We start from the raw sequence: 576,716 nt of genomic DNA, 5'->3' as shown, positions 1-576,716 counted from the left end.
TTTACTATGCATTTAAAGACTGTTAACAAACCTACATGTGTTGTCTTTTGACAAAAGTAAGGTTCTGAAAGAGAGGGCAAAAAGGTGAAAAGAGGCAAAAACTGCAATAAATTACAATGCCAATATACATATACACTTTTTAACATATTTTCTTGAACTCAACATTAGCGTTGGAAACATAATTCACTCAAACCAGAATTCCGCATATAGGTGCAAAATCTACGAAATTGCGTGCGAGAAGCCATGGGTAACTGCTAGTTTAATATAATGTTTTAAAGTATTAACTATTTGCTAAATGCACAGAAACCTTCATAAGCACTTATTAATTTTTCAGAATATATTTGTACTATACATTTTGCAAAGAATTTTAAACAACGTCCCTTACCTTATTTCGCACAAGGATATTATATTATATCATATTTCCACATAATGTCCTTTACAGTGGATTTCAATGTGTTAAAGGAGGACATTATTTGGAAATACGAACTCATTATTACATAGTACATTATGATATTGTTCTTGTATGGCAGGTATGCTATATGTATGTGGTTTCAGATTAAATTAAATTAAAAACAGACTATAAATTGGAACACTTTCTAAATTTCTATTGAACGAAGAGTGAGATAAGATTAAATGGGTTTTAGTTACAAAGTGGAAGATATCATGTGGAGTAGCCGTCATTTTACTACATACTACGTCGGGATATGAAGCAGAGGAATGGCCCAGTGTAACAGGAACCAACAGAAATCAGGAATTACAAAGCGGAAGGAACGATGCGGGCTAAAGCGGATGTGGTATGGAACAGTTGGTGAGAAACTCGCTTTCCTACAGCCTACTTCATCTTGTAGTAAAGGGTGATTTTTTTTATTGGTGTGGTTTTTAAGTTGGCACCACTATTAAACACAACAATTAAATTTGAATAAAACAGCTGATCTTTGTTTATTATCTTATGTCATTTCGATATTTGTATTGTCTAGTGCGTATTATTGTATAGTAACCATGAACAGACTTACAAAAGAAGAGCGTTTGCGAATAGTGCAAATTTATTTTGAAAACCGCAGTTTAGTTCGGGCAACTTACCGAGCTCTTCGTCCGATTTACGGACCTCATAATCGTCCATCAGAGTCAGGTATTCGAGCTTTGGTTAATCGTTTTCGTAATACCCACACTCTTGTTGACAAGCATCGGCAGAGACGCCGCATAAGGACCGAAGAGGCTGTTGATGCTGTTGCTCATAGTGTTGAAGAGGATCCAAGTGTGTCGATTCGTCATCGTGCGCAGCAATTAGCGATCTGCTACTCAACTCTATGGAATATTTTACGGAAGGATCTACGCCTATATCCATACCATACAAGATTCAGTTGGTGCAAGAACTGAAACGATTAGACTATCGCAAGCGTCTTGATTTAGTTGAATGGGCTCAACATAAGATAACACGTGACCCAGCTTTCGCAGGCAAGATTTTTTCAGTGATAAGGCTCATTTCTGGTTATGCGGCTTTGTCAACAAACAGAATTGTCGGATTTGGAGTGATGAAAACCCAAAAGAATTTGTTGGTATGCCCCTTCATCCACAAAAACTTACCGTTTGGTGCGCCATTTGGGCAGGTGGTGTTATTGGCCCTTATTTTTTTAAAGACAATGCTGGCCAGACTGTTACGGTAAATGGTCAACGCTACCGGGCAATGTTACGGGACTTTTTCTTTCCTCAGCTAAACGAACTTGAAGTGGATTTAGAAAATGTCTGGTTCCAACAAGACGGCGCGACGTGCCACACGGCAAACGACACAATTGGCCCCTTGGCAGAAATATTTGGTGAACGTATCATCTCATTTAGAGGTAGTGTCAACTGGCCCCCACGGTCGTGTGATATCACGCCAACAGACTACTTTCTGTGGGGATATGTTAAGTCTCAAGTATACGCTGACAAGCCACAAACTTTAAATGACTTGGAAGCTAACATTCGTCGAGTTATTGGCGGAATTCAACCACAGCTGCTGGAAAGAGTATTCGAAAATTGGACTTCTCGATTGGGCTTTCTACGCGAACGAAATGGAGCCCATATGCCAGAAATCATTTTTAAACGTTAATGTCATGACACTGTAGTTCAAATAAATGCATTTTTATGTCAATGCAGGTTGTTTTTCATTTTTTTATTTAGTTTTAAAAACCGCACCAATAAAAAAATCACCTTTTACTATCGCGTATTGTAGCAGGGACACATTAATTTTTATTATATTTTGCTTAACCTTTCAGCAACATAAACAGAAAATAAAACTAAAGGAGTTAATACTGAATAAGGAAAGTTTTCGTAGAAAATACGTTAAGGTCTAAAATACAGAGTAATTATTATAATTCAGTCGGCCCCCACATCAGAGTTTGCTGGGCAGTATATATGACCTCCACAAAGCTGATTGTGTAATATTTTCCAAATTGATGGTATTCTAATAACATAACTTTGACACATAATATTATCTGTTCATATATAATATTAGTTTAATATATTAGTTTATTATATTGTATTAACTGATGATACTGGCCAGTTAAAGTCAACTGCATACATGAAATCATACAACTTATATTCTCGCGTATGATGATTTTTTGAGTCACGTCACTTTAAAAGGTTATGTGGTATGCAGCCAACATCGCGTCGGTCATACGCACTCTTGGTCCGTGGGGCCGCGTGCGTACACTGTTGTTTGTGTAAGAGATTCGGTTATTGTCTTTATAAGGGTTATTCTCTTCAATATACCATCCTGTCCCAGTTCTATACAAACGACCGTGATGTGTCTTGTCCCTAGCCTATAACAAACTGTGCTGTTTACCATATCTCTCGGCAGCGTAATGGGGTATACCTTCTTTGTTTCACGCTATCCCAGAAACTTCCGAAGTTTTCTCGGCTAAGCTGTGATCGAGGAACATCTACAATCCATGTCTGGTACTATCTATCTTGGATTGTTGAACCCCCTTCCCCAATTGCCTTCATACCGTAACTCAGAGACAAATTCTTATTTTTGTAACATAGTATCTCTCATAAGTTTACAGTTTTTCTCTCTCACCCCTTATTCAGGTATTATATTGCATTATTAAAGCAGTTTATTCTAATCGGGAAATAAATGTATAGTTTTTAATTAGTATTTATCTCTGGTTCAGTGGTCATTTTTCTGTGGAAAATTCCTATTCTGGCTCTATTCATCAGCCCTGTGACAATTTAATCACTAAATGTAACTTAATAATTCCAGTCACTCCGTATCGGATATTAACAATTTTCTCTCCCTTATCGTTCAATGGCTATTAGCATCTTCCCTTAGCAGAAACCCTGCGCTAGATATAACCCACGTCTCATATCCACAATTAACATCTAAGTGTAATGGCAGGTCCAGTGACCGTTCGACTATCGGTTATTTGTTCCGGTTGTTGTAGCTCAAATTGGTTCGCACATACATTTAATGGATTACTAAGCGATGTAAATAGTATTCCAGGTTTGGTCGTTTTAGTGGGAAACATTCACAAAATAAGAAAGTTTCTGCTGGGTTGTGGAATTACTACAAGCATTAAAAACGGTAATAATGATCAAATACCACATACGTTTGGTAACTGTACTTAAAAATTCCTGCAGATAGACCAAATAGCACATTTTAAGTTAGTGAGATTTTACGATAAACCCAAAAGGAAAGAAACCTAAAATATGAAATATCAAGCTTAGGTTACAAAAATGATATGTATTAAACTGTAAAAATTACAAACGAATTCATTATTTATTTACTCGAAGTGTAGCTAACGCATTATATAGTATATGACGTGGCAGGCAGTATACATTGATTGTAGATAATTATAAGTGATAGTGCGTCTTTCTCTGGTAGGTCAATTTTTTTAACACAAAGAGTGATAGAAGGTACACTACGTTCAAATAAAGAACATAATTCGGTTGTGCATCTGGTGTACGGTGTCAACCATGGTCGACGGTTTCTCATTTTACAGTTCATACCGTTTTAAAATACGTTTATGCAAAGTTTGAAAATTTATTTTGAATAAAACTTAGATAATTTTGGAAGTCACGTTCAAGAATTACCAAGTATGTAAAAATGTTCCAATGATATAAATAAATATCATGTATAAATATCAACGGTTGTCAATAAAATGCCTAAGCAAATTTGCACTTTTAGTATTAAATTTTATTTTTGTATATGTTTCATGGTTAACGGCTTAAGGATAATGTGATATATTTAACATTAAATTGGATTATATAGCGAGAGAGGTTTTTTAAGTTTTAATGCGAAAAAGAAGATTTATTTTGTTTTAGTGACTACTAGGGCTCTCAACACGCTTCAACTCCTCGTCATCCTTAGCCGCTACCAGTAAGACCGCGGTATCACACCAAAATCTGCCCAATATCTTCTCGCCTCTACAACTAGGGTTCTACAGCACTAGTTTTTCTATTTAATTGCAAATCAGGTATTCTAATCTTTCTCAATGCCTGACAGCTTTTCATTGATATATTTTAAAATGTGGTTGGACACTGAACTTACCACAATATAACAGGCTCTCTCAAAGAGTCCTAAGTAATACCGGATCATTGTCTGTCGAAAACTCTTGATAGAAAGCGCCTAGAGACTTGACACCTAGTACATAGGGTACTCTCAGTCCTCCCTACTGCACAGGGTAATTTATAGTAAAGGGAAGAACCGAGGTAACGTTAGTAGTTACAAGAGTATCAAAGCGGAACAATATGGTCATTAGTGGCTGTGACCTGATAAGTTTGCTGAATAATATTCCAACCATTCAGCAAAGGAGAAAGCCGAGGAAAATTAGTGGTAACAAGAGTATTAAAGCGGAAGGAAACAATGTGGGCAGTAGAGGCTGTGACTTGATAAGTTTGATAACTGATACGCTAACCACCCAATACTATTATACTGTGTAATTTATAGGGAAAGGAAAGAGCAGAGGAACATTAGTGGTTACAAGAGTGTGAAAGCGGAAGGGAACAATGTGGGCAGTAGAGGCTGTGACTTGACAAGTTTGATAACTGATACGCTAACCACCCAATACTATTATACTGTGTAATTTATAGGGAAAGGAAAGAGCAGAGGAACATTAGTGGTTACAAGAGTGTGAAAGCGGAAGGGAACAATGTGGGCAGTAGAGGCTGTGACTTGACAAGTTTGATAACTGATACGCTAACCACCCAATACTATTATACTGTGTAATTTATAGGGAAAGGAAAGAGCAGAGGAACATTAGTGGTTACAAGAGTGTGAAAGCGGAAGGGAAACAATGTGGGCAGTAGAGGCTGTGACTTGATAAGTTTGATAACTGATACGCTAACCACCCAATACTATTATACTGTGTAATTTATAGGGAAAGGAAAGAGCAGAGGAACATTAGTGGTTACAAGAGTGTGAAAGCGGAAGGGAACAATGTGGGCAGTTGCGGTTTTGCTCCGATAAAGTTTGTTAACCAACTAATGCTGACTTATTAGAGACTAGAAACCATGTAAGCGTTTTGATTGCATACAAATTATTATATTTTCTTTATTAAAACATGCCTTGTTTAAATCGTGTCTTTGTCCATCCATCTGTCCGTCTGCCTGAACGATAACTTTTGATAAAGGTATGAGAGACTTGAGACAGGTGCAATAAGTTCCTCGTACTCAAACGGGTAACTTATTTATTTTGGGGTTGAAATCCTAAAAGGTATTCCTTAAGTTTGTATGACTGCCCATCTCTCTGTTTTTACAAGAAACCTTGATAAAATGATTAATCGAGACATAAGTTCTTATTGGTCCGAGAAAGAACCTATTGATTTTAGAGTAAAAAAATTAAAAGGCAGTATGCTTGTCTGAGCGTTATCTGTTTAATCACATTCTGTCAGGCTTTATATTTATAACTTCATGAGCTTTTTTTACTTTAGAGAGCCTTGTGAAATACCTAGTAGTTTTGCTACTGTTTCTTTTGTTATGTTTGTTTACATAATTGTTTAGTGTTGTAGCTCTTAAATTTTGGGGAAAAATATTACTAAAACAGGCCAAACTAACAGTAAAGTATTCCTCAAATTTTGGGCTTATACAGCCTTTTTGAAAACATTTCAAGGCGGGTTTAGAACTATAAGTGGTGGTGTCACCACAAGAAAGAATACTTGGTGAATTCTTAGAGGTGGTGTTACAAGAATTTTAAATTCTTGTAAATAATTACATTGACTAGATCTTGTACGTCAAAAGATATCTGTGCTGTATGTATGATAGTTAATTTTCTACACAAAACTAATCTGTATACCATAGTTATACAGATATGTAACCAACTAGTTTGTCTGTAAACGAACTTACGGAATATTTTGTAAGTAAATGGTAATAACCTTGTAATCAGTCATATATCGTGTTAATCAATTTTATAATTAATATTTTTAACGTTCTAATATCAGAAAGTGGTTCTAAATATTTGAAAAATGAATCCACTAAAATAACGAAATGACACCAACCAGTATAGATTGTGTTTATGCTGGAGTAGATGACAAGAACATGACAGATGTGACTGATTCAGTGGTTCATACAGACGTCACAGACCACTGCATGATACAGTTGGGATAGTGGTTAGCGGGTTGTGGGGTTGGTGAGGTTATCTGAAATCGCCTTCTCTCCTGCCTATCCGACAGCAGCCTAATGACGTCACACTGTTTGATCAACTGATTGGCATCGCTGAATTCTCACCTGTTTACGCGCCATTGGTGAAATCTTCTGTTTTTTACACTTTAAAAACTTGAGTATTGATAATTATTTACGTACTAAACTGAGAAAGAAGATCTATTATTGCTAAGTAATTAATGTCAATGATATATTACTAGTTGAGTTTTATAGTTTTAATGGTGATTTAAAAGCAATATGGAAATTATTAAATACATTTACAGAGTAAACTAGAGAGAACTGATAACAAAACTGGAAATAAATCATGCCCTATCGGATGGTTGAAAAACTACGGCTAACACAATTCTATTTTATATATCATAGATCATCTTCATGTTGTTTATAGATTTTTAACTATTTGAACGTGACTTTATGAGGGCATTTGCGGTAAATTCTCTTTAAATAGAGAAAAAATATATTTATCATAATATTTATTAGCTAATACCGCGTAACTTGGAAAAGACAATGTTTTTCTTAAAATTTTAATAACACTGCGCTTTAAATAGAAGAGGTTTAACTTATTTATTAGATATAAATTTTGTTAGTTGTCCTTTTTGGTTTCATAGTTATAGTGTAAATAAGTACTATCAAGGTAAATGACAAGATATTTAAAACAATATTATATTTTTAAGTAATACCTGTCTGGTTAGCTGCAAGCAGTTCAAATTCAGCCATGAAATTATCACAGAAAATGCTTCAGTCATTTTAATTAATTTTTTTAAATAACATAGATTTGTAAGTAAATTGCTATTAGATTTTGTAAACGTGTTTTACTCCATAACACCTTATTGATGAACTGTATATGTGTATGGAATTTGTAGGAGTAGTATACAAGTGGTTAAACTGCTATTTAACCCATGTCTGTCTAGCGTTTCCCTATGTTGACGCTAAACAGATTTGAGGGATAAATTGGATAACTTTGCACCTCATTAAATAACTAAATTCCAATCCATCGCATCGGTGTAACGATGGAACAGGTGTACACTTAATAGCCAGTGTTATCGATAGGTGCTACTGACAACAGGTAACAATATCAGACACGATATTGGATTAGAGCTGAAAACACAGTGTGGTAGCGTATTATTCCATCGTATCGGTGTAACGATGGAACAGGTGTACACTTAATAGCCAGTGTTATCGATAGGTGCTACTGACAACAGGTAAAAATATCAGGCACGATATTGGATTAGAGCTGAACACAGTGTTGTAGCGTATTATCCATCGCATCGGTGTAACGATGGAACAGGTGTACACTTAATAGCCAGTGTTATCGATAGGTGCTACTGACAACAGGTAACAATATCAGACACGATATTGGATCAGAGCTGAACACAGTGTTGTAGCGTATTATCCATCGCATCGGTGTAACGATGGAACAGGTGTACACTTAATAGCCAGTGTTATCGATAGGTGCTACTGACAACAGGTAAAAATATCAGGCACGATATTGGATTAGAGCTGAACACAGTGTTGTAGCGTATTATCCATCGCATCGGTGTAACGATGGAACAGGTGTACACTTAATAGCCAGTGTTATCGATAGGTGCTACTGACAACAGGTAACAATATCAGGCACGATATTGGATCAGAGCTGAACACAGTGTTGTAGCGTATTATCCATCGCATCGGTGTAACGATGGAACAGGTGTACACTTAATAGCCAGTGTTATCGATAGGTGCTACTGACAACAGGTAACAATATCAGGCACGATATTGGATTAGAGCTGAACACAGTGTGGTAGCGTATTATCCATCGCATCGGTGTAACGATGGAACAGGTGTACACTTAATAGCCAGTGTTATCGATAGGTGCTACTGACAACAGGTAACAATATCAGGCACGATATTGGATTAGAGCTGAACACAGTGTGGTAGCGTATTATCCATCGCATCGGTGTAACGAGGAAACAGGTTTACACTTAATAGCCAGTGTTATCGATAGGTGCTACTGACAACAGGTAACAATATCAGGCACGATATTGGATTAGAGCTGAACACAGTGTGGTAGCGTATTATCCATCGCATCGGTGTAACGAGGGAACAGGTGTACACTTAATAGCCAGTGTTATCGATAGGTGCTACTGACAACAGGTAACAATATCAGGCACGATATTGGATTAGAGCTGAACACAGTGTGGTAGCGTATTATCCATCGCATCGGTGTAACGAGGGAACAGGTGTACACTTAATAGCCAGTGTTATCGATAGGTGCTACTGACAACAGGTAACAATATCAGGCACGATATTGGATTAGAGCTGAACACAGTGTTGTAGCGTATTATCCATCGCATCGGTGTAACGATGGAACAGGTGTACACTTAATAGCCAGTGTTATCGATAGGTGCTACTGACAACAGGTAACAATATCAGGCACGATATTGGATTAGAGCTGAACACAGTGTGGTAGCGTATTATCCATCGCATCGGTGTAACGATGGGAACAGGTGTACACTTAATAGCCAGTGTTATCGATAGGTGCTACTGACAACAGGTAACAATATCAGGCACGATATTGGATTAGAGCTGAACACAGTGTGGTAGCGTATTATCCATCGCATCGGTGTAACGATGGAACAGGTGTACACTTAATAGCCAGTGTTATCGATAGGTGCTACTGACAACAGGTAACAATATCAGGCACGATATTGGATTAGAGCTGAACACAGTGTGGTAGCGTATTATCCATCGCATCGGTGTAACGAGGGAACAGGTGTACACTTAATAGCCAGTGTTATCGATAGGTGCTACTGACAACAGGTAACAATATCAGACACGATATTGGATTAGAGCTGAACACAGTGTGGTAGCGTATTATCCATCGCATCGGTGTAACGAGGGAAACATGTGTACACTTAATAGCCAGTGTTATCGATAGGTGCTACTGACAACAGGTAACAATATCAGGCACGATATTGGATTAGAGCTGAACACAGTGTGGTAGCGTATTATCCATCGCATCGGTGTAACGAGGGAACAGGTGTACACTTAATAGCCAGTGTTATCGATAGGTGCTACTGACAACAGGTAACAATATCAGGCACGATATTGGATTAGAGCTGAACACAGTGTGGTAGCGTATTATCCATCGCATCGGTGTAACGAGGGAACAGGTGTACACTTAATAGCCAGTGTTATCGATAGGTGCTACTGACAACAGGTAACAATATCAGGCACGATATTGGATTAGAGCTGAACACAGTGTGGTAGCGTATTATCCATCGCATCGGTGTAACGAGGGAACAGGTGTACACTTAATAGCCAGTGTTATCGATAGGTGCTACTGACAACAGGTAACAATATCAGGCACGACATTAGATTACAGCTGAACACAGTGTTGTAGCGTATTATCCATCGCATCGGTGTAACGATGGAACAGGTGTACATTTAATAGCCAGTGTTATGGATAGGTGCTACTGATAACAGGTAACAATATCAGGCACGATATTAGATTAGAGCTGAACACAGTGTGGTAGCGTATTATCCATCGCATCGGTGTAACGAGGGAACAGGTGTACACCTAATAGCCAGTGTTATCGATAGGTGCTACTGACAACAGGTAACAATATCAGACACAATATTGGATCAGAGCTGAACACAGTGTTGTAGCGTATTATCCATCGCATCCGTGTAACGATGGAACAGGTTTACACTTAATAGCCAGTGTTATCGATAGGTGCTACTGACAACAGGTAACAATATCAGACACGATATTGGATCAGAGCTGAACACAGTGTTGTAGCGTATTATTCATCGCATCCGTGTAACGATGGAACAGGTGTACACTTAATAGTCAGTGTTATCGATAGGTGCTACTGACAACAGGTAAAAATATCAGGCACGATATTGGATTAGAGCTGAAAACAATGTTGTAGCGCATTATTCATCGTATCGGTGTAACGATGGAACAGGTGTACACTTAATAGCCAGTGTTATCGATAGGTGCTACTGACAACAGGTAACAATATCAGCCACGATATTGGATCAGAGCTGAACACAGTGTTGTAGCGTATTATCCATCGCATCAGTGTAACGATGGAACAGGTGTACACTTAATAGCCAGTGTTATCGATAGGTGCTACTGACAACAGGTAACAATATCAGACACGATATTGGATTAGAGCTGAACACAGTGTGGTAGCGTATTATCCATCGCATCGGTGTAACGATGAAACAGGTTTTACACTTAATAGCCAGTGTTATCGATAGGTGCTACTGATAACAGGTAACAATATCAGGCACGATATTAGATTAGAGCTGAACACAGTGTGGTAGCGTATTATCCATCGCATCGGTGTAACGAGGGAACAGGTGTACACCTAATAGCCAGTGTTATCGATAGGTGCTACTGACAACAGGTAACAATATCAGACACAATATTGGATCAGAGCTGAACACAGTGTTGTAGCGTATTATCCATCGCATCCGTGTAACGATGGAACAGGTTTACACTTAATAGCCAGTGTTATCGATAGGTGCTACTGACAACAGGTAACAATATCAGACACGATATTGGATCAGAGCTGAACACAGTGTTGTAGCGTATTATTCATCGCATCCGTGTAACGATGGAACAGGTGTACACTTAATAGCCAGTGTTATCGATAGGTGCTACTGACAACAGGTAACAATATCAGGCACGACATTAGATTACAGCTGAACACAGTGTTGTAGCGTATTATCCATCGCATCGGTGTAACGATGGAACAGGTGTACATTTAATAGCCAGTGTTATGGATAGGTGCAACTGACAACAGGTAACAATATCAGGCGCGACATTAGATCAGAGCTGAACACAGTGTGGTAGCGTATTATCCATCGCATTGGTGTAACGATGGAACAGGTGTACACCTAATAGCCAGTGTTATCGATAGGTGCTACTGACAACAGGTAACAATATCAGGCACGATATTGGATTAGAGCTGAACACAGTGTGGTAGCGTATTATCCCTTTTATACACTGTACTCTGTTCTGGTGTATTACGCACAACAATGAATGTGTTCATACACTGTTAATGACTCTTTAGCAATATTAAAAGTTTGGTAGTATTTTACTAATGATATAAAAACACGATTTTATGACTGTTATGTCCTCTGTAATATTCAGTTATACTAAACAATTTGATATACATTCAGGATTAATGTTGTACTGTAAGTTATATAATATTACTGAGTACTACTTATTTGCTAAAATTAACTAAATTTAACTTCCTGACATGTATGCGACACGTTATTTTATGATATAACATATATAGAATTATTAAAACAAACTATATATTACAAATCTGAGGAAATTAACAATCAAACCTGAAAAACGTCATTCATTAGTATAATGATACAGAAATATTCGAAATAAAAAATTTTGTAATTATATAATGTTTAATAAATATTATATGCATTCCAGAACACCTTAATAACTTGTTATTTAACCTTAATAAATAATAATTAATAACGGAGTTGTGATTTGTTGCAAAGTTTGCACGGGTACTATAATGGAAGGAAATGGCGTATCAAGTTGGGCAATGAACTTTGTCGAGATATTTAAAAAATAAATTGCTGCACCAAGTTTGAGGTGGTGACAGCATTTCTATAACCAGTTCATATACAAAAAATCTTATGAGATTTCCATGTATAACCTATATCTCAAAAACTGTTAGAGAAGCAAAAAATGGTTAGTTACAAAATATTACAGCATTCCTATACACATAACATTTTTTCTCTATTATGATCACAAGTAATATAGTTACAATTAATTATCTATTAATAATTTTTATAATTCTTTCTCTGTTCATGACATTTCTCTTAGCTGTTAATCACATGTTCAAACATTTTTGTTAATTTATATAAATTTCTATTTACTTATGTTAATTTTGTTTGTTTGCTGCATTATGTTTATGGTAATTTTTTTAATAGAAAATCCCAAAATATTAATGGAAATTTGTACAGAGAAGTTTAATTAATGTATATAATTGAGAACTATTGCATTTATACAGGTGAATATATATATTTTTTCAAGTGGCAATGGCCTAATTTAATTTAAATCTTAAATTTAGTTAATTTAGTAAACAAATTTAATTTAGTAAACATATTTAATCTAGTAAACAAATTTAATGTAGTTTTGGTGTTGGATATCATATTCGGTTAAGTTATGCTGAAATCTTTTGTGAAATCACACATATAGTATAAAAAAATCTTTCAAATTAAAGCTAACTACGAAGTTCTTTTAAGTTTATTTTTTGCAATAAAACAGCTTACATCTTTTTATGTATTTATAAGAAAGTATCTGAACTAATGCGTGATTTATGAAACGCTAACAGACAGCTAAAATGATACCAGGAAATGCAGGCAAGATGTTTAATTTATGCAGGTTTATTGATACATTTTAAACTAATGTATTGTTTTATGTAAAACAAAAGTAATGTTCTGACATTTCGCAATTTTGGAGCCAGTTATGAAGAACATATTACTGCGAAGAAAATTACTTTGTTGTTACTGTCAATAGATTAGTAATTTATATTACTTCGTTAGTTGATCAATGTAATTTACCCACGGGATACGGAACACTAGTAAAACTGAATAGCCCTGTGTAGTAAATAAAGTTTGTAATTTAAGTTTTTAAATTGGCAATCTAAACTTTCAGCAATCTTAGAAGTTAAAACTGCCCGTCTTCTTTAACTTGATACAACGAATATTGTATTTCAGTAAAACTCTTTAGTTGGAATAGTTATTAACTCGGTAACAACATTTATTATAACAATAGAAATATGTAGTTTCAAGCTTGTAGAAATTTTAACGTAATTCAATCGGAGTGGAGCAAATTTCCATTTCCAGGAGTTAAGTTAGATCCATTTACATAACTAATTGTTGCTGATTAACATGACAGTTTGCAGTGCGTTGTCTTGAACACTTTTGAAATTATCTTGTGACGGAGGAATGCTAATTAATAGTTAACATTCTGGATTAATACAAATTATACCAATTAGCAGTCCAGTGCCCACATACAACCACGTCAAAATGTGTCGGTTGCATTTAGAATGCGAGATTTTCTGATGTGAAAAGTTTATCCTTCACAAGTTAGTTTACACCAACTTGAAGAAATACACTTCAACGAAGTACAAGAGCTTTCGGAAAAGTCTTATTTTGACAAAGGTACAAGGGTGCTTTTCAATTCTTTCTGTGGAGTATACCCGAACCTTACAATTTACTGTCCATCACATGTTCTGTTCTACTTGATAAAACAATATCTTGTTATAACATCTTTTACAACCTTTAATAGTATTCATATGATATCATAAAACAAATGGAACATAGCATGTGTGTTAGGGAAGTACACAAGTAAGCCCAGACAAATTATTAAAACACTCTTCAGATTATGCATAATTAGGTTAATCGCTGTCTCTAATATTAGATCTACTATATTCTTCAAATTATTGTAATTTTATATCAGGCTGAAGGTCACCAAATGGGTTTTACTATGCATGTTCTAATATGATCTCTATTATCTGTCTTGTTAGAAAAGCATAAATTGAATAATGAAAGAGGGTCTTGAATCTCCAAAATACGTTTTGTTTTATTATAACATGTAGTTGTGTGTATATAACTCTATGTACATCCGAATTCCAATCTTTATGAGAGATTGGTAGAGAATATCTGCCCTTATTTTCAAGCTAGCCACACTACTGCGCACATGACGTGTTATGATTTGTTTTTGTAATCATTACTGTACGACATTCATCCCTTAATTAGATTCTTTAGAGCGTTTTATCAATAAAATTTGATAACATCTCAGTTTTCCGATCACACCATCTCGAAACTTTAAAAAACAGTCAACAAATGTGACACTGACACTGCCAATAATATAAGCACACTTATACAAATAAGCTGACATGGACGAGCTGTATAGTCAGATATACTTAGTTGAAAACTAAGAACTAAGATTACTAACTTCTACAAAGTATGCAAAAACCAACTGGTTTGCTTCTTTAGAGTGAAAACTAAGAATAATATGTAAGCAGCTATCCTATAAGAAAATTACATCAGACAGAAACTGTGCTGCAAAACTATATCTCCTAAGTCTTAATCATAGAAAACCATTATTAACACAATTAACATCTTGAGATGTTTCGATCTCCCTGTGGATTTCCATGTTCAATCAAAAGATGAAACCTGACACAGAGGTTCCATTGTAACAGTTCTTCGCTAGTGCTAACTATAACGCCCCGTTCGAGGCCACCTTTTAATATTATATATATTATTATTATTTTAAGCCTGGTTATCAGACATAAACACGATAAAATAGTATGTTATTACAAATAACTGTTAAAATTTCAATATGAGTTTTTCTGTAATATTTTTATTAAAATATTACAGAATTATTAAATATTTTTATATTTTTTATATATTATATAAAATAATATATTTTATATATAATATTTTTTTAAAATATTTATTATATTTATATTTAAATATATATTAAATATTATTAAATAATTATTAAATATTACGTACGTGCTCTTCTATTGAAGAGCACGTACGTCGAAAATAAGCAAAAGAAGAAATACAGACCGTCACGTCTGCTACAGAACATCTCTGGTTTACAGTCTCCCTTACTTTCAAACATCTGTTTATGTACCAAAGTTCAGCAATAATTTGATAGAGCTTCCGCAACTGTGTTGCATACAGTACACTAAAGCTTGATGTAATGTGTATCGTGATTGCTTTGTACTGGCACTATACTGGACACACATACGTTGTCTACTGTGGTAGTAGTATTCTTGTTAAAAAATCAGTTCAGGGCATCATGGATGATTTGGACATGATGTCCACCTAGACTTCCAAGAGAAGAGACACCGCCCAGATCAAGAAGAATAGTATTCTTCCAGTGTCATTTACAGGCGTACCGAGCCAAAGGGAATCATTTCAGTGGATTAATTTGACAAGTGAGCCTATTCTACGGCTGTTGGTAATGGTAATAAGCTTTACATCCTGTCCCGCATCAAAACAGGAATATTGAGAGTCAGAGAAAGGACGTTTAGTCCACTGTAGGGCACTAAGGCGTCAAGAACCAAAATACATCTTCGGGCGGAAGAACGATCTTACGGTCCGAGCAGTTACAATATTACTTCATCAAGCCAGTATTAAATGAAGTTCTGAAACTATTTAAACCGTACTAGAAAGTCTAAAATTAATGCGCATTAAAAACCACCTAATCTGCATAAATAATATCTTCTCGGTATATAAAAGTATTTTTGTGGAGGAAGTTCCATCTCCTAATAAATACACGCTCACAATGATATGATAAATGCCATGAATTCAATCTCTATATAAAGTTATTCGATCAGTAACCTGAATTTATACCTTGGAAACAGCTGGCTACAGCCCTGTATGATGGATAGTGCCGACAATACATTTATATTAATGTCAATCTACAGTAGCTGTCACTCGACGACACGGGTGTGAAATAATGGCGCTCGGCACACATTCCAGACCCACACCTGCCCTGAGAGTGTTATATCCTACAGTCGTACGTTTTTGTTACTTGCCTATGTGTTACTTCCATCGGTCAGCTATTGAAAAATATTCAAACGGGGATAAGTACAGAACATGAGCAGATTAAATAAAAATCATAATAAGGCAATGATGAACACAAAGGTAGTGTACAACAGGCAAGGATTATTAAAAATTATTCCGAAAGTTTGGTATCACTTATCTATAGGTGGTATAAACACTACCAATAATTTATTAAATCATCAATGCGTTACAGTTCCTAATTTCATAAGAGCAAATATCGTCACCCACTTAAATAGGTAAATTTTGATAATATAGGCTGTTCAACATATAGCACAACAAAGGATTCTAAATTTTACCATCCCAAAGCCTGCACTCTTGCAATATTGTAGACTATCAAATTTCTGGGGAGTATCCAGAAATCCAGTCTACACACTTAACTAGCGTCTTAAAAGCTCCTAGAAACCATTGGTCTCAAAGAGTATGGTCCTTGAACGGACACGATTTTTGAAAAACAAATAAATGTTTAAATCCAACAGGTCTTAATAAAAACTATCGTGTTTAAAAACCTGCCGAGGTCATGACAGAGAATTCCTACTCTATATACCCACGTACATTAATGTTCCGGGAGAATGTGGCAGGTCTGCAGAAAACAGAATTTAAGAAGGTACTTGCCGAGTTTTATGAAGTTAAGAATTACGAGTTTACATATTCTTATGTAAACTTGTGATTATGAATTTGTAATTATGAATCCACAGTGATATAACAAAGCTCATGAACCTAAAGTGTCACGAGTAGCGAGTGCAACGTCACTATTTGAGTGCTGTTAAAACATTATGGGTTTTTACGGTCTGGTGTACACTTATGAGTCACTGGTCTGTGGGAGAGGCCGCTTTACATTAACGGTGTTTCGCTTGGGAAGAAGTTGGGAAGTTTGGATTGTAAACAACCTTATTTTGACTTCTTTAACAGTAAAAGAACATTTTTAATTCAGAAAGAAACTATCCTTCATATGATATCCCATAACAGTGTTTTTGAAATAGTAAAGTTTTAATTCACAGGTATTTTATATTTAACAATAAACCTAAAATAATATACACTTTAATATTTCGCTGAAAGCATTCTTTTAAATGTTTTTCTTGAATCCTGGATTTAGACATAATATAGCTATAATTTCTTATAATATAAATGCCACTTTTTAAACCCACTTCCATGTGAAGATCTGGAAATAAACGAAATTTAATTTACTATGCTATTATTATCCTACGTATTATTAAATACATAAAGTTTTACAAAGTTGTATTTTTTTTCTTAGGGACAATGACGTGACTTCGTAAAAATTAAATCTTTGTTTTAAATCTTTATGTTTTATGGCTCCTGTAAGTGACGCCCCGACATAAAAATATTCGAACACAAGTTTTCTATTCAAGTTACACATTATAATATTCAACAGTAAATAATTAATTAGGCCTACTCAATATAAATAAATTGTATTGGAAATGTTTGTCGATTTGACTAAATAGCAAAGAAATAGTTTCAATTAGTTTGTTGTTCTGAAATCTAAAGACTTTTGAAAGCAAGTTATGTAGTAATATGATCGAACAATAACCAAAGTTTGCCGCGACTTCCACTCCTACCTTCAGTTGCCAACTTTGAGTAAGTAATTTTACCTGCGCGTTCTGATTTAAAGAATTGTTCTGGAGAAGGTAAATTTTTAAGATTGTACTATTCTACAGCTTAATACCATTACATAATAATAATTCTCAACTATTGATTACCAAAAAAAATTGTAGAAAACAAAACAACTAACTTCTAAAAGTAATATACAAGAAATGTTAGTTTACAGTAGATTACAAATAAGTAGAAGAAGTAGTAGAGTTACAAACAAGTTTTCTAAATTCAATAGTTTCAGTCTCACCAAGTAACCCAATTTAGAGACTAGTTTATTACTCAAACGACTATATAATTGTCTATACTCAAACATTGTTGGCTGACCGTATAGCGGATCCTGTGTCACCAGCTACTGATAATGAAATTCAATTCAGTATCTCGCACAATAAGTGTCACGCAAGGTCATCGACAGGGTTGAAATTCTGCGCGAACTCTACATCTGCTACCTTTACATCGGCACTCATAAATAATAAACATTGATTTTGGCTCTGGTTACATCGGTCTTAAGGTCACCCATGCTGGAGATGAGAAAAACGTATAATATAAAAATTAGTACACAGATTTTGTTGTAGGGACTAATGACATCACCTTTTTCAGTTACTTATCAACACATGACGAAATTACTTTACTTTTTTGTATGTCATACAGAGCTTGAACATTTTAACTAAACCTGTAACGTTCAAGCTAAACAGTAAAGGAATTTTTGAATGTGTTTTGATATCTGGGATTACTCGTTAAAATTGAGATGAACCATGCATGGTTCTGCATAAGAGGATCTCATGCATGGTAACTACATCAAACTTGAAAGTTTCTATTAACAGCCTTGTTTATCTGTTAAATACAAATATTAGGTGGCATCGATTTTAATCTTACTTGGCGAAGAACTAGAGTTTTGATATTTGGAACGTAACTTTGTCCTCCAAAGCAGTGCTACAGTGTGTACACACACTTGCATACTCATATAAGCATAGGGCAGTGATAAAAAATTAGGTATGAAACTCAACCACTTTGACCTCTTTATCGAAATTTAAAAATGGTAAACATAGGTATATAGGAGTCGCTCTCCGGACCGGAATGTTGTTCATTGTGTGGCAAACACGAAAACTTACGTAAACCTGCAGTCTGACGGTTTAACCTTGTTGTTGTCAAATTATCTTTATCGCATCTCACAGGCTAAGTTTTTACTACTGCGTGTTTTCTTAAGGTGAATCTTACTAAAATCGCCTTAAAACTTCTATATAAAGCATACCGTTTTGTAACTATATTAAGAATAATGAAACACCTACATTACATTATGATGGTGTTGGGACAATAATTCTGTAATGTGAGTTTCACCTGCAATATAACTCATCCTATCATCAAGAATTTGAACCAAATTACTTCAATATAACATAACTCTAAAACGTTTCACAACGTATTTAGTGAGTGGGAAACCACTTCTGCGATATAATATTAAAGTATTATCACAAAATGTTTTCATACTACTGGCTATACCCGAAATACCGATCATAAGGGACTTAATTTGGGAAGGCATGCTAGGATGAAAAACGGTATCTAACACTTGCCCTTGTTTAATTCACCTGAATGTCCACGCAGGAGAATTTGACAATAACCCTCCAACTCTGGTGGCTCTGGTTGTATCTTGATTGCACGTACCATATCCTTATTTCTATTTACAATTTTTAATATTCTACCTAATACAATTACTAAAATTTTATTGCAGATAAGGTATTTTACGCATTAAATATCATTATACTTCAATATAAGGAATGGATATTTAATGGTCTGCGTAGTGATATTTACTGGATATTAAAACTAGAGTTGTTGCTTATATTATGTGAAAACTATCATACCCAGCAGAGAATGCTAGAAAACGTATCCTTGAATGTGATGGACAAACTGCGTTATTCTGTAACGTCGTGATCTTGATATGGAGCAATCCTTAATTTTAAAATCTAAGACTATACGGGTTAGGGACTAGTTGGATTGGTGTCAGCTTTGAAATCTCAAACGCAGAGTTACAATACAACAGATTTAAGGATTCTTGATTACTATACATCAATTTCCGTTCTTTAATTTTGCTGGATCTTTGTACTGACATTATTATTGGCCATTATATATTGAAGCAACATCCATCTGTGATGTTTAACTTTGGAAACAATAGGAAACTCTCCCATTTTTGTGTGGGCGGGTAAGCCGTTTGCTGTTAAGTCCTTGCTCTTATTCTAAAAGTAATTAACAGTTTCGTGTAGAGTCGAGGTAGTCAGACTATTGAAGGAAGGAATTATTGAACCAAACAAACTTTCACGGCGAGCCCAAGTATAAAGGTTACATCTAATGATACAAGCAAAAAAGTTTGGTAATGTATTACTTTCATACTAGTAACAAATGTATTCTATTTGACGCTTATCCTCTACAAAAAATTGCTGATCCATTAAAAATATACACCGGTACAGCGTGTTTAGCACTATTGATCCGCATATCATCAGATTTTTATTCCAGACCAGGCTAATTTCTAAACGGCTTTTAAAACATGTAGAATTGTGTATAGGTTTTGTCGAATTCTTCTTGGAGCTAAATATGAGGGTCTTGCAGTGCATATACGTTCCAATTTAACTACTTGCGTACGTAATCAGATGTCTAGAACAACGGTTTAACAAATTAAGAAATACAAGTGAAACGGTATTGGATTTGCAATGTAAAACTAAGCATTTACAATGGGAATATTTTTATAAACTATTTTTAGTGATCTGATTCTTTAATCGTTCAAGATTAAATTTCGTTACTTTTCATAAATGATTTTAGTTTTATTAATACGTTTTATAACCTTAATGATTGCTTAACTAATTATGAAAAAAACTTTGTTCTCTCTCGCAGTTGACAGTGACATAAAACGTCAATTAATATTTTAAAATCTCCCCCAATAGCATTTCAACATTGACGAATCGGAAGTAACACAATAACTTCCAGTTGACTCAGTTTCCGCTAGGAAGCAGCAGTCGAAGTTATCGGGTTAAGCTCGGTCAGCCTGTAATTGAAAACTCTGGACGACTTTAATTCCCCATCCATCTCTAATGTTTTGCCGGAATTAAAATTTGTCAATCAGAAGTACTCAAACAGGTAATACATTTTTGAATAAAAAACTTGCTAATGAGGTATTACTGTACTATTACAATACATACAATGTAATATTTGTTCTTGCAATTATATCACAGTAGAAATATACTAAATATTTTTAAATGAATACTTCCTGTGAATTATTTAATTCTCGATACAAATCAATCAAATATTTATTTAAAATTTAGTTAATTTGAAAAAGGTATTCTATTTTAAATCATACAACTTCCGCAATCACATTTACGAAAGACGGAATATTACAAACTTAATCTCCACGCTCTAGAAAATCTTTACGCAAAGTAATGAAAGTTCCTAGTTTTGATTAACTGAATTCTTTTTTCTCAGTGAAGAATTTCTGACAAGTCGGAAGTCAGAGGTAAAAAAGTTTTGTCCTCTTCAGCACTTAATAGAAACTTTTAACAAGATCCTCTCAACTCTTCGATAAACGAGCACCAAATATGATTTCTTCATCTACTGAGAAAGTTTGTATCAACCATTCTTATCAGAGTCCACCTACGACTTGTGTTTCTTTCCACACGTCACTAAAATCGCCAAATATCTTTTGTTTTATCTTATGAACCATATCAGAGAAGAAAAATCTAGACTTATCTTCATCTTTGTATTGTCTTTACGAAATGAGAAGTATTAAACATGACCTTTGTCGATATATAGAAAAAACTCAGTTTCAAAATAAGAAATAATAAAAAAAGTATAAGATGATTGAATATTTCTGAGAAAGAGTAAGAACAGCCTGGTCATAGATTAGAACATTGTTAGGGGCTCTCGTAAGAACTTGAACTCACTGTTCAAGATGCACTTTTGAAAGGTGATACTTAGCTACGCTGAGAAATATACCTTCCTTCTGGCCACGAAACAAACATATTTATTTTGTTATTGTCAATGAACAGTTAGTAGTGTTAGAGATGTTGTGTAACTTATATTTCGAATTTATCATAAGGATAAAAACCTATCGGGGTTTGTTTATTTTGGGCTTAAATTGTGCAGTCACTGAAAAAATTGAAAAAATCGGTGAAGAAGCGAAGGTATTATACTGAGTGTCCGAAATATAACTCACTAGTTTTAAATAACTGTTATTCACTATAGAGCATATGCATACTAAATGAAGCATGAAATGGCACAGGATGTATTTGTCTCATTAGCATATCTCGACATGCGTTCTATTTGAAGCCCAGCAGATATCAATGTCTATCCTGGTATTAGTTAGCATATCAGGTGTGGCTGACGGCACGGCCTCTAAGATTATCAGACATCATGTATGGATACTGTATACACCAGTCTTGACGTAACCCATTAAAAAGTCCAGTGAAGTTATACCTGGGCTTTTTAAGACCATTTGATGGACCCCCTCTACCCATTCATCTTTCTGAGAACGGGTTTCTAAGGCTGAGCGTACACGATGTTTGTGCTGAGAGGCTGTTATGTCGTTTATGGTGCCTGTTGTACATTTGTACAGTTGTTTATTGTTGCTAATGTATCAACCTTATTTAAAACAAAATACGGTACACGAAATTGCAGCAAAGGGTTACTACTCTTCCATCGTCAGGAATTTCCATAACTAATAGGTTATTTTTCGAACACCCAATATAAAGAAAATGCTTCTAATAATTAAATTTATTGAAGTTAAACAATGTTTCTGGGACAAAGATGACAAATTTATTTAACTTTGTAACATATATTTTCGCACTGGGTTATGTAAGTATTAAGTAGGGGTTGCTTGTGAGGGTATGTAGTGTGAATGTAGGCATACGTGAGCGAGGTTGTATATTTTTCTCTCTCTGCAGTTCTACTTTTCATAGAAAACATATGTCTTTTAGATACATTTTCGACATACATTCTTTCCTAGCATTTAATAATATTTCTCTAGGAACTCAAAGAAAACAAATTGTTTCAAGACAAACAAAAAAAAAAATAAATAAGAACAAATTCACGAACATAAAACAGACTTTAAACGCCAAACTTATGTATTCTTGGTTAAGCGAATATTAAATTATCTTATAATCTCGAAAACATTTTAAAATAGAATGAAACTTTACTTAAAGAACTTTATTCACTTGAGATTTTAGTAATATGATAGATCTATTGTATAATGTTAGCTGTATTAGGTTTGGCTGTGGATTTGACTACGTTTTAATTTAAAATTGTTGCGTATGAATAATAAAGATTGATAATTTATTGAAAACTTGCATGCAGGACGGTCTAGGAAATGTTTGGCGACAGTTGATGATTTTAAAGCCTTAGACAGACGTAGGAAAGGAGACATTTCCAGATTCGTCATGGTTCTGTCGATGACTCTTTTCTAATGTGTAAGTAAAAAGTTCTTTGATTGTCTTAAAAAATGGCAATGAATCATCTCAGTAAGTTGATGATTTCTGAAACTATCACGTTCCTGTTTAACCTGTAACCTAAGAGTCTAAATTCTTTTTGACTCTTTCCGCACACGAAGTGCAGCCTATGTATGGCATCATGAAACGTATTTTCTTCATCCATAGTAATCGAAGAGGTACTCATAAGACTTCAACTTAGCTTTCATTAAAATCTTAAGATCAGTGGTTTGAATAAATTCAAAAAATGAGGCTATGCGATAAAATATAAGCTATTTGGATACACAAAGTATTCGTCTTACTAACTATCCTAATCATTTTCAGAAGTTGAAAACTGAAGGTAGGAAGTTCAATAGCGGAAATGGGATTTATGTATGCTACCTATATAAATCATCGATTGTTAGTTCGTCTCTAAAACGTATCATTGAATCTCATTGGTAAAACTCTCACTGCCATACGATTCGTTTTGTATTTAACTTTAAACAAGTGTACAATAAAATAACAGTAAACATCGTTAATGTTATTTTATTACTAAGTGAGAGCAATATTAGAATAACCTACAGATGTGTCACTTATTTAGAAGAGTCACTAACTGAATAAAATTTACTACTTAACATGTCAGCGCAATGAAATGGGGTATCATATTAAATGGTACCCATTGGACAAAAAATGTCTTACCTCATAATTTGTAACAGTTAAAAACACAATAAAAGTTTAAAAACAAATAATGAACTATGTACTGTAACACATACTCTATGACACATTTGCGCATAAGTTACAATCTCAGGCAGCTTTAACGTTATGGTGATGGACGATATTTTGCGGCAGGAGGTAAGATGAAATCTGCATTCCCGAGCGGTGGCGATATTCCAGGAACTTTGTACTATACATCATACCGGTGTCATACTCGCTACTCTCTTTCCTGGTATTCCTGCACCTCCATTATCAGTCATATAGAATTTTAAATTATAGTAATGACATTTAATATGTAAACTAATAATATTTAAATACTAAAAAATCCCAATTCTTTAACATTTCAGATATTTTTAACATGGTATACATTCAAAATATTATAACACTGTTTATATTTTCCATTTTGGACAAAAAATGAAGCCACCTCAATGAATTTATTTTTAAAAGGACCTTTGCGCTTCTGAAGTGGTAGGATTTCTTGGATGGGCAAGGTTGGTGCTAGGGGATCTTGGAAAATCCTTATAGTGGTTTTTTTGAGTCAAGAATAACTATAACATTCGTAAATACGAGTATTTACCAATAAAATACCAATAAGTAAATAAAACTAGCTTGTAAACCAATAACTATTTACATTGATTCTATAATTAGTATCACGTGTAACTATTACACTCAATTATAAATACAGTTGTAAGGTTGTATAACGTTACAATACAATACTGCCTATACTATATGCAATACAATGATTCGCGTAATAATCTTTAAGTTTCGAGGATATTAGACTTTTCCCGTGGTGAGATATAGTTGTCAGGAAAGTTTGCATTGACGTAACTACTACCAAACAATATTGAAATTTTCCATGTACTCTAGTCATGGAGATCATGGTCGTTTCCTCTACAGCATCCTGCCCTAATGAGATACATTCCATGGAGGGTTCTACAGATATCATACTGACAAATAGATAAACAGAATAAAATCAACCTCCTGAATTGTAGCTTTCAGTAACGATCAATCAAACCCATAGGATGGCTTACAACATTATCGAACTCGATTCTACGTTCCATACGCTGAAAAGACGTTTCATGCAACATTCTATCTCTTAATTCGTTTTCTAGACATGGGCCTAAGTGAAAGGCTTCGCTAACTTTCAGCCATATATCATGGTGACTATCGTACGTGACGCTCTATATGTAGAAATAAACTTTCTTACAATATTTAAAGATATCTTCTCATTCGTTCTATAGATATCTTGTGGAAGTTTAACAGATAAATAAAAGAGAAATTTTGCTGTCATCAAAATGATTGGTTTCAGTACAAATCTGCCTTACAAATTATATTGAAATACGCCCAATTATGCTGCACAAGTAATAGCTGATTACGATCACAGTTCACTAGTGTATACCTTTTGAAATCCAATGATTCAGAAATGATGAACACAACAATCAAAAACAAAAATTACACGTTACTCATATGGATTACGAAATAAAAAACTTTTCTCATAATCCAACATTTGAAACAAATTATCAAAATTTAATTATTTATTTAATATAGTTTTCACGTTGTAAAATTAGAAATTAATAAAACATAAGGTAAAAGTTGTTCCCCTTTCTTTGATACAAGTTATTTACTGATGCACACGATCGAACGAATAAAAGTTTTCCCGATTCCGTTTGCTACATGACTTTCTAAAATACGCTATGTTGACGTAAAATTTAAATATTAACTTTAAACAAAAAGGTACCTATGTCCAAACTTATATTAAAACTAATTATATTGTATTACACGTTATATTACATAATTGCCAAGATGGATAAATAAACTAAGCCTGTAAAACTCTTTTGGAAGGACTAATTTTTAACAAAAGAATTCAATACAATATCTAGATTTTATATTTTTCTAAATAAGAAGGATTTCAAATGAATTTATTTACTGCTTTGTTGTTTACTACAAATCGGTGTGGGTTAGTATATATTGAGGAGATAGCTGTGTAGCTTGTCAACAATTTACGTCACTAGCATTCTTTTCAAAGAGTCGGTACATTCGCACTCGGTTAAGTTTTGAGTCCTTTTTGTCTGTGTCCAATGTCATTTTTCGTAATAAAATGTGCACTTCCTAAGGTAATACAGAATATAGATTCTACCCATATATAATTGCCACAGGGTACATTCAATCGAAGACATAAAGGAAGGGTTAATTACTGAAACGTTAGTAAAGCTACTCTTCTTCCTCTTGATATTTTTCGTCAAGGTAGTACCTTTACAACTCAGTAGTAATAATAATAGGTATATTTTGTATATACAATCAGTCTATTTCAATTGCACTCATGGTAGGGCGTCTTCACCGAACATGATCCCTAGTGCCCAAAAAACAACCCATTTGTAAATTGTATCCCGTTGTAAAGTTTATATAATTATATATATATATATATATATATATATATATATATATATATATATATATATATATATATATAAAATTTCAATAAACATTGAATCGCAAAAAGTACTTGCTCCGCCGGGAGTCGAACCCGGATCTCTCACTTGCCGGGTATATATATATATATATATATATATATATATATATATATATATATATATATATATATAAACTTTACAAACAAACACAACACACACACACACACACACACACACACACACACACACATATATATATATATATATATATATGCTATGTAACGTGGCACGTAAAAACGATAAAAAAGCCCTCAAAAGCCCAAACAAGCAGAAACTCTCTCTGTCTCGACTAAGTGTGTTGGCTAGCTTCATATACTATTTTGTTACATTAGGACGGTCGTCCAGACATCTCACAACACTGTTATTTATGAAGCTGTATACGAAATAAAAGGTGTACAGGTTATAACATTTCAAATGCTTCTTGTTTTCTAAGGTTTTTGATATATTAATAAATCGCATGAGAATAAATGTATAAATACTTTAGTAGGCATAAAATCTGCCTACTTCTTCCGTCTGAACCGGAAGTAATGTATTTTTACAATGATATTTTGCAGTATACTTTGCGTAAACAGAAATTCTCTATCTCTTTTCGAAAAGGCATTGTAGTAAAATACTTTGACTTCAAACAACAAAAATTGTTACAAATTTGGAACATTTTTGTGTAAATTAACTACAGAAGGGCTTCCTAGCTCGCCTTCCATAGTTTATTTAGTATCAACGATTCAAAAACTACTTTTATTGTGTTTAGAGAAAATTTGATAATATGACTATATAATATATATATTATAATATATATATTCAACAGTTTTCCTCATTTCATACTTGAGACTTACAGAAACTACTGTAGTTGAGGACAAGAAAGCTTACATTAATTATTTTTTGCTGTATGTTATCCATTGAGAAATATAAAGCTATAGGTAAACATTTTGCGTTATCACATATGCCGAAATTCATATTATATTAATATTCAAAGGTAACTTGCATTTGAAATCACTAGACACTGCCAAGTAGTCTGTTTTCAGGCAGGTTAACCCAAATTGAAATATAAGAAACGTTTTAGTGCCGAAATTGTTAATTTGTTATTTACGACGGAAAGTTATACATTTAATGGAAAAACAGTTTATTACTTAACTCCCGTTATTAATAATTATTTATAATATAGACATATGATTTATAGGCCTACAACAAGATATTTTCTGGATTTTAAATTAAATTTATGAGGGAAATATAGTCCTAACTACACTTAACACTTGACTAAATTATTAGGCTATCAAAGGTACAGTACTATTATCTATTGCCTAAATTATTATTATCAAAGGTACTATTAATTATTGCCTGTACGAAGCACTTACCTAGGCTAATATTACCAAAATTATTATCTTTCATAAATTTCTTCCTAGTGTATAATACTAAAAACTATTCGTTAGCTAAGTTGGACAGACTTAAGTATAATTGAAAGAGCTACCCATTTAATCAAACCATATAGGGCACAATGTATTTGTGGTCACCTTAATTTTTAACTCGAAGAGATCAAAGTTATACCTAAGATACTTTTTTTTGTTACGTTAGCTAAGTTGGACAGACTTAAGTATAATTTGAAAGAGCTACCCATTTAATCAAACCATATAGGTTACAATGTATTGGTGGTCACCTTAATTTTAACTCGAAGAGATCAAAGTTATACCTCAGATACTTTTTTTTGCGTCGTGTTTGTAACAATTTATATTATAGTGTTTAATTTTATATTTGATTTTTGTTCTTTATTGTAGTTGAAAATGTAAACTGTTTGAAGAACTTACGTTGTATAACTGTCTATACACAGTTTAGGGCTATTGTACTATCGGGAATAAAAACACAAAATGTTTATCACGCCGGTGAAACTACTACAGAGATAAATTTTAAGTATTTTCTTGAGGAAATAAATAGTCTAATGCTTGAATGCGTTAGTCACAACAAGGTGGGACGACGGGTAGAATAATTGTATTGTACGGGAGCATCCATCCATTTGTAGGTCGACAACTTGTATCTGAACTTATACAAGCACCTGGACATTTTCCCTGTTACTTATTTGTCAAATAATTCAACGTTTTCCTCTTCTGTAACGATGAATTGTAATTCGATGCTCTAACTGTAGATTAACATCGCATTGTAAACATATCTCACCATAATTAAGTTATGCTGAGACAACATCTCCATAACAGAGGAGTTGAGTGCACATCATCACCTCGTGAAACCAAACACAGAATAGAATAGATAACATTGTTGCTTCAGGTGTTGGGTTGTTTTGTTGCATACAGTGATGAAAACTGACTATATTTTTAGGTATTTGTTCTCGGAATGAAATAAAACCTGATGTACTATTATAAATATAAATTCTGATTTTAAATTATAATTTTATTTGTTATTTAATGTTAAAGGCTTTCTGTATACAATTTTTCAAATAAAAATAAACAAATATAAAAATCTGCACAAAAATGCACAAAACAAGTAAAAGTAAATTTTTAATCTGAAAAAATATATTATTCAAACATACCAGACACATTTTTCACCGCGAAATTTAAGAAACTTGTCCTCCAAAGTTATTCATTATACAGATGTTTTATGTACATTCGTTACAAACTATTTTAATGTATGTAATGTTCCGGAAAATAATGAAACAGTCACTTGGTTTACTATTCTTTGAGCAACTTTGAGGCTTATAACATAGTTTAGTATCAATGTCAATAATCCATTACAAAACGGAGATAGACGTATTTACAATACAAGTGAAAAATCTTTAAATTATTCTTATTTTATAATAAGTACAATTTTAACAATTGAAACATATGTGATTGTATTAAGCATTGTTCATCACTACGTAGACAAGACATATTGTATGTACAACCTGTTGGTCCTGTCATTAACAGCCTCCCCCATTACCACAGCAATGATATCAGAGGCTGAATCAACAAGTTAATTCCAAACTGCAGAGAGAAATAAGCTATGATAAATAATACTAGCGGTCTTCCTGAGCCTTCATGACTGTTATATGTAACAACTCTATTATATTTAATTACTGTAAAAAGTGATCTTTGTCCTAAAGATATCTTATCCAGTAAGACTTTGCAAGATATAATGATAGGATTTTTTGGTTTAATATAACGAAGTGAACACAGACGAGGGACCCACTATATGTATGGGTTGTTATGATGTTGTTTCGCTGAAAACTGATAAATGTATGCCTGATTTGAGATGCCAAATGGAATTTATGACAAGCCTAAATTTGAGGAATTGGATAGTATTCAAAGATAAGTGAGAGATCGCAGGTTTATTACGTGGATCCTTTGTTCATTTCCATTGTTGCAGATATTTATAAAGTCCGTGTACTCGGGATATGGGAATTGAGATTTATAACAAAGGAATAAATCATAATTTTGCTGATGGTCTAGATCCCAATTATTGATGGGATTGATCTTTCTGTTCAACTGACGCGAAAATCTAGGGAGAACATGCATTTATTCTATTTAGTGCCTACTTCTTAAGAATAGGTTTAGCTCGGCGAGAAGAAAGCTATGGAGATCGTTATATGTACCTAGAAAGAACAATAGATTAAAAGTACTAAGAAAACCCAGTAGCTGTTGAAATGTTTTAATTCCATTCCTATGTTTATGAAGTTTTGTGCTACTAAACTTTGGGTAGCTTAAGCTAGTGTTGGATTATACCTCCGACGTGGGTTTTATTAAATCAGGCAGTGCGCAACGGTGTAATAAGATACTCTCTAAATTACAACATCCGGGGTTTAATACTAGGTGGTTTCCTGTTCATCTCCTCTAGTTGTGAGGAAATCCACGGCGGACAATCGAATAGTGACTATTATTACTTCATGATTTGTAGAATATTTTTTCGTGAAGAGAGGCAATAGCTACAATTTAACGGAAACGTTTGAACTACGGAAGAATGCAAATTTCACTACTTCGACTATAGGGAAAGCATTGTAGACCCTAATTCCTTGCTGTTGCTGGACAGTTCCGGTTCGCTTGTATTAAGGGTTATGGAGCTTATATAGCTTATTGCTTGAAAAAAATACATGCTGCTATAGGGTAGCTGGATAAAAATATCAACTGCTATATCCTCTAAGTCTCTGATTCTTATTGTATTTTACTTGTTAATGGCGCTATATCATTAAACGTGACTAAAATTCTTGGACGACACGATGGGCACAACCAGTTACTGAGAGGTTAAATGCCGTTTTTTTTCCCTTTCTTTAGTCCGATATATGATTGTGTTTTGTTGTTTTAAGGCAGGTGATGAACTTACAAGACATAATGCTAACCCGATATTTCAAGTAAAACTGAATTTCATGTAAAGTTTCTCCATATTGTTGATGTTGTTTGTTTTCCACTTTACAATTTAATTTACTTGTGTTTGATAGAGAAAATATGCTAATCCTACTACCCGTCAAGTAAATAGAGGTAGAAAGAAATGAATGACACAGTGCAGTAAAATTTAACTAGTAAAAATTTTGAAATTGGATGTTTTTTATTGCAATAAAAAACTGTAATTAGTAATGGTTTTCTTATACATTTTGAATATTATATATTTTTAATAACTACAAGCAAATTTTTTAAATTATTGATTCATTTGCAGTCGCCTGAAGATATAATTTTTGGAATGACTTGAATAGGAATGTCTAATTTCATATTGCGCTATGTCGCACGAGCCGTTGAAGCCAAACAATATAATTATTAAGCTAAATGCTCCTGGCGAAGTAATATTAGTTGTTCTTGTTGACGACCTAATGATATTCTTAAACCTAAAGTTGTCTTTCTTAATGCTGAGCTGTTCGGTATTAAGACTTCCACAATTATGTGCATGTCTGATGTGAGTGATAAGTGTGAACTTATGTTGCCTAAGTAGCTGTCAACAACTTTGGCAGGAAAGAACTGCTTTTTAAATCTGTCTCTTACTTTATTTCCTATTACTCTCAACTTATTTACTGTATATAAGAGAATTACACCTGTTCAAAATGGTCGGAGATAGTATGTCTATCTCTACACATGGACTGCGTATCAATTCATCTTCCAATTGAATGAACAATTCTTATTTTATGCACAGCTAAACATTTGCAGGAATAGACTAGAATAGGAATAGAATAAAGTATGGAATATTGCACTATTTTTCCTTTTGCACACCCATATTTTGTACCCTCTTTATTTTAGTAATCTTAAATGTACCATGTAAGGGGATCTCACAAACACATGGTCGGATAGTAATAAACGATCAGATTACTTAGGTCACCCAGACTGATATAGTTTTTTAATGCTGATATTATTTTCTGCAACGTACATCTACTAGATTCTTTATAGAAGATGTACTATCACATTAGAACTTTATGACTTAGAAATAGCAATATCACTTGTAAGATATAGATACGATATATATGTAATCTTAAAAATTACCTATTATTTACAAATACATAAGGTTATATATAAGTTCTAATAATTACTAATCATCTCAGCTGTAAATATATATTTGTATAAAAATGATTGTAAATCATAATGTGGAAGAGCATTTCATGAGTCTTGCGACATTGTCAGATCTTACCGTACACAACGCGCTACTTACTGCAGTTTAAGCTGATAGGTGAATCAACTAACCTTCAAACTGGTTCCACGTAACTGTTAGTGCAACATGTTTGTAGTCTTACAGTTTACGAAGTATTAAGTCCATTCTTGGTTCACAATATTATCTTCATTTATAGACTGATATCACCACCATTTTGTGATAACTTCAAGATAAATTAGTTAACAAATTAGTCGAAGGAAAATGACTAATGTGGATTCTTGCGCTGTAATACACATGGACAGTAGAATGACATGTGTAAAAGTGTATGGATCCTAGAGTTCAGAACAGATTTAGACCGGTTTAAAATTATTTTGTAGTTTCCTTAGAAGCATAAATTATTGGGTTTTAAACTGTGAAATAAGAACCTAAAATATTTGGCATGACATTTAAAATTAAATTTGTAACCTGGATGTCAAATAATTTTTTGGCCTTCCAAGCCAATTTTTTGTCGGTTCAGTAAATAGAATTTAGGAATAATAAATTCATAGCCGCCGAATACGGTCAGTTACTCCTCTTCCGCAGCTCAATAAAACCGGGGATCTAAAAAGGCTACATTGAAACTGTCAGCGCTTCTATTGTAGATTCTGGAGTAATATACAACTCGACTGTAAACTCTTTTTAGGATTTTGCACCGATAAACATAGTAATAGTGTGGTTTTACTTTGTAATGATTTACGACTAGGCTATAACTAACTGTTAAAAATAATTGTGCGTTTTAATTCAGGAATAAATTGTTTTGTGCTCAAACATTCAAACAATATATACCTACCAAACATGCACCTCTTTTAAGAATACTCTTATTGCTGCTGTAAGTTTTTATTTTAAATGAAACTATTTATTATAATGTTTCCTTCTCAGTCAGATCCTGGACGATACGCTAAGCTGTCTGGTTGACACAGTATCTTCTACTGTGACCCTACAATTTTGTTTGGTGATTTTCTAACTTAGTACCAATTTTGTACATTATTATCGTGCAATAATATGGAGTGCAGTGTTATTCTGCGGTGATATGGGTTCCTCTTGGTTTATTTGCTCCAGTCCAGGTGACATTTTGTTAATACCAATTGAGAATCCTTAAAACAAGGTTTGACAACGATAGGCTAAGTATCTTTTTTAAAAAAGTCATTTTTTTATGGATGAATCTATTTAAAAGTCATACGCAGTAAACCAGATGTATCGGTATCTTAACTATTCATTATTTCTTTATTAGTAATTCCTTTCCAGGCCTATGTTAGTAAACTCACAACACTAGGCTTTTTTTGGAAATGGAGTGTATTGTAATAAAAGCCTCTACCCAACAGCTTGACCTCTCGACAGTACGCTCACTAATGGAGTTCATTATACCGAGTGCGGTCTGCCAGACGCTGAGGCTCTTTTCACTTCTTTAATTGTTCCAAAAAAAGAACCATGACATGAAATGTTATTTTCACCACTAGTGAATGTTTTAATCATATGAATTCACTCAAATAAGAAGTGCAAGCAAACATGAAAATATGCTTAGTGGTACATAATTTCTTACTTGTCCAATTCTCTTTGTTTCATCCTTCTGATATTCGAAATAAAGCCACATTAAATATTTGGCTTAACAGTATAAATTGAGATTTCATATATAGTTTCATGTAATTAATATGCATTGGCTCAATCGTGCATTTTAAACTTTAGCTCGTCCAATGTTGTTCGTACATGTAATAATACTTTAATAGTGGGTAATTTGATGTCATTTTAAATATTTGGAAACCCTCACCATCATGAAAACTTAAACAATATTTATAAGCACACTATTAGTATCTAAACATATTGAATATTTGTAGCATTTTACTTGGGTAAACATAATTTATGAATGCATGACTTAATACGAAAAGCCACCATATTTTTTATTTATACTTTTAGTTTAGCTCGCCAGCTAATGTAAAATTCAATAGTACGTAAATTGAATTCTGTAAAAAACTAAAAATTTAGCATTTAAAGCTCTTGTAGGTGAAATCTAGGGAATGTTCACCCGATCCAAGAGCGGACCAGCCTTGCCCAAACATGCGCTTCTCTAAAACTACTATTTTTTGGATTTTCACATTAACTGCATTGCATTTGGTAATAGTGTGCTTTAGTTTATGATTTGATGGAACATATTCAGACCAAATAGGCAGAAGTTTGAACAAAAATGGTAGCTTGTAAGGGTGTCTGTCAAGGCTATATTTTTATCAATAGGCCCTTTATACAATTTTTATAACATCTATTTGAAGAAATATTAAAGTTTCCCACACAAGAGATTCGGATGCTCGTATTGAATACTCCTCCACTAAATTCACAAGGTACCTGATCCAAGATTCATATCCCAACAGATATTGATGAATGTTAGTGCTATTACGATCTACACCTCCACCTGAAAATCGCCATGGGTCTTCGCTGCCAAAGAGTCCGTAGCTAAAATCACTGTTCTCCTATATAGCGTACAAAAAATAGCAGTCGTGGGACTGCCGATAGAAGTGAAAACGGAACTATTAAGTTGAGAGTAATTAAAACTATATGCAAAAATTATATGAAATTTTTTATGTTTTATTTATTAGTTTACATATGATGGGTTAAACAAATCATGAACAAAATATAAATAAAAAGTGGTTGAAAAATAAAATTATTATAACATTTTTTTAATTTTCCAATTTTAAAATCCACGAAAAAATATTATCAAATAACTAGAAATCTATTTTACCACGCTAGTAAGATAAATCTTATACCGTAATAATACTCATTTCATGATGAAGAGGTTAAATATTAAAAACATAATTAAGATGAATAATGCTAAATTTTAAATACAAATATTCGTACAAATATTAAAAATGTTTAAAAATATATTCGTTGTTTTCATTATTCATTTATCTGTATAAAAATATTAATATGTTTCATACTCACTTTTATACTGAAGTCAATGGATTTAAATTCAATAAATCCTTCAATTAAATAATTACAATAATAGTCAAATTAAAAATTCACTTAAATAAACAAAATCCAGTACACACAAGTTGAACTTCCCACGCGGTCAATTTAACTTTACTTATGTATTCTACACTCTAATACTTAATGTACAACGCGTCACATTTACAATTACAGATGTACTGCTACTATAACGTATTGTTGACGTGACTCACAAAATTATACTTATCCAAAAAGCGTCCAACGCGCACATAATACAGTCAGAAATAGTCGATGTATTAGTGTATACGTGTACACAGGCTACTGCGCGTGCGCTAGTCTGGCTCTCCATAGCTATAGATATACTATTATCATTACCATATTACATTGCGTAGATTTAGTATTAGGCATTTAATATATCATAAATAGCTCAAAGTGACTAAAATAGAATAAACAAATTTTCCAAAGATTATTAACGTTTCCATGGAAACCACTTGGAATGTATTAATTGTAATGTTTTTTAGCATGTCGGTGACGCGAACCGAGGATTTTACCCTCTACCAAAACGCTCAACGCGCCTAAAGAAGTTTTCACTTCAAAAAAATTAATTTCTGTAAAATCCTCGGAACAACCGATGATACACACAGCAACATTATAAAGGCATAAGTTTTAGTGAATGATCCTAGAACTATTCGTAATACAATTATTAAAGAATATTCTTAACTTATTGTTTATTTATTAAATCAATATCTCAAAACATTTAGTTTTTATAAAACGCAAATAATGCAGGGAAGTGCTATTTACACAAACAGCACTCTAAACTAAAAATTTCAGCAAATTTCACATAATTATGTGATATAACCACAAATTGTGGAAATTATATTAATTCAAACAGGAAACGAGTTAAGGGTGCAGTTCATGGTTGGTACGGACAAGTGGGTAGAAAGGGGTAGCGGCTTAGGTGGCGTGTATTGCAGTCCCTGGGGGAGCTCGAAATTGTTGGCAAATAGTGGCCGACTGTTTTAAGCTTTATAACACGTAGTGTTGTTTCTCACGAATACAGAGTTAACTGCTTGTCCCGTCTGGCTTTCCATTGTTCGGTTTATTCTTTTTATCAGTTTGTTATAATTTTTTTGGAGATATACTACTACCACTCTTCATTCTTCTTTAGGTTATTTTAGAGTTTATTTTTTAGTAAAGGAAATTTAAATTTAAGTTGAATAATTTCAATGATATTAAAGTGTGTTTTTCTTAACTGGCACTATAATTTGTAACACATTACTCAAATGATGTATGGATACCTATTCATATTTATACCTATTCTCTCGCGATGTTATAAAACTTTCACTGAGTTGCGATAGAACACAGTTTAAATGTCAGTTACATGAGATATGCTCCATTACAGAGTCCCGAGAGTGCAATCGACTATTGTAAATTAATTACCTGTGAACTCACTTTACTCGGGCGAGAATGTTGTTGCTGTGTAAACTAATTATACCATTGTAAATTAAGTTTAGTGATTAATATTAATATTAAAATAATATACATTATAACGTTGTTTAGCACTGTAGGACTTTCTTTTATTTAATAAACGCATAACAACTAAAACGCTTACCATGAATTTATTAGTAATTGATTTTTTGAAAAATGACGATACACATATACTAACACAAGGGTTAAGCCAATAATCTTAGAGTTTTGAATCAAATTATAAACATTATATAAAACCAATTCATCATCACAAAATTAAAGTGGATATAGTTTTAGTTCAATATAATACACATTAATTTCTATATATTATATATTTATATAAAGTTTTTAGATATTTGGTCTGAAGTGTAATAGCATATAGATTATTTAGTTGAATGCAAAATATTTTTACTGGCCACAATGAATAACCAATACTTCATAAGCGGGTTCTAGGAAATAAAACAGGTTTATATGTTTCCCGTCAGTCCTAATTACTGATCGTATGTATGACAAGATAGTGCCATTAGGGTATGAGGTTGTTACATTTGGGGTAAATTTAAATCTACTAGTATTCCAATACAGTTAGAACATTATCTAGAAATATCGGATCTATTTATATTTCTAGATAAATAGATAAGAAAATTCTCTAAAATAAGAACAGAATTATATTGTAACAAAATTATAAATAAATAAATATATATATATAATATATATATAATATATATATATATATATATATATTTGTATATATAAGCACATTAACTTTAAAATATAATTATATATATAATAAAGTTAGTTAGTGAATGTAAAAATATTCAGAATACCATCTCTGTGTCCAGTATACCTTTTATAGAATATATGAGAAAAGTTGTTTAATTAAACAAGGCAAGTGGATGATAACTGGTTTGATTCTACATTTCAGTGGATTCCAGTTCCAAGCAGTATATCGTTTTAGAAACTCCAGGAGCAATGAAGCGATGATGAAGTTCTATAAGCTCGCACATACACCAATCTCGATAAGCCGTTTAACACAACGTAAAACACCCATCAGTGCCTCAGCTAGAGATCCTGGTAGCTTTTCTATTAAAATCAGCTAGACGCTCATTATTTAGGCTTGTTCATAATAACCGGCAAATCACCTTATGGAATGAGCCTCGTCAGGATGAGATGGTCTTTAATTATCCGCTTTCTGAAGATCAATTCAATGATTGTGGAGTCCAAACACAACGAAATTTTTGATACTATTTTAAAACATCAACTGTTTAATATAATATGTAAATCCATATAATCATATAGTATGTACGTCGTCCTATACTATAACACAATACATAATATAATCGGCCTATGGCATGACACAAATTTATATGTATTGAAAGGGAATTGGTAATAAAACATAGACACACACACACACACACACACACACACACACACACACACACACACACACACACAGATTTATTTAAAACTCTTAGGTGTAAACTAAAAATATTGACATTTTAAAATAAATTATATAATGATACACACAATCTTATCAGTGTAAACAGTATAAAAATATGGATTATTCAATATAATTGAGAATATATACATATTGCGAAGAAGGTAGTGTTACATATGTTAATATACCAATATAATGGTGACTGCACGTATCGAAGGAACATTACAAAAGTATTATCACACTGACAGACGGACGGACAACCCTTTCACTACAAGTCATATCTTATTTGGACCAAAATGAACCTATGTACTAAGTTTCTAAATCTCTAGAACCCTACTATCATGATTTATCAAACAAACGCATAGGCAGACAGATAGAAAACGACACGATTTTAAGAAAGCCCTTTTGTAATTACAGTCAATATAAAAACTAGATATATAATATAAAATATTACACACTTAATTATTTTCTTAATGCAAATATTCTTTTGGTGTTGAAAAAACGTTCATCATATATATTATCCTAAAATAGTATATCACCGTTGTTAATTGGTATTTAAAAATATATAGTAATTGGTTAACTTTAAAATGTTTAATCCCATTTTGACTTTTACTTGTTCAAGTATATAGGCAAAATATTGATCCAATATTGGACTAAATTAATGTTGACAGTTTGTATTAAATACCGCTACAACCGGTTTTATTCATCCAACACATTTATAGTCGGAAACTTTGCCAGGAAAGATAGATTAGGCAAACTTTTATAGATAATTCGTAACCTAATTGGAGCCCATCTCTCTCAATAATCTGTCTAGACAGCAATGTTTTGTATAAAAAGGTCCACATTTTTAACTAACTATATAACAGTTGTATTGGTTCTATTATAAAGGAACGTTACTATCACGGTTACAGCTAAATATATTGCTGAGGATAATAGTAGTGTAAGAACCATTGTACAATAGATTCGTCCGAATATAATTATTATAAAGGGCGTGTAGGGCAGCAGCCCACTTGTGGGCCATTAGTGGGTAATCAATAACCTATTCCTCGGTGATGACTAACCACGAGAAGATTCTACACCAGTCATCGTTTTGTAATTTACAAAGTATTTAGTGGAAGTATGCAATTAACATAATATGCAATGTTTATTCTTCATTAAAGAGTATCTAACCACTATTGTAATATTTATTATATTACTAGCGTAGTTAGTGCTTGAACTATTACTAAATACTTATTATCTATGTATAGTATAAAAATCAATACTAAAACTACATAACGTATATCGGACTCTGTAGAAGATTGCCCCAACACGTACCGTAACAGGTTTCGCTGAGATTGCATTCAAAATTTCAAATCTATAGTTCTTTTCCTTCGTGAGATGTCCTACATACAGATATTTGTAAAAAAGGAAAGAAGCTGACACGGAAATGATCTGTTGTAAAACATCATGTAACAATTGTTTCATGCAAAATTAATGTCTTATAATAAATATATAATAAATAACAATTTTTGTTCGATAATTAAATTGGGTTTCATATCAGTTTTAAAATATAATGAAATTATATACATCAAGTTACTATAAAGTAATGTTGTATGTGATGGGTTTATTAAGCTACAAGTGTTAATATGTCACGTGTTTGAATATCTTGTGGGTGTATTAAGTTTGTTTACTAATTTATTTATTTAGCTAAAATAATTGCTTACGCTCAGCCAAATTCCATGGAGTGATATGTACCATCATCTAAATCATTGTTCTCTATATATAAATGAAGCTTCATGCACAAGTCTATATGACAGTTTGTTTTTGAGATATCGTGTAACAGACAGACATATAGACAGAGAGACAGAAATTAATATTTTCCAACCCCACGAATGATATACTTTGCTCAATATTGACCAATAAATGTATTCGTTAACTCTTTATAATTTGTTTATCTCATTTAAAGAAAGAAATAAAGCTTCAACCATAATGAAAGATTAATAGCAAGAAGGTGAACAAAAACTTTTAACAATTTTAATACTTAAAAACATTACTAAAACAGCTTAGAACATAGTTATTTAAGTGCTTATAAAATCACGAAATGATTAAATAAAAATGTGAAAACTCGTGTAAAATCACAGTTTCATAAAAAAAATCATAAAATATGTTGGAAATGTATTGGAAAACGTAACAAAATAGTTTTGTAACCATTAGGCATCAGACTTCATATTCATTTTGTTTGATATAGTTACATATACAATATTGAAAAAAGGGTCTTTTAATACACAGGGAAAAGTGGATCTATAAAAGTAGATATAAGATTTTAGGAGGACCTGCAGAAAGGAGAGTTCGACGATAAACTCATACGTGTATTAGTTAATTTCAGTACAGTTTAAAATATGTAAAGTTAGTAAACTTATTTATTTATGCAATATTTTTATATAAATTAAATTTTTATCAGGGAAGAGAGGATAAAGGCAATAGCACAGTTGTACCTGTTCAAAATATTCGTGCCAGTCGGGCGTGAATCACCTGTTGGCAACTTGTGATTAGCGAACTGATTACACAAACCCAACCACTCTTTATAACAGATTGTTTCAGTATAAGGAGGGCAGCGATTAGAGATTCAGAATAGACCTTATGGGACTTATTAGAACTATTATGGACTTCTTAAGTACAATGCGCGCAATTAGTTAATAATTACACATTTCCTTTTAAGTTAAGATCCTTCTCTTGTTTAAGATGCTTTGAATTTCTAATAAATAGATTATTTAGTTGCTTATTTTAACTGTTAAGTAAAACATTAATTTTAATTATTTATGCTAATATAGCTATTACTTATTATAATTATAATAAAATTTAATGATTTATAATTTTTTTAAATTTTTTCACATAAAAAGCAGTTTCCTAGAAACAAATAGTCTACGCTAAAACCTGAAAATGTGATAGGTTTAGTAATAAAACTATCGAAAATATTGCATGAAAATGTGAATTTTATATTCAATGAAAGGATATTGTAAGGCAGTTCATTAATTTTGTAATGGCTATACAAGAAAAGCGTTCCTTTTAATCCATTATTTAATGCCAGTGTATAATAAGTCTAAGTTGTTTATTCATAACATTAGAGTACCAGACAAGAAATTAAAGATGCTTATAGTTTACAGATCGATGATTTAATTCTGGTCAAGCAGAATTAAATATTTATTATAAATGAAAGAACATGAAACTTACTGTTGTAGTAACATTTCACCATGTAATGGACTTGATTGTTGCCGGTGGCAACCCTTTGAGAGCTACCACCAATTTTAATTTATAATCTTCGTCCTATAAACGTGAGATGGGTAATAGGAAACTAAATGGAATTCAATAGGAATTATCGCACACTATCTCCAAGAAATGTCTATAGTTTTAAAGACTAATCGATCGAAAACCTGCTATATTAAAATGTAAATCCTTTTATTCCAGTAATAATACCAATATTACCACTGTTCAATCCATATATTTAAACTTTCCTCTTATTAATATGTTTCATTCAATTTTAAATCCACAAAATCAGTTATTTTCATCTCTGGATGCATTCAGTTCTCCTAAAAATGTAATACAACTGATTTTGTTGGTCTTCCTCATTAGCAAACAATGTTTTTAAGCTATCCCTTACTTGACTTTTTTCAAATCAGGGTGTTTTTGCAACTGATTTGAAGGTTTGTAAAGTAATTTTAACGTTAAAAAATTAAAACTTTATACTGTACAGATTGAGGTTAATATAGATTACCTACATTTTTGAAAATGATTTTTATTACTATGGTTTCTTTCTGTACAGTACCACTTTCCTGAAACCAATTATAAAATATGGTCATCGCAATCTCGGTTCATAAGCTCCAAAATTTCCCCCGTTACCTTATTTGTTCAAAAAGCAGTGACTTCCGTTATGAAAAATGTGCATAATTTTACTCCTTTTTTATTTAATAAGCCTTTTTACGTAGAAAGACAATTTAGTGTTTGCATGAAGATCTCGAGTTAATTTCAATATGAGCTTACAATTTTCTTCATAACATTTTTTTAAATATTATTATCATTTATTAATATTTATTCGTGTAATTGATATAGGTAAACAACACATATTCTATTGAGCAAAATAAAATGAATTCCGAATCAGATATTATTGAAAATGCCATAATATTTATTTAATTTGATTGTGGACGTTTTTTGGGTACATTTGATTAAAATATGTCATAAAATAAATAGTAAAATACATTTAATTTAATAGAAATATTTAAAAGTTTGAAGTTCAAAATTATTAATTAACTGATATTAATTCCTTGCTTAATTTCAAATAAAAACAATAATAACAAACTAAACAACAGCTTCTAGGAGTTAAGAAACTTTAAGACGCTAAAGGTCCCTTAAATTGTAGTTTGAAGAGTTCTAGCCGTAGAGATAAATTGTTTAGCTGAGGAGTTACATTGTTTCATTAGAGATCCCATATACCGAGGAAATGTTTTACTTTACATAAGCATGTGGCGGGATATTACGCTTATAGCAACACTTTCAGCCTTGATAGCGTACTCAATCGTTTAGCTGAAAATTGACACGGTTTTGTTAGAGATACCAAAATAACAAAAAAGACATTTTACTTTACATAATCATGTGGGTGGATATTACATTTATGCACACAATTTCAGCCTTGAGAGCGCATTCAATTCTTTATCTTTTATGTTCTTCTGAACCATACAATTCTGAAATATATATTTAATAGACGAGTATTTTGTAAGCTTACCTTAAACTTATTTTAATCAAAGAAATTAAACTTGTTGGTTTATAATGTTAAAAATACAACAAAAATTCAATGTAATAAAGCAGGAAAGCCAAAAGTTAATAAAATATAAGATACCTATAGTTCTAAAAATCGAATTAACGTAAATACTAATTTATGCGTTCTATTTAACTTATGTTACTTTTATGGTGATTAATGATCATATTGTACTGGATACATAACTCTCTCTGTTTACTACTTCATATGTTCTATTTAACTTATGTTACGTTTATGGTGATTAATGATCATAATGTACTGGATACATAACTCTCAGTTCACCAGAAACTATAACAACGTGTACCACTTTAATATATGTCCATTTCAGTTAATTAAGCTCTTCTGTGTGATGGTGTATTGCAAACATAAATCTAAAATTAATGTTTGGCAAAATAGTCTTATCCATATACAAAGACATATTACTAAGCAATTGCATTGAGAAGATTTTACATTGTTATATCAGGTTTTCGAGTGATAGTCTTCGCTAACGATCAGCTAATTTCGCTAGTCACTCAAACACTTAGGTCTCTTCCTTCAAACAAAAGATACTATTGCAACTGTTGTTAAAGTTAAATAGAAAATCTCAAGCTGACAAGTCAAATTGTAAAAAAAACACTAAAACACACACACCACACATCCTATCTGCATTTTTAACTTTTCAGCTACAGATTTTCCATTTACGACTAGATTTTGTAAAGCAGAGTGCTGTTTTAACCAAATAACAATGATTGCCTAAATGGTAGTTTAGTGGTATTATTGCAAGTATGCGTGTATTTCATCTTGTGCGTACTTGGAATTTTAAAGATATGTCTGGAAATAAAAAAATCTACGTTGAAAATGCTTAATAATACCATTATATTTTAAAGTAATTGAATACATTTTTATTTGGTTTTTTTCTTTTATTATGTTTATGGACATACTCGTTTGTATTCTTAAACTATTATTTCTTCATAGTTTAAACTAAACTGTAGTAAATAAATACAAATACACTGACCGAGATAATCACATTTAAGCTGTTATTCTTATTCCTACAACGGATTTAATAATATAATAAAACATTCTTCGCAACAAAACATAGACTAAACACTATACAGTATTATATACACTAAAACCTTGAAAATGTGTAAAATCTGCCACTTGCGTTTGAAATGCTGATTTACGGTAGGTAAATAATCTAAGAGATTTCTCACTGGTTTGCTTATTGGGTCAATCCAGATAATAGGGGAGTTTTATTATTGCTGAATCAAGTGTGCTCAGTAAATGACGCCGGAAATAAGATTTTCGTTGGACTACTTACATTGTCTATTTAATAATGATGCTTAATTTTCTAATTAAATCAGTTTTTAGTAAAGAATTATTTGTGGTGTATGGAATAAATAGAATATATGGCAAATTTATAAACTTTTGACCATTACACTTATTAGGCAAATGTGACGCTTAAGTTCTTTCATCAGTTTTTGTGAATAAAATACATAATTTTAATATTGAAATTGCCAACCCACAGTTTACAGTGCCAGTGTAAGTAAGGAATTTTGCGAGGATCAAGAATAAATGACTGGAGCAATCCACAACACTTTCGATCCTTTGGATACTATCGAGGACAAATCTACTAGAGTGAGGGCGGACATTTGTAGTGCTATAGATGGATGAAGTGTGGATAGTAATTAAGTGATCTATAAATTTCTAGACCAACGAGCTTTGCTCAACAATAGTGCTAGAGAATAGTAGCACAGAAATAGCGCTGAGGTTTAGAGCGCACTACAAAAGAAACAAGGGCGAGACACGAGAGTTATAGCCCGGGAGCAGAGAACCAATTTGCTTTATATCTGAGAACGCAACCTAGTTTTTCGTGATATTGATAGAGAAATTAAAAATATCATTATCTTGGATATTAGTAGTGGTATTATATTAAAAATAAGAAACAAACGGCGAAGCTAAGAATCATAAATTACATTTCAAAGTTTAATATATCATTAAGATACGCAAAATGATTATATGACACCAACACTTACAAATCGCGAAGAAATTAAAATGATCGACGAATATTTTGGGAAGTCGTTAATACGCTATATATAAAATAAAAATATCGAATATTCAAACAAAATAAAGTACAAAAAGTAAGTAACTGTTAATAAATTTTTTAATACATTTTAATTTGTTTTTTCCTTTTTAAGGCCTAATTTATCAATTTAATACATATGGGAGGTAATCCAAAGTTGACAGAGAGGCGTTCACATTTGGCACTTTCGGAAAATTACGAAACACGATAGGACTATAGTATGTCCATCTTGAGGCCTGATTGATGGCGTTTGAAGGTGTATTAATGTTTTAAGACATCTTTAAAAGCTATTACTGGGTGAGCGTTAGTGAAGACTATTACTGGAGGGGGTGGAATGTTTGTCTATATGTCTGTCTGCTTGTGTGCACGATATGAGAACGAACGTGTAGAAAATAAGACTTTAAATTTTGCATGAAGCTTAATCTATATATAAGCAACATCGAAGTAAATCATTGAACATTTTAAAATAATCGGTTGTAGTAAGTTTTGTATGATAGAAGATTAGTTGTTTTTTAACTATATTCTGAGAAGGATCGGCTCGTTGAGGCATGTTTTGTGTTCGTCTCCGTGTTTCCTTAAAGGAAATTTTAAATTTATATACAATCTCAAGAGAGCCAATCAGTCTTGGGTACGTTATGTGTAAAAATTGACATCTTTGTTCATTAAACTGGGTTTATGAGATAGTTGATATAGTACTTTTGTGCGTTGGATGTTTTAAATTCGTCGCCTATGTAATCAGTGGAAAAATTAGATAGCAGAATGCATTTAAAACCTGCATTAAACGACTGATTACTGTACGAGTATTTAATATTTTATAAAATTTAAGGGTGAGAAAATATTGTTGCCTCTTTGACGAATTTCAGCAGAAAGTGTCAATAGGGGTTTACCGTCAGTTAAGTGGGGATTCCGTTTCGTAAATATTATCATTATTTTTATGAATTCTAAAATGTTACGGAATATGGAAAATTTTCAAATATATAATACTTCAAGGAATAGTTGAGAAACAGGATTAACAGGATTGGTCCAGCTGTTCCTGGGATTAACAATTAACAACACATTTACCGATTCATCTTTATTTATAAGATCTGAATATCTGACATAGTAACACAAGCAGCCTAATACACTGTGTTTTGACTTGATATTCTTCATGGAACCTTATCGTTACGTGACACATGTTGTCACGTACCCCCCTTCCCTGTCATATTTAACCAGAGCATTGGTGACGAAATTTTCTCCGGTTCCATCAAATTAGATAAAGTTTTCCTTTATAAATATGATTTAAAATAACAACTTAGTCCCAAATCTCTGTTAAGTAATTTCTTAAAGGTTCAGAAAAGAATTGCAAGAAAGCCATTTATTGAAAGATCAAGACTGTAACATTTTCAGACTCTCAGTCTTAAAGAAAATAAAACAATATCTGACACTTACTTCATTACATAAAACGTTAAACACCGCAATTTAGAAAGTAGAGATATAATTATTTAGAAAAGTTATTTATTCTTATTTAGTACATCGACGTGTATTTGTAAGAAAGCAATCACAATTTTATTCCAATATTTGTACCCAGTTAAGAAACTTATACATACAATTTATTATGTTAATAAAAATAAGTATATTTTAATAAATTGTTATTCCTACTTTTTTAGTCGATCTTTAACTACTAGTATAACTGCGTCTTTTAATGCAACGGTACTAAGTAATATTTTCTCCAGCAAATATGTTCGTAGTCGAGAGCCATGAATCACTGTTGGCAGGTAGCGATTAGGTCAGATGACTACAAAAAAATCTATGTTAACGCAAAAGTTAACGGTAATGGTAAGAACATATTTTCTAAGTGTTAGATAATAGCCTCCACCATTATTCGTTATGTTTATTATTTAATACTTTACAGTAACGTCGATGGTACGTGGTATGAATAAATTAAATGAAGTATCAATAAAGTTATGTAACAAGTACGATACTGAAGAAACAAAATGTTGTAGCGTGCATTTAAATAATAATATAGGTGACGAAACATGAAGACAGTTAATTAAACTAGTGAGGGACCGTGAATCTGTTATTAATCTGTACTGGTAGTAATTTATAGTTGTATTTTGTTTATTTAATACATAAATTATATTAAATAACTAATTAATATAGTTTATCCATTTTATTCTATTCAAATAAATGTACAAAATTAGATTTTACAGGTAAAGTGAAAGAATTGAATATAGAAGTGTATATTTAATACTAGGTTATCTTAGTCATAAAGAGTTTACGTCATAACTACCCTTAGCTAGTTCAGGTAGACAAAAAAAAGATTTGTTCTGCAGCTCAGAAACGCGGTCATGACTGGAATGCATCCTTAGGAACATTATCCTGTACGTTATACCGTTAACCCATATTGCTGTCTATTCTTTATTGGACCGTGCACCGGGACCAGATGTTCGGAATCTATTATGCAACTAATGCTCCTCCCCTACCAGCCGTTTTGGATCCAAATAAAATCGACGCCACAAGTGCCTGTAATAGAGGCTCGTAGTTTTATTAATATAATAAATAATATATAATTAATAAATATTAGTTTTATTTCTTATTTGGAATTAGTTAAACTAAACTCCTGGACGTTTAAACTTACATATTTATCATTTGAGGTCACCTGAGTGACCTCAAATGATAATACATATCCATTATTCTAACGGGTCTGAAACTAAATTATATATCAATATTCTTTCATTATTTAAAGTATAGTTGCTTGGATGTTGACAGTTAACGGACATAGGCACGTGCACACGCACTAAATATGAGTGACGTGTAATAAAGGACAGAAGCGGTAGCGGGATCAGAGGTAAGAATCTTTTTCATTTCAAATGGAGACAAAATGACCAATTTTTCCCTTACGTAAATTCGCTAATAACTATGACTAGGAATGGTCAAACTACTTCTGGAAATATATTTCATTCTTTACTTTACAATACCAAACACAAAACAAAGGTTTAAAGTTGTAGACATTACTCACAATTTACACAAAATGATACTAACGTGACAGGCTTTTATGCTCACCAATTAAGTTTAATCACGGAGCTGGTTTTTTGCTAATTAAGTAATAGAAAGTTTACAGATTATTCAAAATCTCTGTATCTGACATTGAATCGACGTACAAGAGTTAAATTTGAGCTTCTTCGTTTTTTATCTCTTCAGACAAACATGACTCCAGATTCCAGGAGTCAATTCTGTGACGCCTTCAGATTTCAGACGTTGCACTAATACCACGTCGAACTGGAGCTAAAATCAATAATCACATTGATTCAACCCTTCCCACCATAGCTACGTTATGTGATAATGTAGTGGTGTTGTTAATAAAAGTTGGGTTTTCCTCAAAATGAAAATGTCAAGATAAATACCTATTTATAAGAAAGGCGACATACCTAGGACTTCTGGCAGCTGGTATTTATTCTGGCTTAATCATTCTTGTACCTATTATTGGCAATGTATTTGAAGCTATCATCAAAGTAAAGTAAGTGAGTTTTTGTATCAAAGTTTCCTTATGAATGATAAGTTTGGATCTAGGCCTGGTTGATGCAGTCGATAGGCTGGTCTCCCATTTTATTGCTGGGTTTGAGGAAGATACTGCGACTAATGGGGCCTAAGTAAAGCTTTTAAATGTTTAAATCTTCTAAATTATAGGGCAATTGGCATCAAAAACAAATTATTTCAATCGAATCTTTCATATCGGTAAGATAGAGACTCCTCGAGTATTGTTACTTAAGTGCTCAATAATGGATTGTATTTTGCTAATGTATGGTACACTGCCGTTTTTATTTCTGCATGTATTCATTACAGCAGCGAAAAAGTTGTTAATAAAATCTAATAAATTATCCTTTGTACAAAAGGAGTTTTGTACAAACCTTTTTCAAAAGACTTGCATTTAAATTTGGCAAATTCAGGCAATGGTAGTTGTAGGGAAAAAGATCTTAACTTTCCAGCTACTTGGTTGAATTGCCGTTCACATACCGACTACTTAGAAAAATCACTATTAGAATAGTAAGTTGGTCTTCAAATACCGAATGTTTATTCGAATTAATAGTAGTTGTATGGAAACCGATATTGACTCTCCAGCTGCGCTCATTTTGGCCCCACAAAACATCTAAGAACATGATTAAATCTGTTCCTTGGAACATATTTGCAAATTTAGATCAAATTAAGTTATGGTTAAGACTTTTAAGTTGTTTGTGCAGAGAAATGTTCATTGGTCTTTAACTCCACTTTTTGGCTCCAGGAAAAGTAAATAATTCTTCTCTGTTACATTCTGTATGAATAAAACGTGAGAGTGCCATGGTATGATGATAAAATGTATGTCAACCTTAGTATGATATCGTGGTAATTTAAAAACCTCAGAAATGCAATACTAAAGTACTACACGATTCGTGAACAACGCAACGGTTCCATGGTGTGATAGCAGAGTGTTTGTCTACCATTGTAAGAGATCATGGTAATTTGAAATCTGACAACAGTAAGGACATGATTCGTAAAAAAGCAAGGGTTCCGTGGCATAATTGTAGAATGTTCGTCCACTTTAGTAATAATTGTTATAATATAAAACAATTGGGACAAGACAATTTTAAATTACGACATGATTCGTGAATAAAATGTGAGAATACCGTGGTGTGATGGTAACATATTCGTCTACTAGAGTGAGATGTCGTGGTAATTTAAAAATCATTAGAAACGACAATAGTAAAGTACTACACGATTCGTGGATAAAGGTCAGGGGTTCATGGTGTGAGTTGTTTTGATACGTTGAACGTTTTTTAACAATATTGTGGAGATCATTGTATTTTAAACACTACGTAATAAGACAGTCATGACACAGTTCGTGAATAAAAGGCGACGGATCCGTGTTTCGATGGTAGCATGTTTGTCCGCCATAGTAACAGATCGCCCCGTGTGGCTAAGTATAGTTTATTAAGTCTAGGCACAAGTACACACGAATATCTTCTCTTCATTGCCTAACTTATAGTCAATGAACCAATGCAAGGAAAGTAAAAGGGTGATTTTATTTATGTGTAACATAAACGTACACATACGTGGAAAATACATAAATTAAAAAATCCCAGTAAATTAAAAGTACAATAATATTTAAAACTATATTATAAAACACATTCCTTCTCTGAAAATGCAGAAGTGCTCTTGAAGAGAGTCCTGTTAAATCACAGTTTGGCATGTACTACTGAACTCTTGACATTGTTGTAGAATTCTATTAAATATTTATCCAATATATTTTGGCATTCGCCAATGAATTCTTAGCGTTCTTAAAAAATCCATAGAATTGAAATATATAATAAAATAATGTAAACTTCTTTCATATCTTATGAAAACCCAAATGGAATTGACTAACAGCGCGATATCTCACGCAAATTGATTTAAATCACTACTAAATCAAACTCTCTAAGTTTACTGATATAGAAGGGCGCAATTTACGGTGCTTTGTTTTTATACTCGTACCACTCCCTTTCAATGGCCCTATTACGCCAGTTTGATAGGCCTCCTGCTAATAACCAATCCAAACTCAAATGGAATATGTACATACTCTAAGCCTATGAATAGATTTAAATAGGAGCTTTCGGTATTCGAGAGCTATTAGCCCTTAGATATTATAAGCCATAAAGACTTCTAAAACACTGACATATTCCAACTTCTGTACATATATTCTAAAACTTACCAATATAGATCCTTCAGCTGCATCCCCATGGCTATAAAATCCGTCTATTGATGAGTGTTTCCCTAAGCACGGTGAAATAGGTATATTGGAACATTTAGGTTAAAATTCTAGGGTTGTCTCGTATTCCTCTTAAGTTTAATTCTTTATTCATTTATCTCAAAATACGTGGATTCCTATTATGTAAATTTTATCACTAAGAAATATTATTTCTTTCATTAAAAGAATAAAAAATAGCCTTTGTTTAGATACTCGATTACACTTGACAGGATCGCCGGATTATAACGTAAAAATATTAAAAGTAAAACATTTCTTTAATGTTTGTATTGGTGACTCCAGAATGAATACGCATAGTTAGGTCCTTAGCGGCGGCCCTGGACGAATATTACAATAGGGCAGGTTTAGCAATAGGGCGCCGACCATCGTGTTTACAAAGCCCATAGCGAATAGTAAACCGTACCAGACCAGGGAGTTAACTCATTTTTGTAAACGGTTTATTTATATCAGAATGCCTTATCGTATTAAATGTTGAATACCTGATTTAGCGTTTTGTTTTGAAACTGCATTGTAATGTGTTAAATGCAGTATAGTTATAAAATGTTAATAGTTTTGTATGTTAATATTTAATTATAGGTATAAAAACATAATTGCCTCTGCAGTAGATCTTAGTATTCTTTCATGTCTGTTGAACCTCATAAAAAGAGATTTAAGTATCTACCTTGAGCTACTAGGAGTACGAAAGGTGAAGTGAGATAAGAGTTTACCAACTGTAAGAGTTAATTAACTGATGGTAGCAATTAAAGCACATTGCGGACAGCAAACAATCAACCCGCTGGTTCCATTATTTACCAACTATACTTATGAGCAAACATTAGTTTGGTTATTACAGGCTCCCAACTGTGTAACTGCAGTATAATGAGCAAACAATCAACCCGCTGGTTCCATTATTTACCAACTATACTCATGAGCAAACATTAGTTTGGTTATTAAAGGCTCCCAACTGTGTAACTGCAGTATAATGAGCAAAAAATCAACCCGCTGGTTCAATTATTTACCAACTATACTTATGAGCAAACATTAGTTTGGTTATTAAAGGCTCCCAACTGTGTAACTGCAGTATAATGAGCAAACAATCAACCCGCTGGTTCCATTATTTACCAACTATACTTATGAGCAAACATAGTTTGGTTATTAAAGGCTCCCAACTGTGTAACTGCAGTATAATGAGCAAACAATCAACCCGCTGGTTCCATTATTTAGCAACTATACTTATGAGCAAACATAGTTTGGTTATTAAAGGCTCCCAACTGTGTAACTGCAGTATAATGAGCAAACAATCAACCCGCTGGTTCAATTATTTACCAACTATACTTATGAGCAAACATTAGTTTGGTTATTAAAGGCTCCCAACTGTGTAACTGCAGTATAATGAGCAAACAATCAACCCGCTGGTTCCATTATTTACCAACTATACTTATGAGCAAACATAGTTTGGTTATTAAAGGCTCCCAACTGTGTAACTGCAGTATAATGAGCAAACAATCAACCCGCTGGTTCCATTATTTAGCAACTATACTTATGAGCAAACATAGTTTGGTTATTAAAGGCTCCCAACTGTGTAACTGCAGTATAATGAGCAAACAATCAACCCGCTGGTTCCATTATTTACCAACTATACTTATGAGCAAACATTAGTTTGGTTATTACAGGCTCCCAACTGTGTAACTGCAGTATAATGAGCAAACAATCAACCCGCTGGTTCCATTATTTACCAACTATACTTATGAGCAAACATTAGTTTGGTTATTAAAGGCTCCCAACTTTGTAACTGCAGTATAATGAGCAAACAATCAATCCGCGAGATACATTACTCAACCACCTCCACTTATGAGCAAACATTAGTCTTTTTATTAAAGGTTCCTATCTGTGAAACTGCAGAGACCAAGGCAAATAGTGTAAACTTTAGAAAGTGTTCCCTTAAAAGTGTTGTCAAGGTGTTGAAAAGTCGTAAAATAACTCTAATCGTTAATTTTGATGGCTTGTGGTTACGTCTAAGTGTTCAATTCCGTTATTTTTCTGTAAAAGTACGCGAGTATCCTCTAGTAGATACAAGGAAAATAATACCTTAAATCTATCTCATTTTTAAATCCTTTTAATAATGGTAATTTAACGTAAGATTAGGTCACAGACACTAAGCTGATGGCTGATCATGCATTCACAGAGATCTAGAGGTTTCTGGCCTAATACTTATACATTTTTTGCATCAGCTGAATTATCCTACCATTACTTTTTAAAAATTATACAATATAAAATTTTATTTCTAGATTTAGAGTTAATGTTATTTGAACTCTGATATTTTTGATTAGTTGAGCTACGTGTAGAGAGTTTTCAAGAATTTAGAATTTTGCATGTAGCAAGTTTGTTTTCGCAAGAATGACAAACCTAAACGGTTTGGTTAGTTAATAATTTAGGTCTTAACTGAAGGTTTTGCAAATTAGGGAATTCGCTAAACACACAATTTTTTTAGGAGGATTTGAAAACAGATTCTAACTTGAGACATGATTCAAAAATATTGTAAGCGGTATATTGCTACTTTTGTGTAGTCCACGAAAATATTGTGTAATGAAAGTTGAATTGTAAGTATAACATATGAATATTTGGAGTGATTTCATTGTTTATATTTTAGGATTGTGAATTTGATTTTGATGTGATTTGACCGGTAAAACATTTTTATTTTATTTCAGATTATTTTCGAATAACAAAGTGTAATAGCTCATTAAGTTAATTCAATTCCCTATAAATCTATCAAGAACTACTTCATTTTCAAAATATGAAGTACTTGTAAATTAATCTGTTCTCAAAACTTTTAAATGGAATCGAGCACTGCGAATAATTTGGTAATTATTTTATAAACTATAGATATTTTCATAGAATAAACAATATTGTTCAGTCCATTATTGAGCACGAGGTATTAAAATTCCGATCGGATAATCCCCTCCCGGCCAGCAGAGCGGCAGAGTGGCGACGCGAGCGAGGCAGACGCTGCGCTGATTACACAACCTTTCTTTCATCCTCGGTTGTATTAGCTGATATTTGTTTCATAAAATTGTATTTTATTGTAACTGGAACCTTAAATTGGTTACTCATTTAGTATTTATGACTGGATATGTTTTACAATCATTCCAGTAATCCCTCTAATTAAATATTATTTTCCATAAAGTTTTTGGATTTATTATTAAATAGTTTTTATGTATGATTATGTGCAGCAGTCGCTTTATATTAGTAAAGTTTCTTAACCTTTACTAGTTTTATATGTTGGTAATAGCTACCGAACAAATTCACACAGTGTTTAAGTACTGATAATTACTTACAATTATAATGTTCATAATTATTTCATCAATATTAGTCCTGTATAGTATACGGCCACTACCTGGAAATTCAAGATATAAAACACGTAAACACCCATATTTTAAATCACCAGATTATTTTTAAACTTCCTTTTTCCCTCTACGATGCATAATAGCTTAGCTATAGCAATTCCTTACTCAAATTCTTAATTACCTCAGTTATCAAACCTGAAGATATTTCAAAAATAGTACAAGAATATAATTTGTTTATAATTAACTAGTATTTCTCAAAGGTTGTGTCATTCTAGGCTTGGATGGGGAATTAGATGAGTAAAAAGGTTTGCTTTAGTGTGAATAGCTACCATCTTGAAACGTTGTATTGGTTAAGGGTGGCTAATGAACTTATATAAGTTATGTACAAGTCCAAATATATGCGCACGCACCTACACACACATTTTCAGGTTATTATAATTTTGTGTTCTGGATGTGTTGAGGTTGGGAAAGTGTCCGAAATACTTCGCCATGAAGGATATTGTAACAGTAAATTTTTTTATGAAAAATGTCTTTCTTCATCAAAGCTTATTTTAATTGTACAAATGTAGATAATGATGAACATATTGTTTTGATTAAGTGTAATTGTTTTGATTAAGTATAATTGTTTCTTCAAGTCGCACTGACTATTCCTAACTGGTCATAATAAGGTAGGAAGGCTTCACTGAGGTTCAATAACAAATTCAATAAGTATCTATAGCTCACTTACTTCATTATGGGCAGATAGAATGACAGACAAGCATACGGCATATAGGCTTCAAACTTTAAATACATAGTGATGTTGCACTTTCTTAGTTAAACTATTGTTGGAACACCATCATTAAACGATTATATTAATCAAAAAAGTCAATTAATATATGTACCATTGAAAAGCATGTTATATTCAACTTACATTGTGCTGTGAATTTTAAATGTAATAGCGTTATCTTTAGTTCAAACCTATTATATCTAAACATAATGTTCAAAAACATGTAAGTACAAATATTCTTCTTGACTCTTATGACTTTGATTTACTCTCGGTCGTCAAACGTTTATGAAACAAGGTTTATGTTTAACAATATTATTTTATATATTATTACTAAAAAAATGTATATAATTATCAGATGGTCTAATAAATGTTTAGTAAAATAAAAACGTTTACTGGTTCGAGCTGGAAACCTATTAACTATCATGTCAGCTGTAAACTTCACTCAGCATTGAAAAATATAGTGGTGAAGTTAAAAAAATACATACTGGTAACGGAAAAATATAAAAAGAATTTGCATCACGTTAACACTACATGAGAATATAGATTGCATTTCATAACACTGGTCACGCATACATTACATATTTACGTCATAAAACGACAAGGTATATGTAAAATGTACAACTTTACATATTACCCCATTTTAAATGCAGTTGGGAAAATAACTATTGTATTATCATATTTACTTCCACAAGGTTAATTTTAAGTATGCAAAACATCTCAAAGAGCTCAAATTAAAAATGTTCATTATTACCATACTTACGAAAATTTATTATCTTTTATTCTACATACTGGACGCCATAAATAGCGCAGTTTTCATAGCTAATTGGATAACTTATTTATTTGAAATTTGTTTCTACCAATAGTGTCACATTAGAATACAAATACGTTTCCAATATCACTGAAAAGTGTTAGTGATATAACAGAATATCACAAAACAATTTTATGATACCTATTTTCCAAACCGGTACTTACAAAATATAAAACTATTATACAAAAACTGTTCTCTTCTGTTTCGTTTTGGTACATCTTATTTACCTTTCTGTTAAGAAGATATAAGTTGATCTGTAACAAACTTGTGAAATACTATGTAATATATATAGTATTTCACTTATTGAAATAAAAAACGAGGATAAAAAGTTTATGTATTTCGTGGGATTTTATACTCACATCTTCTGATTATGTGTGATTAACATATATATCACATTTAAACTCTCTCGCTTCCTTGATTATTCTATGTTGCGTTGTATCATAATTTGTTAACAATTCTGAATAACTCACTAATTACTTGAATATCTGTGTATAAATGACTTGGGTATAACTCATATATATTTTTAGTGTTAGATAGTCAAGATACACACCATTAATTGTTTTGTCAGTAAAGAATAAAGGCCCTTTTATGCAATTTTTCATCACACCACACCAAAGATTAACTTTAGGCAAATCAAGTTGTTTACAACAATTACATGTGGGTTTTCAGAGCCGCATATTCATGAATTATGTCTGTTAACACATCCATTTACATGGAAAGTAGCTTCGTCTGTAAAAAATACATCTCAAAATTATTCGTTTTCTCCTATTCTGTCCAACATTTCAACAGTGAAATTGTAATGGTTTACAGAATTGTTGGATTTTTATTCCCGCAGTATTTGGATTTTATAAACCTGTAATTTGAGTTTTTATATAAAACTTTGTGAACTGTTGTTTTTGGAATACCTAATTCAACGCTTCGACTAGGGATGGACTTCACAGGCGATTGTTTAATTAGTTCAACCGTTTCTAGTCTGCCGGTTGATTTCTGTTTCTTAACTGATCCAGTTTCTTCGAATTGTTTAAGGCAACGTGTTATATTATTTTTGTACGGAGGATCTCTTCCTAATTCACGTCGAAAAGTACGTTGAATTAAAATTACGGATTTTAATTCAGCCAACTATAAAACACCCTTTTTCAGGTTTATCAGGGAACTTAGTAACTCACTAAACTAACCGCAGCAACAGTACAAGAACAGCTTTGTGGATAGAACAGCTTATAAAAAAAGTTGGGTTGGAGGCTTTCAGAGATACCAATAGAACATCTAGAGATTTCCCTACTATTTTTCTACGAATTATTGAAACCACGCCATTCTTTTATGATAACCCTGTATAATTAGCACACATTGTTCCAGCATTTAACTACACATAGGAATATTTCTGGATTAAAATACGGTTCTGTGTTTGGCGCCATCGTTTAGTTATTGTTTTAAGTATCAAACAATATTGCTTTTTTTAGTAATATATAAATTGATTACACTTATAGGTAAAATATATGGACGTTTATATTAATAATATCGATAATAAAATCAAGTATGAGTCATAATTACTATACAGTTAATGGAGATTACAAAAATAACACATGCCCCCTCTTACTTTTCAGTACCCTCTTTACAATACATTACAGTGAGTTTTTCAAATATTATAGTAAATTTCCTCAGTAACACTTTAATAAGCTTTCATCGGTTTCTGTACAATGTGTTTTTCAAAGGTTCAAAAAAATATAAGAAGAAGCTGAAACTCGTTACTCAGAAACCATTTACAGCGGGTGTGATGGGATCACGAGACAGTCTGATGTCACGAGGAGATCGGCTTTGTCGTCTCTCCCACCTTATAACATGGTTTTTGTTCAATACTTCAATTTATGCCAATTTTCTCACCTAAGCTTACATTTACTCAGCAGTAAACACTATTCTAAAATTGCCCATAGAGGAGTAGAGAACTAAAAAAATACATGAGTACTATCGTTATTATTTGTATACTCGTATTAATGTTAATACTCTAAGTTCAATATGAGTATAGCGAGTCGGAATAGTTACACTTAATATATAGTTAAAGATTAATATAAATTGCTGGGACTAAAAGCTTATTCCCTGACTAAGCTGGGAATAAGACCTAACTAGCAGCAGTACACAACGTTACACTGCAATAGTTTACTAACTAAATTACACAAAGTTAAGTATCAATAATTGACTAGCTAATTACACAATGTTATATTGCGATAACTAACTAAGTAAAGTTCAGGTACACAATTTTAAATAGCAAAACGTGACTATCTAAAGAACTCAATATTAAATAACAGTTATAACTGACGATAAAAAGTACACACTGTTAGGTATACAGTTATAATTTAAAACTTTTAATGAGTTAATCATATAATTTGATCAAACAATGCATTTTATATCAAAGCTTAAGCCTGCTAAAATTGAGAAGTATTAAAGTCAGTTCAGAGCAAGTTAGCAGTAGAATACAACACAAAAGTCTGCTGAGTTAAGTGCCACAAAATTGAAACTTTACGGGCTGCCACGCCGGACATTTTATTGAACACATAACAACGTGCTATTTACATCCCTCTTGGCTTCAAGCTATGTCGCCACTCCAGCACTCCAGACAGTTCCAGCCTTTTGCATGCTTGTATTTTATATACCGGGTGTCCCAAAAGTCCCACCCTCCCTTCTAACTTTTGAACGGAATTAAACAAACCAATCATTTGGGGGGGGGGGGGTAGTTATAACGACAAATAATGATTTTTGCGCTACATGAGAACTTAGCCCATAAACCCGAAATGGGGGGTTGGGGGGTCAAGTCAAAATGTTTAAATGCCGCAAATCATTCTTGTTAACAATGAGAGTTCAAGAAACAAATTCATATATATCATTATCAAATTCAGTACGAAACAATATTATGCAAAAGTCCGCTACTTTGAATTGATAATATTTTACCTGGAGCTAATTTCTAAAAATATCTATTCTCAGAAACGAGTTGCCTTATCCTGCCAATAAAAGAAAACACTGTAAATACATTTATTTATTTCCCGCTTCATCAGAAACGCAACATTTACAATGCAATTTTTAATATGTTAAAAACACAAAGAGCCGTTGTGTTTTTATATTCAAGTTAGAATATTCAGGTGATTCTTTTACTCATACAAAAGGAATAAAAACCAATTTGTGCAAAATGGTAAACACATTTTTATTTATTAATTCATTTTAAATGTTGAAAATCATATTAGATTTAAAACAAAAAGAATTATGCAACACCAAGTGTTTCTATCACATGTTGCATTGTGAAATAAGCACTTAATTTTTTTACTAATTTATTTAACCTGCGAGTTTAGCATTTTCATGATGATTTACATAATAACAATGTAAACTTGTTCACTAATGCTTAGCCAGAATCCCATAGAGTGACATGAACTATCTTTCAAATCTTTGTTAGCTATATAGAAATGAAGTAATATTTCAAGTCTATAGATCAGTTGGTTCCCGAGATATCGTGTGTAGGGATTGACTGAAATGACTGTTGCCAACCTTCTGATTGATAGGCATCTCTGATATTCAGCCAATTGTATTGTAACAACCAGTTATTTGTGGCTTTAATAATAGGTATGTAATAGATGTATCCTGTTTAGTTGGCTTAATAAACACTCCTAAAAATAAGTGATGATTTAAATGTAATGAAATTGACATGTAAAAAATTTTTCTGCTTCATTGGTGAACGTCAGCTGAAAGTGTCATGAGCTTTTAACTTTCTGTTAAATATGGATTACGTAAAATCTTAGTATCTTAAAATTTAAAATATTCGCAAATCCGATTTTTCTCTTCATAAAATCCTTACTTGGATCGAAACGAATATTAAAAAAAAGAATTAGTCGAACTGGTTCTAGTCTTTCCCGAGATTATCGCTTAGCAACACATTTTGTGATTCATTTTTATTTATAAAATGATTTGTAGAAAAACACTTACAGAGGAGTAAACATATATAGTGATAGAAGTTTGCAAACCTTTACGGGTTTAGAAATCCGAAAATTAGTTTTCAAATAAATGTTACTTCCATTCTGAAAAATATATACATATGTAATTTGTAAACTATTTAAGATTTCTCTGCAATATATCACGGTTTGAATAAAATGTAAAACGAACAGAAACACAGGACATTTTCATCATACCAAGAGTCACTTCGGTGATTGTAAAAAAGAACACCGAAAAAGCGGCGGACGTCAAGCACTGAGAGCTCGCAGATTCTACAGTAAAGCATTGTCTCACTACAATGGTGTACGTTTCTATAGCGGCTTTAAGCTCTACTCAATGGCTTCTACAAACAGAAACGCTCTTTACAATCACACTCGATATCACTGCCACTTTTACTTGATGACTCCGGGTTACGTAACCTGCTATCTAAATATTTTGAGTAACTGGCTAGATGACGAATGCCCCTAAATTACAATCTAAATTCAAAGTAACTATTCTCTCATTAATAAGTATTCCATTGTTTGAATACTATCTTACTTGTCTTACAAAACGGGAAATAATATAAAGAAAGTATTAAAACAAATATTTTATTGCTAAAGGTAACTAGATTCTTAAAATACCGTATCTAGAGGTTAACATGACAAAATAGTTTTCTATTACTAGTATATTTGAAAGAATAGAAATTCTTCATCTCATTATTGGCCTACTATCGTATTGGGAACGCGACTCTCTGATACAGTAACTGGACTGGATGTGTCTCACATACTAAATGGTAACCAATAAAATATGACATGGCAAAGCCAGCTATTGGTATTGTAAATCAGCTACGACTTGCTTATAGGCTTAGGTTACACAACACAAAACCTAATAAATGCTATATTAATCATAGTTGTTGATGTTCTTTTTAAATTTTTACAACAGCCAGTTTTATGATTTCATTTCTTTAATTCTCAAAATAACTACAGAGTGAATGTTTTATCTGCCTTACAATAACTTTAAATGTAACTTCAACTGTAAGGGTTTTATAAAAAAATTCTATCTTTAATAGGCCAGCTAATTTGATAGAGTAATATTAGAGACCTCTAGTATGCGCCATTCTTCTTATTATTATACCTTTAAAACACTTGCTAGGGGTTCCTATTTTCAAACTTTGACTTACCCCAAAATAACACATTTTGAAGGGGAAGGAGTAAAACATTTTCATACATTAAAAACTCTTTAGTTGGTGATATAAAAATCTCCCAAAGTAAATCACTACATCTCTATTCATAGGAACGTATATAGGGGGGAGGTGGGATTTCTAAAACACCCGATATAATCGTAGTTATGTAACACCAAAAATTACTGTAATTTAATGTAAAATCTATATATGAGTTTTGTCAACCATGGCGCATCACTTCGATCTACCAAATAACAAAGGAACTGTGTTATAATAATTGTTTAGTAAAATCAAGGAATTAATAAATATTTACAAACTATTTCTTTGCTGTGAGCTGAACTAAATAATATATGATATTTTAAACAAATTGTTAAATAATATGTAGTTATAGTAGGTTTTGCATTTAGGCATCACTTTAGTTTCTTGACGTGCGTATGTTTGGTTTAAAAACTTTGTAAAAGAAAATTTAATTTTTCTCTTATATATTTTGTTGTGTTTTAATTATATTAAAATATTTTTAATCTTTTAGATCTATTATTTTCCTTAACGTGATTAATGCCGAAGCATAAAAGTGAAATATGTGTAAAAATACTAAGCATAAGTGACATTGACAGGTTAAAGTAAATAATCCATGAAAAGGAAACTACAGAACGTTTTATATTGTGTAAGTTATTTTCTAGGTTATGTTATTGTTAGAACATGGTTATGTTGGGTTACAATTTGTTATGTTTTGGTAACCTAATGTTTTAGGTTATGTTAGGATTTATGGTAATAAAGTATTTTCATTTCATTGTTCTGTTTAAATAACTAAATGACAGAATCAAGCACTTTAGATTTTTACACTTTTTTTCAGCAACCAAAGAATCCTAACTGTTTTAATGTCATATATACTAACATACGAAGTATGAGAGCTAATTTTAATAATTTCCTGTCTGAATTTACTCAAATAGAAAATAAAGTACACTTTGTGATACTCAGTGAAATTTGGATAGATAGTGATGAGGTAAACTTTTATAGCATCCCGGGATACCAATGTTTTGCTTGTTGCAATGATAATTTTAGGGCTGGGGGGATATTGTGTTTTGTAGATAATAACATTACTGTAAATGACATTAAGGTCAATATGAAAACTGCAGATATTCTTCTTTTGAGCGTCAAATTACTTGGAATAAATTTTAAATTATTTTGTGTATATAGACTACACGAATTTTCTTTAATGGATTATGTAAAAGAGCTTGCAGATATTTTATTTGAAATTAAAGGAAATACTATTTATATTGGAGACATTAATCTCAATATTTTGAATATTTCAGAAATTTCCCAATCATATAAAGGTATAATGAGTAAGAGTAACAATGGCTATTTTTCGTTAATTAACTCCCCTACAAGAATTGTATCTAATAGCTGCATTGACCATATATATGTAAAAAATCGGAATATAAACCATTTTAAAAGTGCAGTTTTTGATATTGACCTTACTGATCACTGTGTATTAGGCTTAAGTTATAGTTGTGAAACTAGGACAGATATTATTACTAAAAGACTAACTGAAATGGATGAGAAGTACATACTCGATTCACAATTAATTAAGATTAAACTAAAGGATAAACAGTGGAAAGAATGTTTTGAATGTACAGATGTGAATGAATGTTATGAGAATTTTCATAATTCTTTAACCGAAATAATACAGAGTTGCAAGAGAAAAGTTGAAATAAAATCAAAATATGAAAAGGCAAAAGTAATTAGTCCCTGGATAAATGGATCTATTTTAAGAAAGATTGATAAAAGGAAAAAGCTCTATATAATATATAAAAAAAGACCATATGATAGTAAATTTACAACTTATTACAGACGCTTTTGCGATAATATAAAACAAGAAATTGATCTAGCTAAGCAAAAGTTTTTTGGCGACCAAATTAGAAGCTGTAATGGTGACTCCGCACAGCAGTGGAGGGTCATAAATAGTATCACTGGTAAAAATAATAAAAAAGGAGTACATAAAATTGAGCTGGATAATGGTGATGTGATAGACGAACCGGATATTTTCGCGCGGGAGATAAACAAATACCTTATCTCGGTTCAGTCAGTCAACCGAGTGCCGCGTCAAGGTTAGAGTCAGGTACGCGCGCATAATACCACCAGCTGCCCGTCATCTAATTTAGTTGTTACTGTCCCCAGTTCATTCTTTATTTTACCGGTCACTGAAGGCGAACTGCTTGAAACTATTAAGCAACTAAAAAATAAACGTTCTAGCGGATTTGATTCTTTCACAGTTACTTTAATCAAGGAAATCTCTACTCTTATAGCTCCTGTTTTAACCTATGTTATTAATTTAAGTTTTACTAATGGCATTTTTCCAGAAAAGCTGAAACTAAGTTCTATTATACCCATTTACAAAAGTAAAAGCTGTATAAAATTAGAAAATATAAGACCTATTAGTTTATTATCAGTATTCTCGAAAATCCTTGAAAAGTTAATGAACAAAAGACTTTTAAGCTATCTAGAAAAAAATAACTTTTTTAATGAGAGTCAATTTGGCTTTAGAAAGAATAGGTCAACTGAGAAAGCTATAACAAGGATGACAAATTGTATTTTTGAGAGTGTTAATGAAAACCGGAAAACTGTGGGCTTGTTAATTGATTTCAAGAAAGCTTTCGATCTAGTTAATCATACCATTTTACTACAGAAACTAGAAAATGTGGGAGTGAGAGGGGTGACTCTTGACTGGTTCAAGAGTTTTCTATTAAATAGAATCCAACAAGTGCGGATAAAAGATACAACCAGCCCCCTCTGGCCGTTGAGTCAGGTGTACCCCAGGGATCCGTTTTAGCAGCAACATTATTTTTAGTTTTTATAAATGAATTATTGGAAACCCCGTTTTATGGTCAGATAACTGCTTTTGCAGACGATGTAGCTTTTCTTTATTCTCCAAAAAACTATGCAATATTACACGAAAAGATAAGCAGTGATTTAAATTACTTACAAATTTGGTGCTGTCGGAATGACATGCAGGTAAATGTATCAAAAACTAAATATATAATCTTTGGATTTAAAGACTTCGAATTAGAAAGGCTCTTAAAATACCACAATATGAATTGTAACGTAAATTCATGTAACTGTCAGTGTATAGAAAGAGTAAATAGTTACAAATACCTTGGAGTAGTAATAGATAGTAAATTAACATGGGGGGATCATATTACCGCGTTACATAATAAGTTAAGATCATCAATTAGAACTTTTTATTTTCTAAAAAATTATTGCGATACAGATCTTAGGCGTACTTTATATTTTGCCCTAATCCAATCTAGATTACAGTACTCAATTAGTTTCTGGGGAAGTACGTATAAATTTTTGATAAATAAGATAAAAGTAACACAAAATTATTTCATCCGTATTATATTAAGTAGAAGCAAAAGAGATAGCGTATTTCCACTATATGTGCAGTTGAAAATCTTGCCTATAGAACATCTATACGTATACAAAGTTTTGAGAATATTTTATACTAGAAGCGGAAATTTAGGTACAAATGGTTTGACGTATAAAACTAGAATTAGTGAAAGTAGAATCTTCAGGTTACCTAAAGTTAACAAAGAACTCTATAGACAGTCCAATCAATACGTAGGCCCAACATTATTTAATCAAATGACTGATGAAACCAAATCGAGTAATAACTTAAAACAATTCTGCTCCTTACTAAAATCCTGGCTATTTACAAAACCTGATATTGCTTTTTTAACTAGTGTATTAATTTAAGTTTTATGCAACCACATATTAAATTGTTTACATCATTATTACATAATTTTTAACCTGATTGTGTAAAACTATCGTAATAATAGTAGTGTGTACGTGTGAATGTATGTTTTGGAGTGTGGATGTTCTATCGTGTGCATGTAAGTGTACGTATGTGATTTTCCTGATATTTTTATGTAATTTTATGTAATAAATTAATTAAATTTTCCATTATTTCAATATATTTATTTATACATTTTTTGTAAATTTTTTATGATTTTAGTACATAAGATTGTATATTTTTAGTTTTTCAAAACATTTTTTGTTACTCTTTGCATTGTCTATTTAGTGTCTAATTAGTTATTAGTCACTCTGTATTAAATAAAAGTCGGATATATGTATTTATTTTTTTTGTGGTTTTTTTTGTAGTCTTGTGCAGACGTCGCGGAAAGCAGTCTGTTGACCTTTTATTTTTTATGTGAGAGCAAGCTACAAACTGTTTATTTGTGTATTGTGTATCTGTTACACTGACCAGCTACTTGTTTTTGGTCAGTGACTTCCTAAGTTTTTCATTTATTGTAAACATGAATGTAAATGTTGGAAAATAAATATTTATTTATTTATTATTTATTTATTTAAATAATGCAAAGTTGTTTACAAATTTACGTTTACTTCAAATACCTAAACCATGACAAATTATTGTTATTTAGTGATTTTAGATTTTTCTAATTTGCGTATGTTGTGATAATTATCAAATAAAGTGGTTTTCTAATCATTGGTTGATACATAGACAGTTAAATATCTCAAAGAATATATCAAGTTTCTAATAAATGTGATTGTGATGTTACCTACTGTTATTATGGATATTATAAACCTTTGTAAGCTTTTTAAAGAAAATTATTCACATACGTCACTCTAAGAGTTGGGAATAGCACACGAAATAACTCTACTAAGCATCATTAACACGTTTTTGTGTATATGTGAGATTAATTAGATTATATAGAAAGTGGTTCGCACATCGGCATCAGAAACTCTTGGCAAATTTCACTTTCAACAAAGATGATAATGTTTCAATTAAAGATGTATTGCCACTTCTAGCATGTGTAGAATTTCTTTAATGACCTACATTAGCACGTGGGGATGGTCCGTTGCGCGAAAGGGTAACATAAAATCTATCCATTACTTATTAATGGCAGAGTGGTTAGCGTCTTAGCTTATCATCCTAAGGATCCGGGTTTGATTCCAGTTTGGGCGTGTTAATTTTTAACGTTAAAAATAATTATCTGAGCCTAATCGGAAGTAATATTTCCGGGATAGAACTTAAGAACATCCATAAGCAATAATTATATATACTTTTTTCAATGAGTGCCAGTGGTCTCTGGGATGCTCTCGTGAGCTCTCTCCTCGTCTTCGGGCAGCTTTTTAACAAGCTCAACGGCTCGCCGGTCGATTAGAATCCCTTGGATCCTGCGGCTGTCTAGAAACTGCTGGGAGAACCACAGATGGCGACTACCTATGCATTTAGAGCTTACTACAGCTATAATATGTTGCTATTTACAATGGAGACTTAATTTATAAATAATAGGGTGGGCTGAAAAAAAAAATATTTTTTTTTTCAAGTGCTATACCGCGGAAAACTTGCATATATACTTCATAAATAAAATGCAACTGGGAAAAAAATTATTTTTTCAATATCACGGTAGCGCAATGCAATTAAAATAGTTCGTTTTTTGAAAAAAACTTGGATTTTTATAATTTTTTCTCCGGTGTAAAAACTTTAAATAATCAATCGCTATAGTGAAAAAACTGTATAATTTGACTTAGAAAACAGAAATACACAATGAACCAGTTAAAAAAACAATGTTTACGGTAGCGCAAACAGCTTTAAATAACGGATAATTACGCTAAAAGGCGCAGTTTACAACACTGCCGTCCTGCGACAGTTTACTCACAATGCCTTTTAATAAAAAGTTTTGTTTTAATTTATTTGTTGTTTAAAGTGTGGGGACTGCAAATTAATAATTCAAATTCCTTTTAACATAGTTTATTAGCATCAACTTAATCATAGCATTACACATTTTTCATGAAAATTGTTATTGAAAATTCAAAAAGGAATTTTGATTTGTAGGATATATTTCATCACAAGTCCATAATCATTCTTGTTTAGGAAGTTTGAAGGCTGATTTGCTTTCAAAGCATGGCATAGCTGCTCTTGACTGTAGTGTAGTTCGGATGAGCCCATCTCTTGCTTCAAAACCAACTACTTTTTGTGAAGCGATGGTTACAAGTTTGATGCATCGTTCAACCGCTTGCGTATGACAAGGAAATTTGTCGAATCTCCATTCAGCTGCGGTGTCCCCAGTCAAGATTTTTGCACGAATTTCTTCGTTGCTGATTCTTCTTAGTAATGGTGGTGGTGACAATGTGGTGGCAGTCCAGTCAATCAGTTCACTGTACTCTGTGGCTTGAAAATTTAATTTGGGTGGATGGAAAGCTCTAATTGACTTTCTTTTGGGTGCTGATGTCCTGGCCTTTATGATTCGTCTCGTGTGTTTTACTTGTGAGTTGAAGACATGGTTTTTTTGTGCTCTGTTTTGGACGTAAAAAAGTAGTGGTGTTATTCCGAGTCTTAATGTATGACTGGCACAAAAGTGTAAAGTAAATTTACATAAATAACACTTAGGTATTAGTTTCAAGAATTGAAGTGACACAAGAAAATTATCCATGAAAAACTATTTTATTTTCCATATAGAACAAGATTGCTTGAAATGAGTTTGGAGATAAGAAAGGTCTGTAATAGCGATAAGAGGAGATAAGGACAGCGACCACAGAGCTGACCTTTGAGCTGTCCCCAGATTGCAGGCAATCAGATCGGTCTGTGTTGTTGTCTTACATAAATCCTGAACAGCCTCTGAACATAATTTCTGACCACTCTAAGTCTGCCAAATAGAGTATAATTAAACAGATCCATTAAACCTTATTGACATTTTTTATTAACATTTTTTATTGACATTTTTTATTCATCGACAATCTCCATTCTTTGACCAGAGTAGACTGCCAAAACTCTTTAATCACAGATACCATTTCATTGACAAATTCCACCCTTCCTAACCAGACTAGCCTGCCAAAACTCAGCAACAACAGCTGCAATTTTATTATTATAATAATTATATTAGCACAATTAAATACCATGGCACCCAAATTCAATGAAGGCGACAAAATCTTTGCTAAAATTAGGGGCTATCCTTACTGGCCAGCAATTATTGACAATGTAACACGTAATGAAAAACATACAAAATATAATGTAATATTTTTTGGAACGAAAGAAACAGCCTCAGTAAGTGACAAGGATGTCTGTTTATACTCTGAGTATAAACACATACATGGAAGACCTAAAACAAATGATTATAGAAATAAGATTTTCAATGAAGCTCTAAAAGAAGCAGAAGCCAATGAACCATCGACAGCTGAACACAGCACAAATAAGGTGCTGAAGGAAGAAGAAAAACTAGACACTGAACACTATTGCATGGATAAAAATCCCAAAAAAACTCAAGGACACATGTCTGGAGAACATCTGGAAGAACTAGAGAGGAGTTTGCTTGAAAACAACCTGGAGGACGATGAAAACAACCTTCAAATGGCTGCCAAAATAGGAGCCGCGCTTCTAGAGGAAAACAAATTACTGACAGAAGAGAACGGTAAACTTAAACAACAGCTCGCCAGCCTTGAAGCGTTAATTGAAGAACATGAACAAAAGGAGGAAAACTACATCTCAAAGCTTGAGCATCTGCAGCAAAAAATTGCAGACACAGAACTCCAAGTCGGAAAAGGAAGAGATCAGCTTGCAAACATACAAAAGATATTTGAAGACCATGACAAAAGTCAAGTAGCCCTAATTGAGGAATTTGAAAGTAAAATTAAAAAACAAGGCAACATCATCATCTCACTAAATAGACAACTACAGAAGCTGGATGATAATTCTAAACAGTTTTCACAAAGTGAAACTCAGACAGACTCTCCTCAAACAACCAATATCCCATCAACTCTAACTCTGAATCCAAACTCTGTACAGACAGAGCTAACCCAACTAAAGCAGAGGCAAGACAGAATGGAAAGGACTGTCGAACAATTGAAAACACATCTGCAACCCCAGACTGTCGACTGCGGACCAAACCCCAGACGTTTGGTGGATGTAAAAACATCAAATAACTATGTCCAGATTTCAGACAACATAAAAAATTGCAATCAAAAGGTAAACGACTCCAGAGAGGTGGCACCAAACAGCACCCTGTACAGTGTTTCTTTGCAAGTGGTAAAAGCCACGCAAAAAACCAATACCATTCAACGAACAAAATTGAAACCCCTCAACTCTGAAGTACAGTGGACCAAGAAACCCCCAAAAAACGCCATAATAAAACCAAAAGAGGACTCTTATGAAGCATTCTTTGTAAAGCATATAGAGTACTATAGAGAATGCATGATGAAAGATCACAAGCACAAAGGAGAAAAAAGTGACTTGTCAGTGCTTGTTGACGGCACTTCCCCAGCCTCACCATCTGTGCCTCGGGTCACCATCCAACAGACTCCACCAAAAGCCCAAGACATAACACCCTCACACATTGAAACTAAGAGCACCGCAAACGTCAATATTACAGGATTAAAGACAAGCTCAAATTTTTTAGACATAGAACAGCCAAAAACTGCTCCACCTTAACTATTCTCCATCAAAACATTCAAGGAATCTCCAAAAAAATAAACAGACTCCTTCATATAATAGAAGAAACAAAACCTGAGATACTAATCTTTTCAGAACATGGCCTAAAACAAGATCAAATTGAAGAAAATTTTCAAATTCCGTACTACACTTTAAGAGCCCACTATAGCAGAGAAGTCCACAAACAAGGCGGTGTAGCTATTTATGTCGTAGAGGGCTTGGAGGCACATACTGAATCAATCGAGATACACCAGCTCTGTGAAGAACTCACGTGTGAACTGGCACTTGTCAAGATTAAAATAAAAAACTTCACTATTCAAGTAATGGGAATATATAGATCTCCAGCAGGTAACATTGATGATGCACTGAACATATTGTCACAATCACTGGAAGATACCAAAGCCGAGAGCTCGCCACTTATTGTAATGGTAGATATAAATATTGATAATATGAAACCTGACAGGAATACAGCAAGGCTGAATGAAATACTCGCTCTTCATGACATGACAAGGATAGACTTGCCCCCTACCAGAATAACCCCTCACTCGGAAACCTCAATTGACTGCTTATGCACCAATCTTGACCCAGCAGACATCATCACAGATGTAATAAGCACTGGACTCTCAGACCACACTGCCCAAACTTGCAAAATTCTATCCACAAAACAACCCCAAAGGCCACAGATCCTACAAAGGTGCTTAAATCACAGAAACCTAAATGAACTTAAAGCCCTTCTTCAGCAAGAGGACTGGGAACCTGTCATGCATGCCTTATCAGCAGAAGAAGCATACAACATCTTCAACGCAAAACTGTCACTGGCACTCAACACAGCATGCCCCAAGATAAGGAAAAGACCCAAACCTAGACCTAAACCAAAACTGTTTTCGGATAAAGAAGCACTGCAGCTAAAAAACAACTACCTGGAGAGACTGCAGCAATACAATGTGACAGGTGATGACAATCACAAAAAGAAAGCAGCCGAAATCAAGAAATCCTATGACCTAAGGCTCAGATCTCTACGGAAACAAGCATCCGAAAATTACATCAACAATGCAGACAATAAATCAAAGGCCATATGGAACATTATTAATAATGTGAGAGTCAGAAAAACGCAAAAATCTGAAATAAAACTGCGGATAGATGGCAAAATGGTCGATGATGCAGAGCAAATTGCAGCCCATCTGAACGAATTTTTCACCAATATTGCTGACCAAACTCTGGAAAATGATCAAAACAGGGTAGTGACAATGGGCCGTATACCAAGATCTACAAATCACACACTGACCTCTATGGCCCCCACAAACGAAGCAGAAATAAAAGACGCTGTAAGAAACCTAAAATCAAAGAATTCCTCTGGGACCGATGAAATATCATCTAAGCTCTTAAAGCACTGTGTAAATGAACTCTATGCCCCACTGGAAATAATATTTAACAAATCATTTGCCCAAGGTCAATTCCCAACAGGCATGAAAATCTCAAAGGTCTATCCAAAGTACAAAAAAGGATGCCCAGCAACAGACAGCAGCTACCGACCAATTTCCCTCATTTTAACCTTCTCAAAGCTCTGTGAGAAAATAGCTCTTAAAAGGCTAATGACATACTGCAATGAAAACAACCTACTTACAAGCACACAGCACGGCTTTACAAAGGGCAAGTCAACAACAACTGCAATGATAAAACTAATAGAAACTGTGATAGATGACCTTGAAGAAAGAAAACTCTCAACTGCTCTCTTCCTGGACTTCTCTAAGGCTTTCGATTGCCTGAGCCACGGTCTCATCATCAGGAAGCTTGAAGCCCTAGGCATATGTGGTACAGCTAAAGAATGGTTTAAAAGCTACCTGACTGGACGACAACAACTGGTAGAACTACAACACACAACCAAAAATATTACGACAAATATCCAATCCAGCATGCTGCCGGTAACCCGAGGAGTACCACAGGGCTCCGTTTTGGGACCGGTGCTCTTCATCTTATTCACCAATGATATGCCCCAACATCTACAGGACTACTGCAGTACCATAATGTATGCAGATGACACCACCCTGCTGTTAAGTGATAAAACACCTGAGAACCTAGCTATCAACTCATACATATCCCTAAATTCAGCCTACCAGTACTGCCATAACAATGATTTGGTTGTCAACCCCACCAAAACCAGCCAAATGGGATTTGGATTTCTTAATCAAGAGGTACCACAGATTCCAGGTGTCACTATGGAAAACAAAGTAAAATTCCTGGGCCTAACCCTTGACAGCATGTTAAACTGGACCACACACATAGACAACCTTTGTAGAAAACTGAACTCCAGTGTTTATGCAATCAAACAAATCAAAGCCATAAGTGACCTAACTACAGCAAGAACAGCATATTTTGCACTCTTTGAGACCCATCTAAGGTATGGCCTTGCTGTTTGGGGAGCAGCCTCTGCAACAAACATCCAAAGAATTTTGCTAATACAAAAGAGGGCCATCAGAATCCTGGCTGGACTACAGAGACTGGACACTTGCAGAGGTGCTTTCAAGTCACTTGGAATCCTAACTATCATCAACCTATACATACAAGAAACAGTCATGCATGCTGATGGACAAAACATGACAAGGGGCTCTGATATACACACGCACAACACCCGCAACGCACAACTCTACAGTCTTCCAGCACACCGCCTAGCTCAATATGAGAAAAAACCAACGTATACGGGAATTAAATTCCTCAATCGACTGCCCAGAAACCTAAGATCAAGAAATGGGATTAAATTGAAGATAGGACTCCACAGCTGGCTGGCCGAACGGCCTTTCTACACCATAAATGAGTTCCTTCAACATGGATAGACTGTCCAAAAAATCTCAATAAGTTTTAACAAGTTATGTACAACATCATTGTAAAACTGACACCATTTCTGTTCTTGATGAACATGTAATAAAGAATATTTTGATTTGATTTTGATTTGATTTGAGTCTCAAACCCAATTCTCTTATGTGAGTTCTTTTATCTACTATCATACTCAACATCAAGTTTTCTGGGTGGGCAAAGTAAGCGTTCCTTTCAATAAAGGGGTCAATTACTTGAAGCAGATTTTCAGGCAGGAATCTTGAGGATTTTACAGTTTGAAATATGTGTTCTGGTCCATCAGTTAAGTACTTGCTTTTTTTGATATTGAACCAAACAGGCATGTATGACTTCAGAATAAAATGAACTACGATTTTATGTTCGTCTGATGGATATTCAACACTCACATACAATCTTAGAATCCTGTTAGCCATTGTTAGCCATCTTGCGTGAGAGAGTGGGCCAGGTTCACGGTGAGATAAATCTATAGGACAGATTCCTGATTGTACAGCAGAACTTATGTCCAGTAAATACTGTTGGTCCTTGCTCAATATGCTTCGGTCAATATCTGGAATTTCACACTCCACACTAGCAAATTTCACCAAGGGGAGTTTTTCGCAGTTATTGAGCTCTGTTCCGATAGGTCCTTTAAATGTTGTAGGCCCTGTAGTGTCTCCATCCAAAAACTGGAACAAGTGTCGGAGTGGTAATTCGTTGAAGTGCAAGAGACAAACTGCCCACTGCATTGGCCTTTTCACTTTTTCTTCAATTGTTCGAATTACGCCCCCTTTCCACCCTGTATTTGTAACGGTGCCGTCACATCCAATGACGTCTAAATCATCAAGGGAAAGTCCAGTTTTTTTTAAATAAGAAATTATACTGTCGGCAATGTTTTGAGCAGATCCAGAACAAGGTGTCACATGACCAACATATACAGATCCAGGTTCTTGAATGATAGAATAATGTTCTTCCTTAATCACTCTCCGAAAATGCTTTGAATTTACCTTTTCAATCACAATAGTGTCATCTTTCCTTCCATCAAAATACAATCCTTGAAATGTGTTGAGCTCAGCCTGATTCTGCACCTGCAGTTCTGTGCGGATAACCTTTTTCCCCCTTCGGATTTTATTTTTATCAATAACATTAGAATGTTCAGTTTCAGTTATAATACCAAAATCTTGCAAAAGGCTAGAAGCAATAGCAGCTGTTGCTCTATCAGAAACTCCAAAACGATCACTTGTTAGCGCAGTATTAGTCAATTTAACTCGCATCTGCCATGGTGTCTTTACAACAGGTTGAAACTCTTCATCGCTACTATCCTCATTTCTATTTATTTCAGTTGAGTCAAAGTCTTCTATTTGTGTAGGTTCCATAGTTTTTGAGCACGATGGCTGTGACAATGAGTCAACGTTCGACTGACATCTGCTGTACTCAGGGTTTTTTCTTTTTTGTCTTTGAATAATTTTTTTTGACTCCTTCACATCTACGTTACCAATTTTGCCTAAACTATGTTTTCTTTGAAGGTACAAAAACTTAAGTTCAATGACTGGTACTTTTTTTGACTTCTCACATGTACAAACAATCGATACCGGACACTCACACAAGTCAACGGCCTTTCGGCAATTGCAATCTAATGTTATTGTGCATTTGCATGCGGAGATATCAAACAGTCGCAAAGACTTTTGCTTGAATTCTTCAACTTTTTTTTTGAACGAGTCTTTTTCCTTATCTCGTTTGTAGGACTTCATAAGACCTCTGTAACTGTTATTGTAGGCATTGATCATTTGAACAATTCTGTAAAGGGAGACTGTTGGTATTGAGGATTTATCAAATAATTGCTTAACTTTCGGTGCAACAATATTAGAAATTTGTGAAAAACTGTTGTTGTTCAACAATTTGTTGTTGGTTTCCACAGCTAAATTGTAATGTTCAAGAAAGAAGCACTTTAAAACGTCTTCATAGGAAGGCAGTTTACTTACAGGTAGTTCCTTTGGGTAACCGAATATCGGACAATAAAACTCACTACGCGTAATTTTCTTGGACAAAGCCATGACACTCAACACACACTCAACTAAGTAACACAAAAGAAGCTTTGACACTGACAAAAGCTGCCGAGTCACTGACGCGAGCTCACAAAATGGCGAAGCAAGCGTACACAACGCAAGGAATTGTGGGTTGGGTACGAGTGGTGGGGGACACGGTACAGTCACATACAAAACGAATCATTCCGCGCGGGGCGGCAGTGTTGTAAACTGCGCCTTTTAGCGTAGTTATCCGTTATTTAAAGCTGTTTGCGCTACCGTAAACATTGTTTTTTTAACTGGTTCATTGTGTATTTCTGTTTTCTAAGTCAAATTATACAGTTTTTTCACTATAGCGATTGATTATTTAAAGTTTTTACACCGGAGAAAAAATTATAAAAATCCAAGTTTTTTTCAAAAAACGAACTATTTTAATTGCATTGCGCTACCGTGATATTGAAAAAATAATTTTTTCCCAGTTGCATTTTATTTATGAAGTATATATGCAAGTTTTCCGCGGTATAGCACTTGAAAAAAAAAATGATTTTTTTTTTCAGCCCACCCTAATAAATATACTCTTAGAACTGATTAGATATTTACTGTTTTAGTTAAATTGATGTTTGTTCACTGTAGTATATTGTGGAAGAGCAGGATTGGCAGTAAATAACCGAGAGGGTAACACAGGTAATACCTATTGAATCTTTGTAGGACACAGGTGCCATCTCAAGATGGATCGACACACTTAACTTCCTTCACGTGCAGCTCTTAGTTTACTCTTTCGCTGTACAAACCTGGCATGTTTACTTGTACTAGTAAAGCAATTGGACTTTCTTTACTAACATGAGTATCACACATATTGTATAATTTACATTAGTGCAAAATTGATCTCTAATTGAATTGTTAATGTACGAAAAGTTATATAAAACAGGGTGAAAATTAAGAAAGTCTTTAAATGGTTAGTGAATAGAATGTTGCATATGAATTAATTCCAGGTATTTTATTTAGTAAGTCAGAAATGTATGACTCTTGCTAGAAGATTCATTCTTAACAGTAAGAAGGCTAACCGAATTCCCCTATTATATTAACTCAACAGAAATGTTTGTTTTATCTTCATGAAAATACACATGCAGAATATAGGCTATCCTAAAGTTAGTAATAGGGGCCTGGACAACAATGGATAGACTGATCGGTAGGAATAGTTAAGTAATGTACTGTCATCTCTAAATAAACTTTCGAATAATTTTGATGTTTAAGATTAAGTAGTAGTAGTAGACATGATAGAAGTAAGAATAGGACTTGAGTCCTGAAGACTTTATTACACTAATTTCGTTTTAACTGGTAAGGAATATTTTAAGGAATCAACAATTTATATTTTTCTGTATTAATACAATTATAATTAGTAGTCGACAACTTCTTGCAAAGCAAATCAAAACTAATGAATATACAAAACACAACTCAAACTTAGGTAAAATACTTTGGTACTCAATTGCATTTCCACTAATAATTTTGTAAATTATGTATTTTAAATATTTATTGATAATTGTACTACATTAATTGCTTGCTATGCACCATTTCATACTCAAACCATTTATATTTAATAATAAATCCAAGCAGTCAATGTTATCCAAATACTCACGCTTGGTTATCACATAAATTGCAAGTTGATCGTAGAGATGCACAGAACCTTATCTTATTACATTAATTAAGTAAAAATAAAGTGAAAGTAAGTATTTCTTTCTTTCTTAGATCCTTTAATGAGGCTGGTTAACGATCCTATCCAAGGTATATTTAAGTTCTATATCTGAAAAAAATAGTTTCCATAAATTAAATTACATTTATTCACGAGCCCCCATAATATTGCATGATCACATACACACAAATGTATACGAATGTTTTAATTTTAAAATTTTAGTGGTTTTGTTTCTGGAAGTTGATCATTTGTCAAAAATTATCCCGGGAATTACTTTATGATAGTTATTGCAGCAACACGCATCACGATCAGAACGAAATTGGAGCAGTGTTTGTAACTGTCATTAAAAAAAATAAACAATACAAAGAAAGAAATGTATTATGGAAAACAAAAGTATACATTTAAAGAACATTATCAAAGAAAACCGTCTCGTGTAACGACCAGCTAAGCACCGCCATTGTTGTAGCACGTGACCAGAAGCAGAAGAGGCCAGAGTACTGCCAGAACACTCCTTTACTGATACTAGAGAACTTTGTGTTTCCTTTCTTTAGAAACACTTTCTTCCCTAAACAGCTTGGCTATCTTAATAAAAAGAGTGTCAGTAATAAAAATATTTTTCTGTGTAATACGAGTATATTTTGTTGCACTTTTACTTACATTAAATACAGAATGTGGTTATTATCGAATATATGAAAAAAAATCATACATATAAAAGTACTTATTTAAGAAAGTCATAAAAATACTAGAAAAAATGTGGAATAAAATTAACACAATTTAGCAACTTGTAAGGTCTAGATATAAACAATTCACTGCAAGAAGAAACTCGGGTACTTGTTATTTTTATAATTATTCATTGGTTAAGTTATTTTTTTAAGTTTCCAAAAAGAATACTTTTGCTTGTGTTCGATTTTAAAGCTCCTCAATACATTTTCTTCCTCCAAATAAATTACATATAATGTAAGGTCCAATATTTATCGTAACATAGTTTACATGAAAGTTTTGTCAATATCCTGAATATTAATACATTTATAAAAATATTATTTATACAAAATTATTTAAAATTCATTTTATCATTCAATTATATACAGTTTAATCTTACTTTTATATTCAAAACACATTACTTTTCAATATTCATAACGCAAATAAATTAAGATTTTCTTACCCAGTATTCAACCAAGAAACAAACTAAAAACAAATAAATTATGAGTGATATAGGAATTTTAAATTCTATATTTATGTAGTAAAAATATAATTTAGTTTAAATGATCTTTACAAATCTAGTGGTTGACCATCCAAAGTGTACTGGAAATAGCGTACAGTCGGCCGAAAGTCATGATAGAGCACTTAGGAAGGTTAAGTTATGACACTCTTAAGACCAGACTATAGCCGAACTAATTCCTATTCTTTGAAGACCGTTGCAGAAATCTTGACGTCATTAGTGAAAAGTAAATCTTCCACTGGAAATATAAAAGTCATGTCATTAATAAAAATAATAAATAAAAGTAGGCCCAATAAGGAGCCTTGAGGAACACCTAAGATTTGCTAGAACCATTTGATAATGATCTTGGTCATTGATTCAAGACCAGTGAGCCTTAGATACTATAAGCCTTTAGTATAAATATAAGAATGGAGTGGTCTACTTAATCGAAGGCTTTGGCAAAGTCAACAAAGACCCTGAATGCTCACAGTACACTTTTTCAATTAACAACAAGTATGTAATGGTGATCTGGATGAGGTAAAACCGTGTTGACTTGAGCAAACGAGAAGATTAAAAAAATCGAGAGAATATAATTATTTCAAATACCCACTGGTGAGAGGATAATTATGGGCAAGTAGTTCTCTACCTTCGATGGGTCATGTATGTTTGAATTTTCTATGTGATTGAAGAGGCCCCTTTTTATATGTGCGACTGTGATTCTTGCAAGCATCACGTAATGTGCAGAAGCGCGAGTAGTCTGCTGAATGAAACTAGTTTATAACGCTTGTATGTTATTTTATTCTGTATCGCCATATCTATTACTTCATTGGAGAGCCACTTGGGGAAGGACGAAACCCCAATCCGTTTTGAGTGAATGCATTTATAACACAGATATCACCAAGTAAGGAAGTCATTTTACAGAAGCGCCCTTGAACGCTGGGTTTGTTATGGATGAATGAGAAACCTCCAGTTGGGAGCACTTAACAGGTTGGGTTTTCGCAGATTAGGGCAGTTGAAATAACTAGCATGAAGGAATCCTCATCCAGCAATCAATGAGAAGGATAAAGAAGTGTAATGTAGATCAGGTGGAAACAGGTGGTCATCTGCAGAGTGGATGATTACGCCTTTAATTCTCCTGCTAATTAGATCCAAACTTATACGTCTTAAATACTTGATGACATGTTTAAGAAACCGCAACGGTTTGATGATCAAAGCGTCTTTGTGAAAAGAGTGTGCCAAGGTAAATATCAAGGCCTTAAACTTCTTTAACCTGCTCTCCAAAGTTCTTGTTCAAGACATTAGTACCTATGTGTTATTCATCCATTTGGTTACATATCTGAAAAGTTTGAATACATGAAGAAGCCATCTTGAATCTCAAGTGTTTACTTCAGTTGTTTGTTTGAAACCTTTGCATCTTATGTAAATCACAAAGAACACGTAACAATGTATTTCCTCAAGATTTATACTTTTCTAGAAAATGTGCACTCATTTGAAATTAAATATGTAATATTTAAAAATATTTATAAATTAATATTTGAAAGCTTTAAATTAAAAAAAAAATACATCTTAATTTAGTCAACACGTTACAAAGTCCTAGGTTGCTATGGTTACTAATTCTTTAGCCTGATTTATAAAATAAATTAGCTCTCTTAGCATTTCTGAGAATTTGGTAGCTGGTAAAATGTACTATCAACGAAGAGTAACGTTTTAAATAATAATATAAACGGTAAGTAAAATGTATCGTCCTTCCATCAATATAATTCAAATTAAATATTTTCTTGGATATATTGTTATAACGACTTGGATTGTTGATATTAATATTCCAGAGTATTAATATATAAATCATCAATAATACATCCAAGACGATATAAAATATTTTTTGATTAGTAAAGATCCTAGTGAATATTAAGTACAATGTATTACTAAAATTGTTAACTATTAAGTATTATCTGGTTTGTCTAAAATAAAAATCACAGTTCTAAATGAAAACAATGGATTTATTTTTAACTGGCAAATTAATAAGTTCAACGTTTCAGAATTTTTATCACTCTATTTTCCACAAAGAATTGACAAACCTTTTAGTAAATTTAAAAATTCCTTTGGCAAGAAATAAAAATATTAATCAAATTATCAAACTAAAAATCAGAGCTCTCTTCTAAAATAAAATAATAAAGTTTTAAAATAAAATGAAATACCACTTGGAAATAATAAAAATAAAAATTTTCACTTCTAAGTTCACTCAAAATTTAAAATAAAAATTTCAACTTCTCTTTACACTATTTGAACCTTAACTTTCAAGTCTCTGCAATTCAGATTACAAGTCTCTCTCTAACAATTATTAAAGTTCAATTAATAATTCACAATAAAACAGTTCCAGTTAAATATTAATAAATTACTACCTTTTCAAATTTCAATTAAAGTTATTAACAAAGTTCAATTTTAATTCACTTCTCTTGCAAGCATGAACCAAATGTAACTTGTATGATTCTATTATGCTCTATTGTTCTTCGAGAATAAGTTATTCAGATTGCTCTGTAGTTTCTATGAATTTAATTTTTTCCTATAAAAAAAGACAACAAAATAATTTAATATCAGATCAAGAAGACTTTTTCAATAAAACGTACAATAAATTTGGTGCTTACCTCAAAATCACTCGCGGAAAAAAATTTAAGAAATACGGCGCACTGCAATTAACTTTACTCACGAAAATAACCAAAAGAAGGGCGAAAATTATGAGCGGGCGCTTAAATACTTCCCTTTCCAAGACATCCGTGGAGCTCTCTCATTGGTCCAGCTGTATCAAACCAGGAGAACAATACTCACAATAAGACAAGTTCTAATCAATTCAAGGCAGTCAACCTGCCTTCCTAACAATTTAAAACTACCAGTGCTAACTTGCCAAAGGATTACATGTTCGATTTTACCCTGACATTTCACAATCTAATCTAAAATTAAGTCCCAATATTTCGATCCCAACATTTTTATTTAATTTAAGTTTTAATTAAAAAAATAAATCAATGTAGCTTTAAAAACGCTACAATAGTTTCAATATTTTGAGTTATGTTTCAATAATTGAGACGTGTTCTCTCAAAATTATATTGTTGAAACTACGAGTACATATTGTTTCCCCTTCGTACATGATCCTTTGATACGAAAACATCTTGTCTCAGAAAATAGCCCTTGGACCGCGCATCTTGTTTATTTAACGGTACTTGTATTCTAAATATAATAAAAACCATAATAATATGAATGTCAAAATTTAAAATTAACATTTAGAAGCCATGAATGATGTGACTCCGGCATTACTTGGACGACTAATATGGAATGGCCTTAAAAGAAATCCTTAATCCTTTATTTGAGAATGGTAGCTATGTGAATGTTAAAAGTGGAACAAATTTAATACCAGGATATTAGGATTCTTCTATTAGGATATTAGGAATATATAGATCTATTAATTGATATAATATAACGGTCAACTATAAAGGAGTATAATCTGCATCATTTTTGAATGAAATTACTTTTCATTACGCCACTTTTCTTCGTTTATGAATACTAACCCTATAATTGACTAAGTTTAAGTTTTAACCTGTGTTTCAACTTGTTTGACAGTTAACTGTTACTCGATATTGTGACGCAAAAGTAATATCTTATTAAATAAAAAAACAATGGGTACAAAGAATCCCATAATGCGGTTTTGTATATATAGATGTCGCAATACCTAGGGTGAGTAGGAGGAGTTGAGTGACCAGAACCAGGTCTTTGTTGTTTGACTGCCTTTGTGAGGCTGCACGCGGGGGCGGCTCGGGAGTATGGATACCATAGATTACCTTTTCTCTATCCACATCTCCAATAATGTTCAAAAAGAAAGTAAATAGTTTCATCTACATAATTTTATAAATTACAACAAAATTCATTTATTGGACAATCTGAAACATATTATAGGAACAATAAATAAGTGTTAAAAAAATATGTCTGGATGCAATAACGTTTTTAGCTAGTTAATAATACATTTTATTTAAACCCGGATATACAACGCGATTAAGATTATTTCTGCTCGATTTGAATAAATATATGACCAAGTGTTCAAAATACACTGGAAATTTAATGCAAACTGTATTGACTTGTAATTCTACTATTTTTTGTATGTATAAGTATATTTATCAGCTAAAGAACTTTCAAAGTATTAAAACCAAGTAAGTCGTTTAGATAAGCTTCCAGGGAGCCTGGTTTTATGACTTTACCCAGCCTATATATTTTGTATGTGACGTGTCACTGTAGATTCTGATGTAAATAATATTTTACAGTTTAGAACACCGGTACTAATCAACATCCACCACAAGCTGGTCAGACTATTCAATAGTCTCTCTGAGAGATTTAAGTAGTTAGGCAATAAAAAGTAGTTCAAAGCTATACTACAATATATTTTATTGTTTGAGGTGTGTTATTTTATGAAATAGTTTATAAACTATTAGCTGCTGGGACCACTAACTACAGTTTTGCTGAAACTGATACTGAAGTTATGAATGAATTGAAGATTCGAATGTAATTCTCTGTGTGCATGAGTGAAGTGTGAATTAATTTGTAAAGGTGTGAAACGAGACTATTATTACAGTATACAGTAATACAGTATTCATTTTGTCCTTAAAAAATTTTTATCTGTGAAATCAAATGACTTCTGCGAATTCAATGTATACGGTGCAAAGTAATAAACATACTATTTATCATTAAATTTATCATCATTAGGACCATAAAGAGAAATTAATAAGACAACCGAAGTCATTAACACGCATTAGGTTAGTATTCCAGAAATCATGTTAAAATGTTAGAGATACCTAAACACATTTACAATTATTTATTATGTATAAAAAACACAGGTATTAAAATTATATGTAAACATTGATATTGAAATAAAAAAAGTAAAGATTCTTTATATTATAAAACAGCTCTAAAAATAATTTAAGAAAATATACATCCAAAGGTTTAAGTTACAACAGTGTACCCACCCATTGATAATTTTTGCTGGTTAGCACATCGCCTTATCCCAGAAAGGCAACTCCTCCTTTTGTATACAGTAATTTTGACCAATATAAACCAGATTCACTGGGATTTTTACAATGGAATCGTCTTGCTCTAGCTCATGCAATTATGATTTATGAGTGTCCAAAATCATTCATGGCACCCATTATGCTTGGTGTTACTTTATTTATGTAGAAAGGGTCGAAGATTTTTCTTATTCTCTTGAGCAAATTGGGATTTTCAGCTAACTCTGACGAGGCTGCCGGACTTAAAGGATCGCATGTATTTGAGTCATAGAAATCACATTTCGATGAGTCAGTCAGTTTGTTTTTCGACAATATTCCTCTCTGGATGGAGAGCTTAATGCTAAAATAATATAAGAAGTATAATGGCTATCACCCAAGAGAAGCTGTTACCAGTGAATAAGTTGTAAGGCGAATTATATCAACTGGTAAAATCGGGATAGCTGGCAACATAGAAGTTAACCGGTATAAAAAATCACCAATGGTAGAATAGATAACGGTCTCACTAACCCACAAAATAATGATTGTAAATTTTAGCATTTATATAATGTAACATATAAATGTGTGTGTGTGTTGTGTGTTATTAATGTTGTTGCATATATATATATATATATATATATATATATATATATATATATATATATATATATATATATATATATATATATGTTGCGGATATTGTAACATTTACTTTGTGATTTAAATACGTATTCTGATTTAAATACGTATTCTGATTTAAAATACACGGTATCAGTAAAGTCCAGGGACGACTTAATACTATTTCAATCGTAAAATTAGAGCTACAAAAATGTTAATATTACATGTTGTGCACATGTGAAATATTTTAAAGTGTAGTAGACCACGTACACTTTAGCCAATGGTAGTGATGTTTATTTTATGAAACTGTGTGTGCACTTCAATCGGCCATTTGAATAAAGGACAAAATATCCGGGTTTCCAATAGACATGTGACATTCCTAACTTCCTCTGGGCTACAGACACTCTGTTTTGATTTATTCTCTTAGATAATTAGATTTATTATCCAAATATATTGCAAGTTCCATGCATAATCTAAGCTCAAAAAAGGGTGAGAATTAGTGGTCACTCAGCCAGTTAACCAATGGAACTCAGCCAGTCTTCCATACATTTAACAGGAACTTAATAACTAATATAACATATTTAACGATTCCGATCAAATCTACCATGACGATGCATCTATATATAATTCCAGTGTCAGTTAAGGATGATCCAAGGTGAGCATTTGTATAAATTTTAAGTTCTATCTAAGTCGATACCAATGTCGAGCACAACATTTAGATCTGTCAACCATTCGAAAAAGAACTCAACATTAAGGGATTATTTGTAATCATTACATTTGATTAAAATAGTTATTTTTAATGGCATGTTTATTTCCCGAAATAGTTGACACTACTTTTATCGACTTTTTATAACACCTTCCTATTAAGGCTACTTTACTAAGCATTAATACATTGATAATCATAATATTCAATAACATTTTGAGTGATACGTTTCTATAAATATTTTATATAAAATTAAGGACAACTCAAATTACTTTTCGCTTATCACCAATAAAAAACGATAACCAGTTATTTCCTTCCCTACATTTGAAAGAAGTATTCATTAGTCCTTAAGGGTTAAGGATATTAAAATAATTATAATACTATACCAATACACTAAATTCAAGGCATTGACAAAAAATGCCAGTGTTTAAATTTGTTTAGTTTGTATATACTAATTATTATAATTTTTTGTATAAACAAGCGTTAAGAATGTAAAATTGTGTTAAAACTCTGTGGCTTAAAGCTTTTTAAAAGTACTACATATATATTTAGTAACATACAGTAAGAGGTCAAAGTATGGGTACACTCTGTTTAGTTTTTGATGGAGGGATGGGACTCGGAGCACCTTTCTAGGACATATATAAGTGAACATATCGCACTGTTAAAACTGTGCCCATTTCCTCAAAAGCTCAAGGGGAGCTCAAAATTTTCACCTCATTTGAAAGGTTTTGATAGAAGTAGAACAGTGAAAACTAGAGCTTTATATCTCAAGCCAGTACAAAATGGCAACTCATTGAAATTAATTAAGTTGAAAGCATGGGTGTATCCTGCTCAACCTTCAACGGAAAAAGGTAGAAAAATGAAAATCAGGACACCCCTTTAGGAAGCAAAAGCGAACCATTTCCACAAAATGGGCATTTTTGGGAGCAGTATAAAGATTTTAAGTGTAAAGTAACAGTAGCACTAGTAATTACAATTACGTTAAGCAATAAAACAGCTAACATTTTCTATCCTGTGATTTTTATATCAGATGTTCAAACTGCTGTCCCAGGACTCTTAGACAAAGTCCTGATGTATAAAACTGAAACGACACGCTGTATGTAAACACGGGAAATTTCCACAGCTATTCTGTCCCTAAGGTCATTAATGTACTGAGCTTTCGTTTAATAGACATTATTTTTAATGTGAACCCACACAAAGTATTGGAGTGGATCTGGCGATCTTGGTGGCCTCTATATACTAAATTTTCTGCATATCCAGTGATTAAAAAAAAAATATTGTTTAAATAATCGCGGACATGCAGCCATAGTACTCAAAGGTGGTCCATCCTATTGGAACCGATCTTCATTACAATAATTGTTGGTAGCTACTTGGATAGCTGGATAAACCTAATTTTGTAACATTTCCTGGTATACCTCGTCATTGAGGTTTCTATAAATAAAAAGGAATTGATATAGATGTATAATTTTATTTATATAAATTTATATTATATTCGTACATATATGATTTATGCGTATAAACAACGAATACTATAATAGCTAAGTATGATTAAGTATGATGATTGATTGATGATTAGATGTACTGATTGAGCGATAAGAATTTCACCCAAACTCAAACTTGGGTGATAATATTGTATAGCATCACTCTTCAAGCGGTTTCAACTGTTTATATCATTTACAGAAGACTTATTATTTTGTGTAAGGTTTCAGGGGGTGAGAGTACCTGTAATATAGGTTCGCCCTCTGAATAAGCAGTTTTAACAGCTAGAATCACATTGGAGATATTTCCTGAGACGGCCGCCATGATATCACAAAAAGTAAATATATTAGTATCTAACTTCATGAATTTATTTCAAAGATTACGAAGAAATATCGATAGGTTGATAGAACTAAATTCTTAAATCAAACCTATTTTTCCTGTAACTCGAAATTTTGTCCGCATTTATCGATCCTATCTATCCATTTACATCCTATCAATTTCGCAATTGATATTACCTCTCTCCCCTTGAGTAAGGGCTCAGATTTTTGCCCTCAAAAGACAAACCATGAGCACGCTAATTAAATTTTAATATTAATATTTCTCATATCAATAAGAACATTTTAAATTTATTTCAAATTTGAGATTTTTATACTGATTCGGGAAGTAGGTCTTCTATAAAGAACCAGTATCTAGAATGTTTGAAACACAGAATGTAAAATTATATAACACCAGGAAGACAATCTAAAAGTTGGACTGTGCAGCGGCTCATTACAGATTCCTTTACTCTCCGCTCCACGCTCATCATGGGATTAAATCTTTCATCCGTTCATTATATTTTCTGAATAATTTTCATTGCCTTGTCATTATTAGATTGCTATTTCTTCTAAAAGGTGTATTTTTAGTACCAAATCCGTAATCGCTGTTGTGTTTTCAAAATGATTAGTTTTTAATAGTTCAAATGGTATTTGTTAGGACAAAGTCTACTTTTATAAGAGCTCCAGATATTAGTTATGTAACTTTACGATATGGTAGTTTGGTTTTTAAAATTTTTTCAACAAGTCTTCATTAAAAAAGTATATAAACAGTAATAAAACAGGGTTACACATGGTAATCCCAACACAGGACATAAATTACTATATAAATAACATACAATTTAATTATTAAAATATGTGTGTACACACACACACACACACACACACACACACACACACACACACACACACACACACACACACACACACACACACACACACACACACACATACACACACACACACACACACACACACATATATATATATATATAAATACATAATTTTCCTTAAAATATAAATAATAATAATTACAGTAATAGGGCTTAGATATAAATGTAGAAAAACTTAAAGAAAAATTTCAAGAACTTAAGGTTGATCTAAAGGGTTATGGGCATATAGGAAAATAAAGGCGTCAGACGAACAGTTTATTGTATTGAAGCATTATATAAATTTACTAAGAGTTACAGACATTACTAATGAAGACTGTTTTCTTTGAGAATGACTCGCACATGTAGAAATATTTAGCGATGTTATTACGATTCCATAATATTTAAACTGATTTAAAAACGTCTTGACACGATTAGAACCAGGAAACTTAAAAGGTTAATCTTCAGTTATATTTATGATGCCATTCAGCCGATAAAAAGTTTATTACGTTAATAATTAAATTACATTTAACTAAAAAAAAATAAAAAAACAATAAATGAACTAACTTATGGATTTTTTTATTTCTTATATGTCACGTTATTATATTCAGTTTGTTTATAAATTTATTTATTCTATGGTTTTGAAGTTGCCATCACAACTACACATCACAAAAACGTAAACATGTCCTTTAACGCTCATCCAAATCCAGCACAATGACATGCACTGTTATTAAACTCGATATTGCTTACATAGAAATGAAGGTTCATGCAATAGTTCGTCTATAGCCAGTCTATTCTCTAGATATTGTGTGGATAAATACAGAGATAGAGATAATAATTGTATAGTTCCCCGAGTGATACGCTTCACTAACGCTCAGCAAATAAGAGTGAAATATATTTTATTTCATAATAAAGCCAAGTAGAACATTTGGCCTTTAAATAATATAAGAGAGATTATGCCATGTTTGAAAAATATAATTACTCCTCATTACAAAAACTGATAACGAACATTTATGTTAAAGCTACATACAATCTGATTATGTATCAAGCAAATAACAGCTAATAACACTGAGGATGAAAGAAAAGTTGTGCAATCAGCGGCTGCTCGTCCCGCCGCGCTGCTGGACTGTCTGATCAGAATTTCAATCACCTTGTCGTCTATAAGGTAAGAGACGGTTCCAGGTAAACTTTATCTACACTTATAAATTCATTATACATAACTTAGTTTATTGCAATTTAAATTTTTAAAGAACAAGTAGTTCTTTGTTTGGAAATGAATGAGGTTGTCTAGAAGTCTCCTTTGAAAAATGATAAGTGAAATGAAATAAAATGTTTCTTAATAGTAAGATTGTGTGTGGTTTCTTGTTTAAATATGGTATGAGACATTTTTGTATGGTCTTATCTGCGCATTATTATCATAGGTTTGTGTATTCATGTTGATGTGATAAGTATTTTGTTCTCACATTTTCTCACTACCTCTGGACATAACCTTTATTCAGATTATGTATAAAAATGTTTTAAAATTCTAAGTTCAGAACTCACAACTCGTAAATCACACTTTTGAGAGCAAAAAAAAAACTGAAACAAAGACTTATCAGCGCGTCTGGACAATTTTGTGATAAAGGTTGATGAACGTTTAATCCTTGTATTAATTTTTCTTATATAAACTCTCTGAAAGAGTGTGCATAATCAGTTTAAAATAAATTTAAACAAATATTTTGTATATGTCTTCACACCACGATACAAACTAACTTGAGTTCTCATTAGATGTTGTAGAATTATGTTTATTGATAATTTAAAAGTAGTTATAATGATAATTTATGTTCCTTAAGTACAAGTGTTTTAGATCTTGCCAAAACGTAGTCTATCGTTTTATTTCTCATTCTCGAGTTATTCACTCCTGTATGAAAATAGTATATAAGAGAAAGAAAAAAAAACTTGATGGGACATGACGTAAATGAGTTGGAAAAATTTAGCCTCTAAAGGAAAAATTGCACCCACGCATTCTACAAACTCTGGTCAATGTCTCAGTATTTGTAAGCTGATGCCAACCGTATTAATATATAGTCTATGAGCTGAGAGTAAATTTGCCCTGAACTAACACTCAACGTAGTATTTAGAATAAACCACTATAGAAATTCTTCCAAAAAAAGCATTCGTCTTAAACTCTAGTTTTGGTGGATTTGGTGGTAAAAGTGGGGGTTATAAATAGGTTTAAACACATGAAACAATAATTTTTACAGATCGTATATTTCCTACCTTGAAACACATAAAACCGTTATTTTTATTGTAAGTTACAGTTATATGTCAATAAAAAACTAGACAAAGAGACAAAATCTCGCTACTTTCATGGTCTGTCTATGGTTAGCTGACGCTGATTTGTCATTTAATAATGTGTTTTGCGGCTTTTTAATATTTGTAATTGAGGTTGGTAGTCTACTAATACGTGTTGAACCAGACTGAATGTGCCACAGACTGTAGTGGTATAACAAGTGAAGACAGAAACTCTAGGTGTTCAATTTCCAGAACATATTGCTGCATACCAAAATTTCAACATGACATCATTAAAGCTAAGTGGCTATGGAGAAAGCTGATACGCTCTATCATATTACAGCTATAATGGACAACAACAAGTACAAAAGGGATAACCCACAACGTAGTGTATGTCACTTAGCAGAGATCAAAGTGCAGGCATAAAAGCACTCACCAGCACTTCACACGGTACCACAAGCATAGCGAAGGCTGAGGCAAAGTCTACTCCTGACAAAAACAGTCTTTGTCCTGAATCGGATGCCAAAGTTATTTATATAGGTCATTATCAATGTTAAAATATTATTTAACCTTGCAAAACTGAAAAATAAAAATTGTATTTCATATTTTACCATAAATATGTTTCAGTGCAGTAACACTATCGCATTGCATCTCTCTAGACAGGCACTAGCAATTTATCAAGCTAATTAGCTTGTTGTTTATATAAAAATAAATACAGTAACAAAATATATAAATGTACCTAAATGTAAGTATATCTTAATCCTAATAATATTATAAATGAAAAAGTAAGTTTGTTACACTTAAAACTATTTAACTATACTGAAATTCTAAATGGACATTCCTAAAGTCCCCAGGCTGAACATTGGCCTATTCTTATTTAGTACATTCTTTCGGGCTACGCCCCACTGGCCTTTAAAGTAACGAAATATCCCATCTTGGTAACTTCTGCAATATTAATTGAATGAACCTGTCAACTGTAATCAGCTGTTCTGTGTAAACATTGTTTATTATTTTCAATATGTTTACGTTAAGGAAACAGGATTTTTTCGGACATTTGCCATCGTTCAGTGAAACAAGAAAACAGTAACACTACGTTTCGAGATCTGCTATCTGATCTCTTCTTCAGGTAAAGAACTAACCTAATACATAATTACAAACTAGGTTAAAATAAACAAATCTTACTAAAGCGTTGTGGCACGCCTAAGTCAGGAATCACAACCTACATGTTGTTGTCAACTTCACTAACACTAAAGACATGCACTTAATACAAAACTATACAAAACACTAATCATTAAAACTAAACTACGGAATACAGGTCACAATACGTCTTCACTCGTCTACTAACTACCTACTACTGACCAGAGGGACTAGTCAATGGCAATCGTGACGGCTGGCTAAAACAAGATGGCGGAAATACAAGGGAAGGGGAACAGGAATGGGCCCTTTCGTTATTATTGGTTCATGCGAGATGAACTTCTTAAAACCATATTGTGACTCCGCATTGGTTTATTACAAATATCCGATCCGTTTGATACTTTTGGTTTTCTCTTTAGTTCATTTTTTAGAATTGGCAACCTGATTGACTGATTGGTTGGTCTGCCAATTTAATGTATGTTGCCTCAATTAATTTCCTTTTGAAGAAATGTGGTTCCCGATGTATTATGTGGGCTTCATCCCACATAATACATCACATACACATGATGGTCTTCGGACCAACAATGGTGTGCAATTTTTGACTTTTCTGTGAAACCCTTTCTCGTGTTTTCTTTGTGTTCTTTTATCCTTACGTTTAGTGGTCTTTTTGTCTCGCCTATGTATTCCCTATTGCAGCTACATTTTATCGTAGGTGGTTAGTAGACGAGTGAAGACGTATTGTGACCTGTATTCCGTAGTTTAGTTTTAATGATTAGTGTTTTGTATAGTTTTGTATTAAGTGCATGTCTTTAGTGTTAGTGAAGTTGACAACAACATGTAGGTTGTGATTCCTGACTTAGGCGTGCCACAACGCTTTAGTAAGATTTGTTTATTTTAACCTAGTTTGTAATTATGTATTAGGTTAGTTCTTTACCTGAAGAAGAGATCAGATAGCAGATCTCGAAACGTAGTGTTACTGTTTTCTTGTTTCACTGAACGATGGCAAATGTCCGGAAAAATCCTGTTTCCTTCACAATCCTTCCATCGTCAAAAATAACCTTTAAACAAAGAATGTTTACGTTTATAGTGAGTAAAGTTTTTAATTAGTAATCGTAATTTTAACGCCGTTGTAGATTTCAGTAATTAGGTAAGTACTAATCTACCTTAGAATATGCCTCTTAAACATACGAAGGTCAGAATTTAACTATGAAGATTCCCTTCAAAGCAGTCGGCAAGAACTATGCTAGATGAAGGTTCACTGGACTGTTCTTTTAAACTAATGAACCAATTCCAGTTCTAAAATATTTAAAACGTGTACTGTACATTTAAAGGCTGATATAAATAAAACCCGTCTTACTTTTCGTTTGACAAAAGTAGGCTTCTCTTACCTCTGTTATATATTTTATTTATCGGAAAACAAATAAAATATACAATGGATAAAATGTACCAAAAACGAATTAAATTATAATGGCCACAATTATACACTTTTTGACGTATTTTATTGATCTTGAAAACAAGGCGTTGGAAATATGGTGTTCACTCCAACCAGCTGTGGTTATGAACGTGCAACGCCTAATAAATTGCATGCAAAGTTGCGGGTAACTGCTAGCAGTGCTTATATAAGAGGAGATGACTTTTTTACTATACAATTAAAGAGAGTTATGAATCCTATCTAAACTGCTCTTGACATAAGTAGGCTTCTCAGAGCTGTATACACAAGAAAATATATATACATACGTATATATATATATTTTCTTGTTTGGGAGAGAGGCAAAATCAGCTTTTGAATAAAAATTAATATTACCAGAGTAATTAAAATGGCCATAAATATATAATTTAACACATTTTCTTGATCGTGGGAAGAAGAAAAACTTAACATTGGCGTCGTAAATGCTTGTATTATTTCCGTACACTATTCCTTAACTAGCCAAATACCTACAAATAGCTACAGTAAATTTAGTATGATATAAATGAACCCTTGTTTGCTGTAATTTTCCCAAATATCGCTTTATGAGACTTCAGCTTGGTTATAACATATCCAGATAATTGTGTACAAAGGAATGCCACACATAAGAAACTCTACCAATGAAAGCCAGGAGCTGCTCTTAGCCTGAATGGGGTTTCTGACATTTTTTAATAAGCTATATTTCGTGCTTCAAAGCTGGTTTCAGGAGGTTCAGTAGAAACCTTATAAGTGGCAATGCCAAGAAGAATTCTGATATGTATTTTCTTTTGTTGCCCCTATTTACCTCACAAACCTAACCCATGGAGGACAAATAAAAACGTGTCCCTACACAGTGTCTGGCAGGCTATTTGAAGTGTGCTAACACAATTAGTCTGCGTTAATGTATTTACCATTAAGAAAACTATTGACTTTCAACTTTTAAAACTGGGGAAAGGTTTATTAGGAGTCAGTGAAAAACTTACAAAAAAAGGTTTAGTTTTACATTAAGATTTGAGGTCCTGATTAAAAACTATAAGTAGGAAGACATTTTTGTGCTAACCTACAAAAAACGAGATATATTATAATTTTATATGTATATTGTCTGAACGAAATAATTGAATTTCGAGAAGGAAACGAGCTATATGTTTAAACTACTGCATGCAACCCAGCCAAGCCTATGACGGAACACATGATATGGCGTATTCCTAGATACGCCACATCATTGTTTATCAGATTTATATAATATTGTTGCCATTTACTTCTTTTCAACATTTATCTCCATATATTAATAATATCATCTGAAATGAGGCATATGAAGATTCGTTCGTACAGTACTTTGCTAGCTGATAATAAACATGATAGCTCAGATTTTCGCTTAAGATAAGTTGCTTAGCATTTGAGTACACGTAGCATTTGTATGAGTTGTAAAACGCTATACAAGGGAACCAAACTATTTCAATCAACTGTCAATCATTTAAAAGTATTTAGTAAATTTTATAAAATTTAAATGTGTTGTGGCCAGCTTGTCATGCCGGTGAGTTTATGTAATCACCCTGATGTGTAAATGCACTGTATGGTACTGTATTGATGATTCGTTTCACTGTGAGCTGGTGTGTAAAATGGAGAGATTTTTATGTTTTATTTAATGAAAATGCATATGTTCTAGAAGTTATAACTATCAGATTTGGTGTTATGTAAAATTATCTTAAATTGTAAAATCTACCATCGAAATATCACAAACCAATAAAATTTTAAAACTTCAGAAAATTGATTATTGGTGATGTCAATGTAATTTTGTAGTTTTATGTCCTTGATGTAATAAAACATTTATTGATTTTGTATTTATTGATGCTTGAAATATGTAAAATCAGTTACGAGTTACGTGATCTAAATGTATAAATTACAGCAAATATACAATATTTCCCTACAGGATTTTCATACGAGGGTGTGACGAATTGTTGTTTGACAGATTTGCGCTACCTGAAATAACAGAGAACACGCTCTCCCTAAAGCAAATACAACCACTTTATATAATTATACTATATAATATGACAGAAAATTTCAACACAGGTGATAGTCACTGCTTGGCCTCATCAGTCAAGTGAAAGAGATTTGGGAACGGAGAATTAAACCTAGCGTGTCCACTCTGCTTGGCCTCAGCAGTCAAATTTAGGGGATTTGGGAACGGAGAATTTCGACCCAGCCGATGTCCACTTTGCTTGGCCTCAGTAGTCAAATGTAGGAGATCCGAGAACGGAGAATTTCGACCCAGCCGATGTCCACTTTGCTTGGCCTCAGTAGTCAAATGTAGGAGATCCGAGAACAGAGAATTTTGACCTGGCCGATGTCCACTCTGCTTGGCCTCAGTAGTCAAATGTAGGAGATCCGAGATCGGAGAATTTCGACCTGGCCGATGTCCACTCTGCTTGGCATCAGTAGTCAAATGTAGGAGATCCGAGAACGGAGAATTTCGACCCAGCCGATGTCCACTCTGCTTGGCCTCAGTAGTCAAATGCAGGAGATTCGGGAACGGGGAATTTCGACCCAGCCGGTGTTCATGATCCATCATCCTCCACTCCTGTTTATACTGCATTCTCTGGCGTCTTGTCATACACTCACCTTTGGTCAAACTGAGGCAGAGGTGGCACATTCTTCTTGGCCCAATCGGGGTAAAAATCTGGTCGACATGTTATTAACAAGCTTTTTAACAATCTATCATTCGGTATGGAAGAAAATCCAAAATGGAGCCGGCAGCAGGGTTATAAATCTAATCAAATTCGGCCTACACTTTGTAGCATTTGACGCTTAAGTTGTAAATTTGAAATGAGAAATTAATTTTGATTTCCATGGAAATAATGAAATATATTTCTGATTGTTGGATTTTCTGTTTACAAAATAAATATTAATTTTTAGCCAAGTAGCTTTTAACAGAATTGTATGCTGGTAATACATTGGCAGTAGAGGCTATGCAGTAAAGAAATAAAATAAATATAAATTATATTTTATTTTTATTAAAATGACACTTTTTAAACGAAAAATATATAAGATGATGAAATAAACACTACATAAAAACTAAATAGTCCTTTTTCAGTTTTATTTTATATACGAATCGCATACGGATCCATAAATTACGTCTATTCAGTAAATGTCAGTTATAACAATACAATCTCAAAAAGAAATGAAATCTCATATGGCCATTGCATATAACGTATTAAACAAACATTTATGGTTCCAAGAAAGTATAAAAAACCAACGAGATGTATAATTATAAACATACTTAAACAACATATAACTTATATATATATATATATATATATATATATATATATATATTTATTTATTTGTATATATAAAACCTTTTATATTTTACATTTTTCAGAAGAAAACCTCTTTTAGTATTTTAGCAAGCAGCAACTCAGAAATCTACATTAGTGAAAAAGTTTACTCCAAGTTACTGTGTAATCGACGCCAGACATTTTTGTTATGCTAATCGAAAATGATTGAATGACTTTTAAATTGCTGCTATTTTTCTGTACATAAACGTGTATATGTTTAATGTTTTCGTTTTTGTGTTGAAACTACGTATATACCCTGCCACATCTGTTGAATTTTACAAGGGAGTAAAATAACTTTATGTAGACAGCTAATATAAATTATAATCAAATATGTGATATATTTGACTACATACGTATACACTCCGTTGTAGTGTAGTAGTTATGATATATCCATCATTAGGTAGTATAAACGATGTTGGAATAGCTATAAAGACCCTCCTTTTACAGAAGACGATGATGTAATAAATTGCAGTGACAGTGACAGGGTGGGAGTGCGCCATATTACAAGTCACGTGACAGGAATCAGGGAGGTTACGTGCAACATTTCAAGTCTATAGCTCAATTAATTCCCGAGACGTTCTGCGGACAGAAGAGAGAGAAAGGAATGTGTACATACTATTGGCAGATAAAATATTGACATTGTTGTCTATGTGGAAATGAGTTTTTATGCAAACTTTCCATCTCCACGAGTGACAGCCTTTACTAACGCACAGCTAATTAGCATTAAAACAGACTGCTGGAATCAACAGACTATTTAACATTATAATATTTAGTTATCTAAGGGTGTCCAATTAGACTTTCAATTACATGCGAGTTTGCTCATTATCTGTTTAATTAATTGTATACCATACCAAGAAACATGCACGTATACAAATTATATACTGTAACAAGACTTTTGACTTGTTATGTTAATGTTTGTGTAGCGTTTTACATGTTTAAGCATATCTTGATATCTGAGCTATACATAATTCCAAATAGAAATCAAATAAAGATAAGAAATACGTTTCGGGTTTAACAAATAAACTATTTGTTAATGTTTCATTCTTTATTTTGCAGCTGTGCCAGTAGTATAATAAATGAGTTCAGCGTGTTTAAATGCAATTTATGACAATAAGTTTATTGCGTAAGGTTATTGAAAAGTGAAAAATGTGTTATTTACTTCTTAGAGTTTCTACTACATGCACTTAATACCTACCATTAACCAATAGTACTAAATACAAAGAAGTTTGATTGTCGTACATTTTAGGTTTATTGTTGATGCAATGTTATCCCAAATCAGTTAAAATAACTTCAACGTAAACCTTTATCTTGTTTTTATGACTAAGAGGTTTTTAGTAAAATAAAACGCTTATTTTCATTAAACGCTTACTTTGTCCCATTAAATAAACGTCTACGTAAATCAAATTTGTCTATGAATATAAATAAATTTACCTGTTCTGAATTGAAAGTTTATAATTTACGGATTCATTATAACCAATAGTTTAGGATCCATACAAAAATATAGAGGAATAAGTAACATACATACCTGAAATGGTAAAAGGCTGTACGGTTTTCCACAAGTTATAATTTCTTTTCGTACATAAGCAAGTAAACGTTTAAATTATTTTCCCAAGATAATAATAATACACGGTGTTTTTTTGTGTCTAAAGGTTTTTATTTTAAAAGTTGATAATTCAGTTAATTTACAACACTACTGGATTATTTTTTGATTATCTATACGTTATTAGCATTCCTTTAATCTAGCATGAAGGCTTCGAGTATAAAGTAGCATTATAACAACAGGATAGTAACTGTGCCCATCGCAACCCCAATCTTGGCACATCGTATCTCGCCTAATAAGGCCCAATAGGTCTGGGCTGTACTATCCTCTGTTTTTTAACGGTTTTACTGCTCGTGCTGTCTTGCAGAGGTAATCGATCCTCCAGATTATACAGATGTCATATTGCTTTTATCATTAATTGAAGGTTTTCATACTAAAACTCTCTTAAACTAGTAATGAATGAATCAAATTCAGCGAATTAAGCTACATTGTTTTATGCACAGTTATATAAAATAACAATAATAATTAATAAAATACACTATTCAATATTGTTTACTAACAAAATATGTTTATCTTCACTTCTTTTCAATGACGTTAAATGATATTCAATTAAAACTGAGTGTAATGGTATTTACAGAACCGCGATACTTGTACTTTTGCATAGTTTCATTTTGAAGCGTTTTGTTGATGTAATAATCAGTACTCAACATTATTGTTTTATCAAATTAATTTAAATAGTTAAATAATTACAAATAATCAATAGTGCTGTAAGAATTAAATAACATTTGAATGCCGTTTTACAATAAATCGCACATGAACATGTATTCTGACATTATGCTTTTACTTTTAAAATAATAGCTAAAAAGGTCTTATTCTAAATAACAAATTTAATAATTTATCAATGTAGAAAGCACGTAATAAAATTGTTTTATTACAACTTATTGTCGTACAAAAAACGTACGTATAAAAATAAATATTTTAATCAACTCCTTAAAATGTAATAGTATGTATAAACATTTTAAAATATAATAAATCTGGGTCTTTTTGAAAAAAGACTACGGAAGCAATGAAGGATGTTGCATGAATAGTGACAATTAATATCATAACCTATTTTAAAAGCTACATTAAAACATTACCACATGACGTATATGCGGACTAATGTGTGTGAAAGTGTGTCCTCTTAAAGCAACAGTACTAATCTCCTCCTTAAAAAAAAAAAAAAATAGTGTATTATGCAGTGCGTCATAAATCTATTTACCACCACAAAGCTATTCGTCGGGAGATTTTGTATTTATTTATCCTTATTTCAGCTAAATAATAACAAATAGCGATTGCTAAAGAAAGATTTGAGAGATTCTGTAGGTAGGAGAAGAAAATTTAGTTTTTTTAAACTAATAAAAATGGTAATGAAATAAATCACCATTTCTTCAAACATTCCCAAGGCACCAAATTAAATTATCTATTTAAATGCTCTTGGGCCCACGAGATTTATGCGTTTTAACTTTCTATATTACTACAGCTTAAACCATAACAGTCATTAATATCAATTTTGGCAAACCTATCTATTTATGATTTTAAATACACTGAAAACATGAAATTATAAAAAATTGTATTAATTTAAATAAAATTCTGATTAAATCACACGATTCCGTAAACCTAATAAGTCTTATTTGGTTCGAAGTGTGACCTTTTCTTTGTAGCTAACAAGACTTTCAAAGGAAAACAGCACTATCAGATAGTAGTCCTCAAGAGTCGGAAGTGTCTTAACCAGAGAGACCACCACAAAAGGCTTCATTAAAACTTTAATAACAGACCAATTTCACAACTCACTGTAATTAAGGCAAGTTTAATTTGTTTACTTGAAAGGAGATAGCATTTGCATTTTGTTTTAAAATAGAGATGAAAGAAGCAGTGCTGCATATATAAATATATTAATTTATAAATTGACAGCTCTTTTGACTTTCGTGTTTGTAAAATATATGTGTAAAATATGGAATATGCTATTTTGGCTGTAAAAATATAAAAATACATAGTCATACATGAAAATACAATTGCGTCTTATGGTTCGTATTCTTGTCTGAGTGTATTTAAGTTATTGAGGTACCGCACACTGACAAACACACTTGCAGAAGGGACTAATGCATTAAAGTTCCAAATGTTGATTTTGTTACGTAAGAGATAAATATTTAAAAATTAAGTATTGTATATGTGTTTGCAGTAATAAAAATTAATGGAAAATTTGCAAGAGTTTGTGGAGGATATAGCAACATAGATAACGGAAAAAACTTTCATAAGGAAGTTTGGTTTTGAGAATTTACCGTTTCTCAGTTCTCATTATTGTAGTCTTTGTGAGAAAACAATATTCTGACCTAATGAACACAGTTTCTCTCAAGATCTAATATATTAAGACTTTTCCAAATACCTGGGGATTTAATTAATTAGGTATTTGTACGTATTAAAACTCAATAAAGGCATTTTAAATACAAATAGTTTATATAATTCATTGATTTAAAATTAAAAACTTAATTTAATTTTTTCCATTCTTTTGCTTTTAAGAAATACATAATCAGACCCACTGAACATTAGTTAAATTAAAATTATTTTAAATTGTTGAAGTTTTAAACCCCAACACGCGAGAAACATCTAAAATGCAGATTATAGAAATTAAAATCATAATTGTTCTTGACCAAAATATAACAGGTGTTTTAGATACGGTCTTGTATTTAACTTATCTTGAACCTACACAGAAAATTAATAATTATAATGTGTTTATAAAAATTTCGAATCGAGGAGTAATAAATATTTTTGAATACATTGAACTACAATGCCATTCCATACTTTAACTATACATTCATAATTTACCGTTTTCATAATTACTCAAAGAAAATTATATTTACTGCTAATAAAAAATACGATTTAGCAATGATTTAATACAATTTAAACAGTAACAATTCTATCCAGTTTATCATTTAACAGTCAAACACATACACAAACACAAAACACACAGTCAAAAACAAAGAAAATATTTTCATGTAGTAATATAAAGTTATATACCACCCATATACACTGTCAAAATATTTTTGAAGCTGCTCTGATCTTTTGACTTTCTATTTCTGTGGAGCTCTCTTGAAACACGTGATTTCAATTTCTTCTAATATTTATTATACAGAAGAATATATTATTATTATAGAGAAAGAACAACATCCTAATGATTTTTAATACCTTACTTAAATAATCTTTTGAAATTGAGTTTGTTCTTGCATATTTTGCTTAGCCATTGAGCAATAGAGAAATCAAGCACTCGTTTGTCATAACCAATAAGGCTACGGATCAGAAACGAATTGATATGGACTCTAAACGTCCATTTGAGAGAAAGCATACACTTGTGAAGCCCTACTATAATATTACAATATTTCTCATTACAAAGGGGACTTTATGGAAATCATATGTGTCCATTACCTAATCAGCTTCCTGCGTGGTATTAATGTAGTAATGTTGAAAACAAAACTGGAATGGCACTATCCTGGAGGATAGGTATGTCGTAAAAGTTTCCAATTATTAAATACGGAAATTGACAAAGTTTACAAATTTAGGATATTGCAGACTAAACCATACACAAAGTGGGTTGATTTATTATTAAATTTTATTTAAATAGAAAGAATAATACAAGCAATGCATTAAACACAAAAATCGATGGAATGGAAGGATAAAACAAAAACTAGTAGAATTTTAAAATAAAAAATGCTTTTTCCTGATTCAATTATTATATTACTTGATTTTACGTGTTCCCCGAATGATACATTTCTAACTTTAGTAATCAAATGTGAGACAAACATGTTTGAGATGTAACGCGAGAGATAGGTACCACGCTTGATTGCTTCCAATACCTGAATATGTGTTCTGATTGGATTCTGAACTGTTACACAATATTATTGGGTTTCTAGTGAATTTCCTTGCTTCAAGAGTAAAGTGCTGTTGATTTTTACTGGAAATACAAATGGGCCTAACGTTATGTTTTGGAAATTTGTCATCGTTACATATTACATACATTAAGTGCTAAGTCAACCTTCTGTTTAAGTTAGGCTCTCTGCCTAATAATTAAAAAGAGAACTAAATAGGAAATATATATAAAAAAATGACAATAAAACAAACCTCAACCAATAAATCCGTACACACTATGACTTAGAGGTCCGGGACCAAATTTGAGGTGACTGTAGATGACTGCCCTTCACCCCTCCCCCTCTTTACTAATAAACCATCTTTTTGTGAAATCTACCTTTCTTCCAAATAAGCCAGAAGAAATCTTTTAAACTTCCGCTGACCTAGAAAGATGCTTTTTAACTTAAATAGAATTTTTAGACATTTTGATGTATATAAAGAAATTCACTTGAATAGATCAGTGTAAAAACGGAATCAGTGACAGATGTGGGATATTCCGTCATTGTCAAAGGCTGTAACGGCTGTCAATCACTTTCCGAGTGACGTGAAGTAGTATTGATGTGTCTCACAGATGATATGATTCACAATCACGCAAATTCAAACTGACTGATATCTTGTAAATATTTCATCATTACATTATGTTGTTCATAGCTTATATAACCATTGCTAATTATTCGTTATTTAAAATATCAATACAAAATCACATTTATACCAAAATATGTTATACCATCAGTTTCGGCTAACGGTTAAGTATCTGATTGAAACGGTTTAACCACAACGGCCACCAATATTTTAAGATTTTAAATTTGTAATTAATGTTTTGATGTGCCGTGAACCATAAAACTTGCACCGGATTGACGAAACACATGGGGTTGGATACCGCTGAGGTCGTAATGAATACTTAATTTGCAAAGTTTATTTATATGTTTACTTTTGGAAAATAACCATAAAAGCACCACTTCTATTTGTTAAAAATAAAATACTGTATTGCCACGTTGCTGGTAAATAGAGTGGTAAAGAACTAAATGGTACCTTGGGAGTAGGCCTAATGGTTCCAATGTTCTATGGGAATTTTGCATACGAACTTAATAATTACTTAAGACTTTAAAATCTACTTCCCTTCGTGTTGATGTCGACTCACAAGCTCGGGTGTCAGCATCTTGGCTCGAAATTGCTGCTGTAGACGGAACAAAGTGAAGAATTATTGATTAGTAGTGTAAAAAGTGAAGTTAAAATCAGATTCAGAGACTAGGTTGAATTAGAGATTCGGTTGAACTCGCCTAAAACAAAATCACGACGGTATTACCCATTTATCGAGACAACTTAAGATTCATGACAAAGTGGTCTTGTTAGAAGGACATCACCACACTATTATCAATATTTTAATCTGCCAAATAAAACATCAACCAAGGTAAGTTATTTTACTATTTACAACTTTATTTTATATTTCATTAAAAATTATATGTCTCGCATGAAAGGGCTAATTTATAATACGAAAAATAAATTTTACTTACGGACATGGCGCGCGAGATGTTGCTCGTCAGCAAGATGGTCAGCTACTAAAAGTTCTCGAGAGAAAAAATTTTTACGCGTGCCAATTAGGTTATTAATACGCCAAGAATTTAGTTCCAAGAACATCGGATGTAAGTTATATTAACCTGTAACGAGTATCAGGGTTGCGAAAATTTGTATTTATATGAAATTAAACTAAATAACAGTACAAACTTAGATGATTGTTATGACCTGGGCGCAAATTAAGGACTGGTATTAGATTGATACACATACTTAAATTATATCATTCGACATGTGAAAGTCAGTTATAACAAATCAGCAAAGTACAAAGAAAGATTGGAGAGGTGTAGAATGATAAAAATTTGCCGAAATTAGAAAGTTCATGATCGTACTGTGGTAAAATTAAATAGTTTTTAAAATCTGAATAGTAAATTTTTGGATAAACGCCAATTATTTTATATTTATTTTAGTCTGTACATACATAATATGCATTAAACATATACGTCTCAAATAAAATATTGATATTGTAAGTGACTGTAAATTACTAAATTCTTAAGATTAGTAATTTCAATCTTTAATGCAAATCGTTCATATTTGTAATGGTATCAAGTATTAACCCTCGTGAAGTAACTAATCGTTTATTGAGAACCATAAATGTCGAAAAAGATGAGAGAAGTTTATAATAAATTACATTTTTCCTTTTAAAATTACATTTTAAAATTTATATAGGAATACTTATTATTTTTATGATCTTAGGATGTGATCGAATTACCATTCATTAATGATTAACAATCATATGTTATAATCTATAGATACACCTTTATCGTAATTTTATGTTATTATTTAAAAATTTAGAATATTAAGTAGAGTTTGTCCTGTATTTATGAGTTGGCTATACGTGGAGAGCAATATTTAAATTGCATGATAAGTAACTACTATGGTTAAAGTTTTGGTTATAATAAGCCTACACAACAGAGTGTGCGAATAATCGACAGAATGTAAGGATATTTTACAGAAACCAGCGGTCTTTGTAACTTTGCAGCTCTTTGACCTTTTAAGCACAAATCAATAGAGTTCTTCCTACGACCAAGAGGAACTTATGTACAAAATTTCAAGTATTTTACACATTTATTTTAATTTTTGTTTAATAAAAACTAGGGCACAAACATAGGCACGAAATGATTTTAATAACTGCGTGCAGGATTGTTAATATCTTATCTTTTATTCAAATTACTCTATATGATTCATGTGCCTACGATTGTAAGGTTATTACTGGTTGAACTTTTCTAGCTTGAATGTTGAGAATTTAAAGAATTAAAGAATTTAACCGCCTATCTAGAAGTACAAAAGATTTTGAAGCATAATTTAATGTTTTCAGTAAACCAAGAACACACAATAATCTCGAGTAACCATCGCGATAGTATGTAACAGCTGTCGGGTAACGGCTATAACTGCCCTATATATCACGGGGAGATCTCCTCCGCCCAACCGTTCTCTCTTGATCTTTGTGAATAACGCGACATCATTGCAAAAAGCTTTAAGGCGAGTTCTTTTAAGATAATAAATATATAATTCTTTAATGGTTTATAAACGTACAAGAATCATTATGTTTATATGTATTTCAAATACAAATACAGTAGTAGAAAGTAAAACAGCAGTGTAGCACATATGTCTGTGTTAGAGTTGTTATATAAGTTATAGGATGGAACATAATATAGGCTGAGGTAGGTAAATTACAGTAGGAGTCTCTCATTAGTAACAACTTGAAACGTAAGTACGTGTAGTGTAACAAGGTAGAAGTACGCCACACACCACATGTCGCGTAACAGGCTTCGCTGAGATTGGATACACAATTTAACAAATGTCAGTGTCATATTTCGCTATGTTAGAGTTGGTATAGTAGGATGCAACCGTATATAGGCTGAGGTAGGTAAATTACAGTAGGAGTTTCTCATTAGTAACAACTTGAAACGTAAGTACGTGTAGTATAACAAGATAGAAGTACTCAACACCACATGTCGCATAACAGGCTTCGCTGAGATTGCAAGTCATTTCAGATATATAGGCTACATGTGTTACTATGTCACATTACAAATAGTCACATGAATGCACTCAAATTGTTTACACATTTTTCTTGCTGACATCACGGTTGCCCATAAAAGCAATGTTCGCTGACGCTCAGCCACACTTCATGGAGTGACACCATGATTCTAATTTTTGTCGTTTATATAGATGATGCTTCTTGCAAAATTTGAAGTATAAAATTTAACTCGTTCTCATGATATCGTGCTGGCAGACAGAAATCAAATTTTACCACCTCCTCACGTGATAGTTTCCGCAAAACATCAGGCACTAGAGGTGTAACTAAAATGCATTTACCCCTGTAGAGCTTATAGGAAACTTGCAGTTTGTTTAGCACCACACTAAATAAGGTAGTCATAAAATAATCATAGGCAGAAATAAAAACTATATGTACGAATATACTGTTTGTGAAAAATCAATTTTTGTTAACTTTTATAATCTGCAAATAAAAAAATGTCCTACTACTTTAAAAAACTAAGTTTTTTAATAGAAATTTTTTCAAGACATTCCCTAATAACCAAACATGTTATTACACAGGCATTTTGTTATAATTTGCTACTAGAATTCGAGATATTTAAAATATTGGTATTACGTTACATGAAAGATCATTTAAAATATTTGAGTAAGTCATTTGATTTCTTGGCCAAATTATAAATGTGTGTTATCAATGGTTTCGTAATTACCTGCAAATATTTAATTAAACCACTATGAACTAATAAAAAAACGGAAGTCTTCATAGAAATCGACATAAAAAGTTAAATATTGTGAGCATTTTTAACTGTAGATGGCATAACATTTTCTTTTGTCTTACGGTTTCAAAAATTGCTGTCGACATTTTCCATAGCGCGCGATGCTCTTAGATTTCTACTATAGCCCATATTATTTAAGATATTTATATAATTCTTACTAATATATTTCAATATATATTGCGTGTTAAATTGCAAATCATAATTTTTGAAAATATTCTTTGTATATTTTAAAATTTGTTTTCTATTATTTTTAGTTATTGTTGGGTTTTTAGACCATTTCTTGCTGTTATCACTAAATATATACTCTGCTGTTTGTAGCCAGGCTTTGTTGTATTACATTATTTTCTTTATATTATAATTTGCTATATGTTTTAATACTATTAGCTCTAATCTTTGTATATTTTTACTTGTTTGCTTAGAATTCTTTTTAAGAATTATAAACTGGTGTTCGTTTACCTGCTTTTTATGTCCTAACTACTGTATACAATCTTAGCTGTCTTAACATTATTGTTACCACTGAAAATGGATTGTATAATAAATTAAATAACTAATATTGTACTAAAGGGTACTCACATTCTACAAAATTTTCTTTTATTAATATAAAAAATTTAATATTTTCCTGTAACAAACATACATATATAAAAATAAAATAAATCATTAAAAAAGCTTTTGTTTTAGTTTTATTTAGATTTCTTCTTGCCTTTATGTCTTGAAGCAATTACTTAAATATCATCACCATTTTTGTAATATCGTGTATTATTGTACATGTATATAATATGTACTGTACTGTACATAAGTTCCTCTTGGTCGTAGGAAGAACTCTATTGATTTGTGCTAAAAAGGTCAAAGAGCTGCAAAGTTACAAAGACCGCTACGTGTATATCGTGTATATCCAAACTTGAAGTCTGATTGTCTACACATAGCGATATATGCTTAACTGTTTATCGCTTCAATTGTTGGAGTGTAATAGCAGTTGTATTGTGTCTTGCTCTGATGTTGCATACCGATCTTTCATCTATAATGGGAGATACATGTTCTGCTTTGTTCGACTGATTTAGTATAAATTAGTATTACGATTTCTCTCAGGGTTGATAGCTCTCTGCGAAATGGTTGCACGTTTTAGCCGAACGACCCAAGTAAACCGTCATCTTTTTGAAAGATTGTAGCGCAATAATTCTCTGTTATAAGCTTAAATTAAAAGAGAGTGATTAAGAATGAAGTTAACGCATTTAAATTACATTGTAAGAATAAAAAATAGCAGTCCGTAAGTTTCAATTTTTTTTTTAAGTTAAAATTGTTTATGACATAGTAAGAGTGTTCTAAACAACGTGCCGCATAACAGGCCTCACTGAAGATACATACAATGTTGAAGGTCTGTAGCTCTTTAAATTTGGAGTTGCCATGCGGAAAGGAAATCATACAAAATGGAAATCTTTACAACCCTTCCCTCCCCCCAAACAAAAGAGACATCTTGCCAGCCTATTGATTAATGAGTTTTATGACGCTTAGCCAAATTCTATAGATGGCCATTCACCATCATAGAACTAATGATGCAGAAATGAAAGATTACAGATGATATCTCTCTAAAGATATCTTGTGATTAGTTAGTGATTAGGTAAAGACGTCGTCAAATCCTATTCAGGGACATAAAAAACTACGTTACTATGCGTACATGAAGTCACATGCAAAGTTTTCAGTCTGAAGGTCAGTTAGTTCCCGAGATATCGAACGACAGACTCGCAGAAATGAAATACTTTTAGCCCTTTGAGTAAACAGGCTTCGCTAACACCCAGCGAATTATATGTATGGGCGTTTATATGTTCATGAACAACATGAATTTTAAGTACATAAAGCTTTGGAGAGTTTTATAGTATTTTCTTCTTTTTACATATTGTACTTCTTTATATACAGTTCTAATTCAGCATAAACAACAAACTGCATGCTTAATATTATGTGTAATCATTTAGATAAAGGAATATTATCCAGATATTTCTTGATCTATTTCGTAATAAATCAAACTAATTAATGTTTATATCTTTTAAATCTCGGTTACAAGTACTCGTATTATGCGATCCGGTAAATTGTGGATTGCGAAGTCAATACAGTTTCAGTATTACGCTCTGTATGCTCGTATCAGTGTTTAAAATCACTCAACTGTTATATGTATGAGGAACCTTTACGATTCGATATTGCTGGATATTTTTATTGCAACCAGAACGGTGAAACAATAAACCATGCACATGCAAGTGATAACTAAATCGTTTTGCAATCGTAAAAGAATATTGCTATAGTGTAATACTTTAATTTAAATATATTATCAAAGCAAATAATGTGCTATAATTTTGAATAACAATGAATAATAATGCGATTTATTTTTTATGTATATAAATATATGTGTTTTATGTAATGGTACCAGAGATAGTACTAAAGTACATAATTTTAAAATCTTCTTACGTTTCGTTACTGTCTATTTGTTACAAATGTATCATAAACGACCAAAATAATGTGGTTATTATTTAAGGTAATTATGTGAAAACAAGTATTTTATTTTATACAATAAATATTGCTCTTAATAAGTACTAAAAACTACACTGATACACGTGTTACACTTGTTATTTCTTTAATTCCTATAGCACTATATCTGGCATTTAGTATTACGACAGTTGTATTAATTGATGAAAACTATTAATATGTATTTGCATCACGTCAACAAACATTTATGAATGAAGAAAGGTTGATTTTGTAGATTAATCTCCTTTTAAAGATTATTTATTAGTTTTGAAGGTTAATTTATGAAAATTTGTCGTTATGTTACTGATGTAAAGGTGAAATTTGAATGAAACTAATCTGCAAACGACCATCTAGAAAACTTGCAAGATATCCAAAGCTCAATTTACACCAATCAATTAGAACATTTTTGGAATTCTTAACACTTTTAATAACATTATCAGTACACGAGATTATACAACGAACAAAATGTTATATGAAGACCATTATTTCAGATACTTTAGTTTGTAGTTCAATATTTTTGGATAGCTAAGAAAAAATATTTCACACATTAATAGTATAAGAGCTATATATTTTCAAATTTAATATAGATGCTTGTTTGTTTGCAATAAATTAGAACAATGTGAACAAAAGAGTGTATTAAATATGTTTCAATTTTATTCTACAATGCTTGATAGCTGAGATGTAACTATTAGTTTTAGTAAGTCTGTTCAGCGTAAAGTTGTAGAATATTCAAATATATCAGGATTAAAATTCTAAATAATTTAAATATTTTTTTTTAAATATTTCTCTTTAGGTATCCATTAATTGTACAAGTTAGACTTCGTACTAGATAAACTATTATATTCCATTAAAGAAAGTATGACAGTAGTTTGAAAAAGATTGTTTAAGACTTGCTAACGACTTTATCCAAAAAATAAACATATACTACAGTCAGTACATATTGTCATAAATCATAGATGAATAGTGTACTTGTTTGTAATTAAAACCCTCTCAACAGATACATCGTGTCATCCTATTTGAGAGTGCGACATTAACTCTCCAAAATAAATGTTTTTTTATGAAGTGTCTTGGAATAAACATCCGCTTATTGAACTGTGTGATTACTCCCATGACATGTAGATGTAATTTGGTGGCATCGTGAATCATGTGATATTCATGTGGGGAAATATACCGGATCCGGAAGCGAGTCCGTGTAACTCAGCTACTGTCGGAAGGTTATCGTTTGACATCGTGTGTGGAGTCACGTCATGTACCTGTTACCAACTTTAGCGTTTCGAATTTCACCTAACAGCAGTTGTTACATTCTGAACAAAACGTTTGTTCAAATCTAGTAATAAAATTTTATCAGCCTTGTTCTTCAATATAAAATATTACTAACCCATAATATTGAAATGCACAATACAATAACATTTTTTAAAGTATTATATTTCAATTACTTACAAACAAATTTACTAACATAACTATTTACGTGGCTATAGCCAAAATGCGTCATAAAAGTCAAGAGTTTATTAAAAAATTAGACAAAAATTAATAAATCGAAAACTAAAAAAATCTGATAAAATGTTTTAGGTTATTTGAGTACCTTTTGGGGTGCTCTATCTCAAGGCTTTTACTTGACACACATTTTGGGACACACTGTATATTAATCTTAACACAAGTTAATAATAGAGTACAATTATATTTGGAACGGGTTTATAAATAAGATACATACATACAGTAAAGTTAGCATTGAGGGTATGGGACAATCGAGAGGGTCCTGAGTGTAGGAGAACTACATAGCCTTACATTATGTCAACCTTTACTAGGGTCTCAGGTTAGCTAACAAGAGAGCGAATAAGCAAGCTTTGGATGTTCTGAGAAAACACTTCTGGAACAATTTAAGCATTATTGTACTACATCCACGTTTCTAATTTATGAGAACTATAGCATAACGATAACAAGAAAACTTATTTTACCTGGAAAAGCAAGTTACGTGAACTTATTATGTTAAATACGCGTTTAGGGAATGGAACTGCTATTACAAACTGAGGAGAGATCTAAATAAAAAAATGTTTTGTTACAGAACTGTAATAATATTCATTCACACAGCAAAGCAGTTATTATGTGAATAGCAAGTATTATCATAGCGATAAATATCATAAACTCACAGTGAGTACATTTTGTTTGTGTAAAACACTTAGATGTTCGTTCAATTTCAATTAACTTCTGAACTATCTGTCGCATGAACTATAAGACAACACCTATTATTCCAATTATTTTAAATGAATTCCTTTCGTAGACAATTTTTATTATAAGATCATCTTAATATTGAAGGCGTTGTTATACAAATACTTCCTGTATTACGGTGGAACCTTTTTCCTCGTATTTTTAAAATTATTAAGCAGATATGTTGCTAAAAACATGTAAACCTATTCCAAAGACAATGTTCATGAAAATTGACGTAACGATGATAATGAATGAAAAGTATGATTCAGCTGATAGCTATGACATCATACAACAGACAAATGCAAAAATTGATGATAATATGAGAGGAAAGAATAACATGAAGGGGCTGTATCCATAATGATAACCTATTTTATTTCACTCAACTTTGCTATTTATTTTTTACATCTGTTTTGTTGCTAAAGAGACATTAACACTTTTAGGTTTCTTGAAATTTAATCAAAATTACATATTCTAGAGAAAAGTTGAGGTTACATTAAAACTTTATAAAAAAATTATAACCAAGCAAATTGTAATGTATAACTGTATACATCTATAACAAGGAGTCAGGGTGCTTCCAGAAACGAGTAGTGTTTAGAGGGCGAGAGGTCCTGGAGACTAATTTTCGTGCTAGATGAGTTCATTGACCAGTTTTAAACAACAAATAAAATTTACACGTTATAAAATGATTTAAAATCTCAAGCAACTTTTATTCTTACTTATTTTCGATAAAGTTTAAGGTTTTAAGATAGCCACCATTCACATTAGTAAGACATTTGAACTGGAATAATTCTCAATATCTACCCAACACTTTACATGTTAAATATTCAGTAATTAGTTATGAGTAAATTTGTACTATATCTGTTATCCTTGGTGGCCGTTAAAATTTTTGTATAGGAATGGTTATGTCTTAGTTATTATACAGCGTGCAAATATATCTCATAGATTAATTTTCAAATGATTTACAGTAATGATTGTCTTTCTTTATCTTTTTATATCCTCTAAGGTTTTACAGATATCAACACCCTTTCGGACTTATTTTAAACGAAACAAGGTAGGGGTACACCATATCACGTGTCGCGCAAAACTGTAATAGTATAACTCATTTTACTCATAAAATATCCTGACGTCTGAAATATGAAGAGACAATCATACACAAAATAAGTGTTTATATCCCTCCGGCGGACAAAAGAGAAACTGTGCCAGCTTACTCATTTCTGTTGGGTTTTAATGACACTTAGTCAACTCCCGTACATGGTCATTCACCATAATTTAACTCATTTTGTCTAAGTAAGCACCGCTACTTCATTTAAACTTCTCAAAAATGTAAAATCTACAGATCAAATCTTCTCAAGACCTTCCGGAATAATACGTCTATAGGCGAGTTTATTGTCAAGATATTGTGTGGGCAGATTGACAGAAAGAAATAAATTTGCTCAATCCCACTTCGCTAACGCTTAGCCAGTCAGATCTACGCTGTTACAAACAAGTTCATATGCTTATAACGATATTCATTTTGAAATTTTTCGATATGGTAGCTGCAAGTAAAATATACCTTTATTGCAACTTGTTCGAACAGGTTTTTAAATTTTAAGTTTTATATTATACTGGTAAAAACTACCAAATTTTAAAAACTTTTTATTTTTAAATTTAGAAAATAACTAGGTTTTATCGAAATTACTTGTCAGTATTATGTTATAATTAACATATTGTTTACATGTTATATGCAGAACTGGATAAACTTCTAGAACTCCAGAATCACAAATAAACTTGTCCGCTCATAATATTGTTACTTTTGTAGGGGTACTACCGTTACAAAACAAAATCTTATTACACTAAGCCAAAAAAACCTGTTTTATGTTGTCTCAAATAGAGGTGTAAGAAGAGAGAGGAAATGTTTTGCTTTGTATAACATTATAAATGCTGGAGGGCATCCTCTTGTTTCCAATTTTCTGTTACAACTACGTAGTGAGCTGTAGAATATATCTCGTACTGTTTTTGTCGGCAAAAACAATAAATGCTTACTTTAGGAAATTAAATAACAGTTTAGATCAACCAATACCAGTCTGTTCATAAAAATAATTGGCAATAAATCACAAGTTCTCTTTTACATATATGAAAATACAAATATAAAATTTAAGTTAAAACTGTAAATGTATCTTGTTTATGTCATAGCTGACTAATAATATTATACAATTATTACCGTTCTCATTATAGTTTGACATTCAAATATGCTTTATATCCTGCGATCACTAATATTCATATTTATAACATAATTAAGAGTTGCATAGATATTCTATTATGTTTTATTATTGTTGAAACCTTGTTTATTAGTTTTCACGGATGTTATTCGTATACTTTTAAGTTACGAAACTCAACACAAGACTTAACAATATAAATTATTAAAAGTTTATTTTCGGTAATGTTATATGTGGACAATTATAAGAAGATCGCACTGGAGAGCTCGCTTATAGATGGTACATGCAGTTATCCGCACGGGAAAAAGCTTATATAACTTTTTACAACGCAAATGCCATACACACTAAAGCCAAGAAATTTAAACAATGACGGTTTGAAAGGATAGTAATATTGCTTGACATTTATCATCGTCAATTAAGCAATAAAAGAAACGAATCGTTTCGTGTACAGTTATATTTTTCTTCACTAGGTGTAAAATACTAACAAATAATTTTAAGCATGAAAAAGGTAAACGCTCTGGTGAAATGAAATTAACTGTTGGACACAACCATTTCGCAAGGTTACTGCATTATGCATTCAGCAGCATTAGGTCTCCATGACCTTTAGGAGAGCAGACATTAATAGATTTGAATTAATAGATCTTGAATCTTGGTTGCCATGTAGCGTAGTCCTCCCGCTCACAATTTGTCACACTAATTTCATATTAAATTTACAAAATATTCACATCTTAGTTTATTATTCAGAAAATCATGTCAAAGACCACACTTTTTGAGTTTGGACATTTTGTTATTTTCTTGTAGATGGGGATTTGTTTTCTCCACGTTCTTCCTTTAGAATCAATAATCAAGTTCTTTAGTAGCTATTAAATCATTTTAAAAATCAAACAGGCTTCTTCGGAATAAATCTAGATTTCCTAAATCTATATTATGTACTAGAACAATGTTGAAATTTTACAATTTATAAAGGTAACCTAAAATATCAAATCTTTGCAAGTCATATAGTCTTCAATTGTATAAAGTCTGTTGCACTTTAACCAAGTAGTTACAACTTTTTCGAACTCATTGTTTAGTGACAACATAATTGAAATTGGTAACGTATTAATTATGTTCGATTGTTGGTGTTGGTTACAATTCATTGTTTTACTTAATCTAATACTTGGTGCAATTAGTCTTGTTTGTTTCTTGTTTAATAATTGTGTACTAAACTATGAGTATTATAATTATTTCTATTTTATTAACAAAGATTACAATATGAATATATATGTTGGTAATTATCATTATTTTACATGTGCAAAAACTTGTTACACTCTTGACAATTTCCAATATCATGGGCATATTTCTCCCAACAAAGTGTACTATCTAGGGAAATGCCAAGTAGTTTAATTGATTTTAAAAGTGGTCATTAACTGTATCCAAATTACTTTTCAATGAAAAAATTATTCTCTCAGACTTACATTAGTATTATCATATCAAGGGCATTAGCTTATAATCATATTGGCAGAATACACATAGCTACACAGAGCTACACATACATTTTAGCTCGTTAAAAAGACCTGGCGAATTGAGAAACACTAATATCAGAGCAAATCAATGTTGAGTGGTCATTGATGTTGAAGGTACATTATAACAAAAATCATTTGTAAACTTTAAGAAGTGACCAAGGACTGAATATCATAGAGATAGCTTTCGCTTTGGCTATTCTATTTGCCACTACAAATAAATTAGATTATATATCGTATTATATCGTTTAACAACTATTAGAAAAGATGAAAATTGTAAATATATCATAGCTGCTCAATCGCAATTTTATTAAGGTATATTATGCTGACCTGGACAATGGATTCTGTTATTCAACATTATGGTACACCTACCGTGAGCAGTATATGACAGTTGTTTTGATTAGAACATAGTCAGTTTGCAAAACTTACAATATTACGAATGGATCAGAGAACAAAATGAAATCTCCAATGTTGCCGTATATGTAATTTGTGGTTCGTCCTCAGTTATTGTATCAGCTGTCATCCGTATTGTAAATAATGCTGGATTGACATAAAGAAAATTGTTTCAACATGTGACAGCAACTGATATACACGGTGTGTTTCCGGATCCAGCAGTTTTCCGATATGAATATCACAAACGAAACTCATTTAAACGCTGATTCTTATTGCTTCAAATACATTTTACATATCAGTTTCTAAATTTATTTCACTGTCACATTTTGGTTTATAAATGCAATACGCAAATTATTCAGGGTATCAACAGATACGCGTTACGGATAGGTTTCCAGGAAAACAATTTATAACAATACCATCTATTACCTGAAACAATACTCATCGATTTTAATCGGGCTTAATAGTTTTATACACATCTATTTTGTGAACATTTTTTTAAATTTGCATGAATGTAAAATAGAATTTCCTATATTGTTTAACTGTGACCTGACCTGTCCTTCTTAAACACTCTTGATAAACTCCTTCTTAAACTTCTAGAGGGTTAAGACTTTGTAAATTCCTCTTGGTCCAAGGAATAACCTTATTGATTATGGAGTTAAAGGATTGAAGGGCAGCAATCTTGCATAGAATTGCCGTGTCATATTTCTTCTGTAGGATCCTTAAATACACCTTTGTATTGCTTTATTACTTAAAATATTTGATTTGTTAAACTGATTTTTTACAAAATAATAATGGTGGTTTATTTTCGTATGGGCTCTTATATTTTGTATCTTGCTGTGCAGAAAATATACAATCTGGTTTTTTTTAGTATGAACCCTTTCTTTACTCACATTTGCCTTTTTTTACTCACCAAGCCAGTACTCTTTTCATGTAAACCCGCCTGTACGTATAAAGTTTGGCCTATCCGATTAGAAATACAGCTAAGGAACTCATAATACGAGTTATAGGAATATTCCTATTATAATTATTATATTTAGTTTTATATAAAAGTATTAACAGGGATATGTCCTCTCTAAAAGTGAAATAATGTATCATTAGAAATTTTGAAGAATTTTTATTGACGATGAAAGATTTGAAAGGATAATGGGATTTCAGAAATTTGCCATTGTTATATGTTACAAAATCTATATCACCCAATGTTTATTACTATTTGTATAATCCTACGATGTCTACAATATGTGTTGCACATATTGTAACAAATGTCCGACATCATTATCATTGACATGAAAGATATGTCAAATTAAAAGAACTTAATATAAATATCACATTAATTTTGTAAATGTATGTAGTTTTACATGTATTGATTGTAACTCATGGCTATTTTGGTATAAATGAGATTTTTGCAAAATGACGTCTGTAAAATGTTTTAGGATTTTCTTACTTAATTACAGAACCTGGCACAAAGACGTTAAGGAAGAAGTAGCATTGTCGCAACAGGATATCTGTGGCCACCCCATTACTTGCATACACTCTCTCAATTTATAGTCAGACCCTAAACTGTTTCACCAAAGGTTTTACTGCCTCCTGACGACATTTCTGAGATAATAAAATTCTCCTTATTATTCAGCTGTTATGTTTTTCTTACTATTTGTGACTTTTGTTTTATATTATAAAATATCTTTAAACATAACAAATTGAACGTATGCAGCTATTATAAAATTATATTTAACTTTTTAAGGTTTATTTTATTTACGTAAGCTTGGCTAGTCATTACTTATGACATATATTTAGCTATAACTATTGTCATAATATTAGTATGTAATACGTAGTATTTACCAAACAAAAATCACAATATGTTTACCAGTATTAATAATAATGTATATTATATACATCATAAATATACTACTTTCTGATATCAGTCAATAAGTACATTATGTGAGGATATCACAATTGTTATTTATTTACTGTTATTTACACAGTAAATAGTAGTTTATTAGTCTAAGATCTAATGGCTCCTCACAGTATGAGCTTTCCTAGTCCAAATGAAGCCACTCGATGTCCTTCATCCTAGGTTCCTATTCGAAATGGTCCCTAATGGGGTCTAAGTTTCACTTGTGATTTTGTGATTTAGGTTTGATGCAAATGATCGTATTTTCACATTATACTCGAATTGATCGCTTAAGTTTATCCACCCAATTGAATTTTATCTGCAAAAATATAAGGGCCAAACAACCATTCCTCATAGCCTACTTGGTTTGACGCAAAACCGAAATGTTCGTAGTAGTTCTGTTATAGACATAAATCAACTACCCAAAATCACATGATCTCCCCAAACCTTGCCGTAAATAACACATTGGTCTAGTATCGAATTTCAGTTGTCCAGTAACTATTTCTGTTACTATTGATTAAACCTCAGTTATATATTATAACATCCGCTAATGCTTGCTGTACCAAAAACGCCCGAGAGTTTCCCAGTCCGTATGAAATGACCCGATAATAATTTATCAGCTGTACATTATCTGGCTGACTAATGCCCACGCAACGAATTTTAGTTCGTTGTACCCACATTTCTTAAATAGTTTTAATCGACAATGTACTATAGAATAGTCATAACGTATAAGAGTTATAAATTTTAGTGCTGTTATTAAAAACTTCATTTTTTTCTTATAATGTTTATTGAAGCGTGTAGGATAAATGTCCATTCAAACTATTATTGACTATTATTCATATTAAAAAAAAGTTGTAATATTCTAAACTTACTCGTACTTCCAATGTTTATATTAAATCGTAAAAATGGCGTTATATTCAGAAACTATAATGACGTTATTATAAGGTATGAACGCTACACTTAAATACGTGTTTTATAAATATGTAATCAAGCATATATTTTGTATTAGTTCTTGGATTGCTGACAATCTTAAAATATACTTCAATGACTATAAAAACCATATCAACACAACTTATTTTTAATTAATGCTTTTAATGTTGTTGTTATTTAGTTTTCATTATTTTTTCCATAAAACCAAAATACCGTTTATTATTATAACTCGTACCTCTCACACAAATAGGGAAGTTAAAAGAGCTGCGAATTTATAGTTAACCTATTTATGTATGCAACACACATTCTTTTATCTATATTTGAAAATAAAATGCAAATGCTACCTCCTTTTAAGTTAACAAATTAAAATTGCCTTTATTACAGTGAGTTCTGAAATTAGTCGGTTATTAACGTTCTAATAAAGCCTTTTGTGTTGGTTTCTCTGGCTAAGACGCTTTCGCCTTTGCGGGACAAACTGATAATGCTTCTTTGTTTTGGAGGTCTTAACAGAACAGGTCACACTTCAAACCAAATCAAACGTATCACGTTTAAAGTCCGATGTACTTTATAAAAAAACTTGTTGCACTAGAATTAATAATGCTACTCATTCTAGACTTTATTTGAGTTTACACCAGTAAAAGGTTTATTATACGAATAAATATTCATAAACAGCATATCGAAGTACAAGTATCTTTGTAAGTTATAGCTTATAAACAACAAATAATAAACTAGAAGCTGTTAATGGTTGTAAACTTTAATTTTATGTATGTTAAATTATCATCCAGCAAAATAGTGCATAACTTATATTGATTAGAGAATAATTCTCGTGTTTTACAATATGATCAGACAATTTTAATTCAGTTTTATCTGTAAAGATACAAATATGGAACAGAACATGCCCGTGTGTACTTCCAGTAAAAATCAATACAATGTTAATATTGAAGCAAGAATATATTCGCTACAAGCTCAATAACATTGTGTAACAGCTCAGATACAATCAGTAACGTATTCAGATATTGCAAGCAATCAAGCGTGTATCTATCTCTCGCGTCGTATCTCAAACATTTATCTCTTTCATTTGATTACTGAAGTCAGAAATGTATCAGTCAGATATCTCGTAAATCGATCTAAGTTTTTCTTAATATATTTTTATAAATTTTTCTTTATTACATCTACAATATGGTTTTACTCTCCCTTTGTTTTAACACATCTGTAAATATTCTCTCATTAAGTTTAATCTCTTCTGGCAGTATTACATTTAGTAAATGAACCACGAAAGTTACAACTTGAGTCAAACATACAAATTACTGGCTTATGGTTTAGTGTAAATAAACTTAAGTTTGTAACCTAAATAATATCAATTTCTCACAACTAAGCCTCCAGGATACTGTAATTGCTACACAACGAGAATAACGACAGAAAAAACAATCTATTTTCATGCTTCCAATATTACCACCCTAATAAAATTGCACATCTCCAATGGGCTAGTCGTTTTCACTAAGTTAATAAATCAGAATAAGTATAATTTATTTATTTATTTTATTTATAAACAGTTGTTTTACATAGTCTTGGCCTCACCAAGTTCTACAAAACTTGTCGGTGAAGGACCACTTGAAAAAGTAAATAGAACACATTGATACAAATATTCAACTTTTAACTTTCTTTTAATTTACTAAACTATAAACTCAAATTCGGCGGTTTAGGGCAGGCACTAGCTTAGATATCTTGGTATGTGTGGTAAATTTGATCGAAACAGTATAATTTTTTTAAATAATACTTAATAGTAATAGTTAAAATCAAACGCATATTTGAGTCCCTAAAAATCCTAATTAATTCTTCCCTCAGCAACGACGAATGGCAACCCTGTCATCAGGAAATCTGACAACGCCGGCTACCGGAATTCCCAAATCTCCTTATCTCTAAACAAATAAGCAAATAAAACCTGCCCTCAGTCAAATTCCAATATGTTTCTAGAGTGGACAGTGCGGTACTCAATCCGCTACTCGCTTTAACATGACTGAGGAGGTACGGGAACTCCGGCGCGCGGTACTGTGTGTGTGCTCCCCTTGTAATGTTCACGGTGTCGGTGTTTGTGTGCGTTAGTTATAGTGTGTGTCAATGCTAGTGTGTTTAAATTGTCCAATTAGGTTAAATAATAGTAACAGCACTAATATTTATACATAAGTGCTTGTGATTGTACCGAAGCGCCTTAATGTTTTTTAAGAACATAATATAATAGGTAATAAATAAAAACCCAATATATTCTAAATAGAATTTAAAGTCTGTTGCAAAGCGCTAATCTCGAGAATAAGGTTAGACCAATAATTCGGCTAATTATTTTTATACGAGTTTTTTGTGGTACGTGAAATATTTATGTCAAACAAGGTAGAATGTTGAAAAGTTATGGGATCTAGAAAGATAGTAATATTTAGTATGCTTTACAATCCAAATGTAACTGACACGAAACAGCTGTTGACACTTTCAGCTGAAGTTCAACAAAGTGTATGACACATATGTTTACATTTAAATTGTATAAAAAATTAAGTGTACAGTGCTTGATCAGTAGCCTATTTGTAAAATAGCAAAAACAAGGTTAATAATTATTTTAAGGTTTATTAATTGTATTCCAGATTTCTCCAGTGACGTCTTTAAAACATCTAATGCACTGTAAATATTATTTAAACACTACTTAAAAAGGAACCTTAGCCGTCAACAAAGCTGTTATTATTTTTACATAAGATACTCAAAATTCTTGAGCTTTTTCGACTTTCTGATATGGCATTTAAATGGTGGATTAAAAAAACAGCGGAAAGAACACTAACACACCTCAAAGATCCATTCTTTTCTAGATTACAGTCCAAGAGCAACAAGACTTATGTCACAACAAACCTTTAAACGACTATTTTGAAATCTGGCATGAAATTAAGAACGATGTCCTCTACTATATTTGAAATTACTTCCTAAGCCATGGGTAACAGCTAGTAGTAAATTAAAAATGGCTCCACTATTTGAGGTCTTCTCTAAAATGGCTGAAGGGTGGAAGGGTGGCCTGCAATGCTGTTAGGAACAATTGATTGGAAATTACAGGGTATGCAAATAAAATTGTATGGAGATACTTTTTTCCGAATTCGTTTGCTTAAAAATAAAGTATCTTCTATGGGTTTCAATGAAAGTTTTTTTTAAATCCAGAAATCAAGAATCCTCATTGTGTACATTTGTGTTCATGTGGTCATACTACCAACACCAATTTATACCGTAGCCTATGGATTTATTTAAAGGTCATAATTAGTTTTGTGGTTTAAATAAGCTTAACATTATAATACTTCAAATCATACAGTTAATGCTCTTTCTATAACATCAACTCACATACTTGTATCGAATTTGGATTTTCACAATACAACAGTTGAAATATATGGTTTGAGCAACAAGTATAATAGTGAAATATTTACAAAATATCAGTTTGAATCTGCGTGATTGTGAAGCATCCGTGAGACACATCAATACTACTTCACGTCACTCGGGTAGTGACGCTACAGCTTTAACAATGACGGAATATCTCACATTTGTCACTGATTCTGTTTTTACACTCTAACGATATCAATGCATTGCTTGTGTCAATTGTGGCAAAACAAGAACTATTGCAACTCTTCCTGAAACCTGTAGTTGATAATTTATCCAATAACTTCTTTATAAGGAATAATTTAATTTATAATACAAAAAAGTGATATCTTAAAACACATTTTGAGGGTTACATCCAATAAGTGTATTACATTTGCTATCGTAATTTAACTTCTTAAAATTAACTACTTACAATATTCTGATATTTAAAAAAAATGTTCAACAGTCAAAATAAGAGTATTCATGTTAATTAAATTATTATTAGGTTTCAATCTTCAGTTATAGAAATTGTAGCATTGAAATATTTGTGTTCAAGTCTATTATTTTCATTTTACATACTAGTAGGTAAGGAGTTTATTATTTCTAAACAGTATATTTTGATAAAATCTGATTTGTATAGTTGTAATTTTTCAGTTTTAAGCATATTGTAAAGGATTTGACGAAGAAAAACAAACTATACCACTAGATCCTAGCGGGAAGCATTTATAAAAACATCAAACAACACAATTTTCATACACTTTTGATAAGCCATAAAATTAAAAACATTCACAGTACTCTCAGCTGAAAAATAATTTCAATAATTCCATAAACTTACATTAGAGTATGAAAAATTCCTCTTGAAAATGACAATAGCTATTGGTCATCGAATTATGACTTAGAGGGAGCAATCAATGCTAATAAGTTGTGAACATTCTGTTGCTTTCCTTTTGTATAGTCACTCAGTGAGAGTGGCGTCATGATGCATGATGAGCAAAGGTCACATAGCAACAGCATATGCATTTGACGATCTCTTTTATCATTGAAACCTAGAGGAGGAATAAAACAAGCTTTGGTAATAGAAAGGTGAAAATAACACTTTTATTGAAACTCTTTTCTAACCTTATTTGTAATATTTTTAAATGAAAAACTTCTAAACATAATCAGTACCATTATTGTTTTAGCTATAGCAATATTTACAAAATATTTTTTCAAATGGAGTATACAATACCCAGTAAAGAAAAAAACTTTTAAAAATATAGAAGTTTCTAAACGATGTTTTACTAATCCCTTTAAAAATTACCTTTCGATTTCTTTTGCTAATCAGGTTTTCTTAAACACTATAAATTCTTTTTGTAATGTTGTCCAGAACCGACATAGTCCTCTTCTATTAAACTAAATGTACATAAACATAATGATAAAGCAGGGAAAAGTGATTTACAAGTAATTTCAAGCAAATATATACGTTGTAGGAGATCACCATTAATGTTTTTCTTACGTATTTAACCCTAAAACATACAATTTCTAGTAACCTGTTGTGGCCTGCACAATCAGAGGGAGGGATGATAAATCTGTGAAGAGGCAAACAGAATCCACACGATTACGTCTGTAGCTCTAACTTGATTACTAAGGCTGTGCGCTTCGCCGGAACCAGAGATTAGCGATGATTGTTCCGGCCTCCCTCAATCTTGCTGAACTTTATAACATTTAATAGCTTTTTCAGTAGGAAAATTCTTTACAAAAGGTAAAGCTATTTCTATTTAATTGCAGTAAAATTGAAAAAAAAAACTTATTGTATTTTGTCAACAAGAGATGTTTTAGTGTGTCAGTTATTATAAGTCAGTTACTAATCGTACACGACTTGCTCTTAATCGTAAAAAATTTAAAACTGTTGCAAATTTTAAAAGCTGTTTTAAACCAAAACTTTTTATACAATCTTTGCACCTGAATATACTAAATAAATGTTGTGTCAAAAACGCCAAATGCATGGAAGGGAACATTCTCGACATGTCTTCATGATGGTATTCAATGTAAGGGGGAATAGTTAACAGACAAGCTAAAAATTGAATTAAAAATAAAAATGTTTGAAGAAATTTATTGAATAAGTTTAATATATTCTAATTAAGCACCGAATATTTATAATCAGGTTTAATAATGTTTCAATAATTAGAAAGATTATAATTTATTTCACTAATTTAATGTTATTTAATCAAACAAACATTAGTTTGAACTTAGCATTGCTTTCCTTGTATGAAAACAGAGTGAGAGAGAAAGTTGATAAGCATTACATACCTTTACATAGAACAATACTTAAAATAACCAGGCGTACCGACGCCACTACGCTCAGTCCTTCTTCAGATGTCCAGCCATGATGTCTCTGCTGTAAGCAGTTCCTGAAGCCACCGCATTTGGCAGCTTGTACAGTTTCTCTCTTTAACAATATTCCAAACCTCCCTCTATAATTTAATTGACGGTGTTACTTGTCAAAGCATTTGTTTTACCCCTTTAAACAGTGAATTGTGCAAGTGCTACAACATGTATTGTGAAGATTTTCGCACGCTACTACTGCAGCTGTTGTCAACTGACTATGCGCGTTACTTATTTGTTACTCGTGTTCTCAAACCTACAATGACTACATTCAGTATTATTAAACATTATCTTTCCTAATTAATTCTATTTATGTATCAGTGAATCGTAGTGTTACTGACTTTTTGCATCACTAAGCGATGGCAAATAGCTGGAACAAATCGTGCCTGGAAAAATTAGTAGATCATTAAGTTTATTGTAAAATAGGGATGACCTCTAAAAATAAAATTTTAATTAATATTACAGTAGAATGACTGCATCTCTATTTTAGTGTGGTAAATTATAGTTATCATGTCATAACAAATTTTGCTTTTTATATTTACCGTATTCTATGCAATAACATTCCAATATCGACAGATTCCTTTAAAACTTCAAATATTTAGTTGTAAGTATTATTTAAATAAATATTGTTGAACTTCTCAACGGACCGATTCACTACAAGAACAAAGTTTCCTAAACTATTTTACATTATAAGCTAACTCAGCACACACAACAATCGCCCCTAACCAGCGCGATTATGCGACAGCTGGCGGGTAATGCTATAACTGCCACATACATCACTCAGACAACGTCTACGTCCAGCTGTTCTCTCGTAATCTTTGATGTTATATCAAATATTTAAAGAACATTTTTTGGAAGTTTTTTGTTTATAGTAAATACGTGGTTGGTTTCTGAATTCGGAATGTACCAAACTGTTTTAAAACGTAAATGTAAATTAGTTGAAATACAATTTTCAGAAGACTACGTGTGTCAATATGTTGAAGTTTGCGGCAATAATTATGAACTTTATCAAAATAAACAATATTCTCAATAAATACACTTTATAAAGTACTTACTATACAGTAATCAAGAGCATTGGTTTGGCTTCGAAGTCTTAAGAAATGAGGAAAAGTTTTTGTAAGGAGACATTTTAATCTCATCCTGTATATTTCAAAGGTGAATCTTCAACATCTACACCAAATATTTATATAACGTTATGCCTATATATTTGAAAATGCCTACATATGGAAATATATTTTGTTTAGCCTTGTATGTAAATATTGAAGTGTTATTGCGTATTACCGTACCGCCGTTTTGCGTATTGAAATTGTATTTACATAGAGGAATTTATTTCTCTTGTTAAAGAGGTTCATATTTATATTAAATCATCTTATATATATATATATATATATATATATATATATATATATATATATATATATATATATATTTATTTATTTATTTATTTATAGCTATTTGTAGAAACAAAAAATAACATGCAGTATTTTATAAGTCAAATTATGTTAACGCGATGAACTGACATTGGTCCTGCTAAAAATAATAATTTTATACTTTTTCTAAACTCTTCTACTGCAATTAATTGCAGATTATAGTATATCAGCAGGATTATTCTATTATATCTTTTACTCTGCCCATAGTACGCATCCCTTATAAATAAGAAATATTTCTGTGGGTTTTAAATGATATTCGTTCTTTATACACACAGTCACTTTTATCAAGTTTCATTTGCTTATAAACATGTATCCACTGCACTTGGTTCTTATACATCATCTCATATCAGGAAGGAAATAAAATATTCTCCGCACGTGACTTCATTTATTTAAACTGGCTATAAATAAAACAATTGACGAGCTATCTATTTAGAATCTAAGTTATTACGTATCCCGCCAGAGTTCGTAGTTAAAGCAGTCCAGTATTCCATATGACCGTATCAATGTTTAAAATCTCTAACCAGTTATGCATATGAGGAACTTTTGTGATTCGATATTGCCGTATATTTTGATGGTAGCCAGAATGAATGTAAGCAACCCATACACAAACAAAATTTGGCTAAAATTTATGTTGCATAACTAAAAGAATAATATTATATCTAGCTTTGAAGTTATTATAAAATAGGTAGGATATATTGTTTATTGATTGTATATTTGTTGTATATTTTATTTGTTGAACTGTTTATAAGGATCATAAAAATGTCTAGTAGGCCTACGTTTCTGAAATAGTCCGCTAAAAAACAAAAAAAAACCAAATCATGAAAATAATATGTTAATTAGTTATTAAATAAAGAAATTGAGACTCCAAAGTCAAGAAAAATTCCATATGAATCAAAACATGGTTAAAACCACAATATTAAACTCGGCTTTACCAAACCCTAAGTATAAGGGGGTTTCCTATTACAAGTAAAATTTAACACGGGTGAGAAAAACTGCTACCTCATCTCAGAAAAAAATAAAAGTATACGATAAATGGTATGGATCTTGGGGAGTAAATATCATTTCATTATCAAAGGTACATGTTCTCGCCTATTTTAGACTATCAGAATTAGAGCGTCCATATCAACAACAATACAACCCTCACTATCCAATGATGCAACCTTGCATCAGATTAGTTCTCATCCAAAGCTTCACATACAAACATCATAATATCTAATATGACTATTTAATCCCTACATGGCAACCTATCCGTCATTTGTCCGTATTAACTCGTCGTACACATCCTTGTTGAGAAACCGTTCACTGAAAAATTAATGAAATATCATCCCAGATGTTTAATATTGTTCCGCAAGTAGGTTAAACAAAGGGATTTACTTCATACCATAAATGTATTATATTTTCATTACATTTTCTTTGCAAGTTATAATAAATATAAACAATGTGAAGTTTCCAGGGGAAACCACTTGTTCTTTACATCATTTATATATATGTTTGTACTTTATGATTGTGTAGTGTCTACTATATAATAACGACCTGTAACAAGATGGGCATAATATGATTATAGCAACGACTGAAAAGTTTTAATACAATCCAGACTAACTAAGGCTAAATATGGCTAACCATACAGTTAGTGGTAAGATGTGAAATCACTAGATAATTAATATAATCTCCCCAGCTGTCTCTGCGGCTTTAACTGAGATCCCCTGTTGTGTACCGCAGGTTAGTCGAGTGATTGTTTCCTGCATTAATTTCCTCTCAGTATAATTAAGTGGGAAGTGTTTGATATATATTACTTGTATTAGTTATATAAGTAACTTATTGCTTTAAAAATAATTCGAGCTAAACAAATGCATTATATCCATTTACTGTTGGGGTTAATATTTTATAGTTTGAATTTTTAATTGAAAAGAAAGTATATCACGCATAAATCATATGAAGCGACCTGATCTTGCTTTTACCTCCTCCCTAAAAACAAATCCTTTAATTAATTATATCGCTTCTGAATAAATTCTATTGTAAATACTGGCGAAAGTAATACAAATTCTTGAATGGGTGCTGTTTAACAAACAATGTATTACAATGCATGTACTATGTTATTATACAGGGTAAGGTAGACCACCCGCCCACGATGTATAGCTGCTGTAACCGAGAAACTCGTTTTAACGTTAACCCCTATATTACGATTCCAAAGAATTCAGGAAATACTCCAAAATGTACCTTTTAGTGATTAGTGGTCATTCTGAAAGTTGAATGTTAAAATAGGTAGAGTCGTACCTCATTTTAAAGGTCTTTTTATTCACTTATTATTTTGAAAAAGGTTTTAGTATACTTCATTTCTGTAAAACACAAAATAGCTAGTTATAGCTTTCATTACACCTATCATTGCTTCTATTAAAAAGGTTTTTTTTATTTAAATTTTGGCTTTATCTTGGATGGTCCAGAAATGGTGCTAAAATACTAATTTTCATAACGTATTGTTGCATTTAGTACGCCGTTGCGTTCTCCTACATTTGCCTTAGGGTGCTCAAAGGTCTCTACCACTTTTGTTTAAGACACTCTCTGTATTTTAATGAGAGGTACTGTATACTTAAAGTGCAAATAACTATCACAGTTAAACGTTGATTACTATTTATTTATTATGACCTGTTATGGGTTTATTTGATAATAAACAGAATAGCTAATCCAGCTGTGTTTTCAACTGGTTTCAACTAATCAAAATACGTGTTTGTACGTTCAGTTACTTGCTAATGGTATGGATATGCTTATCTTCATTAACTACCGAAGCTTTTTGAAAAAAATGTGGGTATGATAAGAGACAATAATCATGTCTTATCAGATTAATTTCTTTTAGTTGGTCGTTTTTTGCTTTGTCCGTGAATGCAGGAACTTTTGTCTACCACATATGGTATTCATCAATGAGGAAGCTTTAATCGATAATTCAAGGTGTTAGGTGAATATTTAGAGAATTGCACAGCTGCTGGCGCTCTGTACGCTCAACGTTGCGTGGACCGTGAACACCATTCGTGAAAGTCTTTCCAAAAACTTACGTGTCTGTGAAATTTGAAAATTCACAACCGGTCACAACAAAAGAAAATAGCTTACAAGGCCTGTAAGGGATGGTGATGAGCTAGAGGGTTTGGCTTTGGTTTAGGTCAATCCACGCGACTCACCAATGCAGGAACTAGCCAACGATCAGTACTCAAGATCCTTATGTACTATAAAATACATCCAGACTATTCCACTACATCAATACCTGCATGGAGATGACGGCATTTTCTAAGAATTTTGTTTGTGGGTCCGTGACAAAATGTACAAAAATGAATATGCAAGGCTTTATGGTGCGAGGAAGCAACCATATAAAAATATGGAGAAGGGAACCGTCACAAAGCTTCTAAGCTTTTGAGATCCCCACAGGACATAAGAAGTAGAAAATAAGTTATTTTCCAAGCCCTATATTCAATATACGTTCTAAACAAAAATTTAAGCGTGAAAAAAAAAACAGATTAGTATCTCATACCTAATCCAAATAAACCAGTAACAGAGACTAAAACAATTTTCAATGTAGTAATTTAACAGATACGGCTAATAAACAACATAGTATCTGATCTGCCTCATTCAGACACGGATCACACCGAGTCATCGAAACTGTAAAATGAATACAGATTTATATATGTCAATTAAACCAAGTGTTCATATTTTATAACGTAAATATACTTTTTTTAACCTAACGTCGTGTATATGTGTATTCTAAGTGACCAGTCAAGTATTCTGCAACAACCAAAATAATTGCTACCACGGATACGTAGTGCTTTTTTTGTTGCTGTAAACTATGTCTTTCTAATAGTAATTGTTCTTGTAATTCTTATTGTTATGAAATAAACTAGTGTCCTTTATACATTGATAGCCAACGGCTAGTTGGGTTTACCTTGTGGTCCCATATCTGACAAACGTGCCAAAGGAGTACAGTTCTGATCACCGTGATCACAGACTTTTGTCATGGTTCTAGTTGGAAAGAGCACACATTTATCTTGTCAAAAAACATTATTTATTAAAAAAACAAAAGCTAAAACAACAAAAATGCTTAGTAGGAACTTATGAAATTAAACAACCCTAATCATATACGGGAGCTGTCTATCGCCGGCTGTGATCGTGGCCGACGTCTTCACAGTCCTTATCCCAACACTCAGGAAGTGGCTCACGACGATGGGCGGGACGAGGCGAGGACGGAGCGTTGTTCGATTGTCCGGTCTTGCGCTGTGCTCGCAATCGGTATACGCGATCCTCCGTTTGCCAGAGAATCGCCAGAAATAAGGGTGTTTTGCAGCATACTTGCACCACAGCGCATAGAACTCTCCGTCCCAGTCCCTCACCTTCTTCACGCAGTCACAAATCTTCAAGCACGGATCACACTGAGTCATTGAAACTGTAAAAGGAATACAGAATTGTATATGTCAATTACTTAATCCAGTAAAACTCCACAATACCGTAACTATATTCAATATAGTTTTAAACCAAAATTCAACCGTGAAAAAAAATAGATTAGTATCTCATACCTAACCCAAATAATAGGAATACAGAATTGTATATGTCAATTACTTAATCCAGTAAAACTCCACAATACCGTAACTATATTCAATATAGTTTTAAACCAAAATTCAACCGTGAAAAAAAAATAGATTAGTATCTCATACCTAACCCAAATAATAGGAATACAGAATTGTATATGTCAATTACTTAATCCAGTAAAACTCCACAATACCGTAACTATATTCAATATAGTTTTAAACCAAAATTCAACCGTGAAAAAAAAATAGATTAGTATCTCATACCTAACCCAAATAATAGGAATACAGAATTGTATGTGTCAATTACTTAATCCAGTAAAACTCCACAATACCGTACCTATATTCAATATACGTTCTAAACAAAAATTTAAGCGTGAAAAAGAAATAGATTAGTATCTCATGCCTAATCCAAATAAACCAGTAACAGAGACTAAAACAATTTTCAATGTAGTAATTTGACAGTTATGGCTAATAAACAACATAGTATCTGATCTGCCTCATTCAGACACGGATCACACCGAGTCATCGAAACTGTAAAATAAATACAGATTTATTTATGTGAATTAAACCAAGTGTTCATATTTTATAACGTAAATATAATTTTTTTAACCTAACAACGTGCCAAAGGAGTACAGTTCTGATCACCGTGATCACAGACTTTTGTCATGGTTCTAGTTGGAAAAAGCACACATTTATCTTGTCAAAAAACATTATTTATTAAAAAACAAAAGCTAAAACTACAAAAATGCTTAGTAAGAACTGGAGAAATTAAACAACCCTAATCATATACGGGAGCTGTCTATCGCCGGCTGTGATCGTGGCCGGTGTCTTCGCAGACCTCATCCCAACACTCATGAAGTGGCTCGCGACGATAGGCGGGACGAGGCGAGGACGGAGCGTTGTTCGATTTATTTGACGAGCAACGGAACCTCGTGTGCACCGATGTTGTATTGTACGACGTGGCGTGGGTCGTAACGGCAGAGAAACACACTCCGCCCGTCCGGCCTTGCGTTGTGCTCGCAATCGGCATACGCGATCCTCCGTTTGCCAGAGAATCGCCGGAAATATTGATGTTTTTCCGTACACTTGCAGCACAGCGCGTAGAACACTCCGTCCCTGTCCCTCGCCTTCTTCACACAGTCACATATCTTCAGGCACGGATCACATTGAGCCATTACGAATCTGTAAAAAGAAACAATTGAATGTCAATTGTTCAATCCCAATAAAACCAGAACCAATTTATTCTCTTATAATTAATATGCACTTACGTGTATGGTAGTCGGTCTGCGTTCTGCAAGAGGTCGCTCACGGGAGTGGTAACGCATGAGTCCGCTTTTACACACACACACACACACGCACGCACGCACCACACACACACACATATATATATATTATACACACACAAGTATATTAAAAAATTTAGCATTCTCGCAGATCGGTAAACCGATTGAAATATAAAATGAATTCCTATTCGTTTAACCGATACCAACAGTCACTGTGCCGGCAGTGAACCACGTTGTGTTCGGGTTACCGAATGACGACTTATAGTGGGCGGTGGTTGGTCATACGATTAGTTAGGTACACACAACACAAGTCTATGGATCGGTACCCCGTTTCCTTCCACATTCCAAGGTTTACATAATACTATAAAAGTTGCTTGTATTCTACAACTGAAGTCAGTCTTCAGTCGCTTCTCACCTTCTCTACATCAACTGTGATCACACCCACTCATCTCCATGGAGTAGTGTGTAATACATTTTGTTCATAATTCAGTGCTTCGGATTGATTTAATAGTTTTTAATATACACGTTTCATTTTGAGTCGACAGTTGAAACAGACTAGTCTAGAGGAGTTATTAAAATTAAAGACGTTGTATTCATTTCTCAGTGGTGATGGGGTATCGATTTTTGAATAAACGAATTAGTAGTTGGTTAGTAGGAAAATCTCCTCAAGGACTGACCTGATCTTGGTATTATACTCAAGAGTTATGGCTTTTGCCTTTGTATTATATTTTGTGTATGTTATTGTTTGAAATACATAATGATTATAAACTAATAACATGTTTAGATCAGAAAACAGGTGTTTACGGGGGTTTTCAAATTAATCTAAATTAAGTGTTGTCCTAATTGCCTATTTGTATTTTTAGGACCATGTCAATATTTTTTGAAGTTGTACCATAGACACTCATTTCATAACTATAATTAGATTATAGAATTTAATATAATTAGTTATATTAAAGATTCTGATGTTTATATAAAATTTCAGGTGAACGCCATCATATTATCAGCGACTGCGTTCTTAGATAATCTGATTAGATACGGTAAGGAACGAGAACTACCTGTACCAGGCGTCATGGAAACGATCAGAGATTTGCTATCGGAGAGGCTTTCCGAACACCTACCAGTGGAGAGGAACAATATACCGCCCGATGTTCAACGCTTCCACGAAGCCGTGAAAGCGATGACGGAGATGATATCATCACCTGTGTTCGTCGACGTACAACTACTGTCGTCTTGGGACGGGTACGCCATTGAGGAATTTGCTGCAAAATGTCACTCAACACCGGTCGCCTGTATCACCGTCAAGCAACCACCCGAAGAGAACCCGCAGTCAAGGAGGGACGGGGCCAAGACGCGTTACATACATGTCATCCACTGCGACGATGGTTCGATTGACGAGTGCCAACTCGTGAGATACACCCCGCCTCTGTTCACTGCCGGCCGAGATGTAGTGGTCACAAATCCCGTAAAAGCAGATGTGCTGAATAAGTGACTGGGCATCAGAAGACTGGACATAATACACCCTGATGGTGGCCGATGACCACGTCAACATACTCTTGGACGTTCAGAACTCCGTCAGGTCGCTGATCACTGCTCTCTCGGCAAAAGGCTCGACTTTGAGAACTCCGTCAGATAGCTGATCACTGCTCTCTCGGCAAAAGTCCCTGTAAGTACGTGTCATTACACCTGGTACTATAAAACCATTAATACTGTATTTATATGGACCGAGAGGTTATGATAAGTCAATTGGCAGTTATTTTTTGTTTTTCACAATATCTCTTTTACTGTTTTTGTAATAGAAGCAAAGAAACTTATGATCACACCATGAGTCGTATCTGAAATTCTATTTCTATTCTCCAGTCAATACCCGTAGTCCAGTGACTGGGTTACACTACGTTATGTAAAATAATGTTCTTCACTTCATCCCTTTTACTATTTTTGTTATAGAAGCATACTATTTATGTAATTGAAGCAGAGATTATGATCACACCATTAGTAAAATATCATTATTTTATTTCTGTTCTCTAGTGACTACCGTAGTCCGGTGATTCATCATTCTTCAAGAGAAGCTTTGAGGAAAATCTCGACCAGTCGACGAAGATTGGAAGATTACTAGTGACTGTTTTTTCAAACGTTTATCTGTTAAGTAAATAAACGAGTGTTATGTATCTACTGTTTAATTTTTTCCCTTTCCATATTAAGTTACATTCATTAGTGGTTAAATAGATATGATAATTATTTCCTCAATATTGACAAAACAGTACACAATATATGGTTTTTAATGACGGTTTCACCATATTGGCTTATGTGGTTTTTTAATTTTGCCCCCGCCTGCCCAGAAACAAAGGATTGATTATAGATGTTAAATATGTATATAGCAAAAAACATAAATCGATCAGAAAAAGTTAACAAAAGCTTTAAAAAGTACATAGATACGATAACAGCCGTTCACGTCATGACCGATTGGAAGAATTTGTTGTGTTCCAACTGCAATGAGGAGCTATACCATTCTCGTGTCAATACAAATACGTTGTTTAAGGAAACAGTGGTGGCCGCGAGTAAAGTCGTGTCATCGCGATCTTCTAAACACCCGTCCAAATCGAACGTAGATGTATCGTACTTTTTCATTAGCGTGTCCAACACGTAATGGTCCTTTGAAGCTACCAACCCGGAGTCACTGGCGCCACCGACGTTCAGTATACAGGGACTCATGGCGTACATGGCATAATTTTGCCATTCAACAACTCCTCTCGCGAGGAGCCTACTGACCTAACACCGAACTCTCAGTCCCACCGTCTCAATTCCTCGCGCAACATCATGTTCCAGCGTCGGAGGTGCGTCTCTAGAGATCCGCCAGGGGCCAGTTTCAGACCCCATTTATTGTCTTGACCATGTGCCAAGCTGTAATAGAACTGTTTGAAACGGTAGTACTCTACAGCAGAGTACCGCTCACCTCGGTCGTTGCTAACGTCCAACGGCACCAGCTTGTCGGACACTACAATATTTTGCTCTATCGCCGAACCGAGAGTACGAGACAGAGATGCCAATTTGGCGGGTGGGACAGTGTATACTTCCATTTGATGAGTGCTAAGGACAGCGTCTGAACAGAAGTTACACGCGGTGTGACACACGATCTCGTAAGAATGTGCGTGTACCGGAAACACACGTAATCTGAAGTTTACGCGCAACCGACGGTATTTTTCATATTCGATTACGCTCTCTGTGCGCATGAGAAAGGTATTGAGGACTATGATAGACTCGACGTCAGGGGAGTTCGTGAACCGATCGAAAGCTGTGTTAAATTCGGGGGCACCGACTACTACACTAGAAATAGTTCTTGGCAACGGGAATGCAAAGGGATCCACATTCAGAGAATGGTCACAAAACATTTAGGATGTTTGGTAGACGATTTGGATATAGCAAACCTATGGTCATCGAGGGATGTGACGTTATCGTTTGGTCCTATCTTCAGCGTCTTGTTACGACTGTTTACCGGACCGTATGAGACCGACGAGGAGAATGTCATAGTAGAGATGTTGAGACTCGGTTTGGAACGCGCGTCAGGATATTTTGAGTATACTGACTCCCGTCGGGAGGGTTCTACATCTACGGAACCGTTTTTCGTCACGTACAGGCGTAATGGTCGTGCTCTTCGCGATTTTTCCGCTTTCAGATACATGGTGGAAATCGCGGAAAACATTGGCCGCGTCAGTAGAAATCAAAAGAACGATCTAGTTTTACTATACACGACTCTAACGGCGTCCGAAGTGCGACTACACAGGACGTGGGATGCTAGCGACCGTGAAAAACTGTTGGCATTCCGTGACCGTGTCACCGGTTTCTCAATCACCACACCGTCCATCATGGCCAGGCCGATGACAATTGAAATGCATTTTGACTCTGTATTTGGAAATGTGTCGACTAACACACGTCTCTTAGAAAGGTCTCTCTTGGCCGCGTTTAATAATCGCAACAGAAGATCGCACGGATCGAACGCGGCGCGGGAAGTGAAATCGTTGTTGAGTGCCGCGACTCTGTTGGACCTTTCGTTCGGAGATGCGGCAATTGCGCGGCGACCCACCTTGAAGCCTCTCGCAATAAAAAAGGAACACGTCGCGTTGACACACATGCTAGAAACATCGACCATCGTATCGATGATGGTCGAAGAATTCCGCGTGTTCGTCGCGGGTGCCCCCCAAAGCCATTGTGGAGAAGGTGGCAGTAAAAGTGAGCGGTCCAGCAAACGTCCGTCCACGGCTACCAACAGGGATTATGGGAGTGTTCGACAGCCGTTCAGACGACCGGTATTTTTTGCGTTAAAATCTATATTGCAGGCCGTAACGAACAAGGATGCGGAATAACTCACGTGTAAATTCTTCCAGTTTTACTCCTGTCACTGCGTATTAAATCTCTGCGGTCGCGTCAACATATTAATTACTCTCCTCTCGGTTCTAATAGCCAGTAATCCTGGCCACCGTCATTTCATCACTAACTCCGTGAGTTACTATTCTATGTGTTCAAATAATTAGATACTGTTTTCAGTATAGTTATATTTGATAAATAGCTTTAGCAAACATAATATAAAATTGTCGGTCTATAATTGTCTTAATTTATATTTATCGCAGTGAAGGTGTCCGGATCATTGTAGGATCATATTTTCCGGGATGCTCCAACTAGGTGGACGCCTGCGTGTCTACTTCGGTCCACACTCTCATGGACGATGGCATGACGAGCGGTTTGTGCCTCGGGTTGGTCATGTCGATCCCCGACTTCACTGCCAAGAGTATTGGATTTCTGAAATGGAACGGGTACTTTGTGCACCAACCTATTTGAACATCTGCCACAACGTATGTAATTGTATATATTTCTCTTATTTCAAAATTATTATTTGAGCAAATTATAATAATTTTAACACCTTTGTGTATTTTGTTTATAAATTGACTAAGTTACGCTGTCTTGAATTAATTTGTTACAACTGATGTTATCTCGAGAAAAATTAACATAGGCAACATTGAGTTCGATAATGGTGCATGCTTGGCATACGCTCACACGCTCACTAGAGATCATTTGCATGCATAATGTTGATATACTGTGCAAGTGAATTCTGGTATTCACGGCTAACAGTACAACTTGTAAACTGTGTAAGCACACTGAACAATACTCTGACCATTTGGCATGTACAGTAAAACATTACCAACTCCGTGTATGTGGCCGTAACTTGTATTATCATACAGAATATAGTAAAACTAAATACAAAATGCTTAACCTGTCTGCTAAAGCTGTCTTAATATCTCTTCATTTTGGTGTAGCAAATGAAAATTGTAACGAACAGTTAGCAAACACTAAATATTTTATAAAGATGTATGTGGTTGGCAGAAAAGTCACAGTGTCCTGCACGATAATTTCCTTTTTCTGTTTATTATGTTGGATAATTATGAAGCGTAATGTTTGGAATATTTTCTTGAGTAAATGTCTTTTCCATTTATAGAAAAAGTGTAAAAATAAACCTTCGATGTTTGTAATCTGTGCAGCAACCAGAAACCAGTGCACATCGGCGCTGTACGAATAATAATTCTTTAGCCTGTCTAATATTGGCGAAAAAAAAGAAAACTATACATACAAACGTAAAATTGACAAGTCTGTTACGGACGGTATAAAGGGAAATTTAACTTAACTTTTATTCATTTCTAGTATTCTACAATATTAATCCAAATAAATCTCGTAAACCAGAAACAAAGGTACAGAACACTTTTGAAATGTATTAAATCAACAAAATTTTAGTTTTAAACCGACTGCTAATATTCTTTGACGTAAATTTACTTAACGTAAAAGAACAACAACCTTTGTCTTAAATGCACTTACCTGAATATCAACCAGATTCTATATAAAAACATTCTCACAGATCGGTAAACCGATCGAAAATATTAAATAATATTCCTCTTTGTGTAACCGAAGTCAAGCTCCCGAGGAGTGTTCGGGTTACCGAATCGTGGTTGGAGAGGGGGGTGAATCAGTTTCAATTTCCTATATAATAAGAGTTACGGTCGGTGGTCGTACAGTTCTGTTCCGTTATTCCCAGCGCCCGTATGGATTTTGATTTTCAACTAAGCGACAAGAAAATGCAATACTCGGAACTTGGGAAGGGACGTCTTGCGTGCAAATTGTGTGGTGTCGTCGTGAATAAAGTGAATTGGAAACGTCATACTAAGTCCAGACGCCACTGCCAGATATTACACTTGTGTAATAGACGAGTGCCGCCAAAACCAATCGGCGGTGGTGTAGTAACTGCCATCAAGGATGAAAACACGAAATCCCAGGACCAGATACCCGAGAAAGACATTAACACATTACACCGTGCTTCGAGATTGGTTTCCAAACTGGACCGGTGCCGGAAGACGAGCTTAAGTTAGAGTACAGAGTAGAACTGATAAAACTCGATGAACAGATTGGTGTTGTTTAAACTGTTATGATAGAACACATTTCTGAAAGCTCAGCCGCAAACACTCTTACACGAGGCCAAATATCCAACGAGACTCAGAGGAGGTTAACGGAGCTGATAGTCTGCCCGGGGCCGCCTCCGCCAAGCCGCCACCAGGTGCTCACCACGCCGAAAGAGGTGGAGGAATGTTGGGACTGAGGATCGCGCACCACACGAGCACAGTTACCAGTGAGCGTGGCAGAACTACTGACGTTCGATACTTTGGTGTTCTCTCAGTATGACAGAACACATTTCTTCGATGACGGGAGAAAGAAAACTACCCGTCATGCCTTTTGTGCCGTTCTTATCGGAGAACATATATCAGATGCAGGGAAACACCATGCCGAAGAGCGCTAAAAGTTTTCTAGATCTGACCGGAGCACGCCCCAACTCCGTGTACGTGGCGGTGAGTAGATTTCAAAACAGTACCTCGATAGAAGGGACTACTGCCAGAATGATTGGATATTATTAAACCGTTTTTTAAATAGTTCACTGTCTCGTTTTATTATATCTCCCTAGTTACCTTTTTGGGCAGGAATTATTTTTAGAGAGAAACCAAACTCAATACGACAATAATTTATCAGCTATCAGTGTTGCAGATTACCAGTATACCTGGTGAGTCTAAAAGGACTTTACAACTTTTAAATTATATATATATATATATATATATATATATATATATATATATATATTTATTTATTGACTTTACTTACAGACTTGATATATGTGTCATTTTGTAGGAAATTACTTCAAGTTTGACTCCCGTAGTGCTGTAGTACCAAGCACCGCCACTGCGAGCTCCAGCTTCGTCTGTACTAAAATGGCTACTTTCACTGGTGCGGAACGTGCTCGCTGTGTGTTACTGTTTCATGAAACAAACTCTGCTACAAGTGTTCAGCGTAGATTTCGCACAGAATACGGAAGAGACCCTCCAAGCAGGCCTTCTATTTACAGCTGGCACAAGAATTTTGTCGAGACAGGTTGTTGTGTTCGTCATGAGAAATCGCCAGGTCGCCCACAGGTTAGTGATGCTACTGTCGAACAGGTCAGGGAAACCTTTGCCCGTAGTCCTAAAAAATCAACGCGGCGTGCAGCTGTGGAGACTGGAATTCCATAAAAGACAGTTTGGCGAGTGCTACGGAGACGTTTGCACTTAAAACCATACAGACTTACGATGGTACAACATATCACTGATTTAGATAAAGCTCCTCGTGGAGAATTCTGTGCTGTAATGTTGGATCGAATGGGGGAAGATGAGACCTTCCTGAACTCAATAATCTTCAGTGATGAGAGTACCTTTCATATCAGTGGTAAAGTGAACACCCATAACTGCAGAATCTGGGGGAACGAAAACCCAAGAGAATCCCTTGAACAAGTTCGGGACAGTCCAAAAGTGAATGTGTTTTGTGCGATGAGTAAATTTAAAGTGTACGGGCCATTTTTCTTCATGGTGAAAACTGTCACTGGTATCATTTACCTTGATATGTTGCAGAATTTTTTGATTCCTCAAATTGATGAAGATGAACAACAGGATACTCCTTTCTACTAAGAGCAAGATGGAGCACCACCTCTACCACCACCACTACCTAACAGATGTTAGGGATTTCCTAAACGGTCGTTTTCCAGGTCGCTGGATTGGGTGTTCAGGACCAATTGCATGGCCACCTCGTTCCCCCGATTTGACTCCTATGGATTTTTTTCTATGGGGTTTCATTAAAGATAAAGTGTATGTTCCACCTCTACCAGCCAGTCTTGCAGATCTAAGAAGAATCACAGCTGCGGTTGCTGAAGTTACGCCAGATTTCCTAGAACGGGTGTGGCGAGAAATTGATTACCGGTGGGATGTTTGCCGTATCACTAATGGAAGTCACATTGAACCGAAATAAGAATATGACAATAAACTCCACACTCTCATGGACGTGATTCGGCTTTCGCGTTGATCAAATCGGCCCCCGAATTCAGCGCGTAGCGGTCGTGCAACACCCGCACGTACTCCTCGCAACGGCTGCCGTCCACGTACTGCTTGAGAGGAGACGTCTTGTCGGCGGACGACTGGGTGAGGTACTTGTTCAGGTCGAGGCCGTTGCACTGGACCCTGTAGAATTCTCTCAATTTCTTTAGTAGTCTCAGCTCCAGATACCAGCCGCTGATGAACATGGGGTTCTCCAGTGACACCTCCAGCGGTTCGGGATCGATCTCATGTAGCTCCTCCACGATCTCTTTCAGCGCCTTGCGGAACACCAGTTCCAGGGACATTTTCTGCGGATCCCGTTTGCAGCCGGGTTTCAATGCGTGAGTCAGTGACCTCTCGCGAAGATGTTGGTTGTGGTACAGCGTCTGGTAGTCGTAGCCGAACAATTGCGCTTTGCCACAGAACAGGTAGTTGTGGGAGTCGAAGGTCGGGTAGTCGGGCGGAGGTGGTTTTTGAACGGCGTATTCCGGACTCACGTACATTATAGAACTGGTCGCCTCGACGAGCTCACGGTTTTTGACGGTGTGCACCAACGTCTTCATGGCCACGATGGTCTTGGTGTACAGCTCCATGCCTCGCAAGGTATCTAGCAGGCAACGCTACAGATCGAGCGGCGGCCTCGGGCGCCTGTGCGTGGTAGTGGACACGGACGACATGTCGGAGACGAGCGATGCGGCTCTCTGGGCGGGATCCGGTCTGCGGTTCTGCATCGTCTCGAACAGTTCATTGGTCACTGTGTCGGTCGTATTCGGTGGATGCTGCGGGCGGGTCCGCGGGTGCTGTGGGCGGGTTCCTTTCGAAGTGGTCCGTGTCGGAGTGTTCGTACCGGTCCTTGCAGCCTTGTCTTTGTCACGACGTTTGTCGGAAGACTCGCGGGGACTGTGGGAGACCGAGCCGAGGCCCTCGACCGGCTCTTACTTCTCTCGTGCGAACGCCGATTCTTCCATTTGGGCGAGGGCGATCTCTCAGCCGACGACGACGAAGAGGGAGACGAAGAACGAGCTTTGGACGAACGCTTTTTCTTCTTTCCATCGGGCGGGGAGTCGTTTCTGAAATTCCTTTTTGCGGAAACAGGCATCCGCTTCCCACCGTGTGGTCGTGGAGATGGTTCAACAAACTGGTGGCTCTGACTGGACGAGGACGGTTGTTGGTAGTCTCCCGTTATGGTAAAGAGGTTTTGTTCCAAGTCATCCGACAAGGCAACCAATTGAGGGATGTACTGCTCCTGCAAAAGAATACAATATTTTAATGTACGGCAAAACAGTCTATATGTATTCAAGATAATTTCGTCAACAGTGTAATTCACGATACCGTGACACGAGCACAGTTACCAGTGAGCGTGGCAGAACTACTGACGTTCGATACTTTGGTGTTCTCTCAGTATGACAGAACACATTTCTTCCGGCTCAGCCGCAAGCACATACACGAAGCGAAGTGCCCAACGAAACGCCGAGGAGGATCGAAATGGATCACGGACCTAATAGTCTGCCCGGGGCCGCCACCACCAGGTACCCACCACGCCGAAAGAGGTGGAGGATTGTTGAGACTGCGCACCACACGAGCACAGTTACCAGTGAGCGTGGCAAAGTTTTTTTTAGTTGACAGTGAAATAAAAATGTATAATAAAACAGTTTATACAAAAATTATAGTGTTTTTTTATTCATCACAAAAAATTTTTTTAGAAGATAGTATTTTTCAATTTTTTATATTTAATACAAAGTTTATTTTTGTTGCCCAAATAGTGTACAACTTTTTAAGTAAATTGAATGTAATAAAAACACTAATAGCAAGATTTTTCAGTTTCTGGAAGATTTGACATTGACTTACGCCTTTTTTTAAAAAAAAACCGATTCATTTGATGAGGCGATTCACACGATGTCATAATAAAATCTGCTTTCAGATATCGTGTAAATTCTATTCACCCACTCGGGCGTCTTTCAATTGGTGTGTACCAACACTAGGCAATAGAGGTAGCAGATGTAGTTGATGGTTTATAAATCAAGTGAACCGAAAGAAACACTAAAAATTAAACCTAATACACTCACGTTTTGGAGTAACGACTATTGCAGTGCAGTAAAAACTATCGCAGTAGGCTGACTAGACTTGCGCAATGTCTTAGATAACCGACACTGTAATGCTTGTCCTTGATTTATCGAGTCCAGGGTTAACAGCTTCAAATGATAATCTTAATTGCACTAGTGGCCGGGAAAGGGAGAAGCGCTTGCACAATCGGAGTTGTCGGCGGAAAGCCGAGTATTAGAAGAATTAGCAATGTTTTATGGATTGTTTACCCGATCCGTCAGGTTAGTAAATGTTTGTTTTATTAGGCTTTCCTCAACCAGTTGGTATATAAGTGACGAGATCGTGGAATGAATTCAGTTACCATGGCATGGAAGGACTTACTTTTGATACACTGGTGTTCTGTCAGTATGAACATTTCTGCAAGCTCAGCCACAAACACCTGCATGAGGCAAAGTGTCCAACTAGGCTCCTCGGGGGGGGGGGGACTAAGTGGACGACCTTCAACGCAGCGATTGTTGAGGGTAAGATTATTCTTTTTTTTTCATGTTCATAGTTTAAACGGTATATTGCAAAAAATATACACTGGCTCACGAAATATAATAATCCTAAACTAGAGTTCAATAAGATACCGCTTGTCGTACAAATTCTAATGAACGAGACGAATCTAAAACACAAGAGAGTCTAGGTACTAAAACATCAACAATCCGTGATCTTAGCTCTTACGGTTCTCTCGGAATATCCGGTTTTGTGTTTAAGTACAGATTTGGCGTATTTTCTCTCGTAATGTGATTCATATAAAAACATTCTTTAAAAGTCTTCCGGACTGTCAAATTTGCTTAAGGCTAAACGTCCGGGGATTAGTTCCTATTTGAGCCAGCACCAAAATGAAGCAAATTTTTTTGCAAAATTCTCCTTCAGTTTTCAACCGGTTTTAATATTAAAAACTGATTTGTAAACTAGATGAACATAGAATTTAATGTATAGAAGCAGAAAAATTTATTAATGTTTAGTAACAAAATTACTGTACAGAACTTTTATGTAAGTTTGAAAATGAAAATGTGCAGGTAGCCAATTTGTGGGCAATATTTTTTGATGAATTTTAAAATTTTTACTTTTAAAATCGGTTGAGTACTTCGATCCGAATCCTTTTTTAGTCATTTCCGGTATTTATATCTATCAGGTATGAGGCGTCACCATCGGCCCGAGTCAGACACGCCGCGGTCGTGCCTACAGCAGTCCTGGTCTCCCATGTACCACAATACTTAACTACTGCTCAAATGTTATCCACTGTTCAATAATTTCCATTCCACTCCTGTCCGAGGCCAGGAAACTTGTATAATTATTGAAATTACATTGTTCATGTCAAAATTATTTATATTTATCGAAAGCGATTGAAAGATTGTAAACTAATTTTGAAATTTTAAAATTAGTTTATTCAATAATGTTTCACTTGATGAAAACTGTTAGATCAACTTATTCCTGTACTATTCTAGCTATAGTGTACAATTGGGGATTGGCCACCAAGCGGCGCGGTGCAGTGTCTGATATTAGGAGGAATATCTTAAATCACATAACTATTTTTAAATTTCAGTACAATACATTTAAAGTTGTATTAAAAATATATTTTTATGCATGTTTGATCACATGAATGATTTTGTATGTCTACATGTATTTATACGTCATTGAATATTTAAACAAAATGCACGTCTTGTTATTACTGAACTCGTAGATATATGACTATTAGGAACTTGTCGATATCTATATAATGAAACTGTAGTATTTTAGGGTGAATGTAAAAAGATCTATTATAATAATATATGAATATTGTAAGGTTTTCAAGTTTGGTTTAGTTTAAGATTAAGGTTGTGACATATTATAAGCAAGGGTTGCTGTGGGAGGATTTAATAATAGGTTAGATTGGCAGTACAATACCCTCAAATGAACCAACACATATTTTATTTGTGACAACATCTCATTAAATTGATTAAAAATTTTAATTAACAATTGATTGCGTCAACCGACATATTAAGCACAAATTTTAACACCTTAATACTTTGAAGACATATTAAATATTAAATTATTCATTACAATTTATTTTTAATTTAATTCATTATAACATTTACAAAAATACTTACAGTAAGGCAGCTGTATATAAAATCGGTTTTGGTCTACACCTTCACGCATCGTGACTCAGTGATAACTGAGGTTACACACCAACATTTCACCAGACATGCACAACATGTTGGTATGCAGGTCCCCAGAGTAGTAACATCTGCTAATTGCACAAATTCTTTCTATGTCGCAAATTTTCTCTACAGAACAATACCTGCACATGTAAGGGATCTGCAGGTTTCACTTAGTTTATACAAAAAACTGATCACCGCCTGGCTGGTGGAGGTGGGGGCTGACTACGCGGAGCTGCTAATCTGCCCTGAGTATACATGAATATGTCAAATTGCTGACTGACACCATCTACACAAGCACTGTGTCTGAGCTGGTCTTCCCTCGTCCATGCGTGTATTGAAATATTAAAGTTCTAAATTTTTTGCAAAGCACTCAATTTTTTAATTGAATTTATTTTAAATTGAACTTTTTATCCTATTTTAAATTAATTGAAGTAGAGGGTTTTATTATTAGTTCATACTTTGTTTTTTATGTTTTTAATTCATTAATTGTTTTTAATGATTACTTTTTTCGTAAATATTTTTCATAAAGTAAAGGGTTAAAAACATCTTTGAACCTACATGAGGAAGAAAAGTATTTCTGTAGTGCTAGTCAAATACGGTGGTTGATGCATTAAGTGTAGTTACAACTATTCTGTAGCAGTCTTAGTTTGCACTTATTTTTATTAACGTAAACTGTACATATATTTCTAAATTTATTTAGTTCTTTAGTGTAATGTGTTTCTTTTTTATCTTTCTTTCTGTTTTTTTATATATTACGTAGTAAGCGCACAGTTTTTTTTTAATGGAACTCAGAGCCACGCACAGGATTCGTCCCATGTGGCTCTTTATTCATTTTGTAATGTGTGATTGATTAACAAATAAAGTCTTTCTGATTTCTTTCTGATTTACTAATAATTTTGTATGTCTTACAATAATTTATTATGAGTTCATGGACTAACGTGAGAAACTTTCTTTTAAAATAGCTAAACATTTACATGGATTTACATTTTCGAAATTGTGAACATTTAAATAGATATGGAATTGTAAATGATTAATGAACCCTGATATATACTAAGTTCCTAAAATTACTTACATTTTATTCCACTCACACTTATTACGCCAAGAGATATTTTTCCGCACACGAACACAAGCACTAGCACTCCCAAACCTCGCTTTTCGAATTCCCATCTTCGACTTCTTCCTCTCCTCCTTGTTCTTCAGTTTTGATGTTATTCTCCCGCCAGCTCATGACCACGCCTCTGCCAAATCTCTCCATCATAATTGGTGAGTACCAATTTTTCATATCAGCATGGCTGCCCCTTACATCGTCGCACGGTTTTTTTTTATATATATATGCATTTCCGCTGCTTAAGCAAGCATTTCCTGTTTGTTCACCATCGATGTCTGGGCGGATGTGCGTATCCACTTACATCCGGAGGATGTTTGTCTCGAATTGTAATACAAGACTTCCTTTCCAGCAACTATCTGTACATTGATTCTATGAATTTTATTTTACTGATAATTACGTATGTCTTACAATATATAATATCACACATATTCGCTCAGCAGTAATCTTGAGTATTGCGAAGTCAGCTGAAAAATACTACTTGTGATAATTGATATATCTGATATCATAGAGAATCTAACATTAGATCATGTGTCTGTGCTAATATGTAGTTGATTAGGAGGCTTTGAAGTTTATTAAATATGAATTATAGACTTCCGTTGTTTTTCAGGTACAGGGGCAGCTCCACGTTGCCAATAAAAGAAAGGAATTACTATTTCGTAGTATGGACAAAAAGAGCTCGTAGAAAAGATTCAAATAGATGACCAGTTTTGGTCACAAAATTTCAGAAAATATTGTCTTTGCCTGAACTGATCGAACCTAGAATCTGCCGTAGTATGACGATTAAAGAGCCAGCCACTATCACAGTTTTCAATACCACAACAACAATAAAAACTATACGTAAAGTTAGTGTAATTAATAAATCTATTAGTTAGGAAGGTAATGTGAGTATTTTTTCTATCCAGGTACAATGCACATTACAAGACACTGTTAATTAGTTTACAAGATCACACATACTAAATGTCTAACTGAAATAAAAATATTGGTAATATGGCAACATGAAGTTATCTCAGTATCTTATCTGGCGAGGCTGTGTTTAGTTGGATGGAGGGTGGAGGAAAGAGTTTTGTTTTGGTGTTTGTTTATTTATACGAAACAATATCAAAGACTGACGGTTTTTTTATTGGTTCTTTACAGGTTGTTGCGGTTCGGCACTATCCTCCTCATCGGTGTTTGCGACTGATTGTTGTTGTTGTTATTATTACTTTATATATCATTGTTGTTGTTTTACACTAGAAATCCGTTGTGGTTGAATAGGAACTTCCGAAGAACAGTTTTTCTATGGCCTGTTCGAGAGCACGGAGTGTGTTTTGAGTGTGTCATTTTGAACCTGTTGTATTAATTGAAATGTTAGTTCAATTGGTAAAGTTTACAATTTTCGTGTGTTTACATATCTTTAAATATTTTTGAGTAAACTTTTACGCTTGTTACTAGATTAGATTTGAGTGTCGGAGAAAATGAAATGAAAGAAATTATGAACCATTTCTTAAATAAATTTACAAAAATATGGTATAAACAATACTTACATATCATACATAGTCTAGGAGGCTGTGTACACTTCCTGCGGCTCCAGTCTCGAATATCCAATGGCATGGTGCATCGTGCAACAGTGAGACTATCGATCATTACATCATTACGTTCAAAATCGACTGGTACATTTGCAATTGCGAGATCTCTTACATAGGCAGTCAGAGGTCATGATAAAATATGCATGTGCATTTTTCGGGACGAATTCATAAGCGAAAGTATACTGAGTGATCAATCCTATATTCGATTCTGTAAACAAAAGAGTCCGTTGTATCGGTCGATGGGACAAGGAAAGAGTTCGATATGCTATGAATTGTTTTTCCGGGAGGTCGTTTTAATTGAATTCCGTAAATAGAGGAGTCTGTTGTCCCGAGTTCGATATGCTATGAGTTGTTTATGCTGGAGGTCGTTTTGTCGGGTCTATATAAATATATATATTTGTTTTATATATATATATATATACATATTATATATAAAATATAGTGAGTATTTATAATTGTAGCAAAAATTATAAATTTATTTATATCTAAGTCTTAAACATCTAAAAAATTATATTAATTGAAAAACAAAATTTTTTCCTATACATTTCTGTTAAACATAGAAAAAAAATTATAGTGGTTTATACATCTCATCAACGAACAGTGGTTAATTATGTTACATTAATTTGGGGGAATTGTTATAATCTTATTGCCAATAAGGTAAGTCATACATTTTTCAGTTGGAGAACCAATTGCCATGAGGCGAGTAACTGGTTACTTGTTCTGCACACTTAGTACATTTGATTCAATAGGCTACATATTTTTAGCTGAATAATTTGCAACAAGTGCATTCACATATGGTTCAATTTGGTCTTAGAAAACTAATAGTGGTAGTAGGTAACTGCTCCTGGTGAAGAAAGTTAGAACTGAATGAGTAATCAGTAATGACTTACAACCTAAGTGTGACGCGAATAAACCATTGCTCTTAGCAAGATAAACATTTCTTACTGTTATTGCAATACACAATGAATATATAAGAGTAATGAAGGAGGAGGAGCTCTTCTTATTGGAATATAAATTTTCTATTATTTCACAAAAGAAAACTCACAATTATCCAATAAACACTAATTATTGGATAATTGTGAGTTTTCTTTTGTGAAATAATAGAAAAAAATATAAGAGTAAGTTTGAATTTTTTCCTATGCGTATGCACAAGTAACCGGTTCTTATTATACGCTGAAGTTATATAAGAAATAGGCTACTGAATCTCTAGTACCTTAAAACTTACCTAAAACTACGTTGAACAGCAGCAAACACATTGCTTTGGTAAGCAATGTTTTATCTAAGTAACAGAAGTTAATACTTCCTTTAAGGGATAGCTATTTTTTTAAGTATTGTAAGGGTTTATTTAATTTATACAAAGATGAAGTATATACCAAGTTGTATGAAAGTCATTTAACTGAAACTGGAATTGAAATAATTTATAAAAAAAATTAGTGATGTTTGACATAAAACTTGTGTTTGGTGTATTTACAATATGTTTATTGAATACAAAGCTTAATCATTAAATTTTAAAGGTAGTCATATTGACGTGGTGGCCGCTTATCATACTACAACCGCATGCCGCAGTCCGAACTGATGGACAGAGGCATCAATGTCAGCCTGTTCATCTACCCTAGTTCCTTTAATAAACACACTACTAATAAAAAAATTCATTAGTAATGTGCTATCACATACTTTAGAGCACATTAATAATTATTTACATACAAACTCTGATAGCTTGCACTTTAACTGTAATTTTTTTATATTGCTTATTTATGTTGCTACATGAATTTGTACTACCGGTAATATAATTTGTAAAATGGGGAAACACTGTATAAATTAATTCTAAACAATGCAATATTAATTAATAAAACATAATTTGAGGAAGATACTAACAATTCATCTAATGGCTTTTAAATTACATCAATTCTAAAAAAAACTATAAAATTTATAGCCTACGTTTTCATTTTGTATGAGCACTAACAAAAACTCATGTGGTAGTGTTTGTTCATTTATTCTTACCTGTGTCCTGTAAGCAGCTATTGTTTTGTTCATGTTTAAAAGTTGATTCGCATAGTTCGGCCACAGGCATCATCACAAACCCAAAGTTTCAGTACAAGTTAAATACCATCTGGAAACTCAATGATAGCATAGCCTAGCATTTATCTGTTCCTCTCTCAATACAGCAAGGCATCTGCAATAAATTACAATCCGCATTAAGTATTGAAGTACAAATGTAAACTTTTTAGATATAGCTAAGCAATTATATAATTAAATAATAAAAATATGTTTGCAAATAGAAGTTTTTGTATTTTGATACACATAGCCTACATTGTATAAATGCTTTCCGTATCCTCTGTAACCTAGGTGTTGTTGATATAACAATCATATTTTATTTATGTATAAAAGTTAACTTGGATACATAGTAAATAAATTATCCTATATACAACAGAGTGTTAATATTTCTATAAATGGAGCATTCATAATATTTACTTTAATAGCCATTTCAACGGCTGCAGTATGATAAGTGGACACTAAAACAATCAAATCAGTGAAACCAATTATCAATTAGAAATACCTAAACTATCGAACAAAAATGCATTTTTTCTATAGTTACTTAATATTAATTGAATGTTAGCTGATTTTAATGTATAATAACAACATTGATTAATCATTTGTGTGATATTTGGGTAATGGCCGCAACTACAATGAAGATGAACTTTGTTATTTGTGTCACAAGCGGTCAGATACACATCCTTTAAAATACTGAGATATAACTTTTTGTATACACATAAGCTGTCTTGGCTGCATTATGATAAGCGACTAGGCTACAACTATTGAATAATCAATATTTCTGATTAAATCTCACCCTACCAAACGAACCAAAATAACAAATTGAATTATATTTTAGATATTTCATGTTATAGTATAGTTCAGCTGTTATTTTTTAACTAAAAAGTAATAATTTAATGATTGGTTAAAAACTATATAGCCTATGTGTGTACAACAAGCTACTTGTAAAACTTACTTATTATTTTAAAAAATATGTATCTGATGGCTTGTGACAAATAATAAAGGTAATTACCATTGTAGTTGCAGTCATTATTAAATACCACACAAATGATTTTACACTGTTTGCATTAATTTTAAACAATATTGTTATAATACATTAAAGACAGCTTAGGCCCTACGTTAAATAGATTTTAAGTAACTATAATATGAATGGTTTTGTATTCGATAGTGTAGCTATTTATAATTTTGTTCACTGATTTGATTGTCTTGATGACCACTTATTATACTGCAGCCGATACAAAGTTTGGAGGTTATAATAGGTAGTTTTACTAGTTTACTAAACTTGTGTCATGATCAAGATTATCCAAGTTAAACACATATAAACATTGTTAATACAGTAAAATCTCAATTGTAAGAGATAATTGTAACATTTGAGAAAGAAAATACAAAATAACAACTTGTTTTGTTACTTAAATTATATGAATTTGTAAAAGCATGATTTAAGTTTATTGCAGATTCTTTACAAAGGCAGGTAAATTTGTTAATAATGTGTTAGTAATTTATGTTATGGCTCTATCTTGATCAAATTAAGTAGTGGTATAGGCCTAAGATTTATTAATTAGGCAATATACTTTCTGTTCAGGCCTATCTCAGTTCATAGGTTTAAAAATGTGTGTGTAGGCATAAACAATTTCAAAACAAAAGGAGATCTAACATAGTATAAAAAAAATTCATGTCTAATGATTAAGCACTTAAATATATGTTGACCTAGTATTACAATTACCTGGAAACATTCATATTCTAATTTTGCGGATTATTTGCAAAAGAGCCAAGATTTGTAATCACTTGATAATGTTTTAGTTACAGGCCTAGTTCCTTTTAAGCCTATTTCGACAAACACAAAACATATATATTAAAATATCCATGTAATACATTTAAAATGATTGTGAAATTCGATTTAATAAAACTTTGAACATTAGAAAAAGTCTGGTAATACTAGGTAAACAAACAGTGAATAACAATATTAGTCTACTGGAAAAAATGACTGACACTTGAACTTACCTCAAAATCCTAATAAATCTTTAATGAAAGTTAGGTTTTTGAGTCTTGAACAAACTAGAACACAACACATAAAATAAATGCGGAAATACCGAATATGGAAGCAAATTCAAACAGAAACTTGACGACGGCGCATAGTGACAGCGACATTATCAAACTCAAAATTGCCATAATGCGATTGCGCAATACACCGTTGCATTGTGGGATGTAATACGAAACATCTAGTAACATCTGATTCGTATATGATACGAGACAGGTGTCATGATGGCATTGTCATAGTCTAAGTTACGTATACGAAATCCACTCATCGATATGTAACATGAATGTTACAAGGATACATATCTGAGATGTATCGTATACTTTGGGTGCTATGTGGGAAGTTTAGAGGTAAATTTCTGATAATGTTGAAAGAATAGCAACTTCAGATTTCAGTACAAACATATCTCTGCATGCCCGTTTAAGGTCTCAACTGGTAACAAGAATGTAGATAGCAATCTTTGAATGTATGTACAGTATTCGTATGCAATATATCTTAAAATGTAGCATGGTCACAAAAGATATATATATATATATATATATATATATATATATATATATATATATATATATATATATATATATATATATATATATATATATATATATATATACAGGGTGAGTGGCTCTTGGTGTGACAAAATGTTTTGGGTTATACTACAATGTAAATATGATACAATGGCGGTTTAAAAAAAGTCTCACTCCAAAAATTAGGTCTGAAATGAATTACCTATTTTAAGTTTTTCTATAAAACTCGTGTTTTTGTACGTAAATCTGATATTTCTCAGCAACGTATGTGAGCAAACTACATAATTTTTTGATTCTCCGTTAAATTTTCTATTTGAAAAATGTATCGGTTCAAACGGTAAGAAAAGAAAATTAAGCTTCAGGTCGATTCAAATGGCAAAGTTGCTAAGTTTCAGAAAAACTGAAATATCATTGAACCCCATCTTTTTATCACACCCTGTACACAAGAATGTGTCAAGTGATATTAAAACCTTTGCCATTTAATAGGCTTTAAAATGGTATGCCATATGACCATAGTTAAGTATTCGGTTACCTATTTTTATCGGTTTGAATATTAAAAAACATGCAAGCTACAAAAAGATTAAAACAATTTTATAACAACTGTACTTAATTTTTTTGTTTTATAAAACTGCCTCATGAAACAAGGAATTGAAGATTACAAAAAAGTAAATCAGATTAAAATAATTTGTGGATGCTAGTATTGTCACATCCTTTATAAAATGTTTTAATTCCTTATCTTATCACTTTTACCAATATTGTACATTCATTCCTTATCTTGTTTTGTAAGACCAGTGTCCACATGAATTACTTCTACCTCCAATATACTATTTTTCTGCTCAATTTAGTCAAGTGTATGCTGCCTTGGAGTTCACTACTTGAGAATACGCTGATATGCACTTTATTTACGGGTTTTGTGATGGAAATGCGAGTGCTGCCCAAAGAGAGTATCAAGCTCGCTACCCTGATCGCCGACTTCCCAGTCATACTGTGTTCTCAAGTCTCTATCAACGTCTTGTGGAGGAAGGTACAGTTCACAAAAGACCTAACGAAGTAGGACACATTGTTCATGATGTAGGATTAGATGAAGTAGTTCTAAATTCAGTTCGGAATGATCTAGAAGTTAATAGTAGACAACTTGCTAGAGACGTAGGTGTATCACAGTGGAAGGTTTTGGACATTTTGCATAAGAATAAGTTCCATCCATACCATTTTACGCCTGTTCAAGGTCTGAAAGCAACTAATCATGCTCCTAGAGTACAAATCTGTCGTTGGTTGCTAAACAGAGACATAGAGCAGTGTCATTATTTTCGAAAAATCTTTTGGACTGGAGTCATTGTTTTCAAGAGCAAGAATTTTCAATTGTCATAATATGCACCACTGGGATCAACAAAGCCCACACCGGACAAGGGAACAATCCTTTCAAACGCGTTTAAATATTAATGTTTGGCGTGGAGTCTTAGACGACCAATTGATTGGCCCACACACATTTGATGGAACTGTAAATGGAACAAACTACTTAGATTTTTTGCAACACGACTAGGTAGGTGATCTAGATGGTTTGAACAATGTTGAAAGAGACGACCTTATATTCCAGCAGGATGGAGCCGCTCCACATTTTAATGCAACAGTACGTTAATGGCTGACTGAAAACTATCCCGAGTGGATTGGACGTGGGGGAACTGTCGCATGGCCTGTCCGATCTCCCGACCTTACACCTATGGATTTTTTTGTGTGGGGTTTCTTTAAGCAGGAAGTTTCTTCCACCCCAGTAAACTCAGAAGAAGAATTACGAGGCAGAATTTGTCTGGCTGCTCAAAGGCTTCGGGAAAAACTGTCTTTTAAAATGACCGTAGGAGCAATGAGAAAGCTAGCAAGAGCTTGTGTGAGAAAAGAAGGTCGCCATTTTGAAAATGAACTGCAATAATTTTACTTTTAATGTTTTGTGTTCATGAGGTATTCTAATTTTCATTTACCTTATTGATAATTGATTAAAGTTCCATTATTAAATATCTTTACTAATGCTCAAAAATTATGTTTATTATACCGTTATATGACTACTCCGTGTTAACTTTTAACCGGTACTGATTTTTATTTAACGGTAAAACACCTAAATAGTTGGTCATATAGCATACCATTTTAAAGCCTATTAAATGGCAAAGGTTTTAATATCACTTGAAACATTCTTGTGTATAGGGTGTGGTAAAAAGATGGGGTTCAATTATATTTGTTTTTCTGAAACTTAGCAACTTTGCCATTTGAATCGACCTGAAGCTTAATTTTCTTTTCTTACCGTTTGAACCGATAAATTTTTCAAATAGAAAATTTAACGGAGAGTTAAATAATTATGTAGTTTGCTCACATATGTCTATACGTTGCTGAGAAGTATCAGATTTACGTTTAAAAACACGAGTTTTTTAGAAAAACTTAAAATAATTCATTTTAGACTTAATTTTTAGAGTTAGACTTTTTTATAACCGCCATTGTATCACATTTACATTGCATTATAACTCAAAAATTTTTGTCACACCAAGAGCCACTCACCCTGTATATATATATATATATATATATATATACATACAATGTATATATATATATAAAATGTATATATATACAATACAATGTATATATATATATATATAAAATGTATATATATACAATGTATATATATATATATATATATATATATACATTGAATCACAAAAACTACCTGAATCTCTCACTTGCCGGGTGAAAGTGCTAGGTACTATTACAGCCCTTACTTTTAACGATTCAATTATTTTGTATTTGGCCGTATCCGTCATATATGCGTTTAAATAAAGAAACTAGCATATGATCGGAAGACCAAATATCTATCAAACGACTTTTATTTACATTAATTTAATTTGTATAATTGGCAATAGCCGAATTTAATTTCAATAAACATTCGATCACAAAAAGTACTTGCTCCGCCGGAACTCCAACTCGGATCTCCCACTCGCCAGGTGAATGAGCTACCATTACTTTTTTACAATAACACAATAATTACAAACAATACCACAATGACGTCAAAATAACGGTATCCAATATGAACTAAAGCTAAACAAAAACAACAAATTATAGTATTTTATTGAATGAAAGATTAAATACAACAGGCCGTGGATTAAGTGAAGCGTAGTCTCGATTCAAACCGGACGTGATTTTGTAACCATTATTAATTAATTGTTAATTTATTTAGTTGTGTTTCTGCGGCAGTAACAATTAGGTAAGTTTAGTTAACGTGAAATCAATTTGTAACTAGTTGTACATTCATTAATATTCGAAGTTAAACTATTTAAAAAAGTTTGATTCATTTACAAAGTATTAACTACGGTAAGATTTGTACAAATCATACTATGTAATACTGTGTTTCGCAGATAATAAAAACATTTGTTACTACATTACTATTTAAGTCTAATCAATTTCAATTATTACTCTTATACAGGCTATTAAAGCAGAACCTCCTCAATTATGAACAATAAGCCAACCAACCAATTCAGAGCCGTAAAACTTTGTGTTAAATTTCACTATTTTAGTGACCTAGGGAATAAGCCTACAAGTTAGGTTATTAGCAGGGGGTAGGTCAACATGTATGATAGGTTTGAGTACAAGTAGCCTAGGTTATGGCATCTGTGCCTAACATTTAGGATTAAGTTACGACACACTCATGGTAGGTTAAATTAATGGGTAGAGCAAATTTAGGCAAGTGAAGGCTGGGGCAGGTATGTGGTTATGGTATCAGGCAAGTGGTGTAGAATAATGCATATGTGTTACAGCCATGATAAATGTTCCTTTTGACTTTTAACATGTTTTATTTATTTATTTACAGTACTTACACCATTTTTTACATATATATCAACACTAATTCAAAAAGGACATTTTGATTTAAATTCATATTAAGTGGCATTGGTTGATTATATAAATGGTATACGTGGGATGTTGACAATATCCTAGAGCAATATTAGAAACGAAACATAATAAATAATAATCAATTATTGAACATTCTACAATGAGCTATGAACTAAGAGCTATATAGGCAATATATCGTTAATTGAGATTAAAATATGTGACTGATCAACAATATATAAAGTAGCTGTTTTGTATATATATATATATATATATATATATATATATATATATATATATATATATACAATATGTAGTTAGCTGTTTGTCGCGGCTACGCACGCTTTTCGTAAGCTTTGCCCTTGTATGTGCACTTGTGATTCAAGTGAATTATATTTCCAACGCCACCACCAAGAAGGTGGTGTAGAGTTTGCCTTGTTGCCACGGTGTATGTTTATAGCCATCGTACTCATACATGTAATTTGTTATAAAGTAGTCTTACACTCAAGCTTTAAGATCAACCCGAAATTTATTTTGAAGACAAATAATATGTATCACAACTTAGCGCCTTCAAATAATGTTTGGCTGTTTAATACAAGTAAATGTCTCTTAATTGCAGTTTGTAAATTGCAGTACAAAATCAATGGGCATATCATAATATAAACCTTTTCCGTGGAAAATACATGTACACGACGGATATACGGATTCAAATGAGCAGATTTTCGTAAACTTGTTGTCATTGGATTGGTAATTAAATTGTCTTAACTAGAATATAATAACTGTGACTTTTTTATGATATGATGTTTTTTAAGATATTTACACTTATCCCTTTTAGTACCATAGGTATTTTTCAAGTTATGCTCCGCCAAGCATTTATTACTAGTGTGTACCTGCCAGTGCCAGAGGGTTTCTATACATTTTTGCAATGTGTTGGTAAATAATTTGTATCTCTGTTATTTGTCGCACAAATTTAATGGTTTTTTACCTAATTATAGATAAAAATTCAATTTATTGAAATAAAATGCTATAATAGCCTGGCTCAAATTAAAGTATGTTTTATTATAACAACATTTACTTACATGAAAAATATTTCGTTTTTTATTTGGACCTCCAAATGGTGATAAAAATATAGCTAGGCACTATTTAATAAATTAACTGCTAAATCCACTAAATTATGAAAACTGTTGAAATTAATTGAATGGTAAACTGTTCAAAAATAAAAATAGTGACTTTTTTTATAAATCTAACACGTGCATATTTTTTTAAGATTATAAATCAGACTATGAATTTACACAAAATATAAAGTTAAGGGAAAATAAAGATAACATAATTAAAAACACAAGTAAAACTAAACTAAACTGCCAATAATACATTTTAAAAGTAATCTAGTTTTTAAGTGGGATAACATAAAAAACCAAAATCTTAACAAGGATGAAAAGAAAAACACATAGGATGCAAACCGTTTTAAGATTTTGTTCTCATTAATCTTGATTTTCTTCTTTTCCACCATATTTTGTGCTGGTTGTAGTACAAATACATCAGTTCTTCTCCATATTATTGGTATTTTGTTTTCAAAATGCGTATCAGGATTTGCATCTTTTCCGGGACATCTGGCAGGACGCCTCAGTGTAACATTTGTTCTATATATATATATATATATATATATATATATATATATATATATATATATATATATATATATACAGGTGTGAGTGGCTCTTGGTGTGACAAAATTTTTTTGGGTTATAATGCAATGTAAATATGATACAATGGCGGTTATAAAAAAGGTCTAACTCCAAAAATTAGGTCTGAAATGAATTATTTTTCAGTTTTTCTAAAAAACCCGTGTTTTTGTACATAAAATCTGATATTTCTCAGCAACGTATAGACATATGTGAGCAAAACTACATAATATTTAGATTCTCCGTTAAATTTTAAATTTGAAAAAGTTATCGGTTCAAACGGTAAGATAAAAAAAATTAAGCTTCAGGTCGATTCAAATGGCAAAGTTGCTATGTTTTCAGAAAAACTTAAATATCATTGAACCCCTTCTTTTTACCACACACTGTACACAAGAATGTGTCAAGTGATATTAAAAAATTTGCCATTTAATAGGCTTTAAAATTGTATGCCATATGACCATAGTTAAGTATTCGATTACCTACTTTTATTTGGTTTGAATATTAAAAAACATGCAAGCTACAAAAAGGTTAAAACAATTTAATAACAACTTCACTTAATTTTTATGTTTATAAAACTGCCTCATAAAACAAGGTATGCTATACCAACTATTTAGGTGTTTTGCCATTAAAAAAAAAATCAGTATAGGTTAAAGGTTTAAACACTGAGTAGTCATAGGACGGTATAATAAACATAATTTTTGAGCATTAGTAAAGATATTTAATAATGGAACTTTAATCAATTATCAATAAAGTAAATGAAAATTAGAATATACATCATGAACACAAAACATTAAAAGTAAAATCATTGCAGTTCATTCTTAAAATGGCGACCTCCTTTTTCTCACACAAGCTCTTGCTCGCTTTCTCATTACTCCAACGGTCGTGTTAAAAGACAGTTTTTTCCCGAAGCCTTTGAGCAGCCAGACCAATTCTGCCTCGTAATTCTTCTTCTTAGTTTACTGGGGTGGAATAAAACTTCCTGCTTAAAAAACCCCACACAAAAAAGTCCATAGGTGTAAGGTCGGGAGATCGGGCAGGCCATGCGACAGTTCCCCACGTTCAATCCACTCGGGATAGTTTTCAGTCCAGCCATTGACGTACTGTTGCATTAAAATGTGGAGAGGCTCCATCCGGCTGGAATATAAGCTCGTCTCTTTCAACATTGTTTAAAAACCATCTAGAAGGTTAGGTAGGTCGTATTGCAAAAAATCTAAGTAGTTTGTTCCATTTACAATTCCATCAAATATGTGAGGGCCAATCAATTGGTCGCCTAAGACTACGACACCAAACATTAATACTAAAACGCGTTTGAAAGGATTGTTCCCTTGTCCGGTGTGGGGTGATTTGTACTCTAGGAGCATAATCAGTTTGCTTTCAGACCTTGAACAGGCGTACAATGGTATGGATGGAACTTATTCTTATGCAAAATGTCCAAAACCTTCCATTGTGATACACCTACGTCTCTAGCAAGTTGTCTACTACTATCATTCCGAACTGAATTTAGAACTACTTCATCTAATCCTACATCATGAACAATGTGTCCTACTTCGTTAGGTCTTTTTGTGAACTGTACCTCCCTCCACAAGACGTTGTGATAGAGTCTTGAGAACACAGAATGACTGGAAGTCGGCGATCAGGGTAGCGAGCTTGATACTCTCTTTGGGCAGCACGCGCCATTTCCATCACAAAACCCGTAAATAAAGTGCATATCAGCGTATTTCTCGAGTAGTGAACTCCATGGCAAGCCTACACTTGACTAAATTGAACAAAAAATAGTTTATTGGAGGTGGAAGTAATTCATGTGGACACTGGTCTTCATAAAAAAAGATAAGGAATGAATGTACAATAATACTGGTGAAAGTGATAAGATAAGAAATTAAAACATTGATAAAAACATTGATTAAACCATTAATCAATAGACTATCATCCACAAATTATTTTAAACTGCTTTACTTTTTTGTAATCTTCAATTCCTTGTTTTTATGAGGCAGTTTTATAAAACATAAAAAATTAAGTACAGTTGTTATTAAATTGTTTTAATCTTTTTTGTAGCTTGCATGATTTTTAATATTCAAACCAATAAAAGTAGGTAACCCGAAATACTTAACTATGGTCATATGGCATACAATTTTAAAGCCTATTAAATGGCAAAGTTTTTAATATCACTTGACACATTCTTGTGTACAGTGTGTGGTAAAAAGAAGGGGTTCAATGATATTTAAGTTTTTCTGAAACATAGCAACTTTGCCATTTGAATCGACCTGAAGCTTAATTTTCTTTTCTTACCGTTTGAACCGATAACTTTTTCAAATTTAAAATTTAACGGAGAATCTAAAAATTATGTAGTTTGCTCACATGATGTCTATACGTTGCTGAGAAATATCAGATTTATGTACAAAAACACGGGTTTTTTAGAAAAACTGAAAATAATTCATTTTCAGACCTAATTTTTTGGAGTTAGACTTTTTTATAACCGCCATTGTATCATATTTATACATCGCATTATAACCAAAAAATTTTGTCACACCAAGAGCCACTCACCCTGTATATATATATAATGTATTTATACACTATAATCATGAGTTTTTATGTAAAACCATATGTTTATAATGAAGAAAATATTTCTTAGTAAATAAAACATTATTTTTTAATTTTTATAGATTTTTTCGTGACGTCCGGTTAACCAATTGATGGCATTTTAGGTGTAGTGTTTAGAACGACGTCCGTTGAACAGGCCGTTGGTACTTTATGCATAGTGACGTTGTTAAGCTTAGGTTATGCAATAGGACGTGGGCATTTTATGCATAGTGACGTTGTTATGTTAAATTTAGGTTATGCAACAGGACGTTGGCACTAAAAGAGTTAAATATTTTAAGAAGCTGCCACTTTAAAAATAAAACATGTGAAATAATATTATGTTTTCTGTAATTAGGCCTTCCAATACCTGAAAAGGTAATGAAGGTTCTAGGATAACATGTATTTTATTCTATATTATATTTACCAATATAATATAATATACTTTGTACATGACGCTTAGAATATCCATGTTCCCGTCTTCTGGGGGAGGTAAAGGTCTACTACATTCTTAACCTAAAAAAATTGTTGACAAGTATTATCAGAAGTATTCTTCTTAAATTAAAATTATAACAACTATATTCCAGGAGCTTCTAATTTCAAATATAAGTATTCTCAATGTAATTTGGTTGAGAACGTCAGATTAAAACAGACAGAAGAACCCTCTGTCCATATACGTGCACTTATGTTTGTGTATATGTATGTATATGAATGAGGGTATATTGTTAACTATGGCTTTCATTAATTGTTATGTAACATGGTACCGACTGAGTGAGTGGACTACGCATCATGCTGGAGTATGAGCATGCTCAAAGAAAACAACAATGCTAACAAATTAACCAATAAATCAATTCGTCAACATTGTAAATCCTATTCTTTTTTTTCAACATTTTACAGCAAAAACTGAGGCAGTTTTAAGTTAGTTTAAATAAATATAAGAAGTATTTCAAAGAACTTTGTGAACTTCTAATAAATTCATCTAGAAGCTTTGAGTATTAATTAGATGTAGTAGTCTTGACGGATTAGTGGTTGTGGGAGAGGGAGGGGGTGCTGAGTATGGAAGGATAAGTGTAACGGGACTGTTACTACGCAAAGAGGCTCTCACCACTTCACAGGTTGTTCTTGAAGATGATTATGGGATATGTTTACAGTTTATATATCTAAATGATAAGTTTAACCAATAGTAGCTGGTTAAAAGTATTCTTGACAAACGCGGTCTTTACTACAATAAAGGACACGATGTGAATATTTGTAGGTGACTTAAATATAGATATATTGGTAATGGATGTAATAAATAATAATTATTTCAATTGTTTACTGGATTTGCGACATGCTACGTGTGAACTGAGTGGCGCACCCATAAATCTTCTATGGGAGATGTCTGGAACACCTTGGAGTCGGGGCTATGGAAACACCCCCAGACCAGTAAGGGGGCGGGGTCACTCCCCCATGAAATCTTTGAAATATTAGGTACTAATAAAATGGTTGTTTTACAGTACTTATGAACTGACTAAAAGAGGGCGAAGTGGAGGCCAAAGTGTATAAATTTTGCATTAAAACCACTCTACAACCAATCACCAGTAACCTTATGTCAGAAAGTAGGTATAGATTTCCGAAAGTTGAACAAGACTTATGTAACATAGCTACTATAACATGAGTTATATTAATATTTCGCTTGTTTATTTCTGCATTTCTACTCATATAAAATTGTTTACTAACAACAATAACTTCAAGATTTTATATTGATGACAACGATAAAAATATCGGTTTTGGCGCTTTTCAACCAAACTGCAAATTAAATATCCATAGCTTGGAAACTTGGATTCGATAAAGACCAAATTTTTATACAAAACACCACATTGTGAAGATTCACTGACATTATAAATGGAAGTACATTGAAACTGAGTTATTTTAGAATAGTATGGGAATAAAGTTGTTATTAAATTACCATCTTCTTAACTTACGTCATGGAGCTCTTAATCGTTATCTTAAGCATGGAATGTTGTAACCCAATATTAAAATTGTTTCATTCTTAACACTACAGGTATTGTTAATTTATCGTAACCGAGAACTGCTCGTTTTAAGGTGCAAATCGTCAAACTGGCCAGAGCGGTGTTGCCTCGTTGTGACAACGAATGATAACAAATGATCACAGTTCAGAACTGCTCAGAGCATGGCAACATACTCACTTCTGCGAAAACTGTTATGTAGGTATGTAAACTATTCCAAAGGGTATTTTTTGCCGTATCCTGCGAGTACAAGATACCGCAAACTGATAGTAGGCTACCTGGTACAGGTTACTTTTACGATAAAGATACTTTTACACAAGTGCTTCTCAAAGTGTGTCCCATGGCTTCCTGGGGTGCCGCAAAGTATTGTCAGGGGCGCTCAACCTGACCGCTCAACCATGAAAATTACTGGCAAAAATGTGTTGGAATATGTAGCCTCCTGGTAGTGACAGTTTAATAGTGGGTAGAGAAAAGGAGCTTCAGGTCTAGTTCGGACAAAAGCGACAATTCCGATTTGAACCCAATGCATGATCCATAGAGAAGCATTCATTGGCCGCTGAATATCTCAGCACTGCATTATATATTTAAAATTTTTATCGGTGCAATTAACTTCATTAAAAAACTCGTATAAAGGTAAGATTGTGTTGAATAAATGCGCAAGGACATGGAATTTGACCACTTGTGTGTTGGATAAATCAATTTGGAAGGAGCCCCAGATATTGATGGGTTAGACTTTAGACAAGGCTCTGTATTTACATTAAATACTGTTAAGGAGGATGATATTTTAGGACACATTTCTGGTTTTTGTGGTGGGTTTGCTCCACATTAATAATATCCTTCAATACAACATCTTCTAACTCGATATCTGCAAAACCTAATCTAAGTCTTATTTATTGAAATTACACAAATGTGATATCAACTTTGATAGAAACATGCGAGGGAATAGGCAAAGGTTACTTCATATAGATATTTAGGGTTGATAATCGACAGTCACTGGAATAAGAATATTAATTATTTGAAATGTAAAATTATGGGGATTATTTATGCATTCAGGCAATTGCGTAACATTTGAGTGAGAAAGATGAAACTAACTTATTTTGCCTGCGTACAACCCTTATCGTCCTTCGGTGTTATTACTTGGGAGGAGGAGGGCTTTCAAAATCTTAGTACAACTACTTAAAATATTCAAAAGGCCATTTTAAAAGTTAGACTGAAGACGTTCATGCATTTCCGAGCTGACATTCTCTTTCACGATTCAGCCGTCCTGTCTGTCCGTTAAATTTTTTATAAGAGAGAGAGAAAATTTTATTTCAAGATCTAAAAGATCTGAAATGGCGTTACAGACTATAAAACATCTTTTAATTCATATTTATAAACATTTCTATGCCATCAAAAGATCAATATCTACAACCACTTCATTGCTCAAATACTGTACAGAAGTTTACCTCTAGTATCCATTTTATAATACTTTTCATTTACCTTAAAATGGGATTGGATGAACTTGCTTTCCTCCCACTACCCACTCACCTCTGGCAAGTGGGGTATTTGTATTTTGTTGCAGTATTGTTTATTTTTAATCCTTATCCTTTACTGTTGCAAACGTATTGTAGAGATTTGCCTTATTTAATTTTATAGCAACTTTCTATCAAACCATATATGTGGTTTTTTCATCATATTTGAACTTTATTGTATTTATTTATTAAAAAAAAATTGTTTTTAAAATCCAATAAAATCAATCTTTTTTCGAAACAGTATTTCCAAATTTAATTATTATTATTTAATTTGGTTATTAATAATTTCATGAGGAATGTTATACTGCTGTTTACTGATAGTTGTACTTAATCCATGCACAGACTGCTTGCCTATGTAGGCTCATTTCCATATAATTTTAATTTAAATAATATGTAAAGTTATCATGGATACTTCTAAGAATGCTTTTCTTTAATCATTTACCAAATCTTGTCTCTAAATGTGTATATTACTCTTTAGTGTGTATATTCCTTTAAAATCGTATTTAATTTCATTTCAATTCTTATATAGAGGGGAACTTTAATTTTCATGAGAATGTCCATTCAAATTCTTTTTAAAGGCTGTTAGAAATGTATATCCAGGAAATTAAAACCTGTATATATTGATTATAGTAGTTAAATTTGGTGTTTCTTTGGTTGATTTTGTTAATATGGTTTGGTTTCATGTCTCTTGTCAATTTGTCTTTTTTAATTTATATTTGATAAACTATTATAATACCGATACTATACAATCGATAACTGTTTTTAAATATTTACAATCAATGGTTTTGACAGTCTCTTATTGAACTGCAGCCATACATTATTAAATAGTTAACAATTTACTGAATATAGTTTGGCATAATCTATAGCATATTTTATTCGTAATACTTTAATATCATGTTAGAATAATCAGTAAACAAAGAAATACTAATATTAGTATAATACAAAAATGTTCTGATTGTCAAATTCTTGTGCCAGTGTAAGACAATATTGTTTTCTACCACTTGTTAAATAAAACATAATCCATTATATACTCGTAAGTCAATAGAGCATGTTTTAACTGTCAATTTTTAAACAGTTTGCACCTTTTATGAGTTTTTCATTCTCTCTCATACCATATAGGTTGCTTATAGAGTTTGCGATGATTCTAACAATCCAGTTATGGTTTTATTTGAAATATCTGTTTTTGGGCTAATTTTGAATTTATTGATTACTTCTCCACTTTAAAAAATGCCTTATAGATGCTACTATTTTAAGAGGTACTTGTTTTTTTGGCGAAAAAAAAATGTTACTGATATTGTCAAATAAGTTATGGGAAGAAACAAAATCCAAATACATAAAAGAATTATCCTTTCAATGTTTACATTTAACATTAGAATTCTCAATGCCTTAACATACATTATCAAGTATTGGATATTCATGTAGACTACAGTCCTAGCCTACCCCATACTAACATAAGGAACATCTTGTTGACGAAATATGACAATATGGACTGCTGACTAGATGCATTCATAGTGAATCCCTCTGTAATTTTACATGACTTGATACGTACTATTTCGAGGGATGTTTTTTTTCACTAAAACTACAGGGGCCATTTGATGTATCAATGGAACATAATCAAATGGATACGACATTGAGAGTTGTAATATGAAAGGTAAAGATTGATAGGAACATGCTTTCCATATCTGTACAATTCCGTTTATTTTGATATTTATTCTTTTTACAACGAAAAAATGTTTTGCCCAAAAGTTGAAAGTTTAACTGTCCATGGAATGATTAAAATAATAATTTTTAAAATAAAAATGGTAGTTAGTAAATACAATTTTTATTGTCTTTTGTTTTTTTTAATGAAGCTGGCCATGACGAAATAAACATGTCATATTCTATTATTTCAATTTGCCAGTGGATTTCTTCAGATATGTAATGGCTTGGCAGAAGTATAAATCTAAGTTGTTTTACAGGATTTTGATTTCATGAGCCTAGGTACATTAAACACGCGCGCACACGCGCACACACACATTTATGACCTCTACTATAAACTTGTCTTTTTTAATGCCTTTATTTGGCAACCCTCATTTCAGTAGTCAGGGAGGAAAGTATTGCTTGTTGTCTTTGAAAATAGTTAAATTAGTTTTTATGATAAATTGCACAAGTTTTCTATATAACCGATACTATACAGTATCGTTCGTTTATCTGCGTCTGATTGAGAATTTTGAAAAGTACTATAATAATAATTATTTATACTAAAAACTTTCTCTGCCAAAATCTTATGTACCTATGAGTTTTGTTGAGCTTTTCATAGACCTGTAATTGATTTAGTTTTTGTTGTTGTTTTAGGTTGGCACTGCTGGTGCGGTTTAACTTGTATCGAGCAGCAATAGTTGTAACAGACCACGCCTGTCTACGAACTAGTCAATATGGAAACTAAGCCATCCTTGGTGGGACAGTTATCAGTGTCCGATTTAAGAGCATTAATTGATGAAAAATTAGAAAATATTACGACAAAAACCTCCAGTAAGATCCAAACTCAAATCACAGACCTCCAAGAAGATAATGTTACTTTAAAACAGGAGATTGATTCCCTAAAGAAAAAAGTATTAAGCTTAGATTGTTACTCTCGTAGGAATAACGTCATCTTTAAAGGTTTAAAACTTACATCTGAGGATAACTACAAAGAGGCTGTAGTAAACTTTTGCTGTGAAATGTTTGACATGTCAAACAAGTTGTGGGTGAACCGTGCTTACCCAATAACCAAAAACAAATCGTTGATTTTAGCACAGTTTCCCGATGACAAGGACGTACATGAAATTCTATCTAAACGATTCCAACTGAAAGGCACAGAATATGCTGTATTTCAAGACCTTCCAGAAGAAGTGCGTTATAAGCGCGCTCGACTATTCGCAGTTAGAGCTGAAGTCGAGAGAATTTTAGCCATGAGGAGAATGATTATTTGTTTTGATCATCTCAATATAGACGAATGTAGGTTTACCTGGGAAAACGAAAAGTTAGTTTCTGAAGGGATGGATGGATGTGAGAAATTGAACAGACTATTCAATCATGACTTTGGGGAATTTCTAACAAAATTGGCAGAGAACGGTCCACCATATCTTCACCGACCAGAACCAGTCATCCAACCCACCGCTGCAGTGCCGACCCCGGTTAAATCCAACTTCGATGTTGGTGTGTTGGGTGTGTCGCTGATCAAAGGCAGCCAAGACAATGTACAGCGTAGGATTAATTGATAAGCAGTTGCTTGTTTGTTTCTTAGAATGTTTGATTATTTAAAAAAAATGCAGATTTATTTTATTTGTTAGATTTAAGTATGTTTTATATTAATTCAATATAAAACCTGGTATCAGAACAAGAGGTTTTGTTTAAAACCTGAATAATGGTTGGATACCATTCTGTTGGCAATTAATTCATTTCACACAGCATTAATTCACCTTACACTCATGTTTTTAATTGTTAAAAGATAGCATTTATTTTTGTTTGACATTAGTGAGAGTTTAGCAGGTAAAGAAAACATTTTAGCCTTTTGTATTTTTTTAAATTATAATACTTCACCATAGCTCTCACTATATTTGACACATAATTTATGTAGAGTAATGTAATGTAAAAATAAAACTGTTATTCTTATTTTGTCTACTTGTTATTTGCTGGTTATAAAATATACTAATAATTAAAAATAAATTGCACAAAATGTTATCACATAAGAGAAAAATATCTAGGCAAGCAATTGAATAGCTAGTAGGATGCTGACTTGACAGCTGGTAAATACGAGTTATATTACAGAGTTCATTAATAATAAGAGTGAAAAGAGGAAATCTTTGTCGGTGTGTATGTGCAGGCAGTGATCTGTTGTTTAAACTGATAGGTACGTTCAGCCCACAGGTACCTTACGACTAGAGACAAGTGTTTCTACAAAGTGCTCTCCACTTAGTAAGCGTCCATCTCAATGACAGAGGCACATACAAACCCTCTCACAGTGAGTCCAGTTGATTAGCTGTGCATGGTTCTACCGAGACTGCCTCTCTGTGCCTGAAGGTGTGTACTAGTTCTGATATATCATTCATGATCTGTGAGATCAGATACTATAAATAACTGAGTTAAAAAATAACACTTTAACTTATTTAGAGGTAGTATACTGTATAATTGAATACTGCAACACCTAATGAAAATTTGTATCAACGTCATATTTTGACTTAAACTATACCAGTTTAATGCTTAATCAAGTATATGGACAACTGACTCTCCATAGAACTTACAACACAGAAATACTACGTTTCCTTAAGTATATATATTGTCTTTGCAGAAACTCCAAAATATTCTCTTTTAACCCTTGAAGAAGAGGGAAGATACTGGTTTTTGAAACATAACATTAAGTTTTTGAAACATTAACGGCAAATGTCCCAAAATCATGTTTGCCTTTCAAATTATCAATAATGAACTTTAAACATATAAGTACAATCTGATCTGGAGGATAACAGGTTTTCTGGCATTTGCCATTTTTAACGTTACAAAATTGGAACTATCTTTAGAAGATTGGAATCTATCCTCATCTTTAGATGCATTAGGTTAAGCATGCATAAAAAACTTAAGTAATGTAGGAATGACCATGCACAAGATGTGTTGGATAACAACAGAACAAGCTATATATATATATATATATATATATTATATATATATATATATATATATAAAGGTAACTAGGGCAAGTACCAACCACGTCACTGTACAGACAGAAGCTGTCTGACATCTCTGGTGGACATTTCTATTCTGAATGATTAGCATAAAATATCAAAATACACTTTAAGATGAATACATTTAGAGGTTTTCACGTATCTGAATTTAATGTAGTTGTTTTGGCTTTCAAAGTGTAATGTTACATGTCTCTGATTCAGACATATCAGACTCAGCACCACAATATCCAAGTTAACTTTAGCAGAAATTTTGAAACAATAGTTTGGTTTTTTTGTTTAAAGTTTGTTTTTGGTAATGGAAGAAGTTTAAGGTTGTTAGTAATTAGCCATTGTTCAGCCAGTGATACAAGAATCATCACAAACATCGCATAATGGCTCCACAATGTTTTGATCCTGGAAGTCTATGTAGGATCCACACGTTCTTGATTTCTCAGTTTCAGTGATCAAGCACTTTAATTAGTACTGACGACTACTAGACAACAAGAGGTAAGTTCATGTGAGCTTCATCTTGGCTCTGACTTGTATTGATCTCTACATCAATCCCTATACTTATACATATACATACATATATATATATATATATATATATATATATATATATATATATATATATGTATATATCTATTGAAAATGTTGTAAAAGATGTAGCAACTCATAATACCAACCATATAACCTAAATAAATGAAATAGATATAGACCAGTTTTCCAAAATCAGGTCCAGACTTAATCGTACAAATAAACAGGAGATGGAGTTAAAAAATTATGGGCTTAAAAATTAAGTTGTTTTGACAAAAAACCCTAATGCAGTAATAAAAGTATAAAAAGTATTTATTTATTTATGTTGAAAACTAGATATTGTCGTGTCTCTAAACAAATATAATTTTGTGTTTTTTTATTTATGACCTTTTATTTTGTTCTTCATAAACAGTTGTTTTGTGTTTACTGTATACATAAACGAGGTATGGCTATTAAATAACGGGACTGGTATTGTAAAAAAATTTATTTTCATTTTAAACATAATTAATTACTTATTATCACCTTCAATATACACCCCTTCTCTATCCCTGCAACGCTCCATTTGTTGGAAACAATGCTGAAAGTCATCTTCTGTCAACTCTTTCAGGAGTCTTGCCGCTTTTTTTTGAACAGCTTCTACGGATTCAAATCTCGTACCTTTCAATGCAGATTTCACCTTAGGGAAAAGATAAAAGTCGCATGGTGCTAGGTCTGGCGAGTAAGGTGGATGTTCTAACACTGGGATGCTGTACTTTGTCAGGAACCGCTTGACAGATAACGCGGAATGAGCTGGCGCATTGTCTTGGTGCAAAATCCATGATTTGTCCTTCCACATTTCGGGTCGTTTTTTTCTTACTCTTTCACGTAGTTTATTAAGTACCTCAAGATAGTAATGTTGATTAATTGCTTGACCTTCAGGAACCCAGTGAAGGTACACAATCCCACGAATGTCGAAAGAAACAATCATCATTGCTTTAAATTTTGACTTGCTCATTCTTGCTTTTTTGGCTCTCGGTGAAGTTAAGGTCTTCCAATGCATGGATTGGCGCTTCGTTTCCGGATCATAAGTAAAAAACCACGATTCATCACATGTTATTATTCTTTCCAATAAATTTGGGTCATTTTCAATGGCATTCAAAGTGACAGTACAAATATTTTTACGAGCTGCTTGTTGATCAATCGTAAGAAGTTTTGGTACCATTTTTGTACACACTTTTCGCATGTTCAAATTGTCATGTAAAATTTGCCGTACACATTCTTTATCAATGCCTACAGATTCAGCAACTGCAAGAATGTTTAATCGTCGGTCAGACCGAATCAAATTAGCAAATTTTTCGACATTGTATTCCGTTTTTGATGTTGAAGGACGACCTGGCCGCGAATCATCTTCCACGTCTTGTCGACGCATCTTGAAAACGCTTTAAAACCATTCAAAAACACGAGTCCGCGATAAAAATTCACTGACATACACTTCTTTTAGTAAATTATAGGTTTCGGTAGCGGTTTTTCCAAGTTTAACGCGAAATTTAATAACAATTCGTTGCTCTATTATTACGTTAACCATTTTTCCGGCAAAACAAAATAACAACACTTACATAAATGAAGGTTATGACACAATGATATTGTTTACAGAAACGAGACTAACTGGATTCTGAAGAGGAAGTCTCAAACTACACAGCTGTTGGTCATTGTTGGTTGGCGCATGCGCACTCGTTCCACTGCAGCGTCAGTCCCGTTATTTAATAGCCATACCTCATATATTTGTAGTAAATATTGAGTAAAGTTAGTAATATGAAATATGGACTCTACTAATGGAGTAAAAACATTTTTTTAAAATATAACAAGGGTTATATAATAAGGTTATGGAAACCTAATCTTTATATATATATATATATTTTTTTTTTTTTTTTCTTGTGTTCGTTTGTATTTGACTGAACTCCTACTAAACGACTAGACTGATTTTGATGAAATTTTGTGTGTGTTTTCAATGGAATTCGAGAATGGTTTAGATTCACAATTTGGTCAAATTTAAATAGTTCATTTAATTAATTTTTAATTATAAATTGTTGTTGATGTTTGTGTTATTTATATTGGATCCAACAGACTGTGCTACGACACGTAATACAAAGCGATCTGATACTTAACAGCTATTAATACTTTCAGATGAAGTTCATCAAAGAGGCAGAAACATTGGTTTACATTTATAATTTAGAAAATTGTTATTATAAAGTGCTTGATCAGTAGTGTAATGCAGGTTGCATAGAAGACGTCATTGCCTAATTTTAAATTTAGATTGCACCAATGATCAATAAACTATCTAATGCAATGAAAATACTATTAAATGCTATTATGAAAACAACCTCATCGTGCAAATCCGTGAATGTTTGCACATGAGGTAATCGAATTTGGTTAGATCGAAGGTAAATGAAAAGAGCCAAAAGGAGACGCTTTATGATCGAAATTGGTTTTCGTCGATACATTTTCTTGAAGGCACACTCTTCAATAATACTGGAAATATCTTGGACAGAAAATTAATTTTAACAGACCGTATTTGATTCTTTTATAACCTAATTAGTTTATCGAAATTCATCCATATACATTAATTGTTCTGAATAACTTATCAACACCTAGCAAAAACCACGAAAGACAGAGGCAGGAAATATGGCACATACCTTCATAATGCACCCAAGAGGCTCTCGAAGGAACGACTATCAATTATCTCTGCTATTGCGTGCGAAGCCGCGGGCAACTGCTAGTATCAATATATTCTGTTGTATAAATTAATTGTGTATTGAACTGTAATTTGCTAAATATGGTTGAGACAAAATAATTAAAATCTTTAAAGTTTGTTAATCACATTTTACCCTATTGTATTGCATTCATGAACATACAAATATCAGGGATTTTCATAACGTTGTATTAAAAGATTTGATATTAAAAATAACCATCTCCTTACATGTTAGGTCCCTTAAAATAAATAGGTATGTTTGTTAAGGTGTGATTGGCCATAAGAGCAAAAATGAGTGACATGATTAGAGAATTACAGTCTACTACTGTCATATGGATCCAATAAACCTGATGTGTATGATACATGTGTAACATTCGATTGGCTCATTTCATTAACATAATCCCTTCTGCTTTCCTGTTACTGTAGAATGAACCTCGGAGGCTGCAGTGAATGAGGTTCTGAGAGGACTAACTGTCTATGAAAAGTTATAACAGTTATACACTATCAAACACCTGTATCCAACACTAATTTCGTATGGATCTTATAAACCTGATGTGTAAGATACTTTCAGATGGTTCTTTTCATTACCAAACCCGCTTCCGCATTCTCCTACATTCCTAGAATAGGCTCTGAATTAGGGGATTAACGTTGTATGAAAAGTTATAAGAGTTATATTCTTTCATACACCTGTATCCAACACTACTGTCATATGGATCTAATAAACCTGATGTGTAAGATACTTTCAGATGGCTCTTATCATGACCATACTTGCTCCCGAATTCTCCTTCATTCCTAGAATCGGCTCTGAATTTGGGGTTTGACTTCCCTACATAAAGAGGAGTAAAATAAAACTATAGAACGCATTATTTTCTGCTTTATGATAAGATTATTAAACATTATATTGACTCAGAACTAACAATATTTATAAACTTTGAACATAATAAATCAAAACGAGTACGCTAACTAATAGTTGTAAGAGCGAGAGTTACTTGTAGTTACCATTATGGTATACTACTAGATAAAATGTGGCAAGCAGCTCTTCACGTTTGTTTATCCAGATTAAATAGACCGGTTATAAAATTTAACTTTAGAATGATTATGTTTACACAGATCTATACTGTGCACTTTTTAATCAAATTTCGGGACCTGTATGTTTTTTTAAACATTTAAAATTGTGTACAGTATTTAATTTTTGTTGTATTACCACTTATTGAGTTTAATCACAACTGTGAAGTTTGGTGAATATATACATGAATGAATATGAATATATACATATTGAGTTATAATTAGAGTATATGCCTATTTCATACAATATAGTTCATTTCATAGGTCACTTCAAATTTATATATGATTTCAAACAATAAATTCATTTATTTGAAATTAAATTCAAGATCAGATTAGAGTTACACACACACACACACACACACACACACACACACACACACACACACACACACACACACACACACGCACACACACACACACGCACGCACGCACGCACGCACACACACACACACACACACACACACACACACACACTTTTGAACTACTGACCTTTTTGAACTACTTTATATTAAATTTATAATCTCTTTTAATAACAGTTACTGTGTAAGGCTAAACTATGCATTCTGGTTCAGACGAGGCAGAGAAAAGAGCAATTTAAAATCAAATTCATATAATAAAGTTCTCTATATTACAATTTTTACATAATACTAATAAATGTGGCATGTTATGTAGTCTGTTCAGAAATAAATAATGGAAATAATTAATTTGACAGTCAAAAATCTCGTAAATAATATGGGATGTAATAAACAAAACGTGTTTCATGTTGACTGAAATAGGGATATACGCACAGAGGGAAAATATATATGAAAATGTATAATTTTTCTGTTGTAACTACTTTGTTCACCTGTGTTGTTTATGTCTCTTACTTTGACAACCAAACTAATGAATGCTTAGTGTAAGTGAGTAGCGAAGTATAAAGCAGTCTCAAATTACTATTACTAGTTTTTAAAATTAAAAGAATTCTAATTTTGTTCTGTGTCTCTGTGGGATATCACAACTTCCATGGAGCTAGAATTTACTAGGCTAATTTTATACAAAATATTCTATAAACATATTGTATTTTCTAACAGTATATTAAAAATGTTAGTTGAATTTTACTAATCTATGAACTTCTCTAAATAGGTATCAGTGCCCATTAAAGAGGCAATAATAGTGAAATGTATTGTTTAGGAATGATGATGTTATTTCAAGACTCGGCTGCTGCATTTTTCTGTAATAAAACCGTACAACTACAAAGTCCTTCAAAGGTTTTAAAATTCAATAACTTATCATTTTAAGCAATTCCTTTTGTTTTTATATATTGCAATAATTTTACAAAAGCTTACAATCTGTGGGTCATTGTATTTTATGTTATGAAAGAGAACGTGAACGACAAAAATAAAGGTATGAACACTTCCAATGTTAGTGTAAAATTCTGGCGAACATAATACGACTATTTGCTGTTGGACTTAAGCGAATTCACAGACCATTGTATTGAGTGCCAGTAAAGGGCTCTTGGTTATAGCGTACTAACATTTGAGTATTCATTATCTTTAACGAATTGTTTATAGCCAGAACGTGGTGATTGTTGGATTACTTCGTCCTCAGTAGCTATATTATATAAGCTCCTGAGTGTAGCAGATATCTAGAGTTAGTTAACTTCATTATGGTGTCACATAACACTTATTCAAAGTGCGCAATGTTCCTCCTACGTCCAAAGATCTTGCCTGCCAAAACCACCTGGAAATAACAATGGTTAATGTATAGAATATTACTATTTATTTTAAACAAACGTATATAGTTAATTTCGCTGCAAATATTAAGCCTAATTTCGAAAAACTATATTAAACCTCTTTGTACAAGAATATTACAAATATAAATGAATCTTTTCATTTATTGCTAGGTGCTAATGATAAGAAACGTTGGACGTATTCGGCTAATTATTTTTTTTATATTCTTTGACATCCAAGGAAGATTAGTATGCATAGAAATATCGGTAAACTTTCAGGTACACTTTAGAATTTGTAATATATATATGAATATATATATATATATTTATATATATATATTAAGATTTCTTCTTTGTTTTATTTTTTAAGATTTTTCTTTTTGTCTGATATCAAAAAGATTTTGGCAAAAAATAATATTATGACAATTTGAACGTATATACAGGGTGGATAGTTGGATAGTTTTGGAACGCAAAAGTCACTGGATAGTTGGTTAAAAGAAGAAAAAAAAAAAAATAACAGCAAGACGTAGTACAATAGTTTTCGCCCGTGACGTTGGTATTACTAAATGTTGGTAATTATGCCTTTTTAAGTTGGAAATACAATGCAAATGAAACACACAACAATCGAACTAGTGAGTTCATCTGTGACACGTGTTTAAAGCTGTAGTTCCCGAATTATTATTTTTCTAATAGAATTTTTGTTAAACATTAGTCGAAAAAATTTTTATAAAAGTGGTGCTATTGCAGTTGTTAATGAATGGGGAATACACTTTAGATCAAAAACCACCGTCTAGACAAACAGTGTACGACATACGAGATAGGTTTGAACAACATGGATCTGTTATGGATGCACTAAAGTCTGGCCGCCCAACAACAGTCTCAACTTATGACAATTTATTGCGGGTATGTTTAGCTGTAACCAAAAGTCCTCGAAAATCGACCATACGATTAGCATCTGAGCTGGATTTATCACGAAGGTCAGTGCAAAGACTGTTACACAAACAGAATTATAAATCTTACATTCCACGTTTATTACATGGGTTACTTGAAGATGATCCAGATCAACGACTTCAGTTTTGTGGATTGATGCTTAACCAATACAAGCATGATCCTAACCTTTTTAATAAAATTATTTGGTCTGACGAGGCCAATTTTAAGTTAAGCGGACAAGTTAACAGACATAACTGTACTTATAGGTATACTGACAATAAAAGTCCTTTGTTAGAGCAACAGCTGAATCAACCTGTTGTGAGTGTTTGGGGGGCAATATCATCATTTGGCGTACTTGGACCATATTCTTTTGAAGGAACAGTGACAGGATATGCTTCAGAATTACGCGGTACCAGGACTCATGAAAAAAAAAAACTTTACTTTCAACACGATGGTGCTCCACCACATTACGCCACTGCCGTTCGCGATTATTTAAACGAACGTTTCCAAAGAAAAGTTATTATATTGGTCGAAGGGCAGATATTGACATACCCCCACGTTCACCACATATCACACCAATGGATTTTTTCCTCTGGGGAGTAGTCAAGGACTCTGTTTATTCTCGAAAGCCTCATACTATTGACGAACTGAAAGACTACATACATGGCGCATTTTATGATTTGGACAATGATCCCACACTATGCCGTAAAGTATGTAACAGGATCCCAGAAAGACTTCAAAGATGTATTAATGAAGACGGAAAACAATTTGAATATAAACAATAATTGTAAGTATTGTTTGTAATAAATCATAATTTCAAATAAATCTAGTTTTGTTTTAACCAACTATATATATATATATATGTCAGAGTCATGTCAGAGTCAGTCAACACAAGCTGGATAATACCACTTGGAATTATGTACACATCATACTACATTCATGTGACAGTTCTTAATCAGCTGCTTTATAAATGACACGTTCTTTAGCCAATGTTTCGGAATTCTACATTGAACCTGACTGTGTTTGTCTCAATGAACAGTGTGTGATGTTTACCAGTTATTTAAATACTAAACTCCTAGTATGTATAGAAAATTAAAATGTAATCTTATACTATAAACCTATTATGGTGTTTTTCCACACAAAGCAAAAAGCACAATCAGCACAAAAGAGTAAAATGCACATGGAAAACTGAACCAATTTAACGATTTTTGGCTGAAATGACGATATTATTGCTAGACAACAAGTGTCTCTATTCATGAGAATTTGGGTGTTATTCATTATTTCATCCTATATGATGTTACACACAGTGTGTCTCGAATATGAAATTTATCAAATTATGACTGAATTTTACAGCATTGTTACACTCTTAGAACGTTAGAGGTGTTTCAACAATGTTGATTAATGATGTCAATGTTGATGACGAATTAATAGGCAGAGTTTCACTGCTAAACTATTGTAGCTTGTATTGTTAGCGATAAAATTGTTATAACATATAATATTAATACTGGTAATAGTGTTAAATGAAACTGTGACTTTATTCATGATAATAATTATGTTACTAATTATTTCCTCAGTAACACATTAGATTATTTATCACCGAAAATCAGTAATAAATTGCGATCAGTACCGGAAATATAGGAATAGCTAAATAAGTTTAATTTAATGTAATAATGCAAACATTTAGATTTAATTAGAATAGTTGTTTTTAATATCAAAATTAATATTCATAATACAAATTATTATAACATATTTATTTGAACGACTAAATTAATATTAATTCTTATTTAAATTCAAGTTACTTTACATTTACATTTTATATTGTATTAAATATGCATACAGACCTGAATGTATAAGTATATACCTACTGTATACAAGTCAAAAATATTACTACTTTTATTTTCCTGAGTCTAATACCAAATTATTTCTTACTTTTATATAATTTGTTATGAAGAAAGTACATTATCAGTATTTTGTAATTGAAGCAAATAATATTTTTCTATCCATAATATTACGAAACAAGATGAGTAGTATTATGAACAACTAAATAGTATTATGACTGTGGACGTAAACACTAGACCTAATAAAAATTAAGTATTATTTTTAATTGTAGAAAATTTCCGATTTATTACTACCCATTAATATTTTTTTGTCATATGTAGCCTAATACAAGTTTTGTAATAAATAAAAATGACTCAAGTTATCATTAGCTTCAATAGACACATTTAAACATTTCTGTCAGAATGTAAGCCTAACATTTGTGTCAAGACTATTGCAGCTTAAAATGTTCACAAATGTTATAACAGTTATTCATAATTGCATTCTACAAGTACGACAGTAGATATCAACATCAACTCATGTTTGATGTTTATGTGATACGGAACATGATTAAATCAATAAGTTAATGTTTAACAGTTGTAGTGTTATACGACCTAAGAAACCTATGTAATAGATTGTAATAGCAGTGGTTCTAAAACTTTATATTTATGTAGTACGTAACGCATACAGTATAACTTAGTAAGTAGCAATTGACAACCACTTCTATTAACGTCATCTTTAATGATCTTCCACAAATGTTCAATTGTTGTAACGTTATTCGTGATGACATTCTACAACAGGTTTTAACAGGAAGTAACTCTTAAATGTAACGTTATTCGTAATGATATTCTACAACAGGTGTTACAGGAAGTAACTTTAAAATATTCGTGTTATACTCAGCCGGTTCAGTATCCAGTACAAAGCAACAAGTATAAATTCATTTAAACTGTTTTCACTTTATCCGTAATGCTCCTCTACAACAGGTGTTACAGGAAGTAACTCCAAAATATTCGTGTTATACTCAACCCGTTCCGTATCCACTTCAAAACAAGAAGTAAATATTTATTTCAATTGTTTCAACGTTATTTTAACGCTATTCTGCCACAGCCTTTATATAAAGTAAATTTTACATAATATTCATGTAGTCTACAACACGTGCAGTAACAATAAAAGACAGTAACATTAAGTTGAAAATGCTTATTGCATGTACTGTTGTTTACAAGAGATTAAATCACCATTAATTTGTATGTTGATGCTTGTGTTATAGTGAACACTGACTCGTCGAAAATATTTTTCTGTTCCGTCATTACTAATGTATCTTGTTAATTGCAAATGTTAACCACTTTTGTAATGTTATCATAAATAGTTTTTATAACGTATGATATAAGACGTAACTCATACATATGATTTCGTACTATACGCAACCCATACAGTATCCTATATAAATCAACAAGTTACAAATGTTCACCACTTGTTACGTTAGTCGTAATGATCTACAACAGGTGGCACAAGCAGTAACTCTCACATATGACGGAATGTTACAGGCAGTAACTCTTGTATTTGATATTCGTGTAGTACGCAATCCGTACAGTATCCTATATAAAGCAAACAAGTTTATAATAAAACAATCATTCTTATATCTGGGACCGAAGTATTTTAACAAGTTGCCTACTGAAATTAAAGAAATAGAAAATATAAACCTTTTTTGTAAAAAACTAAAAATATGGCTTTTAGATAAAAAAGAACTTACTTGTTTACAGGAAAATATTTTTTAAAATTATACGTATGATTAAAATTTTACGTATGATTAATTAAGTATTATAGTATTATTAGAGTATTGTATCTGTTTGCCTTTGTATTTGTATTAAATATTAAACTGTGTACTTTTATATATAAAATCAAATAACTCTGTAATCGTAGTTTTAAACGGTGTATCCATTGCAAACAAGTCTAGGCTCATTGTAAAAAATTGTAACTGTCTTATCTTATATTATGTATTGTTCGCCTCCCCCACATCAAGACACGCCACAAACACTGCAAAGCTGCACGTCAACCTTAATTGTACAGTATACTGAACTGAACTCAAATATGTTATATTTATTATGTATTGAAAATTTGTTAACTAGCCACAATTACTGGTAACAGTGGTTAGTATTATTCCATTATTGCAATGTCTTGTAAATTTGAATTATTGTGGAATAAACTTCATTATATCATTATATCATATATATCATATCATATCCTATACAGGGTGTCCAGCAACCATTCGAACAAACTTTGCCACATTGTTCAGCAGGCTAAAACTAACAAATAATGCAATATAACAGGTGCCCTATTTTACTTCGTTTAGCCTCTGTCTGTCTGTATGTGTTTTTTGGGAAAAAAATTACTACTAAAAAACCACTTAAGATACAGAATTCAAACTTAACAGTTATGTTAACCTAGTGTTGGTCCTTTTCAGTGAAAAAAATAAAACAAATATCTCATTGCATTTCAAAATGGCGGCCGTTCAAAATTTTCAAATTGTATTAGCTTTGAAACGGCTACTTTGACAAAAAATTCACCAGGATAACTTTGTTTATCATATTTTATTACCAATTCAACAATTTTTGTTTCAAAAATATTGAATAACTAATAACTGAGTTACAGCACCAAACGTAAAAAACAGGTTAAATCCATGCATTGCAAGTACATACAACAATGTAGTGGACTTTTACGAATAAAATTTTTAAGGTTCTTTATTAAAATACTGAACAATATTATAACCTGAAATTTAATATTTATTTTTTAAAGGAAAAAAAATAATTGAACTCGTTAGCTACTTTTAATGAATCTGTCACGAGTTTGTTTTCGATTTTCAGTTTTGGTGTTTTTAAAGTGTTTGAGCCAGTAGGTTGGGTCGTTGCATTTTTGATAATGCTCCAAGCAGTTTTGGAAAAGTTTTTGCAATTTATTACTAAGTTTATTTTCAACTTCCCGTGTTTTTGCAGATTTTATAGTTTTTCGATATTGGCTCTTAAAATTTCTAAAAAAATTCTTTAAATTGTTCGTCGTCTGTGCTTACGTAAATCGAATGATAGAATCTCAAACGATCTCGCAAATGAAGTATTTCTTGAGTCATCCAAGAGTTTGTTTTTCTTTTTTTCACTTCTTTGATATTTTTAAAAGGGCAAGTCGTATTCAAGTAAAAAACTAAGCCGTCGTAGAATGCCGAAAAAGCTGTTTCTACGCTGTCAGAATGATTTAAAAAGGCCCAAGTTTCTTTTGCTAGGGACGAGTTGAAAAGCGCGATGTTTTCAGACCTCAAGTCTCTTTTGAATTTGGATGGAGGAATTTGAGTCCGAGACGAACAATGACTAATAATGGTCTCCTGAGCGAAGTGATCAGAGATGGCCGCGTTGATTTACAGTGACCGAGGCGTTTGGGATGTTTGTGATTACGTTGTCGATGGCTTTACTCGATGTGGCGGTTACTCGTGTTGGAGTGTTTATCGACCAAATCAACCCGAAAGAATTAAGAATGTCCCGTAGCCGCTGGGTCAGGGGGTCGGTGTGGTCTAAGGCAGTCAATATTGAAGTCGCCATTTATAATGAACTTGGACAACTTTAAATCGAGTAATTTTAAAAGATTTTCAAAATGTTCAAAGAATGTGTTGCTGCACGCATTTGGAGATCGGTAAATGCCAATTATGTTTATTTTGTATTTGGAATTGATATTCATTTTTATCCCGACCACTTCAAAATCTAGATCACAAGTGTGATTGACCTTGAATGGGAGGAATTGCAGACCAGATTTTACAAAAATTGCCACACCTCCCCCTTTAAAATGCGATCGATCGAAAGATGTTGCCAATACATAGTCCACAATCCTGAACTGTTGGACAGTTTCAGATTTGAAACCGTGTTCGGAGATTACGAGAACATCAGGGTGAAGCTCGCCTGCCATTAGAGACAATTCGTCTACTTTATTTGTGGCAGACTGTGAGTTTTGATGCACAACAGAGAACATTTGGTTGAATTTGGAATTTTGTTGATTTGATTCTACTAATGATCTACAACAGGTGGCACAAACAGTAACTCTCGCATATAACCGAATGTTGCAGGCAGTAACTCTTGCATTTGATATTCGTGTGGTGCGCAACACATAACAATACAAGTTCAAATGGTGGTTAGTTATTTTACTGTTATCCACAACGTTTTAAATTGGAAAAAAGTTTAAACGTGACGTTATGTTGCACTCTACTCTGTACAAATAGTAAAGTTGTAAATTTTAACCTCGCGCTGCGCCGTTTGTTTTAATGGTCTTGTACAACGGATTCTACCAGGAACATGGTTTAGGTTTAATAACTTTGGGGTAGTGTTCTTTACAATATTGTTCTTTACAAATGTTAAGTACCTGTTGCACTGTTATTCTTTGGGATTTATTTATACATTTGTTTAGAAAAAATGCATCTTACAGTTAAATATTTCTCCCTTCAATTCGTAGAAATCAATAAAATTATTTAATTTTGTGAAATAACTAATCATTCTATGATTCTACACTTAGATATATTTGCGTGATTCAATACATTTGTAGAACTACTTAGTGTACCATTACAAATTTAAATTTATCTTTTCTTAAAAATAACCATCCTAAAAGACATATAATTATGATTGTGAGTAGTGAGAATGGTTGGTTACATCAGGAAGAGAGGTGGTCGGGAATCATGTGATATTCATGGCGAGAAACGTACCGGATCAGGAAGTCTGTCTAACTCGGTTGCTGTCGGAAGGTTTTGGTATAATGTAATCCATTTGTAAATAGTCACATCAGGTACGTCATAATTTTGTGTTTAGAAAATTATTTTATATATTTTTTATTCACCAATTTGTACTTTACAGAGCTTTTATTTCAAGCATTGTGGAATTAAATACAATTCTAATTGAATAAAAATATACACGATTGATACAAATCTTTAACTTTATAACTTTTTAATAAATTCCATCCAAATTATTGTAAAAATCTAGTGTTTGCCTAATCAAACATTTTTTTTCTTGATTCAACGAGATACAGTTTACTGTAAAAGACTAAAGGACTAGGTATGTGATGACCCATGGGTCAATATTATCGAATGCATAACAGAGTGGAGAAGAGTCAATTAAAATTGAGATGCATCAACAAGAGTTTTCGCCAACAGAAAATTTATTTCATCTGCTGTAAGAATTTTTTAACAGTTTCCTAGTATCAGTTATTTTTTCTTTGAAGAACTTATTTTATTTTTGCAAGCATTTTTTGCAAAGGATTATTTTAGCTCTCCTAAAGATTACATCTCCCAGCTACACAGTCAGCTGTTATGGAGCTTGATACGCCACTTTAAAATCAGGCCTGTGATATGATTGGATACCTGCAGAATAAAATATATAAAATAAGCTTATATGTTAACAAGGTAACTCCTTATTTTTAATTTAAAATACCAAATTATTTAAATGACAAATCTAATCCCTTGTTACTCATTTCAAGTATACGTCATGTTGATAATTTTAATCTTTTGCTGTTTTTAATTGAGCTCTATAAAAGTATTGCCTGAACTTTGTCTACGTAAAAGGTCGGATGGTAAACATTTTTCTTCTTATTTCTTGTCTTCAGAGATAAATTATATATTAATATTCTACAGATTTGCGTGCAAAAAACTCTCTGGTTCTTTAAGGGAACCTTGTAGTCAAAAAGTAAAAAAAAATGAAATTTTAGTTTTATATTTCTTTTTGATTCTAAATATATTTTCGAGCATTCTGTTATGTAACACTTTGATACTTAATGTGTATTTACATTTTAAAAAAATATTTAAAGAATGACCTACCGACCTAGATTTTCCTTACCTCTCAAATCTCACTTAGCTATCGGGTCAGAACAATCCTAGGATTATATATAGTAATAATACTGTCAGTTATACCTTCCATCTTTACTCTATGTAATGTTATCTTGGTCTATTCAAGCTTTATGCCTCATCAATCTGCTTCCAAAACATATGATATTGTTGATTCACTGAGTTTGGTTATGTTTGTTGTTGACATCAATCTTATACGTAGTGTTTTGTTAATTTGACTTTTAAAGTTGTGTTACAATGCCTAGAAATAAAAAGTTTGCCAAGAACAAGTTTAAAGGGAACCGATTTACTCTTGGTAAAGTCGATACTAATAATAGTACCAGTTCATTTTACCTTGTCAGTCAGAGCCTAGGCTAGGTACAACTGAGGAAACCTCAACTTCTGATCTGAACAATTCTGCCTCTAAAAGTAAATTGATATATCTACCTATGTGTGGAGATGACAGTGAGTACTTACCCAGTAAAAATACAAAATGAAATTATATTTTAAATCTAGAAATTTTAAACAACCTATTTCTTTCCTCAACAAAGTGTGTCGACTGCAACAAACTTGGGTTACAAATCGTTGAAATCCCAGAAAGCCGTATGGGGCTTGCTGTACAACTAGGTTTGGTTTGTAATGCATGTGGCTATGAAAAATACTTTTACAGTAGCAGTAAAACTGAAAAGGGCTTCTTTGATATTAACTTACGCTGTGTTTATGGATTCCGATCCAAGGGAAGGCTGCAGCGGATATGTTGTGCGCAGTCATGGATCTTCCAAAGCCACCCAGTAGGTTTCAGCTTTATAACGAAATTATTCATGAAGCTACTGAATAAATAGCTGAGGCTACAATGAAGCAAGCTGCCCAAGAAGCTGTTTTAGAAAATGAAGGGGAGAAAGATATCGCAGGTGTATTTGACGTTACGTGGCAGAAGCGCGGCCACACATCCCTGAATGGTGTATTTTTCGTAACAAGTATGGACACTGGGAAAGTTTTAGATGCAGTTGTTCTATCTAAATACTGCTCTTGTAATAAGAAAACTAAAACTAGTGAATCCCACCGAGAAAAATGTAGCAAAAACTATGACTGATCGAGCGGAGGCATGGAGGTAGCAGCAGCAATTGAGGTTTTCAAGCGATCAGAAGAAAAACGGGGTGTTAGGTATACAAAATATCTAGGTGACGGTGACAGCTCTGCTTTTTCATCTGTTGAACAGGCCAAGCCATATGGTGATAGTATCCAAATCAGTAAGTTGGAGTGTATTGGACACGTCCAAAAAAGGATGGGTAGTCGTTTACGTAGATTGAAAACCAAAGTACGAGGCCAAAAGTTAAATGATGGGAAACCTATTTCAGGACGTGGTAGGCTTACTGATGCAATTATTGACAGTATTCAAACATATTATGGTAAAGCAATCCGAGACAACCTTAAAAATGTTAATAAAATGAGAAAGGCGGTGTAGGCGACAAATTTTCATCTGCTTTCGACTGACAACTCTTCCCAGCACGAACTTTGCCCAAAGGGTGAATCGTCATGGTGCAAATACCAAAATTGCCTGTTTTCAGGTGAGACATATACCCATAAAAATGCAGTGCCTGAGCCTATTTTTCTGGAAATAAAACAAATTTTTAAGGTCCTTTCAAATACAAATTTACTTCAAAAATCTCTTCATGGCCGCACACAAAATCCAAACGAGTCATTTAATAACGCCATCTGGACGAGAATTCCCAAAAACAACTTTATTGGAATAAAAAAATTAAAAGTTGGAGTGTTAGATGCCATAATTGCATTTAACTGTGGTGCTCTGGGTAAGGCGCAAGTTATTCAGAAACTATGTGGTAACGCTAAAGGAAATTGTGTAGTCGGCCTAAAACAAATTGATCAAAATAGGATTTTAAATGCCAACAAAGCAGCCTTAGAATGCTTTAAAAATAGAAGAAAACTAAAACGAAATGCCAAAAGAAAAAGGGAAGATATGGAAGAAGGCAAAGCTGTTGTGTATGGTGCTGGACTCTTTTAGTGTGACAAAAGGACAAGTTTGCAGTTTTTGGCACCTACCGGAAAATCACTTTTCCTGACACTCAGGTACACTTTTTTCATTAACCTCTTTGGATATCATTCTGAACCTTTTTTCTGTTATGTATATCTGTGTGCCCTACAATGTTAACTATAATTAAATTGTTAAAACTCTAAAAAAAAAATTAAAAATAAATATTTATAAGCAAAAAATTGAAAATTTTAGTGGTTTTTTAATTTTTATGTAATTTATTTTAACGTTATGTTTACTTATGGATAAGTAAACATTATTCAGAAAGATACAAATAAGCAATGTACAAAGTCTTACATGTGTACACCAAGTAGTTCTTGTTCTAACGGTACCTAAACATTACATTTTTAACGTGCGCAGTATAGGGACTACAAGGTCCCCTTAACAGATTTTAATTTTTGATATATCATTTACAAACGTTGACTTTGAAGAAGTGAATTTTTATGTTTTGAAAAGCTATTAACAACAGAGTTACGTTACACCTGAATTTTGAGTTTTTAATGATATTAAATTGGTGCTTAATATAAAATTGAAAATATGAGTTATGTATGAAAAAGGTACAGTGTTCAAAAGTGGACTCCCTATTAAAATTTACATCATCTGATGCGTAGTATTACTAATATAGACACAGGGATTAGGGCAGCCTGTGATTTTGGAAATATTGTGTAAACAGCGTTTTATCACCAGTGTACTGCAAATAGTTTAGATAAAGGTATTATGCCACTTTTGTACAGTTAGATTGAATGATGAAATCGTATCATTGAACGCATTAAGAATACTATTTAAACATTACTCCTAAATCAAATTAGATAAAAAAATCTATTGCAACACCATAACTGTCCCATACCTACTTTTCTATAATTACTCCCCATTTTATCAGACGAAACTGCAATACTTATTGGTTACTTATGACATGCTTACTTAATACATCATGACGAACTTCTCGTTTGATTTTTTCGTCACATTCTTTATTAAAACAAATAAAAAAATCAAATATACCACCATAACTCTCCTATACCTACTGTTTTATTATTCCCCTTTTTTGTCAGCTGATACTACAATATTTATTGCGTAATACCATCATCACGAACATCCCATTTGCTCTTTACGTGATATTCTTCATTCAAATTATGTTCACAAAAAAAATCACAAAATTCGAGATAGTATTCATCTGATATGACCTTCATATGACCGACTTCCGCTTTGGTCAACCCTCCACCCACATTCTTATCTGCATATTAACTATTATAATATTTTGTTTTAAAATACGTAATTAAATCTGTATTTTGGCTTAATTAGGACTACCAGTTACGTTTCTAAAGCACCCTAAATGTCCCTATAAGTCTATTTTGAAGGTGTATGTGTATGGCAGTGAAAGTATTTGGTAAACCGCTGTGTAAAGTAGAGCGATACGATAATTTCTGGTACGACAGCAAAATCTTGGTTTGCATTTTTCAAAGTCCAGTGTTCCATTCCCTGTTCCATTCGCTGCCCAGCCACGAATATACGAAAACCAAGAACACTCTTCTACCTTTGATAATGTTTATTAATTTCTCTGCTTAACAGGCTATTGCATCTGTTAATACTCAATTAAGTGAATCTAACCGTTTATACTGGACTTTTATGTTAAGTGTAAGTTAATATTTTGAAAAATTTAAATGTTATTTGGGAAGTGTTTAACAAAAACAAGAGAGATTTACGAGCTGTAAAGTGATGTAGTTTATCGTTATAACAGTTGAGTATTCGCTCTCTCATGAGAGTTTACTGCCTGGACGTGGAGATAAGCAATATTGTTATAGCCTCTTACCACTAAGTTGTTTGTAATATTTGCATCTATCTTGTTTTGTAACATTCATTCCATCCTGGATTTACTCTGTTGCTTATTTAACACAGTTGCTTCATGTGATATCTTGCCTGAAATCAGTATTTATTTTATTTATATTATTTTATTAATATTTAAAGTACGAAAGGGAATCCATGGATTTTATAACTAGCTTAAGATTTGTTTATTACCTTAATCCTTTGTTAGTTTCGTTTATTAGTATTTAATAATATAATATATGATAATAATATTTTCAAGATTTCTCTGAGACCTCAATAAAATTTTGCTTCTGAATGTTTAACTACCGTTGTCAAGTTAATACATAACATAATAAAAGTCTACTATTTTTGTCAGTACCATAGTATATTTATCCCTTAGTGAATCTGCTGTTTCACGTATGTTTTTATTTTCTACAGCGTACTGGTTGGGAATAATTTCAAACCTAAAAAATATCGAGCTTTTCAAAATGACATTGCATAATCATACCAAGGCGATTAGTAACATTACCGAGTCGGAAGTAACACAATAACTTCCAGTTGACTCAGTTTCCGCTAGAAAGCTCCAGTCGAATTTATCGGGTTAAGCTCAGCCAGCCTGTAATTGAAAACTCTGGACGACTTTAATTCCCCATCCCATCCGTCTTCAGATCACTTCGTGTTTGTCCAACGTACAATCTAGTTAAAGTTTTATGTGGTTTACTAGTAAACAACTGCGGGTATGTCAAACATTGGAAAACTATCGAAATATTTTACATTGTTTATAAAATGCATTAAATATTTTAAAATGTTATTGTAGTTCATTTTGATAAATAGTAGCATTAGTTTTAACATAATATTTTTTTTATTTTAAAAGAAATACTAACAACATGTTATTTGTTGATACAAAGTACTTTTTTATAGTTTTAAAGTTATAAAATTTAAAATTAAACTCCCTATCTCTTTTTCGTACCTTGTTAAGCAATGTACTTTACTATATTATCTTGTGACCAAAATCTACAGGATTAGGGATAATGGTATAAACTAGTTATTTCCACCATAAAGAACGATTTGGAAACATAGAATTAATCGTATTTCATTACTAGTTGAAATTTTGAAAGTTGTTAGGAATACGTGATTAAAACGGTTTATTATGTATATATTTACATTGTTATTTACATTCATAAAATTTGTATAAGTGGCAATAGCCTAATTTACATTGTTATTGTTATGTTACGCCTTTGATTCTTTTGTTCATTTAAAATAAATAGTTAGTTAATGTAATAATTTCTCACAATTTATGTAGCTCATGCATTTGATCACTTACTAAACTTTATTGAACGACATTATTAAACTTTTCATGAAATTCGTCTTCAATCACACTTAATTATATAAAATCAGAGAAGAAGTGTACCCTGTACAAAATTTTACTTATTTTTTGACTTAAGACAAGTTTTTTGAAATCGTACAGTTAAAACAACGTTATGCCATTTATTAACATCTCAATAAAATCTAAATATTTTGGTACTTTTGTAGACTTTTTCTGGGTATGTAGCAATATAATCGATCTAAAATAAGTTTGAACCGATTTTTAATACAGGCCACTAAATTTTATGATTTAGCTAAAAAAAGAAAAAAGTTATGTAACAATAGATTTTAAAAGGAGGTTCCTACGATACTTACGATACGAGTTATTCCAAATTCAAATGTAAATACTTTGAAGACCTATAAAATCATATTGTGAAAGGTCTACCAATTTTAGGAGCCATACAAGAAAGAATGAAAGTCTGTATATAACTATGTATAGCGTACCGAAAATGAATGTTTAAAACAGATTAAAAGTTCCATCAAAAAAGCTAAATAAAAGTACAAAAATATCTATCCAAATACACAACAAATCTCTACTTGATCGGTTCTTAAAAGAAAAGGATAAGAAAAAAACAAGATATTAATATAATTTAGCGAAATGTTAAGAGTACCTTTTCAAAAACTCGATGGAAACCGTTCAAACAAAAATATCTTAGCTTAAAGCTTGCAAATCTAGAAAAATAATTAAAAATATTATTAAAAAGTACAAAAAGGTAAATATATTTTTTATAATCAAATACAGTTAATGGTAGTAACAATGCAAATAGTACAGTGGCACCGGAAATAAATTTAATGGATCGGAATTTTGACCGAAAACATTTTGAGACATATTATATGTGTATATAATTTCTTGGTCCGAGCAACAATGCAAACGCTCATAAAGACGGCAGCGAAAATACCTTCGACGGCAAGTAGATTACAATGGCCAGCACTATATGTTTTTCCAGGGCTATGTATGAATATATTTAATTGATAAGGGCAATAAATCAAATGCTACTACGGCATTGACAATAGATTGGTTTGGAATCAGATTACAATGGTTAAAGTAAACGTTTCTTGACTTTAGGCCAGGTATTTACATACTTTCTCAATTGAGGTAAACGCTACTAAGGTCCTAAGTACCAAATTAGTCTTCTGAGACCAAGTTTTTATGGACAGTTTTAATCGTGGCAACATGGCAATTGTGTGTGGAATATAAATGTTCAAACCAGAAATGCCTTTTCAAGTGCTACACTTTTTTAACGGGGAACCAATATAATTTCTTATATCTTTTGATCCTTATAAAATATATAACTTAAGCACAACTATTTGAATAAAAAATTTTATAGTGCTCCAATATGTTACATCAAAGTGATTTTTACTAAGATTATTACATACATTACTCCTTTACTTTGGCTTATAATAGTTTAAGTGTTACTTAAATTGTTATAGCTATTCTTTTATACCTTATATAATGTTGCAGCAACATTAGTTTATATTAGTACTCATAAAAAACTGTTCCATTCTGTTTTCAGCGTTCGAAACTATTATTTTTTAAACTGAAATTGAATTATTTTGGAAATGGATTAGAAGGCATTCCGGAGAAAAATATTCCTTTTTTATAACTTATTTTCAGTTTTGTTTATTATGCCATTTTAAAAAGATGACCTCTTATTCATTAGGAAGTCACGTGCAAAGCCTCAGGTAACTACTAGTAAAAATTAACAAACTTCAACATTTAGTGAACATTACGATTATTTCAAATTATATTACATAATAATGTTTGAACAATAATAACAGCTTTTTTAAACTTTCTGATAAGAGTTTCATTTTGGAACAAGAAAGTAATTTTCGTATCAATAGCCGTTAAGCCGGCGGCGACAAGATGGAGGTGATAATTCACATAAGAGTGTCAACAACTGTGATAAATCCCTTCCCTTGTGCAAAGAAAGCTTCATTCAATATTCTTGCGCTGACTTACATGTTTATCGTTTTTTTATTCGTTTCCAGAAGTAAGAATATTCAAAGCAAGGCCTACATATTTGTCATTATATTTTACAATGTATGTTTGCCTTCTCCCAGTGTCGCATATAATTTCTGTTCGTCACAAATAAAATTACCAATTTCTGTAGCTACCGCATTTACTTCATGGAAAGCCGCCAACTCTGCTACGAAAACACGCAGAGTAAAAAGATCTGACACTGTTTGGCAGTTGGTCCCACAGTCACAGAATAATTTCAAAACTTGCTCTATTCGGTTTTTAAATTATTTAATCTACACACGTTGTCCCACATTAGAGCTAACCCCCCAGGATTCTACCTAAACTTAATACCTAAACTTAGTAAGTAAAATAGGTTTGGGAGAACGTAAGCTAATCCTCTCTAGTAGGATATCTTGCAAAATAAGGAAATTGGAAATGAATATAATTGTGCTATACTCTTTTGAAACTGCCCTTTTCTGATACAACTCTGGATTAAGGATTGCGCACCTTGATATGGCGCCAGAAAGTATCACTAGTGGTTCTTGGTTCTCTAGAATATTATTAAGATCATTGTGAACATCTCCAACGTAAACATTGTTAAGGCACACATGGTATTCAACAATATAGAGTGCCAAAAATAAAGGTTGGTTGCGTAGTAATTTTATATTATACGAGCAATTCATCGAGTTCTACCTTAAAGATGCAATATGGTGGTACTAGTGTTAAATTTCTTACGATCTTTTGAAGATCAATGTAGTATAGTTCTTGATGTAATTTTATTACAGTGAAGGTCGATATCATATTTCTATTTGTATGTAATAACATCAAGTCTTGCAGCTCTTTTTAATCGTTAAAATAATATTAAGCCATACAGGGACGTACTTGATACCATGCACAAGTTACGTGAACTTTATCGAGACCCATTGAGTAGAACGACGCTATAACTAAGGATTATCTATGTTTCGCTCTGTAAAGTTAAAAGTATAACTATTTGTATTTTCAATATATTCCTATTAGAACTATTGTCTAACTCGTATTGTTTTATTTTTTCATCCATTGTACATGAGAGGATAACTGATGGGGTCAACACATAACCAAGTCTATAACTGGTAAAGTTATTAATATATAATACAAGTTTATACACACATTCGTATGAAAATAATTTTGAATTAATAATGATGATATTAAAAATATGAAGGTAAATCTATTATTAATTAGAAATTATGATGTTAGAAAGAAGTTTAAAAGTTGATGACATATAAAACCACGCAATTGCTACATAATGTTCCAACAGACTGATCTCATTCAAGCTGTAGTTCCTCCACCTTGTATTCAAACTTCCTATAACACTTGCACAGTTGGGACCCGAGCTGTTTACATTATTCATGGATCATTACAGCAGGAAAGCTGTCTCGTGCTGTATTGTTACCGAGACGTGTTACAGACACACAAATCTGTCCTGTAACGTTTGCAATTTTGGAGTCCTAGCCTTTGTTCGTGAATCATTTCATCAGATGTTTAATGTGATTTAGAATTTTCCTGTTTATACATTTTATTATAACTGGCTGTTTCAAAATATTCCAGGAAAATTGCATTAACCGTTGCAAAAGAAAATAAAACCCGAATATTTATTTATTAGGCATTAATTACTTAATAAATAAACGAATATAATATAGAATATTTAATAAATTATGTATAATGTATTACACTGTGTATATATACATATATATATATATATATATATATATATATATATATATATTAATATAATGTATATTTAATTACATCACAGGGTCAGAAACAGGTTCGTACACTATTACTTTGCTGAAACTTATAAGGGTGCAGAATAGAGAGGCTAGGGCAGTTATGATGGCTGCGCAGAAGAGAATACTGCTGGGTGCGAGCGCCAAAGTGATGGGCGAAGGCATTACATGCCATTTTAGACTGAGAGGAAGAGGATCAATTTGTAGGATTCAGGAGGAGGAGAATACAGAAGATGATAGGAAAGATGTAAATGGGGAGGAAGAAAAGAGTGTGGTATGTGAGACGTGACTTTGAGACATTCTGGAAGAGTAACAGGTTAGGTGTGGATGGTAAGAAAAAAGAAACTATTTAATTTTATCTAGATGTAAGAGAAGATACTAAGTATGATTGTGCGATCAGACCACTTTATGGCTTAACCACATTTTATTTTGAAGTTATGTTTGAAAATGAGTAATTGCTGAGGAAATTAGAGGAATGTAGAAAGAAAAGATTTTACGGTGAGGAAAGAAAAAAGGTGTGATTGGTATTGAGGACTTGCTCAAGCTTTATGTGTTTTATTTAAGAGAAAGGAACAAGAATACTTAGGAAGAACCTTAGTTAGGGAATTCAAGTAATCGATAAATATAAATAATGTTTTGCAATATATTAAAGGTAATATAGAAAAAAAACTTGCGTAACATTAATTGTATATTGAACAGGTATTAATTAAATGTTTTAGGTACAATATTTGGATTGAGGCTTCAGGTTCAGAAAATGTTATCCATCCCCGTACTGATTGGACGCATATACACGTACCATATAGTAAACCGTTCATTATTGAATCAACTCTAACTGCAATTTTATGGCTGTGAAGACTTGCATCTTGTTTCTAATCAAAGTTAAACCATTGAAGTTGAGTTCAGATTTTAAAGTTTTACTTCATAAAGTTCTAATTCTCATTGCCTTAATTTATTTGAAACTCGAACTTTTAAATTAAAGTACAGAAAGTTTAATAAGTTACAGTATATGTAACACGAGTAACCTAGAGATATACAACCATTTCCCTCAAGCCTGATTGCCCTTGGGAACCAATAAAAACATCTCCCCTTTGTACCGCCAACAATTACCCCTGAATAAATCAGATTTTCAGATCTTTGTTTCTTTACATAAACATGGTTAAATAATCTCAATGTAACTCAGGAACAGTGTGTTCTATTTTAACAACTCATCGTATTCCACATTAAAGTCCTGTACTGTAATACATTATTTCAACGCAAGTAGTATTATTTGTTTTAATACCTTCTGATATTTTTCATTCAGAAATGTCGAATTTCATTTTTACTAGCTGTTTCCCGCGGCTTCGCACGCGTCTCTTAAGCTTTGCCCGTATATTTCTTTGCCTTCAAATAGTGTTTGGATATTTTAATATACGTAACTACTGTGTTGTAATTGCAGTTTATAATGTGCAGGCGCTTTGATAACTTTTATATCTTGCAGTACAGCCTGGTGGTTAGTTACATCAATGGGCATTGCGTATAAACCTTCTACATAGAAAAATACAAATTTTCATAGTGATCGGTCCAATAGTTTCTGAGTCTATAAAGGACAAACACACAAACATTCATTTTTATATATTATGATTGCAGAAACAGTTTAAACAAAATTTGTCGTTTCTCTTAAGCTTACTCTATGCTTTAAAACTATAAGTGTAAAGAAATTTATATATAAATATATTTTTTGTCGCATTATATATGTTTACAAAGAACAGCTGATTAAAAATTTGAAAAGACTCTTTCACTTAATAACATATGTTTGCTGCAATGCATTTCTTACGGGTATTTCTGTAACCAGTGGGGCGGAATCCTGAATCGGGAAAGGGATAAAAAGTATCCTATAACCTTCTACAGATCAAGACGAACAAATTAAAAAAAAATTAGGCGAATCCGTCCAGCCGTTTGTGAGTGATGCTGTTACACACGAACAGTTTCATTTTTATATATATAGATTAATTTGTAGTAAATAATACAACATTCAGTGATACTTTTTATTTTTAAAATTGGACAAACAGTGAAGAAGTTTTACTTGCAAAGTGAATTAAATCATGATTAGTTACTTTCAGGATGAGTTAACAATAGAATAATATACAAACAATATAGAATAACATTATGCAATTACTACTGTAATGAGTCAATAGCACACTGTCAGTAACATTTCAGAGCCAGGTTGTTATCAGTACGAATTGACTGCAGGTTGTCAATATCATATACGATATTGGATTACAGCTGATGACATTGTGTTAGTACATAAACCATTGTAATCTGATCTGGCTGCGTAAGCATGTTAATAATACTGCGCCAGGGATATTCATATAATCAAGTTGTGTACTATATCGTTAACGTTTCACAGCCATCATTAAAATCTAACAGCCGGTTATTGTAAATTTTATATACGATATTTGGATTGTAGCTGAACTCATTCTGCTAGTACGTAAACGTACGTATGACGTATTATAATCGAGACATTCGTGTTACAGTAATTCAAATTCCACTATTATACTCGTGCTGTTAGGGCCAACACTTTTCACATTATTCATGAATCGTTACAGGAGACATGTGACAATGTGGGATGCTGTATTTTAATTTGCACCTTTTAAAGTCATGCAAATGTGTTGGGTCACGAGGTCTTTACATTATTCTCTTTATGCATCATTACAGCAGGTGAATCGTCGTGCCCTGTATTATAATCAAGACGTGTTTGTATGCACACAAATCTATCCTTGTAACACTCACACTGTTGAGGTTCGTGCCATTTACATTATTCATGTAGATGTAGACGTTGGCTAGATGCAATGTATTATATTTGAGACGTGTTTCAATTACACAAATCTGTCTTGTAAGTATTTCCTTTGTTGGAATCCGAACTGTTTTCATTATTAATAATAGTAGGTGAACTAATAATATCCTTTGTGACATTGCATAGTACTTTCGTAATTAAAATCATTTCAACTATAAGCCTCGTCACCCTGATCAAGAAAACGTAGTTCTGTTAAAAAGCGTTCTTAGGTCGAAAAGCGTCTATTTTCACCGATTGTAATTTACTTTGGTACAGGGAATAGAGTGAAAAAAATAATTTCTGCATGTAATTTATTCCCCAGTAGGCCTAGGTCTAATTTAAAAGCAAACATTTTTCCACCGCACGTCAAACGGGTTTTTAGATAGTAGGCGAACACAAACATACATCTGTGCTCCAATACTATTAGTACCGTTCCGATATGACAATAATGTTTATTTATGTTTCAAATCCATAAAATGAAATATATCCATGGTATCCATCTGGGTTTCTTTGCATGTACCCTCGATATTAGTTCTGCAAATGTATGAATACCTGTAAACCTAATGCAACACATTCTTTGGATTTGCTTAGGGAACGTACACTTTCCTTTTTTGTATGATTTTTGTCTATGTATCTATCCACAGAATATCTCGGGAATGAGCTTAGCTAAAGAACTTTTGTATTCATTTCAAACAAAGTCTGTTATGCGACTCTTAATGTAACTAATCATAACTCCTGTGGAAACTCTATGATTTAAGTAGGAAACTCCAAACCTTCAACTAAATATCCAATATAATGTTAAATACGTACTTCAAAACGTAACAAATAATGTATTATACACATGGTATGTACGTTTTCGTGTAAGAGTTGTGAAAGTACATACTTCTCATCCCCCAGCCTAACCTCGTGATCAATACCAGACTTGCTGAGGTGACATGCTGGGGCGATAATTCATACAAGAATTTTCGATAACAATATATATATATATATATATATATATATATATATATATATAGGTTTGGAGTTTCCTACTTAAATCATAGATTTTCCACAGGAGTTATGCCACATTAAGAGTTGCATAACAGACTTTGTTTGAAATGCATACAAAATTTCTTTAGCTAAGCTCATTCTCGATATATATATATATATATATATATATATATATTTGCATTTATTTTAAAACATTATTTTGTTAATCATCATAATGGTGATATTATACACTAAATGAAATTTCTGCTTTATTAAAAAAAATATTTGTATAAGTATTAGACTGCTTATTTTGTGTCGATACTGGTTCTCGAGCACATGTTAGCAGGGGGCTTTCTTCTTGAGGCAAAATTATGTGACAAACAGCTGAGTACCAATTTTCAAATTGGTAATGGAAAATAATAAATTGACATTATTAATTATTTATTTATTCTTATGAATCACCATTTCGCGCTCTCTATTTGCGCTTATTATTTACTCAAATACTTAGATTTAGAAATGAAAATTGCCTCTCTATACGGATAAAGCTGTTGAACCCTTTCCTCTATTTTAAATCGTTTTCAATTAGTTCCAATTTATGTTGTTCTCAACTACAAAAAGCGGTCCCTAAAGGTAGCGGTAAATCAGCCTGTGTGTTTGTATAATTTATGAGGCCCTAAGTCACCAGCTATTTACAGTGAATGCTCTGTTGCGGTAGCTTTAGCCCCGCTATAAAAATTGTCAAAAGGATAATTCAATTCTAAGCATTTATGAATTGACAATTTAAATTTAAATCGTTGTTCTTAAGTCTGCTAAATGGTAGGGTTTTTGCTGCCTCTACAGTAAACCTCAACAATAATTTATTTCCGTTTCTTACGTTGCAGTAGATTCTTGACGTATTTAAAGTTTTGCTGCCTCTACAGTAAACCTCAACAATAATTTATTTCCGTTTCTTACGTTGCAGTAGATTCTTGACGTATTTAAAGTTTTGCTGCCTCTACAGTAAACCTCAACAATAATTTATTTCCGTTTCTTACGTTGCAGTAGATTCTTGACGTATTTAAAGTTTTGCTGTCTCTACAGTAAACCTCCACAATAATTTATTTCCGTTTCTTACGTTGCAGTAGATTCTTGACGTATTTAAAGTTTTGCTGTCTCTACAGTAAACCTCCACAATAATTTATTTCCGTTTCTTACGTTGCAGTAGATTCTTGACGTATTTAAAGTTTTGCTGTCTCTACAGTAAACCTCAACAATAATTTATTTCCGTTTCTTACGTTGCAGTAGATTCTTGACGTATTTAAAGTTTTGCTGTCTCTACAGTAAACCTCCACAATAATTTATTTCCGTTTCTTACGTTGCAGTAGATTCTTGACGTATTTAAAGTTTTGCTGTCTCTACAGTAAACCTCCACAATAATTTATTTCCGTTTCTTACGTTGCAGTAGATTCTTGACGTATTTAAAGTTTTGCTGTCTCTACAGTAAACCTCAACAATAATTTATTTCCGTTTCTTACGTTGCAGTAGATTCTTGACGTATTTAAAGTTTTGCTGTCTCTACAGTAAACCTCCACAATAATTTATTTCCGTTTCTTACGTTGCAGTAGATTCTTGACGTATTTAAAGTTTTGCTGTCTCTACAGTAAACCTCCACAATAATTTATTTCCGTTTCTTACGTTGCAGTAGATTCTTGACGTATTTAAAGTTTTGCTGTCTCTACAGTAAACCTCCACAATAATTTATTTCCGTTTCTTACGTTGCAGTAGATTCTTGACGTATTTAAAGTTTTGCTGTCTCTACAGTAAACCTCCACAATAATTTATTTTCCGTTTCTTACGTTGCAGTAGATTCTTGACGTATTTAAAGTTCGGAGAACTAACACAAAGTATATATATTAAATGTAAAATACAATTACTAGCAAATCAAATACTTACCAATGTTTGCTATGATAACCGGTTTGGGAATTATTTGGTGATCATAACTGATAAATCCTGGAATGGGGAAATCAATTATAATTTGGAAGTTGATTTTGCACTTCAATTTTTATTTATTCTGTGTGTATACATAATAATATAGCACATATCATCACGAGAGGAGATATATGTGTAGTATATTAAAAAAAAATGAGAGATTATCTTCTAACGAATAACTCTAAACTAATCTGAGGAAATTCTGTTACTCTACCACCAAATTATTGACCTGCAGCAGTTCCGTACTGGACTGAGCGAGAGTTGTGGTCGAAACATCCTCAGGTACCGATATTAAACAGAGCTTGCGTCCAATTAGTGTGACAAACTTTGAACCAACCAGCCTACGTATAATTGTATACTTCACTTTATGTTGCACAATTTTCTTCGAATATATTTGCTTTAATGGTGAGTAGGTAGAAATTTTGGGTACTAATTGAAACATCTTATTATTTTGACTTTTACAGTTGTTTGCTTTTTAGGGACTAAGGAAGGTTTATGCAACAAAATTCTCGATTATTTACTCAAGTATGGTAACCTAAAGTGACTACCATCAATTTATAATGAGGGATTTATATAATATGATTGTTGTGTTATAATAACAAGCTTTAGGTTTGTTTCATATGCAAAATACATATTCCTGGATAGTATTGAATATTTTAACATTTTTGTTTCGTTTATTTAGACACTTGTCACACCAACTAAGTTTTAAAGTCACTATTAAAATATGCTCTATTGATCCAACTCTTGGTTAAAATTCAGATATAGAGCAAATATCTATACATCACTTTTAATAAACAATGTGCTTTAGAATTACAGAATCGGTTGTTAACAATCATGCAAACACTCATGTAATAGTTCATTCTAGTGAATAATTATAAGAGAAAACGCTTAAAAATATAGTTTATATACAACTCCTCGTATATGTTCTTCTACATATTACAGGCCAATATAAACTTGTGGCACCGTTTTAGCATTGAAATATTAAAATAATATCGACCACGATCAGATGAAAAATACATCATAAGCCCTTTAAACTAAGGAAAATGAATCCAATTATTTTAGTAAGCATAGATGATACAGAAAACATGATTTACAATGACTTCCTAATCATTATCACCGGCCAGGTAAGCAGTTATGCTTCTTGTAATAGCCACACTGGCATGTAAAATGTATATCCTTACTGGACAAACTGTTCATTGTACGTAAAACCTTTATGTAGAATTATGTAATTCACGCTGTACTTCGTCATCTCTGCAAGAAAACTGTGGAGGATAAACATGAGGTGCATGAGTTGAAACACTGCACGAAAAACGCTACAAGTGAATTCTGCTTTTTGGTACTCGCTGGCTCTTTAAGACGTATACACAACATCGACTTTGTAATTCTGTATCATTTATAACTGCATCATGTTCAATCTCTTTATTAATAATTTTTTCCTTAAGTAATTGACCTTTTTATGAAATAAGAGAAACTAATTTATGTAGCTGGGCATCCATTCGTCAATACTGAGGAAATGTTCTGAAAAAGAGAGGCAAAACATTTCCATAAGCAAATTTACTAATTCATTAGGTCTCACATTCTATCCTATCACATCCTGTAGTAGCTAAGCGTAAAAGAGAAAAAAAAACATTATAAATCATTTGTATAAGTTTTGACGACTAATAATAAACTGTTAGGGACTTTATTGTGACGAAATGATATTAATTTGTTTTTAACCTGTATTAAAATTGAGATTCGTGATTTCCGAAATCAATTATTCAAATAGTCCAAGGGTCGAAAGCAATTTACATTGTATAAGCACACAGCATGGTTTTTTAATCGATAAAAAATGTACTCTAAGAAATTATTGTCAGCCACGCAAGGTTTGGTTATAGTCGAAAGATTATATTTTTCTTAGCTAACTAGTTATAACCAACCGTTAAATTAACGTCAGCTAATTATATACAGACCCGTTATTTTGCGACCTCCATCCAAACTAGTAGGATTAGGTTATATCTTAAAGATTATTCCTCGGCCGATTCCATGAATAATTCTTATATTATTACAGTGCAATTTGGCTCTCGGCTCTTAGACTATTAAATAATTCCGTATTCTGAAGTTTTATTATAATTACAAGTAATTTTCATCCAAATATTCGGGTGAATTTTTACCTATTGGAAAAATTCTGAAATACTCGTTTAAGCAAAGAAAAATTACTAGGAATAGAGTAAAACATCTACCGGTCAAGTAAGCTTTTTATATAAACTAAAGGATGTCTAAGCTTAAGGGCACTTTAGCTGACAAAGGGTCCTCCATTAAACCATTCCTGACCCTCCTCAACCATTCCTTGACGATCTCATTTGGAGTACGTCGTCTACACAGCATTCGATTTAGTTCGTATCTTAAATTTCAACGTTACACCAACATGATTGTCGATGTATCCGTAATGTTTATAAATGAAGGACGTTTACTAAGGTTAATACGTTTCAGTTTGATATGTAAAAGATATACAGCATACATCTTATACCTACTTCATCAAAAATGTGTTATTAATGATGTTTATCATAAGAATATTTAGTTTGGTTCATAAATTTGTTTTACCAAAATCTCGTAATCATACGCCACTTGCATATTTTATACGTATATTCGCAGCATGTGGCAAAGTATACGAAACTGAATTCACTCTAACTGAATTTCAATAGCTTATTTTGTTTTGTCTTATCTCTAATTAAACTTGGACCATTAAGGTAGACTTCAGATTGCCAAGTTCTACTTTAGAAAATCCTTATAATCAAAAGTTAACGGTAAGTTAATCGATTTGGAGCTTAAAACTGTAAATTAAAGAATACCTGTAGAATATAGCTTTACCAAAGTTACCCAGAGTCTATGGTATTGTTTGTTCACAAGCCTGACCACCCTTAGGAGTTTGTATGTACACTGGTCTCACCGCGCTATCCCCTTGTCGCTTCGTCCCTTAAATAAATATTCAAAACTATTTATTTAGAATATCATACATTACTTTTAATTTTTAATATAAAACTACAAGACAAGTTAAATCACCTAAGGTTTATATGTTATACAGGGTGCTTAAGACCACCCGGTCGCAAATATCCTGTGGTTCAACCATCATAAATCTCATATGGTGCTATAAACACTATTAAACCGTTCCAGGACTTTTCAAGCACACCGCATACATCAATATTCAGGTTTGACAAAGTTCTATGTTCAGTAAAATATCACGAAAGTAAAACTACTCTAAAAATGAAATCTAGTTCTAGCGATCTCAGCCTTACATTGTATGCTGAAAAAGGTAGCTCACACACTGATATGGCAGTGCAGCCAGCTGTCACTGTGTTTATCTTCCTGTCATGTATACATATGAGCCTACACATAGCTGTCTTCTCTTTCAATGGTTTAGTAAAAAAATTTAAAGATTAAAAATCTTATAATCTTGTTAAAACTAATATTTGTTGCTGTCATTTAACATATTTCTTTTCTTTACATTTTTGTCGATTTAAAAATATCATACAGAAAATGGTAATAATCTATTCTTAAAATATACTGTATATTTTAAACACTTACAAATCAGTTTTTAAAAACTAAATCGGCTGTGATAACTCACATATGGTGACTGTTCCCACCGTTTTAGTCAATGGGCTTTACTTATGTTGTTAACCGAAAGTATAGATTGTGAAGACTCACAATCTCTTTTGTTAGTACTTACATATGTATTAACTAATGACCTTCTGAGAAATAAATGTTTTTTAACTAAGCATGGCTTGACTGATGGTCCTCTACAACATAATTTGTCAAATTATTAATACGTTAGAAACCGATTGTCCCCTTAAAAAAAATCAAAATATCACTTATACTATTAAAAGTCGCTTGGGCAAATTGAAACAAAAATGTCAACAACAACAATAAATCTTTGTTCTGTAAGAGCATAATGACTAACCAGATGTTCATGTTGCATAAGGTTCATACGTTCGCAGCTTTTATACTTGTAATAGTTATTTTTAAGTTGGACTTATACAATTATTAATCCTTAATAATTTCTTAATAATGATTTCAGATGTTACAAATTTAACTGGTCACTGTGTATAATTATTAGTCCCAATTTAAGGCTGGGAGAGAAAAATATTTCCATTGTCGATTCCAATTAGTATAAATACCAAATTGAATAAAACCGCTAGCTGAACATAAGTAACTCGACTAAATATCTCGAACCAGTCTTCAAATCATTCTATTTGCTAGTATTTCTATTTTCCTATATCTAGTTACTTAACTAGTTTGATTCACCAATAATCAAATTCACCCATTACGGGGATGGAGCCGTTGAGTCAAACAGCCGGCAATCAGCTCTTGATTGTGCGTTCGTCTGTACCGTTAGTTGGTTAGATTTCATATAATGTACCATTTCACAACCTAGTTAGCCAGTACAACTTAATATTATTTTTATCCAATGTTCCGGAACTAAATTATCGGCGGAGTAACTACCTAATTGGCACGCGTATGAATATTTTATTCTAACCCTTTGTAGCAGCCCAACTACGTGACCGATTTGACCTCGCGCGCTTTGTCCGTAAGTAAAATTTATATTTTCGTATTATTAAATTAGCCTTTTGATGCCAAACCTATAAAAATGAATGTAACGTAAAGTAAAGTTGTAAATAGTAAAGTAACTAACCCTTGAAGATCTTTTATTTGCTTGATTGAAATAGATACAAGTTGTGGCGTCGTCCTTTTGACGAGCACATGGTCGTCATAAGTTTTTGTCTCATTAAATGGCTAATACCGTCGCGAATTTGTTTTAGGCGAGCTCACGTATTATTTGAGTAGATGGCTACCACTTTCATAACTTCTACTCCTCTTCTAGTAATTACCGACTAGAAATAACCCTTATTAGACTACAGCTTCAATGTCTCGTGCCAAGACGCCGACGCCCGGGTTGTAAGTCTACATATTGCGAAGGGAAGTAAAATCTTAAAGTTTTATAAAGTAAAATATTGTAGGCATAATTCCATAGAACATTGGATATTTTAGACCCACCTATCAGATATACATTTTTAGTTCTTGTACTCTAATTGGCAGCAACGTGTTAAGGCATACATTTAATTTACCAACTAAAAGTGGTGCTTGTAAGTTTCATTAATTATATTGAACTTATAAGTAAACTTTGCAATTCGACCTCAGAAGTCACCACCCCCATGTGTTATCGTCATTCGGTACACGTCTGTCAGACTATTACGTTACTAAGCATTACAAGCTTAATTAAGTATTTTATATTTGATTTTTATTTACAAAAAGTGATGGATCAATCAATTAGTTATGCATTTTTAATGTTGTTTAAACATCCTCAAAAAATATCCTATAAAATAAATAGCTAATATATGTATAGATATATTAACTTCTTCTAAAGTATTTGATGACATGATAAAACAAAGATGACTTTTTCCTACTACTATTCTCTTTGACGTTAAGGTTCCTAATATACGGACAAAAATATAATGTACGTAATAGTTTACAGGACAGTGCTTTGTAGAAATATTAGCTTATATAACAAGTACGCGTAAAGGCACAACACATGTTGAGTAACAGTTGTAGCTGAGGTTGCACGTAAAATTTCAGATCTTATAGCTCAGTTTATATTAAAGCTACATGTATTGCTTTTAAATTCTCATGTTTATAATCAGATTGATTACAAATGTAATCTAAGATTGTCTTGCTGCTATGTAATGGATTATCATCGAATTCGATGTTCGTTAGATAACAATGAAGCTTCATTCAAAATATTTTCAACATTATAGTTGACTTCGTTCTCACGCAGTTATGCAGAGAGACAAAAAGGCAGATATACAATTTTCCAGGCCCTCTAGTGAATTGTATCGCTAACGGTCAGTAAGTAAATGCGTTCGAATGAATGTGAAAAAAAACGTTCACCACAATACAGCTAGTGATTTCTTTATCCTTATAATCCTTATGCTACTGTGCTTTGATGAACGTGAATTTTGAGAATGAACAGAACATTGAATCAAAGTTGCTGGTAAATTAAACCATTATTACTAAGAAAAACAATACAATGTTTAGTGTTTGTTGTGTGAATATTTTATCTTAAAGCCCTTATTTGGGAATGTATCTTAAAAGTATGGCGTGGTAGCCATGTGTTTTACTATTTCCAATACTATGGTATATAATGTACTATAGGCTCAGTATACTGCTTTGTAAATAGATATCTGCTCCATGATCATTATAGACTGGAAAAAGAATAAATGCTTCTTCGCGTTTTACTATGTTAAAATTAAATTATGATTTAGGATGAAAGGAAATACCATGAGTTAGTTTCAACTTTGGATTCACAAATATGCTTGAACTCTAAAAATAACTGCTTGTCACGGATTATTTAATCTTTCAAGAGAAACTTTACTAAAAGGCTTCCGGATTGTTTTCAATCTTTTCACCTTTTACCTTTGCATACAAATTTGTTTAATATTACTAGTAGCATGAAATATCCAAACTGTTATATGTTTAGTCTAATAATAAGACTGTTCCATAAGAAAAACTTACAACTTCTGTTATACTTTAGTCAAATGTTTCTTTCATCAAGAGTCCAACATAGATGATACTGAGAGTATGTGAAGTTTTTTAGATCCCATTTAATACAAGGTAAAATTTACAATAATTGGTTAAAACTGATTTCAGTCGAGATCTATTTCACTCTTGTGTAATATTAGTTTGAAGAACGGACCTAATATTCATCTCAGCACAAGAGATAAAGTTCAGCAATATTAAACCTCGGTAAAATAAGGTAAAAGAAGTTCTGATAGAAAAATATTGCCTCTGTATTGTAAATAGACAGTTGAAAGGAAAACGACGATATTCAACTTTGTTGCATGTCGTGTCATGACAGAGTTATTATTGAAAATATGAGCTTCTGTTTGGCCATACTTTTATAAATTTTAAATTCATAAAAATTAAAAAAAACTTATATTTTGAGACCATTCTTTGCGTCATACATCGAAAGACATTATTTGGACAAAAATTTACGACAATTTCTATTGTGAAAATGTTATGTACAAAAATATGTATTATAATATACGTCGTTTGTAATAAATATGTTTATTTTTAACTATTGTACAGAAATAATATAAATGACGTAGAAATGGCCATTAACTACAATGATTTTAAAACTGCCATTTCGAGAAATTTAAAAAAATGAGTAACTATAATTTACTGAAGGCTTTTATCTTTTAGTTTTTGTAATTCATGTTATTGTAATTAGATGATTAATTATAATACAAATAATTAGATTACACCCTAGTGTATTTCCGTTCATTATTAAAGAGGTTTATTTTGAAAGAATGACAGATTGTGCTAAAATGAATAACTCTAATCTAATTTTAGTCTAGCTAAAATGTTAAATAAATCGTAGTGGACTGGGCGAGAGTTGTGTCCGACACATCCCATAGTACAACATTAAACAGAGATTGTGACCAATTAGAGAGACAAACTTTGTACCAACCAGCCTGTGTATGATTGTGTACTTCACATCAAGTTAAATAAACCTGCGGCGGTTCAGTGGTGGACTGAGCAAGAGTTGTAATCCCACAGTAAAGTCCATAGTGGATTCAGCAAGAGTTTTAATACCATATTACCAATATTAAGCAACCAACTTGTGTATGATTGTGTACTTCACTTCAAGTTAAATAAACCCGCGGCGGTTCCGTGGTGGACTGAGCAAGAGTTGTAATCCCACAGTAAAGTCCATAGTGGATTCAGCAAGAGTTTTAATACCATATTACCAATATTAAGCAACCAACTTGTGTATGATTGTGTACTTCACTTCAAGTTAAATAAACCCGCGGCGGTTCCGTGGTGGACTGAGCAAGAGTTGTAATCCCACAGTAAAGTCCATAGTGGATTCAGCAAGAGTTTTAATACCATATTACCAATATTAAGCAACCAACTTGTGTATGATTGTGTACTTCACTTCAAGTTAAATAAACCCGCGGCGGTTCCGTGGTGGACTGAGCAAGAGTTGTAATCCCACAGTAAAGTCCATAGTGGATTCAGCAAGAGTTTTAATACCATATTACCAATATTAAGCAACCAACTTGTGTATGATTGTGTACTTCACTTTATTTGGTTAAATCTGCAGAAGTTCCTTAGTAGATTGAGCAAGAGTTCCTAGAGCATTCCGAATTTCTGCTGGAAACTGACAATCAGGCTCTTTCCTGGCTATTGGCCCATCCTCGACAACTCGGGAAGATTGGTCGCTGGGTTGTCAAAATTGCGGCCTTTAAATTCAGGGTGCAGCACATTCGCGGCACCCAAAACGTCGTCGCCGATGCTGAATGTATCATCTACCCAGCGATCCTGTTGATTCTCAAGCACCGTTGTGTGGGACTGTGCTGTTGGATTTCCCTGCTGCCTTTGAGAGTTTTGGCTCTCACCAACTTCAAGACCCCGAGTTGTCCAACATCATTGGTGAGCTCCAGGAAGGAGAAGCCCACTCTCCTTACTTCTTGTTCAAGGGTGTCCTCTGCTGTCGTGCCCGACGCGGAGGTGGTCCCAAGATTGTTCTGCCGAGTGCCCTCATACCGATGGTCTTTTCATATTTTCATGTTTCTCCCGTGGGCGGTCATTTAGGGATTCACATGACCATCGCTAAAATAAGAGATAAGTTCATCTGGAAGAGTATGGACAGAGACATTGCTGGTAGAGTACGAGCTTGTCATCTTTGCTCGGTCAGTAAACCAGCACAAAATACCAAATTAGGACTTCTTTCCTCCGAGGTGGCGGAGCGGCCTCTCGAAAAAGTGTTCATTGACTATGTGGGACTATATTACCAATATTAAGCAACCAACTTGTGTATGATTGTGTACGTCACTTCATGTTGGGTAAATCTGCAGAAGTTCCTTAGTAGATTGAGCAAGAGTTGTAATCCCCTAGTACAATATTAAGCAACCAGCCTGTGTATGATTGTGTACGTCACTTCATGTTGGGTAAATCTGCATAAGTTCCTTAGTAGATTGAGCAAGAGTTGTAATACCACAGTACCAATATTAAGCAACCAGCCTGTGTATGATTGTGTACTTCACTTGACGTTGGGTAAATCTGCAGAAGTTCCTTAGTAGATTGAGCAAGAGATGTAATCCCCTAGTACAATATTAAGCAACCAGCCTGTGTATGATTGTGTACGTCACTTCATGTTGGGTAAATCTGCATAAGTTCCTTAGTAGATTGAGCAAGAGTTGTAATACCACAGTACCAATATTAAGCAACCAGCCTGTGTATGATTGTGTACTTCACTTGACGTTGGGTAAATCTGCAGAAGTTCCTTAGTAGATTGAGCAAGAGTTGTAATCCCCTAGTACAATATTAAGTAACCAACTTGTGTATGATTGTGTACTTCAAGTTGGGTGAGTCTGTAGCAGTTCCGTAGTATAACACTAAACAGAGATTGTGTCCAATGCGTGTGACAAACGTTGTACCAACATCAGGAATTTTTTGTAACATGCAGCTGATATCGGCAGCTATTTTTTGCCGATAAATCTTCTAGTTCATTTATTTAAAAATGTTAATGTTACATTAGAAAATTTTTCGATACACTCATATTCTCAAAAGCCTTTAAGAAAGAATATGAAACAGTTGTAATTTTGTAAATGATCTGATAATGTTTGTTTAGCCTTAAGAAGCCATATATATATATATATTCTTTCTTAAAGGCTTTTAAGAATATGAATGTATATTTATATAAAAGCAATTCTATTACAAACTTGAATCAGCCACCCTATAAAAACTCCAAGACATATAAAATAAAAGAGGTGTAATCGTTGCTATCTTAAAATCTGCAAGTGGTTGATTCTGGCTAACGAAAGTATCCACTGTATATATATATATATATATATATATATAAGTACAGTAGTTATTGATGTGATAATATTGTTCTAGTGACCATTACGGAGAAGTTTCAAAAATATATACTAGGAAATTTTGGAATGATAGTAACTGCGGTATTTTTGAAATATAACTAAACTGGATAGAGAATATTCATTCGTTGCTTTTATTAAAATTCAGCTACTCATCAAGGAAACAAGAACTTCTTCTTGAGGGGAGTGATGCACTTTTTGAGCTAAAAAAAAAACACATTTTTTTATTGCACAAAAAGAATTTCCGTTTTATGCTGATTAAGTAGATATATACTTTTATATGTATGTCTTAACGTTATCTATAAGAAAATATACGTTTTGTAAATGCTCGCATCTGTTAAGGTATCACTTGATGCACAAAACGAGCACACTGCTCAGTTAGGTTTTTAATTGTTATACTTTTATATAGTCTTAGGTTACTCTATGGTAAATTCCAAGTTACTATGACTGACCACTTTGTTTTTTTAGCAGACAGTATTGTTGTTTATACATTAGCAGCTGTTGCTAGGTTATGTTTGATTGTTGTTTTCTTTCCAATTTTCATAAAGTGATACAGATTTGTGTAAATAGTTTGCTGTTTTACTTACTGTTGTGTTTTTTGTTTGAACTTTGGTGATCTTACAACTTACAATGCCTAGAATTAGGAAGTTTAATACAGCCAATAAATTCAAAGGGAACAGATACTCTTCAATTGGTGAGTCTGCTAAGCCTAGGCATAATTCTTCCACAACTACAAATGAGAGTAGGCCTATGCCTAAGAAATCATCTAGTTCGAAGAAACTGATCAGTAATCAGCTTCCTAAGGATCTAAATTTTGTAAATAGTGATGTAAATATAATTTTCGACTTAGACTTACTATCTAACCTTGTAAATAGTTTTACCAAATGTAAACATTGTAACAAAGAAGGAACTGTTTCGATAAATCTTGACAGTACATTTTCTAATGGGTTAGCTCATAAAATCTTGATTCAATGTTCCAATTGTGATGAAAGAAAAGCAGGCATGAACTCAGATATTATAAGAAACTGTTATGACATAAATATAAGATATGCCTATGCTTTGAGATCTATCGGTAAAGGCCAATCAGCAGCAAGAATGTTTTCCGCTGTGATGAACTTAGCTCCCCCTAATGTAAGGTTTTATAAATATAATATAAAGCTCTTGCCAGCTGCCACGGAAGTATGTGAAGGTTCATTGAGAAATGCAGCAATACAAGCTATTGAGGAAAACGATGGTAGCAAGGATATCACAGCAGCCTTCGATGGGTCCTGGCAAAAACGCGGCCATACCTCTCTAAACGGCGTTTTAAGTGTTACTTCTTTTGATACTGGAAAAATTCTAGATTTTGAGTGTTTCTCAAAGTTTTGCACAGCTTGTACACACAAGAGTATAAAAATCAACCCTGAAAAAAAAGCATCACATAGCCCTAAATGTAACTGCAACTATGTAGGATCCAGTGGAGGCATGGAGGTTGAAGGTGCTAAAATTATTTGTGCAAGGTCTGAGACAAAGTTAGGAGTTAGGTATACTAAATACCTTGGAGATGGGGACTCCAAGGGTTTTATGGCTGCATTTGAAAGTGAACCTTATGGCCCTGAGGTACAAATGTCCAAACTTGAATGTGTAGGCCATGTACAAAAGCGGTTAGGTTGTAGGCTACGGAAGCTACGCATAAAAATGAAAGGAAATAAGCTTAACGATGGAAAGGCCCTTGGTGGTAAGGGAAGATTAACTGATGGACATATAGATAAGCTTCAGAGGTACTATGGATTAGCTATTAGGAATAATTTAGGTAGTACAGCAGACATGAAAAAAGCTATATGGGCCACCTACTTCCACCGCTTATCTACCGATGAAAACCCACAGCATACCCTTTGCCCTAAAGACCCTAATACTTGGTGTGATTACAATAAATGTGTTCTAAGCAATACTCTACACACATATAGACATAAAAATTCTTTGCCTGAGCCTGTTCTTTTAGCAATAAAACCCATCTATAAAGATTGTCATTGTAACGGAACATGGACTCAGTAGTGAAATTTTGGAAAATATCAGAATACCAGAATATAAATTCATTGGAGGGCTTCTCTAGAACACAACACAGGAAGGGAGGGGTGGCAATATTACAGGAACATGGAATTCAAATGCAAGGTCAGTATAGTTTCCATTTCCGACTCAGAAACAGAAATGGTATGTGAATCTATCTTGCTGAAAATAAATCTAAAAAAAATGCAACTTATACCTGATGGGAGTCTACAGACCACCACACTCCAACTTGGAAAATACGTTAGACACAATCTCAACAGAATTGGACAACATTCACAATTTGAACAGCCGATAGTCATAATGGGTGACATAAATGTGGATAGCTTGATTGACAGCCATGAAAATCAAAAAGTAATAGAAGCTCTAGGAGGGTTCAACATAAACAGACTAGAACTACCCCCCACAAGAATTTCACACCACAGCCAGACTTCGATTGACACTATATGCACAAACTTAACTACAGAAACAGATAACAAACTGTGTGATAGAAACAGGGCTGTCAGATCATACAGCACAAGTATGTAGTATAATGACAGACATGGAAAACCATACAGCAACGGGGTCAAAGGAAAGGGTTCATAAATAAACATAATATGGAAGAGATAAGAGCCCTATTAGCAACACAAAATTGGTCAGATGTCACATCTAAAGAAAACACGGAAAGTGCTTTTTCAGCTCTAGACAGTGTCATAAAAATTACACTAGACTCTGTATGCCCATATAAAACAATAAAGAAAAGAAAGCAAAAGCAAAAAGACTATGGGACGCTGAAAGCGAAGATCTAAAAAGATCCTACTTAGAAGCACTAAAACAGACAAAACATTACTGGAAATGCAATTGATAAAGAAGTCACAGCTCTTAGAAAGAAAGACTATGATCTTAAGCTAAAAGATCTAAGGAAAAAACACAATGCGGATTTCATAGAGCAAGCACCAAATAAGTCAAAGGCTTTGTGGAGGGTAATAAATCAGGAAAGAAAAGAAAAATGTGGAAACGCATATCTTGAGAAAATGAATGTTGAAGGAGCTCTCTGCAAATCACCTGAAAAGATTGCCAATTACCTAAATTGCTTTTTTGCAACAATTGCAGAAAGAACACTTGAACAAAATAAAAATGAAAAACAACGTAAAATAATAAATCTCACAAAACAACAACGCAGTTCAAAACTTTCAATTCTCAAATACCACTGAAGAGGAAATAAAGCAAAATAATTGACATAATGAAGCCTAAAACATCAGCCGGCATAGATGATATGACCTCTAAACTAATTAAATATTGCAAAAGTGAACTTACCATCCCACTTACGAACCTAATAAACAAATCCTTAAATGAAGGTATTTTTCCCAGCAGCCTAAAAACAACTAAAGTCTACCCTAACTATAAAAAGGGCCAAATTACAGAGGCAGCCAGCTACCGTTCCAATATCACTGGTCTCAAATTTTTCAAAAATCCTTGAACGAGCTGTTTTGAATAGACTCTTAAAACATTTAAGAGATCATAATCTTCTTACCCAAAGGCAACATGGCTTTATTGAGAACAGGTCAACAACAAGTGGGCAGTCACACAACTTATCGAAAGCATCATAGACAAACTAGAACAAGGACACATAGCTTCGACCATCTTGCTTGACTTCAGTAAAGCATTTGACACTCTGGATCACAAACTGATAATTGAAAAGCTCAAAAATCTCTTGGTGTCACTGGAAAAAGAAGCTCAATGGTTTTGAAAGCTACCTTGGAAACAGGAAACAACTGGTAGAGATTACTTACAAAGAAAATTATGTCCTACGCAAAATTAAATCTGAAATCCTAACCATTGAATAGAGGTGTACCACAGGGATCCGTTCTTGGCCCTATCCTCTACATCCTGTTAACAAATGACTTCCCACAATACCTTGAAGAATTTTTGTGAAACAGTCATGTTTGCTGACGATACAGCATTGATCACTACAGCCAAAGATAAAGAACAAATGGAAATTAAAACTCACATATAGCTTACAACATGGCAAAGCAGTACTGTTATCATAATGACTTAGTTTTAAATGAAGACAAAACCCATCAACTTATTTTCACACCAACTCCAAAACCAACACCAAGGATTGCCAGACATTAAAACGGTAGACTCGAATGCATATTTAGGAATAACATTGGACAACAACCTTTCATGGACAGGCCATATAAAACAGCTCTGCAAGAAGTTAAATTCCAACCTCTTTGTTATTAGAAGAAATGATACAGATTAGTGATAAAAAAAACAGCCCTAACTGCCTATTACTCTTTGTTCGAGTCAAATCTACGATATGGACTATTGGCCTGGGGTGGAACAAAGTAGTACAAACCTCCAAAACAGTACTTGTAATTCAAAAAAGAGCCATAAGAACACTGAATGGACTAGGCTCGCGTGAAACTGCAGAGATGCCTTTAAGGAACTCAAGATAATGACAATAGTCTCCCTTCTACATACTTGAGGCAATCCTCTACGTAGTGAAATCAGGACAAACCAGGATGGGAGACCAGCATAACTATAAACACAAGGCATAGACGCAACTTCCTACTTGAAGCACACCACCTCAGTCTCGTTAAGAAGAAGCCCTCATACAGCGGCGCTGCCTTCTACAAACCAGTTGCCTGAAGAACTGAGGAGACTGCCAGAAGAAAAAATTGAAGACTTCCCTGAGGAACTGGCTCTTAGACAGATCTGTATATTCAATTCAAGAATTCCTGGACTGGAGAAATCAAACACCAAGATAACAAAGAAAACAATATAAAGATGTATTTTTTTTTTTCTTCTCATGTTTTTAATTATTAAATTTAGATGTATTAATTAATAATTGTTGACGCACCACTGTACTCAATGTATATGTGAATAAAGATTGATTGATTGATTGATTGATTGATTTGATCAGGCAGAACTTTTGGATCGGTGCCTTCACGGACAAACTCAAAACCCAAATGAAAGCTTTAACGCATGCATTTGGAAAAGAATTCCTAAAACTGAGTTTGTGGGCCTACAAACTTTAAAGCTTGGTGTGACAGATGCTGCCTTATGTTTTAATGAAGGTGCAGTGGCTAAAACTAACGTACTTCAAAGGCTACAACTAAAACCTGGCAAATTCATGATTGAAGGCTTACAAACCATTGATAAAATTAGAATTATAAAAGCAGAAAAAGAAGCAGAGGAGCAAACCAAAGAAAGCAGGGTAAAAAGAAGACTGCTTAAGAGGCAAGCAGAAGATGAGCATGATGAAAACTACTCACCAGGAGAGTTTTAAGGTAACATTTATCTTTAATCACTGATTTCCGAAACCTTGTTTTTAAACACGTTGGTACCATTTTCTCCTGAAATACTGATCCAAAATCCATGATTTTTTTTCTGGTTGTTGAATACATTAGTATGAACAATATGTATTAGAATTTTTTTAATATACTTAAAATTAAAAGAGTAGGCCTAATAAAAATAAAATTACTTAAAATTTTTTTTTATTTTTACAGTTTTTTAAAAGTGATACGATTATTTTATTTATTACTACATTCTTCTAAAACTAGTACAGTTTGTGTGTTATATACTATATAATAGATGGTAAAAATCTCAGGACAATATGTTGAATAGTTTTTAAGATAATGGTACCTAACTACATGCTGAATTTCCCATATAAATAGCATTGCGCTAAAAAAAGTGCATCGCTCCCCTTAAAAAGAGGCTGGAATTTTTAGAGTATTTTACCACTTGGTATATTGTTTTATAATATCCTGCCATGTTCACTAATGGTTCAAAACTTAGCTTTTAGCGTAATTGTATAAGTTTCTAATAATGCATAGTTGTGTATTTATCTGTAATGGAGTAAATTTAATTTAATTTGAATTGAAATTCATGTTTGTCGGGAATTCTACAAATTGTTGCATTCAATCACATTTCCCAAAGAAGTACACATGATTTACTTACCCTTTAATCGTAGTATTATATTATTTTCGTAAAAAACCAAGGTAGAAAAATACGTACAAACGAATAGAAAAAGACAGACGACAGAGTCAAAACTAGACTTTACTTTCCTAGGTCAATTAGTGAGCGTCTTAATGGAAACTAAAGGATGCCTTCCTTTTAAGGACACTTTAGCTTACGAGGAGTCCTCCGTTATACTTCTGACCCTCCTCAGCTATTTTGTAAGAACTCATTAGGCGTAGGTCTTGACTCTACTCAGCAAGATATGGTTGAGAATTTCCTGCTCATATAAGTGAGATTAGGGTAATGGCTTTATTTAAAAGCAACAGGAAAATAAATAGTCTTTTAGTATTTTTAATTGATAGTGGAATACGTAATACCAACACGATATGCAATTTATGAACCACTAACACTAATCGCAAAATCACACTATACAAAAACAATCTTCCTTCCCCTATTTAGATTGTGTAAAATATTTACTATAGACGAAAGATGAGTTAAAAGGGACGAGGTTTTTTTAAATTTGCTGCTGTTATCTAATACATAACGATGTTTCAAGAATTGGAATCAGGACAGTTGTTTGTTAGTGTGTGAGTTGTCAAAAACCTAAAAATGCAAGGCAAAAGTTAAAACGACGACAGAAGAATATGTAACGACATCAATAAAGCTCATGCGTATATCAGAATTTACAGCAATCAGAAGACTCACAAACCACACTACTCAATAATGTTTTTGTCCAGGCTCTCAGAACAAAACATGCTGTATACAGGCTTTTACGTGTAATTTTGATTTTGAATAATAGCCTTTGTAATTTCTGGCAAGATTCTCTATCTATGTATTATCACAATTAGAGTTACCCTTCATGGTTAAATTCCTTGTGGGGTCAGAGGGCGGAACCCCAGGGTCAAAACTTTTTCTACATGACTACATTACGAGATGCATTGTTGCTGGTTGGATTTTAAAATAAACTAATTTTAATGCTTTTCCATAAAATGCAACGGAAATATACCTAAATATTGTGGCCGGTGAGCCAAAAGGTCTTGGTTATTGCTACATGTTACGATATTGGATTACAACTCAACGCAATGTGTTAGTACATAAACGAGTATAAAGACAATAAGGGTTAAATTTACTAATCCTTAGTGATAACCATTTGAAAAGAATGATACATCATGATAAGCCACCGAACAGTATACCCTTCCCAGCGCCGATGCTGTACTATGCTCATGTTTGTGTGTGTTTGCTTGTCAGGAAAGTTATTTTATGCCTCGTTTTGTTATTTTAAGACATGCATTTAATTCACCTGAAATAGCCTTCTAATATTCCAAAAAACTTCTATGTAAAGAATATGTGAAGAAAATTCGGTATATGACCTAAGTAAGCACATGTCTATTGAGCTGAACGATGTGGCAGTACGCAGTAATCTAGTTTTATATATTTTCCACAGCTCAGAGGCTAAACTATTTATATTTAAAAACATAACATCTCAATATCATATTCTGCTTAGGTTTCTGCTTTACATAGTAACTTTTTGTTGAAATATGTTCTCAGGTTCTCAGTAAAACCTATATTTTACAATATAATAGTAGTACAGTAGTACAGATGCCAAAATAACTTTAAGAAAATTGAATTGAATGCAAAATTTCCCAAGAATAGAATTTAATTTTATTAGATGAAATTGAACATGACATAAGTGAATAACGTAAAAATGTGTGACACAAATGGTAGGTACATACAGTTTATCAAGTAAAATAATCGAAAGTTTTACCAATGCACCAGTAGAGTTTACAGTGTAAACAATCCTCTAACAATCACAACTCATTTTTAAGTAAAAGTAATATTATTTAGTTGATTGAGTTTAGTAAAGTACAAGTGCCAATTATAAACACTCCAGAACAATAACAATACACTTTTACGATAACAGGATGTTAGCCACTCGTTGTTTAAATCAAGTGGCTAGGACGAGACGGTTCCACAAAAGAGTTGTCTGTTTCGCTTGATTGCAAAAAAGAATAGAACAATTAAAAGCCCAGCACCCTCCACCATCCCCCGCGCCATTATCAGAAGAACGATTCTAATTCCTGTGGCCTTTAAGTACCATCATTCCCCCAAAAAAAGAACCCACGCTTTAAACAAAGCAGCCCATTACGAGTTGAACAGTATGAAAATTTGTTTATTTATAATGTGTTCTCGTAAAAATAAACTATAATTGTGTTCAAAACTGTTATAGGAAAGCATATCATACTACAATGTTTGATATCCTGTACGGGAACTATTGTAATGAAATTTGCCAAAAAACGTTATGGTGCTTGTGGGAATTATTGGTATTTTAGCAGAGTAACAATTCTTCTGGATATTTTATGTTAAAACTATTGAAGCATTAATTGAAGGGTTAAACATTAATTTGCTTACATGTGGCACTGATTACCAAAGGGATTTTACAGGAGTGCTTTCGTTATAAGAGTGCTCAAAAAATAGGATTTGTGCTTTTCACTTGTAACTCAAATCCGTATAGGATAACATAGATGTATTAATTTCTAACACTTCCTTTCCCAACGTAATACAGTTATAAAAAATATTAACCCATTTCCTATTTTATTTAGTTTAGTGCCCATTAAGGTCCTCCTATTAAGAAATTCCAAAGCATTTAAAAATGAATGTTAAAGATGGGTGCTTGAAATTAAAAATAATAATGTTACAAACTGTCATTTTTTCAACAAATACTGTTCTATCAAACCTAGCCCGTTATATTAAAGAAAAATCAAACAATCTTCACTAGACAACAAAGAATTTTTAATTTTTCCATTCACCCTGAAATAAATCACTTGCCACAATACTACACACATATAAGAGTACACACTTTGCTTCATGCTCGATTTATGAAAACCGTAAAAGTAATTCTTTACTTTGACTGGATATTTTTGTTCTGCAGAATCCATTTCTTAGTCCATCTTAATGGCAGAAAATAATGAGGGTACGTGTAGTGAAGCATTTATGTATTTACGTAGGTATTGAAAAATTGTTTTAATTGCCTTCCCTTTATTAGTTTAGGTTTAGTGAAGCATATCCTAGGCGTGAAAATTTAATTATATCTGTGAGTCTGTATATTTGTCTTTATGTCGGCACTATATCTCGAGAAGTAATGGACTATATTTTAAACCCTATAACTTGAAATATAGAAATAACCTAATAAATTGATAGCTGAGCGTCCGCGAATTCAATCACTCGACGTCTGTAAAATGTTATTTCTTTGTCTTTTCGCGCAATATCTTGAGAGTGGATTGACTACAGGCTTAAAGTTTTGTATCATGCTGTATTTATATTTAGGTAACACTAACTTAAATGATAGTGCATAATTCCAGGGGATTTTGCTGAGCCTTCGCGAATACTTTTACATTGTTCTTACGGGTAATCAAGATAGTAGCTATAAAATAGCACATTGAATAAATTATTTTGTAAATAATCTGGTATGTAATCAAACATGATTTTAGCATGTTACGTATTAACATACTTAACCTAATTATCCCCACGCGTAAAACATCATATTTGCGTGACTTGGTGTGCAATATTATGGTAATATGGTATTATGGTATAGCACTACTATGGAACCCAACTTATTGAATGAAAATGTGAATGTAGCATGGAGTAAAATATCTCAAAGAACATTCTATCTTTAGACTTTTAATTTTGGATGAAATTTCACTTCTACATAGTTATGAATGAGTTTTTAAATAGGGCATTTCCAATTATGACATTTGGCGAACATTACTAAATATTATCACTTATTATACTGACGCAATTTCTCTTCTGTCTACTAGAGGATGTATAACTTTCTTATTTATATGTTTCTATGTTTGTCTATCTCTCCGCAAGACATCTAGATAATGCAATAAGCTACAGACTTCATATATTCCATACAACCTCAAAGCCGCCTGTTTCATGACACCTGGTTTGTCGTAATCCATTCTTATGAGTATTTTAGGATGTATAATAAATTATTATCAGCTGGATATTATTAATATTAAATTTAATAAATGGTGCCTTTATTCTCGTACTTTACAAAATCATTTGTTCAATCAACTGAAATGATAAATTTTTTCTATTATTGCTATTTTAATTTTTTGGTTTGAAACATGATCTTAGTAAAACCTGTATCTCGTACATTATCTATAAATGGAGTCTAATGCACATTTAAAGTAAATTTAAAGCACTTGGCCAATATTATCCATGCAAATAACTAAATTAATGCTATTATAGTCTTTAAACGGTGCTGTGTTTCTCTATATCTACAGAATTGACATGTGTATTGGCGATTCACAATAAATTAAACCAAAGCATTTTTATATAGTATAATCCACCTATCCGTGGTGAAGATCCGGGTGTTTTTTATGAGCTGAAGTCCATGTGTTTCCCTAGCACATGCTCTGCAAGTAAAATATAATCGTTTTATGTTATTATCTGTACAGTTGTAACTAGTAATATAAAATAAAAATTCAGAGGCCTAAGATTCTGCTTCATAATAGAAGCGTTATGAACATTCCAGGACACATATATGGACACTAAGATTTGAGGTATCTCGAGATAAATGTTTTTAATGCATAGGACATTTCTCTGTCATGATAAACCATGGGAACTTTCTGTGTCTAATAAATGCTACTCAAGTATCTAGAACAGTTATTTTACAATATAAGTCAACAATACATTTTTTACCTTTATGAATATAGAAACATTTTCAATTACATATTTTTGGATCTTCCCGACATCAGTTTAAAGAAAAAGCACTATGTTATCACTATCCGGCCTGAATTATCTTCCTTGTTAACCATCAATATTACTGTGAGTACCATACTCCAAAAATAAATTTCAATTGTATACAGGATGAGTTTACAAAACGTCCAAACAAAGGTCCTATTGGTTTGAAGGTTTAAGGAAAGCTTGGACATTGTGTGAAGTTGCAAGTCATCGTAACCTTGAATAATATTATTGTTGTTAGCTTTGATATTAATGAATTAACTTTTCTCCACTTTGCGCATTGTCTCCATTCTTTCAGGAATATAAACTTGACAATGATTAATATATACTTAATAAATAATAAACCAAAACAATTAAATAATAATTAATAAACAAAATTAGTAATTTGCTATTAAAATATTTACGTTAAAGAAATTATGTACTGTATTTGCCCACACAATAACTTCTAAGAGATGAGAATTTATCTGGACAGATTCTAACATCACAAAGCTGAACAGTTTATTACTTTGTGCGTATGTGTGTGTGTGTGTGTGTGTGTGTGTGTGTGTGTGTGTGTGTGTGTGTGTGTGTGTGTGTGTGTGTGTGTGTGCAATGCTTGCACTATATTTCTATAGGTTGTCAATATCTTGGAATCATTCTAACTTCATTTTTCTAATTTCAATGTTTTTATGTCAGAGGAGTGGTTCAAAATCCTTAAATCTGCAATATAAACATGTGAAAATTCGAATGGGTATGGAATCTTAGAGATCCATTTTAAATTATTTTCGAAATAGTGCATCTCCGAGTATGCGCAAAATGGATAATTAAACGTGCTCGACCCTTTAGGTCATCTTTAAATGAAATTTTGAGTACAATATGCCAACAATAGTCCTATTTCAACATAACTAAAGCCTACGGAAAAATATTTTTTACCGATCGCAATGTTATGTTACTATGCGAATTAAAGTTATGTTAATTATGAAAGCAATAAGGAAAATGTTGAAGTAGGGTTGATATACTGATATAATATAATAACAGCTTATATTTAAAATACGTTTAATTAGTTCATGTACGTCGTTTATTCTGAATTCATGGTGTGCATTCTAGATTACAATTTCAATTCAGATAGTAGTTTGGTTTTTCGGGAAGTATTCATTCATTCCGCCACTGATTATTGGTTTTAACAGTCATAAAATAACGGGAGATGAAGAACAATATGACATGGAAGGATCGTCTTACCACTATTCCCAGGGTCTTAAGAAATTGTCAACTACAACGAAATTGTGGCTCTGAGTGGTTAATAATGCTTCTTGTTAATTTGTTTTCTCGTCTTTCCAGTCGATGAGATTACATTTATTATCGTAAATCTTATAGTAGCAATGATTTCTTAATAGGAAATAGACTTGCTCTCCAACATATTCGCATACCAAAACAATTTGTATTAAACTAATGTCTTACTTTAAACACTTCAAACCATAATGTTTTAAATTTATAAGTCAATTACTAACAACTTTCATTCTTTTAATTTTTATATATCCCTTAAAGTTTCATGATAGCGACTATAAGACACTTGGAAAACTAACGGTTTAATATGTGGGTTATTATGGATGATAGCGAAAAATTCTAAAATAATGTTTGTTCCTAAAGTTATGTTATCACGTAAGATTTCCTCATAGTGGGTGTACAAAGTTTTATTAGTATACAGGGTTGTAGAAATAATGAGAACACAATAACCATCGCATTACATATGTGGCTCACATTTGTATATCTGATATTTCAATACATAAATAAAATCCTGTATTGTAATGCATTATTTCAACGCAAGTAGTATTATTTATTTTAATACCTTATGATATTTTTCAATCAGAAGTGTCTAATTTTCTTTTTGTTAATTCATAGTAAATAATAAATTTATTCTGAGTTCATGGTGTGCATTCTAGATTACAATTTCAATTCAGATAGTAGTTTGGTTTTTCGGGAAGTATTCATTCATTCCGCCACTGATTATTGGTTTTAACAGTCATAAAATAACGGGAGATGAAGAACAGTATGACATGGAAGGATCGTCTTACCACTTTTCCCAGGGTCTTAAGACATTGTCAACTACAACGAAATTGTGGCTCTGAGTAACAGTGAGAGTGAGAGTGAGAATGAGAGGGAGAGTGAGAGAGAATAAATTTGCCTGCTGTACATGGCTGTGCATATTATTTTATTGCAAAATATAAATTAAGAAATTATAATAGTTTACTAGTATACATATTTTATTACTATTATCTTGTTGGGATTTCATCATTATCTAGTGAGAATTTTCATGTGGAATATTGTTGTCTGTATGATGCTGCTTTGCAATATTACAGTTTAAAATAATACGAACTAACAAGCAAATGTGTTGTAGAACGAGGATAGACTACAACACTGCTAGATACTTATAGATATCTCTGTCTATGTTTTAATGACGTTCGATGTATGATGCAGGAGATTGGTAGCAAGTCCTGCAAACGTAGTCGGCTGGTCATGTAGGAGCTGTACTTTCTTGCTACGGAGCACTCACTCCTGTCTCCTCATACTCCTATTTAGGTTTCTGAGCTAAACTGGTTTTTGTTCCGTGTTTTGAAGCAAAACACTTTTAAAAATAACGTAATTTATATACCGTCCCATCCGTCTTTCCGGTTCTCTTTTCCGGTGTTTTTGCAAGAACATTTTGCACCATTAGGTTATTGTAGACTAAGCCGTCTGTGGCAATCAAACCAATATGCTTGAAAGAATTTGTCTTAACAAATTGAAACTGTCCTTGTTTTGAAAATTTTCAAAGTTTACACGATTTGCGATGGTTTCCTGCAGTTTCACAGTTTGAACCTTTAATAACCAAACTAATGTTCATCAGTGTAGCTGGTTGATTAATGAATCCAGCGGGTTGATTGTTTGCCGTCCGCAAACTGAAGCTTTAATTAATTAATTGTCACCATCAGTTAATTAACTCCTGCACTTGATGAACTCTTATATCTTTTCTTGCTTCTTTCTAATGGCTCAACATATATACCACTATATGCTTTTATGAGGTTCAACAGAATGATATGAATGAATATTACAACCTCCTAAAGTGGCAGTTAAAGATAATGCATTATACTGCATATTCAGAACAAAAATACTAAATCGCGTATTATACATGTAATACGTAACCCCCATGGTCTGGTACGGTTTATTATTCAGTGTATTCACTCCGTGCTTTGTAAACACGCCGCTCGGCGCCTTGGTACCAAACCTGTCACATTGTAATATTCATGCTGGACCGCAACTAAGGACCTAAATACGTGTATTTCGGTGTCACCGATATTTAAATTTGAGAAACATTTCGCAAGGAATATTTTTAGTTTAAACTCTAACCATCCTATCCAAAATATTTCAGAATATAAGAACTACATTTGAGTACTTGCACGAATATCTACACACATGCTACAGGATGATAACATGTTAAAATATAGTGACAGTTTTAATGAAATATATAGTTAAATCACAGTTTAGTAAGAATTTTAATTAGCAGCCATCGTCATAAAATGTAATGAAGGACACATATTTAGAGTAGATTTGGCAAACAAAGGCAAATGTATTTATACGTAGCAACCAACGGTGGGAAATAACGGTTATTATATTAATAACTCATGTTTATAAAAACTATAATAAAAAAACAAAACAAAATATGAAGAGTATTATTGTGTAAGACTCCTGTGTTCCTTTTCCTGTCTGTCCTGATTTCAATTTACAATTATAGTTACCAAGTTTTTTTTTTATATTTTTACATTTAAAAATAAGTAACCTTTATTTTTAATATTTACTCGTAAAATTTGAAGAATGAGATAGAAAAAATAAGAATAAGATTGATATAAGTTTCATGTAAGGAACCGAAGGTTTGAAACTAAACGAATGAAGAATTTAAGCTGCACAGGAAAGGAACTATCTGAATAAAATTTATATCTAGACCAATCTAAGTAATACTGATAAATATAAGTAAGTGGTATGAAAAAATATCTTGAATAATTATCCTAGCCGGTGAGTATTTAGTGAATGAGACGTTTTAACTCACCAACTCTCTGGTGTAAGTGAAGACGGCGCAAGAGTATTTTCCCACAACATAAAACAGCACAAGAGTGAATTGCCATAGAATAAATGTATAATTATTGTTATTAAACAATCAGGTTAACAACGATATGTCAGGTCCGCATATGTGAACAAAACGCGTTCCTTATCAGGTTTATTTCATAGAAATCTGCCTATTTCAAACCTCCTTCATGATGGAGTTCCAGGTGATTTTTGCATTTTCTCAAAGTAAGACCTCTAGAAAACATATCTACTTTATAAATAATGTTTATATGTATATATATATATATATATATATATATATATATATCTAGAGTTTTGAACATGACACCTGCGGTAATTTTCTAAATATTTATGCAAGGACATTACTTGGACATAGCTTGGTGTTGTTCGTTATTCAATCTAAATAGAAGACATTTTCAAATGGAGGCCATTCGCATACCAAACAAAATTGTATTAAAATAATGTGTTACTTTAAACCATAAATTTTTTAAATTTATGGGTCAATTACTAACAACTGTTATTGTTTTAATTGTTATATATCCCTTAAAGTTTCATGATAGCGACTATAAGACACTTGGAAAACTAACGGTTTAATATATGGGTTATTATGGATGATAGCGAAAAATTATAAAATAATGTTTATTCATACATGCTTTATGTTATCTCGTAAGATTTCCTCGTAGTAGGTGTACACAGTTTTATTAGTATACAGGGCTGTAGAAATAATAAGAACACAATAACCACCGCATTACATATGTGGTTCACATTTGTATCTCGGATATTTCAATACATAAATAAAAATTTCTATTCGTATTAAAATGTTCAAGCAACTGAATACAACATTTATTCTTAATTCTTTTCTATAACTTTTGAAGTTTGAAAATTATAGCTGTTTAAAGATAAAAAAGTAAGCAATTGATTCGTTGTAGGTAAATATGTAACTATCCTAGAGGAGGGTTCACTTCTGTCTTGTTTAACTTCTAGTTTAACCTACACTGGGGACAGTAAAAACCGTTGTGTAGCACAAATTCGAGCATCAATACGGATATCCCATGAGCGGCAAATCACTAACTACATATTTCGAGTTATTTGGATGCAAGGATAAATCGATAGGTCTAGTATACTGCGGTAGGTCAGGAGTTGATGGGGCTCCTGCTAAGTGTTAAGGGCTGTTGCTAAGCTACAGGTAAGGGCGTGCTTTCCTCTGCCTGCTTTGACTGTAGAGGCTGGCTTACTTTTCTTTCAATGAGACATAACTGAGAGTTAAGCCAAAAATACTTCTTCGTGTGTCTTGTTAGGTGGCGGTTCCTAACTCCAAACCTTACCCATCCAGAATATCTTTTCACTTCAGAAGCAGCGCAAAGGTCCTTGAAGGACTAAGTACAAATTATCAGTTTCTAAAGAAGAACAGAAGTAAGTTGTTCCTGCTAAATTGATCTAAAATTAAAAAAAAGACATGTTAATAACTTTATCAATTTTTATGTTGTAAACATTTTAAGATTTTGGAGTTGCTAAATGTTTGAAGGTGTTAAGATTGTATTAAAAAGTCAAATTTGAGAGTTACAATCCAGTCAGTTTTGACAAATCAAATATATAAAACAATAATGCATCTTCAGTTTGACATTAAAGCCAAATGTGAAATCTACTTTGTTCCTACTATGCCGGAAAGGATATTTTACTTTTATTTCTTACGTTTCATTAGGTATATTGATAAAATTAATGAAGATGGTGTAGTCAGGTCAGAAAATTAACTCTAATTCATTTGAATGATACTTTTTATCACGTTTAGTAGCTATTGTTCTTTTTGTAAAAAGTATAAACTAATGTTCTCATTAGAAAATAAACTAGTGTTCATTTGATTAGACTATCTTGTGGAAGATACTCGTTGCACTATCTACCAGATTACAGTACATACTGAACTAAAAAGGAAGCAATATATTTCATTGTACTGCCATCTAAAATTAAATTATTACTAGGAGTGTAAACATCGAATTTGGGCAATTTTTAACTGCCGAAAAAAGTTTATTAGTGCAGGCAAAACTTTGGATTTGTGACGATTTTAGTTTGTTTTCACTGACGAAAAAACTAGAACAAGGCAAACAGTTATATTATTGTATACTGCGTTCTACGAAAAGGTTATTTAATCACGCAAAGAGAAATTGGAGATGTTGCTTATTTATAAATAATGAAATATATTTTTATATAAAGTCTAATCTAATTCGTGGAACTCTGTTAGTCTACTTCTCAAATATTGTGTAACCCTGCGGCGTTTCGTAGTAGACTAAGTGTGAGTTGTGGTACCCACATACAGTATTAAACAAACCTTGCGTCCAATTAGAAGAATAAACCTAGAACTAACAAAACTGTGTATGATTGCGTATTTTATACGCATTAGTTGTGTAAAAATATGTTAATAATTTAAAGCACTTAATGTGAGAACATCTTACAATGGGCGTTTTAAGACCATTTATTATTAATGAAGAGAACCAAATGTATATCGCATAATGACACAATATGTTTTACATTAGTTATTAAACTCACTCTTAAAGAAAGGAATCAATTGTTAGCCGCGCATTTTTTTTGTGGAAGTTGAAGTTGTATTAAATTACAAGGATTCAAAACATGAAACGAGAATTTTGTCATTGCCATAACTTTATTTTAGCTTCATACACTGAAACCCAACAATCAGATACATCCGTAGATATTATACAAAGCAATAATAGTCAAGGACCATACTCAGCAGCTGTTTCTTCTTTCTTGACTTACCCTTTAATTCTAGCATTTATCTTTTATGTTCTCCTTTTTACTTCGTGTATTCTAAAGCTGACAGTTATTCAAACAGCATTTTCCTTAGGGTATAAATCCTAGTTTAAACTGTTATGTTGGCATCTAAGACACCATTTTGGTCGGTAAGTTTTAAGCCAAGTACACAATTACCTCCAGAAGTGCTATACTCACTAAGTAAAATGTATTCTGAATTAGTAGCCGCTAGTACAGTAGCAAGTCTGCGTGTTTGAAACATGTTCTTGGAAACAATTATAAATCTATTCATTAAGTTACAGCTTTAAATGTTGCATAAACAAAAACCACAATTCATACGTTTGATGTAAACATAAAACATAACCAAACTCACCAAAACAACATCACCATTATGTTTTGTAAGCAGTTGTGAGCTTGCTTTCATCAAATACATTATTATTATACGTGGCTATAGCAAGGTGCTCATGCAGTGGCTTGTAGAGGTTTGAGAAAAAGAAGTAAACCGATAAAGCGCTGTTTAAAGATTTTTTGGGAAACGAAAATATGCATTAAGAATTCATATATTGTGTATCAAAATTCTCGGAGTGAAATGTAGAAATTAATACAAGATTAAATAACATATTTTTCCCCCAAATTTTTCATACAAGCTCTGTAAATTATACAGACTTACAAAACTTTTATATCTATATTATTGGGAGTTTTCTTTCCATCTCCAAGTTTAAATAGTTGTCATTCTCGTACATAACAGACTATCCAAGATGACAAGCTGGGGCGATAATGGACATAAGAATGTCAATAAAAATGATAAATCCGCGTATACCTTTTGAAACAGACTAAAGACCAACACTAATTGTATATTTTATATACATCTTTTACAGGTTCTCAATATACTTATTTTCAACAATTTTTTTAAAGTTTTGCTTGTTATAAAATCATTGTTTTGTTCATGTTTTTTTTACATAGATATCGTATATTACATGAAATTCTTGTGTACAAATATGCACAGGTATTCAACTCATTAAATCAAATTACTCTGTATAACTATTTGTTTCCACCACATGTTTACAGGGACCAATACATTGTTCCAATGACGTTTCTGTTTGCCGCCAACACCTACTCGTCTAGTTTGCTTCAGCAAGAATCAAATTATGTCTATGGAGCCGTTGATCCAAACAGCAGGCAATCAACTTGATTGTATGGTCAACTATGAAACGTGTGGTCTGGCTAACTACAACTTAATATAAGCACTAAATTTATTATATAATTAAATATCACATATTATATTTATTATTTATTCTGTATTTTCGAAGCCAATCTATCAACTAGATAGTAAATAATATTACATTTTAAAAGTTCTTAAATTTATATGTATTTATTACTTATATGATACAAAAGCTTTTGAACAACTTTTCTGTAGTTTAATATTTCATGTAATTAGTTAAAACATTTCTATATACGGTTGGAAAGATAGTGTATACGATAGTTTGTTAGGTAGTTTTTTTTATCGAGATAATACCTCAGCACATACGTATGTATAACAAGGTAAGTGTCCATCCCACGACACAATTAAGAGGCTTCACTGAAGTTGCATGCAAAGTTTCAATCCTATAATTAGTTTTCACATGTCACTTACCATATCACATGTTAAAATATAACATCTTTTGTAAACTGTCTTTTGCCTCGTTTGCAAACAAATTTATTTATCCTGCGAAATTATTGCTACCATCATTCTTACCCACATAATAAATGTAAAAAAATTTTCACTATCGCTTAGTCAAATCCCATGGAGTGACATGCCTTTTGTTAATTTTACGCAACTGTATGGCAGCACCAAGATTTCATCATTTCCGCTGGCATGGAGCTGTGAGGGATCAGGACTATAAGGAGATAAAGCCACGGCCTCCTTTACATCATTTCGCGTGCGTATTGCGAGTAAGCTAATTTCACATGGTTAACAACTTCCAATTTTTACCAATGATCTTGAGTATATCCATAAATATCAGTCTGTAGATTCGATACTACCTCAGGCCTTCTCTATCAATAATACATTAATGGACAATATTTATACCTATAGAAAATATCTATGGACAATTTTTAAAAACTTTCAGTAATACATAGTTTAAAAACACTGTATTACGCATTAACTTTAATCTTGAATACCAGAAGCCATTTCGAAGAGGCTTCATGCCGATTAAAAAAATAAAACCTGATGTACTGAACTGATGATAATTATTATTGAAAAACGGTACGTTTGTTAGTTCACAATGTTTATTAGCTTGTGAACAAACAATGCCGGACTAAGTGAAGAGTTATTACACATGATATTACCTACCTGCAGGCTATGTAACGTACTATAGGGCCAAAATTGATTAACTTGGCGTTAAATATTGATAATTAGAATTTTCTGAAGTAGAAATTGGTAATCTGAACTTTACCTCAATAATGGTTAAAGTTTGATTAGAGGCAGGGCGCAAGAAACTACAGCCATTAGGGCGCAGTTAGAGTTGATGCAATAATGAATATTTTACTCATATTACAAAGACAGGCTACTGTGTTTCCACAATTTACATAGGTAGTAATTGTTCGTAGGGCAAAGCCAACTAGTACATTACTTACTTAAAGTACATTATGGGTCGAGAAACAATGAAACAAGTAAAATACTAAGTTCATCATAAATGTGGTTTACACTGATTTGCAACACCGCTACATTATATTTATATACTTTGCAATTGTAAGCAAATTTTATGCTACATGATTTTTCATAACTAGTAAGGACTCCATATAATGACCTTAAAAATTATATTGCAACATTGTGAAAATAATGGTAATTACAACAATTGCCGTAAATTATAGATGTTTCAAACTAAACCTGGTACTATGACAAAAATTATATATTACACATGATATACGTGAGTAAGTTCGGTATCTAGTCTCAAACAGTAAAAGCTTGAAATATGGTGGGTATTAAAGTCTGTACAAAGGTTTTACCACGGGTATTTCACAATGTATAACAATTGAAACGTTTTATAAAATTTTAAAGTGATTGAACTATTGCATGTGTGGCTGTGACGTGTGTTAGTGGTCTTTGTTTATGTGTAGCATATAACAAGCTTTGTCCCGACAAAGCTTGAGTGTATTTTCTCCTGTCTTATCTCAACAACTATTGCACATGAAATAATTAGATTCAACTCACTTCTAATCACGTGTTAACGAATGGCAAGTTAGAAAATATTACAGCAATAATAGCGAACCTAAGCTGTCATCTCTCAAGTATTTTAAAGCCTATCAAATAAATTGAAATAAACTGTTACATAGTTCCATGGTTTATTCTAAACACTGACAGAAGCATTAAGAAAATGATTTTGATCGATCATAAATAACTAGTTATTTTTAATTGGTAAACTTTAATATATTAGATCTGTTACTGATCGTGCCAATGGTGTTAGTCTAAGATGATACTTGAAAAAGTTAGCTTTTTAGTACGACAAAAACTAACTATGCTCAATGCCCAATAGACATATTTCAGTGTCAATTACTTATGAAAATCTTATTTGTCTTCAATATATATCGGGGGATAGTCAAGTTATAACTACCTAATTCGCCCTTTGGCTGAGTGACTGCGGATCCTGCTCCTACAAGAAGTGTAGACAGTTACCTGGCCGATGGTAATGGTTAGTAAGTCGCTGTAAGCATTTATACCTGTAAGTCGTCCAAACTTACAACAAAAATAGAGAAATTCCCTTCGTTTAAAAACATTATAACATATCTTTTACTTGTGCATAACAAATATTGAACATTTCTTTGTTATAATTCTCTTCTTAGAGAATTATAAAAAATGAAGTGTTTTTAATTGTTTATTGTTTATAATTCTCTAAGAAGAGAATAATAAACAATAAAAAATTATAAACTTTCAACCTTCTTAAGCTACAAGTTTCTATTAAATGAAAAGATGCAGAAGAACATAGTGAGTGTAAGAGTGAAGTTAGTGAGTTACTACCACAACCGGAAACTGAAAGAAAAGCAAAGTTGTTACTCATAAATGTTGGTCGGTATTGTGGCCAGCAGTTTACTTCCGAGCAGATGTACATTTTTATTCTTAAAACAACTTATACTATCTTTCGTTTATTATTCTCTACGAACTATTGTGATATAATAAAATATGAATGCTGCAACTCATTCCATAGTTTTAATAACTCTGTTAATACGCTAAAAAGGTTTTGAGTAAAATAACCATAGTCGACCTGTATAATTTCATTCATTAAAATATTTCCTTCAAAATCAATATTTTAAAGAATAGGCAACGTATGATCTTAAGTATTACACTTACCCAACAAATCACCATAATAATACAATTTTTGCGTTAAGTACTTTTAAATATTTATAAAGAATATTGTTTGGTATGAAAGTCATATGAACAAACCAGTTTCACTAAAAATAAAAATGCATATGATTTGAAACATAAACAAACCTAGTTTTTCTTTTAAATATAATAAAAACTAGCTGTTATCCGTTGTTTTTCACCCGATTACCTATTTTATAACATGGACGTCAATGGCATATTATTTATTAGTAGCATATAATAAGCACTTAAAGTAAAGTTAGGTTACTTGAAAATATGAGTTGGGGAGTAAAACAGCTTTTATAATGGAATATACACATTTCTCTAAAACATTTCATAATACTAGAGTGAATAATTCCAAAAATGTCAGTAACATTTGAAATACTTTAGAGCAGAGTGAACAGTTACTAAGTCCGTTGTAATCTTATTGAAAGAACTTGAGCTGTAGTGTGATAGATCTCAATGATAATTTTGAATCAAAAGTAGACATGTTTGAAGGGACATGCTTCTTCAGTGTCCATTTTTAAGAGATTCAGACAAAAAAATTGTCACTTATTTAAGTTTTATTACGTGAAGAAACATTTCTGAATCAGATCAGTTTCATTCAACACTCCATTCTAGAGTTAACCTAGTTGCTATGATAAATAGATATATATACAAAACGAGTCTAAGAAACCTACTTTAGTCAAGAAGGTACCGTAGTTGTGTTTTCATTGTTGCGGCATGAAAAGAAGCATGAGTGGACCACAATTTATTCTTTGGTAAAGAGTATCTCTTTCCTGCCACTGCAGTAATCTACTTCTATCCTAAGGTTTACCAGCACCATAGTAGCCTTTTCCATAATATAAATACGCATAAGTCCTCATTGACACGGACCATTTCTTGGCTTCACCAATGACAAGTTTTACAGCACCTAATAAGAAATAACAATGGAAGAACTCAACAGCTTGCTCAGTCGCTTACAATAATATTGATTATAGAGATTTAAGAGTAACTGCATCATCTAATGAATTTCATTTAAATAATTCCTTACTAATTCTAATTTTTAAGGATTTTTTTTTCTAATACTAATTTCTTTTTTTTAACGTTCAACATGGCTACCTGCTAGTTTTTCAGTGATAACAGTGCATAGTTTTTTTGTGAATTGTTGGATTTTACCTGCCTGGGATAGGGTTAATTTGTGTTTTAGTTTGGACTACATTGCTCCTACTCCATGTTAAGTATATAATTGTACTCACTCATTTGTCTATAACGTGACATTTTCTTGGTTTAAATTTCTTCATACTGATTTAATTTTCTTGTTTTATCCAGTATTATCTATTGTATTCATACTTTATCTACGCCATTGAAAAATATTACAAACTGTATTTAGAACCTACGTCAACTACAACTATGCATATAAGTAAGTAACAGTCTGACATTTGGTCTGTCGTCTGCTCCACGCCTTTTTTTCTTTAATGCCACTGCCTTCTAAATTCTCACCAACCTTCTGCTCTTTTATCCATACTGTAACTAAATTGATCTCGGCTTATGCTATTGTCACCTGTGGTGGATCGAGTAGCTGTGGGTGGCCCTGGCTGGGTCTCTGATCTTTGGTATTGGAACTGTTTTGCCTTTTTTCCCATCAGCATGTCATTAATACCCGATCCTTTGATTTGCATAGTCTGCATGACTAAAGTACTTGATACCGAAAAGGCTCTCCAGTGTGACGGTGGATGCAACAGGTGGTTTCATTCTGCATGTACGAATTTATCGGTTTCCGAATAATCGTAAATTAGCTGCTGACATCCAATAAAAATGGTCTTGTGGACGGGCTGATTTGCTTTGCTCCTAACTGCCACCCTCTTAACAGACTGTCCACTTCGCTTGATACCATCTCAACTCAAATGGCCCAAATGCTCTCCAAACTTGATAGTTTGGCCAACATGCCTTCGGATGTTGCGTCTATTAGGAGTGAATTGGTTGCAGTAAATGAAAAAATTGGCTAATTTTGAACCTCGTACTGTCGAGGCTGAAAAGCGTATCGATTTGCTCGAAGAAGAGGTAAAAGCCCTACATCACGGCCAACCTAGCACATCCAGCATTGAGACAATAATTGAAGAAATCTCTGACAGGAATCGACGCTCTCTCAACATTATACTTTATGATCTTCCTGAGAATAATGGTAGTCGAGCTGCTTCCCGAATTGAAACATGATAATCGTCTTGTTTCCTTGTTAGTTGGCAGCTTCTGCACATCTTACCAGGATGCTACTTTTCAAATCTATCCGAATCGGTAAACCTGCCGTGGGGAAATCTAGGCCTCTCAAAGTCATTTTTTACCGGGCCTAATGTGGGTCTTTGCTTTTTCTAAGAACTTTGATAAAAGTATTCTGAACAATCTTTGACCCACTACTGAGTAAAGTGAGTTTTTCACGCGACCGTACTGCTGCTGAAAGAAAGAATCTCTCTGAACTGAGATCTTTGCTTAAGGAGAGAACTGATAAGGGTGAGACTGATCTCACCATTAAATATGTAAATGGTATCCCCAAGATAGTTAAGCAATATAACAAAAAAAAACTGAGCGTTGGGAGTAGCAGTCTTTTTGGTATATTACCAAAATGTTAACGGACTTCGAACGAAACTTAATGTACTTGCAAGGCTATTACTTCCTGTATATATGACATACTTATCCTAACTGAAACCAACTTGTCCTTAGACATTAGTAATCTGGAATTGGGGCTTACTAATTACAATGTTTTTCGCAGCGACCGTTCACTTCATACGAGTCTCAAATCTAGTGGTGGTGGTGTCCTCATTGCTACCAAGGAACACTTGCATGTGAATGTTATTATTACCTCTGTTGTAGACATTGAATCTGTTTTTCTTCGTGTTGGGGTCCCTTAATCCTGTATTGATTGGAGGAACTTATATCCCTCTCCAGCAAAACTCCGTAGTCTATAGTAAATTTCCGTGATGCTGTTGATGAAGTGATGTCAGTTTGTTCTAATCCCCATTCTATACTCTTCGCCGGTGACTTTAACTTACCGGATGTGAATTGGACTGCTCCTGATCTTGTTGCTGTTGGTGGGAGTTCGAAGTGCCTTATTGACACGGCACTCGCTTTTCATCAGCTGTCACAGGTTTAACACTATCAAGAATGGGTGTGGAGTTATTCTGGACTTGCTCTTTAGTTCCAACCATTCAATAATTGTATCTCCCGCTCTCGATTCTATATTACCACAGGAATCTGCCCATCCTGCTTTATCCTGTGAAATCCCGATAGTCAAGATATCGTCTAAACATATGGGTTCAATTCGAGACTTTCGACGCTGCAACATTGAGAAGATCTTCAAAGAACTTTAACCATGCATTGGGTCCTGTTTTCCTTCCATTTTCCGGATGTCATTGAGTCTTTCAACAACTTTGTCAATACCATTCATGGAATCGTAGTAAGGAATACACCTTTAAAGAAAACCGTAAATCAAGATTCCCTTGCTGGTTCTCACCGGAGTTGAAGGACTTAGTAATTGGAAAGAAAATTTGTCACAAAAGGTTCAAATCTACTTCCAGCCCTAATGACTACATCGAATTTAGTCGTCTTAGAGATCTTTGCAAAGAGTTAAACTCTCAGTGTTTCAGTAACTATATCGATTATGTTAATGGTATGATCCCTCTTAACATCAGAGCTTTTTGGAGTTTCGTTGACAGTGTCAGGGGTTCAACGGAATCTGCGGACACCTAGTACCTGGATAACAGCTCGGCGTCGTCGCCAGAAGGCATCTGTAACCTTTTCGCCGAGCATTTTTCTTTCCGTTTATAACTCGTCTCCAGGTCCCATTCCTCAATACCATTATCTTTCGGAGATTAATATTTCTTCTTGTGTTCTCACTGAGGGGTGACGTAGAGCGTAAACTTGCTTCTCTTGACCCTTTCAAGGGAACCGGTCCTGATGAGATACCACCGATGATTTTAAAGCATTGTAGTGCCCTACTTGCCACCTCAACTTACTGTGCTTTTCAATAAACTTCTGGAGCAGGGAATCTTTCCTGATAGCCTGAAGTCCAGTTACGTGGTTCCTATCCACAAATCATCTACGCTGACTAATGTTCGTAACTATCGGCCCATTGTTATTCAGCCTGCCCTGGGCAAGATTTTTGAGTCTCTCGTACTTGATCGCATTAGTTTTGCCTTCAGGGAGTACTCTTATTCATGAGCAGCACGGCTTCACACCTGGTAGGTCTAACAGTCACCAATCTCGTTCTGTATCAGGACTACATTTTATCTTCTTTTCAAAACCACAGTCAAGTCGACAGTGTTTATATTGACTTCTCGAAGGCTTTTGACACGGTCAGTCATGCACATCTCTTGGCTAAGATGGAGGCTTATGGTGTTTTGGGCAGCCTTCTTCAGTGGTTCCGTTCATATCTATCAAATCGGTCCATGACTGTAACATTTTCTGGTGCCACCTCCCGACCTTTTCTTGCTACCTCTGGCGTACCACAGGGTTCCCACTTGGGTCCCTTTTTATTCACTTTATTTATCAATGACATCATTGACTGTATCGATGATCGATGTTGAATGTTTATTGTTTGCTGATGATATAAAAATATTCACATCCGTTTCAACCCTGCAGGATTGCTTAAAACTTCAACGTTGCCTTCTTGGATTGGATGATTGGTGTGTGCAGAACAATCTTAAGTTGAACATTGCTAAATGCGCAGTCATCACCTTTCACCGTTCCTCCGCTCCTATACTGTTTGATTACATACTCAATAACTCTGCTCTCATTCGTAAAACTACTATTAGAGATCTTGGAATCGTAATCTCCCACAGTCTTGGCCCTGAATCCCACATTGATGCCATCACCACTAAAGCCTCTCATAATCTGGGATTTCTGATCAGAACTTCAAGAAGCGGACTGAGTGTTGCAGCTATGAAGTTTATCTTTACTGCTCTGGTGAGGTCAGTGCTTGAATATGGCAGCGTTGTCTGGTCGCCCTATCAGGTTGGTCATATCCAGCAGCTCTAAAGTGTCCAGGATCGCTTCTTGCGGGTGGTTGGAGTCAAATGTGGATTTGAATGCAGAACTGTGCCATTGGAGGACTTGGGGATTTCCTTGGGTTTGAACTCGCTTGTGAAGCGTAGACAACTTTTAGATGTGGTTTTTCTCCATAAACTAATTAACGGAGACCTGAATTGTCCAGAATTGCTCAGGCGGATCGACTTCCGAGTGCCTCATCAGACCAGGTCCCTTCACACTTTCTGCCGTCGTGTCTAATCAACCAATTATGTACATCACAGCACTATCCAGAGACTTCACAGACTTGGAAACCTCGTCTCCTCCCAGCATGACTTTTTCAGTGATAGCGTTATGCACCAGAAAAAACATTTTCTTTCGTTGTAGACATTGACACCTGGCTCATAGTAATATGTGTATATATTTATTTATTTCTATTTTTTCCTCTACTCTTTTCTACATGCATACATTTGACTCTTTTTTCCCCTTTTTTTGTAATAAATTATTCCTATGTAGTATATGTGTAAGTGTAGATGGATGTATATTTGATCGTATAATTACTGTTACTATTTATTATTGTTGCTATGCTATTATTGTTATTTTCGATATAGTCTATTTTATATGTTATTGTTATGTTGTAGCAATTTATTTTGGCATTGTTAATAATTTATAATGTGGATCATTTTTATTAGCTTATTGTTAAATATAAGAATATCTTATTGTTTTTTCCATGTACTAATGGTGTTACCGTAAATAAATAAATAAATAAATTTAACATGCTAACTTAGAAACAAAGTAGTAGTGCGGCAGACCTCAGATCGCGCAACAGGTTTCGCTGAAGCTTGAAAATCAAAGACCACAGCTCTTTGCATTCTTTTGTTATCCTGCTCACAAATATATAATTAAACATATAGGCCAGAATGTTGTACATCCCTCCGATAGAAAAAAAGAGAAATAAAGCCTATATATTGAGTATTGGTTGCAATGACGTTTCCATGGTTGATTATGCACATATATAGAAGTCATTTTTGCCTCTGTTGAAATAAAGATTCACGCATAAAAATATGCAGATAAAACGTATCTCGAGATATTTTGCCTTATCATTAAAAATTTGTTCAAGTCGAGATTCATAGCAGTCTTTACTCATAAAGTCGCAAAGTATGATGTTATGTGTATTGGTGTAGTTAGGCCATATGTCACATGTAAAAATCTCGTATGATTGTGTACTATCATTGTTACAAAGTTTCATATTTATTTATCCCATTATTTTATAGCTGACATCATATATTGGTTAGAACAATGTAAACATATTCGCTAACGCTCAGCTAAATCCCATGGATTAATATGCACCATCATTGAAGTTCATTATGCTTGTATACTTTGGTTGAAAACTAACCAGTTATTAAATAAACTGTTATATAACTGATTTTATATCGGCAATAGTGGAATTATGGAGATTATGCATTAACATGTTATACTGCTTACTTAACCTAGTTCATTGCTTTATTTAAGAAACAGCTGCACTTTGTACAGCTGTTTTGTACTTTGTACAAACATGGGTGAGAAAATGTACATTTGTGATCGAGCTCAGATTGCTATGCATTATGAAGTGCGAAAATCGATTATTGCAATTATTTATTGTGGTGTAAATAGAATGGGTTAAATGGCGTTAAATTTTTCAATACGTTCTGAGACATTTAGGAACTATCATGCAAAGCTGATGATTACGGTCTCTGTGAAATAATGGACAAGAAATGGCCGAACATGCACATCAAGATTGCAAGAAAATGTGGTAACAGTTCAGGAAATGTTTCCTCGCAGTCCGAAAAAATCAACACATCAGGCAAATCGAGGACGAAATTGGACGAAGAAGGCATGCGGTACGTATGGTTTTGCATAAGGAACTACATTTTCTTTCACCCATGGGAACCTCATTTGTACAAGAATTTAAATTTGTAAAGTGTGACCGATGAATAGAATATGGGAAATAAATGCTGGGTTGTTAAGAAGATTTGGCCACAACTATTTGAAAGTATCTTGTGGAGTGACGAGGCCGTGTTCCATATTGGTGGTTTTGTCAATCGTCATAACTGCCATTACTAGGCACCCTCCACGTGATAACGATTCCAAATTTACGATTGGAAAGTTGAAAATTTTCCTCAAAGTGACCGTCTGGTGTGGAATGACTGCAATATAGCACATTGGTCCATATCTTTTACGCGATGCTATGAATGCTGATCGCTACCTTCAGATGCTTCGGGACTATGTATGGCCTAAGATATTGCGATGAAAATACATTGACAACCATATTTTTATGCAAGAGGATGTGCCACCCAAATTTGCAATAATTGTTCACGAGTGGTTTGGACCAAACAACGAATGTTTTTGTGGGGCTACGCCAAAAACGAGGTATGCAATTTCAAACCTTGTAAATAAGAAGAATTAGAAAACAGAATTCAAGAGATTATCACGAACATACCCATTGACTTTCTTCAGAACTGTGTAAATTGTATGCCTGGCCTTTTGAGGAAGTTATTTAACATCACCTAAGTTCATATTTAACGTATATCTATATTTTTTTTACTAAGGGACACATGTGTACTTGGTTTCTTAATAAATTAGGATAGTTATTAAACAATTTATAACAGTTTTATAATGTCTAGTTACTTTTCAACCACAAGTTATATAAAAATATTCATCTAACATATTAAGTCAGTAGATCAACTCGTTTTTGTGAGCTACTCGTATCTTGTAGACAGGCAGACGGTTCACAAAGAATTAGCCAGCTTTAGTTAGGCTCAGACAATAAATGGAAATATCAATTATCACAATTGCCATTACTTTGATTTGCTCCATGTGCCTTTATTAATTTGAGCCTTCAAGTTGCACGTTAGAAGTGGACACTGAAGGATGAGCGATGTACTGAAATAAACGCACCAACAGTAAACGTAGCATTAACGATGATTTTCATGGGTTTCACTTGGCCAAGTGATGTAAAAGTACACTATAAATATGAAAGTAAAGTAAAGTAACATCAGACGAGAATGGAGCAGGAAGCAAAGTTTGTGCTCGTAAATATCTGTGGCATTGTGGTAAGTGATTTACTTCAGGGAAAATGGAGAAGCTTTGTGGAATGAACAGCTATATCTTATTTTATTTTTTATAACATATTTACACCGAGAGAACCACGTTTCCCAATACAGTGAAGGCTTGACCGATCTACAATGTAACGATCAAGGTTTATCGGAATGATATTTGTCTAAATAAATTACAGTTAACAACATTATTAGCACGTTATTTACTGTTACATTTTAAGGTCTTTGATTGAAGCTAAACACAATGTGTTAGTTCATAAATAATTTATATTGTAATGCGATCTGGCTGTGTAAGCTTCTCAATGTGCGATAGTATAGTAGGGATATTCATATGGACCAGTTACAAACGGTGTCAATATTTTCCAGCTATAATTATTATGCTAACTGCTGTTTGTTTTTAACACAATTTACGTTATTGGACTACAGCTAAACACAATATGTTAGTACATAAAACATTCTCTACATTGTCACCTAGTCTGTCTGGATTAGGTTGTTACTATAACAACACTAGGGATACAATTTAACAATCCTTAGTGACAATGACAAGACAGTATCCCTCTCCAATCTGACAAGAATGATAAATCGTGATAAAAACCAACAAGTATAACCTTGCTCCTACCGAGGCCGTACTGTGATTGTGTTTATATGTCTGTTCTCCTGTCAGGATTATCATTAGCTGTCTTGTGTTGGTTTTACGACACGTATTGATTGCATGTTGTATTTGCTTTTAATGTTTAATTTTAATTCACCTATCAAAGCCTTATGGCTTTAATAAACAACCTTTACTTTTGTATATTTTCTATAGCTTAGAGGCTATAACTACTTATAGTAAACAAATATCATCTCAGTATCACATTCTGCTTCGGTTACTGCTAAAATTCAATAAAGAAATTAGTTACACTAATTTTTAATTCAAATTCAATAAACTTGTTGATGAGATAAAGTATCGCACTCGTATTTTAACCCGAATTTTATAAAACAATAATAAGTTATGAGTAATAGTTATGAATATATTTCAATGTTTAGTCATAATAACATATTTCTAATAAACTGAATGCAAGAGATTAAGACTACAGGTTTTTGAAATTTAAGCGTGTTATTCTTCATGTGTTAAATGTGTCATAATTGATGAATGCATAGTTATCATGCTATACTTGAAACTACCAAACCGGTTCTGATATGTCAATACAAGAGTAATCCAGAGATTATACAAACATTAATATATAAATTGAGCTAAAGCTATTGTACGACACTCATTTTATAGAAAGAAATTAGTTACACAAATGTTTAATTTAAATTCAATAAACTTGTTGATGAGATAAAGTATCGCACTCGTATTTTAACCCGAATTTTACAAAACAATAATAAGTTATGAGTACGAGTAATGAATACATTTCAATGTTTAGTCATAATAACATATTTCTAATAAACTGAATGCAAGAGATTAAGACTACAGGTTTTTGAAATTTAAGCGTGTTATTCTTCATGTGTTAAATGTGTCATAATTGATGAATGCATAGTTATCATGCTATACTTGAAACTACCAAACCGGTTCTGATATGTCAATACAAGAGTAATCCAGAGATTATACAAACATTAATATATAAATTGAGCTAAAGCTATTGTACGACACTCATTTTATAGAAAGAAATTAGTTACACAAATGTTTAATTTAAATTCAATAAACTTGTTGATGAGATAAAGTATCGCACTCGTATTTTAAATCGAATTTTATAAAACAGTAATAAGTTATGAGTAATAGTTATGAATATATTTCAATCTTTAGTCATAATAACATATTTCTAATAAATTGAATGCAAGAGATTAAGACTACAGGTTTTTGAAATTTAAGCGTGTTATTCTTCATGTGTTAAATGTGTCATAATTGATGAATGCATAGTTATCATGCTATACTTGAAACTACCAAACCGGTTCTGATATGTCAATACAAGAGTAATCCAGAGATTATACAAACATTAATATATAAATTGAGCTAAAGCTATTGTACGACACTCATTTTATATAAAGAAATTAGTTACACAAATGTTTAATTTAAATTCAATAAACTTGTTGATGAGATAAAGTATCGCACTCGTATTTTAAATCGAATTTTATAAAACAGTAATAAGTTATGAGTAATAGTTATGAATATATTTCAATCTTTAGTCATAATAACATATTTCTAATAAACTGAATGCAAGAGATTAAGACTACAGGTTTTTGAAATTTAAGCGTGTTATTCTTCATGTGTTAAATGTGTCATAATTGATGAATGCATAGTTATCATGCTATACTTGAAACTACCAAACCGGTTCTGATATGTCAATACAAGAGTAATCCAGAGATTATACAAACATTAATATATAAATTGAGAACCCTAACTCAAATTGATGAGGTATTAGAGAAGTATTTCCTGGAGGACAATTCCTGGACCATTGTTTGTGGGTATATTTCATACTTCAAAACCCTCTAATGCATCATCCCAATCCGGATTAGTTTTCACTATGCATAACTGTAATATATCTTAAAAATTTATGTAGCAGATGGAAATGGAATAAGAAAATCCAAAGTGTAAAATTCTGAAGAAAACTAAAATTAATTATGAACGCCAAAATGTTTTAAGGCTATTATAGTAATTGCAAATTTCCGAAGAAACAAGGTTTACAAAAAAGAAAGTTAAACACGAGCAGGTGAAAGTCAACATGATATAAGTGAATTAAGCAAAAGTTTTAAACAAACTTGGTACAGAGAGTTTAACATATAAGATAATAAAAAGTTTGAAGTGCAGCAATGAAGTTAGTCCAGAGTTCAATCCCCTATAATCAAAAATCATCTAAAATTATCTATTGATTGAGTTTAGCAAAGTAAAAGTGCCACTACTATAAACGATCACAATGCACTATTATAAGAAACGATGTTAGCCACTTGTTTCATTCAAGTGAATGGGACGATATGGTCTCACAAAAAAGATTTGTCTGTTTCATTTGATTCTAAAGAACAAAGCAATTAAAAGCACAGCACCGTACACCCCCCCCCCCCCATCACCAGAATAGTGCTTCCGATCCCCGAGGCCTTTAATTACAATAATTCAATCCAAAAAAACCCGCGCTTCAAAAAAGTACCCCATTATGGGGGTTTACAGTGTTTCTTTTTTGCGGATTACACTGTGCTTTGTCCTACAATAAAAATTAATTCCATTCAAAACTACTGTATGTGGAAAGTATACGATCTCTAGTACTGGCTATTGAAATACCTGTGGCAAATACGGCTCTTTTCTGCATGGTAAGTATTATTTCGGATATTTCAGGTCAAAACTATTAAATTGTTAGAAGAATTAAAATGTAATTACTTTTACATGTAGCACTGATGAACGATTTACTAGCTGGCAGTATGCAACATATACGAGTGTGAGCTTTCGCTATTTGAGTGTTCATAAAACTGGCTTTATGCTTTTCTATTTTCAACTCATATCTATGATAGGATGAAACCGGAAATGAATCCATTTTAACATTTAATTTTTCAAAGTAAGCCAGTTCTGAAAATTTTGTTTTATAGCCTTCATGACCCTCCTATTACAATAATTATGAAATATAAAAACATTTAAACTGGAATATAAATTATGAATGTTAACAATAAAATAAAAACTAATATTGTAATGATCTTTCATTAATTTAGTAAAGGCTATTTCATTAAATATTGCGCTGAAAATAAATATTTATATAAAAATTATTGAAAAGAATGTATATTCCTAATGGAAGGTTTATTAAAGCTTCTTTTTGTATATTGAAGTAAATAACACACAACACACAATGATTCTGTAGAAAGTTTATACCCTGCACGTATATTGACCATAATATGTCTCTGGAAGCATTGTGATACAACCCAATCTCTTTAAATTTTCAAACTGATTTCTCACTGTGGGCCAATATAAGTTAATATTCTAATGTTAATGAAAGTTTAACAGACTACTCTGTACATTAAAAAATTATTACGTAAATTTCACCTGTTAAATAAAACATGAGAAAATAACTGTTGGTGTGCGATGAAAGCAACAATAACAGAGTAATAGTTTAATAACTTGTTGCTTTTGTATATTATTACGAGCCCTCATTATTATTTAGCCATATTCCCTTTACATTTCTCAGGTCACCTTACTGATATCACATTGGTATTATTATTTATATACTTATTATTTATATAATAAGAAACACTTCTTATTTATAAAACTTCAATTTAAGTTTTAGTTTTTTTTTTTTAGATTTTCTTTATAACTGATAACCAAAAATGTTTCGTAATATTAGGCCTAATTCACATAATTTTATATGTTATGAGAGCTGCTATTTTTATATGAAACTTAAATAGGTTTTTTAACTCTTTTATACGGAATTAAGATAAATGTGTGACTGACATCAAGTTAATTAAGTTCTTTGAGTATTCGCCACTAGTAAAGGAGCACGATGGCGCCGAATAGAACAACTGGTGACTACTGGTATATTCAAACTAGTAATGTGAACTACTACAAGAGTATAAGGCCTGAGTGCACAACACAGCTAAGCTTGTGTGGTATTTTGGCAGTACACTGAAATCAATTTGTAGTCATCGTTATAAATTTAAGTTGCTAGGTGATAATGACCCTATCTAAGTTTAAGATAAATATTATATGACAGTAAATGTAAGTGATCATTTTTATTTATTTATAATTTTAAAATTTAAATATTGATTTCGCTCAGCACCACTCCAAATTAAAAAAAAAAATACTTTAATGGATTCAATAGACAATTGAACATATTTTCAATATTTTCATCGTCTGAATCTGGAAAGATTTAGGTATAATTTAAGTGAAGGATAAATTACCCTCCAAATACGCGAAGAACTGCTCCTTCATGGTTTTATTGCCATTTCAATATTTTATTAATATTGCCATTTAAACTACAAATCTCACCGTATGTCAATGGAAATATGGTAAACTTCCCTACTGCTGGCGATGATAAACTAAATATTAATTTCCATAAACTTACTTTTCATTTTTATAAATATGTATTGTCTGTTACTAATGGGCATTAGAAAGGAAATACCCTCATTGAACACAAAGAAACTTTTCTTCAGCTTACAGATTCTGTGGATAGTCAGAATATTCACCATATTCACAATAATTAAATTAATTATTGTTATTTTTTTTGTTAATCCACAAACATGCACACACAGTGTCCAAGAACACATTAGTATTTCCCCTTAGAAAGTTATACTACAATTCTCAAAATACGAGTTTTAAATGTCAATCATTGATATAATACCTGGCATGGTTATTAACTTCGATAAAGCCGATATCGCTATTGTACTACACTAATTTTATATTTTAATGATGTTTAGTAGAGGTTGAATAGTTGAGGTTAGCAATACATTTCACGCTCATATAAAACAGAATATAATTAAGGTTACATAATTTTAACTGCCCTTTGTATACTTTTATCAAGAAGTTATTCTACAAGGTTGTAATACCAAATGTATATTTATTTCTACATTTCATTCAGAAATATATAATATATCCAGAAGATATATTTGTGACGTTAATCAGTTATGGAATAAGACAAGCACGTGCTATTCTAAACGACTTCTGTCAAGCTGTAATATGATAATGTTGATTGGCGATTACCATATAGTTCGTATTGAGTATGCCTCAAAGTTTAGAAACGATTTGGCAACACCGCATGATGATTACTGGCTGGTTTAAGACCTGGTCATCTGCAGGCTCCACTTGGATGAACTTTATTGGCGGCGCTCATTATATACACATTTGTACTTATAATAGCACTTTATATCTCCAAAACGAACGCCATTTTGAAAATGTTGTACAAGTTAATAGTAATATAAATATTTTTGTTTATTAATGAATAAGATCATTTAGTCCTTAAATATAATATATAACAATATTTTTAGAAAAGAAGTTGAAGAAAGTAAACAATTTTTAGGTTTAAAAATCAACCTCGCCTAATTTAATTTAACATAACAAAACCGAACCAAACCCTAACCAGCACTGCATAAATGACGGAATACCTGGCTGAACTACTAGTAGAAGTATGGTTTTGCTTTTCAAAGGTGTCGTTTGACAATGCACAAGAACATGGAAGTGGTTTCACTAAGTGGCCGGAGACAATAGAGCACTACCAGTACAGCATTGCGAATCAATAAGAGGTCTTACAATATTCTTCCGGCCTTCAGCGTGATTTAACAATAATCTGCTATATATGCATCGTGCAGAGACGACTGTCTCTCCGTCTGAAGCCACAGTACAAGCTCTGCAGAACTCTAATTAGTTAAAGCTAGATTCTTCCAAAACTTCAACGATTGATGATCTATCGCTGGCATGGAACCCAAATAGAAAAACTCTAGTCCATCAGAAGACGTACATTAACTCATATTTATAAAAACGGATTACTATGATTATATTACATAATTGTATTTAAAATTTGTAAAATAATTAAAATAAATTGAATAAATTCTTTAAGACCAGATTTTATTTAAGGATTCTGATACTTTTAGAATGGTTAACTGGAAACCAGTTATTCATTTTAACACGTGTAAATATGATAGTACTGTTTTAATTTAAAGTTGATTATAATAATTAATAACTTATTCGATTTTGGCATTGGATTCTTATTATTTAAGATGATATAAACTTAAAAACTCGAAGATCAAATTTAAAAGTAATTTATAAATTACGCTAAAATTAGCAATAAAACACACATCTGAACAGTATCAGTTCAGTGATTGCTGCGTGCATTTGTGCATGTTTATGTAATAAAGAGGAAGAATGTTTGCACGATAATTTACTAGGTTGTTAGAATTCTTATGTTTTTTGTCATTAGTTTTGTGCCATGAAAACATTAAACACAAGTTGTTTGCTTACATAGATATTTTTCTCAAACTTCTCATCCCTGCAATGAAAATATGCAGAACATTTCTGAGATTCCATTTAAAGCACTAAAATATATGGATATAGATTCGTAAGCCATCATTTAAAGCGATTCTTGATAATCTTAATCTTTCATGCATACGCAGGGGTGATAAATAAATGTGCACGAAAGTGTGGATCTTTTTAAAGTGATATTTTACTTATACTAAATTGTTATGCTAATCTTATTCAACTAAAATATAGTAAAGACTATTTATATTTATGAACAAGCTTAGCATTATGGTACTACTATACATTAGTGTTAATTATCATGAACACCATAAGGAAAATAACACAGTTCCCTATGAGTATTTATAAAGACAATATCATACTATCAGTTTATAGTCCGTTTAATTAGTTCTTGTACGAATTAATTTACGTTTAATTCATAATATTTATGATGCAGTTTAATTTAAGGCAAGTAATGTTAAACAAAACATAATAAATTAAAGGTTTGATTTTCAGAGAAATATTTGCATTGCTGCAATGATTGGAAGTTTCGTCTTACTGCTATCCCCAAGGGGCTTAGGAGATTGTCAACTAAGACGACCAGACAGGTAGGGGGTTGTGGTGAGGAGGTATGGCTCTGAGTAATATTGGTTCTCATTAATTTGTTCTTTCCAATCGAGGGGATTACATTTCTTATCGTAATTGTACAAGAATAGTAATAATGTTCTGAATAGCACATTGATTTAACCTCAATCGCTCCTGCATTATTGAATTCTACGTGTACTGAGTAGAATTAATTCTTAATATAAATGAATATTAAAAACTAAATAGTATATTAAAATTATATTGTGTTCATTTCTAAATAAAATACGCGTTTTAATAATAAATTAATCAGACTGTTAGCAGGTGACTGATAAAGGTAGTGAGGATTATTCAAAATCGTTTTCAACCAAACTTGATTGACCTGGACAGGTATTACTTATTAATGAGAATAAATTCCAGTTGTTTATTCTAGATTAAAGAGATGAATTATGTACCATATTTGAGTGTAAGAAAGGAATCTGGAATTCAATGAATTCACAATGTATCGGGTACGTTAAGTTATGAAATAGTCTTATATTTATAAAAACATCCTCAAATTAAATATTGAGGAATGTTTTCTGAGAAAGGATGGAGCCTGGCCTGCGGAGTTCGGAATCTTTTATGTCTTATTAACAAGGGATGAATCAGATTGGTTATAATTGTTACATCACTTTCAGCTTTTATCATTGATACAAATTACGAAAAAGGTGCTTATACTTCCTTCCACAATATTTATGTAAAACGTGCAAAACTTATGAAATGAATAAATAAATGTAAAGTTAAATATTCTTGGAAATATTGAATTAAAGTTTTTTTTTAATAAACAGAAATTGCATTTTAAGTAAAGTAAAATTAAATTAAAACGTAATAAATAATCGTACTTGCTTCAAATAAAGTTGTGAAACAGTTTCTAAAAGATGTTAATTTATCTAAGTGCAAGTAAAATTCTAAAAAGAACATTAATTATTTCTGTTAGTAAATTAAGAGTCCGGTAGACAGAGTATTGGCGGAGAAAGTGTACTTAGTTAATTAAGCAAACATCTACGAAATAATTACCTCAGAAGACTCTGATCCTCTGACAGCAATAAACTAAGAATTCATTTATTTAATTCTTTTGCGAAAGCTGTTCTTTAATAATAAGTTTTATTATTAAAGTACAATATATATAGTATCTAGCTATATTTGAACAAAGTTCTCGCACAAATTTAACTTTACTTATAAAAACTGACATATTAAAATCTATAAGATTGTCTTTAAAAATGCACTTAAACATATTGTTTCGGGCTGAAATTTACGCTATATTAGCCTGCGCTAATTTAGTATTGACCATGTGTTACGGTAATCAACTTACAGTGATTCTATTTTATGACCAAGATTCTATTATAGTGAACGGAATTACATCAAAACTGGTGTGTAAATGCTTTATATCTTATCCATTACAGCTAATTGTGATGCAGTAAGCAGTAAGTGGTCATGGTGGTGCTCATGTGAAACTTATAACGCTTATTAACTAACAAAATAATTTTCATAAAACACGATACTCAGCTTGAAGCAGATTTTTGAATAGTTAAGCGATTAGAAATAGTTCAGAGATAATAGAGTTATCAGACGCTGTCATCGTTTGTAGAGTTTGTGTTGACAGATGTTTGGTAAAAAAAGCTCATCAAATAGAGCAATTTTTGGTTTAAGAACTGAAAAACAAACTGAGTGTAGCATTAATAAAATTAATTCCTCTCATACACAGTGATTTCAGGAAACAGGGGAGCACTCTGGAATTCACCAATGAAGTTCCGTGAAGTACACCATGCATTCAGTCTTAATAGACTGCCACACACATTATTTTGGATTGTGAGAGGCTTAAAATAGGGAGGGTTCTGTGTAGAGGTTCTCGTGTACATTTGATGTAAATATTGGACATAAACCTCTAGATCTCTTTGAAGGCATGATTTACCAACAATTACGTGTCTGAATCTTACGTTGTTTTACCGTTATTGAAAGGACTTATAAATAGGACAGAGTTTACGATATAATGTTTCCTAGTTGACCACTGGTTTTACTGGTGAATTTTGACAGAGAAATAATAAAATTTATCACTTGTATATACTGATAATGTTCATGAAAATTAACCAGTAGAGTTATTTTACCTTGCACCTAGCACAATAACTAATAGAACAATTTTCAAAGTTAACACAATTTGCGTTGGTTCTCTGCAGATTTACAGTTGGGAAACTTTGATAACCCTTTAATGTTTGGTTATAAGTGCAGCTGGTAGATTAATGGATCAAGCGGTTTGACTATCTAACAGCAAACTGAAGTTTACTAACTTTTTTACTTATTTCTAATACCTCAACATGCACATGTAAATATAATTTATGAGGTTTAACAGATATGAACGAATATTACTACCTCCTACAATGACAGTTACGTTTTGTCTAATAAAATTTAATATTAACATACAAAACTAATAATATTTTATAACTAGAATGTATATAACATATTATACTGCATTTTATAAACAAATATTAGAAAACACATTCTACATTCATTACAGAATGTATTCCGATATAAATAAACCGTAAAAAATTAGTTAACTCCCTGGTCATGTGCGGTTTATTCTTTACTCTGGGCTTTGTAAACACAACGCTAGGCGCCCTGTTGCAAAACCTGACCTATTGCAATGTTCATGCTGGGACGCTACTGAGAACATATCTACGTGTATTCCGGAGTCACTAACACTTAGATTTGAAACCCTTTTTGCAGGGAATATTTTAAGGCTACACTAATGTGATCCTGTCCAATTTATTTCAAGTCATAGTACTAATTTTGAAAATAACAACCTGTTACGATAATTCTAGCTATAACTTAAAGAACTTAACGAATGTAAAACCAAACTCCTAAGTCCAATTATTTGTCTGCCCAGATTTAAATTTATATTTCAAATTTTTGGATTAAAACTACATTTTCTAAAAAGGATTTATTTTAGAACAAATTAATTTGGAAATACTTATAATCAAATGAGTAGTACCCCATAGAAGTAAAATTTAAATTGAAAGATTTCCAGTCCCCTTTAGACCAAAAACTGTCATAAGGTCTTGTAAAAGTAGATGCAGATGTTCCTGACTTTTTAGTTCAGAGGCACAAGTTTGCATAGATCAGTAGCTGCCAGAAACTAGATAATCAAGTCATGCACAGTTTTAGAAGGTGAAGATATCTATATTTTACCTTATCCAATAATTTATTGCTCGTAAGGATGTATAAATTTTAAAGTAATGCGTTAACACATGTTTGTAATAATTGTATCTAAGGAAAACTGTTAAATATCATATTTCAATTTATATAAGTTATCATTTTTGTATGATTATAGGGAATTATGAATCCAAGGAATTATTAAATATGGAATTAACATAGTAAAAATAACCTCATTTCACACATTAATCATACAATTCTATTTCTCTTTAAATTGTTTAAAATTAATTTTATATAGTAAAACTCCGCTAAAAGAATAAGAAACCGATTAATGTAGGTTATAATAAAAGCACCCCAAGACTAATCGCTTTAGTGGATGCTGTGTTCCCCGGAGATTGAGATCAATTACTTTATATCTATTTTTCAAAACAAATGCGAATTCGATATTTTTGTATGCAATTAAAATAGTTTGCTTGGTCGTATTTCTACAGTGTAATTCGTAAATTCCTAGTTTCAATTAAAATACTAAACTGACTCTTATTATAAATAAATCACATAAATAACTGTATATAGATACAGCCTTCTGTTGGCTTTTATTACCATAACATTAACAACGTGTATATAGTGACAACAAACTTGAAAACTTTGCAAGATACTAATTGAAAGTAGATCCCATACGATTAAAACATGTAATTTGTCACAAAATCCTCAAAATTACGTCCGAAAATAAATCTAGAGGCCAAAACAGTAAAATAATTTTTGTTAAATAATGTATAATGTACCAGAAAATTTTATAAAACATTTACTCAAGACTGAATGAGAGCAGTTTTATTACTATATAAAGTTGATTTCTTTGGCAAAATTCTAGTAAATTTTACCTTACGGAATTTATAATACATTTTAAATACATTTGTTTATCTTATAGTATATATATATATATATATATATATATATATATATATATATATATATATATAAAATATAATATATATTATTATATGTATAAAAATATGTAATAAAAGTAATATGTAGTCAATACATTACAATAACACAGTGTATGAATACTGTGTAATGAAAAATTTATCTTTTTTTGAAGTTTTAAATTCTACCACGAATATTCAAATACGTTTAAGGTATGTGAATATTTAACTTTTCTATTCATGTTTTTAACCATATTAGGCAAGCTACCTTTAAACACATTCGACGTATTTAAACAGATACATATGTCAGCATTTGGGCCTTGGGAGGTCTACTCCAATATGAATAAGGTAATTGTAATAGTACATTTTTCCATTAGGAATTCTCTTAAAACAAAACCGAGAAACATTACAAGCTCTACAGAATATGTGAGAGTACAGAATACCATGAAACGAATTCGTATAAAATTTAAGGAAAGTTTAAAAATGTTTATTATTAAATCCTGTTAAATTTTTTTACAAATCATTCTTAATTAGACTAAATATTTTGTATAACAAGATTGTATAACTTTAAGCAATTTATTGGCATAACTTGTATCTTAAACTAGAAATACATAGACAAATTATTATAAATAAAACATGATTGGACTATACTTTGTATGACATATCTTATTTATTTAGACCAGTCAAATAAAACTGTGCCGTTTGAGAGAATAATTGACACGTTTTATATTGTAGCTACTTGAAAAAGCAGATTGTAAATGTGGAGTATTATTACGACTGTACATTTTTAAATTGACATAAAATATGTCTGGCTTTTATTTGTGAAATTAATAAAAATTTGAATATTATTGTAGCATGTTAGATACAAGTGGAAAATATTAAAAATATTGTAATGTATTGTAATAATTTGTATAAACAGAGCAGTTTTAAATGTTTAATGCTCTTCCTAAAGAAAGGGCACGGCCCAAAATATAATTTTTAGGAAGATAACAAATTGAAAGGAAAGGGATTGCTAGAATAAATGTATGAGATTATCTTAAACTTATACAAAGGCTTATAGTGTTTACGGATTCTGCTTGAGTTGGAGCATTGGTTATAAGCAGGGAGTAAATCAAACTCATGTAATGGGTCTATTAAAAGGCGGTAGTATAAAAACACGGCGCCGGGAACTGCAGCCTTCTTGTTCTTGTTTAGTGCACTTAGGGAATTGGATTTGTTAATGATTTCAAAGCAATCTGGGAGGGAGATTGCGTAGATAAACAAATGCCTTAGGTTTTTTTGTAAGATATACAATTAGGATGCATAAAACTATGACTTAATTTCAGATGAATTTTCAGAAAAACTATAAATTCATAGACGAATACGTAAATATATTGAAGAAAAAAAATAAAGAGTTAAGAGAATTCAGTAATACTTGATACATGCAAAATTGTGTTCTGTTAGATTAGGGCACTTTATTCTAGAACACTTCTGACTTTCCAGAAAAGGAAGGTTTTTTATAATGGAGGTTTAAATATTATTTTAATGCTCATTTTCCACGCTTTTACACTTTTATATTAGGTTTCTTGCATAGCTTCTTAGGGTGTAAGTTAGATAATATAATACACTTGGAAAACATTAAAATATATTTATATGTACTTGTGCATAGACTTAATAAATTGTACTTAACCACATTGGCCAACTTCTGGATAACATTCTCACACTCAATGAATTTTTACTATATAAAAGTAAAAAGGTAAGTATAAAATTTTTTAATCATACAATTTATTTTTAGATGGATATGTTATCGATTTATTACATCTTAATAGGCTTAGATTCCCAGTTGAGTCCATAATTATATACAAATCTTTATCAAAAGTGACATGTATTGAAATAAATGTGAATTTAAGTTAAAGTAACATAGAGGCTAAGGTGGAACCTCCGGAAATGATTTTTTCTGGTAAATTAATATGTATGATTAATAAATAAATTTCTACGTAAATAGATGTTAAGGGGGAACTTGTAATAATTTTAGGATATCTTTTAATCCTCAAATTCAAGGTCAAGGGCCAATAACAATTGTTTACAACAAATATACATATCCTAGAAATTCATTAATGAACAACCAAATTCTGCATGATAATTCTATGGAATTATTAGTAACCCAGAAGCCTAGAGGTGGAGCTTGAGACTCATGCACATGTTTCTGCACATATACCGGGCAAATATCAATAGTAAATGAACTTTAACAAAGTTACAATCATGTTTTGAATGTTGTATGGGGCCGGAATGCGAATAGCACAAAAGTTAATGCCGTTTTCCATACAACCAAATTATTTCAAATAATTAGTTGGTATTTGTAGACCAAATTACTATCCTAATAGTGACTTTGCTAATCAGCCGGTATGTGAACGGCAATTTAACCAATTACCCAGAGAATTAACATTCTTTTACTTACAACTACCATAGCATAAATTTGGCGTAAATGGAAACGAAATGTTTTTGGAAAATGTTTGAACCTTGATCAGTTATTAAGCTCCTTTTGCGGAAAGGGAAATCTATAAGACACTAGTGAATTCTTGGCTGCTATATTGAATCTGTGGGCATTAATACAAACTGGAAGGAATTTAGTATACAACATACCTTAACAAAATAAAATCCATTATTAAGAGCTATAGTAACCAATTAATAGAGTAGTTATTGTAAACATCTATCTTGCCGATATAAATTAATTTTATTGAAATAAATCGTTTTTGATGCCAGTTACTCTCTAGTTTATAGGTTTTTTAACATAATATTTCAATCAATGCCATTTGAAAGAATTACTTAAAACGGCTACTTAATTCCCATAAATAGCACTATTGGCAAGACCTTCCTCAAACCTCACCTTCCAGCGATAACATTAAGGCCAGCATACCGATTGCATCAGCCATGGATATTCCAAGCCAAAATTGAATTTTTTTGGAATTAAAGCGCTTGTTTACGTATCTTTTTAGACTTAAAATGACAACTATATGACATTTTAACAGTTTCAACCCAGATTATCTCCAGTACTTTTTGTAACAAAACAGTACCTTTCATATTTTAGTTATGAGGGAAATGGCAAATATTATAAAAGCATATCTTCTTTACAGTTTTTTTCTTCATATGGAAGATATCATTAAACCAATATAACAAATATTATGAAATCTGTCATACATATCCTCAGCATCCTTGCCATCTAAACCCAGTCCATATTATCCAAACAAGTTTCCGGACCTGTCGGTAATTAAAGTAATGTTATTCACCATGTTAATTATCCTAATTAACCAAGCAACCGATGTATGAAATAATCCCTACCAACACAATATACCTCACTCTGAGACACCAGAAAATGCAGTATATGTGTGTTTATACGTATAAATGTTTATGCTATTGTTTGAATACTGCACTTTTGATAAATGACTAATCTAGAACTTTAATGGTCACGGAGCTAACTCATTCTTTGTTCCATCCTATTTAGTTTGGCCTATTTAGATAGTCTTATTAATTTGAAGTAATTTTCTACAAAAATATGAAATTACCGTAACATGAATCTATCATAAATCATAAGGAAGGTTTCCCATTAACATTAAATATCTATGCATATAAATTATCATAAAGAGACATTGAGTAAAATCAAAGAAAATGGCATTAGAATGAGTTCATATAATATACTGTATGGATTCTAGTAAACCTTTCAACGTACATGACATGTCACTGTGACAATTGGATTTAGGATAATCTGGAAACGGGTAAAGATTCAATAAGTTAATTGACAGCTAGCTCAACGATTAAACGTGATTGGTAAGTATAAGCCAATTACGTGAATCTATCTCTGTGTGTTAATCGTGTGGAATGTCGAAATATTGAAAATACGTTTCGTATAAGTTTTCAAATATAAAGAACAAATCGTATTGTTCAAAAGTAGTTTAAATATTTATAATTATAGTTTACGAATTTACGTAAGGAAAATTCACTTTTTTATCTCCATCATAGTAAACTCGAGGCGTAGTTGTGGAATCTGCTACGTTTGTGAAATGTCAACATTCAATCAACTATATTCTGCACAATGTAAGAATTATGATATGTAATTTAATATAAAAACTTTCAAAATCTTCAGGTGTTTAGTTTAGTAATAAATTGATACAAATGTTTAAATATATTTTTTGGATTAATTAATTTCTAATATTTATTATATTAATGAAGTCAATACTGCAAGGACTTTTGGCCATCGGTTTTACATTTAAACCAGGCCAGTTAGTGTAGGGCAGGAGCATTAGCATCATTATAGACTCCGGACAGCTGATCCCGTAGAAGATTGGACAGCCTTGTGTTCACGGTATAACATAAGTGCTAATGTTTTAAAATTTATCCATCTTAGGACTGAGTTTGTAAAATATAGACGACCTGAACTAGCTAACGGCGTGAGTTAACGTTTATTACCAAGAGAGTTTCAGATCAAATATATACAAATATTTCATGTAAAATGATGATATTGATTCATTGTTTTATTTTTTACTTCACTTGTAAAATGAATATTGTTTATTTTATTTTAAAAATTTAAGAAATTTGTTAAATTATATATTTTACTTGATTTATATAGTTGAAGATAATATTAGATAAGCAAAATATTCTTTTTATGGTACATTAGTACCAATAAATATAAAAATGGCTTTTACAGTCTGCTACACTCGATTAATTAACTTTATTTCACGTACTGACATTTAAATTCTTTTCTTAAATGTACTATACAAGTTTATTTTCTTCAGAATCGGACTTGGTGCCTAATTGTAAGAGAAGTGAATAATACATTTGTTTCATATCATGTACTACGAAAGATTATATAGAGTGATAAACAATAAACTTAGCGAATAATGGTAGAAGGTATTATTTAACGTTTTAACAATATATTCTGGCCATAACCGTTAACCTGCGCGTTAACATAGATTTTGTGTAATCATCTGACCTAATCACTACCTGCCAACAATGATTCATGGCTCTCGACCACGAACATATTTGCTGGAGAAATACTACTTAGTAACGTTGCATTGCAAGTGTTCATGTGGATTCTTACGGCTAGTATACCTATAAAGCGTCATTATAAGACATAGTTATAGATAAAGATGTACTAAACATGTATTCGGAGGTTGAAATAACAGTTATTATCCCTTCACATAAGAAATCGTATAATAAGTTTCTTTACTATATACCATTATTTTAATATAATGTAAATGTTTTGTTATAATTACTCGTCCATGCAGTAAATAACAATAAATAGCTTTCCCAAACATTTTTTTTCATTAAAATTTCTTCACGATTTGTTAACGACAATTACATATATTCATTTTGCGTATCTTAATGATATAACTTATTTAGTATTATTACAATGCGATTTCTTATACTTATGTACTCCATTTATATAATAGCATGGATAGCATATATATAATGCTAGTATCTAATCCATGTTAGGTAAGATGTAATATTCTTCTAATTTAGTTGTCATTTAAAATATATTGTGTTGCTATGTCACTAAAAAGATTTGAAGACGTATTTGAATCTTGAAATATTTTAGGAAAGAATACCAGTGGTAGCTTTTTCAGCCTAATGTTCTGCTTTATCCTGCTTGTCGATGCTGTTTTAACTTTAAATAATGTTTTAAGTGTTGCACGTTACAAAATTGTGAACGATGGAAAATCGATCGTTTGGTAATTTTAACCCGTGTTTTTCTTTAGAGAATATTTTAATTTCTCTATCGATAATACGAAAAACTAGGTTGTGTTCTCAGATATAAAGCAAATTGGTTCTCTGCTCCCGGGCTATAACTCTCGTGTCTCGTCCTTGTTTCTTTTGTAGTGCGCTCTAAACCTCAGCGCTATTATTTCCGTTCTACTGTTCTCTAGCACTATGAATGTATTGTTTGATTATACCCCCTTAATTAGAGGAGTTTATATATCACCTATCTTACTATCCGCACTTCATCCATTTATTTACAGCTGCCAAAATATTAGATTTTCCTCCACAGTATCCTAAGGATTGACACTGTGAGGATCCTCCAGTTAATTTTCGTGGTCTTCGTAAAATTCCTTAATCAAATAAGATGTAAAAATGCCTGGAAGGAAACTAGACTGATAGAATAATTATTTATACATTTGATTAATAAAAGTGAATAAAAATCTTAATGGAATATACAAAGTTTTTAGAGAAATAATAATTTTTAAGTATGCATTATACATCATTTGTTCTCTATACGATAAATTAATCTTTATTCAAAACTCTTAATTGGAACATAAGCATCTTTATTAAATAGACGAAGCAAATAGATCAATGAAATATTTACTGGCGTCTTTTACACAGTAGACTTGATTCAGCAATAGTTTTCGCATAAGAATTCGTAACTAAAAGTCCAATGAACAAAGTACTCAAAGTCTGTACTTGACATTCTTAGAAGTTCTTAAACCTGCCACAATTCTCAATTCCCCTGTCAAGCAGTTGTCATCATCTTTTGCATATCCAATACTAATATATCACTATCACTGTATTTCTTCCTAGCTTCTAACGAAGGACGCAACGATAACCGCCTATTATATATTTATATTATTTTTACAGCATACAACCACACGTACGGTAACAGTGACTATCACGTCCATTCCTGCTTGAAGCTCATTGAGACTAGAAGTGAGGATTTATGCATGTTGAGAGAGTCAAAGAATGTTGCACGTCTTTATTTTAGAGCGAATGTTGAAAAATCTTTAATGAAAGAAGTTTAAGGTATACTTAGCATGTGCAACAGTAAAAGTTTTGTTAAATAATATGCATAGTTTACACCAAAATTTGGCACTGTACAAGTACAAAATCTAGTTTTTCTTAAATGAGGAATTTTCCTAAGAAACAAACATTTCATCAGCTAAGCTAGTTTTGTTCAAGGGTATCAGCCTTCAATTTGACCTCCTCTAAAACTATCAACTCCATTCTTAGGGGAAATGTCTCAATCGAATTTGAGAAAAACCAGGCTGTATACTTTTAAATCGCAAATTGGCTCTCAGGTCTCGAATCTCAGCTTGTAAAACTTGTATGGTACCGGAACAAGCTTGTATTCCTGGGTTCGACTCTCTTGTATGCTACAAACTATAGAAGTGGTCGTGCGATTTGCAAAACCAGCGTACGATAATACCACATAAACAGTCCTTACTAACCACCTGTAAAATAAAACTAAGTTTATTTTACAGAAATCATAACGGTGAATCTAAAATAATGATGTTAAGTATTCTGAAAGTAACTGATTATTAAGACAAATCTTTTGAAAAAGGTCAAGGTTGTTAAACATAAATTTGGAAATTATGCTTGTAATACACAATCATACAAGAGTACTTAATTAACTAAATGGATATATATTAATGTGGTACACAATGTTATAATTTATGATAAACGGAGAGTTATGTATCCATTGCAGTATGGTTTACATTAGGTTTATTAATAGGGATAAGTGTAACATCAGATAAATAAATACATAGAGCTCATTATTTCAATGATTTAGAACCGTAAGCGTCTTTTGTTTAATGAACTTTTAGTTTTAGTGCTTTATTGTATTTCATCATTATTAAAGCAGTAGTATTGTACTGTACGTTTAAGAATTTTATTTGTATAAAACCAACAAATTTTATTTCTTCGATTTAAATTAATTAAAGTAAGTTTTTTTGTTTATTTTTAATATAGAAAAAAGCTTAGTCCCAGTTGCTTTCATGTAACCTCTTAAGCTTACAAGGTACTTGTGTATCTAAAGACTTGTTCATGATAACATAAAAGAAAATTGATTGAATGCGCTATCAAGGCTGAAAATATTGGTATAAGCGTAATATCCCGCCACATGCTTATGTAAAGTAAAACGTTTCCCTTGTTATATTAGGATCTATAATGATACGATGCCACTCTTCAGCTAAACGGCTTATCTCTGCAGCTACAATTCTCCAAACTAAAATATAAAGGAATCGTTAGCGTCTTTAGTCTTGTAGATTTTGTTATTCTTTTTATTTGAAACTAAAAAAACAGTTCACCAGTAAATTTGAAATTTAAACTATGACATTTTTCATGTAACTAGTATAAAATTAAATGGAAGTGTTACTAAATACTAAGAGAGATTACAGATTATTTATTTAAAATAAGTCCATTTAAAATATGAAGCTATACATATCAAAAACCCGTTAAAATTATTTCCGGTTTTATTTTAATTTCAGATTTAGCCCACAATTCCATAGTGTTTAAGTATAGTATAGAAATGAAAAACGTTGCAAGTGATTCTCTGTTCAATTACTGGGACGCCGAAAACTGTGTTAGGCATTGTCTTGCTAATCCATTTAATAAACTATATAGAAGCCCAACCCTTTTATATATTGCTTATCAATTCATTTACAATACATATAAATTTATGATTTACCGTAGATCGAATATACGAGTTATGTTTCGCATGAATGTATGGTATTATGTATGTACTATATGATCATATGTATTTATATGCGGGATTAACAAGTTGATGGTTAAACAGTATACAAAATGCCATTGTCGTTTGGGCCCATAATCGTTGAATTGATCTTCGGAAGGCGGATATTTAAGGACTAACGAGGCTCATTATGTAAGGTTATTTGCCTTCACCTATGAACAATCGTAAATAATGTACATCTAGCTAGAAAAGTTACCAACATCTAGCTGAGGCTCTGATGGAGTTGCTTTACGCGAATTTAACAGGCTTATCTAGATTGGAAGATTTGTGAGCGGATAGAATGTATAAATATCTTACATCCATAGCTGCTTGCTCCTAAGGTTTCAAAAACAATAATATATTATCTGGAACTTTAATCCATTGGAATGGAATATCAGACCAATTATCATCCATATCATTCAGCAGTCTCGTTACCATCTTTAATTGAACAACTTTCATATATTCTGAAAAAGATTATACTAGAGACAGATTGAATTTTGAATATTTTGCATTCGCTCAAGTATAACTGTTGTAGGATATTATATCTTTCTTTACATTCCCTTCTGCTGTTGGTGATTTTTCTTAAAAGAAAGAAATCAATCTAAACCATATTTTTCTCAATAACGTTATAACTGTATTGGAATACTATTATATTTTAATATACTCTAAATGATGTATCCACGACCACCAATGACCCTATTTTGTCCTAATAATTAGTAATTAGGATTTATGGAGAAATATAGTACAGATAGATAGGAAAAATAAAATTTCAAACATTTTTTCCATTTAATGTTTTCTAATTTTATTCCCTGAACCAGCATCCGAAATATAGGTCACTCGTTTCGGTCACTAAAAAAATATTCGCATTAAAAAAGATAATCTAAATAATATTTTTTTTTCACTTCAAACAACGTGTATAAAATTATTATATAAATATTAAATATAATAAAAACATATGAATATTACATTGAAATAAAATAAATCAAATTTATTCCTTCATTAACATTCATAATGAACAAAGTACAAGAATACATCAGAACAGATATTTAAAGTAGGACAGGGAAACATTATACTATATAATACAAATTAAACTATTGCTAAAACTTTATTTGGGCAGCATAGCCAAAGCGTAAGCATAAGTTGTTACTATTTTGTGAAAAAATAAGGAAAATAAAAAAAACACTATCTGTGAAAAAGTAATTTTTAATATGAATGAGTTTCAAACCAAAAATGGTGGCATCTAGGGGAGTGGGAAGGGTAAACAAATTTTTTTTTTAGATTTTCTATTTTTAATGCAGTTTTGTAGAATTAAACTTCTTCTTTAAGTATCTGCTTTTAGAAATTAAATACGATAACTCTAAATATACTTTTTTAAATATAACAACATAGTATGTTTTAAGTTTTTTGCTTTATGGTAGCGCCAGAGTAGGCCTCACTTTTGTATAGTACTACTTACACAAAACAGTTGGGTGTTTTTGATTTTGTTATGTTTGGTAGTACCAGCCAGTACTGTCTACTGCTAACATCTGTTGTTTTTCTTAATTGTTTTTTTCTATTACAACTGTTCTAGACAACATAAACAAAATTAGTGTTTCTGAGTTTGTTTCGTTGTGAGTTCTATTCCTTGTGAGTTCAAGTCATTGTGTTGTGTTGTGTTTTTAACAATGCCTCATTTAAATGTATCTTATAAGAAGAAAAGTACTTTCAAAGGGAATAGGTACACAAAATTGCAATCAGTTGAGTTAGTGGAATCACATACACCGAGTGTTGCCTCGGAGCCTAGGCCTAGCCCTATCACTACTCCTGAAGGCCTCAGTACTTCACAAAGACCAAGTTCTTCTTCAAAAAAAACTGAACTTCTCTGTTTATGACAGGTTTGAGCCCAAAGGTAATGGTAACTGTATTTTTAATGTAGACAAACTAAGTGAGGTTATAAAAGGTTTTTGTGCGATGTAAACATTGCGGTGGCTATGACTGTGTCCGAATTGGCTGTGTCACAGGAAGAACGACATGGACTGTCTGTAAATGTTGACATTGCATGTTCAAAATGTTCCACTTGAGTTAGTTTCAGGAACTCAGACCTCTGTGAAAACAATAAATATGACATAAAACCTACGATTTATTTATGGTATGAGAAACTATTGGCCGGGGTCTTAGCGCAGGCAATATTCTTTGTTCACTTCTTGATCTACCATCTCCACCTCAAAAGTATTCTGTATACGCACAATCACTAAATACAGCTGTAGAAGCATGTGCTAAAGATAGTATGGCCCTAGCACGAGAAGAAGCAGTGACAGAAAATGGTGGTAGTTCTGACTTGGCAGTAGCGTTGGATGGGTCGTGGCAGAAGCGCGGCCACACATCTAAAAATGGAATTATGTCTGTTACTAGTGTAGACATTACCAAAGTTCTTGACATACATGTTATGTCTAAGTTTTGCCATACTTGCACTATGGCTGAAAATACTAAGCAAGTTCCTAAGGCTCATGTATGCACAAAAAATTTCCAAGGTTCAAGTGGTACAATGGAGGTTAGTGGTGCGGTAAAGCTGTTTTACGACTCTGTTGATCACGGTACGTAAAGTATTTAGGAGACGGTGATAGTACGGGCTATCAGACAGTTGTTTCTGAACAGCCGTATGGTAAAGATGTAAAGATAGAAAAGCTTGAGTGTATCGGCCACATACAAAAAAACGAATGGGGACGAGACTTCGGCAGCTAAAAAGGGACTATAAAAGGCAAAATGTTGGATGATGGTAAAAAGATTGGAGGTAAAAATAGGCTCACTGATCTAGATATTGACAAGTTGCAGACATATTATGGATTAGCCATTAGACGAGCAGTGTCGGATAACACTGGAGTACAAGGCAATGAGAAGGAATATATGGGCCATCTATTTCCATAAGCTGTCGACCGACAAAACTCCCCAACATGGCCTATGCCCAAAAGGAGCTGATTCTTGGGTGTACCTATAATAAATCAAAAGAACTGAAGCAGTCTTATAGCCATAATCACAGCATTCCTGAAGCTATATTACTTGCCATGAAAAAAAAAAAAATATTTACTGACTTGTCAAATCCTGACCTTTTAAAAAAAGTACCTTCATGGCCAAACACAAAACCAGAATGAAAGTTTTAATAACATAGTTTGGTCAAAAATTCCAAAAAAACACATTTGTTAGGCTTAGATACTTTGAAGCTTGGTGCCAATGATGCAGTTTTAACCTTCAATGATGGTTTATTCCAGTAAGTTGAGGGGGTGTTTGATAAATTAGGACTAAAAAGATACAGAGTGTAAATTTTTTATGCATGTACACCCTAAATAATACCAAGTAACAGCACTAGAATTATAAAATTTAAATTTGTATTTGCTGAGAAAAAAAATTTTATGTAAAAAAAAGTTAGTGAAAAATAGCATATTAATTTTTTTTTTCAACAATTAAAAAAGATATTAAAATAATTCTAGTAGTGTAGCTTTAAAATACATAGGGGTATACAGATATAAAATTCCAACTCAATATCTCTTATAGTTCCTGAGAAAAGTGTACCTAAAGTTCACAAAATTTAACATGGCGGGTATAGGGGCCTTCCCACTCCCCTTAAAAATCACGTTAATAAATTGTTTTTTTTTAAATATAATCTAATGCTATAAATTATTTCTAAAGTAAGTCGTTATTGCCTTAACCCCTTTAATTGTAAAGATGTATAATAATTTTTAATAAAATCATTTACAAATAAATACGTCGTAAACCTTTGTGTTTGTGTTGTGCGTATTTTAAATAAAAGAAAGTCCTACTAAAATGCTAAATAATGTTTGTATGTATTATTTACTCCTATTACTGTACTATTAATTATCCCAGAGTAAACTAATGTATAAATCACTAAACTTAATATACAATGATCTACACTCCATTTATAATTAGTTTACACAGCAATAACATTCTCGCCGATGTAAATTGAGTTCGCCAGTAATTTGCAATTAGTCGATTGCACTCTGGGGACTCAGTAATGGAACATATATCATGTAAGTGACATCTAAACTGTGTTCTATCGCATCTTAGCGAAAGTACGAGAACATCACACATGAATAGGTATAAAGATCTTCTCCACGTACAATTTTGATAATGTGTTAAAGTAAAAATACTCACTGTTTAACAAATTGCTCAACTTTTATCCAATTAAAATTTACGTTATTAACAAAATGACTTCAAAAATAATTTAATAATAATGAAAATTAGTAGTACATATATCACCACGGAAAATGATAACAAAATGACGAATAAATCTAACAATGGAAAGCTAAGATAAGACAAGCAGTTGACTCCGTATTTGTGAAGAACAAGGAGCAAGCATTACGTGTTATAAAGCTTACAGCAGTCGGCCACTATTTATCAGAAATGTCGACTTCCCCCGGGAGCTGCAATACACGCCACCTGCGACCCTACCGCTACCTACCCACTCTATCATACCACCCACACCCAGCACGCTTCACTCGTTTTATATTTGAAGTGGAAAATCTACCATTTGTGATTATATCACTTAATTACGTCAAAATGGCTGTCATTTTTAGATTGTAGTGTACCGTTTGTACTCGTACACTTCCCTCCATACTTTTTACTCTACACATTTTTGTGCGCTATTTATTTAATAATAATAAATAAACAATAACTTAAAGATAATAATGGTATTTTGAATAGTTATAGGCTCACTGATTGCATAATGTGCCTGGTTAATGGTGCTGTGTGTCGGCGACTGTTCAGGAAATTGTGCAGAATTACGTTAACAGTCCAAACTGGCGAGTATGACACTGTATTCTTGGAGTTTGATAATTATTTTCTGTATAATAGCCTCGCTTCTTCGTCGAGTTTTCATTTTTTTTATAAACTTTTGCAAGTAATTGCACAATTTAAGCCTCAAACAAAGAAAACGGTCTTGTAACAGTGTATTTCTTGTCCTAAAAAGTCTCATCATGTGCCAAATAGGTTTCTCTTATGGTAAAATTGAAATATAAGTGATACAACGTCTCTAACACTGATAAGTGTAAAATATATTGAATTATAACATTTAATTCTGCCAAGTTCATACATATTGCTTCGGGAACAATATAACAAAACAAATATATTTGTTTTGTAACCAGGAAGAAGGAAAATTTTTCAGTGTAGGTAAGTATCGACTACCAAGAATACGTCTTGAGAGTTGAGATTCAAGTTCTCAATTGGGTCCCTGACGTACAATGTTCTGCTACATGCTATAAAATCAGAGAGTTTTCATTCCTTTTCAGAAATATTAAATCTTATCATTTTTAAGTATTATTTTTTTTCTAACTGACCTTTCTATGTATCGGAAATGTTTAATATTTCTTATCTCGAGACAATATTTTGGGAAAGATATTTTAGTTGGTTTATTTATACTCTTATAAAAATTTCAGTATGTTTTCTGTGCATTCAATTGGTGTGTGTGTGCGTGTGTGTGTGTGTGTGTGTGTGTGTGTGTGTATGTGTGTTTTATAATATGTTATAAATATTACGCCTTTCCAATTTAAATCCCTGCTCACCTAAATCTCAGTATAGGGGGCAGTATAAAAATAATTTTATAAAAGTATAAAGTTCAATAGTATAAAATAATAATTTTATCTGAACAGCAGTATATCGCACAAATGGTGTTCCATCGACTAAAGAATTTGTGAAATATTTTGGAGCTATACTAGATTAAAGTAATGAACGAGTAATTCAAATTCCGAATGTTACATGGATGTAGTTATAATGCGAGCAATTAAAAATATTATTACATAAGATTTCTAGTTCTGCGCAAAGTAGGATTAAAATTTAGAAAATATAATATTTGTATTTAACAGACAAACAAAACCGTTAATCGAAACTTATTTGGTCTAGTTGTCATGCACGAGATCCATCTGTAGCAGATCCATATAAGGTTCGTCTCTTTGAAGACTCTTTGAGCTATTGGAAACATTTTTTAAATAGTAGTAAATATCATTAAAACAAGACTTTTCCAATTTAGTTTAATTTTTGACTTTTTCCAACCTCTTTTTTGGTTTCGAAAGTCCTCACCCAAAACAACCATATTGGAAAAGTATTGCTTTAATAACATTTAATAGTATTCTATGGTTCATATAGTTTATATCAGTAATCCCAGTTAAAAAAACATAAAAAGTCCGTCTCCATTTAGCTTGGACATTACAAGTTAAATTAAGGTGTTCAAGTTTTGTATGAAATAAACTAAACCAACAAAGTAATTTCATCACATATGTCTTGATAAGTTGTTGAAAATGTCGTAATATTAATCTATACAATAAATGCTGTTTACTAATTAGTTTATTCTGTTTTTCTAGTTGCCAACACGGGTACCCATAACACCGATGTAATAAGGGCCGCTTCCTGGATAGATAGAATTCGAGACTCTCAGTGAATCGTTTTTTATTACTTATGGATATCGATGTAGGTAGCAGATGAAGGGTTCATGCCAAATTTCGACCCTGTCGGCGTCCTTGTGTGACAGCTATCGTACGACATAAGATATCAGATGTCGTCATCAGTAGCTGTTGCAGAGGATTCACTAATCGATCAGCCAACATTATTTCGTTATATATATTGCTAGTCGTTTGAGCAGTTCCCGGATCAGTTACCACCAGACATGGCGGTAAAATAATGCAGTATAACTTATAATTTTTAAAATAAATATGTGGAAAATGAGAATACATTTGTACTTATTCGTACCATCTACAAAAATATTTGTTACATATTACGTTGTTGAACTTGGTATTTTTGTTAATTTATAATTGTGAAGTTATTATTACGTAATGATGTTGAGCTATATAATGCTAAAAGATGAAAATGTTACAGACGCCAAACTAGTAAAACAAAGTATTAAATCAGAAAGTTAGGTAAAATAATTTATTCCAAGTTGACGACTGAAGGTGTAAGTCGCAGCGAAGTCGGTTATCGATCGTACTACTCCATAACTTGGTTTTAAAGTGACTTCAGATTTCATAGCAACAAACATGATGGAATAAATCATATATAAATATATATATATATATATATATATATATATATATATATATATATATATATATATATATATACATGAGGTTGCACGTTACAGGTTCATACAAAATTAAGATTTAAAAGAAAGATTCGCGTCAAGGCGGAACCATCAAATCGAATATAGGGCTATTATTTTTGAGTAAAATATATGTTCCCAACATTACTTGAATATGGTAGCAAACTAAATTTTATTTATCCTCAGATCTTAAAATGGAAATAGGTTTAAAAGGTTAAAAATTTTTGCAATAAGAAATTACGACTCTATTATAACTCTAAATAACAAAATGCATCTTATGTTTTCAGAAAGAATACAAATAAATATTTTATTCGTAATTTAAAAAGTATGTAATATTTTAATATTATTATATTTTTAAATAAAATTACCTGCCAATTAAAAATTAAGTTTAATAAACAGAAATAAAGGGTGAATTACATGTAACTGTATGTCTTCCTGAGTTTTATGTTTAATTTTCAGTACTTTTAAGAAGTCAAAATCCCTTTCAAGTAAATAATACTGATAAATGTGATTAGCACACAATTTCTGTAACATGTTGACTGGATAACATGAAGAAAGATTGTTTGCTTCATTTAACGAACTCATTTGTCAAATTTTAATAATAAAAAGATTCATTCTGTATAACATATGTACAGTTTAATATTAAACTAAAGTATACTCAACATTTGGATAATTTTTTAAATACAAATATAACTCTTTGATGAGGTAGCGTTATCATAAAAGTTCTCATGGTTTGGTTTTGTTATGGCTTAAATGGTTTTTTAAATTCGTGAGTTTATGATAAAAGCATTTCAAAACATAAAATAAGAAATCAAATATTTAAAATAGTTTTGGACAAATGAAAAACGGGTATTTTACACATTTGTGTAGACCAGACAGCGAAAATCTCTATAGTTTTGGCAGCACCCTAATGCGTTGTGGTCGAGATTCGTAGTATTTTAATTTCATGAGCTTGGTTATTTCATTGTGGTTTCTTAAACACAAATTCATAAAATACTTAATCGCACTGATTTGTATAAATAAAGATTTAACTATGTACTAACACACTCGTATTTCTTAACTTTTTGAAAAGCGTCATGTATATTCTTAAAATATAGGTTCTGAAAACAAACCGCATTCTTAAGGAGCTTTAATGTATATGAGTGTATAGATTACAACTTCTGTACCATGGCTTTTACAGGTTATACACAGGCTAGTTGATTTAAAACGTTTTGGGGTGTTCAAAATTTTGAGTATATATTTAGGGACCAGATTCTCTGAGACTAATGGTTTCTAGCGTTAGGAGGTTTCTAGAGGCTAGTTGAGTGTGTAGACTGGATTTTCGTACCTGCCGGAAAGTCAATAGGCTACGATATTCTGAGAGTGCAGGATGTGGGATGGAGAAGTTACTCCTCCTTGCTTAGTGGAATGTGCTGAACACCTCTTGTTAGCAAAATATTTCCTCGAATGATATTAGAAACTGTAGCAAATTTTAAATTGACCAAATTACTATTAGTGATAAAACCACATAATAATAAGTACTTTAAGTAGGAATAGTTGTTAATAATACCTTGCCTGTTGTGCATTGTCTTTAGGCAAAATATATTATGTAATTTATTATGTGAATTTTATTTACAGCTATGATATGTCAATTTGCCCATTGTCTATATTTGTGCCACTTGAAAACTTTTTGGTGGAAGGAAATTTAGAATTAACATCTAGGCAACGAGGAAGCTTTGCTACTGCAGGATATAACACTCTCAGGGCAGGTGTGGGTCTGGAATGTGTGCCGAGCGCCATTATTTCACACCCGTGTCGTCGAGTGACAGCTACTGTAGATTGACATTAATATAAATGTATTGTCGGCACTATCCATCATACAGGGCTGTAGCCAGCTGTTTTCAAGGCAGAACTTCACGTTTACTGATTCAATAACTTATACATTGTTTGATACACAGCGTTTTGTATATTTCTAAGCGCAAATAAATTAAAAGTTCATATACTGCCTCCCAAAATATTTGGCTGTGCTGAGAAAATCTAATGTAAACGTATAACATAGAATTTAATAAGCATTATTGTAAACACTGTATTAGAGTTGAAGTTTGTGGACGCAATTGAATACAGGATTGGTGAAGTTATATTGTCACAGTTAGGATCGTAAGATCACTCAGTCACTTATAATGCGGTTCCGTGACTGCTGCGGTTAGCTAAAGATCACGCTTGGATGATTTCCACGCTTTAGTACAGTGGAGAGAGAGAGGAGAGAGAGAGGAGAGAGAGAGAGAGAGAGAGAGGGAGGGAGAGAGAGAGGGAGAGGGAGAGGGAGAGGTAGAGAGAGAGAGAGAGAGAGAGGGAGAGAGAGAGAGAGAGGAGAGGGAGAGAGAGAGGGAGGGAGAGAGAGAGGGAGGGAGAGAGAGAGGGAGGGAGAGAGAGAGGGAGTGAGAGAGAGAGGAGAGAGAGAGGAGAGAGAGAGAGAGAGAGAGAGAGGGAGGGAGAGAGAGAGGGAGAGGGAGAGGGAGAGGTAGAGAGAGAGAGAGAGAGAGAGGGAGAGAGAGAGAGGGAGAGGGAGAGAGAGAGGGAGGGAGAGAGAGAGGGAGGGAGAGAGAGAGGGAGGGAGAGAGAGAGGGAGTGAGAGAGAGAGAGAGATAGATAGATAGAGAGAGAGAGAGAGAGAGAGAGAGAGAAGAGAGAGAGAGAGAGGAGAGAGAGAGAGAGAGAGAGAGAGAGAGAGAGAGAGAGAGAGAGAGAGAGAGAGAGAGAGAGAGAGAGAGAGAAGAGAGAGAGAGAGAGAGAGAGAGAGAGAGAGAGAGAGAGAGAGAGAGAGAGAGAGAGAGAGAGAGAGAGAGAGAGAGAGAGAGAGAGAGAGACAGAGACAGAGAGAGAAGAATACTTGATCAAAATTTAATTGAAAATTTCAATAGTTAGGAATTTTTAAAGTACAATTTTTTTTCGTTTATCATTATTGACGAGGGTAAAAAGAGTGATTTTAAAAAGGCGTTAGATGTCAGAACTGGAAGTGATTGACATGTTACTGTTTACATCACTAGCTAAATAAGACGGGCAAGCTTTCCTGTAATGGACAATTTTATTTTTGTTATTATTATTAATTTAATCTCGTGAACGAAAAGTAATCGATCTCTTTATCATCTGAGAAACACGTTCATTCCAATTTTTTCACTCAATAAGTGACACAATTTTTTTGTGGATCTAATTATTGACTGCCATTAGCTTTTACTAACGCTTAATCTAAAATGTTTTAATAATTTGTTTAGGCTGACGTGTGTTCTTCCCCAACACACACGCTATCCTTATTATCTTTTTTGCTTCATTTATTTATTAATACATACGGCAATCGCCATTTTACAAAAATGTTTACAACATAGTGTTCGAAATATTGATAATACACTTTTCATGCTTAGCCACTTACATGCGATATTAGTGACTCCCCGATATCGTTTATGAACAGGCCAAATAAAAAAGGACCGAGGAAGGACCCTTGAGGCACACCCGATGTTACGCTCACAACATTCTTGGAGAGTGATGACGCAAATTTGACTTGACGGGTTCTGCCACTGAGATAGCTTTGCATCCACAGAAGAAGAGGCCCAATAATTAATTCCGTATGCCCTCAATTTAGCTATCAGATGGCTATGGATGACCCTGTCGAATGCCTTAGCGAAATCCAAATACAGGCAGTCAACTTGGTGGAAACGAGAGAAGGAGGAAACACAATAGTCACTGAAGACACAAAGATTGGTGGTCGTTGATTTTCCAGGGCGAAAGCCATGCTGCTGCGGGATGAAGACACTCTTGAATTTAAGGTATAATACGTCCAGGATCAAACTTTCAAAAATCTTGGCAAACACTGACTGAATCACAATAGGACGGTAATTTGTTACTTTAGATGTAGATCCAGATTTATGAACTGGTACAAGATAACCAGGCTTCAACGAGTTCGGAAAAGAGCCATCACGCAGCAGCATGTTGAGATAAACAGCTAGGTGAGGAGCCAGAAGATCACTGCATGACTTCACAACGGCCGGAGTTATGCCATCCGGCCCAGGTCCCTTGGAGGCATCAAGGTCCTGTAGTTTTCTTTCAATCTCAGTGGCCGAGAAAAGACAGGTTTAAACGTTGATGTTGGATTCATAATTGTAATGAGTATGACAGTCAGTATGTGGAGTGTAGACGGTTGAGAAGTAATCAGAGAATAAGTCACACATACCCTGGGGTTCATCAGCTGAGAATAAGCCATATTGAAGTCTGCTGGGTACAGTGTTAGCCTTACTTAAGGACTTTATATGACCCCAGAAGGATCGGGGGGTTTCCTTTATGCTATTGTTGACAGTAACAAAAAACTGCTATTGGCATGCGCTGACAAGAGATTTGCACTGTCGCCTGACCACTCTGAAAGCTTCATGATCACAGTCTAGAAGAGAAGTTTTGTGGTTTCGGTGGAGTAGTTTCTTCCGTGAAATCAATTGTCTAAGTTCCCGGGTAACCCATCGAGGGTAAGTAGACCCGTTTTTTCTTCCTACAGGTGAATTTGTCTTTTTAGAACTCCCCATATTCAGACAGAACCTGTTGAAGGAGGCTTCAATGTCCGAACAGCTGGGATCAGGGTAATTCAGGGACGCAAGCCAGGCTCTGACATTGTCGATGGTACACTGTCTGAGATCATGGAAAAACACATCACAATTATCAACACCAGAACAGCCAAAACGTAACTCAAATTCCAGTGCCGGGTGGAAGGCCTCTTCATAAAGTACAGGATCAGAGGCAGCCGCAATATTAATCTCTTCATCCGTTGAAAAAACTAAATCCAGCAGAACTCCTCTTGAGTTTAGAATGGTGTTGTGCTGCCGCAGACTTAGGAAATTAATCAGGTCAAACATACTCTCGACTGCAGCATTCCGCGGAGGTTGAAAGTGATAAGACCAGTCCACTTGTGGCACATTGAAGTCGCCAGCAATAAAAATCCTGGTGTCAGGTTCACAAGAACCACACACTTCCTCAACTAAGTCATTGAAATTTGAAAATACATTGGCTGGAGATTGAGGCGGGATATATACTCCACCAAGGATAGTAGGCTGACCGAAGATCCGAGCGGTGACGAACAAGCATTCGATGTTATCGATAGAAGACGGCATTTCAAAGGAAGGGTACAAATTTGATACAGCAATCATAACACCGCCACCTGATTCCTTGGTACTGCTCACAGAAGAGCGGTAATATATAATATATGTAATAACATGTATGTACATTATAATATAATGTAATATATAATATTACATATTAGTATTAGAGGGTGTTATAGTAAGAGATTTTGTTTAAAGTACAGAGTAAGGTTTGGTTGAACTCTAGATAAAGGATGGAAAGCACTCTTGTACATTTCGAAAATAAGAACTTTTAGGAAAGCCCTAGTTGTTTAAGTTGAAGAGTATTTCTTCTAGTTGATGTAAAGTAACGTTTGAAGGATAAACTTGTTACTAGAGCCAACTGTAAAGAAAAATTAAAGCTGGTGATATTTCATGTATATGATTTATAAAACCTTTTTAATAAAGTATGGAATACGTTAGTTGTTTTGTTTAATTTATTTCTGCGTGGACGCTGGTTAATAATTTATAATTTATTAGTTAATAATTTGTATTTATCCAGAATTTTGTGAATTAAATATTAATTGGCATACAAATTCCACCACATAAAAATTTAAATTCAGAAAATCATGTAATGCAAACTGTTTGATTAACAGGCAAAAATTACTTGGGTAAAGATAACTTAACTCCTTAAAATAGATTCTTTCTTGATTCAAATTCAATTTCGTTAATATAAAATCTCTAAACTACATATTGTTATAATAAACGTTGTTTATAAGATAATAATTATTCCAACTAAAGAGTTTTACTGAAATACAATATTGTTTGTATCAAGTTAAAGAAGATGGGCAGTTTAAACTTTTAAGATTACTAAAAGTTTAGATTGCCAATTTAAAAACTTATATTACAAACTTTATTTACTAAACTGGGCTATTCAGTTTTACTAGTGTTCCGTATCCTCTCAGTAAATTACAATAATAATGAACAACTTAATATTATGAATTTAATAGTATTTTAACAGTAACAAAAAAGTAATTTTCGTAATTGTTATAAGTTTATCATAACTGGTCCGACAGTTTAAAATGTAAGGCCACCTTTTTGTTCAACATAAAAGTATATGCACTCTTTAAAATTTCAGGATCAGGTTGTATAAATGAAACATTTCAAATTTATTTTGGTGATAATTTTGTTAGTATCTAGTTAGGTATACATTACATTAGTATCGAATTAAAAATATGTAATCAGATTTGCTACATAAAATATACTCGGAAGAACTACGTAGTTAAATGAAAATTTAAAAAAAGTTATTATACCTTGTGTGCGTTTTAAACTGCCTCAATGATCAAATGATCGTTTTAATTGGATAGACATTATATAGAAAATCAGCCTATTGCAATTGTACTCATGGTAGCAATTGCCAAAATGAAAACTCCAGTATAACTTCAGCGAACATGACCCGCAGATCCCAAAAACCACCCCTCCCCCCGTAAAATATTATACATCCGTAACGCCGCCCATAAAAACAATAACCATCCAAACAAGTCGAAACTGGTTAAAACACGTATCTTATAAATATCTCAAAAAGTTCGTTGGCTGGCTTGGTACACCATTTCGTTTGAGTATCGCAGCCTTTCAACCTTTAAAACATTCTAAACTTTTTATTTATGGTCATAAAAAAAATATTTATAGAATGCAGATAACATTTTATGAACATTTGTTTTCTCATATTTTGTTGGAGATATTGGTTACATGTAAATCATATATGATTTTTATATAAGAACTGTTTATAAGACAAGTTCTAACAAAAATCCATTTTATAAATTTAGATAAAATCACTGGACAAGTTGGTACGCCATTTCGTTCCATTATAGAGGCCGTTTAAAGTCTGTAAAATATCATAACTTTGTTATTTATGAAGCAAGTACAAAATTAAAAGTGTTTGGGTGCCAATATCATTTACTACACCTTTTGTGAATAGTAATATTTTGCTTCTCGAATTGATTTTAAGATATTGAGTATAGGTAAATCCCACGTTGTAGAGTAAAATTTACAATACATTTCAAATATTTCAGTTGTTACAATAGTTACCTGCTTCTTCTGACCAAACTGGAAGGACTATTTTTATTTTAATCTAAGCTGACAAAACACGTAATTCAGGGAAGAACTCATGAAAACGTATCTATCCATAGTGTAAGTTAAAAGAAATGTAAAACTTTATGTGAAATGTAATATTTTAAAATCTTAAATATACTAACTAAAAACTACGGGTCAATGAGTTACTTGAAAACTTTGTTTTTATAAATCTAGAGTGTAACTTATGCGATGCTATTTCTGTATGTGATTATACGTATGACGATTTCCAGGTTCCAATGGTTATTTCTCAAATTTATCATAAATACCGTATTCATACTGGGAATTAAATATATTAATGAGGCATTTCGATAAAAAATTATTTCTAATTTTAAAATAGTAATTGATTTTTTTAGGTTTCATCATAGGATAAATGAAGAACATGAATGTTATTACTAGTAATATAATGCTGTTATGAAGCATTTTAAGATTTCTAAATAAAAAACGATTTTTGTAGTACTTTTAGCTTGAAGGACTATTTTAAAGAGATAAATGCGTTTACTTTGTTTTGATTTTTAAATACTGTGAAGAAGTTTGATTTTATTTCAATTAATTTGACCTTTAATAAGATGTTACTGTATTATTTAAGGTTTAGTTTGTGTATATATTTTCTTTAGAGAATTATTACAAGCTTTTCTTAGATATTGTTTACTAGAGTATTGAGAATAGACATTGTAAATAATTTTGATTTTCGTTAGAGGGAATAGTTTTATAACTCATTTTAAAATAAGTAGTACTCGGCAATGCTGCATAAGTTAGGTACAACATGAAAACTGAATGTATTCAAAATATTTGAGTATAATTTAATATTATAGAAGCCATAATTACCATAAACTCGTGATTTTGTACAGTTTTTAAATATTTTAAACCTTGTAATATTACCAAAACATATTTAAATTGGAAGAGAACTTTCTTTGTTAAGCGTAATATATTAGAATAGGTTGCAGTGTAGAACATTTGATAATAATCTTCCACACCATGTTCAGTTGTAATCCAATATCGTGCCTGATATTGTTACCTGTTGTCAGTAGCACCTATCGATAACACTGGCTATTAGGTGTACACCTGTTCCATAGTTACACGGATGCGATGGATAATACACTACCACACTGTGTTCAGCTGTAATCTAATGTCGTGCCTGATATTGTTACCTGTTGTCAGTAGCACCTATCGATAACACTGGCTATTAGGTGTACACCTGTTCCATCGTTACACCGATGCGATGGCTAATACACTACCACACTGTGTTCAGCTGTAATCTAATGTCGTGCCTGATATTGTTACCTGTTGTCAGTAGCACCTATCGATAGCACTGGCTATTAGGTGTACACCTGTTCCATCGTTACACCGATGCGATGGATAATACACTACCACACTGTGTTCAGCTGTAATCTAATGTCGTGCCTGATATTGTTACCTGTTGTCAGTAGCACCTATCGATAGCACTGGCTATTAGGTGTACACCTGTTCCATCGTTACACCGATGCGATGGATAATACACTACCACACTGTGTTCAGCTGTAATCTAATGTCGTGCCTGATATTGTTACCTGTTGTCAGTAGCACCTATCGATAGCACTGGCTATTAGGTGTACACCTGTTCCATCGTTACACCGATGCGATGGATAATACACTACCACACTGTGTTCAGCTGTAATCTAATGTCGTGCCTGATATTGTTACCTGTTGTCAGTAGCACCTATCGATAGCACTGGCTATTAGGTGTACACCTGTTCCATCGTTACACCGATGCGATGGATAATACACTACCACACTGTGTTCAGCTCTAATCCAATATCGTGCCTGATATTGTTACCTGTTGTCAGTAGCACCTATCGATAGCACTGGCTATTAGGTGTACACCTGTTCCATCGTTACACCGATGCGATGGATAATACACTACCACACTGTGTTCAGCTGTAATCTAATGTCGTGCCTGATATTGTTACCTGTTGTCAGTAGCACCTATCGATAGCACTGGCTATTAGGTGTACACCTGTTCCATCGTTACACCGATGCGATGGATAATACACTACCACACTGTGTTCAGCTCTAATCCAATATCGTGCCTGATATTGTTACCTGTTGTCAGTAGCACCTATCGATAACACTGGCTATTAGGTGTACACCTGTTCCATCGTTACACCAACTCTATGGGTTGAAATTCAGCTGATTATAATATTATAATCAGCTGAATTTCAAATTCAGCTGCACCTCAATAATTATTTAGGTGCAACATTTTTCATCTTATTTATAAAAGGTATTTTAATATTTCAACAATTTACAAGTCCAAACTGAATATATTCCTCTTATCTTCTCAATTTTATAGTGCTTTTAAACACGGTAAATTTTAGAGTACTGTTGGTATTTTCTCGATATCTGTTTGGTGAATCTTTCAATTGGTTTGAACTATTATTCCTTACTTATTCTCCCACTGTATTTCCATACCCATTTAAAGAGATTCAACACAATACAAGCTAATGAATTTGTTCATTACTTCAGGTTATTAAAACATTGTTTGAGATTCGTTCATCCTCTGGGTTGTGCACGTATGATCCATCCACTCACTGAATCATTTTATAACAATCAAACTAGCAGTTACTCACGGCTTTGCGTACAATTTCCTATTAAATAACCGGTAAGTAATATGAATGTCTTTTTAAAATGGTTTAATATACACTTTTTAAAATAAGTGATGGTCACTGGAAAATATTCCAGCCTACTAATCTACTTCCGAATAATGTGACTTTAAGTTTAAAAAGCAAAGTTTTGGGGTTTTGAAGTTAGATAGAGAAACAGTTTTTATTAGTATCAGTGAATTTCTTAAAAATACTCTTGTAAATACTTTGTATGAAATATTGAAGGTCAAAGTGGTGGGTTACGAAGTTCCCCATAGTAAACTTAGTTAAAAAACTTATGTAATGTGATAGAGCCCCATAATTGTTTTTAATCAGAAATAGACGTGTTTATGGTGCGTATTATTTTAGTGGTTACGACTAAAATTATATAAAAATTGCCACTGCCTCATATTTGATATTTAGCGTGTAAAAGAGCATTTCTGGTTAAATTCGATCAAAATATTGGTATAAATATTTTACATGCGACAATAGAGTGTACCTTGTTGGCATGGTAAAACATATAAATACTCGGTTTGAAAATCCTCCTTTTGTAAAAATTTTCTATTTTCGATCCTAATTGTAATTGTACAGGGTCAAGCACATATCAGCTTCTTTAAGGCGTGAAAGGTAACCACCAGCAACCCAGCTGTTGCTTGTTAGTTAACAGCGTAAGCAACGTGTAGTACAAATTTATTTTCAAGGCCAGTGGCAAGTTTAAAAACAAAAAGATAGTTCTTCGTCGGTTGTAACCCTATTTCGACCTTTATAGGAAAATGATCTTCAAGAATATTCTTTGATTTTCTATGACAATAATAAAGTGTGTGAGTAAAATTTCACGAGGACATTGGGAAGTTGGAAAAATAAAAATTAAATTTTTTAGCTTTTCATGAAAAGTGTACATGGAAACTCGATCTAGCACCTCGTTATGTGGTATGAATAAAAACTTAGTTCCAAGGAATAGAATTAACCGTTTTTTCGGTGCCAAAATGGAAAAGGAAGCATGCACAAAACTTTAAAAGCAATTAAATAGTGTGTGAACGTAGGTGTTTAACAAGAAAACAAGTTTCTATGACTAACATATTCTATTGGCAAAGTAGTTTGTTAAAGTTTTATGTCTACTAATTTAATATTATTAATATTTTAATAAAGTGTAATCCTTCTACTAAGTTGGTATCTTATTAATCCTCCCCATGGTTACAGGCGTAAACTGTACTGTATGAGAGCGACACTAAACTTCACAAAATACAGTTTATCGAAACTACTCCACGTGCAGCCTAATGGGTGTAATTTGCATCACGTGTCTCTAATTAAACTTGAACCGTGTGTTCAAAGTTAACATTACCAAGCCCCTACTTAAGCAATTCTAATTATAAAAATAAAAATGTTAACGTCAGTTCAACCAACATGTCAAATCTTTCTCACATATTTGAAACAGCATAATAATGAGTTTCATTAGTATAATACGTATAGGTAGTTAGGCATTGAATATCTTAGTGTCATTCTTTTTATTATAAAACGAGATGCCAATCTCCTTTTCAGGCTTCTGCCTGTCTCTTGGGGAACTGCCTAAGTGAGGACCTTATCAAACAGAATTAGGAAAAAAAAGATACTAATGGAATTAAATTTATATTCATTCATAAAATAATGATATATATCATGATATGATCATATATATATATATAATGATATATATATATATATATATATATATATATATATATATAAAACTTGCAGAAAGGAACAAAAAAAAAAAAAAAAAACAATCAACTATCTTTTCACTTAAATATGCTGCTAATTCGAAAATCGTTTGTCTAATATTTATCTATATAATAATTAATTTAATAGGTTTTCTGTAAATAACTAATTTAGATATTGACAAGACCATGGACGAAATTCTTTTTTTTAACTGGAACTAAAATTAGGTTTCAAAGAAATTTCTGGGTTTTAAATCACAATAAATATGAAACTAAATATAAAATAAAATCTATAGTACATAATATTATAATATATAATTTAAAATCCGCTGTAAAACGTTATTGTTTTTAATCTATAACTGATATAACAACAAATTTTTTCTCCACATTGGCAGGAAGCTTATTTTAACTAAAATTATCAATTGACCGTTATCATTGACCGTCCTCATCAGCTGAATCTTCGTCAGTACTGACCACATTGGGGGGTTTGGGGTGGGGGGGGTGGGAATATAATTGCGTTTGCCATATTGTTTGAACTATACGTTAGAGCTTGATTTTTTGACAATTAATTATGTCTATTAGTTTATCTAGTTAATGTATTTATTGATTTCCGAGTTGCTTTTAAATCATTATTACATTGATCAAAGTTTAACTCGTAATATCTCACTATCGCAAAATAGTTAGTAATAATGTAATAATGTAATCATTAAACCCACGAGTTTTTCAAACATTACGTGTATTGATTAAAAAATGCTTTCTACTCTGTGATATTAAATTTTGGAAAAGTTTGAAAAACAGAATAGTTTTTCACTCGCGTTACGCGACAGGTGAGAAATAAACGATGTCTATCAGATGATCAAACAGTTTGGTTTTATTAGGCACTTCTCCAATCCCACAACCCGCTAACCACTATCCCAACTGTATCATGTAGTGGTCTGTGACGTCTGTATGAACCAATGAACTGGTCACATCTGTCATGTTCTTGTCATCTACTCTAGCGTAAACACAACCTATACTTGTTTGTGTCATTTCCTTATTTTGCTGGATTCATTTTTCAAGTGTTCAGAACCACTATATGTAATTAGAATATTATAGATATCAATTATAGAATTGATTAACATAATACACAAACCTATTTGTTACAAAAAATACATTCAAACAATATACATCAATAAATTACTGATTAAAAGGTTATAATCCTAAAATAATCTAAAATAATACGTAAATACTATTCAGTGTTGTATTATTTTAATAGTTACGTATCAATTCATACAGCATATATATCTTTCCGAATTCAAGAAACAACTGTTATGTGTAAACATTGATTTATGAAAGCACAACCATGTGTTCAATAAATGTACCAATGTTTTCGAAATGTTTCCATTTATATAGGTAGTGTAAATTCTCTAATGAATAACCATTAGATTTCACGACGTTCTTAGATCTCAGGGATTATTTACAAAATCATTTACCTTATAAAATGTCATAAGTATAAGATGGTCAGAATTCTACTCCAAGGAATCCCTTTGAAGCAGTCGGCAATAGCTATGCAAGATTTAAAATTATGTATAGGACTACATTTTTTCATATTTAAAAACCAGAGAATCTAACCGAGCCTAAACAATAATTATGATTTTGGCACAATCTAAATTAAAATATTATTTAATATTTAGAATTTATCACCACAAAATGACCTTTAAAGCGAATACACTAAGGCTAAATAAATCTAGCCTATTTAATTCCAAAATTACACGCATATTAAATAACACTATCCCAGAGGAATAAGACTGTGTTTTATGGCATTGCCTTTTATAATAACAAGTATAATTATTCTGTACTCTATGATATCGTTGAAGTTGGAGAAAGCAACAACTGATCTACATAAGAATTCTAGAGGTACTAAATAAGTTATATGAAAGTTGAGTTTAGCTCCAGTTCACCTTCCTCTTAGTACAGCTCCTGGAATCCGGAGTCATGTTCATTTGAAGACATTGAAAATTAGTCGGTGACGAAGAAGCTTAAAACTTTTTAAATCGATTTGACATCAGAGACACCTATACCACAAAATGTAGTGTAATCTATATAAAAAGCTATACTCATCGGAAGCACAATTGAGTGCCTGAGTTTGATCTGAACTGAACAATCACATTTAATCAACCCTTCGGACCATAAATAGTTTATGAGTAAATAAATTACGTATGATTCAAATAAACGGATAAAACGGAAAGTCGTAATACCTTTTTATCAAACCCCAAATCTACCCAACATCTTCTCGACTCTAAAACTACCGTTCAAACTGCACTACCTTTTCCTATAATATTTATTTTAAAATCAGGTATACTTATTTTTCTCAATGTGTGAAAACATTTCATTGATCCCTTTTAATGTGCAATTTCTGACTCGGGAATTTACCACCATTTAATACGCTCTTCCGAAACAACCTTATTACAATCCAGTCGTTGTTTGTCAAAAACTCTTGATAGAAAGAAAGCGCCTAGATATTTTAAATCTGGTAATAGGGTTCTCTCGGTATACATTACTGCACGATGTAATTTATACTAAAGGAAAGAGATGAGAAAACATTAGTGGTTACAACAGTATCAAAGCGGAAGGAAACAATGATGACAGTAGTGGCTCTGACCTGATAAGTTTCCTAGCTAGTACGCCAACCGCCCCTTACTACACAATTTATAGCAAAGAAAAGAGACGAGTAAACATCGGTGGTTACAAGAGTATCAAAGCGGAAGAGAACAATGTGGGCAGTTGCGGTTTTGTCCCGGTAAAGTTTGTTCACCAACTAACGCTGACATATTAGAGACTAGAAACCAAGTAAGCGCTTGTTTTACCTACAAATTATTATATGTTGTATATTAAAGACACGATAGAGCCGATTTATTTACTCGTCTATCTGTGCTAAAACTCCTAAAGGTATTGCTTTAATTCCTTAATAAGTATGAGTGAAATTCTTACAGGGCATTCATAGCACTCAAAGGATGACGAGCAGTTAAAGGTTTGAGAGATGTAGTAGTGAGTACGAACAAAATAAATGTGCTTTCTCGCATTGTACCTTAATAAATTATCTCTTCATATAAATTCAAACCTAACATGAAATATTTCGCATAATGTTTTATGCCGTTAAATATAAAACATTTGAACAAAGCATACATTTAATATTAAAAGTTAAAATTTACTTAGGCATTTTATTGAAAAACACAATATTACTTCATGTGCTACATAAAACTTTCTAAGCCTTTAAATAGTTGAAAAATCTTAAACGTAGTAGCAAAGAGTATGCAAAGTTATATTCAATGTAATGGCGTACTTTGAATAAACGTATTTTATGAAGGTATAGTACTCTAAAATGAGCAATCTTCGAACACGGTCAACACCGTAAGCCAGATGAACAACTAAATTATGTTTGACACATGAACATAAAGTCCCTTTTATTATTCTTGGGTTTATAAACTAACCAATGAAAGAAAAGCGCACTATTTTATAATTATCTAAGATCAATATCTACTGTATTATATGTATGAAGTAAAGTAATTAATAATTAGCTGCAACCGCTAGTGATAAAGCCTTCTATTTACTAGATACTACAGGAATGATTTGGTGAATTCGAGAATAGGCCAAAGGGCATCTCTTTACTCACTGACAGTTATGTATTTAGATGGCAGACTGCTTGACAGTATCTATTAAAGGTTTAATTATCTGGCATTGACTGTCAATACTGTTAACCTTTCAACGATAACCAAGTTATTAACATACAATGATGACATCAAAATGTCACAGTAGTTACCTGTCCAGGGAATGGATTTATCAAACTTCATATGTGTAACTGTTTCTGCATGATAGGGTTAATATACAGTCACGCTGCTGTTTTAATTTCAGTGATATCCAATACGTTTTTAAATTATTTTGTTACACTAACTGTGATATGTTGTGATATGTTCTGAAAGAGTATTTAATATTGATTTAACTAGAATATACGGACACGACATACCACATTTCTTGTAACAAGCATCGCCGAGGTTGTATGTAAACTGTTATGGCTATAGTTCATTTTATTCCTGATAACACAAAGATAAACAATCATACAAAAAGGAAATTTGTACCTCCTACTATCACAAAAAATATAAGTTCTTCAGACCTTCCAAATGATAGGCTTCAATAACGTTCAGCCAAATTCAATGAAAGGACATGTACAATCTTAGTCATTATTTCTATGTAGAATCAATGCGTTCTGAAAAATGTAGTGTCTATAGTTCATATTTTTGTTTGGTACCAATTTATTTATTCTGTGACTTTCTCGTTGCCATAATGGTTTCCCATCAGACCAGTGAAAAAACGTTTGCTAACATTCAGCCAGAACCTCTGGAATGACATGCACACATACAAAAGCGAATCTTCATTCTAAATATCATAGTCTTTACTATCTCTCAACAACTTGATGATCGTGCAAACTTCAAATCGACTAAATTTTTAAGTGTTTTTGTAAATTTACCAAATACAGAATGTGGCAAACGAATGAATGTGAGCACCATCGTCAGTAAAACATGCAGTTTGCATCGCACACAAACTAGAATTGAGTCAAATTACATTTTGTATTTGTTGTCACACTGATTAGGTTGGTTCTTGGAAACTGTACATACGTTACAAACATATCTGGTTCCATAATTATATTTGCAGAGCTCGATTAATTTGAAACTATAATTACTATTCTGATTGTTCATTAGCGTTTAAATGCATAATGATTTGGCGAGGGCGTCATTTGTCATTTACTTAATTGGTAAATAAAACTGTATTTTTTGGGGTTTAGTTAAATCTTAATTTTTAAAATAAAATAACGAAGATCATTTAATATCAAAACATTTATTTCTGTAATACCAAAATGTAGGAAATTCTATTGAAAAATCGTTGATATTTATGGTGAAAGCTCACTGTAGGGCAGAATGGTCTCCCTGATTTGAAGGTTTAAATGTAATAACACATCTAAGATAATTAAACTTTTTATTTCTAAAAACTACATATAATGCTGTTTTATTCTTAATAGGTTTTGAAAATATATTTTCCAGGTGACAACCTTGACGAGATGTGCACATTAAGTAGTTCATATTCCAAAATTCTGCCCAGCATAGTTGGCGTTATTCCAGCAATGACATCAGCAATTGTTTCCTTCAGGGCTTCTAAGGTCCTTGGTCGAACTTTATAAACCTCCTGCAAGATCTGGCGTGAACGAAGGCTGTATGAGCCGTGGCAGCATCCTGTTGAAACCAAAAGGCTTCCATATAATTTTGCTCACCATACTCTTCCATTTAAAGGAAGTGCCACTTCTAAACACTCCATAACAAAAACGATGCACTTTTATGATAGCAGGATGTAGCAAGGCGTTGTTCAGTTCAAGTGACTCGGACGAGATGTTCCACAAAAGAGTTGTCTGTTTCACTTGAACATTTCCTTTTCTGTCTGTCTGTCTACATGTCTATTCTTCTGTATGTCCACGAGATAGGTATCAAAAAACGATTGACCTATTGACTTTAAGCTTTACATGAAGCTTCATTTGTATAGAAGCAACATTTAGTGTAACGGTGGTGCATGTAACACCATGGGATTTGGCTGAGCGTTGGCAAATATTTTAAAATTGACTTTATTAGGACCTAATTTTAACTATAAATAGCAGTATAAATAAATGTGTAACATTTTACAATCATACGATATTTTAATATGTGACATGTGGTCTAACTACCCCAACATATATAACATCATATGTATTTTTGGAATGTCTGAGTATATACTGCTACGAAACCTAACTTAATAAACAAAAATGTTTATGGAGCTTGTGACCCAATACGTGGTGGTAGATTTTGTCTGTAGACTTTATAGTTTTTGCATGCAACTTCATTTATATAGAGTTAAATATGACTGCCATGTTGTTGCATGTCTAAACATGGAATTTGGCTAAACGTCATTGTACCCTATCCGTCATTAGTAAGACATATCTCGTATGTATGCCGGAATGGATATATAAAACCCTGCTTTGTGTGTTTCATTGTCTGTTTATTTGTCAGCAGGCACCCAAAGAATTCTATGAGGTATGGTATTAAAAATCTGCAAGTTCAGTGAAGCCTGTAAGCGATATGTGGGTGTAAAAACGGTTAGTTAGGAACTATTTTGAAATAAAATTTACTAAACGATGCAGTTAATCTTTAATCATTAGAATTAATCTATCATCAATATTATTGCAAGTGACTGAATAAACCATTGAGGTCTTCCATTGTTATATTTTGTTTGGTGCTGTAAAACCTACCATTGGTGAAACCAGAACTGCTCCGTATAAATGAGGACTTATGCACGTATAGATTATATATAAAGGCAGACCTTATCGCTGTACAGGCCAAATTAACTCCTTTTTAAAACTCAAGACTCTGCAGTGTTTCTTTGCGTCGATCGATTCTGGTACGTGTACTTGTATTTAGTAATTTATAAATGACTCAGTATTTTGATCTAGTATAATCAAGGTATACGTGGCCATATGTGCAAGGACACTATTTACCTATGTGTAGGTATTAATACAAATTATTCAATAAACGTATTTCCAATGAAAATTTGATTGAATCCTATTGTTGAATCAAAAACAGTTCTTTAAATCTTCCTTTTGTATATTTAATCAAAGAAAATATTATTATTAAACCTTATAATCACGCTTTACGTGCGTGTATTGACCAACTGTATTTTCTCTGACTCTTTTCATGTAGTCCAGCCTGTTTCAACTTCCAAACTGAGCTATCACTGTGTTCCAATACAAGTTAACTCCAGTGTTAGCGAAAGTTAAACAGAATACTCTGTACATTGGAAGTGTAACATTAAAATTTCGCCTGATGAATAAACACGAGAACATAACTCTTGATGTTTGCGATGAAAGCAACTACAACCGAGTGGTAGTTTTAAGAGCTGTTGCTCTTGTATGTAATAACAAGCTCTCATTGCTAATTATATTCACTCATTGCTAATTATAATCATTTCTCAGGCCACATTGCGGATCCAACGGTTTTGATAATAATTTATATTTTTAGAAAACTCTTTATTTATAGAACTTTACTTTTGATTTTTAGTACTACATATTGTATTATAAATGTATTTTATTGTTATAAAAATTCAAGCATACAACATAAATGGATTTTTATTGCGAATATTAAGTTTAACTCCAGTTCATTTTTTTCTCTTACGTGAAGCATCTTAGATCTGATGTTTCGCAGGTTTGACTCATGAAATCTGGAGTCATATTCGTCTGAAGGGATATTCTCATTGTCTCTTCAGGTGTACAATTGAGGGCATTATTATGTTAACTGAACGATCCCAAAGCACCGTGTAACAACCGTGTCTTCTACACATAACGCAGCTATGGTGGGAAGGGATGATTCAATACGAATGTTGAGTTTACCTTCCTCTTACATGAAGCATTTGAAATCTGATACAGTCACAGACTTCCCACTGTCCAGGTAACTTGGCCCACTTATTGTAAGGGTAGGGTCTTTAAGCGGTCCCTAGCAAGGAGCGAGTAAGGGATGTCTGCTTGCCCATCGACAGATGTTTACTGAAGACAAAAAATTGTCATAAGTAAGTAAAACTTGAATATTTTTGCTAGACATAAAAGTCCTGATATTTGAGCATAGTTTTTTCTTGTATTATACATATAAGCTTTCCAAAAGCCATCTTAGGCTGAAATCCATTATACCAAAAGTAACAAACCTAAAATAGTGAAGTTTACCAATGACACACAACTAATTATAATTTATAAATAGCCAAAATAATTTCCAATAAGGTTTAGAATTAACTATAACTAATGTTAGATAATGTAAAATATGTAAAACATGTAAAATAATTTGGAACTCAGGAACTAATCATCTTGAAACATTGAACGATTAAAACCGTTATAAGCATATTGAGTGGCCTCTTAAAACTGAACAATTTCTACGAAAGATACCTAAGATGGATAAAAATATTCAATTATTCCTTCTTGTAAAGTCCAGCTACTCGTAAGGGCATCGGCATTTTATTCTAAAAATAATGTTAGAAATTTGCGCAAGTAATTTATCAGTTTCAATAAATAATTATGTACTATCCTTCCAGTAGTAAAAGGGATTAAACATTTTTTTTCTACAAAATAATTTGTATAAGCCTTTAATAAAGCATAGGTGTGTGTGCACTTTTATGATAACAGGATGTATCCAAAATCCCCGTACGTAGTGGTATACGTAGTGGAATTAATTTAATTTATTTTAATGAAATATAGGGAAGCAATTCAAGAAATTAATTGCATATACGACAATTATATACATATTGCCCAAATACATTTACCTACAAATCGTTAAGTTAGAGTTTTCTTCGTTGAAAGATTTTTATTACCGATGGTAGGTTTGAAATGTTAGTAGAATTTTGGACGTTTCCCATCGTTATATGTTACAAAATGTATGGCACTGTGTTTCGAGAATTGAAAGGTATCCTCTCAGTCAGACGTAAGAAATTTTAAGCATAAGCAAGCACTTAAAAGCTAAAATTTGCGGTATTGGACTGCCACTAAAAAAATTAAATATTGTCATACCCGAAAACACCTTCAATTCTAGACAAGAATATTTGTCCCAAATGCTGGCACTGCATATAAGTCAAGAGCACAAACACACGGCACACCCGCACAGACAATAGTGTATCACTAGATGATGCGCGAAATTTCTTGAAAATTTGACGGAAATTGTCAATATCGTTCTAAATTTTGAAATAAACGAGATAAAATTTTTTCACAAATGTTCACAAACGTATAAATAAATGTAAATATATACATGTATTATATGTGTTTCACTTCAATCATTGTTTCACACCCCTTAATAATATGTAAATTATGTGGCTTATGAATAACTACTGAGTACCTGTGTAAAATGTGGAACACTGTAGCCTGCCTTTAATAAATGAGTAAAATATTCATTGTTTAATCAACTCTAACTGGACCATAGTGGCTGCAGTTTTTTGCTTCTTGTCTCTAATCAAACTTGAACTGTTGAGATTGTCAGTTCTTCTGAGATTGAGAGTTCTACTTTAGAAACTTGTAATTATCAATAGTTAACGTTACGGTAATCGATATGGAGCCAGCGTAGAACGTCGCGTAGCCTGCAGGTAGGTAATATCACGTGTCATAAACCCTTACTTAGTCTGCCATTGTTGTTCACTAGCTAATGAACATTGTGATCTATTAAACGTAACTCGATGCACCATTCCTAAATAATAGTTATACATCAGATTTTTCTTTTGTTTGAATCAGTACAATTACAAAACTGCTTAAAAAATTACTTCTGCTATTCAATATTAAAACTGAGTATTAAATCGTAATACGGTGCTTTTAATCTGTGTACGAGTTTTACTATAAAATGTAAATACTTTTAAGTATTTTCAATAGTGAATGTCTGAGGTATCGATTCATAAGTATATTTATTTATAGACTCAAGATTATTAGTAAAAAAAAATTATGGTTGCCTGTAAAGTCGGTTTTACGGGCGAAGATTTTACGTGACAACGTCTTTTTCTCGGTAGAATATTTATTGATATGAATATTATTAAATTGCACAATAGGAACAAGGAATTGAATGAAAATAAGAATTGCACAAATTTTAACTATAGAAATATATTTTGTTTACTAAAACATTGTACATAATTTGAAATAAATTAAAATTTGTTATTGTACATGGTAAAGTTAAATAAAACATTTACTAAAATTGGAATTTGAAATTCTTGCTAAACACAGTTAAATTCTAACTCCGCGCGTGGTGATTGGTCGGTTTAGTTCGTTTGTTTGGTCGCACTGTTATGACAGGTTAGAGGTTATAATTTGTTATTTTAAATGTTTGACTAGCAATACGCGCTGTTTCTTCTCAATCGACTGAATTACGATTGATTGCAGAGTGATTTAAACTAATAATTTACTTAACACTATCAACATTTGTCAATAGTATGACATAACTTATAAACTCAGTTTCTCAACTTTTGTGTCAATCTAACAATTAATCAATCAATCATAGTTTACGATAATGAAATATCAGTGTACAATTATTTACCTTTATTGTTGTAGTTGTTGTAAATGACGAATCTAAGCACTCCACATTTTCACGAATAAACATAGTTATCTGCTTTATCCCGTGCGGCGGTCCCACAGTTATCTGCTTTATCCCGTGCGGATCCCGTGTGGCGGACCCACTGGACAGGCATCGTAACGTTACCGGGCGTTACACTTTTTCATGAGTGACTCCGAGCCGCAACCTAATTTAAGACGTTGTCACGTCAATAGGGAGCTATTATCCATGTGTACTTAGCTTACTCGCAATGTGTACACAAGGAGGCCGTGACGTGGACCCACGTCTTATCCCACACAGTTCCGTGCCAGTTGTAATGATGAAATTCTGATACTGCACATCAGTAGCTTAATATTAATTATTGATCGTATTGCAGTTCAAAACTTTGGTAGTTATACACTATAAGCAACGTATGTTATGCTTTATAAATGTATACAGAACATTATCACAATAAAAATAATCTTATATTATGATAAAATAAAACTTTTCGATTTAAATACAGTATTTCTCGAACCACATAACGTTTTCAGATTCCAAATTTTATTAATTATTATGATTTTTAATGTATGAAAGTATGGCTAAACTGAAGTTCATATTTGCAGGATTAAACCGTTTTTACATTTGTAATTAGATAGGCCACGCCAAATGATTTGGTGTGCTTATTTAATGCTATTAAAATTCGTGTTCTCACCAATATACATTTGTTTTCATTTCAATCAGGATATGAGCCATACTTTTTAGTCGTACTAAATGTCACACTGACATTAAGTTAACAGTTTTTGAAATGGTATTGCATAGTTTACTAAAGCGTGTTCAGGTATATAGCAGTATAATACTTAAACAGCTAATAACGTGCACTCACGTTTATTTGATGTTAATTTGATGAACGGAATAAATCACTCGACATGTGTCGGTTACAACGTTTATCTGCATTTCTGTTTCATTGTCTGTCTGTAATTGAAAGTATACATTCAAACATAACACTTGACATATAGCAAAAGGTATTAAATTTTTCTTACCGACTTTCTTTTTACAATGAAGAATTTCTTAAAAAATGTTTTGCACAACGGCAGAAGCAAATCTTGAGTTCCTTTTTCAGGAGGACAATAATAGGACTCAGAAAGGTTATAGATCTCAAATGTAATCTATTTTAAGCAATTATTATAAATTAGATTTTGATCGAGTAGGTTGTGAAACAAACCTTCTGTAGATCCTAAAAAGCAATGAGTAGCAATGTGTCATCATAATTTGTTTAGTAACATACCTTGTTCAGTAAAAATTACTTACTTACAGAAAATTAAAGAAAACCCTTCACGAAATAAAGAGTGGAGAACAAATTGAATTGACCCATTCATACGCAGGTAGTTTGGTTCAAAGTTTCTAGCTCAGTTCACTATGGAATTGCCAGTTCACTCAACATTTCGTCACTGACTACAGGATTGCCCTGTATAAGTACTACCTGTATATTGAGTTTAGACAAAATATTTTTAATATTGCGGCAGTTATCATGTTCACAAATTTGATATATTAAATTCGTATAAGTGGCAAAAGTCTGATTAAATTTTCAATAAATATTGAATCACTACAAGTACTTGCTCCGCCGGGACTCGAACCCGGGTTTCTTACTTGCTGGTTTGTATGTTGCCACTACATCATAGACAACACACTTTATATAGTTAAATTACATAGTATTCAACCATTTCTGTCAAATATATGTTTAAATACCCAAAATAGAGTAACATATGATCAGAAAACCTGTCAAGGAACTTTTAGAATTCATTAAATTGGTATAAGCGGTAATAAATAAATTATATATGTATATATAAAACAATTATAGTGCTTTTGGACTCCGGAAGTAATGATTTTGGAGACAAATACCCCGGAAATTCCATTATGAGGGTGTGTACAATAGGCAGATTTCTATGCAATGTATCTACTAAGATCGTTGTAGACATAGTAGTTTAGTAAGTTGCTCTTAATAATAATTCTACATTTATTCGATCTGTAATCACTTGTTGGGCACTTGGCATGAAAATATACTGTGGCGCTTCTGCCCTCGCGATAGAGACTTCATAAATGGGGACGTCTCATTTACGAAATACATGCCCACCGAATAATATTGCCGCCTCTTCAGACTTTCGTATGGTTATTATTCCAATCAGCTTAAACAAAAATATCTCATGTTCTCCATACTGACATACGTAACTCTTTCTCTACCCTTCTATCCCACCTCCACAAAACGATTACCCCCTTTCCGATTCGTTTCTTAGACAATGGTACATTTCCTTTATTCATCAGATTGTAAAAAAGCTGAGTTGTGTTCTTATATGATGCAAATTAGCTTTGAACTAATGGATAGTATTTTCCTACATAAACGAGTGGCTTTTAAATACAATATAATAAATACAAAAAATGGTCTTATTCATACTTTCGTCACTTATTAAAAAAAGTTCAATAAGTAAATTATAGTGAGACATTTTATTTGAATAAATAAACTTAAATATTTACACGATTTATGTAGTGTAAAAAAATCATTATTTGAGGATTGATCATTTTATCAATAAAACTTACAAAATATGTGCCAATTAAAGTATGTAATGTTTATTAATATGATAATTTTGACGTTTATAATAATTGGTGTTTTATCGCACCACAAATGTATAGTAGATGGCAATACAATCAAGCTGATTGACCGCTGTTTGGCTCAATGGCTCCAACCAGATAATAGGTGAATTTGATTACTCTTGAATCAAATTAGTTATAAACTGTGGCGATAGATATAAATTATATCAGAACTAAAATCTTGTTATATTATGTTATAGTTATTATTTTATTTCTATTGTTATAGTTTATTTATTGTTCCTGTTTTTTTGTTGGTACTGTTACAGTTTTAAAGCATTTATATACGTATATATTTTTTTTGTTATATATCACGCCTTGCCATAGTTTATTATGTTAATATTATTTTTCAGCCTTTCACATGTTTTGTTGTAGAGATTTTTGTTAAGGTTAAGTTGTTATAAGTTAATTATATGGATCTTGATTATAAAAATGGAGAAGTATGACCGTTCGAAATAAATAAATAAATAAATAATTATAATTTTTTTTAAATATATCCATTACGCTAACCCGGAAAATTTATATAAATAAAACTGAAATGTAATAGCCTATACTTTAATGGTTCTACTTTGCAGTTATGATCCCAAATTGTATTAGAAATTTGTATAACGTTTATTAGAAACACAATTTTCCTATGCTTAATCATAGCAGAGTAAAGTTTAAGTACATGTAAAGCATATATAGACTACCAAACGGCAGCATATAAATAGGAATGTATAGGAATGTGTCGACAAATACGGTGAGAATGGCTAGTTGAAAATCTAGAGTTGTCTTATCTTTCTGTGTTGCTTGAATTCTTCGTTCCTTTACTTCCGAAAATTAGGGTTCCATCAATGTACAGTTTTGCACTAGGATATATTATTCCTTACATAATACATAAGTATTTAAAATAAAATATTTAAACTGTCATAAATACAGATTGAAAGCAGAAAACCAGAACTGCAAATAAAAATGGGGATAGTCAACTAATGGGCCTTTAGGCGTTTGGTTTTACAAAATAATACTCTTCTTAAAAATAATAATTGTTATTAACTCGACATCTCTTATTAATATAATATGCGTTATTTCCCACCGTTGGATGCGGCTTAGAACAATATTTTTTACCTGTACTCTAGATCTATACATTTGGACAGATCACTTGAGTCTAGCCTAAATATATTCCTTTGGAGAAGGATCACTAATCTAAATATCGGTGACTCCAGAATACACGTAGTTAGGTTCTTAGCGGCGGTCCCAGGATGAATATTGCAATAGGACGGGTTTTGCAACAGGGCGCCGAGCGTCGTGTTTACAAAGCACGGAGTGAATAATAAACCGTACCAGACCAGGAGTTTTTCAAGCGGTTTATTTATCAAAACACGTTCTCATAATACATAATAAATGCGTGATTTGGTTCAGAAGATTCAGTATAATATGTTAAATTACTTAGTCATAAAACATTATTAATTTTTTAAGTAGAATTTAACTGTATTCATCAAAACTGAACTGTTACTGTATGAGGTTTTAATACTCTTTTACATCCATTGAATTTCATATGTAACATACACGTATCTAACTTGATCTATTAGAAATACGTAAAGAAATGTGAGATATAAGAGTCCATCAAGTGCATAAGTTAATTCACTGATGATGACAACCTGATGATAATTAATTAATGCTTTATTTTGCGGACGTCAATCAATCACCCTCCAGGATCCATTAATCAACCAGCTACACTGATGAACAGACATTATAAAAAAAACGATAGTTTGGTTACTGAAGCTTCAAACTCTGTGCTTGCAGTAAAACAATAAAATTGCTTAATTCCAGGGTACAAAAGGTCACTGGTAAAAACAACGAAAAAGAGAGCCAGAAAGACGGATATGTTGGTATATAATTTACGTAATGATTTTAAGTTATGGCCCCAACAAAATTAACAGGAATAGAAGGTCACCACCACACGGGTTATAATCTTGTCCACAACCTACTTAATAATGTAAGGGGGCAAAAGTACACGCTCCGTAGCAATATGGCAGAGCTCCTACATGAACAGCCGATTAAGGGTGCAAGACTTAACATCAACCACCTGCGGCCGTAGTCAGTAAATAGCCCATGCACAACCAAGTCTCCGTATATAGCCCCATCTACTTCTTGTTAACCTTCAAATACGGTATATTACTACACGCGTAGCAAGGAAACGGAGAACATAGTGGATTTACTTTAATACCCACAACCAGCATACAGACTAAACCCTATGAGTTGCTAGGTACAATGTATTATGTCACTGAAAATGTATGGACAGTGATATCTGAAGTATCTATAAATGTCTAGCCTATACCTAAAACTATTTTCTACAGCTCACATGCATGTTTGATTGTTCTAATTTCCAAATGACACATTGCAAAGCTAACTCATACTAGCTAGAACAGGTTACAGGATGCTACAGTAGAAATCTGATAAACTAATTATGAACACTCTAAATTATAAAAATAACAGAATATATATGGTAATAAACGATTTTAATGTCAGAATGTACTAAAATAATAAATTGACTAGGCAATTCTAAAGTACTATCATTATTGCCTTATGGCCTGTAAGTTATAAAAACTGGAAATACACGTACATCAGCCTATGTTTTTCATTATGCCATAACTATTTAACTATCGTAACCCGTGAATTCCTAATTTGCACAAATAAACGGAATTTACCAACGGGCGGATTCCAATAATATTTTCCTGCAATCAATGATTAATTCCTTTGGCCAACTCAACTCTTCAAATAAAAATAAGCTTCACAATCGATATATTCCAAGCTTTCAATATCAGCTCGAAGACTCACTACATTCTCTTCTCCTCAACATTTTAATACTCAACTTAGGAGTAATAGTTATTTGTAAAATTTACACAAAGCAATTATGCTTCATATTATTTGCAATATGCAATTTATGTCTAGGAAGAATTCTATACCATGTTTAGAGAAGTGTTGTGAAAATTGTTGTATTCGAGTAAAATGTAATATACCCAAGTATGATGCATTTAATACGATAATTTAATTAATATAGTACATGGGTTTGGAATATTGTATAATAAACATGTCATTACAATCCCACAAATACGAAATTTCTTATATACGACTTTTGACAATCCTCACTACTCAGTACTCATCTGCTAACAGTCTGATTTCTTTTATTACATGACTTAGTTTACGTAGAATTCACGAAATCTAGTTATGCTGTATTTGGCTTTTAATATTAATTTAAATCCAGAATTAATTCTGCTCCATATGCATAGTATTCATTACTGCAATTGCATTGGAGGTTAAAGCGATGATATATTAAATCAATTATTAATAATCCTATGAGATTTACGATAAGAAATGTAATCCTCTCGACTGGAAAGAACAAATTAACGAGAAGCATTATTACTCAGAGCCAATCTCCTCTCCCACCCCACCCCCTGCCCGTCTGGTCGTCTAAGTTGACAATATCCTAAGCCCCTGGGAGTAGTTTTAAGATGAATCTTCTATTTAATATTTTAGTTCATCTCCCGTTTTAATTACCATTAAAACCAATATTCATTGCAGTAATAAAAGTGTTTTCTCGAAAATTCCAACTAATATCTTATATTACAATGCAGTATACATTCCATTAATTCAAAATATTGACTAATTCATGCAAGAACTAATTTATCGTATTTTAAATATAAGCTGATAGTGCAATATTGTAGCAATATATATTCGTAGGGCACCTTTTCATTTCCTTTATGAGTTTCATTATCACTATGATGGTGATTCACGTAGTAACATAACACTATTTTATTTCAAAATAAAAGTATTTATGTATAGTTTTGTTGAAATATATACAGTAGCAATTTGGATTGTCGACGTAGTGTACGCGAAGTCTCATTTTAATATGACCTACAGAATCATACACATACACTTATCACTTCTGCTCATACTTTGAGATTCAGTATTTGAAAAATGGTCTGAAATGGATTCTTAGGATTTAATAGCCTTACATTTTAGGGTCTGTAAGTAGACTCTCGTAGATTGGCTGCATGTTTGCGTTGCAGAGGAGTTTGAAAAAAAACGTTTGTGTAAGCGAATCACCCTGTGTGTATTGTCAATGCAATTTAAATGATACTAAGATACTGACAATCTAGCATACGATGGAGCAAACATTCTTGTATAAATTATGGAAACACACACAAATGCACTCACGCACACACCAAAGTAATAAACTGCTCAAATGTGTCGCTTAGAGATTAGAATTAGTGTACATAAATTCTAATGGTCCTGGAAGCTATTATGAGGACTATCACAGTAAATATTATTTCGTATATGAGTTCATTAAAAACCTAGTAATAATTTGATTCAGTAATTATTATTTTATTCTTATTATTGGTATTTCAGTTATAATTAATTTTTAATGCAATGTATAAAATAAAATAAAATTTATATCACCTGAAAGTGTGGGGACTAAAGACGAAATCTCTAATAAGTTACTACATTGCTATATACCTAAGTTGACAACTCTAAATATTCAATAGTATATTATATTAATATTTCTATTTATATTAATTAATTTTTTTTAAACTTATTTAGTATTTATTGTAATTGCTGAGACTAAATCATTTATTTACTTATACCATAGTATCATATTTGAGACTAAATAATATTATACTATACCTATTTATGTAATAAATATACCATAGTTGAAACTAAATAATTTATTTACTTGTACCATAGTATAAATATATTGTGAATATTTGTTGCTTGTATATGTAGTTTAAGGACCTGAATTGAATAAATTTACTGTCATAGCACGTATTTGGTATCAGCTATTTATTATTATTAAATGGTAAATTTTGTTATTCTATTATATGGCTACTGTTTAAATATTTATTTGTTTGTAGTTATATCTTGCCATATTAAAAATATATATTTATTAAAATTAACTGTTTAAACCATTTTTATATTATAGTTTTTTGATGCTAAAATGCTTTATTAACTTGTAATATATAGTATTGCAGAGATTTATTTAAAGCTAACTTTAAGAACTTTTGTGAGTTTTTCTAAAAGAATTTAGGTTAAGAAGTGCCTAAAGTAATTATAAGTTAAAAATAGCTGGGACTGCAACATTGAAAATCTGTATAAAGCAAAATGTTTAAACACAAACGAGTTCCCGCACGCGCTCGTTTTAGTGGTGCATGGGATGTATCTTGTAAAACTTGCATTTTTACTGAATAAAGATTTTTTTGTAAACTTTGTAAATACAAACAGTGATATTAATCAAGGTTACAATTACTTGTGCTTCACGCCGTTCCAAAGCTCTCTGAAAACTGATAACCACGTCGTAGGATAGATCACTTAAATCTGTGCTTGACAACTATCTGAAGAGATCCAGTAAACGCGGAGTACTAGTGAGATATGATTAGTATCTCTTGTAACAGATTTTACATTAACAGCGTAGTCAGTGAACCATGGAATGAATAAGATGGTTACTACAATATCATACTTCAACAGGAGTACATCCAGTCGCAGCTTAATGTTCAGCGTATTCGTCGTAACAAAACAAGTACTTTCAGTGACTGCCTGAATGTAATTACTTTTTAGTGTTACAGTACTTTCAAAGTTAAACTATAATGCATTAGTGGAATATGATTTTCTTTCTTGGTTCTCAACTAATAGTATTCTAATGAATGGAAAATTCATTCGATACCAGAGACACCCAGTGTATAAAAGAGCTCTCACTGGTAGAGCCAGATGGCCATTTAGTATATACTGAATGTGTGGTTTTCTCATTGACACAGCTTTAATGTTGCATAAAGCTTGTGATATCGTGAAGGTACAAGAATTGTGCCATTGAATAACTTATCTGCTACTATAAACGCAACAGTATTTGACTAACACTAAACTCATACGTTGAATAGTGTATGGTACGAGAGTGTGTATGGTAAAATATGTCATGAAATGTTTTATGTACTAACACATTGTGTTTAGCTGTAATCCAATACTGTACATGATATTGACAACAATGAACAGTTAAGTCATAATGGAACAATACATCATAACATCATGATTATCCCTGGTACCATTACTACAATAAGCTTACACTGCTAGAATGGATTACATGATTTATGAACTAACATTTTGTGTTTAGTTGTAATCTAATATCATAACATGTAGCAATAAACAAGATCTTTGGGTTCACCAGCCAAAATATTTACATAGATTATCTATCGAGGTAAAAATTAGTTTGCCAAGTTCAACTTCAGAAACATCTAATCATCAAAATTTAATGATAAGTTATTCAATTTGAAGCCTGAGACAGAAGGAACAGTAGAATGTAGGTATGTAATATCACGTGTCATAAACCCTTAGTCAGTCCGCCATTGTTTGTTCACAAGCGTGGCCACCCTTGTAACCAAATACATTTTTACGATGCGCCATTCCTCAAAACTATAACCACGTAGGTAGATCAATTTTTTCTTTTGTTACAAATTCCATGAAATCTATATATATATATATATATTTTTAAGGCATATATATACTTAATTCTTTCAAAACTAAAATAGAGCAATAAACTGCTCAGATATTCCACTACGAAACGGATTCAACATTAAGTGAAGTACACAATTATACGCAGGCTGGTTGGATCAAAGTTTGTCACACTAATTGGACGCAAGTTATGTTTAATATTGTACCTGAGGATGTTGCGACCATAACTGTCGCTCAGTCCAGTACGGAATAGATTCAACATAAAGTGAAGTACACAATTATACGCAGGCTGGTTGGTTTAAAGTTTGTCACACTAATTGGACGCAAGCTCTGTTTAATATTGTGCCTGAAAATGTTGCGACCACAACTCTCGCTCAGACCACTACGGAACGGATGCAACATGTAGTGACGTACACAATTATACGCAGGCTGGTTGGTTTAAAGTTTGTCACACTAATTGGACGCAAGCTCTGTTTAATATTGTACCTGAGGATGTTGCGACCATAACTGTTGCTCAGTCCAGTACGGAATAGATTCAACATAAAGTGAAGTACACAATTATACGCAGGCTGGTTGGTTTAAAGTTTGTCACACTAATTACACGCAAGCTATGTTTAATATTGTACCTGAGGATGTTGCGACCATAACTGTTGATCAGTCCAGTACGGAATAGATTCAACATAAAGTGAAGTACAGAATTATACGCAGGCTGGTTGGTTTAAAGTTTGTCACACTAATTGGACGCAAGCTCTGTTTAATATTGTGCCTGAAAATGTTGCGACCACAACTCTCGCTCAGTCCAGTACGGAATAGATTCAACATAAAGTGAAGTACACAATTATACGCAGGCTGGTTGGTTTAAAGTTTGTCACACTAATTACACGCAAGCTATGTTTAATATTGTACCTGAGGATGTTGCGACCATAACTGTTGATCAGTCCAGTACGGAATAGATTCAACATAAAGTGAAGTACACAATTATACGCAGGCTGGTTGGTTTAAAAGTTTGTGACACTGATTGGACGCAAGCTCTGTTTAATATTGTACCTGGGGATGTTGCGACCACAACTCTCGCTCAGACCACTACGGAACGGATTCAACATGACGTGACGTACACAATTATACGCAGGCTGGTTGGTTCAAAGTTTGTCACACTAATTGGACGCAAGCTCTGTTTAATATTGTACCTGAGGATGTTGCGACCATAACTGTCGCTCAGTCCAGTACGGAATAGATTCAACATGATGTAACGTACACAATTATACGCAGGCCGGTTGGTCCAAAGTTTGTCACACTAATTGGACGCAAGCTCTGTTTAATTTTGTACCTGAGGGTGTTGCGACCATAACTGTTGCTCAGTCCAGTACGGAATAGATTCAATATAAAGTGGAGTACACAATTATACGCAGGCTGGTTGGTTCAAAGTTTGTCACACTAATTGGACGCAAGCTCTGTTTAATATTGTACCTGAGGATGTTGCGACCATAACTGTCGCTCAGTCCAGTACGGAATAGATTCAACATGATGTAACGTACACAATTATACGCAGGCTGGTTGGTCCAAAGTTTGTCACACTAATTGGACGCAAGCTCTGTTTAATTTTGTACCTGAGGGTGTTGCGACCATAACTGTTGCTCAGTCCAGTACGGAATAGATTCAACATAAATTGAAGTACACAATTATAAGCAGGCTGGTTGGTTTAAAGTTTGTCACACTAATTGGAAGCAAGCTATGTTTAATATTGTACCTGAGGATGTTGCGACCATAACTGTTGCTCAGTCCAGTACGGAACGGATTCAACATGAAGTGACGTACACAATTATACGCAGGCTGGTTGGTTTAAAGTTTGTCACACTGATTGGACGCAAGCTCTGTTCAATATTGTACCTGAGGATGTTGCGACCACAACTCTCGCTCAGACCACTACGGAACGGATTCAACATGAAGTGACGTACACAATTATACGCAGGCTGGTTGGTTTAAAGTTTGTCACACTAATTGGACGCAAGCTCTGTTTAATATTGTACCTGAGGATGTCTGACATTCCTTCTCAATATACCTATTTAGTGATGAGCAAAAAAATCCTACAGCTACAAGTGGAACAAAATGGTTTAAACAAAATATATGTGTTAACATTATTTCTTTTATTGCATTGTCTAATCAACTAACACTATAAAATCGATGCCCCTAACTGAGACCCAGTAAGAAATTTTTCATTTAATGAATACAAATACTGAATATTTACAAATTCTCGGAAGGTAGTTCAAAGTTCCTATAGTTATAGGCTTTTTCTGAATGATTTAACGCCTTTTCATAACATATAATATACAATATATATTGATACAGAACTTTGTTATTATCAGACAATAGTAAAGTTTTGTCCATTAAAGTTTTATGAAATTTTTCCACGCAAGAAAAATATACAAGGTCTTAAGGTATACATTAAATTAATGAAAGTATACAGTGGTACATATTTTTAATATTAAATTATTTTTACATTTATAATTTTATCAGACCACATAAAACACTTCTGAACAACTTGTGTAATGGATGATATCGAAATTCGTATTCTCATTAGTAGTTAACGCTTTTTTCATTCCAATCAGATTACTGGCTATACTTACGTTACCAGTTCTGTAAATGGCATAAAATAGTTTACTAAAAGGTTTTCATGTACATGGCAGTTAATTAAACAAATTCACTTTTAATTGAAAGCTGTTAGTATTAATTGGGTGAACGGAATGAAACGAAACACTCAACATGTGACGGAGGGTGTGAATGTTTACCTGTCTTTTTGTTTGCCTGTCTGCCGGTAATTGACTGCACAAATTCAAGCATAACAATTGACATTCAACAAAGCGTATCACCGTTATTCTTTTCTTCTGTACAATTACAATGCAGAGGCAAAGATTTTAATCAGAAAATATTTTACCTACTTTTACAGAAGGTTTAATTTTGCTAAACTTTCTGTATTGTGCACTAACGAATCTTAGGTCCGTTCTTTAAACTAATAGCACACCTAAGAGGGACTTAGATCTTGAATGAAATAAATTTCCACTAATAAATTAGACCTTGTTATTGAATGTGAACACATATACTGAATTCGTAAGTTGACCCCGGATCAAGCCTCGAGTTCAATCCAATATGTCCAGAGGAAGGATAACCATTGATAAGATAAAAAAATCAATCAACTTCTGTGTAAATTTTATTTTGACTGACCTCATAAAATTACTTCTTAAACGGCTGTGAGAGATTTATTTGCCAAGAAATCTTAAAAAACGACGCATTGTGTCCTATGAGTTTGGCTCATGTTAAAAGAAAGATTTGAATACAGTACAAAAGAAGTTGCTAACCTTTAATACGGAGCGGAAATTTATACAAATAATCTGGCAGTCTAATTTTTAGACTGAAAATATAAGAGGTGGGATATTTCATGGATTGTGTATTATTTACAATTACAATTAATACTGAACATAGGTTGGAGGTGAAAACCTTTTCAACAAAAATATTCTGGAAGCTTTGACTGCGCGATGTGACTCTACCTTGTTATTCATATGTACGTGCTAATCTAATATTTCTGCAGATCATTATCTTACAAAATATTATGTACATTATATTTCTGTTTGTATAGTAGGATCCTTTACGTCCAACATAGTAGTAGTAGTAACAACTTATCATTGTTATTATTCGGTAATAATTACAACTGTAACAGATTATCATAACATCAAATGCTTGAGAAAAAAATAATATTATAACCTATACACATAATTTTGGCTATTACATAGCCAATTGTATACGTTATAGTTATATTTACGAATGTTTAAGAAATACTAAAAATACAAGTATTACCCATAAGAAAGTTGCGAACGTATGAAATGTATGCACCATAAATGTCTGATTTCGACAATATGTTGTTACAGAACAAAGGATTCGTTGTTGTTGTTGAAATTGTTGTGAGAATTAACGTCCTAGTCTGTTAACTCGGCCCCTCTGATATTTATTACAATAATTAAGCAATTCCAACTAAACATTAACAAAGTGTTCACATTATTATGAATATAATAATCAGGCAAGCCTCCACAGTTTAAGAACCTGAGAAATTATATTATATATAAATTAAAAAACCTAAGGCAACTATTATGTAAGTGATATTTAAATTTTTTGTCTAATCGGGTATAACACGTTGCTAATGTATTAATAAGTTGAGATATTTCGTGACTTTGCCGTGGGGAGCCACTATCAGTCAAAGGATGTAAACTGAAAACATCGTATTGATATTTCAGAAGGTCTAGTAATTACGTAATACCTCATGGAATACAGAATTTAGGATCTTTAAAATCTCTACTTTTGTTGTACGACCTAAGTAACGCCCATTGGCTAAAGGTGAGAACAATATTGGTATGATCACTAAATCTGAATTAAAACAGCCGCTTAGTTATAAAGAAATTGCATTTTAATGAAGTTTTATACACTGGCAGTATGTTTTTAGAGCATACAGGTATTATTTTTAAACTGTTTGTGCAGTATATTTTTAAACACGTAAAGAAAATAAATGTATAAAATTACTTTATTATTACTATATTAATTTACACAATACAATACAATTAGTTATAAAATATTATGGTAAAACAATTTGTCTTTAGTAATGGAAAAGTATATTTTACCAAAAGCTTTAGAAAGAGAAAACTGCAATTTGTAGGCTCACATATACACTTGACAGAAAGAGAAACACAGTCACAGTTGGCTGCACTGCCATATCAGTGTGTGTTACCTTTTCCTGCATACAATATGAGGCTGAGATCGATGGAAACAGATTTCGTTTCTAGAGAAGGTTTACTTCGTGAAGATCTACTGAACATAGAGCTTACGCAAACGTTGCATATTTGTGTATGTAATGAAATACATTAATTTGGTTAAATTTTTGATTGCAGGAAGATTTCTATTTGAAAAATAAGCTGTAAACACTGTTGCTTTAGGCCCGGTCAAGAGAGCTAAATATTGCAATGTTTCGTTGCATGTATTCGGTTTAACTATTTTCAGCTTACTAATATCAACCAATTTTGACTACTCATAAATTTAAAGATACAAAATAAATACAGCTAGATACATGAATGCATTTTGAGGATACTGAAATATTGTTAAAAGCTGTCACTAAAACTTTACTAGACTATTAGACTAGAAAGAATATTCGTCTGTTACAGACATTATATAAATTTTGCGAGATTTTCAGATATATTGCAATTTAACCGCTAAACCTTGATAAATATAATAATATGTAATAAGCATATTATTGATTGCCTCTCCAATAATAAATAGAAAAATAATTAAGCTTTCAGATTTGACTTTAGAAAATTATAAATACTAAGGCTGTATTCGGATGGAGGATTTTGTAAAAATTTAGATAAAACCTCTAGTTTAAATACTACAGGTTTCCAAGTACAAGGATTTAAATTTTTCCTTCATTGAAATTTTTTTAGTGGTCAAAACCCACCTTTGCTATGCTAGGACTCCAAAAGTTTTGTCATATGATTAAAATCGGGACATGACCTTGGGATCAACGAGTAAAACCACTATAATATGCTTGTAATAAGTCTTGTACTTGACTTTCCATTATTAAAGTCTGCAGATCAGTGTTAATGATTGCTTTCGTTATAAAGCTCTGCCCTTTGGCTTTAAAGGTATTTTTATAAATTTGAGTTAATAAATAAGTTTTAGAATATCCATGCCAAAATTGGGTAGTACGAAATTAAGAAGTTTTTTAAGTCCAGTATTAAAAGATTCATACCAGTCACTGTTCTCATCCAAGGGTTACACCCATTCTGATCATATTAGACTCTTCTTAAGATGAACCTTGATTTTCATTTCGTTGATATCTTCTCAATATCCGGACCGATAATACGATGATTGATAAACATAGATTTATCTCGTATATATGCCCCTAAAGCCAAATTGGACTAAGTTCTAGAGTTAAAAGAGAAAACGTTAAACAAAGTTGGGAAAAAACCTTGCAAAATTACGGCTTCCTGAGTGTTTAAGCAAAGACAGAAACACTAAAATTTTTCGTCATTTGTGGAGAGCTACGTTTTACTAAGTCCAGTAATATACTGGATATTGTAAAACACATATTTGAAATTGAGTTACTGTATATGTGTTGAATGTATGTTTAACCAATATGCTTCAGGTATAACAACTGTAAACATTATTTCAAAAAGAAGGTGACATATATTTATCTGGTTGTTGAAAAGAAATTGAGTATAAATGAGAGAAAAGTACACGCAAGATTGAACTACAAGTGTAGTAAATTTAGTCACTATTGTAGCTTACTCCCATATCATTGTTGTGTAGATTATATGCATAATCTTTGTATTTGTAATAGTGAAATATAACGGTATTTCCGTGTTAGGTTTTCTTTGAAATGTTTTTATTTGAGAAATACTCCTTTCCTAGTTCTTTTATAAAACAAACATCACATATAGCTATTTTAAGCACGTGGTGAGTAAAGCACGATGTATTTGCTCTTAGTTAAGAGTGCTTCATTTAACGTGTTTAAGTGTTTGTGGAACAGGAAGCTATTAAAACAATTTTAGGCCAATAATCGTTAACTACACTAGTCTTCCGTAAACTCACTTCTTTATATTTTAAGTCTATTTTATTCATCCTGAAGGAATAATAATCTATGATCAGTTCCAACTAGACACAACGGTGATATAATATGCATATAACAAAGTTGTCACCAAAATTTTATGTAAAATAGAAATAACTAATATTCAAATATTCTTCCGGAGAGTAATCCTCAATTTTTATCCGAAATAAAGATCTTCCGAGATAATGTGGTAACTCGTTGAATAAAAATAGAAACTTACTCTCCGGAAGAATATTTGAATATTAGTTATTTCTATTTTACATAAAATTTTTGTGACATAATAATAATAATAATAATAATAATAATAAATCTTTATTGTGTTCACAATTTAAGCAGATTGTATACAATCGTCAATATACATGTATTAAAATGAATTAAACTAATTAAAATAAATCAATTTAAATGCAAGTCAATTCAGTCATTAAAAAGTTTTCAGGTATGCTGATTACAATTTAGAACAGAACTAAAGGACTAGCCAATTTATTTCAATTAACTTCAAATTTAATCCCAGCGGCTCATCATAAACTCTTCAACAGAGTAGAACACCCTCGACACCAATAGGTTTCTCAATCGAGCTTTGAATTTTTTAGGATCATTTAAATTTTTTATCTCATGCATATGACAACTTTGTTATATGCATATTATATACAACTAAGATATAGATGTATATTACTGTATGAAATTATAATTAAATAATTTTAATTTTAATTTAAGGGACGAAGCGACAGTTTGTGGTATAGTGCGGTGAGACGTGGTGTGTATACAGTCTCCCAAGGACGGTCAGGCTTGTTAACAGGTGGCCGGCTGACTCAGAGATTATGACCCGTGATGTTACTTAGTTAAGACCACGTTCTATGCTTAGACTTAGAAGTTAAATTTCTAAATCGATTAACTTGCCTTTAACTTTTTATGATTAAAAGTTTCTAAAGTAGAACTTGTCAATCTGAACTCTACCTTTATTGTCATAGTTTTATAAGAGACAAGACGCAAGAAAGCAAGCAATTGTATACTTTGCTACATGCTGCGAATATATGCATGCAATCTGCATGTGGTGTGGATGTGATATTTACGAATCCCATTTATGAACCAAACAAAATATTCTTGTGAAAAAAATAATTATGACATATTTTTGATGCAGATTTATGTGGTATATCTTTTAAATTTTAAATTGAAAAAAATTACCATTGCAAGCTGCCTTATTATGAAACATATTACAACAACAATTATGTTACTGTAACGTTGAAACTCACGATACATTTTCTTTCTGTAGTAACAGTATGTATTATGTGTATGCAGTATGTATATGTATTCACGATTGATTACTAATATAGGTAGTAGTACTTAGAGCAGTCAAAGTTCATGTATAGAGGGTCAATGGCCACCAAACGGTCTAGGTAATTTTGTTAGTACCATCGGCCTTGTACTGTATCGACTATCCTCCTTATCGTGTTTGATGAGATCCTCGCACAGACCAGTTTACGGCCCATGATTACGGTTGTAATAATTTTGAAAACCGATTCAGTTTCTTCATTTCAGTACGTGGTGTTTAAACCAATGTATCTAATTAAATAATTATCACAATAGAGTGCTCAAAATCTTAGTTATATCAGGGTTATAGTCCGTTGAAATGGCAATCAGTATTTTACGTTTTTGGCAAGTAGCTTCGTTAAAATTATATAGCTCTAAGAAATATAGCTTTGCTACTTTAGAAAGATATAGTTGCAGAATGCTGTATAGACCAACTCCTAAAGTGATCTTCAAGGAAAGTGATCTTGTGGAGGGTCAGTAATGGTTTAATGGAGAACTGCTTTTAATCCTTTGTCCTGACGCTTAAGCATCCTTTATTCTATAAAAAGCTCACTAATGAACCGGTACATTTTGTCTCTTTCCCTAGTAATCTTCCCTCTATCTATTTACATGATTATTTCATAATGTATTGTAATAGGTATAAAGTCCACCGATATTTGGATGAAAATTACTTGTACATTATAAGGAATAAGTTATTAGTATAGGAGCCGAAAGTCAAATTGCATTGTATTAGAACCAAAGGTAGTTTTTCTTAAAACAGATAAAGAAATAGTTTTGCTAAATCGATTGACAGCCGCATTAGTTTTAATGAAGGTCGAAACGGAAAGGTATCGTATGGAAATATGTTTCACGATAGTTTTTCTGACATTATGTTCCTACTACCTTGATAAATTTAAAACCAGCTTTCAGACAAATAAATAATAATTGTATCACTGTAAGGGAATGTATAATGAGACTGCAAGACTTAATTTAATGGATATGTTTATAATTAGCTGAAGTTGACTTAACATTTACTCACCTGTCTCACGGTTGGTTACCACTGGTAAGCTAAGAAAATTTGAATCTTAAATAATCTTAAATCTGTAATATTTTCCATTATAATCATATTGACATCATCTTATTTCGACTTCCACCAAAACTTAGGATGGCTGAAAATCCTTTGTTAGGTGAAATGTTCTTTATTTGTTTCAAGAACATCCACTTTGGATGCTCTTTAATGTAAAATAGCTCTCGTCTTCTAGTCGGTACAAATACATTAAATTTTTCCCTGCAGTGGTGTAACTCATGAATCTCATGAAACCACGTTATCCTTCACGTTGTTCTTGCATAGATGCTGAAGTATAGCGTGAAGTACGGTAATTCCCCATACATTTGAGTAAAATGTAGAATTTACATAATTTTTTAGAAAGGTCAGACCACACAACGGAACTGCCACAGGTATATTCAATATTTGGCCTCTAACTACAGGATTTCTCTGTTTAATATTGTACCTAAGGATGTTGCGGTCACAACTCTCACTCAGACTACTACGGAACTGCCACAGGTATATTCAATATTTGGCCACTAACTACAGGATTTCTCTGTTTAATATTGTACCTAAGGATGTTGCGGTCACAACTCTCGCTCAGACTACTACGGAACTGCCACAGGTATTTATTCAATATTTGGCCTCTAACTACAGGATTTCTCTGTTTAACATTGTACCTAAGGATGTTGCGGTCACAAATCACTCAGTTCACTACGGACTGCTAAAGGTCAAACTAGCAGTATTCAATCAATGTAGCTTGAAGTTGTTCAGTAGAGGAGGATCTGTATTATTATGTATGCAAATGTCACAATGAAAGCATTAAGATCAGAAACAACTATTTAAAGTTACAATTTCCTATACTATAATTTTATCAGTTAAGATCACCAGAGTAAATCTAAAACAGGCCATCAAAGCAAACATATCTTAAGAATTTAGTTTCCTAAGAAATTGTTTGAACTAACTGTTTGTAAATTATATTAATTTTAGAACCATATGTATTAAAAACTCGATTTACTGGAATGTAAGGAAGGAAAATTAATTGTTAACGTTACCATAAAGACCGTGAAAACTCTATGATATATTGTTAAATATGATAGTTTAGCAGACTTAATAATAATATAAAATTGATTGAAAAGTAGCGTTTCAATACATACCTTTCTGGCAATGTGTACAGTGGGGAAAAGCTATTGCAACACATCGTTCATAGTAAATAGCTTGGGAGTGAGGTGTCTCATAAAATATACAATCACAGGCTGAGTTATCGTCACCTTTAGGTACCGCTTTTCTCATTTTGACGTTGAAAATGACAAAATATAAAACCCAAAAGTATACAAGTTATCTGCTTTAAGATAAAAAATGCAGTACAGAGGGCTTATATATAAAAAATATAATGTCTACTTTAAAGATAAAGAAAGAATAAAGACCTTAGATGTATAACGTTTTGGAGAGTTACAAGCTGAAGTAAAAAATGATTAAATATCAGAATACAATAAAGCAATAAAAACCCAATTAAAATATAAAAGATAGGAGACGGTCAGCCAGATACCATGGAGGGACATGCACTACTATCGATATCTATCTTGTATGTAAGACAAGAATAAACTGATACAGCGTAGTGTCGAAGGAGCCGATAGCATTTAATGTAAGTTATACCCTCCGAGTAACAGACTTAGCTAACCCTCAGTGAATAATGTTTAATAATCCAGTAATTATGGGTTATATGTTATCAAATGATTTACAGCACAATTTTATAATATTCTCATACAACTAGGATGACTGCCTGATTTTTGAACGGCTTCATCCATATAGGGGAAATTTTATTATTTCAAAATCAAACTAGTTTAATAAATAACGAGGGGAAATATAAAGATTGTTGGAGATTCAATATTAGTAAATTTATCGTTTTTCGTTGACAAATTTTAATAAAGTTGGTTGTTACATTATTTTGTCCCAACAGAGAAAATTTTCAGCTTTTTAGCACGCAAGCAGGAACCAATATCACTACAAAATAACCAGGTTAGTTCGATTACAATGATAATTTTGAAGGAAACAAATATTTCATTTGTTGTCTTTGATATCTGAATTATTAGAAGTAAACAACTTAGGGGTTATTATATTAATAAAATGTCAACACATTATTAGACATAAGGAAATAATAACCTTTAAAATATATGGTGCATGAATTTTTGGTTAGTTTAGTCTGCTACAAAAGGTTTACGAGGATTTATTACTGTTATTGACATTCTTGTTTGAATTATCGCCTCAGCTTGTCATCTCGGATAGTCTGGTATTGATCACGAGATTAGGCTGGGGATTGAAAGAGTGTTTACAGGATGATAAATATTTTATATTTTTTTATATATTTTATACATTCAAAATATTTATACGAAACATACTAGATCACTTTTCACAAATTATTTGTTACGTTTAGAATTATTTACGCTTGTTTTTAATTGTTGGATTTTGGTTGATTGTGAGGAGTTTCATACTTAAATCGAGTAGTTTGTACGTTCAGTTTTAGTTTAGCACTTGCTTGATTGCACTGCAAAACGTATAAATCAACGTATATGATACGTTAAAAACTAGTTAAAATAACTTGACTTTACTAAGTAAATAAAGTTTGACGTACTAACATATAAGATTTGAATGTAGCAGCACCTTTAAATAATACAAAAACTGATGTTATATGATACTGTAACGGATAAATAAATTAAAAAAAACTATGTAAGAACAATCCCTTCACGTTCACAACTAGACGCAGAATTTTTTTTGTTAAACATACTTAGGTACTGATGATTTTAGAAAATATACGATTGAAGAAATCTGAATAAAGTAGGTAAGTATCAATATATAATTTTCTCTTCATAAGATTGTTTATTTTGAGAAGCTTGGAATTAACTCCGTACAATTAACTGTAAAACTACAATATATAAACGTAAAAAAGCGTAGTGTTTGAGTATTTACTCAAAATAAACAAATATAATTTTAATTGCGTATAATATCTAAGCAATCCCTACTATAACTATAAAAACATAAATCCATATAATGAATGTAAAATAATATTACTTTCTCAAAGAATAATAATAGTTAAATTAAGGGTGATGGTTAATTATTCGCATCCCTAATTTTGTTTTCAGTCTGTTACAGGATGTATGATTTTGAAGTAAACTAAGAAAGGAATGTATTACTAAAGTAGAATATAGTGTTCATATTGCAACTAGAACTGAAAAATATTACCTTTAATTGTATATAACAACTATACTGGTTAGCAAAGATGCAAGGAAATAACCTAAGTACAATAGTCATTGAAAATGTAGGTCATCTGCCATATCTCCTCTTCTCACTTATAATCAATTCCTTAATTATGATCTCAGAAATTTGTATTGAATTCCCTTTAAGTATAGTTTGTTCATACCACAACAGATTCTTAACAGTGTATATATTTTTAAATAAACTATATAGTTGTACTCAGAGTACTCAAAGGCTGTTTTGTTTTACCCAAAACAATTAATAATGTATATGCCTCATATATCGGAATAGATTGACTATTAAATTGTTCTGCTATTTTATTTCACTGCACCAAGATTGGTTCTTTTTTATGAATTAGAAAACCTAAAGTCTTAGTGGAAGCCGTTCTACTAGTGAGTTAGGGTAGTTTTAAAAACCCCTAAATACAAACATAATAACTAATCTTACTCAATATTAAACTTAACAAGGTCTTCTCAGTATGATGACCTTACCCATAAATTCAGAAGTAACTGAATTATGGGTATTGGGAGAAATTATATCTTAGCATTCATTCAATCGTTTACTTCAAAGCCACAGAGTTATTGTAATCATTATTGTTACCAATTCCTCAATCGTGAACAACGCCAAATGCTTGTAGCATCAAATAGAGATATAAAAACATTGTTTAATACATAAAAGTAAGACATCTTCAAGCAGTCTTCAGACTTATGATACCCACTAAGAAAATATGGAACGCTTTAAGCAGGAAACCCAATATAAAACCGCTTTTGTGTGTCAATATTTAATCAATGCAAGAATAATTTACTACCGTTTTGTAAAACATGCTTCAGTCTAGCAAAGAAAATAAATTAGCTTGGTAATCTTCCACAATACGAGGATGGATGGTAGGGACTTGTCTTCTGTAAAGCCTCCCGCCCAAATAATGGAAACATGGATGACAATAACTGAATAACTTTTCTAAAAGTACTATCGAAACTTGTATGTGGAACAGAAACTGATATCTTGTATCAAATAGGTTATTAATTTCTGTATCCCACAAATCAGTAAGAGCTCAGATTTTGTTACTATCCCAACTGTTTTATAGTCACCTAAAAATAAGTTAGCCAGTTTCCGTAAATGCTTCTATAATATTTAGAAAATAAAAAAAAAACGTTCGACGTTAAGCCACAAAGGTAAGTCTACTTTTTGCTTAAATCCACACACGGGTTAATACTACCTTCTACACTTAACTCCCTGGAAAACTCCATATCGAATTCAAATTATTACACAAATCCTATTTTTATTCTAATTCTAATAGTATTCGCAAGAGCCCAGACTATGGGGGCTGGCGTTTCGATGAACCGTAGACGAGTAATTGGTATATAAACATTCCTTTACCAAACTTAGAAAAGCCGCAAATATAAACCTTCAGATATACCGAAAAAATAAAAGAGGTTTTTTATAATTACGTATTATATATGTAAAAGTGTATTGGTTCGGATCTATAATAGAAATTATTTCAGTTAAAATTTTGGCTCGACTGTGAACGCCCACAATCTTTAGCGTTTTATTGGTTAAGACGAACTAACGTAATAACGTAATCAACGAACTTATGTAATATATGTACAAATACTGTATGTATACCAAGTTTGTCAGGAACCAATTAAAAAGTACGCTAGTTAAGTCTTTATTCTAGACTAAAATACAGTATCCCAAATGTCATCTGCTGTAATTATTTCTGAATAATGTAACAATTTCAGGTGCTAAAAGCACAACTATCATGGTGGAAACTTAATATCTGTAACACACATTTCCTAATCATAATATTTCGCGCGTACCTTTACGTAGTAGCGAAATTAATTCAGCTAGAATACAATGTCGTATATACAAATAACCGGCAATTAGAATTCAATGATAACAACTTGCCTGTGAAACTTTAATGATATAGTGCACAAATTGGATTATATCCCTGGAGTAGTATCATTAACATGCCTACACAGCCAGACCAGATTGCAATGTAGAGATTACAATGGTTTATGTGCTAACACATTGTGATCAGCTGTAATCCAATATCGTATATGATATTGACAACAACTGGCGTTCAGATCGTACTGATAACAAGTTGGCTCAGAAGTGTTACTGGCAGTGTGCAATGTACTCTTTTGTTACAGTAGTTGATTCTATAATTTTATTGTATTATTCTACATTTTTTTATATTGGCTCATCCTGTGAGAAACCAATCACGATTGAGTGCACCTTGCTGGTAGAACCTCTTTACTGTTTGTCAAGTTCTTAAAACCAAATTATCATCGTATGTTGTATTATTATTATTACGAAATAATAATAAGGAAATTCAAAACTTATATATGAAAAATATCTTAAGGTTTCACAATACATAATATTACTATAGAAAATAGTGTAATAGGCTAAAATACAGGAGTTAAATTTGAAATAAAATAAGTACTAAAACGCATTATTTATGACTTACTATAAGATTATTCAGCCATATTGATATAAACAAACTAAAAATATGAAAATCTGATTTATTCAGTGGTAACGTTTGACAATGCAAAGGGTTAGAGTGGTGTTTTATCAACTCCCAAGAGGCAATCAGGCTTCTGGGCAAACAATGGTTGTGTATCTCTGGGTTTACGAGAGATAGGTTAATTGGGTTACTCGTTTTACATGTAGTGTTACTTCTTAAAGGTCCTAAACTTTAATTTAGAAGTTTAGCTCCAAAATAGATGGTGCAACAAGGAGGAAGTTATGAAATAGAACTTCAAAGTATGAATTCAACTTTAAAGGTCCAAGTCTGATTAGAAACAAGACGCAAGAAATACAAACATCAAGGTTCACTCAGAGTTGATTCAATAACGAACAGTTTTTTACATCATATGTGTATATGGATCTAATCACTACAGGGCTGGACACCATTTTCTAAATCGGAAGCCTACTAAAATATTTTACCTATCACTTTTTATCTATTATTTGCTTAATATACGAATAATATTAAAATAAAATAAAAACAAGATTTTATATATTTATACATCGAAATATTTCAAAATAATTATTAATATTAATAAAACTTTAAATTGCCTTACATACGGTTCTTCCTTGGTGTTCTTGTTCCTTTCACAAGAAAAGTTTTAACAAGACTTCAGTAACAATCATACGACACCACTTCTGTCACCTCACTGTAAACAGTTTTCTTCACAAGCCATTAAGATACATTTCCCTATCTCCCTTCATCATGACACCACATGTACACCACATTCTTTATCAACTGAAATCCCACTTAATTGCAAATCAAAATGGACATAGCCAGGAATATATTTTGTAGTTAGTCTGATCGCACAGTCATCTTCACTCTATTTTCATACACCTATGAAAAATTAAAGCATTTCTCTCTTCTTATCTCACTTTTTCCACCGCGTCTCCCATGCTATACTTTTTCCTCCTTCTCATCTGCATCTTGCTAAACATCCTTAATATTCCTCGTCTCCAGATTCTTCCAAATTATATTTCTCTCGGTATGAAATCTTATGGAATGTCTGCATCCATTACTTTGACCTTCATACCCAGCAGTATTTTCTTCAGCGCAGCCATTATGACTGTCCTCGCCTCTCTACCCTACACCAGTGTAACAACATTGATATCACTACTTTCGCCTGCTACCGCCTTATCTCCTCTCAACTATTCCTCCTCGGCAATCTAAACAATCTCGCAAACACTAATCTTTTGACTTAAATATAATTAACGTTAATTATGATAAAGTAATGTACCAAACACTTATATAATCAAGCTTCACCAATATTGTCAAACTGCGCAACTGTACCCACATTCTTCGTCAATCTCACACTGGTTATATATCACCCTGGATTCAACCACTTTCCATCCTCACACTATAAACGTATTATTTAAACATCTCCGTAGCTCTCAAAACAATCCCTGTCCTCTTCCTTAAACATTACAAGGCAGTTGTCTATGCAGATCAGTGCCACAGCGTCTTCATATGTCTAGATCTAACCCTCTGTTTAACTGAATATCTCAAAGCAAAGGCACAACACTGAGTTCTGAAGCATCCCCGAGTCATCCATCACCTTTGATGTCCTTGACCAACACGTATCGTATACCCAACACGTAAATATCGTACATGAAATAATGTCAACCATCTCATAGATTTTCCGGTGAAACTGCCATTTGTCAAACCCTTAGACTTTAATTTTAATTGACCCCCACGCACGATAAATGTTAATTTAGATGTCAAGCTACCAGTCTCATGTCTCTCTCGAACCTTTGAATTTTCTATATATTCTCTTTTCATTACTTAATTAAGTCTTATTATACCAATATTACGTCCAGCAGCATGAGAGTGGCATATGATTTTGTCATTACCATGCAGTATTATTCTTGATAAAAACTCATAGTCATTGTTCCTTACATAGGAGCAATAATAATTAACAAGATATTGTGCCTCACCAGCCATAACATTAAAGTATATAAGGACTGGACATGTCAAAAGATACGGGTATTGAACTACCATGTTCCTGAAAGCCTCTAAAATGAAATATTTACTAAATCTGAAATAGATAATCCCTGAACACCATGCACGTACTATAGAGTTACCAAATTTTGTTACATGTATACAATATAATCTTCCAGTAGTTGCAGTTTCTTTTATAGTATTAATTGCCTGCCATGTTATAAACCTGTCCTCAACATCTAAGAAGTCTTGCCAGAAGTATATGTAATTAGGCCTCTGATAGATCCTGGCCTTTTGAAACCCTCAACCTCTGAGAGCTACGAGTTTATGGAAGCTTCTGGTATCCGTGATTTCATGTCTAGAAAACTCATGATGTCTGAAGGATATGATCCATTAGAAGTAAAGAAACTCGGATTAGGCTCTGAAGTAGTTCAGACTCTTTCGCTTTAAGAGCCTTACCCCCGAACTGTCTAGATCATAAAACCTAAGAATTCTTGGAAATTTTGTATCTGCCAGCCTCTAAAACCTTGCTGTCTTTAGGAGGTTATATCCTGTAATGGGATAATTTGGCTTGTGAAAACTAAAGATCTGTTCGTATATTCGGCCACTAATAATTCATAACTTGAGATTCTACATGGAGGAATTTACGGTATTTGGGAGCTTTTTGACTATGGTGAATTTTAATATTTAGATTTTCATACTATCATATAGTGTGCAGCCTCTAAAAATCCAGGATATGGGCCCTGGGTCCTCTGAAATGTTCTTACTCTAAGAAGCATTTAAACTCAATATAGTTCCTAACTCTCTAAGTTCCTAAAGTCTAAGTCTGGAAGCTCCTGTGTTGAAATGAAATCACCAAATGAGCCGGCCCTTTTATGTTGCCGAATGCTGGGAATGAGCACTCTACTTTGCTTAGAAGACCTATTTGACTTAGAGGTCTACAGACTTCTAAAAAGGACCTCCTGGCCTATGGAACGAGTTTGGTTTAATTTTTCATGTTCTGGATATTTCCAGATTAAGTGCTCCTGGAAATGTTTGGGAGATTACAAACATCTGGTGTTACTGGTTTCTAAATCTACCTTCCTTTAAAAGCTCCAGGCCACGCGAAGCTTCCCATCTCTGAGGGTTCTCAGCCTTTACAAATTCCCTAACCTGAAGCTACATTACGCATATCAAACAAACTAAATATCCCATGATATTTAAACCTGAATTATCTTAAAGTGGATCACAGCAAATTATGACTGAATGAGTAGAAAGCTTGAAAGTGGTTAAGAATTTTTACGGAACAAAACCTGTTGCTATTTTACAGCTTCAGATATGAAGAATTGCATAGTTTTTTTAAAGCCGATGTAAAAGTTTATGGCTACATTTTATTCTTACATTTACACAAATGTAAATATTGCAAATAGTAAAGGAATTCCCTATTTTTGGAAGCTCCAGGAACTCACTGAGCTACCATTTGACCTACTAGAACATAATAACGTGTAACCTTTCATTACTAAAAAGCTATTTAGCATTATATATTTTACGCGATTATGTTAATACTGAACGCTGCTCTTTTTATAATTTGTATAATAATATAAGTGTGTTGCCACCTTTTGCTGTTGGCTGAGACGCTATAGAAGAAAATAGGTAATATAAGAAGTAGGTACATTATTACCACATACTGGTACTGAACTAAGAACAAAGTGGTGCTCATAAATATCGGAAGGTATTGTGGCCAGCAATTTGCTTCTGGGATGTTGTACTTTTTTCTTGAAACTAGTTATACTATCTTTTTTTAAAAGAACCATTATAACAGATAATATATACATCATGTCTTTCACGTTATATTTTTCATTATAGCTATTTCTTACGAAAGATATGAATTAACCGCAAGGTATATTTACGTAATCTTAACTAACCTGTAATTTGATTCACTGAGATATTAGCTTGATTGAAAATGGAAAATCCCAGCCCACTGTTTAAATAAAAGTACTGCATTTGTTATTAATTTAATGTTATTAATCAAAATTTAAAAAATAAATCAGTAAAATGAAGTAACAAGGGACAGAATTTATAAAAGAAAAATACTGCAAAAACGGTGCGGCAAATAAAAATCTACTGTCATATTTAAACTCAACAATTAAGAAGGCTCTCAATTATATCAATATGAATCTATATACAAAGTTTGAGGTATCTAGGGCCATACCATATTAACACAGGTTAATGTACAGGTAGACGGGCTGTACTTTTACCTTTTGAACCCAAAACAAATATTGTTTTTCCTTAAACCAAGAGAATCCTATAGAAGTTGTAAGTTTCCTGGACATTTCTATCAACAAATGTCGCACAGTCGAACATACATAAATGGCTAAATAACTGTGATTTGACCTTATGACATAAAAATTAACATAGTTTTTCCTTAGATTAAGAGGAAACAATGTATTTGGGCTCAAGTCTTTCAGACCATTCTATCAAGTGTTATCATATACATGGATGATCTGTTCTTTTAACCCCTATAAAAATATCATTATTTTACCTTTAAACATTCATTTACACTGTATTATTTTTTTACTTATTGAATAATCTGCTTTTTTAATAAGCCACGTTTTAAAAATTCCGCATGTACTCAGTTTGTTTATAAATTTTCTATCCGGTTATATTCTGTTTACCATTATGGTTAAATATTAGACAAAAACATATTTCCTAATATTCAGCCAAATCGAATTAAGTGACATACACCATAATCGATAGGAGCTTAGTAAAATATATTCTATCTCGTCGAATTTAGAACTTTCCTATCTCACTGGCTTTTAAACGAATTTAAAATTCTACAAAGCTGCTTATCTATCTTAGAAAAAAAATGCTTAAGTGCCACTTCAAGAGTGGTTTCATATATTTCCACGATTGTAGTGGAGGCAAAGTACGTGAAATAACACGGGTAGCTTGTCGTTTATATTTTTGAACTTGTCTCTAATCATACTAGTGCTGCAAGTAGATTTAGTGTTGTATTAAAACAACGGGAAATAAATTCAACGTGATAAAACCACATTATTGTTTCGATTACTGCCTTTGTAGACGTTGGATGTGTTCGTTGTGAAATGATTAGAACTCATACCGCATTAATTAATAATTGTGGTGTTTGGATATAAAATAAATGATGCTATAGCTCTTTTAGTTCTATAATGAATAAACAAAGTGTATTATTACTATTCTATAATTATGGCGTATGTTTTACGTCATTGGATTATTATGTAACAAATTTCTAACATTCATTTTGAGTTGATAGGAGAGACTAATTTAAATATAAATATTTTTAGTGTACAAATGAAGAGGCACGTGATTAATAACAATCCCTTTTGAAAAATTACAACTAAACATATGCTAACTGTTTTTTCACACCATTGAAAAAATGTTATGAGACGAAGGCTTATGGCTATGTATTTAATACTGATTTTGAAACAGTTATAATAATTACCTCAATCCATAACATCAGTTGGTAATACACCTGCCAGTTCATAATGTAGTAAAAAGTGGAGTAGTAAACTTTTCGTGCCATGCCTTCTCTTGAAATAATTCTATCATTGAGATGTATGGTGTGCTACGCATCTTTAATACGGTGCTTATTTAAAAAACAGCAAAACACTCAAATTTTAATTGAATATTACAATTTAAGAAGATACCGACTTATGTTAAAATATTAACATTTATTAACATATTCTTTACATTTATCGTAACTTATTTTATAAACTGATTATCATGAGGAACCCTCGTAAGTGAATCACAACGTTTTATACGTTGGGATCATATACTACAGAGATGTGTTTATCTATTTTATGCTGATGTAAAAAAATTCGAAGTTGTCAAATTTATTTATTAAATACTTATTTTACTTATAAATACATAACTATGTCGTTCAAGAACTTAATAATAAGAAGAAACTTCTAACATATATGTATTTGAATAATATGGTTTAAATTACATTTGCTTTGAAATTCTGATATTTGTAAATTACTAATTAAGTATTATTATTAATGTAAAGTTGTACATAATAACTGCTCATTTGATGAATAAATAGTAGTAAGGTTTCAAATATATGTAAAAACTTTGTTTTTCAGTTTAAAGTTTTGGTTTCGGTAAAACTAATTTGCAGTTTTACATTTAAAATTCTAATAATTTTCGTAAAGAATGCAAAGCATACACCAGTTTGCTCTTTTACTGCGTATTAATACTGTTTCCCGATTTTATATTGAAAGGAAAAAATATCATGTGTCGAGTAAAAATAACGTAAAAACCAAGCAAAGTAATATTGTTGAATTTAAAATAAGTAACACAATTGAATATCAGGAATCATTCTCTCAATGATTTTTTTATTTGCCGTCAAAATTTACTCAAAAAGTTTAACTCAGCAATAATCAAATTCGTCCATTAAATGGATGGAGCCGTTGAGTCAAAAAACTGTTGGCAATCAGCTTGATTGTGTGGTCATCAATCAAATGAATGGTTCGGTTAAACACCAACTATTACAAGCAAGAAACTTACTTTATGGAAATAAACATTTCATATTACATTATCATATAGAAATATGTTTAACCTTAATCAAATTAATTAACATAAATTTGTATCTTCCCAAATGTAATATGCTTAAGTTTATAAAATTTCAAACCTTATTTATTATTATATCTTATAAATAAAACTGTTTCAGGTTATAATTTGGTTTACTTATGCACTATATAATGCATGATACATTATCACATTAGTAATTCATGAAATGAAAAGATTTTTGTGGAAAAATTGAAATTTATTCTAAATTAAATTAATTCTAAAATCGACACACAAACAAGAGAAGTAGTTGCTGATACCTTCTAAAAGAATATTAATTTAACACCACAATCAAATCGGAATCTTTTGGTGCTTACTGAAAAACCATAACTTAACGCTTCATTAAAAAAATATATAAGACCAATGTTAACAAAATTGTAATAATGCATTTAATTGAAAGTAGATACACCTGAATTGCTGCAGTTCCTAAAGATGGTTTTATGAAAAGATGTATTAGAATTAATAAAAGGAATTAAAGACAAATTGAAAAGAATTCTCACGATCGGAAAAAGACATAATTATGATACAATACACCTATTCCACAATATGATATTTTTGTATTTTAACAATTGCCATAATGAGACTGAATAAATTATAGTACAGGTCACTAAAACTCCCGCGTTGTTATCTTGTGTAAATAATGTAAACACACACACACACACACACACACACACACACACACACACACACACACTCATATATATATATAAAACATAAAATATATATATAGTATATATATATATATATTACAAGGTATATACGTTATCATATAGTTTACATACTTATTTATTATGATCAATCATGCTTAATACATGAATGATATAATTTTGTGTTCTTTTACAACGGTTAGTGCGCATATTCATTTAATAATTTTATACAGCTTATAAAACATTGTAGAAAAGAGAAAAGAAATATAAATCACAATGTTATGGTGCAATAACTTGAAGATTGAGGATTTTTATTTAATGTTTGTAAAATATAAAACAGAATTATTAAATCCTATTTTTAAGATGAAATGTCAACAGGTATATAGAACAGCCTTACTCAGTGGTGTAATTGTTTACTTAGCAGGCTATTTTAATTTCATAACAAATTAATTAAAATTATTGGAATGGGAGAGTATTTGATATAATATAACTTTAATTGCAATATATATATATATATATATATTATATATATATATTTTAATATATATAATAAGAGCGTAGTATCAAGGTTTGGCTCTGACGCAGTACAAGTGGGTAGAGTCAATATTTGAGAAACTAAACAGATGAAGTACCCAAAACGATTTTATTACTGTGGAACCAACTGCCAAAAAATGAAACATAGTTAAAAAAATTACTCTGCGTGTTTTCGTTGGCGGCTTTATAATGGAGTCAATATGGTACTCTATATAAGCTACATACATTTATAGTTTTATTTCTATTAATGGTAAGATATACGAAATTGGGAGATATTAAAATATTGTGACAAATATGTATATATTTCTTTAATAGCAAGATTCTCACTGTTGAAAAATAACAAAAACAATGAACGTGAAATGCTTCCTTTGCACAAGGGAAGGGATTTATCACAGTTGACCTTCTTGTGTGGATTATCACCTCCATCCTGTCGCCACCGGCTTATTGGCTATTGATACGAAAATTGCTTTCTTTTTACAAAATGAAGGCGTATGATGAATTTAAAATAACTTTATTGTTATAATTTTCTAACAATATCAAACATATGAGATTTAAAAATAGGATATTAAATAATTGTTAGTAAATACATTTTCAGAAAATATATTTGGCTTAAATTTTGTTTAGCGTTTACTAGCAGTTACCCCCACGGCTTTGTACTCGACTTTCTACTGAATAAGAGGTACATCGTACTCATATATCATTTCTCACAATAAACACTATTGAAAATAGGTTATGATCACTGGAATATAATCTCCGTAAGTTTTAAAAGCAGTAAATGAATGAATAGCAATAACAATTTTTAGTAATCTTTACACTATCTTAGGCCAAGGTAGAGGAATACTAACAATCTTAGTGATGTAGTGTAAAATGATTTTTTGAAAGATTCACAATTTTGGGAAAACTCTACTTGTGTTATTAAAGTTTAGCGTTAAAAAAAAACATTTCTGGTTCAAACCAAGTAATTTCACACGCCGTGGTTGAGTCCCTTATTGTCACGTTAAAAATATAAATATAACCTCGAACTGAGAAGACTATTCTGGTCTGTTATTCCCCGTGAAAGTACATATCTTGGTCTAACGTTTAGAAGCGTCTAAATCGGCCATTGTTTTCTAATTCCAGTCTGAGATATTTCCGGTGCCGGTAGTCTGTTGTGAGCATAATAAACATTTCTCTAAAATTTCGCCATTATATATTAAGCGAGAATTTGGAAAATTTAAATATAGTTTTTGTAGTGGTTGCACTCTATTTCAGCTTCTATGAGTGATTAATATTCAAGAAAATTGTTTTGATTTTCTATTTACGTCATGAGACACGCGTGTTTAAAGAGTGTGTTTATAGAACTTTTTGAAACATTGTAGTTTGGCTGTTAGGAACATAAGGCCTGTGTATTTCAATTTTTTTCAATCAAGGACATCGGGAGTTAAAAAAATAAATAAAGCCTTTTCTTGGTTGCAACCCTCTATCAACCCCTATGGGTGGTTGATGTTCATGAAAACATTTTTATTTTTCTACTTTAGGTATGAGGAGGGTGTCTGTTTAATTATTTTCTTGTAGAATACCGGGAATTAAAAAAACCTAAATTTAGCTATAGGCATCTATAGGTTATAACCTTATTTTACGCCTTGTGTTGTTTTAGGCGTTGCAAATCTATTTTGACTCCTATTGGTAGTTAATCTATATGAAAATGCTTTTAATATTCTGTAAAACTCATGAGACACGTGTTTGTCAAATTTTATCTTTCTATGATTTTTAGAAGTTGAAAAACTAAAATTTATAAGGGTTTTTATAGGAGTCAAAACCCTATTTAAATCCCTACAGATGTTAGATTATTATGGATGTTTTTAGTTTTTCTATTTTAGTAATGAGATGTACGTGTAACAGATTTCAACTTATGAAATTTCGGAAAAAATCTGAGAACTAGTTACGAGTGAGCGACGGCTTTCCCTGTTATGTATGTAGAGACTAGCAGTTACCCACAGCCTTGCTAAATATTTCTTAATCACAGGTATGTTACAATATCCTTTATAATGGTACAATAAACAATCCTGGATTTGAGTGATTGCCAATAAAAGATATTGAAATCTGGCGATAAATCTCAGAATAACTAAAGTTTAAGTTTAAAAAGCTGTTTTGAGGTCACGAACAGAGATAGAAAGAAAGAGGGAGTGAAACATATTTATGAGTACTAATGAAAAACACAAATATCCCAGAAATGTTTCATAACGTTTAAATTAATAACTATAAAAAATTTCAGTAACACTTGAAATATATAAGGGCAGACTAATATATACAGAAATATATACAGGAATACTAAGTGCGTAATAATTGTAGTGGGATTGTGTGTTTCCACTTTGTGATGTAGTGTGATGGTGCTTTATTGTCATATGACAATTTACAAATCGGAAGTAGACATGTCTATGGTAGTATTATTTCAGTGTTAATTGTTAAGGGGTTTCAAAGGCAAACAAAATTTATAGTGGCTCTTATTTTATGTTTAAGGTGTTAAGAAGCATTTCAGCTTTGGATGAATTATATTACACACACGCTATAGTAGTTTTTCTTGTTGTCACGATAAAAAAAAACATACATACGTAGTTCAAAAAGTTTTATTCTGCCAAAAAGCGTATAATTCCTGCTATTGTAATCTACTTTTAATCAAAGTTATTTTGGTGTCGTAATAGCGTTTGCATAGTTGCCTGGACCATGACAACATACATTTATAAGTTTAAAGATATGATATTTTAGTCAGAATTCAAATTTCGATTTTTTAATATGTACGAAAGTATCGTAGGAACCGTTTATCTAATGTACTTCATACTTTCATACAATATCTTTTTAGTGTATTTAACTGAATCACGAGTTTATTACAATGTATTAAAAATGGCTTAAAACATTTTATATTTGATTATATTGTTATATTAATAGAAAGTCGATAAAAGTACCACACTATTAAATTGTTTGTGTATAATTTGAATAAAAGAAATACAGTTGGTTTCCATATACAGTTTCAACAATGTTATCTTTCTAATTAATATTTCTATATATGGGATATTCGTCTTCCCATTATTTATATATTATATATATACTATATATATATAATATATATATATATATATATATTCCCATTTTCTCGATTTTTAATTAATGTGAGCAAAAGAAACCGCTTAATGTTGTATTTATAAAACTAACAGTCATAAATATTATGGTTTACTACTGACTTTAAAACTTTGAGATCAATAATAAATAAAACATATAATTTATATTTTTACGATCTTTCCAAATCGTTCTGATTGGTGAAAATAACTCGTTTATACCATTATTCCTACTCCTGTAGATTTAAATTGCATAAAACTATAATATATTGTTTGTATATACACTCAAGATTTCTGTAAAATAGATATAGATCTTGCAGTTATTTAAATCATTTTAAAACTATGCAAAAATTAGTTTGCACAAAGAAATAAAATTTTACTCATAGTTATTAAAAATTGGACGGAAGCCTTTGTTAAATTAATAATGTTATTTATTAAAACGAAGTACACTTATAATATAATATTTTATCTATTTTATAATGTGTTAGTCAATGTTTAACATACCTATGGTATCTCACTAGTCAACCACAACATAATTCAACTGGATTTACGTTGGACAAAAATGAAGCAATCCGAAGACGAATAGGATGGGGAATTAAAGTCGTCCAGAGTTTTCAATTACAGGCTGGCTGAGCTTAACCCGATAACTTTGACTGGTGCTTTCTAGCGGAAACTGAGTCAACTGGAAGTTATTGTGTTACTTCCAACTCGGTAATGTTACTAATCGCCTTGGAATGATTATTTAATATCGCTTTAGAAACGTTTAGTATTTTTAATATACATTTTATTCTAAAAACAGTAGAACTGACAACTGTACTTAATTTAATCATGACTTACGTAATGAGAGAGAAATATAGACAGTTTAAAGTGATTTGACACATTTTATCAACACACACACTATTAATAGCACTGACCGAAAATAGGGGATTTTAAGTTCAAATTATTTATTAACTTGACAACTGGATGTTTACTATTTATGCATCATGATTATTCAAAAGATTATGAGATCAAGCCTATTTTGATAGTCAAAATCTCTGATAAGGCGATCTGAACCTAATGATAATGGTTATGTAAAGCTGAAAAATAACACAGCGCGCGCGCGCACACACACACACACACACACACACACACACACACACACACACACACACACACACACACACAGCGAGCACACACACACAAGTCTAACTTTGTCATGTAAGAAGGTTTCTCAAATAAAAACATATTTATATGTAGAAACGTAGCAACCACAGGGAAGATAAAATCATTTCGAGAATTAATTTTTAGGTAACTAGTGCATCGTGAATTATGTCGAATGGTCCTCTAAAGTAGGGGCCACGAAAAAAGTAAACACGTCAACTGCCGCCTGGCACGGCGCGCTGCTGCCAATTACGTACAGCAGAAATGTATAATTTCTTAGACTAGTAGGTTTAAAATAGCAACAACTGGTAACGAAACAAAACATCATTCTTATAATGGAATTCCGATAAACTCATTCTTCAGTAAATACATAACGGTTGGTCATATATAACGGTTGTTAAATGCAACATCTACGAAAAACTTTCTGTGAAAATCATTTGTTTGCTAAAAATTATGAAATATTTTAAATCGAAATATACACAATTGTATGTTGCCTGGTTATAGTAGTTTTCTCACGGATTCATCCGACCTCAGGTGACAATAGCATTGATAGCATGTAGCACAGAAACATTAGTTAATAAATCAGATAAAAGTTCTAACTTAGATATCAGAGAAATCATAAAAATTATATAAACCCTAATTGTACCACTCTTAAGATGGGAAGATATACCCTTGCGTTAATTGGCATTACCAGTAAATAAAAAACCTAAATAACAAAGAAACCTACAGGTTTCCTATTGTACAATAAATATTCTTTAAATAATTCTGAAATTAATACAAATAAAATAAATTGTGTTTTCAGTCAAAATATCACATGAAGTAATCGTGTTAAATAAGCAATAGAGTAATTCCGGGATGGAATGTATGTTTCAAAACAATATAGATGCAAATATTACAAACAACTTAGTGGTAAGAGGCTATAACAATATTGCTTATCTCCACGTCCAGGCAGTAAACTCTCATGAGAGAGCGAATACTCAACTGTTATAACAGCGATAAACTACATAACTTTACGGCTCGTAAATCTCTCTTGTCTTTGTTAAACACTTCTCCAAATAACATAAATTTTTAAAAAAATTAACGTAAATGTAACATAAAAGCTTAGTAAAAACGGTAAATAATATTTAAGCTCAGCGGACTACCGCTCCAATCGTCGTAATTTTTTGCATACTAAAACGCAGGTTTTAAACCCCCCCCCCCCCCACCCCCCCACCCCCCCCCCATAAAAACCCCCGTAATTTCACCGAAAACAATAGTCCCGATTATCGCTAACCGTATAAAAACCAGTTTTTCGGCAGTAAAAATGTTGGCAAGACAAAAACACATGAAATAACGAGTATTTTCGACTATCAAAACTAAAACAATTGGCCGACCATGGTCGTTTTGATGAGTTGACAGTAGTCATCGTGACAAACAGGAAAGTTTCGATTGGCCGGGCGGGGTCCACGTGACCTAGTAGGACGGCTTCGATTGACCACCAGACGTACAACAAACAAAACCCACATGGACAAAGTGAATAATTAATGAAGTTATTGACATGGCGTGCTGATGGTTCTTGTCACCACCGCTAAAAAAGACCCTAGCTTGCGTATTCATAACCTCAGATCACGCGAATGCTTGCCCCGCTGCGCAGCGGCTTTGCGCTGCTTGCTTTTTAGAAAAAAAATCTAACTCGAGCTATGCCAAATGTCCAAGCCCAGATCACGCCATGACTGCATTACTACACACAAAACTCCAGACAGAAACTAACCGTAGGTTTCTATTACAACAGCCAAAAGGGTAATCCGGCGCGCTGTATTATCACTGATAAGGACAAGACGACGTTTTATTTACTAGAAGTAGTACCTGGACTACTGACCTCCGCTAACGAACTAAATAAGACCAAAAAAACGAATAAATGCAATGTCAGTCCAGGTTTTTTTTTAATTTTTATTTTTTCCGTCATTTTTTTGGGGGGGGGGGAGTAAACGGCAACGGCGATATGGGGGGGGGGTGGGGGGGGGGGGGGGTGGGGGGGGGGGGGGGTGGGGGGGGGGGGGGGTGGGGGGGGGGGGGGGTGGGGGGGGGGGGGGGTGGGGGGGGGTAATGCTTTAATTTTGGCGGAGCCGTCCAAATCAATCACGCCTCTAGGGATCCATTAATCAACCAGCTACACTGATGAACAGACATTAATAAAAAAACGATAGTTTGGTTACTGAAGCTTCAAACTCTTGGTGCTTGCAGTAAAACAATAAAATTGCTTAATTCCAGGAGTAACAAAAGGTCACTGGTAAAAACAACGAAAAAGAGAGCAGAGGAAAAGATCGGATATGTTGGTTATATAATTTACGTAATGATATTTAAGTTATGGCCCCCAACAGAAATTAACAGGAATAGAAGGTCACCACAACACGGATTATAATCTTGTCCACAACCTACTTAATAATGTAAGTGGTGGCCAAAAAGTACACGCTCCGTAGCAATATGGCAGAGCTCCTACATGAACAGCCGATTTGAAGGGTGCAAGACTTAACATCAACCACCTGCGGCCGTAGTCAGTAAATAGCCCATGCACAACCAAGTCTCCGTATATAGCCCCATCTACTTCTTGTTAACCTTCAAATACGGTATATTACTACACGCGTAGCAAGGAAACGGAGAACATAGTGGAATTTTCTACTTTAATACCCACAACCAGCATACAGACTAAACCCTATGGAGTTTGCTAGGTACAATGTATTATGTCACTGAAAAATGTATGGACAGTGATATCTGAAGTATCCTATAAATGTCTAGCCTATACCTAAAACTATTTTCTACAGCTCACATGCATGTTTGACTTGTTCTAATTTCCAAATGACACATTGCCAAAGCTAACTCATACTAGCTAGAACAGGTTACGAAGGATGCTACAGTAGAAATCTGATAAACTAATTGATGAACAACTCTTCTAATTATTAAAAATTAAACAGAATTATATATGGTAAATATAAAACGATTTTAATGTAAGAATGTACATAAAATAATAAATTTGACTAGGCCAAATTCCTAAAGTACTATCATTATTGCTTTATGGCCTGTAAGTTATAAAAACTGGAAAATACACGTACATCAGCCTATGTTTTTTTTTCATTATGCCCATAACTAATTTTTAACTAATCGTAACCCGTTTGAATTTCCTAATTTGCACTAAATAAACGGAATTTACCAACGGGCGGATTCCAATAATAATTTTCCTGTCAATCAATGATTAATTCCTTTGGCCAACTCAACTCCTTCAAATAAAAATAAGCTTCAACCCAAATCGATATATTCCCAAGCTTTCCAATATCAAGCTCGAAGACTCACCACATTCTCTTCTCCTCAACATTTTTAATACTCAACTTAGGAGTAATAGTTATGTGTAAAGAATTTACACGAAAAAGTAATTATGCTTCAGTAATATTTGCAATATGCAATTTATGTCTAGGGAAAAATTCTATACCACATGTTTAGTAGAAGTGTATGTGAAAAGTTTTGTTGTATACGAGTAAAATGTAATATAACCCCAAGTCAATGAGAATGCATTTAATACGATAATAATTAAATTAATATAGTACATGGGTTTGGAATATTGTATAAAAACATGTCATTACAATCCCACAGATACGAAATTTCTTATATACGGCTTTTGGACAATAATCCTCACTACTCATCTGCTAACAGTCCCCTGATTTCTTTTATTACATGACTTTAGGTTACGTAGAATTCACGTAAATCTGGTTATGCTGTATTTTTGGGATTTTAATATTAATTTAAATCCAGAATTAATTCTACTCCATATGCATAGTATTCATTACTGCAATTGCATTGGAGGTTAAAAGCGATGATATATTAAATCAATATATTAATTAAATCCTATGAGATTTACGATAAGAAATGGTAATCCTCTCGACTGGAAAGAACAAATTAACGAGAAGCATTATTACTCAGAGCCAAATCTCCTCTCCCACCCCACCCCCTGCCCGTCTGGTCGTCTAAGGTTGACAATATCCTAAGCCCGCTGGGAGTAGTTTTTAAGATGAATCTTCTATTTAATATTTTAGTTCATCTCCCCGTTTTTAATTAACCATTAAAAACCAATATTCATTGCAGTAAATAACAAAGTTATTTTTTCTCTGAAAATTCCAACTAATATCTTATATTACAATACAGATCTACATTCCATTAGTTCAAAAATTGACTATATTTCATAGCAAGAAACTGAAATTTTATAGAGTAATTTTAAATGTAAAGCTAAGCTGATGGTGCAATATTGTAGCAGTATATATTTCGAGAAGGGCACCTTTTCATTTCCTTATATGAGTTTCATTATCACTATAGTGGTGATTCAACGTAAGTAACATAACACAAACTATATTATATTTCAAAATAAAATTATTTATGTATAGTTTTTGTTGAAATAATATACAAGTAAGCAATTTGGATTGTCCCGGGACGTAGTGTTACGCGAAGTCTCATCTTTTAAATATGGACACTAAACGGAATCATACACATACACTTATCACTTCTGCTCATACTTTGAGATTCAGTATTTGAAAAATGGTCTGAAATGGATTCTTAGGATTTAATTTAGCCTTACATTTTAGGGGCTGTAAGTAGACTCTCGGAGATTGGCTGCATGTTTGCGTTGCAGAGGAGTTTGAAAAAAAACGTTGGTGTAAGCGAATCACCCTGTGTGTATTGTCAATGCAATTTAAATGATACTAAGATACTGACAATCTTGCATACGATGAGCAAACATTCTTGTATAAATTATGGAAAACACACACAAATGCACTCACGCACACCACCAAAGTAATAAACTGCTCAAATGTGTCGCTTAGAGATTAGAATTAGTGTACATAAATTCTAATGGTCCTGGAAGCTATTATGAGGACTATCACAGTAAATATTATTTCGTATATGAGTTCTTTTAAAAACCTAGTAATAATTTGATTCAGTAATTATTATTTTATTCTTATTATTGGTATTTCAGTTATAATTAATTTTTAATGCAATGTATAAAATAAAATAAAATTTATATCACCTGAAAGTGTGGGGACTAAAGACGAAATCTCTAATAAGTTACTACATTGCTATAAACCTAAGTTGGCAACTCTAAATCAAAACAGTAATATTAATCAAGGTTACAATTACTTGTGCTTAACGCCATTCCAAAGCTTTTTTGCAAACTGATAACCATGTCGTAGGATAGATCACTTAAATCTGTGCTTGACAACTATCTAAAGAGATCCAGTAAACGCGTGAGATATGATTAGTATCTCTTGTCACAGATTTTTCATTACCAGCGTAGTAGTCAGTGAACCATGGAATGAATAAGATGGTTACTACACAACATCATACTTCAACAGGAGTACATCCAGTCGCAGCTCAATGTTCAGCGTATTCGTCGTAACAAAACAAGTACTTTCAGTGACTGCCTGAATGTAATTACTTTTTAGTGTTACAGCACTTTCAAAGTTGAAACTATAATGCATTAGTAGAATATGATTTTCTTTCCTGGTTCCCAACTAATAGTATTCCTAATGAACGGAAAATTCATTCGATACCAGATACACCCAGTGTATAAAACAGCTCTGACTGTTAGAGCCAGATGGCCATTTAGTATATACTGAATGTGTGGTTTTCTCATTGGCACAGCTTTCATATTGCATAAAGCTTGTGATAATCGTGGAGGTACAAGAATTGTGCCATTGAATAACTTATCTGCTAGTATAAACACAAACAGTATTTGACTAACACTAAACTCATACGTTGAATAGTGTATGGTACGAGAGATAAAAAATAAAATTCTGATCTGGTTAGGAGGGTTACTGAATATTGTGGTTCTGGGGAGTAATATAAAGAGATAGACATGGTTGAGGATGTAAACAGTTTACAGACGTTATGATCAACACCGTTTAAATCAGCAAGATGGCCTAAAGATAAATGTAAAGGGAAAAATAATTATGAATGTGAGCTTGTTATAAACAAGCAACAAGCTCCTAAAACTAGTACTATTTTGGATAATTGGGGGTCTATATTCAACCTCTGAATACAAATATTGTATATTCAACCTACTAAAATATTGTTGTATGTGATGACGACCACTAGTATGGTTTAATTGAACGTCTCCTAAGTTCAATATTAAATGCCATTCTAAACGATACGCCAAATAAAGTAGTAAACGAATATTTTATTTTAAACTAGGAAGACTTAAATAATAAAACCCTTAAAAATTTATTGTAAAGATCCTTATTTGGACTTTTGTAAATGTTTTGTAGTGGTAGTAAGATTAAAAACCTATTTTTTTTGGAACATCATTTTTCCAATCATGAGTATGGAGTGATCGGATTTGCGAGCCAATTATTTACATGGCAAGTTCTAGATCTCAAGTCATATAGGTTTCAAAACATAGCCCGATCGTGTACAAGATATTGTGTAGATATTTGTTATAGTTTATTATATATTTTATGGGTCTCACTAGGCTAGAGTGGTGTTAAAGACCACAAAAATATATGAGAGTAAAGTTGAAAGTTACGTCAGACGAGAATGGAGTAAGAAAGCAAATTTGTGCTTGAAAATATCTGTGATTTTGTTGCGAGCGAATTACTTCAGGGAAAAATGGAGAAGCTTTGTGTAATGAAACAGGCAAATTTTTATTTTATTGTACCGTTATTTAGTTGCATTATATGTATATTTTTTGGAAACTCTGTTACTCGTTACTGGTTAGTAATATTTTATTGTTAGTTTATATATATATATCGTAAGAGACCGATACAAGACTGGGAATAACAATCCTGACATATTAACTTACACGAACAAGATCATAGTACGTTCATGGGTATTAGTGTTCTATTTCTTATAACTTTTTTATTCTTTTCCGGATTTGGTGAGGTGACACGTGTTTCTTATGATATTAATAGGATTTTTTAATTCATCCACCCGGGTCGTTACAGTTACAAGATTAACCGGACCAGACCTGGATTGTAATGCATGAAATGTTTTATGTACTAACACATTGTGTTTAGCTGTAATCCAATACTGTATATGATATTGACAACAATGAACAGTTAAGTCATAATGGAAACAATATATCATAACATCATGATTATCCCTGGTACCATTACTACAATAAGCTTACACTGCTAGAATGGATTACATGATTTATGAACTAAACATTTTGTGTTTAGTTGTAATCTAATACCATAACATGTAGCAATAAACAAGATCTTTGGGTTCACCGGCCACAATATTTACATAGATTATCTATTGAGGTAAGATTTAGTTTGCCAAGTTCAACTTCAGAAACATCTAATCATCAAAATGTAATGATAAGTTATTCAATTTGAAGCCTGAGACAGAAGGAACAGTAGAATGTAGGTAATATCACGTGTCATAAACCCTTAGTCAGTCCACCATTGTTTGTTTCACAAGCCTGGCCACATTTGTAACCAAATACATTTTTACGGTGCGCCATTTCCATGAAATCTATATAATATATATATATATTACTTAATTATTTCAAAACTAAAATAGAGCAATAAAACTGCTCAGATATTCCACTACGAAACGGATTCAACTTTAAGTGAAGTACACAATTATACGCAGGCTAGTTGGATCAAAGTTTGTCACACTAATTGGACGCAAGCTATGTTTAATATTGTACCTGAGGATGTTGCGACCATAACTGTCGCTCAGTCCAGTACGGAATAGATTCAACATAAAGTGAAGTACACAATTATACGCAGGCTGGTTGGTTTAAAGTTTGTCACACTAATTGGACGCAAGCTCTGTTTAATATTGTACCTGAGGATGTTGCGACCACAACTCTCGCTCAGACCACTACGGAACGGATTCAACATGTAGTGACGTACACAATTATACGCAGGCTGGTTGGTTTAAAGTTTGTCACACTAATTGGACGCAAGCTCTGTTTAATATTGTACCTGAGGATGTTGCGACCATAAACTGTTGCTCAGTCCAGTACGGAATAGATTCAACATAAATTGAAGTACACAATTATACGCAGGCTGGTTGGTTTAAAGTTTGTCACACTAATTGGACGCAAGCTATGTTTAATATTGTACCTGAGGATGTTGCGACCACAACTCTCGCTCAGACCACTACGGAACGGATTCAACATGAAGTGACGTACACCATTATACGCAGGCTGGTTGGTTCAAAGTTTGTCACACTAATTGGACGCAAGCTCTGTTTAATATTGTACCTGAGGATGTTGCGGCTACAACTCTCGCGCTCAGACCCACTACGGAACGGATTCAACATGAAGTGACGTACACAATTATACGCAGGGCTGGTTGGTTTAAAGTTTGTCACACTAATTGGACGCAAGCTCTGTTTTAATATTGTACCTGAGGATGTCTGACATTCCTTCTCAACAAACCTATTTAGTGATGAGCAAAAAAAATCCTACAGCTACAAGTGGAACAAAAACAAAATATTTTGTGTTAACATTATTTGTTTAATTGCATTGTCTAATCAACTAACACTATAAAATCGATGCCCCTAACTGAGACCCAGTAAGAAATTTTTCATTTAATGAATACAAATACTGAATATTTACAAATTCTCGGAAGGTAGTTCAAAGTTCCTATAGTTATAGGCTTTTTCTGAATGATTTAACGCCTTTTCATAACATATATTATACAATATATATTGATACAGAACTTTGTTATTATCAGACAATAGTAAAGTTTTGTCCATTAAAGTTTTATGAAATTTTTCCACGCAAGAAAAATATACAAGGTCTTAAGGTATACATTAAATTAATGAAAGTATACAGTGGTACATATTTTTAATATTAAATTATTTTTACATTTATAATTTTATCAGACCACATAAAACACTTCTGAACAACTTGTGTAATGGATGATATCGAAATTCGTATTCTCATTAGTAGTTAACACTTTTTTCATTCCAATCAGATTACTGGCTATACTTACGTTACCAGTTCTGTAAATGGCATAAAATAGTTTACTAAAAGGTTTTCATGTACATGGCAGTTAATTAAACAAATTCACTTTTAATTGAAAGCTGTTAGTATTAATTGGGTGAACGGAATGAAACGAAACACTCAACATGTGACGGAGGGTGTGAATGTTTTACCTGTCTTTTTGTTTGCCTGTCTGCCGGTAATTGACTGCACAAATTCAAGCATAACAATTGACATTCAACAAAGCGTATCACCGTTATTCTTTTCTTCTGTACAATTACAATGCAGAGGCAAAGATTTTAATCAGAAAATATTTTACCTACTTTTACAGAAGGTTTAATTTTGCTAAACTTTCTGTATTGTGCACTAAACGAATCTTAGGTCCGTTCTTTAAACTAATAGCACACCTAAGAGGGACTTAGATCTTGAATGAAATAAATTTCCACTAATAAATTAGACCTTGTTATTGAATGTGAACACATATACTGAATTCGTAAGTTGACCCCGGATCAAGCCTCGAGTTCAATCCAATATGTCCAGAGGAAGGATAACCATTGATAAGATAAAAAAATCAATCAACTTTTGTGTAAATTTTATTTTGACTGACCTCATAAAATTACTTCTTAAACGGCTGTGAGAGATTTATTTGCCAAGAAATCTTAAAAAACGACGCATTGTGTCTTATGAGTTTGGCTCATGTTAAAAGAAAGATTTGAATACAGTACAAAAGAAGTTGCTAACCTTTAATACGGAGCGGAAATTTATACAAATAATCTGGCAGTCTAATTTTTAGACTGAAAATATAAGAGGTGGGATATTTTCATGGATTGTGTATTATTTACAATTAATACTGAACATAGGTTGGAGGTGAAAACCTTTTCAACAAAAATATTCTGGAAGCTTTGACTGCGCGATGTGACTCTACCTTGTTATTCATATGTACGTGCTAATCTAATATTTCTGCAGATCATTATCTTACAAAATATTATGTACATTATATTTCTGTTTGTATAGTAGGATCCTTTACGTCCAACATAGTAGTAGTAGTAACAACTTATCATTGTTTATTATTCGGTAATAATTACAACTATAACAGATTATCATAACATCAAATGCTTGAGAAAAAAATAATATTATAACCTATACACATAATTTTGGCTATTACATAGCCAATTGTATACGTTATAGTTATATTTACGAATGTTTAAGAAATACTAAAAATACAAGTATTACTCATAAGAAAGTTGCGAACGTATGAAATGTATGCAACCATAAATGTTTGATTTCGACAATATGTTGTTACAGAACAAAGGATTCGTTGTTGTTGTTGAAATTGTTGTGAGAATTAACGTCCTAGTCTGTCGACTCGGCCCCTCTGATATTTATTACAAGAATTAAGCAATTCCAACTAAACATTAACAAAGTGTTCACATTATTATGGATATAATAATCAGGCAAGCCTCCACAGTTTAAGAACCTGAGAAATTATATTATATATAAATTAAAAAACCTAAGGCAACTATTATGTAAGTGATATTTAAATTTTTTGTCTAATCGGGTATAACACGTGGCTAATGTATTAATAAGTTGAGATATTTCGTGACTTTGCCGTGGGGAGCCACTATCAGTCAAAGGATGTAAACTGAAAACATCGTATTGATATTTCAGAAGGTCTAGTAATTACGTAATACCTCATGGAATACAGAATTTAGGATCTTTAAAATCTCTACTTTTGTTGTACGACCTAAGTAACGCCCATTGGCTAAAGGCGAGAACAATATTGGTATGATCACTAAATCTGAATTAAAACAGCCGCTTAGTTCTAAAGAAATTGCATTTTAATGAAGTTTTATACACTGGCAGTATATTTTTAGAGCATACAGGTATTATTTTTAATCTGTTTGTGTGCAGTATATTTTTAAACACGTAAAGAAAATAAATGTATAAAATTACTTTATTATTACTATATTAATTTACACAATACAATACGATTAGTTATAAAATATTATGGTAAAACAATTTGTCTTTAGTAATGGAAAAGTATATTTTACCAAAAGCTTTAGAAAGAGAAAACTGCAATTTGTAGGCTCACATATACACTTGACAGAAAGAGAAACACAGTCACAGTTGGCTGCACTGCCATATCAGTGTGTGTTACCTTTTCCTGCATACAATATGAGGCTGAGATCGATGGAAACAGATTTCGTTTCTAGAAAAGGTTTACTTTCGTGAAGATCTACTAAACATAGAGCTTACGCAAACGTTGCATATTTGTGTATGTAATGAAATACATTAATTTGGTTAAATTTTTGATTGCAGGAAGATTTCTATTTGAAAAAATAAGCTGTAAACACTGTTGCTTTAGGCCCGGTCAAGAGAGCTAAATATTGCAATGTTTCGTTGCATGTATTCGGTTTAACTATTTTCAGCTTACTAATATCAACCAATTTTGACTACTCATAAATTTAAAGATACAAAATAAATACAGCTAGATACATGAATGCATTTTGAGGATACTGAAATATTGTTAAACAGCTGTCACTAAAACTTTACTAGACTATCAGACTAGAAAGAATATTCGTCTGTTACAGACATTATATAAATTTTTGAGAGATTTTCAGATATATTGCAATTTAACCGCTAAACCTTGATAAATATAATAATATGTAATAAGCATATTATTGATTGCCTCTCCAATAACAAATAGAAAAATAATTAAGCTTTCAGATTTGACTTTAGAAAATTATAAATACTAAGGCTGTATTCGGATGGAGGATTTTGTAAAAATTTAGATAAAACCTCTAGTTTAAATACTACAGGTTTCCAAGTACAAGGATTTAAATTTTTCCTTAATTGAAATTTTTTTTAGTGGTCAAAACCCACCTTTGCTATGCTAGGACTCCAAAAGTTTTGTCATATGATTAAAATCGGGACATGACCTTGGGATCAACGAGTAAAACCACTATAATATGCCAAGTCTTGTACTTGACTTTCCATTATTAAAGTCTGCAGATCAGTGTTAATGATTGCTTTCATTATAAAGCTCTGCCCTTTGGCTTTAAAGGTATTTTTATAAATTTGAGTTAATAAATAAGTTTTAGAATATCCATGCCAAAATTGGGTAGTACGAAATTAAGAAGTTTTTTAAGTCCAGTATTAAAAGATTCATACCAGTCACTGTTCTCATCCAAGGGTTACACCCATTCTGATCATATTAGACTCTTCTTAAGATGAACCTTGATTTTCATTTCGTTGATATCTTCTCAATATCCGGACCGATAATACGATGATTGATAAACATAGATTTATCTCGTATATATGCCCCTAAAGCCAAATTGGACTAAGTTCTAGAGTTAAAAGAGAAAACGTTAAACAAAGTTGGGAAAAAACCTTGCAAAATTACGGCCTCCTGAGTGTTTAAGCAAAGACAGAAACACTAAAATTTTTCGTCATTTGTGGAGAGCTACGTTTTTACTAAGTCCAGTAATATACTGGATATTGTAAAACACATATTTGAAATTGAGTTACTGTATATGTGTTGAATGTATGTTTAACCAATATGCTTCAGGTATAACAACTGTAAACATTATTTCAAAAAGAAGGTGACATATATTTATCTGGTTGTTGAAAAGAAATTGAGTATAAATGAGAGAAAAGTACACGCAAGATTGAACTACAAGTGTAGTAAATTTAGTCACTATTGTAGCTTACTCCCATATCATTGTTGTGTAGATTATATGCATAATCTTTGTATTTGTAATAGTGAAATATAACGGTATTTTCCGTGTTAGGTTTTCTTTGAAATGTTTTTATTTGAGAAATACTCCTTTCCTAGTTCTTTTATAAAACAAACATCACATATAGCTATTTTAAGCACGTGGTGAGTAAAGCACGATGTATTTGCTCTTAGTTAGGAGTGCTTCATTTAACGTGTTTAAGTGTTTGTGGAACAGGAAGCTATTAAAACAATTTTAGGCCAATAATCGTTAACTACACTAGTCTTCCGTAAACTCGCTTCTTTATATTTTAAGTCTATTTTATTCATCCTGAAGGAATAATAATCTATGATCAGTTCCAACTAGACACAACGGTGATATAATATGCATATAACAAAGTTGTCACCAAAATTTTATGTAAAATATAAATAACTAATATTCAAATATTCTTCCGGAGAGTAATCCTCAATTTTTATCCGAAATAAAGATCTTCCGAGATAATGTGGTAACTCGTTGAATAAAAAATATAAACTTACTCTCCGGAAGAATATTTGAATATTAGTTATTTCTATTTTACATAAAATTTAGGTGACAACTTTGTTATATGCATATTATATACATCTAAGATATAGATGTATATTACTGTATGAAATTATAATTAAATAATTTTAATGTTAATTTAAGGGACGAAGCGACAGTTTGCGGTATAGTGCGGTGAGACGTGGTGTGTATACAGTCTCCCAAGGACGGTCAGGCTTGTTAACAGGTGGCCGGCTGACTCAGAGATTATGACCCGTGATGTTTACTTAGTTAAGAACCACGTTCTATGCTTAGACTTAGAAGTTAAATTTCTAAATCGATTAACTTGCCTTTAACTTTTTATGATTAAAAGTTTCTAAAGTAAAACTTGTCAATCTGAACTCTACCTTTATTGTCATAGTTTTATAAGAGACAAGACGCAAGAAAGCAAGCAATTGTATACTTTGCTACATGCTGCGAATATATGCATGCAATCTGCATGTGGTGTGGATGTGATATTTACGAATCCCATTTATGAACCAAACAAAATATTCTTGTGAAAAAAATAATTATGACATATTTTTGATGCAGATTTATGTGGTATATCTTTTAAATTTTAAATTGAAAAAAATTACCATTGCAAGCTGCCTTATTATGAAACATATTACAACAACAATTATGTTACTGTAACGTTGAAACTCACGATACATTTTCTTTCTGTAGTAACAGTATGTATTATGTGTATGCAGTATGTATATGTATTCACGATTGATTACTAATATAGGTAGTAGTACTTAGAGCAGTCAAAGTTCATGTATAGAGGGTCAATGGCCAAACGGTCTAGGTAATTTTGTCAGTACCATCGGCCTTGTACTGTATCGACTATCCTCCTTATCGTGTTTGATGAGATCCTCGCACAGACCAGTTTACGGCCCATGATTACGGTTGTAATAATTTTGAAAACCGATTCAGTTTCTTCATTTCAGTACGTGGTGTTTAAACCAATGTATCTAATTAAATAATTATCACAATAGAGTGCTCAAAATCTTAGTTATATCAGGGTTATAGTCCGTTGAAATGGCAATCAGTATTTTACGTTTTTGCAAATAGCTTCGTTAAAATTATATAGCTCTAAGAAATATAGCTTTGCTACTTTAGAAAGATATAGTTGCCGAATGCTGTATAGACCAACTCCTAAAGTGATCTTCAAGGAAAGTGATCTTGAGGAGGGTCAGTAATGGTTTAATGGAGAACTGCTTTTAATCCTTTGTCCTGACGCTTAAGCATCCTTTATTCTATAAAAAGCTCACTAATGAACCGGTACATTTTGTCTCTTTCCCTAGTAATCTTCCCTCTATCTATTTACATGATTATTTCATAATTTATTGTAATAGGTATAAAGTCCACCGATATTTGGATGAAAATTACTTGTACATTATAAGGAATAAGTTATTAGTATTAGGAGCCGAAAGTCAAATTGCATTGTATTAGAACCAAAGGTAGTTTTTCTTAAAACAGATAAAGAAATAGTTTTGCTAAATCGATTGACAGCCGCATTAGTTTTAATGAAGGTCGAAACGGAAAGGTATCGTATGGAAATATGTTTTACGATAGTTTTTCTGACATTATGTTCCTACTACCTTGATAAATTTAAAACCAGCTTTCAGACAAATAAATAATAATTGTATCACTGTAAGGGAATGTATAATGAGACTGCAAGACTTAATTTAATGGATATGTTTATAATTAGCTGAAGTTGACTTAACATTTACTCACCTGTCTCACGGTTGGTTACCACTGGTTAGCTAAGAAAATTTGAATCTTAAATAATCTTAAATCTGTAATATTTTCCATTATAATCATATTGACATCATCTTATTTCGACTTCCACCAAAACTTAGGATGGCTGAAAATCCTTTGTTAGGTGAAATGTTCTTTATTTGTTTCAAGAAAATCCACTTTGGATGCTCTTTAATGTAAAATAGCTCTCGTCTTCTAGTCGGTACAAATACATTAAATTTTTCCCTGCAGTGGTGTAACTCATGAATCTCATGAAACCACGTTATCCTTCACGTTGTTCTTGCATAGATGCTGAAGTATAGCGTGAAGTACGGTAGTTCCCCATACATTTGAGTAAAATGTAGAATTTACATAATTTTTTAGAAAGGTCAGACCACAACGGAAATGCCACAGGTATATTCAATATTTGGCCTCTAACTACAGGATTTCTCTGTTTAATATTGTACCTAAGGATGTTGCGGTCACAACTCTCCTCAGACTACTACGGAACTGCCACAGGTATATTCAATATTTGGCCACTAACTACAGGATTTCTCTGTTTAATATTGTACCTAAGGATGTTGCGGTCACAACTCTCGCACAGACTACTACGGAACTGCCACAGGTATGTTCAATATTTGGCCACTAACTACAGGATTTCTCTTTTAACATTGTACCTAAGGATGTTGCGGTCACAACTCTCACTCAGACTACTACGGAACTGCCACAGGTATGTTCAATATTTGGCCACTAACTAAAAGATTTTTAACATTGTACCTAAGGATGTTGCGGTCACAACTCTCACTCAGACTACTACGGAACTGCCACAGGTATATTCAATATTTTGGCCTCTAACTACAGGATTTCTCTGTTTAATATTGTACCTAAGGATGTTGCGGTCACAACTCTCCCTCAGACTACTACGGAACTGCCACAGGTATATTCAATATTTGGCCTCTAACTACAGGATTTCTCTGTTTAATATTGTACCTAAGGATGTTGCGGTCACAACTCTCGCTCAGACTAGACTACTACGACTGCCACAGGTATGTTCAATATTTGGCCACTAACTACAGCATATCTCTTTTAAAATTGTACCTAAGGATGTTGCGGTCACAACTCTCACTCTGACTACTACGGAACTGCCACAGGTATGTTCAATATTTGGCCACTAACTACAGGATTTATCTTTTAATATTGTACCTAAGGATGCTGTCACAACTCGCACTCAGACTACTACGAAACTGCCACAGGTATGTTCAATATTTGGCCACTAACTACAGGATTTATCTTTTAATATTGTACCTAAGGATGTTGCGGTCACAACTCTCACTCTGACTACTACGGAACTGCCACAGGTATGTTCAATATTTGGCCACTAACTACAGGATTTCTCTTTTAATATTGTACCCAAGGATGTTTGCGGTCACAACTCTCACTCAGACTACTACGGAACTGCCACAGGTATGTTCAATATTTGGCCACTAACTACAGGATTTCTCTTTTAACATTGTACCTAAGGATGTTGCGGTCACAACTCTCACTCAGACTACTACGGAACTGCCACAGGTATATTCAATATTTGGCCACTAACTACAGGATTTCTCTTTTAACATTGTACCTAAGGATGTTGCGGTCACAACTCTCACTCAGACTACTACGGAACTGCCACAGGTATATTCAATATTTGGCCACTAACTACAGGATTTCTCTTTTAACATTGTACCTAAGGATGTTGCGGTCACAACTCTCACTCAGACTACTACGGAACTGCCACAGGTATGTTCAATATTTGGCCACTAACTACAGGATTTCTCTTTTAACATTGTACCTAAGGATGTTGCGGTCACAACTCTCGCACAGACTACTACGGAACTGCCACAGGTATGTTCAATATTTGGCCACTAACTACAGGATTTCTCTTTTAACATTGTACCTAAGGATGTTGCGGTCACAACTCTCACTCAGACTACTACGGAACTGCCACAGGTATATTCAATATTTGGCCACTAACTACAGGATTTCTCTTTTAACATTGTACCTAAGGATGTTGCGGTCACAACTCACTCAGTTCACTACGGACTGCTAAAGGTCAAACTAGCAGAATTCAATCAATGTAGCTTGAAGTTGTTCAGTAGAGGAGGATCTGTATTATTATGTATGCAAATGTCACAATGAAAGCATTAAGATCAGAAACAACTATTTAAAGTTACAATTTCCTATACTATAATTTTATCAGTTAAGATCACCAGAGTAAATCTAAAAACAGGCCATCAAAGCAAACATATCTTAAGAATTTAGTTTCCTAAGAAATTGTTTGAACTAACTGTTTGTAAATTATATTAATTTTAGAACCATATGTATTAAAAACTCGATTTACTGGAATGTAAGGAAGGAAAATTAATTATTAACGTTACCATACAGACCGTGAAAACTCTATGATATATTGTTAAATATGACAGTTTAGCAGACTTAATAATAATATAAAATTGATTGAAAAGTAGCGTTTCAATACATACCTTTCTGGCAATGTGTACAGTGGGGAAAAGCTATTGCAACACATCGTTCATAGTAAATAGCTTGGGAGTGAGGTGTCTCATAAAATATACAATCACAGGCTGAGTTATCGTCACCTTTAGGTACCGCTTTTCTCATTTTGACGTTGAAAATGACAAAATATAAAACCCAAAAGTATACAAGTTATCTGCTTTAAGATAAAAAATGCAGTACAGAGGGCTTATATATAAAAAAGATAATGTCTACTTTAAAGATAAAGAAAGAATAAAGACCTTAGATGTATAACGTTTTGGAGAGTTACAAGCTGAAGTAAAAAATGATTAAATTAATATCAGAATACAATAAAGCAATAAAAACCCAATTAAAATATAAAAGATAGGAGACGGTCAGCCAGATACCATGGAGGGACATGCACTACTATCGATATCTATCTTGTATGTAAGACAAGAATAAACTGATACAGCGTAGTGTCGAAGGAGCCGATAGCATTTAATGTAAGTTATACCCTCCGAGTAACAGACTTAGCTAACCCTCAGTGAATAATGTTTAATAATCCAGTAATTATGGGTTATATGTTATCAAATGATTTACAGCACAATTTTATAATATTCTCATACAAATAGGATGACTGCCTGATTTTTGAACGGCTTCATCCATATAGGGGAAATTTTTATTATTTCAAAATCAAACTAGTTTAATAAATAACGAGGGGAAATATAAAGATTGTTGGAGATTCAATATTAGTAAATTTATCGCTTTTAGTTGACAAATTTTAATAAAGTTGGTTGTTACATTATTTTGTCCCAACATAGAAAATTTTCAGCTTTTAGCACGCACGCAGGAACCAATATCACTACAAAATAACCAGGTTAGTTCGATTACAATGATAATTTTGAAGGAAACAAATATTTCATTTTGTCTTTAATATCTGAATTATTAGAAGTAAACAACTTAGGGGTTATATTAATATATATATTAATATTATATTAATAAAATGTCAACACATTATTAGACATAAGGAAATAATAACCTTTAAAATATATGGTGCTTGAATTTTTGGTTTAGTTTAGTCTGCTACAAAAGGTTTACGAGGATTTATTACTGTTATTGACATTCTTGTTTGAATTATCGCCTCAGCTTGTCATCTCGGATAGTCTGGTATTGATCACGAGATTAGGCTGGGGATTGAAAGAGTGTTTACAGGATGATAAATATTTTATAAAATATATACATTCAAAGTATTTATACGAAACATACTAGATCACTTTTCACAAATTATTTGTTACGTTTAGAATTATTTACGCTTGTTATTAATTATTGGATTTTTGGTTGATTGTGAGGAGTTTCATACTTAAATCGAGTAGTTTGTACGTTCAGTTTTAGTTTAGCACTTGCTTGATTGCACTGCAAAACGTATAAATCAACGTATATGATACATTAAAAACTAGTTAAAATAACTTGACTTTACTAAGTAAATAAAGTTTGACGTACTAACATATAAGATTTGAATGTAGCAGCACCTTTAAATAATACAAAAACTGATGTTATATGATACTGTAACGGATAAATAAATTTAAAAATAAACTATGTAAGAACAATCCCTTCACGTTCACAACTAGACGCAGAATCTTTTTTGTTAAACATACTTAGGTACTGATGATTTTAGAAAATATACGATTGAAGAAATCTGAATAAAGTAGGTAAGTATCAATATATAACTTTCTCTTCATAAGATTGTTTATTTTGAGAAGCTTGGAATTAACTCCGTACAATTAACTGTAAAACTACAATATATCACAGTAAAAACGCGTAGTGTTTGAGTATTTACTGAAAATAAACAAATATAATTTTAATTGCGTATAATATCTAAGCAATCCCTACTATAACTATAAAAACATAAATCCATATAATGAATGTAAAATAATATTACTTTCTCAAAGAATAATAATAGTTAAATTAAGGGTGATGGTTAATTATTCGCATCCCTAATTTTGTTTTCAGTCTGTTACAGGATGTTTGATTTTGAAGTAAACTAAGAAAGGAATGTATTACTAAAGTAGAATATAGTGTTCAAATTGCAACTAGAACTGAAAAATATTACCTTTAATTGTATATAACAACTATACTGGTTAGCAAAGATGCAAGGAAATAACCTAAGTACAATAGTCATTGAAAATGTAGGTCATCTGCCATATCTCCTCTTCTCACTTATAATCAATTCCTTAATTATGATCTCAGAAATTTGTATTGAATTCCCTTTAAGTATAGTTTATTCATACCACAACAGATTCTTAACAGTGTATACATTTTTAAATAAACTATATAGTAGTACTCAGAGTACTCAAAGGCTGTTTTGTTTTACCCAAAACAATTAATAATGTATATGCCTCATATATCGGAATAGATTGACTATTAAATTGTTCTGCTATTTTATTTCACTGCACCAAGATTGGTTCTTTTTTATGTATTAGAAAACCTAAAGTCTTAGTGGAAGCCGTTCTACTAGTGAGTTAGGGTAGTTTTAAAAACCCCTAAATACAAACATAATAACTAATCTTACTCAATATTAAACTTAACAAGGTCTTCTCAGTATGATGACCTTACCCATAAATTCAGAAGTAACTGAATTATGGGTATTGGGAGAAATTATATCTTAGCATTCATTCAATCGTTTACGTCAAAGCCACAGAGTTATTGTAATCATTATTGTTACCAATTCCTCAATCGTGAACATCGCCAAATGCTTGTAGCATCAGATAGAGATATAAAAACATTGTTTAATACATAAAAGTAAGACATCTTCAAGCAGTCTTCAGACTTATGATACCCACTAAGAAAATATGGAACGCTTTAAGCAGGAAACCCAATATAAAACCGCTTTTGTGTGTCAATATTTAATCAATGCAAGAATAATTTACTACCGTTTTGTAAAACATGCTTCAGTCTAGCAAAGAAAATAAATTAGCTTGGTAATCTTCCACAATACGAGGATGGATGGTAGGGACTTCCTTCTGTAAAGCCCCCCGCCCAAATAATGGAAACATGGATGACAATAACTGAATAACTTTTCTAAAAGTACTATCGAAACTTGTATGTGGAACAGAAACTGATATCTTGTATCAAATAGGTTATTAACTTCTGTATCCCACAAATCAGTAAGAGCTCAGATTTTGTTACTATTCCAACTGTTTTATAGTCACCTAAAAATAAGTTAGCCAGTTTCCGTAAATGCTTCTATATTATTTAGAAAAATAAAAAAAAATCGTTCGACGTTGAGCCACAAAGCTAAGTCTACTTTTTGCTTAAATCCACACATGGGTTAATACTACCTTCTACACTTAACTCCCTGGAAAACTCCATATCGAATTCAAATTATTACACAAATCCTATTTTTATTCTAATTCGAATAGTATTCGCAAGAGCCCAGACTATGGGGGCTGGCGTTTTGATGAGCCGTAGACGAGTAATTGGTATATAAACATTCCTTTACCAAACTTAGAAATGCCGCAAATATAAACCTTCAGATATACCGAAAAAAATAAAAGAGGTTTTTATAATTACGTATTATATGTAAAAATGTATTGGTTCGGATCTATAATAGAAATTATTTCAGTTAAAATTTTTGCTCGACTGTGAACGCCCACAATCTTTAGCGTTTTATTGGTTAAGACGAACTAATGTAATAACGTAATCAACGAACTTATGTAATATATGTACAAATACTGTCTGTATACCAAGTTTGTCGGAACCAATTAAGAAGTACGCTAGTTAAGTCTTTATTCTAGACTAAAATACAGTATCCCAAATGTCATCTGCTGTAATGATTTCTGAATAATGTAACAATTTCAGGCCCTAACAGCACAACTATCATAGTGGAAACTTAATATCTGTAACACACATTTCCTAATCATAATATTTCACACGTACATTTATGTAGTAGCGAAATTAATTCAGCTAGAATACAATGTCGTATATACAATAACCGGCAATTAGAATTCAATGATAACAACTTGCCTGTGAAACTTTAATGATATAGTGCACAACTTGATTACATCCCTGGAGTAGTATCATTAACAAGCCTACACAGCCAGATCAGATTGCAATGTACAGATTACAATGGTTTATGTACTAACACATTGTGATCAGCTGTAATCCAATATCGTATATGATATTGACAACAACTGGCGTTCAGATCGTACTGACAACAAGTTGGCTCAGAAGTGTTACTGACAGTGTGCAATGAACTCTTTTGTTACAGTAGTTGATTCTATAATTTTATTGTATTATTCTATATTATTTTATATTGGCTCATCCTGTGAGAAACCAATCACGATTGAGTGCACCTTGCTGGTAGAACCTCTTTACTGTTTGTCAAGTTCTTAAAACCAAATTATCATCGTATGTTGTATTATTTATTACGAAATAATAATAAGTAAATTCAAAACTTATAATATGAAAAATATCTTAACGTTTCACAATACATAATATTACTATAGAAAATAGTGTAATACGCTAAAATACAGGAGTTAAATTTGAAATAAAATAAATACTAAAACGCATTATTTATGACTTACTATAAGATTATTCAACCATATTGATATAAACAAACGAAAAATATGAAAATCTGATTTATTCAGTGGTAACGTTTGACAATGCAAAGGGTAGAGTGGTGTTTTATCAACTCCAAAGGGCAATCAGGCTTCTGGGCAAACAATGGTTGTGTATCTCTGGGTTTACGAGAGATAGGTTAATTGGGTTACTCGTTTTACATGTAGTGTTACTTCTTAAAGGTCCTAAACTTTAATTTAGAAGTTTAGGACTCCTGTAGACCTCCTGTTGCAAATAGATGGTGCAACAAGGAGGAAGTTATGAAATAGAACTTCAGGTTCTTTTCGTTAATTCACTACCATTAGTTTTAAGGTCAGGAATTCCGTTAATTCACTACCAATGATGTTTGTACTTAAATTACATTAAATTTTGGTTTTCTTTAGCCAATTGTGTTAGTTAATAATAGTAAATACCTGGAATTAAGTGATTTAACGGAAAAGAACCAACTCGTCTTATCTTATCAGTGATAAACGCGCGCCGCTTATCTTTTGCCTGTAATGAAACCTGCATTAGTTCTGTCTGAGTTTTGTGAGTTGATCTGGGCTTGGACTTTGCAAGCTCGAGTTAATTTTTTTTTAAAGAGCAAGCAGCGCAAAGCGCTGCGCAGCGGGCAAGGATCGCGTGGTAGTGAATTAACGGAAAAGAACCGAACTTCAAAATATTAATTCAACTTCAAAGGTCCAAGTTTGATTAGAAACAAGACTTTTGAGGGCTGGACACCATTTTATAAATCGCAAACCTACTAAAAATATTTTACCTATCACTTTTTGTCTATTATTTGCTTAATATACGAATAATATTAAAATAAAATAAAAACAAGATTTTATATATTTTTAACATCGAAATATTTCAAAATAATTATTAATATTAATAAAAAAATTAAATTCCTTACATACGGTTCTTCCTTGGTGTTCTTGTTCCTTTCACAAGACAAGTTTTAACAAGACTTCAGTAACAATCATACGACACCACTTCTGTCACCTCACTGTAAACAGTTTTCTTCACAAGCCATTAAGATACATTTCCCTATCTCCCTTCATCATGACACCACATGTACACCACATTCTTTATCAACTGAAATCCCACTTAATTGCAAATCAAAATGGATATAGCCTGGAATATATTTTGTAGTTAGTCTGATCGCACAGTCATCTTCACTCTATTTTCATACACCTATGAAAAATTAAAGCATTTTTCTCTTCTTATCTCACTTTTTCCACCGCGTCTCCCATGCTATACTTTTTCCTCCTTCTCATCTGCATCTTGCTAAACATCCTTAATATTCCTCCTCTCCAGATTCTTCCAAATTATATTTCTCTCGGTATGAAATCTTATGGAATGTCTCCATCCATTACTTTGACCTTCATACCCAGCAGTATTTTCTTCAGCGCAGCCATTATGACTGTCCTCGCCTCTCTACCCTACACCAGTGTAACAACATTGATATCACTACTTTCGCCTGCTACCGCCTTATCTCCTCTCAACTATTCCTCCTCGGCAATCTAAAAAATCTCGCAAACACTAATCTTGTGACTGAAATAAAATTAACGTTAATTATGATAAAGTAATGTACCAAACACTTACATAATCAAGCTTCACCAATATTGTCAACCTGCGCAACTACGCCCCCACTCTTCGTCAATCTCACACTGGTTATATATCACCCTGGATTCAACCACTTTCCATCCTCACACTATAAACGTATTATTTAAACATCTCCGTAGCTCTCAAAACAATCCCTGTCCTCTTCTTTAAACAATACAAGGCAGTTGTCTATGCAGATCAGTGCCACAGCGTCTTCATATGTCTAGATACAACCCTCTGTTTAACTGAATATCTCAAAGCAATCACACAACACTGAGTTCTGAAGCATCCCCGAGTCATCCATCACCTTTGATGTCCTTGACCAACACGTATCGTATACCCAATACGTAAATATCGTACATGAAATAATGTCAACCATCTCATAGATTTTCCGGTGAAACTGCCATTTGTCAAACCCTTAGACTTTAGTTTTAATTGACCCCCACGCACGATAAATGTTAATTGAGATGTCAAGCTACCAGTCTCATGTCTCTCCGGAACCTTTAAATTTTCTATATATTCTCTTTTAATTACTTAATTAAGTCTTATTATACCAATATTACGTCCAGCAGCATGAGAGTGGCATATGATTTTGTCATTACCATGCAGATAATGTATTATTCTCGATAAAAACTCATAGTCATTGTTCCTTACATAGGAGCAATAATAATTAACAAGATATTGTGCCTCACCAGCCATAACATTAAAGTATATAAGGACTGGAAATGTCAAAAGTTACGGGTATTGAACAACCATGTTCCTGAAAGCCTCTAAAATGAACTATTTACTAAATCTGAAATAGATAATCCCTGAACACCATGCACTTACTATAGAGTTACCAAATTTTTGTTACATGTATACAATATAATCTTCCAGTAGTTGCAGTTTCTTTTATAGTATTAATTGCCATGTTATAAACCTGTCCTCAACATCTAAGAAGTCTTGCCAGAAGTATATGTAATTAGGCCTCTGATAGATCCTGGCCTTTGGAAACCCTCATCCTCTGAGAGCTATAAGGTTTATGGAAGCTTCTGGTATCCGTGATTTCATGTCTAGAAAACTCATTATGTCTGAAGGATATGATCCATTAGAAGTAAAGAAACTCGGATTAGGCTCTGAAGTAGTTCAGACTCTTTCGCTTTGAGAGTCTTAACCTCTGAACTGTCTAGATCATAAAACCTAAGAATTCTTGGAAATTTTGTATCTGCCAGCCTCTAAAACCTTGCTGTCTTTAGGAGGTTATATCCTGTAATGGGACAATTTGGCTTGTGAAAACTAAAGATCTGTTCGTATATTCGGCCACTAATAATTCATAACTTGAGATTCTACATGGAGGATTTTACGGTATTTGGGAGCTTTTTGACTATGGTGAATTTTAATATTTAGATTTTCATACTATCATATAGTGTGCAACCTCTAAAAATCCAGGATATGGGTCCTGGGTCCTCTGAAATTTTCTTACTCTAAGAACCTTTTAAACTCAATATATTTCTGACCTTTGGAAACTCTCTCTAAGTTCCTAAAGTCTAAGTCTGGAAGCTCCTGTGTTGAAATGAAATCACCAAATGAGCCGGCCCTTTTATGTTGCCGAATGCTGGGAATGAGCACTCTACTTTGCTTAGAAGACCTATTTGACTTAGAGGTCTACAGACTTCTAAAAAGGACCTCCTGGCCTATGGAACGAGTTTGGTTTAATTTTTCATGTTCTGGATATTTCCAGCTTGAGTGCTCCTGGTAATGTTTGGGAGATTACAAACATCTGGTGTTACTGGTTTCTAAATCTACCTTCCTTTAAATGCTCCAGGCCACGCGAAGCTTCCCATCTCTGAGGGTTCTCAGCCTTTACAAATTCCCTAACCTGACAGCTACATTACGCATATCAAACAAACTAATTATCCCATGATATTTAAACCTGAATTATCTTAAAGTGGCACACAGCAAATTATGACTGAATGAGTAGAAAGCTTGAAAGTGGTCAAGTATTTTTACGGAACCAAACCTGTTGCTATCTTACAGCTTCAGATATGAAGAATTGCATAGTTATTTTTAAAGCCGATGTAAAAGTTTATGGCTACATTTTATTCTTACATTTACACAAATGTAAATATTGCAAATAGTAAAGGAATTCCCTATTTTTGGAAGCTCCAGGAACTCACTGAGCTACCATTTGACCTACTAGAACATAATAACGTGTAACCTTCAATTACTAAAAAGCTATTTAGCATTATATATTTTACGCGATTATGCTAATACTGAACGCTGCTCTTTTTATAATTTGTATAATAATATAAGTGTTTTGCCACCTTTTGCTGTTGGCTGAGACGCTATAGAAGAAAATAGGTAATATAAGAAGTAGGTACATTATTACCACATACTGGTACTGAACTAAGAACAAAGTGGTGCTCATAAATATCGGAAGGTATTGTGGCCAGCAATTTGCTTCTGGGATGTTGTACTTTTTTCCTTGAAACTAGTTATACTATCTTTTCTTAAAGAACCATTATAACAGATAATATATACATCATGTCTTTCACGTTATATTTTTCATGATAGCTATTTCTTACGAAAGATATGAATTAACCGCAAGGTATATTTACGTAATCTTAACTAACCTGTAATTTGATTCACTGAGATATTAGCTTGATTAAAAATGGAAAATCCCAGCCCAATGTTTAAATAAAAGTACTGCATTTGTTATTAATTTAATGTTATTAATCAAAATTTAAAAAATAAATCAGTAAAATGAAGTAACAAGGGACAGAATTTATAAAAGAAAAATACTGCAAAAACGGTGCGGCAAATAAAAATCTACTGTCATATATTTAAACTCAACAATTAAGAAGGCTCTCAATTATATCAATATGAATCTATATACAAAGTTTGAGGTATCTAGGGCCATACCATATTAACACAGGTTAATGTACAGGTAGACGGGCTGTACTTTTACCTTTTGAACCCAAAACAAATATTGTTTTTCCTTAAACCAAGAGAATCCTATAGAAGTTGTAAGTTTCCTGGACATTTCTATCAACAAATGTCGCACAGTCGAACATACATATAGGCTAAAGAACTGTGATTTGACCTTATGACATAAAAATTAACATAGTTTTTCCTTGGATTAAGAGGAAACAATGTATTTGGGCTCAAGTCTTTCAGACCATTCTATCAAGTGTTATCATATACATGGATGATCTGTTCTTTTAACCCCTATAAAAATATCATTATTTTACCTTTAATCATTCATTTACACTGTATTATTTTTTTACTTATTGAATAATCTGCTTTTTTAATAAGCCACGTTTTAAAAATTCCGCATGTACTCAGTTTGTTTATAAATTTTCTATCCGGTTATATTCTGTTTACCATTATGGTTAAATATTAGACAAAAACATATTTCCTAACATTCAGCCAAATCGAATTAAGTGACATACACCATAATCGATAGGAGGTCAGTAAAACATATTCTATCTCGTCGAATTTAGAACTTTCCTATCTCACTGGCTTTTAAACGAATTTAAAATTCTACAAAGCTGCTTATCTATCTTAGAAAAAAAAATGCTTAAGTGCCACTTCAAGAGTGGTTTCTTATCTTTCCACGATTGTAGTGGAGGCAAAGTACGTGAAATAACACGGGTAGCTTGTCGTTTATATTTTTTAAATTGTCTCTAATCATACTAGTGCTGCAAGTAGATTTAGTGTTGTATTAAAACAACGGGAAATAAATTCAACGTGATAAAACCACATTATTGATTCGATTACTGCCTTTGTAGACGTTGGATGTGTTCGTTGTGAAATGATTAGAACTCATACAGCATTAATGAATAATTGTGGTGTTTGGATATAAAATAAATGATGCTATAGCTCTTTTAGTTCTATAATGAATAAACAAAGTGTATTATTACTATTCTATAATTATGGCGTATGTTTTACGTCATTGGATTATTATGTAACAAATTTCTAACATTCATTTTGAGTTGATAGGAGAGACTAATTTAAATATAAATATTTTTAGTGTACAAATGAAGAGGCACGTGATTAATAACAATCCCTTTTGAAAAATTACAACTAAACATATGCTAACTGTTTTTTCACACCATTGAAAAAATGTTATGAGACGAAGGCTTATGGCTATGTATTTAATAATGATTTTGAAACAGTTGTAATAATTACCTCAATCCATAACATCAGTTGGTAATACACCTGCCAGTTCATAATGTAGTAAAAAGTGGAGTAGTAAACTCTTTCGTGCCATGCCTTCTCTTGAAATAATTCTATCATTGAGATGTATGGTGTGCTTTAATACGGTGCTTATTTAAAAACAGCAAAACACTCAAATTTTAATTGAATATTACAATTTAAGAAGATACCGACTTATGTTAAAATATTAATTCTTTACATTTATCGTAACTTATTTTATAAACTGATTATCATGAGGAACCCTCGTAACTGAATCACAACGTTTTATACGTTGGGATCATATCGTAAACCTTTTGTAGCAGACTAAACTAACCAAAAACTCATGCACCACATATTTTAAAGGTTATTATTTCCTTATGTCTAATAATGTGTTGACATTTTATTAATATAACCCCTAAGTTGTTTACTTCTAATAATTCAGATATCAAAGACAAAATGAAATATTTGTTTCCTTCAAAATTATCATTGTAATCGAACTAACCTGGTTATTTTGTAGTGATATCGGTTCCTGCGTGCGTGCTAAAAGCTAAAAATTTTCTCTGTTGAGACAAAATAATAACAACCAACTGTATTAAAATTTGTCAACGAAAAACGATAAATTGACCTAATATTGATTCTCCAACAATCTTTATATTTCCCCTCGTTATTTATTAAACTAGTTTGATTTTGAAATAATAAAAATTTCCCTATATGGATGAAGCCGTTCAAAATTCAGGCAGTCATCCTAGTTGTATGAGAATATTATAAAATTGTGCTGTAAATCATTTGATAACATATAACCCATAATTACTGGATTATTAAACATTATTCACTGAGGGTTAGCTAAGTCGGTTACTCGGAGGGTATAACTTACATTAAATGCTATCGGCTCCTTCGACACTACGCTGTGTCAGTTTATTCTTGTCTTACATACAAGATAGATACCGATAGTAGTGCATGTCCCTCCATGGTATCTGGCTGACCGTCTCCTATCTTTTTATATTTTAATTGGGTTTTTATTGCTTTATTGTATTCTGATATTTAATCATTTTTTACTTCAGCTTGTAACTCTCCAAAACGTTATACATCTAAGGTCTTTATTATTTCTTTATCTTTAAAGTAGACATTATCTTTTTTATATATAAGACCTCTGTACTGCATTTTTTATCTTAAAGCAGATAACTTGTAATACTTTTGGGTTTTATATTTTGTCATTTTCAACGTCAAAAATGAGAAAAATCGGTACCTAAAGGTGACGATAACTCTGCCTGTGATTGTACTATATTTTTATGAAGACACCTCACTCCCAAGCTATTTACTATGAACAATGTGTTGCAATAGCTTTTCCCCACTGTACACACATTTGCCAGAAAGGTATGTATTGAAACGCTACTTTTCAATCAATTTTATATTATTATTAAGTCTGCTAAACTGTCATATTTAACAATATATCATAGACTTTTCACGGTCTGTATGGTAACGTTAATAATTAATTTTCCTTCCTAACATTCCAGTAAATCGAGTTTTTAATTACATATGGTTCTAAAATTAATATAATTTACAAACAGTAGTTCAAACAATTTCTTAGGAAACTAAATTCTTAAGATATGTTTGCTTTGATGGCCTGTTTTAGATTTACTATGATGATCTTAACTGATAAAATTTTTAGTATAGGAAATTGTAACTTTAAATAGTTGTTTCTGATCTTAATGCTTTCATTGTGACATTTGCATACATAATAATACAGATCCTCCTCTACTGAACAACTTCAAGCTACATTGATTTGAATTCTGCTAGTTTGACCTTTAGCAGTCCGTAGTGAACTGAGTGAGTTGTGACCGCAACATCCTTAGGTACAATGTTAAAAGAGAAATCCTGTAGTTAGTGGCCAAATATTGTATATACCTGTGGCAGTTCCGTAGTAGTCTGAGTGAGAGTTGTGACAGCACAAATATTGAATATACCTGGTGGCAGTTCCGTAGTAGTCTGAGTGAGAGTTGTGACCGCAACATCCTTAGGTACAATGTTAAAAGAGAAATCCTGTAGTTAGTGGCCAAATATTGAACATACCTGTGGCAGTTCCGTAGTAGTCTGAGTGAGAGTTGTGACCGCAACATCCTTAGGTACAATGTTAAAAGAGAAATCCTGTAGTTAGTGGCCAAATATTGAACATAACCTGTGGCAGTTCCGTAGTAGTCTGAGTGAGAGTTGTGACCGCAACATCCTTAGGTACAATGTTAAAAGAGAAATCCTGTAGTTAGTGGCCAAATAGTGAACATACCTGTGGCAGTTCCGTAGTAGTCTGAGTGAGAGTTGTGACTGCTGCAACATCTGTAGGTACAATGTTTAAAAGAGAAATCCTGTAGTTAGTGGCCAAATATTGAACATACCTGTGGCAGTTCCGTAGTAGTCTGAGTGAGAGTTGTGACCGCAAAATCCTTAGGTACAATGTTAAAAGAGAAATCCTGTAGTTTGCCATGCCACAAAAGCATGAGGCAAACATTGCTCCGACTCAGACTCAGGGAGAAGGGTAGGTTCTGATAATACTTGTGCGCAGAAACTCCAAGTCCCAGGTGCTAAGGCTCTAACCTAACTGTGTTCTTCGAGTTGTTGTTGAAAATTATTTGTTTAATGGGCGCCACCCCGTTGGTAAGGTTGCTGAGGGTAACGACGGGGAAGAAACCCTTCCAAAAGCACACAGTAAGGCAGACCCAAAGCCCTAACATTTATTCATGCTCGGTTCACAAGCTATGATATGAACCCCAATATACACTATTAGTTTCCTGGAAATCCACTTAATAACATCTAAAGTTTATTTCACCTTGTTAAACTCAAATTTTACTAAACCACTATGTTTGTGTATCTCGGCACAACTCCATCCTTAAGTGTGAAGTGCTGATAACTAATTGTAATCAAGTCCTGAGAGGACTCTAAGTTACCCAGCAAAATTATTTAAATTTAATTGGCATATATCAATTTATTTCATCTAATTGTGCTTGTTATATTTTTAAATTCCACAAACTATCACTAAATTATGAAGGAAAATTAAATACTGTATATATATCAGAAAATCTTGGATTTATTTAAACATGATCAAATTAAGAACCCATTTCAAAAACTCCAAAAAGACAGGAAACATATTCAGCTCATCAACCTGATAAGTATCAGTTCAACTTAATATATGTAAAAACTTTGTTTTTCAGTTTAAAGTTTTGGTTTCGGTAAAACTAATTTGCAGTTTTACATTTAAAATTCTAATAATTTCCGTAAAGAATGCAAAGCATACACCAGTTTGCTCTTTTACTGCGTATTAATACTGTTAACCGATTTTATATTGAAAGGAAACAATATTATGTGTCGAGTAAAAATAACGTAAAAACCAAGCAAAGTAATATTGTTGAATTTAAAATAAGTAACACAATTGAATATCAGGAATCATCCTCTCAATGATTTTTTTATTTGCCGTCAAAATTTACTCAACAAGTTTAACTCAGCAATAATCAAATTCGTCCATTAAATGGATGTAGCCGTTGAGTCAAACTGTTGGCAATCAGCTTGATTGTGTGGTCATCAATCAAATGAATGGTTCGGTTAAACACCAACTATTACAAGCAAGAAACTTACTTTATAGAAATAAACATTTCATATTACATTATCATATAGAAATATGTTTAACCTTAATCAAATTAATTAACATAAATTTGTATCTTCCCAAATGTAATATGCTTAAGTTTATAAAATTTCAAACCTTATTTATTATTATATCTTATAAATAAAACTGTTTCAGGTTATAATTTGGTTTACTTATGCACTATATAATGCATGATACATTACCACATTAGTAATTCATGAAATGAAAAGATTTTTGTGGAAAAATTGAAATTTATTCTAAATTAAATTAATTCTAAAATCGACACACAAACAAGAGAAGTAGTTGCTGATACCTTCTAAAAGAATATTAATTTAACACCACAATCAAATCGGAATCTTTTGGTGCTTACTGAAAAACCATAACTTAACGCTTCATTAAAAAAATATATAAGACCAATGTTAACAAAATTGTAATAATGCATTTAATTGAAAGTAGATACACCTGAATTGCTGCAGTTCCTAAAGATGGTTTTATGAAAAGATGTATTAGAATTAATAAAAGGAATTAAAGACAAATTGAAAAGAATTCTCACGATTTGAAAAAGACATAATTATGATACAATACACCTATTCCACAATATGATATTTTTGTATTTTAACAATTGGCGTAATGAGACTGAATAAATTATAGTACAGGTCACTAAAACTCCCGCGTTGTTATCTTGTGTAAATAATGTAAACACACACACACACACACACACACACACACACACACACACACACACACACACACACACACTCATATATATATATAAAACATAAAATATATAACATAAAATACATATATATATTACAAGGTATATAAGTTATTATATAGTTTATATACTTATTTATTATGATCAATCATGCTTAATACATGAATGATATAATTTTGTGTTCTTTTACAATGGTTAGTGCGCATATTCATTTAATAGTTTTATACAGCTTATAAAACATTGTAGAAAAGAGAAAAAAAAATATAAATCACAATGTTATGGTGCAATAACTTGAAGATTGAGGATTTTTATTTAATGTTTGTAAAATATAAAACAGAATTATTAAATCCTATTTTTAAGATGAAATGTCAACAGGTATATAGAACAGCCTTACTCAGTGGTGTAATTGTTTACTTAGCAGGCTATTTTAATTTCATAACAAATTAATTAAAATTATTGGAATGGGAGAGTATTTGATATAATATAACTTTAATTGCAATATATATATATATATATTTAATATATATATATATTTAATATATATAATAAGAGCGTAGTATCAAGGTTTGGCTCTGACGCAGTACAAGTGGGTAGAGTCAATATTTGAGAAACCAAACAGATCAAGTACCCAAAACGATTTTATTACTGTGGAACCAACTGCCAAAAAATGACACATAGTTAAAAAAATTACTCTGCGTGTTTTCGTTGGCGGCTTTATAATGGAGTCAATATGGTACTCTATATAAGCTACATACATTTATAGTTTTATTTGTATTAATGGTAAGATATACGAAATTGGGAGATATTAAAATATCGTGACAAATATGTATATATTTCTTTAATAGCAAGATTCTCACTGTTGAAAAATAACAAAAACAATGAACGTGAAAGGCTTCCTTTGCACAAGGGAAGGGATTTATCACAGTTGACCTTCTTGTGTGGATTATCACCTCCATCCTGTCGCCACCGGCTTATTGGCTATTGATACGAAAATTGCTTTCTTTTTACAAAATGAAGGCGTATGATGAATTTAATAAAATAACTTTATTGTTATAATTTTCTAACAATATCAAACATATGAGATTTAAAAATAGGATATTAAATAATTGTTAGTAAATACATTTTCAGAAAATATATTTGGCTTAAATTTTGTTTAGCGTTTACTAGCAGTTACCCCCACGGCTTTGTACTCGACTTTCTACTGAATAAGAGGTACATCGTACTCTATAATTTTTATATTTATAATTATAATTTATATTTGTAATTTTTCACAATAAACAATATTGAAAATAGGTCATGATCACTGGAATATAATAATAATCCTCCGGAAGTTTAAAAAGCAGTGTATAAATGAATAGCAATAACAATTTTTAGTAATCTTTACACTATCTTAGGCCAAGGTAGAGGAATACTAACAATCTTAGTGATGTAGTGTAAAATGATTTTTTGAAAGATTCACAATTTTGGGAAAACTCTACTTGTGTTATTAAAGTTTAGCGTTAAAAAAAAATTTCTGGTTCAAACCAAGTAATTTCACACGCCATGGTTGAGTCCCTTATTGTCACGTTAAAAATATAAATATAACCTCGAACTGAGAAGACTATTCTGGTCTGTTATTCCCGTGAAAGTACATATCTTGGTCTAACGTTTAGAAGCGTCTAAATCGGCCATTGTTTTCTAATTCCAGTCTAAGATATTTCCGGTGCCGGTAGTCTGTTGTGAGCATAATAAACATTTCTCTAAAATTTCGCCATTATATATTAAGCGAGAATTTGGAAAATTTAAATATAGTTTTTGTAGTGGTTGCACTCTATTTCAGCTTCTATGAGTGATTAATATTCAAGAAAATTGTTTTGATTTTCTATTTACGTCATGAGACACGCGTGTTTAAAGAGTGTGTTTATAGAACTTTTTGAAACATTGTAGTTTGGCTGTTAGGAACATAAGGCCTGTGTATTTCAATTTTTTTCAATCAAGGACATCGGGAGTTAAAAAAATAAATAAAGCCTTTTCTTGGTTGCAACCCTCTATCAACCCCTATGGGTGGTTGATACTTTACTACTACTTTACTATTTTGATACTACTTTAGGTATGAGGAGGGTGTCTGTTTAATTATTTTCTTGTAGAATACCGGGAATTAAAAAAAAAACCTAAATTTAGCTATAGGCATCTATAGGTTATAACCTTATTTTACGCCTTGTGTTGTTTTAGGCGTTGCAAATCTATTTTGACTCCTATTGGTAGTTAATCTATATGAAAATGCTTTTAATATTCTGTAAAACTCATGAGGCACGTGTTTGTCAAATTTTATCTTTCTATGATTTTTAGAAGTTGAAAAACTAAATTTATAAGGGTTTTTATAGGGGTCAAAACCCTATTTAAATCCCTATAGATGTTAGATTATTATGGATGTTTTTAGTTTTTCTATTTTAGTAATGAGATGTACGTGTGACAGATTTCAACTTATGAAATTTCGGAAAAAATCTGAGAACTAGTTACGAGTGAGCGACGGCTTTCCCTGTTATGTATGTAGAGACTAGCAGTTACCCACAGCCTTGCTAAATATTTCTTAATCACAGGTATGTTACAATATCCTTTATAATGGTACAATAAACAATCCTGAATTTGAGTGATTGCCAATAAAAGATATTGAAATCTGGCGATAAATCTCAGAATAACTAAAGTTTAAGTTTAAAAAGCTGTTTTGAGGTCACGAACATAGAAAGAAAGAGGGAGTGAAACATTTTTATGAGTACTAATGAAAAACACAAATATCCCAGAAATGTTTCATAACGTTTAAATTAATAACTATAACAATTTCAGTAACACTTGAAATATATAAGGGCAGACTAATATATACAAAAATATATACAGGAATACTAAGTACGTAATAATTGTAGTGGAATTGTGTGTTTCCACTTTGTGATGTAGTATGATGGTGCTTTATTGTCACATGACAATTTACAAATCGGAAGTAGACATGTCTATGGTAGTATTATTTCAGTGTTAATTGTTAAGGGGTTCAAAGGCAAACAAAATTTATACTGGCTCTTATTTTATGTTTAAGTTGTTAAGAAGCATTTCAGCTTTGGATGAATTATATTACACACACGCTATAGTAGTTTTTCTTGTTTTCACGATAAAAAAAACATACATACGTAACTCTAAAAGTTTTATTCTGCCAAAAAGCGTATAATGCCTGCTATTGTAATCTACTTTTAATCAAAGTTATTTTGGTGTCGTAATAGCGTTTGCATAGTTGCCTGGACCATGACAACATACATTTATAAGTTTAAAGATATGATATTTTAGTCAGAATTCAAATTTCGATTTTTAATATGTACAAAAGTATCGTACGAACCGTTTATCTAATGTACTTTTTCATACAATATCTTTTTTAGTGTATTTAACTGAATCACGAGTTTATTACAATGTATTAAAAATGGCTTAAAACATTTTATATTTGATTATATTGTTATATTATAGAAAGTCGATAAAAGTACCACACTATTAAATTTTTGTGTATAATTTGAATAAAAGAAATACAGTTGGTTACAATATACAGTTTCAACAATGTTATCTTTCTAATTAATATTTTATACGGGATATACGTCTTCCCATTATATACATACATATATATATATATATATATATATATATATATATATATATATATATATATATATATATATATTCCATTTTCTCGATTTTTAATTAATGTGAGCAAAAGAAACCGCTTAATGTTGTATCTATAAAACTAACAGTCATAAATATTATGGTTTACTACTGACTTTAAAACTTTGAGATCAATAATAAATAAAACATATAATTTATATTTTCCCGATCTTTCCAAATCGTTCTGATTGGTGAAATAACTCGTTTATACCATTATTCCTACTCCTGTAGATTTAAATTGCATAAAACTATAATATATTGTTTGTATATGCACACAAGATTTCTGTAAAATAGATATAGATCTTGGAGTTATTTAAATCATTTTAAAACTATGCAAAAATTAGTTTGCACAAAGAAATAAAATTTTACTCATAGTTATTAAAAATTGACGGAAGCCTTGTTTAATTAATAATGTTATTTATTAAAACGAAGTACACTTATAATATAATATTTTATCTATTTTATAATGTGTTAGTCAATGTTTAACATACCTATGGTATCTCACTAGTCAACCACAACATAATTCAACTGGATTTTACGTTGGACAAAAATGAAGCAATCCGAAGACGAATGGGATGGGGAATTAAAGTCGTCCAGAGTTTTCAATTACAGGCTGGCTGAGCTTAACCCGATAACTTTGACTGGTGCTTTCTAGCGGAAACTGAGTCAACTGGAAGTTATTGTGTTACTTCCAACTCGGTAATGTTACTAATCGCCTTGGAATGATTATTTAATATCGCTTAGAAACGTTTAGTATTTTTAAATGTACATTTTATTCTAAAACAGTAGAACTGACAACTGTACTTAATTTAATCATGACTTACGTAATGAGAGAAATATAGACAGTTTAAAGTGATTTGAAACATTTTATCAACAAACACTATTAATAGCACTGACCGAAAATAGGGGATTTTAAGTTCAATTATTTATTAACTTGACAACTGGATGTTTACTATTTATGCATTATTCAAAGATTATGAGATCAAGCCTATTTTGATAGTCAAAATCTCTGATAAGGCGATCTGAACCTAATGATAATGGTATGTAAAGCTGGAAAATAGCAGCGCGCGCGCACACACACACACACACACACACACACACACACACACACACACACACACACACACAGGTCTAACTTTGTCATGTAAGAAGGTTCTCAAAATAAAACATATTTATATGTAGAAACGTAGCAACCACAGGGAAGGTAAAATCATTTCAAGAATTAATTTTTAGGTAACTAGTGCATCGTGAATTATGTCGAATGGTCCTCTAAAGTAGGGGCCACGAAAAAGTAAACACGTCAACTGCCGCCTGGCACGGCGCGCTGCTGCCAATTACGTACAGCAGAAATGTATAATTCTTAGACTAGTAGGTTTAAACTAGCAACAACTGGTAACGAAACAAAACATCATTCTTATAATGGAATTCCGATAAACTCATTTTTCAGTAAATACATAACGGTTGGTCATATAACGGTTGTTAAATGCAACATCTACGAAAAACTTTCTGTGAAAATCATTTGTTTGCTAAAATTATGAAATATTTTTAATCGAAATATACACAATTGTAAGTTGCCTGGTTATAGTAGTTTACTCACGGATTCATCCGACCTCAGGTGACAATAGCATTGATAGCATGTAGCACAGAAACATTAGTTAATAAATCAGATAAAAGTTCTAACTTAGATATCAGAGAAATCATAAAAATTATATAAACCCCAATTGTACCACTCTTAAGATGGGAAGATATACCCATGCGTTAAATGGCATTACCAGTAAATAAAAAAACCTAAATAACAAAGAAACCTACAGGTTTCTTACTGTACAATAAATATTCTTTAAATCATTCTGAAATTAATACAAATAAAATAAATTGTGTTTTCAGTCAAGATATCAAATGAAGTAATCGTGTTAAATAAGCAACAGAGTAATTCCGGGATGGAATGTATGTTTCAAAACAATATAGATGCAAATATTACAAACAACTTAGTGGTAAGAGGCTATAACAATATTGCTTATCTCCACGTCCAGGCAGTAAACTCTCATGAGAGAGAGAATACTCAACTGTTATAACAGCGATAAACTACATGACTTTACGGCTCGTAAATCTCTCTTGTCTTTGTTAAACACTTCTCAAATAACATAAAATTTTTAAAAATATTAACGTAAATGTAACATAAAAGCTTAGTAAAAACGTTTGATTTGATTCGTTTTTATTGAATACACAGATGGATTGTCCCGTTAAGCGGAAGAGAAATGAATAAACTCTCTCTGAGGTAGATGTGTTTTTGGCTTTAGTATAGTCGTGGCTAGGAAGGGAACATAGCACTGAACTTTCCCAAATGCAAACTACGATTCTGCGTTTTTTCTGAGTTTTATAAATCACTTTCATGAAATAAACAAGAAATCGTTACATTAAAAGAAATTTGCCATACTTACTTTGGCCGTTTGGTTCTTAAACCCAATGCCTACTCAAAGCAGCATATTAAAACATAGTCCACAACACGTAAAAAAAAATACAACATCTGCTCTAGCTTTACTTCGCCGATTAAACAAATACCTTCAAACTCGAATTATGTGTGTTTTAGAAACTCTTTTGGTACTCTTAACTAGGCAAAACATTACCAATTCACTTCTTCCTTAACGTATTTCGAAACAAGATAAAGCAAAATTACATAACACTTAAAAATTAAAAGACTAAGATATGAAATTGGCTAGTAACAATCATATCTGGAAACCGTCGACCTGTCAGAGAGTAATGTTTGTGATTAAAGATGTAAGGAAGTTTACATATAACCATGTAAGTAAAGAATATTGCTTTAAAAATGTAGGTGGGCTTGGCCTGTAAATCACCAGGATCATTCAGTTGTGTCTCTTGATTCAAGAGCAAATTCCGCCAGAATTTAGAGAAAATTATTTAAACGAGATTACCTGAGGCATATTTCACATTTACAACTCATAAAGTAGTAATAAACATTTTTTCCACGTTACGGATTGTATTGTGAAATACACGTTGGAGAATTTACTTGGGCAAAGATTTAGTTTATAGCTTATAATTAGGAGCCGATTTTGCGTGCTTTACGAGCTCACATGAAAAACTTTGTGTCTAATTGGATTTAATAATACTTTGGAAATAGTATTCTTAATGCTATTATTGTTTGATTTTATCATTAATACCAACTGTAGTAAAAGTTACAAAATACGAGTACTCCTATCATTACTATTTGCAGTACACTGCTGATAAAACGCTGCATACTAAATATTTTATAAAATCACAGATTGCCGTAATCCCTGTGTCTATATTGGTAAATTTACGTATCAGACTATATAAATTTAAATAAGCAGTCCACTTCAGATCAGACATATACACAATGACTTTTATGCACTTCTTTGATCATTGTAAGTTTTTACATAAATAAAAACTCTTACTTGCTATTTGTTTCATTAACGCTCACGTAATAGCATAAAAAAAAAGGTTTATACATTTTCAGTATGCCCTAGTGGCAATGAGTTTTAGGTTACGTGCTGGCAAGGAAACTGTGAGTTATTTACAGGTAGAGAATTGAATCTCTTTAGACACTTTGAACCCACCACTGGGCACAGCAAAAACCGATGTGCTACTTCAATCTGGGCAACCTTATGGATGTCCAGTAGCGGCACATCACTAACCGCAAATTCTATAGTTCTAGTCTACTGTGGAAGATTAATGTTGGAGTAGGTGGGGTTTGTTCCCTTACCTCAGAGCTTCTTGTTAACCTCAACAAGGGTGTGTCACCCCCTGCCTACTTTGACTGGAGAGGCTGGTTCAGAGTTGGCTTACCCTTCTTCCAGGATGACTTTGAGATGTAGTGCCCTAATTCTTCCTCATGGATCTCGATAGGAGGCGGCCCCTACTCCCTAAACTTACCCATCCTGAATATCCTATCACTCCGGAAGCAGCGCAAAGGTTCTTACAGGACTAAGTCCAATTTATAAGCTTGTTGTCCTAAGAGAAAAAAAAATAGTTTTAGGATTTTAAAGATTTACCATTTAATTGCAATAATTTTTTATACTAATATTTTACGTACGTAACAATTGGATCATAAGCCAATAATACTCCATGATGGCTGACCATGCATGCAATCTTTGGAGGAGCTAAAATATTGCTTTATAGAAAATATGAATGAGAGAGTAATAGAAAAATTCATTCAAAGGACAAAGAACAGGGACTAGAGAGGGCTCTACACAAAGTTTTTTTTAGTTTTAGGATTCAACTATAAAATACTGGAATTTTATGCAATGCCAAGATGTTTGAAATACAACCTTTAGAAATCGAAAGTGGATAAATAAGATTATTATCTCAGTCAGGACAGTATTATCATTATGTCATTAATTATGACATTAATATCAACAGTATCACACTGAGGTAAGGTTTAGAAAACTTTATAGAGAGAGTGAGGAGTGAATCGAAGACATGAGTAATACCTTCGGATTTATTGATATTTAATAGGGTATATTAGGATAGTGGGTGTTCCCAGTACAATGTAGAGTGATAAACAGCAAGGAAAAACACAAAGTTTACAAATAGTTTTAAAAGACGTTATTAAAATGTAGCACTGTCGAGAATATGAATCATGGGTTTCAACAGACAAAATCATAACATACCTGATGTAACTATTTACGAATACATTACGTCATACGACAACCTTCCGACAGCAACCGAGTTACACAGACTTCCTGATCCGGTACGTTTCCCGCCATGAATATCACATGGTTCCCGACCACCTCCCTTCGTGATGCAAACAATCACACTCCTTACTCGAAATCAAAATCGTGTCTTTTTGGAGACACATTTCGAAAATAAGAATACACTCAAATTGTAGTGGTAGGCTATGTAGTTATATAAAAAAATATTAAAAATATTTATAAATATATAATCATGGAATAGTTAGATATTTTACAAAACAAAATTATCTTATTGGTTTATACGTATTGAGCGGAAAATATTTAAGTATAAACAGCATTTCTGTAAACATATTCTTCAAGATTCCAAAGAATACCAGTACAAGTTATAAACACTTCCAAAGATCAAGTTTGTAAAGGAAACTTTACCACAAATATCGATCATAAAATATTCTGCTAATAGCCCTGTTGTACAAGTTCATTACAATAACGGTGCAGCAATGTGGTTAAATTGTATAACAATGTTTTGTACATGGTTGAATACAACACAACATCAGGTGTACGAGGTATTATCGTTTTAGCAAGTTGTGAATAACAGTAAAAGAAGTAACCAACATTTGAAATTTGTATTTTATTACGTGTTGCGTACCACACAAATATCAGATGCCAGAGTTGCTGCCTGCAACGTTCGGTCAAGTGTGAGATTTACTGCTTGTGCCACCTGTTGTAGAAGATTATTACGGCGAACGTTACAACAAGTGGTCTACATTTGCAACTTGTTGATTTATATCGGATACTGTACAGGTTGTGTATAATACGAAAATGAAAGTATAAGTTACTGCTTGTACGGATAACGTTCCAACGAGTGTTCAAAATTTTGTACTTATTTATTGTTATAGGATATTGTACAGATTGCGTAAAATACAAAATCATACGTAATACTTATTGCTTGTATAATCTATTCTATAAACTTATTATGATAACAGTCAAAATTTGCAACGAACAAATTTAATTTCTATTCAAAGTAACACCTGTTTTACAAGATCACTAGTAATAACGGGAAAGCAAATGTTTATCATTTTCAACGAGTAGAGGTTGACTATAACACAAGCATGAGGGTGAATTATTGCTGATTTACCCACATCTTGTACAAAACAGTACATACAATTATTTGTTTAAAGTTTGTTACTGACGATGGAAGGATTGAAAGGATAACAGGATTTCGGACATTTGCCATCGTTATCGGTTATAAAAGGTATGACACAACATTTCAAGGATTGGAATACCTCCCCCACCTGACGAAGAGGATAGATTCAAGAGGATAAGTACAACTAATAAGCATTTGAAACTTAAATGTCTTTTGTGGTTACTGTACATGTTGCATACCACAGTAATATTAATTATAAGATTTAGTTTTTATAAAACCTGTTGTAGAATAAAATTACGGATAAAGTAAAACCCATTAAATAAATTGTTACTTGCTGCTATTTACTGGGTACAGTACGAGTTGAGTATACCACGAATATTAGATTTAAAAGTTACTCGTATTATACCTGTTGTTGAATAACATTAAGAATAACGTTACAAAAATTGAACTTTTTTGTAAGATCGTTAAGGACAATGTTACAAGAAGTGGTCGCAAATTTGCAAGTTACTAAATAATACTGGATACGTAAAACATAAATATCAAGTGCTGGAACTACTAATGACACAATCTGTTACTAACATTAACTCGTTGATTTATTTAGGTTCCGTAATACATAAACATAAAACATGATTTGCTTTTAATATCTCATGTTGTACTTGTACAATAAATTTATGAATAACGGTTTTAAAACTTGTAAACAGTTTAACATAATATGTAACTTAATATGTATAATATAGTATTTACGCCAATTAGTAGTGTTACACATCCTAACAGGAATATTTAAACGTGTCTATTAAAGCTAATGAACACTTAAGTCCTTTTTAATTAATTCAAAGACTGATAGTTATTATACCCAAGGGTATTATCAGGTAATAATAAATTGTACCTCTTTACGAGTATTAATCAAGCATTTGCAGGGTTCTGAGAAACTTATTTATATTTTTCAATTTGATACTTTAATTTAATTTTGTTTTAATTTTTAATTTTACTTTAAATTTTATAGTTTTTTAATGGGGTATTTCTGCAAGGAGGAACGTTATTTAAACCCTCAATATTATTTGTAACAAAAATTTTATACCAAATTAACATTTCTAAAAACATTCATTGAAACACTTTAATGTCACAATCTAGACTGTGGAATTTGTTTATCGAATTATTAAAACCTACGTGTGAGGTTAGTAAAAGGGAGATCAGCTTACTCCAGTACCGTCAGTGTAGCTCCGTGGTCGATGGAGCCAATTCCTTATTGGTCAAAATGACATACAGCATTTTGGCTTTTATAAAAAAATTTAGAAAAATTCTAAGACAAAAAGGATCGCTCTCATAACAAAAATCATTGTAACGTAAAACTCTCAAAAATAAGTAGCAGAGACAAGGATATTAGTTGATATATTAGTAGCTACTCTACATTTGTTATTCCATTCACCAGAATTCAACCTTCAACGTACAAAAGGTGTCATAACGCTGTCATTTCATTTAAATTAAATGAACTTTCCATTCGCAAAAAATGGTCTAATATTAGGCAGGATGAATAATAATTAATATCCGATGAACTCTCTAGAATAAAGTAAAATTTCCTCATGTGGGCTTACAATAATACGGTCATTATATTGAAATTTCGAAAGAAATTGGTGTAATTTTTCCTGTGTTCTAGTGATTGATAAAACGCAATATTATATTTAAAATTTAAGATCAAATCAATGTTATTAATTAATAATAATTTGTTTTTTATTCATACTATGTGCTTAGAATTGAAATCATTGGGAACCATCAAACACTGTTTATTAATACAAACTCACTCTTGCTAAATGTATGGTTCTGAAACATTGTATCTGAATAATGTGTCATTTACAGAACATCTGAAATGGAACTGTCACATGAATGTAGAATGAGAATGATATCTACATAGCTCCAAGTGTTATTATTCAGCTTATGTTGACTGTCACTGTCGTACGTCGTGTGTATGTCAATTTGAATACCACATAACCGAGTGTTTTCGACTGTAACCAATCACCTTTGAACCAATCACATGTTGTACATTAGCTGAAGGTCGTACATGTATTTTAGTTCACAAAATTGAATAGTTTACAGAATAATGTCAGTCGAATAAAACTACTAGATTGAATCGTTCTATCTGATCTCATAAAAATTTGCTTTTTATTCAATACTTTATAATAAATAGTAATGTAAATTATCATAATAAAATAAGCCGATATTGAGTTAAACATTTGATATTACGAATAATCCACAAAAATAAATTACTGGATTGAGCATAACTGCCAAAACAACAAATGTGTGTTTTATTAATCAGCTATTTAAAACTTAATATACTATCATAAGATTAACATTGAATCTTTGGAAGCTCATGCTTTAGTACCCTATTATAACCGAATATATTTCAAAACCTCAAAAGGCACGCCTAGAATGTAAGCGATTTCATCTGATAACATATAACACATATAAAATACTCTTTGTAGTTCAATCTTTACTTAAAATGAATTATGCTATTGATGTTTATTCAAATTTAACTAACAACCAAATTTCTGTATAAATTAACGATAAACAGATATAATACCTTTTTTATATGAATACAATGCTAAATAATGTCTAAAATTCAATAAACAGTTTCAAATACAATGATAGATTTTTTACCGGCAGGTAATTTGGGCATTTACAGAGTTCAATCTCTTTAAAATGTTTGTCATAATATCAGGCAGTAGAATCTCCCACGGATGAATTCAGGACATTTCAAAAAGTCAGAGTAAGTTGATACACTAACTGCATCATTCCTAAATTCTTTAATATCTTGAAACTCACGCCGCTCTCCGTAACGCCATGTTTAGTTTTAAAGCAGAAGTATTAGGATGAATTTTTTTTATAATTTCTTAGTCCGCATCATAAATTCTAAGTTATTCCTTAAATTCATTCAATAATTTATTTTAAAATTTATTATATTTTCAGGTTCTTAAGAAATTAAATGCTCAATTTACTTATAAATATTTTGTAATTTAAAACTTAAAACAAACATTTTTGTTTAGGCATTAAAAATATTATCTAATAACATCTATACTGTATGAAAAACAATCGTAAGAAACAATTTTTGAGTTCTTTTTAGAATCATACAAAGAAAAATATATTCTGAAGAATTATAGAAATGTGATATCTTATTGATAAAATCTTTCCCAGTATTTTAAAATCGATCTTGTCATTATTAAATTCATCTATTTTAAATATCATTTCATAATTGATTATAGAGTTGGCAAGATTTAAATCGTTCATGTCAACTTATAAAAGTTATAGATTAGTTCTAAATCTAGAACATATAACCTAATTTAGAAAAATCTCAAATTGTTTTATCGGATTGGTCAATCATAATTCCGATAATTTAGTAATTGTTATTGTTGATTGTATTGCTATTAAGTTTTAAATTATAATAAAAATATTAAAACTCTTACGGAATTGAAAAGGATATACACTTTTAATAGAATTGAAAATTACTTGAAGGTATTCAAACAATCAGATCAAACATTATAATTTAATGGCAATAACTTTGAAATGAAAATAGTATTTAATAAGATTTACATAAAATCTCACGTTCAATTTACTTTTCGTTAATGTTCAATTATTTATATGGATTTAAAAGAGAAATTGTTGGACAAAAATAAATAAATTTAGGAATGAACTAAAGAATAAATAATACAATAAAACCTGAATGGCTATCCGAAATCGCACAGCTTGGATAACAAACACGTCGTGGTACTTATTTTCCAATAAGTAAGTCAAAGTAACAGTTAAAACTGTAACAGTAAATCAGTATAAATCTGTTTCTACCAAACAAATGGATTGCCAGTTCTGTATGCAGCGAGAGCTGGCCATCAGAGTGATATACAACCGTTAGACCCATAACTACCAGTGTGCTCTCAATATTGTAATCCTTGCATTTGACTTAGCAAAGCGATCTTCAAATATTACTCGGTAAAAATAAATATTCTAGGATCTAATAAGGATATACTTTATAGTAATTTTTAAATTTGCTTCATTGAACATCCTATAAATAACAGTAAGAATTTGTCGAGATTACAGTATTTTACAGTCAGCGTTCAATATAATCCATAAATATTTAGCTCTAAATCTTTACAATAAATCGTTATGGAAATTAGAATATTAACTTAATCCTGATTCATAACACTTACCCCTGTGACAAGGTTGTAATAGTTGTAATTTTCTTTTTGAATTTTATAATTCTGAGGAGTGCCGACTTTATTTTATTTGTATTTACTAGTAACATTTATTTATACCACATGAAATTATACTGTAAGAACCTCTTATATACCCAATTTGGCGAAGAATGTACATTCTTGGTTTTTAAATTTAGAAATAAATTCCATTACCAACAATAAACGTAGAAAATTCCCTCTAAATAACTGTTAGTATAATCGAACAAGGCATATTTTTGGTGCGTCGTAGTTTGCTTGTTTCCGTATATCTCTGATATTAATCATTCCAAATAAGAAAATATTCTTTACACATAGGTCAAGATATGTATCGATCGTTCAGCTGCTAGACACCATTTTGTATTTTTACTCATTCTATATATTTATATATATATGCCAAACTTTGCACGTATGTATTAATAAATAATTTATTGATAGTGTGATGTACTTTGATAATAAAAAATAATGCCTGTTTAAAATTCTAAAAGTTAAATAAATAACTAACCAGTATAGTTTTAAAACATTTACAAGAAATCAACTGCTTACGTGCTGTTGTATTCAATTATTGTAAATCTGCTGTATATGATGTGGTGTTGATTAGTAGAGAGGGCTTGATAGCCTATACTACGCCTCTTTAATAAAGGAATTTTTCATTAATTTAATTTTAATTTGAAGTTTTATAAAGATTCTAATCTTACATTTTTTTAATCTACCATACTGTGAATAAATGTTATTGTGACACCATATTGACGGTAACTAAAGTCGTAACTTATATAGTTTATCTACTGAAGTCTAAGTAATCAAACCATCACCACGTTCTGGCTATAAACAATTCATTGAAGGTAATGAATACACTACTAGGTATAACTAAGAACCCTTTACTGGCACTCAATTCAGTGGTCTGTGAATTTACTTACAAAGGAACTAATACAGCAAATATTCATCATGTGTTTTAACAGAATTGTACAATAAAATTTGCTATTATTATATATTTATTACTATTGTTGATATTTTGTTTTATGCATAAACTACAATAGCCAATATAATGTAAGATTTTCAAAAAAATATTGTCATTATTTACAAAAATTAAAACAAGTACATTAAAGTTTTAAGTTGTTAAATTACTACTTTTTAGATACCAAAAGTTCGGGAAATAACACATTTTTATTATGTAGTTGTGACAGAAACTTGGACAGACGAGGACACCTTCAGTTATTGTAATGTTACTCAAAGTGGAGCATCTACCTACACGTTTTCCTATTTGATTCCATTTGAAAATAATTGTTTGCTAAATAACATATTATTTATGATATTTTTGCCTGTCACACTGATTATTGATGAAAACGCAACATTTTAAATGTAGCAGTGCTGTACTAGCGATTTTGAATATCCTAAGTACATCTAGTACAAAAAACAAACGATCTTTGCTGCTGGTTAATGATTAGTAAGCATCAATTGGACTCATTTAATCCATATTTTACAAAAAAGAAACACTCAAAATGTAAGTGGTACGTTTTTTGAGTTGCCAACAGAACATAAAATAAGGTAGTAGATCAATCAGAATGCTGTATTAGTACGAAGCAGCAAAATTAAAATTTTAGAGAATTTTGTTTAAAAATAAAAAAGATTTGTTTAACAAAATCTTGTATTTTTTAATATGATCTTTTTATTGCTTTTATTTTACTTATAGTCTTATTGAATAAGCTCTATAATGATACATTTAGAAGAGAATAAGTTAATTTAACTAATTACACACCATTAAACATCGCATAATATGAAACGAATTTCAGTATCTAATGCTTTATAATAAGGGCACATACATGGTATTACTAGTTTGATACTAACTAAAGAACATTATTTAAAATGTTGGGTGAGATTCAAAGCGTTAACGTTGGTAACAGGTACATGACGTGACTACATAGACTATGTCAAACGACAACCTTCCGACAGTATCCGAGTTACACGGACTTGCTTCCGGATCCGGTATATTTCCTGACATGAATATCACATGATTCCCGACCACCTCTCTTTCCGAAACCACAAAATCACATCTCCATCTCACAATAATAACAGTTAGAGCACTTTTAGTGAAATAAAATTTAGGAAAACAATAACAGTGTTTTTGCAAAGTTGTCACATTGTCACTTTGGGCTTCACAGTTATTAATATCTCACTATACTTTGGTCGTTTTTTTAATTTTATGAAATCTTTAGTAAATCCGTTTTTACTACACTTTATCAGCTTTAAAATTCCAAAAGTTAGAACTCACACACATTTTTAGTATTTTTTATTTTACTTAGCATATACATTAGATTTTTTTACACTGTTATGACTAAGAAAATAAAGTTTACTTCATGGGAAAATCGGTTCCTTCAAGTTCATCGAAACTTCCACTTTAACAGGATTAATCCAATTATTCTCTAAAATATTTCAATATTTGGATGACGTGTATAAAATATAATTTTTAGTGGTTTTCCGGATGAAAATACACTTTTAGTATTGGTTGCCCACTACCTTCCCACACAAGTACCGAAAGTGCAACAAACTTTAAAATTGTTCACCCATGTTTGGTAGGAATATAACATTTCAGTGGATATTTGTGGATTATAATTTTACACAGTTTCGCACAGGAAAACAAGACAATGAATTTTTAGTAAAATAAATTTCTTAACTGTGGATAAAATGAGAAATAGACACATTTTAAATTTGTAATACCTTACAATCAGATAGAACATGTGCTGGTATATCTAAACCATGTACTCAAAACAAGAGTATACTTGTAATAAAGTTGTATAATATTTATTACATGATGGTTTTCCTAAATTTATACAAATTAAGTAAAACTACAGTTATAAATTAATTTGTTCACGAATGTATTAAATAAAGTGCTTATAATTGTCTAGGACTGCGGATGGCCCAATGTATAGTGAAATATTGGTGTAGTAGGAAGAAGTCGTTTAAATAAAACCGTTGGTATTTATACTTGTATTTGTATATGTAATTTTACTGAAAACCTTTAGAGAACTGCAGGATTATTAATACTGTAAGTAATATCTCAACAGTTAAGTAGTATACTTAATCATTTATTGAGGATGATTGAGAAATATAATTATATTAATTATGGCATATAATTCAATTTTTTTCAAACTTTTATGTTCCTTACCTTCATGAAGTTTATGAATGATATGAATTTTATAAGCACTTAAATATTATATTACATAAGTATGAAGAAACAATAAATCTAAGTTTAGTAAAAAGATAGGTACAATAAAATGAAGTCAATACAACACTGTACATTATGCTGTATATACTCCTTTCAAAGTTGAATGTGAAGGATATTAAACATACACGTCGACAACCACAAATCTTTCCTTCTAACTTACAATCAATAGTATGTGTTGGTAAAGTTGGTTTTTGCTATCCAAGTCGTAAAATAAACGTATCTGAAAATTTTTGATTAAAAATGGTTTTCCTGATGCTCAGTTAATAGAATTTGTTGTTGTGGATAGCAAACAGGTTGATAACGAACGGTGAGGTTGCCGGGCAACGCCGCAGCTGTCGTGACCTCCGCGCCACCTGTAGTGGCGTATTGAACTGGCCTACTCAGTTTCATGTTGCCATCGCTCTTTACCTCGATGATACATATAAAGATAAAAAGTGCACAGCTTATGGTAAATTATAGTAAAGACTACACCGAAAGTGTTAAAATTTAAAAATCAATTCAGTTGTTAACACATGGGTCAATTTAAAATTTAAACACAAACGAAATATTTTAATAATATCAAAAGTTGTATAATGTGGGTGAACTATGCTATTGTATTTTTTGTGTTTCCAGTTACAGACAAAGAAAGTAATGTACTTCGTAATGAATATGTGTATTTGACCATGTTAAGTATTAGTATCTAAATAGAGTGCAGATTTTGAACATTTAATTTTAATATACAACAAGATAAATCAGTCAATGTGCGTATTATTTTGTATGGATAGTATATGTATGTGAAACTTCGAATTTTATCCTTGGGATTAGAAACGTTTTTAATTTGTAACAAGATAAGTACTACAGTATGTTAACATGTGTGGTAATGTTGTCATATAACTAACGTGCTGAGGTTAGTTTCTGATAATACACAGTTTTCATTTTAAATTATGATTATGAAATGTTTTACTAATGTTTAATTTAACTCCTGTAAACGAAAGCATTATTTAATGTTAATTCCAAATCCTAATTACTAACATGCTTTCGTGTCCATAACTTGTAATGTACCTTTACAATTTGTAGAATAATATTTCTATTATGAACCTATTAATGAAACCAATACCTTTAACTTTAATCCTATCCTACTTTACAACAATCATGAGAATTAAATCCATACAGAACTTTTTAATCAAACAGAGAACTTTGTAGTCTCGAAGTCAAGAAGTCGACTAAGTCAGCGAGCAGCGATAGTTTAGAAAAACTTCAAGAATGTCTCTTAGCAAATCAAAACCTACAAAGAGACATTCCTAAAGGTTTTGCTGTAAGAGCAGGCATTATTGTAAAACCAGCCACTTGATAGACATAATAACTGCTGCCAAATTATTAACTGCACAGTTTTTCCGACAAGTTTTCTATTAACGTTCTCAAAAACTTATGTTGTTTGAGAATACCTTTAACATATTATGGACATAGTATTTGATATATTCAAAATAAATATAGTTACAATAAATATAGCCTAGTGGCATTTACCTATGGCTTCGTACGCAATTTCCGTAGGCTTTTCACTTGTATGAGTACTTTTGGTACCAATAAATTGTATTTCCGACACCACTGTTTTGTTTGCCTTGTTTTCACGATTAAGGCAATATGTCAAACAGTGTATTTTATGACCGTTGCAGTTTATTCCGGTCATAGATTTGTGCCTTAGTTGATTTTACCTCGTTTCCTTGATTAGAATATATATGTATAAATACATGCACAGGTCTTAGAAACCTACTTGTGCCAAAACTTAACTAATATAAATTACATGATAGTCTTAAAATTTATGGTAAAAGTTTTATATGTATTGCGTTAATTACTAATGACTGAATATTTAATTTCCCTACAGTTAAATATTTATATTTACTAAAACTATTAATTTTTGATATGGATAATTTCTTACTCTGTACTCAACAGTAGTGTTGTTAGCTAAGCTTGCGCTATGCTTTCAATACTGTGAATGGAAGCAAATTGAAAATAGTGGTTACATTAATTAAATACATGGTCGTGCTGTCAGAAAACTATTTTTACACAGAACAGTTGTTTCAACTTAAAGGAGTCTATTTAAACTATTAATATTTGTTTGCTGCATTGCAACTTCAGATACCGCAATGGAGGTTTTCGAGTAGCCCGGAGGAATTTTCTATAAAAAAAATAGAGACCCTATTCTTAGAAAATGCGTTATCAAGGGGATCTAAGAATCCCCATATAAAATTTTCCGTCCAGTAGTTTTTACGTGATTGAGGATTACACAAACGAACACACACCTACTCACACAGACAGACACCATTAGATATTTGCACAAAAGAATGCGTGTTAAACAGCACTAATAGGATGTAGAAAGTAAAGATACAAGAACGTAAAGATTTTTACGTTTATTATAATAAACATGCTTTAACATGTAAAATAGTAATAAAATATACATAAACTGGCGGAAATCATGCAGCTGAAATAACAATCACAAACTGTTAATTATTTCTTAGGTCAAAATAACAGTTTAAACAATAACAGTGAATCACTGTAAATCTGCTTCCCCTCGGCCAATGAAATACCAATTCTGTATGCGGGAAGAGCCGCCCATCACAGTGATATATGACCCATAGCCTTCTAACTACTATTCTCTTTTAATTATTGTAATCCATTCACTTGACTTAGTTATTAGCAGATTAATCTATTGATCCAATAACTGATTAAGTTTTCCAACATCGGAATCGTAATGGAAATTTCAAATTTTGTTAAATGTCTATGAGCTTTCAACGGGTATAGTGATACCTAATATTAATAACATAGTAATAACTAATATTATTGTTTGATTATTATATTCAGTATTGTCGCATTCAAAAACAAACTTGTAAACTGTATATAACGAATATTTTCAGTATCGTATTATAACTAGTCACAGGATTATTTTACATTATTCATTAATTTTAAATCAGTTTAAATATATATTAATATACATATTGCAGTAAAAATCAAGTAAATAGCACGTGATTCAATAAAGCTAATTGTAGTTTATTGTAAGTACGCAACAGTAATTGTCGCTTTAAATATATAGTGTTATTGTAATGTCATAATTTGGAATAATTAAAAAATACCTGTTAACTAGCTATTATAGTTAAATAAATTAATCCGGGATGTAAAATCTTCCAGAGTGTTGAATTAAAAATAGTTAAAATGAAGTTTTCTAAATCCCTTCACTTATATTTATTGAAATTTTTATTTCCGATGTGGCCTTCTCTAGATTAAACATTTTAAAATTAATTTGAAAATTTGTAAATAACCATTATTCAAACTAAATTAGGCATATTTGTAACACAATATTACATTTCTGTGCTAGTGTCAACATGCGCAATACCGGATAATGTTGCGGTCCATTTCACTTCCTTATTATCCACATCGTATAATGAAAGGTTAATCAGTTGTGTCCAGATATACTTTCGTTATTTGATGCTATTAGTTTGTCGACGAAGATATAGTATGAAGTAGAATGGAATATGTTGGTATTTGGTGTTGTATTTCAATTGATGGACACTTGCAATGATTTTAAATGAAATACATAGTATTTCAGTGTTAAACTAAACTACTAATATACACATAACAACACAGTTTATTTAGTATTGAAAGGCTTTCTAGGATTGTTAAGAATCAACATATTAAAACGACCAAAATAAAATGTTTGAGAACCTAGTTTGATAGTTCGATCCTGGGCAGAGAGCTGTTATAAATTATAACCCAAGTATTATAGCTACAAATTAAATTGCAGTTTAACCATCGTTTGTCTCATATTTTAGATTCTACTCCGGTCATTTACAATAGTAAATGGTGTAAGCTGGAGATGAAGCGTACGTGTTAATCTGAGGAAGGTGTCGGCTTGCAGATCTTGAAATGCATTGTTATTAATTTATAGTGTCATTGGAAATTTGCAAATGTTTGGAAAGTCCTGTTTCCTTCACATGTGCTTATTCCATCTGTTACATAAAATTACGAACTTGAATTTAGTACAGGAAATTAATTGTTTCTTTTATCATTTACATTATAAAATACGGTTGATATTTTTTATACTTTAATTCTTCCTTCACAATAAAATTTTTAATTTCCGTTCATTAAGGCATAAAAGCGTGGCGTTAAAAAAGGATACACTTCACAGTAACCCTCGTAAAACCTTTAATATAAACTGCTGCCATGCCGCCTATTTTATTTCAAAATTTAATACAAAATAACATTCTTAAACGTTATTGTTTTTATAAGTTATTCGTAATTTAGTTGTTGGAGGTAAAACCTACTAAAATTACTAACGACACTTTTTACCAAAAATAAGCACCGTTATATAAGGAATTTTTCATGTAGTAAAACACCAATGACTTTTCTGTTAAAGTAACTATTTTAGAACAAATTTAGAACGTGTTTGCTTTATCACGAAATCCATTCACTTGAAAAAGAAATCACTCAGTATGACTATTTATCAGCCTAAATGAAATAAAATTTAAACAGGAATACCTAAGAAAATGTCTAATACCACATGCCTAATTTTCTGATATTGAGTAGGATTTGAATTGAGCCGATTGGATTTTGCAAAAAGTCAATTTAAAATATGTAATTATATCTTATGGGTTGCATGACAGCAATAGGATCATAAAACTCTCTACCATTATTGTGAAATAAAGCTGTAAAAGGTTAATTCGTATTCCATTCTTGCAAACCATTGTACTGTACTGAAATGCTAAAAGCGCACACATTTATGTCATTAAGAAAGATAAATATGTAGAAGGAAAATGAAATTCATTCATGTACTCTTGGAAGTTATTAAACCTACTGGTACTTTATTCCCCATTGTAAATGTCATGAAATAATTGCCCATTGCTCCCTAAAAGAATTCCTATGTTATCCTGGTATACAGGAGAAATTCTTACAATATCTGAACATAGGCTAACTGAGATTACACACCTTCAAATCAGTCAACCCTTTGGGTATAAGCTTCTTGTGTACTGTACCTTATTTTTGTGGAGCCTTTCTTGAAAAGTGGTAAAATCTAAATTAAATACAGCAAAATTACAATGGGAAACTTACGTATCGTATTCACTGTATAAATTGTTCTAATGAGCACCCAGAGACCTACTAAAGGCATATTATTGGGAGGAAGTTACCGAGCAGCCAACATCTAAATAAGTTCTGTTAGGACCTATGTAGGATTCTGTAAATAAGGTCAACTTCAATATTTTCAAATATAAAGATAGGTATATTTTTAAATTTACGTTTTTTTAACCGAAATAAGGTGTATTCATCGCCTGATCAACGTTTATACCGAAATGCTGGTAAAATTTTAACAGATATGAATATGAATGTTATTTTTGAATAGTTAGTTTTGAATAGTACTACTTATATTGCAGGAATTGGCCCACATACTATTTAAAAATTCAGTTAATGTTTTTGCGGTCTAACTATAGTACGCGTGATATGTAAGTACCTAAATAGAAAGTTTTGCTAGTGTTCAATATAAAATTTACTAAGCAGCGATGTTCCGATTAAAGAAATTGCTTTAAGGGAGGAAGTAAAAGCAAGATTTATTTGCTTTTTAAAATTTAATAGAAATTTTAAACGATAAAGACAATACCTAAAATACACTTTATTTCACTCCAGTTATTTTTAAACAAATAAGTTACGGGTAACTAATTCAAATTATATAGATCAATAAGCACTTCTCACTTCGTTAGATTGAGAGGAAATTAAAGCAGGAAACAATCACTCGACTAATCTGCAGAACACAGCTGGGGAACTCAGTTAAGACCACAGACACAGCTGAGGAGATTATATTAATTCTCTAGAGATTTCACATCTCACCAATAACTGTACAATTATCCGTAGATTTAGCCTTAGATAGTCTGCAGTGTACTATACCTCTCAGTTGTTACTCTAATGCACATGTATGTTATGCACATGCACATCTTGTTACATGTGGTTATCACATCATAGAATACTACATGTTCGTAAAGTACTATATGTTATATAAATGATCTCAAGAGAGAGTACTTTACCCTAGATAGTAACGCATTGTTTTATTTGTAATATATGCTATAAAAAACAGAATGTAAAATATAATGTGTATAGCGTGTTGTAAATTATTTTTCTTTATCTATGTAAAGAAAATAAATAAAAACCCTGGTTAAAGGTTTAGTTAATGTTTGATTGAGCGGTTTCCCGACAAGAGTGTTTATGGCGCTAGAATGGGGACATATAGATAAAGTTTCCGGATATGATTAATATGACAAGGTTTGGATGATAGGGTCATATGAAAAATCATGATATAGTCCCTATGTGGTGTTAGAAGAGCCATTATCTGAAACAAGTTGGATCGATGCACAATAGGGGTTGCAATATTCAGTATACGGACATTCTAACTCCAATATAGTCTGTTAAAAAGGCGAGTATACGTGTCTTTGATAATCAGATGATTTCTACCCACCAAGAATCATTTGAATTATTACAAAATAACCCATTACAAATCTTATTTGTTTATACAACTTAAATTTTAATCTTATGCAGATTTTTCTGCCAATGCACTGTCACGATCATGTCACTCAGAGACCGGAGATGTCAGTAGTAGAAACCTTCATAGCCGACTCTGACACGAACGTGTAAAAAGTCGGATACCCCATCGAGAACCCTTAGGAGCATTCAATTCTCGCTGGTTTATACCTTCCATTTAAACCTACACTAGTACAGCAAAAAACCGATGAGTTGCTTAAATTTGGATAATCTTATGAATATCCATGAGCAGTACATCACCGACCGCAAATGTCGAGATATTGGAGTGCAAGATAGCTTTTAAAAGACTAGTCTTCTATGGGAGATGACTGTTGGAGTTGGTGGGTGTCCCTAGTGTTATTGCCTGTTGATGGCGTAGGTAAAAGAGCGTGATAAGCCACTGCCTGTTTTGACCGTGAGACTGGAAGATAGCTGGCTTCTCCTTCTTCCAAGGAAATCACTGAGATTATTGCCCAAAATCTTTCCCCATGGATTTCGACAGAAGGTGGCCCCCTATCTCCACCCTTATCCATACGGAATATCCCTGTAACTGAGAAAGCAGCGCAAATATCATTAAAAGAATAATTAGAATTTCTACAGTTCTGGTTCTAATATGTAAAAAACAATGGGGAAAAACATTTCTCTAAGCTAAAGGTCTATTATATTGGTAATCCAATCGTCTTAAAGTTTTTTATAACAGTGTATGCAATATTAGTGAAATAATCTCAGCGAAAAATTAAAGTATATACCGTACTGTATTCTATACTTAATCGACAAAATCATATATTTCTTGAAACTCTGATGTTGTCGCGGAAACAAGCAGACGTAGATGGTCGTATATTCCGAGTGCAGATATAAGAGGATCTACTGTAATGAAACGTCACATTTCATTAAATTAATATATCTTTTTTCAATTTACTCTTGCTTTGAAACGGAATAAAATGATTCTAAGAACATCAAGTATCATCCATCACTTATTCACTTATTGGAGTCAATTGAGTGGAATCAGCGAAAGCAACTCATAATTCAACTGTGTTATGCTAATGTGTAAAAAATTCCTCAAATCTAGTGGGTGCAGTGATAATAGAAAATAACTAAATCAAGCAAAATCCTCCGTGGCTGCCTCTTGAATGGATGGTCTTTGCAAGCTGCCCGCTTCTATTCTTTGGTATAGGTTAAATAGGCCGTTATGTGAAATGTTAAGGAGAGATTCTTAGCCAAATAATTACTTTGTTGAATAAGATATCTCTTAATTTTAATGTTTTATCGCAGTATCTACTTCATACGTGAAAAATATGGTTTTATACCGCCCACATTGAGAAGCAATAATAAATTATTCTACTAACACATACCGTATGCTTTTTCTCTTAATTGCTCTGAAATTTGATAGGAGTTTTCATGTCTGTGTAAAGTTTTAGTTGTGACAAAATATCCCCTTACACTTAAGGTTAGGTGAACCCATAACGATTTTTGGTTAAGATAAGATAACATTGTTTACTTTTGAGACTTTGGAGTTTAGTTCTGATGTAATTTGAATTTAGTTGTTAAGTTAAGTTTTCATTCTTTTTCTTTATTCCTGGATTGCTTCAGAAACTATTACATTGTTGTATATACTATGAGGAGTTCATTAGTAACAATTAACCAAAAAAATATATACAAAAACATTTAGTATCCAAAAACAATAAATATTAGCTATTTCATACAGAAATAATTCAAATGGAAGATTTAATGTGAAACATTTATTCATGAAACATGAATTAACCACCACTTGTGTGTAAATGGGTTGCTTGAATTCAATCTGGCTACCATCAAAATATCGAATCACAAATTTTCCTCATATGCATAACTAGTTAGAGATTTTAAACATTGATAACATTGGAATACGGGACTACATTAACCACGAACTGTGTCGGGAACGTAATAATTCAGATTCCAAACAGATAGTACGTCATTTGTTTTTATTGCCAGTATAGTGGGTAAAGAAGACACTTCCGGAGAATAGGCTATTTCCTTCTGAATAGGAGAAAATAGGATGTAGTACTTGACTATTTATCCCCAAATAAAACAGGATAAAAGTGAGCGGTGTGCAGAGAGAAAAAATATCATAAAAACTCTCTGAAGATTTTCTGTACTTATAAAGCATTCATACTATGGACAGGTACAAGTTATAATAGAGTATTCCTGCTCCTTTACAATCTACAAATGTAGTAGAATAGTTATGAATTGTAAGAGTTATTACCAATTTTTGGTTAAACAGTATCAATATGATCTTTTTCATTTCATTTAACTTATAAAATACTATGTTTAAAGCTCACTTTACTACAAAAGGAAATACTGAGGTATAATATTTTAAACTGAACATAGTTTTCATGCTTCGTTCATTGGCTAAAGTATACCAATATTTAAAGAGAGGCCCGCTGAAAAAAATATGCCAGATTAAGCATTATATTATTTCAACGCTAGATGACTACATATAAATCATGATTTAATGTAACCATGTCTGTCTTGTTAAAGAATAACATGAATCCCCCCGTGTAAGTAACATACCAGTACGCAAAACAGTGGCACGGCTAAATATATTACAATAGTTACACAGCTGAACATAATATATGCTATATGTAGCAGGTAAGGCGTTTTGAAATGTACAGGCATTACTAACGTAACAGTTCTGGTATAAACGTTAAAGATTCACTTATGAAATAAACAGGTTAAGTTTAAAATGCCCCTCCCCTAGTTTATACACATTTCATCAGATATCTAATCCGAACCCACGCTATTGATTATTGTATACCAAGTACTTCATCAAGTTTATTTATTATTTTAGATAAAGTTTATAATATTTACCGTTATCTTGAAAATATTGATCCAAGTAGCCTAATAAAATGAGCTAACTTTAGACTTGGGATTGAGTGAAACATGTTCCACAAAAAGAGGTGTGGAGTACATCTTTTTAAATTTATTGAGAGTAGTTTATGTAAATAAAATGTAAATTTATATTTAAAAATAGTTTAGTACAGTACCTCCAGACCTCAGAAACTAACTACAGTATGTATTTATTACAAACAAAGAAGACTTCCAAAAGTTTTTAATTAAATATCTGCCACAACATCAAAGATTACGAGAGAACAACTTGGCGTAGACGTTGCTGGGTGATGTATGTGGCAGTTATAGCGTTACCCGCCAGCTGTCGCATAACATCGCGATGGTTAGGGGCGATTGTTGTGTGTGCTGAGTTAGCTTGAAATCTAAAAACCATTTTATACTTGAGAAACACTCAATTCATTACGCTTTTAAGTTAAATGATTTTTATTAAAGTTTTTGCTTCTTATTAAAAAAAATATAAGTAATAAATCTGTCGATTGGAACATTATTACTCAGTCTAGTTTTAAATGAGTAATATGAAATTTACATATAACATTGTAACACATTTATCCTATTGACATAAGCAATAGACACGTAGCTTGGCGTACTACTAGTATAAAAAAGTAATGCAGTCGATATGTGTTCTTTATTAATTCGAAATTGATAAGAAATGTTGAGAATGTTCGAATCTATACATTTCGCCGTTTTTGATTCAAAGTTTATTTAGTAATCTTGGGTACATGTATTTAAGTTTATATTAACAAGTATGTATTTTAAACTTTTTTAAAGTTTGCAACAGGTTTCTAATTTTAAAAACGATTATTGGCATGTCCTCAATGGGTTATCCGTATACAATAAATGAAACACTAATAGCCTAACTCCTCTTGTTGAGGAAATGCAATAAGTTTTTCATGTTTAGTACAATAAAAAAGAAATAACTCAAACTCAATTAAAGGATTTTCTCACCGAATAGTCATTAAATGCTATAAAGTTCAGCAAGATTAGAGGAGGCCGGAACAATCACCGCTAATCTCTGGTTCCGGCGAAGCGCACAGCCTTAGTAATCAAGTTAGAGCTACAGACGTAATCGTGTGGATTCTGTTTGCCTCTTCACAGATTTAACATCCCTCCTTTTGATTGGGCAAGCCACAATAGTTTTGTAGAAATTGTAAGTTTTAGTGATAAATGCGAAAGAAAAACATTAATAATGATATACTACAAAGGCTATTTACTTTTAATTATTTTTTGTAACCAGTTTTCACCTGCTTTATCGTTATATTTATGTAAGCTTTGTTCTGAACAGCATAAAAAAAGAATTTATGATGTATAAGACGATCTGATTACCACGTAAACTCAAAAGGTTAATTTTAAAAGGGAGTAGTAAAATATTTAATCGGTGTTGAACTTCAATACATTTTTAATAATAATTTTTACTATGGGCCCTGTGTACGAATTTTTAAAGCATTTTCACGGCTATGACAAAGGAACATTACAGATACCACAGATTTTGCTTAATAAGCTGGTTTCGTAAAGAATTGAAGTACATGTTATATTTTCAACGTTTTAACGTAAAATATTGTCTTATTTATGTTCTGCATTCGAATGTTGAAACAAATATATTATTTATAGAATAATAGTCCACGTATTGTTATGAATTATGTGCTATCTAGAAAGGGAATTATTAACTTTATTACTCTAAATATTTTTATCTGCGTACACTTTTATCCCTAGCCTTATAAAAGGGTTTGTAATATGAAAGAAATAACAAGGGAAGAGTATGCTTTACCACAGATTTCGCCGAAGTTATATGAAAAATTTCACTAAATATACCTCATTTCAATCTCTACATTTCCTGCGGACAAATAAAACGATCACAAAGAAAATAAATTGAGATACCGTTGACATTTGAAAGATATCAATAATAAAACACTGGCAAGATCAGTGACTGAATGAGTTGTTGCTTTTCGATCTCTGGCAGCATATTCTTGAACCTACACTGCCTCCTTAGGCTGCCCAAAACTAGCTTAATAGCGGGAGTGACTAAGTCAGAGAAAGTGAGACTGCTGTAAAATATATGACCAATAATTTTTAACCTTGTTTACAGACCTCCAAACCCTCAACACGCAACATAACGCCACTGTCACTGAGGGTAAAAACATAGTGGAGCGGCGAGGCTAGAGTGTAGCGGAGAAGGGAGCTGAGAGGGTAGAAAAGAATGCATGCAGTTAGATGCGCTGAATCATAGTGGAGCGGAGAGGGGCGCTGGTTCAAGTCTCGACACGCTAGCCTCTCCTCTCAGATATTGATACCCGATTTCTTTGCCCGAGGGTTCAGTCGAGCCTCGTTGGTCAAATCGACAATAAGTGCAGCTTGTTATGGATACTGAAACATTTATTTTGTCAGTGCGTGAACGCAGTGCTGTCTGGGGACCAACAACAATCCAGCCATCATAATAGATTCATTCTCGATAGTATGTGGAAGGAAATAGCCCAAGAAAACAACTGTACAGGTACGAGAAATTCATTTATTAGAACACAAACAAAACATTAAAATTATTGCTCATTGTCCTTTCTTAAATTTGATGGGGTTTTCCTGGAAATATGCCTTGAATGTATCACGTAAAAGCATGGCTGCAGTTAGGTGTCGGCCCCTTCGTCTTGGCACAGGTTCGGTATCGCCTCGAGACTTTTCACCAGGTATTACCTCGCTCAAATGTCTTTCAAATCCTTCTCTGTCCAATTATTGTATTTTGAAAGAACACAAACAGCTTTTAACTATGTGAACGGCAGTCTCGTGTTTAGCTTCAATACTCTTTGCGAGTATTCTCCACTTTGAATACAATATTCCGAATGTACACTCAATTGTTTTTCTCGCCCTTGAGTGCCGAAAGTTGTATGCAGTTTTTTCCATCGTTAGGTTGTCAGCTGGGTAAGGTGTTAATATTCGAAGGGACAGAGGATAAGCTTCATCGCCTAGAAAAACCATAGATGTTTTGACGTATGTCCCCTGGTAAATAACTATCATCTGGAATATTTAGCTGATTATTTTTAATGTTTAAGTACATATCTGAAGCTGCTAGTGTTGCTCCATCGTTCTGTTTACCGAATCCTCCAACATCGATCATAGAAAATCTGTACTGAGCGTCACAAACACCTTGTAATGCTATTGAATAAAACTTTTTGTAGTTGTAGAACATCGTTCCAGAATGTGGAGGGGAAATAATTCTAACGTGTTTGACATCTATGCATCCAATACAATTTGGGAAATTCCAAATATTGTAGAACTCTTGGCTGGTGCGAAGAAAACGTATCTGACGTAGGTACAGGCATGTGTATTGGTTGCAAAACATTCCATAGTTGTTTCACAGTTTTCGCTTACTATTTTGCTTACTGTTTGAAGCTCCAATTCTAAATGTGAATGATAGGCTTCTAAAAGATGCGCCGGTAGCCAGATTATCTGAAATTAAAAACACTATAACAGTTAAGGGGTTATATCTAAATTTTTACTAAATAACAGAAAGTAACAACCCTATTCCTCGCTATATTCACCAAGGGTGTCTGCAGAAATTTTTCCCAGAGGAGGCAAAGCCTACCGGGGGGGTTTGGGAGGTACAGTATAGATTACATCCTTCAAGAAAGCGGGGTTCCTAAGGGCCCTCTCCTTACATTAGAGTTCTATTTAATTTAGTAAACACACTGAATTATTAATTCATTATTTTATTTCAGTGAATGAAGCACAAAAGAAGTGGAAGGGACTTCGTGATTACTACAGAAGTGAGTTCCGAAAAACCCAAAAAGAGAGATCAGGCCAGGGAGCAGATACTGTTTATAAACCTAATTGGCCTTACTTTATGAGTTTGGATTTTTTGAGAGGACAATTTCAGACAAGACCCTCCAGTGGGAATATAACATTGAGTGAAACACCGCTCTGAAAAGAGAAAATCAGTTCAAACTGAAATTACGGAGGTGAGTGATAATAATCCTGATTCGCCTCATAATGAGGAAGACGAGCACAATGTAACTGATGATACACTGATGAATGACAATACCCCATCAGTAGCAAACCACTACTGTTAACAATGAAACCCAATCGTTTACTCATACTAATGACTTTCGAAAAAGAACGGGTAGGCAAGATCACATACAACAGTTAGTGCAGCTTGAAGAAAAAAAACTTTCAATGCTACAAGAAAAAAAAAGAAAACGAGAACTGGACAAGGAACAAAAAAAGGATGACGAAGACTTCAAGTTTTTCGAAAGTCTAAGCCCCCATCTTAAGTTGATTACTGGAGTGAATAAAATTAATGTTTCGTAATGATGTTCAAAATTTAGTCATGAAATACGCATACGGTAGTGGTTATGTCGACTCTTCATCACGTTCTACCCCTTTGGTCTAGTCATGGTTCTGTGACTAGCCCTTGTACACCAATCTCGATCGATGAGAAACTTCGTACACTTTACTTAACATTGGAAATATGCCTGGTGCTGAGTCTAGTGTTCATATGTGGAGTGGCAATCCAAACTAATTATTTGTTTGTATTTTTAAAACTTAATTGACAATTAATTGCAGTTAATAAAATTGATTCGTTTTTATCTGTATTTTATTTAACTATAATTACTGTACCTACCAACATGAATGGTCTAATAAAAATATGCAATTATTTCTATTCTCAATAAATTCCTAATATTAACGATTAGTATTAAATTACCAGACGCGTGTTAACCAGTACCCTTACACTGAATACGATTATACACATAAAGGTGAAAAGTATTTTAATTGATTTTCAATTTTAATACTGTAAATCAATGTTTTATTACTTTAACGTATTTCATTTAAATATATATATATATATATATATATATATATATACATATATTAAATATTACGTTTACTTTAATGTGGAGTTGTATCGTTAAGATTTTGGAAAAAACACCCTGATTAGCAAATGCATAATAAATTTTGCATAATAAAACTTACCTGAGTGTAATAAGTAGCTTCTCGTCACATTCAATCGGCTCTGCTTTACAAAATTTGTATATTTGACCTCCATATGAGGAGAAATTAAGTTCAATATATATTCAAAGGTACTGTAATCCATTCTGGTGTACTGGAAAAATCTATCTGGATATTTCTTCAACTGGGGAAACAGATGGTGGTACTCTCCAAATTCCTTACGCTGACTATTTACAGGGTGCACTGCACAACTTCTATTACATAAAACAATCATTTTCAGTGCACTATTCTCATACAACACAAAATCGTCATCACTGTCTGAAGACATATTGAAAAGTGAACAACTGAAGCCTCTTGATTCACCGCGTTGATCGCCGCCGTACTATGTGCATGTGAAGCACCGCTAGCATCGGGGGTCAAAACCCTCTCAGCTACCTTCTCCGCTACACCTTAGCCTCGCGCTCCACTATGTTTTTTACCCTGAGTGGTGAGACGCATACTAGAAGGTAGTGTGTACAACCGTAAACTTAGAATCGTTGAGTTTAGCCCATTGAAATTCTGACAGATCCCTCTCATGATTCAATTGAGTAGTGGCTGTTAGAGTTTGCAAGATAATTTTTCATATTTGGATGTAAATTTATTGAATCAATTATGTTTTTATAATTTATACAGTGACAATTATTATTTTTTTCCTAATCAAAATTGTAAGAAATTGTGTTTTGTAATGTGTTAACGTACGTTTCTTGCAGGAGTCTAATAGCATAGTTTAAAGAAACTGGTACTATTTCTGGAAAAGTCCAGAAATAAATCTTGTATATTATTCCAAAAATTTAAAAAATCGATATTGTAAAATTTAGGTTTTAATCAAAATAAATTATATACAACGAACATACTGTTTAACTATTAGTAAGTGAAATACAAATATTAGACAATTTCCATAATTAAGGAATGTAACCTAATCTTAGTCACTAGTGAATAGCAAATTTTATTTCTGTGACTGTTAAACATTTTTGTGACGTATCAGATTTTTATTAGTAGTTAATTATAAGAAAGAAATGAAATAAAAATGCCAAATTTAAAAGCACATATTGATGTAACAATCAAAATTGGTGTTAAGACATAAATCGTCTGTATCACAGATAAAATTATTCGTTATAAATGTCATTGGATTAAGTACCAAATACAGATTTCAGGAAAGGTCCTTGTTTTGCTACAATTTACCCAAGCAATGCTCTGATATCGTTAGAGTACAAAAATAGGATCGGTTTTCAGATGAGAGGTATTCCGTCGTTGTTAAAGCTGTAGCGGCTGTCAGTCACTACCCGAGTGACGTGAAGTAGTATTGATGCGTCTCACAGATGATATGATTCACAATCACGCAGATTCAAACTGACTGACACCTTGTAAATATTTTACTATCATATTTGTTGTCCAAAGCATGTATTACAACTGTAATGTTGTGGAAACTTTGTGTTCGATACAAGTATGCATGTTGACCTCATAGAATCATATTAAATTATATATAATTTAATTACTATAATCTATGTTACTTTACACTTCAAAGCTAATTAGGTCCTCTAGACAGATCCAAGAACTACTGTGAAACATGAAACATGTTCATCAATGTAAGTGTATTTGATGTTTATTTAGTTATTTAGGTGCGGTCAGTTTTAAATTAAAAAATTATGGTTGCCTGTAAAGTCGGTTTTACGGGCGAAGATTTTACGTGACAACGTCTTTTTCTCGGTAGAATATTTATTGATATGAATATTATTAAATTGCACAATAGGAACAAGGAATTGAATGAAAATAAGAATTGCACAAATTTTAACTATAGAAATATATTTTGTTTACTAAAACATTGTACATAATTTGAAATTAATTAAAATTTGTTATTGTAAATGGTAAAGTTGAATAAAACATTTACTAAAATTGGAATTTGAAATTCTTGCTAAACACAGTTAAATTCTAACTCCGCGCGTGGTGATTGGTCGGTTTAGTTCGTTTGTTTGGTCGCACTGTTATGACAGGTTAGAGGTTATAATTTGTTATTTTAAATGCTTGACTAGCAATACGAGTTGTTTCTTCTCAATCGACTGAATTACGATTGATTGCAGAGTGATTTAAACTAATAATTTACTTAACACTATCAACATTTGTCAATAGTATGACATAACCTATAAACTCAGTTTCTCAACTTTTGTGTCAATCTAACAATTAATCAATCAATCATAGTTTACGATAATGAAATATCAGTGTACAATTATTTACCTTTATTGTTGTAGTTGTTGTAAATGACAAATCTAAGCACTCCACATTTTCACGAATAAACATAGTTATCTGCTTTATCCCGTGCGGCGGACCCACAGTTATCTGCTTTATCCCGTGCGGATCCCGTGCGGCGAACCCACTGGACGGGCATCGTAACGTTACCGGGCGTTACACTTTTTCATGAGTGACTCCGAGCCGCAACCTAATTTAAGACGTTGTCACGTCAAAAATTTACGAACATTTTTATTCGACCACATCGAAAAACATATATATCTAGACATGTATATCTAGAATAATGCAGTTACTATATGTTAAAAAATATATACAGTTAGAGCTCACGGGAATTGACTTTGCGACTGAGATAGACCAATTTTGCTTGATGGAATTCACTATACTGATACTGGAAATGGGTGTGATCCTCAACAACTAAAAAATAAGAATGATTTGGTATAATTGTTTTATCCTTACTTTCTATATTGTATTACTATCAGTATAAAGTGTTATTGGTACTGTGTACAAGACACAGTGAGAATCACTTGTTCCTGAAAGCATTCTACGCCTCAATTGGCCTCAGTGGCTGATTTAAGAAGAAACCTTATACTGCAGGTTTTAATCCATTACTAGCTGTTACCTAAGGCTTCGCAGATAATTTTAAATACCGAAGGGGAAAACATTTTTGAGCCCCTGCAACATTTAAAAATAATCGATTGTATGGTTTGGTGTGAGAGAAGTATTGTTGTTTCAGGACTGTAATCTGGAAAAATGGATCGTTGAAGTGTGTTAGTGTATATTTCTCTGATTTTCACTAAGCTACTATTAAAATTTCATAAATATAAATTGTTAAGGAAGATTACCAATTTTAAGTAATGTATGTGAAAATATTCACAGTTTTGTTCGCAGCTAAGGTTTGTTTTAAAACAGCGTTTAAATAATGTTCACAATGCATTAGATGGTAAATCTTGAGTAAAAGTTAAATATTACTATTATCATACTATATAGTTATATTTATTTCTGATCAAGCAGTAATCAAGCAGATCTGTACACGTAATATTTTATAAACTTTTATTGTAGACTTATATATGAAACACTTTGTCAAACTTCAGCTGAAAGTGTAAACAGCTGTTTAGTGTCTGATACATTTGGATTGTGAATAATAAATATTACCATTTTTTCTAATTCCAAAATATTCTAGTTAATCTGTCCGATCTCTATCTTATAAACCTGCTTGTTTGTGTTTTAACAAATATGTTATAAAAAGAGTTAGAGAATTTGTAGAAATCATTCTTGTAATTAGCGTTAGCAACACATTTTGCGATTCATTTTTACCTATAAGATTTTTTAAAATTATCTAATATATCGCTACTTAAAAAAACATCAAGACGCTTAGGTATAAACAAAGGCACACATGTATAAATAATGGAGTTGTTACTTACTACGTTTAATATGTTGACAATTGCAAGATGTCAAATGTTATTAGGAAAAGTAATATTGGAAGCGTGCAAATACATTATTTGCTACCGTCATGATTCTCGAATCGCAGTATTCTGGAGGATTAGTTGTGCAGAATAGATTATATTTCTAAGTTAAAAACTTAGTTTTACTTTCAATGAATCATAAGTTAATGATTAGAAATTTTTGACTGACTAGTTGTAAGTTTACTAAATTCTTTAAAAAAATAATATGTCCTGAAGATAGTAAACTAATTAATGAATGCATTAAACTGAAGGGCGAATAGAGCCATAATGAAGATGGAATCTGGTGTAATTTATAAAAATATATAAAGAACTAAAACACATTTTTCATCCAAATCAAATTATTATTTCTCTCCATTTACGTGTTGTCTGACTGATAAATTTATGACTTCAGTGATCAAATGAAGATGTACATGTTTGAGATATGACGCGAGAGATAGATACACGCTTGATTGCTTGCAATACCTGAATACGTTACTGATTGGATCTGAGCTGTTACACAATGTTATTGAGCTTGTAGCGAATATATTCTTGGTTCGATAGTAAATTTTACTGCATTTTCCTGAAAATACATACGGTCTTGTAATGTTCCCTCATTCTGTTTGTACAGTTAAAATAAATTATAATTGTCTGACCATATTGTATAATATAACCCACTAGATTAATTTTTAAACTATTAGTCGATACACTCTTTTGATTGTTGAAAGCTTAACGTACATAAAGTTTGTAGAGTAAGGTTTACTATTATAGACAGTCTAGTTACTTATTTATTGCCTTCACTATAACATCTAAAGATGCGTGTGCTTCGATATGCTTTCTATAAATGTTTATTCTTATAATTAGCCTTTTAATCTGTAAAGTCATTTTAAATTTTAGGACGAATAAAATATTTGTTATAATGCAAAAATTATGTTCATACACGAAACTATAAACCTGATATGTTTAATCTGATTTGCAGTATGACCTGTTCTGTAAAGACTTCCAAAACAAAGAAGTATTTTTAGTTAGTTCATCCTCAAAAGTCGGAAGTTTCTTAACCAGAGAGACCACCACAAAAGATTCATTAAAGCTTTAATAAGCTACCAGTTTCAAAACTCCCTATAATTAAGGCAAGTTTAATTTGGTTATATTAAAGAACATAGAATTTGCATTTTGTTTTAAAATACAAACAAAAGAAGCGATGCTGCATACATAAATATGTTAACTAAAAATTGACAACTCTATTGATTCTTCTGTTTGTAATAAGCCTGTGATATTATATTTAAAAAGGTATTTTTGGCTTTACTGGAAAACTAAATTAGAGAGTAAATATTCACAAATTATAATCATATATTTAAAAATTTGTATATATTATTAGAAAGATTTGTTAGTATCGTTAGTATTTTTAATGAAGTATATTTTATCGTTTTCCGAAATTGTGCATAATCAAGCAAAGTTTATTTTAACTTACTGAAAATAAAAATAAAAATATTCTTTTTAAAATGTATTATTATTTTATAATTATAACAGAGGGTACCCTCTTCAAAATGTATGTGTTGTTTAGTCATGTACGGAAACAGATAGTAAAGTACATATTACATTTTTGGAAATAAAAGTATTCTGTTTTCCTGAAGGTTTGGTTTTTTCGGACCTTTGTACATTTCGTTTGACAGTTAACAGTATTTTATCAGTGCATTCTAAATTTTACTAAACATTGACCAATGTTACAATTACTTACTATAATGTCTCTTGTTATTCTGGTATGTTAAAGTGTATTCTGTAGATAGTAAACATACCAGAATAACAGTTATAAGTACACATAATTATGATACAAGTACATAATATAAGATTTGTTCCTCGCTATTTTATTGAACTAAAAAGATCCGCCACTATTATAATATATAAGTTTATTTTAAGGCATGTTTATAACTTTATAGAGTATTTTGGTGTATCCGTCCATTGAATACCAACTCACTATCAAAATATTGATTTGACTAAGCAACTGGTATGAAAATTGTAATTTCTCCAAGTAGCTGATATGTGAAGCTAAAACAATAGTAATTCGAATTAACAACTTGTATATGAAGATCAACTTACTATCATAGCAAAGATTTGACTAATCAGCAGATTTTAAGCAAAACAAGATTAATTCGAATATGCAGTCAGTATCTGAAGATCAACTTACTGTTCCATAGTGAACAACAAAGCCTCCGATATATGAAATAATCCATACTAACCAAAACTTTATCACTCTGAAACACCCAAAAATTCAGTATATGTTCACGTCAAAACGGTTGTTATTCATTATATACTTTACTTTTGAGACAGGTCAAGCCTACAAGACTAATAATCACAAAGATGACACAGTCTTTTTTTGTCTGTATAGATATTCTTATACATTTGAAGCAGTTTTCAATACTATGAGGGATGAAATATGAAATTCACGTATACGTAAATAAATTAAACCTCATAATGTTTGTCATGCACGTTCAATAATAATTATAAAATAAACCACTATGAAGAGACATTACATTAAATAAAACAATAATGGCTTTGTAATAAATTCACGTAGTTTGTAAAGTCACATAATGAACTTTATAGGTTCTAGTAAATCTTTTAACATCCGTAGTCCGGTGATTGTGACAATTGGATTTCAGATAATCTGAAAACGCGTAAACGTTCAATAAGTTAATTGAGATCCAGCCAGCTCCGAGGTTAAACTTGATTGGCGAGTAAAAGCCAGTCACGTGAATCTATCGTTCTAGCTCAACCGTGTAATGTTGTAAAAATTGAAACTATGTTAATGATTAGATTTGAAATGGAAACAATGAAATACAGTTTTAAGAAGTAGTTAAAACATTACCAGCCATGGTTACTAGCGAATTAACATAAGCAATATTTTTTTCTCCATCATAGTAACATTGAGATGAGGTTGAATGGTGAGATTTTTACTTCAGCTGATACAACCCCTTCTTTGGTTAAAATGTGTTCTCTCTCTTTCTCTCACTCTCAATGAATGAATAGTGCTGGAGAATAGTAGCACAGAAATAATAGCGCTGAGGTTTAGAGCGCACTACAAAAGAAACAAGGACGACGAGACACGAGAGTTATAGCCCGCGAGCAGAGAACCAATTTGCTTTGTATCTGAGAAGACAACCTATCTTTTTGTGTTATTGATAGAAAATTTAAAAATTGTCTCTACGAAAGACATTTGACTGTCATCCACGCTTTTGTTTGAGTGGGGCTCGAAATGAGTGAGTAACAAACGAGTTAAAAATAACAAACAGTACAATTTCCCGTATGTCACACATTTTCAGTATGCAAAACTTAAAACCAACCGTTATACATTTATTTTTAATTCTAATAAGCTTCAGCCAACAGATAAAGACAGAATGTTTGGCTGAAAAATCTTTACTAAACTGTGTTGAGATGTGAATATTTCTTCAAATCTTTGTAGTAACATAAAAGAACATTTTGTTTCGAATAAAAACATAATTAGAAAGATTTAATATGGCAAACCAAACTAGCATGACATAAATATATCGGGTTAGCAAATTTAGAATAACACATAAACAGAGTATATAAATATAAAAAATCAAATTTCAATACTAAAAATATTAGAAGGTGAAAAATAGAAGGAGATTTATGTATCGCTGACATTATGTTTATAATAGCCATAATTGTTACACATCACATGTATAAAGCGCATACATTAATATTATCTGTAATGTAACTAGTTCATGCTCTAGGTATCTTACATGAATTTATTTTTTTGTTTACTGCTTTATTATATTGAATTATCTTTAAAGTAGCATTATACTTGCAAGTTATTAAACGAACAACATTTCCTTTACTAAAACTAGTTAAAAGTATGCAGTTTCTTTGTATGTATTTATCAAAGCAACGTTATATATCAGTTGTGCTCATTTAAGCTTGCAAACTATTTGTGTAAAAGGCTAGTTCAAATGTCACAACAGATAAAGAAATGCTCCACCAAGACTTAAAATGTTCGTATAAGCGTAATATCCCGCCACATGCTTGTGTAAAGTAAAAAGTTTCCCTTGTTACTTTGCGATCTTCAACGAAACAATGTCACTCTTCAGCTAAACGATTTCTCCCTGCGGCTAAAACTGTCTAAACTAGAAGTTAAGCATTCACAAGGATCATTAGCGGCATAAGTTTTTTAACTCCTAGAAGCATTGTTCAAGTTTATAGTTATTCTTTTAATTTGAAGTATACTGTATACATGCAATGTTCTGAAAATTATGCTTAGAAAAAACTGGAATACTTCTTGGTGTTGTCTACTTCCAGTATATTTACAGTGCCGGTAGTCTCCTGAAAGTGTAATAAACATGTGTGTAGAATAGCATTCTTGTAGGGCAGTGGGAATCAGAAAAACAAAATTAAATTTTCCTAAGGGTTTCTCCTTATTTCAGACATTATAGCTGTATAGTCTTCATGACAAATATTGACCTTGCCTATCAGAGCATATGGTGCGTGTATATCGAATCTATACCTTTCTAGACCTTTGGGAACGTCAAGTACAATAATATGGTTCTTTTAGGTATTTGCTACTTTGTTTCACCTTCTCAGGGTGATTTAAAATCCTTTTTTCTTTAATTTAAGTTATGAGAGATGCATGTGTAATTTCAAAATTTTTAAAGTTTTTCGGAAACTTTAAGAATTATTGATGAGTGAGTGAAGTCTTGGCCTTTTAGATATAGAGATGTCTTATTGAGTGTGCAAAATTAGTTTTTGTAGACTAAGTAGCCTGTGTACATCAACATACATACACGGATTTAAAAAAGTAAAATGTGCTTGGATTATATATTTTCAGTTTGAAAATTTCCTGAAACATTTGTGATTTATATATAAATACGAGTATATATATAATGAATAATAAATAGCTAGAGTATGTATATCTGGTTTGTTTGTTACATGACATTCCACAGTTTTTTAACTCACTTTATTTCTTGACATAGTCTTCTGGCAACTCTACACACTTGATCCACCGAGTTTCGAATTTTTAACCCTTTGGCAAATTAGGCTTTGTTAAACGTTGCATAATAATTTGTCACAGTGGCGGACACTTTCTCATTTAATAACATTTTCTTCCCACCAATCCAAATCTTCAAGTTTGGGAATAAGAAGATCTCAATGAGAGACAGAACTGGTGAGTAGAGTGGGTAAGGAACCAATTCGAATCTAAATTCGAGCACTTTTGCCATTGCGATGGCTGCTGTTTGAGCTGTAGCACTGTCTAGGCGAAAAAGCAGATTTTTCTGTTCCAATCGTGGACGTTTTTTTAATAAGTTTCTGTTTCAAACGATCCAGCAGAACAGCGTAATAGAGCACAGTTATGGATCTGCCCTTTCCCAAAATCTGTCAAAATTATACTATGTGAATCCCTAAAGACAGATCCATTACTTTTTTAGCTGACAAAACAGTCTTCACCTTGTTGGTGCACTCTCCCAACTCTTCGTCCATTGTTTGGACTGTTGTTTGGTCTCTGGAGTGTAATATTGAATCCAAGTTTCTTCCAAAATTATGAATCTGCGCAAAAAGTCCTGTGGATAACGCCTGAAAAATGTGAGATTCTGATTGGGCATGTTCTTTCGTTTCCATTTTTGGTTAAAAGTGAGCAGGCACAGAGCTTCTTCATGGCCAGTTTTTCTTATATAGAACATACAATGCGCTCGTTTATTTGAGATGCTTACAATATTAGCTATCTCACGAAAGTTCAATCTTCAATTTTCAGTCACCATATCATGCACCTTATCGATGGTTTCCTGTGTGGTGACATTAACGAGCCGATCAGAGCGTGCTTCATCTTCCATGCTTCTCTGACCACGTTTAAACTCATTGATCCAAACGTAAATGGTCTTCAATGTTGGTGTAGAACCAACATTTACTTCATACAACTCGGATTTCATCTGTCCAACCCTTAAAATGAAAATGTTTAATGGGCACACGAAATTTGTTTTTTCTCTATCTTAAGGAAGTAACTACGCAGTGGCTACTTCAGCTGGCTACCAAAAACCAAATTAATAATAACGGTCGAAATATCAGGCTTACCAACAATAGCACAGGTTCCGAAAATTTCTGCTCTTTGATACAAATTTACTAGATTTATCAAATCGCCCTCTTATGCAAGTAGTCCATAATTCATTCTGTTAAAGGTCTGAAGTAAAAATTATTTAATCTCTAAAACGCTGCTATAATTTACTAACACAATCTGTTATAAGGAGTGGTTGGGTTTGTGTAATCAGTTCACTAATTACAAGTTGCCAACAGGAGATTCACGCTCAAGTCGCACGAATGTTTAACCAGGAATATCAGGTCAAGAATACAGCATAAATTAAATTAATAAGTGTATCAACTCTACATATTTAAAAACAATTGAAATTGAATTGAATTGTGTTTTGCTAATGCTATGTGATTATCATTAAACTTTCTTTCCCACAGGTCCTGCCAAATATCTTTCTTCTTATCCCCTTTCATAGTTCCACATTTCATACATGTTGATGGTAATATTTAAAGAACACTGTTTAAAATATTGTATCTGTATCTATAGAAAAAAAATTGAAAAAACAGAAAAATTTTGATTATATTTTCCAAAAAATTACCAACACATGTTTTAAGGTTATTTTCGATGCCAACATCGGTTTTACAACGTTTTTACGTTTTTCAGTCATTTCGTGATTTTGCGAAAGGACCATTAATCTGATAACGTCAGTCTAAGCTGTTTACGTTATATTTGAAGTGTTATTATTAAAAGTTTTTGTCCCCTTTTTCAGAATTATGTTAAAGTTATAATTTAATTTTTCCATAAAATTGAAACTGTATTTATTTACTTTAAATAATATATGAAAATTACAAAATATTAATGAGTATTTTTATTAGCTGAGCTTTAGTGAAGCCTATCATTCGTGGGGATTGGAAAATTACTTTTCCGTCTGCCTCTTAGTCCGCACGATGTAACAAAAACGAACTGACCTTTACTTCGTTTTCGTTATAGACTTTAAAATTTTAGATGGGTAACAATGTTGGCAACGACAAGTAGCAGAATACACAAATTAGTAAACAAACTCAGTACACTTATAAAACATTGTGACATATTAACACGTGTAACCTGACTATTTCCCAACACATACAACATCATTTCAAAATTACTTGGTGTGTTCGTTTTTATTATTTAAACACTGATATGCAATACAATTTATGAACAAAAATATAAAGATAATATGTGGCAAGATATGTTAAGTAAGATTTTATACATATATATATATTTTTTTTGTGTGTTACATGAAACAAAAATGAGTTACATGATGCGTTATTTTTCATGCCAACTTCTTTTTTTTGTATGATTATCTACCTGTCTACAGGACACATCGAGAATGAAATGCGCTATAGATTTGAAAAATTTTAAGCCACCTCAGCGAAGCCTCTTACGATAAGTATTGTGGCGTACCAACGATCCACAATACTTAATACACAACTTGAATTACAAAGATACAAACAATGTTTGCTATTCACAGTTGATTACCTTCACCGATATATGTATATGTTAAACATTTTAGTTTTTAATTTCAAACTATAAAATACAGTTAAATCTTTTAGTAATAATGCAAATGCTAATTATGCTAGTAATATAATAAAAATTACAGCAATGCTAAGATACATAAATATATATGCTAGATATGCGTGCAGTTGCATATGTTAATCGCATACTTCCACCAAATAGTTTGTAATAATTACAAAATGAAACCTAGAATAGAATCTGCTCGTGGTTAGTCATTACCGAGAAATAGGTTATTGATTAACCACTAATGGCCCACAATAGGGCTGCGGCCCTACACGCCCTTTGTCATAATTATATTCGGACAATATCAGTTGTAGAATTGTTCTAAATTCAATATATTTACTGCAATAATTTTAGTTGTAACCTTATAAGTATTATTGTTTTGATACTGAACAAATACATACAGCGTTACTGTTATAAAATATGGATCTTTTCATACGAAGCTCAAACAACGCTGTAAAGACAGTTTATTGAGAGAAATGGGCTCCAATGATGTTATGAAATGTTTATAACAGGTTGCTCAATAAATCTGTTGTTTAAAAGGTTATGAAACTTGAATGGGTTGGATAGAACAACTTATTATACCGGTGATATTATGAAATCTGTCAATATTATTTAGCCTTCTACGTTATGAAAATTTTACCGAAATACCTGCAAAAGTAAAATTTAAATGTTGGATTTAACATTTTAATGTTAACCAAATAAACTCAACCTTGGTATACTTTTACGGGTTATTATATATGAAATTTATAATATTATTACATCACAATAAATTTATTTTAACTCCAAATCAATACATGCAGTAAGAAAATAATGGAGTATAATGTTTTATTTAACTACCTAGGTTTCATATTTACTATGTGCCGTTGACCATCTGCCTGTCCAAGCAATACATGCAGTAAGAAAAGAATGGAGTATAATGTTTTATTTAACTACCTAGGTTTCATATTTACTATGTGCCGTTGACCATCTGCCTGTCCAAGCAATACATGCAGTAAGAAAAGAATGGAGTATAATGTTTTATTTAACTACCTAGGTTTCATATTTACTATGTGCCGTTGACCATCTGCCTGTCCAAGCAATACATGCAGTAAGAAAAGAATGGAGTATAATGTTTTATTTAACTACCTAGGTTTCATATTTACTATGTGCCGTTGACCATCTGCCTGTCCAAGCAATACATGCAGTAAGAAAAGAATGGAGTATAATGTTTTATTTAACTACCTAGGTTTCATATTTACTATGTGCCGTTGACCATCTGCCTGTCCAAGCAATACATGCAGTAAGAAAAGAATGGAGTATAATGTTTTATTTAACTACCTAGGTTTCATATTTACTATGTGCCGTTGACCATCTGCCTGTCCAAGCAATACATGCAGTAAGAAAAGAATGGAGTATAATGTTTTATTTAACTACCTAGGTTTCATATTTACTATGTGCCGTTGACCATCTGCCTGTCCAAGCAATACATGCAGTAAGAAAAGAATGGAGTATAATGTTTTATTTAACTACCTAGGTTTCATATTTACTATGTGCCGTTGACCATCTGCCTGTCCAAGCAATACATGCAGTAAGAAAAGAATGGAGTATAATGTTTTATTTAACTACCTAGGTTTCATATTTACTATGTGCCGTTGACCATCTGCCTGTCCAAGCAATACATGCAGTTAGAAAATAATGGAGTATAATGTTTTATTTACCTACCTAGGTTTCATATTTACTATGTGCCGTTGACCAACTGCCTGTCCGTTCTAGAGACTTGAAACTTAGTAAGTTGGTTCATTTTTGTCCAAAGAATTTATTTGGAGTCAAAGGGGGGCTGTCTGTGTGATAACTCTGTCTTTACGTTCTGCCGGTTCTTTCATATATTAACAATTATTATATTGTATATAATTATATTAAAATGTCCTTCTTTTAAATATAAATTCTTAATTATATTGAATAAATCAACTCTTTCATACTCTTTACACTGATAAGATTATCTTATTGGTTATAAAATTTATTTGTATAAACGTTTTTATATTTTTTAGGATTCTTCTTACAATAATTATGAGTTAGAAATCAATATAATTTTGTTTAATAAATCTAAAGTGAAATGTATTAAATAAAGCTAGCACATTTGCTAATCTTTTGTATTAATGAATGACAATCGCATACTGTAAAGAAATGGAAAAAATTAATAAATGTTTAAAGAATATATAATATTTCATGGTAAAACTAACATTGTATCATAATATGGTGGTGGCTGCGACGTTTTAATATTTAGTTATTGAATTTAAGTATGATCTAAGGTTACAAATTTTGATGAAAATATATTTTATTGTATAGCATAGTTAGAGAAATTGTGATGAATATAGTTGAAATTTTACATTCTATAATTTTTAATATCTCATTTTAATAAAAGATTTTTTTTAGTTTAAGTGTTTTTATAATTGTTCTTAGATTTAATATAAATGTTATCGTATTTTCTCTTTGTTCCACGTCTTACTGCCTATTATTACTTTCATAAGATAATAAATCTAAATTATATTTAGGGGTTATATTGGTATTTTTGTCATATATTTAGATTATTGATAGGTTGGTGATATCATAAAATGTTTTATTTATGAATGTCCCAAATTATTGATGACTGATTAGTATGAAATAAGAATAATTAGTAATTGATTATTATAAAATAGAATAGTATGAATAACAAAATATTTATATAAGGTATAAAAAATTTACTTATTAAATATAAATTTGTGTCTTACCAAAGATGGAAAGATGGAATATATATATATGTTATTGCTGTGTATTATAATTATAAATGGAGTGAAGATCTTTTTACATTCAGTTTAGTGATTTCTGCATTAGTTTACTCTCAGATGATTAAAATGACGGTAATATGAATAAATGATACAGTCAAACGTTAATTAGTGTTGCATTAGTGCTGTATTTTATTTCATAAACGCACAAGAACGGAAAAGTTTACGACGCATTCATTTTTAAATAAATTTATTCAAAATAACGATATACCTTTACAACGATAAGGATTCAGGTAATAACGTCGGATTTTAGGTATACACAGGCTATATTTCCAATAAAAATAAACTCACAGTTTAACGAAGGTCGTAAAAATTGTTCACTTTAAATTCAGTAATATGAACGATGTTAATAAATCAAATTCTAAAAAACATTAAAAGAATAAAGAATATATTAAGAGTATATCTCCAAATAAAATTACAAAAAACTGACTTTAATAATAAACAAAACAATGGAAAGCTAACATAAGACAAGCAGTTGACTCAGTATTCGTGAGAAACAAGTAGCATTACGTGTTATAAAGCTTACAGCAGTCGGCTACTATTTCTCAACAATGTCGACTTCCCCCGAGAGCTGCAATACACGCCACATGCGCCCCTAACACTACCTACTCAGTCTTACGTACCAACATCATCCACAGTCTTCACTCGTTTCCTATTTGAATTAACAGAAAATGCACATAATATTTTAGCTACAGACTTTCTGACAATGAAGACCCACGCCGATATGTTTGCGTTGGAGGTATAGTCAGTAATAACACTGACACTCGCCAAGAGCTGCTGGGATATGAAAAGAATCAGATAATTTTGTGAATTTATTGATGAATTAGTCAGTGGAACGATCCGTATCTATTATGAGGGCGCTTTTAATATTTATTCAAATAGATGTTACATAACAGAGCCGGTTGGTAAAAACAGAGCCTTGAGGGGCGCTTGCCTTGCCAGCCATCGTTTTGCTATCTGAATATGTTTCCTTAAATCGTGAAAAAATCGTGAAACACAGTAATATCATTTTTAATGCGGTTATTACCAGCTATTTGGTCCGCTGGAGGGTCGCAAGAAGAGTAACTGTCTAGAGTTCAGACTAAAAAGCTGTAAGAGCTAAATTATTAGTTTCTTCCTGATTGAAACCTAAGTACCATTGCATTTATCACGAGCCCAACAAGATAAAAAATTCTAAGTCTAAAAAACATTTATGTATTAGGCTAATATTTGCATTCATAAATAATTTTTACCCAATTATTTTGTTAAAAATTTCTAATTCAATAAGTGTAAATTGTTCAATAGTTTGGAGTCCATTCGTGTACTTATAAGTATTTTCATATTTTGAAAGGTTTCAGACGCTGAGCGTTTAAACATATTTGAAAAATACATTAAATTATCTACAAGTAAAATATACTAACATTTACAAATACATTGTACCAAAATAAAACATAAAATGTATAATTTAACCAATGCATCTTAATAAATGTCACTATATACGAAATTCCTATTTAGTCTGTTTTATACCGAAAATTTATTTTAGCTTAGTTTAGTATTTCAGAAGGACGAAACTAAGAGAATGTGAGAAAGAAAAATTGATGTTCCTAGATGTACTACTAAGGATGTTTTCATACTGTTTGAAACTACCTTCACAAGTGGTATAAATAATTTAGCACTGGAGTGTAAAACCAAACATTTCATTGCATTGCTCTTTTTTAAGGCAATAAAATAAGTAGGATCCTCAGCGTCTGGCAGCTTACACTCGCTATAATGAGCTCCATTAGTGGACTTACTGTCGAGAGGTGAAGCTATTTTAAGGTGAAGCTTTTATTATAACCATTCCGAAAAAGCCTGCTGTTGTGTGTTTCCTAATATATGTCTTGGTAGGGATAATGAAGAATAGTTAAGATATCTTTATATCGGGTTTAGTATGTACGTACATATTTATCCATGCAAAAACACCACTCTGACTAGTACAGACGCAAAAATCCAAATACAATGTGAAGTAAACAGAACTGATTCCGACACACTTGCAGGAGGCTGTTGTAACGGTCGAGCGAATCAGTTGTAAACGAAGCGTCGGCGGAGATCCTCGAAACCGTGATGGGATTGGACGACTAGTGGGCGACTAGCCAACCACTTTACAAACGATTAATCAGCTAATAGTCTGGTAAGTTTATTTCATACATAAGATGTATTTAGTACGAAAAAAACTACGTAGGTAGTAAACGTAATAGTGTTGTTAAATAGTAATACATTTCCAGAATTAATAGAATTATTATCACAGGGTTTTTATCTCCGATATTTAAAAACCCTAAATTTAAAATAAATATTCCGCAATCAATGGAAAAAATTAACTTTGATTTTAATAAAATAGTCAATCTAATATATTATTCAAGTTACTTTAAAAAACTTGTTGATTCAGGCTCTGATCTGTGCTAGGGTAAGGGGGGACTTTAATTACACTGCCAACAGGTTGTAAATACAAAAATCTTGTCTGCATAGTGATATACAATGTTTAATACCACTATATATGTTTCAACTGTTAAAATTGCATTTGTTATAAAATAAGTATAACTGTAACTTTATTTTACATTTATTGGAAAAACTTATATGTCAATATGTGTTTTGTAATGGATTATTGATATTTATTCTAATCATTGTTATAATGTAAGTAGTAAACCACGCGACTGTTTCTTATGTTCTGGAACGTTAATAAATGTAATAAAATTTGTAAGGATTGTGTGTACAACCATTTCTACATAAATTATAAAATTATTCTAATATTCACGGTAATGGCGCGTAGTTTAAAAACTGTCTCTTATGTCTAATAAAATCAATATTCTCTGGTTATACATTAATTTTTACTTTTTAGTTCCTAATTTTCTCAGATTGTTATAGGTGTTTCTTATAATTTCAAAATTGGTGTACAGCAAACCTGTTAAAATAGTAAATAAAATTATAAAATAATATCAGAATTTGTTACTGTATTAGAACACACCGTTTAATTTGAATGGAAGGTTTATCTTACAATGCAGACAGTTCTCATCATTGTATGCAACAACATTACCTGATACCTGAAGCAACAGTGCTATCTAGTCTGTGTTTGGTTTCACGAGGTGATGTTTTGTACTTAACTGTTCTATTATGGAGATTTTGCTCGGTATAACTTAATTGTGGTGTTATACAATGAAAACGTCGTGTTACAATTCATCCTTACGGAAGATGAAATCGTTGAATTACTTGACAAAGGAGGAAAAAGGAAATGTCCAGGTGTTTGTATAAGTCCAGATACAAGCTGTCGACCTACAAATGGATGGATGCAACCGTACAATACAAGTGTTATACCCCTCTCGCCTAACAGTCAGGCAACATTGTTGTGACTAAGGCCTACCACACACGGGTCGACCCGTTTTGCAACCAGAGTTTAGAACTAGTTTCAAACGCAACGAGTTTGCAACCAAAATAAAACCTGACTCCACACACGACGCGACTGGGTGTGGATCAGTTGGCGATCTCTGTGCGAACATGCGTATAGTGGTATAGTAATGTTTACATTCACATTTTTTACTTGATAAATTATCAATAATTGAATAGTTATTTGTTCGGAGTGTAACTTTATCGATCATGTCAAGTACTAGTGAGATGAGGAAAGACATAATTGCATGTTTTCTAACGTCGTAGACAACGAAGAATGCGCAGAAAATATTGGTGTCACCCATACATAGAGAAAAATGTAAGGTGCAGACTATTCGTAGCAGCTGAACAATTAAAAGAGACAGACAGAAAGTTTATAGCTTTCTACAGAATGTCCAAAGAGTCATATGTGGAATTGGTGACGTCTGGTTGCTCCATTTATACATAAGGTTGACACAAATATGAGGGAATGTGTGACTGCTGAAGAAAGAATACTCATAACTCAAAGGTATGTATTTATTGTCAAAATACAAAATTAGATATCAAGTAATTATTCCAGATTTTGCACATAGAACTGGTTGGCGTCAATGTCCTGTGTAAATTGCGTGTAGTAATTACCAGCGGATGTTGGCGGCGCACTAATATTGCTGCCTGACTGGTGAGAGATTAGTGAAATGCTGGAATGTGGCGACGCTGGTGTGACATCTGATGTGCCTGATATTTCATCAATAAGAGTAAAAACTTTGCGTTTAAATTGTTTGATTTGTGAATCACTGAGTTCTTCCAACTCTGGTATCAAGCTAAGAAGGAACATTTTCAAAGCTTCTTTCTTGTTACTATCGTTTGCGGTAGTACTATTTTCAAGTCGTGCTGTTTTTTTTGCCTTAAAATATGCAGCAAAAACATTGATCTGCTTCGACAGCGGCTTTTTTCTTCTGCGATAGGCGTTTTTTTACCTTCATTCGGAATGGACGATGGCTGTAAGCTGGTATGAGGTTGTATTGGTATGATTGGGGATGACCGGGAAGTATTATCCTGTACTATTGACGGCGATTGCGGTGATTCAATTGAAGGATCATCTGGAATATCATCCAATATTTGTGATTCCAATAAAGTTTCGTCGGTATTTACGTCGCTACAGTTAGGAACCTCTGGTAAATTTCCTGTAGAAGGAGGAGCTGATGTTCTTACAAACGGCAAACAAAACTGCATGGCCTCTGCCAGGTAGTAGGCCTTCTTCTTATCGCCAGATCCCGAAGGTGAAGGTTTAATTTTTCGCATAATACTGTCCGGAGATTACGCCACTTGTCTTTGCATTCCGCAGCTGAAAAGAAAAAAAGGGATAAGCAAAAACTTGAATCGGTTGGCCGATGTAAGTTGTAGTATAAAGTAGAAATGCACAATATTGTACGTGTGATAAGTACACTAAGTATTTATATATAATTTATGAAAACCCGTCAGTAATTATGCTTGTTACATTCAAGCGTTTGGTACAGGTATTTTGGCTACAGGATGTTCATTTGTCGCTCTCTCTTTATATTTTGCAAGAGGCGAGAGTACAGTTGGAGTCATTATTAAAGAAACCACGAAAATCATTTGGAATGCATTGCAAGCAACTTACATGCCGGTACCAATAGGTGACCAATGGAAAGTAATTGCCGAACGATTTTGAGACATTGTGGAACTTACCAAATTGCCTTGGGGGCGTTAGACGGAAAGCATATCCGCATTGAGAAATATCCAAATACTGGTTCAGAAAATTTTAACTATAAAAGTTTCAATTCAATAATCTTACTCGGATGCTGTGATGCTGATGGTGCTTTCACTATGATAGAACCAAGATATTCTGGACGAAATAGCGATGGAGGTGTTTACAAGGTCAGTGCCATGCGATACTGGCTCAACCATGGTGCTTTTCAAACTCCGCCACCCACCCCATTGCGATACGACGACATACAAAGTACCATTCCCTTACTACTTCTTGGCAGATGAAGCGTTTCCACTATCACGCATGTAATGAGACCATACAATGGAAAATCACTCAATGATGTAAAAAGAATATTTAACTACAGATTAAGCCGAGGAAGAAAATCTATTGAATGCATGTTTGGTATGGCTACTGAAAAGTTTGCAGTGTTAAATGGTCCCATAAGATGTCGCAATGCAGAAACAGTAATCGACATCGTAAAAGCGCTTGTATCCTACACAATTACGTACGTAAAAGAGAAGGTATCGACTATACGCCGGCTACAGTGGAAATAGCTGAAGGACCATGCCCAAGACAGCATCCAATCACTGAACGCTCTTCGGCAGTTACTGTGAGACAATATTTGGCAAGTTACTTCATTTCTCCTCAAGTATCTCTGTCCTGGCAGTGGGAAAAAGCTATAGAATAAATCATTCTTCCAAGTGAAACATCATTGATTGCAATATGTCGGTTTTGCAAGCCTAATGAGGACTTAAGTAAACTGTCAAAACATACTTCAATAAAACTTTGTACATTAAATTATAACTATATTTTGTAACTGACTTATTATTAATTTCTTTTCATTTAAAATTATAATACAGAATGTCCCATAAATAAAGGGCCAAAATCCATGATATTTTAAATGGTATAAATATTTTACATTACCGCCATTATGAAACGGTAAAAAATGTTTTATTTTCTCAAGACTGTATTATCAACCGCATGAATTTTTAGTTTCTCACATATACTATAGTACAGATAAAGTATGGTGGCCTTAAAAAAAAAATCAATTTTAAACGGTTTAAAACTGTCAAATTATCGATGATAATACGATAGGTCTTGAGATATCAACACTAAACATTTTTGCTTATTTGACTGAAAAACCATATCGTTTTGGCTGGCACTACTTCACAACGGGACACCCTGCACATATCTGCTATCAATTACCATGTCATGTTCATCTGCTACTCCCAATCTCGTGCCAAGCCTTGTCAGTTTATATCCTTTTCTAGAATATCCTGGTAATTTGTAATTATACAACACTTCGTACTTTTCGACCTCTGCTACAAGTTTTAAATTCAACTCTTGATCACCCATCTTGCAACTCACAAACACGTGAAACTATGCAACGCAACTGTTTAGTGACAAAGAAAATACGGTCGCAATGCGACCAGTCGGCAACTGATTTCAAACTGGTTGCAGTTTAGTCAGCCCGTGTGTTGATCCCCACTCCAGCCACACGTCCAAGGTCTACAAAACAGTTGCGTCTGCAACCGATTTGAAACTATAGTCGCAAACCGGTCGACCCGTGTGTGGTAGGCCTAACACAAACAGACATTAGGATACTTATTTTCTCCAAAAAAGGGTCAACATTTCTCTCTGTAGTTGTGTAACGGGAATGATGAATTTTTGTGTTTTTATTTTCAATATTAAAGTATCCTTACACTGTGTATAGGCAATTAAAATACTACGTACTTTCTTCAAATAGTTTCAATGAAAATAAACGCACACAAAAATAATGAAAAATTAAAACAAAAATAGTAAATAAAAGAAATATATATACTAAAATGTAATATTCCAGTTTCTACTTCCTTGTGTAACCATCTGGCGTTGACACATAAGAAATCGAGAATTGACTGTTTGGCTTTGTCTTAATTTATACTTCAAAAACTCAACACAAAACACAATCAAATAACGTAATAAATAATAAAAACACATATTTATTTAATACAATTATAATTTAAAAAAAAAATGCCTAACAGGTCTCAACATCGCAAATATACATATAAAACTGTCCTCTACCCCCGGTAACACTCACTTTTCCATCCTACAAATAAATGCGAAGTTAGGTTGTCGACAACAATAAACCACGTATGGATGTGTGTTAATAATGAAAATATTTATATTTAAAGGAATCAAGCAACTGCACCAACAAAACAGGAAAACATATCTTAGATATTAATTTGATTTCATGCAGTTAAAATTAAGAAGGTCACCAATACATACTCTTAATAGGTTATTAAGTGGTTAGCTCCTTGAAATTATACTAAAATCTAATCCAACTTAGCTAACATACAGTAGTTGTAATTATTATACACTAGAAAAGCGCCTGTGAACGAAAATTTCTTTTGGTTGTATTAGCTTAGGTAAGTACTTAAATTCGGTTATACATAATAGTACTTTTTATAATAATAATAAATTAAGTGTTAGGTATAGTTAGGGCTATATTTAATTCATTAAATGTTATTTGAAATGAAGGCAATTTCTTGTTATAGCTCTAGGTATGATTTATACGTCCTTATTGGAAATAATTAGTAATAACGAAGTTTCGTTAGTAAATTGTTATTAAATTAAATACATAATTTTATGATGTAAGTATCTTTCATATTCAGAACATTCTTATGTTTCAGTTACATGCAAGTTACCTTTGACTCTTAATATAATATAATTTCAGGCATCTACTGTGTCGCAAAGTATTTAAAAATAGTTTAATATTGGCCAATTGATGTTATACCAAACAAAATAATTAATTTAATATGTTTTTTCATCAGCTAGAGCAGTTTCTCTACTACGAAATGAGAAGAATCGTATTAAATAGTTACCGTAATTCAAATTATCACATTGCCACTAAACACAGAAACATTAGTAAAGTAAATTGTTCTTGAATATGAGTAAACAGTGTGAGGCCAGCTTGGAAACTCTTCTGTAATTAATTGATAAAAAAATATTAAACTTGTGTAAATTATTTTTGTTTAAAGTCTAAGTATGTTACTATAATGCGACTTCTAGAAGAGAGATAGGATTGGCGTTAAAGTGAAAATATTTCAAAATATAATTGGGATTCACTCAATATATTAAAAAAGAAGACAAAAAGTAGTTTATAACAGAGATTATTTTAAATATGATAATACATCCATAACACCTTTTATTGATTACACCGTTTTATAAATAACGGAGCTGTAAGAAGTGTACAGGACCATACTAATGCCAGTTTTTTAACCGGTTTTTTAAAACATTTTTGGACTTTTGGGGACTTTTTGTTATATTTTTAACATACCACGTTATATAGGTTGTATATATATGTATATATATTTATATAGAAAAATACCTATGAAAATTATAAAAGAGTTACATAATGCTTTTTAATACTATAAGAAGAACAGCTTTTATCACAAAAAGAACATTGAATACAGAAAAACAGGACTTTTACAGAGTGGGAATGTAACGGTTCTATGTGGAAGAATGCCAATGAGTTAAATTGTTGGCAAGCTCCACAGTTACCTCCTCAATACAAACTAACCCAGACGAACTTGTGGTAAACAATTTCATTTGGATTCCTTCTCATTTGAAATAACATACAATCTTGACGAAATTATTAAGCGATATTTCTCTACTGTCTACTTCTTTATCTTGCACAGGATATCTCCAGAATAAATTGAACTAAAACATTTGCAAGAATGATGAATTACTTGAATTACGAACGATGATAGTCATCATGAATTTTTGATTATTTGTAGTGAATACTTTCAGTCAGGGGGATGTCTCCAGAAAGAATTAAGCTACAGGCTTAAAATGATGCATTAAACGTCTTTTCTGCGTATGGTATATAGGATTGAGTTTTATTATAGTGTATGTTATCTTATGGGTTTGGCTGATCGGCTACAAAGGCTACTATTCAGGGAGTTGACAATATTTTATTCTGTTTGTCTATCTGTTCGTATAATACTTCTAGAATCCTCCAAGGAACGCCTATCGTTATGCCAGGATGCCGTAGAGGACACACGTCCTTGATCTCCATGATTAGAGTCCTTGGCATGATGACAGCAAACGTTAGTATTATTAGTGGTAGTTATGTAAAGGCAGTTATCCTGATAATTTCATAAACTATTTCTCACGTAGATATACGTGAAAAAACTCCGATGTCCTCGAAACTTAAATAAGTCTATTAAAGGAGAAGTTCTATTATTCTACTACCTGTAAATCGTTATAGATATATTTGTGATTTGTGACTATTTTACTACTTTTTGAACTAGTACGAATAATTATTACCATAAAAGCCACTAATATTTACAGAATTCTTAGTTATTATAGGCATAAAAAACCATAAACATTTTTAAAGTTCCTTTCAGTTATCATTTAAAATTTTTTAAATGAAAATTTTTTTATCGAACATAGAATCCGAGAGCTTACATTAATTTCTCACAAATATTATTAAACGTTGATTAGTACACCTGCCAGCATTTCTCACCCCAAGTATTTTGAGGCAATGGCTGGTAAAGCTAAGGTTAATTATACAGCCAGATTTTAGATGATACTAGTAAATTACGTTTTAACGAACATATCAAAACCGACCCAGAAAGTCTCAGTCGTGAAATGGGGTAAAGTATTCCAGGGGTCGGGAGAAGGCAGTTCGAATGGTGAAACCAAAGGCTCACATTGAGAGCAGAGTCAACCTAAGTGGACTCATTACAAACGCTCGGTATCACCACAGCCCAGGCTCCAAGTAAGGTATGAGGAGGGGTATGGACAATGGAAATTTGGAAACAAAAACGTTAGGAAAGAGTCTATCAAAAAGAACTAAGGTTCCGCTCGGATTTCTCTAGCGGGAACAAGAGAAAGAGGCGCTTGGATTGCTCTAGCGGGCGTGGGGATATAGGCGCTCGAATTTCTCTAGCGGAGTAAGGGAGATGTATTAGGTGAAGCAGAAATAAGGATGTATTGGCGGAAAGAAAACGAGAGGTGCTAGATGTAGGACCGTGGGAGGAGATGCTAAGATGAGATAGGATAGGAACAATGGCACGTCGGTAATAGCGGAAGGCGGAAAATAAAAAGTTCAAGGGCAATAAGGGAACCCGAACCCTGGCAAACACGGTTTCTATTAGAAAGGGCGAGGATTAAGGACGGTGACGAATAAGGGTCGTTACAACATGACCTATTTTCGTGAATTTTACGCTAAGAGCTAACCATATTTTCGAATAATAACTGTTCTTTTAATATTAAGCTTTTAGGTGCTGTAAATATATTCATTATATTGTAAGAATTAGCAATACTACTCTCCTTCATCCAAGGTAATATGATTAAGATATAGTGCCAGCTACCATCTTTCTAGGATCTCAACAGAAGGAAACCCTCAACACCACGAGGTACTTTTAGAAGTAAATACAATGAAAGAGTTTTTAGTAATGTCGAAAGTGGAAAAATCTCTATATTTGAAAGTAGGAGTAAGGCACAAGCCGTGTCACGTAACTGGTTTAGCTAAGATTGTATGAAATTGTTCAAATCTATATAGCTCATTTTAATCTTTAGATTTTCTGCGTCCATACATTAAATAGTACACAAAATAAATTTTGATATCTTCCTGACAGACAGTGTAGAGGTGAAATCTTTCTCGAGATATCATACCACAGGGTTTATTCACTTTTTTCAGTAAACTATTTTTTACAGCAAAGTGCAAATAAAAGTTCATGTAAGCTAGTGACTACAAATTTAGAATGCGCTGATTTCAAACATTCTTTCCTATTTTTAACATTGTCACAGTTTATTACATTGTCTTTTATTATATGAAAAACGTGTCATACGATTGTACACAATTTGTTTACAATGTTCATTATTCATATATTTTCTCGTTTCTATCATGGTTATCCATAGGCCTTTTATAGAAATATTCGCTAACGCGTCCTATAGTCCCATAGAGTGACATGCTTGATCTCCAAACTCAGTATTCCTCATTCATATATATATATATATATATATATATATATATATATATATATATATATATATATATATATATATATATATATATGAACCTCTAAAATGAACTGAACTACAGAAGAGGTTTTCAATTTTATATATATATATATATATATATATATATTTTATATATACAAACTTCTTGAAAACCTCTTCTGTAGTTCAGTTCATTTTAGAGGTTTCGGTCGGACAGAAAGACAGATAGACGGATTGATATACATACAACAGACAGACAAGCATATATGGAATTTGTCCAGTGCTACGAGTGCTACTTTACGCTAATGTCCAGCCAATTATTAGATTGTGGTTTTTGCACTGTTAAACATTACATAAAACATGATATATTTTTATAAATGAGGTGTTTGAGGTATTTAGGATTATTTACGCATTAACTTTCTTTGATGTAATTAAAAATTCTATATGACTCATAATGGAGGTGCAGGAATATCAGGACAGAGAGCAGCGAGTATGACAACGGTATGATGTATTGTTCAACGTTCCTTGAATACCGCCGCCGCTCGGGAATTCTGATTTCATCTTATCTCTTGCCGCAAAATATCATGCATCGTAACGGCTGACTGAGACTGTAGCTTATGTTAATATTTTACATAGATTTTGTGTTACATTATATAGGTACATTATTTGATTTTTAACTTCTCTTGTGTTTTCAACTGTTACAAATATTATGAAATATGGCAGTTTGTATCCGATTAATAATGGATGATATGTACGACGTAAACTCATTCCATGCGCTGAGAGGGTTATTAGTAAATTGCTGTCTATTTAGTGACTGACAATCTTCTCTATAGCTAATTTACAACTTGTAGGTAAATCTAATATTTAATGCACTCAGTTCCATGTTTGCGTTTATTTTATTGGATACGTGTTTAAGGATGAATATTAAACTACTTTTATGTCAGTGGAATTGTAGCCTAAACTTCAAAGGTAGTAGTTAATTATGAATTAAAAATCATAATTTATAAAGGTAGTATGTGAAGTATGTATGTTGTCCGTGCTAGTGAACCTCATATCTACAGTTTTTAATGTCAGCATTTTATTCACATACCTATCCATAATATGAATAGGTTTTGTATCCAAATGCCTCATATTTTTGTGGCCTTATTATTATTTGAACTTAATTAAATCACTGGTCTTAAAATTGAAAATGACATCTAAATTAAATGCTCTAAAGTTCAATGAGAGCATCTTCTATTACCTTGGCCGGCCCTCAAATGGATGAAGGAAATGCCAGGTTCATGACGCCATGTAAGGAATCCATTTCCCACAAATTCGCCCTTAAACGATCCTGATCATATTTCCTCAACTATTGACGAGTTTGAGTTTCGAAATTTTAGAACTGACTAGGCCGAAATTCATCGCCAAAGAATATTTTCCTGTAATTAAAGTGAATTCGTGTTAAGAAAGAATTAAAGGAAATTCGGGATCTGGCGGTAAATGGAGATTTTTGAACAGGAACATGATTTGGTAAAGATATTATTGAGGTGGTTCCTAGCCTTTATTAAGACAATTAAAAACGTGCGACTGACGCCTCAGAAATTGGTTAGAAGTCTTCTAGATAGCGCTTAGTACTCTCATGTAGGAGGAAATATCTCCTTTCCTAAGTGTCTCTTAGGCTTTCGAAATCATTAACTGGCGCAAAATATTTCCCATACAGTTCGAAATATAAGTACTCAATAAAATGTCAAGCTATATTTCTTATACACGTACTCAAATTCACAGCCAAACTAACTGTAACGTATATTATACGATGAATTTATCTAATCACAAAGATTTTCCTTGATCGAAAGAGAAGTCTTGAGAGAAAGTTTCATTCCACTGTGATATTGCAGGATCACTTAATATTTGTTTGAATTGAGTTTTAAACGTTTAACCTTAAAAACCTAAGCCTGCGTTTAAAGTCTATTATATGTGTGTGGGATATTGTAGCGTGTATATTCTTACCTATAATAGTCTTTACATACAAAGGTTCACAATCCGTCTTTAATGCTTTTGTTTGTCACAAAACAATTCATTAATTTAAGTTGCTGTGGGAATAATATTAAACACTAGAAAAGTATATGTTTAATATGGTCATATTGAGCCATCGTTTGCCAAAAAAGGATAGTGTATGTGAACTGCCGAGAGAATACACAACCTTACTCACGTATACGTACATTTACAGTATATCAAAATTTTGTTCAAGAAAAATCTTTTCTTTATACAGGTGTCAAGAAAAGTATTTTCTAGTTATTATATTTCCTAAATATGGTAGTTAATGAAATGGAAAAGCAAGAATTCTTTGGTGCCGTTTAGTACAATGTTCGTTAAGTTTTATTTTCGTACGTTGTCAGTAAAGTTGATGACTTGTGCAGCCAAGAGCATAGCAATATACAATCGTACAGATATATAACTGCCGCAATGACTTGAATGCTGGAATTGTACTTCCACAGTTACAAAGTTGGATAACACCGAGACGGATGAAAGACTACATATCACTAATATCACTATTTTGACAAGACGGTGTGCCGCGCCAGACCACCTTACACTAGAAGCAACGTGTGCGCTCAGCATTATATACCCTGCTAACAGATGGATAGAGCTGGCCCAATCGTATAGCCTCAAGAGGCCCAAGCATAAACTCACTAGAATTTGTTATTGTGTTACGTCAAGACTGGTGTATATAGTATCGAGACGTGACTACTATCATTGTCAAAGAACCTTAGATATATCTGCAGAGTTAAAATTTGAACGCATTCAATGTGTACTAATACTACAAAACATGATTATATACCCTTTCATTTCATGTATTAGTATACTTTCATTATTATTTCTAATATGTCTATTCTACAATAAGTTACAGATATTCAAATCTAGGGAGTTCACCTTCGGTCATTCAGAATAATAATTTCGCTTCTTTACCGACTGTTTACAAACGTTGATAGGTTTTCACATAATTTAAGCCCCAAAGAAACAAAACTGTTTTGTAGCAGCGAATTTCTTGTCCTAAAAGATTGCATCTTATACCCAATAGGTTTATCTTATTATGATACAATTTTAATATAAGTTATAGTGTCTGGTGGTAACAAGAATGAAGTATGCCATTTACTTCTGCCAAGTGCGTAGGCTCTATTTAAAAAACAATGCAAAAAAAATATTTTTGTTTCACGACCAGGAATAAAGTAACTTTTCCAGTGTAGTTGAGTATCCGCTTACAAGAGTGCGTCTTGAGACTGAGAATTCAATGTCTCACTTGCGTCTCAGAAGTACAATGTTCTGTCCCTCGCTATGAAACTAGACTTTTCATTTCATCTCTGAAATATTCAATCTTCGAATTTTTTTCAATCAGAGGCCTTTTTATAAATAGAATGTTTGATGTTTCTTATTTTGTGAAGATAGTTCAGAAGAAAAATTACCTCTTTAATGGTGATAGGTTAAATCAACATTATTAATAATATTTAATTTAAGAGTATATTTACTATTATATAATTTTATTCATTATTATTATTATTATTATTTACATTATCTGATACGTTTAACCACATAACAAGGTTCACGTTTCATAAGATTAAACAAAAGAGGTTTGGCAATTTTAGTGACTTGTGGTACGAAAAAACAAGTCGTAGGTAGACTCTGATGAGAATGGTTGATACAATGTCTCTATAGAAGATAAAGAAATAAATTTTGATACTCGTTTTTCGTTTAGTTTAAAATATCTATTCAAAAGTTTATCTTAATTACTGAAAAGGACCAAACTCTTGTACCTCTCACTTCAAACTTATTACAAATTCTTCAATGAGAAAAAAGAATTCACTTAATCAAAACTAGGAAGTTTTATAATTTTGTATAAAGATTCCCTGGTGCATGGAGAGTAAGTTTGTAATATACCGTCCTTCATAAATATTATTAAGTAAGCTGTTTAGTTTGAAAAGAAATACATTTTTTCATAAATTGTCTAAATAAAAAAATACTAGATTGGTTTCTATCGTGAATGTATTTAAATAATTTTTAGGACGTTTAGGTTTTAAAATATTTATTACTTTCCGCTGTAATATAACTACAATTTCATATTTTAAATAGTATTCTAATAGTACAGTAATAACTCTTCTTTTAATAAAAAAACCTATTACCTGTTGAGTACTTAACTGATAGGTAAATAGTAATTCCGGTAAAACATCAGATGTGGGATGGGGATTAAAGTCGTCCAGAGTTTTCAATTACAGGCTGACTGAGCTTAACCCGATAACTCGACTGCTGCTCCCTAGCGGAAACTGAGTCAACTGGAAGTTATTGTGTTACTTCCGATTCGTCAATGTTGAAATGTTAGGGAGATTATTGTAAATATTAATTGACGTTTTAACTCACTGCTAACGGATAGAAAACTATTTTTGCAAAGTTAATTTAATAATCGTAAAGGTTATAAAATGGGTTAACAAATTCAGAAATTACATCTTGAACAGTTTAAAAAATATATTGTGAAAATCGGATTATATTTCAGTACGAACGATTATAATTAATGCATTGTTCTACATTACAAATCCAATATAGGTTCACTTGTATTCTCTGATGTGGAAACCCGTTATTCAAGCATGATTTTGTACGCAAGTAGTAACATTCACAATATCTTATACGGAGTGGAATCCTTATAGGTGATTATATGTTTAGCTGCTTATTTACAACGAATTTATGATATTACGTACTGTGCGGGCTACTTTGCGTCACATCATTAATTTTTATAATGTTTCCCAAACAATAATTTAGAATTATATGATGTTATATATCGAAGAATATAAACTGATTGGTAAAAAACAATATTAGTCTATAGTGATAATCCAATTTTCCTTTGTACGGTGTGGTACGACTTCTAGCCAGTTAGTGAGATGTTAAAGATTTCATCTCTTGGACATGCAACATGAACCTTCGTCAGAATACAGCTTAATGTGCCGAAAAGAGTGAAGAGGGGACAGATATTGTACTCATGTTGAAGATGTCGTAAAATCACACGGAAAACTAAAGAGAAACCGAGAATATTCATACAATATTAGATAATTTAATAATTAGGAATTTAATATCCTGGTCTGGAATAAAAAATCTTGTGATACGCACTTTTAAATCAAAGGTGCTAAACACACACCATATTTGGGATATGTTTGTAATGTAATCAGCAATTTTTGTAGAGGTTAAGCGTCCAATAGACTATATTTGTTAATAGTCTGAGAGTAGTCTATTACCAAGCTTTTTTGTGCTTAGCATTAGGTCTAAACAATACGTGGACTCACAATGAAGATTGGTTTGGTTCAATAATCCCTTCCTTCAATGTCTGAATACCTCGTTTCTACTAGTTACTCTTAATTACTTTTAGACTAATGACTTTTAGACATAATGGACTTGAACTATAGAATGCAAAAAATTGAAGAATAACAGACGGCAGAACCAGTGAAGCAACGTTTTCAATCAGAATATTAAATCAATAAGTTATTCAAAGTTTGCAGCTGAAGGTAGAACTAGAAGTCGCAGCGGACTTCTAGTGAGTTATTGATCGTACTACTCATATCTTGCTTTAAAAGTCCTCAGATTTCAGAGCAACAAACTAACTGAAAGTACAAATGTTTTCTGTTATTTTGAAAAAAAAAGATATACAATTACATTATAATTCACATATGTAAAATAACTATATAGTATGTGTATATAAATATCGAGTAATACATATATACAGACTGTTTAAAATTATAGATATTTACCAGAAGGTTTTTTTCAATCTTCAAAGAGAGGTCAGGGGCCAAATAGCTCAGATATTTACAGAAACAGCTTATTCTCTTCCAACAAATAAACCACGGTATATTGGTTCAAAGCATTGATCTATTTTCGTGTATCTAAGTACACTTTCTTCAGATAAAAATAAATTGTATAAATATGTACACAAATTATGACATAGAAAAACAAACATTCTTAAAAAACATTAGTGCATTTATATAAAACATACAGATTTGAAGGATTTTTACAATAACGTGTCATGACCCCACAAGCAAAGATTTCGCTATTATTGTTTAAATAAATTTATATTCTTATTAATACATACTTAAATATGATAGTTAAAAATTCTAATCCGGTTAGAAATTTAAAATGTCTATAATTATAACTCCTGACTCTACAAAAAAATCAATTAAAGCTTTGAACATTATTTTATACTGTATTTAATTTGTTCTGTAATGTTAATATCAAACATCTGTAATTAAAAATTTGTACTTTTTACAAATTTGAAGGGAATATCATATGTAAGGTACTGTCTAGTTCTTTTTGTTGTTATAATAATCAATAAAGTTGAACTAAATAACACAGAGAAATATGATAAAAACACAATTTCTGTAACATGTAGTGTTGAAAACACGAAAAAATTAAACTTATATTTAGAAACGAAAGTTAAATAAAAACGAATAAAAGTGGTATTCACTTTTACCTTAAGTCAACGAACACATATGTCAAATAATATAAAATTTGTTATGCACATAATATGCACAGTTTAATACCAAACTAATGAATATACAATTCTTACACAATTGTTTTATATTCAAAATATTCAGAACACATTTATAACGACTTGGATTGTTGATATTAATATTCCAGAGTATTAATATTTAAATCATCAATAATACATCCAAGACGATATAAAATATTTTTGATTAGTAAAGATTCTAGTGAATATTAAGTACAATGTATTACTAAATTTGTTAAGTATTAAATATTATCTGGTTTGTCTAAATTAAAAATCACAGTTCTAAATAAAAACAATGGATTTATTTTTAACTGGCAAAATAATAAGTTCAACGTTTCAGAATTTTTATCACTCTATTTTCCACAAAGAATTGACAAACCTTTTTGTAAATTTAAAAATTCCTTTGGCAAGAAATAAAAATATTAATCAAATATATCAAACTAAAAGTCAGGGCTCTCTTCTAAAATAAAATAATAAAGTTTTAAAATAAGAATGAAATACCACTTGGAAATAATAAAAATAAAAATGTTCACTTCTAAGTTCACTCAAAATTCAAAATAAAAATTTCAACTTCTCTTTACACTATTTGAACCTTAACTTTCAAGTCTCTGCAATTCAGATTACCAGTCTCTCTCTAACAACTATTAAAGTTCAATTAATTTTCAATTAATATTTCACAATAAACCAGTTCCAGTTAAATATTAATAAATTACTACCTTTTCAAATCTCAATTAAAGTTATTAACAAAGTTCAATTTTAATTCACTTCTCTTGCAAGCATGAACCAAATGTAACTTGTATGATTCTATTATGCTCTATTGTTCTTCGAGAATAAGTTATTCAGATTGCTCTTTAGTTTCTATGAATTTAATTTTTTCCTATAAAAAAGACAACAAAATTAATTTAAAATCAGATTAGGATGACTATTTCAATAAAACGTACAATAAAGTGGTGCTTACCTCAAAATCACTCGCGGAAAAAAAATTTAAGAAAAACGGCGCACTGCAATTAACTTTACTCACAAAAATAACCAAAAGAAGGGCGAAAATTATGAGCGGGCGCTTAAATACTTCCCTTTCCAATCACCTTTGCAGGACATCCGTGGAGCTCTCTCATTGGTCCAGCTATATCAAACCAGGAGAACAATACTCACAATAAGACAAGTTCTAATCAATTCAAGGCAGTCAACCTGCCTCCTAACAATTTAAAACTACCAGTGCTAACTTGCCAAAGGATTACATGTTCGATTTTACCCTAACATTTCACAATCTAATCTAAAATTAAGTCCCAATATTTCGATCCCAAAATTTTTATTTAATTTCAGTTTTAATTAAAAAAATAAATCAATGTAGCTTTAAAAACGCTACAACATTGATAAGGTAGTTTTAACACTAGAATTTTCATGATTTAGTATTTTTATGAATTAAATGGTTATTTTAAACTCTTAAAGTGTTTCATTACGGTTATTATTTGATAATAAATGCATTGAAAAACATAATATAACAAATCGTACCAATATAAAATACTGAATCAAAAAATACAACACGGGTATGTTGGATCCGATATACTCTTACAAGAATACACTGCCCTCCAACTTCCACTAACCACCGTTAATTTAATTATTTTCCGGCAGTGGCCCTTATTAGCGTACACTAGACTTCAAAAAATTTCTAAAGTTTTAGCAGCGCTCTAATGCTTTGCGATCGGGACTCGTAGCACTTTTCGTTTATGACATTGGTTATTTAAAAAATTCACAATTAAAATTCATAAAATATGTAATCGCACTGATTTGTGGAAATAAAGATTTAACTAGCCTATGAGTATTTATTACCACACTCGTAATTTCTAACTTAATGACAAACGGTATGTACTTTCTTAAATCCTGGGTCCTGAATAATAATAATACTTGCCTATTGTACAACATTGCCTTTAGGAAACATATTATTTTGATATTTTTACAATTATAAAATGTTAATTTGTCCTTTAGTTGTATTTACCCCACTTTAAAATGTTTTTCCTGAACGACTTATGAAATTAAATCTAGGCAAATAGGAAACTCTACGACTGGAGTTCATAACACTCAGGGCAGGTGTGGGTCTGGAATGTGTGCTGAGCGCCATTATTTCACACCCGTGTCGTCGAGTGACAGCTACTGTAGATTGACATTAATATAAATGTATTGTCGGCGCTATCCATCATCACATGGCTGTGAACAGCTGTTTTCAACATAAAACTGTACGTACTGATTGAATTACTTCATATATGGACTGAGTGCATGGCATTTATTATACCGTAATCGCGAATGCGCGAATACATTAGGAGTTGAAAGTCTCACCTGGCTCCCAAGTATTTTGAAAATATAATGTAACCGGATTAAGTGAAATTAATAAGCATTATTTAAAAGCATGCATTAAAAGTAAAGTGTTGTATTCATTTGGATGTAATTTAATACAGAATTGGTCAAGTAATTTGTCACAGTTAGGATCGTAGGATCACTCAATCATTATGGTTCGGTTCGGTGACTGGTGCGTTTGGCTAAAGATCACGCTTGGAGGCTTGTTCACGCTTTAGAACACTACAGTGGACTGGAAATTCTCTCTCTGTCTCTCTCTCTAACTTTCAACATATTGATCTCATGTTTGACATATTGTATGTGTGTGTGTGTGAAAGATATGTAAATAAGTATTATGCTTCCTTAACGCGCCTATGAAAACGATAACCATCCAAAAAAAACAAAAAACTAAAGAAGTTTAATCTTGGTACAAAAATATATCTTTTAAACGTCTCACATAAGTTTGTTGGCCGGTTTGCTGCACCGTTTCGTTTCAATATAGTGTCCGTTCGAAATGTGTAACAAAATTACAACTCTCTTATTTATGAAGCTAGTAAAAAGTCGTGTTCTGGCTGCTAATACCACATACTACACCTTTTTTGTACAACAATCATTTGTGTCTGGATTGGTTTTTAGACTTTAAATGCATGACAACCCTGCGAGAACGAATTATTAATATTTTAGTTGTTACAAAATCTACCTACTTATTCTGCCGTAATTTCAGCTGACAAAACACTAAGTTAGTTATAAAAGAATACATGAACATTTTCCTATCAATAGAGGCAGTTTATTGAGATATAAGACAATATGTGAAATATTTAATAATAGTATATTAATATATAGTAATTTTATAATCTTAAACCGTACTGACTAAGAACTTCGGGTCAGTGAGTTACTAGTAATATATAAATCTAGGGAATAAGTTATGCGATTCTAATAAATTTCTACATGTGATCATACTAATGGCGATTTACTGGTGTTCCATTGTTCTTTTCTCAGATTTTTAATATATTGTATGTTTTAATAATATTACATATTAAATGGTGAAAAAATGGTCCGTCTGTCCCGTCAGGATGTTGATATTTTAATAAGGTACTTTAATAAATAATAATATTTATGTTAAAATAGATATATATTTTGTGTTTATTTTAGATTTCATCACAGCGTAAACAAACAACTTATTTGTTATTAATAGTAATCTAATATTTTATATAAAGTTTGTAATTAAAATCTGTGTTTAAATTCATAGTAGTACTTTTATTTCGAAGGATTATTTGAAATAGGAAAACACTTTATTTTAATTTGGTTTTTAAATATTTTTCATTTTATTCAATTATTAGGAACTTTATCAAGATGGTACTAAATAATTTTAATTTAGTTTGTGTAAATATTGTCTTTCAAAGAAACATATTATGAACTTTTGTACAATTTGTTATGTAGAATATTAAGAACAGACTATGTTAGAAATGTTGACAGCTTTTATTGAAATAAACCAACGAATTTTATAAAGAGGTATTATTAATTGCAGTAATGTGGTAAAAGGTTAATTCACCATTTCTTTAGAATAACCCGTACTCAGCAATATTTCATAACTTACAGTACATCATGAAAACTGAATGTATTTAAAACTGTTTAGTATAATTTAATAACATAGGGTATATAAAAACAATAAAATCCTATTTTTATCTCGTTTTTTAAATAATACCACTCTTTAATATTGATAAAACGTTATTGAAAATGGAAAAACACGTTCTTTGTTGTGCGTAATACACAACAACAGATTACAGAGTATAAAAAGGTATAACACGCTACCACACTGTGTTCAGCTCTAATCCAATATCGTGCCTGATATTGTTACCTGTTGTCAGTATCACCTATCGATAACACTGGCTATTAGGTGTACACCTGTTCCATCGTTACACCGATGCGATGGATAATACGCTACCACACTGTGTTCAGCTCTAATCCAATATCGTGTCTGATATTGTTACCTGTTGTCAGTAGCACCTATCGATAACACTGGCTATTAGGTGTACACCTGTTCCATCGTTACACCGATGCGATGGATAATACACTACCACACTGTGTTCAGCTCTAAATCCAATATCGTGCCTGATATTGTTACCTGTTGTCAGTAGCACCTATCGATAACACTGGCTATTAGGTGTACACCTGTTCCATCGTTACACCGATGCGATGGATAATACACTACCACACTGTGTTCAGCTCTAATCCAATATCGTGCCTGATATTGTTACCTGTTGTCAGTAGCACCTATCGATAACACTGGCTATTAGGTGTACACCTGTTCCATCGTTACACCGATGCGATGGATAATACACTACCACACTGTGTTCAGCTCTAATTCAATATCGTGTCTGATATTGTTACCTGTTGTCAGTAGCACCTATCGATAACACTGGCTATTAGGTGTACACCTGTTCCATCGTTACACCGATGCGATGGATAATACACTACCACACTGTGTTCAGCTCTAATCCAATATCGTGCCTGATATGTTACCTGTTGTCAGTAGCACCTATCGATAACACTGGCTATTAGGTGTATACCTGTTCCATCGTTACACCGATGCGATGGATAATACACTACCACACTGTGTTCAGCTGTAATCTAATGTCGTGCCTGATATTGTTACCTGTTGTCAGTAGCACTTATCGATAACACTGGCTATTAGGTGTACACCTGTTCCATCGTTACACCGATGCGATGGATAATACACTACCACACTGTGTTCAGCTGTAATCTAATGTCGTGCCTGATATTGTTACCTGTTGTCAGTAGCACCTATCGATAACACTGGCTATTAGGTGTATACCTGTTCCATCGTTACACCGATGCGATGGATAATACACTACCACACTGTGTTCAGCTCTAATCCAATATCGTGCCTGATATTGTTACCTGTTGTCAGTAGCACCTATCGATAACACTGGCTATTAGGTGTACACCTGTTCCATCGTTACACCGATGCGATGGATAATACACTACCACACTGTGTTCAGCTGTAATCTAATGTCGTGCCTGATATTGTTACCTGTTGTCAGTAGCACCTATCTATAGCACAGGCTATTAAGTGTACATCTGTAACAGTTTCACAGACGCGGTGGATTGAAATCCAGCTATTTACTGAGATGCAACATTATTAATTTTATCCATAACGTTTTTTATATTTCATCAATTTACGTAAGTCCAAACTGGATATATTCCTCAAGTCTTCTCAATTTTAAAATTTTTTGAACGTGGAAACTTCTAAAGTACTGTTGGCCTTTTTTGATGTATGATTAGTGACTTTCTCCATTAGCTTTACTTACTATTCCTGACTTTGACCATCCAAAAATATTTCCACACCAATTTAAAGAGATAAGTTCTTGGAGTGATCCAGTAACTCAATGAATCATTTTATAACAATGACACTATCAGTTACCAACGGCTTTGCATAGAATTTTTATTGAATATTTGGTAAGTCATAAGGATGTCTTTTTTAAATTGTTTAATATACACTCTTAAACATAGGTAATGGTCCCTGGAACATATTCCAATCTACTCATCCACTTCCGAATAAGTGACTTTAGGTTTAAAGAGCATTGTTTTGGGGTTCTAAATTGGATAGAAAAACAGTTTTTATCAGTACCAGTAAAATACGCAAAGTTCTCTAAAATATGTTTATAAAACATTTAAGGATCAAGTGGCGGATTACGAAGTCCCTCATAGTAAACTTAGTTAAAGTACTTATGTAATGTGATGGAGCCCTATAATCTTTGATCGGGAGTAGACAAGTTTTTTGTACATATTATTTTACCGTTCATTATTAAGTAATATTTAATTTACACAAATTTCCCACTGTCTCATATTTGATATTCAATGTATAAAGGAGTGTATCCGTTACAAATAAATCAAATTTTACATGCCACAATAGAGTTTTCATTGTTGGAATGATTAAAAATATTAAAAATATTCGTTTAAAATCCTACTTTTGTAAAGTTTCAAACGATTAAGTTCCCGGCAACCATAGTAACGTTTGCTTTATTGCCGCATCCAAGAAATAAATTCAAACGTCAGTATAAAAAACTTACTTTTAATTGAATATACTTGTAATATACTTCGGTCTAATATTCAGTGCCGTAGTAGCCTCATAAGTTGCCTAATAATAAGTGTCTAATAAAAAAATATAAGTACATTCATCTAAAGTTTTCTTTGTTCAAAAAGCGACTACTTCCCACAACTAATTTTTTCTGGCCAAAGTAATTCAGGACGTAATAGTGTTTTGCGTTGTTGCTCCAATAAAGAGTGTTGATCTGAAAAGTCCTCTTCGGTCAATCAGCGTCTACATCCGGCCATTGTAGTATACTTCCCATGGCCGGAAGCGCCCATTAGGCCATTAGCGTTTGCGTTGTTTTCCCAAGTTGGCTGAAATCGGTGACATAATGAATACTTTAACCGATCAAAGGTATTGTCAGTGCCATAGTAGTGTTTGCATTGTTCCTCAGATTAAGAAAACCCATTCATAGGTCTAAAGAGTCTTCTTTTGTCAATATGACTACGTCCTGCCATTATAAAGAAATTCGGGCGCCGTAGTAGCATTTGCTTAACTGTCCCGATCAAGAAAGTAGCATATATACATTGGTATGAAAAGTTCTTTTAAAAGTGACTACATTCGGGTATTGTATTCTACTTTCGGTCTATGGTATTTACGTTTTGGTATAACATGGCATGACACATTTTATTAAATGTTTCTAGAACAGCAAAAAGCTGAAATAATATTTATAAATATATATAAAAGGTAAATCTATTTCAGCTCCTATATGTGCAGTATTTGCTATAAGCGCATAGGCACGCGTAGTTCAAATTTCAATGTTATAGGCAAACGGTAATTTTGGCATAGTAGGTTGTTTTATGTCAATGTATGTTGAGTATTGCTTACTAATTTGATTCAAAATAAAATAGCTTAATAAGGTTTAATCCTCCTACTAAGTCGGTATCTAATTAATCCTCGCCATAGTTACAGGCGTAAACTGTACGCGTAATATGAGAGCGACACTAAACTTCACAAAATACAGTTTATCGAAACTACTCCACGTGCAGCCTAATGGGTGTAATTTTGCATCGCGTGTCTCAAATTAAATTTTGAACAGTGTGTAGAAGTTTAACATTACCAAGCCCCAACTTGAGCAACTCTAACTATCAAAAGTTACCGTTAGTTCAACTAAATATGTCTCACGTACGTTAAACAGCATAAAAATAAACATACAGCTCTAAGTTTCATTAGCATAATACGTATAGGTACATATATTTAAATCCTATAATTTAAAGTGCCAACTACCAGGTTTTAAAAGAGCTCTTTCAGGTACTGTCACCTAGTCCTACATTGGACTGTCTGGCCTTGGACTTCCGAACTTTCACTGTTCTAGCAGCTTATGTAAAATATTCTGATTGATCCTTATTTTTCAATCGAAATTTGAACCTACAACTGATTTACCAGCTAATTATATCTACGCATTGGCAAAAAGCTGCTTTCCACTAAAAATATGAATTGCACCTAAGCCTTAGTTATTGCTCAGTGTGTATTGCTTCTTGAATTGCCACTCCTAATGTGTAAAAAGCTATAAATAATTACATTACACCTACAACTATTTGACAGCAGAAGAAAATTAGTGTTGCAATGTGATAACGGCAGAATTAATACCGTACTTGTATTTACTCAAATGCTAGTCAAGCTGTAATATAAAGCAATAAAGTACAATGGAACTATCAATAAAGTAAACAAACCTATGATAATAATTACTCAGAATTTGAGGACATGATCTCAACTGCATATAAAACTAATCAAAAATTACAAGTGAACAGGAACAGACGGAAGCCTACCCTCACTTCAAACAAAATGAACACTTATTTTTATTCACTAGCAGGTTAGCCAACGTCTATATGGTAAAATATGAATATTCCAGCTGATTTCCCAAAATGGGTTTAGTTTTGCCATATGGTAATGCTGGTTATAAATGGGTTAAAAAGGCTATTGAACAATAACAAGTGTCATGAGTTACCACGTAAAATACGTCAACAAAATCTAAGAACGTCCAGTTACAGATTTATTTCAATTTATAGATTATAATATAATTGACTGAAGCATTTTATGTAATCTTATCAAGCATGAATCTGAACTGCTCGCAGGGAACAAAACTTCCTTTATTTATGTTAAGACTTTGTTTCGTTCAAATAATTTGTCATTTACCCTGATCATATTTTATTGTACTGTAACTATTAATATTTGTATTACTTTTCATGATGCAACTATCCTACTTTTCGATTTAAAAAGCGCCACTGTGATAGTTAAAATTTACTAAATAACTTAAAGCTTTCCTATTTAAGGTGCTTATTTTTCAACACGTTAAGGAAAAATTTGGTCTATTCCAGTTATGCAGTGTTATTTGATAAATATCACAATAAATATAATTTTGTAGGTTTTCTATGTTTTTATAAAATATGCCACTAACTGCTATAACTGAAATTTGCTTTGATGTCACGTAAAAAATTTAAATATTTAAAATATTTTAAGTTGATTTCTCACATGTTATATTGCAAGAATCATCCAATAAGGTATGATTTATTTCCAATTATGATTCTTTATAAGTTTATTTACTTACGCGACTAAATATATCTATTAATTTCCTTTTAATTCACCATTACACTAACAAAATGTAACTCTTAATAATTTACTGTCACTAATTAACTAGTAATGATGGTCTTTCATTTGAATTTAGTCTATAATAATTATTAATCCCCGAATTTTAAAACATTAAATTTGTCCACTCGCGTGACCACGTGAGAGGTCAGCTATGTCAATCAGCTGATCAAACAGTGAGACGTCATCAGGCTGTTGTCAGGAGGGCAGGAGGGAGGCGATTCCAGCTCTCCTCTCCAAACCCACAATCAGCCAACCACTAAACCAACTGTATCATGCAATCAATGACTGTGACGTCTGTATGAACCATTGAACTAGTCACATCTGTCATGTTCCCTTCATCTACTGTAGCATAAACATAAACTATACTTGTTTGGGTTATTTCGTTATTTTAGTGAATACATTTTTCAGGGGCTCATAACCATTTTCTGACACACCACTAGGATATTATAACTATCACTTACAAAGCTGATTGTCATAGTATACAAAATTTGTTAAATTGAATTTAATCAAACATTATACATCAATAAATATATGATTTCTGATTACAAAGTTATAATCATTTACATCTAAAATGATGTTGATTTATCTAAATAATTAATTAACAAATCATAGATCCCACACATATTTTCGAATTCGATGTATTCAATTTAATATTATTTTCGACATATCCCAATTGTTCTGCTTTCATGCGTAACCTATTCAACTGATGTTGGGTACTGAAATGTTCATGGGCATTCTCAGGTTTCATGGGGAAAGTCCCTCCTGGCTACGCCTAACTGATCCTTAAGTAGCGAAAAATCTCATATTGGTCTCAAGGTTGTAAAATATTAATGGAAAGAGCCGTGAAATTGTATTACACTACATGTTTTATGACAGCTGTAGAAAGATCCCCAAGAGCCAGAAAATCCCTTTACATATTTTTTTATTATGTTAACTAAACTTAATTATCCTGTAAATAAAATAATTAATCTCACACACACACACACACACACACACACACACACACACACACACATTCATATATATATATATATATATATATATATATATATATATATATATGAATGTATTATATATATATAAAATTTCTAATTTGATTTCAATAAAATATACTTGATTGTAAATGAAACTAAATTAAACTTAAACCTGAATTAAAAATTGCTGAAAAATGTTTTGTAGCACCTGTGTGTTATTGATGAAACATATTCTAAGTTTAAAATGTAATTTGACTTCATTTTTACCCAAGTATATTTACAAATAAATCATATCTCGATGTAATAAAAATGTTTTTACTGTTGTTGATTAAGATCTATTGCAAGTGACCTGTTGGTGTATAAAAATATCAAGACTTTACTTGAGCAATACTTGCAACAACCTGTACTCTCTTTAAAACTTAATTATTAAGTGAATTAAAAATATTCTAATATCTCCTTTTTGTCACAATAATAAGATAATACCTGTAAAAGAATGCAAACATTATTTTACTATAAAATCCTCATATGGAGACCGTAATTTGCCTATAAAAGAGCTCATTCAAATATACGGATGCAACGGAAAATCGAAAGACCCGACATAATTAATGAAACAGATTGCGCAAAGACAAGCAGACAACCTTTAACACCCTTTTACCCTAAACTAGTTCTTACTCGGACCAAGAACAACTTATGTCGCACGTTTTAACTCCTAGCACAGTTTTTATCAAGATTTATTGCAAAAATAAATAGACTGATTCGCTGACATTTGAATTTTACACCACAAATTAAATAGTGTATTTACTTGGACAAAAAGATCATATTTAAAAAGTTTCGAGAATCATTTTATCAAGATTTATCGGAGATACGTGGACATAGACTGACATACAGACTTAAGAAATGTCCTTTCAGATTTTGGCTGAAAAATTACTAATGTTCTCTGTCTGACCACGAGGAACTTATGTACTAATTTTCAAGTTTGCAATACATTTTATCAGGAGTTATCGCATATAAAGGCGGACAGACTAGTTGACAAAGACACGATTTAAATAACGCTTAGGCAGGTATTTAATAAACAAAATATAATAATTTGTATGTTAGCAAAGCACTTAAATGGTTTCTAGTCTCTATCTAATATTATGTCAGCATTAGTTGTTTAACAAACTTTACCGGGACAAAACCGCAACTGCCCACATTGTTCCCTTCCGCTTTGATACCCTTGTAACCACTAATGTTTCCTCAGCTCTTTACTTTGTTGTAAATTACACAGTGAAGTAATGGGTTGTTGGCGTATTAGCTAGCAAAGTTATCAGGCACAGCCACTACTGCCCGTATTGCTTTCTTCCGCTTTGATACTGTTGTTACCACTAATGTTACTTCAGCTCTTTACTTTGCTATAAATTATACTGTGCAGTAAAGAGGACTGAGAGAAACCTTTATCCAAGTGTCACTTTTTAGTCGGTTTCTATCTACAGACAACAATTGTAATAAGGATCTAACAAGAGAGCCTAGGTCCAAAATTTAACCGTGGTAAATTCTGTGCAGGCAATCACACATTGAAAACGATCAATGAGAAGTTGTCACACATTGAGCAAGATGAGAATATTTGATTTTAAATTAAATATAATTTGACAAATGAGCAACCCTTCAACATTGTAAACACACTAAGTCAGATGCACAACTAAATTATGTTCGATAGATGGTCATAGAGTCCTTTCCATCACACTTTGTGTTTAAAAAATTAACCAATCACAGTCAGACCATCTTTAAACTGTAGAGGATCAATGTTTGTTGCCTGTCACGCCATACATAGTATACAATGTATTACCAAGCTCCCTAATTCTCTAAATTTGTTTGTAGTTTTACAGTTATATTAATATTTTACTAATCGTTTTTGTGACCATCATATTTTATATTTCTTGTGTTTTGGTTTATTCGCAAAATATCAAAAACTTAAAATGTGTTATATGGTCCATCTGACGGCATTTTTTTCTGATTTATTTATAGTCTGTGGCAGTAATTTTTCAAGTTAATGTTTAATTATATTTAGACCAAGCTATATATTCCCGTTTTTCATAAAACGCTTGTAGTAATTCATTCCCCTACAAATACGAGGCTTTCTTAATTTAATGAACGTTCCCCGCTAAAACGACCTAGTCTGAAATATCATTCACATTATGTAATAATCCACTAAATGCATGTGCCAAACAAGTTAAGCAACAAAAAACCGGACCAAACAATCGATAGAAGATCGGTCGATGGCACTCGACTCAAATGATGATTAGATATGACACCTGTGAGATATCTAGTGAAGTATATCTATTCCCCTAAGGAAGGTCACTAATAACCATTGACTGATAATACAGAGAAAACCATGCGTTAATTCTCCCACAAAATTAGTTACTGGGTAACTAGAATAACACAGTTTTGGTTTTTGATTAAACTGTCACAGGGGTGAAGAATAGAGCCAGAATAGGAATTTATAGGTTTCCACCAGATGACCACTGAACTGTGCTAATACCAGAGATATTTACCAATAAGGAATTTTAAGTTTATTGTCCGATTAAAACAAACTGAGTGAACTTAACTGAAGTATAGTTAATAAATAAGTCCTTTCTATAAACTCTTTTATATTCAGTTTATATTTGTGAATGATTAAGGAAAATATAATAAAAGGTACTGCGTTCTTTATTTAATATGCTATATTGTAACATGATGAAGTTGGCTGTAGAAAAGCAAGGTTCTTATCAACAGACCACATCCGCTTTAGCCCGCATCGTTCCTTCCGCTATGTAATTCCTAATACCACTTAGTTTCATTTTCGGTCATTCCACTGCTATATATCCAGACGAATAATGCAGTTGAATGAGTGGTTTAAACTTTAACGGCTACTCCACGTGATATCTTCAACTGTGTTACTTTAATCCATTTCTCTTAACTCACTCTCGTTCAGTACAATGCATTAGGTTACAGCTTTATGTATTTTCCTACTTTACAGTCTATTAACTACAGTTACTTCACAGTTGACCATGCGCGCTTTTCAATCTACATTCCTTGTTTAACCGTGCTGTAAAACGTGGTAAGGTATGATCAAGAAAGGTAATAACATAATTAACATTTGATTCTATAAAGACGAAAAATAGTTGCGGCTATCACTAAGTATGCAAAGTTATTGAATTATAAACAATGGATAAAGCTTCATTTTACCTATTTGAAACACAATTAGAAAAAGGTTAACCATTTATTTCCTTATTAGAATATTATAAATTATTTCGTTCATAATGTCAATTCGTACAACATTCTCATTTATTATAATTTTCTTATTTAATTTAAAGATTATGCAAAGAAAATTGTCTCTGACTTATAAGAGAAATATCCAAATGCACTAAAGGGGGGCTTTATTTAAAAATGTGAACACAATATTACACTCTTCCTTGGCCAAATAGGGTATGACGTTGTTTGAAATACTTTGAATAACTTAATATATAAATATATAAAACAAAATTTTAATAGGTGATTGTGAAAGGTGTAGTGCATTTGACAATTCATATTTATTAATAGTATAGTTGATGTTCTAAGCAAATGCCCATTGGCCGCTGAAGGCGTTGCAGCTGATAATTCTAGATAATGTACAACTACGATATTTGTTTTCATCTGCAACATTGAATCTGTATAACATGTTTTTACTACTTTGCATTAAGATAATTTCTGGATTTAATATCTGGAGCAATAGCTAACCATTATTAAAGAGCTTTTTATTACTACTAACAATGTTGAGTATAACTAAAATAACTAATGTAAAATAATAACAGATATGGTGTTTAATGTGTGGAATAATAGCAGAAAAATGCAATTTAGTGATTTATAATCTTAATTTCAATGCGACATTTAATATAAGAAATAGTTTTACGATACGATAAATTAAAAGACAAATACAAACTGTGAATATAATTTTCTTTTCATAATTATATCAGTGTTGTAAATCTTAAATTCAAATAAAATTGTGTTCCTTATTGCGTTTGGCATAGACAAAGGTACAAATTGTATACCAATAGCAGTAAATATAAATAGGAGTTTTAGTGCTTGTAAACTCGGTCTGTAACGGATATAATTTCTGAGAAATATTCCAACTCTGAGGAAAATACAATTAAACCTGATAGATATTTAATTATTGTAACTGGTTTTGTAACATAAACTTAAATGCAAACATAATATAAAATTTCATATAAAAATTGCTACAACTTATTTACTTATTTCACACATTCACTCATGGCCTAAACGGAATGAGAACAGACGTCTCAGTGTCTACTCCACATTCCATTTTATTTACAATATTTATAAGTTAAATGGTTACTAAGCTAAAAATACCATACAGAACAGTATATTATTGTATTAACGAATGTACTGTAATTTTAATCTATTAATATATTTTGTGAATTAGGTCAAGTTATTAATAACTAACTAAGTGGAACCACTAGTGGCGGAACGCGAGCACTAGACGCCTTCTATTTGCTAGATACAACGTTAATGCTTTGGAGTATTGGAACATGGGCCAGAGGAAATCTCGTGACTCGCTAACAGTAATATGGTTATAGATATACTTTCCTCGGGATTAAAACTGCTTGTCAGAATCTATGAAAAACATAATATCTGGAAGTGCCTGCCAAACTAAATCGCATTTACAGTGACTCTACTATTAACGTTTATACGATAAACTGATATATCAAGTTATAACCGTACAATGGTGACATCAAAATTTCACAGTCATGGAAATGGATTTGTAACACTTCATTTGTCCAATTATTTATGTATGATTGGGTTAGTATAAAGTCATGTTGATGTTCTAATACTAGTGATATTTAATACATTTGTAAATTATTCTGTAAAACTAATTCTAATATGTTCTGAAATAATATTTAAAAGTTATTTAACATCAGTCAAATGTTGTAAGCTTTAGGCTATGGTTTATTTTTATCTTGAAATTTTCTGGTGAAAGACAGGAAAAAATATGGCTAATCATATAGGAAATACATTTTTACGCCTTCTCGTCAGACAAAAAGAGGGTTTTTCCAGCCTGCTGAGTGATGGTTTCAATGACGCCTAGCTAAAACATATGTATGGACATGCACCATTATAGAAATAATTTTTGTCTATGTAGAAAAGAAGTTTCATGCAAAATTTTCAATGCACAGATATCCCCTCTCCAGATATATTAGTTGATTTTCCCATAATTCTATGATTTTCCCGTCACTGTTATGGTTACCCATCAGACCAGTCCAAAAATGTTCATTAACACTCATACAGATATTATTTAGTGTCATGCTCACATCAACGAATTCAAAGCTTTCCAATACATCAATGAAGTTTCATTCAACATTTTATAACTACAGTTTAATTCGTTCTCGGGATATCGTGAGTATAGACAGATAAACAAAAATGGATTTTTTAAACCTCTCGAGTTATAGCCTGAGCTAACGTTCACACAATTAATGACCGAACAAATCATTATATTGTTAAATTTTTTTAAGTGTTTTGTGTAAATGTACGAACCAAATGTGAGTCACAAATAAATGCGGCCACCATCAATAAAAGATGCAAAGTTTGCATTGCACTCAAACCAGAACTGGGTTCAACTTAAATTTTGTATTGTTTGTCACACTGATTAAGTTGGTTCTTGGAAGCTGCACATACGTTACAAACATATCGTGTTCAATAATTATATTTGCTTTATTAATTTTAAACTATAATTGCTATTCCGAATGTTCATTAGCTCGTACAGCCATAATAATTCAAATAGGGCGAAATTCCCCATTATCTTAATTGGTAAATAAACAGCTCTTTGTTTTTTCTCTTTTATTGAATAAAATAACTAAAATCTTTCAGTCCTTACCAATTACAATGCAAAATATTCTATGCCATAACCTATGACATTTACCGCGGAACCTCACAAAACAATGTATATTTAAACCTTACATCCAAGTATACTCGTCGTAACCTTGCTCAGTTCCAGAATTCTTTCGGCCTCACTTTATAGACCCATGCTCATGTAAAAACGAGTTATTTCATTAATACAATTTTTTAACATTCTTTCTACTATGTTTTTACCGAAATATTTAGATTCTATTCTACGGCACAGGCTGCTTAAACTAAGAACAAAGATAAGATAACTATATTTATGTTGCATAATGGCAACTATAGACACAACATTGTGTTGAAAATATAAATACACTACTAATTCATATATAGTACATCTTAGTAAAAGGTTGTTAGTCAAGTAGACGATTAGTGAGCATAGACCTCCAGTTATACAGTAAATAGCTATTTTAAAATAGCTATATAACTTACAATCTCAACATCCCTTCTATTGCCCACTCTGGAGCATTGGGTACTCTGTATAAACCATTTTTTCTTAGAAAATACGCTAATTTATTGAAACATAGAAATGTGAAATCCTATACAACTCATATTAAATCCTCCAAATTTAAAACAGCATGTTTATTAAAGTTAAACAGTTATAATGGCTATGATTATTCGATGGACCCCTTATACTTTGAACTCTTTACAAACAAATGCGCTTGAAGAAGACAGCACAGTAATCTAACGTAAATAATTACAAACCTAAGCAACAACCACCCTAAAGTACGTATTGTAAGGCGAATGAAAGAAGAATGAGTGTTTTCATTTGTAAATTATAATGATTTATCTTTTAAATTTGAAAAAAAATTTATGTCATTAAACTACTTAGTACAAAACCAGCAATTTGATGATAGCATGCTTTCTGATAGATATGAATAAATATATGTAGCCAACAGAATAATTTATTTATTTATAAAACATATCTTAATTCTCATTCTAAAAGTATTTTTGTGTCATTCCTAAGAAGTAGAGTTTGTATGATAAGAAGGAAGTTTATAGATTTTACTGGAAAAAAACTTATGATTTTTAACTTCTTATTCTTACATTTACTAGTTATTGTGAAACCTGTTGTTATTGGCTATTATGCAGTAGTCTTTCATTCATTTCTACTACGCCACAACAAATGGTCAGTCAGTTCAGTCACTATTGCGTTATCCAGTTTAGTACATAATAACTTAATAACGTTATTCTTGTACTTAATACTAACAAGTACAAGCATGAAATGTAAGTATAATTCTATTCTTATATTTTATTATGTAAGTTATATTTAAGCTACACGTAGAATTTTGTAAGTGCTCCCTATAGTCTGATTTAAACTGCTTCAGTACTGCGAGGCGTTTTGAGGTAGGCTAGGCTACCTGCGAATTGGCTAGGCCAATGACCGGGGGTAGTCTGCCGCGGTGTTGCCAAATTTTGTAAAAGTTTACAAGGGCTGTTCAGTGTCTCTTGAATAGCCGCGCCGTCAACAACAGCCTAGAAGCCTCTGTGTATCCGTTTAAACTTTAAGAGTGGTTGAGTTATTTATTTACTAAACTGTGCAATTAAGTTAATAAAAAACTTCAATTTTTAGCCACTAATTCAGTGATGTTTAGCTTTATTAAGTAAAGTTTAGTGAATTATTTTTTTAGAACTTATAAGCAGAATTTCATCTTTTATTGTTTACTGTAAAGTTTTTGATGGATGTGCAAGAAGAAGAACCGCGGAAGAAGAGAGGGCGTCCTAGAATACATGAAAAACGCAGTACTCCCTACAAGAAAGTTGGACAAGGAGCTCCTTTAAGAAGCCAAGCTCGTGAGTTAGTCTTTAATGTAAGACAGTACTTTATTTCTGAAAAAAGAAGACAAGGGCCCCTTACTGCCTCTTAATAAAGCAGTGGATAGAGCCGCAGCTGCACTGTGCATAAACAAAAACACTGTAGTCAGTATTTGCAAGGAAAAAGCAAGTAAAATCAGCGGAGGAGTATGTGTAACATTAGGGACTCCTAATAAAAAAAAGAAAATATTGCTAGGAGAGTGACCAGAATTGATACTTTCCAACAAGATGCAATCCGACGGCATATTTATAATTACTATGCCAGAAAAGAACACCCTACTTTAAACAAGCTACATATCTCTCTGAGGGATGCAGACTTATTTCGTGGCAGCAGATCTTCATTACGAACGCTTCTTGGTGAAATTGGTTTTAAATATGAAAAAATCAATAAAAGAAGAATCTTACTGGAGAGAAATGACATTGTAGCAAAGCGTTGCCAGTTCCTTCGAAAAATCAAGAAAGAAAATTTGGAAAGTATTGTATGGATTGATGAGACATGGGTAAATGCGGGCCACTGCCCAACAAAAGGCTGGTCTGATGGTTCCACAACGGGAACGATGGCTGCACCTATAGGCAAGGGAGAAAGGCTGATCCTCCTCCATGCCGGGAGTTGCAATGGATTTATCCCGGGATGTTGCTTACTATTTAAATCTGGGGGTACTGGAGACTACCCACGAAGAAATGGACGGTGTCACTTTTCAAGCCTGGTTCAAGGACACGCTGCTTCCACAACTCAGTACTCCATCTACAATTGTAATGGACAATGCGTCCTACCACTCGCAACTATTGGATAAAGTTCCGAATAAATCATCAAAAAAGGCTGAGATGCAGGAATGGCTTCAGCGACATCACATTACGTTCGAAGAAGAGATGACAAAGGCGGAGCTTTTAGAGCTAATAATTCAAAATAAACCCCCAAATCCCACTTATATAATTGATGATTTAGCTCGAAAAGCTGGCCACAAGGTTGTTCGACTGCCACCCTACCACTGTCATTTCAATAGCATTGAATTAATCTGGGCTCAGGTTAAGGGGTACGTCGCGAGGAACAATAAATTGTTCACCATTACAGAAACAAAAAGGTTAACTATGGAGGCAATCGAAAATGTTACCTCTGCTGAATGGAAGAAAGTCGTGGAGCACACTAAGAAAAGTCATTGATGAAGCATGGAACAAAGAAGGCATCATCGAGCAGGATGTAGTTAACAGATGATAACCTCTATCACCGAAGCCGATGAAGACGACGAGGACAGCGACGAGGAGTCAGAAAACAATAACGGAGCCTGCTTCGTAGACGACATCACCCAGGAGTTTGAGTTATTGGAAGAAGGTGATATGGACATATCGTTAAGCGGAGTTTTTCCGCTTTCTCCTATTGAAGAAAATGTATTGAACTTTTCAGAATATTGAAATTTAAGATTACCGTTTGTAATAAGTGTGATGTAGTGGTATGTTGGCATCTAATAAAGTACACAAGTACATCTATATTTAACAAAAAGTGCGTTTTTGTTTTCACCTATATTATTATACTTCCACTACTATTTAAATTGATTGAAAAATATTAATTCATTTCCATAAAAACTATTTCCTTATAGAATTCCAACAGGTTTTTAAACTGGGATTTTTAAGATTAAAGTTATAGTTGAAGTATTAAGATTATAAGTAAGTTATACTAATATAAAATATTCAAGATCCGTGCCACTTTTTAACAGCTGTCAGCTTTTAAATGCTAATGGCAAAAACTCCCGTTGGTATAAATTTTTTGGTTGTTAGATTATTATTACCCATTTTCATTCATGTAATTGGTTTTAAATAGTTTTTTTTTAGTGATGTACGGCCAATAAAAAACCTGTAATGCCTATGTTAACTTTTGTACATTTTGTAAGACAATTTTCAGTATTAGGCTAAAACGGTATTTCTCAAGAATAATTAATTTTTGTCTCAATTTTCACCAACTTTTGTATTGTTTATATTTTGCGTATCTAAATGCAGAAGATAAAGACAGCTGTACATACAATTTCTCATATTTAGCATAGGCCTATATGAGCAAAATGAATACCAATAAATAATATAACGATCATTATATATGTTTTAATAAATTTCCCATTCATCTTCTTATGGGAAGAATGAGCGTAAACCATTCATGAGTGGCGAGGGAACAAATCAGCTGTTTACTGTTTATAAGTGGCGTGGTAGGTTTCGTTCTCGGCGGCAACAATTAGGCAACACTGTCAGCCCCACCATCCCCACTGCCCGACCGTCCCAATACTAAAGCAGTTTTTAAACAGACAATAAAACTGGCTTATTGTTTTATTGTGTAAACATTTATCAAACAACAAGAAGAACTTATTTAAAGTTCCCATATATGTACTTTTTAGATGATTAACTTAGGATATTTCTCCATACAAATTTGTTTTACAAATGGTAAATTATAGAAACGCATTTGTGTATATAATCCAAACAACTTTTATAAACGTATTTTCTAGTCTTTAAACGTTTGAGTAAATCAATTAAAGGTATTCAAACCGGTTCAAACATGCAAGAACAGTGCGACAGTTGGTACAAAATTACCCTGATTGCAAATTTATGCAAATAAGTGCTGAGAGGCGACGACTACAAACGATGCCTTATCAGTTAAAGAGTTTTGCTGATGTTCCGTGTGGCCTTACTTTCTTTCCAGCTTTCATGTTATATTTTTGTTAATAAAGTACTATATTTTTATATAATGTTAGGTAACTGAAAATTTCCATACTTATTTTTTAACCAATGGCGGAGATAGAATAGAGACGATCTACACGTGAGTAACAGACTGACCAGGTAATAAATTGTCTTGAGGAAAATTTTGAAATATGTATACTCATGTATTTCATAATGTAACAATTTATTCTTCCATTTTTAACTTTTATTACTCAAATTTCGAAAATGCCTTTCAATATCGTAACTTATGTATAAGCACGTATAAAAGAGCGATCAGTAATCCAAATTTATGTAAACCAAGTTTAGCAAATAAAGTTACAATTAAAACAACACAAAAATTCTCATATAATCTACATGAATGCCCATCCGTTCTTCCTCTACATTTTAAGTTAGGAAATATTTTATTATTATCTGTCTGTCTGTCTGCCTGATATCTGAAAAAAAACTGACGTACGTTTGTGAAATTTATCTTAAAGCTTAACTTCTATACAAACAAGATAGTTTGATCATAGTGCATGTCATATTAGCGAACATGGGTTTTATGGGTAACCATAATAGCAGCAAGAAGATCACAGAATAGGTAAATTTGTAAGCAAACCGTATGCAAAGATGGTATTTAACATATGACGTAGCAAGAATAGGCAAAATATAATCTTTAAACTTTGCACGCAACCTCAGTGAAGCCTCTTAAATATGTGATGTGGAGTACACCCACTTTCTTATACATACGTATGTTCGGATGAAGTGGCTCGAAAAAAATGAACCAACAAACCTATGTATACATTACATATCCGACAGTATAGTTGGTATTTATCCAACTAATGATACTATAAAAAAGAATAGTAATAGTAACATCATGACATACAATATAAAATACATAAATAAATAATAAAATTTGCTATTATTTCTACATTATATAAGTTTTAAATAGATATAAATGTAAGGACTTTTATAATGTAATAACGAACTAATTAGTCAATAAATTAACGGTTTTCTTAAACACAAGACATAAAATACATGGTGTTTAATATATAGTAAGATAACCTTAGTTTTTATATTATGTGGTGGTTTACTGTTCCACACCTTTGATAGACTGCCACACAATCAAGCTGATTGCTGGCTGTTTGGCTCAACGACTCCATCCACTTAATGGACGAAATTGATTATTGCCAGATCAAATTAGTTGAGTAAATGTTTACGGCAAACATCGAAAATATCCTAGTAATGCTGTATCAGGGTGATTTAACCATGTCACTTTTGTTCCTTTCAGGAATAAATTACTTAAATATTGCTTTATATAAATGTAATTCCACTAAGGTAACATTGGCCTCTGTTAGCATGCGATGTGGCAAATAATTATACAAAGTGACTAGTTTAACTAAGTAAACATCATTATAATATGTGTACACAATAATTTAAAGTAACGTCTGACATAAATGTTAAAACCATAAAGAAAATAAGGATTTTATATCAAGCCCAGCTTAACAAAATAATTATTAAATATTCGTAAATTAAGAACCTATAAAAGGTTATCGATCGTTTTGTGTTGGAATTTAGTCATGTACAGAGCACAATAAGATTTTCCATATTTTTTTACATTCATCTGTAAATTATTATCCCAGTTTGTCATCTAGGCTTGTCTGATATTCATGAGAATGAGGAAACAGTATTAACAAGATTATTTATATAAAATTGTTGCAAGTCCTTGTAATTTAGAAGTTCACTACATTTTTTCTCTTCTTAAAAGAGAATTTCAGTAAGAGTTGTTTACACTGCCTGATATGGCAATGTGTTACCTCTCCTGCACATAATACGAGTCTGAGATCGCAAGAAACAGATTTCGTTCCTAGAGTATTTTTACTGCCGTGGATTTTAATTGGATATAGAGATTTTATAAAGTTTGCATAATAAGCATATAGTTTAATCTACCCATTCGTTTAAATTTGTAATTGCCGAAAGATTTGACATAAAACTTAATTGAGCAATACAGTTACATCAAATTTAATAAAAGCAAAGCTTATTCGTCAAATGTCTTCCTTGGCATGGAATTGCAAATAACTTGAAAGTAAATCTATATGTTCTAAAAATCTAAACTATTAACAAGGTGATGGAAAATGTAGTGAATCTACCTCAGGATCCACAACCAGTATACATGTGTAACCGTATGGGTTTCAGAAGGTTTAGACGAACAGTAAAGACACAATGTGACACAATAATAAATCAATAATTTACTGAAATACTATATCATAAAGTAATCGTGGTGGCATATTGCCTACACAGTTTAATAGTGGAGTGTTCAGCCTACGTTATTTGCAAGAATACGGGAGATGAACCTAATAGATCTAGCACTAGAGAAAATTTATGATGTCACTGAAAATTGATAGACATACCTTTACATATCTAGCAGAAGTCTAGCCTATACCTATAACAATTATTTTTACAGCACACTTGCTTGTTTTGCTTTTTCTTAATTTCCTAATGTAATTTGCCAGTGGAAGGTAGTTACAGGATGCTACGGTAAAATCTGATAGACTGATTATGAACACTCAAATGTTAATAACTACTAATTATTTATACTGATTGTTAAGATTCAGTTTTAGAATGTAATAAAATAATAAATTGACTATCTAATACTAAATTATTACGATTATATCCTTATGGCTTGTAATTTATCAAAACTTCATAGCTACGTGTAATTTTAGTTTTCATTATGCGGTAGCTATTTAAATATAGAAATCAGAGTGAATTCCTAACTGATAAAAGCAAACAGAGTTCAGTCCTCACCGGGTGGATTTGAATAATAATTTCCTGGAAACAATGACTAATTTATTTGACCAATTCAACTCACCATAACAAAACAAAAACCGTTTCACCTCCAATCGTCAGTTGTTTTCCTTTAGCTCCAGTCTACTACTTATATCATTACGGGTTTTTCGAAACACTGTCAAAAACATAACACATTCTCTTTTCCACATCATTTTAATGCTCACCTTAGTAGGAATAGTTTTTGTAAAATTCACACAGTTGAATTATGCTCTATTTTGACTGTAATATTCAATTTATATCCAGGAATAATTCTACTCTGAAAGGAGAAATATTGTGAAAATTTTTGGATTGAAGAAAAATGTTATACACTATAATATGATAAATTTCATACATTAATATGTATGTGGGATTGGAGCATAGTCTAATCCACGTCATATATGGCTTTGAATCATCCTCAACAGTTTTATCAGTCTCTTGCTAGCAGTCTGATTTCTTTCATTACCGGATTTAGGTTTTTCAAAACTCACGCAATATAGATACACTATATTTTGCGTTTAATATTCATTTAAATCTACAATTATTATTTTTATTCCATATGCATATTATTCATTAATACAGAAGCACTGGATATTAAGTCGATATTCAATAAAGAATATTATTGCGATAAGATTTACGATAAGAAATGTAATCCTCTCGAGTGGAAAGAACAAATTAACGAGAAGCATTATTACTCAGAGCTATCCCTCTTCTCCCTCCTCACCTCAATACCCTACCCGTCTGGTCTCGTCTTATTTGACAATCTCCTAGGCCCCTGGGAATAATGGTAAGACGAACCTTCTATTTCGTATTATCCTTTATCTCCACTTTTTTAAATTAAATTTAAAACCAATAGCCATTGTCGTAATGAGAGGTTTTATGCTGCAATCTAACTCATTTTAATAGTACGTAAATTTCATAAATTCAAATGAAGTAATTCGTACAATAACTAATTCACTTATTTTAAGTGTAAGCTGATAGTGTGATATTAGCATAATAGTTGGCTCATTCAAAAAATAAAAATACTATTGTCTAGTTTTGTTAAAATAATTGTCTTCTGTAGTAATTTAGATTTTTTACCGTAGTCTCATTTTAATCTGACCTACAGGGTTGGGCACGTTCGTTTATAACTTCTGCACATGATCGAGATTCAGTATTTCGAAACTCTTTAAACATAGATTATTTAGCATTCAATGTGAAACATTTTAAGGGCTTTAAGTAGACTTTCGGAGATTATCTATAAGTTTACGTTGCAGAGGAGTTTGAGAAAAGACTTATGTGCAAGCGAGTCTACCTGTGTGTATTGTCTTATAACAAAAAAAACATTATAATTTAAAGAAAAATTAAATTTCTATGATTCTAGGATACTAAAGAAATAGCATACTATGGTGAAAAATCCTGACTATAAATTATAGAAACAAAAATATGCACACAAGCCCATACACAAAGTAATAAATGCCTATATATATATATATATATATATATATATATATATATATAAAAATATATATATATGATTTAGCTTAGTAGAATTAGTGTACATAAGTTCTCGTTGTCCTGGAAGTTATCACGAGGACAATCACACCACCTCATTTCTCCTATGTGAACAAATAATAGTAAATATTAGTTTACTTTCAATTTTGGTATTTCATTTATAACAAATATTTTTATGCGATTTATAAAATTAAATATAGTTCATACCACCTAAGAGATTGAGTACTAAATGCACAATGACTAATTAGTTACTAGATTACTATAAACCTAAGTTCACAACTATAAATCAAAACACTATATTAATTAACACTAGAACGTCAAGCGCCTTCACGCAATTCCCAAGCTTCCTACAAACTGATAAACAGGTCGTATGCTAGCTCACTGAAATCTAAGCTCGACACATATCTAGAGATATTTAGTAAGATCAAAAAGCGGAGTACTATTGATAGATCAATCATGTATCCTGTAACAGGTTTTATAATTTGCCATAGTTTTATGGGTTGCATAAGATGTTTATCACGTCTTCTTACTTCAACAGCAGTACGTCCAGTCGGTATTCAATGTTTAGCGTACTCATCGTAAAAAAATACAATATACAAGTACTTAAAGCGACTGCATGAATGTAATTTACTTTTTAGTGTTACGGAAATTTCTAACTTGAACTATGATGCATTAGTACAATATAACTTTCTTTACTAATTGTATTTTAATAAACAGAATGTTCATTTGATATGAGAGACAACTAGTGTACGAAGAGCTATGTTTCGTAGAGCCAAAATGTCATTAGACTCGTATATACTATACCAAATCGAATAATGTTTATTGCGAAAACTTTGTTTAAAATTGCTTAGTTAACGTTAATGTATTATATCATAACATTTTACTAATTCAAAGAAGATCATTCTCATTCAGACATACAATATTACAAAACACAATTTATTTCTTGTAACCCGTTTATTAACAGTGAAGTCGGTTATTCCAATTGGGCGGGCTCCCAGTCGAATTAAAAAAAGTCAGTATTATAAAATGCATGGATACCAAAATGCGTTTTTTTAACGCCTAAAGGCGTTGGTGCATTTTTTATTGAATGGCGGGCAGTCTGCTGAGAAAGCCTGCATGCGAGGGTAATTGTTAATAAACTACCGTTCTGTGTCATCCCGCATTCTATTTATCTATTCCTCGTGTCTTGTGCATGTTTATTTCTTGGCCTCTGGATAAGGCGCATTAGAATATAGAAAACAAAGTTGTTTCCAAAATGCAGAGACAAGGCATAGTAATTCATTTCAAGCTGGCCTGCAAGACTCTAAAATAACTTTTGTGCTGATTCTAATAGCTTTTTATGGACTTTACTGTGGCATAGATGATGTGGTGTTCTCATTGACACAGATTTCATATTGTATAAAGCATGGGGATGTGAAGGTAAAGAATTATGCCATTGAATAACTTATCTGCCATAATAAACACCAGAGTATTGCACTAATATTATACTCATACGTTGAATACTGGTATTCTCTGGTGCGAGAAAATAAAACTAAAATACTGATCCGAGTCGTAGTGTTACTGAATACTGTGGTTCTGGAGAATTAATACAAAGCGGTAGACGTGGTTGAGGATGTGAACAGTTTACAGAAAACGTTACATGGAACAATGCCACTCACACTACACGCCACGGCTGACATGAACATGGCTTTAAATATTATATATAAGTATTAAATAATAACTGGTCCCCTAAGAATTATACTGTATATAAGGCATTCAAATTTATCAGAATACTGAAATAAAAATTGGTCATAATAAATGTATTAGACTTTAATCAATTTCATAAACTTAGGATAATAGTATGTATAATAATCATAGTAACGTTTATGGCAATAATAGTATGTCCTGTGATGGAATATAATTCTTCTTTTAAAGTTCCATACCGGCGGGGCTCACTACACAACCAACTTGGATAAATCTAGCATCCCTTATCAGATTAATCGTCCCTGAGCAATATATCTATAGCAGACTATGGTCAACTTGAGGCTGTCACGCTGAAGGCTCAAAGAAAACTGTACGATCTCGTATTGATTCGCAATGCCGAAGCCGTGTTATAGCTACCTATTGTGAGACCCACTTGCACGTTCTTGGGTAAACATGGTCAGAGGACATCTTCGAATAGCGACATTACACTCTTACTAGCAGCAAAGCATTATCTTGTCTTTTACGCAGGTTTGGTTAGGTTATGTTTGGTATGGTTTGGTAAACCTAGGTTGAACTACTACATCTACTAATACAATCTAAATTAGATAAGGTTTTATCACTTTGCATCAAGAATTGCTCACTTTCCAGGAAAAGTTTTCAATATTGTGCCAAGTGATTTTTACAATTCTAGTTGGTCTTCATTATTTAAATTATAGTTAGGTAGAAAATTAGTTGCTAAATGATCTTATTTATTGATTTAAAACATTATTTAAACGGTTTGTACTTGTACAACAACGTAGAATGGCGCTTGCTGTACAAGAATAAAGTGATATTAGGAAATGCGGTTGTATGTGCAAAATTTGCCTTAATACTGTCGCATGTAATATGTTTATTAGGTCACTTTTACTCAAAATAAGTTAAATAAAAAAGTGGTGGGATTAGACCATAGACATTTTTAGTTACAAAATATAAATAAAATAAACCATTCTATAGGTGATTATCATGGCATCTATAAAGGCAAGGGTGTATTTAAATTCAATTTTACTATATTAAACAATTCAATAATGTTATAAGATGCTGATACAGGTTTGAGAATATATTAGTGCAGTTATATGAATAAGCTATATTTCTGAATAAACCAGTTAAACACGTTATATCAGCAAGGTGGCTGAGAGATGTAAAAGGAATGTAATTAACAATGAGAGCTCTTAATTATATACAAGAGCAACAAGCTCTTAAAACGATCACTCGTTTATGGTTGCTTTCATCGCAACATCAAGAGTTGTGTTCTCATGTTTTATTCATTAGGTGAAATGTACGTGTTAATATTTCAACGTACAGAGTAGTCTCTTTAAGTTTCGTTATTATTGGAATTAACTTGCATTGGCCCTCAGCAAAAGTTTAGTTTGAAAGTTGAAACAGGATAGGCTGCATCAAAAGAGTTATAGGGGCAGCAGGTGGTCAATCCACGTACAGAGTAATTATAAACTTTCTACACAATCATTAACAGTGAGTTATTTGGTTTAATGTACAAAATAAAGATAACCCTTCTATTATAAATATGTATTTATTGAATGATATTTATATTTATACCTGTAATATAGTATTTCATAAATTTAATTATTTATACACATTCTAGTTTTGTAGTTTAGAAACCAGAGAACTCATTATTATTAAATACATAAAACTTTGATCAAAGGAGCTAAAACATAAGGATGATTTCAATTATTCAAAGTCAATTGAAATCTGGAATTAAACTAGGAGGCGCGAGCCAATTTTATTCTAAAAAGAATTAATAAAACCCTTAAAACCAATGGTAGGGATTTTTATTTGGAATTTTGTAAGATTTCGTAGAATAAATATTAAAACTTGTTCTTGATATAACAATACCACAATATTTCAATCGTATGTATGGTACTTACAGTAGTGCAAAGTTAAAAAGGAAAGTCAATCAGGCTGGGCAATTATAAATTAAAATCTTTGCCCTTAAAACCATGTCTAGTTCGATCCAGATAGGACGTAATAGAGCAAAGTAATATTTATATTAGAAAAAGAATGGTTTACTTACTTTTCTAAATCTTTAGGTAACATTTATTAGACACAATTTGTCCTATTCTTAATTATTGTAGAGAATCAAAGCTTGATCATACACTTCCATTAAACTCAGTGTTTCCTATATAGCTCCGTGCAAAATTTAAAGCTTATAAGTTAATAAGCTCTAGAGATATCGTGTGAACATATACACAGATAGGCTAACACAAATAGAATTTGTGCGCCCCCCCTAGTGATAAAATTTTAAGTTAATTATTTATTTGGTAAGTTCAAGATCTCAAGTTCGTTCGAATTGGAGATATCGTGTAGACATACATACATATCTAAACAGTATATCAACATGAACGGTAAAGTAAAGTATTGAAGTTTAATTTAATGGTTATTTTAAGTTATACACTAAGATAAAGTGTATAAAGCACAAGGTTTAATCTAAATAAATTTGTGAAATAAAGACATTGTTTTTAATATTCAGGTTCAAATGCCTTTGCGATCTTGACAAATGTAGTAGGAGGGACTTTAAGACTCTCAAATTATATAATATAAGGATCGCTTGTTGTAAACAGTTAGAACTGATTTATGTTTATACAAGAACATGTTATGTCATACATCCTTATTATTCAATTTATTCCTATAATGGATTTGATTTAAATGAAGAAAAGCATAAATCATATTTTATCGGTACTTATATAACGAAAACTCGTACTAATTTATGAGGGATATTATCACACAGGGGTTAAGTTATTAGTTACATAAGTATGTCGTTTAAAATTCATTCTTCAGTTAATACATTAATAGTTTTAACCTTATATATCCAGAAGTGTTATGAACTTGCATAACAGATCGGTACTTCTCACAGGCAGTTTAACATGTTATAGCAAATTTTATTACCATCCCCGCGCCAGAGATAACATACTTTTCTAATAGTTTTAAACGCAATAATAGCTTTTATTGAACGATATAGAAATTACTATTCACAAAAAACTGAAATACTCTAAAAACAATAATGGGCTACTTTGTTGAAGCGCGGGTTTTGTTGGAGGGAATGATAGTAATTAAAGGCTCCAGGGATCGGAAGCGTTGTTCTGCTGTTCACGCGGGGGGAGTGAAGGGTGCTGTGGTTGTAATTGTTCTGTTCTTTTTTGGATTCAAGTAAAACAGACAACTCTTTTGTGGAAGCATCTCGTCCCCGTCACTTGAATTAAACATGTAGTGGCTAACATCCTGTTATCATATAATTTCATTGTTATTGTTCCGAAGTGTTTAAAAGTGGCACTTTTACTTTGATAAACTCTATCAACTACATAATTGTATCGTACATGAATAATTGTGGTTGTTAGGTGGTTGTTTACACTCCGCACTAACTCCAATGCTGCATTTGTCACACTTTGGTTTAGTCTGTATGTTAAACTTGAAATGTTGTTTATTAAATGTGTTTGGCGTCCGCATGAAAATTATAATTTTCCATAGAATTCAATAATTTTAATATTCTTGTTTCCACCACGTATGGGTAATTTCAGCTGTTTACCAATTACGTATAAAACACTTCTTTGAAAGGAAAAGATACACTGGAGGATTTTGCATTATTCAATAATACCCCCATACTGTGGTCCGGGAAATAGTTGTTAAGAGCTCATACAGTTTGTTTTAGAGTTATACTTAGACGTATTTATATATACGGTAAACGTACACCATACCACATGTCGCGTAACAGGCTTTGCTAAGGGCTGCATGCAACATTTCAAATATATATATATATATATATATATATATATATATATATATATATATATATATATATATGTATAATATATATATAAAAAAACAACAAACCTTTAAATTTTTCAGACTGGAGAGAGACAATTGTTCTTTTGCTATCATTAGGATTGTTAATTTCAACCACCGTGTCGTTATAGTTACAAGCTTAATCAGACAGGCTAGATTACAATGTAGAGAATTGTTTATATACCAACACATTGTTTTTAGCTGTAGTCCATTACAGCTAAAAACAAACATCATACAGCTATGATGTTGACAACAACCGGCAGTTATGACTTAGTAACGTCATAGCTGGAAAATATTGTCATGGTGTGTAACTGCTCATATCACCATGCTGCTGGTATCATTACAATTATAAGCTTACCCATCTAGACTGATTTACATGCTTTATGAGCTAACATTTTGTGTGTAGCTGTAATCCAATACCGTAACATGTAGCAATAAACAAGGTATTTTGGCTCACCGACTACAATATTTAGGTAGATTTCCGTTACATTTTTTAGAAAAGTATTACAATTGGTTTATATTAAAGTTCACCCAATCACAATGTGTGTAAAAGTCCTCCGCCTCCTTAGTCAGATTGGTCCCTACAACAAACTGAACCTTATCGATTACTTTTAGGGTGACCGTAATTGTGATGATACAAAGAGATACATAGATAGAGAATGTTTGCATTTAAACATTGTTAACGTTAGATAAGAAATCAGAGTAAAAGTTACACGGACACGTCTAGAACTTGATGTCAAATTGCCACAGTTAATTGTAGCTGTATTAATATGGAGAGATGGAATGATCTGTTTTAGACCACATTAGCTTCAGTTGTAGACACATAGTATAATCCATTTTAATTATATACGTGTCATGCATTGAACCACGACGGAACTTGAATTTTAATGAATATTGCAAAACTGCAAAGTAAGAACTGAGAGTAGATAAACAATGAAATTGCTGAAAAACCGAATAATTAGTAATATGTGAGCACTTTATTACTCAAATTTAGTTTTGATGCCATAAGCCATTTTGAAAGAATTCAGTATATCTGAGTTTAATTTAGTTTCAAACAAACAAAAAAACTACTTACGTAGTAATAGTTATAGGGGTATGGTGCATCGAAATAAATTTATTATATCACAGGCTTGTGAACAAACAATAGTGGACAGACTAAGGGTTTTTGTTACGTGATATTACTTACCTAAATTTGACACTACGTTACGGTATGCTCCAAATCGAATAGCTTACCGTTAACCTTTGATGATTAGAAGTTTCTGAAGTAGAGTTTGGTATATTAAACTTTACCAAAATGGTCAAAGATTGATTACAGACAAGACGCAAGAAAATACAGCCATTAGGATGCAATTAATCTCGATTCAGTTATTTATGCTTTAATACTTGATAATATAGTTTTCAATACAGTAGAAGGGATAGAGGACCAATTGAAATGACCTGCTACGCCAATTTGGTTTAAAATTATTTTTACTCTATAAACCGCTTATTAGCTGGAATACTAATATATAAATCACGTTTTTTTCTGTACACATATATAGCGCTGTCGTATGGTCCTTTATTTATTTTTTTGTAATTATTTTGACTTAGGCCTTATATTTTTAGTTTTATTTTAGCCTTAGTTTTTTTTGACAACTAGCACACCAAAAAACACCTGACCTGATTACAATTATCTAAAAAATATATTTTAAACTATTTTAACATATTAACATATTATACACATAATTTTGGCATATGCCCAAAAGATTTGTTGTTTTCAATTATTCTTCGTCTCTTATACAAGTAAAATGTAGTTTAAAAAAACTTTCATCCTAAAAATAATGTTTTAAAATCTGATGTCTAACGCGCTTAAATTTTCAAAATTTAAAACCTCAAAATCTGAATAAAGGAGGTAAGTATTCTTTATGCACAACGCGATTGGTTTTACGAGTTTATAAATTGTATATCTTGCTGAAAATAAATATTTATTGTTTATAGTAGATTTAACGATGTTTTATTGCTTTTAAATGCAGTCATTACCGTAAGCAGGCTTGTATGAGAAGAAAGTGTTCAAACGTATATTCCTGAGTGGAGTCTATAGTTACGCCTAATGAGTTCATAAAAAATGGCTGAAGAGAGGCTGGATTATAACGGAGGACTCCTCGTAAGCCAAAGTGTCCTTAGAAGGAAGGCACCCTACAGTTTCCATTAAGGCGCTCGCTAATTGACCTAGGAAAGTAAAGTCTAGTTTTGACTCTATGATCTGTTTTTTGTATCTGTTTATGTAAATGTTTCTACCGCAGTTTCGTCCTACAAGAATATAATACCAAATTTAAGAATTTTTAACTAAAATAAGTTGATAGGTAATAAAAATAATTCTATTAGATAGAAATAAATAACTACATTATTTAAAGCTTATAAAATGATCCCCGTGACTAATGATTGATGATGCTCTTGCACCTATAATGTTAAACGGATATTATAAAATAATGTGCAAGTGGTAAAATGCACTAAAAATTTCCATCCTCGTTTTTGAAAAGAAATACCGGATGCCTTAACAAGTAGTTGGATTGTAGAAAAGGGGATGATGGATATCTTTATCTATTCTATTTTAGGTAGAATTTATAGATACTGCAAGGAACTCTTATCACGAAATATCCTGGGATCATCTTTCAATTTAGCCGATAACGACGAATATAACAATATTATCACCTTGATATCTACTGTACTCTATATAAAAAAGAACCTTGTTTTAAAAACAATACTTTTTACATACTTTTTATATGTTTGTTATACGTGTAGCATTTAATTAAAATTTCAAGATGGTGGTCTTATAAATTAATGCGATAAGTTTATGATAACTATGGTATTATTTGTTAGTAGAGTTGTAACACTTCCATGGTTCATTATAACCTCTATTAAAAATTATTTTCATCAATCGTCGAAATTGTTATGTTTCATTTGATAACTTTACTATTTTAGATATCTTATTGATGTTATCATAAGAAGACATTTGCAGATTTGATTAATAGTACGAGGAAGTAACTATGGTCAAGTGTCTGGACCTATGAAAATGTCCAGCAGAAATATTCCAGTGCCTTTTTTATGAGGATGGGTTTGTTTCCAATTGTCTGCCGAAAGATCTTGCTCTTGCAATATTACCGATTACATGACCACTGTTAATAAGTAAGTCGCTGTAAGACGTATGTCTACAAGTTTTCTATACCTAGACACCAAAAATACGGATCCTTCGTTTGCTTAAAACCTAAATGATATAACCTATTTGGAGTACTGAACATTCAACTGTTTTTAATTCTATAAAAAAGTTGAAAATTTCTATTGGCCGAAAAGTTGCGGTAAAAACAATTATTATGAATGAGTGAAGTTGGTTCATTATTACCATGTCAGGAAAAAAGTAAAAGAAAAGTTGTTACATATAAATGACAGTATAGTGGTCTCTTTCAGGTCATTATAATCTACTTCCACCATAAGTATTTTCTATCAACATAGTAGCGTTTGTCTTGTTGCCCGATCAAGAAGTATTAATACATTAAAAAGCCACTATTTTCTGCCATTAAAACCTACTTACAGTTGAAGGTATTTTTTTTGCCGTTAGTCACGTGATAAAGCAATACACGTGTGTCAAATTTCATCTCTCTAGGACAGCGGGAATAAAAAAATAGGGTTGTATTTCAGTGCCAGTGGTTGGTTGATCTGCATGATGAATCAATAGTTTCCTTTTCTCTTAAGAGCTTGAGGCATTAGTGTGTCAAGTTATGATATCAGGTTATCAAGTTATGAGTAGGCAGGTTCGGAAACGTAATTTACAATTTAAATCTTTGGAAATACACTAAAAAATGTTACAAAATTTAAATTTATGTACTATACTCCTAGATCCTAGATAACACATGTGTTATTCATACGACTTAGAAAAAACATTGCGGTTTTTGTTCATTATTATCTGTATGGAAACAAAAATTATTTTGGCTTTAACATGTCTAATTGTAATAAAGAAAGTGTTAAAGTTGATTTTGTGTTAAGAATTAGGATAATTTATTATTCTGGATCTAAAATAATATAAAACGTTATACAAAAATATACGCCCCTGGTTGCCTAACAAATAAGAGTAAGTTATTAGTACGTCTTATTAGAGTACGGAATAAATGTTTTATGATAATATGAGAAGTTTGACGAATGTAATACAAGTGTCATTAAACATTTTGTACTGCTGGTAAAGTATTTGTATAATAAAATTTTTCCATTCCTGGAAACTGTATGGAAAAATAATACGATTTGAAACTTAATTTTTTGAAGATCTGTACCTGGAACATAGACATTCCACGAACGAAAAATCCTAATTTATGTTGTATCTAAAACAGTTAAAGCATATTAAATACAACAATTGTAATGATTTCTACGATCATTAAAAAAATAAAATTTTGAATTTATGAATTACAAATGATTGAAGTACTCAATCATAAGCAGTGTTCGGTGATTGTGACACAATCTCTGTTTAATACTGTACCTGAGGATGTTACGGGCACAACTCTCGCTCAGACCACTACGGAACAGATTCAACATGAAGTGGAGTACACAATTAACTTATATACATGCTGATTTGTTTAACGTTTGTCACACTAATTGGACGCAAGCTCTGTTTAATACTGTGCCTGAGGATGTTTCGGCCAGAACTCTCGCTCAGACCACTACGGAACGGATTAACCATAAAGTGAAGTACACAATTATGCGCAGGCTGTTTGGTTTAAAGTTTGTCACACTAATTGGATGCAAACTGTCTAATATCGGTACCTGAGGGTGTTGCAGCCACAACACTCGCTCAGACCACTACGAAACGGATTCACTTTAAAGTGAAGTACACAATTATGCGCAGGCTGATTGGTTTAAAGTTTGTCACACGAATTGGATGCAAACTGTCTAATATCGGTACCTGAGGGTGTTGCAGCCACAACTCTCGCTGACCACTACGGAACGGATTCACCATAAAGTGAAGTACACAATTATGCGCAGGCTGTTTGGTTTAAAGTTTGTCACACTAATTGGATGCAAACTGTCTAATATCGGTACCTGAGGATGTTGCAGCCACAACTCTCGCTCAGACCACTACGGAACGGATTCAACATGGAGTGGAGTACACAATTATACGTAGGCTGTTTGGTTTAAAGTTTATCACACTAATTGGATGCAAACTGTCTAATATCGGTACCTGAGGGTGTTGCAGCCACAACTCTCGCTGACCACTACGGAACGGATTCACCATAAAGTGAAGTACACAATTATGCGCAGGCTGTTTGGTTTAAAGTTTGTCACACTAATTGGATGCAAACTGTCTAATATCGGTACCTGAGGGTGTTGCAGCCACAACTCTCGCTCAGACCACTACGGAACGGATTCAACATGAAGTGGAGTACACAATTATACGCAGGCTGGTTTGTTTAACGTTTGTCACACTAATTGGACACAAGCTCTGTTTAATACTGTGCCTGAGGATGTTTCGGCCAGAACTCTCGCTCAGACCACTACGGAACGGATTAACCATAACGTGAAGTACACAATTATGCGCAGGCTGTTTGGTTTAAAGTTTGTCACACTAATTGGATGCAAACTGTCTAATATCGGTACCTGAGGGTGTTGCAGCCACAACTCTCGCTCAGACCACTACGGAACGGATTCAACATGAAATGGAGTACACAATTATACGCAGGCTGGTTTGTTTAACGTTTGTCACACTAATTGGACGCAAGCTCTGTTTAATACTGTGCCTGAGGATGTTTCGGCCAGAACTCTCGCTCAGACCACTACGGAACGGATTAACCATAAAGTGAAGTACACAATTATGCGCAGGCTGTTTGGTTTAAAGTTTGTCACACTAATTGGATGCAAACTGTCTAATATCGGTACCTGAGGGTGTTGCAGCCACAACACTCGCTCAGACCACTACGAAACGGATTCACTTTAAAGTGAAGTACACAATTATGCGCAGGCTGTTTGGTTTAAAGTTTGTCACACTAATTGGATGCAAACTGTCTAATATCGGTACCTGAGGGTGTTGCAGCCACAACTCTCGCTCAGACCACTACGGAACGGATTCAACATGGAGTGGAGTACACAATTATACGTAGGCTGTTTGGTTTAAAGTTTGTCACACTAATTGGATGCAAACTGTCTAATATCGGTACCTGAGGGTGTTGCAGCCACAACTCTCGCTGACCACTACGGAACGGATTCACCATAAAGTGAAGTACACAATTATGCGCAGGCTGTTTGGTTTAAAGTTTGTCACACTAATTGGATGCAAACTGTCTAATATCGGTACCTGAGGGTGTTGCAGCCACAGCTCTCGCTCAGACCACTACGGAACGGATTCAACATGGAGTGGAGTACACAATTATACGTAGGCTGGTTTGTTTAACGTTTGTCACACTAATTGGACGCAAGCTCTGTTTAATACTGTGCCTGAGGATGTTTCGGCCAGAACTCTCGCTCAGACCACTACGGAACGGATTAACCATAACGTGAAGTACACAATTATGCGCAGGCTGTTTGGTTTAAAGTTTGTCACACTAATTGGATGCAAACTGTCTAATATCGGTACCTGAGGGTGTTGCAGCCTCAGACCACTACGGAACGGATTCACTATAAAGTGAAGTACACAATTATGCGCAGGCTGATTGGTTTAAAGTTTGTCACACTAATTGGATGCAAACTGTATAATATCGGTACCTGAGGGTGTTGCAGCCACAACTCTCGCTCAGACCACTACGGAATGGATTCAACATGGAGTGGAGTACACAATTATACGTAGGTTGTTTGGTTTAAAGTTTGTCACACTAATTGGATGCAAACTCTGTCTAATATCGGTACCTGAGGGTGTTGCGGCCACAACTCTCGCTCAGACCACTACGGAACGGATTCAACATGGAGTGGAGTACACAATTATACGTAGGCTGTTTGGTTTAAAGTTTGTCACACTAATTGGATGCAAACTCTGTCTAATATCGGTACCTGAGGGTGTTGCGGCCACAACTCTCGCTCAGTCCTTTACGGTTTAACCTACATTAGTCTACGCGAAACTAATCGATTTTCTTAATTTTATTTATAATTATACATTTTAATATCACCAGCCACTATTTATAAATTAATTTGATTAGTGATGAGTAGAAATACATTCTACACACAAGTGGGGCGGTAAGGTATGAACAATATATGTACGTAATAATTATTTGACTAATTACAGTGTATTTTGCTAAAACTAGAAGATCGACGACCCAGTAAAAATTAAGCTTTTAATAAATAAAGATTACTCTTTAATTTAAATTTCTTGGTAGTTTCTTCAAGTGTTAGTTAATAACTCCTACAGTTATAGGCTATTTCCGAGTGATTTACAGTCTTTTCTTACAATGTTAAACAATATTTATTACATGCAAAATATATTATACAGTACATGATTATACAGAACATTGATATAATACAAACAGTAGTAAATGTTTGTCCATTACAGTTGTTTAAATATATTTCTACGCAAGATAACGGTCTCATAATATGCAATTTTTACTTTTTTTATTGATGAAATTATGGCTATACCGTGGTACATATTCGCTATTGAATAAAATTCGTATTTACTTTAGTAGTCAACACTTCTTTTCATTCCAATCAGGTTACTGGCTACACTTACGTTACAAAAGGCTATGCTTACTAAAAGGTGTTCAAGTATACGGCTGTTAATTAATAGAATTAATTCACTTTTGATTGAAAGTTGTTAGTATTAATGGGGTAAAAGGAATGAAACCAAACACTCGACAAGAGACGAAAGGCTTCAATGTTTATCTGTCTTTTTGTTTGCTTGTCTGTCTGTAATTGACTGTACAAATTCAAGGATAACAATTTACATACAACAAAGCGTATTACCGTTATTCTTAATATACTTAATATACTTAAAATTAAATTGTTTTATTTTATCGCCACTTAGTAAGTATAGTAAAAGGGTAATTGACTATTTATAAACTGTAAATAAATCTAATATCTATGTGTATATGTTTTTGGAAATAAAAAATGTTTCTATTCTACTCTTTTCCCCTGTATACTTACAATACAGAAGCAATACTTTAAAATCAGAAGCTATTTTACCATCTTAAACAGAAGGTTAATTTTTTTTTGAACTTTCTCACTTGTGCAGAAACGAGTATTAGTTCCGTTCTTCAATTAAATAGGACTCAGGAGGAAATAGATCTGTCTAATAGATTTGCGGAGATATCTTTAAAAAATTCACATGGCGTTTTGTGCGCTACGCTTTTTGAATAAGGAATAACAGAATTTGCAAACATTTAATATGGCGCAGGGAATTATACAAATAATCTGGCAGTGTTATTTTTGGAAGGAACATACAAGAGTTCGGATATTTCATTGATTTGTGTGTTATCTACAGTTAATACTGAACATATCTGAGTACATACGTTGAAAGTGAAAAAGTATTGAACAACAATATTCTGTACGCTCACTCAGCCAAAGTGAAACTTACTATAAAACACAGAAAATTCTAGAATGCATATTCGTAAATACGTCTTGTCATCGTATTTTCTGTTATGATAATTTTATTTTAACGTAGTGGAACACGAAGAAGCATTTATTCTTTGTTTATTTTACTACATACTTCGAGGTCACATATTATATATTTACAAAGCAGTATACTAAACATTTAATACACTATAGTTTAGTTTGTGTCAATGGTATAGTACATGCCTGCTACGTCGTACTTATGACTTAAAGAATAGATTATTCTCTAATAAAAGACTTAAGCTGAAATAAAAAAAAACAACACTTAACACTATTGTTATTATTATCATGGTCTAATTTAACAAGAAATTATTTCAATGTCCAGTTCATTTTTATAAATCTAGTTCATAAAAGCATATTATAAGGTTAACTTTTTTCCCGGATTTTTTTAGAAAACATTTAATTGTTGGATGACCGTTAGCAATGCCGCTCACTCGAGGGGCTAAAAAATTTCATTCTACCTGTCTGTCCTTCTGTATAACTGTGTGAGAACGACATCTGCTGTAATATTGAAATGATTTTAAATGAAGCTTTATTTATATATAACCAACATCGAGTTCGATAATAGCATTAAAAAAATCGCGTAATACATTTCTAAATAAACTAATTTTAATCACTTCACAGTTTAAACGCATCGCATAATAACATATGGAGCCTAACCTATAAATTGCCCTATGAGATTTGAAATTTTACATGCAACCTCAGGTAGGTTTTATTTCGCTAAAAACCTACGCAACTAGATAATGGCAAATCAAAAAATGGCAAATATATTAATTGGAATATTGGTCAGATATTTAATCGTGTCACTTTTGTTCAATTTTTGTATTTAATTCAATTTCGTATTTATATTATTTAGACTCAACAACGGCAATATTTCGCTCTATCAGCATGTAATGGGAACTAACAATTACACACAGTGAACTGCTTAATTTATTGTGCCGTCTGAAATCAATTTTATGGTATCATGAACTATATAATACTGTTTAGAGTCTAACTTAACAAATTGTACCGTTAGTTAGTTAGATTTTATATAATGTAACATTTCACAACCTAGTCAGCCAGTACTATTTAAGATTATTTTTTTTATCCAATGTTCCGGAACTAAATTATCGGTGAAGTAACTACCTAGTTGGCACGCGTATGAATATTTTATTCTAACCCTTGGTAGCAGCCCAACTACGTGACCGATTTGACCTCGCGCGCCTTGTCCGCGGGCTCACGTTTTATTTGAGTAGATGGCTACTAGTTTTCATAACTTCTACTCCTCTTCTAGTAATTACCGACTAGAAATAACCCTTCTTAGACTACAGCTTCAATGTCTCGTGCCAAGACGCCGACACCCGGGTTGTGAGTCTACACATTGCGAAGGGAAGTAAAATCTTAATGTTTTATAAAGTAAAACATCGTAGGCATAATTCCATAGAACATTGGATATTTTAGGCCCACCTATCAGATATACATTTTTAGTTCTTGTACTCTAATTGGCAGCAACGTGGCAAGGTGTACATTTTATTTACCAACTAAAAGTGGTGCTTGTAAGTTTCGCTGATTAAATTGAACTTATAAGTAAACTTTGCAATTCGAGTACTTATTACTACGACCTCAGAAGTCACCACCCCCATGTGTTATCGTCATTCGGTACAAAATGATTATTAAAAATAAGCAAATTGCGAACTAAGACGTTTATGCAACATTTATGTCTGGTTAGAAATTATGCTGTTACATAACAAAATATTCGTCATTGTTGTTGACATATTTGTGTGAATTATCGTCCGAGTCTGTCTGCTAATTTATGAATAAGTTGAGATATATCGCGGCTCTGCTGTTGAGAGCCTCCATCAGTCAAGGCATGTTGAATTGAAAGAATCATATTGATTTCTCAGTGTAATGTATTGAATTACAATAATAATTATAATAATAATTATTATACATATTATAAATTGTTACTGGCAAGTTAAAGCCACAGCCAAAGACCAACTGTATGATCTATGATGCTGTGACGTCATATGGGGTGATTAGTTTGAATAAATGCCATTGGCTGTTCTCATCACGCCACCAGATCACACCACCTACCACTTCCAGTGTCCTGCCCTTGTCTCTCTCTCAGTTACCCTCCAACCTTAACCGAGCACAGTCGATGATGTAAACTAATTCAGTCTTTTATTCCGATTCCCCGTAACCCGTACACAACAATTGGCGACGAGGTATTAATGCGATCCCGCGAGTGCAATGCAACCTGTTCGATTGTGCGTAAATAATTTCTCCGAAAATTATAGTGGGAGGAAGTGTGTCTGTAGTTTGGCGGCCAAATATAGATGAAAACATTGAAAGCCTAGCGAACAATTGCTCTTCCTGTCTTATGGAACGTTCTAGTCCTAGTAAGAGTAATCTACATGTTTGGCACTATCCATCTATGCCATGGGAAAGATTGCATATTGATTACTTGGGTCCTTTCAAAGATAAGACCTACTTGGTAGTAATTGATGCTTACACTAAGTGGTTGGAAGTATTTGAAGTAGGCTCTACTTCAGCTAAGCTAGCTATAGAAAAGTTAAGAGAACTATTTTCTAGATTTGGATTACCTGTCACTATCCATAGTGATAATGGACCACCATTTACCTCAGTTGAATTTAAAAATTTCATGCAACTTAATGGTATAAGACATACATTTTCACCAGCTTATCATCCTCAGTCTAATGGTCAGGCTGAGAACTCAGTTAAGTATGCTAAACGTAAAATAAGATTGGCTTTTCAAGAAAATATTGATACTAAAGTAGCCTTGAATAGGATGTTATTTGATTACAGAAACTCCGTTCATAGCACTACTAACGAGACACCTGCCAAATTAATGTTTAATAGACCACTAAGATGCAGGCTAGATTTACTCAGACCTAATATAGCCAGAACTGTGCAATTAAAACAGGACAAACAAAAAGAATATTTTGGCGGTAGAAAAACGAGAATTCTATTTCCTAATCAATCTGTATTAGTGAGAGATTATCGCTCTAAAGACAAATGGATAGAGGGCATTGTAATAAAACAGTTAAATAATATAATGTATTCTGTTATGACAAAAACTGGTCTAATTTGGAGTAGACATATTGATCAGCTGATAGGACTACACAGTAGTATTGTTGACAGTGACAGTCAAATTCCACCATCTCAGGACCGTACAGTTGCGGAGCGTGAGACAGGCGCTCAGTGTCCGCCAATTCCAAGCCCAGTCAGAATTAGTAACACTGACCTCACTAGATCAGCTGGTCTCTCCCCCTCCTCACCGCATCATACCTCTCCATGTCACATCACTACCCCTCATTCTAGACCACGTCTTTCTCTACCCTCAGCTGTTCCTTCTCCTGTCACTAGAACAGCTGATCATACAAACAGATACCCAACTCGTATTAGGAAACCTGTAGAGAAATTAAACTTGTAAATAACTTACAGTACTCAAGGATGACATTTAATAATGATATGTGTTATTTATATTTATATGTGTTTATTATATATTTATTATTACACTTGTATTGTTTAATTTATCTATGACTTGTGTGAATTCAATTTATTTTGAAATTTGGAAGGGAGGAAATGTAATGTATTGAATTACAATAATAATTATAATAATAATTATTATACATATTATAAATTGTTACTGGCAAGTTAAAGCCACAGCCAAAGACCAACTGTATGATCTATGATGCTGTGACGTCATATGGGGTGATTAGTTTGAATAAATGCCATTGGCTGTTCTCATCACGCCACCAGATCACACCACCTACCACTTCCAGTGTCCTGCCCTTGTCTCTCTCTCAGTTACCCTCCAACCTTAACCGAGCACAGTCGATGATGTAAACTAATTCAGTCTTTTATTCCGATTCCCCGTAACCCGTACACAACACTCAGAAGGTCTTTAGTAGGCTATAGTATACTCATAAGACTTCATAAAATAATAGAATTTGGATATTGACAAGCTCTAATGTTGATGTACTACACAAGTAACGCCCACTGACAAAAAAGGCAGGAACAACCTTGGTACGATCACCAAATGTAAGTGAATACAGCCGATTCATAAAACAATTGAATGAAGTTTTATAAATTGGAAGTATTATGTAGAAAACTCTATTATTTCCACAGACAATCTTAGTTTACAAATATTTAACAAAAAATAAGGTCTTATTCCCGGAAAAGTATTTATTTTTAATAAAACAGTAGGAAGCTAAAACAGCACTGTGTTGGCTCACATATACACTCGACAGGAAGAGAAACATAGCCTCATTTGGCTGCCATATCAGTGTTTTTCCTTTCCCTACATACGGTACCAGGCTGAAGTCCTTCGAAGAAGATTTCGTTTGTAGTGTAAATTCACGTGAAAATCTCCTGAATATAGAGCTTACGGAAACTTGCATACTTCTGTACGTGATGAAATACATTCCCTGTTTAAATATTTAATTGTAGGAAGATTTCATACAATATTTAATTTTGGAATAAGTTTGGATACAATTTTTATAAACTCAAAGCATATTTGAAAAATAAACTGTATAAAGCCATAAAATAACACGATGTTTTAAAAACCTTTTTAAATTTATATGCTCTATGGATCGTATATTAGACTGAACGTTGAACGAAGCAGACGGTAAATTTGATCACAGATTCGTTGTTTTAAAATATTCTATGTACGAATTTCCACATCGAGATTTCTTAACCAATACGAATTTAAGACGAGTCAGTGATTTATAATATTAGTACAATCTCTGGATTTACATTAAATAGTGTCAATCCAGAGATTGTGTCATTTGCCTATTTAGATGAATGACTTTGTAAAATATCACCTGTCTTAAGTTTAGTAAAGGAATTTCACAAAAATAGTTTTACAGTAAAAAACTAAAATAATACGTATTTTTACTCTAGAGTCGTCACTCCTTTGTGTCTACATATTTTTCGTGTAAATTGTACGTTCCTTGGGTATAATAAATTGGCGTAAAATTGTACAATCCCAGACAGTCACTTATTGCCCTGCTGCCTCCTAGAAATGTTCAGCTTAGTTTGTATCTGCCAGTAGATCCTTCAAGCAATCCAATATTTATGTTAACCAATCTTTTCATTTTTCCATTCAAGAGCTACGCAATACTAAACTCATATTTGGAGGTATTGGGGCTTAAGGGATCAATTTAATTTAGGCCAGTTCAAGAGAGTTAAATATTGCAATGTACACTATACTATAAACTATAGTATTGGAAATAATATTGCTCGTTAATAAAAATGTTTAGAATATTGCAGCATTTTGAAATGCATTTCAACTTAACCAGGTATATCTGAGATAAAGATATTCCAAGGTTATTTGTAACTAATTTTAAAATATCCTATAGAGAAAGAGTTTACTCTGTATAAGTTCTAAATCGATTAACTTGAAGTTAACTTTTGATGATTAGAAGTTTCTGAAGTAGAACTTGGCAATCTGAACTCTACCTCGATAGTTAAAGTTTGATTAGAGACAAGACGCAAGGAACTAAGCTATTAGGGCTCAGTTAGGGTGTATTCAGTTATGTATACTTAGCACATGATGCGTATATATGCAGGCAATCTGTGTGTGGCTTGGATGATATTTTGACGAATCAAATTTATGAAGCAAACAAAACATTCTTATGCATAATATTATCAATTATACATTTTTGTGAAATATGTACAAGGTTTATGCATTATTTATTTCAAATTTCAAACTGAAACACACTAACTGTTGAAAGGTAATCTCATTTATAAAATATTATAACATATATAGGTATATATATATATATAAGTGTACACTAAAAATTATGTCACTGTAACGTTGAAACTCAAAATACACTTTACTTGTAAATACAATACACCAATTTATTAGTAATATATGTAGTATAAAATACTTGTAACTCTAAACGTTCATGTACAGAAGACCAATGCCCAAACGGTCTAGTTAAGTGATCTCTTTTTATCAGTACCGCCGACCTTTTATCTGTATCGACTTCCCCCCTTATAAACAGGATGGGATCCTAGAATAAGGCTGAAAAGCGAATCAGCTTGTCCTTTAAGTATGTAGTGTTTAAAGTTTATTTACTTAAAAAGTTATCACAGTAGAGAGCTCGAAATTTAGTTATACCATGTTGATAGTCCATTGACAATCAGTAATTTGCTTTTCTGAAAAATATATAATATTTTTAAATTAAAATTGTATAGCTTAAATATATGTAGCTACGACGTTAAGGACCGAGTATGTATAAAACTGTGTTTATACATATGACATAAATGTTGCCAAATGCTGTCTAGACCAACTCTTAATAAGATCGTCAAGGAATGGTTAAAGAGGGTCAGTAATGGTTTAATGGGGAAACCCTTGTAAGCCTTGTATCCACGTAAAGCTCACTACTAGGTATTTTATACTACCCCTTGTTATTTCATCCCTGTTTATTTACATGATTATTTCAGACTTTTGTCTAATGAGTATACATTTTCCCGAAGTTTGCATGAAAATTATTTTCAATAATAAAACTTAATTAAAAGGAATCCCTCAGTATAGGCCAATTCGCACTGTATTAGAACTCAACCTGGTTCATCTTAAAATGGATAAAGGAATAGTTTTACTGAAAAGGAAATAGACTGTCAAACGCACTAATTTTGGTGGAGGTCGAAACGGAATGGGATCAAAAGGATAAAACCTTCAGAAGGATCATATTTCTCAGATTATGTTAATTATAGCTCGATACACTTAAACCTACCGTTAGACAAACGAATATTAATAATATCAATAAAAGCATTATTAAAGAGACTGAGTGGTCTATTAATGTAATGAAAAGTAACTAAAACCCTTTAAAATTACATTTATATATATATATATATATATATATATATATATATATATACAGGGTGTCAATTAAGTCTGGAACCTCTTTTTTAATTTTTAAACGACAATATAAAAAAATACCAAAGTTCACACATGCTTACTGGTGATAGTAACGCACATATCTGCCCAATTACCGACCAGATAATCCCTTTGGGGGATGGTCCACAAGGAGTCAGACAAAATTCTTAAATAGCAGCATAGGTCAAGTTTGGTATCAAATTAAAGGTCTTACTTAGCAGAGTACAATGCCGCAAACCGGACTTCCTCGTGACTACCTTCAAAATGCAGTGGATGGCTTTTACAACCGCCTAGGACATTGCCAGATGATGGGAGGGGAACATTTAGAACACTTACTTTGATCACAGGTACTTAAAAATTGGTGTTTACTTGTAATACTTAATAATTTACATTGTTCAATTGTTTTTTCAAGTAGCTATAACTACTGAATGAATCCACCTTTTGAAGTCCGGTTTGCGGTATTGTACTCTGCTAAGTAAGACCTTTAATTTGATACCAAACTTGACCTATGCTGCTATTTAAGAATTTTGTCTGACTCCTTGTGGACCGTCCCCCAAAGGGATTATCAGGTCGGTATTGGGCAGATGTGTGCGTTACTATCACCAGTAAGCACGTGTGAACTTTGGTATTTATTTCTATTATGGTTCAAAAATTAAAAAAGAGGTTCCAGACTTAATTGACACCCTGTATATATATATATATATATATATATATATATATATATATATATATATATATATATATATATAACCCTATAAGTATACTTAATAACATAATGTTGCTATATATTATTAGCTGACGTTGATTCAAAATTTATTTACATGTCTCATGGTTTGTCATCATTGGTTAGCAAAAAAATATCACGTTAGAAAATTTCAATATTTTTCATTTATAGCCATTGTGCCACCATCCTATCTCAACCTTCACCAAAACCTAGCATGGCTGAAAATCCATTCTTCAGGGAATGTTTTGTATCGATTATAATAAAGATCAGGTTTGATGGTCTTATAATGTAAAAAGCTCATTTTCTTGAGATTCCTGACTAATTGGGCTTGATAACTCAGTCAGTCAGATACCTTGGAGGGAAATACACTATTATCTATGTCTATCTTTTAACGGCACGAATAAACTGATACAGCAGAGTTTGAAGGAGCCGATAGAATTTAACGGAAATTATACTCCCCGAGTAACAGTTTTACCTAACCCTCATTGAATAATGTTTTTAATAATCCAGTAATTATGGGTTTTATGTTAATAAATGATGTTATAATATCGTCATGCAATTAGATACATAGAGGAAATTTTTTATATTTCAAAATAAAATTAGTTGAATAAATAACGAGGACAATGATAGCAACATTGTTGAAGATTCAATATTAGTCATGACAATTTATTGCTCTTCATTAAAAAATCGTATCTTAGTTTGTTGTTAAATTATTTTGGCTCAAAAGCAAATAACATCCACTGTTAGGATGCAATCGCAAGCCAGTACCAGTACATAGTACTGGTATAGTTAATTAACTAGGTTATTTCGCTTACAGAAAATACTTCATGAAGGAAAACAGAAAAATAATTTAGTCTCCGATATCACCATGATTATAAGTAACAAAATAAGGGTTGAAATAAATGAAAATGACACTAATTATTAGACACGGGAACATGAATAGCGTATAAAGATATAGTGCATGAATGCTTCGTTAGCTTTAGTCTGCTACAAAAGGTATACGAGGATTTATCATTGTTATTGACATTCTTGTGTGAATTATCGCCCTTACCTGTCATCTCGGCTCGCCTATAGATCACGATTATCAGGTAAATATTCAAACTGGAATGGAACAAATATTCACCAAATAATACATATGATGTAAACTATATACTTTTAAAGTGTTCAAACGAAACATAATTATTCACTTTGTTTATTCACTTTGAAATAAACTATTTGTTAAGTTTTGAGTTATTTACGATTAGACTAGATTTTTGTCTTTTGTTCCACTTGACTCTCCTATGTATTTACCAGTTTCTTGATAGTTTTTTTCTTAAAATCAATAGGAATTTCCCCTACGAAAAAAACTGACCGCTAACCGTGTTACTTTGGTAGTGATCAAAATCGGAGGATATAAATAGTGAAAAAAAATCTTTCCCGCTCATATTTTCCTAGCTTAACACAGTTAAATAGTAGTCATATACCGTCAATCAACAAGACAGAGATATTAAAAGTCCACATTCAGCCAAATTATATTATCTGATTTTATCATGCACTCACGTGCCTGTATGTTGGTTTTCGTAAAGTCAAAGTAATAAAATATGATTATGGGAAAAGATATTGTTACATATTTTTAATCCTGTTTATACGATTAAATTTCATCTCCAATTAAAACTAGTGCAGTAGAGAATCTTTAGCTGATTTCCCTTTTAATAAAGTTTATTATTATTAAAAACCCCCTTGTTGCGAGATAATATAAAAAAATTGCGTGCGTGCATCTCCTGTGATCACATTGGTAACCATATGGTGAAAATACTTCAATACATGTCAAAATTAATGATCAGATAAACACACTTAGAGGTCTTAGAAAACAAAAACATGTGGTGTGTACCAATCTCAACGGTAAGCTGTACGTTTCTGCTTTTCTTGCTGGACTGGATTTGTAAGATATGTACAAATACTGTCAGTGACCAAGTTGGGTCTCAGTCTATCTTAATAGACTGCGAGAATACTTTCTTAAAATACGTTTGTTATTCCTTTATTTTTGATTAAAATACAGCATCCCACATCTCATAAAATGTAATAATGCATGGATAATTTACTCATTTTGGGCCCTAACAGCAGAAGTATTATAGAGCAGTTTCAATTTCTGTAACACGAAAGCCTTTATTATAATGTATCACGCGTACGTTTACGTACAGGCAGATTGAGTTCATCTACAATCTTATATCTTACATGAAATGAAACCGTCAGTTAGAATTCAATGATAACAAGCTGCCTGTGATACGTTTACGACATAGTACACAACTTGGGTATATGACTATCTCTGGCGAAGTAGTATTAACACGATTACCCAGTCAGATCAGATTACAATGGTTTATGCAGGAACACATTGTAATCTGCTGCAATACAATATCGTATGTGAAATTGACAACAACCCGCAGTCACGTCGTACTGATAAGAAGCTGGTTTAGAAATGTTACTGGTACTGTGCAACTGACTCTTTTGTTACACGGTTAATTCCATAATGTTATTCTATACAGTTCGTATATTTTATGTTATTGGCTCATCCCGTAAGAAAGCATTTATGATTGAGTGTACCTTGCTGGTAAAGTACCACTAAATGTTATATTATTTACTACGAATTAATAATAAATTAGGGAATTCTACACTTCTGTATGAAACTTATCTGAAGGAATCTAAATACATAATATTATATGCCTTAAACAATCTATTACACTGCAATACACGAGTTTAATCCCTAATAAATAAGTTTTTATGCTACAACACATTATGTATGAGTTACATAGAGATTTTTTTAACCATTTTTATAGAAACACAAAAATCTGAAATTTTGATTTATTTATTGTTAATTGTGCCTAATCAGTTCGGGGATGGACAGCCTTCTCTATGTTCGAAGCCTCACATGATATATTCTAGCTAAAAGTTTTAAATTATTGTTTATTTTATATTCAAGTAATCTTATAGAAGGTTTTATGTATTTCTAGCATTAAAATATTAATATCTTAATCAATTAGTTGAATTCAATTAGTTGTTCTTCCATGGTCTTCTTGTGCCTTTCTCCTCCATACTGCATATAAATCTTAGTAACATGATAACTTTTCTCTTTTCTTACCGGAAACTCTTTTCTCTCTACTTCTTAATTTTACCGAAAATTTGGTCAGTAATAAATATCAGATGGTATTGTGGCCAGCAATTTATTTCTAGGACGGTGTAAGTGTTTTTTGAACAAATTTATACTAAACTAAATTTATATATTTAAAAGAACCTGTTTTAAAATAAAAATACAAATTAAAGAAATAATAAATACAATGGAGGATGGAGGATTAATGTACAGAACGTATAAAAAGAGTTTGGCAAAAAACAGTCAGACAGACGAAAAACTCCTGTTTTATTTCTTGACTCCAAAAACCAATAGGGACCTTCCTTGGACCAACAGGATCTTATATCAACAGTTTGAGGTATACAGGGGTAATTATATTAATGGAATGAACTTTGTCCTTTTGACCCCAAAAATAATTCTAGTTCTTCCTTCAAGCATAAGAAACGTATACAAGTTTTTATCATGAATTATCTTAGAGATGAACAGTCAAACATAAGAACTGCCATTTCAAATTGTAGCGTAAACAACATTAACATAGTTCTTTCTGGAATAAAGAGGTACCTATGACTAAGATTTAATCATTTAAACAGGCCATTAAATATAATGGCCTGTTTAAAAGGTATCCCACAAATGAATAAACAATTCTTTGATCTTTTAACGGTAATATGAAAATCGTTCTTCATAAGTCTTAAATGAACATATGCACCATTTATACTTATAAATATAGAAAACATAACACGCAAAGTGACTCAATTTATAATAAACTCATAAAATTCAATCAGTATTTAGTAAAATATGGAAAATATAATTACACCAAACCAAGTGTCGCGTAACAGGCTTCTCTAACAGGCATTCCAAAAGCCATTTTAACAGTCTGTTTTATTATAGAGATATTCTACGAACAGACATGCAGTCAGACAATCAGACGCAAAATACATTTCTACAAACTACACGGTTGGACATTCACTATCATAAATATATGTACAAATAAAGTTTCATGCTAAATTTAAAATCAACAGACTAAATCCATGCTTCCCCATTGATTTGGGTTTTACAGCAGTGTTTAGATTAAAAAAAACTATGCTGAGATCGAATCTTGTCACCTTATTTAACATTTATTCTTACTCTACTATTCTTTCTTTTGCATTATTGAATAACCAACATTTTTAATACGTCACAGGGTAAAAACTATATATTGTACTCAGATTGATAAAAAATTTATTATTCTGCTATTTTATTTTTACAATATGATCATCCAGGCAACAATATTTCCTAAAGCTCAGTCGAACATCATAATACACTATTATCGAACTCCTTGTTACTAATACATAAATGAGCCTTAATGGAAAATATCAGATCAACCTTGTATACGTCAGTTCGTTATCGAGATAACGTTCGAACAGAAAAACCGATACACAAATTTACCGACAGTTAGATATATATATATATATATATATATATATATATATATATATATATATATATATATATATATATATATACACACACACACATACATGAACATATTATATGACGTCTAATAAACAATAGATACATTCTGATAATGAGATAGTTTTGAGTGAATCCATAGTAAATGATATAAAATTACTTTTTCATGAATCCAAGTGAGTTTTGAAGATTTTAATTTTGATTCAGTCAACCAAATGTTATTGGATTCCCACAATATTTGCAAAAAATCTCAGTAAATAAAATAAAGAAATGTAATAATTTTTTTCATCTTTAGAACTTGATTGCCGCGCTCACTGGCTTTAAATGTGGCGATCTCATTTGTAAGATATATATTGTAGTTAATATTTTTAAACTGTCTCTAATCATGTCAGTGCGGCAAGAATATTTGGTTTTAAATTAAAACAAAAGGGGATATATTCAAAATGATGAAACCACATTATTGATTCGATAACCGCCTTTGTAGCTGTTGGCAATGTGTGATGTAACGTGATTGGAACTATTCTACAACTCATATGGCATAAAATATTTTTAGTGTTTAGATATAAAATAAATTATACTTTGTCTTTTACTATTCTATAGTTTGTTAATGAAGTGTATTGTGTTTGACGTAGGTAATCTTAATATTGTTTTATAAGTTAATATGTTAGATAAGAATGTTTCAAGGATTACTTTTGAATGGGTGAAAAGATACTAAATCTAATATAAATATTGCGTAAGTGTAAAAATGATGCTTGATTCAGGCGATTAATATATTTATTTTAAAATTATAACTAAATATATAATAGACATGTTATGAAATCATGGAAACATGTTATTTAACACGGGCTTGTGGCTATGTACTAAATAATTATTTAAGAAACAGTTGTAATAAGTACTTCACTCAAGAATATCAGTAGGTAAGTCCCTGCTAGTTCATAATGTAATCAAAAGGGGAGCGAGCACTTTGCACCGTGCCTTCTCTTACAGTAAGTTTACTATTAAAATATATAATATGCTACGCATTTTTTTAATAATGCTATTTTAAAAGTCTCAAATAAATGTTTAGTTAAATAGAATCTTAAAATCTATGAACATACCGACTTATATGAATATGTTAAATTATTCTAATTTACTTTTTAGCCTGATTAATATAATTAACATAGGTGTTAGATATTACTAAGTGAATAATTACGTTTTTTGGGCTCTTATTCGAAAGACGTGCTTCTCTAAACTGATGTAAACAAATTCTTAAGTTTTTTTATTTTATTCACTGAATAATTATTAAATTAAATTATTATATAATTAATGTATAATTGCATAACTATATCGTTTGAGGACTTAATATTACAAAAATAACATGCAATTAAGTGAATAATAAAGTTTGTATTGTATTACAAAAATACAACTTTTGATACTATTAATTCAAAAATAATATTGAAGTAACTTTTTTTATTAAAAACTCGATGAATAAATAATAAAAAGGTTTCAGTTATAATAGAAAACCTTGTGTCTCAATTTTAATTTTTTATTTTGATAAAATTAAATTTCTTGTTAATATTAAATATTTCTGCTAAAAATATATAGGCTACATCAGTTTACCCATAACTGTGTATTAATACTGGTTCCCGACTGTATATTGACAGAGACCAATATTTTCTGTTGATTAAAAATAATGTGAAGACCATATAAAGAGGCATAATTTTTATAACAAATCATACTCTCAGTGATATTTTTATCAACCAGTTTGATTGAGCAATAATAAAAACGGCCATTAAGTGGATGGAGCCGTTGAGTTAAACAGTCTGCAATCAGCTATTGAATGTATGGCCGTCTGTCAAATGTGTGGTGAGGTTAACTACCAACTATTATAAGTAACAATCTTACTATTATTATTGCTTATAGAAATAAACATATGTTATTGTAATATAAAATATAATATTGAGGTCAATATTCAAACAAATTATTTGATATCAGACTGTAACACTACCGAATGACTACGTTTATATAAATATTTTATAAATAAGAACTTGTCAGAGTATACTTTGGCTTATATATATACTAAATATTGCATGATACATTAAGATGAGGTTGCAATTAATGTGACAACAGAATCATTGGTAGTTTTTAGCCTTACTTGAAGTATTCCTATCTTATCACCACGCATCACCTTATTGGTTAAAGAGAATTTCGATGAGAAGTATTGAATAGGACAAATCACTTTTGTTTAAAAATGGTAAAATGTTGGGGAGGAAAATAATGTTTGGTTTATATAATTATTAGATTTGTGATTAGGTTGACTAAAAGTAGGAATGATATTGTGATGTATAAACATAATATCAATTTTACAAAAACAATATTTCCAACAGTAAAATTAGTCATAAATTAATTAAATAATAATAGTCAAACAATGTTTGTAGTATTATATTTCTAAGTGATTATTATCATCCTCGAGATTTAAGATTATTTAAGAAAGAGATATTAATAATGTATAAAATCTAGCAACATCTCGGATGTTAAGAACGTCCACAGTACAGGACGTATTTGTCTGTTTGCAACACATTTCGATTATCAATGGATAATGATTATAAATTTTATACTTAATAACGGTACAGTAATGTAAAGAACTCGGGTCCCAACATTGCAGATGTTACAGGGCAGATTTTTGGACATGTAACACATTACGATTCAAATACAGCACGCGGCGTCTTACAAGCTGTAATGATACATATATAATGTAAACAGCTCTTTTTCCAACATTGCAAATATTACAGTTCGTCTCAATTACAATATTTCACACAGCAGCTTACTTGCTGTCAAGATACATGAATAATGTAAACAGCTCTGGCCCTAGCATTGCAAATAATACAGTACAGATTTATGTGCCTGTAATAGGTCTCGATTACAATAAGGATACGGCAACTTACAAGCTGTAATGATACACAAATAATGTAAACAGCTGGTACTAACATTTGAAATAATACATTACAGATTTGTGTGCCTGTAACACGACTCGATTACAACATAGTACACTTGATGTCATGTTACATGAATAATGTAAACAACTCGGGCCCCAACTCTGAAAGTGTTATTGGACATTTGTATACAAGGTGGAGGAGCTACTGCTAACATTGAGAACAATCTGTTGTAACATCCTGTAGCAACTAGATAGTTTTATATATACTTTTTATGTATACTTACTATATGTACCGTCATACTTTTTAAAATGTTTCTTTATTAAAATAATTTATAATAGTTTTGCTCTCATGTTTTTAATATCATTATTATTCCTTCAAAATTATTTTCAAACGAATGTAATTACAAACTTGTATAATCGTTAAGAAACTTTACCATATATAGCTTTGTGTCTTTGTTGACCGAATAAATTATTCTCATAACAATTTTTGAAAAAAAAAAAAAAAATAGCAATATGAGCCAATAGTTTTCAAAGAAACATATTTAGCATGCACATAGTTACACGTTTGATTCTACATAGCGAAACAAACAAAACCTTAGTTTATATAGTGGTTCTACTCAGTGGGTTTCGTTAATGATGTCATAGCATGCGTATGTGTAGGATATTATGTAATTGTCGGAAGGACTGAATAACGATTTAAAAATGGCTGTCAAGTTTTACATGCTGCTATTAAAAACAAAAAGAAATATGATATGGGCTCTAATTGTAAAACAATGACAACAAGGATTATGCTACACTGATCTGCGAGCCATTTTCAGAATATTGCGGTATATATAGCACTAGTGCAACATCTGCATAATAGAACTTACAAAACATATGTATGACGTAAAGTTACTACGCTTCCCACCTTTTTTCTTGGTACCCTATACTCTACACTTGAATACAGTGCTGTATAGGCTTAACAACGCTTATTTTGGAGATTTTTATGTTTATCTTAATACAACCATTGGTGACACTTGCTGCCATCCTATTAAGGTTCTGTATCTTTACTCCAGAGTTGTGTCATAGAAGAGAAGTTAAAAAGAAGGATTGTAAACCATTTTCAATTCCAAAATTCCAATTTACTCATTTAGTAAGATTTTCCACTAGAAGGAATTTACAAGTTCTTCCAAACTGCTTTTTCAGTTGGCGTTTTCTTACTCAGACATGATTTCTCATCAAGTATGGGTTAAATACTGCGGAGGATTCTAAGGGATAAATCATATCTCAATATATCATACAGTATATTATTCCCAAAAAGAGTGTAGTATCAAGGTTTGTCTCTGACGTGATACAACGTGCGTAAATTCAATAATTGATAAACCGAACAGATCAAGTTTCAAAACTATTCTGTGACTGAGGGACCAACTGCCAAACAATGCCACATACAGTACTTAATTATTTTACTCTGCTTATCTTCGTAGAAGGGTTGGCGGCTCTCTATAGGGTCAATGCGGTAGCTGTACATTGGCTTCAGTATTGAAAGTTTATTTTTGATACACAGAGAGGATTTGAGAAATCACCAAACTTATATATTCAAAATATAATGCCAAATGTGTAGATCTTCCTTTAATCTAATAGTTTCGAAAAAGAATAAAAATAATGAGGGTGTCAGTTAGCACAAGAATATTAAGCGAAGCTTTCTTTGCACAAGGGAAGGGATTTATCACAGTTGTCGACACTTTTGTGTGAATTATCACCTCCATCCTGTCGCCGCCGGCTTAACGGCTATTGATACGAAAATTACTTTCTTGTTACAAAATGAAGGCGTATGGGAAGTTAAATACAGCGTTACTGATAGTATTGTTCAAACGTTATAAAAAATATGAAATTAAAAATTATAATTTGAAATAAATGGATAAATAGCAGAGGAATACTAAATCTGTAACAATCTTAGTGAAATCACTTATAAGGCCTATGATAACTTGTTATTAAAAGTATATATATGTTTCAGGCACGTTTTATATCAGTGTTCATGTTGAAAAGGTTCATCAATTCTATTGGCTTTATTAAGGTTTAGCAATAGAAAAAGCATTTCTGGTTCAAACTAATTATATGTCACTCACCATAGTAAAGTTGGCCTTGAATGCACCATTGTAATATCAATACAAACTTGGCTTGGGAAGAAGACTGCTTTAGTCAAAAAGTCCGTTTTCTGCCACAATAGCGTTTACCGTGATCAAGACAGTGCATATCATCGATAAAAGTCTAGAATTGTCTAATTTCGACCTTTGTAATCTACTTCTGATCTAAGGAATTTCCTGTAGAGTAGTAACCATTACCTTACTGTCCCGATAAAGAAACTATAAATTCGCGTAAGTCTATTTGAAAAGTTTATTTCATAAAAAGCTATTGCTAGAGAGAGAATTTTTATTATAAGTACCAATGAAACCACAAATTTCTCCACAACGTTCTATTACATTTGAATCAATAACTCTAGCATGAGTGACACTAGAAATATTAATTTGAGGCCAAATTGGAGGAATACTATTAGTTCAGTGTCTATTATTAAGAGGTTCAAATAGAAACCAAAGTTTCTACTGGCTCCTATTTTATGTTTAGGGTGTTAAGAACCATTTCTGGTTTGGATTCATTATTACTCACAATGCCATATTAGTTTTTCTTTTTTTCATGGTCCGAATGTATATACATACATAGGTCTAAAAAGCCTTACTTGGTTAAAAAACTTTTAATTCTGCCCATTATCATTTATTTTCTGTCAAAGTTATTTATCGCTGTTTACATTGATGCCCGGACGAAGAAACATACATTCTCAGGTCTAAAGATATACGGTCAAAATGCGAACAATCACGTTAATTGAGACTTCCTGCCGGTAAGAAAGACACTTTTTAATTATTGCTTTAAAAGACGTTATTATTGATTGTAATAAAACGTTTCGAACATTTAACACAAATTCTTGTAAATATGAACGATTTTACATCGATGTTTTGTACAGGGACTTTTTTATCTTTTTATTTAAGAAATAAAACAAGAAGGGATTTTATGTTTATTTGTATATATTTTCTTTACAACATTTATTTAGATTTTCCATTAATTTCGAAAAAAACATTAATTATTGTTTGATTTTCAAGATTCATTTATAGTAAATGGTATACAGATTTTCATTCTTTTGTATTGCTCCGGAGCATTCCTGCTATCTTTTATTCTATGAAATTTTAAATCTGTATGTGGCGTTTTAGACGGTATTTATATTTGAATTTTGAATGTGAATAAAAGTATCGTAGGAACCTCCTTTTTAAATCGACTGTTACATAGTTAATTATTTTAGTGTATTTCATTAGAACATGGATTTTAGTGGACGGTATTACAATTGATTAAAACAGTTTATATTGATTTTACTGTTTTATTCACATAAAACGAGTGGATAAAATTACCACACCACTGAAACTTTTGTGTGCAATTTTATTGAATAAAATACCGTTGCTTGAAGTATACATTTGAACAATTTCATGTTTCTAATAAATATATTTTATATGATATACCTCTAATCAGATTTTTATAATTGTCTGATTTAAGACATTTATCCTGGAAATTTCTATAAAGTCATAACGGATCAGGTTTACGAGCTATATAGATCATGAGTAATTGTTATACTAATGTTTACTGTAATATTAATTGTTTATTTTAATGTGAACAAAAAATCAATGCCATAAGCTATACAGATGTTTCATGACAGTTCATTATTGACAAAAATGTGAGATTAGTAATGTAACAAAAATATGACATAATATTTTTATTTATAACTTTAAGAAAATCATTTTATTTAGTGAAAGTAGCTCATATAAATCATTATTCCTAATCCTGTAGATTTAAATTACATGCAATTAAATTACATTGTTAGTGTATGTACGTAAGACATCTGTAGAATGGACATAGGACATGTAGGCTACTTTATTTAATAATTTTGAAACTATACAAACATTAGTTTGTCCGAAACATACCGTCATTAATGGAAGTTCTTATAAATTAACGGAAGACTTGTTTAAAAATAATATCATTATTTATTGACATGAACTACTCTTACATTTTAGAATATCTTCTCTATTTTTTGTAATGTTTCCATTGTTTAACATACCTACAGTATCTAACTAGTAAACCACATAAAAGCCCAACTATATTTTACGTTGGACAAACATGAAGCAATCCAAAGACGGATGGGATGGGGAATTAAAGTCGTCCAGAGTTTTCAATTACAGGCTTGCTGAGCTTAACCCGATAACTTCGACTGGAGCTTTCTAGCGGAAACTGAATCAACTGGAAGTTATTGTGTTACTTCCGACTCGGTAATGTTACTAATCGCCTTGAGATGATTATTTAATATAGTTTTGAAAAGATTGATATATGTTGAGGCACATTTTATTCCAAGCAGTAGAACTGACAATTTTACTTAAATTAATCTTACCTGTAGTATTCTTAATTAGAGAACTGTGACAATTTAAAGAGAGGTTAAACACCAAATGAAAATACTTTATTTATGGTACTAACAAAAATAGGGGATTTCTATAATACTATTTATTAACTTGACAACTAGATGTTTACTAACTGTCCCATCACAATCTCATCATGATTCTTCGAAGTTGATGAGATCTCGAAGTTTGATAGTCAAAATCTCTGATAAGACGGTCTGCAATTAAAGACTTTTTTTGATATTGATATCTAAAACTGAGCAGTGGCAGCATCCACACACATACCTTCCTATGGGCACTGTGTGGCATTGTGGATACGATATTTGTAGTATATACGGCATATGGCAGAGTAACTTTGACATGTCTGAAGGTTTTTAATAGAAAATACTTATTTATTTGTATTTTAAGATAAAATACAGAAGTCTCACTAAAGCACAGTTCACAGCACAACCTGACGTTCTTTCCGAGGACTACTGTTTAGGTACTTTAGCGTATCGCTAGCGAATTTCGATGACTGGTCTTTTAAAGTAGGTGCCAATAAACAGTCAACTGCTGCCATTTTACATACATTAGTAATGTATAATATGTCGTATAGAAGCTTTAGTTAAAAAATCAGATAAAAGATTTAATTTAGATATAAAGGAAATAGTAAAAGTAATATAAACACCAACTGTACCACTTTTAAGAAAGGAAGATATAGTTGCCCTTTAAATACCATCAACGGTAAAAAAATTAAATAGTAAAGAATCCTACAGGTTTCATATTGTACAATAAATTTATGTTCTTGTAAAAATTTTGAAATTATAACAATCAAATAAATTGTGATTTCAGACAAGATATCACATGAAGTAATCTTGTTAAACAAGCAACAGAGTAAATCCGGGATGGAATGTATTTTACAAAACAACATACTGTAGATGCAAATATTACAAACAACTTACTGGTAAGAGGCTATAACAATATTGCTTATCTCCACGTCCAGGCAGTAAACTCTCATGAGAGAACGAATACTCAACTTTTATAACAGCGATAAACAACACCACTCTACGGCTCGTAAAATCTCTTGTTTTTGTTAAATACTTGCCAAATAACATTCAAATTTTGAGAATATTAACGTATCTTACCATAAAAGACTTGTGAAAGTGTTAGTCAGATTCACTTAATTGAGTACTAACAGATGGATAATTCCGTTAAAGAGATAAATGACTAAACTTCCTCAAAGGAGACGCGTATTCTTGGATTTTGTACATTCGTGGCTAGGATGGGAAACTGTTTCTTGGACTTTGCCAAATGTAAACCAAGATTATGAGTTTTATAAAGTACTTCCAGGCAAAAAATATCGTGACATATAAAATAAAACAAAAAAATCCCTTATAATCCTTGACCGTTTGGCTCTTAATAACTATAAGGCAAATAAAGATATAATGTTATAAAGTGTTCAGCATCACTTGGTGTATAAATCACTATAAAACCATTCATGTTTTCATAGATTCAAGGACCAATTTAACCACAATATAGTGACAATGGCTTAAACAGCAAGTTTAACTGAAGCATATTTCTAATGTACAACAATTAGTACAACTATATGTAAAACTATATGTACAATTTGTCCCATGTTACGGATTGTATTGTGGAAATGCTCGCGTGTTAATTCATTTAGACAACACTTTTTTTATATTTTGGCAATAAATAGATCTGGGGCAGAAATCACTGTTATAATACCCTCATAAACGTGTAGATAACAACGTGGAGGTTTGGTCAAAGCGGAAATCACTAGGTCATATCAGGAGAATACTACCAAGTCTTCATCTCGAATACTGTGATTTAGTTGTTGATGTGATCATAGGTTTTAATAATTAAATAATCTTATTAAATAGCGGGGATATTCAAGCTTATGGTGTTGCGCAATAAGAATTGCAGTATTAACAACTAAAATTAGGGAGTATTAGAAAATGTGGTATGGGAGATTGATTGTGGTGCAATTGATTTTTGTTGGTATATTTTTTGATATTGCTCTATAAGACAAACAAGTGTATCCGTTGTTCGAAACGGAGCACTTTTTCGAGAAACATAAGTTGTTTAGACTTAGGTGCCTCCAAAATTTCAAACAAAATCAGAACAGTTTTTCCCAATAATAATATTTGAAATATAAACTTAGGTACGAGGAAAATAGTAAATAACTTTGTCATATAAATAATATATATATAAAACTACTATAATCAATACGTATAGTAAATTAATAAACAAATTTAATAATACATTTTATTATACCAACGAGTAGCCCTTTTGGTTTTATGTAATGATAATGTTAAAATAGTGTCTTAATTAATAATATTACATGATTTGGTATTCATGACGCCAAATATTGTCAAAGTTACATAATATTTGTATCGTTAGTACTTATAGTATAATGATGATAAAACCCTCTATACCTAATATTTTCTACAATCACAATTTGCCCTAACCCCTATGTGTCTAAATTAGTAAATCTACGCATGAGACGACATAAAATTAAATTGGGAGTCCTAATCATATATATATATATATATATATATATATATATATATATATATATATATATATCCACAATGACCTTTTTATATTTATCTTATCATTGTACGTTTTACCATTAAATTTATAAAACTCATTTATAAATAATATTAAAAGTGCAAAACCAATGCTAAAAATAGCTCTTTGTTAACAGTTCAAATAGAATATGTTAAAATAGAGTGTTAAAATAGAAAATGTACGCCATAAAAATGATTCTAAATGATGCATAAAAAATTAAAATCCGTAAAAGTACCAGGAAGTAAGTTCCTGCACAAAACAACCTTTAGCCCATTAATATATAAGAGATAATCTGGAATTACCTTAAATAGGGTAAGCTTGTTAATATCGCAGCTTATGTTATCCTGTAGGTATCCATCAGTATCACAGGACATATTGGAATTGGGCGTATTGCAGGAGGGTGTAATCTTTGGGGGAGCTACATTATTGATTATTAATAAAATGATTTGAAATAATAAAGTAGAGGTTTCAAAGTAAAAATAAATGGTACTATAGGTTTGTTTTACAAAATTTTCACAGGACAGATTTAGTACATTTTCTTTCGGTGAATAAAGTGTTGATATATCTGAATTTATAATCCTGAAGGCTCTTCTTTACTCTACTATGGAGGGGGTAACAATGAGTCATAACCAATCGCATAACCGGCTCTTTAGGCTTTTACTGTAGATTGTGTCTCAATTAGTTTTGAGATATAATACGTTTGAATAAGCAAACACTAGGTGTTTAACAAATGATAACAACAATTCAAAAGATGGAAAGTAAAAATATTATTATAAATGAAATATTTATTTTATGGTCAATCCCATTTTATTTAATGCCAAGACAATGCTTGAAATTAGAGCTTTGGACAGTTTAATGTAGTGAATAAATAAGATTAATAAATCAGACGGGACACCAATGTAAAATATAGAAAGCTTGATATAGGGCCGAGTCGATACATGGTTCTCTTTATCGATATATATTGGGATAATATTCCAAACGCAATGTAGATGATGTACAGGAAGGCTACATACAAAGTTTATGTAAAAACTTTTCAAAGTTAGTTTGAAAATTAATTATTAAAATGTAACATTGTCGAGAATATGTAACATGAGTTTCAAAATGTAAAATGACGACATACCTGATGTGGCTGTTTACGAATAGATTACGTCATACGACAACCTTCCGACAGCTACCGAGTTACACAGACTTCCTGATCCGGTACGTTTCCCGCCATGAATATCACATGGTTCCCGACCACCTCCCTTCGTGATGAAACCAATCACACTCCTTACTTACAATCAAAATCATGTTCCGTGTTGTATAGATATTTTGAAGAAAAATAAATCTAAATTTTAATGGTACGCTAGGCGGATATAAAGATGATTGAATCGTGCAAATATATCTAAATGTATAATCATAGAATAATAGTTTATTTTACTCAATCAAATCATCTTATTGAACGATTTTACATCGAGGTTTTGTACAGGGACTTTTTTATCTTTTTATTTAAGAAATAAAATAAGAAGGGATTTTATGTTTATTTGTATATATTTTCTTTACAACATTTATTTAGATGTTCCAATAATTTTGAAAAAAACATTAATTATTGTTTGATTTTCAAGATTCATTTATGGTAAATGATATACAGATTTTCATTCTTTTATATTGCTCCGGAGCTATTCCTGCTATCTTTTATTCTATGAAATTTTAAATCTGTTTGTGGCATTTTAGACGGTATTTATATTTGAATTTTGAATGTGAATAAAAGTATCGTAGGAACCTCCTTTTTAAATCGACTGTTACATAGTTAATTATTTTAGTGTATTTCATTAGAACATAGATTTTAGTGGACGGTATTACAATTGATTAAAACAGTTTATATTGATTTTACTGTTTTATTCACATAAAACGAGTGGATAAAAGTACCACACCACTAAAACTTTTGTGTGCAATTTTATTGAATAAAATACCGTTGCTTGAAGTATACATTTGAACAATTTCATGTTTCTAATAAATATATTTTATATGATATACCTCTAATCAGATTTTTATAATTGTCTGATTTAAGAAATTTATCCTGGAAATTTCTATAAAGTCATAACGGATCAGGTTTACGAGCTATATAGATCATGAGTAATTGTTATACTAATGTTTACTGTAATATTAATTGTTTATTTTAATGTGAACAAAAAATCAATGCCATTTTAAATATATATATATATATATATATATATATATATATATATATATATATATATATATATATATATATATAAATAAGCTATACAGATGTTTCATGACAGTTCATTATTGACATAAATGTGAGATTAGTAATGTAACAAAAATATGACATAATATTTTTATTTATAACTTTAAGAAAACCATTTTATTTAGTGACAGTAGCTCATATAAATCATTATTCCTAATCCTGTAGATTTAAATTACATGCAATTAAAATACATTGTTAGTGTATGTACGTAAGACATCTGTAGAATGGACATAGGACATGTAGGCTATTTTATTTAATAATTTTGAAACTATACAAACATTAGTTTGTCCGAAACATACCGTCATTAATGGAAGTTCTTATAAATTAACGGAAGACTTGTTTAAAAATAATATCATTATTTATTGACATGAACTACTCTTACATTTTAGAATATCTTCTCTATTTTTTGTAATGTTTCCATTGTTTAACATACCTACAGTATCTAACTAGTAAACCACATAAAAGCCCAACTATATTTTACGTTGGACAAACATGAAGCAATCCAAAGACGGATGGGATGGGGAATTAAAGTCGTCCAGAGTTTTCAATTACAGGCTTGCTGAGCTTAACCCGATAACTTCGACTGGAGCTTTCTAGCGGAAACTGAGTCAACTGGAAGTTATTGTGTTACTTCCGACTCGGTAATGTTACTAATCGCCTTGAGATGATTATTTAATATAGTTTTGAAAAGATTGATATATGTTGAGGCACATTTTATTCCAAGCAATAGAACTGACAATTTTACTTAAATTAATCTTACCTGTAGTATTCTTAATTAGAGAACTGTGACAATTTAAAGAGAGGTTAAACACCAAATGAAAATACTTTATTTATGGTACTAACAAAAATAGGGGATTTCTATAATACTATTTATTAACTTGACAACTAGATGTTTACTAACTCTCCCATCACAATCTCATCTTGATTCTTCGAAGTTGATGAGATCTCGAAGTTTGATAGTCAAAATCTCTGATAAGACGGTCTGCAATTAAATACTTTTTTTGATATTGATATCTAAAACTGAGCAGTGGCAGCATCCACACACATACCTTCCTATGGGCACTGTGTGGCATTGTGGATACGATATTTGTAGTATATACGGCATATGGCAGAGTAACTTTGACATGTCTGAAGGTTTTTAATAGAAAATACTTATTTATTTGTATTTTAAGATAAAATACAGAAGTCTCACTAAAGCACAGTTCACAGCACAACCTGACGTTCTTTTCGAGGACTACTGTTTAGGTACTTTAGCGCATCGCTAGCGAATTTCGATGACTGGTCTTTTAAAGTAGGTGCCAATAAACAGTCAGCTGCTGCCAATTTACATACATTAGTAATGTATAATATTTCGTATAGAAGCTTTAGTTAAAAAATCAGATAAAAGATCTAATTTAGATATAAAGGAAATAGTAAAAATAATATAAACACTAACTGTACCACTTTTAAGAAAGGAAGATATAGTTGCCCTTTACATACCATCAACGGTAAAAAAATTAAATAGTAAAGAATCCTACAGGTTTCATATTGTACAATAAAGTTATTTTCTTGTAATAGTTTTGAAATTATAACAATCAAATAAATTGTGATTTCAGACAAGATATCACATGAAGTAATCTTGTTAAACAAGCAACAGAGTAAATCCGGGATGGAATGTATTTTACAAAACAACATACTGTAGATGCAAATATTACAAACAAATTACTGGTAAGAGGCTATAACAATATTGCTTATCTCCACGTCCAGGCAGTAAACTCTCATGAGAGAACGAATACTCAACTTTTATAACAGCGATAAACAACACCACTCTACGGCTCGTAAAATCTCTTGTTTTTGTTAAATACTTGCCAAATAACATTCAAATTTTGAGAATATTAACGTATCTTACCATAAAAGACTTGTGAAAGTGTTAGTCAGATTCACTTAATTGAGTACTAACAGATGGATAATTCCGTTAAAGAGATAAATGACTAACCTTCCTCAAAGGAGACGCGTATTCTTGGCTTTCGTACATTCGTGGCTGGGATGGGAAACTGTTTCTTGGACTTTGCCAAATGTAAACCAAGATTATGAGTTTTATAAAGTACTTCCAGGCAAAAAATATCGTGACATCTAAAATAAAACAAAAAAATCCCTTATAATCCCTTGACCGTTTGGCTCTTAATAACTATAAGGCAAATAAAGATATAATGTTATAAAGTGTTCAGCATCACTTGGTCTATAAATCACTATAAATCCATTCATGTTTTCATAGATTCAAGGACCAATTTAACCACAATATAGTGACAATGGCTTAAACAGCAAGTTTAACTGAAGCATATTTCTAATGTACAACAATTAGTACAACTATATGTAAAACTATATGTACAATTTGTCCCATGTTACGGATTGTATTGTGGAAATGCTCGCGTGTTAATTCATTTAGACAACACTTTTTTTATATTTTGGCAATAAATAGATCTGGGGCAGAAATCACTGTTATAATACCCTCATAAACGTGTAGATAACAACGTGGAGGTTTGGTCAAAGCGGAAATCACTAGGTCATATCAGGAGAATACTACCAAGTCTTCATCTCGAATACTGTGATTTAGTTGTTGATGTGATCATAGGTTTTAATAATTAAATAATCTTATTAAATAGCGGGGATATTCAAGCTTATGGTGTTGCGCAATAAGAATTGCAGTATTAACAACTAAAATTAGGGAGTATTAGAAAATGTGGTATGGGAGATTGATTGTGGTGCAATTGATTTTTGTTGGTATATTTTTTGATATTGCTCTATAAGACAAACAAGTGTATCCGTTGTTCGAAACGGAGCACTTTTTCGAGAAACATAAGTTGTTTAGACTTAGGTGCCTCCAAAATTTCAAACAAAATCAGAACAGTTTTTCCCAATAATAATATTTGAAATATAAACTTAGGTACGAGGAAAATAGTAAATAACTTTGTCATATAAATAATATATATATATATAAAACTACTATAATCAATACGTATAGTAAATTAATAAACAAATTTAATAATACATTTTATTATACCAACAAGTAGCCCTTTTGGTTTTATGTAATGATAATGTTAAAATAGTGTCTTAATTAATAATATTACATGATTTGGTATTCATGACGCCAAATATTGTCAAAGTTACATAATATTTGTATCGTTAGTACTTATAGTATAATGATGATAAAACCCTCTATACCTAATATTTTCTACAATCACAATTTGCCCTAACCCCTATGTGTCTAAATTAGTAAATCTACGCATGAGACGACATAAAATTAAATTGGGAGTCCTAATCATATATATATATATATATATATATATATATATATATATATATCCACAATGACCTTTTTATATTTATCTTATCATTGTACGTTTTACCATTAAATTTATAAAACTCATTTATAAATAATATTAAAAGTGCAAAACCAATGCTAAAAATAGCTCTTTGTTAACAGTTCAAATAGAATATGTTAAAATAGAGTGTTAAAATAGAAAATGTACGCCATAAAAATGATTCTAAATGATGCATAAAAAATTAAAATCCGTAAAAGTACCAGGAAGTAAGTTCCTGCACAAAACAACCTTTAGCCCATTAATATATAAGAGATAATCTGGAATTACCTTAAATAGGGTAAGCTTGTTAATATCGCAGCTTATGTTATCCTGTAGGTATCCATCAGTATCACAGGACATATTGGAATTGGGCGTATTGCAGGAGGGTGTAATCTTTGGGGGAGCTACATTATTGATTATTAATAAAATGATTTGAAATAATAAAGTAGAGGTTTCAAAGTAAAAATAAATGGTACTATAGGTTTGTTTTACAAAATTTTCACAGGACAGATTTAATACGTTTACTTTTGGTGAATAAAGTGTTGATATATCTGAATTTATAATCTTGAAGGCTCTTCTTTACTCTACTATGGAGGGGGTAACAATGAGTCATAACCAATCGGATAACCGGCTCTTTAGGCTTTTACTGTAGATTGTGTCTCAATTAGTTTTGAGATAACATACGTTTGAATAGGCAAACCATAGGTGTTTTAACAAATGATAACAACAATTCAAAAGATGGAAAGTTAAAATATTATTATAAACGAAATATTTATTTTATGGTCAATCCCATTTTATTTAATGCCACGACAATGCTTGAAATTAGAGCTTTGGACAGTTTAATGTAGTGAATAAATAAGATTAATAAATCAGACGGGACACCAATATAAAATATAGAAAGCTTGATATAGGGCCGAGTCGATACATGGTTCTCTTTATCGATATATATTGGGATAATATTCCAAACGCAATGTAGATGATGTACAGGAAGGCTACATACAAAGTTTATGTAAAAACTTTTCAAAGTTAGTTTGAAAATTAATTATTAAAATGTAACATTGTCGAGAATATGTAACATGAGTTTCAAAATGTAAAATGACGACATACCTGATGTGGCTGTTTACGAATAGATTACGTCATACGACAACCTTCCGACAGCTACCGAGTTACACAGACTTCCTGATCCGGTACGTTTCCCGCCATGAATATCACATGATTCCCGACCACCTCCCTTCGTGATGAAACCAATCACACTCCTTACTTACAATCAAAATCATGTTCCGTGTTGTATAGATATTTTGAAGAAAAATAAATCTAAATTTTAATGGTACGCTAGGCGGATATAAAGATGATTGAATCGTGCAAATATATCTAAATGTATAATCATAGATTAATAGTTTATTTACTTAATCAAATCATCTTATTGATTTATCCGTATTAAGGAGAAAGATTTGTAAGTATTAACAGCATTCCCTGTAATAAATATTCTATAAAATCCAACAGAATACCAGTACTTCAGGTAGTTAACTTTTGCAAAGGACAAGTTTGTAAAGAACCTTATTCCACATAAGATACTGCTGGTAGAAACTGTTACAAGGCCATTGAACATATCGGTACAGCACGTGGTTAAAGTTTACTCGAGTACAACACAAAGTCACGTTTTAGAATTATTGGCAGTTTAACAAGTTTTGGTTAGAAATAAAATAACTATCCAACATTTTCAATTTGTAATGTTACGTGTTGTGTACCGCGCAGATATAAAATGCAAGAGTTACTGCCTGTAACATTTGGGAAAGTGTGAGGGTTACTGCTTGTGCCACCTGTTGTGAATCATTAAGGCAAACGTTACAACAAGTGGGGAACATTTGCAACTTGTTGATTTATATCGGATACTATACAGGTTGCGTACAATACGAAAATAAATATACAAGTTACTGCTTATAACATCTATTGCAAAAACTAATTTTAGTAACGTTAAAACATGTGGTGAACATTTTACACTTGTTGGTTTACATCGGATACAGTAGAGGTTGCGTATAATACAAAAATAAATGTACGAGGTACTCCTGGTAACATGTGTTGTAAAAAATTAATTATTGAAACAGGTGGTCAACATTTGAAACGAACAAGATCATTTGTAGTTAAGGAAGAATTTTGTTAAAGATCACTCAGTTATAACGGGACAGCAAGTGTGTAACATTTACAAATTGCAGATGTGTACAGATCAATGTAAATTTTGAGTATAACACAAGTATCAGGGTAAGAATTATTGGCGATTTAATATTTATTATACAGCATTACAAGCGAGTATTTTGAACGTAATGGATTTCTTTGGTTACTGTACATGTTGCAAGGCACATATATTTTAATTGTAAGCTTTACTTCTTATAACACCTGTTTTAGAATATCATTACGGATAACGTCACAAGTAGGTAAAACTTGCTACTTGTTAATTTACACTGGGATCTATAAAATGCACTGCTTAATTCTCCTGTTGTAGAAGATCACTAACGAGAATGGTTCAGCAAAAGGTTAACGTTTTCAACTTGATGGTTTATGCTGGTTGTGTAGGTCCTTCAGAACACAAGTATCAAGTGTTAGAGTCACACTTAGTTTGACTATTTGTGGAATATCGTTCAGGGGAGCGTTACAAGTGGTTGTCAATTGCAACTGACTAAATTATACTGGATACTGCACGGGTTACGTATGACATGAATATAAAGAGTTAGAACTACTGCTGACACATTCTGTTGTAGAGATTCCTTATGTATAACACTACAATTGGTGAACACCATCTTGATTTTCAGGTTCCTTACCACATTAAAACTAGGCATGCTATTGATATCTTGTTGTACCGTACAATAATGAATTGTTTTATAACTTGTGAACAGTTTAAACTACTATAGTCTTTAGGTCAATTAGCTGTCTTACAAATCCTGACAGCTTTTAAACGTGTTTATGAAAGGTAACGAAAACTTAAGTCCTTTTTTATTTAGTACAGACTGAGATTAGTTATATCCAAAGATATTAACAGATAATAATAAAGTGGAACTCAAACAATATATAGGGGTATCAATCAAGTATTTGTAGTGTTCTAGGAGAGTTCGTACATATTTTATTCGTTCTTTTCATTGGTAGATTTGTTTTAATGTCTTTTTCGGTATGGAATAAACTGTATATAAAAACCTCAATATGATATGTAACAAAAACGTTATACCAAATAAAAATTTCTAACAGCATTCTGTGAAGCATTATAATGTCACATTCTAGACTGTGGTGTTTGTTTATTGAATTAATCAAACCTAGGTGCGGGGTTAATAAAAGCTTACTACAGCTTACTACAGCACCGTGAGTGTGTAGCTACATGGTCGATCAAGCCATTTCCTTATTGGACAAACCGACATACGACACACATGTATAATTGGATTTTATAGTAAATGAAGGTGGAAAATTCCAGAGAGGGAGGTTCCCTCTTAAAAAATTATTGAGATGTATAAAACTAAGAAAATAAATAGCAGATTTAACGTATTAGTTGCTATGGTAGTTGTTTGTTTCATTCATCGGAATTTACCAATTCAATCTAGTTTAGCAGTGAACCTCTGTAACTTTCAACTTAAAAAATGAGTTATCAAAATGCCATTTCAGTGAAAATTTAATAAATTTTCTATATAAAAAGCAACTATATACAAATTGTTTAAGATGAGATAGTATAAATAAGCAGATTAATAACGTACAGCCCCTCTAGAATAAAGTTATAGTTTCACTTTTAGGTTAACATTAACACCGTTAATTTAGTGAAAATTCGATAAATTGAATTTGTCCTTTAATTTTCCCAATGATTGTTAAAACACAATATTATTTTAAAATTCAAGATTACAATATAATGTCTTAACCACACTATTTTAATATTATAGTATTGGAATCATTGGGACCAGTCAAATTCTGTTCATTGAAACAAACACAGTCTGGCAAAATATACGATTCAGAAACATTGGCTAAAGAACGCGTCATGTGGAACTGTCACATGAATGTAGTATGATGTGTACATAGTTCCAAGTGGTATTATCCAGCTTGTGTTGACTGACTCTGACATATCTCGTGATTATGTCACTTTGAATACGACATTATCGAGTGTTTTCAACTGTATCCAATCAGCTGTGAAACAACATTAGCTGAAGGTATATGTGAATACATACGTTGACAGCATTAAATATTCTATAGTATATAATCATGGCAGTCAAACTGACTCATTCTAGCAGGTCTCATTCGAATTTGCCTATTGTTCAGTAGAGTTTTATGATAGTAGGTTTGTAAAGGAAACAGGATTTTTCCGAACATTAGCTGTCGATCAGATATAAAAAAAATACAATCTTACATTTTTACTCGCAAACAAGAAATATAACCATTTCAAAGTTTTACAGAAATTCTATCTCTTTTAAATTTGTTCATGATATCACAGAAGGAATATCCCACGCATGAATTATGAACATTTCAGAAGGTCAGAGTAAGTTGATACACTAACATTAACATATTAAAACATTTGCCGCTTGCCGTAATGTTCCAGTCTGTTTTTTAACAGCAGAAGTTATTGGTTGATTAATTTTTTTGAAATTATTTTTCATGTATTTTCATTGATTGCTATTTCTTCTTTATATCCTATTATTAATTTTTATACTTTTAAATTTTCTTCAAAATTAAAATTTTCCATTTAGTTAGAAAAGTTTTAAAAAGTGAAATATAATACATAAAATGTTTATGTCTAGACATTACAAAATATTCTTTAGTAATACCTTTGTTTTTTGTAACAATAAGAAATAATTAACCAGTTTGATTAAAAGGCGTTCAACAAAAAATATCAAGATTTACAAGTGTTATACAAATATTAGTATTTTTTTTTAATAAAGGGGTAACATGCATCCTTTATAAAATGTATAAAAATATTGTTTCTATCAACAAATCTGGAAAATGTTCTCTAATTTTAAGATTGAATAAAATAGTAATATATTGATGACGATGATAATAATGTCTTTTATTTAGTTTTTACTTCTTTTTTTGAAGTTTAGATTTTTTTAACTGGGTGACAATTGAATGCTGCTCTAGAAAATTAAAAAAATATATTATAGATATAACTTAATATAGGCTATATTCTACAATTTTAAGATTGATAAAAATTAAAAAAATCATATTTTTGAATAATTGACAAGGTTTTTATAAAAATATAACTTTCGAATTAGTTCTTTTTGGTTTTTAGAATAAAAGTTGTATATTAAATTAATTTATTTTTTAGTAGACATGGAAGAGTTCAATAGAAGTGGAAAATAATATATAAAATATAAGAGAATAAAAAAATTATTGAATTATAAGGTAGTGAGTGATAAAGGATTTTGAAAATGGAGAAAATGAAAGGTTAATTATTAATTATGGTTTAACAATTATTGCAGGAGTAAACGATTTAATTTACGAGCAGATTTTTAAAATTTTTAGATGATAAAAATAGAGTTTATTAATAAAAAGAATCATTTACATTTACTTCATGTTGGAAATTAACAGTTACAGATAAAAATATTGTGTTAAGATTAATTTCAAGAGCGAAGTTTAAAAAAATATGTTTATAATTGCTTTAAACTTAATTTTTACTTTTCATAAAATTGTAATTACATCTCACTGTTAATAAATTTTGTTTGATAAATTTCTTATACGTGGCGAGTATAAAAAAACACATTTCACATGCAATTGAACAGACAAGAACATTACAGAGAGCGGCAAGTGTTTTAATATATATGCCTATAGAAGGAATAAAAATAACTTTGGATTAACAGTTAATGATTGCTTCGTTTTAAAACGATGGCGAATGCTAATTATTGTGATACATCCATAAGAATAACAATATGTTTAGTATTAATAAATGTAAATATGGACCACCTTCTCTTAGCGAATAAATAATAAAGTGGAACTCTAACAATATATAGGGGTATCAATCAAGCATATGTAGTTCTGGGAGAGTTCGTACATATTTTATTCGTTCTTTTCATTAGTACATTTGTTTTACAGACTTTTTCGGTAAGGAAGAAACGGTGTATAAAAACCTCAATATGATGTGTAATAGAAACGTAAATACCTTCTATATTGATCAGATATTTGATCAGCTGCTTAAATAACAAGATGACAGAATGGAGTTCGCATACCAAACACGTATAAAAAGAAAAGTATTATGTATTACATTCTGTTGTGTAACTGATTGTACAAAATATTGTAGTTCCATTATTAATAAGAAATGTATTACATTTATATCATACCATTTTTAATTCTGGGATATGAACTAAATAATAAATAAAGTATTGTGGCTTGTGGGAATCGCGCAGCTGGGATATCAAACCCGTTCTGGTACTTACTTTCCAATAAGTAAGTCAAAACCACAGTTAAACCGTAGCAGTAAATCAGTACAAATCTGTTTCTACCCAACAAATGGATTGCCAGTTCTGTATGCAACGAGAGCTGGCCGTCAGAGTGATGTATCGCTGGTAGGCTTCTAACTACCAGTCTGCTCTTAATATTGCAATCCTTTCAATTCACTTAGAGAAGCTATGCTCAAAACTTACTCGGTAAAAGTACCTACAGTAATATTTAGTAATAAAAATAAACTTATTATATAATCTGCACAGTACGTATTCTTTGCTTTATACAGGTTGGCCGAAACGTCACTTTAAAAGGAAGATAGTTTTAATAGGTATTAAAAAACCATACACATTTATTTTAATTACATATTTATTTATTAATAAACCATACTTAATATGAGTTTTATTCAAAAATATGGGTATGGTTACCCTCATGATCCTTGCAGAGCTTCGTTCGATGCGATGTTTATTCATTCTTTCCAGCATCTCTGGGGTAACTCGTGCATACGCTGTCATAAATCCACCTCTTAACTCACCATTTGTAACATGACACTGTTTTCGTACCTCTTCCTTGATAAAACCCACAGCATATTGTCAGCTGTTATAAGATGTGGGCTTCTTGGAAGCCAGGGCATTGGGGCGTAACAATTTGCAGACCCATGTAAAAATCCATCGGTCCGAAAACAGTTCATTAGGCGACGGTGGTCGCTCAAAAAAAAGCGTAGCGGAGAGCCAGTTTGCTACAAAATGAAAGTTTTCAATATTTCCGGAGCTTTTAGTTCAAGTACCAGCCATTACATAATAATTCTGAGAAAATTGTATTGACCGACAGATGCTTCAAAGAAATAGGAGCTAAAATGATGGTCGCTTGTTACTCCAGCCCAAAGATTCACGTGAGGCGGATTTTTTTCTACTTCTTTAAAACAATGTGGATTTTCTTTAGACTAGAAATAAACATTGGCATTGCGAGAACTGCGGTAAATATCACATTCGTCACTGAACATCACATGTTTCCTGCCCTTGATCTCTAAAAGCGTTGACGCATAGGCTGGTATGCTTGGACACTGCTGTCCATGTCATTGTCACTTAACTCATTAACTGACACTGGCCGATAGCACTTAACATATAAATCCTTGCGCATGTGATCTTGCGTTGTTTTTCTTGGAAATCCCAGCTCCACAGAGCGTTTTCGAGTGTATTCATAGACAAACATTCAATTTAAGCGATCACAGCAGCGCAAATTGCTAAGCGAATGCTCGGCCCTCTACTTTTGGGCGAATTGACAATTGATCCTGTATCAAATGGCCGTATATGTCACATATGCGTTTAAATAACTAAATTAGCATATATATGATCGGAAGACCAAATATCTGTCAAACGACTTTTGTTTACATTAATAAAATTTGTAAAAAAGGCAACAGCCTTCTTTAATTTTTCAATAAACATTAAATCACAAAAAGTACTTGCTCCGCTGGGATTCGATCCCGGATCTTTCACTTGCTGGGTGAATGTACTACCATTAAAATACAGAGCCCTTACTTTTACGACTCGGTTATATTGTATTTGGCCGTATCTGTCACATATGCGTTTAAATAACTAAACTAGTTTATGATCGGAAGAGCAAATACCTGTCTAATGACTTTTGTTTACATTAATCAAATTTGAATAGTGGTTAATTGAATGTAAGCTCTGTAAAAATTATGGTCATTTACAAACATGTTAAAATAAAACTGTTAAATTCTTATTCCTTCAGTGACAAAGTAGGAGACATGACACAGGTTCACAGTGTAGTTGTGACATAACATTGGACAGACGAGAACATCCTCCATTTTTGTAATGCTACTCAAAGTAAAACATTTTCCCTCTTTGTCTGCGAACACGTTTCCCTATTTGAAATAACGTGTAAAACTCTTTTTTGTTAAATGTCATATTGTTGATGACATTTTTTACTGTCGTATTTATTATTGCTGCAAACGAAAAACCCTGCCAAATTGAAAATGTAGTAGTATTGTACTATCGATTTTGATTTTATTAAATACGTCTAGTACCGCAAAAAAATCGACAAAAAGTATCTAATCTGTGCCGGTTACTGACAAGTAAGCCTCAATTTGACTCATTTCACCTATATTTTGATAAATAGGAATACTGAAAATGTAAGTGTTAATAAAATATCGTGGATCAATCACGATGCTGTGATAATTCGAGAATAATTCACAGATAACAATTGTTGTATTAAAATATGAACTAGTGGTATTAATTTGACCAAAAGCGTTAGGGAGGGTGTCGCATATAGATCACGTGATAAAGAAAGAGAAGAAGAAGATTTTATTGCAAATTATTGTTGTGGTAATATAGTTCTAGCGTAACATAAACATTAAAATTGAATATATTGTTGTTGTAAAAAATATTTCAATTGAGTTCATTACAAATTTTTAGTTTTTTTATATGTAATTTTTTTGCTATTTATTCACATATAGTGTTATTGAATAAGCTTGGTAACGATAAATTTAGAAGGAAATAAGTGTAAGTTAACGTATTACACACTACTTGACTTAACATAATATAAATTAAATTTAAGTGCCTAATTCTCTCTAATGCATTTTATTACTAGATTAGAACTACAGAAAAATATTTCAAATCTACGGATTGAAATCGTTAACGTTGTCAGCAGGTATATGACGTGACTACATAGACTATTCCAAACGACAACCTTCCGACAGTATCCGAGTTACGCGGACTTGCTGCCGGATCCGGTATATTTCCCAACATGAATATCACATGATTCCGGATCACCTCGTTTTTCGATGCCACAACATTTCATCTCCTTCTCATAACATTACCAGGAAAAGGATGTGAAATACTCTTGACGGAAAATAATAATATTTTGAAATTTGTAACTCTATCAATTCTGGTTTCACAGTTAATATTTCATTATACTTTGGTCGTAAAATATTTTTACTATGGAATTTTTAATAAATAATTTACTCCTTATCGATTTTAAATCCCAAAACTTTAAACTCGAGTGCATTGTTTGTATTTTTTAAACAGATATTACTTTTGATTTTTTAACACATTGTTATAATTAGAATAATAAAGTCTACTGTATGAAAATATATGTTCCTTCAAATTCGCCGTAATTCACAGTTTAAAGGTTTAATGTAGTAAGTATTAAAAGTATTTCAATATGAGGATAATGACTGTGTATAAAATTATAATTTCAATGATTATTATTTTCTGGAAGAAAATACATTTTTTGTATTGTTAGCCCACTACTTTCCCCTACAGGTATTACATGTGCAACACCTTTAAAACTTAAAAATACACGTTAAGTAGGCATTTTTAAAAATTGTATATTTATGAATTACACGGTTTTGCTCAGCAAAATAAAACATCAAATTTTATTTAAATCACTATTTTAAATGAAGCTACAATGAGGAAGACAAATTTACATTGTAATAACTTAGAATCAGGTAGAACATCTGCTGGTCCTTCCAAACCATGTACTCATGGCAAGACATTGAGGTGTATATCGATGGGAAAATATGTGATGAGATTGGTGTTTCCCGGAAACGAAAATATAGATAGCAAGATACACCTCAAACTACTGACAAACTGCTCTCAGACCTCCAAAATCGTGAGATAAAACAATTTTATATTTTTAAAACTGTGGTAAACTTCAATTTCCAGAATTATTTGGGGTCGAAATATGTTGGTTTTCGTTAAAAGAAGAATATATTTTACCGGTTCTCAGTTTCTCGATTCAGTAAATTGCGGAAGGGTGGTCTGCCTCACCCTGTATGAATTGGTTTCCCTCGGGTTCTTTGGTTCCTTTTATTTACGAGTTGGAAATTTACTTGCAATATATAGATCTGTGAACAAAATTTTCAGTTTCTACAGTTTCCATGGAATCATTTCACTTACTTTTAACATAATAAGTTTCGAGTAAAAGCAAATTTTAAATCTTTGTCCTTATTTTACTTTTAGATGGAAAATGCGCGAATAAAGTTTAAGTAATAATTAAACTTCTTTATTGAATTATTCGCTATTATCTAATATTTTTTCAGATCACCAAGAAGTATTTCAATAGTTGTTACTAGATGATTTGAACAAAAACTGGTCAACAGGAGCAACTCCTGAACTGAAACAGCCGGGATATTTAATGTTTGGGTAATAGCGTACTATACCTTCAATATATTTTGATTTTATGTGAATTCTTTTATAAATACTACTTACTTAAATTATTCACTTTGTATTTAATTTTACTCGTTTTAATGGATATAGTTTCGTGTGTGCAATCTTGAAAACTGACACATTTTTCTAGGAAATCGTACACTATAGAATTCTTAATTTTACTACCTAAATCTTCTAATGAATACACAATCTATATTTATACTATTGCCCCATGTAGAGGACAATTATAGTGTTTAGATACTCTGTAAGTTTGGAAACCAATATTGTACTTAAAGCTGCTTACATATTTTAAAAGGCTTTAAAATGACGTTTCAAAAACTATACACTAACTTACAAGCAATTAAAAATCATCATAACAACAAATTTGTGTAGTAATCTTCAAAATTCAATCAATTAAAGAAAAAAAGGAAAAATTAAATCTATTTTCTGACTGTGTCTTAAACCACATAGCGTTTACCATAATAATTGAAGGGCATGAAAGTAATTACTATTTATTGCAATATAGTTTTCATAAATTTATAGAAAAAGTAAGTCCATATCTATAAATTACTTAGCTCAATAATTTATTAAATTACGTTATTATTATATAATATAATGTAATTGTTGAGTGTTTCGTTGTCTAGAAATCCGTATGGGCCAGTATATAGTGTTATATTGGTGTAGTGGAAAGGAGTAGTTCAAACCAAACAGTTTAGTGTTATATATTTTTTAATTACGTGTGATTTTACTGAAAACCCTTAGACAACAACAGGATAATCATTAAATTAGAATAATAATTTTCAGTCAGCTAGCGATGCAGATAGAGAAATACAATCAATTTAATATTGCTTACAATTAAATTTATGTTTCTTATCTTTCTGAAGTACCGTAGTATATTTTAGAATCACTTAGAAACTTAACGTACGAAATCTTACATAACTCTAAAGAAAATTCAAATCTAAGTTGAATAGGTCACAATAAAATGACGCTAAAAGCAACACTTTTATTTAATCTGTATGTTCACCTTTCAAGGTTCGACCTATTAAAGGTATTAAACATGAACATTGGTAACTATATATCTTTGCTTCTAATTTCCAACCAATGGTACGCGTGGAAGCCGTAAAATAAACCTATCTGACAAGTTTAGATGAAAAATCGTTTTCTGGATGTTCAGTTAATAGATTTGTTAGTGTTGATAACAAACAGCTGGCTGTGATAGATAATGAACGGTGAGGTTGCCGGGCAACGCCGCAGCTGTCGTGACCTCCCCGCCACCTGGAATAGCGTATTGAACTGGCCTATTCAGTGTTATGTTGCCATCGCTCTTTACCTCGATTAAATATATATATTATCAGATTGGAGCATGATAATACACAGTTTCAATTTTTAATTAATGATTTGAAATGTTGAAAAAACTCCTATAACCAAAAGTATTATTTTAGTTATTGTATGTGTATATATAATTATATTATAAACCGATCAAATGAAAACAATACCTTTATCTTTAATGTTTTCATCCCACATCCGACATCATACGAATAAAATCAACATAAACTGTTTTAAGCAAACTATGAACCTTGCAGTCTCAAGAAATCGACTAACAGAGCGATCCAACGATAGTTTTCAAAGCCTTATAGTGAAGGTATGTTTTTAGTAAACCACACACTACAAAGACACATGATACCTTTGCTTTAAAAGCAGGCATTATTTTTAAAACTTTATAAATAATTAAATAACTGCTGCCAAATTTACAACTGCGTAGGTTTTTTTGTCAGGTATTCTGTTTCCGTTCTCATTCTATTTTTTCGAAAATTCCTTGAACATATTATTGGCATATTTCTTATATTTAAAATAACATGTTTATGAAAAATATAGCCTATACTAACTATCCGCGGCTTCGCACGCTATTTCCGTAGGTTTTGCACATATACAGTATGAGAATTTCTGGTTCCAGTGAATTATATATTTCCGACGCAAATGTTGAGTTTGCCTTGTTGCTAAGTTCAAGAAAATAAGTCAAACCATGTGTTTTAGGGGAACCAGTGGTTAATTTCAGTGGGAACGCAAGGGAACGGCGTTCCCTTACCTCCCAAGAGTGCCGGAACGCAAGGGAACGCTTTTAAAACTACGAGTACAAGTTTTAGTTAAAAAAATTGTAGGTAGGATCAATATTATGCTATGCTTTGTTTGCGAGTGACTCGTAAGCAGATAGTAAGCGCCCGTACAAGCAGTTGTGAGCTGTGCTGTGATGAGTCTTGCACGGAATCAGGCAGGAGGAAGGTGACGGGCGAGTCATCCTAGTTCGCGCATGCGCGGCTGCGCCTCTCAATAACAAAGCAATACCCACCCCACCCCCTTCCTTTCCCCCTCCATTACTTCACCGCGCCACCGCCCCAGTGATCACAAGTGTGTTGACTAGTTGACTTGACCTTGGTGTGTTTCGCGTTTAAGTTACAAGTTGCATCGCATCCCATCACGCTTAAGTTCGTTTTTGAGGTGCAGGTCGTTGATTGTGTTCGTGTTTATGCTTATTAGTGCTGGTGCAGCTAAATAGTTTCCTAATTGACTATGACTACCAGAAAAATTGTTGATTTCTTTAAACCTAACCCTAAGAAACAAAAAGGTTATGCGAATAATGAGAACTGCAGTTCGGAAGCATTGACTACAACTTCAATTGTTGATCAAGATAAAAAAGAAGACGCAATCGGGATCAATGAGGATAATTGCGATTACCATGCCCCTTCTCAAACCCCTTCTCTTACCATTACTTTCTCGTCGGTCAAAATAGTATCCAGGTTGGTGGGTTTGGGATCTGATGCAGACGAAGCTAAGGTTAGTAATGAAAATAATGATTTTGTTAATAGGGGTGAACAGCCAGTTTGTTGGTCTGAAGAACAAATTGTTGAATTTAAAGCTAAAAATCCATGGTTAATTGTGAACAGAGAACTAGGTTGCAACGTTTGCCGTAGTGTGAGTACTCTAGGTGCAGAGAAAACGAAGGGCCTAAAGATTAGCGAAGAGTGGGTTTTAGGAACTGTTACCGCTTATGGAAACAATAAAAAAGACCAGCAATCCTCTCTTAGGAAAAAGATATTTTTACACCGTGGGTCTCGAGCTCATTCTTTAGCTGAAAAAATACTCATTGAAGCTAAGAAAGATACAATGAAAAAAGCTGTTGCTTCTATGCATAAAGAGCAGCAGATTGTAACTGAGCGCATTTTCCGCACGGCTTATAAGCAAGCTAAACTAAATAGGCCATTTTTTGAGTTTGAAACTGAAATTGATCTTAAAATAATGAATGGCTTAGATATGGGGCGAATCCTACATTCAAATGTTGCTTGCTCCAATATAATTCATCATATTTCTGATGAAATGAAATCAGACTTGATAAATGGCCTAATCAAGTCAGACTCTAAATTTTCCCTGCTTTTGGATGAAGCCACTTCAGTTTCAAACAAAAATGCTTTGGTGGTTTATATCAGAACTGTTCTAAAGGGAATGCAAAACCCTATGACAGTGTTCTTAACACTTTTTGAGCTAAATAGCACAACATCAGCTGGTATATTACAAGAACTTTTAAATCAGTTACAAGCATTAGGTCTAAGCTTTGAATTCATGAAAGACCATATGATTGCTCTAACTTGTGATGGTGCTTCAGTGCTACTAGGCAAGAAATCTGGCCTTGCTATACAGCTTACTGAAACGTTCCCCAACTTGTTCATTTGGCATTGTTTGAACCATCGTTTAGAGCTTGCCGTGCACGATTCCATAGAAGAAGTAGCTGGAATCAATCATTTTAAGATATTCATGGATAAAATTAGAAACATGTTTAGTTGTTCACCGAAAAACAGCAGGGAGTTCGCAGAAGTTGCTAAAGGACTAGAGGAGCAAATGTTGAAAATCGGCCGTATTTTAGATACTCGTTGGGTAGCCTCCAGCTTAATGGCGGTGAAAGCAGTTTGGACAGATTTTAAAGCTTTGTACAATCATTTCATTGAAGCATCTGAAGACAAACAAAGGGACTCGAAGCAACGTTCAACTTACAAAGGGCTTTGTAGTACATTATCTTCTACAACTTTTGTACACAACCTGGCATTGATGTTCGATGCTCTAGAAGAGTTATCGGATTTGTCCTTACAGCTTCAAAAATCAAGCCTCAACCTTATCCAAGCCCACAGTGATGTAACACTGTTAATCAAAGTGTTTGAAAACCGAGTTGAAAACATGGGTAGACGTTCAGTGGAAGCTAAAATTGCTATTGACGATTTGATGTTTCAAGATGTTAAACTTTGTGTAAGATCCAAGATACCCAGTATTCCAGAAAAACAGTTCTATCGGAGCCTCGCTAACAACTTGACTTCAAGGTTGCTATCATCATCTTCAAATGCGGCTGAACACTACACCAAAATCATGAATGACATCAAAGTGATCCACCCCATGTATTGGCCAAAAGACTTATCCATCACCTACGGAGAATGTGAGATCCAGCGAATCTGCGATAGATTTAAGATTAGCAGCTCTCAGGATATAATTAGAGACTTCAGACACTTCAAGCAGGGACTGAAGCCTATGTTAAGTGGAGAGAAACCTACTATTCTAGAGCAACCGCCGTCGTTTAAGAAACTGATTTCCATCATAAATAGTATTGCAGTGTCTAGTGCTGAATGTGAACGTGGGTTTTCTGCAATTAATCTAATTATGTCTCCTCTTAGATCTTCACTCTACATTAGCACTGTTTGCGATTTATTGCGGATCAGGCTCCTAGGACCTCCTGTGGCTAGATACAATCCCGAGCGACACGTCAAAACCTGGCTGGCGAAGGGACACAATTCTGCACTTGACACCAAGTCAAAACAACGAGGGCAGAAAACTTACCATGAAGACAGCATTGCATTGTGGGAACTTTTTTCCTAAATCTGTTTTTTAAATATCTTTTAGAATTTCAGAACATTAAGTTTTCATTAAAATAACTAGCCTATGCCTAACTTATAGTTGTGTTCTGAACTCAAGTTTCTGAGTTCTTTTTTGTACTTACAGTTAGTTTTGTGTATTGTTGTTTTGTTTCTTTTGTAGTTTTCACTTTAAAATATTAACAAACAACTAAAACTAAGTTTACCAACAGTCTTGGCATTGCCTTACAATATTATACTACAAATCCGTACATATTTGTTATAATAACTAATAAGCAAATAAAATAATCAACCTTAACTTTTTAAAACTACACTAAATTTTAAAAAATGAAACCGTGTTACTCCACTCTGTGTGTCATTTATTTTGTGTGTAATTAAACGCTTCATTTTCCTTTCCAAGAAGTTGGTTTATTTTGAATGTATTAATATTGTTTTGTACCCATAAGGTATGTAATTTTTTTGTAAAATATGCAAACTTGTAAAAAAGCTGTTATATTAACAAACATCCATTTACATATTAATATGTATTATTATTACTACTGTAATGTGTATAAATAAAACTGAATAAGGCTCAATTTGTTTTTATTTTACCATTCATTAAAAAATTAATATTGGCGAGCTTCATTGATTCAAACAAAATGGTCAATGAAATCAAACCAAATATTTCTGGGAAATTTAAAGTAGGCAACAAGGTGTTAATGGAGTAGAGTAGAGTAGAGAGTAAACTCAATAATTTAAATTCATGTTTTTATTTTCTTACATCCTAATCAAGCACCTTAAAGAAAATAAACAGCATTAAAATATCACTTGGTATTTTATAAAAATGAGTGTATTATTATGTCTGGGTGGCCTAAAAACAAAGGTTTACAGTTATAATTTTCAAAAGTTTTCCTGGGTGAGGGCCCCCCTCCTTCCTGGGGTGTATTCCATACCCACCGGTCTGAGCTTCCCGCTTTAAGAGTTCCCACACCTAAAATTTTAGAAATTAAGCACTGAGGGGAACTACAGTTTATGCCGAGCCTACTAGATATTTACGCACAGATCTGAAACCCTAATTATGACAAAAGACAACTAATATGATTAAAAAAGACTTATAACAGTTTATAAAGTTGTAATAAAAGTTAGATATTAACTTTGTATTTAATATCTTCATTTCAGTAATGAGCAAACACAGTATACTTAAATTTTGCAGAAATGTGCGGTTAAAAGTTTATTTTTAATAACATTTTTAGTTTTCTTATATGGATCACAGCCTTACTCTGCAATCAACAGCGGTTGCAAAAAGTATTGAAATAAGTGTTCCTACTATCAAGCTTACTCGACGCTTTCAAGATCATAGAAACACATTTAAAATAGCACTTAAATTAATTAAACATATGGTTAGGCTGTCATAAAATAATGTTTACACAGAACCATTGCTTACACTTAAGAGTATATTTAAATAATAACGTTTGTTTGCTATAATGCAACTTTAAATAAGAAGTTGGGGGTTTTGAAAATGTAGAGATCATTAGGGCGTATCCCGGAGAGATATTTACAGACATATGTGTATTAGATGGAGGATACCTATATACCTATACACGGTAATAACCATGGTATCTTTTACGTGTAAAATAGTAAGTTGTATCGTAATAAACATACAGTGGCTGGCGGGAATAGCGCAGCTTCAATTACAAAAATGAGCTGTTACTTATTTATTACATCAAATAACAGTTGAAACTGTAATAACAGTAAATCAGTGTAAATCTGCTTCCACACAACCAATGAATCACCAATTCTGTATGCGGAAAGAGTTGCCCATTAGGGTGATATATGACCCATAGCCATCCGATTGCCATTCACTTCTAATTATTGTAATCTATTCATTTGACTTAGCTAAAAGCAGATGTCATTCAGCCAATCGCTGATTAAGTTTACCAACAATTTCAATGTCAGTTAATGATTATGAACTTCCATCCAACATGGTAATACTAATATTACTGTTTCTTTATTTTATTAAGTATGGGAACATAAAAAACAAACTAGTAAACTGCACCTAATGAATATTTTCAGTATCGTATTATAACTTGTTATAAGATCATTCTCCATTATTCAATTTCAAAAATCTCTTTAAATGTATTTTCAATACAAATTTTCTGGCAACAAATCAAATGTATTATAAATGATTCAATTGAAGTAATTTTTAGTTTATTGTAAGTTCACGACAATTGAAGGAAGTAGCTATCACTATAAATATATAATGCTTACTTTAATTTCATAAATTGAACAAATTCAGTTAGATATTTATTTATTGACATATTTACCATTAAATAATTTTATTTTATTTAACTTTATATTCCAATAAATAAACCGAAAAATAAAATCTTTACCTTATACAATACCGAAATAAAATGATACATTTTCATATAGTAAATTAAAATCCAAAACATCCAAATCGCTTATCTGATATTCAAATAAGCCAAATTATAAATAAATCGGTTTCTTTTATCGGCTGTACAGGAGGATCCATTCTACTTCTTAATATCCATCTTGTATGGTGAATTATGAATGAAGTGTGTCCTGATAAACTTATTTGATGCTATTACTTTGTCGAAGAAGAAAGTATCGCGTAGAATTTCAATGTACCTAGCAACTTATGCATTTCAACTGATAAATAATAGCATTGATTATGAGTGAAATACAATGCTTTTTAGTATTTGAGTAAAGAAAAACGTATATTTTAAATAGCATTGTAGTATTGATTTTAAATTTATGAAACCAAACCTAAAATGTGTGAGAACCAGATCCACCTTTTAATGTAAATTGTTCGAACCTGGGCAGAGATATAGTAAGGTATAATCCAATTATTACAACTGAAACGTCAATTTTTAGCATGATCATTGTTTGAATCTAATATTGTAGGTTCAACTCCAACTTAATGTAAATGGTTACTGGATATTAAGCATATATAAATTGGGGAGGAGATGAGATTGCAGATCTCGTAACTTAGAATTACTGTTTTTTATCACTAGAAATGAAATATATCAGGAAAAACCAGTTTCCTTCACAATTCTCCAAAAAAAAAAAAAAAAAAAAAAAATTGAACAATAAGCAAGTGATTAGTGCATCTGTTACATGATATTACAAACTTGACTGTACTAGAGGAAATTACATGTCCTTTATTATTTACATTTAAAACATACTTAAAGTTGATATTTTTGGTTATTTTATTTCAATTCTTCCTTCACAATACAAAGTTTAAATTTTAGTTCATTAAGCCACACAAGCGTGGCGTTATAAAAGAAGGACACTTCGCATTCACACTCGTACAACCTGTCATTTGAGTTGGAAGTCCTCTATCCCAATTAAAAATAATCTCTTTGCGTGTAATTTCTAAAAAAAGGAATGAATGAACTGGAACTTCGTTTGAAGAATTTTTGGTTGTGTTTATTTTCAGTTAAAGACGTTTAAACCCATTGTCTTAAGGTGTCAGGTTTTAAATTTGCTTGTTATAAACGGCATGGTATATTTTACATAAGGTCAGCAACAAAATAGAAAAAGTAAAGTTTTGTTTAAAGTTACTTACACCAAAGATAGAGTATGATAAAATAAAAAGTCTAAATTAAACGTTATTGACAACAGAACATTTATTTTAGTATTCTGTTATTTTCCGTTGAATAAAATAAAATACCGATTGATAGATGTATAAGGAATTAAACTACAAACCGAATAGATCCTGTCCGTCAAACACACCTCTGTTTTTACCGAAATAGTGGATAAATTAGTTTATAATGCGTGTTATAGGACAATTCCTTAACTGGAAAACCTCAAAAACTTGAAACAAATTAGTTTTAGTTCGCACAATTGATCGGTTTAAGCATCTTTGATAGTATACTATGTTATATTATCTATCTGCTTTACTCTAAAAAAAAAAATTCTCCTTTCTTCTCTACCAGACATACTCGATTGATTGAAACATATCTATCATAAAGTTATATTTGATAAATTTATCGTTTTTTATAAATCATTTAATGGGAAAAATGCACAAAAATTATATATTTCAATTTTTAATTGCATTCAAACTTTAGAACACGATATTCATTCTTCGTCAACAATATATTTTAGATGATTTGCTATTCCGTGTTATAAATAAAATGCTGTCAAATATAAAGTTCGTTGGGTATGTCAACTAAAAATTTACTTACTTACTTAAAACTGATTTTAAGTAAAACTAATGAAAACTCCTTTTTATGTTTTCACTCGAATTATAGAATTGGGTTTCCTCCATTTTGATTTATATTTGATGGTGAGCTATAGTTTATATTTTCTAGGAATACCATTTTCTACTCCGGCGTTCCTGAGTTTATCTTTGTTAATTTAGAAACAAATAAAGTTCGTTCATTATAGACTTTCAATGTGTGGTATTAAGGTTTACATAAACATTTATATGGTTCCTGCTTGTACACTAAAGCTGCTGTAGACTAAGTAATCCATCACCACGTTCTGGCTATAGATAATTCGTTAAATGCAATAAATACTTAACTTTTACAACGCTGTATACAAGAGCCCTTTACTGGAACTCAATACAACAAAATACAAATACTTTAAACTATAAAGTGAATATATGATCTTTTGAGTGATAGTTAGGAATGTATGGGACTAATATTGTATATATTATACTATTAAATTCCTAATTTTTCTATTAATAATATCCTAAATTTTGTTTGAATAATTTTTGTCATTAAACAAAATGGAAAAAACCCTTATCAATTCCTCCACTCTTTGTTAAATTATTTCATTAGGACCTTTATAGCTAAACTAAAACGTTATACATTGCCACTTTCTTGATAAGCGGAAGCAACCAGTGTGATTTCTCTATGGCAATACCAAGTAAGACGGGTCGAGTTACAATACTTATTCAAGAAATACACAAAGTCGACTTAGATGCCTAAAATTGACAATAAATACGAAGTTACCGTGAATCTAGCTGGAAAGACAATGAACTAGTGACAATCAGGAGACAATCAGGAATAGGTAACACTTGCGTTGTTATTCCCGTGACGAAGGTTAGGTTCCTTGAGATCTCATCTGACCCTGCTACTTCCATTTGTCACCAAGTTGCGCAACTCTGATTGGATTTTACTATTGTACGAGTTTAAATTTTAGTTTCTCAATATACATGATACTGAGTTACTTACAAATTTTGTGTACTTCTGCGCAAAGTTCCTAAAATAACAAAGTGCGTAATTTTCAATCCCTAAATTAATTCCTATATGTTTGTTGCAACATGATAAACTATAATACTGTTATATCCGAAGTTACATGCATTAATATTTTAAAAGGTGTACATCTTGAATAATTTGTCTTTGGTAAATCTCATTCATTTTGAAAAATAACCAAATTTACAGAACATTAAAAATAAACACTAATCATGAAACGTAAAAAATATGAATTAAAACTTCTTACAACTTGCATTATTAGCCAACTTTGAAATTTCTTATGGAGCGCTGTGTAATTCCTTGTATATTTTAATATAAAACAACATGTTTGAACGTTAATGTTCTTGTAAGTTCTTCGTAAACTGCTCGTTAAAGCTACAACCTACGTAAATTAATAAATTACACTTTTTACCGAAAATAAGCACCGTTGACTTAGTAATTTTAAACGAAATAAAAAACCGATGGCATTTCTTTTAAAGTAAATATCAGTATGGTAACAAATACCATAAACACCATAAAACCATAAAATGTTAAATACATTTAATAAATTAGAAAAAAAATGCATATAAATACTATAACTCATATATCAATCGTATTATGTCAGTATGTACTAAATTCATTATAAAAGAATGCATGATAACCAAATAAAGCATCATCGAGCTCCTTGACCTGGATGACCCCTGAGTGATACTGTCTAAACTGCCAGCTTCAATTCTTTATTGATAGGTTATCATTAGGTGACATTTTCGGTGGTACCCCTTTATTTGTAATTTGCTTTGAAAATATCTACTTCATTTGTTTTAAATGGAAAAAATATGGTTTTATACTAGCAACGTTGAGAAGTAATAATATGGTATCCAACGACCACCTATCGTATGTTTTTTCCTCTCACATTTGGTAGTATTTTTTACGTCAGTTTAAAATGTAATATCCGTTACACTTAGGGTTAGGTGAAGCCAAGTTTCATATAGTGGTTATATCGATTTTTGTTTCATATGGGACATTTCTTGACTTTAGAATCTCCAGAGTTTACTTTTCCTTTTAATTCACATTTTATTTTAAAGTTTTGATTCTTTTTGTTTATTACTGGATTGCTTCAGACTTTACTAGTCATTGTTATGTATCTTGTTAGAAGTTCATACAAAACGTTGATTAAAAAAATATTAACAATCAATAAAGAATAAACCGTAGCTATTTTAGATAGAAATACTTCAAATAGAAGATTTAATTAAGCAACATGCATTAGTCACCACTTGTGTGTTAATGGGTTGCATAATTTCAGTCTGGCTGCCATCAAAATATACATCAATTTTGAATCACAAATGTTCCTCATATGAATAACTGGTTAGAGATTTTAAAAATTGATACGAGCAAATGCAATACTGGACTTCATTAAGCATGAACTCTGTCGCAATACGCAATAATTCAGATTCCATTCATTTGTTTTTTTATAACCAGTTTAAATGCATGAATAATAAACTTCCAGAGATCACGTACCGTATTTATAAACCTTGCACGATATGGGCAGACCGCTATGGGGGATACATTATAGAGTATTCTTGCTCGTACTATCATCTACAAATGTAGTAGAATTATTTAAAAATAGTAAGAATTATTAAAATCTTTTGTTTAACAGTATCAGTTTAATCTTTTTAATTTAGTTTAACTTATAAGATACCGTACTGTATCTCAAACTTTCGTTTCTCCAAAGAGAAATACTAAGGTACAACATTTTAAACTGACAATCGTTGTTATGCTTCGTTAATTGGCTAATATATGCCAATATTTCCAAAGAGACCTGCCAGGAAAATATTCAAAATTAATATTTATATAGATTTATCGTTAGATGACTAAAAATAAACCACGTTTTAATGTAACTCTTGCTAAAAAAGGACATGAACCCTCCTGTATAAGTGACATACCAGTACGCAAAACAGTGGCACGGCTTAATATATTATTGCAATTACACTGCAATAATTAGATATACATCTGATTGTAATATATTGCTATATGTAGTTTATAAGGCATTTTGAAATATATAGGTATCACTAACCTAAAAATGTGGTGTAGATGTAAAAATTTCACATATAAAATATTCAGGGCGAGTTTAAATGTCCCCCCCTCCCATATGTAACCACATTTCATCAAATATCGAACTGGAACCATCACTGTGGATTTCTGTATAGGAAGTACTTCGTTAAGTTTTTTATTGAGTTATTGACGTATGTATCCTGATTAAATTGAGCTAGGTATATAAGGAAAAATTGAGGAAATCACACGACACTTTGTGCGGAGTATACCTTGTTTAGGTTACAGACAAGAAATTGAAATTTATATTTCAAATTGGTTTATTACCTCCTGAATTTATAAACCAGCTATATATTTATTACAAACAAAAGACACTTATAAAAAGCTTTTCTTACAGTATTTTAGACAATATCAAAGATTACGAGAGAACAGCTGAGCGTAGACGTTGCTGGGTGATGTATGTGGCAGTTATAATAGCGTTACCCGCCAGCTGTCGCATAACATCGCGACGGTTAGGGGCGATTGTTGTGTGTTCAGAGTTAGCTTGAAATGTAAAACCATTTTGGAAAACGGTACTCCCAGAAAATCGCTCAGCTGAGAAGTTAAATGATTTTTATTTAAATTCTCACTACTCAATATTGCATCTAATACGGCGAATATAAAAAGCAAAATTTGTTATTCCACGTAACTATGATGTACCTTCAATAAAACTGGTTCGGTCAGACTACTACACAATTAGTTTAAAATTTACCTCTAGAGGTTAGCCTTATTTTACAATCTACTTAGTTTTATTAAATTTCTTCAAATTAGGAATTTTCTCCGGTCATTTACGAACGCACATTGGTAAAAATAATCAGTAAGATTGCATTTCTCTAATAGGAATATAAGATTAACAAGTATAGACTATGTAGAAACGAAACCAGAGCGTTACCGAAGCCTATCACTCAAGAAGCAGGAACAATTTTATTTCTGGTTGTGTGTTTACCTTTTTGCACGATAAACAAAGTAATAACTAGCCTGCAGACTTTACATTTTGCATATAGCTTGATCTCCCTATAGAAAACGACCATTTCGATGATGGTATATATTATGGTACTTGGCTGAGTGTTAAATCTATATACAAACTCAGTAGTCTCATATTAGGGCTACGTTTTTAAATATAATGTAGAAGCGCATTTGAATAGTAAAATGTACAAAATGCACGTGGTGATGCGTACTAGTTACAAAAAAGAAGTAATTAAATTGATTTTGGTTGTATATTATATAATCTATTAAAATTCAAAAGGGATATTTATTGTTATTTGTTTATTACCTTGTATGCACTCTATTACTGTGTTAAATTTAGGTTAGGACTTTATAATGAAGGCATGTTTAGAATGTTTCATGCATTCATAAATGCTTATAATGAAACCTAAAGTATGAACAGTAAAATATCTTACTACTAGCAAAGAATGTTTACTGATTAAATCAAAATAATCTATTAAATAGTTTTCGTAACATGGAATATATATTACTATAAAGCATGGCAAATCATAAAAAGGTTTTCTGGATTTCTGAAATTTTCACGTACGGTAGTGTAAATACACATGGCGTAAAAAACCTCTATTCAATTTAAGAATATTCTCATTTCGTTATATAATGTTCACATAGAAATGTGCATGACTTGATAAATAATAAACATATAAATAAAAATGAAGAAAGTTTCACAGTTAAACTGTTGTTTCAGGACAACTCAGATGTACAATTACAGATCTGCAATTTCAAAACAACACTTAAACATTTTATATATATGTCCTTCTATATATATTCTATATATATATATATATATATATATATATATATATATATATATATATATATAGTTGGGATTTATTATTCTTAAGCTAAATTTCATCCTAAAAACATCCTAGATTTAGTTTGTAAGGTTGAGGATATAGCCACATGGTAGAAAAGCTTAAAATTGAAAATAAATTATAGAATTCTTGTATTTAATTAATGTCCCTAGGATAGTGATGATAATTGCAGGATAACAATAATAAAGAAAAAATAAAAAGAGCGACTACATGAGATGTTCCCTTGCGGCCCGCGGCAGCATATACTTGGTCCTGCAGAGTTCTATATTTAGCTAACTTTGTCACAGGCCTCTAAACTCAATCACCATTCAACATGAAGTCATACATTATACACTGTTATAATCAGCATTAATTTTTATATGTGCTATCATCAAGTACACACAACGTGAGGATTCTTGACTTCTGGAATTTTAATGCTTCCATTGAAAACTATAGACGTTTGACTCTTCATTTTTACGTGATTGAATTTAAGAGCAAGTACAGTATCTTCGTACATTTTTACTTGTACATCTTGAAAGATCAATAATATTCCTTTACCATTCTAGACCTTAATTCAGTCATTTTAGAGGAAACCTCAAATGTGAAGCCTTATATGTTTTAATCTATTTGTAGCTGTTCATCGTGGCTTCGCACGTAATTTTAAATATTAAAACTCATTCTTAAGTTCATCCAACATTTTAAATATTAAAACTCATTCTTAAGTTCATGCAACATTTTAAATATTAAAACTCATTCTTAGGTTCATGCAACATTTTAAATATTAAAACTCATTCTTAAGTTCATGCAACATTTTAAATATTAAAACTCTTTCTTAAGTTCATGCAACATTTTAAAATCGTCGTTTAATAAGTATCGCATATTAGAAGAATTATTGCCTTAGGACTATAATGTGGAAAAGAATGGATCGTTAAGTTGTGTCAGTTTATTTCTCTAAATTTCTATAAAAATGCCATATAAGAATGTCAAGGATTCCCACCAATTTGGAAAGCCTTATGTGAAAACAAGAACAGCTTTGTTTGCGGCTAATGTTGGTTTTAAATACTTCACCAGCCAACCCTGGAGTAAAAATTAATACTACCTTTTCATTTTTAAATTTACTTCTAATCAAGCACTATACAATTCATAATACATCAAATTTAAATGTAGAAATATATCAGATAATTAGGCAACCCTCAGCTGAAAGTGTTATCACTTGGTTAACGTCAGTTAAAATAGGATTGTGAAGCATAAATTTTACTATTTTTCCAAATACAAAAATTTTCCATTTAACTTTAACCATTTATATTTTCATATATACCTTCCTGGTATTGAAACTAATGTTTCATAAAAATAAGTCGCCATATTAATCTAACTACTTTCGATATCAAAGCTTAGAAACACATTTTACGATTCATTTTTATTTATAGCAAGCGTATTAGTATTTTTTATTTTCAGAACAAAAAACATTAAGGTGCTTTAGTAAATAAAATCACTGGCACATATGACTAGATCCTAATGATGTTACTGTAAAATATATAGATCTGTTCTAAGATACATTTTCACTCAGTAATAACGACTAGTCCATTCAAGATGTGCAATGTTATTATGATAGTGTTATTGGAAGCACAAATATTCTCCTTTAACAGCAATCACGCCTCGACTAGTCTCAGTTTTGCATAACAGGTTATATTTCCATGTTTGAGACTTAAGTTTATTTACAGTGAGCCATAAGCTAGTATGTGATACATTGTAAGTTTGTTGAGTTATGTAATATATACACATTAAATATAATGCCGCTAGAAGGGAATTTAATGAGAGAATATTCACAGATGCTTTAAAATTAAAAGCGTGTAAAATTAGACTAAAAATGAAGTAAAGCACAAGTTATAAAACTAAATTAAGGAACAAAAAACATTTATTTGGTTTAAGAGCTATCTGACTGATACATTTCTGACTTTAGTAATAAAATGAAAGATGTACATGTTTGAGATATGACGCGAGAGATAGATACACGCTTGATTGCTTGCAATATCTGAAAACGTTACTGATTGGATTCTGAGCTGTTACACAATGTGATTGAGTTTGCAAGGAATATGTTCTTGTTCAATAATAAAATGTTTTTGAATTCTACTAGAAATATACACAGTCTAAATTGTCTATTGTCTGCTCATATTGTATAATTTGTACCGTAAAATCAACCAGAATTATTTCTAAGCTATATAACCAATGTACTATTTTGTTGGGTATGATTCAACGTATATCACATTTTCAGAGTTTGTTTTACAATTTCAAACAGCTCCCTGTCAATTAATTATTTATAGATTATACGCTATGATTAAAAAGTTAGTTACTTGTACTACGATATTCTTTTTATGATTATATACCATTATGGAATGTATTCTAGTCTGTAGAAACGAAGTTCACATATGATTGTAGCTTACACATGACAATATTCTTGAGATATCGTGCGTATATTTAGGCTTGTATTGGATGGATGTATTAAATTGTCCGTTCAGATTTGTTTATCCATCAATTTTCTCGTTGCAATAATGGTTCCTGTAATAACTATTTAAAATTATTTTCTAGCACTAAGCGAAACCCCATATGATGACATTCATCATCATTGAACTTTCTCATAAAGAACTTTTATGCAAAATGTCACCTTGGTCTGCGGATAATATAATGCGTAGCGACTAACGAAAATTACATTTTTCCAGCCCTTCCAGTGAAAGGTTTCCTTAACGCTCAGCCAACAAATATATAAATAATTTAGGATTATAATCTATTTGTAGTGTTATTATTTTGTACATTAGGTACCTTAAAATCAGATCATTATTTTTTAAAATTTAATGGTTTATTTTCCATATAAATAAATATTGGAAGTAATATTAATCTTACACAAGATAAATTTATTTTTTTCCTAGTAATAAATTAAAAAACTCAATGGATAGGTATTTTGCACGCTTGAATAAATACTATAAGAAATATTTCGGTTATTAATAATGTAAACAATTTTAAACTCGCATACCATGGTGAACATCAAGTTCATTGTCGATAAAAGCTATTGATTATACGACAGCATTAGTTAGCCAGATAATTTACAACTGATCGTTATCGGATCATATAATATGGACTGGGACTTAGTGATTTTAGGTAATATGCCATTGGAACCCCTGTGTTACTTTCCACCTGCATCATTGGCAGTTTAATTGAACAAACCATAAAAATTTTAACAGTATAAAGTGGGAGAGGCTCATAAGAAAAGAAAATATTTTACCGAATGGAAGAGATCTGAAGAAAAAAGAATGAATGTTCACCGAAAACGTTTAATTGTCCAGTTTATATTTTAGATTTGTTCTATAATAAAATTAACTTTAGTGACATAATCCGTACTGTTCCTGTATATCACCAATTCCTGTAATCATCGGCAAAATGTTTGTAAAATGTACAATGCAATATCTAAGACGCATTTATGAAAAGTATTATGCTAAAACATACCGAATTGAACAGCACAACTTTAAGCTACCTCATGTTACCGTCGAAACACCAAAACGTACAAATCCTTATATTAACGTGTGTAAAAGCCATTTTATAAAGACTAGTAATATATCGTGACACAGTACAGAATGTCGAAAACTCTTTTAAACTGGAAATGCACTCTTTACTCTCGTGGACGTGATCAAAAAGAGGAATTGTAGCTATAACCCCCCCCCACCAATTTTTGCCTTGTCTGCTGCTACTATCTTTAGTTTTTAGGAGGATTTTCTGTGTGCTCCTGGATTTTTTGTTTTTCTGTATTTATTATGTTTTCAGTCATAAAATATTTATATTTAATCTGACAATTATTGTGTGTTTTTTCTTTATCATCGTATTTCCGAGACTCAGTCTTCATCCACCGAAGCTCACTCAACCACTAACACCTCTCTTGTCGTCCGAGTCTTGATGATGTAGATGAGGCAGGTCATACAGCACGGCGCGAACTATAGCAATACACTTCGGTGCAGTTACTTGTGGCAAATCAACTACGAATACATGGTCTGTGTGTGCAATAAACGAAATAACGAATTAATAGAATGGTCTAGAATACGTTTTCTGTAATTTTACAAGCTTAATATTTTATTTTTAAGTAGGGAATTCTCGTTCAAGTGATCTAAGTATAAAAATACAATGGAATTACTATCAAACTTTTTGATATCCAGTTATTATTGGTAAGTATGATTACTTCCAAAATGTCTTTGATAATTCATTTAATGTCAGATTTGGAGCTCCTGCAACAGCAACTGACTTTGCTATATTTGCTTGCGCCACAAGGGAGAGATGAAGTTTGTTACTGGGTATATAAAAAAACAAGCATCGACTACAGAACAGAGTACACACAATAAAAGCTACAGATTTGTTTTGATAAAATTCATATGGAAACAGAAGGGGAGCTCATTTTGTGTTTTAATTGCTAGAAAAATCATTTGAAACCGAAAATACCTGATCAATGTGATTATTACTTTCAGAAAATGTATATTTATGACAACCATCTGTCAAAGGTCATCTCATCCACTGTTAATAAAGGCCACAGTATTCTCCTTTGTTTGGCTAGTGAGCAAACTTAAAAATGCTCAATCTAAATTGATTCCGCAGTGTAACACTTTTTAAAATCCGTATATTTAACAGGCATTCGCATTATGACAGGCTGCTGATGGCTGCGAAGGCCATATGCTACATGCTACGAACAAAATATGCTAATCGAAATGCTTTGTAAGTTCTGGCTGGCTACCTTATGCCCCGCCAACACTCAAGATAACAAAGTATTTTTTCCCAGTAGTCAAGCATAAGTTTATCCCCTTCCCCCAATAGATTTACGGTAATATTGAAATAGATATTTAAAAACGCACTCTTCTTATCAAGACTACCTCAAAATTTGTAATCGCTATGCTGTAGCATACGCCTCTTTATATACTGTAGTTATACACCTAGAAGAAGGCTGCAAAGTTTTCGACTCGAGAACTGAAGTGTCCAATCTAACGAAGAAACCCACTAATTGGAATTTTATAAATGCATCCTTGCAATTGGATCGTTTTAAGTAGAGTTAGAAATAACTGCAACCAGTGTGAGTTATTAGACGAAGAGTAAACTAAAAAAACAATGTAGGAGATGCAAAAAAAGATGAATGTTAGGAAGGCGAAAGTGTTCCCAAACAAATTAAACAGTTTCATGACCTAGTTCTTTAATAATTTGGGAAAGGATAGTGCGCTGAAGCCAGAGAAAATAAAAATATGCAAAATCACAGTCAGCCTATTTCTCAACTAACTGGGATGAAAAGCCTGAGTTGATTTTTTTAAAGGATGTTTTCTGTCAACAACAAGAGAATATCTCCAAACGAAGGGGCTGTTTACGTCTCTGACATTGGAGACATATTGTATGATGAAGAAGTTCTTGCTATTTAAACATTTCAACACGTAGAATGTTTATGCTATGACTTATTACCAGATTATGGCTTATTTTTCATTAAAACCTAGAGTCCTGTTTTCTTTTTGTGTTTATATATTTTTTCTTTATAAAATAGGAAAATAAATTGTATACCATGTACTAAAATGGATTAACTTTAATTTTTGCCCTCAAGGACATTATACTGCTGCAAACGCCGTTATGTTGAACAGGTTTCTTCTTAGCTTCCAGAATGTTAAAGGCGATATTATTGTAAACTTTGGGTACAAGTAAGGTTATTTTTATGTTGTTTTCTATTGTTTATCTCAAGTTTCATCTTGTCAAATAACCTAGTCACAGTGCTTTGGTTTTTCTGGAAAAAGTTTTGTGTGCAGATAATAAGTTTTGAAACTGGACCAATCAAATGTTTACGGCAAGTTTTGGAAAAAACCATGTGATATTGGGTTGTTTAATAAGTGAAATTATCCTTAGTCTCGATACGAGTCCTTATATTTTGTTGCAGATAAAACTAAATTGGGTGATTTAATTTAAGCGATGAAGTCGGATATACTATGAACAAATAAAGATCAGAAGTAGAACTAAGATCCGGAACTGCTCTTAGTTCCAAATAAGAAAACTGAAATTCAGTCGCTTTACTTAGACTGTGTAAGAAGTCCTTGGATCATAGACTTATAAACTGTTGTGTAGATAACAGTAGATATTAAAATAATTTTTATACAAGGATTACTATTAATATATGATAGCCTCGCATATTTTACTTAGTTTGTGACTGGTATCATATAAAATAGTATAATTATAATGAATAAATTATGTTTAGTAAAAATATTGAAACATTTGTTTGGTATATATTACGTATTATAAACTAGTATAATATTGAGAATGTTTGCCGTTTTAAATAATGAAACGTGTAATAATATAAATAGCTCAAAAGTAAAATAAAAAACACAATTAACTCATTTTAAGGCTTTCAGACATTTCTTAATATAGAATAATAAAGTTCCGAGTATGAAGAAGAATATAACAGCTATATAAAAAGGAGATTTTCAATATCTCAGCAAAGAAGTCAGGAGGCAGTAAAACCTTTAGTAAAACATCATAGGGTCTGACTCAATAAGGTGAGAGAGTGTACGCAAGTAATGGGGTGACAACAGGTATTATCCTGTTGTGATAATGTTGTTTCTCCCTCAACGTGTCTGCGCCACATTTTTTTATTTAATAAGAGAATCAAAAACCATTATTTTGCAAAATAATTTAGACAAAAGATAGCCATGATTTATAATCAAATAAAAGTTGAAATAACATTAAAACGTAACTGTACATATTTATATAACATTCTTGTATTTTATTCACTGAAAATTACAGAATAGTTATTTTCTATCCATAATGATAATAATACTCGTCCTAGAATTGTATATATCCTTCATAGTTATATGTTGTATATACGCATTTTTGGCGTTATACAATGAGTGATACAAATAACCATATCAACTTTATACAATGTTATGCATTATTTAACATAGAACGATAGCAAATGGCCGAAATCCTATTATCTTTAAAACCTTCCATCGTCAATACCAAACGGAAAAAAAATTAATGATAGAATATTTAAATTTATAGACTCAATATTCCTTTTATATGAAACTAAATATAATAGTTAGAATTATTTATTATAGACAAGATCTGTATATCTCGTGTTATTTCTTAGCTTTATTTATTTTTGCATAGGTTTAAGGTGATACGTATAGCCGTGTTCATCTGAAAAAGCTACTGCTTCGAAACAAGTCACTTGTGATTAAAGAAGGAGTTTATTCTATAAAACCAGTTGATTATAAAGAAAACCAGATTTTTTTATTTCCTGCAAAGCGAAATATGAAATAAAAAATAGTCCAATACATAAAGCATCACCCTTATTATTATTACTAAAACAGGTTTAATAACGAATCGCATATTTTAACTAATAAAGTTAAAACGGAGTATTAAATGATCCGATAAAGCGACAACGAAACTTTACACGGTAATTCGTTACAAAGTTGCTTTCTATATAAATTAACTAGATTAACTCCAAACTTAGTGAGGTTCTTGCTTGGTCCAAGAGGAACCTATTTACAAACTCTCCATCTTCTAGGACATGTCGGGTCTTCATATATCACAATTCAACGACAACATAGGGGGTTTTGTATTACATTTATGTAAGTATGAATAAAGACTGAACATAAAAATACAAATAGACATGACTGTTTAAAAACATTTGAATCTGATTAAAACAACTGAGTATTTATTTAAGTGATAACTGGTATTACAGTAAAATATAAACAACGTTATGAGAAAATTGTTTGCCCAAGGGCAGTACGTGATGCGTAACTGCTGAAAAACTGAATATTTTCCTTATTGCATTCCAAATAAAAATGTGATGATGAAATGGATGTAAAAACCGATCCGTCCAGTGTATTTGAAGTAAACAGAATCAGCGCTTAAATGGGTTCCATATGCGATATTCATAGCGGAAACTGACCGGATCTGGAAACATACCGTGTATGTCAGTTGCTGTCACATGTTAAAACCATTCATGTCAACACAACAATATTTACATTATGGATTCTAATGACTAAAATAGAATCACAATGTACACATACAGCTTTAATTGGAATGGTGGAGTTTTAATTCTATTCTCTTATTCATTCATCAATGCAAACCGAATATCTTTTAAACAAGACATAAACTTTTATATATTGCTTAAAGTAGACGTGTCATTATGTTGTCTGACAAAATTCACACATACCGTGTTCTAGGTCAACATAACGTACCTTAATAAGATGCGTGTTAGCTGTTATAACCTTCCGACATGAATTTAGTAATAATAATCTAAGATGCTTATTTAAGGTATAATAATATGTCACATGTACGTAATTTGAAAAATTGTAAGCGGTAGGACTACGCTACGTCACGTTGTCAAGTATCTATTGATTCAAACTTATTAATGTCTGCTCTCCAAAATGTCTTCAAAAGGTCACGATTCCTAAACCCCCTGAGTGCCGAATACAGTGCCTTGTGAAACTGTTGTGTCCAACAATAAAATTCATTCAATAGAGAAAGTAAGCGAATCTTCTACCGCAGATTGATTGGAAAGTCGATTCTCGTTTGTCTCTATTCAATAACGGCCCAATGCTGACAACCTTGAAATTCTTCATGAATGGGTTGCTTACCCGAAGCCTTAATTCTATCACGGGACTGCTTAGCTACAAGAGCATTAGGTTTAAAGCCAATTTAGATGCTCTAACAATTGTCCTAATTTAAGATTTAGTGTATATACATTTGAAATAGATGGAACACAGCTGATATTATTACTGGACTACACCAATGTTTATGTTTTGAAACGAAAAATAAATAGGATATAGAATAAAAAATTCACTTATAACTAGCAGTTACTTGCGGCTACCCCAGCAATTTCATTTTGGAACACAGGAAAAGAAAGAGAATATCAGATGCTTTTTATATGCATTCTAAGCTGTCCTGATATAATTGACTATCAGTTATATACTATCTGCTGATTAAGCAAAAAAATATGTTTTCAAGACCAGTGGGGCGCATTCCGGAGGGATTTTTGTAATATAAAAAGGCCTATTTGTTAACTATAAATCTTAAGAATGTCCACATAAAATTCAGGCACAATCTGTAAACACAGAGAGATACCATTATATTGTTGTATAATAGTATATATATATATAATAAATTGTGATTACATAGTTATTTGTATTCATCACTATATGTAGATTAGTTTACTTTTTCAGCCATAAATTGAGTTTTAGTATTTTAAAACTAGTAAAAAGGAAGACAGCAGTCGAGAAAATGTTTCTTTTCCTTTTCTTACGCATCTAAAAATAGAAAATGATCATAATACTACTACAACTCCTTTGTTTTTTGTTTTAATTTATCGACCTTAGAATAAAAGGCATTTACACTTTTTAATTATTGTCCTAAGCTGTTTGATAATGCGGATACACCTACTACAAAATGATCTTATATTTTTCTTGGCTTTTTCTGAACGAAGTACCCATTGCAATATTCTAATTTTCGTATGTAAGATTGATGCAAATAAAGTTTTATGAATTTATATATATTTTTTCTTTTTTTGTTTTTTGGTAACAAACATTATTGGTATAACATCCTTGAAAACAGTATTACAACATTGTAACACTAATAACACTATGGTGAAAGGACATAGAAATATATATTTTACTATCAATATCAAAGTTAAAGTAAGATTAAAGTAGGCTATGGATATGAGGTATATAGTTTTCGTACTATAAACGAAAACAGTGATATAGCACTAGTGGATAGCTATAAAATGAAGATTTACCGAGGTACATTTTCTGACATGCAATCTCAAATTTTTTTTACTTTTATTTTCGTATTTTAAAAAATCCAAGAATTCATTGTTAGTTATTGTTATGAAAAGATATTACTGGTAGTCATAAAACGTTTATTGCTTTCGGCGTAAAACCTGTCCGAGACATAGTCTACATATGCTCACTACGTAGCTGTCAGAGAAAATTGGAGTGAAGAGGATACCCTCCAGCCTTTATAATGTTATACAAAGCAAAACATTTCTACTTTCTCCGAACACCTCTATTTGTGGCAACATAAAACACGTTCTGTTGATTCAATGTCATGAGTTTGTGTTGTAAAAGTGACACTCTTACAAAATAAAAATTATTATAAGCGGACAAGTTTATTTGTAATTCTGGTGTTCTTCCATCACGTTCTGCGTATAAAATATAAACAATATTTAAATTGTAATGTAACAAGTAACTTTTATTAAATATTTGTATTTGCTAAATTTGAGACATAAAGAAATTTACATTTTACAAGTATGAAATAAATATAAAATGGTATAATAATTTTCGCATTAGTAGGAATAAACGTAGGTTTCATATATGGTTGCCATCCGGAAAAATGCATAAATATAGATAGTAATAGAACTTATTTTTAAAAACGTTGATATGATTGATTAAACATTACCGAAGTGGGACAGAAAACATTTATATCCGCCTGTCAATCATACTATGAGAATGAACTCATTGACTTGAAATTTAACACGAGATTCGTTTTTCTTCAGACTACATCGAGAAACAATGGCGCATGTTCCCCAAGGGATTTCGCCTCAACGTTAGCAAACATTTTTACATTTTTCTTGTAAGTAAAGTTAGCAACAAGATAATCGCTGATTGGATATTTGTAAAAAAACTGATAACAATCATTTCAAATTTTCATCTGACACAGATACACATACGGCCTAACCATCCGTAAGGTTTTGAGAATATTTCATGTGCAGTCTTTAAATTTTGCATGAAACTTCATTTCTACTTAGACAAGAATGAGTTATATGATAGTGAATGCCCATCTACGGGATTTAGCAGAGTGTCATTGAAAGCAAATATAAATTAGTAACCTGGAAAATTCTATTTTTTCCACCGGAGGAAAGTAAACAATTTGTTTAACTGTCCCATCGTATGTCTGCCCTCGGGATATTTGAAATTTTAAATGCAACCTCAGCGAAGAGTGTTACGCGACACATGCCGTGGTGTACTCCTTCCTTATTATTTTAAAATCAATCAAAAATTACGATCAAATCTGTACATCCAGATGTAAAAAGACAAGTTAAAAACAAACATTATTTTTAATCATCTGCAATACTATTCTATCAAAAATTTTTCAATGTTGTATAATAAAACAAATCTAAACATTGCTTATCCAAATTTCTTCGGCTGCCAAGTTTTAAAGTTAAGAAGATATCTTAAATACTGCAAGAACAAAATTTATTACTAACGAATTAATTAATATTAAAAAGAGGTTTAATTTTGGGTGGAGAATGGGAAATATTCCCTTTAAAATATCGTACCAATGGGAATGGGCACCATCTTAAAAACTTAAAGGTTATTGAAAAGTTATTAAGAACAAAAGTTGCTCGAGGTGTCATAACTTATTTGATCTAATACGCGTCAATATGATTTATTGGTTAAAACTAATCATTAAACTGATAGGAGAGGACAGTTCTCATAGTTCAGGAGTTTTCGCCCTCTGAAAAGTCTTCTTCTGGAATCATCCTGACTCCTTGAGTAATACATGTTATAATAAAAAAATATTTTAATAATTATATTGATTTTGTAGACAATGGCTTTCTCTCAGGATAATCCTTGGTTTATTCAATATAACAAGTCAATTTTATTCTAGGATATCGAAAATTTGTTTGTAGAAAGTAGTATAGAGTACCATCTCTTTCGCTCCAAAAATATATAAATAAACATTATTTACCACACACAAATATATATAAAAATGTCCAGAAACGCTTTGTTAGCGAGCTAGTGACAGATTTTCTAGAAAATGACGTAAATAAGCTTGAAGATTGAATAAAATACGTCCCAGACCTCTTAGACCACTCATTTTTGAGATAAAAGACAAATAACGTGCAAAATTCGATCTCGAAAAACATGGTTTGAAAATTTGATGTCAGAAATAATGTAAAATAATAAACTAATAATAAACAAGCACAAAGTTTAAAAAATAAATGTTTACTTAAATTACACCTATGAAAAATAATAAAAAATGTCATGTCTTTTAACTAAATGGATTTTCTTTGTAAAAATATAAAATGTAAACTGATTGGAGTAATAGGTGTGGAATTCTAGTTCATATGAAGGATACTTCAGAAGTTACTTGACTTTAATCGAACTTCTAAGTGTTTTACACAGACTAAATAAACTAAATGTAATGGGCTGTCAAGTGATATTACTTATCGTTATAATAACACTTGGTATTCACCTCATGAGAGGTTAACTGTCTGGATAAATAATATTATTACAATTATGTAACAGAAAGTTGTTTACTTAGAACACTCCTCAGTTTGTTATAGCTACTACATCCCCATTATATTGCAATAGTAAACACGTATTTAAAAAAATACGTTTACATTATTGCTATTCCGATTTAAATTAGCTTTCTTGTTAATCTACCTGATGTTTTAATACTCATAAATAGAAACTTGTACGTATACCATTATGCTTAGGTTGTTTCTGAAGTGTTTTCTTACAAAATAAATAAACACAACTGTGGGGTGAATACCCACAAGCTTCCTTATTTGATCACTTGTTCATGATTGTAACTGTAAGTAAAGTTTGACATAATGTAAGGCTAGAAGTAGTTCTCTTTAATTTAGGACCCTCTTGATTACCCCATCCCATAAACAATAACTTTATTATGACAAACTATGAAAAGTAAGATTCAAAATGTTTACGATTGCAGCAGGTAAATGACGTGACTACATAGACTATGTCAAACGACAACCTTCCGACAGTAGCAGAGTTACACGGACCTGCTTCCGGATCCGGTATACATTTCCCGACATGAATATCACATGATTCCCGACCACCTCTCTTCCCATGCCACCGAATTACATCTCCTTCTTATGAGAATAATCGCACGGTTCAATAGTGGACGTTTAGTCAAACACACTGCACCGAAAAAATAACATTAATTTTAGGGAGTTAGTTAGAGTTAGTTACATTAATCACACCTTCTCATTGGACAAACAATAATCATAAATTGATCGGTCTACATGTTTTAGATGGTTTAAACAATTACACTAATTACATATGATTGTGATAGAATATAACTACTCCCCTCAAATTAGTTTTTCAATTCTGAACATTTTGAAGATTTTTTTCCAAAATGAGATTTGTAATTGTTTGTGATGTTAATTTATCTTTATAATTATTTCATTATACTAGCAATGTTAACATTATTGTTTTGTTTGATGTTAAACAGGATTTTTTCAAATTCACTTAAAATAGTGCTTCAAAAGGTTTTCAATGTATGATTTGTTTAATTTTGGGAGGAATGTATTTGAAATATTAATTTCAGGTTTTAAATTTCGAATGAATAATAAGTTTTTGGTATTAAGTACCAGTATATTCACCTACAAGTATGACAACTAAATTTTGTTTCGTGTAGTGTCATACGATTTTTTGATGTTTAGGACATGTTTTTTGGAACTGGAAAAATGGGTTGATTGTAAAGTTTAAAATTTTTCAATCAGACAGTATAAGTAAATACGGTTTGGAAACTAATATAAGAGGCACTGAGTTTATTCATTGTTTCAGATTATCAGTTAGTCAAACGTTGTAACTTGTTGACTGAAACAGCTGGGATAATTAAAGCTTGGGCTGCGTACTATGCCGTAATATAAGCTAAAAGTTCTTTAATTTTATATTTTTCACTATGAATTCAAGTCAATATTATCTATTTATACTATTCACGTGAAACAGTCTTATTTTACTTTTATAGTGGACTTAATTTCGACTTACGCCATCTTCATCACAGACACTCAAATTACAAAATGATAAAATTATTCTTGACTCAATTAAAGCGGAGATGATAGCTGTAACATTCATCATATTTAAACAATAAAAACACATAATGTTAATACCTCTCCATTTATCATAAACAATATATTTTTATATCCCTTAAGGTTTTAAGGGCGATCAAAATGTTACAGTGGAACAGTTATAACTATGCTATTAAGAACTGTAAAGGAAAACTAGGAAGAAAATTCCAGTTCCCAATAAGATTTAGCAGCTCTAACAGAAATACGTTTTGTATTCATTCGTAAAGTTGCAAAGGTGAGGCTGTGTATTACTGTTAAAAGGTAATAAATAAGAACAATATGGTTTAATAAGTTAACTACCTTAAATCTTTCTCACTGCCTTAAACCAAACTTGGTGTGGAAATATTGTTTGTTCCTCGAGTAAGTTCTTAAGCAAATCTAAAACAATCCAAGATCGTGACAATTTGCATATTTTCTTTGTAGTATTGTATAGAATTATGCGTATACGTATGTAGTATTAGATGTAGTATAAAATAACTCGTACAATCAATAGACACCAAAAGTGAAATAATAAAAACATTTCAACGATTTAAAATTGGTTTTAATCTTCTGGTGGTATACAAATTTAAGCTGAAAAGAAGAAAATGATTTAAAAAAATAGTTATATCTCTTTCAAGCTCTACTATCAAGCATTGTAGAGTAAAATGTAAAAAGATGTTACAAACACTATTGCTCAAATTTTAAATCCAATAAGGTTTCTACAAGACCGTTCAACACTCAAGAATAAGTAATACAAAAGAACATGAAATCAACTGTTACTGATTTATTGCAAATAAACAGGTGCCTTGAATTTAATTTGGTTAGCTCATTGATTAGTAATTGTTCGAAATAGGTAAATTTATGTACAAATATCGTAAATTATTTAAAATGGTGGGTTCGATATTTATTCCCACATTTCTGGAATTATTATGACGTGATGGGATCTAAAAATATATATGGCAACTTCTCAAGATTGTGGTTTACAAATTCTTTCCACTAAAATTCTACTTATTAAATAAGTAAAAAAGATAAAATTTATATAAATTAATCTTCCACAGTACTAAGTGATCTTTAATATGTTATTTTAAAATGAGAGTGATATATAGAATATAAATTCCTTCATAAAATTTATCTGAAATGATTGAAATGTATAGAAGTGTTTAACATTTAACAACGCGGTTTTCATCAACTCATAAAACACGAGTCAATACAATGTTTGTAGTATAGAGTTATAGGAATTAATTAAATGTTGAGTACTGTATATAAATTAAATTTCGTTTATTTAGTTTAGTTTGTAGTACTTAATAAAGAATATACTTATTAAGGAATTAATGATAAGGGCTTCTTGTTTTCATTTAACTACCTTAAATAATGAAAAATAAAATAATAAAAACGATATGTTGGTCAATTTTGACACGTTCCGAACAGATAAACTATGAAACAAAATATAAAAAGAAATCGACAGGTCCTTACAATCGTGTTGTCTGTCTGTCTGCGCGACATCTCTCACTTCTACAGACTTGAAACTTGGTACATGTGTCCTCCTGGAGCATACTAAAGACCTAACGTACTATCTGGTCATTCTGTACTAAGTAGTATTGGTCTATTTTTGCTATACGAAATGAACTTACAAGTGTGACTATTATTATAAAGTGATTATTTCTTATAATTAAAACACTACACCTATATTACATCAATTGCTTTCATAGTTCATCCAATTTTTTAGCCTAGGTTGAATAATGTGTTAACCAAAATGGTTCTATGTTTTTACTGACAGCTTAAAATTCTACTACAAATAAATGTTTAATACTCAGCTGAACAGATATAGGATTATGTGATAATACAGGGTAAGTAACTTGTTGAAGAACACATGTGTTATAAGATGAGATACATGACAAAGCCCGTGACATCAGGCAGCCTCGTGATCCCATCACACCCGCTGTAAATGGTTTCTTGGTAACAGGTTTCAGCCTCTTCTATTTTTTGAACGTATATAACACATATTGCATAAACACCAGAAGATAGGAGGGACGACAAAGCCGAGCTCCTCGTGATCCCATCACACCCGCTGTAAATGGTTTCTTGGTAACAGGTTTCAGCCTCTTCTATTTTTTGAACGTATATAACACATATTGCATAAACACCAGAAGATAGGAGGGACGACAAAGCCGAGCTCCTCGTGATCCCATCACACCCGCTGTAAATGGTTTCTTGGTAACAGGTTTCAGCCTCTTCTATTTTTTGAACGTATATAACACATATTGCATAAACACCAGAAGATAGGAGGGACGACAAAGCCGAGCTCCTCGTGATCCCATCACACCCGCTGTAAATGGTTTCTTGGTAACAGGTTTCAGCCTCTTCTATTTTTTGAACGTATATAACACATATTGCATAAACACCAGAAGATAGGAGGGACGACAAAGCCGAGCTCCTCGTGATCCCATCACACCCGCTGTAAATGGTTTCTTGGTAACAGGTTTCAGCCTCTTCTATTTTTTGAACGTATATAACACATATTGCATAAACACCAGAAGATAGGAGGGACGACAAAGCCGAGCTCCTCGTGATCCCATCACACCCGCTGTAAATGGTTTCTTGGTAACAGGTTTCAGCCTCTTCTATTTTTTGAACGTATATAACACATATTGCATAAACACCAGAAGATAGGAGGGACGACAAAGCCGAGCTCCTCGTGATCCCATCACACGCTTTAAATGGTTTCTTAGTAAGTTGATTCAATCTCTACTTCTATATTTTTTACCCTATATAATTTCATTTTCCAGTAGACTAAAATTATAAAAAGTACTAGCTAGGAAAATGATTCCCATTCTTGTAGAAATGTTCATGAAAAATTTATATGAACTCTTTCCCTACATACCACATGATACATTCAGACTTTTGTTCATTAAATTAGGTTTCATATCAGTGTTGAATGATAAATATATATTTACTGTCATTATAAAATGATGATGTATGTATTGTGGTAGACTACATTGCTAATAAATCGCATTTTTTTATATATAATGGTTGTGTTGAGTTTGTTTACAAATTTAATTATTCTACGATTTGCTCGTTCCTAACGGTGGTTACACATTAGCCCAATGTAAAAATATTCGCTAACATTCAGTCATATGCAGAGAAGTACCATACACAATCACCGAACTCAGTGATCCTCATATAGAAATTATGCTTCGTGCACAAATTAAAGTCTATAGGTCGTTTTCGAAATATCGTTCGGACAGATAGAACGAGAGGCAAAAATGTCGAGCCCCACGAGTGATAGATTTCGCAAAAACTGAACCAAGTAAGATTTCAAAAAGGTCTTTATTCTGTTTTATTTCTTTTATATTTCATAATTGGCTATATAAATTATACCATTACACAAAACCAACATGTCTATATACATAATAATATATCTCATATATATTCTTTATTACTAAAAATTCTAGCACATTACTTACTTTGATATTTTTACATTTAATGCGACACGATTTAGTGACCACTTGCATGAGCAGAGGTTATTGTTTTAATTCACACTGGTTGTCATAAAAATATCCAGCAATATCGAATTGTAAATGTTCCTCATACATACATGTTGAGTGATTTTAAACGTTAACACGCGCATACGAAGCGGAATAGTTAAATTTCATTGTCTTTATTGGATAGCATAATACTTGTGGCCTAGATTATAAAGATATAAAAATTAGTTTTATTTATCAAGAATGTAGATAATATTCCTTTATTTAAATTAGTACATATATAATTTGTCACGCAGTTAGTTGTTTATACTGAATTAGAACTGTATAAAAAGAAGAACAATATATAAAAAGAATAAAATATTATCACACTATTCACAGAAAACTTGTTGATACAACATTCATGGACGCTGGCCTGGTGTTAACGGCTATAAATATTTTGCCTGGTGTTAGCTTAGTCTGTCCGTATTATTTTTGGAAGGAACTTAACCTCTAGACATTAGAAACGTTTCTCATTTCTGCCGTAACTTCATTTTTTAATAGACAATGTAGTTTTTTACGATGATTATGGCCCTGTATTATATTTGTCCAAGCGTGTACGTAGCCTAAAATTTCACAGGATATCTCTAAAGAGAAATTACCTGTAGACTTTAATTTCTGCAAGACAAGACTCAGTTCTATGACGGTTTATGTTCAGACGGTACCTGCAGGTTTTAGCAAAACGTCATTGAAGCTTATTCCACTCCGTAGGCTGGCAGGATCTCTCTTTTGTTTTACGGGGGTTCGTAAAGATTTAGGTTATGTATGATTCTGTCTGTAAACATGACATATAAAAATTGTAATGGAATTCAGACTTTAAATTCAGTATATAATCCAAATGAGAGCTGTCACTTAGTTTAGAGCAATCCTACTTCATTATAAATAGTTTAAATCTTTGTTTAAATTTTGTAAAAATTGAACCGAGGACTACTATATCCTTCCAATTTTACTGCAATACATGAATTTTATTGGAAAAGACTTAGGTACTGTTAAAATTTTTCACATAAAATTATTTTTTAAATAATTCGAAAGAAGGATTTTAAACGGTTTATAATACGAAAATAAAATTTAGTAGATAAACTACAAGTATTCTTTGGTGCAATATTAGGTACTTCATTAATTATTCAAGGGTAAGCAGTTTTAATAAGTAACAATAACGTTTAAGACAGCAAACTTCAGTATTTAAGACTTTAAAAAATCAAATGAAAGTATCCACGGTTACAATTTCAATGCAAATATGTAAATATAGACAAAAATAGAGGTAAAATTGTTAGAAATATAAGGTATAACGAACTTATAGTCGAACAAAAAGCCTATATATATATATATATATATATATATATATATATATATATATCAGGAAAAATCATTTAGCCTGATATATAATTTATTCTATATCAGCTCTCCAACCTTGCAGTATTTTGCGGGGTTGTCATATCTGAATTTATATGTCGAATGATATTAATTTAAATATTTATTTTCATGTAATATTTGTTCTCATCCTTGCGCGGCCGGGTCATAACACTCATCTAAGTTTTTTGTTTACATAACTTTAAAACATTGATTACAAAATTAAAATATTTCTGCTTGTTGTGGAGAGCTGTTTCATTCACATGTTGAACTGTTAACCAAACCTGGTGGGTTAACATATTTCGGTAAAAATGTGGGCTTATTTTGGTATTTTAAACAATGAATTAGTAGTAATGATAATATAAGCTATGAGCACAGAACGTGACGATAAAATATTTACAAGATATCAGTCAGTTTGGATCTGCGTGATTGTGAATCATCTGTGAGACACATCAATACTACTTCACGTCACTCGGGTAGTGACTGACAGCCGCTACAGCTTTAACAATGACAGAATATCCCACATCTGAAAACTGATCCTGTTTTTACACTGAAATATTCTAGAGTATTTCTAAAACGTCTACTTCAGTAAAAAAGAGTCTACATCTCATCATTGCAGTCTCCTTTAGAGTCTGCAGACTGATAAAAGTGTCTCATTTCATCTGTCTAAACTTTGTAAATTTTTATATTTATATAATATTTCCTATATCCTAATTACTAGTTAGAAGCTTGTGCTACATAACTATCCACTGGGATAGTGTAATTCTAGTACAAACAGCCGAAAAGAATGCGTTTATGCTCCTAACATCACTACTCTAGGCACCCAGCCCCTCATGTAATGAGTGTATAGAATTTCCATAAAGTGCCTTTTTTATCATGAATTGTGTACTGTTTTAATACGGCTTCACAAATATATGTTTTGTCTCAAATGAACGTGTTAGTAATGCAGATATATTTGTTATGAATAAGGGTGATCGAACCCTCCTTAAAAAAGGAGTATTTCTGATCCGTCCATAGTTATCACAAACGAGTAATAGTCAATAGTCAATGGTCAAATATTTATTGCTGGGATAAGATGTACATTTTTATAGCAAACGTCAAGTATTTAATAATTTTACACACATACTACATCAAACTCTCATTTACACATACATTTTAACACTCACTCTGCTCCATTCATCGCCAATTTGGCAGAGTCAACAGTTGCAATCTTTTGAAAACTGACCTTCACAACTCCCTTAATTTTAATTTTGCAATGATGCGTATCGCTCGTGTTTGAAGCTTGAACGCTTTTAAAAATTGGTTACTTGCACATGCACCCCACAGCACTAGTCCATAGGTGAGATGTAGATAGATCAAGCCATAATAAGCCGTTATCATAACCTGAATAGGGCAGTATTTAGCTAGAGATGTCAACAAGGAGCAAATGTAATCGATATGAACATTCCATGTAAAACCTTGATCAAGGTAAATTCCAAGGAATTTCGAGGAACAGTCCTCATGAAATATGGCCTCATGCAACACTATGGCCGGGCCATATTCGCAGTCCGTCGAGGGCAAAGAAAGATTTAGAACATTGGATTTTGAATAATTTGTTTTTAGGTTTAGGCTGTGGAAATGCTGGACACAACTGTTTACTGTAACGAAGGTTTTTGTTCTAAAACTGATTTTTTTTTTGTTTCATTATAGTCATAAAGTTAGAGTCGTACCATCCGCATACTACACTATTCTTCCGTGTGGTAGTGAGGATTCTGTCATTGACATAGAGCGGGAAGAGTATAGGGCTGAGAATTGATCCTTGAGGGACTCCATTAATAATTTTTATTGGATTAGAAACGTGGCTTTAAATTTGGACAACTTGAGATCTGTGACTTAAAAATGAACTAAGCCACAAGAAAGGCACTCCTCGGACGCCATGGGATCCCAAATTGTCATGCAGCATAAGATCGTCAACACAATCGAATGCTTTATATAAAATCGAGAAACACACTTAATGTGTGATTTCGACTTTTTAACTCCTCTACAATCATCTCAACAAGACTCACAACTGCGTCTATCGTTAATTTGCTAATCTGATTGTTCGTTTGAGAGCTGATTTATTTTTTAAGAAACTAAAGCATTCGTATTGAAAAAGATTTTCGAATATTTTGCTTATTACACGCAAAATCGAGACAGGCCTATAATTATTGATGAGCGTGGGGTCACCTTTCTTGAAAATTGGGATTACTTTTGAGACTTTTAGGAGTGAGAGGAAAACTCCTTTGCGAAATGACAGATTAACTAATACAGTCAAAGGTCTCACAATATGCTTGGAGAAGTGCTTGATGAGCCACATTGACATTAAATTAGTATCATTGGACCTTTACGATGGAAGCTGCTGAATGATTCTATCCACGTCATAAGAGAGTTGGTCTGGCGTTGTCGTGATGGATTTTGGAGGTTGGAAGCTTCCGATGGAGGAGTCGGCAGGTTAGCTGGTCTTGGGCTCAGCATGTCCAGTTCTGGCGGCAGCGAACGTGGCGCTTGAGTCGATCTATTTCCTCCATCGGATCGAAGCAAATTCGACAGCAGACGCGCAAGGACTTTCTTCCCACGAAACGTAAGATGCATCACTGCTTTGTAAAATGCAGTCCTTAGATGCCAGCGAAATCGAAAAAAATCAACACGAGAATGTCTCTCACATAGCTCCTCGATATATGCATTTACCAGGAGAATGCTCTGGTTCATCGAATGGCATGATGGCAAGTAATGGCGGTGCGGAAGGGAAGCAACAATAATCCTAGAGGAAGACCCCAAAAGGTTCACTATGCGTTCTTCAAGATGCTTGTAGATGACTTTATCACCTCCCTCCGCCACATCGTTGGTGCCGGCGATGAATATACCTGTAACACAGGATCCTGACGATAATGTACCGCCGGATCCAACCGTTAGCAGGTCAGCTCCTGGTTTGCAGCACTTCAGGACTTAAGTTGATGGTTGCACCAAGGCTCCAAAGATCCCCGCCAGGTGACGGCCGTGGCTATCGCTTTCTATCCGGATGACATGGTAGCAGAGGGTCTCTTTACTTTTTGTATCCTCCACAGGAGCCGTTCTCGTGGAGACTTGAGTTAAGCAGTTAGTTTGTGAATCGGACTTTCTCTTTTTCATCCTATTTTTCCTTTTCTTGATTTGAACATATTTTTTATGTACTTTATTAATTTCTGATTTTAACTCCCTTGAATCGATTGCCAACGGCTCAAACCTTTTGCTGACTGATACTTTGCGGCCTCCACCAACAGTCGTTCACGTATTCTCGGCAGTAGTTCCTCTAGCTCGTCGACACTACGAATCGCAGAGCAGTTTTCTTTCACGCACATTGCAGATTCCGAAAAGTCACATTGCACTGCGCAGTCAGTCGTGGGTGCTTATTTCGATACTTCAGCTCGTGATTTCGGGGCAAACATTTGGTCCGTAAACAGCATCAGCCGTATGCCTGACTCGATGGAGTGGACGATTACACGTTTGAGTTCCTCTTCATGAGATTTATGTTATGTTCAATGGCCAAGAAAAACTGAAGTAACAAACTAAATTTCAAAAATGTAATTAAGTTGGGTATTAAAAATATTAGAATTTGGTTCTTTCTCAATATATCGGAAGTTGCCTTGTGCAGATATACATATATGTTGAGATTGAAATCACGTGTTTCAAGAGAGCTCTCCAAAAATACAGAATATTAGACCTGCCTCAAGAATATTTTGACTTTATGTGTATGGGTGTTATTTAGCTTTCAGTTACTACCTCAAAATATATTCGCTGTTTTATGTGTGTTACTATAGGACAATATATGAGTATTAATATGTGTTTTTTTGTGAAATGATAAAAATGGAATTAATAAAGATTAAATTTTATTACCTATATTATTGCTAAATCGCATTTGTTTTTTTACCAGTGAAAATAGTTTTCATTAAGTAATTAATATTAATATTTAAAGTAGGAATTAATGTTTAAAGTAGTAAATGCCAGTAGAGGAAAATTTATTATATTATTCTTTATTAATGTTTAGTTTAAAATATTAATCGGTACATTAGATTTATACATTTTTTGTGTAGGATCAAAAATAAAAAAATACTTGTGTAGTTTGTATAATTTAATATAATTAGATTCTATTTTCTAAGTGTTTTTATTTTTAAAACAATGCAATATATAAACTACTAGCAGTTACCAGAGTCTTCACATGCACTTTCACAAGTTTTGCACCTCTATGAGCACATCTGGTTCGAGTCAATTATATTTCCGATGCGAGTGTTGTGTTTGCCTTCTTCCCATGATCAAGAAAATAAGCTTGAAAGTATATATTTACGTTTGTTTTTCATTTACTTAGGTCGTAGTACTTTTTATGTTCCAAAGCTTATTTTGCCTCTCTCCCGATAAAAAATACATGTATAAACACAGCTCTAAAAGCCTATTTTTTTCGGAAAATAACTATCCGGAAAAATGAATTTGTAAATTTTTATCGGAGCAACTCCAGAAACATCCATAAGTGGTACATAAACACTGGGTCGTAATAAACACAACCTTCTTTACGGTTTAATATTCAATACGGCTTCATCACTTTTCATACGGAAGGCACAATGATATTTAATACTACCATAATATCGGGTGGTTACTGGATTATATAGTTTGTCTTGTACATGAGTTCCTACAAAGTATCTATATTTCGTTTAGTTTCAGTTTATTATTTAAAGTTTTTATTAATTATTTAATGAAATTATCTATTTATGAGTTATGCGAGTAAGTAATATTATTGAATAAGGTCATAAGTGATATCTTTATTCATTTAGTAATCTATCATATAATAGGAAATTTGTTCATTAAAACTACAATTAAGAGGTGTAATACACTCTAAACAATTAATGGTAAATAAAGGTCTGTAGTTCGTGGTAAGATGTGAAATCTCTAGAGAAGTAATATAATCTCCCCAGCTGTGTCTGTGGCCTTAACTGAGTTCCCCAGCTGTGTTCCGCAGATTAGTCGAGTGATTGTTTCCTCCTTTAATTTCCTCTCAATCTAATTAAGTGGTAAGTGCTCATCAATCTATATAATTTATATTACTTCTTATACTAAATTACATTATTTGTTTGATAATAAATTGAATAATATAGAATGCGATGTAAGCAATAACGTGTATCGTACAATATTTTATAGTTTTTTTATTCCACTTTAATTTCACATAAATCACTAAACTAACTTAGAGTATGTGACCTGACTTTATTTAATTAATTATCTCTCTTCTTAGTACTTGAAATCTATATAGAACATACGAGTATTTTGGTCATCAGAAAATCCCATTCTGTTCAGATGTGCTAACACTAGTACCAGAGAGTCTAATCATAGGAAAGGTATAACTAGTGTGTACTAAAAGTAGTTATAGTTCAATTATTTTAAGAATCTGAGAAACTTCCCATGGACTTCTGAGTAATGTAAACTTGGAAGATGGGACCGTCAGCTCCGTTCCAGCATCTCTAGTCAAACCGAACAAGGAACAGCTCTCTTACATGTCCAGGCTAACAACAGCCTATCATGGTCTCAACCCTGAGGGGAATAGTTTTCGTGAGTACCGATGAAATTTCGACAACTTTAGGAACATTTTATATATTTTTGGCTAAAGTAAATAAGTACTTTTTTGCTTACATTAAAGCACTTTTGATGTAATACGATGGAGTCATATAATGATCTGGGCATTTGTAAATTATGCATTATTTTAATGTCCATTGCTATACATAAAATGAACAAATTTCGTTGTCCGGAAAGGTCTACTTCCGTTATATCGGGTGCTGGAAGTCAGATGAGCCCATAATACGCACTTAATCTGTCAATTTCAATTTGCAGAACAGGGAAAAGTTGTAAAAGAAAATAAACTTTTTCTTATAGGGCCAAACCTATTTCACCTCTTACAGGTGGCTGAAGGTCATTAAAATCTTTACATTTCATTTTGAGATGATAAGGAGCGCGCATTAAACATTTCATAATTCTAGACCACACGTTGAAAAACCAAAATAAAGTTTTCCTAGGAGTTTCGACCCTATTTCAGCTCCTATGAGTGATTGTTGTTCACGATAAATCCTCTCTTTTTCTGTTTAAAGCATTATACACGTGTGTAAACTTTCATCCTAATACCACATAGGGAAGTTAAAACCCTAGATATTGTAGGGTTACAACCTCATATCAATTTATAAAGATTCTCATTAAGTCATGATATTTTAAACTTTTTGGAATATCAAGAATTTGGAGAAATAGTAATACGTGAGTGATTAGCTTTAAGTATTTAAGCGATTTGGCTTTTATTTATAGATTTATTTGGCTATAAAGTTTACAAAACTAATTTTCTAGGTATTCTAAACCTCCGCACAGTTTAACCAAAATAATTTATACTTAATATAAACTAAACAGAAATAATTAATTATTTTTTGGATAGCAACAGTTAAGTATTCATTATTTTCAATGATTTTTATTTGTATCCAGAATGTGGAGACGGTTGGATTACTTAGTCTTCTGCAAATAAACTATGTGAACTCCATATAAAGATAACGTCGTCATAATATTATGGTGTTAAGTTTCACGTACTTTCATCAATAACTAAATTTTCTTGGTTATCGGCATTAGGACATAAGGCTTTAAATAACTTCAATAACTAACAATTGCAAAGCTTAAGCTTCATTGCTTTACTAAAGAATTTAATACAGTGTTGTAAATATAAAATGTAGAAGTTTAATTAATATCTTAACAATTTTACAACATTCAAACACTCCATAAACGTTTCTCCACAAAAACACGACTAAAGCTAAGCTTAAAAAAACAGACTTCCTTCACACTATTCCTCATTCCTGGTGGTATTAAAATTCCCAGGTACCTCGTGCTACAAAATTAAACCTTTTACTTTATGGTCGCGTGGAAGCTTCTGTCAAGTTGAAAAGAAGTCGCAGTCTCAGATAACGTGCGACTAGACATTTGAACCATTAAACTACAATATAAATTAAGACAATAGTGCTTCGTTGCCTTATACAGTAAACGTATTTATGGTAGTCATAAAAAATCATTCTTAAAAACATTAAAAACGTGTAGTCTATTATCCGTTCACTTTTTTATATTTACCACTTCATAAACTGCTCATGTTTGGACGTATCACGACACCCCATAATATATTCTTTTTATTCACCCACTTTCGATGTCGTCCATTGTATTCTGTGTACGATTTGGAAGTTTCATTTGTTTAAAATGTGACATTCAGCTGGTTCATTTGTATCACATATTATCTCCAGCAACATACCTAAGTATTTTAGAAACAGATATCTTAGAATGTTTTATGGTATCTCTGCTGAAAATTACTCAGTATTGTTATCGATAGTGTGGTTTGCGTATAGTTGTCGTATTCAATTTAGGGTAATATAATGAGTTATATTTTATCTGCAGCTTAACTATATAGTGCCTTACTATTGTGTTAATAAAAATGCAAATGTTATTCAGATCTGACAGGTAGTTTTAGCAAAATGACATTGGGGCACGGTTATGTTCAGGTAGTAAATGTAGTATTAAGATTGCTACTGTAATAGTAGTAGTCGGCACGCTAGTCCAGGTGGCGGCGGCACGGCGCGGTCACGACAGCTGTGGCGTTGCCCGGCAACCACAAGTTCATTATCACAACCAGCTGTTTGCTATCAACAAAACAAATTCTCTTAATTGACTCTCTAGACAATAATTTTTTATCTGAGTTTGTCACGGGCGTTTCTTATGAGTTTTATAGCAAAATAGCCTACATGACCTAAATTTGGCTGGAAATTACGCTTGTATATCATCATCCAACGACACATTCCAAAAAAATGAATACACAATAAAAAATCTGTATAAAACAATCTTTATGTTTTGATATGAATATATGTTAATTATTAGTGTTTATTGAATAATTGATGAAGTGAGTTTCATTGCTAAGATCTAAAACAAGATATTTAGACTATAGATGTTACGTATTCTAATAAAAATACGCTCAATGAAGGCTACATATATAGTAAATATTATATTAAACATCAATCTACCTAGACAACAAATATAATTTTATGAATTATAGTACTCACTAAGATAACCGGTATAAAAGCACATTTAACGTGACCGAACATACTTATGGAAATAAGAATCGACTGACTTATACGACTGTACAATGATGTTTTTATATAAATTATAGCATTACACTTTTTTAATAACAAAATACTATAGATTTATTGATTTCTATACGATTTATATAGGTTTAAAAACATAAAAGAAAAGGATAAAACTCGTTGCTAAGAAACCATTTACAGCGGGTGTGATGGGATCACGAGGCGGCCTGATGTCACCGGGATCTCGGTTTAGTCGTCTCTCCCACCTTATAACATGGTTTTTCTTCAACAAGTTATTTATCCTGTTTTATCACTTAATCCTCTGTCCTTTTAACTGGGTATTCTTGGACATCAAACATTTAGTTGTGTATAACAGAATTGTAAGTTGCCTGAAACAAATATATAACCAGTTTGGTTAGTACATAGTTGTAGTGTATTAATTTCAGTAAATAATTGGCATAGTAGTAAATACCATTAAGTAATGTAACGTTTTTGATTTACTAATTTTTCACTTATAAATTCAGTGCTTATAACCAAAATAAACCGATAGAACGGAACATTGAATGACCCTACAGAGCGTCACGTATTCCCTATGCTCCTGCAGGAACATATGTACCAGGATTCCAGGACCAAGATTTGTCGCACAGATGTACATATTATATGGGCACGATTCAAAGATATTTACTTATTGTATCTGTTACAAAAGTGTCATAACGGGCCAACATTACGTTTTTATTGTTTTCTTGTTCATGATTATGGTAATACAAGGGTAAAAAAACAAAATATATATATCATATATATATATATGTTTTTGCTTTATATATATACTTTAATTATACATTATACTTGTAATTTAATTAATTTATATAGCACTACATTACACACATAGTTTTATTTCAGTTGTATGAATTGATTAAACCAGTTGTGAATTTTAACATTTCAATGTAAAGTCATATCAACATTCGTTTATGAATAAAAAGAGTTAGATTTAAGAATCACTCTCACTATAAAATAATACGTTACAGAGTAGTTTTAAAGGTTAATTTGGATGTTGTGTTAATTATTTAAACGGTGAAATTTTAATCGAAGAATGAGCAAATCGTCATCTTGAAACAGTGCATGAAATCCTAATTTTAAAAGTTACATCCACCACTCTACACGGAGTTATAAGATAAATAAATTTATCAAGATTTAATATACCGTTGAAGATACTTTAATCGATAATTCAATATTTTTGGATAATCACGAACAACTATTTCACACAATAACAGTACAAAAGTACAGTTTCACACCTTACATTTTCAAACTCAAATTACAGGGCTCTGTTTGTTTGCGATAAGTTATAAACAATGAAAGTCATCAAGTTCTTTTATATTATTCTTTTGTATACTTAATAATCGTTATTAGAGTTGCCATGTTGAAGCCCTGTAATAATTAAACTTTTGAGCAATACTGTTCATAAAATGTTAAATTCCTAATAGCAGAGATATAACTATTTATTTTTGTAACTGTGACCAGGTAAAATTAAAGACGATCAAAATATATCATTATTAAAACTAGTTTTAGATCTTTTAATCGTTTGACAAATATTTGACTTTTGTTGTTCCATGATTACACTTTATACTAGATAGAATCTTATAATACGTAAAATAAAATATGCGAATAGTCAAGATCTTTATTTTAATTATCATTTGGTATATGTTGATAATATTATTGTTATAATTATAAGATATCTAATAACCATTATCATTCTCAATGTGAAATATTTTAAAATTTTTATTAATAATTATTAACTTGTAAAAGTATCGTATATATATTTACAATTTACGTCACATTACTCAATTTATACTTCATGTGGATCATACCGTCACGAGGACTTTATCGCTTAATGTGCCCGTTTACATCTTTCAGTCAATTCTTGTTTTGGAGCTTTCTTTGTATTTCTTGCCATAACAAAATTGTGAGATTCATACCAGACAGATTCAGGCCATCAGATCTGCACTCCCTAATTGGTCGTAAGGTGGTAGCAACGTTTTAGTTTGTTATAGTATCTTTGCTTTATAATTTGAGGTTGCGTGATTCAGAAAAATTCTCCCCTCTCAAAATTAAACAGCTGTAGAGAGCTGTGGGGGGAGGGGGGTGATTAAATCACCCTTTACAGAAGAATACGTAGTCCTAATTTTAAATAAGCCTGCCTTATAATATGGTTGAGCAACCTGATTACAATAAACGTACCTAATGGATACTCTGAGCTGAGTAATTAATTTTTTTATTCATTCACCAGATTTGATACGCAGATTTAAAAAGCTGTAAGTGAAATATCTGATAATATTTGCATCATTTCTCAATTAATTGAAAAGGCAGTTAATAATTGTTTGTTATCAGTTAATTTACATTTTCATTCCGTAAGAACTAAGGCATTATGACACGCTACCGTGTATACGTCCTGTATTGCTTAGCAACACTTTACGAATTAATTAAAATTACTGCTAATAATAATTAGTCTATCAAATAATATACAGTGAAAGTTTTGTTGAATTGTTGAAATTATTTTTGATTAGTTTCTAAATTCGCAATGCTTTTAAGTATATGTACCTTGGTATATGGTATAGAATAAAAAAACAGTTAGCTGGATGCTATTTTGAAATGTTCTTTATGGAAAATAAAAGTTACTAGGTTTGCTAATACCTTTATTTTAAGATATAGCATCGACCTTCCTTAGATATGAAAATTCCGAGAATCGAACCCATGACCCTCTATTTCAGGAAATCTCTGTAATTTAAAACCAATTAATTAACACTAATTCCAACCGGTAGCCAATAGCTTATTTAGCGGATATCAAATTCATTTGGTCGTTATATATACCATTCTTCGTATATAAATAGTAAACGTGTGGTGTGGGACACCCTGCATATAAAACTAGATCTTACCTCACACTATTATTAGAGTAAAATTATATTTGGAACAATTTTATAAATATTATATTTTAAATAGGGAATAAAGTTATAATTTATTGGATGTGACAATATAGAGGGTGCTGAACTTAGGAGACCTACCACTAGCCTTGCATTATGTCAACCTTTACTTTTTAAAGTCATGAACAAGAGATAAAATAAGCAAGCTTCTGGGTATTTACACCACAGCGTTATTTTATTTTCAAATAAAACATTTCTGGAACAATCTCAGCATTGTACTACGTGCCCACGTTTCTGACTTCTGAGAATAATAACGTCACGAAAGATAACAATATAACAATCTCATATTGTATATAAAATACGTAAATTTAATATTTTAAATATATTAATTCTAGTATTGCGGTAGAACGAGGGATGAAAGAGCTATTACAAACCGAGTAGTGTTCTAAGTAAACAGCTTTGTGTTACAGAATTGTAACAATATTATTTATCCAGGCAGCAAAGCGCTCATGAAGAAAATACTAACTATTATCACGACGATAAACAATTTAACTTCAATGAGAGTTCACTTTGTTTCTAAAACAATTAAACGTTCGTTTAATCTCAAGTAACTTCTGAACTATCTGTCGTATTTCACACCTGTTATAGCAGTTAATTTAAATGAATACCTTTCGTAATATTAGCTGTTGATTTATAATATTAAATGTGTTGTATTGCAAACATGGTTTTAGACCGGTTACCGTATTTCTCTCGTCTTTATTAACATTAGTGCATATGCACTTAGACATAATGGTGATTATAAACTTTTTAGTCATGCGGAAGAGTATGATTCAGCAGATGAAATAAAAACAGGAACAAACAGGAAAAGGGATAATAATATTCTCAGGAAAAGAAAGAACAATACACAAGGCAATGAATCCACAATTATGCTTTAGTTAAACCTCCATATACATCTTTTATTTTAGATTTTTGCTAAAGAGTAGTTAAAAATATAGCATAAATTTAAACAAAATATATATAAATAGCGTAATTAAAGTTGGTTTATCTGCTTTTTTCGAGCCAACGAGATGGAACTCTTTACTACTTTACTACAATTGTGGACGTCCTAGAATAAAACTTTCTTACTGTATAGAATAAACTAAAGATTAACTTTAGACATAGGGAAAAGGAACATCAGAACCAAAAATATTTTATTCATAAAGTAAAATACTAAATTATATTATTAATATTTTATGTATTTTGACATTTTATTAAATTAAGTCTGCATAAAGCCCCATAACCAAAACTATGGACGTCTAATAAGACACAAGAGTATTAACCAGGGCTGAGATTGAAATGTTGCTATACTATGTAAGTCAAGGAAATTAAATGTATAATTCAGGTTAGAATGAGCGCAAGGTTTAAAGCGAATGCAGTTATACTAACTCTGTTGTAGTTGACTTATAACAGACTTTTGAAGAAGCTAATTGTTTCTCTGGACTACTAGTCAAAGACAGTTTGAAGGTTCCAGAGATCGGAAGTTCCAAAATGTTAATTCCTTTTAAGTATCTGGAAGCTTTTTTAGATGCAAGCTGCTATAAGCAGACATCTAGAAGATGAAACTGTCAGAGAAAAGAAGGTCTCATGGGGACTATCAAGAATATATGCATTCAAAATCCTCAAACTTTCAGAAGCTTAGAATTTCCATAAGCGACAGTGTCTGGACACCGATTACTTCTGAAGATGGGTAGCTCTATAGTAATACCCCCTACAATACTAGGGATATCTTTAACTGAAGAAGTCTGGTTGCTTCCAGAAACGAGTAGGTTTGAGTGGTCCAGAAGTCCTGGAGGCTGAGAATTACCCTTTTAGATGAATTCTTTGGGTATTTTAATCAACACATTTCTATTTAAACCTTTTATAAAAAGGAACAAAATCCCAAGCAAGTTTTATTCTTATTAATTCTTATAAAAACCTTAAAGAAAGGATTTACATTAGTAAGATACTTTCACTAGAATATTATAGTACAATAACGAAGCAATATCGACATGGGGTTTAAATATCATAGAATTAATTGTAAATAACTTTTTAATTGGAGATTTTATGATATTTGAATGAGTTGAAACCTTGACTATCGTTCAAATTTTGGAAAAAGTATTGTATCTTAGTTATTGTAAATCAAAATATTACATACAACGAGTGTAATAGTGCTTGATTTTTATTTCGGTTTATATCTGGCAGCTTTTCAGATTTAAACATAATTGTGAATTGATTGTTACCGAAGTAAACAAGGTAGGAGTTGCGCCATGGCACGTGTTTCGTAGCAGGTTTCGCTGAGGGTACATGCAATACTTCTAAAGTATAAGTCCTTTTATTCTTGTGATTATCCTCTGAGTAAAACTTTTAAAAGAACAATCAAATAGAATATAAATGTTTAGATCAGTTTGGCAGACAAAAGAGAAATTGTGCTGCTTACGCCATTCTATTGGGTTTCAATGACACTCCGGCAATGGATATATAAAGTTATAGAAATAATTCTGGTTGAATTAGAAATAAAATATCAAGCAAATATTAAAGTTTATATGGAATATGTTGTAGCCTGCATACACATGAACCTCGTGGTAAATTTAAAGTCTCTAGGTAAGTTCGTTCTCAGGATATCATGTGGACAGATTGACAGGCGGAAATAAAATTATTCAGTCCTACGCGACACTTAAATCAAGTTCATATTCGATGACACTACATTTTTAAGATGGTAGACACATTTGAATTGTACCATTCCCAATAATCAAGAAAGGTTATTTAGATTTTACTTTTTTATTTAAATACGTGTAAAAAAGTACACAATTGTAATATGTATAAATTTAGCAAACAAACAGATGTAACAAAAGTTACTTTCAAAATTAGATTCAAGTTTATAATATTATTTATGTTTTATATGCAGAACTGGATGAAGTGATAAACTCCAGAAGCCAAAGTAAACTTGTCCGTTCATAATAATGTTACTTTTGAAGGGGTGCCACTGTTACAACACAAAGTCTCATGACATTAAACTAACAAAACCCGTATTATGTTGCCTCGAATAGAGATGTGGGCAGAGAGCGGAAATGTTTTGCTTTGTATAACATTATAAGGGCTGGAGTGTATCCTCTTCTCTCCAATTTTCTGTGACAACTTCGTAGTGAGCTCATGTCCCGTGCAGTTTTTGTTGGCAAAAGTAAGAATGTAGTAAATTAAATAACAGCTTAGAACTAACAGTACTAGGATTTTCATTAAAAAAAAGCTATCAATGAATTCTGGTTTCTCTTTTATATAGTAAAGTTAAAATATAAAATATGTGGTTCTCTAGGATAAAGCTTACCATTTGAATGCTATTGTTATAGCTGTCTACGAATTTTATATTACCGTATTCTTTATAGTCCAAACTAAAAGTATACTTCATATCCAGCGACCACTTTAATGTTCATAGTGACAATAAATTAGTCATTTCTATAGGGTTTAAAAGCTATAATTAAGTTATAGATGTTTTGTTGTGATGATGATGTGTTATAAATGCAGTTTATCAGTTGAAATCTACTTTAACTGTTTTCACGGATGATATTCCTATAATTTTGAGTTACCAAAGAGTAACAAAAGATATGGTAATATAAGTTTATAAAAATATATTTGTGGCAATGTACGGAATGTTCAAAAGAAAGCAAAGTTATAAGGTCACTTGTAGATGGTACGTGTAATTATTCGCATGACAAAACGCTAAAACGTGTGAATTCCTTACGTCCTAAACCCAAGAAAATAAAACAACATGTGTTGGAAGGTATAGTAGTATTAAAAACATTTATCAAATTTAAATAGACAGACCTGCGAAATCTTTTATTTGCTCGGAATTTTTTTTTTTTATATTTATCCAGTACAGTAAAATGACACCATTTATTAGGTCATAAGTACTTTATCACTGAGAAGCTAAGGACCTCGTCTGTAGTCTTCCTTTAGATCTAGGATTTTCCATACTAACCTAAGTTCAATTTCTACCAAAACCGTTGGAACTATTCAATAAAATATCCTTTTCAAAGAGCTATTCAATGGTGTCCTACCGGATCTGGCATATTTTTTGCTATGAATATCGCATATGAAACCCATTTAGTATAAAATATTGGAGAAATATAAAGAAAGAAATGTACTGATAAAAAAATTTCATTTCAAACCTTAGGACCCCATTTTTAAAAGTTGACCAGGTGATTGAAATATCTTCCAGTAATAACCACTTATCTCTGGACTGTTATGAATGCGTTAAAAATATGCTTATTATGTCCATATTTTTTTAAAAATGAAATTACGAGCGAAGTCATGGATAACTACTATGTATAAATAGATCCCTATTAATTTAACCTAATTATTCTGAAATTCCAAATAAAAAAAATGTAGTCTAATAACAATATCAGCCGATTTCCGTATATTTAAAATGTATATATATACTGTGGCAGTTGGTGTTATGGCAATTGATAGAGTACGTAAATTTGCTTTATCATCTAATTTGGCTTAACTACTAAATGTACTTGGAGTTAATGAGTCCCAAAATAAAATTAAGAAATAAGTTTCGCAACTCCATGCAGAATTTCAAGCTCATTGTCAGTATTTTTGGCCGTTATTTAACATAGAGAAACAGGAATCGAATGTCGAATCAACCTGAAGGAGAAGATTCGCTTACTTTCTGTATTGAAATGCATTACACTGTAGGAAAAAACCATTTTACTAGGTATTCAGGATTCAGTGGGATTAGAACTCGTAACTTTTTGGAAGGAAGACATTAATAGTTTTCAATCAATATATCTTGGACGACGTGACGTAGCGTAGTCCATATTTTGAGATCACAATCTTTCAGAATAAGGTAATATTGATGGTTTGACGTAAAGACAATGGTTTTAACATGTGACAGCATCTAAAATTCATGGCCTGTTTCCGAATCCGGCAGGTTTCTTATATAAATATCGTGTATATATGTGTATATATATATATATATATATATATATATATATATGTGTGTGTGTGTGTGTGTGTGTGTGTGTGTGTGTGTGTGTGTGTGTGAGTGTGTGTGTGTGTATGTAAAACCAAAATATTATTTTTGAATTGTGATTAATAAGGACCCGGCAGGTCCTTATTAAAACTCCTGATAAACAAGTCCCAGACAATTAAGACATTATAAATAGGTCCCTCTTGCTCCAAGAAGAAGCATATTGATTTTGGAATTAATCGAATGAAGTGCTGCAACCCCGCAAAGAATTGCTGTTACGTTTCGTTACGTATTGTCGGATCATTTGACTCCGTTTTATAGCATTATTCGTTATGTTATTCGTTACTAACACAAATTTTTTATATATCATAATTTTGGTTTCTTTTGCAACAAAACTAAGGAATTTATAACACTAGATATTTGGATTTTTTTATAATTATTATATTTAGTTTGATATAAAAGTATTATAATGAATATAATTTACTTAAAAGTGAAACCTAAAAATAATTACCTCTCTTTGAAAATATAACAAGATTTCGAAATATTTCATCGTTATATGTTACATAATATAACACCCAATGTATAACATTTGTATAACTATTTGCATAACCCAATGCACAACAACCCAAATGTGTTATACAATTTCTAACATATAATAATGGAAATAGCCTGAAATCCTAGTATCATTATCATTATACTTATTTTCAAGAAAATTACAAGTATTCAATACAAACATGATAATAATTAGGTAAAAATATGTAGTTTTAAAGTTAAAAAAATTAATCACAGGTATTTTTTCTTAAATTTTTGTAAAATTATGTCTGAAAAATGTTGTTGGATTCTCTGACTTAATTAAAAAATGTGGCACAGAATTATGTTTTGAGGGGAAAACAACATTAACACAACAGGATAATGCCAGTAGCCACCCCAATATTATACACTCTCTTACCTTATAGAGTCAGACCTTGTGCTGATTTTCCAAAGGCTTTACTGCCTTTTAGCGTCTTAGCTGGGATAATAACAATCTCCTTTTTATATACATGTTATATTACTCTTAATATTCGGGTTTTTCAATTTAGAAATATCTTAAATCCATAACAAAATGTAATAGTACAGATGTTTAAAAATTGTATTTTACTTTTCAAGTCAAGTCAAGTCAAGAATCCTTATTAACAATTTCTTCAAGAAATGTAATAGAGTCACAGAATTTACAATCTTGTTTACAAATAAAGTTACAGGATTTAACAATAAGTCAAAAATTGGTTTATTTATTAATTGTGTGCAGTTCTTCCTAGGTGGTCCTGTAGTTCCTGCAGTGGTCAATAAATTCATTGAGGGTATAGATGGTTTCTTCAAGCAGCCAGTTTCGCAGTCTTCTTTTCAGAGTGTTGTTGTCTCCTCTCTTGATTTCAAAAGGAAGCAAAGTTGAAGAGCTTTGCGCTGGCATATGATGGTTTCTTCGTAATGAGTTCCATCCTGTGTAGTGGGAGGATGTAATCCTGTGCGTTTCTAGTTGCATGCCCTCGAAAGTCTCCCAGCTTCTTCAAGTTTTTTCTTTGTGGAGTGAAGAATTACCTCCAGAATATAGATAGCTGTTACTGTCAGGATTCCGCGATCCTTGAACACCTGTCTGTAGCTTTCATGCGCCAATAGACCCACCATAGTCCTTAGGGCACGCTTTTGCAGGACAAGAACTTTTTGAATATTTGTGCTAGATGTACTGCCCCACAGTACCACACCATATCGTAGGTGACTCTCAAAACAGAGCATGGTAAGCGGTGGTCATAGCTTCATCTGTACTGGTGGCCTTTACCCTTTTCAGAACAAATGTTTGCCGTGCTTAGTTTTTGGCAAAAGTAGTCAACATGCAGGAGTCCATGAAAGACAGCTATCCAGAATCATTCCCAGGTGTTTTAGTGAGTCAGTCATTATTATATTAGGAGGTCCTGATACCCTATCTTTTAGTCGTCCCAGGTTCATCTGCTTTGTTTTTGTTTCATTGAATACAAGGTCGTTCTTTTCAAAATAGTCTTGTGCCATACTTAGAGATATGTATGCATTTATTTCCAGTTCTTCTGCAGACCTGCTGGTAGTGAGTAAGGCCGTGTCATCAGCATACATGATGGGATAGCAGTAAGCTTCTAAGTACTTTGGAAAGTGTGAAACAAATAAGATGAATAGAACGGGTCCCAGGACGGATCCCTGGGGCACGCCCCGTGATACACCCCTAGGTTCTGAAGCCACTCTCCTCACTGACCCATCAATAACATGTTTGATTTCAACAATCTGTCTTCTGTTACACAAATAGCTTGTGAACCATTTGAGAGGTGTTCCCCATATTCCCAGAGAATCAAGCTTCTTCAGTATTAGGGCTGTGGTCAAGACAATCGAAAGCCTTGCTTAAGTCTAGAAATATACTAACAACAGAGTTTCCAGACTCAAATCTATCGATAACAAACCTCAATCAGGTCAACAAGCCCAGTTGTAGTGGATTTTCCAGAGATGAAGCCGTGTTGTCTCTCTGGTAGTAGCTTGTTAAACTACTAAAGATGTTCAATTAGTCTTATTAGCTTTTTCGATGACTTTAGATACCGTTGGGATAAGTGATATGGGCCTAAAAATTGGTTATTTCATCTCTTTGACCTTGTTTATGCAGAGGAATTACTTTGGCAGTTTTTAGTTTATTTGGAAAGACTCCTTGTGAAAGCGATTTGTTTATGATGTCCTTCAAGGGAGCACACAACTATTCTTTTTGCAGAGCTTCAGAAGTCTTGAGGAGATATCATCTACACCAGCTGACATTGAAGATTTCATTCCTTGGATGATAATCCTGACTTCTTCACTCGTTTGTAGGTTTGAAAGCAACAAGTTTGCTCCTCGAGTTGTGCTGAAAAACACATGTACCAACAGTTCTTGGAGGGTTATTGGCTTTTAAAGTCTTTTCTGCCCAACTGTTGTAAAGAACTTGTTAAAATGTTCTGCTATCTTTAAGGGTTCCTCAGTTTGCTCTCCTGCGATGCTTAGCTTCCATTTTTTCTTGTTCAGCACTCATTCTCGAAGCCCTCTCACAATTAATCATGCTCCAAATCATTATACTTTTATTTTCAGAGTCAGTTATCAAACTTTTTCATTAGCCTTACGCCTGATAGATCTTAATTTTAAGTCGTCATATTCCTTTTTTGTTCTCGAGGCTGCTTGCAACGTTTATGTTATTTATATAAGACTGGCTACTAGTTATTTAATACAGTTATTTTATAGCGCGACCTTTTTCAAATTGATATGATTATGTAATAAGTAATGCAAAATGCGAATCTTCACACTATACTTAATTGATCGCTTAAGTTCAATCACCTAATTTCATCTTATCTGCAATAACATAAGGATAGGGCCCAAGAGCAAGGATTATTTCCTATATCCTACTTGATTTGTCGCAAAACAAAAAAGAAAAAAAAAACTGTTGGAGTATTTCTGCTTTAAATCTTTACATCACATTATCTACCTAAAACTTGACGTATGAGAGTCAAGTATTCAGTAGCAATTTTTGTTGTGGCAACTATTGAACTAACACCAGTTTATATTATATAATCCGTTAACGCTTGTGCAAAAAAAACTATCGAGTGGTTCGCAGTCTGTATTAAATTCCCTGAAAAAGATTTATCTGCTGTAAATTTTCGGTCTGATTAATTCCATTTTTAATAATGGCCTATATCGGCAATGAACTATAGAATGGTGATAGTGTATGCGAGTTTTACATTTTATTTCTGTTATTAGCAACCGAATACTTTCTTTTGATATTTATTTAAGGATTAACAGTATATTTACATTAAAATTGTATCGTTTATTATTAATATAAAATATTTTTACTTGATTTAAAGTTACATGCACGTCCAGAGTTCATTTTAAGACCTAAAAATTCAGGTATATTTGAAATTTATGATTAAATGTTATATTCTAAATTTATAATTAAATGATTTTAAAGAAATAAAGAACGCTATAATAAAATACGTATCAAAATCAAGCATTATAATGTATCTATATCTATTAACTGAGTGTTAAGGAAGACTATCACTGGAGAGGCTGGACAAATTTAATTGATGTTGTGTGTCCGCACGATATTGTGAAAACCAGCTAACATATATACTGTATATTATCTTAAGTAATGTAAACAAAATCTACACAATCTTGCAGATCAGTATCTCTAAGGAAACGGACAGGCGTTCCTTAATTTTTCTAAAAAGGTATCCGTACAAGAAAGCGCTTTATTTTACTCCCCTAGTAAGCTCAACAATTCCTTGATATCAATATTGGAACATCCAATTCATTCATAAATCTAAATTTGAAATTATTATTTAGAGTAAAATTAGGGAGTTATAAACTAATTTAAGTGTAAATAATTTACATTTGCTGATAAAACTATACAAGACAATACATTTTTAGACGTATTTGAAATTATACGTTTTTCCACATATAGTACAATGATATTCAAGCTGTACTTTCGGTTAGACTTTAAACGCCGGAGATGTTGAAACAGGGAGATCAGTACAAAAATGCTCCAAACAACATTTTAATATTCAACCAATTTTAGAACCCATTGTTATTGAGGCAAGTTTATTTTGTTATTTGTAAATATGTTTAATTTTAATTTTGTTTTTAAAAAGAGATAAAATATGCACTGTAGCTTTCATAAATTTATTAATATCACTTTTGACTTAACAAGTCTCTTTTATTACACGTCATTGCTTTATGTGTAAGCTCTGGATATTAGGTTTATGTAGTAGTTAATATATGGATATTATGTTCAGGCTGATCTCATCCACAAACATCAAACCGTAATGAACGGATCCTGATACAGTACAAACTTCTAAATCATTCTTAAAAATAGGTTTTATCTATATCTTTAATAGAAAAATGGAACAGTGCAAGGAAGTTATTACGAGTACATTTTATATTTTGTAGATTAATTTTTTATTTAGGATTTTGTTGAAAAAGTTTGTGAATAATTTTTATTATCCGTATTATTATTAGTATACAAATGTAGCACTTCGACACAACTATAAATAGATATAAAGCAATACAAGTATTTAAATTTTTAGTAGAATATGTAATACATCAATAGAATATTGATAACTGGGATGCAAAATGTACAAAAGTCCTGAATATGAAACAATTAATAAAACATATTACATTTATTTCCAAAAATGTTATATGGCCGTTACTTTCCATTACATAACTAAACAATACACACGTTATTAATTACGGTTACGGTTATTGAGTTATGGTTACTCTCTACTATAATGTAGAATACATTTAAAACAATATTAAAATTACTTAATGTAGTAAAGCATTTATCATTGTGTTGGATTTTGCCGGATTTTCTGAAAATCCTGATAAAATACACTTCAATAAAAATACAAACCATACTGACAAATCTTATTTTTAATTATTTATTTTTATTTTGCTGTTAGTTAAATTTCACGTTTCCTTCTCGGTAAGGGCAAAATATCGTTTGCAATATAATAACATAGGTATTTCTCCAAAAGAAAAGTCAAAAGAGCTTTCAGTTTATATTTAACATAATTATGTATGCAGCACTGCTCCTTTCATCTCTATTTTAAAACAAAATGCAAATTACTTCTCCTTTCAAGTAAACAAATTAAACTTGACTTAATTACAGTGAGTTCTGAAATTGGTTGGTTATTAGAGTTTTAATGATTTTTTTGTGGTAGTCTCTCGGTTTAACACTACCAACTTTTGAGAACAAACTTAATGAGAATGCTTTTTTACTCTAGAAGTCTTAACAGAACAGCCCATGCTTCAAATCAAATAAATTATATTACATTTAGAGTGTTCAGTGGCTTTATCAAGAAAGTTTTTGCATTACAATTAATATTTTTATTCGTTCTAGAATTTCACTTCGTTTTACTTCTGTAAAAAGTATTAATATAGGGATAAATATCCAAGTATATAAAGGCAGTTTTAAAGTCATAGCATATATAAACAATAACTACTTGAAAAGCCTTGAGGTGTTATTAATTAACGGTAGTATAATTTATTGTTCATGCACTTGAAAATATTATAAACGTTGAATAATCATCCGCAAAATAGTATATCACATGTATAACTTAGAAAACCATTCTGGTGAAATATACAGTAAAAATTATGCAATATTATAGATAATAATAATTCGTTTATGACTTTAAAAATACAACAATAAAACAATAAAATACAGTGTTTTTTTTCTAGTAAAATTCAATAACATCTTACGATTGAAGCAAGAATATATTCACTACAGACTCAGATCCAATCAGTAACGTATTCAGGTATTGCAAGCAATCAAGCGTGTATCTATCTCTCGCGTCATATCTCAAACATGTTTCTCTCTCATTTGATTTCTGAAGTCAGAAATGTATCAGTCATATAGCACATAAATCGAGTATAATGTTTTTTTGTTCCTTAATATATTTTCATGAATTATACTTTATTTCATGTATAATATGATTTTACTCGCCTGTGGCTTAATTCATCTGTAAATGTTACCTCGTTAATTAATCTGTTTGGGTGGTGTTACATTTAAAGTGCATGTAGTAAATAATTCACTGCTATATGATTTTTTTCAATTTTAGACCTTTCGATTGTGTGGCTATCTATCCATCTGGAAGCTCAGTACTAGAGAGAGACCGGGAAGACATAGCGCAATAGAGCAACCATCATAATCGGAAGTTACACTTTCACGGGCTGATGCAGTAATTAGGTAGGTAAAGTCTTTTTTTCTATAGATCCCGTATTGTATAAGCTGCCTCCATAATGTCTTAACTTTTGTTCAACCTCTCGACTTTACATACTAAATTTGGAATGCGTTTAGGATGAAATTTAGCTTAAGAATACTAATTCTCAATTTTAACTGTTATTTTAAATGTTTTATTTAAATTATCTTTTTTATATGTATTAATTGTAAATCAGAACGTTGTAACTGATAAACTCTGTTAATATAGTGATTTTTATGTATATAATTATTATTATATCATGTTTATTTTCATACGATAAAAACATATACGACACTAAATAATTATATAAGAATATTCAATAATTCAATAGAGATTTTAATACGTTATCGCTCTATATAATACGTGAACCATTTTCGGAAATCATTATAACCAGTTATTACCTTATAACAAAGGTGGTGATTTCCAATTATATATAATACAATATAAAATAATTTTATAAAGAATTTGTGGTTTAAATATAATTAATATCTAATCAGTAAATATCCGTTATTAGTTTTTACTGTACTTTAGGTTATATTATAAGTGAAATTGAAGTTATATTTTAATACTAATATAATATATTATAACTTTTTATTCTATTTATGTAAATGTATATGTATACAATACTATATGTATATGTAGTTTATATATACTATACATATATATACTATATGTATGTATATTTTAATAAAATGTGTATACGGTACATATAATAATATGTGGATAATTTGTAATGTAAACAATATATTTATTTCTACATTCGACTCTAGAGTAGTATAAAACAGGTTTTGGTAATAAAACGTTTATAACTAAATTTTATTAAAATTATTCCCTAATCTTTCACATTTTCTCTGCATTTTTAACAAGCAAAAGTTTTAATAATCCCTTTTAAAACTAGCATTTTCTTATCTTGTAATAAACTGATTTTTTAGGCTTAAAAAATTATTGCATCGTTATTGCCAGTAGTTGCAACGTTATTTTCTGATAAAAAAAATGTACATACCTATAATAGAAAACAGGTTAAAGCGGTTTACAACAAGAAATATTAGTAAATATATCTTGCAGGATATCGTCATTAACGTTTTTCTTGCTTATTTATTACTAAAACTTACAATTTCAAGTAACCTTTTGTGGCCTGCACAAAGGGAGGGATGATAAATCTGTGAAGAGGCAAACAGAATCCACACGATTACGTCTGTAGCTCTAACTTGATTACTAAGGCTGTGCGCTTCGCCGGAACCAGAGATTAGCGGACTGATTGTTCCGGCCTCCTCCAATCTTGCCGAACTTTATAGCATTTAATGGCTATTCGGTGAGAAAATACTTTATTGGAGGCTGAGTCATCTTTCATTAATTGTACCAACAGTAAAAATAACTTATTGTATTTCGTCAGCAATTGAACTTTATTATTATTTCAGTCATTGTAAATATAATAATCTTTCACGACTTGCTCTTAATCATCATTTAATTGCTTTATAAAACTTTTTCAGATTATAAAAGTGATTTTCAACACAAAGTTTTTAATATAAAACTCAAAATCGTGTGACTAAAGGTACTAAATATATTGTCTATAACCCAAAATTCTTAGATTGTAACATTCTCAACATGTTTTCGTGCTAATGTCTTCAATTTAGGGAACAATAGTATATACGGAGGATAAAAAAATAATAAAATTAATATACATTGTGTGGTTAATAGATTTCTAATTATTAAGCAACAGTAAATCAAGTTAATAAATATGTTATATTACTTGGTATAAGTATATCACATTATGTATGTCATGGTCATTTCATTAGGCTACATGTGTTACTATATTGAATATAAAAATATCATATAATTATACTAAGTTTATAGGCTATTTATGTATATATAAATGTATTTATGCTGCGATTTTCCCGTAACCGCAATGAATTATCGAACTGAGTGTTTCCTATACAGAAATCACACTTTATGCCAAATTAAAAGTCTATAGGCCATTTCCATTCTCAGATATTTAGCAAACAGATGGACACGCAGAAAAACAGAATGACGTAAATTAGATTTTTTCAGCATCTATCGCTCAGGGAAGTACATTCAGTATCGCTAAACGTATCGGGCTTTGGCCACTTTTACAAATTTACTCAATGTTAAAAGTTCTTTAATAAGTATTTGATCTTCAGACCATATGTTATTTTACTTATTTAAACATATATGTGACAGAAACGGTAAAATACAAAAAAATAAATCATAAAACGTAAGGAATCTGTGTGGTGGTAACATGATCACCCGGCAAGTAAGATACCCCGGTTTGAGTCTTTTTGTACTTTTTGAGACTTTTGAGACTGCATATTATATTTTAAAATGTATTCACATGGCCTTTAACGTAATTTGCTACATTGCTTGAGATAGTTCTTGAACCATTTATTATTGGTCCTCTATCCCTTATTTTCTGTGATAAGACAGTTATACTTTAAAATGTTGATACATGATATAAGATCTTAAGGACCTTATAAAAAGGTATTATTAATATTTTGTTACAGCTACGATTTTTATGTAGACAACCAAATTGAATGTTCAGTAAAAAAGTCTTCTTAGCTTACGTGTTTTCTACTTAGACACATATTAGGATTAGTTGATAAAAATAAAATTATGCTGTTATTATTTTCTTTAAGTTCCTTTAAAAGTAAGAGCATCACTCCAAATATATTTTTTTTCGATTTATTGCACAGAAGTAAAATATAACTGTATTCTTATATAATTAATTCATAATTAATTATAATTGTATTATTATTTTAGCCAATTTGATATAAACAATAATGTAGAATCTTGGAGCATTGGAAAAACGGTTTATTGTAGTATCACTAATATAAAGGAATATAACATTTTTAATATCACTTTTTATTTTGTGCAAGGCCTTTCTGAATCAAAGATTCCATCATCAGGCTTAAAAAATGTAAACATTTGATAATTTGTGAAGTGCCTGATGATGGAATCTTTGATCCAGAAAGGCCTTGCTCAAAATAAAAAAGTGATATTGGAAAACGTCGTATTCCTTTATATTAGAGATACTACAATAAACAATAATGTTCAACACTGATTACTACGATAAAAATATGCTTCCAAATAGAACTATATTTTGATATTAAAACTTATATAAACACGAAAAACACAGATATCACGGTTATGTAAAGACTAATCAACTCTATTTTGTAAAATATATACATACGTTCGGCTGAAAAATATTCTTCGGCAAAAAGCGTTTACGTCCGAATATCTTACTATACTTAAAACCTAAGTTATTTCCGGCAGAATACTAGCATGTGCCTCGTTGTCCCAATTAAGAGCGTATATACATACATTGGTTTTAAAAGGTGAATTCGCCCAAAAAGAGACTACTCTGGATTTTAAACCACTTACGATCTAAGGAATTTAAGGTTACAATACTCTTTTGAGAACATAATAGGTAGCATTTTACCATTCAAGGACTGCGTAGTGTTGACATATCAAATAATAGGTTTTTTACCGTATCCAAACCTATTTGAACCCTTTATTGATGTTTAATCTTTAAGAAATAGTTCCTTATTCAAGTCAAGGCACATACGTGTAAACAATTGGGAACTTTGATTTATTAGGGTTGAGAAAGTATGTTTGAGAGGACTTTGCCCTTTTTATATAATTATTAAGATAATTTTCGTACGGCAGTTTTGGATATCTAAAACTGCTATTTTATATACTTATTTTATATCAATCAACAGCTATTACATTATAGATCGTGGATGGTAAATAAATCTTATCACACACCCCTGCTACACGGGATTCTAGAGTTCCAGTTTAAATCTTACTAGATTATTTATTTTTAGCTTAAAACACATAATTACAAAAACTCGTGTTGCTGATGTCCTTATAATATGGAATTCTTATTCCATTTATAACAATAATTTAGAATACATATTTATGTTTTGTTAAACTTCTTATAAACAACATAATTAAAATTTTATGACAATTTATCTCTCTTTAACATAACATTTAGCCTTACATATTCTGTTTAAGACTACTTAAGGAGGTTAAGGTCTGAGTAACCACAAATATTCGGTGTTATCTGGAATTTGAATGATCTCTTCAATCAGAATATTAAAATACTCATTAAAAACACTTCACAAACAATATTAAAAGTACCTGTATATGAAAAATAAGTTTAAGCATTTGTGTTGTAACAATCGAAATTGTTCCAGGAACATGAAAGACTAACTCCGTTTTCTTTGTGGTTCTTCCAACATCTAACAGTGAGAATGGAAGGGACATTATGATAATGCTGAATTGAGATGAGTAGGCTTTGAGAGAAACTTGTTTAGATTAAGAGCTTGCCACAACGACATTGTGGCGTCTCTTAGCAACCGCTAGCCTTCGGCTTCCTTCTCGCCCCAATACATCATTAGTGTATTGGTTCACCTTTAATGTAGAATGCTTTCGATTGCACACGATATATTTATATAATTTTGTCCTATGATTCATAGTACCGTGGTTTCAATTTAATTATGTTTTACTCAGCGACTCTTAATAATTTTTTATTATGAAAACTTAGCAATAACTTAAATATAAGGTGTTTCTATCGTTACTAAAAATTTTCCTGAGATTTGAGGCAAGTACCTATCACATTTCCTGCTTCGTACGCAACTTACTACTGATAAGTAGAGAGACACTAGGTTGTTTTAATGTAGGTAAATTACTCGTATCACAGTGAAGGTGCTAACAAATTAAACATTAAAATCATCCTCAAAATAGACCACTCTAGAGACTTAAAATCTGTATAAAGTCTATTATTTACAGGCAACATTGAGTTCGATAATAACTCCATTGGATTTTTTCAACGTTAGTATACTATATTGGCTATAAGGATAACCATTATGCAACGAGAAAATCTAAGAATAAATGACTTTGCATAGAAACTGTGTACAATCATATGATGTTCTAAGACTTAACACATCACATACTCCATTGACATTGATATAACAGCATTAATTGGTTACAACATGTTCTTTATTCTTACTTTAAATTATATACTACGTTTGAAACATATAATAATAAAAAAATGATTACTATAAACCATTATGTAACTTTAATCATGTAAGACAATAAGCAATGATACTGTCAACAAGGTCAAACACAACACGTTTAATTTGGTATAGTTTTGACAGAACATTTCTCGAAGGGATACAAAAATTGGATATCTGTCTGTACGTGCGATATATCTATAAAGAAATTCTCTGTAGGCTTGAAATTTGCATGAAGATTCAATTATTTATAAGCTATACCGATTTCGATGATGGGACATATAACTCCGTGTATTTGGCTGAACATTACCAAGCATTGGCCTTAATGGTAAACATAATGCAACGAGAATAATGAAGAACAAAATACATTTTTAAACAAACTGAATACAATAATATGACATCATAACATTAAATTTTACATAGTCACATTTAGTCTAACAATCCTCAAATCTTCAAGAAAGATTTAATCTGAAGACTTTATATTTTGCATAAAAATGTTTAGAGATTTTGGTGATCGTCATTGAAACCTATTATTCAGAATATCAACACACATTTTTCTACATGTGGGATTTAAAAAATTATTTCCTATTTGATTCTCTGTCTGCACGTCTGTCTGTACACCAGTAATTCCAAAAATTTAAACAACTAAAGACTTGAAATTTCGCATGCAATGCCCCATGGCTACATGATGACACGATGATCGTCCTATATTTTTAGTTAACTTTAATAAATATTTTTGAGAACGTGAAGAACATAGACTCCGTGTAATAAAGTAATAAATGAGTAATCCAATAACGCTGACTCGTTTGCTTGTTATTATAATTTTCTAAAAAGTGCTTCTGTTAATATGCTCATGCAGGGGAAACCATAAGCAGAAAAATTCGTGCTATTACATAGTTTACAATTCAACGGTTTAAAAAATGTTTGTGCATCCTTTCAAATCACGGGGGACCTTTACTTATTAGTACTAAGTACTAAATGCAGTAAATTACGAAAAAGCGTAAGTGAATTCTTCCCGCAGAAGCTCGAAATTATATTTGTTTTTAGTCTTATTTCCTTGACAAGGGCTGAGTAATTTGAATTTTAAAATTGAGGTTATGTACTAAAAAGAAAATATTAATTCCTTTAGAGCTTTAAAGGGGATATGGGACACTTTTCGAAACACAAATTTTACCGTAAAGTTGTATGTTCTTAAATTAAATTAAGTTCTTTTATAATTACATTTAGGATTCATGGATAATGGGATATGTTGGTATGGTGTTAATGAGAACTCTAATATTAACAAAATATTGTTTTATAATAATTAACAATAGATAATGATAAAAAGGATTTAATGAGTCCTGAAATAAAATTAAGAAGTAGGTTTCGCAACTCCATGCAGAATTTCAAGCTCATTGGCAGTATTTTTGGCCGTTATTTAACATAGAGAAACAGGAATCGAATGTCGAATCAATCTGAAGGAGAAGATTCGCTTACTTTCTGTATTGAAATGCATTACACTGTAGGAGAAAACCATTTTATTAGGTATTCAGGATTCAGTGCGATTAGAACTCGTAACTTTTTGGAAGGAAGACATTAATAGTTTTCAATCAATATATCTTGGACGACGTGACGTAGCGTAGACCACATTTTGAGATCACAATCTTTCAAAATAAGTCAATATTGATGGTTTGACGTAAAGACAATGGTTTCAACATGTGACAGCATCTGAAATTCATGGCCTGTTTCCGAATCTGGCAGGTTTCCTATATAAATATCGTATATATGTATGTATATATATATATACATATATATATTACATATATATATATATATATACATATATATATTACATATATACATAATATATGTATGTATATATATATATATATATATATATATGTATGTAAAACCAAAATATTATTTTTGAATTGTGATTAATAAGGACCCGGCAGGTCCTTATTAAAACTCCTGATAAACAAGTCCCAGACAACTAAGACATTATAAATAGGTCCCTCTTGCTCCAAGAAGAAGCATATTGATTTTGGAATTGCTGAAGTGCCCGCAAAGAATTTCTGTTGTTTCGTTACGTATTGTCGGATCATTTGACTCCGTTTTATAGCATTATTCGTTATGTTATTCGTTATTAACACACATTTTTTATATATCATAATTTTGGTTTCTTTTGCAACAAAACTAAGGAATTTATAACACTAGATATTTGGATTTTTTTATAATTATTATATTTAGCTTGATATAAAAGTATTATAAGGAATATAATTTACTTAAAAGTGAAACCTAAAAATAATTACCTCTCTTTGAAAATATAACAAGATTTCAAAATATTTCATCGTTATATGTTACATAATATAACACCCGATGTATAACATTTGTATAACTATTTGCATAACCCAATGCACAACAACCCAAATGTGTTATACAATTTCTAACATATAATAATGGAAATAGCCTGAAATCCTAGTATCATTATCATTATACTTATTTTCAAGGAAATTACCAGTATTCAATACAAACATGATAGTAATTAGGTAAAAATATGTAGTTTTAAAGTTAAAAAAATTAATCACAGGTATGTTTTCTTAAATTTTTGTAAAATTATGTCTGAAAAATTTTGTTGGATTCTCTGACTTAATTAAAAAATGTGGCACAGAATTATGTTTTGAGGGGGAAACAACATTAACACAACAGGATAATGCCAGTAGCCACACTATTATTATACACTCTCTAACCTTATAGAGTCAGACCTTGTGCTGATTTTCGAAAGGCTTTACTGCCTTTTAGCGTCCTAGCTGGGATAATAACAATCTCCTTTTCATATACCTGTTATATTCCTCTTAATATTCGGGTTGTTTTCAATTTTGAAATATCTGAAATCCATAACAAAATGTAATAGTTTAGATCTTTAAAAATTGTATTTTACTTTGCAACGTTTATGTTATTTACATAAGACGGGCTACTAGTAATTTAATACAGTTATTTTATAGCGCGACCTTTTTCGAATTGATATGATTATGTAATAAGTAATGCAAAATGCGAATCTTCACACTATACTTAACTGATCGCTTCAGTTCAATCACCTAATTTCATCTTATCGGCAATAACGTAAGGATAGGGCCCAAGAGCAAGGATTATTTCCTATATCCTACTTGATTTGTCGCAAAACCAAAAAACGGCTGGAGTATTTCTGCTTTAAATCTTTACATCACATTATCTACCTAAAACTTGACGTAAACATTTGAAATGTGAGAGTCAAGTATTCAGTAGCAATTTTTGTTGTGACAACTATTGAACTAACCACATTTTATTATATATAATCCGTTAACGCTTGAACAAAAAAAAAAACTATCGAGTGGTTCCCAGTCTGTATTAAATTCTCTGAAAAAGATTTATCTGCTGTAAATTATCGGTCTAATTAATTCCATTTTTAATAATGACCTATATCGGCAATGAACTATAGAATGGTGATAGTGTATGCGAGTTTTACATTTTATTTCTGTTATTAGCAACCGAATACTTTCTTTTGATATTTATTTAAGGATTAGCAGTTATTTACATTAAAAACTGTATCGTTTATTATTAATATTAAATATTTTTACTTTATTTAAAGTTACCTGCACGTCCATAGTTCATTTTAAGACCTACAAATTCAGGTATATTCGAAATTTATGATTAAATGTTATTTTTCTAAATTTATAATTAAATTATTTTAAAGAACTAAAGAACGCTATAATAAAATACGTATCAAAATCAAGCATTATAATGTATCTTTATGTATTAACTGAGTGTTAAGGAAGACTATCACTGGAGAGGCTGGACAAATTTAATTGATGTTGTGTGTCCGCACGATATTGTGAAAACCAGCTAACATATATACTGTATATTATCTTAAGTAATGTAAACAAAATCTACACAATCTTGCAGATCAGTATCTCTAAGGAAACGGACAGGCGTTCCTTAATTTTTCTAAAATGGTGTCCGTACAAGAAAGCGCTTTATTTTACTCCCCTAGTAAGCTCAAAAATTCCTTGATATCAATATTGGAACATCCAGTTCATTCATAAATCTAAATTTGAAATTATTATTTAGAGTAAAATTAGGGAGTTATAAACTAATTTAAGTGTAAATAATTTACATTTTTAGTCATTATTTGAAATTAAACATTTTTCCACATAATGAAGTACTATGATATTCAAGCTGTACTTTAGGTTAGACTTTAAACGCCGGAGATGTTGAAACAGGGAGATCAGTACAAAAATGCTCCAAAAACATTTTAATATTCAACCAATTTTAGAACCCATTGTTATTGAGGCAAGTTTATTTTGTTATTTGTAAATATGTTTAATTTTAATTTTGTTTTTAAAAAGAGATAAAATATGCACTGTAGCTTTCATAAATTTATTAATATCACTTTTGACTTAACAAGCTCTTTTATTACACGTCATTGCTTTATGTGTAAGCTCTGGATATTAGGTTTATGTAGTAGTTAATATATGGATATTATGTTCAGGCTGATCTCATCCACAAACATCAAACCGTAATGAACGGATCCTGATACAGTACAAACTTCTAAATCATTCTGAAAAATAGGTTTTATCTATATCTTTAATCGAAAAATGGAACAGTGAGAGGAAGTTATTAAGAGTACATTTTATATTTTGTAGATTAATTTTTTATTTAGGATTTTGTTGAAAAAGTTTGTGGATAATTTTTATTATCCGTATTATTATTAGTATACAAATGTAGCACTTCGACACAACTATAAATAGATATAAAGCAATACAAGTATTTAAATTTTTAGTAGAATATGTAATACATCAATAGAATATTGATAACTGGGATGCAAAATGTACAAAAGTCCTGAATATGAAACAATTAATAAAACATATTACATTTATTTCCAAAAATGTTATATGGCCGTTACTTTCCATTACATAACTAAACAATACACACGTTATTAATTACGGTTACGGTTTTTGAGTTATGGTTACTCTCTACTATAATGTAGAATACATTTAAAACAATATTAAAATTACTTAATGTAGTAAAGCATTTATCATTGTGTTGGATTTTGCCGGATTTTCGGAAAATCCTGATAAAATACACTTCAATAAAAATACAAACCATACTGACAAATCTTATTTTTAATTATTTAATTTTTTTTTATTTTTCTATGAGTTAAATTTCACGTTTCCTTCTCGGTAAGGGCAAAATATCGTTTGCAATATAATAACATATGTATTTCTCCATAAGAAAAGTCAAAAGAGCTTTCAATTTATATTTAACATAATTATGTATGCAGCACTGCTCCTTTCATCTCTATTTTAAAACAAAATGCAAATTACTTCTCCTTTCAAGTAAACAAATTAAACTTGACTTAATTACAGTGAGTTCTGAAATTGGTTGGTTATTAGAGTTTTAATGATTTTTTTGTGGTAGTCTCTCGGTTTTAACACTACCAACTTTTGAGAACAAACTTAATGAGAATGCTTTTTTTACTCTAGAAGTCTTAACAGAACAGCCCATGCTTCAAATCAAATAAATTATATTACATTTAGAGTGTTCAGTGGCTTTATCAAGAAAGTTTTTGCATTACAATTAATATTTTTATTCGTTCTAGAATTTCACTTCGTTTTACTTCTGTAAAAAGTATTAATATAGGGATAAATATCCAAGTATATAAAGGCAGTTTTAAAGTCATAGCATATATAAACAATAACTACTTGAAAAGCCTTGAGGTGTTATTAATTAACGGTAGTATAATTTATTGTTCATGCACTTGAAAAATATTATAAACGTTGAATAATCATCCGCAAAATAGTATATCACATGTATAACTTAGAAAAACCATTCTGGTGAAATATACAGTAAAAATTATGCAATATTATAGATAATAATAATTCGTTTATGACTTTAAAAAATTACAACAATAAAAACAATAAAATACAGTGTTTTTTTCTAGTAAAATTCAATAACATCTTACGATTGAAGCAAGAATATATTCACTACAGACTCAGATCCAATCAGTAACGTATTCAGGTATTGCAAGCAATCAAGCGTGTATCTATCTCTCGCGTCATATCTCAAAACATGTTTCTCTCTCATTTGATTTCTGAAGTCAGAAATGTATCAGTCATATAGCACATAAATCGAGTATAATGTTTTTTTTGTTCCTTAATATATTTTCATGAATTATACTTTATTTCATGTATAATATGATTTTACTCGCCTGTGGCTTAATTCATCTGTAAATGTTACCTCGTTAATTAATCTGTTTGGGTGGTGTTACATTTAAAGTGCATGTAGTAAATAATTCACTGCTATATGATTTTTTTCAATTTTAGACCTTTCGATTGTGTGGCTATCTATCCATCTGGAAGCTCAGTACTAGAGAGAGACCGGGAAGACATAGCGCAATAGAGCAACCATCATAATCGGAAGTTACACTTTTCACGGGCTGATGCAGTAATTAGGTAGGTAAAGTCTTTTTTCTATAGATCCCGTATTGTATAAGCTGCCTCCATAATGTCTTAACTTTTGTTCAACCTCTCGACTTTACATACTAAATTTGGAATGCGTTTAGGATGAAATTTAGCTTAAGAATACTAATTCTCAATTTTAACTGTTATTTTAAATGTTTTTATTTAAATTATCTTTTTTATATGTATTAATTGTAAATCAGAAACGTTGTAACTGATAAACTCTGTTAATATTGATTTTTATGTATATAATTATTATTATATCATGTTTATTTTCATACGATAAAAAAAATATACGACACTAAATAATTATATAAGAATATTCAATAATTCAATAGAGATTTTAATACGTTATCGCTCTATATAATACGTGAACCATTTTCGGAAATCATTATAACCAGTTATTACCTTATAACAAAGGTGGTGATTTCCAATTATATATAATACAATATAAAATAATTTTATAAAGAATTTGTGGTTTAAATATAATTAATATCTAATCAGTAAATATCCGTTATTAGTTTTTACTGTACTTTAGGTTATATTATAAGTGAAATTGAAGTTATATTTTAATACTAATATAATATATTATAACTTTTTATTCTATTTATGTAAATGTATATGTATACAATACTATATGTATATGTAGTTTATATATACTATACATATATATACTATATGTATGTATATTTTAATAAAATGTGTATACGGTACATATAATAATATGTGGATAATTTGTAATGTAAACAATATATTTATTTCTACATTCGACTCTAGAGTAGTATAAAACAGGTTTTGGTAATAAAACGTTTATAACTAAATTTTATTTAAAATTATTCCCTAATCTTTCACATTTTCTCTGCATTTTTAAACAAGCAAAAGTTTTAATAATCCCTTTTAAAACTAGCATTTTCTTATCTTGTAATAAACTGATTTTTTAGGCTTAAAAAATTATTGCATCGTTATTGCCAGTAGTTGCAACGTTATTTTCTGATAAAAAAATGTACATACCTATAATAGAAAACAGGTTAAAGCGGTTTACAACAAGAAATATTAGTAAATATATCTTGCAGGATATCGTCATTAACGTTTTTCTTGCTTATTTATTACTAAAACTTACAATTTCAAGTAACCTTTTGTGGCACAAAGGGAGGGATGATAAATCTGTGAAGAGGCAAACAGAATCCACACGATTACGTCTGTAGCTCTAACTTGATTACTAAGGCTGTGCGCTTCGCCGGAACCAGAGATTAGCGGACTGATTGTTCCGGCCTCCTCCAATCTTGCCGAACTTTATAGCATTTAATGGCTATTCGGTGAGAAAATACTTTATTGGAGGCTGAGTCATCTTTCATTAATTGTACCAACAGTAAAAATAACTTATTGTATTTCGTCAGCAATTGAACTTTATTATTATTTCAGTCATTGTAAATATAATAATCTTTCACGACTTGCTCTTAATCATCATTTAATTGCTTTATAAAACTTTTTCAGATTATAAAAGTGATTTTCAACACACAGTTTTTAATATAAAACTCAAAATCGTGTGACTAAAGGTACTAAATATATTGTCTATAACCCAAAATTCATAGATTGTAACATTCTCAACATGTTTTCGTGCTAATGTCTTCAATTTAGGGAACAATAGTATATACGGAGGTTAAAAAATAATAAAATTAATATACATTGTGTGGTTAATAGATTTCTAATTATGAAGCAACAGTATATCAAGTTAATAAATATGTTATATTACTAGGTATAAGTACATCACATTATGTATGTAATGGTCATTTCATTAGGCTACATGTGTTACTATATTGTATATAAAAATATCATATAAGTATACTAAGTTTATAGGCTATTTATGTATATATAAATGTATTTATGCTGCGATTTTCCCGTAACCGCAATGAATTATCGAACTGAGTGTTTCCTATACAGAAATCACACTTTATGCCAAATTAAAAGTCTATAGGCCATTTCCATTCTCAGATATTTAGCAAACAGATCGACACGCAGAAAAACAGAATGACGTAAATTAGATTTTTTCAGCATCTATCGCTCAGGGAAGTACATTCAGTATCGCTAAACGTATCGGGCTTTGGCCACTTTTACAAATTTACTCAATGTTAAAAGTTCTTTAATAAGTATTTGATCTTCAGACCATATGTTATTTTACTTATTTATGGGGGGGGTGGGGGGGGGGGGGGGTGGGGGGGGGGGGGGGTGGGGGGGGGGGGGGGTGGGGGGGGGGGGGGGTGGGGGGGGGGGGGGGTGGGGGGGGGGATACAGCTTTAACAATGACAGAATACTTCTCGTTTATCACTGATTCTGTTTTTACATTTAAAACAGAATATCTCGTAATATCTTCTCTTTCAGTGAATATCTCGTCAATATTAGAATCGTTGAAAATCTATACTCTTTGTGATGAAAGCATAAGACAGTGAGGTAAATTTCGAAAAGTTAAAAATCGAAATATAAAGTTCATCTTAGTAATTGCAACCCTATTAAAACCCCTACTGAGAGCATAAGGCATGAGTGTTTAAATATTTAAAAAGACAACGAAATGTTGAGATAATACGGCCTTGCAAAGGTAGCTGCTCCATTTCAACGCATGCTCATTCAAATAGCATTTTAATAACAATCCTTTTGTTATGCTATTCAGTTTGTGAAGTATGTGTGCCATATTTAACGTAATTTGTTTATATATTATATAGTTGAACAACTCGTGAATAGAATACTAAACCTATGATTTTGACACACTGTAATTAAAGAGGTTTATGAATATATGTTTAAACAGTTCTTAATTTTAAGTTAAAACGTTATTGGGAAACCGGTTACTTTAATATTTTACGATAATTCGTTCTGTCGCAACGCTCGGGATGTAACGTTATCTGAAATACTAGTGTGATAAAAGAAGCCTATGATAAATTAAAATCTCATGGTATTCCCATTTGGAATGTGATAGTATTACACCATGTCTGGTGAAAATACAGCATACGCACGAAAAATCATTTTTACTGCGTTTTTGGTGTAGTTGAACTTAAAATAGTCAGCAGTATGTACAACTTGTTACTGTATATTGCTAAGGTTCATAGAATAATCGTCTTGGATTTTCGTAAGTATGGGACTCTTTACCTATAAACTAAATTATTACATTTTAAAACTAAAATGTATGTTAATATTTTACTAAATTAAAACCAATCTCATTTTACTATTGAACTTTCATGTATGGTTTGAAGTAATTAAATGTTGCAATTACTTTTGAACCGGAGATGCATGTAATCTAATTGCATAATATATTGAGAGCACTCAAGAGTACGGATGTTCCTACTTAGAGAACTAGTCCTAATAAACTGGTTTACTAGTTTTCGATTTAAAAAGATGCAATTTTGCTGAAATGTGTAAAAATACAATAGCTTTATTTGTTGTTAGCGACATAAAAAATCCATAGTTATTGTTAGGACAAGTCAAATTTTAATATAACTCATGTTTTTTATATCTACTGGTTAGTTTATAGTTAAATTCCAAACTAGTATCTAAACTTTTTGATAGAAAAATAGCTATGGTGCAGGCCTACCTGGGGAGGTTAGAAACCTTTATACTTCATGCTTGTGAATGATTTAAAGCATAAATAAATTGCAGCATTTTTTATATAGATTATTCGTGAAAGCAATTCCTTCCAGTTATGTCTAAAGGGTTCTATAAAGACACTTAAAATAGTTTATAAGTCAGTTATAGTATTTCTTTACTTACAACAACCGAGTATGTCTCAAAGTAGAAGGGTGTCCCATTGACGTCAAAATTTAGTGTCAGATAAATACAGGAATGGACCAATAGTGTGTGTAGTGAATATTCTAATAGTGTAAGATTAAAATTTTATTAACATTCAAAAAATAATTAGTAAGCTTTAAACAATTTTAGCAGAAAAATTTAACCTTATTTCTAGGTCAAAACCCTTACATACAATATAAATGGAGAATATTTTTAAAGCTCTAACACGTGAAAATAAACTGCCACTTAAAATGTCAACCTGAGAATTAACCCAAGGAATTTCACTAATCAGAAACCAATAGCACTAAATAACACACCACAGGCATAAGCGCAGGAGAATATTAATGTCGGCATTTCCTGGAGAATCGCGGTGCGTCAACTTAAACAAAATTAGCAGAATGTCAATTTTCAGGTTTCCTAGTTACATATATTTTTTAATATAAGTAGCCAAAATGGGCTAAACTGCAATGAAGGTTGACTTAATGATTTAACTTGTAAGTTCCTGAAGGTTTTTTTATATATAACAATGGTAAATGTCCGAATCGTAACGTCACGTCCATGTATATATATAAAGTAAAAATCTATAGCACTTTACTATTGAAGCAAGGATATATAAACTAGAAAACTTAATAACATTGTGTAACAGTCCAGAGTTCAATCAATAATGAATTTAGATATTGCAGGCAATCTAAATCTCTCGCGTCATATCTCAAATGATACGTTTTCTCTTTCATTAATTTCTGAATTCAGAAATGTTCCAATCGGAGATCACGTGAATTATGTAATTCGTGAAATTATGTGAATCGTAATAAGTTTATCTAAAACTAGCGACCCGCCCGCTACTTCGTTAGCGTCTTTTATGATTTCTTACGATTCTATTTTGTTTACAACTTCTTATATCAGAAAGATAGATGGATGTCACCGCTGAATTCATTGTGCACGCGCCGTGCCGCGCTCCGGCCAGCCGGTACCCGCCGCAACCGCGATGTCCCTACATTTTAACTTAGAACATTATTTTTGATCTATCTCGTAGAGTTTATCTAGCGTTTGCAATATAAGCGCAAAAAATGTGTTTATTTACGACTTGAAATTATCAGTGGTTCTCTATGTATGAACCATGTTATTATACATAGTGGACCCGGCAATCGTTGTTTTGCTACATAAATTCTTTTTAAAAATTATTTCAGTAAAAAATAAAATGAATACATTATTATAAGTATTTTGAGGATGTAGTGTATAAGTAGTAGAAGCATGGAGCGCTGTAAAACGATGACGGAAGTTAAAAATAACAAAAACATGAAAAATTTAAGTATTTTTATTCATCAAAACTTATTCTGTATAGTTACTGATATCATACGATAAACTGGATACCCTTTCTCTAAGGTCTGGGTATCGTTCATGAAACGTATATGAGTGTATATTTTTGTGGAGACGCCGTTCTTCATGCATGATGCAGCTAAATTATGTTCTCCGCAGGGTATATGTACCATATTTTTAGTTATAATGTCGTGTAGTACCGGATCAATTTGTTGATCGGGTAGCTCCGCAACTATGATACTGTCGATCTCATCTGGTTGGGTTTTAGTGTTCTAGCCAGAACAGCAAATGACAATGAGGTAAACCGCACTTTTGACACTCCACACTTGCCATATAACATTTTACTTTAGCGAATATCTGTTTTTTGACAAATAATTTGATGAATTTCTTCATCTTTAAATGAAATAAACGTGAAATTATGTCATGACGGTCGAAAGGACTGTTGTCCTGGTAGCAGCTCCGCTTTAATTTCAGGCCATTCGGGGTTACATGTAAAAGTGACAAATAAGTCAGGTCTATCATAATTTTGGACGTACGTCATCGCGTCCTGCGTTTTCTCGTGCATGAAACGCGTAGAATCCGTAATGACGACGGCAAAATGACATGTTGACTGATATTTGATGGGTCAAACATTTGCGTCATGATTTAAGGCATCTCCGGGATGAATGTAGTCATCAGCCCTCAGTCTGTTGATTCCGTGAAATATAATTTAACTTTTCCGATATCATTTTCGCTATGTCACACAATATTGATTTAAATAAGTCTTTGTAATAATGTAACGGATTAAAAGAGTTAGTTCTAAACACTAATCTAAATGCATAAAATTTCACACCACGAAACAGTTTTTATTACGCGCAGAACCCTGCTAAGGGATAATCAAATAATAACCGCCTTCTCCTGCCACAAACATTATAGGATACTGTAGTGTATCATAGGACCGATGTAGCTCAGACACTCTTTTGAGCTGTCCGTCTCTGCCATTGTAAGACTATATCTCTGGGACCTTTGTCTTCATCGACTAAGAGAACGGCTACCTCGTTTACAGTAGGAGCATTATATCCACCTCTGTGTGCTGTCTGTGGAGTACGATCTGAATGAATAATTAACTTTAAATTATCTGAGGAGTTAAGTTCTAAATTTTGTTTAAAACTTAGTATATACACGTTATGACTATTCAAAAGCGGTCTGTAATTCGTGAATTAAATCTATTTATAAAAGTTGTTGCGATGCTTGATCGCAACGATAACTGGTCTGCATCCGAAATATAATATATTTGCAAGAGAACTGTGGGTTTTGGCCTGATGGTGGTAAAAGGCTACCAATGAGATGATACACCTGTCCTTCAATTTTAAAAGTGGGCCATAACAATTTCCTTCCCTGATTTCTTCTGCGCCAAACGAAGTCAATTTTAAAAATACTTACGTATGTTTGTTAAAAAATGACCAGATAATGGATGGGTATTAGTTAAAAGATTTGTTATTGGTTGTGGCGTACTAATGACAAACTTTAACCTGAAGCACAGCACATACCATTAGGTTCGTCCGCCCATTTCTTGGCAGAGCAGTTAAAGCAGATCTTATTCATGACTCCGGTTTGGACAGTTTTTTGCATAATCATCCTGCTCAAAATGATCATATCTGAAAGCCCAGTCTGTTGCTCTTAGCTAAAATTCGATTGCGAACTCTATTTGTGAACAACTTTCATGCTGTCTCTCTGCCTGAGCTCTAAGGCGTTGCGAACGCTCGACTCTCGACTCTCGCGCGCGTAACTCGGAGGTTCTCAGGACTTTGTTCGGCAAGGCGTTGCGAACGCTCGACACTTAATTCTCGTTCGCATAAGTCAGAGGTCCTTACATTTTGTTCATGAAGACGTTGGGAACGCTCCAGCCTCGACTCTCGTGCACGTAACTCAGAGGTTCTCAGATTTTGTTGTGCAAGGTGTTGCGAACGTTTCGACGCTCGACTTTTCGTACGCGTACCTGAGAGTTTCTCTGATTTTGTTCAGCAAAGCCGTTGTGAACGTTCAGTGAAGATTCTCTCATACGACGTATTTTTTTCTGCGCGTGCTTGACAACTATGTTTAGAAAGTTGAGACCTGGCTCTCTTAGGCATTTTCAAATGCTTAAGAAAATGTTATAGCGTGTAATATTGTAGCTCTGAAAAGAACTGTTGTTTAGCCGTGAAGAAACTGTTGGTTAGTCCTGAAAAGAACTGTTGGTTAACTCTGAAAAGAACTGTTGTTTAGCTCTGAAAGAATATTTGCGTAGGTGTAGATTTAAGAACGAAATCTAAAAAAATACACGAAAATTATTAGATTTCGCGCACGACCGCTGCGTAGGGAGCCGACCTCGCGTATAAGCCGCGCGGGTACCTTACTCATAGATCTAAACTCCCTCCCGCACGCGCATCCATGCCTTGGTGACGTCCACTTCGCAGCGGGCCGTGCAGCAGAAATCGTAATATTAAAAGTTCGCCATAATTCAAAACCAAACGTCCAATTTTAATCATTTCAAAGACCAAATATTATCTGCATAAACTGTACTTAGTGATGAAATAATTTATTTTCATAAGGATTAATAGCATGAGTAAGAAACTCGCATTTTAATTGTAGTAAAAAAATATTCAAGAATTTTAAATAAAAAAATGGTTTGTTGTGCCTTACTTGACATAGGTAGATATAGTGTGTCGCGAACTTTCCTGTAGATATTTATAAGTTCTACAATTAATTAGAACATTTTATGGTTCTATTCTAGGCAGCGTACGCAAAATAAGTAGCTTTTTCTGGTTGATTTTTTTACACCTTGTGTCCCAAATATCCCAAATATCTTACGGAACCCTATTTTTTCCAAACTAAAATATAGCCTATGTTTACTCGTTCATAATGTAGCTTTCGAATGGTGAAAGAATTTTTAAAATCGGTCCAGTACTTTTGAGCCTATTCATTACAAACAAACAAACAAACAAACATACAAACAAAGTTTTCCTCTTTATAATATTAGTGTAGATAAACTTCGTTATTTTAAATTTTACCCCTTTTTCATCCTTCCTTACCAGGAGTTCCTTATTTTAATGAAATTGCTTGTATTCATCTATTTTCTAAATAGTATACATAAGAAGTGTTGACACTAAGAAGCTTACTCTTGCTTTCAAGTCTATATAAGTAAACTAATTGAAAATATTGGTGGTTAAAAATATTAAAACATATGGTACAACCTGGCATATAAAGGCATTAACGAATAACGGTTTAGTGTATTTAACAGTCTTTTTCTTTGTACACTATTATATAGCAGTCTTTTTTCTTTTAGTATTTACCTAATATTTTCAATAAAAGTTGTAAGACATTTTAATAATTATTCTGGTATTTAGGGCGGATACGAAAACCCAAAAAATCAAAGATCATTATAATCACTACAACGATTCGTAAGTTGTAAGCGGTGTTACAATCCCGACTTTGCGTTATGTACATCAAAAACACTTACAATACTCGCATATTGTAGTATTACAATTGTAGTACTATTGTATTATTATAAGGCTTGTTAATTATATGTTTTTCTATAAAATGGACGGGTCATGGCTGATGTTTACTGCTGTAAAAGAAACTTAAATCGTTTCTTATCCTCACAATTTATCATTACAATCACATGCTTGATTTCTCGACTTTCTCAATATCCAAGCACTGGAGTCTGTCTAAAGACACTAAATTTCAAAAATTTAATTTAAAACCATGTATTACAATGAGGATGATATGTTATTTTTCAAATACCACGGAAGTTATCTTTTACAGGTATGAATATATGTAACAATTGAAATTACGCTTTTCAACAGGGCTTCCTAGAAATACAAAGTCAGAATATTAGAGCTGACTCAAAAATATGTTTACTATGTGTTTATTGGTTATTTAGTTTACGTTGCCACTAAAATTTAAAATTTATTTAAATCAATTGTTTGACGCGTTTGTTTATCATAAGTAGAAAACTTTTTCTTGAAATATTTATTTTGATTATGTCATTGCAATTTATGAATGTACGGTAAAAAGTATGCATGGCACTGTAATTTTATTCTTATGAATAAATTATTATTATTATTTTGTGCGTGGTTTCATACAAGATTTCATATAAAACACTCGTATCCTTCGGCTATGAATGATAAGGATTATAATTTTTATAAATAGCATTCTGAAACTTTCTTGAGTATTACATTTTAGTAAATCAATAATTTAAAATAATTAATTTTATTTATGTTTTGTTGAAAAGGAAAAACCCAAAAAAATAAAATTTTTAAATAGGAAAACATTGTGTATGAATTTTAAATAATTGAACTAGATATATTATTTATAGTTAGAATAGTTTTATTGGGAACATTTATTAACTCTGCGGGTATTTTGAAGAAGTCTATTCATTTTGATGTAAGCAATGCTATAATATCATCCAAAAAATTGAAATAATGAGAACTGAGAAACGGTTACACAAGTCCTCAAAATTAAGCTTTAATCTGAAAATGTTTAGTTTTCTAACGAGGAAACCATGTTGCAATGGCCTCTACAACCTGCTTCATATTTCCATTATTTTCCTTTACCTCAGACACATAAACCACACTTCATTTAACAAACGATATCTTCTACTTAACTTAAGAATAAACCCAACCTTTAGAATTTTATTGTAATAGTCCTATGTTCTAGTTTGACAGTATGCGATACCTTAATGGCTGAAATACACTTATATAATAATTGCAAACGTTTAAAAAATAGTTTTTCATGTCCAACTATTTTTTATTTTTATATTTTTACAGTCAAAAGAACATATTCCATATATTAACACATAAATTTCACAAACTCGAAAGTCAAAAGAGTTGTCAATTTAAAAATTAACATATTTAGTCATACAAAAGTGGTTCTTTCATCTCTATTTTAAAGCAAAATGCAAATGCTATCTCCTATCAAGTAAACAAATTAAACTTGCCTTAATTACAGTGAGTTGTGAAATTGTTCGGTTATTAAAGTTTTAATGAGGCCTTTTGTGGTGGTCTCTCTGGTCAAGACACTTCCGACTTTTGGTGACTAACTGATAATGCTGCCTGCCTTTGAAAGTCTTCTTAGCTACAAAGAAAAGGTCACTCTTCAAATTAGATCAAACTTATTATTTTTACATGATTTTAGCCTGTTTAAAACCATAAATACATCGAGTTATCAAAATTTATATAAAGGACTAATCTGAGGTTGTATAGAATGCTGAAAAATTAAAATGTGTTTCTTTAACTTAAAACCTATCCGATTTTGTCACTTTTCAGTGATGAAATGTTGTTACAATTGCACAGAGTGTTCAGTAATATGCGACACAAACTTCTGTAACTGACAGTATATGTACTTTAAAATAAATAATACCCTATAAAAGTAGGTCACCGCCATTTTGACGTGACAACGTCTTAAATTAGGTTGCGGCTCGGAGTCACTCATGAAAAAATGTAACGCCCGGTAACGTTACGATGCCCGTCCAGTGGGTCCGCCGCACGGGATCCGCACGGGATAAAGCAGATAACTGTGGGTCCGCCGCACGGGATAAAGCAGATAACTATGTTTATTCGTGAAAATGTGGAGTGCTTAGATTCGTCATTTACAACAACTACAACAATAAAGGTAAATAATTGTACACTGATATTTCATTATCGTAAACTATGATTGATTGATTAATTGTTAGATTGACACAAAAAGTTGAGAAACTGAGTTTATAGGTTATGTCATACTATTGACAAATGTTGATAGTGTAGTGTTAAGTAAATTATTAGTTTAAATCACTCTGCAATCAATCGTAATGCAGTCGATTGAGAAGAAACAGCGCGTATTGCTAGTCAAACATTTAAAATAACAAATTATAACCTCTAACCTGTCATAACAGTGCGACCAAACAAACGAACTTAAACCGACCAATCACCACGCGCGGAGTTAGAATTTAACTGTGTTTAGCAAGAATTTCAAATTCCAATTTTAGTAAATGTTTTATTCAACTTTACCATTTACAATAAAAATTTTTAATTAATTTCAAATTATGTACAATGTTTTAGTAAACAAAATACATTTCTATAGTTAAAATTTGTCCAATTCTTATTTTCATTCAATTTCCTTGTTCCTATTGTGCAATTTAATAATATTCATATCAATGAATATTCTACCGAGAAAAAGACGTTGTCACGTAAAATCTTCGCCCGTAAAACCGACTTTACAGGCAACCATAATTTTTTTTTTATTAAAAAAATATTGTCTTGAACTAGTAAGCTAGAGATAACAAATTTACCACGTCACCAAAGTTTATAGACATGATGGTGCAATTGTAAAAAATCCATCTAGACAAATAATAATCGTCACATGGAGCCATTGTCTAGTGGGTCCAATAGTTTTCAACTAAATTATTTTAATTTGGTGGGTTGTAGACATGTTTCTAAAAAATAATTTTTTAAAAACCATTTTTATAAATCAAAAACCCCTATGTATTCTGTTCCTACCAAATCAGAAATCTCTCCAAGTCCCTCAATTCATTCTTTACCAACTGTTCATTTATTAAAATAATTTTTACTGTATAAATCCCTCGGCCAAACACTGTGATCTTAAGTGGGTTTTTGGACCATATAGAACGCAGTATAGAACCAACTATTTAAAAAAAAGAGGTGGTTAGTGTTATAGATTTAAGAGGGAACACATCCGGACATATAATTATAATGTTTTCATAGTCCTCTAAAAATAGTACGTAATATTGATTGTCATTAGGTTTGAAACAATCATCATAAAACTCCGTAGTATATCTTACTTTATATTGTAATACACTATTTAAATTTAAAATGTTTAGTAAAAATGTGTATTAAAGATTTTAAAAGATACGATTTTTGTAATGATGATCAAATTAAATTTTGAATAGAAATGTTTCTGTTTTATGTTATTATTTTATTACAATTCTATTTTATAAGCATCTCGCCATAATACAGTATTTGTTCGATGTATTGTAAAACGGCCGTAACATATATTTTTAAGCCAATATTTCTCATTTTTAATTGTTTGATAATTTAAAATAATTTTATATACAAAATAAATATGGAAACTTTTTTATAAAAATAAGAAAATGCTTTCAATTAAAACTACATATCTAATACTATAGTTTATTTAATTAGAGAAAGTACAGTTATTACTACTCATTAAAAACAAGTACGCGCTATATTGTAAAGCATTGTGTTTACATTTTTAAATAGTACAGTAATTTCAAAAGAAAGTCATTTCACAACTGATATAATGGATCATATTGTCCAATACCTTAGTAATGTATACGTATACGTAACTCATTGATCCTGCATAAGCCCTAATATATTAACTATATTTTAGTCATTAACAAAATGTGAAAATAAAAACATTTTGTTAATATACAATTTAGAATAATATATATCTGATCTATATTATTAGTCTATCATTTTATAAAATTGCTCATATAATAATCTAATCTAAGAGTAATTCACAAATAAGAAAGAGAGGATACTCTAGGGCGGCCCAACAAGGCGAAAGACGGTGTGCCAAGATTGAGGTTTGGGTATTATACTGTTGTTATAATACTAATTTATACTCAACGTCTTCATGCCAGAATAAAGGAATGCAAATAAAGTATGCATAACGGTATGGATCCTTAACTGTTGGTTGTTATTACTCGTTTTATTAAACGAGTATGAACTATAAACTTTTGATTAAACTCTCAGCAGGTAAATTTATTCATATTTATGGAGGAGTTCGATATATAGATACTTATTTAATCAGATAATACACATGAGAGGATTATTAAAATAAGGGGTTTATTTTACTTAAAACTATTATTGATAGAAACAAGAGAAAGGGTATTTGTTACTAGAATAGTAAACTAAATGTCTTTCCAACAATGAACCTTCATTCTATTTATTACCATTAGTTAGTAGTAGCTACTAAGTGTACATAGTATAAACTCAAAGAAGTAAACGGAACATATTTTTCACTTTTAAATAAACACTCGCATTAAACTGATTGTTATAAATCATATTTAAACGTACCGAACTGATTTATGAAACTATTAGGACAGCTGTAAAATATAGAATTAAAAAATTATGTGACGTTATTAAACGAGAAACAATATTTTTCATTTCTTTTCTTTACTTGAATTCTACTGAAATACTGTATAGCTCATAAATCAAGATTTGTTAAAACATGTAACGTAACATGTAAGTTTTTAAAATATTGGCAAAGTTACCAGTACAACAAGTAACAAAGTGTTGTGTAGTACTATGAAATTTATGTTTGTGTTTATAAGTTACACAAATATTAAAAAAAAATAATGAATTAAATCGTAGAAATAAAGCAGCTATGGCGTGAAGGGCTGATTCGATACGAATGTTGAGTTTAGTTCCAGTTCACCCTCCTCCTGCGTGCAGCATTTGAATCTGATGCTGTTTCAGACTCGACTCCTGAAATCCGATTGCACTATTTTTTGTAGTCTGGGTGTGTCTGATGTCAAAACAATGCGGGGTGAGGGTTCCTTTTGAACTACTTCATTCTCCGTCAACGACTATATTTTGGATCCCTTCAAACGAACATGACATTTCATAGATTCATTTTAGGTATCTAAAACTACTATTTTGTATACATAATTGGTATATATCGACAGCTATTACATTATTGGATGTCAAATACATTCTATTATACAGCTCTGACACACAGGCTTCCAGGGTTCCAACTTAAATATTATGAGAGTATTTTTGTATGTCTTAAAACACCTAAATATAAAACACGTGTTGATTTTGCAATAGTTCTTATTCCATTGATTAGAATAATTTAGAATGTTAGTTGTCTGTTTCATTTAATGTTATGTGATTATAGTAGCAACTAATTACCAGCAAAATTAACATTTTATTATCATTAACTCCCATGTAGATTTTAGTGTTACATATTTTATTTAATACTACTGAAGAAGATATGAGGGATCACAAATATTCGGTGGAATCTAGAATGTGAAAGATTTCTTTATACACAAGCTTAAATTAATATATAATCATTAAAACATATCTTAAACAATATTAAAAGGGACATCTACATTAAGAATAAGTTTACCCATTCGTCTTGTAGCCGTTTAAAATGTTCCAGAAACATGACAGGCTTACTCTGTTTTCTTTGTGGCTTTTACTGCATCTGACAGTGACAATGGAAAGCACAGTTATTACAATGCTGAATTGGGATGAGTAGCCTTTGAGAGAAACTTGTTTAGATTAAGAGCTTGCCACAACGACATTGTGGCGTCTCTTAGCAACCGCTAGCCTTCGACTCCCTTCTCGCCCCGAGACATCATTAGTGTATTGGCTTACCTTTAATGAAGAAATCTTTCGGTGCATTGACTCTATTTCTACAAATATTATTGTTGACAATACTTTGCTTTCAGACGAATAACGTTATTCACAGTGATTCATAATATCATTCCATTATTATAAATTACTTTACAAGAACTTTGTAATGTAAGGTGTTTTTATCTATACTATGGATTAATCTCAGATTTGACGTTAATAATTAATATTATTCTGACAGCGGAGAAGGCACCATACTACTATCCTGGTTGTCCTAAAGTCAGTACCAGTATATGACCCGTTTCATAGTAAAGGTTTTAAACAAATTAAACATTTCTTCCTCATTACCCTTTATAGTCTCATTTTAGTAGGCATATATATGTTTAAGTATTCGTTCTTTAATAAAGTCTTATTATTTTATTTTGATGTTTATGTAAATATTTACAAATTGTCTGAAGACTCAACACGTTTCGCATACTCTGGTGACATTGATATAGCAACCTCAATTGGTTTCAATATATTCCTTACTCGTACATGAAATTGCTCACAATTTTAGATAACATATTATAAACACCATTTTAAAATCATGTTAAGCAACAAGACAATGATGTTATCAAAAAGAACAAACGCACACGTTTAATTTGACAAATAATTTCTCAAGGGGCTAGAAAAATTTGATTTATATCGGTTTATTCATGCGATATCTCGAAAACGAACTTCTCTAGAGGCTTGAAATCATTGTTTCATTTAATTAATAATAATAACACTATTAGAAATTAAGTAGGCATTCAAGTGTTCTATGATTTCAGGCATTTTCGACCACTGTTTTGGAACATGTTTAGATTTATTTTCCTGCGTCATGAGCTACAGGAGTCCACCTGGGTTTAATTTAATTAGCGCATAGTATTTTGTTTGAGTTTCTAGTTTACTTAATTTGGAGTTATACAAATATATTTTAAACGAACAATTACGTTGCCGCCATTTTCATTGGGCGTTTAACCAATTTTTTTAGTTATTTTAGTACACAACACCTTAATCGTACTTTAGTTATCCAAAATGTCGCGTTTCAACTTTCGCAGCATATGCAATCCTTCCACTTAGTTACTTCTAAAACGTGTTCCTGTTACTGCTCTAACTCCTAAATTCATAATTTTGTTCTGCTTCTGTGTGTGATAACTTATTTTTTAAGGTTCTTCTAAAATGATTACAACATTGTTTTATTTAGCTGACAGTTGAGGAAACAAGTTAATAAAAATATTTAAGTACAGTAAGAAAGTTGTAGGAAGTTTGACGATTTCTTATTATTTGATACATTTTTACGAAATTCACACAGACATATCAAGACGTACCTTGACTGCAGCAGACGCCCTAGTACGCTGGCTGTCGTATTAAAATACTTATTATCACTCAAGACGGAGTTCCATTGAAGGTTAACGTTATTATATCTGGATAGTTATTGCATAGTATTTTTAAACTGCAATTCGTCATAAATCTACCTTTACTGTTAGAATAAGTATTTCTGGTAGGGCAAATATGATAAATAACAATTGCTCACGTATGTACAAAAATATACAGTGGCATATTGTATACTGCAATAGTTTCAACATTTTTAATATGGAGTCGCAACTGTTTCTTACATACTTCAAGCATCGATAGATACAATATTCACATAAATAAATTTCAAATAATATCTGGTTTTATTACATAAGCAAAAAAGAAAAACTACATAGTTACATTAAAATCAGCAATAATCGATATTCATGTGTTTTCAGAGTTCATTGTTTTATACATTTTTTAATGTAGATTTTGTAATTTAAGTAAACTATTTTTATATGACACGAAAGCTGGTAAGCTTATACAACATAGTATTTCCACTGAATAAAAACATAAAAATCTCTCCATTGTATAGACCAGCTCACAGTGAAACGATTCATTAACACAGAACCATACAGTGCATTACACATCAGGGTGATTACATAAACTCGCCCGCATGACAAGCTGGGCACAACACATATTTTAGTATTATAAAATCCCTGTTTTTGAATGAATAAACTTAGATGACTGCATTTTAATTTGAGTAAAGTTTTAATAACCCATAGAAATGTTACTTTGGACTCAAAAGTTAAGCTACTTATCTTAGACGAAAAGCTGAGTTATTGTGATTAATGGAGCTATCAGCTAGCAAAATACTGTACAAACGATTCTTCATATACCTTACCTCAGCTAATATTTGTAATAGATTTAAATATTGATCACAAAGCAGCGATTGTCAAACGAATTATAGAAATGTGAGAAACATAGAAACAAGGTAGGAATACGCAATTGTTGCGTAACAGGTTTTGTCGGATTATAGCTATAGCTCATTTTGCTCTCGATATGTTCTATGGACTGATAGATAATCACACCCAAAAATCTTTCCAACTCTCGGTGGACAAAAGAGAAATTTCGGTAGATAAAACCTTGCGCTAGGCATCTTGCTACAGGATATGTGCTCTTTTTGGATACTTAAGTTAGGTTACATAGCAGTGGTCAAATAATAGAAGCTCCGGTGTATAACAGATGATACTACAACGCGAGAGTGCGAGTGCAATGGTATTTATTAAATAAAATTTAATAACTTATAGAAAGGAAAAGTAAAATAATATTAAGAAAACTATTATATTAACATTTAAATGAAAGCCTTCTAGTTTATTTTTAATAACAGTAACTAACAGAAGAATTCCAAAATGTGGGTCCAAGATACCCATGACTGAGTGGTAGAGTTAGTAAAGTTTGGGCTGTTTACTCTAGTCATTACTCTTCCAGTCAGAGTGGACGCAGACCTTCCTCAATTGAAAACACTAAGACTAACTTTCGCTTTCCAATACTTAGTTTATGGACCTTACTCTCCCCTCTATGTGACAAGAAATGCGTCGTAAATACAAATTTTTATTTCCTTTTACAATTATAATTTTGTATGTTTTAGGTATTTATTACCCTTACTTTTTGTTTCTCCATTTATATCATAGTAATTTAAATATTCATAGATCAATAAAATATAAGTAAATTTTTTGGATAAGGAAAAATCTTTTTTGTCACTATCATTTTCGCAAATATTGTATAAAACAAAATAAGAAGTAATAAACGTACATATTGTATTTATGTAGAGTATACCAATAATATTAACTTTTTATTCGGATTCTGAAAAGTATTAAAAACTTACCTAACGTTACTTTGCACTAACATTTTCACTTAATATTTTTAAAACGTATTTATTGAATTTTGTAAAGTTTGAAAATGTTCTGTGTATAAATGGGCAAGTAATTTAAAATCAAACGTTTTAAACCTCTTCTTTAAATCTCACACATCCTATATCACATTTTCTATCTCTCATATCTTGGAATATTTTATACTACATAATGTAATAATTTCTCTTCAATTCTATTTTTCTTTCTAAATAACTTGAGTATGCGGGATAAAAATGAATTGAGTATAACATGTCTCTTTTTAGTACTATTAAAAATAATTTTAACCTTCGTATTTTTTATTTTAATAGTTAACCCAGAAAATATTATAGTAATGAATAGTATAATGATAGATTTATATCTATGAATCACCGAAAAGTAAAGTAATCTCTCCATATTAAATTTAAAATAATAGTTCGCTTTTGTACATTTATACAGTAATTTAATTGATTATAGAGCAGTATAAAAGAAGATATTGCATCAAAAGCTAACATCTTTTGACAAGTTGTGGTTGCTCAATATCCATCGACAAAAGAAAGAAATACCAATTAAAAATATATAAGAAAAAGTATTATAGACATATAATCTTGTCCATGTTACAAACTGCCCTATATTTGAAACTGAATCCATCAGTGTAAGAATTATATGGATTAAAATTCTAAACAAAAGTGTCAGACAGTAGCGCTGTGTGTGCGGTATCAGACAGAACTAGCTTTACCGAACAAAATGTTTGTCAGATAATTCCCATATAAATGCAAGGTAAATTCTCTAAAAACTCACAGGTACTCTTAGGTCTCGATTTTTTTAAATTTCATGATACAATTATTTAAATAGATTTGCCCATCACACGGACTCTTGGTAGTGACAAGACAGTTGTGTAGTGAGATGCGAAGGTCACGAGAGCAGTGGCGTTGCCCGGCAACCTCACCGTTCATCATCACAGCCACCTGTTTGTTATCGACAACACAGATTCTGTTAATTGACTCTCCGAAAATCATCTTTCATCTGAAATTGCTAGTGAGTTTGATACGTCTTTACCTACATTTGGGCTGCGTGATTGAACTGCGTATATTATCCGTTTATAGATATATTAGAGAAGCACCTCCTTAAGCGAAACTAATGGGACAAAAGCTACTTAAGGCAGTCTGTATTTCAGATAAGGCTAACTGCTGTGGATATTTAAATTTTATTTAATAATTAAAGATGATTTTTTTGAAGCATTAATCAGTAATTTCTTGATACATATATTTTTTAATTATATGTAACGAACTTAGGATACTTTTCGTACTTTTTACCAACGATAAAACATTTCCAAAAAATATTTTAAAATTAAATAGCTTATAAAAAAAGAAAAAATATATTGAAAAATATCCCGGCTATTTTAAAATCCATTAACCATCCGACGCTGCTAATACAAAGCACATCGGACCTTCAGTGTACCCAAGTTAC

At 32.1% G+C, this 576,716-nt stretch overlaps 4 protein-coding genes across 6 annotated transcripts; 3 read left to right on the top strand and 1 right to left on the bottom strand.

Moving 5' to 3' along the window:
- Positions 1 to 126,526: 126,526 nt before the first annotated feature.
- LOC124360255 lies at positions 126,527 to 147,898 on the bottom strand. Of its 2 annotated transcripts, XM_046813698.1 has the most exons (4): positions 147,728 to 147,898; positions 145,676 to 145,847; positions 137,953 to 138,018; positions 135,502 to 137,396 (listed from the first exon to the last, which is right to left on the bottom strand). In XM_046813698.1, exon 4 carries the CDS (start codon positions 137,363 to 137,365, stop codon positions 136,733 to 136,735), a length of 633 nt encoding a protein of 210 aa, XP_046669654.1. In that variant the 5' UTR covers positions 137,366 to 137,396; positions 137,953 to 138,018; positions 145,676 to 145,847; positions 147,728 to 147,898; the 3' UTR covers positions 135,502 to 136,732. The 2 variants fall into 2 exon arrangements, 1 of the variants encoding a protein (XP_046669654.1); XR_006922227.1 differs by lacking the exons at positions 135,502 to 137,396; positions 137,953 to 138,018 and adding an exon at positions 126,527 to 128,245.
- On the top strand, positions 129,139 to 130,472 carry LOC124360256. The gene is made up of 2 exons (XM_046813699.1): positions 129,139 to 130,009; positions 130,372 to 130,472. Exon 1 carries the CDS (start codon positions 129,416 to 129,418, stop codon positions 129,833 to 129,835), a length of 420 nt encoding a protein of 139 aa, XP_046669655.1. The 5' UTR covers positions 129,139 to 129,415; the 3' UTR covers positions 129,836 to 130,009; positions 130,372 to 130,472.
- Positions 147,899 to 151,460: 3,562 nt separating the features above from the next.
- On the top strand, positions 151,461 to 163,558 carry LOC124361500. Of its 2 annotated transcripts, none has more exons than XM_046815555.1 (2): positions 151,461 to 151,529; positions 162,260 to 163,558. In XM_046815555.1, the coding sequence occupies exon 2, from the start codon at positions 162,340 to 162,342 to the stop codon at positions 163,162 to 163,164; it is 825 nt and encodes a 274-aa protein (XP_046671511.1). In that variant the 5' UTR covers positions 151,461 to 151,529; positions 162,260 to 162,339; the 3' UTR covers positions 163,165 to 163,558. The 2 variants fall into 2 exon arrangements, with proteins under 2 accessions (XP_046671511.1, XP_046671512.1); XM_046815556.1 differs by lacking the exon at positions 151,461 to 151,529 and adding an exon at positions 158,480 to 158,616.
- Positions 163,559 to 431,901: 268,343 nt separating this feature from the next.
- On the top strand, positions 431,902 to 432,462 carry LOC124361214. The gene has a single exon (XM_046815255.1). The coding sequence runs from the start codon at positions 431,902 to 431,904 to the stop codon at positions 432,460 to 432,462; it is 561 nt and encodes a 186-aa protein (XP_046671211.1).
- Positions 432,463 to 576,716: the final 144,254 nt, after the last annotated feature.

Source organism: Homalodisca vitripennis, chromosome 4 (assembly GCF_021130785.1).
Source record: "Homalodisca vitripennis isolate AUS2020 chromosome 4, UT_GWSS_2.1, whole genome shotgun sequence".
NCBI lineage: Eukaryota > Metazoa > Arthropoda > Insecta > Hemiptera > Cicadellidae > Homalodisca > Homalodisca vitripennis.
The sequence above is the reverse complement of the archived record's forward strand: the minus strand, read 5'-3'. Positions and strand labels throughout refer to the sequence as shown.

Coding starts and splice junctions, on each gene's coding strand:
- LOC124360256 (XM_046813699.1), top strand. CDS start 129,416: ATGGAAACGATCAGAGATTTGCTATCGGAGAGGCTTTCCGAACACCTA.
- LOC124360255 (XM_046813698.1), bottom strand. CDS start 137,365: ATGGAGCTGTACACCAAGACCATCGTGGCCATGAAGACGTTGGTGCAC.
- LOC124361500 (XM_046815555.1), top strand. CDS start 162,340: ATGGAAACTAAGCCATCCTTGGTGGGACAGTTATCAGTGTCCGATTTA.
- LOC124361214 (XM_046815255.1), top strand. CDS start 431,902: ATGCCGGGAGTTGCAATGGATTTATCCCGGGATGTTGCTTACTATTTA.